The 576716-nt window shown below is 44.4% G+C and overlaps 3 protein-coding genes and 1 long non-coding RNA gene across 20 annotated transcripts in view; 2 read left to right on the forward strand and 2 right to left on the reverse strand.

Annotated features, from left to right (window-relative positions):
• Positions 1-24434: 24434 nt before the first annotated feature.
• Positions 24435-323521, forward strand: NEDD4L (NEDD4 like E3 ubiquitin protein ligase). 9 transcript variants are annotated; one of them, XM_064480368.1, is made up of 32 exons: positions 32058-32257; positions 41496-41630; positions 117975-118048; positions 186531-186612; positions 189205-189243; positions 191813-191866; positions 251362-251412; positions 259043-259104; positions 259276-259378; positions 260988-261154; positions 266214-266346; positions 267315-267491; positions 269649-269723; positions 271358-271417; positions 276304-276435; positions 276925-277044; positions 278145-278342; positions 283897-283974; positions 285403-285457; positions 290913-290971; positions 292044-292109; positions 293937-294166; positions 295635-295756; positions 297473-297543; positions 299457-299552; positions 307813-307886; positions 310007-310067; positions 310184-310243; positions 311922-312029; positions 313330-313426; positions 314180-314252; positions 318585-323521. In XM_064480368.1, exons 2-32 carry the CDS (start codon positions 41628-41630, stop codon positions 318685-318687), a joined length of 2883 nt encoding a protein of 960 aa, XP_064336438.1. In that variant the 5' UTR covers positions 32058-32257; positions 41496-41627; the 3' UTR covers positions 318688-323521. The 9 variants fall into 9 exon arrangements, with proteins under 9 accessions (XP_031297689.1, XP_064336438.1, XP_064336443.1 ...); XM_064480369.1 differs by lacking the exon at positions 32058-32257 and adding an exon at positions 37358-37372; XM_031441829.2 differs by lacking the exons at positions 32058-32257; positions 41496-41630 and adding an exon at positions 24435-24554.
• A 42551-nt stretch (positions 323522-366072) lies between these two features.
• ALPK2 (alpha kinase 2) lies at positions 366073-491810 on the reverse strand. 6 transcript variants are annotated; one of them, XM_064480374.1, is made up of 14 exons: positions 491759-491810; positions 450966-451093; positions 447835-447952; positions 425547-427281; positions 424372-424437; positions 395884-399244; positions 392846-392993; positions 390039-390166; positions 389923-389958; positions 388406-388680; positions 386886-386974; positions 382909-383126; positions 377968-378016; positions 366073-370812 (listed from the first exon to the last, which is right to left on the reverse strand). In XM_064480374.1, the coding sequence occupies exons 2-14, from the start codon at positions 451072-451074 to the stop codon at positions 370599-370601; spliced, it is 6546 nt and encodes a 2181-aa protein (XP_064336444.1). In that variant the 5' UTR covers positions 451075-451093; positions 491759-491810; the 3' UTR covers positions 366073-370598. The 6 variants fall into 6 exon arrangements, with proteins under 6 accessions (XP_064336444.1, XP_031297685.2, XP_031297686.2 ...); XM_031441825.2 differs by lacking the exon at positions 491759-491810 and adding an exon at positions 462078-463542; XM_031441826.2 differs by lacking the exons at positions 424372-424437; positions 491759-491810 and adding an exon at positions 462078-463542.
• MALT1 (MALT1 paracaspase) lies at positions 491756-541263 on the forward strand. Of its 2 annotated transcripts, XM_031441823.2 has the most exons (17): positions 491756-492157; positions 499440-499606; positions 504727-504848; positions 508655-508817; positions 510284-510462; positions 510887-510983; positions 511783-511815; positions 514467-514493; positions 516326-516358; positions 521142-521345; positions 527736-527913; positions 528680-528754; positions 529083-529210; positions 532901-533050; positions 534706-534863; positions 536005-536130; positions 537199-541263. In XM_031441823.2, the coding sequence occupies exons 1-17, from the start codon at positions 491883-491885 to the stop codon at positions 537637-537639; spliced, it is 2556 nt and encodes an 851-aa protein (XP_031297683.2). In that variant the 5' UTR covers positions 491756-491882; the 3' UTR covers positions 537640-541263. The 2 variants fall into 2 exon arrangements, with proteins under 2 accessions (XP_031297683.2, XP_031297684.2); XM_031441824.2 differs by lacking the exon at positions 511783-511815.
• Positions 511587-576716, reverse strand: part of LOC105088985 (uncharacterized) — a 68076-nt gene continuing 2946 nt past the window's right edge. Inside the window, exons 2-6 of one of the 3 annotated variants that reach the window (XR_010378180.1) lie at positions 565774-565894; positions 515718-515913; positions 514694-515148; positions 512597-512738; positions 511587-511923 (exon numbers count right to left, since the gene is read on the reverse strand). This is a non-coding gene — a long non-coding RNA (uncharacterized LOC105088985). Of the gene's footprint in view, positions 511924-512596; positions 512739-514693; positions 515149-515717; positions 515914-558462; positions 558913-559748; positions 559871-561630; positions 561775-565773; positions 565895-576716 lie in introns of those variants that run through there. The other 2 variants (XR_010378181.1, XR_837134.3) reach the window with 2 other exon arrangements.

Raw genomic sequence — 576716 nt, forward strand, 5'->3', positions numbered from 1 at the left:
TCAGGGGCTGAAAATGCCTTTCACTGCCCCTCTGGTTGACAGCTTCCATGCCATCCACCGTAGACCTGCACAACTGCTGCTGGCACAGCTCATTGGCAGCACGGGATTTAGTGTTTCTGATTATTTCCTATTGTCCCATGTTTAACACAATCATTCATTCATTGCACCAACTATTCAAAGAACAATGGAGGGAAGGATAGAAGAAAAGATGCTCCTTTGTTCTTCAGGAGTTTACTCTTGCTTCATCCATAAGGATAGAGGGTGTGATCAGGGACCCGCATCCTTCATCTTGGGTAAAGATGGAAGACCAATGAGAAAGGAAAACTGGGTTCAAGAATTTTGTAACTGTTTCCATTTGTCATATGGATCATTAGCACCAAAATGGACTTAGAGCGTCAGCCCCATCATTCTGCAGATGATGAAACCTAGACTGAGAGAGATGAAGTCACTTGCCCAGTATCACACAGCCTGTCTGTTGTCTCCTGATCCACAATTCTTTCTGCTACAGCAACAAACAAACAGAGAAGCCAATACTTAGCTGATATTTTCTAGTCTTCTTCATTAAAATCTTTCTGGTTATCCAACTGGAAAATGGCTTTCTGTTTCTTTGGTAAAAATTTCCGTCACATTTTTGGGTAGGCAATCTAGAAAAAAAAATGCTAATCATCACCAACCATAAAACTTCAGAATTTAAAGGACTTTCCAGATCATTTCTTCCAACCACTCCCTTTACAGATCTGGAACTTGAGCCTAGAAGGTTGAAGTCCAGGCTCACAAGGCTACAGGGCAAAGGTAGAGGGTCACAAGAATCTGGGAATCTTAATTCAAGTTCACAACCACTTCCGCTCTGCTGCATCTCTGAAAAATACATCTTAGTATTGACCCAAATATATGTTTAAAAGACTCTCATAAATTTTTTTCTAAGCTTTGTGTGTTCGCACCAGGACAGTGTTGTGCCTTTAGCTGTCATTCTTTGGATATTAATCCAGGTACATGTCTCAACAGTGAGTAGGAGTGACATTAAAGGGGAAATGGCTTAAAGATGCTTTAAAAATCTCCCCATGTGGATAGTCTATAAACAAATCTCTTAAGCATTATCCCAAAACACAAGAGCCTGCAGCAGATTCAATACTTGATATAATATCCCAACTACTTCAAAATCAGCACACAATGAGATAGAAAAAGGCATCACTGGTGATGACAGTGATGAGATGGAGGGAGCGCTGTCAGGCATATAATCATCTACAACCTTATTGCACAGGATGATCATGGACAAACAGCACTGGCACCACCAGGAGCTTGTTAGAAATGCCAACCTCAGGTCCACCCCAGACCTGTTGAATCAAATCTTCAGTTTCACAAGATGCCCAGGGGCTCTGCATGCAGGTCAGATTTGAGAAGTATTGGTCTACAGTACCATCTCTCCATTAACAAACAGAGCAGTGGGCAGCAGTAAGGGTCATAGAAGAAAGGAGACGGGAGAGCTGGCAGCTCAGAGCACTAGTGGTCCTTGCAATGCTCTTGCATAATTAACCTAACCTTTCTGAGGATCAGCTTCTTTAAGTTTAAGCTGGGGCTTTGGCTGAACAGGCTGTGGTAGTGAGCTTCTAGCAGAAAGCTTTTTGCGGTCCAAATTGTGCAGGACGGTTTGCGTGATGAGAGTTGAGTGGTGTGCATATCACACGTTTGGAATGTTCAATGAATGCTATTAATAAAAATGTGAATCACTGATTTTACTCCCATTTACTTCCCGTCTCAGGGAAGAAATTGTGTGCACGGCACAATTCATTGAATAGGGCAGCCAAAGTCTGATTTTCCTTCTGAAAAATTCCTGAGAGTCAGGGCCAGTGTTGACACCACCAGGAATTCCAACTCAGATTTCCAAAGCACAGTGTTGCTGTTAAAAGTTGATATGTGATCCTTCTTTCTCTGTGGGGGAGGATAATTAGGTTTACTAATTGATTAATTTTTTAATGGAGGTACTGGGGATTGAACCCAGGATCTCGTACATGCTGAGCACACGCTATACCACTGAGCTATACCCTCCCCCGGACATGTGATTTTTCTGTTTCCTCATGACGTCGCTTTAGTTCCTCCCTGCCTGAAGCCTCTTTAATCTGCAGGCTTTCAGCTCCACCTTTGAAGTTGTGATTTGCATTATTAATCCCAAAGTAAACACTGACTAAGGTGGCGGCAAAGTCAACATAATCTTTGAAAGGTGATTAATTTGGGTGTTGAATGAAATCAGATGTCAGCGACCTCGTTATTATGATTACAAATTCTATCATACAATAGGGCTTGGAAGAATTCCTTTCTCCAGGTAGTAACTACATCACACCAGTTATTCTGAGCGAGAGATGGAATGAATCTATGTTTGACAGGGACCAAGGAATATTTGACGTCATAAATCAATAACTATTCTCAAAGCTCCTCTTGACCTCTGATCAGCAAATTTGACAGCAAGGAGAGGTTATGGTAATTGTGCTGCGGGTAAAATGCAAACCTGTTGGTTAAACATTTGCTGAAAGCTCTGACCTCTGATAAAAGTGAACCTCATTTGGCCATGTGTGCTGGCAGTTCTCTGGGATGTTGGGGAGACGTAACTGCCCAACCCAGCACATCCTGGCTGCCAGAGCAAGAGGAGGATCTGGGCTGAAAGCACTGGCAGATAAAATTCTTTCTTCAGTTTCTCTTTTCTACCCCTGGGCCCAAGTTAGTGGGGTCTGTATTAGGAGATTTTCAAATAATGATAGTCACTTTTTTTTTTTTTACCTGCTTTCCTCCCTTTTTAAAAAAATTATTTTTTTAAACTAGTTGATTTACAATGTTAGTTTCAGGTGTACAGCAAAGTGATTCAGTTATATACATATATTTTTTTCAGATTCTTTTCCATTATAGATTATTACAAGAAATTGAATATAGTTACCTGTGCTACACAGTAGGTCCTTGCTGTTTATCTGTTTTATATAGTAATGTGTATCTGTCAATCTCAAACGCCTATTTAATCCCTCCCCCCTTTCCCTTTGACAACCTTAGTTTGTTTTCTATGTCTGTGAGCCTATTTCTGGTTTGCAAATAAAACTTATATCTTTCTTTAGATTCCATATATAAGTGATGTCGTATAATATTTATCTTTTTCTGTCTGACTTACTTCACTTAGTATGACAATCTCTAGGTCCATCCATGTTGCTGCAAATGGCATTATTTCATTCTTTTCTGTGGCTGAGTAATATTCCACTGTACATATATATCACATCTTCTTTATCCACTCAGCTATCAATGGACAGATAGTTACTGTTGTCAACCCTTCTAAGGAGCCTCAAAGAAAAAAATCTTTTCAAGCTTCCTCCCACTGTCACACAAAGAGTGCGAGAATTACTTTTATTCTTTCATCTCCCTCAGCATCTAATACAGTGTTTTGTACACAGTAGGAACTTAATAAATACTTTTTTAAATTAATTATTTATTAAATTTTAAAATACATTATTTTTAAACAGTTTTAGGTTCACAGCAAAACTGAGAGAACGATACAGAGATTTCCCAACACACATGCACAGCGTCCCCTATTACCAACACCCCCCACTAGAGTGTTTTGTTTGTTACAGTCTTTGAACCTATATTTTGACATCATTGGCATCCAAAGTCCACAGTTTACATTAGGTTTGCTCTTGATGTCGTACCTTAATGGGTCTGAACAAATGTATGATGTAATGACATGTATCCATCAGTAATGCTGCATATGGAGTATTTTCACTGCTCTAAAAATATCCTGTGCTTTGCCAATTTATTCCTCTCTTTCCCCCAACATCTTCTGATTTTACTGTCTCTATAGTTTTGCCTTTTCTAAAATGTCATATAGTTGGAATCATACAGTATGTAGACTCTTCAGATTGGCTTCTTTCACTTCGTTATATGCTTTTAAGTTTTCCTCCATCTCTTTTTTCATGGCTTGGTGGTTCATTTCATTTTAGTGCTGAACAATATTCCATCCACTGGGTGTACCGTAGTTTATCCGTTTACTTATTGAAAGACACATTGGTTGCTTCCAAGTTTTGGTAAATGTGAATAAAACTGCTAGAAACATCCATGTGCAAACAAATACTTTAAAAATAAATAAATTACTCTACCACCGCGCTTCAGTTATATACAATCATCTGTTTGAACACTTACCATTTTAAGTTGCATTATTTATTTACATGCCTACTTCCCTTTCGGTGCTACATCTTTGTAAAGAAACAGTCTGTGTCTTATTTATCAGTGTTTCTCCATCACCTAGTACACACTCCAGCAGCCATAGGTTTGGCTCATCCTTTTTTTGTTTCTGGGTAAGTGGAGGAGTGGGTGAAAGCAATCACCCTGCTTACAAATACCTTAGTGATGGATTTAACAATCTCTTCTTTAAACATATAAATACAGTTGGATTGAGTAAGATTGAGGATTTCTCCATAAAAAGGAAAATTAGGAAGTTAAGTCCTTTCAGCTATATGGTAAAAAGAGAATTGGATTCCAAAGTTTGAAGTGATTCTATGAAAGCCTTTATTAATATTTTCTGTGTTCACGGAAAGAAAGTGAGGAGCCGAGAACATCCTAAATAAGAAAATACCAGTGATGCATTCATTACACATCTTTAATTAGTACTAATGGGTGCTATGTAATTAATTCAATTTATCAGCCCTTCTTCAATAGAAACATCTCCCTTCCCTGCAGTTTCCACAAGTTGCTGTAAATTTGTCCTGATTTGCTGCAAATGAGATGCTTACCTTTCCTGATGCTGGTTCTCTGACATGCGAGTATTTGCTGTCTTTCTGACTTTATGAGTAGGGGCTGATCCCCTGGCTCTTTTACTGGAGAGCAGCCCAGATGATCTGGATGTTAGACCTAGCTCAGTAGACATTTCTCAAACCCCTTCCTCAAGGCTCAGGACTGCGCATGTTTAATGCTATTCCTGCTAATTTCAGCCTCAGAGGGACCCACCCCTTACCCAGATCTCAGCTCTTCTCTCCTAATAGACACCAGAGTGAACTCCAACTTCCTGCTTTACTTTCCTTCAGTATATTAGCACCACGTTTATATCTTTATTCTCTGCCACCAATTCCTATTCCGAGGGTTGTAGATGATCTCAACCCTAATAGTCCCTCTTAATATTTCAGGTTGAGCCATGAACCACCACCCCTCATTCACTAAAACACAAGCAATATAATGTGTCAGGTGTTGAAATATCAAACTGCTCCTTTGACCAACGACTTCAGATACTATGCAAGGTCATGAACAGTGATTATCTTTTGGATATAGAAGTTAAAGAAAACAGCTTACATGCTCAGAATGCAAAGTGATGTCCACATTGCATACATAGTCCACCATACATACATTCTGTTCCACTGTATGTTTTTTTCTATTGTTCTCACTCATGGTACCTAATTTACTTGAATGTTCATTCATTCATTCATTCCTGTGATCAATGCATTTTCCTTAAGAACCTATCTGAGGGAACTGCTTAAGGCCTCGGATGAAAGAGTGGTTCTCTGAGATTTAAATTTGCTTCTACCAGGTTCCTAAAGAAATTAGCAGTCTGGGACAACTTTAAGATAAAGCTGTCACAGCTTGAGGTTTCCTGGTCTATTCAGGTGATGTGAATTTGGGCCACGAGTTCACAGGAAGACTTGTTTTCTATTACAGCTTCTCTGGGCCTGGGGTTCAATTCCTTCTGCCGTGCTTGGGTCCAAGGAGACTTCCCTTAGGTCGTTTCTGGTCATCATTAGACATTAAGGCAATAGCTCTTTAGGATCCCAACTTTATGTGTGGACTAGACCCCTGGACTTTGGCTTCTGTGGCTTTTCATCCAAGAGGCCTGGACAACTGAAGTTCTCGTTCAGAAAACATCCTCGATGAAAAAGCATCCTCGGTGTTCTGCTTGTTTATCGGGGTTTCTGACTTTACTTAGATTTTAGCCTAATAGTTCCTTATTACCATGTCAGCTGCTAAATGCTTTCAAGAAGATTTTTTGAAATATATACTTTACCCAGGCTATTTTTAGTTGTTTTCTGCGGGACAGCAAGTAAGAACTTCTAATTAGTCTTAGTGTTTGCAATGAAAGTCTAATCTCAGAGTGTGACCTTGGGCAGGTTACATAACCTATCTGTGCTCAGTTTGCTCCTCTGTAAAACGGAGACAATAATAGTACCCAATTCAAAGGATGGTTGGGAAACAGACAAAATAACAAACATATAGTGCTGAGAACAATCAATTCTAATTCGATGTGAGCTGTTCTCACTCTATTGCCCTTCTTGGCCTTTTGTCACAGCTGAAATTAAATAATGATTTCCATAGATATTCGGTGACATCCGTCTCCCCAGCTAGACTTATCCTTAAGAAGGAGGGGCCATCTGTCACTCAACTCTGTATCCCCCGTTTCTAGCATATGATGTGCCATATATTAGGCACTTACTGAACATTTGCTGAACAAATAGATGTGTATTTCTACATTTTTTAGAGAGTACAAATGGAATGTGGACCCTCTTTAGGTGGAAAGGGGGCTTAGTGGATAACTCCTAACTCTGGCTAAGCATATAAGCTTAAGACTCAGGTCAGGTGTGAAGACCCTGATCTTGCATCTCAGTTTCCTCTTCTGTGAAATGGAGATAACAGTAGTACCTACTTTGTGTATTAAATAAAGCACTTAGTATGGAGCCCAGAACATGGTGAGAACCCAATACATGCTAGCTGCAATTTTTTTTTTTTTTTTGGTTACTCTCATGAAAACAATCCACTTCAAGAAAGTATAGGCTAAAAAAAATAGGGGCCAGGGCTCATCTGGAAAGGGGGTGTATGTAGATGTCTTAGCTTTTCTGCTTTCTGAAAATGTGTGTGACACGGTGTTTATGAACAGCAGAAAAGAGCTTTTCACTGTGTCTGTGCTGTTAGTCTTGTCGTTCTCCAGGGTGTGACTGTAGCACTTAGCTAGAGAAAATGTACACACATTTATAGAAAGAGCTTGGGGCTCCTCACACGCCTTTCAGGTTTCACCATTTGATTTACATTTGATGAAATGGATTACACACTTTTATAAAAGTCATCAGAGCAAAGTGACGGAGTGTCATGAGGAAGAAGAGGAAGGGATTCCATTTCTTAGGTTGGAAATACACGCCTCCCGGGCTTGTGAGGACTAAAACACAAGTCACTCCCAGTGCAGCTGGAAAGACTGCAGCTGTTCTGGGTGTTAGCCTTCAGACAGGTCTTACACCCATAGAAGTCTGGGTTGTGGTTGATTTCCATTTGCAAGGACCTTATTCATCATCATTTCAAATGTTGCCATGACTACATATTACCAGCTCCCATGGAGGCTTATCCATCGTATTGCCCAGTTCACGGATGTTGTGGAAATGAGTTTGGTCCTTGGGTATATTTCAGACCAGCTTTTCTTATTTTATAGTGTAAAGGAAAAAGGAGAAATAATGTTATAAAATGAATAACACTCTACCTTGAAGCTATGTGTGGTGGTTATTTGAGCTGAAATAAGCAGTAACAAAGCAAAAAAATATATGAATGAAAACATGTTTTGTTCCTCCTGGAACAACGCCCCTCCACACTGTGCCAGCCAGGCTGTGGTGGCAGTGGCAGCTGCCAGCGTGCTGTCAATCACAGCTGAAGGGAAGCAGCAGCACGCTGGTGGCTATTTGCATAACTTAAAAATGCTAATCGAAATGGAGGTATCAACATATTCGAACCGAATGAGAATTCACTGTCCTTAAAATGAACTGACAGCTGTGCTCTCACCTTAACTGCACAACCTAAGGGATTTTGAAATGTTCTGATGCCCAGACCCTACCCCTGATGGAATGAAATCAGTATTCTGGAGGTAGGGCCCTGGTGTTGGTACTTTTTTGGCTCCCAGGTTACTGTCACATGCTGCCAAAGCTGAGAACTGCTGACCTAGTTTCTTGTTATCAGGGAGGAAATCCTACTAGCACTTAAGTGTGACAAGCATTTTCCCAGCTGATGATGGGAGAGATGTTATTATCCCCAATTTACAGATGGAAAAACCAAGGTCCAAATTCTTTCAAGGCTTATTAGGCTTATTCAAGGTTTAGATGAATCTCTGGTCAAGTATCAGAATGCAATAAATACTTTTGAAGAGAACACACCTTTTAACTTTTCTCTGGTCTTAAATAAAGGACCCTTAAATCCTACAATTTTAGAATAGGTGAGGGGAGCTCATCTGAAATGAGGAGACTGGGCATCAGAGAGGAATAGTTTATCCCATCCATCTGTATGTTGCCTGCACCGCCACCCCCAGTACCAGGCACTCAACAAACATTTCACAAATTAAGTGAAATGAGGTAAGCAGGGTCACTCAGCCCCCACACCTGGCCTCCAGTCACGGATCACACTGCACCTGCTCCTCCATTTGGAGGTTGCTTGTCCCCGTGAGTATGGGGACCACACTTCCTACACTGTACGGTTGAGTCAAGATCTTAAATGGTCTCACTGTTCCCAAAGTACACTTGTTTGAGTTTTCAAGCATGTAATGATTTTTTTTTAATTTCAAAAAATAGTAGCTGTTTACAGAACAGAAATATTTGTTGCTCAGTGGGGTCCAGATTCCCCTCCCACCGGTTCTCCTTCAGAACTTCCATTTTATTATTATTTCTTTAAGTGCAGGAGAAGCAAGCTCATGAATAGCCTGGTTTTCGTACAGGAACTATTTACTCATTTACACCAAGATGTGTCTCTGCCCCAGTTACAAAGAGCCAGGACGGACAATGTCGTAGGGGGTCCTCAGCCGCTGACAACTTCCTGTTTCCCGTTGCTGGGCTTCTCCCCAGCGTCCCACACTGTATTCATTTCCTCCCTGCTGTCTGTGGGCAGTGTTCCCTCATACACACTTCTCTGGGCTCTGATACAGCGTAAGACACTGCTCTAAGCTCTGGTCCACCGAGTTCATCTCTGAGCAGGCCGAGTTCGAGGACGGTGGGCGGGAGGCTGGGCCTGGGGATTGTGACTGTGATAAACTAAGAGTCTCTGGTACCTGGGCTGTTGCTGAGACCATGAAGCGCTGCATGGATTCTGGAGCATTCTGTTGTTGTTGGTACTGAGTGCAGGACTTCAGGTAGGGGAGCTCTGAGGGGGCTGTATGTCTGGGTGACAATATCACCATCCATTAGAGAAGAACCAGCCTACCAAGGAATCTAAAAGAAAGTGAGAATCAGACAAACCCAGTGCTGGAGGGCTGGAGACCTCTCCACATTGGGATGCTCTGGATGGGCACACTGTGGTACTCATCCTCCAGTGTGAACTTCTAGAGGGCAGGTGCTGCCTTGTCCTGGGGGATAAGCTCCATGAACTGTTGGGGAAGGAGGGCAGCACTGAATGTAGTCCCTCTACTGCGTAGACGTGGAGATAAACTTTCATGGTGCAGACTGCATAGAAGTAGTATTGAGTCAGACTTGCCTAGGCCCTAATCCTCGCTGTGTGACCTTGAGCTAGCTCCTTTATTTCTCTGAGCCTCCTTCCTTATCTGTAAAATACTACCTACTGTGCAGGATGGTTGCAGCTACTGTTTTATTTTTTGAGACATAGTCATGGACATTATAACATAACACCATTATATTAGTTCCAGGTGTACAACATAATGATTCAGTATTGCATATATTGTGAAATGATGGCCAAATAAGTCTGGTTAACATCCATCACCACGCATAGTTACAATTTTCTTTCTTGTGATGAGAACTTTTAAGATCTGTTCTCAACTTTAAAATATACAATACAGTGTTATTAACTGTGGTCACCAATTATATCCCCAGGACTTACTTTAGAACTGGAAGTTGGTACCTTTGACCACCTTCATCCATTGCTACTATTATTTTCTATCAAAAACACTCACTACATCCCCTATGGATAGAGTCTTTATTTGATACTGAGATAAATAAAAAAGATTTACCAAAAAAAAAAAAAAAAAAAAAAAAAAGACAGAGTGAATCTCCTTTTACTCTGCATCTTATCTGGAAGTCCATAATGGAATATGAAGATAATTAACATTAATTATGACCCTGAGAGTACCTTCTGAATTGTCAATGCAAAAGGTATTTGTTATAGAGTATGAATTGGTTATGAATTTCTCTTGAATTCTCATTTTTAGAAAATTAAGAATCCAAGTACTTTACATGAAGTCTTTCTGCTTATTTGAATATTTAATGAACCAGAAAGTCAAGTTTTGGAACTGTGTTGAAGAATTCATGGTCGCAGATGTGGTCTCATGTTCTACATCACTGAAAAATGGGAGTGAAGGCAAGAAATGTAATCAGAGCAAGGATTTGGATCACCTCCCTGGAAGGCTCAGAAAATGTGTGTGTTGTGTCTTGTGGCTGACAGGTTGTGTGTGTGTGTTTCTTAAAGGACTGATAAAATCCCTTTAAAAGGAACTTACAGAGGCCAAAATGAAACATTTTAGAAGTAATGTTGAAAGCCCATAAATTTCGGGCTTAAAGGGGGCAAAGTACATTTGATTTTTATTTTTTACAGAACTGTGATAATGACACTATACATTATATAGTATTTTTCGTTGTACTACCTTAAAGCACACTTTACAGTCATGAGCTCATTAATGTTCAAACGACCCTTACATGACATGAGTATTGTGATCTGTTTCCCGCAGGAGAATAGATAGAAGAGTGATTGCATGATACATGTATTTAAGTAGGAGCCAAGAGTCCTGGATATTAGTCTTCAATTTTTAACTAATCATCGGAACATTGTTTGGGTAAAAAAAACTCTTGAATAACCTTTATGGACCAATTATTTATTTCGGAACAGTTTGGTCATAAAAAAGAATTCTAGTGTTTCCTTCTCTTTATTAAAAACTGTTGTCATGGAAATATTTCAGTTCCCTATGTCCTCCAGTAGCCTCCATCTGAACAGGTCATAAACAAGCAGATTGACCGAGGTCCAGCCAAGTCTTTTACGATGGAAGCAAGGTTTGTAACTGGTTACGTTAAAAAGCTTTCCAAAGTCCATTTTCCAGGATAAGGAGATAATAAAAGAAATGATCGAGGCTCAGCTGTGCTCTGTAACTGTGGCTTCTCATCCTAATTGGCTTAGCCCTGTCCCTTTTTTCTACACCAAAAAACACTAAATCCATTACTCTTTCCCATGCAGAAGTCTTATTTTATTGTTTTTTTTTTTATTTTGATCAGCTAATTAATATAAAGTTCTGCTTACTAGAAGTCTCATGGCGTCCCTCGGAGACGACTCACCCCGAACATGGGGAATGGATGATATTTTCCAGGCAGCTGAGGTTTGGTTTTTGCTTTTTAATCAAATGATTTCATTAACTAATACAGTCATTCATTTCATCCTGGCTGGGGAATCTGACTACTATATGATTTTATATTCACAACAGAAATATTCCCCTTACTTGCCTCAGTATGGGAGCGATGCATCACATTCCATGAGTTTGTTTAAACACAGTGAGTGTGAGAGCAATCAGAAAATTCAGCTCAGAGCAGGAATGCTTTATATTCTGAGTAGGTAAGAAGAGGGACATTGAAGGTGCTATCTTTTTTTTTTATCAGAACTATAGTTGATTTACAATGTTGTGTTAGTTTCTGGTGTATAGCATAGTGGTTCAATTATACATATATATTCTTTTTTGTATTCTTTTTCATTATAGGTTATTACAAGCTATTGAATATAGTTTCCTGTGCTACACAGTAGGACCTTGTTGTTTATCTGTTCTGTATACAGTAGTTTGTATCTGCTAATCCCAAACTCCTAATTTATCCCTCCCCTGGCCTTTCCCCTCTGGTAACCATAAATTTGTTATCTATGTCTGTCAGCCTGTTTCTGTCTTGTAAATAAGTTCATTTGTGTCCTTTTCTCTAGATCCCACATGTAAGTGGTATCATATGATATTTGTCTTTATCTGACTTATGAAGGTGCTGTCTTAATTCATGCCTGGACCCTTACTCCTGCACCTTGTTTTATTTCGTTCTGATATAGTTTTCCTCCTGGATCCTGAGCTCTCTTTGGTATATCTCTTTTTGCCAAACTGGAGAAAACAAGAAATGAATTTTCTTTTGAGATTTTCACAACCATCCTGGAACTGGATGACATAGGGGTGGGAGTAGGGTAAGCGTGGAAACCCCAAAATGAGCTTTTAAGACCATGAATCTAGGAAATGCATCAGCCTGCTACCTGTATCTTCACACTTGTTCATGTGCAAAGAAACAATACACACACCTGCAGGCACACACGTATGTGTGTGTGCACAGGGCCAGTTCAGAGGACCTGGAGCAAAATACGAAAAGGGTTGTGTGTATGCTTTAAGGGAAAGGCCAGGATGGTTTGTCTAGACTTGCAGCATTCATAATGACATGATAAATCATTCATACAATGTCCTTTCTAAGGCTGGAGCTGAAAGGCAAGAACAAATAGCTCTCCACACCAGGTCAGATCACTGACAACCCAGCCAGCATCCTGCCAGTGGCTGGAGGGGGCCATGTCGCGGGACACTGAAATTGCCGTCATGGTGTAAAATGCCAAAGGCTGATGAGTCATAGTGAGACAGACCCTCAAGAGGCTGTGGCTTTGCTGTGAGGATAGATGGTACCAGCGCTCCCTGAATCTCTTAACCCGCTGACTTAACTGAACATCGTCTTGGACTCATTTTCCTTCTGAGGCTGTACCACTCTGGCACCGAGCTTCATAAGCTCCCTGTCCACGATGTAAAGTCCAAAGCCACCTCCGTTCAATTTCAAAGGGTGCTTTTTCGTCTGGGTGTTCCAGTGTAATCAACAGATTGAGCCTGTCTCTCACGTGTGTCCATGATTTTACAGATTTTCTTAATTTTCACCTGATGCTTCATTTTTCCAGGCTGGAGACACACCATTTTCAAGGGTCAGTCTCACGTGAAAACAAATCTCTATCAATATTTTACATGACGTAGTTACCACATTTAGGGGAAGGTGATGTATAGTAACGATTCCTTCAGCTTACCGAGTGGTATTCGGAATTTATAACTACAGTCCAGCCTTCAGAAACACGAAATTTATTCATGTATCCTCTTTGTGAGGCAGGAAAGGGGAGGCTTATGTCTAAGAAGTTGCTTAAAATCTTTCACTGCCCTTTCTTTCACGGTTCCCCAACATGTTTACCTCACAGATTAGTTTACTGCTCCTAAATCTAGCGTTCTCACTCAGACTGCTACATGTCTGGCCATACTGCTTGTTCAGTCTGGAGTTTATTTTGGGGATGGGTGGGTGAGTGGGAGGAAGGTGACAGGTTCAATCTAGGACACACTGAATTCGAGACATCCAGGAGGAGTTATGTGGTAAGTTGGGTATATCCACTCACTCAGGTGAATGGCTTGGGACAGAGATGTATTTTTTCAGAGTTTTTGGTGATGAGATAATAATTAAAAACAGAGGAGAGAACAGGATCACAGGAGACATAATAAAAGGTAAGAGGAAAAAGGGGCCTGGCAGTGAGTCCCTTGGGAGCACTTTGGCCAGCTGAGAAAGAGCCCATGATGGAAACTCAATAGGAGACACCAGGGAGGGAAGGGAGACTGGGAGGGTGTGGCACCCATGAATCCAGGAAACACAACAGAAGGTTTCCAGCGGGAAAAAGAGACCTCTGGCAGATGCCATCAAGAGAACAGGTGAAATAAGGACGAAAAACTCTCCACGGGCTTAAGCGGCATGTGCATCTCTGTTGATGTTAAGGAAGAACAATTGAGTGTTGAGGATGAGAACCAGACTGGAGGGACAAAGAAACGAACGGCTGGGAGGACAGCAAGGCAGCAGGTGTGGACATTTGATGAAGGAGGGAAGGCTGGAGATAAGGTGATAATTGGAAGGGGATGTGGAGTCCAGAGGAGCCCATTTCTGTCTTTCTTTCTTTAGGTTGGGAGAGAAATTAGATGCTGATGGAAAGGATTCAACAGGTGAAAGAGGGGAGGGGCTGGGGTCCAGGCCCCTTGGGGTGACTGATCCCTAGTAAGGGAATGGACCCTTATCCACGTCGGAGTTGGATGCAGCTGTGGTCGAGGAGGTGTTTCTAAGTGTGGTAGTGGGGGGCCGGTTTGATGGTTTCTGTTTTCTCCAGGAACCAGGAATCAAAGTTGTCCACTAAGAGTGAGGGAGTAGAAGGGACATCGGGAACACGAGGGCACAGTTGAGTTGGTGACTATGAATTCACTGTGGGCAGAAACTGCTGTATTTTCTTCGATGATTTTCAGCTTCCCAGTTTCAGGCTTGGATAAAACAGAAACGGCAGAAGACAGGGAAATACAATTTGGGAGTAACTGTAAGAAAGGGACTGAAAATGAGAGACTGAATTTTAAGCTAGACAGCGAGGGTGGTGAAGTGACTACCAAGAGGTCTCAGAGCTAGAAGACAGCAGTGAGGATAACGGTCTTGATGACGACAAAGGACAGGTGAGACTCAAAATTGGGGCGTGAGAGTTTGTGATCAGAGTCAGTATTTAAACCATCAATTTTTGAGGTCGGAGCAGTCTGGGGGGTTGAGAATGTCTAAGATGTAGACAAGAAGAGGAGAAGGCTATTAGAAATGAGCAGGTCCAGGACCTGAGAAGCCGGGAAGTTGGATGAACATCTTTGAATGTGTTCATTATATCCTAGGTGGATGATAGCCCAGGAATTGAGGTAGACGGACTAATGGTGCATCAGGCACCGAAGTCTTCACCCAGCACAGGCATTGGAGGGAGGGGGGTCAGGGGACGGCAGCAACAAGAAGGAAGAGGGGTAGGATGCCACAAGCCTCAAAGAAGTACTTTACAGGATTAAACTTTAATGATAAACTAAAAAATACAACGGAATGGACTTTTAATGTGCTGCAGTTTTAACCAAGGGTAGCCAATGCTATAAAATAACAGAAGATTTCTGATTTTTTTTTACAAAGAATTCGAGTTTACAAGATTATGAGAAATTTCTGTTATTATAAGAGCATAGGGGCTTTGTTTGTGTTATAATAATTGGAGATGAGGGTTTTTGCGGAGCAGATCCAGGGGACTGTGCAGAGTGAGTGGCCATTAGCTAGCAGGGCTTCCTGAAATTATCTACCAGAAGGTAACAAGGCCATTTCCCCAGGCTCTGTTTCAACCACGGGAAGCAGAAGATTTCTTTACCTGTGGTCCAAAGATACTTGGTTTTAGGAGAAAGGAAAAGAGAGGAAGAGAAATTGTTTTTGTGGAATTCTGTGAGAGTAGTTAATAAGAGTGGTCTTAGAAGGCGTCCTGCTGAAACAGATGGGGAGGCGCGAGCTAATCTGAGTCTCTCGGCCATCACAGCCTTCAGATGCCCAGAAATTTTGCTTTCACTTGGATGCTCTGCCAGTCTCTGTAAATGCTAAGATTGGGCAGGCAGCCAGCGTGTACAAGGCTCGCTGCTCATCCCAAAGTGCTTCTGAGGTCATTAGCCTCCTTTCAATCAGTAACACCAGGCCTTTCCTCACAGATCGCCATTACGGCTGGCCCCAGAGGAGTCCAGAGGCATCCATGCTGCCTGGGAGCAAAGGGAGAGCTCTCTGGGAGTGAAACATGACACCAAAGTTGTTTTGTCCTAGCACAGGGCCCAAGTCCTGGTGATTTTATTTCCCTTTTACAGTCTGGAATTCAATTTCTAAACTCCTGCTTTGTTTCCAGGTGACAGACTTCAAATTCCCTGAAAAATCTAGTAGGTGAAGTGGAGAAACCAGAAGCAGACCATGACGCAATTCGAACATGGATTCAATAAATTGCTCTGAGTTTTGGGATAGGAAGTTTGACAAAATGCTTGCAGCTGCGTCCATCTGATACCCCAGAGAAGAGGGCTTCCAATAGCTACATCTCACGTATTTCATAGAATTCTGAAATCTGGACAAACTCTGAGACTGTCTCTTCCCATCAACTCATTCTTAAAGGACTGAAACTGCATGGGCATCTTTTGTCCTTGTGTGTTCAATAGCCCCATTTCATTTGGGGTCCTTCCCGTTCTCATGCCATGTGGTTCTGGGGGTGCTGGCAACTTCTCCACTCTGTCCTCCCCTCCCCCTTGCCTTGGGGTGGGGCAGTGACCCAGGCTGGACCTACCTTGGTTTGACAGAATAGCCTGGGCTGCAAGCAGTCTTCTCACCTATTATACAACAAGAACCAGGCTGCAGAATGAAGCCAAACACAGGCAGGCAGAGCCAAGTGCCAGAACCCTGGTGATATTGTCTGTGTTTCTGGATTCAGGCATGTTTTCCTATTTGTATCCAAACGGTAGCCCAGGAGAAACATGATTCTGCACTTTGCTTCCTTTTTCTTTTAATGAGACAATATATCTTTGAGATACTCCATATCGGTACAGAGAGAGCATGCTCATTTATTTTTACAACTTCCTAGTTCTTCATTGTGTGGATGGATCAGCAGTTGATTCAACCACTTCTCTATTGATGGACATCTGGGGTTACTTCCAACCTTCTGATATTTCAAATGCACGTCACTTCATATTTCGCTAGTGATGTTAGTCTTAGAAGTCGGATTACTGAATTACTGTACCAGTGTGATTTTTGCCAGATATGGACACATTCTTCCCCACAGGGATTATTTTGCATTCTCACCAGCAATATAGGAAAGTCTTTGTTCCCCACAATTTTGCCCACAGGGTATGTGGTCAAAACTTTGACTTTTTTTCTCTCTAGTATTTTAATCTTGTTCTCTTAAATCTTGCAAGGCAAAGCAGCATCTCACCAGCATCCACAGTATTGATTTAATAAGACTGGAACACTCACTGGGGTATGCTCTAGAGATACTGGGGACAGAACCTAGAGTAGGTGGAAGAGTCGTCTGTGTTTGGGATCAAATTATGACATAATCAGTGGCATTGAAAGGATAGCCCATAACACTGGAAGGAAGCAGGAGTGGAGGTGGGGGGAGTGTGGCAGTGAGCACCATGGAGGTTGCATTTGGAGGTGAGAGATGGGAAAAATTATACAGAAAATCTATCATGTTTGTTCCCTGCTGCTGTGTGAGTTGGTTTGGTTTATCCCCAGCACTAACTCATAGAGCGTGAAGCCACTATTAATTAAAGAGGATTTCCAGCCTGTGAAATCATCCTTCTCTTTCCCAGTCTTTTGGGAACTGTGTAATCCCAGCGCCCCCTCCTCCATGTCATCCCGTCTCCAGCACACAGGTGAAAGTTTTTGTAACATTGTTTGGGAAATCTTACAACTGTTAGTTGTATAATAACCTTGCCTCAATCTTCCCCTTTTTAAATACAGATAGTAAAACTAGAGAAAGTTATCTTAGAAGCACATGTTCAAAATTTTATTAGTGAAGTAAAGGACTTCAAAAAAGGAAAGACACATTTCACCTTCTAAATTAAGCAGAGAGTTTTCAGGTCACTTAGATTATTGTTTTAAAAATGATCAATAAACTTGTCAAAATTGTTAATTAAAGCAGCTGTTTCATTGCTTCTATCACAGAGTCGAAGGGCATAATTTATCTTGCTTCTGGCAAATAAAAGTGCAACGTGAGGAGGAAAAAAAATCACTCCCTTTCTACCAAAAAAATTGAACTCAGATGATCGAGCATTTGTGCATCCAGAAAAGCATAGACTGAAATTAACACCATGCTTCTTGTGGTTGGCTGAATAACGGGCTCTAAAAATAACTAGGTTGGTCCTGATCCCTGGAATCCGGGAATGTCTGCTTATCTGGCAGGAGAGTTTGCAGGTGTGACTAAATTAAGGTTTCTGAGACCATCTTCCAGGGGATTATCCTGGATTATCTGAGTGGGCCCTACATGTCCCCACAAGTGTCCTTATAAGAAGTGGGCAGGGAGAGATTGGACTACAGAGAGAAGAAAGATGGCAGAGAGATGACCTCTACAAAGAGAGAGAGAAATCGGAAGCAGGAGGGAGGGGCCGTGAGCAGAGAAACGGAAGGAACAGCTCTGGATGCCAATGGCTTCTCCCCTAGAGCCTGCGGAAGGGACGCCTACATGTTGGTGTCAGCCCAGTGCTACTGATTTCAGACTTCTGGCCTCCAGAACTGTAAGAGAATAAATTTCTGTTGTTTTAAGCCATCAAGTGTGTGGTGGTTTGTTACAGTGGCCATAGGAAACCAATTAATATGCTTCCAAATTTCTAGGAAATAAGAATTTGGCGTTTGATTTTTAAAGTTTACTAAATGAGTTAATGGAGATGAATAGGAATGCAAAGGTATTATTTAAAAGAACCAATATGACTCTGCCTCTTTTAGGCAGAAAAACATAACTGTATAACATTTCAAGTGCCTCACTTGTAAATAGGGTCAATAGAGCTTCCTTAACTAGCAATACGGTGGTCTAGCTGCTCTGTCTCCTTGCTGTAAACTATCCTGACTTTTAAAATGTATTGTTGGGTAACCAGTTAATCCCCGAGCTTCCAAATACTGGTCAGCTTTGGCTTTGATAATGGATAATGATGTGTGGCAAAAGTCTCAAAACTTTAGTGGCTACAATAAATTATCTACCTCTAGTTCACACTGCATGTTGGCAGCTATAAGTTGGGTGACCCTGCTCCAGGCTGTAGGTCAAATTCAGGTCTCTTTCTTGTGTGTTCTCATGGGACCAGGCTTAAGGAGCCACCCTCACCTGGGATGTAATGTTCTCATGGTGCAGGGCAGGAACACAGAATTGGTGGCAAAAACTTGCAATGTCTCTATAATCTCTGTTTTGAACTGGCCACACTGCTACTTCTCCTCATATTCCATTGGGCTAAATAAGGTACATGGTCAGGTGCAGTATCACTGGGGCAGGAACATTTATTCCTCCTGGAGGTGAGGAAGTGAACATTTGCTGAACAGTAATATAGTGTTTGTCTATACCCCTCCATTCTGAGAAAGTTAGCTGAACCCAAAGCATGATGAAGTAAACAGCAAGTAAATGCTATTATTTGCACTGCAACTGAGGGGGGACTCATTTTGGGTCTAGAGGCTGAATCTAGGACTTCTGTACAAAACAGACTCTCTAATGGGGTGGTAGCATTTCCTAATTCTTACAGAAACAAACACAAATCCACTTTGGAGTTCCACAGACAAAGATCAACCAAATAAAATCACAACCAAATGAATTCACATTCAACGCACATGGAATGAAGTGGCTATGAGCAAGCGTCAGCAGAAACAATGGAAGACACATTCCAAACTTTCAGCTATTCCTCAGAAATTAATAAAATAAGTAATTATGAAATGTTTAATAAAAAATTTGGAAACACAAGATGAGGAACTCTCAAGAATGATGAGGCTGATATGAAAAAAATTAAATAGAACTTTTGGATATGAAAAATTTGATCACCGAATAAAAAAACTCAACTGATGCATTAAACAGAAGATTAGACTCGATGAAATAGTTCCTTAGCCAAGTGGAAGAGAATCTGCAGAAATCACCCAGGATGCTGCACAGACAGACAAGGAGATGGAATATGTTAAAGAGGTTAAGAGATTCTGAAGACAAGGTCTGCATGTGATTCACCGGAGTCCCAGAAGGACAGATGTAGAGAATGGAGAAAGGGCAATATTTGAAGAAATGATAGCTGAGCATTTTCCAGAAAGGATCAAAGATTGAAATCCACAGTGCAAAGAGTATTGGGCGGGATAAATAAAAAGAAAGTCACATATAGACAAATTATAGAAAGTTTAGAACATCGAGAACAAAGAGCAGCTAAACATAAGGCAAATGACCTACAGGGGAATAATAATTAAACTAAGAGCTGCCCATTCATCGTCAACAACGGAAACCAGAAATGAGAGAAATAGCGTCTTCCAAGTGCTGAGAATCAGACAACCATTTTACCTTGGATAAGACTACTGAATGTCGTAAGGGTGGTTCTGTTCCCTCCACAATGGCCTAAGAAATTAATTTACAAACCCACACTTCAGAATGGTAGGTGTGGATAAAATCAATGACACCAGTCACACTAAAAACATTTACTTACATTCTTCTACATCCCACAACGGCTTTGAGTCTGCTTCTAAGATCTAATTTTCACCATCTTGCATGAATGAGGACAGATATTTTCAGATAAACAGAAATTTAAGTTTATCACCAATAGATGTTTACTAAAAGGATTTAAAAGGATATTTTTCAAGAAGAAAAATGATCCCAAGGGAATGTCTAAGAAGCAACATGGAATCCTTAGAAACAAAACCACAATACATACTGGTAAAGCTAAAAAAATTGTATAATATAAAAATAATATCTAATGTAGTAGTTTAAAAAGGAGAGAACAAAATTGGATAGTAATACAATAAAAAGAGTTGGTCATCAAAAACAGTGTCTTAAGCTTCTTGTATTGTTCAGATGTGGGATTAAGATATTAACTTTTGATTTTTCAAGTGAGGTATGCATGTAAAATGTCAAAGGTATAAAAAATTTTTTTAAATTAAAAATTAAAAAAAGGTCCAAGGTAAACAGGAAAAGAATAGAAATGCAGTGAATAACATTCCAACCAGGAGATGGAAACAGCTATAATAAGAAAACAAAGAATAATAGCATAACTCAATAAAAAAGATGCATTAAAAAGTAAGAAAAAACAGTAAAAATGTGGAAACAAATCAGATGTTTTAGAAATATAAATAAATTAAAAAAGCAAATAGCTAATATAGACAGATAAAAGGTATTTTGTCAGAAATATACAAATCATGTATTTATATCTTGGACGATATTTTATTATTTTTAGGGTGCTATGATGAATAGTACATATGTGTTCAAAATATTTCCTAAAAAGTTTAGCTATTTTTACACAAAAAGATTAGCTATTTACAAGTGATTCTTTGCTACCCATCTCTATATTTATCTAAATTTTGAAGCATGGTTTATTTCCTCATATGATCATAAACAACAAATTTGTGAGATTCCTCTGTGTCAATGAATGTTCCTAAGTTCCAAGACAACACCGGTTTTTGCAGGTACATGGCCATCTTCAAAAAGTCTGCTTCATGAGCTTTCTTTTTAAAGAACACAAAATACCAAAAATCGAAGAGGAAAAAAATCTAGTGTTATTTACATGAAACCCACAGATATGTGACACTATGTGTTATTCAGCTCTGGGTACTTCCCAGACTTGATTCAGATATACATAACTTGCTAAGGCAACTCAATAATTTGTCAAGAGGCTTGACATTAAATGTTCCCTATTTGTGATTACCCATTGTACTTTAAAATTGTTCTCGCTAATTTTTCATTCCTGATGATCCAAGCGAAGAGCATTTACCAAACACCCACAGTGTCAAGTCCAAGATTGTTAAAGGCAGTCTCTAATGGAAACAAAATAGAACAAATTCCAGAGAAGACTCTATAAATTAGGTTCTTTATCATTGTTGGGTAGACATGAAATTAACTGGAGACTGAAACAATTTTGCTTTGGAGGGGACTGTGGGTTAGTTTTTCCTAAGGGCTGTCCTCCCAGAACTCCCCTCCTGCAAATAATGGGATACTAATTTGTATCGGTATCCCAAAGCAGTAAGGGGTGGGAAAACTGATCCAGGATACTAGTCATATGCAGTATATTTGTTTATATCCTACCTCATTCCACAAAGGATTTGAGTATGTTTAAAGTATGTAATTTCTTCTAAACTGAAAAAAATAAAATTTAAAAGATCAAGATGATGGAAAATATGTAAAGAATATCAGTCTGAGCTGGAGAGCCCTAAATTTTGCTCTGCATTAGAATCACCTGGGGAGCTTCTAAAACTCCTGACGCCCACGTAGCACCCCACACCAATTAAATCAGAGTGTATGGGGGTGGCTGGTAGACAGCAGTGGTTTTTAAACATCCTCAGGTGTTCCTACCTGCAGCAAAGTTCGGGACCTGCTGGCCAGGGCTGCCATTCTCAACCTTAAATGGACATTAACATCACCTGGGAAGCTATTGAAACTGCTAATGCCTGTGCTCCAGCTGAAACAAAGAAATCATAGTCTCTCAGGCTGGTGACTGTGAGCTTGGTCATTTTAAAGCTCCCCAGATGATAACAGCATGTATCCAGGGTGGAGAACCACTGCATGGGAAAAGGTGGTATGTAATTATATAGGGGATTGATTTTGTTTTTATGGGGTTCTTTTATGACTTAGGGCTATAAAATGGGCCCTGAGCTCCCTGGTGGCCAAAGTAAATAGAAAAACACAATCAGTTTAAATAATTCTTGTCATCCATCATGCAAAAACTTACCAGTTCCTTGGAAGAAAGAAAACTTTTCCTCCTGGATTTAAAATAAACATCTTGTTTGGGTCTTACAGAGAACACTGAATCATGATTTTTATAAACACCTCTACAATGAATGACATAAGGCAGGGTTCATGTTGTAGTTTCTCCTAATCATGCCTTAGGGAAAGCCAAGGTCATGGCCCCAGAGTGCTGGCAGGTGTAGGCTGTTGTGGGGGTGTGGGAGCAGGACCATGGAAACTGGACAGAGAAGAAGCACACAGACACACCTCTACAGCTCCCAAATGATACAGCCTCACCAAAGATAAAGGCTGGAACTGTGCACCTCCAGGGTGTAGAAGGGGTGTCCTGTGTAATTAGAAATTCTAATTTTCTATTAGACAATTTTTTTCAAAGTTTACCTTTCCCCGTATAATATAAACTGGACAAAACTTGACAAGGCCTGGTGAGTGAGGATAGGGAAGCCGTGACTCCTGGAGGAGTCACAGGCACGGTGGCTGCAGGGCATGTTAGAATTGGTGTGTGCCGCCTCTGTGTGAGTGTGTGTGCTTGTAAATGTTTATCAAATGAAAAATAATCTAGGCCTGAAAAGGTCAAAAAACTTTGGCCTGGACAGAATGAGCAGAGACCTGTCTTTTAAAATGCTCCTCCATTAAAGATGACTTTTTCCCTCAGTTGGACTTTTGTGGCATTTTGTGGATTTAATGGCTCACGATTTGTAGAGAAGGTTCCTGAGTAGGGTGTTGACTCCAAGGGGCTTTGTCTTGAAAGAAAATCCACAGTATGGCACATATTTAAGCCACAGTCATGTCGTAGGGAGGCAAAGGAGAGCTTACATTAAGATGGGTGTTTCCTTTCTTTTGAAAACGATCTAGCGCTGCACACAACGGTTACTTAGTAAAGGAGCTGCGGTCGGGCAGGAAGATTCTTCCGGATCACGTGAGTTCTCCTTTCTTAAACAACTGACTTGAATGAAAATCCTAAATGCACCCTCTGAATACCAAAGAGGGCACTTTGATGTTTTTCTTTTCAAAGGCAAATAGCATGTTCTGCTTCTGTTTTCTTTTTGAACCCACAACTGTACTTAACATCTAAATTTAAAGGAAGTCTTCCTGAAAAAGCCGACCTACGAATTTTTCTCTTATTTAAAGTAGTCTCTGGCGTTCCTATAAATCTGAAGGATTAAATGAACTGCTTGCTAGAGAAACAGTAGCTGGGATGTGGGAAGAATCCTACGATGGCTAATAAGACGTCTTAATGGTTTGCATATGCAGAGGATAACCTTAAACTTAGGCTTGATATTTCACGTTGCGGCTCACAAAAGAGATGGTTTTTTATTCAAAGAACCGCGCTGTGTGTTTTCGAGTGGGTGGGTGTGTACTCAGCGGGCGCTGTGTTGGTTTTGTTCCCTGTAAGGTTGACACAGGCAGTGGCAACCCGCGGCCACACCGGGGCAGCCTCTTCCCGGCTGGCGGCCGGGCCAGGCGGCTCGGGGGCGCCGACAATGCAGCCAAATTCGGCTTGCTGGGGTTGCCAAGAATTTAAAGGGGTCTAGAAACATCCATCTTCCCCCCTTTAACAACTACCGCGAGCTCAAGGCTCTGGGTTAAAAAAGACTTTGGGGAAGAAAAATTGACCTTCTTGTGGAAAATGCCTTCAGCTCCCCCAAATGCCCAGCCGGCCCGCTCCCCAAAGCGGAGGGAGAGCCGGAGGGGAGGGTGGGTCAGCTCCGAGGGCCGAGCCCACATCGGCACTCCTCCGGCGACCCGCCCTGCGGCTCGGGGAGCGGCTCTGGAGTCCCAGGGTGGGGTGGGCGTGGGGGCCGAACTCCACCACCCCCGCGCCCGCGGCCCGCCCCCCGGTCCGGCCTGTGATTGGCTTGGGGGGCGCGTGTGCCCGCCCCGGCGAGGCGGGGAGGGTCCCCTCCGGGCGCCAGGAGAGAGGAGGCGGAGGAGGGGGCGGAGAGAGCGGGGGCCGGGAGGGAGCGAGAGAGGGGGCGGGCGAGCCGGGTTCCAGAGATTCGAGAGCAGGCTCGGAGAGGGGCGGAGAGCGGCGGGCGAGCGGGGAGGGAAGGAAAGCCCGGCGGGCTCCGCGTCGCCGCTGCCGCCCGCTGCTCCGCGCGCTCTCGGCCCGCCGGCCCGCACGGCCCCGCAGCCTTCCGGGAGGAAGCGGCGCAGGCAGCGGCCGAGGCGCGCGCGCTCGGGCTCTCTCACCTGCCGGCGCCCGGCGGGACGTGCGCAGGGCCGGGCGCAGGGCCGACCGGCCCCGGAGGAGGAGGGAAGACCCGGCCGCCCGCGCCGCAGCCCAGCCGCCCGGGAGCGCCGGCTCCATGGCGACCGGGCTCGGGGAGCCGGTCTACGGACTTTCGGAAGACGAGGTGAGCGGCGCCCCCTTCCCGACGGGACTCCCCGGGGAGTTCCTGCCCGGCGACGGCAGGGGGTGGGGACTGGGACGACCCCCGGGGTGCGCGTACTCCGCGCCTGCCGGGGAACCCCAAAGGCGGGAGCGCCTTGGAGCGGGGTCCTGGCGGGGTGCTCGCTTCTTCCGCCCGCCGCCCTCTCCCTCCGGTCCAGCGCATTGTTTGTAAATAAAGCAGCGCGAAGCCCCGCGAGCAGAGGGATTGCTTGCCGCTCCTCGCCTTTGGCTGGGAAGAGGGCGCGTGCGCCTCTCTGCCCGCGCCTACCTTTCCTCCGAGCCGCGTCTCCCCGTGCTGTGGGGCAACTTTCCGCCTTACGCCCCTGCAGCTTGGGAGTCCATGATGTGTGTCACGTCTAGGTCGCGGCAGGAGACCCTCGCCACGTGGGGGAGCCTGGGGTCGCGAGGGAACCTGAATTGTTTCCCCCTGGAACTTTCTTTTTAACGAGTGTCAGCAAGTGCTCTGATGCATGTGTGTGTTGGTTACGGAGGGAGCCGGTGAAACACTCGGAGCTGTGCATGTCCGACCCTCTGTCTTGCAGAGTCTAAAGCCAGGAGTGTGATTTCGGGGTCTTTTGGGTGGCAAGGAGTAGATCTGGGATAATGGCAGGTGCTACTGGAAACTTGGAGGAAGCTTCAGCCCTGCCATTTTTTTCCTCCCAAGGATCCAAAGCCCAGCACCTCCGGGGTGAGTGGAGAGATGAAAGCTCAATTGATCCTTTTTATTGATGAAGCGAATTAAGTAAGCCACGCCCCCGGGGCTGTTGATTTGACTGGAAAGGGCTTTGTTTATACCCTCACTCTCTCCTTGCGGGTTCCCACTCCCCCCTTTTGAGACGATCCTGCTAAATCACTGCTAAGCCCTCTCCCGACCAGCCACACTCGGCTCTTATTGGTGTGTTGCTCTGCCAAAAAGGGGGGTGGGAGAGTGTCGCTGGCGCGGCGTGACAGGCAGGCTGGATGGAGCAGGTAGGAGGGGTTTGCCATCTGGCGGGGTGCGCGCTTAGGTCTGGCTTGCCTTTCGAGAGGTGAATTTACAACCCATGAAGCATTACTCAGCAGGGAGGTATTTCCTATGGTTGTGCATTTCATGAAAAATTAATGCCTGGAAATTCAAAGATTTCTGGATTTCTCTTTCTTCCTTTCTGTTTTCTGAGGTCTCCTCTTTCTCGGGTGATGGGGGTGGGGTTAATAGGCTCTTATCTGAGACGTGAGAACGTTATGGCTTCCCTCTCACCAGCTTTCCTATCCTGGTACTGTGTGTGTGTGTGTTTGTGTGTTCGCGCTTCTAGGTGTGTAATGGCATAGGTGTCTTAGGGTGGGGAGGGTGTTCGGGGATGCTTTTTTTTTTGTTTTTCCTTAATGGTGCTAGGTAAAGCTTGTTGTGGTATTTCTTTTATCAAAGAATGATCACAATGCAAATAATGTGTGATTGGCGTTTCCCATCATTTTGCCATGCTGTGCTTGTATAAAATATTCCCCCCTTTCTGTGCAGTTACCTGGGGATGGGTGAAAAGTAGTGTTGTTTCATTTACCCAGGGGGATCACCTCTCCCTCTTGTCTCTCCTTTTTGAGGTGCTTTCTCTTTCATTCTCTACTTCTCCGTTTAATTAGTAGCAGTAGAGGGCAGGCAGTGAGCTTTTAGGAAGGTGGTGAGACACAGGCATTCCCAAACAAAGGGGCTTGAAGTACTGTGGCTGCTCAAGACAGCTGCTTTTCATCTTAGGTCTTTTTAAAAAATTACATGATCATTCTTAAAAATCTCTGTGGAAAAAGATTTTTAATGAGCATTTTGGGAAATGCAGCAGCGTAAATGAATCACATGCATGCCAGTGTTTGTGCTTTGTCTGCATTTACAGCTAGTGTCAGAATCTACCTAGAGCGCCTCTTACCACTTTTGTCTGAATGAGCTGAATACTGGTGTTTAGGGTCAAAGTGAAGGATGGAATGTAAACCGAATCGGGGTGTGTGTGTATGTTTGTGTGTGACTGGCTTCACTCCTGCTTGTTACTGGAGGTCTACTGGGGCTGTATAGGGAATAAACAGCAAGAAGTGATGAGGAAATTATATTGATTAAATGATGGCCATGTTGCTGGTGCTGTTTAATTCCACGTACACTATGTTACAAAAGACAAGTCATATCTGTCTTTTCTCAGTTTCTCCTATCAGTGGGGGCAGGGTTGTTTTGATGACTTCACATTTCTACGGTATTTGTTTTTTATGGGAGGTTTCATGCTGTCGGGTTGCCCTTCGGAAGATCAGGGGTTGCCTTCGTAGAATATTAACAAGAAAGTTTTGAATTTGCACAGCTTGTTTTGTCTCTCTGAATTGGTCTGTGTGAGGAAACAAATGGGAGGTTTTTTAACAGACTCTTAAAGTGGATGCCTGATGTAACAAATGGCAGGGTGGTTTTTCCAGGGCGTATTAAATATGGGGGCACTTCGGTTCATGCACTTGGTGTGCTGCAGAACATCACACATGAAGATATTTTGATTGCTTCATGGCAGAGTCACCTCATAAACCTCTTAGCAAAATAGGCATTTGTACCTAGCAAATTTCTTAAAAGTAAGTTTGTATTTTCCTTGGAGGCTGGTGAAGAGCGTTGTGTGTTTGGAGTGCACTTAGTTGTGTCCCATCTCTGAAAGACTCTTTAGCTCTAAGTACTGCTGGTGAAGCGTTGCATTAACCTAGAAAATCGCGGGATGCCGAGACAGAGGGCATTGTTCTAGGTCTGTCCAGCTTGTCGAATGAAAGGGATTAAATGTGGGCTTTGCTTGTGTGAGCGCATGTGCTGTTTATTGTGTCTTTCTGGCTGGGGTTCCTCTGGTGAGCTATAGTTCATATTCACCCGGATTCAAATTAGGTCCATTTGGGTAATCAAATTTGCAGTTGCTATCAGATGAAGGACTTCTGGTATTGGCGGGGTTAGCAAACTAACCATATTTCTGATTCAGGGCCCAGAATCAGATTTGGTTTGGAATTAGAACAGTTTGGACCACTTTCTGCATTTGGCCTAGTTCCTTGACGGATTTTTGTTTTGCGTTTTGTTTTTATTTATTTTTTTGGTGATCTGCAGCACATTTTGGCACAATTTACTTGTGAATGTTGCTCTTAACCTTCTGAAATCTTTTATTATAACATCTCAGAAAGGTATCCTTTATTTAACAGATTTTCTGGTGGATGAAAGTTAGAGAACTTTCTCCTTAGGTATGGCATTTAGATTTTTTTTTTTTTTGGTGGTTAGAATGAGGCACATTGCTTAGAGATGAAGGCTAGGCTGACAGGGGATGGTACTTTGATACCCTCCCTCTTTATTTTATACAAACGACGATAGTGGGCTAATGTGTCATGTGCTTTCTTTGCACTTGGCACTGTATTGGGCCTTAATGCGATGGCTATCTCGTTTAATCCTCATAGGAACCCAATGAGGTATGCTGTGATTTATATATGAGGAATGGAGGCTCAGAGAAGTTAAGTGACCTGTATGAGGACACACAGCAAGTAAGGTGTAGAACCAAGATTTGAACCCAGTTCTAGTGATTCCAAGACCCTAGTTTTTTTTTTTAACATGCTCCCTCTCTTCCAGGTATCTTGAAAGGTCTTCATAACAGGATAATATAAGATAGAGGCAAATGTCAGAGATTGTAAACTGATGGCTTCTAGGCCAGAATTCACTATGTGCCCTGCTTAGTATCATCTCCATAGTGATGGTGTTTTTTTTTTTAAATTGAAGTATAGTTGATTTACGATGTTTCAGGTGTACAGCAAAGTGATTCAGTTATACATATACACATTTATATATTCTTTTTCAGATTCTTTTCCATTATAGGTTTTTACAAGATATTGAATGTAGTTCCCTGCACTATACAGTAGGTCCTTGTTGTTTATTTTATATATAGTAGGTTGTATCTGTTAGTCCCAAACTCCTGATTTATCCCTCCTCCCCCTGCTTTCCCCTTTGGTAACCATAAGTTTGTTTTCTGTGTATGTGAGTCTATTTCTGCTTTGTGAAATAAGTTCATTTGTATCTATAGTATTTTAAAACGGGGAGATTTTCATGGGAAAACGGTCAAAATCTGACTTCATTGGGTCTTCATTCTCACCTGGAAACGATTAGTGGGTCTGAGTCATAGCCCTTGAGATATGGCAGCTGTGCTGTAGTTGCCACAGTCTCCCCTGCTCCCTATTGTCTTAGAGGTCTTCCTGTTTATTTGTGTATAATTACTCACTTCATCACAAACATTTAAGGTTACCCTTTGGCATAGGTATCATTTTCTTTACTCAAGATGCTGTCAATTTTAAGATGCACCACGTGTTACGTACCGCTTAGAAAAGGAAAAAAAAAAACTTGTCAGGCTGTGATAACTGTTGATTTTATGAAGCATTATTATTTTAGGGATGTTAAAATATGAAGACAAAGATGTTTTAGAATTCATAAATTACTCTCATTGGAAGCCTAAGATAACCCTAAGTCACCAGTTTCAATGCCCCTAGTCAGTCAACAGTTTTAGTCAACTGCCGATCAGATTTCTGCCCTTTTGTCTCTGAGGAAAGGGCTAGAATAAGGGAAATGCTCTTAAGTGGGCATCAGCAGAAGAAAGACAGGGAGCCTTGGTGATGTGCCCCTCTGACTAGCCATCTGTGAATCATTAAGAATAGTCGTTAATTTATAGAATGTGGTCCATGTGTATTTTCAAGAGATTACTTGAGAAACCCTGCAGGCCAGCTTTGCAGCTGTGCAAAAAATGGTCACAAGATGGCTTTCAGAAATTACAGTTTAGGTATTGTTTGGAGCTGAAGGAGGATGCTGAAAGGCTGCTCCCCAGAAGCTTCGACTTGCCCATTCATTCCAACTGCATGTGCCTGAGTCAGGCCAAGCACTGCTGGTTGGAGAGCTCCTCTATCCAGGACTCCAGGACTCAGGCTAGCCCAGTTAATCTGTGTCATTCCTGCTAATGTTTAAGAAACACACCCTAAAAGGGCCTCAGCTTTATGGTGGCGTTTGAAAGCAGTTTTTAAAATTGGCAAGTATACCATATTGTAGATTTTATGAAGCATCATTATTTCTCTTTAGGTTTTTCTTTTCTTAAAGGGTTCTATGGAATTTGTAGAAATTGACATTTTAATTTATATTCTGTTTAGTTTTATTGTCAAAGTGTTTATTCGAATTATGCCGTCACTGGAAAGTAGTTTCCTTAAGGAATATGTAAAGACATGAGGACAGTGGCAAATGAGAATCCGCCGATGATGGCAGTTTCTTTACCATACAGAATGCAATTTAAAGGGAAGCGGTTGAATGGTGCCAGGGCATCTCTTCAATGCACTGAGTCCCGGCATCACTGGGAAACTTCCTTGGAAAGTTGTTGGGGGCTTCTGGGAGCATCAGTGTGCTTGGTATATATTCAGGGGATACATGAATAATCTCAAGGAAGAAATCTCTAGCGTTAAGAATGGTTTTCGATTGTGACATCATCACAGCAATACTTCTGAGCTCCTGCTAAATGGCTTCTACACTTACCATGGGGGGAAGAAACTATGCTCATTGCTAATTAATAACTTTTCTGTAATGTGCTGTTATTTAAATAAGACCATACAATCATGATTATATGGGACTGGTGGAAGAAACAAATTAATTTCTTTTCAATAGATTGAAATCACATCAAAATTTTTTGTTTTATGTTAAAAAGATATTTAAGCAGGTTTTATTGTTGCCCTTGAATTTTGGGTCCTAGACAACTAGCAGTAGTCAAAAGAGATCCTAACTTAAGAGTTTTTAAGCTTTTTGATGCTGTAGGTCTTTGAATAAGTGTTTTTATCTTACTGATATATTTGTGAATTGGTAATAAAGCAGATTACATAGTGATCTTTTAACAATCCACATAAAAGAGGATTAAAATAGTAAATGAAAGTGTTGATATTAAGTGTTACGGTAGTAGAATTCACAGAGGGCAAGGGAAGTGTGACACAGTGTTGCTTTCTGTTTTCATACTGATTCTCTTCCAGGTCACGGTATAGACAAATACATTTCATTTTCTGACTATAGGTGGCAATGTTTGTACTGTTTCTGTTTAATGATGTTAACCGTTGGTTTGGGAGTTGCTTGTTGGCGGAATATGGACATTGGAGCATAATTTAGAGATGAGGATAAAGAAACTAGACTTAGAAAACAGTATTTTCCTACAGACTAAAAAGAGAAATCAGTTCTGTAATAAAAACACCTAAAGTGGTATTTCTCAGTGTGGAAAATAGCAGGAATCGTCTGTTTTCCAAGTTTCCCATGCTCCCTCTTACCCAGGACATTAAAACTTGGGAAAGGCACAAATCCAAAAGGCATTTGGATTTGTGGGGGAAAAGCCCCCATGACATACAAACACACAGAAAAGGTCCTTTGAGAAGTGCTGTCATATCCTTTCTTCTTGGGTGCTTAGGGACCTTCTAAATAATTCTAGTATGTTGCACGGACGGTTCCATAATTGCTGACGTTGACTTTGAGAAGGAACTGATAACTCTCACTGCTCCCAGTCGTTGGATTGCTGGAGATATTCTTGGTTCCTGAGGCAAGACTGTGGCTCAGGTTCTAGCAGAGAGAAAAGCAGTGGTTAAAGATCTTGGACACTTATTTCACGAAAACATAGGATCTCGTTATAGTCGTAACGTTTTGTCCTGTAGCCGAGTGGCCTGAATGCCTCCTATTACTGTAATACTTTGAGGTGAGAAAAGCCACATTACATAAGCATGTCTGGGGTAACGAGCTTAAATTTGACACTTCAGTCGACTTTTTGTCCCTGACTTCAGAGTCCCATATTGATTCAGAACTGGCCAAGTTTAACGGAGAGGCTATCAGATTCCCTTGCTGTCATCAAAATCACGGTTTGGTGGCTTCTTGGCAGGCAAGCATCCACTGAGAGACTTCGTATTCTTTTTATACTTCCTGTTCTCCAAGAAAAAAGGGCCATTCAAAAATGAGTTTTCTCTTAGTGTAAAACGCTGCAATGTGAAATCCGTCCTGTGGAGGTGAAACTTGGCCGGGCTTGTAGAGGCGGTGGTCCCAGGAAGGGGATGAACGAATGCGAGAAACAGCCCCATTGCTAGTTAGGGTGGTGGCCCATCACCCGGGATGCATCAGGGCTCCTGCTGCCCTGTGGCTTCCCAGGTACACGGAAGTGAAGTTTTGATGGATCGCTCGTTTGGCTCAGGCACGTGGGTACCATCATGTGCTCCATCATCTCCTTCTGTGTGATTGGGTCCCTCCTGACTGAGGAAGCAGACCTGGAGGGGACCCCGTGGAGCAGCAGCAAGGGCTTGAGTTGTGCCTCCGATTCTTGGTCTTGCCTTTGTTAATACAGTTTTCACATTTTAATTATATTCCCCGTGCTCAGCCTCATGCAAGCCTGTCTCTTCCTGGTCTGCCCGGATGTGGTTCTGGGTCACGCTGTGTGTCTCTGAGAGCACTTTGTAAAGCTGGCCTTGCCCCTGTGGGCGAGGGGGCTGCAGTGGGAGAGACAGGCCACGCGGAACCACCCTGGTGCAACATCTGTTTTAATGTTTTAAAACTCAAAGTTAAACCATTTTTGAGTGATCTAGGTGATTGATTAAAAGTCTTTGACAGTCCGTTTTGGCAACCACCAGCATGAGGACTCTGGTGAAGACAGCCTTGCGTCCCAGGTAACGTAGCAGAAGATGAAAAGCTCCTCTTCTAAGTTTTCCTGTTGTTTGACTGAAGATGTTTGTACTGAAGGGCTCCTTGTCTTTACGTGTATTAAGTTTTGTTTTGCTTTTGAGTGCTGGAAGTCACTTTGGTTTTTCAGAAAATGAAAGCAAGCCGAAGCTACTTAGAGAAGTATTTGGCTTCGTAAGCACTCAGTATTAACTATTCATGAAGAAAGTGGATGTCTGTGTGTCCCACTGAATTAAAAGTTGCACATACTTATGAATCTCCCAACTACCTTTAGCTCCTGAGGAACGGAGATCTGTTGAGAATCCTGCGCTGTGTTTTCTAAGTCTCCACTTTGCTCTCTCTCTGTTAATCAGTGGTTTAACTTCAGGTGTCCTCAGAGTACTAACTTCATCTTTGGCAGTTCGGTTTGGAAAGGGGAAGGGATGTGGGGTTTAAGGTGAAAAAAGGCAAAACCGAGAATTGGTTTGCTTACTTTTATCCTTTCTTCTCTTTCCTTTGGTGCTTTGTGGACTGTGAGTGATAATTGGAGGCAGCCGTAATTACAGTCCGTCAGTTGGTGTTTGAACTCTGACCTGGCTGTATTTCCTCCCCGCCTGTTGAGTCCCGAGGAGAGATGAATGTGGTTTTTGAATTAAGCTGTATCTACAGGGAGCTGAACTCTGCATGTTGACTTTGAGTTCTAGCGTATGTTCATGTTGATAACTTGAGAGATCGGGCTGCACTGCCTGCCTTTGGAATAGATGTCTTAGTCGTCAGTGAATGTTACTAGCGAAAGAGAACACGTAAGCTGGGACTAAAAGCCTTTGCTTCTTTGCTTGGAGAAGTGAGATAGAAAAGTATTTATTGTGTAGCTGTCGGGGTGGCGGGTGGGGTGGGGAGATATCAAAGAATATTTAATAACATGGAGATGTCAGTAATATAATATTAAGTGGGAAAAGTAGTTTACAAAACAGTGCACTGTTTCTGCAGAACAGTAGAATCCTATTGTGGTTAAAAGTGTGCAAAGAAAAAATGGCTAGGAATAGATCCCAGGATGTTGACGACAGTTACCTTTGAGCAAAGAGGTTACAGGTAATTTTTATTGTTTTTGCTTGCTTAATGTTTTGTATATTTCTACAATGAACTTTTTTTTCTTAACATAAAAGTTAAGTCTAAAAATGAGGTAGAAAGAAACCTCGCAAACGCATGTACTTCAGGCTTCAGGTAGAACCTAGAGCATTTGTTCAGTACAGATACTGATAGTGTTTGTTCAGTTGAGCAGGTTTTATCAACGGCCCACTTTGTGCTTTGTATCTGAAGACTTCAAGGTCATTGTACCGTGACTTGTGCCTTTTAGGAGCTCCCCGAGGTGGGAAGTGGAGGGAGAGGTAAAGGGTTGGATTTTTTTTTCAGAAAAAGTGGCTGGCAGATTATATTCTTTTTTTTTTTTTCCCCCACTCGCAGCTTGTAAACTAGATGTTTCATTTTCTCCACTCTGGACACTTAAAATTTGCATTTTCATCCTTTTTGACACTATGATTGCATAAAAGTCATTTAAATCTTTAGTGTTGTGACTTTTTTTGTGTGTGTACTATGAAGATTGTGGCCTGTGGTCAGACTTAAATTTGTTTTTTTTGTTTTTGTTTGCTTGGGTTTTGTGTGAGAGGTCTTGTCGTCACCTGATGGTAGCATTGAGTGGTTTTTACCAACATGGTAACTAGGCTTAGCTACAGTCATTGGTACAAATAACAAAGTGGCTGGAAGCCCTTCTTGTTTTGCCTTAGAGCTGACTTGTAACGTCCCTCAATGGTCGGTGTTTTCCCGAAGTAGGTTTCCTGGTGGTTCCTTCCTGAACAAAAGGGTAGAGAAAGCAAATACTGTGTTATGTCTAACCTGGGACGTGTCTTTATTTCTGCTCGCCGTCAGCCTTGTAGTATCTCTGAAATGAGGGTGCACCTTACAGTTGATATGTGTGTTTAATGTGGAGGTAGGTTCCTGGGGCTTATACCACCCTCTCCCCCACATCCCTCATCCCCTCAAAGTTACAGCGGACGGGTGATGATGGTATCTTAGAATTGTGGCACTTGGGCTGTCCAGTCTCAACTCAGGTATTATGATATGTTCTTGGTAGTTGTCTTGGAGATTCTAACCTTATCCCTCTTGTTCAGTTATGGTGTGCCTATTAAGAAGCGCCCACCTGGACAGTAGGACATGTGCCAGCTCAGTGACATCATCATGGAATCCAGTTCATTTTTCTCCGCTCCACTCTCTACAGCCTGGCCCTTTTCAGAGGCTTTATAGGTGTAAGAGTGGCTGCCAATGGCAGTTAGAGCTTTGTTCTCTTTTTCTACTTGCAGAGGAAAGATAATCGCTTCCTGTGGCTTTCTGTTTAAGATTAAGGAATTCTCATTCCCGTAATCACCCAGGAAATCTCTTGTTCTGTCTCATTGGCCCACAGGGGCCTAGAACTGCTCATCCCTCACCCAGCCAGTGGGAAGGAGGGGGTGGAATTACCTTTATTACCTTAATGGTCCAGCCCTTGAGCTGGGGTGAACTCCACGATGACCCTACAGCGGATGGACAATTCATCTGCCTTCAGATACATACACCTTTAGAAACGTCCACGGCTTCGTGAAGTCACATGATCCCCTGTCCCCAGGGAGGCAGCCCAGATAGTCACGGAAGTACTGCAAGCATCTCTGGGTGATCCACTGTCACTTCTCTCCCACCTGAAAGTGTTCCCCATCACGAGTGCGTGTGCCTTTCGCACAGTGAGGCTGGACAAACCGAAACGTTCGAGTTTGGAGTGGAGGAAGGTTTGTTACAGGGCCGAGCAAGAAGAATGGGTGGCTCATGCCCCCCAAACCCTGAACTCTCCCGGAAGGGTTTCAGCAAAGCATGTTGCAGGGCCACATGAGGGAGACGGGTTGCAGCGTGTGTGATCAGCTCGTGCACAATCCTCTGACTGGTTGATGTTGAAGTAACCGTGTGGTTAACATCAATCCTTAGGCTCCAGAAGGTCTGGGGCCTACTGCTTACAATCAGATCATCAAGTAGTTAATTTCTTCAATTTAGCATCTGAAAAACTCAGGAAGTGGGCATGGGGTACTGTTATCTGGGTACTTCCTGGAGGAGCTACAGCAGAGGACGTAGGGGAGGGGTCTGTCCCAGGAAGGCCCTATAGGGTCCTGCTTGGTTACAAAAGGAGGTTTTCTGTTTTGTTTTTTTTTTAAGGTCTGGTGACTTACGGCTTAATAGGTTACAACCCCTGCCAAACCATCCAGCCTCCAGCAGTGAAGAAGGAACAGGATACTATGATAAATGTCCCATTTGGAGAGGCAGAAAATAAGGGAGCTCAGCATGTGGTTTGCTGGCAGAACAGGAATAGCCTGGAGTTCTGGCCTTGGTCAGCCGGTCGGGCAACTTCCGCCTCTGCTGCATTATGTCCAGTGTGAGCATCTCCCTTGGTCCTTGTCCCCTACAGCCGCCTCTGGACGGACGGGGACTGGCAGAGGGCCTCCTCTTGGGTCCTGCCGGGGTGTGAGTCTGGGACTTCAGGGTTGTTTGGGCGTTGAGCAGCCGCAGGCTGGCATCAGATTGGCTGTATTGCTCCCATGAAAACTTAGGGTCGGGATATTTTTGGCTTCCAGTCAATTCCAAGGGCTGGTAATGACAGCCAGTGATCTTACCTAGGTGAAGTCTCTGGCTCTGGAGATTTCTGTGTCTTAGTGACAGGTCTCTATACCCTGCTCATCCCATTGTTGGCTGTCTGGCAGTGATTTTTAAAATAGCCTCGAACGAAGAGGCACGCCTTTTGGGTCCCGCAGACAACAGGGCACTTGAACCGACTCTGCTATTCAGAATGACTCGCTTCCCCAGACTGGGATTGTGGGGCTCACAGGACCCTCTCCCTGCCCCACCCACCTTGGCAGTTCCAATTTTATTTACAGCATTTCTTTTTATACAAAACCTGTGATAGTTAGAGCTCTTGAATGCAAGCAACAGTGACCAGTTCTGGCGAATTTAAGCTCAAGGGGATTTATCGAAGGTATTTGCCATGACACGGAAGTACCTGTAAAGCTGGAGAGCCAGGCCTGGACAGTGGTCAGGGACTGAGGGAGGCTAGAGACCCAGAATTGCAGCCAGAGAACCCACAGGAATCGTCTGACTAGGGCTCCTGGGCTCCCAGACCGTGAGCGCCCCCTCCGACACCGCTTCCCACCCATCTCCCGATGCTTTGGGGAGGGGCTCCTCTTGGCATAGCTCCATCAGCTCTCCTGTCTCCTACCTGTGTTGGGGGTCCTCACAGCCACTCTCAGGCTCAGTGATTCAGTAGAAAGACTCCCAAGACCCAGAAGTTGGTACACTCACAGTTATGGTATATTACAGCGCAAGGAAAACAAAGCAAAATCAGTGAAGGGAAAAAGATGCATGGAGTGATGCGTGGAAGAAACCAGGCGGGAGCTGCCGAGAGTCCTCCCCCAGCAGCAGCACACAGGATGCGCTTAATTCCTCCAGCAACTGCTGCGACAACATGTATGAAATGCCGTCTACCAGGGACTCTCATTGGAGACTCAGTGCCCAGGCTTCCTCCTGGGGACTGATCGTGTAACTGCCGTCTGCCTGCCACGTACTAAATTCCAGGCTCCCAGAGGAAGGGCAGGTATTTCGCAGACAGTCTCAGCACAATGAGGCACAGTTACCATTAAGGGAACATGTTATATCCGTGGGGGGAGCTGTTTTGCATTCAAGTTCCCAGCACACAGCCAAGAGCCAGTCTCGCAAACAGGCCTCTCTAAGGATAGCAGCCTTAGGCCCGCTGCACCGGTTCCTTTCTGCCCTCTACTCCTGTGAGCCCCTGGTAGGAAGGCTCAGGCAGGAGCCTCTGATCGGCCAAACAAAACCTTGAGTTCACACCCTTGCTGCTGGGGGAGGGGTGTGATGGGTCTGTTTCTTCCCTTTTTTAACTTTTGGTTTCTGTAATGGGAGACGGGCCCAGCTTCCCACCAGAACTGACACGGGGACTCCCCAGATGCCGGAAGTGGCTTCTCATGCTGGGAAGCGTAGCATCTCTCTTTCCCCAACGAAAACCTCTCTCAGCACGAATGAGGCCCCGCTGCACAGTGAGTGAAGGGTTGCAGCGGTGAGGCTGGGTGGTGTGAGCATTTGCCATCCCAGCATCAGGGAGGCTGTGACATGGTTTTGCAAATTTCATGTCCTCCAGAGGGGCAGGGTGCATCCCTGGGTGCTGTAGAGGTGCACAAGCTCTCCAGGAGCCGACAGGAGGACAGAGGACACGGCAGTTCAGCTGAGCCCTGAGTGAGGTGTTGACAACTCCTCGAGGTTTAGGGACAGACTATTCCAGATGGGGGGAAATAGCAGACAAAGGCAACAAGCTTGAGGAACAGAGAGAAAGGTGGTGGGCCAGGAGCATGGGGGGTGGCAGGGACTGGCAGGTGGTGAGGTTGGGAAGTGGGAGGGGGACAGAGGCCAGATCGGGAGGGTTGGGAAGCTGTCGGAGGGTTTTAAGCAGGATCTGATTTGAGACTGGAAGCGACTCCATGGAGAAAGGATTGTTGGGGGAAGGCTGAGAATGGAAGCAGGGAGACCAGTGTGGAAATTCTAGTGCTGGTTGGTTGGGAGGTGGTGGTAGACTGGGCTTCGAGGAAGGGCCCGTGGAGTGTGGTGAAGTGGTTGGATTTGGTGCGTATTTTGGAGGAATTGCCTGGAACTTGTTGGACAGATGAAGATATCCCAGGATTCTGGTGGGTGCAGTGTCAGTTACTGAGAGGAGGATGGAGAGGAATAAGATTAGAGGGGAGTAGGGAAGCCCAAAGGTCTATTTTGATTAGGTTGAGGGTAATGTACTTAGCATCCAGGTGATGCCAGCAAGCAGGTAGGTAGAAGCATCTGGAGCCTACTGGCCTAGTGGAGCTGTCCGGGCAGGGATGGGACGTTGGGGTCCTCTGCATATGGTTAGCTTGTGAGACCTCAGAACTGGGGGAGATGACTAGAGGAGAGAGCAAGCCTTGGGTCCACCAGCCTTTGGAGGTCTGGGTGAGGAGGTGTGGCCAGTGAGGTGGGCTGTCCTCCACCAGGTGTGGTGTCAGGAAAGCTGCCAGGGGAGTGGGATGGTCGGCGGCCTCCGGGGCGGTGGAGGGCAGGTGATCGGAGGACAGTGCATGTGCCTGGACGTGGTGTGGAGGATGGGCTTGGTGGTCAGGAGGGTGGGAGGGGATGCCCCAGGGAGGAGAGGAAAGAATTGTGGGGACGCAGAGGCAACTCCTCAAAGGGGTTTTGCTGTGAACATGAGTGAAGAGACGTGGCTGCCGCCTAGCCAGGACACGGGTCCTGGGGGATGTTTTCTTTTCTCCAGTTTGGAGAGACCAGCGTGTGTGTGTGTGTGTGTGTGTGTGTGTGTGTGTGTGTGTGTGTGTCCGTCCGTCCGTCCGGAGGGAACCACGGTGTCTCACGGGAGTTCTCCGGGGAGCGGGGAGGAGGCACAGCCGAGGTCCAGGTGGCCAGAGTTGAAGGAGGGAAGTGGCTGCGTGTGAGCTGCCTTGTGGCCTGTGTCAGGGACCTGGGACTTTATCCCCTGAGGCCCCTTGAGGACCTGTGTAGGTCTGCTTTTGTGACACTCACCGTGCAGTAAGGGGAGGATGGATGTGGGGGGAGCGGGGCGGTGGGAGGTCCTGCAGGTGGCCAGGCAGAGTTTATGGTGATGACAGTGGAACAGGCGGGGGTGGGGGGTGCAAATGTAGTAGGCATTGGATTTAGTTGCTGATTGATTAGGTGAGAAAAAGGGAGGAGTCTAGAAAAATCCCCCAGGTTTCTTGTTTCAGAAGACCACATGGATGGGAGGAAGGGAAGAAATTTTTTAAATACTTATTAAATACCTGATGCAGTGGTTCTAAACTGGAAGGTAAACCCCTCTGCCCCCCGGGACACTTGGCCATGCCTGGAGACATTTTTGGCTGTCACATCTTGGGAGGGGCTACTGGCATCCAGTGGGCAGGCGGTGGTTTCCCTCCTGCTAAACATGCTCCGAGGCACAGGACAGCCCCCGCAATAAAGAACTTTCTGGCTCCAAATGCCTTTAGTGCCAGGATGGAAAAGCCCTGCTCTGGTATGTGTCAGTTGTACACGGCTGTCTAATTTAATCCATCAGCCAATCATGTGAGAGTATTAAATACTCTCACGTTTTTCAGATGAGAAAGCCAAGGCTTAGAGAGCATGGGTCACTTGGCCAAAGCTGCAGATCTTGCAAGTACCAGCATAGGAATTTGAACCCGGGTCTTCTCTGTGTCGCAGTGTAGACGTGCCCTTTTCGGCTCTCCCTGCTTTTTCATCCTCTCAGCGCCGCAGAGGAAGAGATGCACTGGGCTGTGGGGCTCTTTTTTCTGTGGTGCTGGCTCCAGACTGGAGGAGGCAGGAAGGAAGGTGGTTATTTATACTCAGCTCAGCATAGGATCGAATTTTCCAGACCTGAAGGTCTTAAAGCGGGGAGTTCACAAAAGTTATCACCATTTGGATGTTGGGTTTCTCCAGCAAATAGGAATACAGGAACGTGTACCATCTTTTTCTTTGAAAATACTACTGTTAAATTGAGGTAAAATAAAATGCAAAAGTTATCATTTTAAGCCCTGTTTATTCCTTGTCCATATTAACGATTGCAGCTCTCAGTTTGTTAATTACTGAGTATCCCTTAGGGAAGGGACACGGCAGAGAGGACGGGAGACTCATATGGGATTACTCTGGATTTAGAGATAGTAGCAGTGTCAAAAATACCTTGATTTGCCAGAGATAAGGAGCCCTTTTGAGAGTCAGTGTGTTTCAGCGTGGTCTGGGTTGATCAGACGGCTTTTGAGAGCTCAAGCTAGAGTGTGGGGTTTATAATTATCAGCTGCTGTCCACTTTTAATGATTATTATTCCGTTCCCGGGCAGCCTTCCTTGGTGGCTTGTGATAGTGGAATCTCGGGGACAGAATTCCCACAGTTGAACTCTTTATCATGCCATATTTCTGGTGTTTTCAAGGTTCTGCATTTCAAGATACAGTCTTTGGACGGTGATCTGAATGAGGCTGCCCTGATGATTGTGAAAGGGGGTTTTGTGAACATGATTTCTCTGTGTAGAACAGTCTTTGACCCTCAAGTGCTGTTTTGTATCTGGCTCCACAGCGCCCTGGTTCTTGGGCTGCTGGGACCATTCGGTGGGCCTGTAGTTTCTGTCCTTCACCCATCAGAGCTGTTGTCCTGAAGGGTGCTGAGGGCGCTGGGCCTCCTGCTGCTTTGGAGGAAAACTGTTGGCTGTACCTTCCAAATTGATGCCAACTCTGCTAGAAAGTAGAAGCTTAGGAGGGCACTGAGGGGGTTCCCACCATGGAGTTTGGTGAGCAAATAGCATGGCCTTCAGCTGTATGTTACGTTTTCATAGAAAATCAGGGGGGAAAAATGGGGAAAAGGAGGACTTGAAACTTTACACAGTTTGCTAGTTGCTGGCCTGGATTGTACTGTATACAACATTGAACTTGAGTGTGGTTTTTTTCTTGTCAGATTCCTTGTGTAAAGTCACACATTTAACATAAAAGTGGTAATAGGACATTTTGACAAAGAAATTGAAAAAGCAATCCATTAAAAGAACACTTCTAAATTTAGCTCTATACTAAGAATAATTGTAAAAATAACAAATATTTCATTCATTATATTAATATTACTCAGTGTTTACCTGATTGGGCTTAGATTTTTTTTTCTGCTTCAAGATTTCCCGTTGCGGAATACCTTAGTATAATATTGCTTGCTTTGGGAAGGACAATTAATTGTCAGTTTCCTTTTCTGAAGACAGCAGGCAGAAATTCTATAATTTTTTTTTTAAGCTTGAATAAAGTACACCCTCTTGTGAGAGAGAACATCAGTGAGGACTTAATGGGTTGACTTAAGTTATTTTTATTATAATGTTTCTTAAAATATATCCAAATATAAAAGGAGGAATGAACGTGTTTATAGTGCATGGATCACCATAACTGTCACTATAACCAACACACAGATTCATTGCAGATCTAATTCCCAGCCTGATTCAGTTCAAATTGACTGTATGATTTTAATGTGACAGGTGATGCTGATTTGTTAAAACCGCATCTGTCACCTGTGTTCAGGAGATACTGGCTGCTGGGACCAGTTTCCTTTTCCTGACCTGCCATGTGCCAGGTGGTGGTTACTCTCTGTGTTTTCCTTTACTTCATTATTCAGACTTCTGTTACACCATGTGCTGCTGGAGCATGAAGACATCACTGACCTGAAGTCTTGTTAGCTGGAGACACAGTAGAATTTCTGATGCCATCTTGATCGTGAATACAAAGACCAATTTTAGCCCCAGAAATCATGGTGAGTACGCCATTACTTAAGGTGGCCATGTCGGTCTAGAATGTGCTTGTATTAATATATTAAGACCACCGTGGCCTGAGGCTTCCTGTGCCAGATGTGGTCCTTGATCTCATCCAGCAGGGGAAGGAGTGGCTGTGATGCGTGGTGGAGCCTCTTTGGACAGCTGAGGTAGTTTGTCCATCAGGTCTGTCATCGCACGGCAGTGATTCATCAGGATCTGGGTGATTCTCACCTGGCCTGGTTAACACGTCTGCATTGAGAATGTCAGTGAGATCTACCTCATCTTGTGCCATGGTTGCTATTTGATCTTGCACCAGTCTTGTCTTTACTATTAAAGACAGCTTGGTACTGAGTATTTCCCCGGTAAAAGAACACAGTTTGTTTATGCCCTCACCTTTCCATTCCTTAGCAACCTTCTTTCCATTGTTGCCATCAGATGACCTTGCTGATTTTCCAAGTAGTAAATGCTTTTGTTGTTTTCAAGGCAAACAAAACCCAAGTTTTATTGGCTCTGGAATTCTGTGGCAGGGAAGGCACGCTCAGGTCTGGGTGCTCTGCTCAGTGTTGAGCTGGTGCCTCAGCTCACTCGTGGTTGCACTCTCCTGTCTAGCTTTAGGATTCCTGCCTTAAAAAAATTCCTCTCTCTTTGCTTATCTTAGCCAGGGGCAACAATTAAATAAGGAGCACTCTATTTTAATAGATGTGTTGGACGTTGCTCAGCCATTCAAGGTGGTTTATGTGGGTGGCTTTGCCTGTACTCTTAATGGCGTAACCACAGGTCAGTGAGTTTCTTGGTAATCCCCGCTCTGTCCAGACTGCCTTCTCAGCCAGGTTACTAGCCACATTAGCCTCATTACCTTATAACCACACGTCATTAAAGTGGTCTTAACTGGATTGAAGGCTCCTCTCAGTCACCGTGGTTGGCTTTGAAGTCATTCCTAGAAGTTAAATTTATCCCCTGGGAAAGCACACTTGCCCACCCCTCAGGACGGCGGGTGTAATGGGACATGGGCTTCAGCGGCAAGTTCTCCAGTTGCTAAGGTCTAAGCAGTTGTGGAATGATGACTTACTGTTGAAATAAGTAGTTAAGAGTCCTAGGTGGTTGCGCTGGCAGGCCCCACTTCTTAGTGTTACAGTAAAAGATTCAGCCACATTTTAAAATATTCGTTATCTTGTAGAATTAGAATCAGGAAGGAAACTTGGTAAACCTTACTCTATGTTAATGGAATTAAAAGAGCAAAAATCCCTGGTGGGTTTTTATACAGTAGAAATAGATACACATTTTCTTATTCTTTTCCCCCCTAATCACTTCAGTGGCTTGTCTTTCTCCTGCTACATCTCATGTTTTTTAAAAGCCTCTTGTGAATCCCTTTTTTGGAGCCTGTTTTCATAGACTTGGGGAGGTTCTGGGTTTTACTTCTGACACTGATTGCTGGGCACAAGGACATCAAACCACGGGCTGAGAAAGCTCTTCCTCACCGAGTGCCGCAGCATGCTGGGGGTTGGGTTTACTTTTGAGAGGTTTGTAAACTTCTATCCCTCATACACATCCACAGTGTAATTCAGGGTTTGTCATCTTTAAATGTTTTTCTAATACGCTTATCAGTGTAAGCACTTAAGGCCCACTCTCTTAAAGTGAATATTTAAATGTAAGTGCATTTTGGTCTCTGCCAAGAAGGAACAGCAGTAGAATAAGTGAGAAGTTGGCATAACAAAAAGTAGCTCCGTAGAAGCAAAATGACGTGGAGAATTATGTTGCTGGTTTATGGTTTTGATCAGGCGATGTGGAGTCCTGGTTTAGGACAAGTCTGGGCCAGAGTCCACATTCACCTGCCATGCTTGAAAGGATCTGACCCAGTCTTGAGGAGGTATGTATGTATATAACGCCCTGGTGGGCTCAGGCTTTGAAGAGTGACGGTAAAAGGAAGTGGCAGAGTATCTTTACACCACTGCTTAACTCTGACACCCTTTTGCTGTGTTCATTTGAGGAGTTACCACGGAATGAGTGACATTTTCTGATGAAAGCAATGGCTAGGGGTAGGGTGGAGCGAACCACTGCAAGGGCCTGCGGGGCACACCTGACTGGGGGCCGCTGAGGGCATACCTGGATTCCCAGTCACACCGGTAGTTCCCATTGAATAGGGTCTTCTAGGTAGGCAATGAAACTAAGCTGGGAAGTAAAATGAGTAGCTCTGTGGCAACGTAGCAACCCTTTAGTGCATTTGTGGCTGCCTACATATATTATCCTTTCCAAAATGTAACTGGTGTCCCAGTGGAGCTATTTGAGTAGTGGAAGCTGGAGAAAGAAATGGCTTACAGTGTTTTGCAGATGGCAGGTCAGGTGATCTGGGACGTTCGCACTCCTCAGCCTGCCTGGTAACACAAGGATCCTGTGACAGCTGGTGGTGGCAGCAAGGGACACAGGTGGTCTGTGTCAAGGTGGGGAGTTGAGCTTGAGGGGTGGAATTTCCTGGAGGTGAAACGGGACTTCGCTGGCAACAGGGCTGTGGAATTCTTAAACACAAAGAACAGAAGCATCTCTGTCGCTGTTCTCAGTTGCAATTTGTTTTTAGTCTCAGTAAGAGGAAAAAAAATGATTGTTACTTGCAAAGTGAGAGAGCTAGGTGAGGAAAGAGTGCATAGGATTCTAGGCCACTCAGAAGTGAACAAATTCTCTAAACTGTCTCGTGTTAAGTGTTATCCCTTGCCTGAGAACGGCTCTGCAGGAGACTGATAGAAGACCCACAAGGGGAAAATGTCAAAATTCCCCACCTGCTGTTTCCCTTCTCTTTTCCCATTACTCTTTGCAGAAAGGGAGGCACTTGAGAGATGTCCCTGAGGTGGATGGCCATGGACCAGGCTTGGTCCTCAAGGGATGCGGGTACAGTCTGTTAGTAGGAAACAGAGTGGGGCCTCTGAAGCTCTGGCTTCTTTAATTCTCCGTTTGAAAAGGATGCATTCCCCTGTGGCTTCTTGTTGCGTGCTCTTCTCTAGGGCGGTTTATCAGAGAACATGACTGTCTTTTGCTGCCCTTCCTCAGCGAGTGTTAACAGCAGGCTAAGCACAGTTGTGAAGCCTTTGTTTCCACAACTTTTCAAGCAGCTGAGCACCAGCAGTGGTGGAGTTGAAAATGGGGCCATCTCACCAGGAACCAACTTTCAGATGTTGGAGTCAATATAAATTTAGTAATGTGGGAAACTTATTGCTGAAAGAACTCCGCATTTGAGTCATCTTTCTTTTTTGTTAGCTCGGTTTTAGGAAGCATTCCTAGGAATTCCCCTGGAAGGAACTTTGGCCGGATTAGAGAGCAGTGATACTGAATTTTCCAGATCTTTCGTAGGCATGCTGTTAAAGAGGCATCAGTCTCTTGGATAGGAAATATTAATGTTGCACTGCTGACTGACACAGCAATACTGAGTTTAAAATGGTGGTCAACACCTCACTAAAATGTCACACAAAAATAAAGGGCCCTAGAATCCCACAATGGCAGAGTAAGGACATCAGAAAATCTACTCCGTAAAAGAGTTGGGAACACTGGCGAGACATAACCAATGTGAGCTTTTTCAGAACTTTGGAAATTAGCTAAAGACTTGGAGCAATCCGAGAGATACTTGTTCAGGAAAAACCATGTGGTCTCAGTACAACAGTGGGCTTTGTGGTGTTTGTAACTTGTGCTGACCCTCTTCCCCTTACCCCAGCTCTATAGTGGCCTTAAAAGCCAACAGCCTTGCAGCTATGGTCGCCGTGAAAACCAGCAGTCTAATGGACACTGGATGGGGCAGAACAGAACTGGAGCTCCCCCAAAGGCCCACTTCCAAAGAAGTGTCACCTGTCCGGCAGCTGATGTAAAAGTCCCATTCTTAGGGCTTGTCTTTATTTGATCTGACTCAGAGCACGCTTTGTGTAAGGGCCCTGCTCACATTGAGCATTTGTTGAGAAGGATCTGTCGTAATTGTTCAATCACAGCTGCTCCTGGCAGGGTCTGCTTCTGTGTCACTGGGTTGAGAGAGCTTCATGGCAGTGCTTCTCCATTCTGAGAGGGTGGTGCAGGCCACAGGACCACCGGTACACTTCTCCCTTGCACAGGAGCCTAAGCTTTCATTGATGTTGTGTTACCAACCTGGGCTCTTGGAGTCTTTAATTAATAGAAATTGGTAAGAGGCAAGACAATAAATTCAGGCAAGGCTTTACTCGGGCTTGTGCTGTAGTGCAAGAGAGCAAAAATGAGAAACAAGATGCTCTTGCTCCCAGAACAGAGTGAGCTGATTCCTGAAATGGGTTGAGAGTAGGGACGGATCTGTGGGTTGGGCTGGAGGGGTGGTCTGCCCACCTTATATGTGGCACTGTATGCAGGGATCATGTGCAGTACCCTGCTTTTGCTCTTGGCATCTCAGAAGTGGCAGCTGGCTTGTGGTCTTTTAGTATCTTATTCATAATTTGCATGATTCGTTATTTTTAGTCCCTTATAGTTTCTTTGTGCTCCCAGATGTTTGTCCAGGTGCAAGCACTGCAGTGAAGGGGCCCAGGTCCTAGCCTGCCTCAGCTGGATGCATCAGTGTTCCTCCCCCATTCTCCCTCCTTGTACCTTGTCATTTTGTTCTTATCCTCCTAAAATCATGCTAAGAAAAAAAGTAGCACAATGAGGAAAAAAGCCATGTAGATGATCTTAGTCAGTTTGAGGCGATCAGAAAGCATCTGCTGGATGGTTGGTGTGCAGCACTGAAGTCAAACAAATGATTACAAAGTAAGCAAAGATAACTTGCTTTAAAGAACAGAAAGAAACTCTTGTCCTCTGCAAGTGAACTTGAAGGAAGAAATGGTGCTGCATATTAGGGCAAAGCCTAAATGACAGGGACATAGAAGAGAGGACACTGAGACACCCAGCCAGTGTTGGCTGTAAAAGTTTCACTATGTAATGGATGATGATTGGCTCAGTGTAAGAGGAGGCTGGAAATAGTGAAAGAGATGGAGGAGGTGGAGGGAGGGAAGAGGGGAATTCGGATGAACAAACGGTTGTTAGGACAAAATAATAACAATGATAAACTTGCATATATTTCAATACTCTCTTTTATGGCTTCATCTTACCTATCCTTCTCTTAAGAGGAGGGAATATGTTTGCACAGATGCAGTTAATGAAAAATGCTAGGAACAGAACATCTTAGTATAAGGAATTTCCTGTACTAGGGAGCAAAAAGGAAGTAAAAACATAAGACTCCAGGCGGCAGTTTTAAGAACCTTTTCTTTTTTTTACTGAGGTAGCGGGAGATGATGTATTTTGTTGCAGATTTCCCTCTGGTCTGGCTGCACAAAGTCATCATTCGGTTGGCACCAAGCACTATGGAAAATAACCATCACTGACATCAAGAGAAATGATTATGCCGTTTGGTAAACATAGGGCACTAGATTGCTAAAGAACGTTTCCCTTGATTGCTGGAACTGTGGTTCAGTGCCAAAGTTATCTGTCTGTTTTTTTGTGGTCAGGATTTTCTGATACATTGAGAAGCCCACAAGTATGTGAGCTTGAAGATACTGTATTCTGGGATGAAGCCAGACTGGTATGGTGCTAGTAATTTGAGTTGTGTACATGGCAGTGGGGAGGCTGAGTTGGTGGCTAGTGTCACGTGAAGTGCAGACTGGTCAATTTTATTCTTAAGACACCCTCCTTTCTAAAACTGGGCACAGCAATGGCTTCAGGACGTCAGCAGTGTATGAAGAACTCTGCCTCAGGCTTGGGACTATTAACAAGAGAAAAATAAAAAAACAAAATGAGGCAAGGAGATCAGTTTTGGTTTATTTTAATGGCATAATAAGATAGAAAGCAAGCGATACCGAGGGCCACAGAGGGGGAAGAGGGCTGGCAGGCTTTTTCTTAATCCTGTTTGAGGTTTGGCTCCATTTTCTTGAACTTCTTCTGTTACCTTTGGCTAGCACCGTAATGGGTAAAATGAGACAGCAAGATAAAGCCTGGGTCCTTCCACTGCGGGAGGAGCTGGACTCACTCTTATCTCAGTGGTTTTCAAATCCTGAACATAAGAAATGTCCTAGTCCCCTCCACCAACATTTTATTATGAAAAATTTCAAGCCTACAGAAAAGTTGAAAGGATGTACGGTGAGCAAACATTTACCCACCACCTAGATTCTACAATTAATATTTTGCTGTATTTTCTTCATTATATTGATCCCCTCTCTGCATCTTATTTTTAGATGTGTTGCACGGCACGCAGTGGGTGGAAGTGCACTTCAGTCCTACACGCTGAACGTGACTATCCTTAGGTACAGCTCAATATTTGCTGGTGGATCACTTCCAGGACTTTTTTTTCAAGATTTAATTCCCAAGCGTCATAGAGCTTCTGATTAGAAGGGTGGGGGCAGGCCCAGGAATCTGTGCTTTGAAAAGCCCCCAGGCTTGGGGGCCCTCTGCTCTGCGGAGAGGTCAATAGGGCGGTTCTTCACAAAGTCTTAATTTGACTCCAGGAGAGTGGCGTTCCTGGCTCTTGATAAAGATGTGCTTCTAGTATTGCTCTGCCTGCCTGCCTACATTTGACTGGTTTTTGGGAAAACAAATGGTAAAATAAAACAGAAAAAAGGAGGGGAGAGAGATTTTCTGGAGTTGAGAATGGCAGGATGGGAGAAAGAGCTTTCATTGGCCCTGCCAAAGAGGAGGAAGCTGCAGGTAAAGGAGGCAGATCGGGTCAGCCCATCCCTTTGCTGGGTTGGTTTCAGGGACTGGAGACAATATGGTGGGAATCAAAAGACGGCTGGATTGGGTGAAACTGGACTTAGTTTCTGGAAAGATCACTTCACGCCATCACTTCACATCTACTGTTGAGGGAAAATAATGCCTTATACAATGGTTGGCGGATTAAATGAGACCACGGATGGGAGAGTGCTGTCAGAATTTAATATGCAGCCCCAAATGTGAAGTGTGCTCTCGTTACTTCTGGCTGGAGGAAACAGGGCTGAGTGGCAATGCACTGAGACTCCTGTACGTGCAAGGGGTGTGTGTATGTGAGGTGTACACGCCTAACTCGGGATAAATGACCTGCTGATTGTGCTGCAGGCAATGCTGCAATGAAATAATCTCCAGGGGAATCTTGGCTCAGCCCTGGGGTTTAATTACAGTGTACGCTTGGGCAAGTTACTTAATGTCTCATCTGAGTTTCCTTCATTTCTTCATATCTAGAGTTAGAGGTACTTGGATGATCTTAAAGATCCATTTGTCTTCAGCATTCTCTGCTGCTGGATTCTGGAAGAAAGGCTTCTTGGGAATGGAATGGCAGTAATGGTAAATATGGTGTACATGGCAGTGTGCGTACCCACTGTGTTTAGGGTCTTGTCCTCAGGACTTTAATAATACTCATTTTTAATTTTTGTAACAGTCTGTAAGACAGGTACTACTATTATCCCCATTATAGAGATTAGAAAACCGAGGCTCAGAGTAGTTTGTGATTTGCTCCCGATCACAGCTGGGCAGTGGCAGACCTTGATGAGACGCAGGCAGTCTGCCCCTGGGATCTTAATCCCTTGGCCATCTCCCCTGAGAAGGCTGCAGGGGAGTCCCGGGAGGGCTGTTGGTGGGGGTGGAGGGCACTTGTGAGCTTCAGGGATGAGGGTTGATGTGTGTGTAGAATTTGAGGAGTTGTTTTGCTGCAGGTGAGGTTATGGAAGTTTTTTTTTTCCTGTTTTCAACTGACTAGGGTGCAGATATTTAAGGACTGAGAGAATGTGCCAGTGAGGGGGAGGAGGGGCGATGAGGTGGTCCCTGGGGAAGCCGGAGGGCTGGACTCCGGTGCTCGTGGAGAAGGATTCCTATTAGATAGTCCACCTGGACACCTGGCTCTAGCGTGTGCATGGTTGTCTCAGATGAGCAGTATTTTACCCAGGTTTCAGAATTCCAATAGAAGCTTTAGGTTTGACTTTATAACCCTTGAGGTTTTGGGTTCTGACAACTTTGGATGCACTGAAGTGCCTGAGTTTGATGTGGAGAGTAAAGTAGGAGGATTACTTCTGCCAGCTGAGCCCTGTTCCCACAGAGATGATTATGGTCTGGAAAGGTGAGAAGCTAAGTATTCATTAGTTCGGGCTGCCTCAGGGATGATTTGCAGAAGAAGTAAGTATTATGGGGAAAACACCTGTTGCTCTAGAGAGCAGAGCTGGGCAAGGGGGACCGGGGAGGTGTTCCTCATTCCTGTCCCTGCTGCTTACTTGGAAAGTGTCCTCATGTGCTTGTAGTAGTCACACTTGGATGCTATAAATACAGAACTTCCTTCACCTACTATGGGGTTATGTCCTGATAAACCCATTGTAGGTTGATAGTATTGTAAGTCACAAATACATTTAACATGCCCATGGAACGTCGTAGCTTGGCCTCACCCACCTTAAACATGCTCACATTAGCCCACAGTTGGGCAAAATCATCCAACATAAAGCCTGTTTTATAATGAAGTGTTATTGATCACTGTATGAAAGTGGAAAGCGGAATGGTTGGGTGCAGGATGGTTGTACGTGTATTGGCTGTTCACCCTTGTGATGGTGGGGCTGACCGGGAGCATCCCCGGAGAGCGTCATCCCACACATCGCTGAGTCGGGGAAAGATCAAAATCCAAAATACAAGGTACGGTTTCCATGGAATGCCTATCGCTTTGGCACTGTCGTAAAGCTGAAAAATTCTAAGTTGAACTGATGTGAGTTGGGGGACCATCTGTGGGCAGGGTTTCTGTTTTTGTTTTAAACCATCAGGTATTAAGTAAGCAAGAAAGAAAGAAAAAGAAAAATGAAAACAATCACTTACTAACTGATGGAGTGAGCATCAGTGCCTGGGGGGCCGCCCCGGACTGGCTGGTTGGCTTGAGTGAGATGTAACAGAACGTTCTGCTGGTGGCTGGCTTGCCCTGCTGATGGAGACCAGAGGCAACTGCTCTTTTCTCTGTCTCCACCCAACCTCTGCCAGGAAGAAAGAGTAACAGTCGCACAGAGCGGTCTCTCGAGCTTTTGGAGAGGTGGGGAGCTGCTTCCCAGGATGGGGAGAGGTGGGGGGGGCAGCCCTTGTCTGAGAAATGAGAACAACCAGACTCCTAAGCATCAGAACTCCAGGAATAAAAAGTTGTCTGGGCCTTGACAGCTCCTGCATGATAATTAATATTGCTGTGGTGCTGTCCTCTGCTGCTTTCAGTGAATAAAAAGCTCGTGGTATTTTAGCTACCATGTAAGTTAAATGGGTGGTTGTGGACTAGCTTTGGAAACTCATTTGTGTTTGGGGAGATGGATTCCAAGTTTCAGATAACTCTAGCTTGCAAACGAAATTTTGGAACTTCAGTTTGCGTTTTTAAGCAAGAGATTTGTTATTTATACAAAAGGGCGTTTGAACACATGTGGAAATCTGGATGATGGAATGTGTTGAGTCAAAACAAAATAAAACACACAAATAAGCCATCATACCTTCCCCACCTACCCTGATGTGAACTACAAGCTTTGTTTTCCTTTTCCCACTGTCACTGCCGAGCGTGTGTTGTACAGACTGAACCCTTGTACCTGCCTCAGAGTACCTCCCTTAATTATTAGAGAAGTAATGAAGAGTTGGCTGAGTCTGTGCTGAACTTCCTGGTTTTCCCAGGCAATTTACCTCTAGCAAGTAACGTTTTGCATAGAATTCAAATTGCCTATTTCCCCAATGATACCGTCCTTCTACTTGGCAGTAGCTACCTAATCTAATAATCTCTGCTTGCATCTGACAGGCTATTTATATTTTAAAGTGAAATAATGCATCTCTTTCTCTTTAGAAAGGAATGGTACGGAAAACGATTACAACCCAGGACTAAATATGCAGCACAAAATCTCAGCTATTTTTTATCTCAACTTTGAAAAATGGTTTTAGCTTTAGTACGGGAAATGCACTGTGTTTGTAATTTATTGATTTCCTCCCTTATCTTGGTGTCATACAGTCCTTTCTTCCTTATTCCTATACATTCGCCTTTCTTACTTTCTGGTCATATTTGCTCTGTTACTTGGTGACATGTCATTCGAGGACATACGACTTTTCCAAGAGTTGGTAGTGCAAATTGACCTTTAAATCTTTACAGGTTTACATTTTGTAAAGTATCAGGTGGTGTTTTCATGGAGGGGGAGTTTGGAACCTGGAATTTTTGCCCGTGTCTAAAAGCAGTTAACAACATCACAGCAGAAACAGTAATCGTTGCGTGTCACAGAAGAGTAAGTGTTACACTTCTTCAAGGTTATGGATTGGTCTATAATGCATTTATTAAGTGTTTACAGTAAGTTTCTATTAGGTCTCTATATAATAATTACTTAGTAGTAGGCTGTGCGAAGGATGTGAGAAATGTAATAATTTAATTAGAGATGATTCCTGCCTTCAAGGAGTATGTCTTAAACATTTTTGGATCTTTTTACTGTGAAATATAATATATGGAAAAGTGCAGGAAATAGAAACACCCAGCTCAGGTGTAGCATACAGAGCCCCCGTGTCTGCCGCCCCCTCTCCTGTGAGGGTTCCTTCCCGTGACTCCTCTGCTCCTAAGCTGTCAGACTTACGTAGAAGCTCCAATTCCTAAAGATGCTATTTTTTTTTTTAATGGAAGTACCATCAGTTACAATGTGTCCATTTCTGGCATACAGCACAATGTCCCAGACATGCATATACATACATATATTCTAAACGTGCTATTTTAAGGAATATGTCTTCATAGCTGGAAATGCAAAGGAAAAAAAAAAAAAACCTTAACTAACCCAACCAGAGCCAACTGGTGTTAAGTTTTTTAATGCTTCTAGTAGTAGTTTTCTTTTCTTTTTTTTTTCTTTCTTTTTTTTTTTGTTTTAGTTTTCTTTGTTTTAATAAGTTTTTTTCCCGTTTTTCCAGGAAGTTTTCAAATTATTTCATTTATTTTGCTTTTTATTTTTTTAAATGGAGGTACTGGGGATTGAGCCCAGGACCCCATGCGTGCTAAACATGTGCTCCACCACCGAGCTGTACCCACCCGCTTCTCTTCTAGTAGTTTTCTGATAAATATTCTTATACACATTGAGGTGGTACATTTGAGATCAATACATTTTTTAATACTGCCTGTTTACTTTATAAAATAAGCATTTCCTTTTTTAAAAAAGGGTTTAGTAAACATAATAAATAATTGTAAAATATTACGTTATGTGGATGTTCTCTTAGTACGTGTCTGTTGCAGTCTTAAACTCTGTTTTTTCACCTCATTTCCCATGTTACAAACAGGCTGTGGGAAGCATTTTTATTCATCATGGTCTTTCCTTTTAAATTTATGATCACTGTCTCTTAATGAGTCAAAGAGCATATACATTTTTAGGAGGAACTTAAATTCTAAGTCAAAAGTAAGTAAATACAATAGATTAAGAGTTTTAAGAGTAGAGAGGGTATCTGTTAACTGAGAGTGTAGATCTACAGTGGTGCCTTAATATGGTAGATGCTCAGTGGATGTTTATTGACTGAATGAGTGAGCATAAAAAGACAATGACTATGAAGGAGAGTACTATTGGTGGGATGTCCATGAAGTGCTGCAGTGGTTCATGGTAATTAAGATAATAGCTAATGGTTGTTACAGAGCAGTTTGACACTGGACATTGATCTAAGTGATTCACATGTTGTCTCATGGGATTTTGGGGCATGAAGGAATCCACATTTAATGCTCGCACTCTGGGGAGGAAGTTAAGACTTTAAAGTTAGGTGGGCTCAAAAAATGGAAGCAACTCAGATGTCCATCTGCTGGTGAATGGGTAAAAAAATGTGGTATATCCTTTTAATAGAATATTACTCAGCAATCAAAAGGAGTGAAGTGCTGATACTTGTTATATATAGCATAGGTGGACCTTGAAAACACGCTAAGTGAAAGAAGCCAGTCACAAAAGGCTAATAGTTGCATCCAAAGAGGCAGAAAGTAGATTAATGGTTGCTTAGGGCAAGGGGAAGAGGGAGAGTGTATGGTTCCCCCCCCACCCCAGGTGATGAAATGTTCTAAAATTTAATAGTTATCTTGGTTGCATAACTCTGTGATTATATTAAAAGTCATTGAATTATACAATTCAGCTCATAACAACAGTTAGCAGGTTGAGATGCGGGCACGGGCCGTTGACCTGGCAGATCTTTCTAGAGCCAGAGGATTGACAGCAGTGGGAGGGGTGCCTGGAAATGTGGGCTGGGTCGGTTATGGAGGGCTGTGTGTGGCGGTCAGCATTGCGGACTTGGTCCTCCAGGCAGTGAGGCGTCCTTGGGGTCCATTGAGGATGATGTGTTAAAAGGCTGCTTCCAGGAAGTTAATCCATGCTGCTCTGTAGGTGCGCTGCAGAGGGAAGAGGCTGGAAGGAGAGCGATGAGCGTGCAAGATGGTGACACAAACATGGGGAAAATACAAGGGTTGAAGGCCTTGCAGAGGCAGAGTTCAGAGCAGAAGAGGCTGAGATGGCTTCAGAGTTTCAAGCCTTGACATTTGTAAACACAGTGATGTGAAATGGGGAAATCAAAAATCCTGCTGTTGATACATTTTGTAAAATGTTGTTGATACTCTAGTGTGTTGTATTTGTTTTAGTCAAAGCAAGAATATATCACAGCTTTCATGGCTTCTTCCAAGCTGCGTCTTTGCAACCAATTTTTTCTCCTATTAAAAAGGAATCTTTTGTTATACGCTAATTAACCACAGATTCTTCTAAGAGACTCCTAAGAGAGTTTTCAGGAACCTGACTCGACGGGTTGGATAGAGACAAGTGTATTTGTTAATCATTTGCATTAGTTTATGTTGTACAGTGTGGACGATTTTACAGCTGGCTGCTTGGCAAGGGATAGTTAAGGTTCCCGCTGACTAATTACCATCTTGGGTTTTACTTTGTTTATAACATTAGAGCATGGGGGTGTACTCCTTGCTTTGGGTAAATTTTGCTTGTAGATATTGAAGTTTGAGCTATCGCATTTCATACATATTTTATTTTGCCTTTTAATCCTTTAAAACAGTTGACTCTAACTTCATTGAGCATTACAGGATTTTCATCATCCAGATTCTTTCTTGTCAGGACAAGACCCTTGTCAGAGACCCTTAAATGGACAGCTCTCCAGCTAATTTAAAGCTCTCTTAAGTCACAGAACACTCTGTACAAGAAATTACCTGCTGTGTCAGGAGGGAGAAAATAAGATGGGGTTTTCATATTTGCTTGTATCTGCAAAAAGAACTTTGGCAGGATTCACAAGACACCAGCAATGGTGGTTGCCTATGGTGCTGCGTGTGTGGGATGGGGAGGCTGGGGAACAGTGGGGCCTGGCAGGATGGGGTCAGGGTGAGAGAGGGGTGCTTTTACAGTAGATCATCTTAGGTATTTTTGGTATTATATGAATGTAGTACAGTTGTCCTTTGGTATCCACAGAAGATTGGTTCCAGGATCCCCAGCAGATACCAAAATCCGTCCCTTAGTGTAGTGTTTGCATGTAGCCTACACACATCCTCCCATATGCTTCAAGTCATCTCTAGATTATGTATAATACCCAATACAATGTAAATGCTATGTAAATAGTTGTAAATATAATACAAATGCTATGTTAGTAGTAAAACTGTCTGGAATTTTTTGAATATATATATATATATTTTTTTTTTAGATTCTTTTCCATTATAGGTTATTACAGGATATTGTAGGGAAAAACTCATCCTTGGTTTTTAGCCTCCCCCCTCCTTTGTTCTGCCATATCACATAGGACAGGTGGTCATATGCCTGATACGTTTTAAATATAACTAGGCTTTATACAATTGGCTTACTTTTTTTCTAATCAAAAAAAAATTTTTTAATCCAAGGGAATTAGAGGAATAACCTCCACTCCATGTTTTGGGGGAAAAGTATATTATTAATTAGTTATCTAATATTTTAAAAAAAACCTCAAAATTTAATGGATATTTAAAATTAAAAATTTAAAATAATTTTATGTCATACAGCCATCCTCCCTTCTCTATGAAAGTTAGCCTTTGTTTCTAGCTGAGTAAATTTCTCCATCAGCTTCTTGCCAAAAGAATTTTATTCTGTACTGGCCCTGTGCCTTTCAATCCAAGGTGATGTTTCTGCTAGTATAATTCTTTTAAGAGTGTTATGGATGTCCTATGAATCTTACTGGGGGTTCACTTTATTAGGCAAAAGTACATCCCCAGATCTTCCCAAATAAACAGTTCTCTACATTGGGCTTCTGCTGAGATCACTGAGGGACCACGCCCTTTCTTTTTAGAAGCCTTTTTGTTGGCCTGCATGGTTCCCTGAGGCAGTGTCTTAGTGTTTTTCTGAGTTCTTAAAGCAGGCTTTACAGGTGGCACCTCCAGCACTCTGCTTGGATGTTTCCTTAGATCCAGCAGGTGGCAATGCTGCTGAACTTTCTGTCAGTAAATATATGATTCTTTTTGGTCCAGCTTCTAATAGCATTTCCCTCACTGAACGCCATCACTCACAGTCTCCTGGAAGACCGGCAGAGTCCTGCTGAGCTCGACCAGAATGCCTCAGGCTTGTGCTCTGACCCTTTACGTCCTCCCAGCTTCTCCCCACTTCCAGGTTCCAAAGCCACTCACACATTTTGGATTTTTAATTGCAGCAGGGCACCAATTTCAGTTACTGAAATCTATATCGGTTATTTATTGCTGCAGGACAAATGAACCGCAAACTCAGTGGCTTATTTATCAGTTTCTGCAGGTCGGGGGATGCTGGAGTGGCTCAGGTGGGTGATGAGGGCTCAGAGTTTCTCCTGAGGTTGTCATCTATACGTTGGGCTGGAGTCGCCTGAAGGCTCACATGGGGTTGGAGTACCTACTTCCCAGTTGCTTCCCATACCCGCCTGGCTAGTCAGTGCTGGCAGGAAGCCAGCTCCTTGCCGTCTTGACCTCTGTCCATGAGGCTGCTGGCACGTCCTCCTGGCACAGCAGCCAGCTTTCCTCAGAACTGGATTCAAAGGTCAGGTGAAAGCTGCAAAGCTTTTTATGACCTAATCTCACCCTGTCATTTCCGCAATATCCTGTGGGTTATGTATCCGTGCTACTTACTGTAGGAGGTGACCACACTGGGATGTGACTTCAGGAGGCAAACTCACCTCCCCATTGGGGAGGCCCCATGAGGGGGGCCATGTTTCTCTGAAATTTGGTAATAAACCTCAACTGATTATGATATGCCAGTGGGAATGGCTTGCCTCTAAGGCCATCTAATTTCTGTTATTTGAATTGGTTTTTGGTTACCATTTGGCCCTTGTTTGCAAAGCGCCTCCTACAATAGGGCTCACCTGGTTGAAGTTCAATGCTACTGAGAGGCCCTCTGCTTTTTATAAGCAGATACCATGCAGAAGAACTATGTGGACTTCATTATTGCATTTTTGTATAAATGCAGCTGCGTGCATTGCTTATTACTCGGTGTTCACTTTACAATTCCTTAAATGCTTTCCTCCAGAAATCGGTGTAAGCACAAGCTTGGTTTCCGTAGTTACCCTGGCCAGTAGGGAGCTGAAGGTGAGATTTGTTCAAGTCTGGCAGTTACGTTGATTCCACTGACTGGTACATTTCTGTTCTTCTTATTGCTGTTTTGAATGAGATGCTCCAATTTGTTTGTGGGTATAAAAGCCAGATGTTCTTGAGTTCACCAGATTTTTTTGGGCTCCTTGTTTGCTGGACTCTGTTCCAGGTGCCATGGGTCCCAGAAGTGTGTGAACAGAGGCTCCACTTTGGTACAGCTCACAGCCGAGCAATAAGAAAATGCATTCACCTTTTTTCCACTATGGGAATGGTTTGGCCTCAGAGAAAGCCTGATTCATATAGATTGTCGTCTTCTCCATTCAGGTTTTGTTTCATAATTCTGTAGTTTGTTCATAGGAAAAAAAAACTGCCTGGAGAAACTGATTAGTGTGAGTTACTGATTTTGGAGAAAGCTTTTAGAAGTGGCTGATGGGTGTTGAAAAGACGGGATGATGTTTGAAATCATGACCTGGGAATCTCAGGAGGCCCCAGATTCAAGGCGTTTGGACTGAGTCTCAGAAAGGTGCAAGGTGAGTAGGAGCCGCTGCGTCCACTGAGAACACGAGCTCCCACGAAGCGTTCCTGGGCTTTTGGACAAGACCGTATAGCTTGTGAGTGTTGCCAGTTCTCAGGCTGGAACCTTGGCTGTGCTCTTAGAATCACCCTTTATTCCTTCTCTTCCTTTGAGGCTGTGTTTATATTTAGTGGTCACTGCCCACAGCTCACAAGACTGACTCACAAGTGAAACTGTGTGTGAATAGTTGAGGGGCCCTGTAGAGGGTGTTACTTTTAAGTGTAAATTACTCTGGGAGCCAGAACCTGAAAGTTCTTGTCGCTGGATCGTGAGATGTGTTGAGCACACCCAGCAGAACCTCTAATGTTCTCTGGCATGTGAGCGCCTGTGAACATCTGTGGATTCCTACCGTGTTCCCGGCTGAATTACCCTTCCTGTGATAGTGATATTGTGCAGATAACGCCCATGATTTAGCTGATTGCATTCACAATTTCCGACTTTCGCTTGTTCTTTCTGTGGATTTTTTTTTCTTGTTTGTATAGAGGTACGTTTAAAAAACAGCCGTCTAAAACTACATTGACTCTTGGACTTACAGTTTATCTGAGAGCCTAAAGATCACGTAGTCCAGCATCCAAGCAGGTCACCTCTCCGTTAAGTGACTGTCTTGCTGAGGCTTGTGCATCCCTGCTCATGGGGATCTCACTCCCTCATGAGGCACCTCCTTCCGTACTTGGGCTAGTAACGTGAAAGTCTTCCTTATTTTGAGGGATGGTTATGGGCTGAATTGTGTCCCCCCACAAATTGACATGTTGAAGCCCCAGTCCTCAGTTCCTCAGAATGTAACTGTGTGTGGAGATAAGGATGATAAGTTAAAATCAGACCTAATCCAGTCTGACTGGTGTCCTTGTAAGAAGAGGAAGGGACCTCAGGAAGGCACAGAGGAAAGGCCCTTGGTGACACAGTGGGAGGGTGGCTGTCTGCCAGCCCAGGAGAGAGACGTCAGGAGAAATCAAACCTGTGGACACCTCAGTCCTGGACTTCTAACCTCCAGAACCCTGGGAAATAAATCCCTGTTGTTTAACGCACCCAGGGTGTGGTGTTTTGTCTCTGGGCAGCCCTTGAGACTAGTATAAGGGGAATCTGTTTTCTTGTAACTTTCGCACACTAACCCTTATCCCATCACATGGGCCAGAAGAGATCCAGGCTGAGCCTGGGTCCCCGTGACAGCCTTTTCAAGACCGTCCTGCTCCCCTAAGCACCTCTCCCCGTCAGAACAGGGCCCTTTGCCATCCTCACTGCTCTTCACTGACCAGCTCCCCAGCTGTTTGTTTCTCCAAATGCGGTGGCCAGTGTTTGGCTCAAGGAGGGAACGTTCGAGAGCCTACCTCGTGCAAAGGGCAGACGGAGCTCAGACTTTGGAGTCTCTTAGATTCGGAGTTCATTTGCACTTCTCTGTCCTTGGGCAGATTACTGAACCTTCCTGAAACTCCGTTTCCTCCTTTTTAAAACAAAGAAGTGAAATGAGAGTGTAAGGTCTCTGACCCGACGGGGACCGGCGTGCGGTTGGCGCCTGGTGTAGAAGACAAGTTACTGATACTCGTGCGGTTCATTGGATGCTTTCCCGCACCAGCGCTGTTGCTCAGGGTCTAACACGGATTTGCTCATTTCACCTTCAGTGGGGAGTGTACGTATTATAGCTTTATCCGTATTTTACATATGAGGCATTCGACGTCTCAGAGAAGGTTATGTAACTTATCTGTGGTCAGGCAGCTGGCAGGAGGAGTTGTCGGGGTTCTCAGCTAAGTAGAGGCCTCCAGAATCTGCTTTCTTTTCTTTTTCTTTTTTTTTTTTAACGTGAATAGTTAAGCTTACTTTATTATACAGATAGTAAAATAAAATAAAATATGTTCTTTGCTACTGTGATGTTCTTTTGTTGTTTGTTTATTTCATAATCTGCTTTCTTACCTGCTGTGCTGTGTTCTGCTAACACACTATGGCGTAAGACTTTGCCTTATGTAAAGAAGTGGGTAAAGAAGCCTATAATATTGTGATGAATGTTGCCTAAGACCATAGACGCCCCTTTATAACCACACATTCCTGTGGGCTCATCTCACTTTCTTAGAAGATTCAGACCCCTCATATGCTCTGGTGGGTTGTGTGGCTCCCCCCACCTCCCCCACACTATTGCTTTTTTTGGCTCCAAGTATGGAATGTCATGTCATTTGTTAAATTTCATCCCTAGAACTCATGATTCTGTCATTCCACATATTAAGTGTTCTTCATAGCTTTGTGTTGGCTCCAAGCATGACACAGAAGCCCCTAAGAACCAAGTTAAAGATGTGGGTAAAAGGTGAGATGACAGAAGCCGAAGTCATGGCGGGCTTGATGACGACACCAGCATCTTCCTTGCAACTTTGAGATCCCTCAGTCTGGAGTCTAGCTGGAGGGGGCTGGCAACATAGATAAAAATGTGGACACAGTAGCTGAAGGTATTGCACGTAAGAGGAATAGGACCACATCTCACAGATGATTCAGATCTGCTGGGAATTTAGGGTTTGGGATGGGGGAGAGGTTGGAGAGCATCTCGAAGTTGAAATTGGGAGGTAGAAGTGGGTCTGGTGGGGCAGCATGTGCCAAGGCCCAGGGTATCCAAGGGGCACAGTGGAGATCACGGCGCTGAACAGGGCAGGTAAAGAGCAGAAGGCGGGAGGATTTGGATGGGACGGATATGGGAAAACGAAGGAGGTAGACATTTTTGAGGAATGCTGCTAAGCTGCTTGGAATAAGTGAAGGTGAGTAGGACTTGCTGTTCATGAACCAACTCCACCAGCCTCTTGGCACAGCCCTGCGCTGGTTGTTACGGAGAGGAGGCCACAGATAGAAGAGAACGTTCTTGATCGAGAAGAGCTTGGTTTGTTTAGCAGCATAAAAGCAATAGCATTTTAGGTAGGTGCAGGGCAAAATGTCAACATTTCTATTGATGTGGAATTTAAGAATTCATAGATTTTAAAAAGTCTTCTCCCTGATACCAGAGGGAAAAAGGATTATGTATTCCCTTTTTTGAGAGATGCCCATGTGGACAGATTCTGTTTTAAGGCACAGGGCCAGGGGCTCGTATTATGAGTGTTGCTTAGTCAAAAGGACATTTCAGTGAAACGGAAATGGTTGTATGTAGGTTCCTTTATGGGTTATGACCTCTTGGAAACATGAATTTTGCTGAATGCAGTGATTTTTAAATTTCACGGTGTCTAGCATGGCACTTTCACATGAGGGTTTTTCAGGAAGTATTCGTTTCACAGCGATCTTGAATAATAGCAAGCTGTTTGGTATGAAATGGGTAAGACATGGTGTTAAGCTCTTGATAGCTTTCCAGTCTATCACAGGTGATTAGTAATAACATTTCATAATTGTCTTGGTCTTTTAGACTAACTGGTGTTGCAGCTTAGCAGGTTTTTCTTGAAAAGCAGGAATAACAAAATAGTTATCTCCAGGCTGGGTGGAAGAAAAAAGAATCTACCACACCACCCAAAATGAAGCTGGGGACCATCGAACCACTACGCTGTGCACATATTCATTTTCCATGGCAAATACTTCCCTTGGAAAAAACTTTGTCATACCGTCTTTGGAGTTTGTGGCCTGTGCTTTCAAATGTTGTCTGATGATATAATGCAGAGGTCAAACATTGCACAACTAATGCTGGGGGAGAATTCTCACCGCCACTCTCCAAACATAATAAACACTGACACACTAAGGAAATGGTCCGCGTTTTGTAGAATAGTAAAATAAGGATCTGAGGTAGGTTCAGATTGGAGCCTTCAGACTGTGTATTGTAAGTGGGAGCCATTCTTTAAAACTTGCTGCATGCCTCAGATAATACTAAAAGGGGCTTTGCAATCCTGACCCAGGGCTTCCAGAACAGTCGAGGCAGGACTGTGGGAGGGTGTCTTGAAGCCTGACTCTCTTCTCTCCGCGTGCCTCCGCACTGCTGTGGGTGTGGCCAGAGTCCCTCTCCACTTCGTGCAGAGTTTCACTTCATGCGCATTCCCTGGGCAGCTTGCAAAGCCCCTCTTACCGGCCAGGAAGCCTCACCTGGCCGCCCGGACCCTGCTGGACTACTGCTCCCATGTTACCTGGTATTCTTGTGCCCTGATGTGCTCTGGCCACGTCCTCTGCTTGGAAGACACCTGCCTTTCCCTGGCTTCCTGGTTGGTGGAACTTCAGTGCCCATATTGCTGTCCCCTTCTCCACGGGCTCCGCCCCTGCAGAACTGACTTTTGTCTTTGCGAGGGAATCACATGGCAGAGGGCCAGACAGACAGGGTGGCGGGATCTCGGAGGGCCTTGGAAACCAGGCAGCAGGGAGTGCAGGTGTGAAGGCAGACCCTTCACCTGTGAAGATGCCTTTGAGACAGGGAAGAAACATGTAGGCTTGCAGTACAGCTTTACTGTCGCTGCCTCTTCCATGAACACCTGGAAGGAACACCTAAAAGAAAAATACAAAGAGAATTTCACTGTTCATGGCCTGTGAGTCTAAAAACAAAGGCTTGGTGGTGTTTTTCAATGTAGGCATCATTGGGCCTTTTTCTGACGCCTGGGTTGACAGGTTAGAAGGATCTAGGCGTGTCCCTAAGATTTCAGATGTCCGTTGATTGCATATGTAGACTTTAACCCTTTTCTAGGTGTGTTACAAGTTAAGATGTGGTTAGGAGATTATCATTATTTTATTCCTCATTCTTTTCCTTCCACTCCAGGTGATGTTGCTGATCTGAATTCTTTCCTGAGGGGCTGGTCGTCACTGGTATTTATTGAGCTGTAAGCTGTGCTTGGCTCCCAGGGTGATGGGGCGGAGTAAGGAGGGCAGTTTTTATTCAGCAGATTCTTACTGAGAGCCTGGCTGCTAAGTGCCTGCGCTGAAAGGAAAGGCGTTAGGATACTGGCTAGTTCTGAAGGAGTGCGCTCTTAGGGGAGAAAACTTAACCCTCACCCCCTTTCCTCCGCAGGCCCACCCGCCCATTCCCTCTTCCCCTCTCAGCCCTGCTCACTTGCACACTCACTGATTGATTCACCCTCACGCACTGTCTTGCACATCTGTGTTCTCCCAGAGCCCAAGGCAGTCTGGGGCCTGGGCTGTCCAGGAAAGAGGGAGGCTCTGTCCCTGGAGGCAGGGCTGTAAGGTGAGCCTTGCAGGGCGGGTGGGTATTTGAAAGGTGAAAAGATGGAGAGCAGGGTGGGGAGAGGGGAGTTCATCCCAGGCAGTGGGTGCAGCACAGGTACAGATGTGATGGCCAGAACGTACTAGGGTCCTTGCAGAGACTGGTGCGGCATTGGGTTTGTCCCTGAGAGGGGCAGTGGGAGTGAGACGAGGCGGGGGCAGGTGGGTGGAACTCGAAGAGTGCAGGCAGCCTCCCCTGGCTCAGTCTGATGCGAAGGGCAGAAGGGGTAACCTCGGGAGAGAATCTGGCCGGAGGACTGTCAGTGCCCACCTCCCAGGATCATGGGGAATCTGTGCCCATTTAGTTCCCGGACATTGAGACTGTAGGGCTGGCAGTCCTCAGGATTTGAGTGTTTCTGCAGCTTCTCTGTAATTATTTCCATATTTTCTTCTATTTCTTTATTGTGAGCCTTTTCTAATATTTTTATTTGAGCATAAAACGAGGTATGTCCCGTACACTCTAAATTCCATCATAAAGCTTTGACTTGTATGATCTAGAGTTTGGGGAATGCTGCTTTTACTGGGACAGGCTCGCCACTTCCCAGAGGAAACTCGTTGGTAGAACTTGATGTTAGTGTGTGAGTCTTACTTTTTATTTACGTTGTTTTCATCTCTACGGGGGTTTTTGATAGCCAACAGCTATGGGAGGATTATTTTTGAATGCTGAATCACCCTTTCAGGGTGGTTTGGTGGCATAACTCATTCTGGGATGATCCTTACCTAAAACTCACTGCCCTGGCTTTCATGGGAATCTAGGTTTACGTTGTAGTTTTTGTTTAAAACAAGGAACGTCGCTAAGTTCAGAAACCCACTCTGCTCCTACACTTTCGCTTTTCCTTTACAGTGGAAAAGTGCAATCAGCCTGTCCTGAGGCCCATAGATCATGGAATGTGGTGTGTCCAGATGTAAATTCTTTTCAGCCTTGCAGAATTGTTATCCCTTGGGAAATTGACGTGTGGGAGAACAGCAGGTGGCAGTTAGAAGCTTGGGGCTTTTCTCCTCTACGGATTTCATATCAGCTGTTTAAAGTTCTAATCTTCATAGCGTTAAGGTTGGTGCTTCATAAAATTTCAAGTGAAACCATGGCATCTCAAGAGGCAAACTATTAAGAATTCTTCCCTTAAATTGGAAAAAAAAAATGAATGCATGATGACTTGTTTCGTTCCAAGACTTAGGACGTGAGGCTTTTTATTTCTGAAGGGAAGGAAATGAGACCATTGTAACTTACTGTCAGCGATGGGAGGTTAGTGCCAGCTCTGTGCTAAGCGCTGTTTAGAACACAGAGCTGCTGAATCCTTGGCCAGTCCACTGTCAGCAAGCAGGCTGTGAACGCAGGGGCCATTCCAAGTGGGAGACACATTCGGTTCCCTCGAGGAGTAAAGGGAGAACCTAAAGCGGACATGTGGGTAGTTGAAGTGATGCGGTGCCAGGCCAAGTGCTCTGCTTCTCAGTCCAGGAGGACTTCAGAAGCGTGTTGTGTCCTCAGCACCATAGCAGGAATACCGTCTTTTTCATCTGGTAGGAGTGAGTCAGGGCCTGTGGGACTGTTAGCCCAAGTTTAAAGTTGGTCGAGCCCGAGGGCCTTAACCTCTGAAAAGCACACACTGGAATCAGATCTGCAGATGGTGACAGGGAGGGGTGGTTTCAGATACTGACCTGGGGTAGCGCACTCTGGAGAAGGCTCACGGGCATTTGGAGGTGTTAAAAAAAATATGACTTTTTTCTCCCTTAGTTTCATCCACAAAATGGTCATGGACTGATGGGGAGGAATCTGGCAGATGGCAGGTGCAGGGCCACAGGAAGAGGGGAGAGTTCACTGGTCAGGGCAGGACCAAGCCGAGGAGGACTGGACAGAACTGAACAGAACTCTGTCCCAGGCTGAGCTGCGTTTTGGAAAGGTGGCCCCGGGGAGGTCTGGCAGCAGCGTTGCCCCCTCCCGCAGGTGTGGGAAGGGACAGCCCCCCTCAGGGTGCTCTCTGGATGGTGACGTCACTCTGGTAACTCCCTTTAGGCCCCACATTACCTCACGAGGCTCAGACTCCTGGGCCTGGAAGGGCTTGTAAGACCACACCCCCATGTCTGTTCCCCTCTTGTTTCCTGTCATTTTCTAAACAGTCAGCCTCTAGGCCTTGATGACAGTGTGCCGTGAATGCAGATACAGAGGCATCATCCTGAGTGGTGAGGAGCGGGGGCCCCCAGCCCCACCAGCTGGGTTCCAGTCCTGGCTCTCCACTTTGCAGCCCTGGGGCCTCTCTGTGTCTCAGTTCCTCATCTGTGAAATGGAAAGAGGAACGGTGCCTGTCTTCCCGGGATACGGAGCTATGTCAGTGTGAGCTCCCATATCATCCTCACCGAGCTCACGTACTTCCCCCGAAAGGGGTGACCAGTAGCCTTTATTCTCAATTCCCTGTCTTAGTCTGCTTGGGTCTGCTGTACCAAAAACGCCTTAGACTGGGTGGCTCATAACCGCAGAAATGTGTTTCTTACGGTTCTGGAGGCTGGCAAATCCAAGGTGAAGATGCAGCCAGATTCGGTGTCTGGAGGACCCAGTTCCTGGTTCACAGACCACTGTCTGCTCACTGTGTCTTCACGCGGCACGAGGGAGCTCTCTGGGACCACTCGTATAAGGGCACGAATCCCATGCACGAGGGCTGCACCCTCATGATCCAATCGCCCCAGAGACCCACCTCCAGATAACATGGGAAATTAGGACTGAACATGAATTCTGGGGGGACACGAACGTCCAGTCTGCAGCATTCCCAGTGGGGAGACAGAGGGTCACAGGATCAGAAGACGGTGATTCACAGTCGTCACTCTGTGCTCATTAGGCTTGAAGACTTGGCACGTTACTCATGTTCCTGAGTCTCCGGCACTTTCTCTGCGTCTAAAACGGGGACCATGACACCCTGCCCATCTCACAGGGTTCTGTTAGTAGATGCTCGACCACGGGTCACTGTCATTAGCTTCTCCTGATAAGTTTTACTTTCCAGCGAACAGTAACAGTTCTGACGGTCTTTTTTCCAACTCCAGATTGCGACCCATGCTGTGGTAGTCAGGTGAAATTATTTGCAGATATTTGAAATTGGGACTTTGAATATCTGGGCCCTATTTTTGTCCAGGTTCCAATTATTTTGATGTCATTACAGCCCAGCAGCTTGTAAGGAGGTTTCCTGAAGGCCAGCATTGCATTGTTTCAGTTGTCTTTATGTCCCTGGGGGCTCCGAGCACGTCTTACGCACGGTAGGCATTTGGTAGGTGTTCTCAAATGCATTAATATTAGTTAATAATAAATGTTAAACTGTAATTTGTGGAAAAGGAAGCATGCTTGGGTTCTCATGTACATAAGAGACACTTGTTGAGTATCTGCTGGGAACCAGCCGGCAGCTTTATTCTTGTAGTGTTAGTTCCTGTTAGTGTGGAATCATGATATTCCAGGTCACCCAGTGACCTTTCAGGACAGCCACGGGTGAAAGGGAACTTTAATTGACGCAGTAAACGGCACCACTGAATGGCACCACACCAGGAGCACTGTCCTGCATTACTGGTTTCTGAGTGCAATGAAAGAGTTGGAGAATCTGGCCTGGGCGTTTGACCCAAAGGCCTGACCAGGGCTAAGATGGTCCTTCAGCTTGCTGAGATTTAGGAAGGGTCACGTTGGTCACGTGAGTGCCAGCACACAACGGACAAAAGCTCTCCCAGGACAACCAGCCTCAAGTCAGGTCATACTCTGCATCTGTTGCTTGATACTCTGCCTACTCTAGAAAATAATCAGAGACAGCTTGTAGCAAACGTACAGGCCCAGTAAAATGGGGATGGGTCACAGAACCAGGGAGGAATGGTAGCTCTGAGACTCCTGGCAGCCAGGACCAAGACAGCACCCACTGCCGTGCTGCCTTCTTAGGCTGGTTGCGGAAGGAAGGGCCCCACGTCCTCCTGGCAGCTGTGGGTTCATGGAGTAGATGCTGGGGTGCTGTACCAGCCTAGGGGGGGCATCTGGCTGGGGTAGGGTGGAGAGGGGCACATCCTTGCCTGGCAGAGTCATTAGGACCCCTTAGCATCCTGGTGGATTCTGAAATGCCTCTTGGAAAGTTGAGGATTATGATGTCAGACTGGCTTCCTGAAGCCAGTTCTTCCGGAGGCCAGAGCAGTGACTAACAGGAATTATCTGTGCCTGCTCACCAGGGAATGGTGGCAAAGGGATTTTCCCAAGGTGACACCAGTGCTCAAGGACAGTCTTTGCTCTTTCCACACCAGCACATGACCCTAAACCCAGCCTTTACGGGTAGAACCAACGCACTCTTTGGGAACCCCTCCCACCCCGAGGACATTGCTCCGTATGCCAGTCCTGAGTACCTCCCTGCCCAGACACCTCGAGGCTTGGCTAAAACATTCCGCATCTCTCCACCGGGGGGAGATTTTGACTCTTGGGGAAACCATACTCTCACTGATGGTGGAAAGGCCTGACACAAAGCCTTTTGGTGGGGAGGGGGCTGGCTTTTCTCATGAAAGCTGAGAAAACACCTTCCTCTTTCCCTCCTAGCCTACAGAGGAGTTAATGCAAATGAATGTTAGAGGATGAAGCTCCTTTTAGGGAGAAAAGAAAAAAAAAAAAAGAAAAAATTGATTTTGGATCAAAGAAGTTTCTCTAGAGCTTTCCAAAAATTGCCAGCAGGGAAATGCATGTCTTTTTCTTTTAGTTGAAATGTCAGTTTTCCACCTGAGAGAGCCAGCCAGGAAAGGGAAACGATGAAGGATAAAGGCTTAGATAAGACTTGGATAAGGAACCAAACATCTCTGGCTGTAAAGGGAGCGGGGCTTCTGGGCCTGCACAGTGGGGCCCAGCTGTGTTTCTCCCGGGCCATGTCCTCCTCAGGGTCTGTGAATGGCTGAACTTAGAACAAGGCTTCTGCAATCTGCGCCTTCTGAATATGGGTTTTGTGCTGTTGGCTTCATTTGCATTTGCTGTCTGGAGTGCCTGTTCAGGGAAAAGAGCCCAGGCTTTGTTCTGGGTAATGAGGGCTGAGGCTTCAAATCAGTGTTCCTGGGTTTACCCGAGTGTCAAGCGTCACTTGAGTAACAAGCCGCTGTGTTGCCCGTCGCAGTGGGGTCCTGCCGGCCTCCGTGTGCAAATCAGATTTCTGTGTATCCCCAAATCACTAGCGGACAGGATGACATCATGAAAAGAGAACGGCATTCGACATTCTGTTCCTGTTATAGGCACTTCTATCCCAGGACAGATGCCTTTTTAAACTTAAGATGCTAAGTTCTGCCCTAATCGGGGATTTTGTAGCAAGTGCCAACAGCAGAGCAAGAGAAAGGGAGGAGATGGTGTAGAAGACTGGTTTTTTTTTTTTCTGTTTAATTTGGTGCTTCTTGGGAAGTAGGTGAATTATTCATGATGAAATGAATGGGGGTATTATTTTAAATGAGTATAGAAGCAGACGGTTAGCCCACTTATTGAGCTGCTAATGTGAATCTGGCTGCCAGGAAGCTTCACAACCAGGAAGAGCCTCTGTTGTTGCGGTGCTCCTGGGTCAGTTGGTTATATAGAGACTTAACTCCAAGCCCGGTTTTATCCTTTTCTCTGGCTTTCTTTAGTTTCTAGACATTTTTTCCAAGCTCCCAATAATTCATTTTTGAAGTAAAGTTGGGTATATACTTTCCTTTCTCCTCCAACCCCTCCTCTTCCCCCTCCCATCACTGCCACCACCCAGATAACATTCCCCTTGTGTGAGAGGCAGTACCGGTACCAGGGGAGGGTCAAACGCTTGGATAGCTGAGCCCACATGTCTACAGAAACCTGGGTCCTACGAGGTCTATCTTTAAAAAAAAAAAAAAAAAAAAAGCAACTATTGTAATCGTTCACCTACCTGAAACTTAGCATTTTGTAACCTGAAAATTTGGGGCCCTGGAAATGTGACAAAAATTCGGTACAGTAAATATTACACATTTTAAGACAATTCCTGCTCAGGGCCCTCTCTTACTCCCAACTTTGAGGTCATTTTGTTTTCCTTCTAAAAATGTGTAATGTAAAATAAAATAGGTCATATACGAATATAATACTGAAAGTTGAATCGTGTGCCAGTTGGTTCCAAGCTGCTCAGCCTTTGTTCCCAGGTTCAAAACCAGCTGGTGATTTGGTGTCTAAGATCAAAGGGAATGAAAAAGGTTGATGATACTCTTCGTGAGGGTAGGGCTGTCGCACAGTGTACACAGTGGCGCTCAGTGACTGTGTGTCCAGAACCCACTGGGTGGAGTGGAGAAGAGGCACAGCATCTTGAATATTTATTTCTCCACGTAGCATGGGTGGCCCTGATTCACTGCAATGCTGTTCATCCTCAAGATGTTTACTGTGTATAGTAATATATGTGATATGTGTGTTATGCATAAATTGTACGTGTATAATGTTTGTATTACTACATGCCCCTGTATATAGACATTCTTCACTTTGCACAGTTCTGATAACACAGGCATTTCAGTTACCGTGCATTAAATAATACCAGTCCCTTAACAAAATTCAAATTTCAGTTATCGCAGTGTGTTAACTAACTGTGAGTAATTGCGTGAAGTACACACACTTCAGTGCTAGTGCTTCAGGTCACAAATCACTGTGTGAATAGCTGATGCACATCATGGTCGGCGACCAATCACATCACTTCTGGCAAAGTCTCTCGGTGACTGGTCATTGCCCACGTCACTCAGTTCATGCACAGACAGCAAAGCACGCAGTTGGGTTCCCTGCCATTGCCTCCAGTGATAAACTGATGTGACATTTCATAAAAATGTCAAAAATTGAAAGGGAATTGGTCAACACAGTACAGCAAGGAAGTTAAAAAATAATGCTGGAAGTGAAATTCAAGGCACAGTAATTGCTTAATGGGGACAGGGTTTCCTTTTGGGGTGATGAAAATGTCTCAAAACTACATAGAGGTTGTGCTTGCGCACATTGTGAATGTACTAAATGCTTCTGAGTTGTTCACCTCAAAATATTTAATTTTATTTTCTGTGAATTCAATTTCAATTTTAAAAAATGTATTTGTCCCTCGGTATCTAGGAGGGTTTTGTTCTAGGGCCCTCAAGGATACCAAAATCCATGGAGGCTCAAGTCCCTTATATAAATTGGCATAGTAATTGCATATAACCTAAGTACATCTTTCCGTACACTTTAAATCATCTCTAGATCACTTATAATGCCTAATACAGTGTAAATGCTATGTAAATAGTTGCTGTAGTACTGCAAATGCAAGTTTTGCTATTTGGAAACTTGGAATTTTTTTTCTCCCCAAATGTTTTCAATCTGTGGTTAATTGAATCCACAATAACCTTGAATTCAAGGTTATTGAACCCTTGGGTCTTGAAGAGGGCTAACCGTATGACCATTGGCCAAGGCATAAAAAAGATGCTTGCTTTGTATTGTAAATTATGCTTCAAGAATCTGGCACTTTTAAACTATTCAATATGTTTTTAACAAAGAAATAAAACACTTTAATTCTCAATGTTTCTAATGTTATAAATGGCAAGAGTTTTCCTATTTTTTTCCATTTCCCTATACATTTATAACTGGCAGGATTTTTAATGTTTTGACAAAAGTTTTTAAAGTAGTTCTTTCTCCTTGATTACTAAGGTTGCCTTGCACGGTTTCAGTTTACAGGGTCGTTTTTATGGCTTGTACTAGTGTACAAATTGAGGGCTTCCTGTACACTTAATTTCCTGTATGCAGACATGATAATTGATGTGTGTATCCACGACAGCACGTTGTTGCAGTAAGAACCACTGACTCCGCCTGTGAGGATTCTGAGATGTGCCTTCTACAACAGAACAGTGTGCTGGGCTTGTCAGAAAAAAAGCAGAGGAAGAGGATACATGCACCCCAGTGTTCACCAGAGCACTATGTTCAGTAGCCAAGACATGAAAACAATCTAAATGTCCGTCGACAGATGACTAGATAAAGTTGTATATTTATACAATGGAATACTACTTGGCCACAAAAAGAGTACAATAATGCTATTTGCAGCAATGTGGATGGACCTGGAGATTGTCATTCTAAGTGAAATAAGCCAGAAAGAGAAAGAAGAATGCCATATGATATCACTTATGTGTGAAATCTGGGGGGGGAAAAAAAGACATAAGTGAACTTATTTACAAAACAGAAAGACTCACAGACATAGAAAACAAACATGGTTACTTTTGGGAAGGGATAAATTGGGAGTTTGGGATTTTCAAATATTAACTACTATATATAAAACAGATAAGCAACAAGTTTCTACTGGATATCACAGGGAGCTGTAGTCAGTATCCTGGAGTAACCTATTATGAAAAGGAACATATGTATATGGATGACTGAAACAATGTGCTGTACATCAGAAATTGTTGTAGCGTTGTAAACTGACTGTATTTCAATTAAAAAAAGAAAAGAAAAAAATAAAAGCAAAGGGAGATAGTAACAGGTAAGCTGGTGGACCCTCATCTCCTCCTAGGAAAGGAAAGGTCAGGATGAGCGGGCATTGGGAACTGGTGACAAGTCCTGGCTTACAAGGTGCGGGCAGACGTCCCTGCAGCTGGCGGGGATTGGCCAGCAGCTGGAAGAAATGGGTAGCACTGAAGTGTCCTGGCTTCAGGAAATTTGGTGGAAAAGAGAGCAGAGGGTGAGATGGCTGATGCCCAGGAATGCCATGCTGGGTCATAACGCCACTGTGCAGCATGAATCTATTTGATGTGTTGCTTTTAAGGACAGCCTCCCCCATCAATCTGCTCCCCCACCACTGCGATTCAGAGTAAGCTTGTGTTATGGTTCCGTTAGCGCGTTGCCTACCCCCCGAGACCGAGATGTTTGAGTGTAGGGACGTGTGTCTTCTACTTGGCTTCTGGGCCTGGCAGTGCCTAGTAGCGGCTAATAAGTACTCGTTAATGAATGTAACATAAGATCAAGATTTCAGTCTAGATCTTTTAAATTAACAAAGAATCTGTTTTGCTTGGGATCATTGGTAATGTCTTCTGGCCAAAGCTGCTTTGTTTTGTAGGCCATATGTTTATTTTTCTCTCCTATCTCTTATTTTTATTGTGAAAATGGTTAAGGAAATAGGTGGTGTTGATCCTGGCCTTGTATCCTGGGTCAGCGTGTTACTAGGAAACCGACTCCAGCTTAGTTTATTAACTACACGAAACAGCCCAAGCCCTCTCACTCCGTCTTCGTTTTAATAAACCAAAGTGACTCCAGGTCCCTTTGGTCAGTTGCTGGTGTATTTTCAAATGTTGCTTTTTGGAAGGGAGAAATATAAAAGCCAGCCCACAAGAAGTGGTGTGGTCGGGGTCGTTGACTGAATGATCTTGTAAAGCATACTTCTTGCATTTTCCAGGGGTCAGCCTTCCAGAGCATTTAGCCTTTAAGAACTATCTTGAGAAGGGAAAATGCTAGAATACCGGGCAATGAATGGCCACAGCGGCAGCAGCCAGGCGGAGGCCTCGTCGCCCTGTGGGAGGAAGCAGCCGGAGGCTGGCTGTTGGTGTGTCCAGTGAGAGGAGAGGCCTCCTTTTCCCGGAGGCCTGATCCAGGTGTCAGGTGGCGGTCCTGGGCCCGTCCCTGCTGCAGGAGTGGCCTAGGATCTTGAGACGCTGCCCAGCTCAGCTTTCTGACTGGGAGTCCAGAACTGTGGATGGAATTTATCCTGGGATGGTGGAGGTTCCCAAATCCAGGTGATTTAAAAACAATTTTTTTTTCTGATCTTTTTTTTAAAACGTATTTTAATTCTTTATTTACTATTATTTAAAAAAAATTTCCCTTTAATGAAAGCACTGGGGATTGAACCCAGGACCTTGTGCATTCCAAGCACACACTCTACTGCTGACCTCTACTCCCCACCCCTCTTCTGGGTGATTTTTGATTTTTGACTTCAGACATGGTTTTCAAAGGAGTTGGTCACAGAGAGAGAAGAAAGGACTCTAATGAGAGGCGCATCCCCAGGATACAGTGATCTGGAATCAGCAGCAGACACGTTGATTGGTTAGAGCTTGGTGAATTGGAGGACGTACTGAGTAGCTGAGTATGGGTGATAAACATCAGCCTGAGGAGGTCTTTTGCTTTGATAGCATTGGAGTCATCCACTGAGCAGACATCTGTGCAGCACCCGGCGTGCTACATCCTGAATGGTAGTCCAGTCTTACCAGGGGAGAACTGGGATCCTATGCTAGACCCTGAAAGTACCTTCTGATGTCAACATTGTTGTAGTCTGTGGTTGTACAGAAACAGATTATGTAAAATTTTCTAAAATTAAACTTCCTAAGTGTGCCTTAATTTCATTATTAATAAATAGTATGATTTAATCAGCAAATTGTGTAGTAATGGAGATTAAATTTAGAGGTAAGGCCATCTGGGTTTAAATACTGGCTTTGTCACTTGCTAGCTTTGTCAGATTTACTATATGACATAACTTGTCAGAGCTTCAATTTTCTCAGCTGTGAACAGTGGATAATTGCACTATCTCACTGGGTTGGCAGTGTGTACATGCAGTGATGTATGTGAAGGTTCCAGCACTCAGTCCTTCCCTTGGGGGACACTCTTTATGATATCCAAGAAGACAGAAAGTCAAGAGGACACAGTTATGCAATAGCAAAGGATTTTGGATTAATTCTCTCATTCATTCAACAACAAAAAAGTCTTGACATAGAAAAAGTATGGTTACCAAAGGGGAAGGAGGAGGGGAGGGATAAATTAGGAGTACGGGATTAACAGATACAAACTACTATCCATTAAGTAGACAAACAAGGATTTACCTTATAACACAGGGAACTATATTCAGTATCTTGGAATAACCTATAATGGAAAATAATCTGGAAAAAAAATATTTATAACTGAAAAAAAGAAGTCTGAGAACCAGCCAGTGGTTGAGTGCTGGGGATTAGGAAAAGGCAAGCCCCCTGCCCTTCGCAAGCTCCCAGGCCAGGTGGGGAACACCAGGAGGGTGTGATAAATACTGCCAGCCAGGCGTGCTCATGTTGTCATGCAGGTACTGAAGAGGGTTGCTTTGGGAGAGAGGATTTTTTTTGCAGGAAGATTTCACAGGGGAGCAAGCCCTTGAATTAAAATCTGAATTCTTGGGAGAAATGCATCACCCAAAGAGTGGAAATTTTATTCCAGACAACGGCAATAGCGTGTTCGGAAGTCTAGAGGTGTAAGAGAGGGTGCAGGGCATAGTTGGAAAATAGCAGTTTCGGGATTGGTATGACTTATGGAGAGGAAAGTGGAGACAGACAAGACCAGACACGAAAGGGGGGCAGCCCATATGGACATCGGGCAGCCGCTAAGAAATTTTAAATGGAAATGAAGTGATGATATTAACAGTTGAGGAAGACTGCACTGATGGTGACACGTGGATGATTTGGAGAAGAGCCAGAGTGGAGACTGAAGATGAGTTTTTAGGAAGATTTTGTGATGGTCCAGATGAGACCAAGGTCTGAATTCGGGCTGCAGCTACAGGAGCCCAGAGAAGAGGACCAATCCCGAGCTGTTGGGGTGCTGGGTGTCAGGGTGGGTGTGGCTGGGCTGGGGATGGGCTGGGTTTCTAGCTTGGGTGTCTGGGTGGATAATGGTGCTATTCATACGGAGGCTGGGGAGGAGGAGAAGTGAGCAGATACTGTAATGATCTTTGATGGGGTGGGTTGGAGACGCCTGGGGACAGCACTTGTTTTTCTTTCCCATGGGTGCTGGGACTGGGGTCATGTGCCTATGAAAGGCTGGGAAGGCAAGTGCCTCTCTCGGGAGGGTTGGCCCTGAGGAATAGAGCTTGAGAGTTGGTGTCTAGGGTCATCATTAAGATTGTTCACAAATGTTTGGACCTTTCTTCTTCAGGGTAGATGGTGGAATTACATCTCTCTGCCCTGCTGAGCCCAGGCATGGTCATGTGACCACCTTTGATTAATTAGAATGTGAACAGATGAGGTGCCTGTTGGTTTTGTGCCAAGGCAAGGGTCACGGGAGCCCTCTCGGCTGTGGTGCCTGCGTGTGGTCCAGAGGGCAGCTCAGCTGTGCTGTGGGCCTTGGTCCTCAAGGGAGGTCAGTGTCAGCATGGACCGGAGTCCATTTGATGGACCTACACTGACAATGAAGCCTTTGTCTTGGCTTTTAAGATGATGTTGAGATGTTAATGGTGGTTTTCTGGCATCACCTAGCCCCTCCTGACTCAGGTTATTACACTAGGCTGGACCTCACTCATTTTCCTTTTCTAAACTTACTTCTTGAACTTAATTCTTGTCAGTATCTGCCTGTGATTATATGAGGGCATGAATAGGTAGGTATATGTAGCTTTAACCAAAAACACTCCTTTGTCACTGTTACTTGTTCACTATAGGTATAGTTAATGAATTTAATGTCAGAAACTCACTTGCTCTTTTTTAAAAACAGCTTTATGAAGATAAAATTCCTATACTGTACATACAGTTCACCCATTTAAAGTGTACAACTCGGTGGCTTTTAGTAGATTCACAGAGTTGTGCAACCATCATCACAAATTTAAAACATTTTCAGTGCTGGAGAAGAAACCGCAGTCTCTCGTTCTCCCACACATCCCCTCCCCAGCCAAAGACAGCCTCTAATCTGTTTCTGTTTCTCTAGGTTTGCCAATTGTAGACATTTCATGGAAGTCGAATCGGACAGTGTGTGGTCCTTGGTGACTGGCTTCTTTCACTTGGCATGTTTTCAAGGCTCATCCAGGTTGTCAGTATTTCATTTCTTTTTACTGTCAAATAGTACTCCATGGTATGGAATACAGTCTATTGTAAAACCATACGGTTTGTAAAGATGGAAGCCATGCCGACCCCTCGATCTCTTCATCAGTTAATGGACATTTGAGTTGTTTCCAGTTTTGGAGTTACGGATAATACTGCTATGAACATCCAGGTATGTTCTTGGAGAGTCTTGTAGAAACTATTCTGCGAACATGTTTTTGTTTCTCTTAAATTTATACCTAGGAGTGGAATTGCTGGGTCAGATGCTGATTGCATTTAACCCTTTGAAAAACTGCCAGATTTTTCCAAAGCAGCTGCACCAGCATTCTACATTCCCCCCGGCAGTGTGTGAGGTTCTGATTTCTCCACATCCTCACCAACACCTGGTATTGTCTGTGTCCTCTATGAGGAAGTCCTCTATGAGGAAGTGACACTTAAGCTGAGACCCAAAGGAAGGGGCTGGGGGTTTCTGAGGCAGGGGAGCTCTGGCAGGCTAGAGGGACTGAAATAAAGAGTGTGGTTGGAGTATGAGGCTGTGGGATGGGTGGAGGCCCATGGGGCAGAGCCTTGTGGACATGCTAATAATTTGGATGTCATTCAAGATGCAGTGAGGTATCATCGAAGGGTTGTAGGCGGGGGAGTGGTATCATCCTTTGAGTTCATAAAAAATGATCACTTTGGTTGCTGTGTGTCGAGTGGATGGCAGTGGGGGGTCGGGGTTATGACAAGAACGGATACAGGGAGACTACTTAGAAATTGAGGCAGGGAGGCCAGGGATCGGATCCACTGTCCTGGGAACCCAGGCAGACATATCAGAGCTGTGGCTTGAACTTGGGGCTCTAGCCCCCTTGTTTTGTTCTTCGTTTTCCTCGAAGGTGTGTGCGCTCCTAGCCAGAAGGAGGTCCCACCTGCTTGCTTCTGTTGCCTGGAGACGCCTCCTTGAACACTTGCTGCTGTCAGCCCACCGCAGAGGCAAGGCGGACGCCATCTCTGAGCTTCTAGGGCTGTGCTTTCTCTTAAGCAAGCATTTGAGTGAGCCTTCCATAATGGAAATTTATCAACCAAAGCAGAAAACATGTTTTCACAAGTTTTTAAACACTCGGGGCAAATTTGTTATTTATTTATGTGGGGAATTGAAGTTTGGTTTCCAGCGACAGTTTTGCTGTTGGGCAGTATTTGTTGGGTAAATGTATTTCTTTCTTGTCAGAATCACTTGGGAGATTTTTTTTTTTTTAAAGCACCCCCCCCCCCCTTTTCTCTTGCTTTTTAAAATCTAGTATGTCTTTTTGCCTAGCACTTACCATAGATTGGAAATCGTTTTGGTACTTGGAAAAGGAGCCGTAGACATTTATTACCAATTTAGTGGCTTAAAACAATGCAGATTTACGAAGTAGTACTTTATTTTTTTAAGTCTTTATTTCACTTCCTTTTTTTTTAAAAAAAACATATTCTATATGCTTTATTTTTTAATTTTTTTGGCGAGGGGAGGTAATTAGGTTTATTTGTTTATCTTGTTTTGGAGGAGGAACTGGGGATTGAACCCAGGACGTCGTGCATGCTAAGCATGCGCTCTACCACTTGAGCTATGCCCTCCCCCCTTTGTGAACTAGTTCTGCATGTTACAAGTCTCACGTAGGTCTCACTGGGCTAAAATCAGGGTGTCAGCAGGGCTCTGTTGAATCTGGGGGCTGTGAGGATGAGGTGAGGCTCTTGGCCTTTCCAGGTTCCCTGGGTAACCTTCGCTGTTGGGCTCGTGGCCTGCTTTCTCCGTGTTGAGAGCCAGCAGTTCAGCAGCTCTGACCATGGCTTCCTACAGGTCTCTCTCTTCCCCGGCCTCCCTCTTCCACTTTTAAGAGCCCCTGTGATTACACTGTGCCTGTCTGAACATTCCAGGATAATCTCCCTATTTTAAGGTCAGTTGATGACCGTCTTAATTCCTCTTTTCTCTGGAGAGAGTCGTGTGTCCCTGAGGTTAGAATGTGGCCGTCTTTGGGGGCCATTATTCTGTCTACCACGGTGGTGGACTTACCCTTAGGCTCTCTGACAGTAGGAGATGGGCCCATTGATGGGCCTTTGTCTTTTTATTGATTCCTGTTGGTATTTACCTTTGTTTTTTCTTTTTCCTGTTCTGGGCACATAGTAGGTGCTTGAAGATCACGGAGTAGAATTACCTTCTGGGAATGTGTCTGAGCCCTCCCTGGAATGCATCTGTAGTTCACATGGTAGAAGGTTTTAAAGCATCATTGGGAGAGAAGGAATCTGCTTAGGTCCAGATTTTTCCCAAAGACTAGTCTGTTTAGGAAACAGGGAGGGTTGCCTTGTGTTTTTCTCATTAATGCAGGATCTTAAAACACTACTGGAGAAGCCCAGGAGTCCTCCCAAGATTAATTTGAAGGTTTGTCATAATTGTAGACGTTCCTAAGAGATCATCAGGCTCTAATTTCCACTGCTTGGGCGGAAGAGGGGGCTGACATAGTCCTGATCGAAAACGCGGACTCACGATTTTAGGACCTTTGAAAGAATGACTCTCATTTTCATTGTTGGTTCTGTTGACTAGCTCCTTAAATGGAGAGAGAGTATGTCCTGCATGGTACAGTGCAGTTGGGACATTTGGGACATGAGCTAAATGTGGACACATGGGAGCATGGCCATGAATATTATTAATACAAAGGTGGTAAGTTTTGTTTGAACTTTACCTTTTGTGCAGTCTTGACATTACAGATCTTGGAATATGATTCTTTTGCCTCTGCTAAGAGGTTAGAAAAAAGTCAATGCACCATGTCTGTTTGGCAGGCCCTGGATGACACTCCATCTCTGTTAACTTCAGATTTAGGTTGGAGAGTTTGGGTTGTTGGAGAAGAAATGTGCTTAGACCTAATGATTTTTAGGTAACTTGATCATACCCAGTACTGCCAGGTTTTCTCCCAAATTGCTGTGTCCCCTCTCAGCAGTCCCTGTGCCAATGTGAGGACCAGGCACCCTCCCCGGTGCACCTGCTTGGGCCGTGGGTGTCTTAGGCTGGCATCTGACGGAACACAACTGTGAACTGACGTGCCCCGTTATTTTAGCCAACTCAGAATCGTGTTTCTCATATGCAGCCTTGTCCTGTGAGCATTTTCTATGGGTCGCTAAATCGACCGTAAAATCGTTTCATTTACAGAAATGGAAAATCAGATTTACTGTTAAGACGTTGTGCGTTTTTAAGCTCAGCGGTAAAGAGCCATGAACTTTCCTTAAGGCTTTCTCAAGGAGTGGTTTTGGTTAAGCTGCGGTGGTCCAAGGTGTGGATTTCCGAGCTCTCCCCAGCCCTGCTTCAGGGGGAATTTATGGGCCTTGGGGGTCAGGAATTTGCATTTGAAAACACACTCTCCAAGTGGGTCTTTGTGCCCTAAATTTGGAGCCACCCCCTGAATTCCTTTGCCCTGTACAGCAGCACAGTGCTGGGGCTCAGGGGCATCCAGGAAATACATCCCATCTGAGAAATAACAAGACTGCGGGGAGTTGTGGGGGGGGGTGAACCAAAGCATTCTCTTGAGTTATGCCAGAGCTTGACATGGGAGAATGTGGCTTGTGTGGCCAGGCCCATGGACTTGGTAATGCGGAACAAGGCCGACTTAACACCTCCTCTTGCCTACCCTGGTGAGTAGCAGCACCGGCCTGGGCTTCCTCACCAAGGACAGGCTCCATCCTTGGACAGATCTCTATATGGTGGGTGAGATGGAACCAGAGGAAGGGACTTGGCTTGACATAGCCAGTTCCTTGCCCAAACTCAAGCCATGGCATTCTTGCCTTCCTCTACCTAGAAAGGAATTCCAGGAGTGGGAAGGAAGCCTTGTCTGGCCCTTAGTACCTAGGGGGGAACAAGGGCTTAGTAAATATTTCGGGAATGAACTAAGAATTAAAACTTGGATCTCCTCGTCCAAAGCATTTGCAGGACTGCCTCTTCTCTGAGTGCTTTGTTTTTTCTGGATTCATATTTAAGGCTGTGGTTAATTTAAATCAGCACGTATATTATTAAGGATGTAGGAATATGTCCAGGACCGTGTGCCTCCGAGCAGGAAAAACAGCCTACCCTTATTACTGTCTAGAATAATTTATGTTCAAGATAATATGCCATCAATTTCTTTTTTTACCGTGTTCAGATTTGATTTAAGTACGTGTTTGAGGTGGGACGTCAGCCTCATTGCTCCTGGACGTTCATGTTTATTTATGGGGAAGCAGTTGGCCATTTTTCACTCTTTATTGGGGATCCGTATCATAGTGGAGACAGTGAGATTATAAGCTAATGATACTGAGTCTGTAAGTATGAAAAATCATTTCTCTGTGTTTCTCTCGGATTGTTTGAAATGATGTGAATGTGGTTCTGGCTGCCCCAACGGCTTCGCCGGTGACACGCACAGAATGTTTCCTCTCTTCTTCCTTAATGTTCTCAGAAGAAGCCTTTTCTCTTAACCTCTGGGTAATGGCTGCCTCTCCTTTAATTCAGGTGTTTCTCTCTCCCTCTTTCTCTTTTTTTTTTAGAATAACTGCTCCAAACTTAGTTACTGTGAGTGACAACCCCACAGTCCTTTGTGTCTTTCCAACATCGTTAACGAGTTCCCTTTACTTCCCTTCTCAGTCTGTTTCCCTGAAGCTCAAACAAGAATTACAAAGAAGTTCCAATAAACTGAAAACTTGATAGGACTCAGATCCCATCTGCTCTGTTAACTGAAAGCGAACACAGATTGGCTCTTGGAACGTACTGTTGTCAATACGGACGTCCCCGTTTGTGTTCCGCCTGATTCACTCAACATCACAAGTGTGTTGCTAATCATTGCTTTTTGGGTGCCTGTGATGCACGTAGCATGAGGCTTTTGACACAGTATTCACTGTTTGCAAAATGTACGAATAGATCAAAACCAAGTTGGTGGAGGAAACGTGGTGGCTTTTCATAGCTTTCTTTCATCTCATTTAATGATATAACTGCCAGTTCTGCTTTATCAGTGATTGTGCTAAAACGACAATTTGTTGATATGTAGAAAATCATTTTTTTCTTGTTATGACAGATTAATTTTAAAACTTTCCTCCCTTTGATTAAAAAAAGAAAAGAGCAAAACCAAACAACTAGTTCTAAGAACTGCCTTGTCCCTTCCCCAGGCCTGTGCGTCACTCTGGGAACTTGCATTCTTTCTGTTTTATTTTGTTGCTGTTGTTTTTTGGCCAAATGATCTTTTGCACCAAATCTTTCACAGTTTCCTGAGATACTTACTGTGCTGTAGACCATTGGGGCTGAAGGGAAGTCTGTCTGATTAGCTCATTTCTCATCTGAGGAACTGTTTCTGCTCCTTTCACCTACAATAACTGTTGCCCCAGGACATTGCTCCCTCCTTCTCTCCTGTGAAAGCTCCTCTTCCAGCTCCAGGTTCTGAGCCTTCCAGCCCTGATGTCCAGATCACCTTTGGCCCCCGCAACCTGAGCAGGATATCTTTTGAAGATTCCGACCTTGGCTCTCACACCAGCTGCTGCCACTCTCCTGGGGCCATACCCTACATCTCTGGGTTTTCATCCTTACCCAGGCCCCTGCGTCATCTTAAGGGTCTTTGATATCCCTGGGGATGGGCTAATGCACTGGCCTCGTCATTTCTCACTGAAGTAAATTCAATAGTATTTCTCTTTAAACCAAGCCACTGCTTCTGTTGAAGTGGCTGGACCTCTAAGCTCTTAAATTCTGCAGTCTTCTCTCTCTGCTTCATTTTTCTCTTGTCTACACCTTCTCCTTCCAGTGGTCTCAGTGGGACAGAGGTACCAGAAACACCTGGGAGGCCTCCTAAGGGCCAGAATAGTGGGGGATGTAAAGGGGAGGTGTGACACTCATATGCATCCATATGTTGGAAAGGTACCCAGGCCATCCGGACATCCCTTCCTGCCCTCAGCCTGGTCCCTTGGCCCCCCTGGATTTTCCCTGTCTGGCAGTGGTGTTCTGGCCTCACATCTACAGTATTCAGCCTGTAGTCCTTTATCAGCTGCTGCCACAGTGCCTTTGCACCCACTGCACTCTTTTATCTCTGACCCACTGACCTTTCCTGGAGGGCCTTGCTGTGGTGTTCTTTCTGCTCCTCGCTGCAGAAAATTGCTGACAAATGTCACCAAGCTAAGTTGTGTATCTTTATGACAAGTTCACGCTGCTAACTTTGGCTGGAATTCTGTTTGCAGTCCTGCTGCCCTACCATCATTACTTCCCAAGTTCAGTCCTCTTAGCCTTTGGTTTGGCCCCGTGGTTCTCAATTCTGGCTGCGTGTTAGAGTTACCTGGGAGAGGTTTGAAACTTTACCAATGCCCGGAGATCCCGATTTCCTTGGTCTAGGGCAGGCAGGCCTGGGCATTGATGGCTGAGTTTAAAAGCTACACAGGTGGTTGTAAGAAGCAGCCACTGTTGAGAACCAAGGTCTGTTCTTCTCTGCTCCCTTAATCACACTTGACAGCAAATTGTCAGCTGCTGTGTCATCAAACATCTGACAGCCTTCCTTAATCCATCTTGGATTAAGTATAGACCTTCTGTCTATACTTCTCTGGATCTGACCCTCACCTGCTCTTTTTAGGACCCAGGCCTGCATTGGCCAAATTGGATAACCCAAATATAAATGTCAAAATTTTGTGAAAGCCAGACAGCAAGGGCAGAGAGGGGCTGAGGCTGGGATGAGGTTCACATTGAGAAGTAAAGAGAGTGCCATCCAGTCTGCTGGCTGAGGGTTGTGGTTAGAGCAGGTACAGATCAGGCAGACCTCAGTTTGAATTCTGGCTCTGCTGCTTGCTGGCCAGCTGTGTTTTCCCTCCTTCTCTAAGGAAGTTCATTACACCATAGTCCCTCCTTACTTTACGCCTGTGGGATACACTCCAAGACCCCCGTGGTTGCCTGAAACCGTGGGTAATACCAGACCCTATACAGTTGACCCTTGAATGATGCAGAGGTCAGGGTGCCGACCTCCTGGGCAGTCAGAAACCCACAAATAATTTATAGTCTCCCCTCTGTATCCATGGTTCCTCTGTATCTGCGGATTCAACCAACCACAAATCAGGCAGAACTGCAGTATTTACTGTTGAAAAAAAATGTGTGTTGAAGTGAACCCGTACAGTTTAAACCTGTGTTCAAGAGACAACTGTATACACTGTTTTTTCTCTATGCATATATATCTATGATATGCGTACCTATGACGTTTAATTTATAAATTAGGCACAGTAAGAGGTTAACAACAGTAAGTAATAATAAAAAAACTATTATAACAGTGTATTGTCATAAAAGTTACGTGAGCGTGGTTTCTCTCCCAAATTATCTTGCTGTACTGGGCTCACCCGTCTTGTGATGGGGCCAGATGATAAAATGCCTAAGGGGTGAGATGAAGTGAGTGACTGACGTAGGCGTTGTGATGTGTTAGGCAACCGTTGACCTTCTAACCGCACTTCAGAAGGAGGAGCCTCTGCTTGGGGTGATCCTGGATCCCGGAGCCACGGCGATGTCCATGTTGGTGGTTGGACACCAGGAGCAGACGATGTTGACGGTGGGGGATCCCAGGTGGGGTGGCACAAGACTTCACGCTCCTCCGAGTGGCACACAGTTTAAAACCTATGAATTGTTTACTTCTGGAATTTTCCCTCTCGTATTTTCGGACCTCGGTTGACTCCAGGTAACTGAAACAGCCAAAAGCGAAATGCAGGTGGGGGGGTGGGGTGGGGGGGCTTCTGTAGTTACCGCATCAGATTTTGTGAGTGTGGAATTTGGTAACTGCATAAACCATGAGGCCCAGCTCCATAGTGAGTGCTCAGCAAATGTTCGCCCTTGGAAAAAAATGTTTCTTACTATCTTAAATTTCGGGACCATTTTCCTCAGTCCAGCAGATGTAGCATTTTATTTACCCCCCCTGTTGAATCCCTTTGTGCTTGGGTGACCATTACCATATTCTGCTTGTGCTGTTTTAATAAACTGCAGGTAATTTGAAGATAAGGATTAGGTGGGGCTTTGGTGTTTTTATTCCCTAATTGAGCAATTACTGTTTTTCATCAAGAGATGAATATATCAAGCAACATTTATTAAAATATAATTTAACCTAAGAAAGGCATGCTGCTTCAGGTACACGATCTGTTTCCCCACCGTCCCCCCCACCTTTTTTGGTGGGGGTTAGTGGGTGGGAGAGAAGGGAGGTGGGAAGGATATTGGACAAGTCAGGAGTTGGTGACTGAACACTAAATGTGAATGTTTTAGTACAAGACGAAACAGAGTTTCCGTGTATTAGGATCTGGGGTGAGAGTTGGGTGTTTTAATTTTGCCCCTGTTATTTGAGCAGATGACTTTTGTTTGGCACCTTATTTTCCTTTGGGAAAAAGCACAGAATTTGAGGTGATGGATTTTAGGTCCTCGCTGAAGGCTGCCATTTGGGGAGTCTCTCTGTATATACTTTGCTGTTTCCTAAGGTTTTGTTTATGTGATACATTTTCTATCTGTGGACTGTATCTTCACATTTTTAATGTGTGTTAAAGTTATACAAATAATATGTGAATGCACTCTGAAAAATACTCAAACACAGCATATAGGCTAAAAAGTGAGAGTGGGCCTTTTAATATAGTTGCCCCACCCCCATTCCCCATCTTTTTTGCCAGCGATGAGCCACTGTTAACCAGTCTGGTGTAAAGCCTTTGAGACCTTTTTGTGTACAGATCTAGACATATGGCCTCCCTGTATTGTTACAGTATTCCATCTTCAAAATTGAACTAAGTGATTTATGAAATTTGGGAGGAATTTCAACCAGTGTCTGCTCCCGCTTAGAGCTTGGTTTGATTAAAAATTAGTGCTGGGTAGTTGCTTAAGTCTCTGGGCTGTGTCGCCCTCTAGTGGTGGCTGACTTTGGTACGAAGGGCTGGCGTGGAAGTGATGGTTATGTTCCAACAAGCTGATGACAGCTGTGGTCAGCTGCTGACAGGTGTCTAAGATGTACTTTAGTGACCTCTGGAGTTGCCATCGCCTTTATACCTCTGGTGTGCCCTTTGTAAGAGACTTGAAATTTGCTTCAACTTTTCAAACGAGGCGTGCTGAGGTACCACTGAATTAGGAGGCTCTACCTGATTCATTGTTCACCACCAAACCAGTTTCAAAGTGGTTGCCCTCCCATTACAATACTTGCACCAGCTATGCCTCTGTGTCCCCCTGTTGCCCTTCGAGTCCTCTGTCATGGGCAGAGTCCCCACATTCTCTGCCTCCTGAATGTTTCATCACCTCTCTGCTCTCATGAAAACCTGGCTGGCCTTCCCTCGAGGACACTGCTTCCCTGACGGTCTCTTCAAGCAATAATATTTACCTGTTGATATTTCTAGCTCACCAATCCTTCCCCCGTCTTTTAAACCTCAGCTCCTCTTGAGATGTGGTCCATCAGCTATAACTCTCCTTCCCCACCCCCTGTTCTGTCATCGTCTCCTGGTCCCTGGACCCCGTTTATCTCACAGTCTTTGCTCACCTTTGTATGAGACCTCAGTGTGCACAGTGACAGTCCACCCAGCTGGCCAGCTGGCCCCTCAGTTCTTGACCTCCTCGGCCCCGCTGACCTTTCTGCACCTCATTTTATCTACTTTCTTTGGATCTTCTTGTCCTGATTAACCTCTAGAATCGTGATTTAAAGCATCCTGCTTCCTGAACTTCCACGCCCATCCTTCCTACGTGAGACTCGCACTTTAAAATTCAGAGCTCTGCCAGTCTGTGGACCCTCTCTCCTTTTCACTGTCCGTCACCCTCCTCGTGCCCTAAGATGGCAGCCTAGACTTCCCTCCTGCAAACAACCAAACCACGTGGATCTTCCTATTGCGTTGGACTCCCTGATGAGACCCCAGCCAACCCCGGGTAGGCTCCCCACCCTGGTTAGACTTGTTTTTCCAACTAGTCCAAGACTGTGTCACCCGGACTCTCATCACATTTGTGACCACCCACCTCCAGTGGGCATCTGTCGGGCGTCTCAGTACACTTTTGGGTAATTTGACCAGTTGCAAGAAAACTGTGACACCTTCTGATCTGTCATCAGTTGTCCCACACCTTCCTCCTCTTCTCCGCTGTTGACTCTCCTTCTTGTTTCATTGTGAAAAAGAAGCTGTTCGGTCAGGTTGTCTCATCTCCTGACCACCAGCTCCATCTTACCGCTGCCCTGTCACCTCTGAGAGCTTGAGCACAGGCCTGATCTTGTCAGAGGCTCCTCCTCTCCCCACAAGGAACCTTCTCTCGCCTTCTCAAGGATGTCTCTCTCGCAGGCCACTCTTTTTGCCCCTGGATTATTTATTTCTTCCTTTCTCCTGGATTCTTCCCAGTGACATAAAAACTGGCCTTATATAACATTTCTCGTTGAAAATTTCCTTAAAAATCCTATGTCCCTCTCCAGCCATTGCCCTATGGTGCTTCCCTTGATAGTCAGTAACCTTGAGGAGAATATATGCTACTCTCCCCACCGTCTACTTTCTCACCTTTTTTCAAGCTTATAACTGTGTCTGCTTCTACTTCTGTGGCTCAGGTGTCCAGTGGTCATTACTGAGAGTTCTAGAGGCTGTTCCCTGGGTGGGACACCAGCCGTCGGGGCCCCCTGCAGCATCGGGGCCAGCCTGCCCGTGTGTGGCCCGCCCCCGTCTTCCTCGGCCTTCAGCTGTATTGCAGCAGCTGACTCTCCCCCTTGAAAGCCTTTCTTGTCCCCCCCGCGTCGTCCGTTGGGCTGTTCTTGCCTCGCCTTGCGCAGCATTCCCTGTCAGCCTCCCTGTCGTTCCTCCTTTGCTTCTGGTTCTCTGGACGTTGCAGACCCCGGGTTGGCGCCCCCTCTGTCATCCTCCTGTACTCCGCCCCGTGATGTTTCATGCAGTCCAAAGCTCTGAGCACTCCCTGTATGCTGATAGGTCTCAAATCGTATGGCCAGCCTGGACCCCTCACCTTAGAACTCACAGTTAGAGAGCCAGCCCCCTACCTGACATGTCCCCTTGGTGACCAGTAAGAGTCTCAGACGTAACCTGGCCAAAGGAGGACTACTTCCATCCCCCCCCAGATCTGCCCACTTCCCACCCCAGGTCGTGCCCACTGTCTCTTACCCAGTTTTTCAGTTAAAAACCAGGTTTACCGTCTTCCTTCATATTTCTCATCTGACAGTGGTAATCACGAGACACTTACTGAGGGCTTCCTGCGTGTCAGGCACTATTCTGAGCATTTGGAAAAGCATGTCTTTAGACATGTTAATAACCCACTTTGCAGACGAGGAAGCTCAGACCAGAGAAGTTAAGTCATTTGTCCGTAGCCACAGATTTCCTAAGTGCTGGAATTGAGATTCAGGTCCAAGCAATGTGATTCTAAGTCTGGGCTCTTAACAAGGACGCTGTCCTCCGGCAGGAAGGGTGGCCAGCTGAGCCCTGTCTCCAGCCTGGACTCCCCGCCTCCTTCCCCGTCTTCCCCCACCTCCTGTCCCGAGTGATGTCTCCAGAGTAGAAACAAGATCACGTCACTTCCCCAGTGGCCCGTCACACTTGGGTCAAGAGCCCAGGCCTGGCTCTAAGCCCCGAGTCCCCAGCCCAGCCTCTCCACTCTCTGCTCTGCCCTAGTGCTGCCAAGAAAAGCTAACGTGAGTCATGAACACGCGCCTAGTAGACCCACCACAAAGTAGACAACACGACACGTTTTCATGTTTTAGTGACCCATTGCATAAAAAATAGCATTTCAACGTGGAATCAGTACTCACACACACACAAAATTAATGTAATCTTTTACACACTTTTCTTTCCATACTGGGTGTTTGGAAGCAGGCGGGTGCTGGACCTGGAGCACGTCTGGACTCGCTCGGGCCAGCCCTGTTTCAGGTGAGGAGTGGCCACTTGGGGCCACCCCGCTGCAGAGGGCTCCCCACCCCTTCTGCCCGCAGGCCCGCCAGGCCAGTCCTGGCCCCAGGGCCTTGGCGCCCGCTGTTCTTCTTGCTCGGAACACTCTTCGCACAGATCTTCACGACCTGCTCCCTTTAGCCGGAGAAGGTCTAGTGCTTGGAGAGGTCCTTCCCCGAAAACTGCCAGCTTTTCCCCGGAGTCATTCCGTCCTTTTTAGGCTTCCGCGGAGCGCTCACCCAGCCTGAAATGAGCTTATCTCCTTGTGAAGAGGGCCCCTGTGGCCCCCCTCGGGAATGTCGGCTCCCTGAGGGCACTTGCTCAGCCTACCCCAGCCCCTTAGGGTGGGTCCTCCCTCCCTGTTGACTGTGTTTCTGCCCCTGTCCCTTCCCGGCTGGGTGAGACCTGGGTGGCTCCTGCTCTTCTACTGACACTGTGGTTCTCTGGTAACACCACGGGTTCTGGCCCATCCTCTGCCACCTCCTGGGGACTAGAGCGGGCCCCGCTGACCAGGAGGCACTAGCCACGAGGCTGCTCAAGTTAAGATTCAAACCAAATAAAACTTAGGACTAATGCCTCGGTTGGCATTAGTCACATTTCAGACGCTCAGTAGCTACATGTGGCTGGTAGGAGAACACCCCCACCCACCTAGAAAGTTCTACTGGGCAGAGCTGTTGTGTGTTTTTTTTTTCCCCAACTTAAATTTGGGAGGGGGGAGTAATTAGCTTTATTAATTTTTTAGGCCGGGTGGAGGTAATTAGGCCTGTTTATTTATTTATTTAATGAAAGTACCGAGGATTGAACCCAGGACCTCACGTGTGCTGAGCGTGCACGCTACCACTGAGCTATACCCTCCCCCCATTGTGGTTTGAAGTCCAGTTATTTGGCTGCTTGAAGGTTTAGGATAGGATACTTTTTCCCATCATGATTTGTTTATTCATTTCAACATCCCTAGTTGTGGTTGGTTGTCAAATTCTTATCCCAGGGAACTTCATGGGGGAACGAACCCTAACTCTGAAATGGTTTGGATGAGAATGTCTAGCTGTCTCTGAGTAAATAGGACTGACAGGGATCTGGATGACGAGTCCAAAATGGTAGATTCCGTTTTGAGTCCTCACATGGGACATTCCATCATGTAAACAACAGAATGCCTCCCTGAGCCACGTTGCCGCGCCCTCCTCCACAGGCTACCCTTATTTTTGTTCTGTCATATGACCGCTTGACTGAGAATTGGCGCCAGAGACCTGGCCTGGCCTTTCTAGGTTTTGCAGGCAGGTGAGGCTCCGTCCATAGTCCTTGCTGTTACCATTGTGTCGTGTTGGGATTCAGGGGATTAAAAACCTCCCGAGCATATCAGTGCCCTGTAGTTGAGCGGCCCATCGAGATGCCCGGAGCGCAAGATGCAGTTCCTCTTGTCTCTCCTGGATGCTGAGGGCAGAGATGCTTTTGTCTTTCCTGGGTGAGTTTGGCCTTTGGTTGGCTGAGCGTTCTCACTGTACTCGGTTAATGATTTCCCACCTACAATAACCTGCTCAGCTGCGGACGTCCGATACAGTGTGGTTAGTTCCAAGCTGTGAGGCGCCTGTCATGCATGTATAAGGTTTCTCTTATTAAAAGAGAGGGTTTGGCAGCAGGTAAGATTTTTCTGGCATGTGTTTTCCAAATAGTTTAAAAAAAAATCCAGATGCCACGTGTGAGATTAAAACAAAAAACAGCCTTGTGCTTTATCGCCTCATTGAACACATGTTCGTGTTGTTGGCCCAGCCCAGGTTGCTGATGGAGAGTGTCCTGAGAAGGTTGTCTGGACAGTTGTTGTGCTTCAGGACACAAAGTCTAACCGAGAAGTTCATGACCGTCCTTGGCCGCAGCTCCTCCGCTTTCTTGGGTCTTATCAGTGCCCAGTTTATCAACTGGGAGGGGAACAGGATGGTGGATTCAGGAATCACAGTGTCCTCCACATTTGGTCTCCATCTGTGTCTGTATTGCCCTGAAATGTGAGGTTAGCTCTGGGCGTGATGTCCTGGGATCAGATAAAAGAATGGAAACACATAGTTCATCCAGCTCATCCTTCTGCTTGGTCATCGTCTGCCCTGCCATTCTAGAAGCTTCTCCATTCAAATATGGGACCACAGTTGGTTTCTGTTTTCTTTTCCGGCCCATCTTAGTTGGAGGAATTAAGTAGTAGAGTTCTAAAAACTCTTGCTGCTGGAGGGGTTCTGCAGATGATTTCATTCGTGTGTGTGTGTGTGTGTGTGTGTGTGTGTGTGTGTGTGTGTGTGTGTGTGTTCTTAATAGAAATCCTGGAAGATGTGTCACAGACCAGCCCACGTGTGGATCGTGTAACCCGGACAGTCTGGGATTCATTCCATGCATCCGTGGCTTCATTGTGATTTGCTTGGCTGACTGTTGGCAGAACTGCTGACAGCGGAGCGCACGGCCGGATGCTTTTCGCCAGTTCTTTGAACTTTTGTTGCGTGTCATTTCACATACAGATGCTTCTTGGACTCCGTATGTCGAGGTGTACTTGGAAAGTTCTGGGACGAGCAATTTAGAATTTTGAACCAGTGTCTCAAATTTGATTATGTCATTTGAGACACGTTCTTGTGTAAATATATTCTGAAAAGGTGAGTGAAAGCAGCCACTGTCAGTTCTGAAACAGGCCCCCTTCTTCCTGCCAGCGGAACCCTGCATTGGCTCTGCTTCCTTTTCTGGCTCCTCATTTCTGGAACAGAAGAATTAAGCCAAAAGGACTCAAAAAGCACCAGGTTGACCAGAGGAGATAGAAACCGTGGGGTCAGGGCAGGCCAAGTCCCCTATGGTCTCTTCTCCCTCTGCTCGGTGTTCTGAGCCTTTTAGCCTTAACCCCACTCCAATGACCTCACTACTTAGTTTCTTTCTGTTTTGCCATCCACTTGGAAGGGGTTTAGGAAGGAAGACCTATAGAACTTCCTTAGGATGAATTAAATGAGGCAGCCACACAGGAGTGGGTCCAAGGGATGGTGTATGTGAACAGTTAGATTGTTTTGCAGATGTGAGTTGACTCTCGCACGCGTGGAACTGTGACGGGGTGAGCAGGTTCCTGTTTGGTTGCTGCACACCAAAGGGCACTTGAGTAACTTAGGGGCTTTACTTCTGAGCCATCAGCAGTCAGGTCCGGTAGTGGTAAGGTTGCCCCGTCTGGAATGCTCCCATCAAGTTGGTTCATCTAGCGTGTACCCCCCGGGTTCCTCATCCGCAAGGTGGTGGCACAGTAACGTGACAGACTTGTGACATTTAAGGAGTTAGTAAACATATGGAGCTTGGCATATGGCCAGTCCTAAGGTGATCCCAGGTTCCTGCCTCTCTGAGCACTGAGGGCCCTGGAGCTTTGAGAGCTTTGAGCTGGTGGTGGTACTCTGGTTTGGGGGTTTTGTTTTGATTTATTTGTCTCTTGAAAGTGATGAGAGTACCTGTGACTTGCTTTTGAGTACAAGCTTTTGTTTGAACAATGACAAAGTGAGAGGTAGTCCGTGAAAAGTGATGGGAATAGATGTGGTGGCTGGAGATTTGAGATGCTTAATGGATCGAGAGATCAGACAAATCAAGTAGGAAGTCATTCATCTCAAATAGCTAATGTCTGTCAACTCATTTTTAGGAGATTAATACGTTCATAGTGGCCTTAAAAACCATGGTGTGCATCTCACATCCAGATGGAGGGGCCTCTTTTCTTTGCAAATGTCAGCTATTCAGGGTGCTCTTTGGCTCCGTCCACTCACGTACCCAGCACTTGATACTCAGTGAACGTTTGTCAAGTGAATGTATGGAGGGGACATGAGTGACAGCTGAGAGTTGAGTGACTTTTCTGATTTATGTGGGAGATCCTGGGGCTCTGACCCTAATGGAGTTCATATGGTTTTATATGCTTAAATGTTATCATTTATTTAACATTTTGAAGTCTTGAAGAAAGGGTTAATTAGGAGAAAGAGCTCCTGAAGTTTCTGTGCTGACTGTTTTCTTTACTGTAATGTTTGCAGAGCTCATGTTTGCAGAGCTCCGGGGCTTACAAAGGGTTTTCTGTAGCCCCACCTGTTGACTCTTGCCCCTGGGGGTAGATGTCACTTCCCTTTTATAGAAGAGGTCAGAGCTCGGAGGAATGTAAAGAAACTTGTTCACTGCTAGTATGCCAGGTTAAGTGGCTGAGAGAGGACTTGAACTCAGATCTCTACTTTGGATCATGTGCTCTTAGCAGTAATGAGTGAGTGTGTGTGTGTGCGCACGCGCGTAAGTTGGGGGGAAAGTATATATATATATTTAGATAAGGAGTTGAGCTCCAAAATTGCGAGTTGATTTTTTTCTCAATATACTGATACTCATGAGGAAGCAAAGGCATCCTTCCCTTTTCATCCACACCAGACTGCCTCATGCGTGCTTCATGGTGATGATTCAGAAGCTAGAATATTCAGCACACACTCTGCTAGTCCGTGTTCTAAGCGCTTTACAAGTCGAACATGAGCTCATTTAATCCTCATAACAAGTGTCGGAGATACGTGTTAATTTTTATCCCCCTTTTGGGGATGAGCTTGTGAGGTAGAGAGGATTGAGCTTCATATTCTTAATATTTCTGTCAGTTGTCACCCAGATCAAGCCAAGCAACCCCACTTCCTAAGTGAAATTTCCGCGTTGCTTTTTAAAATTTTCTTCTGGAACTAGGGTTGCCGTGAGGAGGAGGCTGTGCTCTTTGTATCCTCAGTTTTACTGGAATCACCTGCTTATGCATTTCTGTCTCCTTGATGGGCAGTGAGGACCTTCTGCTTTGTTTACTGACCTTGTTTACAGCCCCCTCTATGATGTCTGTCCAGATGAGCCCTCAAGCCATGTGTGAGGAATGAATGCAATGAATGAATGAAGGAAGGAAGGAAAGAAGGGGAGGAGTGCATGTGGCAAATCTACCCAACATCTTGGATCTGCTGTGACTTTGACCTCGTGCTGTCATGTAAGACATTGTCTCATTCAGCGGATGTGCCTCTTTAAACTACAGTTCATGGTCAACATGAGTGTGCACGTCTGTTCTGAGAGGCAGGGCTGAGCTGTGTTTTTGGTGCCTTCTTTTTTGGTTTGCTCCCCTGACTGTAAATTCACATGGAGGCCTTCTGACCTTGAACCGAGAGATAAAAATCACCTTCATTTCTGGAAGCTATGTTAGCGCAGACCGTGAAATTCCAACCAGTGATCTCAGGCATCCTGCAAAATCTAACCTTTGGCCTACTTGGCGGCGGCCAACCTCTTTCTAGTAAATCCCCCACTGCTGTTTGGCTTTTCTTGTAGAATTAACACATTTACAGAGTTTTCTTCATTGGTATTCCTGGTGCATGGTTTTGAATGTCCTTCATCCGTCGATTTGTGGGGTTGTTTTGTTTGTCTTCGGGTTGTGCGTTTAACGAGAGAGAAGCCAGAAGGCACCCCAGCTACGGGGAGAATGGAAGCGTGTCTCCTAAAGGGAGACCCCAGGTTACTGGGGCCTGGGGTCATTGCCCAGGTTTCTTGAAGAAGACACTGGATTTTCATTTTGCTCATTGATAGAAATACCCTTGGCGTGGTTGGCCCGGAAGCCGAACGCCTGCTCCCCCTGCTGGCCGAATATGGTAGTCGCTGCATCCACCCGGGAACCAGAGGGAGATAATAAATGTGAACGCGGTTGGAAACCGTTGTCTTAGAGGTAAAGCAATCAGTAATGAGGATCACAGCTCACATGCTGAGGGTGTTCTGTGTGTTTTTATTGTGGACGTTAGGAACAATTTTGGCTCTCTGTGGGACGCGGTTTCCTAACTCAATCAGCTGCCAAGGAAAGTGCTTCAGGGCTGATTGTTCTGTGTGAGCAGAGAAAGTGGGCTCTCAGGTAAGAGCCCAGTCCCGGTGGGGATGATCCTGTCCCGACCAAGCTACTCATGAAGTGGCTTTAATGGCAAAGGGTCTGTGCACTGGATCTTTGATACTTAACCTGGCCCGAGAAACAAGCCGTTCTACTTCGTTTGTGGATAAATTACTGAAGAATGTGGGGAATGAGCACCTTCACCCCATCCCTTCTCCTTGGCTGAGAGGCGGGATTGTGGCACCATGAGGCTGACACAGGGAGATGCCAGAGTCCCTGTAGGACCTCGCTGGCCGTGAGTCACCGTCACCCAGTGTCCGCTCATTCTCTGGATGGTCTTCTCAGTCCTCGGTGCTCTGCCATCAGGCTGCCTGATGTAGCCCTTAAAGCCGAAGTGCCCGTTGGTACCTACATTCACCTCGTACCCTTGGCCATTTAACAGCGCAGACTCAGCTCATGTTACTCTGTTTGAAAGACGAGAGAGGGTTTGCTGCCCGTTTTCTAGGGGTAAGCTGGGAGGAGAGGATTATAGGGTTCCTGACTGCTTCTCCCCCTCTGAGCAGGAGACCCTCAATTACATTTCTCTCAGTCCCCTTGACTATTTATTTTAGGGGATATAATCCTTAATGAACTGAAACTAGTTTGGATGACATGGGGAGAATGGGGCTGATAATACTCAGAGGATAGTCTATTCTATTAATTTTATAATCGAAAAATATATTTAAAGCCATGCCTATTTGTTTGTTTTTTTTTTAAATCCAGTACAAATAAACAAATTAGAAAGTGAAACATCCCCTCTGTCTGGTGATTGTTAGGAACAGCTTAACAGGTTGATCGCCCCATCAACCCAAATCCGAGTAATAGTTGTGTTCCCTCAGGGGCCCTGCCAACCAGATATGGGTGACACTTTCCTTTCATCCAGTTATGCAGAATTTATTCCGAATTTATTCTGTGCAGAATTATGATATTCCAGGAAGAAACATAACTGTAAAGAGGTCGAAAATTAAAAATAAGAAAAGGAAAAAATTTTTAAACAATTCCAATTTTACTGGAAAGACAAACAGATGAATTATAAGCACGTGTATTGTTAGTGCATCACACCGCGGTGAGGTGTGCATTTGGGCCCCGCAGGAAACACACCCAATTCACAGTGGGCGAGCAATGTGTTAAGGGTCCAGGGTGTCTTTTGTTTAAGTTACCTGATAATAAATTCACTGTTCTTTCGGGTTGAGCTGTGTAGATCTGGCTGAGTGGAGTCAGCTGTGTCTGAAGAGCTCAGTTTCAGAACAGCTGTGTCCACACATCTGCTTCCTTGCTAACCTCCAGAAGTGGGGAGCTTATGAAAGCACTGTGGAGTCCTCCACCCCCGCCCAGGAGTGGTGGGTGTCTGCAGCAGAGTGTGGGCTGGAGGGAACGGAGAGGGCTGAGGCTGGCGAGCTTCATGGTAAAGGTCGGGCTTTGTAGATCGTTAGGGGCCCTGGAGTTGGGGGGTTTCCCAGACGTTGCCATCAGGTTTATGTTTTGGTTCCCTCACCCTGGTTCATCCTTTATTGTCCTGGAAGAGAGCAAGAGCAGAGGCAGAGACACAAGTTAGGAGCCGTCCAGGCCATCCAGGTGAGAGATGTGGGTGGCCTGGACTAGCGTTGGAAGATCCAGGTAGATGGGGCAATGAGGTACCTATAGCTTGGAGGGCTTCTGTCTAGTTAAGAACGTAGCACAGAGTGTGCAGTCCTACAGTGGGTCATGCTGATGAAGTGTGAAGGGTGGAAAGGAGTTGCAAAGATCAAGAAACCTCTCAAGTTGGAGGGACTGAATTTTTTTTTTACTTGATTTACTTGATTACAAATCATAATTCTTAAGCCTTATAAAAAGCCCACTGTTTTCCCCACAAAGGGCCATGAAGAAACACAGTATGTTCCGCTGTCATGTTACAAAAATGCAGATTGGTGCCGCGTGCTGTAAGAATTCCAATCAGATTGGTTTCTTTGTAATCAATGGATTCTTTTGTCCATTTCTGAGCCCAGGATTCCTTTCCCCTTCTAGTGGTGTATTTTAAGTGTTTTTTTTCGGAGGAGGAATGCCTTCCTCATGTAATCCATCCATTCCCCACTTTGCAGCGAAGTTCTGATGAATGAGTCCTTTGTGCCGCCCTCGGCCCCGTTCGTGTCTCCGTTGGAGATCGAACAGGTGGACTCGCCTCTGCTCTGAGTCGTCCATTATTTTTCTGAGATTATTGGAGGCCTCAGAGGAAGTGTTCGGGGTTCCATTAGAAATCCTGGTCGCCTGTCAGATTGGCAATCCGTGACTGTGATGAGAGGGCCATGGGGAAGAGCGCGGCTTTTGTCGGCAGACAGACCTGGGTTTGACTGAGACCCAGCTGCCCCATCACGAGCCTTCCTTAGGCTTGTTGTTTCCCCTCCTCCGGCCTTGGTCTCATCCCTTGTCGGAGGAAGACAGTGACACTTTTCTGATGGGCTGGTGGGGAAGACGGTCTTGGCCGGGTGGGCCTCCATGAAGGGCCGGTGCTTTGGTTAATGCTCGTCAGCACGAGGAGGGGGCACCCGCAGATTCGAGATGCTCAGGGTTGTTACCTTACAGGTGACGTCGCAGCGTGTTTAAAAAGCACCTCTTACTGTCTCTCACCCTCAAGGCTAGGCGAGAAAACTAAATTATTCAGGTTAGAAAAAATACGAACTCTTGTGCAGTATTGTCAGAGAGGCAAGTGTGGTTTTGGGGATTTGTGATGAAATAAGTCATCTCGAGTTAGAGAGTAAATTAAAATTCCTTTACTGCATCAGGGATGAGGTGGAAATGAGGCAAAAGATTGCACTTTTCTTGGGAAGAGTCCAGCTACAGTCTTCTTTTTAACCATAGGTGCTTGATCATTTCACTTGACTGTGATTTACTCTGGTTTCCCGATTGTGTGTGCAAGTCATTGACATTCATATGAAGAAGGTCTCTTTCTCCCTTTAGGCTGGCGTTTGGAATATATGTCATGTGACTAGTGTTAACGAATACACGCATGTTTGTATTAATGTGTATCGTTTAGGTTGAGTGTGGCTAATATGAATATTAGAAGAATTTCCGTTGCTTGTCCCCCCATTTCCAAATTTCGAATTAAAAACACGAAATACTCTGAGAACCCATGCCTGTGGTTAGGAAGCCTGGCTGGGCTCTTGCATTGCAAGCTGCCATTTGATGAAGCTCATGAGCGCTGTGAAAACAGTGCTGCCCTGTTTTGTCAAAGCAAAGTGTGAGGCTGTGGTCGTGACAAATTTCAGACAAATGTCATGCCAGCAGGAGCCTGGTTTGTCTTTTCCTATTACAAAATTTCAAATTGAATTTGAACCACCCATTTAAAAATTCTGATTCTAATGTAATGTTCAGTTTTCAGAAGGAATATCTTGTGTCCTCCTCTCGGTGTTTAGGGAGCTGATGGTGACGGTTCCTCTTTCTTGGGGTAGCCTGACATACGGGCTCCGGGGTCGTAAACCTCAGAGGATGTCTGAATGGCAGCGTTTAAAACTCGAGCTATTTAAGAGGGAGTTTTGAGGCGCTTCCCTTGTCCTCTGTTTTTAATATGTTTCCCATCACTGGCTCGACCAGGTCTGTGTGTTCAGGAAAAGTTCTCTCCACTACCATTGTAATGCCAGATATTTATGGAACGTGGAGGCCTAGAAGATGAAAATGCTTGAAATGAGAGTTTAATTTCACATCTCCTTGAAAAGGGCAAGCCTCACCTTTCACTGTTTTTCTAATTGCTTTTGACTCCATTGAAGAAGACCCTTTAGCTCAGGTGTTCGATGACTATCAAGCCAACGGTGTGTGGATGCTGCAGGCTCTTTAGAAATGCAGGCTGGAAGAGGGGAGACGGGACTGCATGATTGGGTCAGAGACGCCAAGCGGGCAAAGACCTGGTTAGCGGCCAGGAGACCGGGCTCCCAGTTCTGAGTGGGAAATGATATGTGTTGATATTTTCTGTGTACCAGGTCCTGTCTAGCTGCTCTGTGTCCTCTGAACCCTCCCAACAACCAGCCCTTCGTGATAAAGGATTATATATCTCTGTTCACTGATAGGGAAATTGAGGCTTAATAATGTGGCCAGTGTAATGGGCCTGAAAAGCACCCCTCCTCTCTCGACCTCACGTTATATCACTTGGCTCAACCTCGTTAGATGCATGCCTGCTGCCTCCTCTCTCAGAAGGGCTGGCATAGTATCTCTTGAACTAGAAATTTCAGTAATTCTGATACTTCTGGAAGAGGGGCAGTTTACTTCCATATTTCTTTCTTATCTGCAGTGATGACAGCAGCCTTGGAACAGGCTCTAAGGATCTCTGCATTACGGTATTTTGCAAACCCAATGCCAGGGGTGATGCAGTGCTGTTAGGGAGTCGGAGCGTGAGTCAGCCAGAGAGAGAGGAAGTGCGGCAGGACACGCGGCACTGCCCCAGGAGCCCCGCTGGGCTGTGCTGGCCGGCGTCCTGCATTCACGGCCTCACAGGCAGTGACGGACGAAGGCATCACCAGGGAGCAGAATCAGTGGTCCGTATAGAGTAGTCGCAGGGATGGGCTGTGTGGCAGGCAAGCCAGTGGATTCCCACAGCTGTCCAAGGATGGGAGGAGAAAGGGCCCTGGGGCCGGCTCTAGGATTTTGCAGGTGCGGGAGTTAATACCACGAGGCTCTGTGCTGCCTCACCCTTAGGTAAGAAGGGGATTAGCCAGCATTGTGCAGAATTGGCCTTTTCCCCGCAGTCTGATACCAGGCACCTAAAATAGCACTTCAGCTGTTACTAAGCCCACCTTTCCACCTAGAAATACACCAGGCGCTTGAGCTGGTTTTGTTGTTGTTGGAGTTGTGTCTGGGATGGATCTCCTTTGATTTTATTTTCTTGGTGGGGGGCAGAGCAGAAACTTCTGCCCCAAAGATCATTTCATGACTATATATGAGACTATCTTTTTTTTATTTTCCAGTTTAGGCTTCACCACATCTTACTGATCTCTCTGAGGCATGATGGAGTTCAGAGAGGAGGGTAGTTGTGCTATTTTATTTTCAAACTGTTTATTGCATTTTCTGATTATAAAAGTGAACATTCACTGACAAATCAGAAACCATAGGAAAGGATAAAGAAGAAATAAAAATTACCCACCATCTCCCCCAGACTGAAGTAAGAGCAGCCACTGTTCTAGCCCATCTGGACCTCGTTCTCTGCAGACGTGGTTGTGAGACAGGTGCTCTGAGGGTGTGTCTTGGCAGGGCTGTGTCCCCAGCACCTGGCAGCATCCCCGGTATGCAGTAGGAGCCCAGTAACTGCATGTTGAGTCGTACAGTGCTATCAGTCAGGGTCCCACTGAGGGGACCTAACCCTGGGAACTGCCCACACGTGGGTGGAGGCTGATGAAACAGAAAGGATCACCCTGAGATAATCCACAGGCGATATCTGCAGGAAGCAGGCATCCCCCTGGGGGCTGGGGAAGCCCAGGGAAGAACTAGGGTGGCCTGAATGGACACACCTGACCGGGACAGAAGTCTCTCCCTCTCTGCCCGGCGGAAAGCTGGCTGGCGAGGGAGTCAGGAAATGTAGTTTGCAGAATCCCTACCCCAGGGTCTCAGGGCAGAGAAGGGACGGGTGGGTTTAGAGTTGAGAAGACAGTAAACAACCAGTACTGCCTGTCCTTTTAAGGAATTAAATCTGGAATCCAATTCCGCTCTGTTCTGATGAAACTTCCATTTTTACTGTGAATAAGACATCACGGGCACCTTGGGCGTCAGTAGATACAGCCCTGCATCCTCTTTCTCTGTGGCACAAATTCTGGGGTCAGAGTCCACCTGAGCTACTGCTGAGGGGTGTGACTGGCCAGTTTATTTAGTGATTTAAACATTTCCCTCATTTGTGAGATGCACCACGCTGTGAGGAGTAAATGAGCTTATGCCAAAGTATTAGCACTTCACCCTGGAGGCCGGCGGTGCCTGATAATAATGGGAACCGCAGTGACAACTGTTACTCTGACCGATTCACTAATTCAGTTCAGTTATTCCGTTATTACTCATTAGATGATTAATGAATTATTTTTTTTCCCTTGATGAGTATTCATGTAAATACACCTTTGCCCACTTGTCTGGGTCTTTCTGCAAAAAAAATGGGCTGTGTCAAACTCTGCTGTTCAAGGCTGTTATGTATCTTCCCAAAGTGCCTTCTAGACCTTTTGTACTAATTTTTAATCTTCCTTCTGACAGGACCTCTCCCCCTCACACTTGGAGCAGTCCGGTGGTGGTATTTTTGTTGTCAGTCTGCTGGGTTGAAAACATATACTCTTGTCTTTTATTTGTATTCTTTTGATTACTGGCGAGTCTGAGAGTGTTTTCTCTAGACTCGCTGGAAACAGCGTTGCTTTGTGATCAAACACCTGAAGCCTGGACCACTCGCTGTCGGGTTCACCAAGATCGATTTTCTCGAACTGTCTCAGTATCCGTTTTCTCCCTGGGCAAACAGGGATCGTAGGGGTAGTGCCTGTCTCACGGGCTCGTGGTGAGAAGTGTTGAATCAGAGCCAGGCTTTGGTACTTAACCTTCCAGTTGACTTTTGAGTTAACCTCTGCTCCTCCTCCGTTGTTGGTCTGTCGATCTCAGAGGGGTGAGCTGGAGGGACCTGAAGGTTGAGGACGGGGCCCTGGGGCAGGGGCCGTCAGAGACAGAGCAGTTCGGAGTGGTGGTGAAGTCCCCCAGCATGGCGGTGGGTGGCTGAGGTAGAAGGTGGGTGGAGGTGCTTGAGGTTCCGGGGACCCTTTATGAACTGAGGGTGCCCGTGGGCCTGGGCCCTGACGTCATTTTGGATCATGCAGGATTTGGGCGGGAGAGGAAGGTGGTGACTCAGGTTCCAGAGTCACCTTTGAGGAGGGGAGAGGTCCACGGGTGTTGGGTAAGGGGTCAGGTGGTCTGTGGACGGTGTGACAAGGAGGGCCCTTCATGACAAGTGGAGGGGCAGGCAGGGGGATGGGGGCTGTGGTGGAAGGTTCCAGGGTAGGCCTCAGCCCTGGCCTCCCCGGGCCTGTCCTTTGTACTGAGCCAAGCTTCTGGCATGAAAAGGAAGTGGTGGGCGCACTTCAGAAAAGGCTGAAGGTGAAGGGTGTCCCAGTGGGCTTGGTGCAGAGGTGGGGGCAGGACGGGGAGTCTGCAGGGTGACAGCGGACACTTGGGGCCCTGTGCTCCTGCCTGGGTGACGGCCCTGTGCCTGACTTAATGCTCTTGAAATCTGTCTTGAAAGTTTTGGACAAAGTGCCCACATTTTCATTTTGCACTGGGCCCTGCAGATGGTGTAACCTTCCAGAGAGGATGTGTGGCGCAGAGGAGGATGGGAGAGTTGACCAGGTGGGTGAGGTGGAGGCAGGGACCCAGGAGGACCCATAGGGAGGCTGGGATTCACTGTCTCAGGATCCACATGGAGCCCCTGTGAGCTTAGGCTGGTGCTGGGGGCCCAAGGACTGGGAGGTTTCTCTTGGTTAGAAGCGGAATGTCCTGCAGAGTGATTGATAGCTTTGACTTAGTCGTTGTCTGTCTCTCTGTATGCTTTTGTGTGTTTTGGTAACTTTTTTTTTTTTTTAATTAATTATCTCAAACTTAGAAATAGGCTGAAGGAATGTGGTTGCACTGGCTTTGGTTCTAGAACAGGGCTTCCCTAGGGCGGCTCTGTTGACTGTTGGGCTGAGTAATTCTTTGCTTTCGGGGGCTGGCCTATGCGTTGTGGGACGTTGGCCACCTCCCTGGCCTCCATCCAGTAGATTCCAGGAGCATCTCCTCTCATGGTGACAATCAAGAATGTCTACACATTGCCAAATTCCCATCGTACGGCAGTCACCCTCCAGCTGAGCACGGTTTTAGAAAGACCTGCGTTTCCTTCCGCCTGACCTCTGCCTCTCCCAGCCCCATGACCTTGGACAGGTCACTTCTCTCTCCCCTTAAGCTTCATGCTCCTTTCTGTGAGTTACTGTGCTTTGAACGTGCTCGTGTTTGCACAAACAGCACTGAGTGTTAAAATGGTGAATTTCTCCTTGTAAGAGAGATGCCATCACATAATTTGATGGGAATATGGTGATGAGGGAACTGGGCCAGTATGTCATACGTGTACCTGCTAATTCTATGTGGTGGGGTTGATGCCTCTTGCCCTTGATTCAGTTCTTGTTCTTTTCCCAGTTGGGGTTTTGAATGTCCTCTTGATGCCTGTGGCCTCTCTTGGCTCCCCCTCATCTTCTCTGCCAGCAAATCTTAACCATCCTCCCAGGCCCACCTCTCCTGCCAGGTCCCCTTTGCAGGACGGGGCTGCTGCCTGTGGGAGGGGCCAGGCTGAGAATGTGGTTTGTGGGTCAAGCTGTGTGCCCCCCAGCAAAGGGCACAGAACCCAAAGGGTTCATCCTATTTCCCCGCAGAGTCACCCCTCTGAAGACTTTTACTGATGTTATGCCTTATACTAGTGTCTTGCTGAATTAATTCATCACTTAACTCCCGTTTTCTCTTTCCAACTCTATTTGGCTGCTCGCGCTGCCATAACAAAATGCCAGAGCCTGGGGTTTCAGCAGGAGAGATTTAGCCCTCATGGTTCGGGAGGCTAGCAGTTCAAGAGCAAGGTGCCCGCAGGGCTGTGTCCTGGGAGGCCACACTCCTTGGCTTGCAGATGCCTGTCTGCCTGCTTTGTCCACTCGTGGTCTTCCCTGCCTGCGTGCATCCCTGGTGTCTCTTATGTCCACATTTCCTCGTATAAGGACACAGATTGGAGCCGGGCTCACCCCCGTGGCCTCATTTTGACTTAATCACCACTTTGAAGGCCTTACCTGCAGACAGAACCACGTTTTGAGGGACAGGGAATTAGACTTCAACGTATGAATTTGAGGGCGTGGATAGAGGAGGACCACTTCAGCCTGCAACACTGATTCAGTTTTATGCTCTGTGACAGTAGACCAATGTGCAGTGGACTGTTAGATCTTTCTTAGAAGAAAGGTAAATCTGGATTTTTGGTATTGGAAGATCTCATTATTTGATGGCTGTAGGAAGTTGGTAAGAGTCTAAATGTCCCTTGTCCAGACGATACGCTACTAATGGTCTTGCACGTCCAAGGAGACTAGCGTTTATCCTGAGTGAAACGATGCAGATTCTTTCTGAGAAGCCTGCAGCCAGCTGTATAATGACATAAACTGAAAGTGGCAGAAGAGGAGCGTTTGCACAGGGAAAGGTGGCATTAAAAGGGCGGCTTTAAGACAGGGTGTACCTCCCAACACTTGCCCAAGGTGGAGGGATGCTGGCCACAGAGCATTCAGGATCCTAGCTTGTGTCGTTTTCCTGAAGAGGTCACGTGCGGGGCTCTGAGGGTCTGAGCGGTGGTGTCCAGGAGGCCAGGTCCACAGGCACCTGTGATGGGACAGCACATGGCCCTCAGGAGCAGGGCTCTTGGGGAAGGGCCGCACCTGGGCTGCGCTTTGCTGGGAGACGAGACTAGTTGCCCTGCCTGGACCAGTCTGTCACCTGGCGGTGAAAGGTTACCCTTGGTGGCAGCAGGACTTCCTCATACTCTTCAATACTGTTTGTGCCGCTAAGTTTTCCAGCTTTGTCTCACCTGCAGTGTTTAGTGTATTTGCCTAAATAAGGTGTCTTGCACTGGAAGGAATCAAGGCCACTTGGTAAGACTTTTCTCGGTGAAGAAGAACGATTTACCTTCCTGGCGTATTTTTAATATTCTGTGGATATTAAACTCTCCACAGTCATAATAGTTTGGCGTTACCCCAAGATTCCTGAGCTAGTCATTCATCTCTAACATAGTTGACCTAGATTACTTCTTTCTGAAAGGATTTTGTTCAAACCTTAGAGTTGTGAATTTTTATTTAGGAGCAAGTCTAAATGGGCCTGATTGGTTTTCTTAAATGGAGATATTGCTTTGGGGGGAAAAATTAAGAAAATGAATGGATTTAAAATGTGTAAACATGATGAAAGTTATGGATTTGTTTTCTCAAAGGTAAAAGAAATGGGCGTCTGTGAAATCTTTCTCTTAAATTGTGCAGTGAGAAATGAAGCTTTCCTGGGGACAGTCATTTATTTCCGTGCAGCTTATCTGGGTAAGGCGCTTTCTGATATTGAATATTGAGTAGAAATGTTAGATCGTTTCTTGGAAGAAAGATAAGTTTTCTTTTAGGTTTTATAGTGTTTCACTATTTGCCCGTTAAAAGAGTTTGAGGAAGATTTAAATGTAAATGGCTGAATAACAGCATTCTCTGTGCTGGTGCCTTTTAATTCTGGAATCAGTTATCTCCATTTACTTGTTATTTGTGCTGCTGGCCTGTGCCACCGTCCTTTGTTTCTGATAAATTTTAACTACTTGTTTGAAATCTTTGTTTCTAGTGCTTAGAAGGAGAACATTAAGAGCACTAATTATTTGGGCTGAAAAGTGCATTTTAGACCTTAGGTAGCTAGATGGCTTTGGGTATTGACTTACTGAGGAGAGAGGAGGGTGCTCTTCTGGGACAGGTACCAGGCATTCCTTCAGGTAACTGGCCCTTTGGGAGCGAGCTTGGCTGCACCGGCTTGCTGTCATTGCATGGTGGCCAGGGCTGGCAGACACCAAGGCCAAGGGCACTGTTTTCCATGCAGGGGGGACCCTGGATCAGTGGGGGTGGTGGTCATAGTGACTCACTGTCTACTGTGATCCCCTGTCACCTCCTCCCCCCCCCCCTCCCCGCCACAGGTGAGTTAGTGTAAATCCCCGACTCCTCCAGCTGCAAAAGGACTTTGAACTTTGACTCTCTTAGGGAGTTCAGGCCCCACCTCAACCAGGCAGAGAGATTGGAATCTCATCTACTTTTTAAAAACCTCTCCAGGGGATTTCATAACTTTCCTGAGTGTCATTTTCTGGTGACTAACAGCCTTGGCTTTGGGGAGCCCTTTCTTTGCCAAATGTGCATTCCTCGTGTGCTCTCCTAAAACGATGCTTAAAATCATGCGTCTGCAGACACTCCATCGAAACCGGGGTTGTGGGAAAGAAACTGCTGATTTTGCCCTGGAGAAACACGGGAGGAAGGAGCTCTTTGAAAACTGCTCCACGGGTTTCCGGTCCACCTGGCCCACCTGCTCTCTTCCTGTTTCTTTCTCCGCAGAGTTTGTCCAGGCTCCTTCACTTTGACTCCATATATTTTGATGTTTTTCTGCATCATGGTTTGTTTCAGGAGGTCGGGGAGGAGATGCAGTAATTCAGAATTTAAATTTCCAGTGCATCGTAGGTACTTGGCAATGGCCACTGAATATGAAGGCTCAGAACCAGTGTGAAGTTGCAGAACTCACCGTAGCATGGTAATTTACAGGATGCTGGTGAAAGATGAGGCTGTAGACTGGTGACTGGACTCACTGCGGTGTGCGTGTGTGTGCCTGCATGTGTATGTGTAGTGGGGCAGCCTGGCTCAGGCTTGTTTCAGTAGTAATGGACGCATGGGGTCAAGTGTTAATAGGAATTTAGTTGACTGGGTTTTGAAATCTGTGGGATTAGAGAGCACAGAGGGAGGCTGTGTAAGAGGGTGGAGTGGGGGACCATGCTCAAGGGGAACCCTGGACTGGTGGTGACCAGGACTGCCTGAGTGTTGGTGGGTCAGCACAGGAGGAGAATGAGATGACTGCAGTAGGTGGGGGCTGAGGATGGGGTGGGTGATTCAAGTATATTATTTATATATATATGATAAAGTTGAGTATCAAATAATCTATACCATAGGATAGAATCGGCAAGATTCACTAAATATGGGATGACATAAAAAGAATCTGTTTTGGTACAAAGTGCTTCTACCTCCTCATAAAAACAATTTAATTTCTCGTTATGAAAGTATAGTAAGTGCTCTTGGGAGATATAAAAAATATATAGAACAACTCAGGCACGATAGAGAATTATGCTGAATGTGAAACAGTCCCGACTTCCGCCATCCTGGAGGAGCCCTTGGCAATGTTCTGTGCCTGTTCTCTCCCACAGAGAGGTTCTTGGTACAAGTTGTTGGGAAGCCTCAAAGCAGCTTCTGGACAGAGGAAGGAGGCGGTCACGAGGCTGTTCAGTTTTGGGGCATAGATCCCAGTCACTCTTCCTGGCATCGTGGTCTCAGAGAAAAAGAGATTCGGGCTGGGCTGCAGGAGAAGGCGGGTGCGGGTTGGAGGTGTGCAGATCTGGGGGTCCCCTGCATTTAGAAATTTTGTTGGCACTTCTCACACGTTACTCTCCAGGTTTTCCCTGGAAGGAGGGGGACTGAGCTTGTCCCTGCAAATGGGAAATCTTAAAAATGGCTGCAAATCTCTCATTTTGCTGCACGATGCTTTCTTGTTTGTTTTAATATAATATTCTTTCTCAAACTTCATTGTGCTTCAGGATCACCCAGACACTTACAAACACAGATCACTGGACTCCAGCCCCAAAGATTCTGGTTCTGAAAGGTTGGGTGGGGCCTGAGAATGGGCATTTCCACCAGGTGGAACTGCCGGGTGATGCTGGTGCTGGTAATTGGGGGTCCGCCCTCTGAGAAGACCATCCTACCCACCTGACTGCCAGAAAAACGGGCTCCATGAAGGTGCTCTGCGCTCCCTGTGGCTTCCAGGCACATCTTCCTGTACAGAATCTTGCAGGGAACTAGCACCTATCCAGTGTGGGAAGTGCACAGATCCCATGGCTGTGAACAGCCACTTGAAAAGGGTGGGTGGCTAATGCTCTTCCTGTGTCCTCAGGATCTGGGGGGAGGGGAGGTGAAATGAGCAGATCCAGACTGTGGAAAGGGTCTGGCTCCAAAGCCCCTTGGGGTAAAACAGTTATATTACAAGCTGTGGCTGAATCATTTGTTCCTGTCTTTCTACAGCCTCTCATGTGATAATAATAATTAAAAACTAAGAAAAAATTCTCACAACGCTACAGGCTCTTTATATATAGATGGACCTAAAGAACAGCAGAGGCCTTGTAAAAGGTAGAGAACGTGTCCCTGTAGCTGAAGAGGCTTCACTTGGAAGTGGGAAGAGGTTGATATTGGTGTCTCCTAGGCTGCATGTTGGTAGATTCAAAGGAGAAGCAAGTCATAACTTCGTTAGACGTTGACAGTCAAAACCAAGTGCAAAGTGCTTGGTGTTAACATTAATTTCAAAATACAGAAAGAAATAGCATTAAATAGAAGTTGATCAGTAAAAGAAAATGAATGAAATAGTCAATAGAAAACCCTGAAAAATAAAGTAAGAAATGGGTATGTGACTTGGGCCTTAAAAAAGGCCGTTAAGTCCAAGAAAAGTTCCCTGAAATGAAAGCTGTATACAGAAGCAGTCCTTACCTTGCCCGCCTCTGTGGTACCTGAACTGTTTCATGCAGAGCGAGGAGGGACTGCCTCTACGTCCACTGGATTGGATGAAACCTTCTGCTGCTCTTGGGGAAAACTCTCTTTCGGAGAGCTAGGACCATGGGGTGAGGAAGAAGATGGGGGATCGTGTGCTGTAACCACAAGAGGCCGAGCTCGTTGACAGTCACAGCTCCTTTTAACACCCACTGAGTCCCAACCACCATCTGGAACCAGGAAGCTGCCAGATGTTCAGAAGCTGCTGCCCACTGAACGCCCCAGTATCATTTATGATACCCAGTTATCCGTCAGATATTTATGTGGCCCTCCTGTTTCCAAAGCTGTTCCGATATCGGAAAAGTGTGCATGCGTGCGTGCAGATGTAGGCAGAAAACAAATGAAAGCAGCTTTGAAGGGATTACTTAATTTCAGAATTTCTCCGTTCCTAGGTTATGTGAAATCCTTATTTTGATAGTTTTAAACTTAAAAAAAAAATCAGCATTGAGATGAAGAGTCTCATGAATTTTTAGGAGGAAACTGGAAAAAAATAATTTAGCAAAGTTCCGATGAGCTAGGAAGTGGAATTGTTCAGAGTCACTATCTCATTAATGAGTTGCTGATATGAGTTATGTCTTTGTAATCAAGTGGCATCGCTGGATAATGTGGCTTAGCTGAAATGTGAAATCTGATCAACACAGATTTGCACATTTTAAGGAAGTAAAGCTATTAGGGGCAGTGATTCTGCCTGCTGCCGGGAGATCAGTACAGCTAGCATGCTTGTCTGCTTTTAAACGTGGGGCCAGTGACCCTGAAGGTTCTGTCTCGGGTGTCCTGACACCTGGTAGATAAGTTACAGGGGACCGTCCCTTCCGGTGTGCTGCTGGCTTTCAGCCACGGGAGATGTTAGAAGGGGGAGTGAGGAAGGAGGGGTGGGTTCCAAGAAAGGGGTTGCTTTCTGGGCCTCTGGCCATGATGGTTGCACAAGTTCCCCTATCCTTGTCACCTCCAGGATCTGCTGTCCCGTGGCTGACACCTGCAGCTCTCCTAGGTTTGTGGTGCCGGGTGCTGGGGCTTCTTGAACTTTCTGATGGGACAGCTCGGTTCTGTTCGCAGCTTTTTCCTTGCCAAGGTTTGTCTTGACTCTCCCCTTCCAGCTGGTGGTTTTGCTTTTCTGTGTGGAGTTCAGCTTTTGTGCAGTGTTCAAGCTAACTGCAGCCACTCCTTGATGAGTGACCTCCTGCCTCTTACTTGGTCCGTCCCTTGCTTTAACACTTGGAATGATTCTAACACCAGCCCACTGTAGAAGTGTTGCTGTTCTTCTTAAAGGGGTTTTAAACATCCCATGCAGAGCCAGTTAGCTACCGTAAATCCGCTGTGGAATAACAACAAACAGGCCCCCCAAAATACTCTTTACAAATGCCCTTACTTCATTTCTAAGGGGTATTTCATTCATGGTGTTTTGAAACTGGCTGCACGTAAGGAAGAATCCTGATTTATGGGTAGTCTTCTGTGTTTCACTGTGCGCTGGAAAGGGATTGTCGTCCTGACTCCTGTGTTCTGTCTTTGTGAAGTTACATGTATACAGACTAAGGGTCAGCCGTGGGCTTGCATAAATCTTAGATGAGTTCTTGGCGCCCCATGGGCCGGTTTTCTAAAATCGCAGCGTCTCAGGGTTGGGAACGGGCGTTGGGGACCATCTGCTTCATTTTCTTCCTCCCTGGTGACGCTTCCGGCAGGTGGCCGACCTTTGCTCTCACTCCAGGGCTAACTGCCCAGCTCTCGGCCTCAGGGGGCCACCTGCTCCGTGTCTGACCGGGGTTGACGGCTGCAGGTTCCTTCCCTCCAAAAGGCGCATCTGCCTCCTGCAGTTTTCAGTCCTTGGTCCGGGTTTGCCCTCTGCAGCCTCCTGCCAGAGGATGACTTGGTTTCTGCCAATCAATCCCCTTCCCGCAGAAAGCATCTGCTCTTTTTTTTTTTTTTTTAAACCAGGTTAAACATTCTTAAGTCTTCCTGCAACATTTGTTGATTAACTGTCCTAACTACTTAGGAAGTATTTTGGGAGAGGGTGTAGCTTAAGTGGTAGAGTGCATGCTTAGCATGCACGGGATCCTGTGTTCAATCCCCAGGACCTCCACTGAAAAACCTTATATAAATAAATAAATAAACCTAATTAGCTCACCCCTGCAAAAAAATAAAAAAATAATTTTTAAAACTATTTTGGAGTTAATACATTTAAGTCATTCTGAATTACAGTCACTTTGAATACGGAAGACTGCAGTGAGACGTGTGCCTGTCTGTCTGTCTCCCACACCTCTGTCCCTAACCAACTGGTTTCTGTCCTCAGAGTCAGCCAGTGGAACCTGATTCTCCTCACGTCCTTACAGAGTTTACACTCTGACATGCAAACCTATATTTGCGCATAGACAGGTGCACACATCTCCTTCTGTCTCCTTCTTATGTGAAGGATGGTGTTACCCTACAACACGTTCTCCACCCAGCCCTGTCTTGTGACAGTGCATCTTGGGTTTTCAAAACTGTACATAGAGAGCATCTTCATTCTTACGGTTGCTTAGTGACCTATTCTATAGATTTTGTCCGATTTACTTAAAAAGCAAAGCGAAACTATCCTCCCCACCTCCTGAGTCATGCCTCCTGGGTTTGCATAATGCTGGCCCAGGGCACAGTGGGATGACATTCCCTGCTCTGGACTTTGAATAATGCATGTGGTTTATACTGTCAGAGTTGAGTCGTGTTGCACCTGAGATAAAATAAAGCCCCAAGGGTCTCCTCGCCACTTTTGATGCTCTCCCATCCTGTTTCTTCCATCCTGCCCTCTACATTGACTCAGGCATCTAGGCACGCACACCGCTCACCGCTGTAAAACTCCATCCTGTGAGATCTGGCCTGTCATCCGTTCTGATGAAATCTTGTTGGATTCTGATCAGGTCAGCTGACGTTTTATCCAGTTGGGTATATCAGCTACAAATTGGATTAGTCTGCCTTCAGTGTCCTCCAAGTTCTCCTGGCTCACGATTTGGCCGGGGACAGAGCAATAATGGAGCCCCATGATGTAACCCCCAGAGCCCCTCTGGGGTTTTCTAATGATTATACTTTGGAGAGGAGTTAGCAGCTGGGTGCAGCCAAGCCCCCCCCCCCCCAGCTTTAGTATCTGCTCACCTTCACATCATCATCTTGTCTAGAAGAATACAGCGTGTTTTGGTTGCAGGCTGGCTGGAGTACATGTACACTGCGTGTGCAGCATGCCCTGGAGCTGTGCTTCTTGTCAGAAGAGGGAATAAATGTGCGTGTCTTATTCTTAGAAAACCTCCACTGTAGATAGTTCTTTTCTAAATGGTCATAAGATCTTGGGTGATTCACTCTAGAACGTTGCTTTGGATTAATACCGTCTATTCATTCCCCCTAAAATCTGGGTGCCCAGCTCTTGGCTAGAGTCTAGGAGAACAGTCCTGAGCAAGCGAAGAGATTGCCTTGTGTCTCTCTGGCTTTGAGTGGCTGCACATGGACCAGTATTCTTGTCGCTGTCACTTCCCGAGTCTTTGAGAGTTGGGGTTGGAATCTGGTCGCCATCTGCAGAGGGACGACCTTGTGGGTTGGGTGGTGCTGTCAGGACAGAGCCTGGGATGGAAGGGAGGACAGGCCGTCTGGAGTGGATGGGAGCAAATAGAAGCCCGGAGAGGTTTCTGTTCGGTGTTGCTCTTTGAAGACCTGTCCCAGAGCGCGATACTTGCAAGGCAGTGGCAGGAGAGGAGCGTAGCAGGTGTTCAGATAATCGAGCGAAAACCCTTGTTCCGAGTGCATGCTCACCAGGCAGCCGTCTGCCTGACGGTGATTTGCATGTGTTCCACTTGTACAGAGTTAAAGGTGCCAGTCTTGAGACTTCAGATCACGCAACAGGCTGTTTTCTCATTTAACACTCGACACCAGAAAGAATTTCTTACCAGCTTTTTTCATGTGTGACCCCTCCAGGTTGCTGGGAGCCCTTGGCACTCTGACATGAGTCACACTTCCAATCCTCCTGGTGAGATTCAGATCTAGGACTACAGAATTCACCTGGGGAATGTTTTTTTTCGGGGACCTTTGGGAGTCCCAGCCTACTGACACCCACACCTTTTCCCCTTCCTTCTGGTCAAACTACATAGTCCACCCAAAAACCCAGCCTTTGCTGTATTTCAAGAGGTCAGAGTTATGCCTGCCAATGAAAAAATAAGAGAATTTTAGATTTTGAGCTATGATTTTTGGCTTTCAACAAAATGCAATTGTTTATTAATATCATTTTTTGAACTATAAACACAAGATCATTTTTGTCTTAGTCATATTGAAGGAATTTTAAAATGTTTCCTGCCTCATGATTAGAAGTTGGAACAAAAGGACCATTGATAAATAGATTCTTTGAAGAGCTTTTACATGGAGTTATACCAACTCTTCTGGTAAAAAGAGAATTTAATTTAATTAGTGTAAGAGAGTGACCACATCCTTTAAGCTGGGACTCTCGCTAGCTTATTCATTTCATGGACAATGTTCAGCGGCACCCTCCCCCTCTTCCCATGATCACTGAATTATTGTGGATTCTAGGCATTCAAGAATTTAACATTTTTAATTGAGAGCAACTCTGAAAGTCTGTCCACACGTGGAAGAATTTGCTTTCTTGCTGAGGTGTACATTTGAGTCATGTGAGATGTGAGACTTGTGGGAATGCAAATGTCACTTAGCCTGTGAGTGACTTGGCTGCCTGCCACCCACCACTAACTCCTCAACCTGCCACTGACCCCTCAGCCCACCTGCTTCCCCCATCTCTTCTTCAGGGATGTATTTTCCGTAGGGGTAGCTGCGGAGAACTCAGGATGACTATGTGGAATGCCATGGTTCTTCTCCATTCAAAATTCAGAGACACCTGAAGTTGTCACCAGAAAGAAACGTAATGTTGGCACTTCGGAGGCATAACCGTCAGAGCAACATTCAGTTGTAGGGGTGGAAGGGAGGGTGTGAGACAGACCTGCGTGATTCAGGGCAAGCCACGGAAAATTGGCATTAGAAGAGACGTGCTGGAAAGCGATTCTAGTGCAATTTATCTCCTACAACAGCCTCGCCTTTCTGGAGCTGGTGGGTGTGGCTGCAGCTGGTCTGCCCAGATACAATTGTCCCCAGGCCTTCCTCCCTTTGGCTGCGGCCTCCCTTCTCCCTGCAGGTCATCCTTTGGGCCTGGTCTGGCTCCTTCTGGGTAGCTTTCTAGGTGGTCGCCCCCCAGCCCCCTGCCCATTTCTCCAGCTGTTTTCAGTTCCCTTTTCCCACCAGCCCTTTCCCTCTGAATATTTTCCAGGATGTCAGTAATTCTCTTAAAGGGACCAAGAACCCTTGGTGGGATTTCCTCTCTTTTCTTCCCTCCTGAATACTTTTTCTGTGAATATTTTGCAAGACTTAGCAACCTTATTATGACATTGGCTTCATCTTTATCAGGCTCCCTATGTAGTCACCTTTACTGCTTTTCCTCTACGTGTATAATAATTTTGTAAATGTCTGGATGCAGGAAGACTGTCCCATCCTATGTAATATTTGCTTTATTAGTCTTTACAGCTATTAATTTATAGGCACTTAATTTGCATGTTGGTCTTTATTTCAGAGGAAATCTTAACCCTGGAACATGTGATAACCATAATGCCTGTCTCATTTCCAGATTCCTGAATTCCATAGTTTAACTTGCCGGCAATGTTTAAAGTTATAATTGGGATAAGAATAGTGGTCCCTTTCTCCCTCCTCCCCTTCCTTCCTGTCTTCCCTCTCAGGAGACATTACTCACACTCTGCTGCAGTGTTGTGTTGAGTTGGTGCCCTCAGAGCAGCACCGTCCAGTAGAACTTTCCGTGATTCTGGAGATGTTCTCTGTGTTGTCCAGGACAACATTAGTGATGACTAGACATATGTGGCTGTTGAGCACTTAAACTGTGGCTTGTGTTACCAAGGAACTGAGTTTTAATTACATTTAAATAGCTTCTTGTACTTAGTGGCTACCATATTGGACAGTGCAACCACGGAGTGTAGCTGAGAAAATGAGACTGACCTCGCGAGAAAAGAAGACGACAGTTGTTTAATGTCTGGATGAAGAGTTAGAAAATTAAGCAGAAAAGAAAAACACAGGGCAGGTGCAGAGGCTCGTCCCTGTGATACAGTAACAATGCAGGACCACTGATGAATAGCGATAAGAAGAGCCACTGTCATGAGAATGCCTGTGGTCATCTGGCTTCGCCTCTTCTCTGCCTGTGTTTCTCTGCCTTGTAGTCTCTCCAAATAATATTTTCATTGTCATAACCCTCCTTAGTTAAATATTTAACACTACCAAGTTATAACTGCGGACTAAAATGTCAGGCGTAGATTTTATGAAAGTAATAAACTGCTTCAGAAAGTACAGTTGCTCGGCGTGGGGCCCGCTGCATCTGATAAATGCATCATATACCTGGTCATGTGTTTCCTTACAGTGTGATGACGGCTGCTTATCTGTGTGCAAGCTTGTTATTTAGAGGAAGCAAAGATAAGAAGTCTTTACTGTATGTCTGAGACCATGTGTGAAAACTATTTTTATAGAGTAGCCTTCTCTTTCCTGCCCTCCTGCCCCTAGACTTCAGAGAGAAGTGAAATTTCCTGCAACAGTTGTTTGTAAATAGTAAGTGCTCACGAAAGGCCCTCTCGGCCTTCCTCTCCCAACTGTTGCCTCCGTATCACATAAGAGAACCTTTTTTTCATCTTGCAAATGGACGGCTTTCTCTGTTTGTGAATCAGCTAAAATCTAACATGTAGCTGTGTTAGCTATGACCAAAAAAGGCTTATTCGTTTTAGAAATAAGGAAGCCTGGCTTCCTAACCCTGTGGTTTTAAATTTTTCTTTCTTTCTTTTTTTCCCTTATGTATTTTCTGAAGTTACTACAAAAACTTAGTTTTCAAACAAAAATATTTAATACTTGAAAAGGATAAAATGCAAGTAAGCAAAAAGAAGGTATCCATTATCCAGAGGTAGTCACTTAACATCATCCTTTGTAGGGCTTTTCCTGTGCATATATTATATATATATATATAATTGATATTTATTTTACAATGAGACTATGTTGTATGGAGAGGGCAGGCTAACTGCTAAAGCAGCCTTCAGTTTTCCATGGGAATAAACAAGTCTGTTTCCACTTCAGTGTCCAGGCAGGGTCAGCAGGTGATGGTGGAAGGAATAGAGTGAGATGGGATGTTCTGTTCCACTCTGCTCTTTTCATGGAGTTTTCCCCTTCTTGGTCTTCAGAATTTTCTCCATGGAGCAGAGAAATGGGGAAAAAACATGGGGAAGAGAATGGAGGTGGGTAAGTGGGAGGGTCTTCTGGGCTTGGACTGGAAAATGCACCCATCATTTCTGTCCACCTCTCATTGGCCAGAACTTAGTCACCACAGCACCTAACTGCAGGGTATGCTGGGAAATGTAGTCCAAGTCGAAAAAGGAAATAGCCTATTGAACAACGTGCTGGTCTCTAACTCAGTTGTATGAACCATGTTGAAACTTTTTTTTAAGCCGAATAGTTGATTTTGAACATGTTTTTGTGTGTACGATCTGGTCACCTCTCCATCTCTACCCTATGTGAAGCCCCACCATCTCTTGCCACATCTCCTTATAATTGGCCTCCCTTCTTCTGTTCTTTGCCTGGAGTCATTGCCCCCCAACAGCTGAATGGGGTCTTTTAAAAACTTAAAGTCAACAAGCTTGAAATTTTCCAAAGATGGTTTCAGTCACGCCCACCCTTTACCGAGCCTGGTCCCAAGGCTCTCTGACCCCACCAGCCACGCTCCCCGCCCTCCCTCCGCTCTGCCTCTAGCCTCTCCTCACAGGCCTTGGGACTTGCCAGCATCCCTGTGGGAGACTCCCCACATGGCCTCTGTCTTCTTCCAGTCTCAGCCCAAATGTCACCTCCCCAAACACGAGTCATAAATATTCTCCCTTAGTTGCTTTTATTTCACTGTCATGTTGTCGTGGAAGCACTCATCAGAAATGAGCCTGTCTGTCTGTATGTATATGTGTATAATGCATTTCTCCTTTCTAGACTGTGGGTTCCTTATGGTGGGAACCACATCTTGCTCCCATCTGTACCCCCAGACAACATGCCTGGCACGTGGTGGCTACTTAGTACATGCTTGTGGGATGAATGAAGGTCTTTCCAGATTCGCACATATTTTTAATAACAGCTTTTTAAAGCCTATTGCATGGAATTGCCACGAATATTTAACTGTCTACTTTTGCAGCTTTTACATTTTTTTAAATCAAAAAATGCTTTGTTGACTCCTTTTAGCTAGTTTTTCTGAGGTTTTAGTGCACATGCCTGTGCTTTTCTTAGGATTGATTATTAAATGAGAATTCATTTACTGAGTGAGTGTGTACCAAATGTTAAGGTGTTGAGACTCTCCTGGTTTGTCTCCCCATGTAGTGGGGAGGTCTCGTATCGTACACTCTCAGGAACGCTAGAGTGTTGGCAGGGTAGCAGTGGGTGTTTTGTCTGTCTTCATTGCTGTATCTCTCGATCTTAGAACAAATGTTCATGTTTACTAAATGAATAGATCAATTTGCATAACATTTTCTAGGTATCCCTTCATTTGAATATATTTGTATTCATTTATTCATATAAGTGTTTCCTGATTTTAAAATGTATGCTTTTGCAGAGTAGTTCTGCCTGACGTAAGAGCATTCACCCAAATTAATATAAACCTAAGGGGACTGGGTGTTGGCTGGGCTTATCCTGTTCCTTAGAATCTAGGCAAGGTTCGATTGAGCCCCCTATGGAGTCTGTGGGAAGTTCAGGACTCTGCCCAGGGTTTCTGAGACTTCTAAGGACCATGAAACAAAGAGAATTTCTAGACAGAATTCTTGTCTTCTTCTCTGGGGCTTGTGACTGACTATTACCTTAGTATCCATCGCACTCCCTTCTCCGCCCCCAAGTCAGTTACGAGTGTGGGACTAGGTGTGCCGCTCTGAGTGGGTCACTGGAAGGAAGGAGTTACTGCTTAGCAGACCCTCCATCCTCTTCAAAGATCCTTTCACCCTCCTGCCGCCAGATCCCATATCTTTAGCCAGCACCAAAGATTCACTTGGAGATAGTACTTAATTTAACAGCGTCCACCTCCTTGAGTTCCGACTGGCAGCACCCGCTCTGCACGGTGGTGTTTGGGAGAATTGCTGCTTTGCGGTATTTGTCATTGGTGGGAGGGGCAGAGAGTTGGGATGGGGGTGTCCAGGAGACAGGAAAAAAATACATTCCTCTCCAGCTGTTCCTTGTTTTCATTTCTTCTTCTGAATGAGGAAGGACCCCCCCCCCCTTATTCCCTCAAGTAAACTCTTAATCCTTTCACCTGGCAGATGAGGATTTCATTTTAACCGACGGTTCTCAATTTGTATGCACAGGGCACTAGTGGGTCATTAACTCTAACCAGGTGTACTGTGAACTCTACACAAGTGTGTTGTCAAATTCTAACCCACTTGTAAAAAGAAATAGTAGAGGGTGGCGTTCCTTGAGCTGAGTAGGCCACAGAAGCTGTCTGATGACTGGCCACGGGAGAAACAGAAGAACCTTAGCCTAGTTAACATCCGTGTGAAGAACCCTTGATGACTGGTGGTGAGGTGAGTGTGTGAGAGGAAGGTGAGGGCAGTCGGCACCTGCTTAAAAGACCAAGGGAAGAGCGCGTACACCTGGGAGCTTGAGTTCTCTCTGACTTGTCTTCTAAGGGGAAGGTAATTGGGTTTCTTCATTGGATTTCCACTTGTAGGAGGTACCAGGTATTGAACCTGGGACCTCATGCATGCTGAGCACGTGCTCTACCACTTGAGCTATACCCTTCCCCCATCTCTGACGTGTCTTAATCCTTTCATGAAAGCTGCCATGCCTCATTTAAAAGGGGATTACACACACACACACACACACACACACACACACACACACACACACACACACACACACACACACACACACACACACACATTTGCATCCCCTGCTGTGTTTCTTTGTGGGCAGCCTTGTGTCAGGGATGGATGGTTGAAGGATGGTTGAAAGGATGGAAGAATCCTGGAAAGTGAATGTTCTCAGACGTGGGTTTCCATTGCATGTGTGTGTGCTTGATCTGGGCGGCTCATTGACAAGGGTCCAGCCCCCTTTCTCTCCGTGTTTTAGTTCACCCTGCCTTTATCTCCTTTGACATTATGTCACCTACAGATCATGCAGGCTCTCTTTCCCTCACCTGTGTCTTGACTGAAAACGTTGGGTAGGTGAATTTCATGTGGCTTCTCTGTTGCCCCTCAGGGCTTGTGTCCCCAAGAGCTCCACCCCTAGCCATTTTTTCTTCTCACTCTTCTTGGGTAACTTTTCACAGATCTCAAGCTCTAACAACCAACTACCTGATGACTCCCAAGTCTAGTCCAGGCTAGAAGCCTCTCCCGTTTTATCTATTTACTCATCCATCTTTTTTCCCACCTGGTTGTTTCATAGGGCACCTTGAATCCAATTTAATTCTCTATTTTAATTTACACTAAGACATAGTGACCCAACCTGGAAACCTGAGGGTTATCCTGGGCTTCTGCCTGCTCCTCCCCCTAAGCCGTCCCATCTCTCCTGGATGTCTGAGCCCTTAGACCAGACTTCTCCTGGCATGGCGCCATCACAGGGTCCTGTGTTACCCATCTGCTTGTCACTCTCTGGGGACCATATTTCAAGTCCAAGCTCAATGCCACCTGCATAGGAGCTGCTTAGAAAATATTAGAATGAATGAATAAGCAGATGGATGAGTGAATGGTTTCTGAGACGGTTTGGGGTGATTTCCATTTAGGATGAGCGAGCTTCTTTCTTTTTATTGACCCCGAGGCATTCTTTTTGCTTGACAGCACCAACGTTTTGAAACCATAGTTTTGAGGAAATATTTCACCATGTGAAATTCCTTTCTCTGGACACACACACAAATACATGAACTTCAAAGGAGGAATTATTTATTCAGTTTATGGTATCTTGTTGCATTGAGTGTTCATCTAGGCCATTTCGTGTGTGCGGTTGTGTTCCTGGTACAGCTGGGAAACGTGTCCTGTCAATGGCAGAAATAATTGATCTGCATGACCTAGTTTGAATTAAGCTTGTGCTAAATTCACTTGGAAACTCTAAATTTCTAGGGTTGTAGGATGTCAGAGCCGGGATGTTGCTCCTTGAACTTCAGTGTAAGGAAGAATCGCCTGCGCTTGAACTGATTTGTTCCATATCCCAGTATTAGACCGAAGAGAAACCATTGCCTTTGCATACTGGGTGAGAGAATGATTGATGGAAGTTCTGTTTTATAAACTTTTTTTTTTTTTCCTTCCCCAACAGGGAGAGTCCCGTATTCTCAGAGTGAAGGTTGTTTCTGGAATTGATCTTGCCAAAAAGGACATCTTTGGAGCCAGGTATGTTTGCTTTGTTACTTTGTAGGCTTCTGAAGAGTTGAAGCAAGCACTTTTAAATTTAGGCTTGTGTCGGAACCCCCTGGGGGGGGGGGTTCTTTCAACAGAGCTTGCTGGGCGTCATCTCTGGAGTTTCCGATTGAGTAGGTGAGGCTGCAGGAGCTGGTTCAGGGGTGTGGACCTTGCATCCCAACACTAGTTAGCTGGCTTGTCCTTCAGATGGGTTCCTTTCACGAGGAAACTAGATTCAGATGTTTCTGTTTTTCTGCAGTAGACATATACTTTGGAAATATATCTGTGTTCATTTTAATATATTCCTTTTAAAAAAAAAACTCTTAATTTAGGGAAACATATTACTTTGTTCCTGGGAGAACTGGATATTATGTGGCGTGTATAATCTGAATCAAGAGAGTTGGTCGTTTCTGTGGCATTTACAGAAGCGCCCACAGCCTGATCCTTCTGGGTGTTTTAGCTTTATTTTGAGTATTGCACCCGATATTCACGTGTCTTTCAGTCAGTCCTGTTGGCTCTCTGCAGTGTATTGCCTGAAGTTACGGGACTGGTAGCAAAGAGAGGGTTAGAACTGCCTGGGACTAGGATTTGAACCAGATTTCGGAGAAGAAAGCCCTTTTGAATTTTTGACCTAGAGGAGATACTAGAGATGATCTAGTCCAACTTTACTGTTTTATGGAAACCGGAAGGGTTACTGCTTAAATCCAGAAAGGTTACTGGTGGTCCAGTCCAGGCATGCTAGAGCAGGCCCTGTCCCCTGCTCAGTGGCCTCTTCCTGTTGGGTACACGATGGGCTGAACTGTGAGGGCCGTGGTGGCTGTCGGAGTCTTCTCGTTAGGACACTGGTTCATCCTGGGAGTGCCCTGTAGCGATCTTTGGCCGCAGTGATGCTCTGGTTTCAGGGCATCAGCCTGACACGGGAGAGCCTTAGTGACAAGACCTGCTTCCATCCGGCTAACCTTGCCCTCCGCACACCCAGCAGTAGCTCTTTTTTGCAGTTGGTAGGCAGACCTCTTACTTTCTGTCGTGTTACGTGCCCATTTTTAGTTTTGTTTAGCAAAGAAATCTGTGACTAAAACTACACCTAGAGAATTTACCAAAATTAAATACAGGCATGTCTCATTTCATTGTGCTTCCCAGATAATTTTTTTTTTTAAACAAATTGAAGATTTGTGACAACTCTGTGTCATGTGACAGTTGACTTTTTTTTTTAATAGCAATAAACTATTTTTAAATTAAGGTGTTTACTTTTTAAAAAAATTTTTTTTAAAGGACTGGACTTTGTGGGGCCCTGGCCTCTGGGCCTGACTCTTAGCTGGGGTGGCCGGCTCACTCTGTACCTGAAATGCCCTTCTCCCTTCCTGCTCTCTCTCTGTCCCAGTCCAGTGCCGAGGATACAAGATCATTTTCCAGCTTCCATCCAGCAAAGCCTCACTTTATAGAAAGAGCCTTTGTTGGAAGAAGATTTGATAGCTGAGCTGTGGCTCCCCTGGGGCTTTTGAGCAGCCGGTCTGTGTGGAGAGTGCCTACTGGAGAGATGGTGGTTTTCTTTCTTTCTTTTTGGACCAAACCTTTAGGTGAAGACGAACAATCCCAGAATCTGTCATCTAAACAGGGACCCTCCTGTCTGAAACAAATGCTGAATCAAATGGGATCTAGAAGCAGATTGTGGTCACCCTGGGTCAGAGTCATCCAATATTTATTTCCATGCCGTGGGGGAAAAAAAAGCTGGGTGAGGTGTGGGTTTTTTTTTTTTTTTTTTTTTTTTTTTTGGTTATTTTTGAAAGCGTGGGCAAAAGAAAATCAGACTTTTTGGAAAAGTAGGCTGTGTGTTTAAAAAATATATATGTATGTATGTGTATAATCAAATCACTTTGCTGTATCGACTACACTTCAATTAAAAATAGGCTGTGTGTAAAAGGCAGGGAGGGTTTCCACTTGATGCTGACATCTGTGCAAAATTACTGCTTCAAACCCCAGAGAAGGAACATGCTGTCTTGTGGTAGTGGTTCTAGAAACTTCTACTTCTTGGGAGGCATGAGCCTGAATTGGGGCTGCAATGGAAGGGTAAGACCCTGCACCACCAGCCCCTTAGTGTGAGGTTCAGGAAAGAGCCAAGGACACGAGTCATGGGTTGGGGAGCCCGTGGCTGCTGTGGTTCCATGTGGCCGTCATCCCACACAGGAGAGGTGGGGGCTACGGGCCAAGCCCTTCACCAGCAGTTACAGGCGGGGTCTGCAGGACAGCTGTGACTTAACTGGGAGCCTTTAAGGCACTTTCTGATGTGGCAGGGATGAGTCCTGGTGTTTGGCCACAAGGATGCATGCAGTTTGGGGGACATGAGTCTTGTTTTCCTAAAGTGAGGTATAAGGAAGGAGGGGAGCGAGTTACAACAGCTCGTGTTTATTGAGTGTGTACTGCGTGCCAGGCACTATTCACACAGGTGCTCCTTTGATTCTCCCCAAAGACCTTTGCTGCAGGCCCCAGTGTTCTTTCCATTTTGCAGATAAGGAAAATGTGGCACGAGAGGTAAGTTGCAAACTCTATACACCGCTAGTAAGTTTCAGAGCTGTGAATTGAGCGCCGGCCTCGGCTCTTAAGGTAAGTTAGTTACAGACTGTTTTGAATGCTTGCTGGTTCACTGGCCCAGTGCACGGAATGTGATAGAAAGTCAGCAGAGTCTGCCTTAACTTTATGAAGAGGGAATAATTGTCTCCATTTTTTTTAGGTGAGAAAATTGAGGTTCAGGGAGATTGTTATCAGCCCAAGATGAAACCACTCTGTAGTGAGAGGTGGGACCTTGAGTCCACGTTGATCTGACTTAAGAGCTCTTTCCTGCGGTGGGTTAATACTCTTCTTGAATGGCCAAAGTCCAGCCTTTGGATGGGCCACTGGGCTGGATAGCTTTTAGATTAGATAATTAGGCGTTTTTTAAAAGGCAGATTTAAAGAACTGGCCATTGTATTTGGCGGCTGATCAAGTGCTCAGAACTGTGAGCAAATATCATTAAGTATTAGATTTAGAGTAAATGTACTTTGCTAAGATCTATATTTTTTTTTAACTTAAAATATCTTTTCGAGTTTCAAACTGGATTCTTTTCAGTGAAGCTTGTGTTTGAAGACATTTAACCCTTTTTTATGGGCTTAAGCAGTCACTGAAAAGGATCACTTTAATGCAAGTTTTAGATCTACCCTCCCCTCTTTTCCTCCTTAATTATGATCAGACTCTTCATTTGCGTTTACGTAGAATGCTTCTGAGACTATAAAGCTGCCCCCTAAAATTGAGCAATGTTGACTGAGACGAACCAACTCTAGAGTTTTATGCTTTTGTGCAGGAGGTTTCAAGGACGCATGTTTCACAGGTGCATCTTTATTTTGTGTGATGAGCTGCTGGCAGCAAGTTACACCTGTTTGAGTTGCTGTCACTTTTTCTTTTGGCAGCCAGGTGGTTCAAAATTTAAAACACGTACGGACTCGGACATTGGAGGGATGTGCCCCCCGCCAAATCCTTCCATCTACTAGTAATTGAGACTGATGGGGACTTAATGCCACCTACCAGTGGCTCGGTGGCACCAGCTCACCTCCATCCCCACTGTCTAGATGTAAGATGTTAACATTTTGCTACATTTGCTGCATCTGTTTTTTTCTGAAATATTCAAGAGTGAATTACAGACATCATGACGTTTAGCCCCTAAGTACTTCAGCCTGTGTCTCTTAAAAAAAAGAATTCCTTTATAACCACAACGCAATTTTCACAGAATTAACAGTAATTGTCTAATGGGCTCTATTACCTAGTCCATTATCTGAATTCCCCGAGTTGGCCCTGAAAAGCCTTTTACAATTGGGCTGTTTAAACCAGAATTCAGTTGAGAATCAGGTATTTGCATTTAGCTATGAGGTCTCTTTAAGACCCCGTTGCTCTAAAACAGTCTTCTAGCCCCTTTTTAAATGACCTTGAGATGTCGGGAGGCCGTCTCTCTGCTCTCATTTGATTGTTTACCTTGGTATCATTTAACGTGTTCTCCTTTCTCCTGGGTTTCCTGTAGGTTAGGAGTTGTATCTAAAAGCGCGACCAAACTCAGTTTAAACATTTGGGACAGGAATGGAGGGTGCTGTTAGATTGCGAGGGACCCCATGTCTGGTTCTCCCATAACCGGTGATGCTAAAATCCACCCCTGAGTTGAAGTCTGTTCCCTCTCCTACATTGTCCCCTAGGTGACCAGCAAGAAATGAGTGAGGTGGTAATTTGGGACTAGACCCCTGTAAGTTTTAAATACGAATTCACTCTTTCTCCCAAAGGATTAGCAATTATTTTTTTTTCTTTGCCCCTTTTGGAAAACATTGCACAAAAGAACCCCTTTTACAGACAGAGAAACATGAAGGCTTTATTAAGATATTGAGAGTCCCCTCGCCAAGCTGGAAGCACTTTTAGGACATGATTCAGCCAGTTGTACAGTGTCAGCCCCTGTGGCCTAGACTGAACCCATGCGTGTGTTTATTTGGCCTGTGAAACACTAAAACAAGGAAATAAAAATTTTGAGCCAACTTTTGGGAGATTCCATATTAAAAAAAATCAGATTTCCAGGTTTCTGGAAAATCTCGGCGACTTAGACACGCTGGCCCATGTCCCTGCGGCGCTGTCGGGCTGGGGGCGAGTGCTGGGTGTGCCGTGTAGGTGAGGCCGTGCCCTCAGGGCCACTAGGGACACCCTCACCTCCTGTTGCACGCGGCAGCCTCCCCCACCGACCTGGCCTTGCGGCTCAGCCCTGCACGGGGCGAGGAGAGCTGACTTCCCACTTGGGCAGTTGGGGCACCTTCCACTCTGCCGAGGCGGCGTCCGTGGTCTGCCGGCTCCCTGCACATCTGCCTCCGTCTCTGGAGGCCTGTTGGAGCTGCCTGAGCTATCTGGGGCATTGCTGAGAGTCACCACCGCAGCACTAATGGCTTCTGGGCCAAAAAGCATTTGTCTTAAAATCCCCGCACCTAAGAGCTCTCACAATTACTCATGTGAGAGCCCAGAGAACCCAGCTCTCAGTGTTTATTCTGATTGTACTCCCCTGGCCCCAAACCCTGAAATGACGTTAAAGGGCGTTAACCCTCTCCTCCCAAAGAGAAAGCCCTTCTAATTCCATAACAGCCACACGACTTCGTATATGCTGGTGCTCATCTCCCGCTCTTTGCATGTATGAATCTACACAGCATCATTTTAAGATATGTCAGTCATCACTTGGACACCATTCAGGCCACCAGGTTTCCCAGGTGGAAACATGAGAGGTGGCAAATGAGTCGTGCACGGGCCCGGCAAGTCTCCATTCTGCATAAGACTCTCAGGTTTACTGTCCTGTGGCCAGTGCCCTAAGAATAGGTACCTACCTACCTGCCTACCTACCTGATTTTCTCTTAAGGGATGCGCTGAGGATTGAACCTAGGACCATGCCAAGTACACTGAGCTATACTCCCACCCCACCCCCAGCCCCACCCCTTGAATAGATTTTAGAATGATCTTGAGTCGCTGGAAAGGCTATGGAGTAGCCTTTGGAGTATGTCCTAATTGGGAATGCAGAGAATATCTGATCAGTTTTAAAATATACCCATATAAACTTGCCTTTTGTGTGTTTCCAATTTTGGTAAATAAAGGGGTGAAGTAAGCAGGCTACATTTATGTACCATTCCCTGATGTCATGTGAGTGAGAATCTCTTGTTCAGAATCCCCTGCTTTGCCTTGACTCCTGATGCATGAATATGTTGGTATCTGTCACCTAAGGAGCCTGGGCTCAGCCGCATGGTTTAACAGAGTGGAGGGAAAATTGCAGGACATCTCACCTGCATCTTTGTCAGTCTAGAACGATGCTCTGGTCACTGAGTCTGTAAGGTGGAGAATTTGATGTGTTTTAGGAAGATGAGTGTGCCCCGCCCATAATAGTAGATGCTTACTAAATTTTGTCCATCTGGTCAGAGTGGAGCCTGAGAAAATGGGAAAATTTAAAAGCAGCTGAAGAGCTGTGGGCAGTATTTTAATCCATTAGCATAATTAATTACCAAGGGGCAGAAATCCAAGGATGCCTTGGGAGGGGCGTTTGCATCATCTGCCTGACATGCAGCCTCTCTCCCAGCTGCCTCCCTCTCCTCATTCCCGCCCCTCCTTCATTCCTCAGCTGCCTCTGACCACCCACCCCGCCCAGCCCTCACCCCATAGCTTTATTCTTGCTTTATCCTGAAGTTGGTTCTCTGTTTGTCTCATGGTTTTCCTTTTTTAGGGGGAGGTGGGGAAGGATATAAGAAGCTAAGTGTAAGGAAAGGAATGTTGCCAACTAGAGATGAGTCAGAAGTGAAGGCATTTTGGAATGTGTAAGACAATGAAGAAAATATTTATTTTGCAGAAATGGAGCTAACAGCCCAGCTTCAGGAACACAGCCAGTAGGTACCGGTGCTAGGATGGCGGTGCTAGGATGGCGGGGGACTACTGCTGTAGTTTCATCCCCGAAGGGATAAGGGAGATGTTTGTCTGTCTGCTAATGGTTCCCCTGTGCTTTAGGTGGTGAGGGCTGGCTCTCCGGCCAGTTCTCAGTGGTAGAGCCTGGGGAGGCCTCAAGAGGTGCTCCCCCGGCCCACTGTGCACCTGCCTTGAGAGAAATGGCATTACTGACAGTGAAAATATTGTCATACCTAAAAGTGATGCTTTAAAAAACCCCCAATCCAGAATCCATGTTGGATGCAGATCTCTGGAACCCCAAAATATTATTTCTCAGGTCCAAATCTCCTTTGTTGGATTATTTCACCTTCAAAGAAACATTAAATTATTTCTATCTGATGTTTATATTGGGGGCAGGAATCTGGAAAATAAAGTTCTTAAGACTGTTAAGCTGACAGGTTCTTAAATGGTAAACACAACCTTTTCAAGGTGCTACAGGCAGTCACCTGCATCGGGGGCCAGCAGACTTTTTCTGTAAAGGGAGGCTTGACTGAACTTAGAGTCTCTCCAGATAGTACTAAAGCAGCCAGTACGGCCTTTAGATGAATGGACAGGCCATGTACCAGTGGCCTGTGGGTCACAGTTTGCCAGCCCCTGAGAGTATAAGCTATTGATTCTCTACAACATAAATACATGTATTTAGATCTGGGAGTGCCAGTGTTGTTTGGTCATGATTTCCAGATTAAACTGTTTCATTGAGCTGCTGGTTGGTCAGTGACAGACAGGAATTCAGCCAGTATTGACTTTCTGGGCGTGAGGGAGTAGGGTTCTTAGAAATGGCAGAAGCTTTTACTTTTTTTTCCCTTTTCTCTCCAAGGGCAGCATTCTTAAAATACACCTTATCAAACATTTTAGATGTGCACTGTGAATTTTGAAGTCTGCAAATGAATACAACTGTAAAATGTTTTTGTCTTAGAGAAGACGATTTCTCACTGCTTTGTATATAAATACATGAATTTATATGCATACACATAAATGAAGACACATCATTTAAATTAGGGTGTTGCCATTAAAATATGGCCTCTTTCTCCTCCAAATATTTCTTCAACTTATGACCTCAGTGGAAGTAATGATTAATAAGGAATCTGTAATGTGTAAGTCCTCTGTAAATTATTAAAAGAACTGGCATTCCTACTGTATAATATCAACACAAGTGATATGAAATATGCCGTGCCTCTTTTTGGGGGGGGTAATTAGGTTTTCATTTATTTATTTTTAATGGGGGTCCTGGGGATTGAACCCAGGGCTTTGTGCATGCTAGGCACGCACTCTACCCCTTCTCAATGAGTGTGTGCTAACATTCTTTCCGGCCTCTAGAGAGGAATGGGGCCTAAATACGCTCCAAGGTTTGTTGGCTTTTCTGTCTTCCCTTGGTAAAGGTACATTGTTGTGCTTTCTCTTTTGAAGACCTGATTATTTTTTCGAGTCACTGTTATTTTTAGATGCTGGAAATAAGGTGTTCATGGTAGGAAGGTAGAGAAACATTTGAAAGAAATACTGTGTTTCAAGTTGAAGGGCAGCTGGTTGAGAAATCAAAACGGATGAATCTTATAACTTTATCACAGTTTTTTTTTTTTTTTTTTTTTGCTAGTGAGCAAACGATAGTGTTGGTTGTATATTCTCTCTCTAACTTGTAAACTCTTGGGAGTTATTGCAAACAGTGGCTTTAATTTTGTTGAAGCGATTTTCAGTGTTATCTGGGCAGTAAAAGAAAAACGTGTAAATTCCTTTCTTCCAGAATGGGTTACCGCTCCCTGCGCAGTGATTTCAGTTTGTCTGTTATCAAATACAGTTGAACCATCTCATGCTAGAAATGAGATTTGAATGACCATCTACCTAGGCTCTTTTGTTTGCCCTTACACAGTTTCTTAGCCTGAAATGTCAAAAGAGTTGTTCTTTCTCTGAACTTGCCTATCTAGGCGTCCAGGTTAGGGACCTGGGCCTTGTCCTTGTTTGTGGCATCCCTCTGTTGGCCTGGTCTCCGCGTTTGTGTGGGGGGCTTCCCGAGTGGGGTCCGAGCCCTCGCATCGTCCCTCCTCTCCTGCCCGTCTGCACACGCAGAGAATGCTCCCTCTCCAGCACACCGTATCCTGTTCCTGGCGAACCCTTCAGCCATCACTGGCTGCTGTGGGTTAAGGTCCTGGCTCTTTAGCCTGGACTCCAGGGCCCTCTGTGCAGCCTTTGGCCTTGGCCCCCTTCCCCCCAACCCCAGCAGCCATGCTCAGTCCGTGGATCTAATGGCGCCCAGGGCGACCACCATATCCCCTCTTGCATCACAACCTCCTTTACAACGACCCCCAATGAGATCGCCCTCAGGCAGCCTTCCCTGAGTCTGTGCCCACCTTGCCCATGTTGGGGCCTCAGCGTTTGCACATCACTGTGCTCAGTGGTCACAGTGGGCGCATGGCATTGGGACTTTCCTCTGCTAGACCGTCCTGCGCACCCTGCTGTGGTTCCACTTGGGCCAGCGAATCCCTGACAGCTACCGCCCCGCCCACCACTTTTACGTGCGTGGCAAACTTTGGCGCATGCGCATTCCTCACTCCCCTTGGTTCTCAGCGCCCCCACTCCAACCTCCCAACCCCCACCGCCGCCACTAGGCTCAGTTAATTTTCCCTGCTTTTGTACTCACCCAGTGATTTGTACATGCCCCTATTTGCCTTATCCTCTCATTTCATAATTTCTTATTTTATTGTTCTGAATGTGTCGTTAGGACCTCATTCTTTACAGTACTCAGTTTATACATTTTAGTAATATAAAATACTTCTGCTAGCACATACCACATTACTGCCAGCTCCTCTGTGCTTTAAGAAGTGCCTCACCCTTAATCCTTCTGTCCATGTGACGCTCACTGGAGGAGAGGAACGGTGTAGCATCCCTAACCATGAAGGCTTGTGAATGGCTCTTTCTGTTTAAGTGTCCACTGAGGTGGATGGGCGACTTACAGCTCCCTCTGGTGGCCGGATCATAAGGTGTGTTTTTGTTCTGGACTATTAAAATGATACTCAAATCTAATAATCCTTTGGAGTCCTTTTTTAAATTAATTTTTAAATTTTAAAATTAATTCACATCTTGTTTGTTTTGGCAAGTATTTAAATCATTCTCAGATAGTGACACATATACAGAGGAACGAATGATTTTACTTTAAACAGTCCATACTTTTCACATAGCTGATTTTAGACAGAACATAGCATTGAACTTTATTTCCCCCTTTTCTCCATCCCTTTCCCTGCCAAATAATTTCCTAAACTTGTAGAATCCTCAAAATAAAATGCCACAGACTATAAAGGGAACAATTAACTAATATTGGGAAGAAATGAAATTCTTCAAATGAGGGTCCAGTGTGGACCCAAAGACGAAATGAATTTCATGCACTCCGAGTTTCACATTTTTATGGATCAGAACTTAAAAACTCATTCCGTTTTCTTTTATGAAAGGAATTTCCAGACTGACATTCTTAGTATAGAAAAATATTATTATAAAGAGTTGCCTGTATCCACACTAATGTGGGAAACGGGCACGGATGGTCTCAAATATTTGTATTTGGTTTTGGAAACTGAAAAATATCTTGTGCATATGGTTCTGCCTGAGGTGGTGGAGTTTTTAGCGCCACAGGGAAGTTAATGAAAGCAATCCATGATGTGAAAAACAGGCTCAAGAGAGGGCTCAAGAGGTTTTAAAATTCTTCTCTTGTCATCTCTTCTCTGTAGGTAAATTTTTAATGAGGCATAGAGGCAGCCATGCCTTTCAGATGGAGAACAGTGACCCCCAGAAAACAGTAGCAGCAGCAATTAAAAAAAAATGTTTTTTTAATGCAAGATTGGCTCATTTTCTCTCAGGTATGCTTGGGGTTTTTTAGATAAAACTCTCCTGGGGGCAGGGTCATGAGTCTTTGTGGGCAGCCTGCCTGACTGGGGAGGTTACAGCAAGGGATAGAGCAGGGAGTGGCTCAGACACCCCCAGAGGAAAACCACCTGGGTCCCTTGTCTCCTCACTTTGCAATAATGTCTTTTGTTCTCTGCCATTCCTTAGTGTCTACAAATACTGTCAAAACACACAAGCACGAGGAAAGCCATGAATGCTTTCAGTGGGACAGGAGAATCGGGGAGGCGCTAGGGAGAAAAGTGTGTGTTGGGTTGCAGTGGTATTAAAATAGTTTCTTTTCAACCATCCAGAGGGCGTTGACTGTCAGTGCAAGAGATGTTCTTGTCACCTTGTGTCCCAGCCTCACTCGGCTTCCCCTCAAGCCTTCCCCTCCCTGCCCTTTGCCTTCCTCTTATTTCATTTTACCCTCTCAGGTATTTGTGGTGAATCTGGGGCTTTATTTGCAGAATGTACTAGAATGTCCCTCAGAACAATGAGGATGGCCAACTCAATGTTGCTGTGTCTGATGAGCTTGTAAATACCGTCGGCAGGGCCTAACATTGGGTTGAAATAATAAGAACGTACATATTAAAGAAAACAGTGTGAGACCATTGGAAGAGAGATGGATGGATTCTGTTCCTTTTTTTTCTTTTTTCTTTTTTTTTCCCCGAAAAAGAAACCCAGCAGTGCTGATGGGCAGCACATTGGGGTAAGTAGTTTGCCAGTATGACAATGAGAAAGGCAGAGGCGGGGAGTTTTGTTGTTTACTTTCTAATTTACATATTTAAGCGATGGAGAAAATGGTGCATGTTTATTGTGGAAGTCTCAGTAGACTGTAGGAGACAGGAAATAAAAGCCCCTCTCTGCCTCCCGCCCCAGGCTTACTGAGATAGACCCTTTGAGCTTAGCGCCTCAGGTCTTTGCATGTGTGATGGCGGGGAAGGCATGAGAACCACGCTGTATGATCCTGTTAACTTGTTCTGAACTCTCCAGTACACTGCGGACATGTTTCCAGGCCATCATGTGTATCTCTGTGTTAGCCTCTTCCGTGGCCAAGTAAGGTTTGAGAACGCTGCAGAGCCACTCTGTTGAAGGGCAGGTCACCAACCCGGACTTGGCTTGGAAATGACCTCCTAGTTTGGCCAGAAGTGACAGCAGTGGCGCTTAACTATTGCTGCAGCTGGACACTTGGGTTTGTACCTTGATGTTTTGAGCCCCTACAATATCCCATGTGCTGTGGAAGGCACTGGGCAGGGTGGGAACTTAGGGTCCTTGCCTGCTCAGAGCTTAAATTCTGCACCTCTCCACCTTCATCATCAAGTCTTTGGCCAATTGCAGAGGAAGCTACCTTGAAAGATGCACTCCACCTCCCCACCCTCACCTCTGGACCCCTGCCCTGGCAGACCTGGCTGGAGGATGCTCACTCTCAGTAACCTGGTTGCCACTGGTTACAGATAAAGCTCCAGCTGGAGGTCCCCCATGCGGTGCTCCATCCTTGGTGTGATCATTGGCCAGACAGGTGCGCTTCTGTTGGGACTTAGAAGATACCGTAGCTGGGAGTCCACGGCGGTGTCACCCTCTAGTGAGCTCTCTTGGTAGGATGAACACCTTCACCTGCGCCCAGAGCCACAGCCTCACCCCGCTGTGCCCCCTCCTTGCTGAGAGCTCTTTCTGTGGCATCTGATTTAGCTGATGGAGTAGTCCTTTTAAAGCCCTCTGCTGCACTCCTGGGCCTGCTAGCTATAGCCAGCGTTTCTTGCCCTTGTGGGTATCATTTAAACTTGCTGCTTCCAGTTTTCCAATTTGAATGACCCGAGTTGTACTTGGCCTCACTTTTTTTTTTTTAACGTAAGAACTTTTTTTTTTTTTTTTTAAATTCTGCTCTCTTCCCTTTTTACAGGCTATTTTATTCATTTCAACTTCTGACATCAAAGGAGTTCCATGTTCATTTGTAGCAAGAAAACATGAGTTAGGAAAACAACAACTTACGGGAAGGAGGCTTGTGTTTTGAGGCCGTGAGGCTTCCAAATGTCGGTGGCAGGGACTTTTAGCAGGAGGGTAGGTGTACCTGGCTTTGGCGTCACCATTCTTGGAGGACCTGCCCTGTTGCAGTCATCTCTTGAGGGAGGACGGGTCTGAGGTCGGGCGGTGGTTCGCCCTCTCACAGGGCTCCCACCCTCCCGCTTTCCCCGCAGCGGGCCCCGGGGCTGAGGCCTTGCTGGGGCTGCTGCCAGCATCCCCTCAGAGGTCTTGCTGGGCACGTGGGACGGTGGCTCACAGAACTTTTCTAGAGGCGCTGGGTCAGGTTCTAAAGCTCCTCTAGCATGTGTCTCCCAAAAGTGGTTTTCAGAGTTTTGTCTTCTGGATAAAAGATGTTCTTTCTCTAAGCCCCACTCACCTGTCTCTTGCAACAGGAGACCATCAGGGATGTTAATTAGTGGTGGTCCTTGGTCCCAGGGCACCTGTATTGGAGGGCAATGTGAGTGTGCAGTTCAGCAGGGAGCGTGGGTTCACACTGGTGCCTCGGGGCTGATAGGGAGGCCTGAGGTCAGGTTACTCGAATCTGTGGCCCCAGTAAGGCTCACTTCCCTGGAAGTTTCTGCTGCGGAGCTTGGAGTTAACAAGAGTTGCTGGGACCACATTTCAAAAGGAATGGTGCCTTTTCCGCAACACACACGTTAAAACTAACAACGTTCACAAACCTTACGAATTTTTTTCGGAAAGGAAAAAAAATGGTTTCATCTCAGCGACAACAAAAAATTAGAGAATCGGTCAATGACCAGAATGAGTATGTCCAAAGAGCATGTGTGGCCAAAAAGTACACCGTCAAGTTTTGAAAAAGACTAACTGGGGAAAATATCGCCCGTTTCTATGACACAGAAAGAGGTACTTTTCTTAATATATTGTGGTGACCTGCAAATCACTGAAAAGACCAGTGGCCTAATTGATAAAGGATCATCAGGGAGCACAAATGGACAGGTCACAGCGAAGGGAATAGCCGTGGCAGTTGAATTGAGATGGCCTCACTTACAATAAAATGAAATACTTTTTTCAGCGAGCGTATTGTCAAAAATTAAAAATGTTAATAGCACTGTGTCGATACGTGTGTGAGCAAACAGCTCCCCTTTGAACTGCGGTTTGCAGGCGTTGAAGTGGGTACAACCTCCAGCAATTTGGAAATGTTTATCAAAATGACAACGGCCTAGACACGTAGGGCCAGCACTCCCAGCTCTGTCGCTTGGTCCAAAAGATACACCTGCACGTGTGTGACGTGAAGGGGGTACAAGAATGTCCAGTCCCTCCTTGATGGAATCAGAAAAGATCAGAAATAACGGAAACGTCCATTAAAAAACCAGCCGAACCCCGTGTTCCCACATCGGCATCAGCTCTGCTCCCCGCTCCTGGCCCTCTGCTGCCTTTGTTTGTTTTGCTGGTTCTGTTCTCAGCAGGTTTTCTCTATTTGATGGCTGCTCTGGGCTCACACTCAGAGCAGAGCCAGAGCCGGCAGCTCTGGGGAAGTTTAGGACTTGCCTTTTATTGGGTCATCCCCCACCTGTGAGCAGGGGGAATGGAATGTTCTTTAAAGTGACCTATCCTGGAGTAAATCACTCCTTTATGTTTAAAAAAAAAAAAATCCAGCCCAGTGAGTCACCGCCCTCCGTCTCCATTTCCTCTTCATGTCCCCAATGGGTCTCTCTGTCCCTTGGTATTGTCATTTACAGACAGAGTCTGAGACCTGCTGTATTTTCAGCCATTGTGGTTTTATGCATTATAATTAAATCATGGTCAGCATGATCGTAGGAGGTAGAAACTATCCTTTGCGGGTTCCAGATGAGAAAAAAACGGGGATTGGAGAAGCTAAGCAACTTGCCCAAAGTCACAGCAGGGAAATGGCAGAGTTGGGTTGGACCCCAGTTTGCACAGACTCTGCTCTCCTCACAGCCTGTGAAGCACCTGGGGCACCCTGGCCCGGCCCCCAGGCAGCCTGATTCCGCTGGTCTGGGGTGAGGCCTGGACATTGGTGTTTACAGCCCCTGCCCAGGGGATAGGTTGAGTTGGGAACCACTGGTCTACACCAGTAGAAAAAGATGAAGGGCACTGATGGTCTTGAAGTTGCAAAGGGCTCAGATCCCTGGTTCTCTGCTTCCAGACGGAGAACTCTTTTTCAAGTTGTCTTTATGCAAGAGAGTCATCTCTGAGCTAAGTCATAGGTGCTTGGAAAGACTTTAAGCAGCAGACAGTGGACGGGACTGTTCCTGGTAGGAAGGACTGGGCACAATGCCTAGTGCTGTGAGGCTCTATAAAGAAACCGCTTCCCTGCCTCTGTGGCTGGCGGCCTTCGCTCATCAGCTGCTGTCAGCTTCACGTGAGGTGGCCCAGATGGGCTGGGGAACCTGGAGGAACTTTGGGACAACTTCACGTTTGTCCTTTTCTGGGCATTGTCTGTCTTCACTCATTCCTGGAAAAGTTACTCAAGCAGATTGGAGGTTGGGGAGGGGAGGATGGGGGGACAGGAAAGAGAGAGGAGAGAAGTGGGAGAGAAGTGCAGCTTCTGGATGGAAAATCAGCAGGTGGATACACCGGGTGAGGGCTGGGGAGGAAGGGGGAAAGGCTTTTCTTAGGGTTCTTGTTGTTGACTGGGGTAAAAAATGCACAACATGAGAGCTCTGAGTTTCAGTTTTATTGGAGGTCTTACTGAGAACTGCAGCCCTGGAGATGGCCTCTCAGAGAGCTCTGAGGACCTGTTCTGAAGAGGTGAGGGTGGGAGGGGAAGTTAGTAGATAGGTGATTTTGGTGAAGGGAATACCGGCAGGCAAGCACACATCTCGGTAGATGGCTGCCACTAGTCCCGGGGAGCAGACGTCTCCGTTAATGATTTTAAGTGCTTTTCTAGGTATGAGAAGATGGAAGAAAGTGGGTTCATAAAATTCTCTGCTGAAAATAGCTGACCGTCTGAAGGCCTGTTCTGCCGGTGTTCTCAGAGCAGAGAGTGTCCCCCTCCTGATCTCCATCCTGAACTCCTTTTAGGCTGTGTTAGAGGTCGGGGACTGCAGTGCCTGGTGACTTCATCCTTGTAGAACGACAGTGAGTCACCTTTTTTTCAGTTGTCATTGGAAACCAGAAGAGGAGTAAAGTGGAAATGTGAAAACCCCATGATTGGGACTTAAGCTCAGTGAGCTTCATTTCATATAAACATTTTACTTACTATTTTCCGTGGGTGACGTTCACAGAGGGTGTGTGGTCCCGTCGGCACCAGGACCTGCATCCCATGTGCGTTACTCTCTTCTCCCCTTAGACAGGCCTTCACCAACCTGCTGGGGAGAAATAGGTGCCAGTCAGAACACACAGAGAGCTCTGGAGCTGAAAGACCCTGGAGCCAAGTGGTTCTCAAGCTCGTTCCAAAAATATATTGGCGTTGGGAGGGGAGGGTATGTATAGCTCAACTGGTAGAGCACATGCTTAGCATGGACGAGATCCTGGGTTCAATCCCCAGTACCTCCATCAAAAAATGAACTAAATTAAACCTAATTACCTCCCCCCGGCCCTGCAAAAAACAAAACAAATACATTGGTGTCAAGATTCACCGCAGAGATTGACCCAGTTGGCCTGGAATCGCAGGTGGAGGCGGATGAGGGCCGGGGCCTCCTGACCGTGGCCCGGTCTGTGTTCCTGCTGACCCGCGGGACGCACAGCATCCCGCCCCGGGCCCTCTCCAGCGCCGTGTTGCTGAGGATGCAGTCTTTGCTCTTGACCTTCTGAACGACGTCACGCTCCCGGGCAGGTGTCTGCACGAGCCTCCCAGCCTCTGACACCGACCCTTGACTGATGGAAGTTCAGTAAATGCAGACTTCCACCTGTTCTGGAGAGAAGGCTGTCTCTTTCCACAAGTGATCCGTATACGTTAGTCATTGTCTCTCTAACGAAGCTGGCTGCATCGCCTAGGAGTCTTCCCATGGGTCTGTGTGCAAGACAGAAGCAGGGAGTCCGTTATCTCTCCTCCACACTGCTCTCCTGCATGGAGACCAAGCCCCAACCCTCTCCCGGCCAGTGTGTGGTGCAGCAGGGCCGCAGAGACTTTTCTTTCAATTGTCAGGGGTGCCGGGACAAGAAAAGGAAGCTGCACCAGGGCTTCCCACTCCCAGGGCAGCTCCAAGAGCCTTTATCCTCGTCTGATATTTACTCAACACCTGACATCTCCCAGGAATCTATAAAATTGTTCTCGAGAAAGAAACTATTCTGCCTCAAGGGCCTATTTTTAGACCTTATATAAAGCCCACATTAGATTTTTGCTGCCTTTTTCTCTATCTGCTAAGCCTGCTGTTTGAAAAGCACCGGGATCTTTTGTCTTGGAAAGTTCAGCACCTCTGGCTAGCTCCCCGCCCGAACCCCGCAGCCCTGGAGCGCTCGGGGGCGTATCTCTTCCTCCCGCCATTCTGACCACCAGTCCGCAGGTAGTGACCTTTACACCAGAGCAGGTGGAATCATACAGCCAGGGGAAGGAAGTTACTTCCCAGCAATGAACCTGGAGTTAAAATGACTACAGATTGGTCTGTCCTGATCTGCCCCGGGCGTATTTAACCTGTTCTGTGAGACTGGTTTGGGCTCTGGGCTCTCCAGTCGGCTGCCCAAGTTCAGGACGGGTCTGGCTGATGGTTACCGGCTGAAGGAGCTGGCGGCTCTCAAGTTCAGTAACGAAGTGTGTATGAAACAGTTTTAAGTTGTTGAGATGGGGCCTTGACTATATCTTGGTGGTTTCCTCTTTGGCCAGGGGTTTTGGCTTTTTTTCTTTACATGAAAAATCACTGTGTGAATTTCAAGGCAGTGATGCTTCAGAGTGAAGGCCGCCACCCAAAGGCAGTGGTGGGGGCAGTTTTACATCCTCTCTTTTTGCCTTTTCCTCCGTTTTCCACCTTTTTCCTTTCCCTGCTTTCTTCCTCCCTGTCTCCATATTGGGTCATGCAAGAGAACTTAATGTCTTTTATTTCATATTTCTTATTGAATAAAAGTTTTATGACTCTGTTACTAAATTTAAAGTAGGTGAACTGAATATTTTATATGGAATTCTCTTTTAAAAAGTCAAAACTTCAGTGAAACCAAACTAAGTGTTCCTTTAGGCAAAATTTTTTTTAATTTGCTTTAAAAACATATGTGTACATACAGAGAAACAATTAGAAGGGGTGCACAACAGAACCCTAACACCATATCAAGGTGGTAAGATTGTCAGTTATTTTTTCTTTTTTCTTTTCTAAATTTTCTTCTATAAATATATTAATGCTGTCAAACATACAGAAAGAAAAATGCACTTGATTGATTATCTAGCTTAACATACTTCAAAGGAACTCATCCTGAGGGAACAGTGAAGACTGTTATTACTTCCTTACTTACTCAAAGGATGTATATTTATATAAATCTCCTTACGTATCCAGAGGTTTAGCTATAAGGGTGAAGCATTGTTTTTCAGAATGGAAGAGTTAAAACAACCTAAATTAGCTTAGATACGGTAAGTCTAAAATGGAATAGCATGAAGCCACTAAAAATAGTGTTGCTGATAAATATTTAGTGACACAGAAACATTTTATAGCACTGAGTGAAAAGGTAAGTTACAGATTGGTTTGTATCATTTAATTCCATCGTTTTTATAAGACACCTATATGCACGTAGAAATACAGGAGATCTGAAATAGAGATCTGTCAATAGTGTTAGAGAATGAGATTCTTGGGTCTTTATTTTCTTCCTTTGCCTAAATGTGTGTGTGTAATTTTCCTATAAAGAATCAATGTTGCTGTCAGAAAAATTGGAAATGTTTATTTCCACTTTAGAAAATAAAATCGCCTCTTTATCTGAGTGAGAACCTGTGACTTAAACTCACAGCAGACCTTTTACCCCCATTGTTTAAATCCATCTTCTGCCTTCAAGAGGATTAAAGCAGTGATGAAAAAGAGCTTAAACATACCAGAAAGAGAAAGACTAATACAGTATGATATCACTTATATGTAGAATCTAAAAAAATGATACAAACGAACTTATTTACAAAACAGAAACAGACTCACAGACATAGAAAACAAACTTATGGTTACCAGGGGAGTCGGGGGGGGGGGATAAATAAGGAGGGAATTTGGGATTTGCAGATACTAACTACTATATATAAAATAGATAAACAACAGGGTCCTACTGTACAGCACAGGGAACTATGTTCTATATCTTGTCATAACCTATAATGAAAAAGAATATATATGTGTAACTGAATCAACATGCCATACACCAGGAGACTAACACAACACTGTAAATCAACTGTACTTCAATAAAAAAGAATTATGGGTTAAAAAAGAGCTTAAAGTGACATAGATTTCTGAATGGACTGTTGATAATTATAATGGCTGAGATTTTTAACTGCCATTTGAATCAATGAATCGTTTTCTTTTTTTCCTTTTCTGTTGTGTTTGGGTTTTTATAGGACAGGCAGCAATACTGTTCATTATACTTCACTGTGGGTTAGACACCTGCTCTTGGTGATGGGAAGCTGGATAATGAAGCTTGTTCAGAATGGTGTTGCAATAAATGAAGCCCTGAGCCCATGGGTTTGGAGATGGTGGCTGTGATGTCAGAATTCAGAAGCTATGTCTATATTTATTGGGGTTTTCCAGCTAAGTTCCCTGGGCTGAGGCTGTGGGAAGGCTGGCCCCAAGACCATTGGTAAATTAGGACAGAAGACATTGGCCTTACTCTGTAGCAGCTGAAAATTTTACTGGTGTGATAAGCTTATTACAAAATAATTCCATTGAGCTAGAACTTGGTGTATAACCAAAGTGGTCAACGGTATGCACAGGTGACACTTACTTCAGAAGAATCGGACCTGGGTTGGGCCGTGAGAGGCAGTGTCTGACAAGCCCTTCCATCCCAGAAACCCCAGTGTTGGCCCGGTACTTGGCGTGTGGTAGGAGCCTGATGAATACTTGCTGAATGAGACTGGTGCTGAGTCGGCTTTTCAAACCTGGGTTCCTAAGTACACAAGCCTGGATCATGTAACTGCAGGTTGAGAAGCTGCACCTTCCATGTGAGCATTTTGAGGTTAAGAGATTAAATGAATGGCCCCAAATCACAGATGATTACTGATTCTCAGCACTGCTGACTGCATGTGAGGTGCACCTTTGCCTCAGTACCAAGAGGAGAAAGTGGCAGGCAAGTACCTTTGTGACTTTCCTGCGAGTGGCTTGCTGATTTCAGAAAGGTGAAGATGTTCAGTTGCCATACATCAAACAAAGAACACAGGGGCATTAGTGAGCTGGTTCTCGGGTCTCCCGACTCCTGGCTTCTCCAGTTTAGTTTAGTGATTCATGTCAGTCCTTTGACAGTTTACCGCTCACTCTACTGTTTTTACTCGGCCGCCTTGATGTGCTTTGAAATGTCCACCCGGCTCGTTTGTTCCGTCTATCCCAGCACCAACATCAGTGCTTTCTGCTAGGTTACTTTGTGGGGATGCACCCCCAGGTTCTTGTATCTGTCTTTCAGTGGAGTTCAGCCTCCATCTATTCATGCTGAAGGGTGCTCCTGGGAGCTGGACAACAAACACAGGGACTTGGACCTCCAAGAATTTATCATCAGTTAATAATTTGAGCTCAGCCTGGCCCTAGAACATGAGCCATACATTTCCAGACTGGGGGTGGGGGTGGGGCTGGGGCGGGTTTAGGTGAAAATCCTTCAATGTATAGAGTGTCTTTCTGCCTGCTTGCCTGATTTCTGATGGTTTCAAAGAATCGGTATCCAAGTTGGATATTTTCATGTTCCAGCACAAAGCAGCCGCCTGTGTGGCCGTGGGGGTGTGTGTGGCGTTGGTTGCAGAGTTTTTTCAAGTGCTTGAGGAGAGAACAAGGCAGTGCGTGCATGGGGGTGGGAGAGGTCCTGTGTGGCCTGTATTTTTTGATACAAGCTATTTTATATAGGAGCTATTTCACAGGTGAGAGTGTACCTCTGATTGAAAGACGGAATGCACTTAAACTGACCACTTTAAAAAATAAAATTTACCTCTTGAAAGAGTCTAGTGTGAAATTGAGCTAAGTATCAATCATCTACATAATTGTACAGCTGTTGCAAATAATTGGGTCCTATGGGTGGAAGAAGGCAGGACTTCTTATGTAGTAAAAAGTCCTGAAAGTTCATCTGTTCTATGACTCCAAGGGGCATTTGCTTCTCTCACGCTGCCAGCAGCTGCTGCTGCTGCTGCGTGGAGAAAGGTGTGCCAGCTGTGGCACAGGTGGTCACCCAGGCCGTTTTTACAGCTGCCTATAAAACCTACGTGTGTTGTATTCCCCCTCAGTACTTGCTTAGAAATTGGTAGTAGCATTTTAGGGCATATCCCAATGACAGCACTTAAATGTGAATTTTCCAGTTTCTTCTTCCTGCCTGGCCCTCCCTTTGGCCAGTTTTCCCTAAAGTGGTTTTCTGCTTTTGAGAGCCTCCTGGGCTTAGATATGTTTGCACGAGATTGATGAAGGCTTTGGAGGAGTGAAGCAGTTATGATCACTTCTTGATTGGTAGTTCTTTGTTTGTGACCTGATTTCCAGCACATTCTTTCCTCCAGCTGCACAGAACCTCTTCGCTGAAGCCGCCCACGTCTTGCTCCCTGGTCAGGGCTGCCTCCTCTTGGATACATCCTGGATCTTCAACTGGTCTCTTCATTTGGTGGTAGAGATGCTCGCCTCCTATTTTTTCATTAGAATTGGCTCTTGGCTGTTAGGTTTTGAGAACACACTGGATCTTTGCTTTTCTTTCTTCCATCTATCTTGGGAAATATGACACTCTGTAATCGAATCACCAGATGCTGGATGCGGAAACAAGATAGAAACGAAGAAAAGAACCTAGCCTCCCTCTTGTGTAAGTGGCCTGACCAAAAGTCTGTGGGAAAGGAGGGCGGTTGGGAGGAAGATTTGGGCTGCGGAGAGCAAAGGTGGTCCTGGCGGCCAAACTAGCTGTCATAGAGTTAATGTAATAAAGCAGGGATTCAGATCCTCTTGGAGAGCAGATTGAGGACGGTGTGGGGTTCACAACTGCAGTGTGCAGGAGCCACCACCAGATGGCGATGGTGGCTTCTTGGCCCCTTGGGATTCTGGGACTCCCCCCTCCCGTGGAACCTTGAACAGGGACTCAAGCTATGGTCGTTCAGATTGAAGAGTGGTATTACAAAGAACCTATGAGTTCCATTTTAAGAAATAATTGCCTTTTTAAAGAGAGGCATTAAAGAAAAAAAACTTCTGGCTCAATTAAGAGCCTGTTCTTTTCCTAAACACCCTTTGCTGCTCTTGAAAGTAGGCATGTTCTTGGCCTTGTAGTGGGAAGTTACAGGGAATTTTGGGCAGAAACTTCCTGCAACGTGGTGTCCCTGGCAGAATTTGGGCTGAGGGGGCCATGTGACCTGGCTTTGACCGTAGTATGCAAAAATGATTTTTAAATTGGCCCCCCTGACTTATTGGAGACATTGGTTTAAGGCAGAGAGTAGGAGGAACACCTTTTTCTGTCGGGCGAGCGTTGGATCAGTTTTTCAGCTGAGGGGAGGAGAAGAGGGTGGCTGTGGTGGATTTAGAACAGTACTTTCAGAGCCTCTGCTACTGAGGGGTGAGTGTCTCTGTCCGGGGTCTGACTGATTCCTCACAACCTTCCGGGAGGAGGTTTCAAGGCTGCATTTCTACGGAGGAGGAAGCCGGAGGTGGGTAATGTCAGGAACTTGCCTGATGTCCCCCAGCTGGCGAGGTGGTGGAGCTGGACTCCAAAGTTAGTTTTGTCTGATGAAAATATAGGCTCATTCCATATATAGTGACAGTTGAGCAGTTATTTAAACAGTAGAGTCCGGAGGGGTTCCTCCATTTCCTTGACTGCCCTTCCTCTTAACACTGATATGAACATTTCAGGGGGGAAATGCCATCCATTTTGAAAAGGGGACATTCTGTGTGCCTTGGGGTTCCAAGGGTTCCAGGGTCACCTGGACGGGGCCAGGTACGCACCTGTCTTCCTGTGAGTTGGCTGTTAACTTTCAGGATGTTGTGCTGCAGGGGCAGTGTTGTAGGGCGCAGCTTGAGTTGTTTCTAATGTGGCTTGAGCCCCCAGAATTCCTGCCTAGTCTCTGGTCCTGCTGCCTCCGATGAGCCGCTTCCCTCTTCCCCACACTTGAATTTGCTCCCGTTTTGAGCGAGGCAGGAGCAATCAGCAGCAGCTCCCAGCCCAGACAGGCTTCAGCACAGCGCCAGCCGGTACTGCTCCAGGGTGTCTGGGGTGGGCGGCTCTCAGCGGGGGTGCTGCCTGGGGGGCAGCTGCTGCCGAGCCCTGCCTCCCCCGGCACCTCCCTCGGACACGGTGCCTCCCTCTCCAAGGCTGTTGATCACCTGTCAGCAGGGGAACTGGCAGAGTCCAGGATTTCTCCTCGATGCTGCTGCTGTTAGGGAGGTAGACAGCCGGCTGCATCTAGACAGCCTCTCTCCAGCGCTCTCCCCCTCTAAAGCGAGGTCTTCCTGCCTGGCGTCTGGTAAGTGCCCAAAGGATTCCTTTTTCCTTGTGAGCATCAAGAAGATGTTCTCTTATCATTGATCCATTAGCTTTAATCTGAATGTGCCAGGATTTGGGAAATCGTTTGGTCTTTATTTCTCTGTTTGCCTGCCTGCCTTCTAGCCTTCCTTTCTCTCTTTTTCTTTCCTTCCTTCCTCTCTTCCTCTCTCCCTCTCTCCTTCCTTCCTCTCTCCTTTCTTCCTCTCTCCTTTCTTCCTCTCTTTCTTCCTTTCTTTTTTCTTTTCCTTCCTTCCCTTTCATTCTTTCTTTTCTTTCTTTTTTCTTTCTTTCTCTTTCATTTCCATTAAACACTTTTTGCATGCTTCAAAAATCAAAATGTAGACAGTGAACAATTATTTGTGTTTAGTCTATGTCATTTTGCTTGAAACCTGTTTTCTTTTCAGTGCAGTGAAAAATTATATAGCTTCTGCCCTGGTGCCTCCTTCCCCCTTTACTCCTTTATGAATAAATTACTGCATTTGTCATCACTGTGTTCCTGAAGTGTCGAAAATAGGCACAGTGAAGGGATCTGTCATGCAGAGTTTGGAAATTTGGTGCAAAACCCCAAGTGAAATGAGGACAGATCTTCTATTAAAAAAAACTTAAAAAAAACTTCACTGTATATTAAGTTCAGCTTAAAGCATAGCTAATAAAATCAGCAAGGTTGCGGCGGGACAGGCACCTGTCTCTTTGTTTTAGACTGACCTCTTGGGATGCACTTTCCTCATTTGTTTTGTAACCTTTACAGGAAGTGCTAGAGGGCGAGTCACATGACTCCTAACTTCAGTTTTCACTTGTGTTCACAGGGATTGCACGGCTCTGCTCTTATATGGACAGATAGTCAGTTACGAACTTTTAAAAATGGTAAATGAGGTGCCTGATAATTAGATCATTGTTCATTGTCTTTCCCCCACGTTCCTCAGCCTCCAAACATAGAAACTTTCATTCCCTTTAAGAGGAAAGAAAACCGGCACTTAGTTTTTTTTGACTCTAAGTTAAAGAGTACTCATGTTAAACGACATTAAAAATACATAGAGAAATTGATCTCCAGAAATCTGTTGTCTTTCCATTTGCAGCAAGTCTCACTAGCAGGAATTATTATGAGTCTACCTCCTCCTCATTTAACATCTCAGTTAAAAGTAATGTTTTATGGCAAATACATAATTGGAGGGAAATTGAATTCTGTAATATGGGGGTGGAAAATCAGGGCAGAACTTGCTCTTTGAGGGGTGAGTCCATAAACGATGACAGACTGTCTGGCTGCCTTAGACAAAGGGGGAGCGAGGCGCTTGTGCTGGTTTTTATGAGTCGCGAAGGGAGGGAGCTGGAGCGGCAGAGCAGCTCGGGGCATGTCAGCAAGAACCCTTGTCAGGAATCTTCAAAACCCCTGGCTCTTTGTAACGTGTGAAACTGAACTCCTGACCCTGTCTGCCTGGTGGTGACTCCTTGTTCTGCCTGAGAGTCAAGTGGTAGTGGGTCCCTGGATGAGGGAGAAATAGCAGAGCAGCTTAGTGAAGAGGGAACTGCCATCCTTTTGGTGTGGAACCTGCAAGTGTAGAGTCGAAACCACCACCTTAAAAGGAGATGTTTCCACCGAGAAGTGGAAAATCGCAGACACAGACCCCCACAGACTCCACCTGTTTACTGTTCCTTATCTGTACACTCCCTTGCCTGTAAGGTGACAGTTACATCTCATAAGCAGGAAGGAAGAACAGAAAATAAACCCTAGAGAATTAACCGCAGCTGTGGGTGGAGAACAGCGGTGAAAGAAAGGCAGAAATGCCCCCCTCTCCCCCAAGACGCAGCCGTTCGGCTCTGCCCCCTCCGTGCCATTGCGGTACCCTTCTCCTGAAACAACCCCGACCGTGTGTGTAGCAACAGGACGCTGCTACTTTATCTAAATGCATTTCTCCAGCTTGTGAACTCTCATCCCTGCCAAGAGGCCCAGGCACCTGGTTAATGATCTTTAATGTGAATGAGTCTCTGCCACGATTAGCATTTCGCTGGGTTAGTACCACCCAGGCTGAATGCCGAGGTCCTCCTGCGTGATTTATTCTCTGCCAGCCACCTGCCCACCTGTAGGAGCTGGACACAGCCAGTTCTCCCCTTCTGTGTGTTCTTTCCCTCCGGGGGTGGTGGTGGTGGGGAGTTTGGCAGGAGCCAGATGAGGTGGAACCAAAGATACTCAGCAGAAGGAGCAGCTGCAGAGCTCCCTGGGTGGTGAGGGGGACTCTCAGGTGGCTTTCAGGCTCCTGAGATCCAGAGCCGACCTAGCGAGCCTTTCCACCGAGCCTGCTTCTGGGCGTTCTGTCCAGGTGGTGGTGATGTTGGGCAACCATCATCTCCCAGCCGCAGGTGTCGACCATCTGGTTCTTTCTAAAGCCACCTTGGCAACTGTCTGCGCTCCTCAGCTTCTTCCTGCTAAAACACCCGTTGGCATCTTTCCATGAAGGAGAGAGGCGTTTGGATGGCCCTGCAGCTAACAGGGTGGGTGGAGTTAGCCGCTTCCTTCTGATCTGAGTAGGTTGTGGAGGTGACGCCTACATGTTCACCTAAAAGAAGGGAAGAGATGAGCTTTTGTAACCAAAGTGAGAAATGACCTTTTTTGCTAGAAGAAACAACTCTTAAAAGCAGTTCTTGAAATCTAGTGCCACCAGCCTGCAGTCTCCCAGGTTTCCCTGAGAACTTACTCATCCTATTTTCACTGTTGCTTATAAAATATTCCTCTTCGCCCCGCCCCCAAATTAAGCAGAGTGACGTATAAAAAGGCTCCACACTTTTGCCTAAAGTATTTATAAGGATGGCACCTGCTCATTAGATCTTGCCTCTCTCCCTAATTTTCTCCTAGGGTACGGGGTCTGTTTTAATCGCTGGTGGCAAAATGGCCCTTGGGCAGCGTGCCCCGTGGTCCTGTGAGGTGGAATGCGGGGGGTTGGGTGTCCCGTAGCGGTCACGAGTTGTCCACGTTGGCCTCTCTCCCAGACCGGCTTCTGCCTCGCGCTTGGTTGGCTTGGCTGCTGGTTGTAGAATCTGATGTTTACTTTAGCATCTTGGGATGGAGAGGATGAAGGATGATTTCTAACCCTTGTTCCTAATCCTTGCTTCTAGGGAATTACATCTATACGTTTTTTATTGTTTCTAGAAGTACTAACTCATAACGAATGAGGGGGCAAAACAGGATTTTGCTTCTTCAGTCATCCACAGTGATTTATACTTTCTGTGACAAATGCTGGTTCATATGGCCTAATAAAAGATTTTTTAAGAAGCCATTTAATCCATGTTGAAATCTTACATCACTATTGAAATCATATTCTATTTATTTATGTATCTCGTGAATTGCTCCAAGGCAGTGCTTCTCAACCACGCTTGATTTTTGCCTCCTCCCTCCCAGGGGACATTTGGCATTTTGATTGTCCTTTAATGGGGACAGGCCACTGCTCAGCCTTCTGCAGTACACAGGACAGCCCTCCACCACAGTGTCCAGCCAGCATCAGTATTGCCAAGGTTGTCAATCCTTGTTTTAAGTCTTTTTTTTTTTTTTTCAGTGGAGGTACTGGGGATTGAACCCAGGACCTTGTGCATGCTGAGCATGCGCTCTACCACACTGAGCTATGCCCACCCACCAAGCCTACCTTTAAGGAATGTGCAAAATTAGAAATGCTATGGAAAATCTGAAAGCTCTGAGTAGCCTATCCATAAGGAGTACAATTTAATTTTTGCCAAAAATGCTTAATCGGGCCAGGTTGAATTAACAAATTAGTGGACCGTGCGAATTGGGTAGCATAGCTGTGAGGTAATACAGTGTATTTCTTTCAACTTCAAATGATTGGCAGAGTGCCTTTCTTTAACGTCATTTACTTAGTAGTTACTTGATAGTATGAATGACCTGAACTGAGGATTAGTTTTCATTGTCAGGCAGGAAAAGCTTTCCATTTGTGGTGGAAATCACTCCATGGCAGCTGGTGGAAGATGGCTGTGGTTGTGTTGTCTGCGGCCCGTGACAGGGCAGGGTATCCCTGCTGATAACCTCACAGTGGTTGTTGGAAACTGAAAGAAGAAGGGATTGTGGAATTTTAGATACAGAAGGGGATCTTAAGAGTCAGTTTGGTCTAATACCTTCCATTTTGAGATAACCTCTAGCCCAGAACGGTTAACTGTCCTTTTCTAATCATTCTGATGCGGGTTCTTCCTTAATTCCGTTCTTGGGGCAATTTCTGCCTATTTATTGAGTTCATTTTTCATTAATCTCGCATTCATTTTCGACCCCCTTTGTTGTCATTGTGCCTTGCTCTTTGTAGACTTCAAGGTAAACTTTTTATGCGTTTACACCTTAATTAGATTAAACTAGCTTTGGGAGTGGGACCATGGCTTACACTCCTGTCGGTCTCAATAGTACCCAGAGAAGTGTTCTGTAAGTTTCAGACCCCAAGAAGCTCTTTGTTGACCTGATTTAAATGATACCCAGCTTAGTGTGATTGAACCAGCCTTAGTATCTAAAACTGACTTCCAGGTTGGTGTTCTTTGTACAACAGCTCACTTTTCATGCGCTTATCAAATACATGAGTTTCCAGGTAAGTTCTCTTAGCGATGGTGGTTACTGTAACAATAGATCAAGGTTGGTCTATTGAAGAACTGACTCTTGATGGTGATTTCATCCATTGTTTGCATTTTTGGGGGCTTAACATGCTTGAGAAGCATCATTTTAGTCTTTTATGCTTGTATTTGTTCTGTCTGCTTACATAGCCTTCCTGTGGTTGAATTTTAAATTAAAAGAAAACTGGAATTGTATCTTGGAACAAGAAAAGGACATTGGGGAAAAATTAGGATATTATGTAATAAAGTATGGACTTTAGTTAATGATGCTGTAGCAACCTTGATTAATAATGACATGTGTCATAATAATATAACATGTTAATACTGGAAGAAACTAGATATGAGATACATGGGAACTCTGCACAAATCTTTGCAATACTTCTGTAAGTCTAAACCATTCTAAGATTAAAAATATTGTAAAAATTGCTGTCATTTTGTTAAAGGACATAGTGGTAAATTTTATTGTTTCCTTTTTCTTTGGGATAGGCTGCTGCTGCAGAATTGAATTCCTTATCTGCCTCTCAGCTTTTTGCTTAGGATGGCCATGAAGTGCCCCTTCCCAAAATGTGCCCAATTGGTTTGGCCAAATTTTCTAACCATATTATATGATTTTCATTTGCCCACCATTACCCTGACTCATTTCTAGGTGGTATATTTAAAAGACTAGATGGAATTTTCAGGTTAAAAAGTTACATCAACAGGAAGTGTATTTGTAGGTGCCAATTGAAATCCTGCCGGCTGGGAATGCTACCAGCAACGTGCTAGTTGGACAGTGGGACGTGTCCCTTTTTTATTCCTGGGCCTCCAAAGGCATCTGGGTGACAAATATCACTGTCTCATTGCAGCCTCGTGCAATTCAATGTCCCTAAAACTGGATTAAGGAATTGTGGTTCCTGGGTTCATAGACCCACAAAATACATTGTGTTTGATATGTCACTAAAAAGGATACTTTCATGTTAAAACCAACATGGGTATATTGTGGGGTAGATAAAAAATTAGCATGGATATTTAAAAGTTCTACTTGAAATTGGTGGTAGTGCCCTCGTGCCCGTAGCCACCACCCCACTGCTCTGTTGGTGAGGTACTGGGGGGGTGGGCAGTGTGACAAGCACTGGACATGAAGATAGAAGAACTTGACCTTGAAGTAGTTTGGGTTAGTTACCTCAGTTATAAATGAGTGTAATAGACATCCTGCAGTTTTCTTGTGAAAACAGAATGAGATAAAATATCAAATAAACGTCAACGGAAATATTTGAACGCAGTAAGATCTGTACAGATGCCGAATACGTTACTTTATGGTAGGAGTCAGCCCCTCTCCCCACTTAGTTGGATTTTATATTAGGAACGTTGACAGTCACCTTGGTGGACAGAGGGGGGCTTTGGTGCCAACACCATACTTTCTTTCTCATTCTTGCTCGGTCTGTATATGTGTTGATGTGATAAAGAACGTTACGGAAGGTTGATTAAAAAAAAATGACTCAAACATATACGGAAACAGAAAATTGCACGGTGGCAAAACAGCATAATGATATCCCACCACCCAACTCCAACAGTTACTAACATCTTGCCATTTTTATTGCTATTGAATGCAGTTTAATATTTCTTTGCAATTCTTTTAACCTTAGCATTATATCCCATTAGGGATATACGATTAAAAACACGTTTCAGGCAGAAAGTATACCTCAGTGGTAGAGTGTGCACTTAGCATGCGTGAAGTCCTGGGCTCAATCCCCAGTACTTCCATTAAAATAAATAAACAAACATAATTACCCCCAAAATAAATAAATTTTTAAAAAACATGTTTCAGTCAAGGAAGATAATATTTCACTGTATGATTGCACCACCAACTTGATATACTGTTAAATTTATTCCACTTTGTTTTTTCTAAATTTAATTTTATTTTTTAATTGGGTAAAACACTGGCCAGGTCATAACTATAATATTAGGTGCATTAAGTCACCCTTCCATTCCTGTCCTCCTACAGGTAACCATTTTTTGTTAGATTTGGGGCTGTCTTTCTATTGTTCTTTTTGGAAATATAAGGAAATTTATGCATATATTTTGTATTCCTTCTTACTCATTAAGTAGCATATTATATGCTTTTCTGAACCCTTATTTTTTCACATAGACTTGTATCCTAGTGTTCACTTGGTATCAGTATACAGGGAACTTCTTATGTGCTTTTTCACAGCTGTGAAGTCCACCCTCGTATGGATGTCCTGGAGTTTATTCATTTGGTCCCCAAGTGATGGACATTCAGGTCATTCCCAGACTTGTCCATTGTTTTGCGATAAATAGCCTTGTGTGCACATCATTTTGTATTTTTGTCTAAACATTCCAGTAGGGATAAGGGGATAAGACCAAAAAGACAAGTCCGTAAGTTCCCATTCCTGTGTCTCAGGGAAGGGTAGCTCTTCAGTAGCCCTCCCTTCATTCCCTCCAGCTCTGGTCTCCCCTTTGATCCCCTTCAGGCTACAAACCTCCTTTCTGCGCCAAGTTTTTAAAGCTAGAAGTTTTTAAAGCTTGGGATGGGCTCATCATTCCCATGTTATAGATGAAGAATGGAGACCCGGGAAGTGACGTGGAGCCTGGAGCCCGGCTCTTGTGTGCCCCGCCCAGCAGGTGACAGTCATTGTTAAACTCTCTTCCTCTCTGCCCTCCATTGGCCAGTGTTACCCAGAGTGTCGTCCATGACCAGCAGCATCACCTGGGAGCTTGTTAAAGATGCAGAAGCTCAGGCCCCAGCCCAGATGTACTGAATTAGAGTCTGATTCTCAGGTGACTAACGCACAGTCTGATTTGAGAGTGCTGGTCTGGTGGCCCCTTTCAGGAAGGGACACAGGTGTGGTTAATCAACAGGATGGTGCAGGTCCTTTCCATCAGCTGGGCTCACCCCTCCTCCTGATGCGCCCCTCCTGCCTGACTGCCCCCCCCCCCGGCAACCCCCATAAACGGTTCAGCATTGATCTCTTCAGGGGTGGGGTCCTGGTTGGTTCTGCCTCCATTTCCCCCTCACTTGCAGCCTCCTTCCTTCTGGATTTCTCTCTTGTATCATGCTTCTCATGTCCGATAAGCACTCTCATTTCGTGACGACTCTGTTCGTGGTAAGTTGTGTATTTATTTGGTTCATTGTCCATCTTCTCATCCCTGACGTTAAAGACTTTAAAATGCTTGCTGTTGTGTAAGAGTCCGTTATTGTTACTATTATTAATTCCATTTCTTTGTCTTCCTGCTGTGGGGTGTATGTATCTGTATCTATATCTCTAACTGTACCTGATAATTTTAGGCCTCGATGCATACTTAATTACCTTAATTGGAAATTCCTCCTTAAATTATCCACAAACTGAATTGGCAGCTAAAATGGCTTCAAGTGGTGAAATCATTGTCATAATAAAAATAAGAGGCTTCTACTGTTGGATCTGGAATTTCCAGTCTAACGTTTCAGCTTTGGAAGGAAGGTCAGTTTTTGAAAAGTGGAAGTAATAATTTATCCAGACTCTGCTGAGGTTCCGTACGCTGGAGGAAAGAATCTAGTGTAATAATGTGCAGTGTTGGTAACGTACAGGAATAAGGAGGTGGTTTTTTTTAAAGGCAGGCAGTTTTGGTTGTTTTTTTTTTTTTTTTACTTTAAAAAAAATAGCTTTATGTTTTATTTATTATTGTATTATTTAATTATTTTGTTTTGGTTGGGGGAGGTAACTAGGTTTGTTTATTTTTAGAGGAGGTACTGGGGATTGAACCTCATGCATGCCAAGCAAGCGCTCTGCCACCTGAGCTATACCCTCCCTGCCGGCAAGCAGCTTTTTATACGAAGAAACAGATGACCCTTTTTTCTAAACTATGTTAGCTGCACCCAGATTAGTAAATGTTAAAATAACTATGACTGGTAAAAACACTTTTCAGATTCTTTTTACTTTGTATGTAATTAAATGAAATTCTCCATTTGGTGGTTGGATAAATTCTCCATTTATCTCTCAGATAAATTAAGTCTTGCCAGACTGTCTGAGAAGATAGTCAATGAGACCCTAAAAACTTGGAGCATTTGAAAAATAACAACCATGTACTGCAGTTTATAAGGACATACTTAATTTAAAGTTTTCGATTTTAAAATTTGTATTAGTAAATCTTATCCTGGTTTAGGTGAATCCAGTTCAAATCAGTTGCTGTGAAAAAAGTCATTGTTTCTAGCCACAGACAACCAGATTCAAAGGATGACTTCTGGTGAGGGGGTAAGTAAGATTTATTTATTTTAATAGAGGTACTAGGAATTGAACCCAGGACCTCATACATGCTAATAAGGTGCACTCTACCAACTGAGCTACACCCTCCCCCACTTAAAGAATGACTTTTAATAATAATAAAAAATTCAACCCTTTTTGAATTCAAAAGCCCAATTGACATCATTACCATCTGCACTCCACATTTTAGGTGTTTTAGGTCCTAATACATTTACAGAATAGTTAAGGATGATTCATTTCTTTCACAGTAAGCATTTATTTTGCTCTTAGGGTATATGTGACAGCTGGTTATCTGGAATACAAAGAGGATTGAGTCCTTTGACTTCTAGACACTTACAGTCTAATAGAAATCTTAAAATCTTCACTGGGCAGGGTATCTTGAGATCATTGTAGACTAATGATGGATAGGCATCCCAACAGATGAAAGTTACTGTTACTCTTGTTACAGACATGTTGACTGACAGGTCATGATATATGGGGATTGCATAATTCTGAGCTTTAATTTTTGAAAATTTTAAAGAATTTCTATAGTGTTTGTAGCATTAACCTTCATTACATGAAAGGTTTCACAAGTATTGTCCATCTTTCTGAAAGTCAGTTAACGTAAAAGTTGAAGAAAGGAGAAAGAAGTTACTAAAACTCTAGAAAAGATTGAATTCAAATAGTTCGTGAGCTGCAACTCTAGCTCTGAATCTAACGGTACAGTGAAGAAAGAAGAAAAAATAGATTAAAAAATAAAAACTAGGAAAGAGGAGTTCAACGTTATATCAGATAGAACGCGTATCGGGATGGGGGAAGGGTATCGCTCAAGTGGTAGAGTGCATGCTTAGCATGCTGGAGGTCCTGGGTTCAATCCCCAGTAGCTCCATTGAAAAAAAAAAAAAGACTTAATTACCCTCCCACCCCCTCCCCCAAGTAGAATGTGTATCAGATACAATACCCAATATCCTGTGAGTTCTGCAGTACAAGATATCTGGGTTGAGAGTTAAAGTAATTGAATAAATATTATCTTATGAGTAATCACAAGATATTCTAAGATGTTCTAAGAGCTAGTATAGTAAGTAATGGAGAATCATTTGTAGGTGTCCTCATTTATTGTAACCCTTTTGTGTTTCCTGCTATTTAGGTCATTAGGCCTCTTAATTAATTGCTAATGAACTAATGTGGCTTCATGGCCACCAGCTCCTAGCTGGCACTTCAATAGTCAAGAATCGTGGGTGCGTTGGAATGGGGGAAATGGAGCCCCGTAATCTGCTGTGTTCACAGCGGGCCAGAGGAATCACAAGAGATTAAAGGAAGATAAACACAGTCACCTGGCAAAAATATTTGGCTTTTCGCAAGGTTATGGAAGTTATATTTAGTAGAAGTGTTTTTGGTAAAAATATTTGAATGTTTGTTTTATAATCGTAAGTAGCTTGGGTTATTTTGACTAGAGGGAGGGGGTGTGAGAGAGAGAGAGAGAGAGAGAGAGAGAGAGAGAGAGAGAGAGAGAGAGAGAGAGAGAGAGAGAGAGAGAGAGACAACTGATACAGGCACAGCAGAGTTTGTCGATTAGGAGAAGAAAACGAGATGATTAACTTAATTGGCGTACAATAAGAATAGAAAACATGTAGGAAGTAGAATCTTCAAATTTCAGGGCTTTCCATTAGTCATTAGTTGAAGACTTATGAGAAAATAATGGAAACCACCAGTAATTAAGAAAAGAAAGAACATTACTGTGAAAAAGGTCCCGTACCCTTTTCCTGGTATAAGAGTGTGGTTCTGGTCCAGCCCAATTCCCCTCTAACTTCCTTTTCCACTCCGTTCTTGGCAAACTGAACAGCCTGCATTCCCTGTGTGTGTCCTGACTTTCTTTTCCCTGGTGCCATTCTTCATGCAATGCCCCAGGTCCTCCTCCTCTGTGTGTCTGAGTCCTGCGGACCTGGTGAGCCCCAGTTCCGATACCAACTTCCACATGAAGGCTTCCTTAATTCTTTCCATTCCTCATAATTGAAATAGGGCGATTCTCAGAGGAATGAAAGATGCTCCCTTTATGCGTTGAGTGCGGGATTCACTGAAACTTGCAGCGTCTGCGTGGTTAGTTGAGTTTGGTGAAGTCAGTTTAAAGGTGACACCAAGTTTTCCAGTCGGACGACACCAGTTTCTGTGTTCATGGAGCTCTGTTTGCATTGGGACCTGACCTTCTGTCCTCAGACTTCAGTCCTTGGAAGGCACACGCTGCTTAATGAGGGGATGAGTCCCTCTTCACCTGACATGGTAATTTGAGAGTAGAGAGCTGGTGTTAAGGTTGAAGATTTGTGGGAGAAAGAATACAAAATATGGAGAGAGGATGGTGAGAGCAGGGGCAAGGGGACAGGCTACACCACTGAAGTGACAGCAGAATTTCTGGCCAGTCTGGAGGCATTGTGGGGTGTGTGTGTGTGTGTTTGAGAGGAGGCCTAGGGGTTCCCCTCTCCTTGACCTCATTAGGCACGTACAAGAAGCACTAATGAGCTGGCAGGATGTAATCACCTTCTCACTGGGGTACCCTGTAGATTATCACCACGGTACCCATTGTGATGGGGAGATGGAGTGACCCTTAGATATTGTCCTCCAACCCCTCCCTACACAAGAAAAAGCCCCTCTGAGTGCCTTTCTCCCCTCATGCCCTTTGCCCTATGAAAACACACTCTAGTTCAGCCTTTTAAGCTTTAGCATGTAATTGTTTGCAAAGAACAGAAACAGAAATATTTCTGCCAGAATGCGAAATTCTGAGTACTTCAAGGGATGATATAAGAATATCTGGAAATTCCAACCCGTTCAGATTATTCCTTGACCATGACAAGTAGCTGGTTGCCATTGACCTTTGGAAAACAGAGATGACTCCATTTCATTTTGACAGATGAAAACCAGAGTGCTGTGCAGAAAAAAGCCAGCCAACCAAAGACCTCATTTTAAAAGATTTTTCTGGGGAGTTGAAAATAATGCTTGTTTATAGCCAGTAGTGGGCCTTGAATATGAACTATGACTCATAATTCTGGGGTAACATCCCCCCTCCCTGAAAAATGGGTTCAGGCAGACAGAGTTATGTGCATATAGGCATATATATGCATATATGTGCACTGTAGACTTGATAGCTTACAGCCCCGGAGCCTGTTCCAGCTTATAAACACATCTGGTACCTCGTAGCAGCAGTACCCCTCCCACCCCCCAGTGATGTTCTCAGGGGCCCAGATACACCCTTGACCTCGCCCCTGTACTCGCACAGGGGCCCTGGTGTGTGACATCTGGCGGTTAATCAGGACGTGCAGATGGCTTAAAGAGGTTATTGATGTGAGGTGGAATTGTGGACCTGTCCCCAGAAGAAGGACATACAGCCTAAAGGGAAAGGGTGTGTTATTTCCTCAGTGGTTTCAGAGACCCTCGGGAACATTAAATGGTTCCTGTTTCCAAAGAGCTCCTGTTATAATGGGGGTTTAATAGTAACGTTTTATTTACCGGGATTCACTGGGGAAAATATTTAGGAACAGAAAAATTAAATATAGAACATGTTAGAAATTTCTTTTCGGTTTCAGTTCTTATAAGGACTTAGGGTAGCAACCCATATAGAAGTATTTGCTTTAACGCACAGATAAATTATTAGCACTTTGGTTGTGCACACATGAGTCAGAGCTCTTAAAATTTGTTCCCATAAGTAGGTTGAGCCTCCTTCTCCGCCTGTTGTCATAGAGTCTAAAAATGGAAACGTGAGTCCAAACTCTTTTCAGATCATAAAATCATAATTCTGAATTAGTAGAGCATAAATGAAGGTGGTTTTATTTGAGTGTCACCTTCAAGTTTGCCAGGCCAGGTGGGGACTCCCCTTGTAAGTCTTCTGGAGTTCCCTGTAGCAAGGATGAAGGAAATAGTCTCAGCTTTGCTTCTAGCCTTAGACAGCTTTCTAATTAGGTCAGAGCCGCCCACCCTGGGGTATGCAGACTCCTTCTGTCCCTTCGGCATCAATTCATGAGCGCTGCTGTCTGAAGCAATCACGCAGACAAGGTCGCTTCTTACTTACCCTGCAGAGCCTGGAAACAGAGTGGGTTCTGAGTGACCAGTTCTTCTGATCACCGGGCAGTTTTCTATCAGCCTGTCCTGAAGATGCATCTCAGAGGCGTTAGGCCACATTCTTGGGTTAGTTAAGTTCACTATCATGACAAGTCTTTGTTGATACGTGATCTTGTGATGCCCTAGAGTTTTGGAACACTATTCTGACTACACACGGAAGTTTTAATATTAGGCTAAATGTACACTAATGGCAACATTTATTCTGGTGGGATTTTTGTTTTTTTAAGCCTATGTATGAATCAGATCACTCTACCCAGAATGTGAAATGCAGGGTAAAAGCCTACTGGTGAGGGAGATGATAGGATTTTGTTGAGACTCAGCCTGTGCTAAGGAGGTGGTGATGCCTCTTCCTCCTCCTCCTGCTGGTTTATTCATCCCCTCCTCTGCAGAAGCCAACTGGTGGATTCGTTCCATTGCTTACTCCCACTGTGGCCCTTACAATTTTCATCTTGGGTATTTTTCTTTCTTGTTCTGCATGAAAGTTCTGAATGTTGTAGAACATCACCTAAAAAGGGAAAGCTAACCTTCATTTTTAAAGAAGATGAAAAATAAAAGTGTATCATAAAAAATTTGAAAAAAACTAAATAAACAAAAATTAAAAACTAGGTAGGAGGAATTAAGAGATAACCAAGATAAAAATTAGAACTAATAAAACAGAAGATAAAATTTAAAGGATACATAAACCCATTAGCTGGTTGTTTGAAAGGACCAATAAAATTAACTCCCATCATCTTAACTGAGGTAAAGGGAGGGCAGGAATAGAACATAAGAATAAGAAGACAGAGGAGAGATTAATTGACTTTGTAGGAAGATGCTACATGCGGTCCTATGGAAACACATTTGAAAACAGTTGATTTCTTAGTAAAATGCAAATTACCTGAATTGGATTAAAGAAGCATGGGAAAGTTGAAAAGACCTATTACTATAGAAGAGGTAGGAAAGGTGATTAAAAGTTACTATTGAAAAGAATATGAAAAGAGGTGTGTGCGTGTGTGTAACTGAATCACTATACTGTACATCATAATTAACATTATATTGTAAACTCACGACACTTCAATTTAAAAAAAAATGTTTTTTACAGTTATTATTGAAAAAGGCACCAAAATTCCATGGGTTTCCAGCTGAGTTTTATCTAACCTTTAAAAAACAGAAAATGTTAATGTTACTTATACTCTTCAAGAACATAGTAAATTATGGAAAGTTTCCTAGTTCACTTTATAAAGCTAGCATAATTTCGGTTTTAATACCTGGTAAATTTTAAAGAAGAAAAGTATAGACTAATATTTATGAAAGTAAATGCAGAAATTCAGCACAAACAAATTCCTTATTAGGAAATAGACTCTTGAGTGCATCCAAAGGCCAAAATCAATAGTTTATTCCAGTAATACTAGAGTGATGATTAGGAACAGTTATCACCATAACTCATTATTGTACCCGGCATATTCAAGAAGAGTTCATGACAAGGTCAGCAGAGGCTGAAGAGCTATTTGGTAATTTAAGCAGCCATCCCTAATGTATGAAATTTAAAAAAGCAAATAAAATTAAAAAAAATCATTTACACTTAGAAAAGGCTATATATTACTCTAAAAACAGCCAAAAACAGATACTTTCTAAAAGGCAAAGCACTAAGACTATCTCAATTAAAATTAAGAATTATAAAAGGACGTCTGCTTTTACAATTATTTAACACTGTTTTAGTGATTCTAGTGAATGTAGTGAGGTAGTGAAATATTTGCATGTCTAGAAAACGTAAGAGCCTAGAGTAGGGGAAAACTTGTCAAGGTTACTGGATTAAAAAATGTCACTAAAAATTTCTCTGTTTTGAAAACAAGGACTTGGAAATGGAAGTCAGGCATTTATTTTCTCAATAGCAGGAAGAAATTGAGAAGTATGGTACCTGTATCCTTTGTAGTGAAGGATATGAAATAAGAATATAACATATATACATATATAGATCTCAGTTATCCCCAAATTAAATACATACATTAATTGCACTTCCATTTAGAGTTCCTATAGAAGAATAAATATATAATAATCTTGGGGTGAGGGAGAACTTCTTGAGCCAAATTTAATACCTGCAAGATAGACAGGGAAATTTACAACATGTATGACAGGCAATGGCTTACTGTCGATAACTTGTGAATTGGCAAGACAAACATGACTCAGAAAATAGACAAAGAATATAAACACGCAGTTCTCAGAGAGCAAATGCAGACAGCCAGGAAGCCCATAAAAAACAATCCATGTTTGCTAGGGAATTGCAGATTAAAACAACATTGAGACCTTACTCTAAACCCATCAGACTGGTTTAAAAAAAAAAAAGAACAAGAGAAAAATAACACTTCTTGGTAGCAAGGGTGTAGTAGAAATGGCATCTCATAATACTGATGGAAATGTGAATTTCTGTGCTTTATTTGGAAAGCAGACCGGCAATGCGTTTTAAAGATAACAATTAATATACCTTTCCCCTAAGCAGCCTTTCTCTTGGATACCTGTCTGTCTTCTAGAAATAGAAGTGTCTGTGCACAAAGGCATACGTATAAGATGTTTATTGTACCATTAAGGTAGCAAAATACTGAAAATACAAATGCCCATCAGTTGCAAAACAGTTAGCTTTATGGAATATTTGTACCGTGTCATATTATGCAGCCATTGAACGGAAAGAATTAGAGCTGTTAGAGTTGATTTTGGAGGGGTTTCTATGAGAAATTTAATGCATGAGAAGCAAGGTGTGGAAAGGTCTGTAACATCCAGTTGTGAAGCAAGGACATGGTCTCTGTTTACCCATGAATGTAAATGGTAAATGTGGAGAGAAGGGCGAAACACTCCTTCTCTACGTTAAGGGGGTGGAGTGGAGGTTGATGTGGATGTTGGTGGGTAGAGAGGGAGCGGGGATTTCTGAACCACCTCCTCAGATGTAAAAAGCCACCCCTGGTCGGTTAACCGCATTTCACGTTTTTCCTTGTGGAGAAGGCTGAACAGCACTGTGGTTTGAAGTTTAAAATCCTGGTTCCTTCTCTAGGTCTCTGATTCTTTTTCTTTCTCATACTAGCCTGTGCTTGTTTTGATTCCCTGATACCCTCTCAGATTTTGTGAGGATGTTAATTATGAATCTTTAAAATTCTTCCGTTTCAGACTCTTGTCTGTGTGCTCCCTTTACAAGCTCATGCCCCTGACGTTTTATGGCCTGGTTTTTCCACCCATTTGATGACTCTTGGTTGTCTGCTTGTCTTTGCACTTGTGACTCCGGGTTGCCCAATTCTCATCAAAGGAGCCTGCCTGGCACTGGTGTGTGTCAGGATGAGGTCCTGGGAAGGACTTGGTGGGATGGCCAGCAGGTGGCCTTTTGCGTGTGGCTGCTGCATACCCCTCCCATCTTTAGCTGCCTGCATGCACTTCCAGCAGAGACCACACCTAGGTGAGGAAGGCAGCAACTGGAAAAGCTAGAGAAAGTAAAGTTTCCTGATTACTCACCCTTCTGGCTCCTACAGAATATTTCCACCTGTATGACTCTCCTCTGCACACGCGGGACTCTGGTTTTGCTGTTCTGTCCATCCAACCCATCGAATTTCTGTTCAACTGATGATAGTATTGCCTCCTTCCCCAGAATTTTTATGGCTGTGGTATTGAGTCTGGATGGGAGAGAGGGAGGTAGAAATGTGCATTCTGGGGCCATCTGGATACAAACTTCTATGTACCCTCTCTCAGCCTTAGTTTTCTCATCTGTGGAGCAGGCATAATTCCACTACCTATCTCAGAGGGTTATTGTGAAGATTCAACTGAGTGATGCTCTTAAAGGGCTTAGAACAGTGTCTGTCACAGAGTAAGAATTCCATCCAAGTTAGCTGCTGTTTTCAAAAAAATGGGATCATATTAGAGATACCAGATTGCATTGTTTTTTCCCCCTAGTTAATACATCCATGATGTCACCCAACACTATTTTTTAAAAGCTCTGTGGTGTTTACTGATGTATCTGTGTGTGGTTGTTCCTGTAGATAAATCCCTGCAGTTGAATTCCTGGATGAAAAGACATGCACATACACACTATGATATCCCTGACCATTGGGGAATTGCCCTCCGAGTGTTATGCTGGTTCCCCTGGCTCCCATAGTTGATGAGAATACCTGTTTTTCCCATCCTCAGCATTACTCCATTTTATTAATCTTTTAAATCGTTTCCATTATGGAAGGTAAAAATAATTCATTTTATGTCTTTAATCAGTGAGGTCGAGTATCTCTTCACGTATTTGTATTTCTTCTTTTATGCAGTGGTGATTTGCAGTGTTTGTCCATTTTTCCTAAAGATTGTTAATTTTTCATTAATGTGTAAGAATTCTTTGTAGAGTAGGGGGTTTAACTCCATATCTGTGACAGTTGACAAATGTTTTTCTCATTTGATTTGTTGCATATCTTACATAGAAGCTCTTTATTTTAACATTGTGCTTTTCAATACACCTTTTCTGTGGTTTCTTGGAAAGCTGACCACTGTCGGATGTACGTAACATTATTTCTTTCTGTTAAAAATAAGTGGTATTCTCCCTACCATTGTGAAAGTTACATATTTTTCTCAATCTGTAAGAAGAAATTAGAAGGAAAATGCTATCGAAAGCAACGGGAAGAACCATTCTTAATTTTGGCACGTTCTTTTCAGTTGTCTTTTGGTGGGAAATGTGTATTTTTACATAATTAACATCATAATGTAAGTAGACTTTCATAGCCCCTTTTTTGTCACTTAACATTCCCATATGTGATATACAACATTCCATTTTCTTCTTCTTTTTTTTGTCGGGGGGGGGGCAAGTAATTAGGTTTACTTATTTATTTAATTTTAGGGGCGGTACTGGGGATTGAACCCAGGACATTGTGTATGCTAAGCATGCGCTCTACCGTTCGAGTTATATGCACCCTACCCCACCCACCGTTCTGTTTTAAGTTTCTAATTTTTCCTTTAAGAGAGAAAAGGTACAGTGAGTATCTGTGCAAAAAAAATTTAAGTTGGATTAAGTTCTGTACCTCCCTGGAAACAGGGTTACTGAATCAAAGAATATTAGGATTTAAAATTTTTGGTACATATTACCAATTTGCTCTCTCAGCGTGTGGTACCAGTTGATGCTCCCATCAGCATAAAGACTCTTACCTTAATCAGAAGATGCGAGCCAGCCTAAAGATCTAGGGGAGGAGCCTTCAGGAAGAGGAGCAGCCAGTGTGATGCGAGGCCTCACATGGAAGTGAGTATCAGGGACGTGAGTAAGAGCAATGTGGCCAGTGGAGCATCGGAGAGGAGAGGAGCAGATGGGAGCTATGGCTCTTGAGGGCTTTGTGGGCCACCAGGAGGCATTTGCATTTTATGCCTAAGTTGTAGGAAGCCAGCAGAGAGGGCTGCCAGACAGGTGAGAGTGCCCTGTCTTTGCAGCAGGAGTGGCCCTCACGGCCAGTTTGGAGGCTGTTGCGGTAGCCTGTATGAGAGAGGATAGTTTGAACACCTGGACAGTAACTGCTATCCAGGATGGAGACAAGTGGATGGTTGGGACTTTTTTTGGCCATTGAGAGTTCTGAGGTCCTACTGATGGATTGAATGTATGAAGAAAAGAGCAGAATGGAGGAAATTTCGATTGGAGCAGCTGGCTGGCTGGCTGGTGGCCACTGAGATGTGAAGGGTTAGCTGGGAAAAGAGGTGGGGGCAGAATCAGAAGCTCGTTAGTTCTCTTAGACCTCAGGGTGGACACATGAAGGAGGTAATGGTAGATGAGAATGGAGCTTAAGAGAGAGGTCCAGGTTGGGTAGGTCTTTGGGGGCTCATCTGCACTTAGATCGTCTTCATAGCCAGAGGAACTGGACTGGATCACAAAGGTTGAGGTATTTCTTCCATGAGCAAATGTGTTCAGAACCTGGAGTAACTGCCCTAAGATAATGAATATGAAGAGTCAAGCACGTCATAAATTGGGGAACTGTGTCTGTAAGCTGTCAGGTTATAAATGCTTTGAGGATACAAGTCATCGGATCTTGGCTAATGCCCTGAGCAGAGTTAATGCACGATTTTACGTTTATAGACTGTTTAAAAATTCAAGAGACCTTTCCCCCTTCTTGATGAGGAAACTTCTTTTCAGATGTTTTGATAAAGTCACTGGCGACTTGATTTGCATTAACGGGTGAAGCCTGTAAACCCCACATCAACCTTTTTTTGTAAGGTGTTGGAAGAAAAAGCTGATCCAGGTTAGGAGGAGTTGATTTTAGACCTTGTGAGGAAATTCAAGACTTTGTGTTGTAATCATCAAACCTTGCCTGTGTTATGTAAAGATCTTTGCCTGTGTCATCCTTGTTTTGTTCAATTTATTCCTCCCCCTCCAAGTGTCCTAGTTTCTCTTCTAACTGTAGCTGGATTTGAACAAAACAGAAAAACTTGGGTTCCCCCCACCCCCCCCAGCATTTGGATTCTTCATTTGGTTACTCATTCTTTATAAATAAGTGGTAATATATTCTTAGCAATTTTTAAATAATGTTTTTTTTTCTGATTATAAAAGAATTAGACATTGGAAAAGATAAAGTATGAAGCACGGACCCACCTGTGGTCCAAATAGCCAGAGAGAGGTTATTGATTACCATTTGGTTTTTATTTCCTTCCAGTCCTTTGGCTTTATTTATATATGCATATGGAAATAATTTATGTATTGGAAAGAATGCTATAATATTGTTTAGAATGATACTTTCTAACTGATATGGTAAACACTTTATGGAAATTTGTAATACTATTTTTAGAAGCATGTTCTTAAAGGCTGCAGAATTTGGGTAAATTTACAATGGCTCCTAAAGCAAAAAAAAAAAATCTCTGGATGATCTCAGTCACTGGCAAATCCTCCAAAGGTTAAAACAAAATGCAAACACTGAAAAAGTCTTTGGAATGCTGCTCTAAAGTTCAAATTTTCTTTTCTTAATAAGACCTTGTTTTGAAGGGAGTCAGCCTTTATACTTTTTAAAATTCCTTTTGGTTAGGTGAACTTAAAATTTAATTACCTTTTATGCACTTCCTCTCCTTTCTGTTGGAACATACCAATCCAGGGTGACCCTTTGTGGTATTTCACACAATCCCATCTTACAAACCATCCCTATCTTCTAAGTGTAGCAAGTAATATTGAGCAAATTTGGGGATAATATATCAGAAGTGCTAGGAGCCATATGAAGGTCTATGTTTAATTGTACAAGTAATACAGAAATTAACAATTGGCATGAAGTTTTAATATTACTTTGAAGTTTAGTTTTAGAAAGTGAACCCCAAGAGATGGAAGCGGCCTTTCCTCTTGGCAGACTTCTGGTAGACCTATGCCTGGTTATTCACAGGTGTGCCTTCTGTGGCCTCTCCTGGTCAGTAAGGGCTGTGGGGAGTTCCAAGAAAGGCTACTGTCCCTTCCACTCCCTTTGCTAACTGCATTCTGCCCACATTGTGAAACTCATGTATCTGTCTTAAGAGAGCAACTTCCTGTTCATCAGATCCAGAAAGGCCAGAATTTGCCCAGCACACTCCCCTAGATGAAGCCCTTGGCTCCTGGTTCCCCTCCTTTCCTCTCTGACCACTGCTTCTGTTTTTCTGCCTTCTCTAAGACTCTAATCCCGTTTTCTTAATGATTGGAGATATCGTAACATCTGCTATTGCCTGGAGCGATGGAGACTGACCCAGACACTCTAAAAAATGTGTACATATAAATACATACAATTTCTAAATTGGGTGATGTGTGGTATAGTTTTTTGGCTTACATTTTTAAACGTTATATTGTGAATGTTAACCCCATGTTTTAAAATATTCCTTGAGGACATGAACACATAGAGATCTTTTCATTTATTTTCTCTGTGGTTGGACATGAAGGTTGCTTACAGTTTTTTGATTTTGTTTTTGCAGTGAACTTCTTGGTCTTACAATGCTCAACTTGACCTCCAATTATTGCCTTAGGAATGATTGCTTGGATTGGAATTAAGGCAAAGGGGATGAGTGTATTTAGCCCTCTAGATGGTCTGTGGGCTCTTTATTTTCTTCTCAGTGATACCCCTTCTTTAGGCTCTCTTTGTCTTTTATTTCTTCTATTGCAACAGATTCCTAGCGGGTTTCCTTGTTTTGAGTTTCAGTTGACACTAGGTTGCCCTGCACCACTGCTGACCACAGTGACCTTGGAAACTACCAAACATCTGTGGCACCTGTCTGTACTCCTTTAGCAGCTCCAATTACATTCATCCAGCCAGCCTGCATACCTTCTTCCTGGATCCTCCAACTTGCGGTGGAGCCTGCAGTTTGGTGCCTGCTGGGGCCACTCTGTTCATGGTACTGTCTTTCTGCAGACTCAGCCCAGTTCTGCTCCCTTTCTGCTCTCTGGTTGTTCCAGACTTTGATATTCCTATTCCCGACAGTCTCTAATCCCCTCACGCTCAGCGTCTGATGCTGTCTTCTACTTCTTTGGGAAAAACAAAACAAAACAGTAAAACACAACACAAAAACAACCCTCAACTGGGGACGTACTACACACCACCTTCCCTCTGCCTTGTTCCTGCCCCGTCTGCAAGTGCACTTGTCCTTTCTTCTTCCGTGTCACCTCAGGCGGCTTCCCTCCTCTTCTCCAAGAACTCCTTCACTCTGCACAAAGTTCTGTCCTTTTAAACCATTGGTTCTTGGCTGGAGATGACTTTGCCTCCCAGGGGACACTTAGCCATGACTGGAGGTATTTTTGGTTGTCACACCCGGGGAGAGCTGCTATCTGGTGGGTAGAGGCCAGGGATACTGTTAAACATCCTATGATGCACAGAACAGCTTCCCACGACAAGAGAATTACCTGGTCCCACATGTCAGCGGAGCCCAGGTTAGGAAAGCCTGTCCAGTCACTCTTAGGCCTTGGCCCTACTCCATCCACCATCCAGTGTCTGCATCTTTATCTCTCTTCACTATAGCTGCTCCACTACTACAGGAGCAGTGGTTTTTCTTTGTGGGATTGAAGGTATTTGATCATTTCAGGCTATCCTCAGTTAACAGTGCAGTGGGGGCAGGGCTAGTAACACTGGCTTAGACTGAATGCCCAGGTTGAATCTACTTTAGCATTGATTCCCACGTCCTGCTGCTGCTCCGGTTGGGTCCTCAACCTTCCTTCTCCAGACAGAGGGACTTGAACTAAAAAGACTTTTAACATTTCCTCCGTTGTTAATATTTCTTAATTCAGTGCTCAGATTGTTGTTGGGTGCATTTTTCGTGAAGGTTGGGCAGAAACTGATTTACGACTGGGGAGTAAGATGTGGTTGGAGACCACTTGGTCAGTGAGCCTGACTGTGAGTGGAGGTGGCAAGAGTGGAGTGGGAAAAGTCATTTGTAGGCTTTCCCCACCCTTCTTCCAGAATAAGGTTTTCCTATGTATTTTATCACGGCAGAGCCTCAGTAGACAGGGAGGGAGTCAACATACTGAAAGGAAGTGTTTGCCCGTGGGAGGGTGGTTATTAATTAGAAGTCTGAATTCTGTCTTCATTTTTTGCATTAATACTTGGAATGCAGTCATCATTTAATTAGTGTACTTGTTTGCTGGGGGCTGCTGTAACCAAGTACCACACACGCAGTGGCTTCAACAACAGAAATGTATTGTCTCAGTCTGGAGGCTGAAAGTCTGAGATGAAGGTGTCAGCAGGCTTGGTTTTCTCTGAGGTCCCTCTTCTTGGCTTGCTGACGACCACCATGTCTCCTCCGTGTCCTTTCACACTGTCCTCCTGCTGTGCCTGTCTGTCCAGTTTTCTCTTACAAGGATTTCAGTCACATTGGATCAGGGCCCATGCCAGTAACCTCATTTTGGCTCAGTTACTGCTTTAAAGACTCTGTGTCCCAGTCTGAGGTACTAGGGTTGTTAGGACTTCAACGTAAGAATTTGGAGGTAGGGAACACATATTCAGCCCATAATGCCTGGGTAATAATATTTCATGGGAAATGTAAGTGCCTTTTATCTTTAAGGAAACAGGCAAATTGTTCAATAACTTATAAAGCTTGTGAAGGTGTATTTTCTTATAGTATATTGTGGTTCTTATTTTTTTCAACCTTCCAGTCAGTGTGTAAATGTAAAACAGCTTAATTTATAATTTTAGATATAGTCAAGGTAGAGTTCCTGCTCTTAAATTATACTATTTAGCACTTGTGTGACCTTACCTGCTCAGTCCTAAAAACTCGTCGGAAAGTCGACAGAAAATGATTGGACCCGTCCGCCTGCCTCTCTACCGGGGTATCTGGGGACAGGGTTTCTGATGGTAACCCTATCCCGACTTTCTCCATGAAGCCTTCAGTGATCCTCCCAGCCACTAGAGGTCACTGGCTCCCCTGGTGTCATCCCAGCCTTCCAGCACCTGTGGGAACTTGAAAGTCTAGTTTAGTTTCTCAGCTGGCATGCCAGGAACACTTGGGTTAATGTGGAAGGTTAGCTTTTTGCTACAAGTTGGGAGCACTTCCTGTTGCAGCTGCACCTGCTGGGGTTGTAGGGTGGGGGTTGATTTGCTTTAGGCAAGAGCAGAGGGGTGTAACTTGGTGCCAGTCACAAGCCAAGGAAAGAGCACACATCTTACTTGACCTCGGGAGTTCAATAAAGGGTGGTCAGGTGGGTGCACCTGTGTGAGCCTAAATAGGGCACAGTGTGAGCTCTGCTGGCCTCACCCAGTATCCTTGACCTCTGAGGGCACACCGGGGGTTCATCTGATAATGGGCTTGCACACCAGAGATGGCGGATTTACAGGGTGGTGCTGTCTAATATGACACCAAATATCCCCCCATCAGTTCTGTTTATTGTCGTAGTTTGTATCATAGCGACCTTTCTTCTGGCTTTTCTTACCCCCTTTTAAGACTGTAAGCCCTTGGTGGTGGTGGGGGGGCAGCAGGTTGGGCTCTCAGCCTGCCTAGTGTGGGGCCCATGCAGGAAATGGGAGAAGTGAAGTTCACTGTAAAAGGTGAAGGGCAGACCCCTACTGCCTATCTGCCCAGAAACCTCAGATTTGTCTTTAAATAAGCACGCAGCCCAGCGCAAGTTACAGTTATTCATAAAACCATGTGCACGTGGGTTATGGCTCATCCTGTTTTGTAAGTCCTGCGTTCATCTACTTAGCTTTGAGGGCTGTCATTTGGAGAAGCGATGCTGCAGGTAACTTCACATTAGGGCACCGGGTGGCTATTTAAGCTAATTGCCGAGCTGGGTGGAGTTACTTAATCCTTATTGTAGGGGTGGAGTTGACTCAACTCCTTTTCCACCAACAAGCATTTCTTTCTAGCTGTCATTGAAGTGAATCATCGGTATAAGTAGCAGGCTCGGGGCATTCCTCCTCAGTTGTGTTAGGACTTGCTGGTGGTCCCAACGCGCAGCAGAGGTGCGAGCCAGCAGCCCTCCGACACAGGGGAGGAAGACGAGACCAGGAGCCCAGCAGTCCTGGAGGTGGATTCCCCGCTGTCTGACCACAACACTAGCCCAACCAGACGCTTCCCAGCAGCAGGAGAGATGGCTTGTTTTTCATGAGGCTTGAGGACGATTATAGGTAGGAACAAAGAAGCCACTGTCTGCTTCTGCTTTTATTATATGAATGTGTAACATCTACTGTTGGCACAGAGTTTGCTTTTGGTGTAGTACTGTTTTTATACTGGTGGCATTATTCTAGCAGTACCTAGATTTCCCTTTGTAAATGACTTCTTTTGGGGTTCAGAGTTAGCTGTAGTCCATCAGTTTTGCTCTCCTTATGTTTAGACGGGATGGCAGCAAACAATTAAACTTGAAAAGAATTGTGGTCTGAATTCTCCTGATTCTCTGCTCTGGGCTTTCTTATCTCTGTCTCTTATCTCTGTCTTCTTAGTATTTGGCTTACATGACTTATTTTAAATGCATTATTATTATTATCATTATCATTATTATTATCATTATTATTATGAGCAAAAGTTAAAGCCCAGAACATATTCAGCTGGGTTTTCTATTAGGTTTTACTGTCATTTTCCCACCCTTACTGCTCACACAGACGAATATGCTTTATGATTAACACGTGATTTTTGTTTCTTTACTGTCTCATTTGACGGTGACTCATAAACTGTTAACTAGTTAGTGTATGTCCGTATGTTGCTAAAACGAATTGGATTACAGGTTACGCCTTTATATTATCGAGCAAGGTTACTTTCAAAAAAGCATTCCTAATGTTAAATGTTGTCTCAGGTGGGTGGAATTCTAACAGTAAAAGTGTATCAACAGTGTGAAACAGCAAAACCGATAGTCAAATCGGAGTTATTCTTTAGTAAGACACTTTATTTCACATTGAGAAGTATGTTGTTTACATGTGTTTGAGTTCGATTGTGTCAAACAAAAAACAGGAAACTAAGCTGTAAGAGGGAATTAAAAGAACTTAGGTGTTGGTGCGTTCTGCCGCTGTAAATGTCTGTGAGGAGGAAAAGGTGAACTTTAATTCCCATGGGAATCGGAGGAAGCTGTGAACTTAAGAGAAAAGAAATGCTTTTTATCTAGACAGGAGAAAAGGTGGGAATGATTCTCATGTATATATGTTGTGGGGTTTTTAATTTAAAAAGGTTTTGGGGGGAGTCTGGTATTGCAACTAAATGCTGATTTTTAAGAAGCAACACGTTTAGGACATTCTCCTTTATCACTGGGGACTGTAACAAAAGATATGAAGTGAAGGCAGGAACAGAATGATAGGAATTTGGTACTTGAGGAATAGAAGACTTTTTTTCTGAAGTGGTTTGTTCAGTGGGTGTGATGGTGGTGAGAGCCCTGTGTACTTACTGACCCTCCCCACCAGCTCAGAGGCAACTGATAAGACTTCTGTGGTCCTGACGGTGTGTTGGGTTGGGAGGGTTGTTTTGGTTTTTCTTTCTTTCTTTCTTTCTTTTTTTTAATATTTCATTCCGGGCAGTGTTGATTACATCAGCCTGTACTTCTTAGTAGTCTTCCAAATCAATTTTCAGGCAAAGTCATTCCTCTCTCTTCAGCAGAAGTCTGTTCATCTCCATGATTCCCCTCCTGTGCGTTTTGAGTTAATGATGATTTAATGCTCTCACAACATGTAGAGGACTTCTACACGTAGGCTTGTAGTGTGATCTGATCTCTCCCTTCTGATCCCAGAGGCTTCTGAGGTCATCCACCTTCGGGGGTGATCCCAGAAGCACGAGTCCGCAGGTGTTTTCAAATCTATCTCAACTGTGTTTTCAGTGGCTCAGAATTCCACCGAGGGTCACTTGGCACACCTTCACCTCCAGTAAATATTTGTGCTGCCTCCATGCTTGGCCTGTGTTTCTCAGTATGCAGGTAGGCAGGATCACAGGTGGGCAGCCCCCAGTGCGATCCCACCCACTGGCCAGGTCGTGGGGGTCAGGCCTGGGCCAGACCCCCAGCTGCCTCCTGGAGTCAAAGAAGGCTTTGTTTCTGGTTCCCCTAAAATCCCTCCTCCCCTGCACTTGTTGCCAAAACAATCACGAGATCTTTTCAGGTAACCACATGCTACACTCTCAGCTGAAACCTCTGTGAGCTGCTTATTCATCTTAGAAGTAGTTTCTGGGAAAAAGGTTAAAATTCCAGCTTCTGATTGACATCATCCCTGAAAACAAAGGGCTAATTTTCTTCCCCTCGAGAGCGGAAGACTCCGTGGAAATTTTTGGAACAGCACATGGACACGTGACAGATCATCACCTCCCAGAGGCAGTTGGCCATGTCACTTCGGGCTAAGTGGAAACATGGAGATGGTAGATGCGAGTGGGGTAAATGGAGTTGCAGAGAAACACGGAAAAAAAATCTCCGCTTGCAGTGATGTAAGCGGTCCTGCTCCTGCACCATTACTCATTCCCCTGCTGCAGGCGACAGGATCACATGCAGTCATAAACCGCCTCTGACTCAGGCCAGTGACTGGAAAGCCCGTCACGCCACAGAGGGCGGTGGGTCACAGATTCTCGAGCAGAGGCTCGAGTCCTCTGGGGCAGTCCTGGGTCTGTGATCTTCAGGAGCCAGTGCAGCAGGGATCGGAACCTGCAGCTTGATTCACAGGGCCGGCGAGTTTGTTTTGGCCAAGATCAGCCATGCCAGGTACACAAGCTCGAGACTCGAGGAAGTCTCCAGCTTCATTAAAGGAAGTGGTATGGCAGGCTTTAAGGCATTTTAATATCTTGGACTTTTTCTTTCTTGCCCTGTTGTGTTGCGGTTTTCAGGGCCATAATTGTATACGTGAGGTTATTGAGTTGTATGTCTGAAGGACACTGTCCTGTCTCATAATATATTTGTGTGACTTCTAACTCATCAGCAAAGCTGTCGAAGACATCTTTCATGCTTTGTTCTCTACTTCAGAATAATTTTGGCTCCTCTTGATTCTTTCAGTCTGCCAGTGATCAAATATATATCAAGTATTTTTGTGCTAGACACAGAGGGGTACCTCTTTTTCACTTAAGCCTGGCAGTGTTTGTCAAGCTAAAATTCTTTTTAAAGGTTGATTGTGTCCCCCTCCCCCTCCCTCCGGTCTCTTATTCTTGTTTTCACTTGATTGATTTTAGTTTTAAATGAATGCTTCGGCAGCCCTTAAGCATGGGGCTGAGTGGAGATAGCAGTCAAAGACAGCTGAGACTTAATTGATTGGTGAGATTAATCAGACTGAGAAAAATGTCCCCTACTTTTGCTAGCTGGTTTGGAAATTTCTTCTTTTTAATTCTTTGTTCATTAACGGGAGGCCACACAGTGAAGGTGGAGTGATTTTTTTTTTTTTGTTCCCCTGTGTGTGTGTACCAGTGGAATTCTGTTTCTGAAGGAAATAAAGAATTTAACGGCTCGAGAGATTATGTAAGCTGAAAGGTATGCCTGTCTGGGAGAGGGAGAGGGAGAAGACTGAACCGGAGCCCTGTCACTTATGAGGGACTGCAAATCCCAGGAGATGAGGCATCACCCGCTGCAGGGAGATTGCTATTAAAATGAGATTTTGAGCGTGACACAGGATGGAAAGCTTTGATGACAAAGCCAGCATCTTAGTTTAGCAATAACCAGTTTAGGGCTGAGACCCACAAACTCAGCAGTGACTGAGCAGAGCGCTTGTGGGCGGGGCCAGCCCTGCCCCTCCCCCTCCCTGGGGGGGAGCATCTCACCTCTTCATCTGCCCTGAGCTGGAGGCCGCCTGCCATTGCCCAATCCAAGGTGTCCCCGGCATCATAATTAAATCGCCCTTCTGTTGTGCTTGTCCACAATCTGTATTTGACTCGGCTGCTTTTTTTAGGGGAGGGGAGAAGCGCGGGCAGGGAAAAAGATAAAAAGCAGTTTGTGAGCTCCAGATGAAGATGCACCTGTGAAAGTCTCCGTGACCTCCCATCCTTGAGATGACTTATTTATTCAGCAAAGGTGCTTCAGAGCCCCCAAGGGGCTACTCGGGAGCTAGGTGCTGGGAAGGCCAAGGGAAACGGGCGAGACCAAGTGCCCATCAGTGCCCGGGCCAGTGGGCTGCACAGCCATATGCAGGGAGCTTCAGCCCATCATAATTAAGTTGAACATATGAAAACCAAGCAAGGGAATAACAATTGCATGAGTGGACAACCTTTTTTTTTTTGGTTTTGCTTGGTAGCTTCTAACAGTTTCCAGTACTAGCTATTTTTGGTTAATGTGGAAGTTGTGGCCGACCCTAGAGTAGTGGTTAGAAAACTTGCCTTTAAAAGATCCTTTAAAACATCCTTCCCATACCCCACTATGAGTTAGTGTGCCGAAAAGGGGGAAAAACTGTCACTGATCTTTCAGAGCAGAAGGAAAAGACGTTTCCTGGAAAAAAACTTTCCACTCATCAAGCATGTTTATCTTATCTCATTGATATTGGAAACCAGGAACATCCACGCCTACAGAGCAGGCTCAGAATGAATGAGTTATTTTGCCCTCTGAGAGGTGTGTCAGCCTAGAGGGGCAGAGGGTTCAACTTGTGGCCATACCAGTGCCATGACACGAGGTCTGTCATTTTCCCAGTGGAGTTGTGTTAGGTTATGTGACCTCCAATACTGAGCTGTCATCTTCCAAAGTTAAGATTTCTTATAGAAACTTATGGGACCAAACCTTGTAAACTGCTACTGTTCTGAAACTATTGGTTACGTTCTGAGAGGAAGGGGTGAATGTGAACACATGTGGAACAGCTCACTTAGTCTCCTGAGCGTTCTGAGTCTCTCAGGTCACCTCAGCCCTGAGCTGCTTACGAGCTGTTCATCCACGTGGCAAGTGTCTTCCCTGTTGTGGGGTTTCCCTTGCCACTCTGGTTTTCAGGTTGCTCATGCTGCACTTGGCGTGTTCCACTGTGGTTTTACTGAGCCTTAATCCTGTAATTAATTGCCTCTTGTTCAAACTCCCTTGGAGCAGATTAACCTTCACTTTCAGCTCCTGCTCCATTGCTGTTGGATTTCCTTGTTTCAGTCATGATGTGAGAAACAGAACCAAGAAGTTGCAAGGGAGGCGGTTTTGTTTCTATCTGATTTACCCCTCCTTCAGCAGTATTACACTTTAAAGTACCAGAGATGACCGTTGCCCAGCACGTGAATTCTGTGTGTTCCACAGTGATGTTTCCAGTATCCGTTTACCACAGAGCTCGAGATTGACTCTACCCACCTCGCCCCCACACCCCGTCTGCCTCACCTGCCCTTGGGCCATCACCATACCCTGTAAAGCAATCACTTGTTGCAGGCCGACTGTGTGACTGGAATGTCACATACACACATGACTAAGACATGGCCCTCTGCGCAGGGAGCTTTCTGGACCAGTTGCAATAATGGGGACACGTAAGTGAACGAGGGCTGTACTGATAGGTTTCTGCCAACAGGCATGGGGTTTGGAGTTAAGAAGCCTTCTAAAGACTGTTGAGCTGGTCTTTAAGGTTGAGTGAGGGTCAAGTGCAGGCACTGGAGGACCAGGGCATTTCCAGCAGAGGAGAAACTAAACGTGGTCCCCCTTGGCTAAGTGTGTAAGGTGTGTGGAAGATGACCTCTGAGGCAGACGCCAGAGCTGGGCTGAGTGAGTACGTCATAGTCATCTGGACTTTATCTTTGAGGTTAGAAGGAACCAGTTCAGAGTAGGTGATTCCTGTGTGGTTGGCCCAGGCGATTGGATTAATACGTGGCTGCATGAAGAAGATGTGGAAAAGAGAAGATGGGAGCTTGCAGCAAATTTCATCCGTGAGGTTGCATCATCACTGGGTGGGGATGGCCAGAGTTGCCTTCATTTACTTTTCTGATACTCAAGCTGGAGCCCAGACTTGGCCATTACTTAGTTAATAGTCATGGAGGAGGAGGAGGAATGTGAGCTCCCCTGGGGAGTGTTGTAGAGTGAAAAGAAGTCAAGGGGAAGCATTGGAGAGCACCAGCATACAACTTTGTATTTCTCTTGTCTGGGCATCCAAGTCTGAGCTCTGTATGAGAGTCTACGCCCTTTTCTCTCCTTAATGCACTGTTTTCTCCTCTCCCTTAGAGCCTTGCTACACCCACTAGCGGTGTCACCTGGGAGCTTCTTGGAAATGCACATCCTCGGCACTTACCTCACACCTCCTTAGTCAGAGTGCATTTCGACAGAACCTCAGGTGGTTGCCACGCACGAGAAAGTGCGGGAAGTCTGGCTGTAGAACATCTCTACTGCTCAAGTAAAGGCAGGGGCTTGTTTCTTCTTTTGCATTCTCTGTAGGACCTGGTTGCCTTTTAAAATTTAAAATTTGCTCAGTATTACAGACTTAGAATCCATAGAGTGTAAATCTAATTAGCCAGTAGTAAGTGATTATCTGCGTAGGATACATAGTCGTCCCCACACATGCCATTTCTCGTGTTCAGGTCGCATGTGTCTGGGGGGTTATGGGTTCATTTATAAGGAGGCACAGCTCCACGCAGGTGTGCTACCTGAACATTAATGGTGAGGTCTCAAACTGCTCTTTAGTATAGATACGGAGTCTTATTCCTATAGAATGGGCAAGTGCATTTGCACGTTCACCATCCTTGGGGTAACATAACACACGTTTCCCCCAATGAGCCAGTGAAGGGAGAGATCGCATCTTTCATGGTGATGCATGCTGCATCCACAAGTGGCTGATATTTGATGTAACTGTAATCACTATTGGGTGATGTCTCAATCCATATCAGTAGTGCAAAAATTATATTCACTATCTTGTAATAATCTATAAAGAATCTGGAAAAGAATATGAATACAAATGAATCACTTTGCTGTTCACCTGAAACTAACACAGTATTGTAAATCAATAAAAAATACTATACTTCAATTAAAAATTTTTGAGGTTAATTACAATGAGTTTTTCTCAATCATGCGCCTTTATTAAAGGCTATTTAAGCGTTTGGTGTATGTGAAAACTGACATCAGTATTTAGGTTTATATGTCTTTATTTTGAAAGGAAACCTTTCCAGGCTTGGGAAGATGATCAGTGGGCAAAAAGCATGAAACAAGATGCTGAGAACTTGTGCAGTTGGAATAAAAATTTATAATGGCGCATAATGAATTAGTGATACCTTCAAAAAAATATGAACTTCCTTTCCAGGTTATAAATGATTATCAATAGTGTAATCAGAGTGTCTGAAATTAACTGTTATTTTCTCCTGAAGTTAGTCCTCAGACATTAATATTTTTGTGTCCTTTAGATTTGAATGTTTAAGTTCCTCACACAAGAGTGTGTCAATTCCATACGTCATTTGTTAAAAAGATTTTGCTTTCGTTCATCAAAAGAGGCTCATGATGTTAGTTTTGGATATTAGGTAACATTATTGCTGAAAACGAGGTTCACTGTGAAACTTTTTTTTTTCCGTTTTCTTCTTTGAGTTTGAGCTTATAACTCAGGACAGTCTAGGAAATGACCACGTGGCTCCCACATTGTAGAAAGATGAAGAAAATGAAGCAAGTTTAAGAAAATGAGATTTACACAGAAAATACATTGTGTCTAGTTGATCCTTATCAGGTATATGTTGAGAACTCCACATTTTGGCAACTCAGGCAAGACAGTGTTTCCAAATGTGTGACCCTGGGAAGAAGTTACGCTGTCAGTATGATGAGTAGGAAGTCAAACAATGAAGAAATATTTATTGAGGGTTTGTTCTATGTAGGTTTTGATGGAAAATGCAGACTAGCATAAGGAGTAGATAGTGACTTGCAGCTAGTTTAAGAGTATTAAGATGTACACATTTGAAAAAGGACTAATGATATGGAATGGCATGTGAGTCAGTGGCCTGAACACTCAGGACTGTAGGAATGCGGAGCACAGAGAGGCTGGTTGTTATAGGGCGGTTTGTTCTGGGAAGATGAGGAGGAGGTGCTGGCTGCCTGGAGCCTGGAAGGATCAAGGATTTCCCCAGAAGGAAGGGGAGGAAATTTAAAGCATCACCGATAAGCAAGTATTCACCTGGGGTAAGTGGGCTGACAACTTTGAAGGTAGTAGATTGATGTATTGGTGGAATCAGATTTGGCTGTTACTGATGAGAGGATTTAACTGGATTCTGTATTTATTGCCTAATTAAGAAATTCTTAAGCATAGGGCAAAAGTAAAACAAGGATCCTGTGTTGTGGTTAAGTATACTAGAGGTCTGATCTCCAGAGTTATTTATGGGAAAGGTGCATTTTATTCTACATCAGTTGTCTTAAGCTGTCCTTTGTGCTCTTACCCCATGATTATTGAGCACGTCCTTCTTTAGGGTCTCAGGGACAGGGAGGCACATATATCCATAAAGTCATCTAGCAGCATAAACTGTCACACCCTTACAAGGTGGGGGTGGGGTGGATACACACAGTACCTACTGTGATTACAGACCCTGCCCTAGGCTCTCCTTAGAAGTCCTCTGCTAGCCAGTCTCATCCAACACAGTAACTTACGGGAGGATTTTAAAATATCTGAACACAAGGAAGAATCTCCTGTGTGCAGACAGCTTTGAAGATGTGGTAAGGGAGTCTGGTGTCCACACTGGTGAGGAGATCAATCAAGGTTTTTAATACTGACGGAGGCTTCATTTCTTCTATAAAATCCCTTCTTGACAACACATGGGTCCTGGAGGTCCAAATGTGAGCATCTATTTATCTGCATAACTAGAAAAAAAAAAATGTACTCTCGGGTGCTCATCTTCCTACCGTTGGGGTGGGGCATTGTCATAACCCAGCCCTCTTTTTCTCAGTTACAGTCTTTTCTCCCTGTATAATGCTGAGAAACATCCTTGTCTTGGCCTCTCTTACAGTCCTATTTTAGAACACCATGTGGTGGTAGAGTACAGAACTCATCCGGTGTGTGTGTGTGTGTACGTGCGTGTGTGTGTGTATGTGCGTGTGTGTGTGTTTTATAGCCTTGAAAATAAAACTGTAAATATTTGCCAATTACTTTGTAGCTGAGGGGCTGTTTTTGTTTCCCTGAGCAATTCTAATTCTAGGATTTCACGGGCAGTTCTTTGTGCTTTTGAGGGCAGTCTGAGTGTGACGGGCAGAGTGGCATCAGTAGTAAACATGTTTTAGGTGTTGTTTGCAGTGCAGTACCACTCCAGAATCCCATGCAGTTTGAAAATCCAAAAAGCCTGGAAGCAAAACATTTTTGTAGGTTTGTGGGAAACTCACTTGCTGGCAAAACCTGACCTGAATGGACCTGAGGGTATTTCTGGTTTTACGTAGAACACTTAACATAAATATTTGTCCATGTTGGTCGTGTGGGTCTGGCCCCAAGCCCCTACTGGGAATGTTATGCAGCAACTGGAGTAGTCAGGACCATCAAAAGTGAGAAAAAAGTCAGAGTTCTGTAACACATTTGGCCTCGAGGTTTTCCAAAAAAGGATGACTTCAGTTTCCTACAGTGGCTTGCCTAGGAGAAAGACAGACTCTTGCAGTGAAAACTGGACTGGGATGGGGTTTGCATTTGGCACCACTACCACGCCCATCCCTGGGACGCCTAGAATGTTCCTTCATACGTTAAAGGAAGGATTGTACAGAAAGAGTTCAGAACAAAACTCAGCGTGTAATAAACATTAAGGTAGAAAGATTGATACTGATGTGCATAGGAGCTGTTTACCTGTTTCCTTAACTGCCCTTGGCTTCCGTCTTCTCTCCACTGCTTGTCCTGTCTGCCCAGGAAAACTGGCCCTGCGAGGCTGCTCTCTGCATCGTTGTTTGCTCCTCTGCACGGCGAGAACTTTGCCCTGCGTGCCAGGCACTGGGGGTCTCAGCAGTGTCGGTCTCTGATATCGAGGGGTGCTGAGAACTTGCACGAACCTGTCTTTAGTCCTCGCACCCAGAGCTTGCAGGGACAGCAGACATAAAACACTAGCTGTGCTCTGGGAACCAACTTCTACAGTTAATTGAAGTATCTTTTTCTCCCCGTTTAGTTAATGAAGGCTGAGTTCCCTGAGTAATTCTCTACGTTAGAATTTGCCCTCTTTTCTAGTTCCACATAGCTCAGTGTTGACTCCACTTTGGCATCAAGTTCAAGGTTCCTCTGCTTGACCAGTGTTACTGCTTTTGGGGCACAGGTGAGATGAGCTGAGGAACAGACTTCAGTTAGAACGATGACTTTGGAAGTCTGTTCCCGTCCTGGTGATTTCCACGTGGTTCTGTTGTCTGTGTGCCTATTTTTTTAGGCTCCTGACTTTATAAATTAGGGAATGGAGAGAACTAGTTGTTTTTTTTTTTTAATAAAATAAGCAATTATGAATGTTTCTTTGCAAGAAGTTTGAATTGGCTTGACTTTTCTATTCTAACCATGAAGGGTTTAGATGAGCAGGTATCAGTGTCCACCAGACTCATGTCAGGGCAGACAGACTGGCAAGGTCTGAGATGTGATGATTTGAGTCTCAGAAGTTCTATGGATCCCAGCTTTAGCACACAAAGGAAACCATAAACAAGATGAAAAGTCATCATCACATCTCAGAATTTGTCTCCTTGCCTTATTTCCCTTAGAACTGAGTTCCTGACAGGCTCTTAGAATTACAGGGTACTTGCAACTGTCCTCTTATTGGATGATAACAGTTTTTAAAAATAGTCAAGAACTTGCCTTTACTCAGCTCCACCTGCCTCTTCATTGAAATAAAACAAAAAGTGATGGTGACTGTAAATTTTAATTACAGGTGGGCCTTGTACGTTGCCCTTCCTCTGACCCCAGTGAACAAGGGCAGTGTCAAGTGGCCAAGGAAAGGGCAGGCGGGGCAGAATCCTTGGCATCCAGTAGAGACGAAGCCGTACCCAGCTGCCATCCTCTCAGAAGTGGTGGGATGGGTAGTGGGAATGGAAATGCTGAGTTGAATGAGCTCCTCGTGCTGGATCCTGGAGAAACAAAGGAAAAGATGGAGTCTCAGTGGTTCCCATAGCGGGGTGCCCAGATGAGCAGATTGTTTGAAATTCATATTATCAGGTTCAACCTCAGATCTGAATCGGAAGCTCTGGGGAAACTCCAGGAGTGGGATTGCTGGATCATGTGGCAACTCTATTTTTAGTATTTTTAAGGAACCTCCATACTGTTTTCCGTAGTGGCTACGCCAATTTACATTCCCACCAACAGTGTAGGAGGGCTCCCCTTTCTCCACACTCTGTCCAGCATTTGTTACTTGTAGACTTTTTCATCATGGCCATCCTGACTGGTGTGAGGTGGTACCTCATTGCAGTTTTGATTTGCATTTCTCTAATAATTAGGGATGTTGAGCATCTTTTCATATGCCTTTTGGCCATCTATATGTCTTTGGAGAAATGTCTAGATCTTCTAAGTCTTCTACCCATTTTTTTGATTGGGTTTTGTTGTTGTTGTTATTGAGTTGTATGAGCTGTTTGTCCATATTGGAAATTAAGCCCTTGTCAGTCACATAGTTGGCAAATATTTTCTCCCAGTCGGTAGGTTGTCTTTTCATCTTGTTTATGGTTTCCTTTGTGTGCTAAAGCTGGGATCCATAGAACTTCTGAGACTCAAATCTATTGTTAACCAGCCCAGGATTCTCTTGTCAGCAGAGGCCTGAAGGAAAATACTGGACAAGGATGAGGCTTTTTCTGTGATCGTTAAATGGGCCAGCCACGTGTAGTGAACTCTTCCCTGATAGTCATTCATGCGTCTGTCATTAACACGTTCCCCCATCTGTAGAGTTTCTGCCTGAACTACCTCTTGGAATTCCTGTCTGTTTTACTTCTTTGGAGTTCTAGAAGGTTATTACCCTTGTGCTAAATAGTTTACATAAACATTTTCAGCAGATAATACTTCTATAGGCAGGAGTTAATTCTGTGGAGCATTTGGTAAGTGAATATGGAAGTACATTAGGGATAACTCAGGTTATGTTAATTATTTCAGTTATGTAAGTAGGATATTACTTAAATATTTAAGGTCAATGAAAGCTGATAATGAAACAGAATTTAACTGTTTGGTAAATTTAAAAGTATGTATATATTATTCTAAATATATATTGTCCTGTAGCTATATTTCCCATTAGACATTCTTCTGGGACAATTTTTAAATGAATTAAACACACACAGATAGTTTATTGACAAAGACCGAATGCTCTTTTAAATAACAATAGTAGGACTTGTGTGTGTGTTTAAAAATGCCCGTTTTACAGATTAAAATTTCTGTTTATGGAACCATGTTTGTGGTATTGTGATGGGAAGTTGTGGGGAAATGATTCATTACATAGACTTCTGTTCAGCCAGAGCTTTTAAGGAATATTTAAAGTTTATACAAAGTGAATTTGAGCTCTACATGTTTTTGCTGTGAGTGTCTACATATTCCTATGGGTATACCAGAGTCCTTCAGTTAGGGATCTTTTGGATTTGGGTTGTAACCTACTGCTTTATGGGGAATAGTCCTGCGGAGGTAGTAAGCATGATCATGCAAGTAAGGGTTGAAAACAGTGATTAAAAGTACCTCTGACCTATCAATATGGCAATTTGAAATTGCTGACTTATGTAATGATAGTATTTGGTATAATGGTCTCATTTGACTAAAGATTTCCATACTGTCCATAATGTTTATCACACATTAGGAGACAGTCCTACTGCACTACACGAGGGATGATCCACTGTAGTTTTAACTTCCTTGGACCATCTCTAATCTGGGAAATCCACATTTTTTAAAACCTCTTCCTGGATTATTTTTGGGATGGCCACTTAAATTAGGCAGTAAGCCCCTTGTAGACTTTGCAGACACTCTCAGGTTGTTGAACACCCCTTGTATGTGTGTGCCTGTGGTTTGGGGAGGATGAGCATGTGCTGATGTCTTCCTGGACTAGACTTTCAGAAGATACGCTTTTGTGCCGAATCTCCTCTAATCAATTTGGAAAAATGGTAATTTCTCTAAACAACTGCATGATTTGAATTGCTCCCCCTCCCCACCCTTGCCACCAAATATACGTGGTGGGGGGAGCAATTCTTGAGGCTTTTGGCAGAGTGGATTTTTAGACCCCCCTAAAGGGATGGTGCTAAGTGTTGACATGGTAATTAACCGCCACTTCACTGGCATGGGCCCCACAAATTGACGCTGTTACAATGGTGATGAAGCACATTTCCTATCGGGATATTTAACAGAGTTTCTAAGAAAGGGCATTCCCTTTTACTCCACTTAAAGTGTTTGTATGCCTTTCTTTAAAGGCTCTTTGAGGTGTCTTTACCCTGTTACTTAAAAAGGAAAGTAGTTGTTAAATTAGAGATTGATGTTAAAGTTGTGAGTGTCTCTTCCTCCTCCCTACTTTATTGGCACACATAGTATGTTTAACTTCAGTTTTCTACTTGCTGCCATTTGTTTGGGACCATTTCCAGTGGGAGCCCACTTCAGGGGCTGGCCATGAGGACTAGCCTTATCACCTTCCAGTCTCGACATCCTACCCCAAACAGTGACCACTTGTATCATTTGGAGTATATAGAGAAATGAAAGAAATAAAAAAAAAAATCACTCATGGTCTCATTAATGCAGTGATAAACAATATTTATAGTTTGGTATATTCATAATTGGGTAAGTTTGCTTTTATATTGTATTAATTATAATTTTTTAAACTTTCTTTTTAAACAAAACACATCAAGTTCTTCATGAATACCATTTTCATGGCTACATAGCATTTCATGTGTGCACCTGTGTACCAGGACATCATCTTTCCCTCAGGCATGAAACGGGAATTACTGACCCCCTCCTTACCAGGATTATCCTTAGGATTGGAGAGAGTGTATACGTGAGGCACCAAACACAACACTGGGTTCTCAGAAAGTGCTTCATAAATAATACTAGAAGTTACTGTTTCTGTTCATAAGATTTTCCCAGCATTTCAGATCATCTTAGAATAGTCATAAAAAGTTGAGCTTTTTTGAGTTCTTAATATAAACAGCCAACTTTCATAAATGCAGCATCCGCATTGCGTACATTCAGTCTTGTCTGACTTTGGTCTCTCTGGAGGAGTAGACAGCTTCTTTGAGGGGCGCATCTGTATCTGTTTACCTCTGTCCCCCGCCTCCGCCTCCTCCTTTGGCCTCCCCCTTTGGTGCCCACCACAGTCTTTTTGCACGTGGTGGACCCTCACTGACAACTTGAGGAATTTAAATCAATTACTGGACAGTTTCTGAAAAGGGAGCAGTTTTTTTCCCCGTTCCCTTATGGCCTCGTGAGTTGCCATCTCTCTTGGCTCTGTGAAACTATTACTAGCATAAAAGAAAAGTGTTTTCTTAGAAATCTGTGGTGACTGACTGCATGTGCATGAGGAAATCACAGAAGGAAAATGTTGGAGAGAAAGACACGCCACAACTGCCATTTTCTTTGATGGCTGTGTGGACTTTTTAGTAACCTAGAGGTGAAACTTTGTCTGTTAGTGACTTCCACTGAATGGTATTTATACTACTGGAAGAAAACATTGGTTTTAATCAAAATTGGATCTTAAAAAAATAAATAAAACAAAACCTCTTAGCTTAAATATTTTCATGGGCTGCTGCAGATGTGCATAGCTAGAACTGTGTGTGTATGTGTTAGAGTAAAGAGACGCCCATGCAGTGCCTCCCCTGCCCCCCACCCCTGCCTCCATCTCCCTAGGGCCCTTGTGATCCAAAGTTGGGACCCTTGAGTGACTGGTTATAGATGGCAGGGGGCAAGGAGAGACTCAGTCCTGACTAGCGACTTTAAGACTTGGGTAGTCGGGCAGGTGTTAGGATGAGAGTAAAGTACTAGCTGCTCCAAACAGCAAAATCATGACTGGAGAATCCCAAAGTGTATTTTCCCGGCAGCTCCACAGAATATGGCAAAGCTGTAACGCTTTAATGCTCTTCACCTGCCTGGGACAAAGGTGAAAATGCGTGTCTGTGATGGAACCACTGCTCTCTCTGTGTTTGTTGAAAGATCTTACGTATTTAAGAGCAACTCACTGTCAGTGTTGGTGACAAGTGATGTATTTCAAAGTGAACTTCGTGCCTTTTCAGTAAATCTCGAGGGCTGGAATGAATGTGCATATTTCTTGCAAAAATCTTCAGTAGTCATCCATTTAAGGTAATTTTCTGGGTAGGAAAAAAAGGTTAAAGCCCATGTGAGTTTGTTATTGAGGTGCAGACCAGCCATGAAATTGCAGGGTTCAGTGCCTCATGCAAGAGTGCATTATGATTGTAGCATATGTGCAACTATTACTGTTATTTTCATAATTTTTGTACTTGTAAAAGTATTACTTGATCACAGTAGAAAATTTAGGGAAAAAACCACAAAGAAGAAAATAAACATAATTCATGAAAGTTATCATCTAGAGAGAACGACTGTTAACTATAGTTATGTTTTTCTCAATTACTTTCATGTATTTATAGAATTAGGCACATGTTTTTTAGATCCTGCTTATTCCTTAATGTTAAACCATGATTATTTCCTCTCATTTAAAAATATCCTTTGAAAAGATGATTTTAATGGTTTATAATATTCTAGCACATGATTATACCATAATTTATTTAACCACTTCTCTCTTGGACTAGAAGATTGCTTTTAATTTTTTCTTATATATGATGCTGTGATGAGTATCTTTTGCAGATAAATATTTGCCTGCATCTCTGATTATTTCTGTGGAATTAATCCTTAGAAATAGATTTGTTGAATTAAAGGCATGAGTTTTTTTAGTGCTTTGATGCCTCCTGCCATATTGCTTTCCAGAAAACTTGTGATAACTTCTTTCCAGTAGTAAAGTGTTAAAATGTCTGTCTCTCTTGAGAAAGTGTTAATTCTTTTGCATCTGTGACCACTTGTTAGATGAAAACTCAAGTTTTTATATTATCACACATATTTATGTGTTTTATTCTCTCACACTCTCTATGTAATTTTTTCCTTGTTGTTTTATAAGTGTTTTGTGGTATTTATTACGGATCAGTAATTTATGTCACAGTGACTGTGATGGTAAAAATGGAAAAGGAGGAGGGAACCTTCAACAAAACAAGTTTTCCAATGAAATGGTCTCTGGGTTAGCTAAATTGCAGTGTGTCATACCTCAGGTAGTCAAAACAAATTCGATCTCCAGTGCTCTGCTAATAAGGAACAGAGACATGATCCTTTTACAGCAGCACGTTAAGCAATTCCGTTTGATGGGAAAGAATGATTGCTTCCTTCAGGTGATAGAGTAGTGCTCCCTCAGGCAGCACTGTTGAAAGATGAAGACCTTTTCTCCCTGTTCTTCTGATATCCAGGTCTCTTGGAATGACCAGTTTACAGCTGGTGGACAAGGCGGTGCCGTTCCAGCCTGACTGCAGTCTGAACAACATCCAGATTGAGCACTTTTCCCGGTGGATGTGTCTCTGCCCTCCTCCTTCCCCTCCCTGCCCTGCCTCCTTTAAAATAGTACATAGATGTCATCAAAGACTAGTCTGATAAAAATGAGCACATAATCAGTGCAAAAGGACTGCCCTTTACTCATTCTTGTTTGTCACAGATCACTTGGGTGAGTCAGGTGGACATGGTCAGACACCATCCCCTTCATTAGTGATGTGTCAGGAGTAACTGTCCTTGTTCGGTGTGTCCTAGGAGGCTGAGCAACGGGAAAAACCAGAAAGTCTTATTTCCACCTCTCTATGAGAAATGACCTCATTCTTGAAACCTGGTTGAGGTCAGTGCTGGCCCATGGTCCTGCTGTCTTTCTATTAGAAATGGTGGGAGCAGAGGCTCAGAGAAAGGAAACAGAATTTTTAGCACTGGGCTCCATGTTAAGAATGAACAAAACAACAGTTATATAAAATAGATCTTCTCTGAGAAGTTTTGCAAATCAGAATGGATTTTTGGCCTAGATTTCTTGATGACTTCCTGTGAGAAAGCAGGTCCTTGTGGATTTTTTCTAACTGGGTGTCTTGGCATCTGTTAGTCTCCTGAAGATTCCATTCCAGTTGACAGGATCTGTCTTGTAGCCATTGCTTTCATGCAGAGTTTCTGGTGTGGCTCATATGTCCAAAATAAGGTGACATCTCCATTCTCTCTTTTTCCCCTCAGAAGTAATCTTTTGTATATGGATGAGGTGTCTTGTTTCTGAGTGAATCGCTCCAATCTCCCATCCAGGTAGTTTTTTCCTTCCAGACCTTACATACTCATTGGAAAATACAGAGGAACCTAAGATCCTTCATGACGCATTTTGTAGTTTGCCCAGCTGCCCAGCTGCCCAGCTGCCCAGCTGCCCACCCTAGACATGTGGATTTGGAGGCCAGGTCTGACTTTCCCTCTCCTAGTTTAAGTGAAACGAAATCATCAGGATTCTCCAGTAACAGACCATGAGCATTTGATTGGCCCATGCAGACTTAAGTACAAATGGGTCATCGTGGACACAGAGCAAAAGATTCCACAGCACACTCTCATGTGATGGCCTAATTCGTCAAGAGAGCCCAGTGAAAGGACTCTGGTTATAAAGGCAAGGTCTTAAGCGGTGCCTGGGAATTCGTACTTGTCTCAGAGTGGTGAGGGCTGCCTTGTCAGTGGGTGCCTCCTGCTCTTCTGTGGGCCACGTTGCTGGTCCAGTGAGGGACTGAAGCCACAGCACTGTTGTGTAGTTTGGGCCTCTGCACACAGTCATCCAGGCCTAATAGTTAGCGATGGGCACGACCTTCTCTCTCCTGACCCCCTCGCCGCGTTCAGCTGTCCCCCAGTTCTTGTGAGTACATCTTGTGAGCACTGGTCCTTTCTTTTTGACCCTCACTACCTTTGGGTTTGGACCTTTCTCTTTGGTGCAGAAGCCTTCCAGCTGGTCTCCCTGCCTGCTGTTTCATTCCCTTGTAATGAGTCTGATCCTGAATCTTCTTTATTTCCACAACCCCGTGATGGTGATGACGACGATGGTGGCAGTGGCTAACATTTATTGAGTGCTTACTGTATGTCAGGCACTATTGTCATTTTCATCTTACTAACAGCCTCCTTACAAAAGGAAAGTACTGCTCTTGTCCCCAATATACAGGTGGTGAAACTCAAGCACCAAGAAGCTATATGAGTTTCCCAAAGTCATACAGCTACAAATAGTGGGAGCCAAGACTGAGCCCCAGTGGTGATGGCCAGCTGCTTAGTTGCATGCTAGGTTCCTTATGATTTGAGCCGGGGGCCTCTCTCCAGCTGCCTCTTCTCTTGGAACCTTCTAGAGTTGATCTGTGCCAATGTTAATGTTCATAACTCCAGCTCCCAGCTGTCACCGGACCTTTGCTCAGGCTCTTCCCTCTGTCTTCCCTCTGTCCATTCAAGTGTCTTGGTCCTCCCCTGTCTCAGCCTTACAGAATCCTCTCTGGCAGAGATGCCCAGATGGACCAGTGCATGGACATCACCTGGGATACTTGACAGATGCAGATCCCCAGGTCCCAAGCCTGGAGATTGTGATCTAGTAGGTCTGAGGTAGGGCCAGGCACCCGATTACAGGTGACACTGGTGTGCACAAGGTCAGGAACCACTGCTGTGGAATGTTGGGTCCCAGGGTACTTGACACACTCAGTCACAATCATTGCTTTACTTCTGTGCCCCATTCAAATGGGGCAGGGACAGTGTCTTTTATTTCTGATGCTCTTGTCCTTGCCTGGAGTATAGCAGGCACTCAGTTCATACTAGGATGGTGTTTGAATCCATTATCAGTTTGTTTCCTTTTAAAGGCTGAAAAGAAAGAATGTTAATACCTAAACAGCTTCACTACGCAGAGAAAACGAAAGATTTACAAAACAGAATTTCTCTTCGAAACCACAAAGCACTGAGCTTCTTAGTAATGTTACTGCCAGCCCTGAGTGGTACTGCACACCAACCACCAGGACAGTAACTGGTTGCCAAGATAAGATTACCAGTTTGATCATCTCCACCCAGACCCCGCGGGGGCAGGAGTAATGAAGGAGCATGGAATACTTGGTGTGCTGTGGTTGGCCACACCCCCCCCCCCACCCCAGCCCCGTTTATACTGTGAGGTAATCGGTGTCAAGTCAGATCAGCATTCACAGCAGAAATAGGGGGCTCGGGAGGAGCCACAGAGAACCAAAAAAGTAAGAGAGGAAAGAATAGAGATCACGGTTATAACGGCTGTTTCTTGGCCAGTCTTTCACGTAGACACCCTTGGCTCTTATCTCTGCTTGGATGAGCACTCAGGACAGGCCCAGACCCGCCGGCCTTGTCACAGCTGGGAGACACTGTCCAAGACTCAGAGACCCCACCCTCCACCCCCAACTGCATGTGTCACTTACTGTGAACTATTCAGGGGCTATAAACTGAGGTAAATAAATGATTAGAAGAAGAATGTGGATGTTCCATTAAAGCGAGTGCCTGGCTCTTTATTGCAGTTACATAATAGGCAGCAATCAGGATAGCCAAGGGCCATGAAAACAAGAGATGGCAGTCAGCAGAGTTTATTGTGTTCTCTGTAACGTGGGATTATATGTGTGTGTGTGTGTGCGCGCGCGCGCGCGCACGCACCTCCACAGCATCCTGGGAGCCTGTTCTTGAGATAACAGAGATATCAGGCTGTGAGCTTTTTTTAGCAACGGCTTGGTGGCTGGAAATAGAAAATGGGTTTCGATAGCTAAAAAATTACCCTTTTCAAATAACTCATCTAGAACAATGGTTCCGAGAGCATGATTCCTGGATCAAGAGCATCAGCCTCACTGGGCATTTGTTCGAGATGCCAATTCTGCCATCCCAGCCCAGACCTATGAGATCTTTGGGGGTCTTCGGGGTTGGGGCCCAGCAATCTGTGTTTTGACTTCCCTCGTCCTCAGGCAGTTGTGATAAGCTAAAGTCCGAGAACCACCGACCTGGAAATATACTGATTCATCACCCAGACCGTGGCTGTAATTAGGAAGGTCCTCCTGGGGTCTTTAGATTAGGTTGTAGCTCTTGATTCTTCTTCATTTTGAGGCTGAGCGTGTCCAGACAAGGAGACTTGGGTGTATTCTTTAATGAAATAGCGCCTGTAGCTTAAGGATAAGAAATCAGGGATTAATTAACACCTTCTTCTAAACCAGAATGTTAAAAGTACTTACTCATAATAAGAGTATTTACCCGTAATAGAATGTAACTGAGAAAATTCTGTTCCTGTTTTTTTTAAGGAGATGTGTTGTAGTTTCCATTAAGATGCATTTATGATTAATAAAGTGCTACATATATGCACCAACAGTATTTTTCAATGGCTTGTGATTTGTTTTTTGGATATCGAGTGTAGTCCTGTTACTACTAAGCTTTTCGTTTTATCACACGTTTCTCTTTCCTTAAGGGATTTCATGGCATGTTTATTGAGCTATCAATTAAAAACCAATATAGTCTTAAGAATTTTATGATACTCTGTGTAATCTTTAGAAATATCCTGAACATTGCAAAATAAGGGTTAATAGTCATGTTGTATTTAACTACAAAAGGATGGTTCTCAAATTGGCTAGAAATAACTCATCTACTTCAGATAATCAGATAAATGAAAATTTGGGGATTGAATACCTGAGAGCCCTTTCTATGATTTTAAGGATCTCAAGTAATTAGGAGAAACAGAAGAACCTGGATCCCAGATTCTTATAACTAGATTTGAGCTACCCCAGTAGCTTAGCAATACTAGACCCTGTGATGAGTGGATTTACCAAGTTCTTAGTAGATAATCCACAGTAAGTAATCCATTCAGTACACTTCTTGCTAAAAGTTAACAGTTTTCCAGGGAAATGATGGGGACTCTGGAACTTGAAGTCAGGAAACCTGAAATTTAATCAGAATTTTACTGAAATCTGTAACTTTGGATAGCTCTCTGTTGACTTCCTGGGCTTTAATTTTTTGTTTTTGAGTTTTTGTTTTTATCTATAAGATGATATGTGTTGGTTTAGATGAACAATGCCTGCTTTAGCTCCACTAAAAGAAAAAAATTTTTTTACCTAGAAAGTGGAAATCAGAATAGAAATAAGATGCAAACTAAATTTTCTAGCTAGATTTTGCTGGTCTGAACAAATTTTGTATGCCTTTTAATAAATTTTATTGTTTAATCTTCCAGAATCTGTGCTTAGAAAAAACTATGGCAGATTAATTCTTTTGAATTAATAGGGAAGATGATCTTTAAAGACAGAATATGAATTTCATGTTAGGTTTGCTTTTAAATAAACATCATTTGTTCTTGTTGATAAAAACTTTTCTCAGTATGTTTTCCTAGAAAGCATGTTGAAAATATTACTGCTTAAGTTTGTGAAATTTACTAAAGCAGGGTCATTAACTGATATTTTTGTATTTGCATTTTAGGTTTTGACAACTTTCTTTTTTGTATTTGTAAAATGAAAAGTGTGATCCTGTTTTTTCTTACAGTGATCCATACGTGAAACTTTCACTGTACGTGGCAGATGAGAATAGAGAACTTGCTTTGGTGCAGACAAAAACAATTAAAAAGGTAAGTGTCCATCCTTAATTAAACTCCATTTAAGTCATAATTTAATGTGATTAAATTATGTGTTTGGGCTCATGTAGAAGTTTATATTTTAATTTTAAGATGGCAATATTTTTAATTTAAGCACCTATCAGAATTAAATCTAAAAATTCAACAGAGACCAAACTTTTCAGTGTTAACCTAAGATAATGGGTTTTGGCTTTTAGTTAAATGACTGTAAAAACAGTATTAAAGCAAGCATTACTACAAGTAGCAGGTTTTTTTCCCTCCAAAGAATAAAGCAAAGCAAGGATTTGTTCTTGATGGCTTGTTAGCTTATGAAAACAAATTTAAAGTAATTTGAAGTACATTTAATGAGATGGAATGGCTTGTGGAATTGGTAGGCACAGAAGGAATGGTTTAACTTAAAACAAGTATGACTGAAGGAAGTAAGATACTTAGCTACGTGAAAACAAATTTTAAAAATTAGTAATAAAACTATGTAACTTATGTGTGTATATGTTTCACTTTTCCAAATTTTACATACACAACTTCAATTAAAGTTTTCTTTCCCTAATTATATCTTAATTCATCTATCCCCATGTTTTTATATACATCTATAAAATATATTAAACTGATTACTCCCTATTTGGGACATTTATTCAAGGTGCGTGTTTTCTATCAAAAGTCCCACCTGTGCTTCAGTATTATTTATGGATTACTGTTATTTTTCCCTCCCCACCTTTAGGGGGTAAACAGTCTAACACTGTGTGATAAGCAGTTTCTGGAGAGCAGGATGGCTTAAAAAAAAAAAAGATACCTCCCCTGCTATTGTGCAGACTCCTGGGGTCTGTGGCCAGGGCGTTTTGTGTAAGGAATAACCCAGTGTGTCTTCCACCTGGCATTCTGACCGCGGCTAAAAATCAGTTTTGCAAACGGGAGCCGGTGTTTTGGTTAGGGGGGAGGATTCCTGCGAAGGACGGAGGCCATTGTTCCCTGTTGGGCGCTGTCACTGGTGCAGTTTCCAGTGGGGCGGGAGGCCCGCCTGGCAGGCAGGGCCGCCGGGGACCTGGTTGCCCGCCGGACGCGGAGGGAGCAGAGAACCAAAGCCACCGGAGCCGGCGATCCGGGAGACGGAAATGGTTTTCGTTCCCGAGGGGAGGTCCTCCTCCCTCCTCTCCACGGGAGAGGGTGTCGCCCAGTAGCTGGGGCTGCTCGGGCTGCCTCGCTCGGCAGCCAGACTCCCGGTTAGTATTTCTGTGCTGCGCTCGGGTTTAAGAACTGTTTTCCTCCTCCTCTCCTTGTGGCCGGGTACCTGGTCCTTCATGTGTTTTGTGGTCTCACGTGGCTGTGTCCTTCCCTCACCTGTCCTTTGCCTCTCCGCCTCCGCATTTCTAGGAAGCCGGTCCCCGGGTCCCTGGGAGGGCTACAGCCCGGGGCAGGCCTGAGCCCGCGCCCCCCTCCCCGGTCCTCCCGCTCCCTCTCACTCATTACCATCCCCGGCTCCATTCATGCCTGGAGGTATGAAACCCCTTTATTTAGGGTTGAATTCACTGTGGAGTTATGGGTGGGGAAAGCACTGACTTTTTTTTTTTTAAATGCCAGTTCGATGTTGTACAAATTCTGTGTTTATTTTACAGTGCTTTGTGTTATTTTGCTGCTCTTCGCCTTAGTATGTTAGAGGAAATAATTGATAAAGGCAAATATCATTCTAACTTAAAAATGTCTGTAGTCATTGGTGAGTCATTGTGATTTTTCAGTCTCAGATTTTTACATGTAATTTTTCAGAGATGTGTTTTGAGTAGTATGCGTGTCCAAATGCACAAACATGTGTATATGTATTCTTTTCACAGTGTGTTTTGTCTTAGTTTCAAAGGATGTTTGACAGTCCACCTTTTGTCCAAGCTGAGGACAAAAGTATCCTTTCCATGTCCCTGTGAGATACATATTTAAATAGACTGATATGGAGATGGATGGATGGATGGATGGATGGATGGAGCGAGCAAAGGACTGAAGGATAGGTGGATGAATATTTTTAAACCTGGTTATTTTGGGGAAAAAATAATTCACTTTTGGTTTAGAACCAGCAGGGTTATTTTTTTCCTTCACATTATATAATCTGATCATTAGTATTCTTTATAAAATATTCTTTAGATTTCAGTATTTAAATAGTGAACACTTTCACCTTCTACCACCTGCCTCATTGCTCTCCAAAACAGATTTGTAGCAGGTTGAAGGAAGTAAACAAAGTTCACTTCCTTCTTGATGGAATAATCATGTCAATGTGAATTTCTTGAAGGATGTCTTTATATTTTTATGATGATGGCTCTTTGTAGGTCCCTGGTATTATTCCTTCTGGTTGATAGCATGGAATTTATGGTTTCTTTTTGATGAATCATCTGTTTTATAAATACATCCCCTCCCCATCTAGTTTGGTTTATAGTATAGTCTCAAATAATTGACTAAATGCTTCTTATATTGCCATTTTGAAAATCTTTTAGCTATTTTGTTTATGATTAAAAAAAAATTTAAGCAAATATGTGGGTTGCATTGTACTAGTAACTGTTAATGTTTCAAAAGACTGCAAAAGAAATTACAAGATGATTTCTCTTCCAGACGCTGAACCCAAAATGGAATGAAGAATTTTATTTTAGAGTAAGTTTTTCTTTTTCTTTCTTTTCTTCTTCTTTCTTTCTTTTCTTTTCTGGTTTTTTTTTTTTTTTTTTTTTGTAATAGTTGTTATTGGTAGTTAGATTGTATTGCAATCCATTATATTGAGTGAAAGCTGTTAAATTTTTATCATGAAATTCCTTATAATATGAGAAACAGTTGGGTAGCTTCCTAATGTATCCCAAACTTTCAAAGACAAAAATCTGGACTTGTTTCATTTGGGGACATTCGAGTGAAACAAAAAGTTATCCAAAGACCATCTTTTAGATCTTCTATTCATATTTTTCTTTTGAAAAATAAGGTAAAATGTAATTAAAACAATAACCTAATTATTTCTATGAGACATGAGCCTAACAGAGCCAACATGATTAAAACCAAGCTAAAAATTACCAGTCATGTTCCAGTTAGGAAAGAAAACTTTTACAGTTAAAATATTCAGTGTGAGTGTATGTGTGTATTATAAATCTACTTCTGGAGTTTAAATATCACCAAATTAGGTAAAATTTCCTTAGGCTTTTATGTTTAATATCTAGAAGGCTATATGTAGAAATGACTTGAGTTCTATGGATTAATAGAGATGACTGTTCTGAGAGTTTTTGTGGTTGTTCCTTTTTTTTTTTTTTGTACTGAAATTTTGAAAATATTAAAGTGCTCAGCTATTTAATGGAAAAGATTTTTTTCTCTTCAAGTTGAGTTAATTTTAATTGTCTGAATAGCTGTGGTATTAAAAACTGCTTTACCTCCAGACATGCTCCAGATGAGATCTGATTAGTATAGATTCCCAAAGGACAAGGTTACCATTAGAACCATTATAATTGGTCCTGATTTCTTCCTTTCAATCACAATAGTAGTTTATTTTATGTGCTCCAAACTTAAGACACTGTATACAACATCTGTTTTCTGTTACGTTCAGAGCTAAATTATGGCATTGGTATTTTAATACTTGGTGAGATCCTGTGTGTAGCCTTTACCAGATGTATTTTAAATTACTCTCTGAAGGACTGAAAAAGTGATGGGGCAGATAGGTGCTATTGGGCCCTTCGTTAACTCAGATACAACTTTCCATTGGGGATACTCCAGATGACTTAAACTTCTTTCCGTTTCACACCTTGGCCACATTTATGTAAATTGTAGTACATCCAAGATTTTTTCCAACTTACCTTAGCTCTAAACATATATAAACTCTATTTTGTTTTTTGGCATTTTTAAAAACCGTTTTTGTTGTATTCATTGCACAGTTCTTTACTGAGCGTCTACTGTGTGCCAGCATGTGCCAGGACCTGTGGGTAGTCAGCAGCACACCCCTTCACTGAGCTTACAGACAGACACTACCCCTCGTACACCTCCTTGCTCCATCACTGGGCTGAGAGCAAGCCGAGAGGTCAGAAGCACAAGTCGTGTTCTCTGTTCCGTCAAAGGTTATGTCACTTAATTCTGCATGGTGAAGCAGCTGACACTTTGTAGCAGTAGACATGGGTCCCACATCTGGCTCTACCACTTACAGCCTTTCTGCCCCTGGAGAAGCTGCCTGAGGACTGGCACCCCCCCCCCACGGGCTCCCTTCTCACTAGGAGACAGGCATCCTCACTTGATAGGGCTGTTTCCAGGATTTACGGGCCACGATAGAAATGAGAATGCTTCCTACCACGTCTCGCACGTGGTTGCTACTTAACTAAGTGATCCTTGAGTCTGAATGATGATTCCTGTTATTTTGGTGAGGTTTGGGTAAAGAGACAGAAAAGAAGCAAAAAGACATCATCAAAAGCCCAGTAGCTCTGACGCTGACCCCACAGTTGCTGGAAGTGGGACCATCTTTGATTTCTTTGTCTCTCTAATGGTTCAGAGCTTGGGCTCTGAGGAAGGGCAGGCCAGACCGGTGGGCATCCTGGTTGCCTTGCATCCTAGCTGTGGGCTTTGGGCAAGTCACTTCATCATCTTGGTCTCAGCTCCTCCTTTGTAAATTTGAGTGACAGTTACACATCATAGGGTTGCTTTGAGACTAAATGAGATCACATGTTTTTGATGTTTAATGAGGAGATAATAGCCTAAAAAGTATTCACAGAATGGAAAAAAGCTGCTTTCCCTATTTTATTATTATTATTATTATTATTATTATTATTATTATTATTATTATTATTATTATTATTATTATTATTATTATTATTATTATTATTATTATCATTGCTGTTATTAGCCTTAAGAAATTTCCTCAGGCATAGACCTTTGTGAGGATGTAGTCTTGGTCTGCAGGCATGAGGATGCCTTTTTAGGGGAGATTAAGGAACTTTTAAGAACTATTTAGAATTATCATTTCTTGTGTTAGAAAGGCAGCTTGAAACAAGCATTTCCTTCTTCTGGTATGCCTAAATAATAAGTGTAGAAATCAGGTATTAGAAAATTTGATTTAGTAGATACAGGATTTCCAGAAGAGCAAGTGGTTTATATTACACAATTCATTTGGGCACATTATAAAGTATTTTATTCTTTCAGTCTCTTATTTCATTCTTTGAATTATTTATGCCCATTTAAAAAATATTATTTTCGTCCTTTATAGGTAAACCCATCTAATCACAGACTCTTGTTTGAAGTATTTGATGAAAACAGATTGGTAAGTGGGTCCTGATTTTTAATTTTTGCTTCATTTTTTTTAAAAACAAATTTTTAGAGAAGCATCTTTTTAAAAATCTGTATTTATGTTGTATTTCTGACAGTATAAATGTCTTTCAAAATAACATTTTTTTTGTCCCATTACTAGTTTAATGTTTATAATTCAAACAAATATTTTTGTATGGGTAGGACAAAATTTACTTGTATATGCATATGTTTTTCATCATAGTTAATATTGTGAAAGTCACACCAGTGAGACATCAAACCGTACATGCTTCTGCTCTTCTGTTGGGGATAGAAAATGGTAGGCAAATCTGAGGGGCCGTTACTCATGTAAATGAACCTTTCAGGGTTTTTCTGTATCAGCCAGACTGTAAGACTGTGACATGTTCAATAGTGAATCTCTTTGGGAAAATAAAAATCTAATTAACAGTATATAGCAAAAAGTGAATCTATATTTAGCAGGTAAATTAAGCTGTATTTAAAAAGTGGTATTTTCTCAAGGGAAATTGGTAGAAAATACCTTCGAAGAACCAGAAATCTGCCTGAGGCATAAAACTGGTACGTTCTAACATTTTCTATAGATTGATAGTTATGTGTATACATATATACATATATATGTACGTACATACGTATGTACATATATATATGTAACTGACATAACTTAGATTTCATTTTAGAAATGGAATTTCAGAAACAAAATTCAGAATGCTTGCTTAAAGCATGTTGCCAGATTTAACTCCCTGGAATGTATACATTAAGTCCATGAGCCAAATGTTCCAAGTATGAAAATGAATATTATTATGATATGTTTAAGCTTTTAAAGTACTCAGAAGTGGTATTACAACTCAGTGTAGTCAGTTGCACTCAAATTTACTTTCCCTGAAACTTATGTACCGTTGTCCCTGAGTATCCATGGATTGGTTTCAGGACCCCTGCAGATAACAAAATTCAAGGATGCTCAAGTCCCTTATATAAAATGAAATGATATTTGTTTATAACCTACACACATCCTCCTGTATACTTTAAATCATCTCTAGATTACTTATGATACCCAATACAATGTAAATGCTATGTAACTAGTTGTCTACATGAGGCAAATTTGAGTTTTGCTTTTTGGAACTTTCTGGAATTTTTTTTCCCCAAATAATTTTGATTCACGGTTGAATCCAGAGTGCAGAATGCATGGATATGGAGGGTCCAACTGTGTATTATTTGCTCAAAAGAAATGTTTTTATGAAACCTTCTTTCTGCAGAATTCAACTGAAACTACAAGTTTTTGAATAGCTTGAGTTTAACACAATATTTGATCTGGAGGAGCGTTACAGTACAACTCATTTAATTCCCTGTTCTTGTAAATGAAACAGCTGGGTTTTGGAGCCCTTATGTAATTACATACCTGCTGGTCTCCTAAGTCTCAGGCCAGTGTCAGTGAATAGCGAGGGCTTTAACCCTTAGCATTGAACTTGGGAGTATATTTGATCTTGTGTGCCTGGTATTATTCTCCAAATTAGAAAGCCAACAGATGCTCGCCTACCATCCTGATACCTTTTCTAGTAAAATACGTGGATTCTCAGTGGCTTTGTGTTGAACTCGACATTTTGTACCTTGGGTGATACTTAGTACTGAATAGCTAAATCACTTTACCTCTGTGTATGAAGTTATTTTCTTGTTAAATCGAATGGAAAATTCTGCTTGAGGTTGCAGTTCGTAGCACTCCATCTCTCATCCAGCAAACATTGAACTAGGCAATGTTCAGCAGAGTAACAGTAAGTCCCTGGAGACACAGACAAAGCCACAGGCTAACCTTTACTCCTTCACTTATTGCGTATAAAATGCTTCTTCAAGGTGAAGAAACGGTCAGCTTTGAGGAAAAATTGCATCTTGTCAGATGTGTTTTAACTAATTATTTTTCTTCTATTAAAGGAAATTCACTGTAAAAAAAAATTATTTTTTGTTTCCCATTTCCATTGTCTAAAAGAATGACTTGCTGAGATGACCTTGCTGTGGGCCCTCAACTGTACTTCCAAGCCAAAAAGGGCTTTGAATGCAGAGCTCTAAGAAATCCCGTGTGAATACAAACTTTATCTGAAAAACTGTGTTTTATGTACCTAGCTTTGCCCCAGGCCATCTGCAGTGTTGTTACTGTGCAGTGAATGCTGCTGGTAGTGGTTTTTTCTTTGTTGGCTGTTAATCCAGCTAAGACAATAGGTGACTTTAGCAGTACTTGGCAGTTTTAGCATGACACAAACCGGCTCCCATTTCCCTCAGAGATCATTTTTGGCATTTAAAACACGTGCCTTTAGAAAACAGCTTCGGATATATGTAAACACAGGGTTAATTCTCCACACCTCGGTCTCCAGAGCTGTTGACAAAGTCATACTTTGCAGATTTTAAAATAAACTTTTTGTCACTCTTTGTAGCTTGGTATTCCCTTCCCCTTATTTTTTTACTCCCTCCTAAATAAACCTCTTTGTTAAATAACTGATGTTTCTGGATCATGAAAAAGAGTACGTTTAAAACACACAGAATATCTCCAAGTTAGCTACAAATCCGATGACAGCTTTTTGAACGTGGACTTTCACTTTTATTACTTAGGTCCTTTTTGGCCCTCCACAAAAATAGCAGGATTCTATGTTTGTATCCCAACTGGGGTGATATTGCTGACTTCTTGCTGGATAACGGTCAGCTCCGGGCAGCCTTTTTTCTGCTGGTATTTAAGTTAACTCATTTCAAAAACCACGTGCACACCCTTCTTCAGTTTTCCTTCTCTTTTTTCGGGGAGCGGGTATTGTTTTTTTTTTCCTCCTATCTGGCAGATGGGAGAGAATGTTTTCTCCAGCTGGGTTCCTTTCCTCTGCTACTACCATGTCTGAGAATCATATTATGTGTGAGATTGCCGCTGCCCCGCCCCCACCCCCATCTTTTAGGTGAAAAAGTGCCAGGAGGCAGACCACTGACTGGCAGTAAGTTCTGTCCCCTACCACTTATCTATTTTGTAACTTGTAGATCATGGTCTAATTATTTAGCACTGGAAGGACACTCATTCTGTGGGGTGTGTAATTGTATTTATAGTACGTTTTATTAGTTTGCATTCCATCATGGCAGTGCGGTGATATCATAAATAACAGAGGAACGTAACATCCGATTGCTCGTGAAAGGGTTTTTCCTGCAGCCAGGCATTTTCACTTGTCACTGTTTGGTTCAGTGGGAAAGGTGGTGGAATGCTGTGTGTGCTCCTGTGTTCAATGCCAGATCTCAGGCTCGCACTGGTTTGAGAGAGCCCCGGCGCCCTGCTTAGTTCGGGAAGAACTGTCCTGTGAGCGCGATGCGGTTAGATTTATAGCAGCATGGCTCGGAGTGTGTTTGCTGCCTTAGTCAGCTGTGAGAGCTCCCTGCTGGGGCCACTCCTGTCTGATGGAAAAGCAGCAGCTGGGAAGGTGCTGTTTCAGGCTCTTGCTGTTTAAAAAAAAAAAAAAAAAAAAAAAAGAGAGCGAGAGGGGGGAAAACTCCACTAAGTCCACAAGCTGGCATTGGAGGGGGAGACGGCGGTCATGTGGTTCTGGCCATCCTACCCTCTGTCACAGTGTGGATGAGAGCTTTTTGCTCTTATCCAATCATGCCTGGAATGCCGCTTGCCACTTGGGTTATTTCTGCTATCTGTCGCTCTTGGTGCCGCAGTGCTAACGGTTTGGCAGATGGGACACTTTTTCTTGGAGTTTGTGTCTTTAGTTTTTGACTTCTGGCAGCGTCGGGCTTGTTGTTGCCGCTCGCCCTCTCCCTCCCAGGCCCTCTGGGCACCATGGCCCATCGGCTTCGGTTTCATTTTGGCTCTAGTCGCAGCAACACAGCCCCCGAATCAGAGATCCTAGACCAGGAGAGAGAAGACGACTTTTTCATGGCATTCCACACGCTCCCGCGGAGGAGCGGCCCTCACCCCTTCACCCCGAACGGAGCAGAGGACGGCGGAGGCGGCCTGCAGGGAGGCGTGGGCGCGCTCAAGCGCAGCACGTCCATGTTCATCCCACAGCTCCTGAGCCCCGTCGACGCCCGTCCCACCCGGAGCTCGTCCGTGCAGATCTCGCTGCAGCGCAAAGCGGCCGACGGGGCCCCCGAAGGGTGCGGGCCGCCTGAGGGCCTGGACGGCGACGCCGGCTCGGCGTCTCGGGGCGGCTGCTCGGAGCCCGAGAGCCCGGACAGCTCCCCTCCCAGGGCATCCAGGGCCCCGGGCCCGCAGGTCAATGGCACGTGCGGCCGCCGAGCACCGGGCCCCGCGGCCCCCGACGGCCGCGAGGAGGCCGAGCCGTCGGCCGCCCGGGGGCCGGAGGGCGGCGGCGGCGGCGGCGGCGGCGGGCTCCGCATCCAGCACCGCGCCTCCAGCGCCGACGTGCGCCAGGTGAGGCTGACGCCCTTCGGGGCTGATGGCCAGAGCAGCCCATCGGCGCCGGAGCCCAGGCGCTGGTCCCTGCAGCACGTTCCAGATGCTTCTGGAAGTTCCGGGAAGCGGTGCTTTGTCTTCCAGTTGCAGCAGCCGCAACCTGGTGCGCCGGGGCTGGGTGGGGACTTCAACTTCGGGTTCACTGGCACCAAGGGGGACAGGTTGGTGAGGTATCCCCGCATCCGGCTAGAGAGGAGCACGTCGTACCCCACGCAGCCGCGAGCCGAACGCGGGAGCCCAACAGAAGAGCGCAGTCACCTGGGACACCCGGAGACGCCGCCTCGGGGCCGCAGGGTGGCTCCCGAAATCCACAGGACCAACTCCGTGGAAAGGTCGCCGCAGGGTCAGGGCTGCACGTTTAAGATCAGGCAAGATCAAAATGCAGGGCAACAGCATTTCAGGATTCTTGTGACTCGGGGGCCGGAGGAAGCTCCCCAGAGCCCCGAGGAGGATAACGCCGCCAGCTCTGGTTCCACGGGAGCCGGGGCCCCGGTAAGTTAGCATGCATTTCCGTGTGCCGGCTGATCGGAAGGGACTGATTCAAGCCCAGCAAGCTTATTCTGCAGCATAATTAAAGTAAACTCCATCATTCTCCCTTCTGGGAGTTTCCTTGCCTGGGGCCAGGGTAACTTAACGTTTCGCCGAGTTCTGGGACCCTGATTTGTGGTCCAGCCTTTGGTAGAGATCCATGAAACGAGTTAGCATTTCAGAAAATACCATTTCCTCAGGTCCGCACAGTCAGATAACTCTGCTTTGAAAATCCAGACAACCCTTTCTCAGTTTTTCCTTCCTCCTGAATAAAAAAATTTTTAAACTTTGTTACTTAAGTTGATCTGCCAGTGCCCCAATGCATTGACGTCGGAGATGCATTTAAAAGCTGTCTACAGCTACAGCCGGTGACACTACTTTGCTTTAAAAAATAATCAGTTCTGATACAAGGGGGACAATCTCGCCTTAAACTTGTCTAGTCTCTTAATAATTGTGTGAAAAGTTGGGCCAGTTTTTTCTAATGTCCTTTTAGCTCTGGAGGGCCATCCCTGGTTATATAATGTATTGTCTTAGTTTTTTCATCCCATTAAGTAATACTGAACAAGGGTCTTCATACTTGTGGGACAGGAAGAGATGTGTTTTTGGAGCAGATTGGCTTACAGGCCAAGGCGAGGCAAAACTGATTGGGGACTTGTTAATGGTCAGATTGCCCAGCCCTGCAATTTAACACTGCCCACTTGAGCGTCTAAGCTGGGCTGCTGTATATAGCATAGTAAGTGCCCTGTCTCCAGCTGTGGAAACAGACGCCCTGCAACAGATTCTGGCCTTTCTTGCTTTGTGTTCTTGCTCTCTCCCTTTCGGTGAAATGGAGCACAGAAAGACAGCTGCTCAACCCCACTGGGAAATGATGACTCTGCAGCTTGTATAGTTCGTTGGGGGATGAAAAGTTTCATCAGTTCGCTTTCTTTTACTAATAATCACTAGCCATTGAGTGGTGGGTTGTTGTTGTTGTTGTTGTTTTTAAGGGAAAACTCCTTATATTTTGAACTGGAAGTTTTCTCCCCCTGAATTTCGTGATTGCTGGTTTGAGGATATGACTCTGAAGTATCTAGGAGACTTTTGGTCTGGGTTTCAGTTGTAAATTGTGACTTTTCAAAGTGAATGGCTCAGTATGGCTGTGGAATTGTATCATCTTTTATTGCTGTGTATTGAGAGGTATTTTGGACGGTTTGAGTAAACTTTACCACTGCTCCATCATTGGTTTTCACCATTTTAGAGGTATAATCAGATGCTAAAGGCAAATATTATATTATTCTTGGTGTTTTATAACTGTTTCTTTTTCTTTTCCCTTCCATAAATCCTTTTCATTATTCCTAGCCCCTTTTATTAGGAAATACCTGAGTGCTTTTTCTTAGTCTGAACCGATACCGTTTTTATAAAATGGTACAAATTTCAATAAAATTTTGATAATAACTTGTGACCTTCAACCCACGAAAGTTCCATCACAAGTGTAGGCTTCAAGGGGCAGTACAATTCCACGCTGAATTTGGACCACTTGCCACATGAAGATTGACAAAATCCATTTCCTAAAGCTTTGATAACTTCAGATACTGTACTCAGTTACAGCATCAGAAATTTAAATCATTTTGCAGTTAAATGTGAGGTAGGATGAATTTACATAGTTAGTCTCATTTGGTTTGAAGTTTCCATTGTAATTAAAAAACAAACATACCAAAGATTACATGTAATTTACATACAAAGACCATTCTAGCCATCACAAGGACCATACTGGGGAAAGCAGAATTCTTCCAATTAGGAAATGTAAGTTCTAGAATAAAGAGCTTTTCTTGAAGATTAAGTCCCATTTCATCCACAGCAGTTTTCATTTTCATGTCTGTATTTTTGTACACTTACATAAATTTGTAAGTGGTTGGTAGGAAGCTGGTTTTCTTTTAGAGCAAAAATTCATTCCTTCAAGAAGCAAAAACAAAACTTGTCGCATAACGAAACTGTCTGCTCCATTCAACACTTGGTCTGCGTTTCATGCTGGCAGGGGTGTTAAGTGTAGGAGCAGCTGCCGCGGCCTTATTTATCTTGAGGGAAAACATTCACTTGGGCGTCTACAGTCTGGCTGCCACCAGGCTTTTTTGACGTTTCAAGTATCTGCTGCTTTGGTCCGAAGGACATTTCATTATTCGTTTACATGAAAAATCGACTGCAGTCTGGTTTTTGAATGATGTCAAAAATCTTTCTTGATGGGGGAAAAAACCATTCCAGATTCCTTTTACAAATATGCTTGTATTTCATGGTCCTATGCCTTAGACCGTATTATGAGGTTAACTTGTTGAGTACTTTTCTGTCTGTGCCTCTCAAACATCTAGTCATGAATTAATCTAAAATGCATCATGATTCTAAAAAATGTTAATCAGAGTCCTAGGAAAAAATACATTGGAAGCCCTTGGGACTGTAGATTTTTTTCCACCCGGTCTGACACCTCAGAAAAGTAGAATTGGTTCTTACATTTATTGGTTCTAATCAGTTATAATATTTCAAGATCTCAGTCAGTTCAGTTTGTGGCATATTCATGGTCATTTAATGGATCATTTCGTTATTTTCTGAGATTAGTTTTTTGAATTCCTGAGTTTGGTTATGAGCTTCTTAACTGCATGACAGTTACGCCGAGGCAGTGGGCTCACCATTTACCAGCATTTGTGTCCACTTTCAACACACTTCCATGTGGAATGACTGCAGGACTCTGTGTCTTAAAGGCTTCAGGAGCCCGTTTTCTAATCCCATTATTAATGTCACTAAGTGTTTAAGGTCCGCTGGGTCCTTGGAAAGTTTCTGGGACTATCTGTTTCTTGCTGACACAGAATTCATAACATAAGCAGACTTAAAAGGGCCCAAGGGGGGGGGGGGCAGAAACACACATTCTGACACCCACTGCATACACGTTTTGATTTCCATCCCAGTTCTCTGAACTTGTCCCTGTGCCTTCTCAGTGGACAGGCACTTCTTAGAAGTAGGGTAGTGGTCTTTTGTGATGAGAAATTCCTTTTGCTGAGCGACAGAGGAGTACCCCAACTATTTTTGGTTCGGAGGAATTTTAGTTTGAATCTCTTTCAGAGAAGTGATCTGACTGTGCAGAACGTTTTTGACATGTGTTAGTTGGTATCTCTTTTTTACCTTAAAAAAAATAATTCTAGGACTTTATGTATAAATCACACCTTTCTTTAAATCCACGATGTAATGGAAGAGAAAAAAGTTAGTATTCCGTCTTGGTTTCTGGTTGGATTCCGTAAACTTTTTTCCCCTGGGTAGCTCTCTCAATGTGGTTATATATGAGAATATTCCTGTATTAACTCTCAGGGATGTTTTGAGAAGTGTAGGCAGTGCCATGGGTGTGTGTGTATACACACAAACATACAGGACTTGCAGGTGATAACTCATGTTTCTGTAGCAATTGAGAATTTGAAGAGTGCCTGCCTTTATTTTGCTTAGTCTGTATAACCATCCCACGGTCTCACTCGGCCTTCCCAGCCATCATGTGAAATAGTTTACTGTTTCAGATGTAGGTATGTGATACTGTCATTAGGTGTGACAACTAGTATTCCATCATATCTTTTTGTGTATATGTAATGGAAATTTTAAAAATACATGTATCTTTGCACAGTTAAAAAGCCTATGTAGCCAAAATGCAATTTAGTGCTTTCTGTGATGGGACATTTTAATGTTGAAAGCTTTAGAGGTGCCTTGGATTTGGTGCCTGGGAGCACTGCCCTGATGGACGGGACTGGGCAGATTGTTGACTTGTCCTGGAGGGGTTAGACTCCCTCATCAGTGAAAAAGGCTAAAAACATCCAACTCACAGGTTTCTGGTGAGTTTTAAATGAGGTGTTTTTTCCCTTCTTAACCAGGTATCTGTAATGTGCAAGGGAGGTAATTAGGTTAACTATGAATAGTCGCTTTTTGACCACATAGCATTAGACACAGGGCAACATGGATTTAAGGCATACCTGGAAATGTTTACTTCAGTGACAAGCTTTGATGTCCTTCGTGCTGTCATCTCATCTTCCCTGAGTATTTGCCTCTTGGATAATCAGCATCATAGAGCCTTAACATTGCCCTGTGATGATGCAGTCCTTGAAAAGATTTGAGTTCGTGTGTGGGCTATGCATTGTAGAAAAGGACCTTTAATTGTGTCTGCTCCATTGAATTTTGAAACTTAAAAATATTTCTGCTGGCATTTCAGGCCCCTTACATTTTTACCATGCCATTTTGATTATGTTTCTAGCATGCCATGTTTCCAGTTAAGTTGACTTTTCCTCCTATAGGCTGTGGCTTTTAAGCAGCAATTTAATGTTATCTGTACCATGTTGTCTGGTTTACAAATGAGGGCAGTATTTGGGAATAGGCTTTATTAGATACTCCTTTTAGAGGGTTTCATAAATGCTGCAGCTGCTTCTCTTGGCTAGCTTGGAGGCAGAATTCCTAGGTATTGAAATAAATTCACAGTTTTTAATACATGCTAATACGAAGATTGTTCTCTCTGCATAAAAGTTCGCAGTACCAGAAGAAATTTACTCTGTGTAAGAATTGTCTTAAATTTAGTACATGTTTGGTCTGTCTGCATAGTCGATGGTTTAAAATTGAGGCTAATCTAAATCGTAATCTATTGGTGTAATTTGAAATGATCAAGTGGATTTTTTAATAAAAATAATTAACTGCATATTATTACTGCTAAGGTGAATTAATGCCATAAGTATATTGACCTTCTTAAACCCACAATAATACTACTAAGACATTTGCAAAAATGAGGAAAAAGCAGGAAATTCATAAAGTTGTTGAAACTGTTGATTAAATGCACGAATACCAGAATATCTGGTAGAAGAATGCCAAAAGAAGCTCGGGAAACCCATTCCCCACCTGGCTGGTGATCATTCAGAGGTTTAGTATCCTGTCTGCGATCATCCAGTTCCCTCAGTTCATACCAGGCAGCATAATATTCCATGTCCTACACAAGAGAGGATGCCAGGACAGTCCACCTGCTGTGTGTACTCAGCTCCCATTTAAAGAGGAAAAAAGCCTAAAAGGATAGTGTTGAAAATATTAGCTAAAATACATATTGCAGGAGCTTGGTGATTTTTCTGGGCAGATGGAAATTATTGAAAGATTTTTAGAAATAATCTTGACTCAGTATGCATCATGGATACATGTTCCCGGTGGATTTTCCTTTTGAATCTCCTTTGATTTTTTTTTTTTTTTTTTTTTTTTTTTTTTTTTTTGCTACTGCTTGTTTGGGCAAACTGGGATACAGAGGAATATAGGAGAATAAGTAAGTGAAACAGGTGGCCTGCCTGAGTGGGCCTGAATTAAATCGTCAGTGTCCTGACTGTTCTGTGCTGTGTCCTGAGTTGACACCTCGGTGGTCTCTAGGCATCACCACGTTTTAACAGGAAGTTCAGCTTTCGGGATGGAGGATGAAGTAGATTGAATTTCAAGAAGCCTGCTTTTTATATACCCTGATCATTTTAGAATCAGGGACTGTTGTGGCCCTTTTGAATAGAGTGCTTCATGTGAAGGGAAAGGTTATAAAATGAAATGGTGTCATAAGTTGCATTGGAAGGGGTCCTGCTTTCTCTGGTTTGACTGTTGTGACCACACTTAGTGTTTCGATACTTCATATGAGTTCTTTTAGGCATCTGCCCATTCTTTGAAACCAGTCAGTGTTTATTTTAGTGATAAGTACTGTGCCCTTTACCTAGTAAGCAGGAAGTGAGGGAATTCCTCCAGGAGGTCAAGACCAGCCTTTTCCCAAGCAAATCTGCCTTTCACGGGTCCCTGGAATTTACGTGGCCTTCTTTTGGGACTTAATTTTTATAGATTGGAGTAACTGAAATGGCTTTTACTTCCCTCATATAATAACTTTGAGGAACCTGTTTTCAACCCATGATCTTTTATTCTGTTCTTCTTTCCTTCTGGGAGGCTGGAATAGGGTAGGGCACTATTACATGAAGTATATGATGACTCAAATAGTTTCATAGATATACAGTTTCTTTTTCTTACTCTCTGTAGGTCGGTGCAGAACTGACAGACTTTTAAAATGCATTTAATGACCCATTTATGTCCTAACTCATCCATTGCCTTGAGAGCATTTTGAAAGCTTCATAATTATACCTGTTGAGGATTTTATTTCATATTCTTTTAAAGTACATGACTAGGTATTTGACTTTTGAAGGGAGATAAAAAGCTGCTGTGGTCCAGATTTTTTTAATTGAGTTGAATAGAAAAGTTGAGGTGGCGTAGGAGTATTGAAACATATCTGCTAAGTTCCAGCGAAAAAACGTCACACTTCTTCAAAGTGGGGAGCTTTTCAGGCCAGGAGCTCTGCTGTAGCACTAACGAGTCTCAGACTTTCCTAAGGAGTTAGGCTGAGTTGAACACTGCACGCTGACAGCAATGCTCTGACAGCGTTCTTTGTATTATCTGTCTCATGAATAAAAGTGCCTAAAGGTTACTGTCTCTTCAGTATGTATTTACTGATTATGCTTTTCCACTTGAAAAAAGGGATTCTAAATTGTAATGTAATTTTAAACATGTTAATGCAATTTTAATATTTAAATTTACTTCATCTCTACAGAAGCTATGGTTTCTTAATCCTGATACAATATTCTGCACATTGGCATATATTATGAGGATGCCCAGATGCTGTAGCAAAGGACAAGCAATGAATCTAGTCTTAATAAACACAGTGTGCCTAAGGGCCAGCCTGCACCCTCGGGGGAAGTTATATTAGCAGAAGATGCTCCTGTGTTCTGCAGTATGGTATTCTTCTCTGACAGATTATGCAGGAGTCATTTTTTAAATTTTATATTCATAAACTTACAGAGCTGTGAGTTTCCTTAGGAATTATATAGGCCAATTCCTTCCCAGATTAAAGATGAGGAAACTGAGGGCATTATTTTCACAGTTACAGAGAGTATCCTTTTTATCCCACAAGTGTGCAATAATTATTTTTGAATATACGGCATGTGAAGTACTCTACTTCCTAATATTGGAATATAGAAGTTTGGGAAGCCTGGGTTGTAGAACTTTCTGTGCAGCAGACTGGACAGCTGAGATGAGGCCGGCCCAGAGGGGGCACTGATTCTCGGTAACAGGCACAGTGCAGGTGCTGACACCCAGCACTGGCGACGGGGGATGGATTGCTTACACATGGGACAGGATGCCGTGGGTCATGATGGACAGGAGTGATGTCAGGAAGGGGAAGATGGGGACTGGACCCAGAAAGGAGACCAGGATTTGTGTCAGTGGGGGGGCTGTGTTTGAAAAACTGAAGGTAGAAACCAGCAGTGATATGGTTTCCATTTTGCCCCCAAATTTCCTTAATCATGATTAGCAAGTTTCAACAAATTGCTTTTAATGTGGAAGGCTACTGAAGAATTTGGGGGCATGATTATCAGCATGAGTAATTCCTCTTTCCCATCAAATGTGGAGTTGAATGAATCCCTTCCTTGCCTGCCTTCCTGCCTGCCTGCCTGCCTGCCTTCCACAGAGCTCTTCTGTGAGCACCTGCCCGGGGCCAAGGACAGAGAGACAGCAAGACAGTTCTTGCCATTGAATGGTGCATCCACACAGGAATTAAACAGATGCCTGTCACTTTCATGGTAATGTCACATTGTAGGGCCATAACTGGAACAAAGATGAAGCTTTTTCTCTGCAGATTTGACTCTGTTAACTTTATACATACGCTAGAGAATTCATCCTGAGGAAGGGCTAAAGAAAAGAATATTTAATGCATGTCTCTGCATTTCTTCCTGTTTGAAATATATTTTAATACAAGAAAATGTTAACCCTTACTCTTCTTTACAATATGGGAACTGTTAATTGTGTACAGTACACACACTTAAATATCATATGCATTTAGATTTAACAAATAAGGAAAATAAACCACAGTTCCACCACTCAGATAAACCATCTCCACTTTTGTGTGGATACAGTCACTAAATAAAACTCATAACATTGATTGAATCTAACACCTAAACCTAGCACTAAGATAAATTTGAGATTTACCTAAATCTAGATTCTTAAATAATTTCATATAAAATGTTTCATACTGTAGGATAAGAAGCAGTTTTTTAAAAAATGAGTATCTGATCTGCAAAGGATGATACATTCCTAACCTTGGAAGCAGAAAAGGAAATCATGAAAGATGGACAGATTCAGCCATATTGAAAGTATTAAATTTCTGAACCGTGAAAAAAAGTAACTCAGAAAAACAACAGATGTTTTTCTTAGTGATTAATACGATTTTCTTACACAATATATCTTTTTAGCGTCTGTGAGTCTACTCACATATTTTGACTGACAGACCATTATCTATCTTGTAAAAAATTCTAGTAAATATTAGAAAAATACTGAGTTTCCCCACTGTCCTGATCCGCTCAACCTCTGCATGGACAGGTAGATACATGTGGGCAAATCACACAGAGGAATTGACAATAAAGGCATAAAGGTCCAACCCCCAAGTTGCGTCACTTTGTAACTTTTACTTTATAAAGCTGATAACCATAATACATGAAATTGGGAGAATTTGTGGTTGAAATAGTCTACTCAGATTGCTAGTGGGTAGTTTTCATGGATTTGACTTGAGAGTGATTTTCATACATTTAAGTATTTTAAGATGATAAGGTAAATTATAGGTATAAAAATTCTTGTGTTTTGAAATATTGGAGTTAATCCAGATGAAGTTACACAGAAGCCTTTATAAAGAGATTTTTATTTTCTTATTAAGTGGGTTTGCTTTCCATACCATTACAAAGAGGAGATAGGTAGAAAGAAGTGGGTTTAGGATTACCTCCTACTATTAGAATAATTTGGCGATTGTGCACTTAAATTCAGATGTGAGCCATCAGGCCTTCTGGAAAATGAGTGCTCCCTTAATCTTTCCTTCAGTATCATTCCCACCTAGAGTTTTAAAATTTGAAATTTTCTTTTCAGCCAATACGTACATAGAATAGATAAGCTGAATTTTACATATCATTTTATTTTGTTTATGAAAACTGTCACAAGAATGTGTTTCCTGAAGTTCACATTATTAAGCACTTTTAAATATTCCGATTCTGATTGTTAGGTGTTAATCCCCAGAGTTTAGATTGCCACTTAATTTGGAGCTTAACTTGCAATTTACAGAAAATTGCATATATGTCGTATTTGAAAATCATAGAGGCTAAAATTCCATTACTCTTCAAATGAAGACCTGTTACTTGAAGAGGTAATGCTGGAGTCAGTTATTAAAATACTTGAGATAATTCTAAGGAACCCAGACTTGGGTCTCTAGGAGGACCACTGAATAAGTGGTGTGCTGTGTCTTGGCAGAGATGTTTTTTATCACATCTACATTTTAAACTTGTGAAGGATGCCACGAGTTTGGGGGATATAGCAACTATCCCTGTACCCAAGGAGCTGATCCTTTATTGAGAAAAGAGTCACAAATGAAACACAATTCAAGCAGCATTAAGTGTGGTCAGTTTCCTTTAATGGTTTATTGCTCTCAGAGAGCTGCTGATCTAACACAAGAACATTGAGAAAAATTAGGAAATAACAATATTGACTTCATCTGTGGAACCCTGGAAGAGGATCACATGCATGGACTGAGTACATACTGATACTGATCTGGGTACCATGATACTTTAAAGGCCATTCGGTGACTCTCTGGAGCCAGAGGTAGGCATGACTGATGGACAAGACAGCTTGTGAAAAGAGACTAGAAGGAAACAAAAAGTTCACCTTGGAGAGCAAGATGCATGCCTTCATCTAGAAGAAAAAAGTTGAGGGTCTTTTTTTTTTTTTTTTTTTTTAAATCAAGTACTAATTAGAAATTTGGATGGGGGTAGTTTAAACAATGTTGGAAAAATTTATTGCCGCATTCTCTCCCCCATTTGATATTGCCTTTGTATTGAAAAACAGGCTTAATTTGAAGGGCTCAGGCAATAATGCAGTTAAAATTCTGTACCCAGTGTCTGTATCCTGGTACTAGAACAGAGAAAACCTGGACGGGAGGGTTCCAGGTGTTGATGATGTGTATTTCAGTGTGTTTGTTTTATCAGAGTATTTTGGAGAGAATTGATCTCAGGGTGAAGGATATGGTTGTGTGATTCTGACTCATGGAATCACAATATTTACTTATATCTTTTCTGGAAACCTCCCTGTTTCTCATAGATGAACCTTTTTTTTTTATTGCTTGAACAAATGGGTGGAACTCCCCAGATGGACTGTCTCAGACTAATAAAATGTGTTCTGTCATTAGTCGATGAGATGATAATCATTTATTAAATGAACTGAGTGCCCTCTGCATGCCAGACACCATTCTAAGGTCTGGGTATATACAGCAGTGAACACCAACAGCAAAAATCTCTGCCCTCACGCAACTTACACTCCGGCAGCAGGGAGACAGATGAACAAAGTAATTGGATAAAAATCTAGTATGCTGGATGATGATGAGTGCTACGGAGAATAGCAAAGAGGTGGTACGTGGCATCTCCGGTTTAGGGTTTACAGGGAGCAGTCAAGGCAGGCCCCCCTGAGATGATGCTGAACAAGCCGGGCAGGTAGCTGGGAGCAGGTCATTTCAGCCGGAGGGAAGAGCCAGTGCAAAGGTCTTGAGGTCCAAGTTTGCCTGCAGAGTAGGAGGACCAGCATGGAGGCGAACATGGTACAGAGGGATGGGATGTGTAGGTTTTGAAGCCGTGGGTGTGAGTGGATCATGGAAGGTCCCTGTGGATACACGGGGATGGCAGGCACAGAAAGGGTGAGAGAGGAGCGACATGATCCCACTTACGCCTTCACGGCCAAGGCTGGGGAGGCCAGTGTACTGGTGCCTGTCACCTTAGGGGGTGGCAGAGCCCGGGCCCTGGCCTTTGCTTCTGTCCTCTTCCACACATTTATTTTTCCAGCTTCTAGGAACAGTCGTTGATTTTCTTAGGCATTAGTCTAACCTCAGTACTTAGACTGTCACTTCCATGTTGCAGTGCTTAGAAAATGGGAAGCGTTTATTCTCCTTAAGCAAGTGTTATTTCAAGATGCTTTCTGCTGCCTGTGTCATGGCAGGACGTGGGTGGATTTATTTTTGCAGTTTTGCACCAGCGAGTCTGCTTCTGATTTGCAGATCACATTTATTATAAAGCATATTGTCCATTGATGAATAGTGTGTGGGCTACAAAGCAGATACACAGATTTTAAAATAGCTCGTTTATCCTGCAGGCCTCACCCCCGGAGAGAGGCAGGCCCTTCGGAAGTGCTGTCAGGGGGCAGGGGGATTTGCATCTCTTTTCCCTGATTTCTCCTGTCATTGTGTTTACCCTCTGGTTCATCATGTGTTTCCTTGATGGACTGAGAACTTGAAACACGGTCACCATCTCAATTCACAGAGAAGACATGAAACAAGGAGAGAATTTTTAAGTTGCTGCTAAGGGAATAGATGCTCCTTTGTCTCAGGGACTGACAGGTTCCCTGATAATGTGGGTTGAAACAGAGGCAAATACCAGACGTCGTGCTTTTGCTGACGTCCTTCCTGTAGGCATCCAGAAAGTGGCCACAGCCAATTTATCTTCGCTGCTTTGAACTGACCAGCTAAGGCTTGCACAGAGGTTCTGGGTTCAGAGAAGCTGATGGTTCTCAGAGAGCGGAAAGTTCCATTAGAAAGTGCACCTGGGAACATTGTCTCAGTCTCACAACCAGGAAGGGGTCAAGGGCAGGGTATGGCACTGTGTGGTTCAGAGGCACCTCCCTTACCAAGTGGAGCCCTGCAATCCGCTGATCTTTGCTCCCAGAACCCTCCCTGCAGATCGCTTTTCCTTTTGAGCAGGTTTCTTATTTTGCCGAATATGTTGCAATCTTCCCTCAGTGGCCAGGTGGCATGTGGTGGAATGCTAGTGTGTGTTGCCAAGCCAAACAGATGCAGGAAGATTTGCCTGAAGTCGGGGGAGGGAGGGAGGCAGAGCTGGGGGAAGTGGGAGGGCGGTTGTGTTGGAGGCAGGGCAGAACTAAAGAGTATTTATCTGCAGAACAGAGGTCTAACTAAGGTTTAATAAGTTATTGCTCAGAAAATCATCCTAGGCTCATGCAAGCATTTCCAGGCCTATTGAAGGCCTCTTTTTTATTTCCCACCCTGCATTCAGAATGGTGTTCACATGGTTCAACACAGCAGGAAGAATTAAGTATTAACCTTCTGCCCAGTGCAAACCACTAGTCATCAGATTTTTTATTTTAATGTAATGTATTGTTCTTTTTGCCTATTTAATAGGTTGACTCTTAGTGGAATGGAATCTGCCAAGGATAACACAGACTGGATAAGGAGAATTTCACTGATTCTGATTATCCAGCTCATTAAAGGACCCCATGGCCAGAAGTGGATATTGGTTGATTGTCATGGGTGGGGGTAGGGCATGGTGACCCGGTGACTGATGTGCACTCAGGGTTGAGGACAGCCAGTTTAAGAAGTTAATGCTAGTTTGACAACCTAAATCTCTAAATCTTGATTTGGTTAATAACCTTTGGTGTAAATACTGACTTAGGGCGTGTATTCTCACACATTCTTCCCTCATCACCCCAGATACACCTTTTGTTTGTTTATGCAGTGGCTCTTGCTGGAGGTGGAGGTGTCCTTTAGTGGCTCAGGCCACAAAGTAAATTTCCATTCAAAGGAGGCTGTACACTACCTGTGTGTTCAGAGCAAGTGTGTTCCAGTTGGATGTTTGCAGTGTATGTGGGGAAAAGCTTATCTCCCAAAATAGCTTAGAAATGAATAATTTTCTCAGTTTCCAACTGTAAGAAGTAAGTGAAAGTAGGATTCTAATTCTAGACCGGCAAGACCGGTCTGTTCTGTTATCTCTCACCTGCAAATAGGACTTTTCTACAGGTAATGAAAGTTATTTTCCTTCTGTAAATATTAACTGAGTGCATTTTTGTGGCTTTTGAAAACTCCACTTTTTGAAAGTATTGACCGGGTGTCAAATTTTCATGAACGTCAAACAAGTGGTAATAGGTGGTTTCTTCCCTACAGTATTTAAGGCAGAATATTGAAGATGCAAAGGAACATGAAGGTTACCTGGGCTAGTGGCTCATTTTTTAAATAGGAAAGTGTGTGGCTTGTCCAGAGGGGCACAGGAAGGTGGTAGCAGGGCTCCCCATCAGGTGGCCTGATGCCCAAACCACTTTCGTTCTTGCCACACCAGTACAGGGGAGTGTTAAAGGTAGCTCAGTCTTGGCTTCTGGAGCCTTTTGCAAATGAACTGTCCAAGGATAGTTCACACCATTCTGTTGCCCCTTTTCATTCCTTCTTAAGTAGAACATTATAAGCATATTTCAGGAATTTTTTTTGACTCCCTGTTACCCTCACAGCCATGGATTATTGTGTAATCTAGTCATTGTTTATGTAGATTTTTATTAATGATGCCATCAGGGCCCAGGAAAGTATATAATACACTTTGCTTCATCATTAAAACTCTCAGGACGCCCACGAGCTTTGCGATGAGTTTGCTGCTTATGGTTGCTTTCCCGTCTCTCGCTCCTGTCAATTACCACGCCTTGTAGCTCTCGGCAGGGTAGCCCTCCTCCCTCTTCTCACCTGCTAGGGGCTTAGAAGGTGTTTAGGCAAGCTTGTTACTATTAAATAGGCTGAGAGTGAGGATTTGAGTCTTTTTGATTAAAGTGCACATGATCTGTCTTTTGTCTTTCTCCCTCAACCCCTTTGCCTGCTAAATTCTTTTTTTGTCCTCTTGGAGCATGTCTGGCATCAGATTATTTTAAGATTTAAGTTTAAGAATTCAGTGAGAGAGAATCTATGCCAGCTAATTAGCATAGTTCCTGACATATCCTAGGCTTAATCAATGTTAGCTGTTTTTATTATTATTATTCCTACTGAAAGAAAAAGTATAAATTCTTCATAGATGTTTTGGGATTGGATACCCAGCAAACCTATCACCTGAATCTATATCGGCAAACATGTTTGTGGGTCTTCCTATTTATTTAATTACTGTCTGGGTTTTGTCCTTATCCTTTAAGGTTAATGAATTTTCTACTGGGCTGGACATAAGAACCATGAAAAAATAATTCAATAAAAAGTAGTCTTAAAAAAGATTGTACAATTCACTAAACTACCAGGTGTCAGCAACTTTATGAACTTTATGACTCTAAATTAAAAGGACTTGTCAAGGGTTGGTGTTTTATTCTTTTCTTTTTAAAAGACCAAACCAAGATCACTTTGTGATAATAATGACCTTTTCCCCCTGAATGTATTTCTGAAAAAGTTCTTCCTGATTTTCATGAAACCCAGAGTGATCAGAATTTAAAAGTACCCTTTAAATCTCTAAATTATGAAAGCCAAATTACAGATCAGGTTGTACAGTTGATTATAGATTAGTTTCCCTCATTGATTGTCATATTTGTTTGATTATAATTAAAGTGATTCTTTTTTTTTTACCCACTTCGCACTGAATGTGCTTCTCTCTAATCTCTGAATTTCAGGAGTCTATTAATAAAGTATGTGTAAAGAATTAGTTGCTAATTTTGGATGTGCTTGAAATAAGATTGTCAGCAAATTATAACTTCAAGCCTAGGACTGCAGCTTGTTACAGATTGGACATCATCCCTGGTGTAGAAGATAAATTACAAATATATGAAAAATATAAAAACTTCATTATCTTATTTTTTTTAATATATTGGACTTTCCGTATATACCTTTAAGATACTTAAAGTATAATGTAAAATTATGGATAGTTTTCCTTTCCAGACTTTATTTGTGTTAAGATTCTATAATAGTAAGTCTATTAGAAATGAGAGGCTAAAGGGGAGGGTATAGCTCAAGTGGTAGAGCACATACCTAGCACGCACAAGGTCCTGGGTTCAATCCCCAGTACCTCCTCTAAAAACAAACAAATAAATAAACTTAATTACTTACCCCCCCAACCCTCTCCCCAAAACAACAACAACAAAAAATAGAGACTAGAAAGCAAATCTTTACTCATTAGATTATAACTCTGTTTACAAATCCCAAGTCTTTAGGTAATAGCTGTGGAATAAGCTAGATAGTTCAGTGGTAGAGCTGACAGGAAATTAATATGATTTAATCCCCCCTTTAACAAAAACACAGTAGACTAGCTCAGGAGGTTGTGTCATTCGCCTGCTGTTGCTGCTTTTGTAAACGTGGAAGTCAGTAAGGATAAGTGACCCTTTGGAATTCCTTTTATATTCCAGGTACTGTTGTAGACGTGTGGATACTGAGTAAGAAAGATGTGGCCACTGCTCTTGTGAGCCGTGTGCTCTGGCTGCTGTGGTTATTATGAATAAAATAACTGAGTATTTTCATAAATATGCCAGAGGAATTCAATGGACGCTGGCATAGGGACAGTCATAGGGAGGCTTGCTTGAAGAAGGGTGATCAAGAGAAACCCCTCTCCAGAGCTGACTGTGAGAGAGGCCTGACGCAGGAGGAGCTGGCGTAATTGGGGGTGGGGGGTGGAAGGGAGTCCAGACAGGAGGAACCTCGCGCCAGTGCGCACAGAGCGTCCTGCGCTGGGAAGAGTCAAGTGTGTTGGAGGAACCACAAGGGATGGTGAGGAGACTAGAGCGTAGTGAATGAATTGGGTACCAGTGGTCGAGGGCAAGTTAAAGACACGCCGGGGCCCCAGATCTTTCATGTTGTAGAGTGTGTCTTATCCACAAATCACATGGAGACACCCTGGTAGATAAAAAACTTGAATTCACCCAGCTTCTCTGGACCCTGGGAAAATAGCTGTTTTTAAAAATGCTAATCATGTGCTTTTTCTAGAGGAAAAATACCAATTAGCATTTAATATCGCCTTTGAGATTTATAAAGGGACCCTTCCCCCTGTTTATCCTGTCACAAATGATAGGAAGGCACTTTCTGTTTCCTTTTCAAAATTCTGTGCCACGTCTTGTGCCTCTGCTGAAATACCACAAAGACAGTGCAGGGAGGAACATGTGAGGACAGAGGATTTCCTTATGTGTCTTTAGATGCCATCTTCACTTTTGAAATGTTTGGTCAGAGAAGTGTAAGCTGGTTTTGTTTGTTTTTTGTTCATTTTCTGGACACAACTCCTTGTGTTCATTCTGCAAACACTGTGTGCTTGTTGGCAAATGGGTGTTGTAGACAGGGCTTTGTGACCTCCTGGCAAGTTGGGCTAATGTAGTTATCCATTTAATGAGCTCCAACTTGTATGTGTTCCATTTCAGACAGAGAGGTAGGCTGTGTTACCTTGAGCACAGATTTTAGGTCTGGCCTAAGACCATAGTTAGAGATAACATCGTCAAATCCTTCCTAAAGCAAACATAGGAGGACATTGTGGCAGCTTAAGGATGGCTACACATGTTTTCATCCGTCCCCCATCAAAAGGGCAGCCTGAATTTCCCCTCCCCTTGAATCCCGGCTGGCCCAGTGATGCAGTGGCAATGATGCTGGGCTAGTTCTACATTTGGTCTTTAGACAACCTGGCAGCTCCTGCTTCCTGCCTTTGGGGAATGTGTGCTTTTAGGATCCGGCTACCATGTAAAGGAGTTCAAGTAAGCCACGTAGAGAAAAGTTCAGCTTTCTAGCCGTGCCCGACAGGTGAGTGAAGCCTTGGACGTACTAGCCTCCATCACCACCTACGTGGCTGTTGTTTTCAGCCTCTACATTTCATGGTGGTTTGTTAGTAACAGATAACCGAAAGAGACAGGGTCCTTACTTAGTGTTCAGTCCCGGGGGATTTAAACTTTGCTTGTCCATCAGAGCCGCCTCCTGTAGGTAAGCTCGGCGGGGTGTAGGATGGCCGAGTGCTTGGACAGCTGTTTTTCCGGAAGCTGGAGGAGGGCAGCCGTGCACAGGATGGGCAGACCAAATAACTCAGGGATACACTTGGCTTAGACAGCTGAGAAACAACTGCGGTGGCCCAGAAGAGTGGAGAGAGTGGGTGTCCTGCTATCAGGAATGGGATTATTCAACTTGAAGGGGAAAAGATGTGTAGCTTAAGGAAATCCATCGCATTTTTAGAAGCTGTATTAGGAAAAGCACTTTTAGCTTAGGCCTGTACCTAGATCCAGTTCTTTGTTCAAATCTGGCTTAATTGGTGGGTAGTGAAGGACTTCTTCCAAACAATAGTGATGTCATATAGGATGATAGTCTTAGTTTTCTCCCCTCCGAAACGCTAGTAAATCTCAGGGTCCAGGAAAATTTCATTTCCGGTGTCCTGTAGGCATTTGTAGCCGTAGCAGTTGGTAAAGTGTTGTTGTCGTTTGGTGTTTTTTTGTTTCTCAGTTTGTTTTGTTTTTTGTAGTATGTGCTCTCGGTAACTGGGATCAGTTTAGTTTCCACAGTAATTTGTTTCATGTTACAGGTAATTTAACTAAGTTTGCTCTAAAGCAAAATCTGTTGTTTAAAATCACAACAGATGATGTCAGTTACAAAGCATACCTGCATACTTTGGTGGATTATCTCCACGGCGTGTGATTAGCCACAACACACATACACACACGTATCTCAGACTGAAAAACAAATCTGACGTGCAAAGAATTTCATAGTTCTTGAGTAATTTGGAAACGTACAAAGCTCAAGTTCAGCGTCCTGAGTGTGAAGGTGTGCGAGTCCTCGAGCAGTTTCGTTCCAGCGGAAACCACAGTAACCACAGCCCGGCAGCCGTGTCCGCGCCTCCCTGGGCCGCGGCCTGGATCGCCTGCACATTAAGCGGGCTGCTGGTGACCACCAGCCTCTCTGTCACTGCGGCCTCAGCAGCCTGGGGGCCACACCCCTCACCTGTTCCCCACTCCGACTGCAGGGCAGAGGTACTTCATCGGGGGAGGGATGGAAGGGGCAAGGGCAGGGACTTCAAAAAGCAGAGACCCCCAGCCCTGTCCGCACATGGGGATCACCTGTGGGCAGCTGATGTCGACGGTGACGAGTCTCAGCTGGTGTGCCATCTCTTTGGTGCCAGGTGGACTTGGGCCAGCAGGAACAACCGGGTGGTTTAAGGCTCTGGCCTCTTTTGACACTTTTTTGTACTAATGTTTTGTTAAAGATTCTTGTTCAAGTCCGGTAGCAAGAAAAACAATGAATACTGGCTTTGTGTTTAGGTTTTGCTCGAGGTTTTAAAAATAGCCTGCTGGAGTGTTTTGAATAAATAAAGTACTCGATTTAAGGTCCTTTTCTGCCACTGACCGTTTCTCTGACCCCTGCTCATGTCACTTCTCTGAACCCTCTTCCTTACTTGTTAAATGTCAGTGCTTGCGCTGGAGTTCCTGCAAGAAATAAATGAGAGGACCCTCAGAGCTCTGCCAGGGCTAAGGTGCTGTACAAATGTGGTTGATTTTATTATTAGTAATATTATTAGTGATAATAAAATGCTTACTAGAGAAAGTTAATAGTCCTTTTTTCCCCACTGAGATGACTTAAGAAGGATTTTAGGCTTAGGCAGTTAAGGAAGGCTCTGTGACTTAAGGAGCAACATCTTCAGTTTGCCCTGTGCTGTGGCTGGGCCCTGGCTGTAGAGTTGCTGGGCACGTCGGGTGTCCAGGGTTGAGAACTTTGATACCGTTGTGCTAAGGCATTTGCTCGAGTAGACCATGTCATGCTGTTTATCAGACATTGCTGTGTAGAGAGAATTGGGTTATTTTTTTTTTCCCTGGAGAGTATTTATTTCTTAGTGCCAGGCTCCAGGCTGGCTGTCCTATCCGTGGCTTTTTGCTTGGCAGACGTGCAGCCGGGTCCTAAGGGGAATTTATGGCAGGTCTCAGTAAGAATGCTGGAGGAGGAGAAAGATGACTTGGCTGTTGAAGAGGAAGCACATTAGCCTTGGCTTCTCTGGGCCCACTTTGCCCTGGGGGCTTGGATTTGAACCCTGGGCATCATACGGGTTCCCTCCTAGCAGGAGGAGGAGGAAGGCGAAAGGAAAAAATGCTTTGAAAATAGAAGCAACAAGTACAATAGAGGATAGTAACTCTAACATGATCACTAAGGCTGCAGAGAAAGGTAGCCTCTGGGCTGAGGGTCAGCAGCTCAATTCCTGGGGGTGGTGGGGTGCGTGGATGGGGTCCTACATTCCGGGATGAAATCGTGTCAGGTTGGTTACAGGAGCCTGGTGGCTGTTGACGAGACCTCTTGTTCGTGTGGTAGGTCTTAATTTTTAGTTGTGACAGTTCTCATCCTCCAGTAGATGGATGCTAGATGTTAATTGCTGGCTAGGTCATTGGTTATATTTGCATTTTTGGCTGGCTTGTCTGTGGGTAGAAAGGGGGTAATTCAAACCCGTGGCTTTTAAACTTTGTTCGCAAGGCAGCTTCTGCAAACATTCGCCTGAATGTTACTTTTATTATTTTTAATCTTTTACAGCTATGAAGATAGGTGTCATAAATTTAAACATACAAAATGTGTGAGGTAAGACATCCTATGAGTATGTTGTATATTTTGAGATTCTATATATGCTGTGTGAAATCCTTTGGCATATTCCTGCTAGCTTATTTTCAGCCACTTCTTGATTTTTATTCTGTCTTAACTGGTTGGATTGGCTAGGTAGGTTGTGGTCAAAAACTTCAGTTTTTATAAACATCCTGGGTGATCCCAGTGGCTGCTTTGGGAAGCCTTAGTCTAAGAGATGTCGAATGATGCCTCATTAAAAACTTGACAACCTTGGAAATATTTTCTCCCTAGCTTAGTTATTTTTAGCTGCAGTGCCATTGTTTGAGAAATATCAAAGATGCCTTCCTTTTTATAACAAAATGTTGAAGTGTGCCCATAATCCAGTCCAGTTGTTTGATAGCACTGAATCTCAGATAGGCCTAAGAAATTCAGAGAAGCTTTCTCTCTAAGAGAAATCTATATATTTCACAAAAAACGGTGCGTAGTGCAGATTGTCCTGGAGTTCTGGGTCTGACCTCTCAGTATGACCGAAGCCATTTGAAGATCAGAAACTTTGGGGGCACTTTGTTCTCTTTTTCCACATCCACGGGGTGGCCGGGCCCTGCCCCTCCGCCTCCTGCAGCGGCCCCTCCCCACCTGCTCCCCCACCAATGCTGTGGCCAACTTCTTATCCAGGGCAGCAGCGTTCTAACTGCTGACCACGTCTAGACCAACTCTTCTGATCCATCCTTCACATCATAGCCCAGAAATGTGATCATCTGAACGTCAAATCTTACCCTCTCATATTCTGCTAAACCCCCTAGTGACTCTCTCTTACACTACAGTAAATCTGCTGGCATTTCTCACCTTATGAGTCTCTTGGCTCCATCCCCACCCACCACAGACTCAAACTAGACTAAAATTTTTTAGATTTGAAGATAGATTTTCAGAATAAATTGTTCATACAGTGGTTATATACTTACTTTGCTTTAAAAATGTTTATTAGGCCAAAGTAATATGGCCCCTGCCCTCAGAGAGCTTACAGTCTAGTGGGAGAGACAGGTACGGAAGACATACGTGCCAGGCGATGGGTACCAATTAGAGAAGTCAAAGTTCGGACCAAGAGGAAGACAGAAATGGATGAAAGCTATCGATTCTCACAATCGAGAAAGCCTGAAGGCTGCAAAGGGGAGAAGTGTCAATGGGGTTTTGAAGAATCCATGGGGTTTGCATGCAGAGCGGGCTTTTCTAGCAAAAAGGCCTGGAGGGGAGCAGACTCTCAAGCGAACAGGCCTGTGTTGGTAGTTAGGCGTGTGGCTGAGTAGAGGGGAAGCGGGGCTGGAGAGTATGTGAAGCAGGCGTGTGGATGTGTTTGTGAGGATGTCAGTAGGGTTTTCTTGTTGGCACAGCGTCTGGGGGAGCATCTCTGCCGTTTGGAGGCTGGGCTTTTGTGTGGCTGCCGTGGTACGTGACATGGTTGACTCTGCTCGGTTTAATAAGAACTTGTTTTATGCTCTAAATCAGGAGTCAGCAAACTTTTCCTGTAAAGGGCCGGGTAGTAAATATGTTAGGCCTCTATTTAGGGCCTGTTCAGAACAGACTGCATTCTACACGGTTAGCTGTGAAATAGATTTCGAGTGGAGAGAAAGCCTCTGAATTTCTTGGTCTCTGCTCTGAGCTAGGCCAAGTGTTCTTGGCAGGATTCCACACCCTCCGGCGCTGAAGCATGCTCTGCAAACAGGCCTCCTGTCCCAAGTGAGAATCTGCAGTGTGCTAGGTGTGCCTCTGTGTTTGCGGGGTGAGTGTGCGCCTGTTCTCCTGTGCAATGAACAGAGGGCTGTGCGGCTGGCCTGGGTAGGAAAGCTTTCTTGGCACAGGCCGCGCTTGGGGAGGGTACTGTGTGGAGAAAGGGGGAAGGTTTGAGCTGGGCTGTAGCATTAGTAGTCTTTTCTGAATAAACAAAGAAAAGGTAGCGGACACTCTAGAGAGGCACGTTGGATGGGAGGACCAGACACGGCAAGGACTTAGGAGGCATAAAGAAGCGTAGGTCTGTGAACCTGGGACGTTGTGTGGACTTATGTTCGGACAGGCTGACTCACGGATCCTTTCCAGAAAGCTGCTGGTGAGTTCTCACGAGGAAGTTTCAGGGGAGAGATGGAGGCACGAGGAACGGAGAGAATTGGGAATGAGGGCTGAAGCTGAGAAAAAGACTCCTTTCAAATGATTTCAAGTACATTTTCTTGTGTATCCAACCACAATTAATATGTTAATTGTAGAAAAATTCAAAAGTGAAAAAGCCAGAGCTGCTCATAATCCCGTCACCCAGAGAAAATCACTTTTCATTCTCTGCCATCTATGTGAGAGGCATTGAGAAGATGAACAGTGGAATTTGGTAAAAAAATTATTTTAAAAATGACTTATTTCATAATTAACTACTTCTCACCTCTGTGACACCTCCAGAACTCTGCTGTAATTCAATTTTGTTTTTTGGTTTTTGTTTTTTTTAAATCTGGAAGGAAGAGCCCCGATGGCAATGGTGAGACTTCCTGGGGATACACTAGCATGACTGCAGTGCTGAGTGTGTTGAAGCCCATTGAAGTGGCTTTTGTTTTTCACTCTGTCTCTGCTCACTCGGTGCCACATTCTTCTTTGTGTTTTTCTCTCAACTTCCACCTCACATTTCCCTCCTTTATATTATAAAATCTCTTTTAATTGTTAGGTAATTAGTCTTCCTCCTCGCTCACCATGCCTGCAAACACTGTAAGATAAGCTGTGTTTATAAGTCAGTAGAAATTTCCCCTAACCTTTGGGAAATTGTTTTGAAAGAAAAAAGCCTTGCCCTGCTCTTAGCGTACTACAGCTGACCTATTGGAACAATTTTAAAATCAAGAATTTTGGGAAATAATTTTTAATTAAAAGGTAAAGTTGATAGATGTGTCTTTTTTACAGTTCCACAGTATATCCAAGTGAGCAGTACGTGGCTTCTGCTGGTTTATTTTCCCATCTGATCATCTCATTTCTGGCAACAAGGAATTAAATGGTTAAACTGCCCGTCCATTAGCTGGTAAATCTAGTTCTGCCACCTCAGAGGAGAAGCAGGAACTCTTTCCTAAAAAGGATTGAACTACTTCTCATTGTCTTATGTGGGCCTTTGTTCATTGATCTGATTTTAAAATGCCACTGAAATTTATACTTCAAGAAATTTAAATGAATGTAGTTGTTAATTGCAAAAAACGTTTGTTTAATATTAATTGCAGTGATTGAAATTAAAGGTCAGTCAGTCCATTTTGGGTCAGTCCAGTGGATTTAAATAAAAAAGTTACACGCACTGAAAGGTTCACTGAATGAACAAATGAATTTTGCCCTGTGAGGCTTATCTCACGTAGGTGACCTGACTGCGGCTTGCTGTGTTTAGCTCTCTCGTAGGCTTTGATGGCTCAGTTGAGTTTGAATGCTCTCAGAGGGTGGGGCACGGTGGCTCAAACTGGTGTAACGTTCTGCAGTTAGGCCTGTTACTTCATGTGGGCTCATGAAATGGATTTCCCTTTCCTGGTTACATATACAAAGGAGAAACCCAGGGGACTCCGGAGAGCATGAATTCAAAGTAGGGAATTTCCGCCTGTATCAGGCTGGACTGTGCTGCAGAAACAAACAAAATCTCAGTGGCTTAGGCCACAAAGATTTATTTTTTCCGCCCATGATAGATGTCTAGCATCTGTTAGCAGGGAGCAGTGCTGATTGTGGTCACCGAGAGTCCCCAGGATGATGACAGGGAATCCCAGGGATGCTGTGCTCCCCCCATCCCTACCGTGAGGGAAAGGAGCGTGGCAGATCGCATGTTGCTCTTAAAGGCTCTGCGTCAAAGCTGCACACATCACTGCCACTCACACTTCGTTGGCTAAAGCAAGTCGTGAGACTGTGCCTAACTTCAGATGGAAGAAATGCATGCCCACCGTTGCCCAGAAGGAGGCGAAGTGGGATATTAAAGCACAGCGTTTATGACTACAGCACTACCCTTTTATCCACCTTAATGATCTTGAGGCTTTGGGCAGTAAAAAAAAAACATCCTTCCTCTTAAAAAGGTCCTGGCATTCAGTCCCCCAGACAGCTGCTGATGCTGCACAGCATATGCTTGATTCGTGAGAAATCCCTTTTGAGAGAGTAGCTTCCCTACCCAGTTCACCATCATTAATTGCCATGGGTTGAATTGTACCCCCCCCCAAAAGATATATTGAAGTCCTAACCCCAAGAACATAAAAACGTGACCTTATTTGGAAATAGGGTCTTGGCAGACATAGTCAAAATAAAGTCATTTGTATGGGCCCTGATTTAGTATGCCTGGTGTCTTTATTAAAAAAGGGAATTTGGATACAAACACAGGGGAGAAATGCCATGTGAAGATGAAGGCAGAGGTCGGGGTGATGCCACAGACACCAAGGAATGCCAGCCACCTGAAGCTGGGGGAGAGGCTGGGAGCAGACTCCCTCTCAGCCCTTGGAAGGAACCCACCCTGCTGGCACCTTCACCTTGGACTTCCAGCCTCTGTGACCTCCAGACAGTACATTTCTGTTGGTTAAGCTGCCCAGTTTGTGGTACTTTGTTATGGCAACCTTAGCAAATGAAATTACCAATCCCTACACCTTTAAAAGGTTTTTTCTGGGCCTGGCAAGCAGGGAAATCAAAACAAGGGCCACCTTGGGGAAGTTTGATGAATTCTAGCCAGGATTATGTCTGCTGCTACTTCCAGAGAAATTCTGTTTGCATAATCTTGACCACCCCACCCCCCAATCCTGGAAGTAACTTTTAGCAAATGTTCGTCGTGTGTCAGCCCTGGAAGCAAAGAGTAAAATATGTTAGCAGAACCTCCCAATATTTAGGGGTATTTAGAGGTGGTACTAGCAATGTGAATAATCTGTATTATGCCATTGCAGTGGTTATCAATATAGAAAAAGTTTTTGTGGGATAAAAAGCTTGGGGGACTGGAGTTGCTTTTTTCAGTGATGGGGGAGGGGTGCCATTGACGTGCTGGTACCTCCCTTCAGTGATTATTTCCATGTGCATACATCTGGTGTCTTTTGGGCAGGCTGATTCTGCATCATCTTTTTATTCTCAGTAAAGATGGCTTTTCAAATACTTAATTTCATTGCTTTGAAAAACTTTTATTATAAATACTCAATTTTACTGCTTTGAAAAACTTTTGTTATAATCAACCCTTCCGATATAAACTATTTCACTAAACCACATGGCTGGATGTTCTGTTTAATTGTGAACCTACTTTTTCACTCTTGCCATAGAGAAGCATGCTGTGGACACCATCAGGTACGTGTAACCTGAGGGGTGGTGGGTGCTTCTGCGTGGCTGGGTACCAGGCTGATAGTTCTGAGCGCTGATGATCTTCTGTGCTTCAACGAGTGTGGTGTCTTGGGACATTCTTGTGCCTGTTGTCCCCTCTATACGTACATAACACACACACAAACGCACACACACTGCCCCTTGCACACACGATAGTATGTTTCAGGGTCAAGAGCTATATAATCGCCAAAATTCTGAGTAGATGCTTTAAGCAAAGGATTTCTTAATTGATCAGTGCTTCTGCCGTGAGCCCCACGTTCTGTGTGTCTGCTTGCCGCATGCTTTCTAGCATTGAGGCCTATGGATGGGCGGTAAAGTGGTTTATGTCTTCAGTGAGTGGATGAATTCTGAGAGCCTCTGGGAAGCCAGCTCACCTGTGGAATGATGTACACAGGCACGTCTTGGAGCACAAAAAATCCACATGATTCTAATGTGTTCCTGACGCCCTTCTTTGCACAGATTACTTGTTCTGTGAAATTTAAAATTTCGGAATGGTAGAGTTCGTATTCAAGTCCAGACATGTTCTAATGATACCTTGCTTTTTTGTTAGGATTTTGTTTATTTATTTCCTGGGCCCTTTTTTAAAGGCCAGTCTTTTCTGTTTATATTTGCATAATCATCCTCACAGATGCATCTTGAAGTTAGTAAATGCTGTTCTGTTAGTAAATCCTTTAGCTATTTTAAAGTTAGTAGATTAAAGTTAGTAAATTCTATTCTTTTTTTGTGGCTACATGAGTTATCCTGAAATTATATGCTGCCCAACTGTTGTTGAAATACTTTATTTGTTCTAATTGACTAAATACTTTAAACTTTCCTTATGGCCACCAAAGAAATGAATATAAAACAAGAATACTTTTCTGAAAAGTTTTCTTACCCAGGGGTGGAACAAATGCGGCTGGTTGGTTCATCTTTTGCTAAAGAGTAGTAATAACAGAACTTGAACTCATTGGAAGGGAGCTTGTAGGCAAACATGATTATCCTACTTTTGAGGCTTAATTGCAAAGCATCTCTTGGTTGTAATGTTGCAAAAACTGACTTGAAGATTCAATTTAGGATTTGAAGTGGCAAAATGATACCTGAAAAACTCAGTGAGCTGTTTCTGTGCAATTTGGGGTCATCTCCTATAGTTTCCCTTGATAGCTAAAATGAACATTGATCTGCACACACTGTTCTGTGGCCAGGTGGTTTTCAACACAAAAATTCAGCAAAAGGGCGAACAGGCCCTTTCTCATTCTACCCCTGACTTCATCAGGGAACAGTGAGCGACATAGCCACTTAGGGTGAGGGAACGTGAAAAAGGAAATTTAGTTTGGGGATTCTAAAATCTGTTTGCTTTGATAAATAAAGAGCTTGCTATTCTTACACTGTTGCAGCATTTCCTCCGGATACGGTAGTATTGTTTGGAATTATATTTAAATAGTCTTCACGTGTTTCTTTTGGCGCAACATAGTGGTTGCTGCCAGGCACGTATGTCCATTACTGACCCTACAAAATCATCTTCTTTGTTTAGGGGGAACTCGGACTGTCCCCCGACATCACTGTACCCGTTTTCCACCGAGGCCCTGCTTCTGCCTCACTTTTCTCTAGTGAATTATTGTGTACCAAGGATTGTAGAATGTCTTCTTTTCTTTAACCAGACTACTTGGGTTTATTGTTGACTTGTTTCCATTTGCTCTTTGTTCCCATTATGTATATAACCAGCCCGTAGAGCCGTCTCCCTGTTGCTAAGCTGCTGTGCTCAGGTGACGCTGTGCATAATCACCGGGGAAGTCACTTCAGTACCAATGAGCAGGTCCTCCTGGGCTCTTCCTGCAGTCTAGAGGAGGAGAACTGTGGTTTGTTCCTTGAGTTTTTCTTTCTGTACAAATTCTCACTTCACATTTATTTTGTTTAGACATTCTCTGAGTTGGTCTGGATAGCAATATAGTAAGGAGAGCAAAATATGAAAGTTGAGCCATTGGAAAGACGGTGACACAGTGGATTCTGGCTTTGATTGACTCACTCTGTTTTTCAAATTGGAGAAAAGTCATTAGCAGTTTCCTAGCTTAGATTAAGTATTTCTAAACCTCCTTCTGTGTGTCTGGCTCTGCAAATGGCTGTGATGGGGGAGCATTTAAGTTCAATAAATGGCCTCTACAATAAAGAAATGTCCTTGCTCTTTGAAAAGATAAAGTTGCATACCAAATATTGGATAATATGTCTTTGGTTTTGGAATTTTATCAGAATTACAGCTGGAAATATGTATACACTTGTATTGAAAAACAGTATGTGAAGACATATCCTGGCAGTGTTTTGCCTCAGTGATGAGAGTAAATAAATAATTGCTCTTAAGTGTAGTTTCAACCCTCTTGTTTACTTAAAATAAATGAGGAAAATACACAAAAACTCAATTCATAGTGTAATGAATTACCAAAGCTTTGTGCACAGCTATCCTGACAGCGGTAAGTTTTTGGTATTTTGAATTTATACTGATATAGTATGTTTTCCCTTTCCGATAAGCCTGTGGGCATCACTTTACAGCCTGATTGATTGTGGCAGAGCTCCTGTGTAATTTTTGGTCATGTGCAGAAACATCTTCAAGATGATATCCTTCTATGGCTGGCCTATCAGTGTAATACATCTCCACCTTCCCATCTGTAGTTTTCCTCTCATTAATTTTTCATCTCAAGAAGTCCAAAAGTCATAAGGGAACAGTTACTTGGGACTCCTTGAATTAATTTCTGGTTGCCTGAATTTTTCCCCAACTTCATTTCTTACTCCCTAGATAACAGCTTTCAGGCACATCAAATGTCTTAGATTTATCATAACTTCATAATGATTTTTAATAGTGCTTCTTTTCCTGTTCTGTCTAATTCTGGGCCCCTTTAAATCTCCTTAATCCAGCTGGGATCACATTATTGCGTTCAGATATAGCAGTCATTTTGGTGAACTCCAGTTAGCCTTCTTCTTGTTGGAAACATAAGTCATATTTCTGTTTTCACTCTTCTGCCCTGCACCTTGAAAGAAGTTTGTAAATGGAAAGGGTGCTTGTGAAGGTGCCCCATAGCTTTCTGGTTGTATGTTGGTTCTTTCTTGACTTTTCTTTGCCTCGTTTTCACTCATTTCCTCAGAATTATTATCACTTACCACCTTGTATGACATATTGAAGGTAATAGACAATAAATGCTTGTTGACTGAATGAATGAGTTAAATATGTCAGAAGTATTTAACAGAAAAACTCGACTCTTATTGTTAGTTCCAGGAAAAAAATGTCCTCTTCTGTTATCAAGGTTTTCCATGAATGCCTGAATTTCGCCATGTTACAGGACTTAATTAATATAAGTTGTTACTGTTGATTTGTCTTCAGGCAGGTCAGGGGTTGGTGTCCCTTCTTGGCTAGATGGTTGGTGTTCACCTCTCCAAGTTGTCTGTTAGCATTGTTTAGGAATTCTAATTGTCTGGATTCTTAGGGCAAAAACCCACTAGGCACACGTACATGTTTTGCCTCCTAGATTTTTCTAACATCCGGTTACTTGCCACCCCTTCAATCAGGCCATTCCATGAGAAAGTAAGAAGAAAGAAGTCAATAATGGAGATTGCCTATAAAATCGATAAAATGAGAAGAATGATGGCTCCCGTTCAGCCACACTGGGTGTTTCTAACTCCTGTTTAGGAGAAAGGTCTGTATTAGCCCGGTTTCTTCTGGAAGGAGGAAGTTAGTTTTACAGATGTTTTTCAAATGATTCTTTCCAAGAATCAAAGCACTTGTAATCAAGCTATTTTACGAAAGCAGAATGTGGCAATTAGATATTAGATGAATTATATTTCTAGTGAGTGACTTCTTCATTTTTTTCGACACTTCACCCTCTAAATCGTATTCAAACATGTTTTAATAAGCTGTTATCCTGCTTACACAATAAACAGAACATTATTAAGGTACAGTCTCCTCATGTATGAACAAAAATTAACTTCTTATATTAGTTGTACACACTTTCCATACCTTAAGTTTTAAATTATTTTTACATTTCAGAAATATTGGAGCACTTTACCTGTAGGTGTACCTTCTTACCCTTATAAAGTCCTTGTTTACAGTCACCCACAGGTCTATTTAAGTCTAGGGTGGTAAAGAATAGAAATTGTATTAAAACCTTTACACAGCTAATTCTGAGTTTTTCTTAGTATTATGTGTGTCCTAATATAAGTACATATAATGAACTCTTCAAACAAGTGCTGAAATGTGCCGGTGGAGGTGCCGTGTTCTTTACAGTGTCAGGAGGTACCACTCGAGTCCTCCATGTTTCAACAGCGTGGTTAACATTCCAGGAAAGGTGCCATATTTGAGACATTAATTTGACATCTGCGAAAACATGCTGTCCTTTTCTGAAAAATAAGTCTGATGTTAAGGTATTTTAAAAATATTTTATATGACACATTGTATTCTTTTTATTAACTTGTTTGCATTTAATTTTGTCACAGACTTCTATCAGTGAGTAGTGTCTTAAAGAGAAAGGCATCCTATGAAAGCAATAAACAACCCTCATGTGGTCTGTACACTGTATCTCGTGGCTGCAATGGCCCCTAGCAGAAAACAAGCTGTTTCAGTTTGTGGGAGAGTGAAGCCCAGCACACTGAGGCATTCGTAAGGCTCATGATAATCCAGCTGCTTGGAACATTGACTTGATTGGTGATCTGTTGCACACAGCAGTGCTGCTTGAGACAGGTCAGTCTGGGATAAGCAGTAAGTAAGAAACACCACTGAGTGCTGTGCCAGACTTGGGGCTGCAGTGATGAAAACACGCTCTTCCTCGTGTGCTCACCTGCAGTCGGAAATGTTCGTGATTTGAGGGTCATGTATGGAGCCAATGGAAGTTCTCCCAGAAGGCCAGGCATGTTCAAGAACATTGGATTGTTCTCTGTGATCATTAATTATATTACCCTTTTTATTAGCTCAGAATGAGCAACTGCAGGCTAATATTTACACAAAAGGAGTTTCATGTGCTAATAATACTTAATTGAAGAACTAGAAGAGCTATTTTTAAATGCTTCCTGTATGACTTTACTTCTAATTTGACGTTTTTCAAATTTAACTTTGTCCTCATTTAACTTTATCCTATGCAAATGCTCAGGAGTTTAATAAAGGTCTTTGTGGTCAAGAAGGCAGCTCGTAACCCAGCATGAAATTCCAGTCTCATTTATTTTTGTTTGCCCACTGCCAAAGAATTTGGACAACTGCATGCTTGATTTACAAATAGAAGACAAAGCTTTGGCCAGTGATTGTGTTTAAAATGCAGAGTGGAGATAAGTTTATGTAAAATAAATCCACGAGAAGAGAGAAGAAGGTGGATTGTAAATATATGTATCTCTTCTGGTGTGTGTTTCCTGCCCGTGGCGTCCCCAGAGTGAACCTGTGAGTGGGTCCTACGGGGACCATCAGCCTACAATGTGACATTTGCCCTCGTGATCATGAGTTCCCATTTAAATTACAAGACATTTCTGAACAAATTAAAGTAATTAAGTAGAATCTAAACCTCTGTAAACTTGGCTTTTCATGTTCTCAAGCTCTACTTAAGTCTTTGATACAGAGAGAGTTTTGCAAAATGAGGTCTATAAGAGTTTTGTGGTGCCGATTTCTGTTTGCTTCCTTGTGCATTATGTTCTTTCAAATAGAAAAACATCAGACTTGGTAGACAATTGAGTCATTGTGCTGGGGTTTTAATTCTGGTGAGTATCGTTTCGTAAGTTATGTATGTATGTGCGCGCGCCTGTGTTCTGCTCAGAAGAACAAGGAGTAAGCTAAGGGCAGAGCCCGTTTGCTCTCTAACCCAGATGGTGGGGAGAATTCTCTCATAACCATCAACAAAACAACACAAGACAAAGGCAGTGATCATGTGCCGAGGTTCATACTCCAGTTCACATACAGCTGAGCGTGATCCTCAATGTTACAAGGAAATAAGCTTTAAAATCGAATTACAGTACGACTTTGCTAATTCATGCCTGACTGATTTGCCCACCCAGTAGTTCTCACCGCAGTCTTGCTGTTCTCCTAATGACTTTGAGAAAAATTTAATAGTAGGCTGTGGAGAAGGCTCATGTTACTTCTATTTCAGAGTTTGGTGTAGAAGAGTTAGTGGTATTACCTTAAGGTATCTTAAACAAAGAAAAAAGAGCACAGACTATCTGCCAAACCATCCAGAGAGAGAGGACATCTGCTGAAAGGCTTGGGTTCTGTTTTCTTTCTTATTTTTGATTGTAGGATTTTTTTTTTAATGCACGAAACAGAAACATGAATAATTGTGAGTGGTCTCCTAGTTTGGGAAAACCTACCATAAAATTTTATTTTGTACAGTAACGTTTTAAAAGCACTAAGCTGTGGAGATAAGTATCAGTTTATGTAAGGCTGTGAAGGGACATTAACATGATTTAGTAATAGCTTTATGACAGAATTTTGTTTTATAAGGAAAGAAAGAAAAATGAGGGACTGGAGTGTATTTTATAGTTTAGTGTGTTGTCTACCAAGACCTTCGGTTTGCTACTTGCAAAATAAAAGAGGTTTCGATTAAATATTGACTTTTATTTCCAGAACTCTATGGCAGATGCAGACCAAATACGTACCAACAGCACCACTGAGGGTTTTTTACTATTGAGGTCAGAGTGAAAATGTGTTTTAAACCTTGAACATTCACTGTATCAGTTTCTCTGCAGTTGGATAAATATTACTAACTTGCTACCAAAAAAGCTGAAAGGCACAGCTAACTAATAGTTTGTACTTTGTCCATTTAGAATAGAAGTATCGGATAATCAAGGTGGTCCACGTTAAGCCACGTGTAGATTCAGCTGATTCCTTAATGCCACACATCCAGAGGTTCAAATGTAAGTCCCCAAACCAAAGAACAGGCCCATAAATAGGCACCATTTCCTGGGCTTAGGTATAGTTACAATCAGGCGTGTTTGCTATTTTATGCTGACAATTTAAATGTTTCTACTGCAGTACCCCTAAGTTAATCTGCACGTTCATTGATCTCTATTAGTTGTAAAAACAACTGAACGAAGGGCCTGCGTGGCTGCAGTGGCAAGAGTGCTGGATCGGTTGTGAATGTTTTCCCAAGTAAGTGTGAGAAAAATTGCTAGTGTTTACGAGTAATCACTTTGTGTGTAATTTAGCTCAGATTCAAGGCTTTGGCTCCAGTAACTTCACTCTCAGTTGCATCCTGCAGGCTCTGCAGAGAGGCTGAGGGGCGGCGGGAAGAGGGAACCGCGCTCTGTCTTGGGGAGTTGTGGGTGACTGGTGCTGCTCCCGGGTTACGTCCTTGGGGCGCGTGGCCAATAGAATGTCAGGTCTGCAGAGGAAAAGAGGTTGAGAACCAGTAGGCCAACGCGTTCCATTTAGTGACTTCTTAGTATTTCGGTGACTAGAATCTGCTTTTTAAAGTGCTTTTCAAATAAGGTAGTGAGCAGAAGTGTGTTCTCCACACAGCCTGCAGCGAGCGCGCCTCTCAAGGTGTAAGACGCGTCATCCGCACACACTCAGGCGTGTTCCCCCCGCTCAGGTAGCTGCTGATGGTGACAGCGACTGAAGCAGGAGAGCCTCCAGTAGTGAGGGAGGGAAGCCCCGCTTGACGCCTCATCACCACTTACTGAGTGTCTGTGGTGTCCAAGGCAGGAGGATGTCTTCTGTGGATCTGACATATTTTCAGGTTATCGGAGTTATAAAAGCCCCTGAAATCTGTATGTGCCACGTGTGACTATCCATACAGCTCTGGGCAAGTTTTGAGATTTTTCCCTTTAATTAACTGAATTGGCTCTCATGAACCTGAGGTCTCACCCCAGCACTGTATCCCACTGATACTCGATTTCCTTTGTAAAATTAATTGAATGACTTTAGGAACTTCATTCCTTATTCATCAGTTTCCCATATAACAACTAAAAGCGACATGTTTAATATCCATCTGTACTATTAAAATATCTACAGCTGCCAGCTCTCCAGTGATCAGATAGATATTTTAATAAATTAATAGTATTATAAACTTATAGACTGGCATTAGACTCTGGATGCTTGGAGCCTGTTACCTGCTTGGCACAAAGCAGGCACTCAGTAAATATTTGTTGAGTGAATAAATGATTGAAAGAATGAATGAAGCAGTAAAAAAATGACTCAGGGAACAACCACTGATTGTGCAGATGAGTAATCAAGCAGCTTGGTAGGGCAGTACGGTGACCAGGTTTCTTTTGCTTATCTTGTTAGCACAAAGTCCTTCTTAGTAAAATAGATCCACATTCATTGTTTGACTGGACAGTCTAAAATAGATCCAAACCCATTGTGCGACTGGAGTTCATGAATGCAGGGTAAAATAAATTACACTTGCTGTCATCTGCATGATGTACTGCTGTCACTGATGAAATGCCACTCTTGGCAAATGCGAAGCAATGGCCAGCATGAAAGCCTGGAGGTGAGTCCAAATGTATATAAACAACCTTGGCCAGGCTCAGAGCTGGAAGAGCATCTAAAAATAGATAGGTAATCCCTTATCTTGTTGCATATGAAAATAGTGTTTATATAAGGCAACATTATTAGAAATGACATGTGAGAAAAGAATCCCTGCGGTGTCTTCCACGATTTAGTGAGAAAACACAGTCATGTGACTCTGAAGCACAGGATTAGTACTGATGGAATGTGGACCAAAATCATAGCCAGTTTCTCTTTGATGAAAAGAAACCGTTTGTTTATGCAGACATGTGACATTCTGTCCCATAGACTTGTCCTCTGCCCGCAAAGCAGCACCCTGTTTTTCCACTGGATGTCCACTGAGAAACGCACTTGTGGTGATGGTCCTTGAAAAAGAGAGGTATGGTAGGAGACCTCAAAATCTCAGTGGCTTAACACACCCCAAGTTTCTCACTCATGCTGCATGCTGACACTGGTCACGGCAGCCACGCTCATCCACGGGGTCACGCAGAGACCCAGACAGACAGAAGGGTGCACAGGAGCCCAAATCAGAAGTGCCACTTGCCGCCTCTTCTCCAAGTGCCTTGGCGCTGCCTGACTGCTGGGGTGGGGCTGGGAACTGTAGTCTTCTCTGCATGTAGGGAGAAGAGAGAACTGGGAAGTCGTGAGCAGTTTTTGCAATTGATGAGTAATATTCTTCTATTAAAATCAGTTAGAATTTGCTGTACTAAATCCAGCACCATATTTTCTCAGTTTAAAGTGTACTAATTTAATTTATCGAAGTCCGTGTCATGTGGCTGTTCTCTAGCCCTGAGAATCACGGAGCCTGGTTCATTTTCCCCCCGTACTGGCTTACTGGCATACAGTGAATGGAGTTTTGCCTGTGGTACAGTCTTTGCCTGAGAAAGACAGCACTCGTTTTTGTTTGGTATTTTCCAATAAGCTAATCTGATATACCAATTTTTAAAGCTGAAGCATAGTTGAGTAAAACTAAAGACAAGAACAATTTTGCCAGTAACAAGTGTAAGTGACACGAGAATTTTCAGTGTTTTTTTTCCCCATTGGATACAGTGAACATTGGCCAACAGCTGGTAGTAGCCGAGATGAAATGTATTTAATTGTTTAATTTTCCTCTTCCCTCCCCTCCTTCAAACACACACACACACACACCCACACACACCCTGATTACTTAGGAAAAAGCAACCCAAGCTGTCTTCTCTTAGCTGGGAAAGAACTAATTTAAGAAGCTATCTGGCCATTAATTATCTATAGTCCTCAAGTACAGAAAGGGACTTGAGAAATCACAGGTCAGGGCGTTCACGAGAGGTGCCTCCATTCACATCCCTAAAGCAGGGTGAGAACTTGAACTCATAGTTGTTGGGTGCTGACCAGTGGGTACTGGTGGCCTTCAGCTGCGAGGGCACACGGAAAATTAAACAGTGTGTCCCCCTCAGTTCCAAGTGGCTGCCAGGGCTTCTCAGTGAGCTGACCTTGAGTGCTTTTCTGAACCCCATCGTGCATTCTCCCTGCTGCCTCTGTGGCTTCCCGTATCCCTCCAGTTGGAATCCAGATGTCTGTAGGTGTTCCAGGCCCTCCTTGGTCAGGTTATTGTGTCCAGGGTGGCATTTCTCCCTTGGGCTGTCCTGGATTTTTGCCGTTCTGCACAACTCCCCTCTGGCTCTGGGAGGGGTGGGCCTCCTCACCCCAGGGGCTCCTCAGCCACCGGTATGGCCATCCCCACCCAAGTCAGTGCTTTATTTTTGCCTTGCTCATGGCTCACATTACACTCTAACTTGTATTTATAGATATTTCTATATATGTCTCCTTAGACATCCCTTTCTCTAAGCTCATATGAGGTCGAGGATTGTTTTATGCGTTTTCTCATACCCTTCTTGTCTAGCATAATGCCTTATATATGATTAAACGCTTAACTAAATATTGAATGAATTTATTATGCATTACTTTCTAGTACAAGTAAGTATATGGAATGTTAGCTCCTCAATATTAATGTTCTTTGGATGCTTCAGTTACTACAGTGTACTGAGTAAATGAATGTCTGTAAAGTAGAATTTAATCTCAAAAGTGAGATCTTTTGATCCATAGCACATTTATCTTAAAAACAAATGAATTGACCCCTTTGTAATTTTTTACTCTCTCTTGTAAGTTTAGTGTATTGGGAGCCTGAAATCCACTAACCTGTCTTTGGAGTAGGGGGTACCTGAAGTAATCTTTTTCTCTCAAGTCTTTTTGCTAGGTTATATCATCTCCAGCTGGGCAACGTCCAGGAATTTGAGATGAGTGATTCAGAGAAACTTGTCAAACAAGACAAGAAGAATTATACTTAACCAGGAAAAATTGGTTGATGGTTACCTGGCATATGCTGTGCGTGACTTTATTTTTCATTTGGGGAAATAATTGCATCCTTGGATTCTTCTTTAACTGTTGGACCTTGTTTCTTAATAAAATTGTTTTTATGAAGCTAAAATAAGAAATGGCTTTTTCTATTCCTGGCAAAGTCAGTGCCAGTGTAGTTAATGTACCAGCCTAGCTGGGTTTTAATTTAAAGAACAAATTATCTTTTAAAATAGTAATAAATCCCCCTTTGCAATAGCAAGATGTCAGCTATTGGATATAGGGTAATTATTGTGTGCTTCAATATCATTAAAAAGCATGGTAATTTTAATAACCCAGGTTGTGTGCAATATAGCTCTTGCTTCTTAAGAATACACCAGCCATACGCTATGATCACGTAATAATAAACAGCTTTTTATTTATGCTGGTATTTATTTAAAGTTCTAATTAACATAACGTAGTCTTTGCAAAACGTCTTACTGCTTTTGACTCGTGTATTCGCTCGTGTGTAATAATGGGTTCTCATGGTTTGTTTATAAGATCTGTTTACTCTGAGTAAGGGAATTTCGGTATTAGGAAATATTTCACATACCGTTTGTCTTCAGTTACCTAATGCCCGTTTTATGCTGACCTTTAAAACCTTTATAACAGCCTTCACCTTGGCACGTGGGAAATCTGATCATGAATCAATATCCTGGAAAGGCACGCCATACTTTCTGCTTTTTCCCAAAATAAACTGAAGGATTCTCCTTCCTGCGCCTTCTGATACTATTTGCTTGTTTAGTTTAGGTAACCAACATAATGAGGAAGCTTTCGTAATCCTAGGTGGGGTGTCTTATCAAGCCTATTGAATTTGGTTTGACATGGATTCATTTTGGTTTCCCCATTTTTAGAACAAGTTGCATCTGAGATTGTGGGGGGAAGCACTTTGACTGAATGACTCCAAATTCAGTCTTTTGGTTTTTTGTTTTTTTTTTTTTAACTTTCTCTGCTTTTTTTTTTTTTTTAATTGAAGTATAGTTGATAGTTTCTTATTTTTTACCCGAGCAGCTGTTGACACAGATTTCTTAGGAAGTGGCTAAATAAAAATATAGCAGTTCCAAAATGAACAGAAATGGTTGCTCTCTTCAAAAACTAGCAGCGGCCCGTATGCGGTTTCTGGGCCACGGGTGCCCGCTTTCCTTGGGTGTTCTCCTCGCTAGACTTCGGGTTGAACCGCCAGACCAGGTTCCCTTTTCCTTTTAACTTTTGAGGTCAGAGGTAAAAATAGTTGAGTGGTTTCACTTTGTGTATTTGTCGTCCGTTTTTAACTAATGGTTATCACGATTAAAATAGTGGTAAAACAACAGTCGCAACGAAATCTGCCAGTCCTTGGATGGCCAGTGGGGCTTTCTTTTAAAAAGAAACCATAGTCCAAATAAAACTGAAATACTCCAGTATTTTAAATATCTCAGTTAATCACGTGGCCTTGGAAACCACGGCTGAATGCTGGATGCTGTGTTGCTTTGCTTCGTTCTTGTGCGTAACGTTGTGAAGAAAGATGCTGACAGCAGACTCCTGTGGGAGTAGCTGGACCTGGGCTCTCAGGGCAAATGAATGAAAATGGAGGAGCATTTTGGATGTTGGGAGAGGAAATTCCTGGCAGGTAGTAGACCTCCTTTTCAGAATCCTTTAGGTGTTATGGGGAGGGGGAATAGTTGTTTTAAGCAGACTTTGGAAGGGGTTTGGAACAGAAAGTTACTCCATTCTTGCCTCTGTCGTCTTTGTGTCCCCAGGAAGAAAGCTCCTCCTGGGGGGTGAGCAGAGACCAGAAGCACTGGGCGGGGCAGGGGAAGTTTACTGTGTGCGCATCCCATCCGGAGTAATGAGTCAGTTGCAAGTAACGTTGCGGACAAAGCTTCAGGTAGTCTCCTGCTCGCTCTCACGGAATTTGCGTTTGGCCCTTGAATAGCATTTTCCTTTGTGATGGTGCCCAGGATAAAGGTTTAAATGGAAACTCACAATACTGATAGTCAGGAAGTTCTTTGGGTTCAAACAGGATTCCCTTGGCAATTTGGTCTCTGCTGGATTCACAGAGAGCACGCGTGTTGGTCATGGGTGAGGCATCTCCCAGCCCTCTGGTTCTCTTCTGTTGCTCCTCAGACAAGTTTTTGAGTTGGTCTTTGCCCATGTATGAGTTTCCTACGGCTGCTGTAACAAATTACTTACAAACTTGGCCCCAAAACAGAGAAGTGTATTCTCTCACAATTCTGGAGGCCAGAAGTTCAAAATCACAGTCACTGAACTGAAATCAGGATGCCAGCAGGTCTGTGCTCTCTCCGGAGGCTGGAGAAGAGAATCAGTCCCTTGCTTCCTCCAGCTGCTTGTGGCTGCCAGCATCCTCTAAGTTGTGGCCAAATCACTCCAGTCTCTGCCTCAAGGTCACATTGCCACCTCTTCGTCTGTGTTCAGTCTCCTTCTTCTTACAGGGACACTTGTGATTTCATTTAGTGCCTACCTGGATAATCCAGGATAATCTCCCCATCTCAAGATCTTTAATTTAGTCACCTCTGCAAAGACCTTTTTTTTTTTTTTTTTTTTGTATAAGGTGACATACAAGTTCCAGGAATTGGGACCTAATATCTTTGTGAGCCATTATTCAGCCTACTACACCCCATTTTCAACACTGGGACAGCTTACAAAGAGAGCCAAAGAATTCTGCTTCTATCCCATGGGGGTCGTTTTACTCTTGAAGTTAAATCGAGTGATTATTGAGAACATACTATTTGTTGGTGCCGTTGCTAAGCACAGTGGAAAATGCAAAGATACATAAAACGTCTACCCTGAGGTTGCTTGTGATTTTGCCAGAAGCAAGACCTGTGCATGTAAAATGAGTCATGAGGAAAAGGTCGTGGTAGAAGTGAGAGCCAGAAGTGGTACCAACATTGATTGTTCGAGCCCCTGAGCCTGTGATCTTGGCATGGATGGCTCTGTGTGCTGGAACATTTGACCGAGGGGGAGACTGAGATGACCCGGTCCAGCTTACCACCTCACTCTTCCCCGTTCCACTGTTTTTTGCTGTCTCCGGGTCTTTTCCCAAGAGCTGCCCCCTGTAGGCACGCCCTTCTGGGTGTCTTGTTCTTTCTTGTTTGATGGTGCCATTGTCTGTTGTCCAATATGTTGTCTCCTTCTCCAATAAAATAGCAATTCAGATTCTTGGAGATAGTGCCTCTGTGCTTGCCCTACAAGTGGAATCACTTCTGTAAAGCAGTGACACAGAATAAGAATAAAATCGAGGAAACAAATTTGCAGTAGAGTCCATCTATTACAACATCGTGTCGCATCGTTGTGGGTAACTGGAATTTTCCCTAGCTCAGCCTGTCTGTGGGAATGTCACATATCTTAGTGAAACCTATGGCAATATCCCTTTAGAAAGGAAAAGGATTATCTTTTCTGTATCTATTTTAAGGGAACCTGCATGTCTCTGAGTTGTAATGCATGGTTTTGATAAGAGTCTGTTAAGTTTATCCCTGGGACCCTGGTTATCTTAACTAGATCCACAGAGACAGCATGGGAAAATGAGACAAGCCCCAGTTTGAATCCTGGGTCCATCACTGTCTGGATCCTGCTCCTGCTTACTAGACGATGTAGGTGACTGAACTTTTCTAAAGCACAGTTCTCTCATCTTTGAAATGGGACTAATAATGGTACCTCCCTCAGGGTTACTGGGATGGCCAAATCAGATAATACATATAAATGTGTTTAGAACATGGCCTTAAGTTTGTCTTTTCCTTCTCTCTCCCCTTTTTTCTTTTCTTTTCTTTTTTTAAAAATAAGCCTGGGCTGGGTGAGTTTTTTAGCGCTGGTTTTGCCCCGCCCTAAAGAATCAAACACTGTCTGGTCTGGTCCCTTCTGACAAGCCCGTGATGACGAATGCCAAATTTCTTGGGTTACCATTTCACCTCGGATGTCAATCAAGCTTCCAAATTACATTTTATAGGACAGCGTCTCCCCAGATTTTCTGTTCCCTGGGCTTCTTGAATTGCAGAGTAGCATGTTTCTTCCAGTAAAAATCAAAATGAAATAAATAAATGGTCCCGTGGCAGCCTGTGTCTAATAGTGATTTGTACCATGACTGCGGATTATGTGGCCATTACAGTACATGATGACAGTTGCCTTCGAAACGCTATCTTTAATCAAGTCCCTGGAATGCGTGCACATACTTATGCTTCTAAACCATCGTGTACGCGTCCCCCTTTGTACGTGATCAGGTTGAAGAAAGCACGCGGTCGAACACGCTGTGGTCTGGTTGGAACAATGATGGTGCTGGAGTTGATGACTTTATTTCACTAAAGTTCTTACTTGAATTATAAGAATATAAAGGAGATTCCTCCTGCACAAAGCCGCTCATTGTACACACACCGGGTGCACCCTGCATGGTAAGGGACGGGGGAAGGTGCCCCCATTGGTGCCTTTGTTCAGTCGTCCTCTTCTGTCTTTAGTCCCCTTTGCAGGGAGAGAGGCAGAGACTGATAAGAAAAACACTTCAATTTCTTGGCAGCTAGATACCAAGAAAAAAAAATTTTTGGCACACAGATGCCTAAAAGAAAAATGCAGTATGTACTAATGAATCAAAAACATTTTTCAGTGCCTTTGTATAAATTGGATATATTTTGGTTTCTTTTTGAGAATTTAACTCTGAAGTTAGTCTCAGTTACTGTGGCTTTGAAATGCCTGGGATTGTTTTTTCTGGGTAGGGAGATTCCACTTAACTACACGGACATCTTGACAGATAGGGCCTGAAGCAGTTACAGTGAAGTTACACGTATGTCATAAATCCACTGCTTAGGAAAGCAGTCTCCTCCCCTACACCTGCCCCTCTTAGAGATGACTTAGGGGTGAGGGTGGTGGAGAGCTTAGAGAAGACTGTGGCGTTTATACGATTTTGAGTCATAGTTATTTAACTCTTCTCAGTTTTTCTCAAAATGGCATCCAAAGTAAGGCTCAACTTTGTAATTTATTCTCAAAATGCAATTAAGTGGTTCCTTTATGATCTGCCAACATGTCCCACAGACTATCTCCTGAAGGAACGGACAAGGAGGAGCCAGTGCCAGGATAAGAAGGCACTTTTATCCAGCAGAAAACGAAAAGACAGAAGAATTGGGGGTTTTACTTTGACTACAGGCAGCCAAGCCTACGTGACTATTCAGAGACTGTCCGTGTTGGGTAAGAATTCAGGTCTTGGCTGTGCTACTTACCAGCTCTCTGACCTTGGACAGATGACTTAGCCTTTCTGTGCTTCAATTTGCACGTCTGCAACGTGGTTGTCAGGAGGATGGAGGGAGATAAAGTTAAGTTAAGTGAAGCACTTAGACTATGCTTGGCACAGAGTGAGTGTCTCATATAGCTAATTGTTGTGAATTCATAACTTCAAATACATTTTGGCATGCAGGAAGGTTACTACCCCCAGCTTAAACAAATTTTTGCTGGACTTCGTATGTGAAAATGTATTCAGGTTTAATAGCTCCTCAGGTCTCCTGTCCTTGATGCATCTAACATTCCCCCTGGGTTCTTTATGTATGAAAGTCACTGCTCGTTCTCACAACCGCCTCTCAATTGCTATTATCATCCCCATTTTGCAGATGAGGAAGCTGAGGCTCAGGGAGATTCAGTGAACTGCATCCAGTCACCATCAAGATAAAGTGCAGGGCTGGGAGTAGAACTAAACTCAGAGACAGAGCCACCTTCTCTCAGTGCTGCTGTGCATGGTGTCTGGTCCTCAGAGCCCTCCAGGAGTGAAATTTGGCTTCCGGAAGTCATACTTTTAGTTTCTTTAGACATTTTCTATTTAATAAATACAGTTGAATTCCAGTGTATTACGGGCTCTGCTGGGTGCAGGGGCTCCACCATGAGTAATCATGAGGTCCTATGGGCAAGCTTTGCTCTACGTGCAACTCTCTCCTGGGCGAGGTTTTTGTTTTTTTCTTTCAGTTTCTAAATTGAAAGTGGGTGCATATTGCTTGATTTACAGGCTGTTGTAGACATTTTCAAATTTAAGATTTTTGTCCAAAATTGACACTGAGGGCAAGAGAAACTGATATTCCTAGAAAGTTTATCTCATAAGTTCTGGGAATTGTACACATGTAAAGAACTTCAGAATTACTTTATCTCATAATGGAGATAATAAGGCACAGAAAATTTGATTCTTCTTTGATTCCATGGTGAGTTTGGGCCCCGTTAACTCCTTCAGCACTTCTTCCTTTGAACTATAGGGGGAAAGCTCAAATGAGAAAATAGAAGAATGACAATTCAAAACTCGTGTAAGTGTTTAACTTGTACCTGAGAGTATTCAGTCCTGAGGCTGTGGACTGACACTTAACCCCACGTTCCAGTAATTAATGTGTAGCCCATGAATTAGCCACTTGGAGTTTAATTTTTATGAAATCGGATGCTTTGATCAATTAGAAGGTTAGGATTTACATGGGAATGTAATTACACTTCCACATGCCCTTTTTGTATGGACCGCTACGGTTGATGGCTGTGAACACATAGGTCAGCTCATAACGACAGTCCTGCAGTTTGTGACTCTCTGGTTTTCTTTCTGGGGAAGCACACTGTGGAATGGCAGTGGTGTAATTTGCTTGTCAGGCATCTCCTTTATTCACGGTCTGGTGCTGGTTTTGTACTTACTAGTTTCAGGACTCCAACAGCGAAGGAGCTCGTTCAAGGTCAGAGAGAGCATCACTGAATAGTTCTGCCTGGGTCCCTGCAGTTGTTGGGGGCAGCCTGTGCTTTTCAAGCTGGTGTCTGCAAATCCCAAGATAGAAACATGAGCATTCCTCGGACCTTGATTTTACATAAAGACTTTTGTGGGGAAATGGTAGCTCCTATTAATATTGGCCATGGAAGTTTAATAACATTCAGTAGTCGCTTGCTCAAGGCTTCCGCACACACTGACATTTGAAATACGTCATGTTTATGAAATAGGAAGTACAGGTGGCCGGAGCCCCATTTTCCAGATGAGGAACCCGGTGCAGGGAGGACTTGGTACCCAAGGTCATCCAGCGAGGTAGTTCCTGAACCAGGACTGGCACCCAGAGGGCCGGCCTCTGGGCCTTTAGGGTCCTTTTCCGCAGTGCAATTCAGATCCACGCCTGTAATTTAGAACACGTGTGTCTAGACTGGATATTTCTCAAAGATAGTACTTCCCCTCTGTTTGAGTCATTGGTGCAGGACATAAAATGTAACAAATATGGGTTTCAGGGCCAGGACAAAGGTGGAGCGAGAGAGGCACCTAGGGTTCAGAACTGAAGTAAACACTTGAGTCAGCCTCATCCTGGTTCTCTCACTGGCGGGCTTTACAAAAGGCATGGATACGAGTCCACTTCTCACCTCTGGGCATTTGAATGTTAGTCCCCAGTGACCCTTAGAAGTCACAGCTTTCTTCTCCCAGGTTTACCTTGTGTTTTGAGGCATCAGTGAGACTTACTAAGGTTTAATGCCTAGTTGGATACTGTCTTCGGTGGTTTGATTGTTCAAGACTTTTGATGTGACATTGAAGGGAGTGTTGGGGGCGTCCCTCCCCGCCCCCCGTGATTTTTATCTAGAATACGCTCACCTCTGTCTCCCTCGTTCCTGGGCCTTCCAGGCTTAGACACCGGCCCCGCTGTGTGCTCTCAGTTACAGCCCCCTGCGGCACGACTCCTTGTTCTGGAAACGTTTCTGGCCCGGAGCTTCAGTGCCTTCCTGAGAACCACCTGGCTTTTGCTGTTGATTTTAAACACAACTCAGTCAGGCAAGGAGCTCAGCCTTCAGTCTCAGCATCTTGGGGATTTTCCCGGCAGCTACAGAGTGAACTCTGCCCCAGTCCCAGTCGGGACCTAGCCTGGTGCATGAGGCTCTGCTCACAGCGCTTGGTGTGGGGAAGGCGGAGAGGGAGCCCAACTAGAGTGGATAAGTGATCAAGCCAGTCCATCCCACGTGGAGAGATTAGCCCCTGAGGAATAACATCATAGTGTAGAAACAAACACCGGTGTTGGAGTCAGAGAGACTTTTGGTCCGAACTCATCTTTGCCACCTTCTAGGTGTAGAAACGTAGGTTCTCTTCTTTCTTTCCTGGAGCTTCAAGGGGGTGGGAGTTACAGAAAAATGGACACCAGATCACAAGAACATTCTTACGGAATTGCCGGAAGATCGCAGGAACGCCTTCTGGAGTATAGGGGACGGGGGTGGGATTGGACAGTGGTTCTCAACTAAGGGCACTTTTGTCTCATCCACACACCCACTCAAGACATTGGACAATGTTTGGAGCCATTTTTAGTTGTCATAATGCGGGGACAGGAGTTGCTTTTGCATGTTGTAGGTAAAAGCCAGAAGTGTTTCTAAAAACCCTATAATGCATAGCTGACCGCCCCCTACAACAGAGTGCTATCCAGCACAAAATGCCATCGAGGCCAAGGGTGACAACCTGGGTTAGGAATTACACTTAGTGAATCTGATTGTCCCATTTAATATCCAGTGACTATGCAAGATGAAGTTGGTTTTATCCCCACTTTACAGATGAGAAGATAATGAACCTTTGGTGGTGATTAAGGAGCTTGCCTTTGGTTATTCAGCTGTTTCCAGGTAGACATGGCATTTTAAACTAGGCATCTATGCATCCAAAGCCTATACCCTTTCTGCTGACCGAGTAGGTAATGAGCTCCCCATCACTGATGGTGTTTACAACCAGGCAAAGTGAGCAACCACCTGAGGGATGGGTAGAGAGATGAGTCTCTGATGTTTTGCGCTGAATGACTTTTGAGGTCCCTCCTAAGGATTGCAGTCTCTGATTCTATTTCGAATGGGATTTGTCTTTTTAGCCCCAGTATTTGAGTGGCAGCAGATAGCTCTTGGCCATGACCAGTGGAATCCCTGTGCTTTGTCTGTGCACCTGTGAGTCTTACTCCTATTAATACCCCAGCCCTGTCAGGCCGGAGGGCTAGGGTTCCAAACAGGGGCGGCCAAAAATGCACCCCCCCATCTCTTCCACATTCCAGGCCCAGGCAGTTATTTTTGCCAACATGTGTAAATGGTCCTGCTCGTTCTCTGGGAGGACAGTAGTGGCCCACGTGAGAGGGACCTGTTGAGGGCGGAGCAGGGAACACAAACGGTTTCATGCTTTTAGAGATTGCAACCGAATATCAGTTTGCTAGTCAGTGTAATTCTACCCGTTAAATAGGCAGTCACAGTTTCTCTCCTGTGAGCATAGGAAACGAAGAGGTTTATTCACTGGTTGTCAGCCCTGGCCTCAGATAAGCATGAGCCGGAGAGCTTTATAACACCAAAAATGTAATTGTCTCAGGGAGACCTGGAGAGCAGTGATGGGAGAGCTTCGCAGGAGATCGTGATGTCCAGCCAGGCCAGGAGCCCCTGGTTACCTCCACATTGAGTCCTGCTCCTTCTGCTCAGGCGGCCTTCTCTCAGGTACCTGTGGACATTATTCTGTCCTAAAGAGTCCAGAAAGAGGAGGAGTCAGGCCTTGTTTTCCATTATGTCCTTCACAGACTACAGGGAGCGGAAGAAGACCCACACTCTGGTCTTAAAGTCACACCTGCTAGAGTCTTAAGTGGATATCAGTTTCTCCTTGTCCTTTGCATTTCTTATTTTCAATGGTGTAATCTTAAGGTACATGTAATCATTTACTTAATTTTACCCAAAGCCTTGAAGGTTTCCTCTGCAGACTGCTTGCCTCACCAGCGTGGTATGTGGAAAGGAGGTTTTTTGTTTTTATGGCCGCAACCCTGTACCCTGGAGGAGGAAACTTTAAATGCTTAATGAGGTTTGAAGGAAACTTTTTAATAACCACATAGTTAATGATCTGACTTTATGATAGATTGTATGCTTTAAACTCTAGTCTCCAAACATTTCTGCTAAGTAAAGCTTGTAAAGGATTTAGAAGAACTCTCACATGGTTTTTAAGGTGACATCTATAATTTATCACTAAATCAATAAGTTATTAATACAGTACTTGCAAAAGACGTAATTTCTAGTATACTGAGCATTTATGTGTGTGGTTTAAATATATTTCATAACGTATCTCGTATTGGGGGTTTTTTTTCATCTTGTGATTGCAGATAGGGCTTATTTTATGGAAAATACCTGCTATAAAGTTGAATTAATGGTAAACTGGTCCTTATTGCTAAAAACAAGTCAGCCATATCAGGCTTATTTCCCATCATTAAAAAGTCTGACTTCATTTTGTAAATCAAATAAACAAGAAAATCAGTTAGATGGATGGTAAACATGCAAGCCACTGTCATTCCGTGAGCCTGTCATCCAGGGGAAGTCAGGGCTTCTCCCTGGTGTCCCCTCAGCTCGGGGGCTGTGCACTTTGAAACTGTCCCTTCATTTTGTGCTCCAGAGGTTTTATACCGAGCAAACGGCACCGTGGTAAGATTGGGAAAGGTGAGAAGTACGCCTTTCTTTGGAAAGTGGGAGAAGCAGATTGTGATTTAGGAAAGGTGAGGCAGAAGAAGACATACGGAGGCGAGGGTCTAGAAAATGATGTCTTTAAAACTGCCCATGCCCAGGTCCCCTGGAAGGTCTTTGACATCCTCAGGGGTGTGTCTGCTGCAGGTGAAGAGCTCAGCTTGAAAGCTACTGGGGCGGGGGGTGGGGGTTAATAAAGGAACAAGATGTATTCAGCTCATTTCATTTCTCTTTCAAACTTACACTTTATTTCATTTTTGTATTGAAATACAAATAAGGAAAGACACAAGTAAGAATGTGCACATGACAAACAGTGCTGAGATTGTGTTCCTTGGGAGTTAACAGATGGCCAGGAACTGCATCTGGCAAGTGTGACCCTCTGGGGATGTGAAGTTGGGGCTGCAGTGCAGCAAACTAGGGTCTTCTGTGGGGAAAGGGGCGCCTGTCCATGTTTTCCCTTAAGTCCCTGGAATGTGAAGCTACTCGATGTGGTGGCAACAGCACGGACCCTGGCTCCAGCCTGCCTGGGTTCACATCCTGGCTGATGCTTACGAGCTCAGTGACCTTGGGCAAGTTTCTTAACCTGCTGCTAACAGTTTCTGACACATGATAGGTAAGCTACATGGTAGCTTCTTATTCTTGGCAGTCTTAAATTTCTTACCAGAGAATGGCTGGAGCTTCTTCCCCCCAGCAAGCTTTGATGGAGTCCATTGGCCAGAGTTGCAGTTTCAGCCAAAGGACAGCCAGTGCAGAAGAGAGACTTAGCAGGCCCTACCTGGGATACCAAAGCTCTTAATGAGGCTGTTTTCATGGAACCTTAATGAAAAGTCATTGTCCTCATATAAACCGCTGTATCTCTAGTTCAGAGTCAAGAGTCATCGCTCATTAAAATGCCAAGAATGACACCACGCTGCGTTCGTGTTACACGTGACCTGTTCTTGCTGGACAGTATTCTGCACATCTAGCCTGTTGTCCAGCCAGGCAGAGAGCAGGGCTGCATCGTTTCAAATGCCTTGAGAATATGAGGAAAAGCTTTTCACAGTAAGCGTGTTAATGAAATCAGACTATGAAAATGACAGTGAACACATGGTGTCCCTTGGTTCACTTTTCCCCATTGTTCGGTCATTCCTTGACACTGCATTGGTTACTACAGGTGTCTGTCATGAATCATTTCATGTGATTAAGGTCAATTTTTTGTTAGTTAAGAGAAAATACAGAATTTAGAAGTATCTTTACTTTCTTTTATTGATTATGCATTTAATGTTATTAAAATCGCTTATAGAAAAATTGATTTTTAAACTTCTCCAGAGATGAGAGACACTTATCCTGAGAAAAATCACTGTTGTTGAAATCTTAAGAAATTAAAACAGTTTTGTATGATAAAATCTGAAGCACAGAGTTAAACAGTGTTGTCATTAGATGAACACAGTGGCACATCTTCCTTTTTGATGTTTAATTTCAAGGCAGTTTGCTTTGTAACAGATAGAATGGATGTGACTATTTACCTCATTTTTAGCAGATTAAAAATTTATAGTTTTTTCAGCAAATTTACCATTCCTTTCATAAGGAATGACAGTCATGCCTCAGGTTTTTCCACATTTGCATTTTTTACAAAGATACATTTGCCTCATAAGAAACTGCCAGTGTCATTTGTGGGGAGTTTTTGTGCAGCTGGACAGTTTTAAAGCAGATATAAAAGAGAACTGTGATGCCAGGCCAGGCCCCAGACCCTGTGGGGATGACCAGCAGTGGCCTCTTCCTTCCTCTGAAAAGATACACAATGGTGGGTCCCAGCCTGTGTCACTAGGCACGTCTGGGCCAAAGAGGAAGCTTCTTTACAAACAGGAGAACACGGGGGATGAACACTGGCCCATAGGCAGCCCCACCGCCCTGGGTGGAACCACAGCCGCTGGTCGGCCCTTCCCCTTCCCTGGCTGTGGCCTCCACTATCTCCTGAGGTTGCTCTGTGTCACGTCTGCAACATTGTCACCCTCGTGGCTCTTGTAGTGACAGTGATGTTGGCTCCCGGGCCCTCCTGCCTGGGCCCTGGGGTCAGGATAACGGTGCTTTCTCCCTGGTCACAGGCAGGAGAGCTACCGCTGGCAAGGAGGGTCCAGGAGCAGAGCACTCCGACCATCACCACACCGTCCTTCCTTCCATGTCCCAATGTGGTCCATGGAGCCTCATCTGAACAACGTAACACTCTCCTCCAGAGCCTCCCCCTCCAATACATTCTCCCTCCCGCGTCTGGGGACCTTTCTAAATACAGACCTTACTGGTTTTTCCCTCCTTAACGTCCTTGCGTATCCTCTCAAACCCCTAGGATGCTGTCCTCCTGCATAACCATGCGGGGCGGTCCCACCAGGGCCTCGCCATCTCTCCTTGACCCCCCCACCCCCAGCCTTGTCCCCTCATGCCCACCCCAGGGCTTCTCTTCAGGACCTCACGGCTCTCCCCTGATCTGCTTCATACCATTCTCTTTCCGCCCCGTTCATCCTCCTAGAAAACTGCTGCTTCTGACCCTGCGTGAAGTTTCCGTCCTTCCTAAAGTCATGCCTGCCCTTGACCCCGGGCAGAATTGGTCACTTCCCCGCCGTATCCCTGCAGCATTCTGTCCATGCCTCTGAGATGCGGCAGCCGTGGTGACTGACTGTGCGGAGCTGCAGGTACCGGCCGCCAGTGGCGATTGAGCACTTACAGTGCATATGGTCCAAAGGGAGGTGCGCCATAGGTGAGGAACTCTAAGAATGTAAGACCCTTCTAGTAATAATCTTGATTTCATTTTGATCTTGATTACACTTTGATTTTGGATTATTTGGTCAACTAAGATAGATTATTAGACTTAATTTCATCTGTTGATTGTTACTTTTTGAAAGGGACTTAGACATTTTCAAGTTCTGTATGTGGCTTGTGTTACATTTCTCCAGCACAGGGCCGGTTATGTCTGGCCCTAGGAGGTGAGGGCACCTGGGGTCTCTGGGCGACCTCTTGCCTGAAGGAGCCAATGCCCTCAACAGTGCTGCTCAGATTTTGTGCATCTGATTCCCAGATTCCTTTCCCAGTGTTTGCACCTGTGGAGTTTATTGGATCTTAAATTTAGATGATTAAGTGCTCCTGTTGCAAAAAGCTGCAATTCCTGTGGCCCTCAGTTGACCCCTGGCCTGAAAGGTGCTTATCATTGGAGAGGGGAGTGGACCAGACTGTGTCCTTGAGCTGCCCCCACTCACCCCAGGAAAGGAGGCAACAGCAAGCATGTCTCGTCCCTAACGTGATACCAGGACACCTAGAACAACAGGGACTCCCTTGGAGCCCACGAGGCAGGGCTTCTCACAGCCCAGTCTGAACTGTCTGGTTGTGCTCCTGGTTAAGCCAGGCTGCGACTGTCTTTGCCAGCAGGATGGTTCTTTGCCCCTTCTGTTTTATCTTCCGAATTGCAAGCAAAAGTGTTCCTTAAAATAGATGGCCTTCACGATCACATTCAGTCAGTGTGGTTTCATTCTGCCCGCCTGTCCAGCATGATTTTATGGGAGCCTGTAAAAGTCCTGTGAGTCGGCTTTGGCATCTTGTTGACAGGGAGGTCTTGTTGTTATAAATAAGGGCCAGTGTCTCCAGGACACACCTTACTCTGTTTTAGTGAATGGGAGGAGGGTTCATCCTAACCTCTAAAGAGTAGATGGCAGAAAGGCTGGTGGGGTGAGAGATGTGTGTGTGTTTGGACAAAAAAGTGAGTTTTGTTTGGTTTTTATGTTCTGGTGCATATCGTGTGAATTTTGGTAAGAGCATGTGCATTCAGAGGATGTCATCATTGCACCTTTTTCTTTGTTTTTGGTGGAATGGCACTTGATTGTTTGATTAAGGTAACTTCCACAATGTATTTTGAAACAACTCACCTTGAAGCCAGAGGCCCCAGATGGTAAGACGCTGGATTATGCGATGCCTGGTTGAGGGTGGAGGCCAGACTCACTCTCTCTTCCTGAGCCATGGCAGTCCTGCTGTCAGAGGACAGAGACTGGTGTGTATGGAAGGAGAAAAAAGAATATTCCTCCATCCTTTTGTGTGTGACAACAAAGCTGCCTTCATGCTCTTGTGAGGAGAGAGACAGCTAAAACTAAATCCGCCTTGACATCCAGGTGACTCTCCAGACAGCGGGCTACTGTATTTGTGATATTTTGTCTGAAAGTTTCTGAAAGGTTTCTCAAGCCATTCATTATTTAGATAATTCAGAGTGCGTGCTTCCAAAGTCACCCTAAAAATAGAACCCATTTCCCCGTCTGGTCAGTTGCTGGTGCCTGTGTGTGTGTGTGGGCCCCATGCCTCGGAAGGGAGCGGCAGGTGGAGGAGCTGCGTTTTAAGTTTAGCAGCAAAGCAGAGGTTATTCTGTCATGCTGTTCAGGGTTGGGAGGCTTACCTTGATGTGTAATATACAAAGATCTAAGCATGCCGTATCTTTGCCCTTAAATTCCTTCTCTGTGGCTTCTGTTCTGATTCATCTGTTAACTTCTCTCCCGCTTGTCTTGAGAAATTATCAATATAATTTTCTTGGAAGTTGCTACTTAATGATTTCCTGGGTGTTGGTAGTACTGGATGGTTTTCATCTGCTGGAGTAGGGTGGCTTTTAAACTTGTGACAGTGGTATGCAAAAAAGAACTTAATTTTACATCACAACTTATTAGTACACTCATTCACATGTATACGTAACTGAAACAGATTTCTGGAAACAGTACTTACATTTCACGTGAAGCACTCTAATGTTTTCTGTTCCACTATGTTCAGTTCTTTGATGCTTCTTGTGAACTCCAAGTGGGACTGCAACTCACAGTTTAAAAAACACTTAATAGATGTTCCTGTATTACCTGCAGGTCATTTTGCCTTCCCAGAACCGCCAGTCCTTTGTGATGCGCCTTTCCTAAAGAGCCTTTATGGCCTCACTTTGACCTGCCAGCACCCCTTACTCAGGTCCCCCTGCGGCTTCTCCCCCAGCCCAGCTCTTACACGGCGGCCCCTGTGGGCATCAGTATGTAGTAAGAGTCAGATCACATCCTTTGAGTGCAGTTCTAACCTGAAGATCAAAAGTCTGTGTTGTTTCCTGAATGGATGTGTTCTTTGAGAAATTGAGTCTCACTTACCTTGTGAGGACAGCTAAGCCTGGTGTCCACTTCAGTGCTGGCAGCGCCGGCCCTGTGTCCACAATGGGAAATGCCCAGGGGCTTTGTTAGGGTTTCACTGGAGCTGCTGTGGTAGCCCCCAGGCTTCGAGCTCCAGTGGCATTCACACATACCTCTGCAGGACCGCGGCACATGCCTGTCCCTTCCCTTCTTATTTAAAAGGGAACAGTTACTTTAAGGGGGAGGAAAGGGTGGTCTTGAATATAGTTAATCATCATTTGGAGCCCAAACTCTGAGAGAGATGGGGCTTGGTGTGTTTATTTCACTTTTGCAGCGATGGAATACAGATGTTTGTCTCACCTTCTGTGACACATTTCAAGGGTTCCATTTTGTATCGTCATTACATTGGGAAAATATTTGATGGCCTGTCAGAAGCGAACACTTAAAATTGTGTTACCAACCTTCACGTTTTCAGCCTCTAGAATAGTGTGACAGGTAATCGAGGTTGAAAGTGACAGAATTTACCACTTAAAAATAAACACAAGAAATGCCAGTATGCACTGCATGTGTCAAAACTAATTTGGTTTCTGTAAGCTCTTAGGGTTAACAGGATGCTTGATGGAAATAATTTTGTAATGAAAATTATTTAAAATGGTGAGTGCATTTTTATAACACTGGTGCAAGACGTCATCCTGTGGCAGTGATGACCGAAGGATGCTGTGATGGCCTCAGACCTTGTCTCTCCAGGGCCCACATCCACACACCCACGTGTCCTTGAAACATTCCTGCTTCTCATTTTGGCGTAAAGGCCACCAGTAGGTTCCCTACTAGGTCTCTTCTGTGATAATGAAAACATTTAACACCGGTGTAGTGTCATTAACGTAAGTATTTTGCATTGCCTGAAATGTCTGTAGCTTTGGCAACAGTGGGATGTTTTGAAACCTGGATCTCACCAACATGTTCCCTTGACTGGTGAATCACTTGTTTAAGCCAATTCCTCTTGACCATGTGCTGTTCTATACACTTGATCCCTATTTTATTTTTAAGATGACTTTGTTACAGTCACCCTTGATGTAAACCAGAAAATAAGAGCCTTCTATTTAATGGTGAGATGGCTTCATCTTCATCTGTTTGAGAATTGTTTTTTAGATGTATTGAGGAAGCTTGCTAAGGCACAAGTGGAGCTGCCTGGCTTTGCAGCAAGTGCCATGGGGATCCAGTAAACTGCTCCTTTGGGGAAAGAAGCAGACACGGAACAGGAGGTTCTGTTAAAGATAATATCCCAGATGGCATTTTAACAGAACCTCCCTCCCCCCAAAGTCTCATCAACTGTGCTGTCATCAGGGTCCCTTCTCATCCACACTGTTTGTAGCCAACATCCCAGTGAGAAGCCCACAGCTGGTGCACAGCCATGCTTTGCTGCCTCATTGAGGTGCGGGGACAGAGTGTTAGTTAAGAGCCCAGGCTCTGGAACCAGTCTCCCCAGATAGGAAGTGCTCTGGTCTCTAGGTTCCCCATCTGTAAAATGGGCGTAACAATCGTGCCCACCTCCTACAGTTGCTGTGAGGATTCCATGTGGCCTTGGCACAGCACCTGCTTTGCTGCTGTAGCCCTGAGTGGCAGGTGCCTGTCCCTTGGTTCGGATGGTGAACTCATCTGATCAGTTTAGAACTCTGACGTCTCCCTAGCAAAACAGCACGGGCTCGTGGATGTTTTGTGAATTTTCATTAAAAGACACTTACGTTGACAGTTGATGGGTAGCCTTTCAGAGGTATCAGGTTATGAAACAGCTTCCAGCTTCCAGTGAGATTGTCTCCTTTGATGGTTGCATCCCTGTGTCCTTTTCCTTCACAGCATCTGCACCAGTGGCAGGAGGGGAGAGGGGACAGATGGAGACGCCTCACCACTCACATTAGGTAGAGACACAACTTATGGTCGGCAGTCAAACGTTTCTGCGTTTTTGAAAGTAGAATTAACTGACATTTACACTGGCTTTATAATTATAGTTAAACCAGCCAAATTCAGAACAGGACTGCTCCCTAACTCTTTGGATGGTGAAGATGTCTACTTGTTCTGGACCTTTTGCCGGCTGTTTCTTGTTGAGATAGACAGCATTTATTGGCCCCTTAGGGCCTGTGCTAGACGAGGTATCTCCATGATGGACTGAGGCACATACAGGTGGGAAAACAAAAGACCGAAGAGTCTCAGTGGAAAGACGGGGATGAGTCTCATGCTTCGTGCACACTCAGCCCACGGTAACTTTGATTTTTCATTGTCCGTCATGTATTGTTTAGAGGAAACGGATAGCTTCCTAGTTAAACAAATTTTTTTTAATTACCTAAAAGGAAATCCTAAGCCTGAAGTGGATCATTTCAGTAAATTTCATTCACATTTACCTGCTGCGCTGTTTAAATGCAAGAAGAGAATTTTTTTTTCAAGTACATTTGAAAAGCGTGTTTTATAACTTAGAAATTTTCACAATTGAACCAGTAAAGAGTGAAAATAGGAGCCCAGGATTCAGGGTTAGGAGGTCTGGATTCTCTTTGGGGTTCTCCTGAACTGAAGCCAGCGGTGGGACAGGTCTGATGAGGTCTAAAGAACTTCACCGCTAACAGGCGTGAAGTTGGGATGTGCCAGAAGCAGCTGTGTGCTGCTTACGGGGGTAACGAGTCACTGTGCCCCTTCCCAGTCACTCAGTGGGTCATCTAAAAGGCAGAGCCAAGCTGTCCTACAGCAGGACGTAGCGTCAGCCTGACCTGCTGGACCCCCTGTGCTCCAGGCCAGCGACCCCCAAACCTGACTTGACTCAGTGAGTCCCAGAGTCTGAAAGGGGCTTGGGAGCCTCTCCACGTGGATTTCATTTCTGACTCTTAAGTCAGAGAGACACATGCTGTGTGGTGGATGGAGAGAGGAAGAGGCACAGAGTGTCCAGAGTTAACCGGGAACTCACCCATGAACTTGGATTCTGAAACAGTACACTTACTCAACTGAACGGTCAGGGCCGTTTTTTAGTGATAAGTAATTTATAAGATATGTTAATAACTAAACTCTATACTCTGTCCCAGGACTCTCAGACCTCAGGAGCTCTTTCGTTTACAGCACTTGATCAATAAATATTTGTTAAAATGCTCCCAACCTTTGTTTACTGTCTTCTCTTTAAATTGGGCCAGCGGTGCCCCCAAACCCTCTGTGGTCCCAGGTGTCCCTTCCCCAACTGAGCGCGTGCTCCCCAGGCCCAAGAGAGGATCTGTCTCCACTCCGCGGAGGAGTAGACGCCCTGCAGAGTCTCGGGCGGCTGCAGATCAGGTGCGGGAGGCCTGGGGCACACGGTCTCCGAGGTGACGGCTGTCTGGGCTTCACCTGGGTCTTCTGCCTTCAGCCCAGCCCTGCTGCGCTCCCGTGTCAGGCCCGGACCTTTGTCTCTGTTTGTAAAGAAACATGCTTAAGAATGCTGACACTCAGCTGATAGATGGAAGCATTAACTCTTCTCTCTTCTCAACAGACGCGAGACGACTTCCTGGGCCAGGTGGACATACCGCTTAGTCATCTCCCGGTAAGAACGGTTACCTGCTTTATATTTACAGTGAGTGCTGTGAGCAGCAGTTTCTGCTTGTCTGCACTTGGGTGTATTTTCAGGGTAGTATCTCCTCGGCGTGAACACGGCAGACAGAGAAGGCTGAGATGGAGAGCGTGCGCTCTGACCCTGTCCCTTTCTAGTGGGTAGGAGACAGCGTCATTGTAAAAATCACGGGCATCTGAACCTTCCAGGCAGGACTGGCAGTGTCACCAGCTGCTTTCTCTTCCGCTCTTTAGCTCGTTTTCCTTTGTCACTTCATACGAAACAGCTACCTTCTTCTGTCAAACCCCTCCTCTTTGTCACTGGAATGTCCTTGCTTTCAAGTTCATCCTTTGGGTCTAAGCAGATGTCTGTCCCTTTTGTCTGGAATGGCACATGCTGCCTCTCCAGGGCTACGTCCCCACTAGCCAGTGTTTCCCAGGCTTTGTGTATGGCTTTCTCAGTCGGCACGGAGACAAAAGAAAAGGCGCTGTGGTTCTGAGTGAACTTGTCAGCTGGAAACACCCACTCCGGCTTCAGAACCTGCCGCGGAAGCATGTGTGGTGTCGCTCCCATTCCTCTCTGTCCACACGAGAAGCCAGACGGTTGGGACTGTTGACCATGACCGAGCTTGAAGGTGACTCCCCTTGGTGAGGGGAGATGATCTCGTGTTCCAGCCCTGGGCCCTTCCGGCATCACTAAGTGACTTAAGTAGCACCTGAGAGGGGATAAGTCAAATGTTTCTGCCTTCCAAGAGCATTTTATTATTGCTTTAATGCTTTATGCGCACCAACAGCATAGTCTATAAAGTAAAATGAGTTAAACCACCTCGTGTGAGCCTCCTGCCATGTGGGAACTGTAGCTGCTACCCAGTGTCAGAGACCGAGATAGACGGGCTGCACCCGGGAGGCGGTGAGAGCTGCTGTGAGGAATGTGACGCACTTACTCTCATTTACTCAGGGGAGCTATTAAGGAAGAAAGACTTCAAGCATGTTCCCTTCCAAATGATTAAAATATTTTTGTTTGTTTCTCTATAAAAACCTGAAGCTCCAAGCTGCTTGTGGAAGGTGCACAGGAGACTGAGTCCATAGGCCATCAGAAGCCCGGCTGTTCTTTTGAAGTCGCACTGAGAGCGTAGGGATGTCTCAGGCTTGGTGCTGAAAGACTGTCCACAGGTTTCTCCACCAGTGGGGCTTCTGTTCATGCTGCGCAGGTTGAAGCTGTAACCTCCCCGTGTTTTTAGACAATGTCGGTTGGTTGGTCAGTTCTTTCCTGGGTGTCCCCAGCCACCCTTTTCCCTAACATAAAAACCGTATCACAGTCAAGGCAAATTACGTCCTGATGTTCTCTAAGAGGTATGAGCGAAATTTTCAAACAACTTGCTCCAGCAGTCCCCTGTTTGAGTGATTGCGTGCAGACTGGTTTGGAAAAGTTGAGTGGGACTCCCAGAGAACAGAAGAATGCTGCTCTTCAGAAACCAAGTCAGTAGAGAGAATATTTTAGCTGCAGATTTGGACTAGACCAAGGCTCTGGACTAGACCAGCCGGTTCAAGAGTGGAACAGTGCAAGCCCAGAGAGGAATGAGTACTTTCATGGGAGCTGAGCCAGCGGAGTAAAGGAGCCTCCCAGTTTTGAACTTGTCCCAGGGTGAGCTTACACCGGAGTGCCATGTCTCCTTAAAATTGGTGGGCTTTGTGGAGCCCACTGGAGTCCCAGAGATGGACCGCAAAGGGAGAGGTGGAAGTGCAGTCTTTATCCTCTAAGTGGTAGCAGATCCCAGCCAGCATGTTCTGAGTGGACATGGCTCTGGTCCGACGATTTCAGGTGCTCTCATGATACATTTGATCATATGTGTAGGACACTCATGGGAAAATTGCACAGTTGGTTTTGTATGATAACACAAGGATGGGCATGTACAATGGATGTTAGCCTTTGAATATACTTTGTAGGATAAGTAATGGATGCTCTTTTCCTGGTGGCTTTGTGACCACTGTCAAGGCAGATTGTGTCTGTATGGCCTCTGGATTCAGTGTTCGTCAAAATCATCACATTTTAGATAAGGAACTTAGGAAAATTGTCTTATTTCATGAGATACTGTCACATAGAGTGGTTATGTGGCGGTGAAGTTGCCACTGCCAACCGACCCAAGCCTTCTCAAGGTTTGCGGAATGGCATTGAGTATTTGGTCTCAATTAATTTTATACAACCCCACTAGCTGATAGAGAATTTACTCTTAAACATATGTTTGATGACAGACATTCTGAGTCGGTGAAGCCAGTTCATCGTGTGGCTTTGCAGGGCCACCATAACAATAGCCACAGGTGGTAGTTGAGCATTTGAAATGTGGCTAATGTGACTGAGGAACTGAAGATATTTTATTTCATTTTGATTAATTAAAGTTTATATTTAAAAAGCCACCTTTGGCAAATGGCTCCATATTGGATGGCTCCAGTGAGATCAGACCAGAGTTCCCTGGCTTAGGTGAAAAATATATAATTCTGGATTCCCTTTCCTCCAGTATTTAGAAGGAACAGGGTGGGGTGATTCCCAAACCAAGTTTTACTTGGTGATTTTTTCATTCAGCATTTTTCCCCTACTTGAGGCTGTTTCTCTGTAGTTCTACATGTTTCATATACCAGGAATATTTAATTTAAATAATAAGAAAAGGCTCAGAAATTTGGAATCATAGAAATTTAAGATAAAGGAGAAGTAATCTTCTGTTACTATTTTTAAAATTACTTATTAGCAAAATGCCTAATTGTTTTCACCTCCATGTTGACATGTAAACACACTTACAAGGCATTTTAAGCTTATCTTGTTGCCCCAAGAGAGCATGAGCCTTGAGTCTGTTAGAAAAGAATCATCTGTGCCTTGATTCTGGCCTAAGAAGTTGCCAGCATTTGAATGAAGCTCTTTTCTAAATCAGGAGCTTGATGGAGAAGATTCAAGACCACAAAAGTAAAGTTAATGTAATCTCTCATGATTGTTAGGAAGTTATTTTTAATAATTTAAATACTCTATTTTGTGGGGGGGGTTGTGTGTGCACTTTTGGAAAAAATAGTTGAGACTTGGTAATTGGGGTTCGCTCAAGAACCATATCCCCTTGCTGAAATTCTCAAAGCCTTTCTTATGGTGCAGGTGCTAGTGGATATTGGCATTTGCAGTGTAACACCGTGCTTTTAAATTCTTGGGAACTGGTCTCCTAAGCTGTGCATTCCCTGACCCTGAGAAACCTACCAGGAAGTCTAGAGGATCAGGATGAACCTCCCTCTGGTTTGGGAGCAGACCCTTCATGGATGCACGTGCAGAGTTACCAGTGCTTTGGCATCTCCGACCGCTGCACATGGGGAAGAGGGGTGGGGGTGGTCCTCCTCAGCTCACTGCCCAGTGTTGGGTTCCTGGATAATTAATTAGGTGCCCTGCAGGGCCCTGTGGGCCATTGTGTCAGCCCAGGTTGGGGTTTTGCCAGGGAGACGAGTGAAGGAGGCCACTTGAAAGAGAGAGAAGGGTCAGGGAGGACTGTGTGGCGCTGGGGTGCACTCCACGTGTCCAGAATCCCTGCCTCCATTGTCAGCCACAGTGGCCCCAGGGCAGTGTCAGCTCTGTTGTTGTCCCTTAAACAGGAAGGAGTAAAGAGTGATAAGGAGAAAGAAAACAAACGTCTTTTCCCCTCTTTGATCATGGATTCCTCAGTGCTTTATCAGGTGCTTCCAGATGAAAGGAAATAGTTTTAGAATTGTCATTCACTTTCATTCTTGGCTCTTGGACCAATTTTCTTTGTGGAAGAAAAAAAAGGACAGGAAATAGGACCCAAGGAGTTTAGAATGGTAGGGACCTCTATTTCCTTTGCTTCTATGCCAAATGTGCCACTCATCTTTAATATTTTTTCCGTTTTATTTATTTTTGAGCATAGGGGTGAGTAAATGAAGAGAGAGGAGTGGGGAAGTGTAAATAAAGTTAGCGGTCTGACCTTCCGTGCAGATCTGAGAATTAAGAAAACATAGATTCATATTCACAGAAGTTTCCAAATGTCAGGCTTTAAAAGATCTCTCAAGAGTAATTGTCTCTGAACTTGGAGATGGCCAGGTTGCCTTGGTAACCTTAATAAGTTAGTAATCTTCTCTAGGCATCTGTTTTCTTACCTATAAAATGAGGGCATAGATGATACCGAGCTTCCATCTAGCTCTGTGAACTGGCGTCTTAGCTGCCTCGCAGTGTTCGCTCAGCAGAGGCGTGGCGACCATGACAACACAGGTGTTACCTGGGAGACTGGGGCAGCGTGACACACTGGAGGCTGGTGGAGGAGGTGGGAGACTGTATTTTAGGAAGGTAGCGCTACCTGCCTGATGTCTGTTCTGCAGCTGAAACAGAGCTCTTCTATTTCATTCTTTTACAAGGCGGCACCAGAAGTAAACTTAGCCGTGGCTGTCCTATTCTTACTGACTTCAAAAAAAAAAAAACTATCATTTTTACATCTATTTGTTAAATTATGTGTATCATTGCCCAGAAGTTCATATAATATTTTGACTTGTCTTTAATAATTACTTAGAGACAAAAAATAACTCCAAGACTTGTATTAACAATAGAATGCCGTTTCTGGCAGGTGTTTGCCGTTTATGCCTCTGAAATTTTTCTGGCTTCTTCCATTAGTTCTGTCTCCCCTGCCCTTTGAGCCCTCAGCACACTCACCCCTACCCAGATGCCAAATCTCTGTATCTGTGGGAAACACACTGGGGTAGAGAGTTATTTTTAAAACATTAATTTCTTCTATTTCAATTAAGTGCCACTCGAGGCAACCAGAGTTAACTTGAATCTCAGTTTTCCTACAGTGCGGCATTTTCAGGGTAGTGGTGAGATTATTTGGTGCCTTAATTGTACTTGAATGTAACTCAGTGACGAACACCCTTGTTGTAATTACGGGTGATACCAGGGGACTGGTTCCCTCTCACATGTAGAGTTCAGGATCAGAGCTTAGAGGGACTTTAGAGACCATGCATCCACCCCCTGTATTTTCCAGGTGAGGGCACCGGGCCCAGAGAGGGAGGTAACTTGCCCAGTGACCAGCAGGCTGACCAGACCTTGGGTGGCCAGCACTGATCTGCAGCACAGTCAAGGGCCACAGAGTGGAGGATCTCAGCCTAAGGCTTGGGTCCTTTCAGTGGCTGCGGCCCTGTTTTGAGTCTAGGGTCCTGATGAGGCCATTCCCTTCCACTTGCCCACAGAGTCATTTATCTCACTATGTGTATGTTAGAGTGGCTGCAGTTCTATTGAAAGCAACTGATCTTTTTGGGATGAAATCGCTGTGTAAGCAAAAGATTTTCTCTTGAATGCTCATGGCCGGGGACGGGAGGCAGCAACATCTGTTTTGGCCAACAGTACTGTTAGGATTAATCTCTTTGGGATGGCTTTCCACCAGGAGCACTCTCAGTGCTGTCCTGGGAGCCTCCCCTGGGCTCTTCTCCAGGGACTAGGATCACGCAGGACCTGACTGGTGCCACAAAGAATCCTGTTGTTACCTACAAGATCACCATCTTGTTCACGCTGGAGAATTTCCAGAGGTGAATTTTTATTTTTTAATGCCTTGCCTTTATTGCGGAGCATTAAGTGGGCAGTACTCACAAGTGAAATGAAAATGTAGAATTGGCCGATGATTATAGGGGCCAACATTCATTAAGCGTGCCAGGAACCCTCGTGAGGATTGGATATGCACCAACCCAGTGGATCTGGTTTAATCGTCAAAACAACTCTGTGAATAAGATTGTGTTACTGCCCCACTGGGTAGATGAGGACACTGAGGCACAGAGAGGTAAGGAACTTGTCCTTGGCCATGTGGCCCTGTAAGTAACAAAGCCAGGACCCAGACCTAGGACGTCTGCCTCTTGATCTGCATGGTGTTTGTCACTTAAGCTTTGCAGCGTATGGACAATTCCATTTTCAGAGTCCCTGCGAGCTCTGTGATTTTTCTTTCGAACTTTGCTGCCTTAGGGAGAACAGTCTAGAGACCATATTTGACTTTCTTGAGTGATAGTGACTTTTTGTGGCTCGGTAGTTTACCGTAGATCACATGGATTAATCAGCTACTTGTACAGGTGCTTACGTTGTGACAGGCAGTGCTCTTGGCACCAAGAATACAATGAGCGGTGAGCAAATCCAAGTCTCGGATGTCATGAGGTTAATATTCTAGATGTGATGGATGATAAACCAGTAAATAAGTAAATGAACAAGATAATTTCAGATAGTGAAAGGGGAGAAGGTAAATCAGGATATTGTGATAGAGGCAGATAAAGGGAGGCTGATGGTGGCGATTTAGGGTGCAGCGTCTGAGGATGCCACCTGGGATCTCAGTGATCTCAGATCTGGACGGCAAAGTGGAGCCCACCGTGGCCGTCTGGAGCCAGAGCTGTCCAGCAGAACGGCCTGCGAGGGCAGGGCTAGATGTGATGTTCACACAGGACAGATGAGGTCAGGACGGCTGGAGTAAGGGGTGGATGGAGAGGCTGGTTCACAGTGAGGCTGTGGGTAATTAAGAACCAGATCATGATTTAACCTTGTAGGTCCATAGGAAAGAATTTTCAGCATATTAAAAGCAGAGCAGGAAGCTATCAAGATTTTAAAGAAGAGGGGAGGATATATATTGCTCAGTGGTAGAGTGCGTGCTTAGTATGCACGAGGTCCTGAGTTCAGTCCCCAGTACTTCCATGTATATTATTTAAAATAAACAAACAAACAAACTTTACCCCCCCCCCGCCAAAAAAAGAGTTTAAAGCAGGGGATGATAAAAACAGATAATGTTTCAAATATAAATGCACACACATGTACCCCTCTGATATATAGTAAATCGTTTTGCTGTGGTTTGTCTCTTGCTACAAAAGTAAATATTTTAAATTGTGTTTAATTAAAGAGTCGAGGTAGTTGAAGTTTTACTATGTATATAGTATTTTAAAATTGATGAAATAGTAGCATTTATTTTTCCAATTTTCTGCTTGCTTTGACCAACTGATTTTGCACAATGAGATGAATACTGACTGCTTTTAAAATGAGTAAATATCACAGTTACATTCATAGCTTTATGGGATAAACACCAGAAAAAGGCTGATTGATGATGGCACTAGAAGAGTCTCTGTGGTGGAGACAAGCTTTCAGTGATCTCAGGCTGATGACATGTTATTTTAATGTTAAAAGTAAAGTAAAATTGCCTTCTCAGATTAATCTTGCATACTTTCCTATTAACTGCATCTTTAGGTTTCTTGAATCACAGGGACAAGCAGGCACCAGTGACCACTGGTTCTCCGAAGTTAATCAGCAGTGTGAGATTGAAGCCTGCACCCAGCAGTTAGAAATTACACTTGGCAGTGTTGACTATAATTTTGACATTTGTCTAAGGCTGAGGTCGGCTCCTAGAAGCAGATGTTGATAGTGACATCTAGTGGATCTTGAGTAGATCAAGTTCGGTGACCTTTAAAATGTGTAATTAATTGACAAGTCCTGGTTGAGAAACCAACGCCCATTTTCAGCAGGCCCACGTCCTGAAACATGAAAACGTAGTTCTCTGTGATCCAGATCCGGGTGGGTGTATCTGAAACACGAAACCATCAGGAGCATTGAAACTTGCTTTTCCTTCCTTTAGACAGAAGACCCAACGATGGAGCGACCCTACACGTTTAAGGATTTTCTCCTCAGACCAAGAAGGTGAGCCTTTGGGAGGCAGGCGTCCTTTGTGCTTTGGCTGTTGGTTTTCTCTGAGGAAGATTTCAACTTTTCTTGTCCTATTTTCATCTTTATAAAAAGCCATAAATGTGAACCATCATCAAGACATAACCAAGTCACATTCTCTGTAACCGGTTTTCTTCCATCATGCAGTCATAAATCTCGAGTTAAGGGATTTTTGCGATTGAAAATGGCCTACATGCCCAAAAACGGAGGTCAAGACGAAGAAAGCAGCGAGCAGAGGGATGAAATGGAGGTAAGCTCCTGGGTTGCAGGCCGCCGTCTGTTTTCCTTGCCTGAGGGCATGTTGATACTTTACTTCAATGCTTTATAATTTAAGGAAATAAAAGTTGATAAAGCCTAAATATAAAGAGACTTATTTGTGTCCGTGAATCTGCATTGTTGATAGACCTACTGATGTGTGTGTTTTCAGCAAAGAAGTTTTTATTTTATGTTACAATGCTCACAACTGAAGAGTTTTCTCTGTTTGGAATGCTATGCCTCTGTTTTATTAGCAGCCCCGCCACCATGTGAAATTCTCCCCACATATTTAATTCTATTATATCTTTGGACTTACAGCTCTTTTGCAAATTCCTTTTAGCCCTTGGAATTGCTTCAAAGTGGAGAAAATGATCTAGAGAATCTTTTCCAAGTTCCTTACTCATTTGGCCCACAGGTGATGGCGTGCATGAGAAGAGCTCTCCCCTAGAAATGCCATTTTGGAATTAGCTGTCCAGAGGAATTTTCTTTCGTTCCCTCCTGGCTGGGCCACCTTTTAACTTCCTGGCCACATACCTGAACCATGGGTCACGTTGTACCTGCAGCCGATGCTTCGGACAGTGCTGTTTTAGACTCATTCTCGCAGTGTTCCATTTACAAGTCTCCGCTTACAGGACCTCTCTCTGGCTTATTTGCACATCTGTTTGCAGCTGTTGCGTATACATGATGTGTGGATAATGCGTTGTGGGCCAGTGAACCGAACCCCCTCAGACCACGAGGTCATATTTGCAGGCAGTACTTCACGTGTGAGCTTTCATCTCTCCGTGAGAGGACTGAAGTGGGGGATCGGCAGTTGCGAATGTTAAGATTTCATAAGCGCATCCACGGATTTTCATCTCCAATCCAAGGATTTTTTTGTTGTTGTTTTTACATTCTTCCAGCCTTCCAACTGCAGTCACCAGTGAATTGCTTAATTTTCCAGTGACTTTACTAGGGGATGTTAGGAAGGAATACTTAATGCTGAAAATATGTGTTGCAAAAAAGTGCCTCTAACACTGGTACCACGAAGCCGGTTGATGTGGCAATGGGGATGGCGAAGCAGCCTCCGGGCCTCTTCTGGCTCCGAGATTGTTCTCCACGCAGGGGCAGCTTGCCGGCCTCCTTGCAGAGCCGTGGGCCTCGGACCGCTCCGGCCGTGGGTTCTCTTAGGACACACATGCGGGCGGCTCATCTTCCCTGCTCCCTTTTACCTTCGGAGGTGCTGAAAAGCCGACAGCTGTAGCCTGACCCATATCGTTGGCATGGCTTTGTGCAGCCCCGGAGGCCTTCAGGTCAGAATAACAAACATGAAATATGGCAAGAGTCTAATGTGACTTAGGTAACGTGACAGGCCGTACAGCTCCCGGTCCGCGTCGCGCCCTGCAGTGCAGTCATCCTAGGAGGCAGTGCGGCTCATTGGCCAATTGCTCAGAATATTTTTGAGACTCTCCTAGAATTGACTGTTTTGGCCCTCTTTGGAGAATTTCTTTAAATGTGGCACACGAAGCCGCTGCCAGAGCCGGAGGCCACAGGATGCACGGTGAGCATCTTCTCACGTCTGGGGAGCCAGCCTCCTGACCTCCCTTCCCTCTGATTCTGTCCCACAGCCTGGCTGGGAAGTTGTGGACTCAAATGACTCGGCTTCTCAGCACCAAGAGGAACTGCCGCCCCCTCCTCTGCCCCCTGGCTGGGAGGAGAAAGTGGACAACTTGGGTCGTACTTACTACGTCAACCACAACAACCGGACCACTCAGTGGCACCGACCCAGCCTGATGTGAGTACCACTGAGGGGCAGAACCCGGCCTCCAGCTCTGCAGTCAGGGGCCAGCGTGGTAGCTTTCTGAATTTTTATTCCCTTTAATTATTTGATTTGGAAACTCTCACAAAAACTTTTTTTTTCCTTTTTGGGAAATTTTTATATCTTCCCCTTGATATAATTAGAAATGCATACAAGGGTTACGAACTCACAATTAGTAATTACTGTTTATTCTGATCCCTCACCAGCCTCAGGGATACAGTGAATTGATTGTTTTCTTCACTTGGCAATTTTTGGTTTGATGATAGCAAATAAATACTAGTTAAACCTCAACTTTGTAAAAAAAGGATTTGAAGCAGCCTATTTTTAAATGATACTATACAGGCAAGACCTAAAACTATTAGTATGCAATAAAAGGCAAAAACAAAATATTAAAGATAAAAAAGGAAAAATTATCCTAGCAATCATGAGCTCCCTAGCAGCCAAGACAAGGAGCTAATTTATCAATAAATTGTCTAATTTTCAATATGTAATGAAAGCAAGTATATTATTAGGTGAGATAATTTTTTTCTTTAACCCAGACTCTGAAGGAAATTTGCTAATAATGGTTTTTAAACAAGTGTTATTAGCAATGTGATAGATGGTGTTCGTCAGTAACCGTTTTATTTTTAGAAATTACAAAGATAGTCTGCATGGAACTGTGAGGTGGAAAAGGTGGCTAAGAAGTCTAGTGCAGATCCTGTTTGATTTAGAGAAGAAGCTTGCAGAATCTGCAACAATGCCTGGACAGTCCTTCCTAAGCCCTTCAGTGGCTTCCCGTGAATATGAGCCGTCCTTCGTCAGCTTCGGACCGCCCAGCCTTCTCAGCAGTTCGTTGTTCCGGGACAGCATGAATATCCCAACATCCAGATGGTGTTGAACTCTTCTTTGCTGTCATTTTTTTCCATAGAAATGTAAATGGGAATGGTTTAATTGATTCTTTTAATTTCTTTATTTCCCTTTGAATTAATGACCATAGCTATTAAAACCATTATAAGCCATTTGACTATGCTAACTATTTGTAGTTAAAAAAATTAATAATAACCACCTTGGGCTTGGTTATATGTAGCGATCAGAGGAATCCTGGTAGCAGTACCCTAAGCAAAGTACCATTATCTACCTTTGCTTAAAGTCATAGGAAAGGAGTGCCTGAGAATAGCACTCTATGAGGACCACAGTGTCATGTGACCTCTGTTTTTTAAAAAAAGTGACCAATAGAGCTCACAAAGAAAGACTTAGGGCCCACATGTATATGGAGAATGTTCACCTTCATAAGTAATTCTGCAGACTAAAGTCTATGTGGGGAATGCGTGAAGACAGCTGCCACTTCCTCTCCTCACAGGGCTGTGAAGCGCGACCGAGGGAATTCCTGAGAGAGTACTTCACGTGTTTCCTAAACATACGACCTTCAGTGTCCTGAAGAACTAAACCAAAAGAAAAGATATAACTTGTCTATAAAATACTGGCTCAGCAGTCATGCAGAAGCAGCGTGGGGAAAATGTGGTTCTTAATCCAAGTTCAGGTTCACATAGTTTAGGGAGAAGTCAGTGGCGGCATGACTGTCCCCATCAGTGAGAGGGCTGAGGCAGGAAGGACATCAGCAGAGCTCTGGGTGGAATTTGCAGGGAGCCCTCTTTCCACCAGGTATGACTTCTAGAAAGAAAAAGTTAGATGAGGGAAAGGGGGTCAGTTTCCACAGTAACCCATTCATTCTTTCTGAACTGTTTTGAGAATTGGGGTTTTTTTCTCCTTAACTTTATTTGGCTTGACCAGAAGCCTTCAAGCCTTCCGGATTATTTTAAAGTACTGTTTTAATTCAAAAAAATTTTTTTTCGTATTTCAGTTTTCCCAGAATACTGCAAGCACTCTTTGGGGGAGGGAAACTGATAATTAAGAAGTATCTTTATTAAAAGGCGATATCTGAGGAAATCAGTTAGTGAATCAATTATCACCTGCTAAGCAGAGACTTAAGACTCTCCTGGAGACTGTCATTTCCTACAGTTTGCTGCAGACTTGTGCCCCGAACTTCAACCCTGGAAAAACCCTCATTGATATCCCATTGGCCTTAGACTGCTCTTACAAGGTCCCCTCACCCTGCCTCTTGCCACCCACAGTCCCCTTGATCGAGCATAGCTGCTTTCTGATGACTTTTTCTTCTTCTTGACCCTCTGGATCTGCTAATCCCTTATCCCCCCCAAAACAAAACTGGAAGGTGCCCCTTCCCCTGGCAACGTTCAGATGTCAGCCTAATATCGCTTCCTCTGGGAGAACCGGACTTCTGTTCAGGTCTCTCTGGAAGCCCTGTGCCTTCCTGTCATGACCCCAGAGCACATGATACACTTACTACCTGTATGAGCAGGGACTGCGTTTCCTTATTCACAGATCAGCCCCTCGCACCTGGCACAAGGTAGGCGCTCAGCAAAATACCTTTTAATGGAATAAGTAACAACAAAAGAATCACTTCCAAAAGTGGTTATAGGCACACAGTTTAGGGAACTGCCCAGGCCTGGATGTAGAACTTTAGAACAGAAAGTGACCTTTGAAGACTCCTGAGCCCTCTGATGTTGGATGGTGGCTTTTAAAATGCCTCTAATTTTAGATTTGTCCTTACCCATTTAAATGTAAACTAAACTTTTTATTGTAAAAAGCACATGTTTAAAACATGGTGAAGGGATTGCATTAAGACTATAAATGAAGATGACCTTGTTAAACTCAGGCACTTAATTTAACTCTTTTTAGTCCTTCTGTAAAACACTTGGTACATCTTCTCCTGTCTTGGCAGTAATTTAATCATACCTACGTAACTCAGGTCATCCTTAGTCACTAAGGTTATGTGAGTGTAGGTGATCGGCTACACTGATCTTAATTGGCACTAAATTTGATAAATTTATGGTTTTTCCTGTCTTTATTAATTTGTGTATTACCCATGAAAGTCAAATGAATATATGTGTGAAATTAATGACTGAGGAAAATTGAAATAGCCATTTCTTAAATTTTTTCCCTGCCCCCAATGAAATGTTTTTCTGTTTTTATTTGCTCAGACATATTTTTAAATGTTCATCTTCCCAGTAGTGACATTTAAACGTCCTGTCAATTTCAGCATCCCTCTCATTCAGTTGCTTAATTAAACATTGTGTGAACATTTTCATTTTATCACTAAAGACCATAAAATCCCAGGGTTGGAATTTCAAAATCAGGGATATCTTTCTTCTGTATGCTGTTTAGTTGTTTCTGGTTCACACTGATTACTAGTTATTTGAGCATGCCGGTTAAGGAAGATTAGCATAATTGATTTTTAAATGCCCCTTTTAAAAAAAATAAATTCCTCCAGAATAATGGAATTTTCTATGCTTCTAAGAGATAGTGGATGCAGACATAGTAATATTAAAACCTTATTCTTTTCAATCTCCCTGAAGTACCCATAACAGTCAAGTATGTGTTACGACCTGAAACATAGCATGCAAACATTAGTCACTCGATGTTGACTGAGTAAATGTCATTTCAAGTGAAGATTTGAAATTTTTTGAAACTTATTTATACTATATTTTAAAGTAAGGCCAGACATTATGAAGTAAAATTGAATTGAATATTATCTAAAAATCACTGCAGCAGTGTAAAATCACAATGATAATATTACATTTTCTAACATATCCAGGAGAGTATTATTTTTTTATCATTCTGTTTTGGTGGTTTCAGAAATTATGGTAGTATACTTGTGTGTCCCTTGATTTTAATTATTTTCTCTATGGCCTTAATTATGTCTTTTTTTTTCTGACGGTCCCTCTGTTTAATGTACTATTTTTAGTTAGTTATAGTTTAATTTAACTATAAAATATGCAGAATATATATTTCTTTAAGAGTTCAAAAGTTTGTATATTGGGTGTGTAGGTACAGTAAAACATTATTAATTCAGATTTTAATAGTAAGAACTATCATTTTAATGTAGATTAAATAGAAGTTAGCCTTCATACTACTCCTTTACCAATAAAGTTAAAAAAAGGGAAGATTTTGGTGGAAATATTTTAACTTTCGTGAAAACTGGCCTTAAAGTTTGTCATCTGTTTATTTGCAGACAGTGTTGCTTGTTGTAGACTGTTCACTGTTACAGGGCCCCACTATTATGGCTCTTTTTCTGGGACATATTATAAGTTAGTATGATACTGCTTTAGGATGTTCTAAGACCTATGTTTTAGGAAGAATCTATAATAAGGTCCCTTGATTAATACTGGATTTCAATTAGTCTGAAATAATGTTTTCAAATATTTGGAAATAGCAACTTGCAACATCATTTTTGTTAACTGAATATGATATCTTACTGAAAGAGCTGGTAAGCTTTTTCTCTGAAAAACATTTTGACATTTAAACTTCTGCTCTAATAAGCCTCCAAGTAGTATTTCTCCCAAAGGAGAATTGCCTGTAATTTACTGCAAAAGTTTTCAAGATGAATCAACGCTTTCAGATCCTGAATTAAGAGAGTTTACGTGACAAAAAAAGAAAGTACAAAATTGCAGTGTTCTTCAAGTCCCCGTTGATTTGGGAGGTTATTGCCTGATGTTTATATTGTGTGAACTTTAGAAAGGAGTTTAACGGGGAGAAATCAGTGTCTGAGTCTGAGATTTTTGTCAGAATTAGAGCCCCGGCAGCCGGAAGAGGTCTTGCTGGGTCGGGAGCACTTCCCTCTAGACCCCAGCTTTTTTTTTTTTTTTTTTTAAACACTTTTTATTGATTTATAATCATTTTACAATGTTGTAGACCCCAGCTTTGAGTTTGTACTATTTGTAATGTATTGGTTAATTGTTGACTGATGCATTCATTGAAAAGCTGTATTTATTTCAATGAAACGAACCTGGAAGTATACTCTGTCCAAGAGATGGTAGAAGATTCTGCTGTTTACTGGCCAGCTACTTGTCAGTGTTTAACCTAAGAGCCTGGACGTTTTAGTAGGTGTCGGTCCCCTGGGGAGTCTTGGACTGGTGTCGAAGGACCAGTTATCAATTCTGGTTCTCCTGTCCCCCCCCTCCTCACCCCGCGCCCCCAGGGACGTGTCCTCCGAGTCCGACAGCAACATCCGGCAGATCAACCAGGAGGCGGCACACCGGCGCTTCCGCTCCCGCCGGCACATCAGCGAGGACCTGGAGCCGGAGGCCGGCGAGGGCGGAGACGGCCCCGAGGTAGGTACCCAGGCCCCGCGCTGCCTCCAACTCCCTGAAGCTCTCCGCCTGTCCGTTTTCTCCTGGTTGATCCTGTGTCCTTATTTCTCATCTCCGTAAATGCTGACTGAAAAGAAAAGATCATGGTCTCATAGCTAATTGATAACCATCAGGGTATTTAGAAATTAATTGAGAAAGTGCTTATAAAAGCTGTATGTGATGACCGCATATCTGTATCATTACAAAAGGGAACAGTTATTTTTAGTATAGCAATCTTAAGGTATGTTCACTTTATGCTTTATTTCCCCCCCTCCCCAGTCTAACCATATCTTAAGTGGCAATGTGGTTATCATCTGTGAGCAATTGAAGGGGCCCTGTCACCTGTCTTGGTATCAAATACAAGCTTTTACTGAGTAGTTTTGACATCATGAAAGAGATTTATTACCAAGAAAATACAAATTGGGGTGAATAGAAATGTCTGCGATTTTCCCTTTAAATATTTATGGTAAATTACTGGAGAAAAAAATATATATATAAACTGAACAACAAATTAGCAATTATCATAACTTCCATGCTACTGGAACAACTCTATTTACCTCCTAGAATCCGTTCTTTTTAGACATTGCATTAGGAAGATCATTCACAAGATGTTCCAGTGATCAGAAGTGGAAAAGCAAAATGAACGATTCCATAATAAATTGACTGAGTTACTTTATATGTGTGTTTAGTTATAGCTTATAGCATCTCTGCTGTTTTTGTTGAGTTCTCAGCAGAGTAAAAGAAAATCCGTGAAAATCATAAGTGAATTCCTGAGGGTATCTTTGAAGCCATGTATATAGTTACAAGTGCTAGAAGCAAGCCACTGCCCAGAGAGGTGCTTTTACAGAGGGGGTGAGAAAATGTGGGTAAGAGTTATAGTGGTTATTATTGGGGCGGGATGAGAGGGTCCCTTGTTCTAGCATTTACCACAGTGTCTCATTCCTTGATAGCCCTGGGAGACCATCTCAGAAGAAGCGAATGTCAGTGGGGACTCCCTCAGTCTGGCGCTGCCCCCACCACCAGCCTCGCCCGTGTCTCGGACCAGCCCTCAGGAGCTGTCTGAGGAGCTGAGCAGGAGACTTCAGATCACTCCCGACTCCAATGGGGAGCAGTTTGGTTCTTTGATTGTAAGTAACAGTCTTGTTTGAATGAGAAATTGAGCAAGTATTTTGTCTTTTTTTGTTGTTGCTTTAAGAGAACCTTGTTTGCAGATAATGACAAGGTCTTCCAGCTTTCAGATAACTCTGACATTTCCCAGAGTTCCTCCTTCCCTAGGAGAAGCAGGATTATACCAAAATTAGCTCAAGCAGGTGAAAATCTTTGATTCGTAAGGAACTCAAGTCTATGACTTCTGTATTATCAGCTTTAACCTTGTAGGACTTCTTTTCTCAATCAAGGGCTCATAAATAGTACCTTCCTCACAGAGGTGGTGTTTCACACTGGGACCTAGGAGACGTTGGGCCTCCTGTAAGTCACGCTCTGCATGCTGTATCATTCTCGTCTCACAGATGAAGGCGTGCTCTTTAAGTGGCCTATTCAAGACAGGGTTAGAATGCGCCATAGAAGACATCTCCTAAGCCCCGGGATGGATCCTAAAGAAAGGTTGTGAAATTCCGGCGCTGACATCAGAGTAGCATTTGAACTTGGGTTCTCAACCATCAGGGAAATTTGTTCTAGATTCTTCAGTCGGGGGGTGGCTAAGACCCAAAGAGAAGCAGCAGCATCAGCCATGGAGACCTGTGTTTGACAATACAAAACCGTGCAGAAAAAAATCCTTAGAAAATTGCTATTTGTGCATAACATTGAGAAGCAAGGCAGTCTCAGTGTGTCTTGAGAAACCTAACTTACAGATGTACCATAGTAAATGATGGTAGTCACGCCACTGAAAATGGCATCCTAGAAAAATAGTCTGAGTGCAGCCATATCGGATGTAGATGGATAGGAGGACTGCATAAAATGTAAGAGCAAGTAAGTACTCATGAAATTGTTACCCCTTCAGTTATGTGTTTTTATTTTAAAAGACACCACTGGCCTATATCACATGTTGCAGTGATTACTCAGTTAACATGCTTTTATATTAAAAATTGTGAATGTTTTTCAGAAAGAGAAATACCACTGAGATGAAAATTTAGTATTAAAGGGTCAGGGGAAAAAAGTTTGCATATATGGGATATTTGAATTGATTTAAAAAAAACTTGCTATGGAAACAACATAAGCAATGAAGCCATATATTTAAAACCTATAAAATGAAGTAAATACTGCAAAACCCATTGCAATGGTCTACCTTTAGTCCACAAAGTGAAAAACTGTGATTTTATGCACTATTGATACGACTTCAGCATCTCTAGTTATTTGTATAGGAAGCTTCTGCGTTTAATTATTCCAGGCTCATAGAATACCTTTAAGATCCAAGTGCAAGCGTCAGAATTACTTTAAGGTCGTATTGAGTCTGATGCAACTATTAAATAATAGTGCCTAGGAAAGAGAAGAGAATCTTCTCCAGTGTTGCTTGTCAGGGTCACTATATTCAAGGAAAGCAGCATGAACTTTAACTAAAGAATGAGTCCTTCATGCTCACCATTGTGGAAAGACTTAAAAAGCCCCCCAACCAGGACCACACAGTCTGTCTTTGACTTTACCCCATTTTACTTACCATTGTAAAATTTTAAAAATGAGAAGATGCTACCAACTTGTCCCATGTACAAACCTGTTGCTAAAAAAACAAAAATGTTTCATAACCATGTCAGTTATCTCTTCCTCTATTCACATTTCACTAAAATTTACCCAGAGGTTGCTTCTCAAAGCAGAACACAGGACTTCTAGCTTCTTATTTTCATTCTTAGAGCAGCACTCTCGAGAATTACCTTATGTTGAGTCCCTGTGCCTGTTTTGGCCTCCCTCTCTTATTTTTCTGTTAGTTCTATCCTTGTCTGCTTAAAACACTTTAGAATGACAATGAAAGATACTTGACTCCTTAAAGGATTACTCCCATTATTCGGAAAAGATGGTGTTTCATTTAATTACCTTCTGATATCAAACAGCAGTGAATAGGCTTGAGTGATGTAGTTTTTAAACCAGTGAAACTCGTTTCTTAGAGTGTGTTTATTTTCCCTTTCTTTTCTTTTCTTTCTTTTTTTCTTTCTTTTTGTATTGCAGTACAGTCAGTTACAATGTGTCAGTCTGGTGTACAGCACAACGTCCCAGTCACGCATGTACATACATAGATTCATTGTCATGTTCAGAGTACACGTTCTTGATGCTCTGTGTCCTTTCCTCCCCTTCAGCAAAGGGAGCCCTCCTCGCGGTTGAGGTCCTGCAGTGTCACCGACGCGGTCACAGAGCAAGCTCATCTACCACCGGTAACCCACGCTCATTTCCAGTCATCAGTGGGCTCCTCGGGCTTTTACATAAAATCATCCGGGCTACTGAGGAAGAGTTTTTCCTGTGCCAAATCCATTTACCATATACATGCGGCATTAAAGTTTCCTAGCAAATTGCCCAAGGAGAGTGGATTTCCAATACAAAGACTTACTATTGCCACCAAAGTCTCTGAAATGCTCAAAACTTTATTGCCTCACTTTTTCCATCCAAATTCATACCAATTCTGATGTGCTTACTTGACCTAAACCAAAGCCTACATTAATAATTCCTTATTTAAAAAGTCATTTAGTCTCTCAGGCTGTGCTTGAGTGACTGCATCTCAGGAACATAGGAAGAACTCTTCCGGGCGGGCAGCAAGAACTCCTTTCCACTGCTGACGGCCTAGGCTCTTAACCCACAAAGCCTCTGTACCTTCTCCTCAAAGGCAGCTCTGTTGACTCAAGAGTTGGCTCTAATTTGTTCCCAGTCTCCCACAGTTTTCATAACTAGCTGCAAATACGAACATGTAAAGGATGTTTGATAACACAGGACATAAATAAAAATGAATATTCAGATTGGAAGGCAAACCAGAACTGCCACGGGAGATGTTTGGTGGGCACATTGAAAATAAATTTTACGTAAATTTATTTCTTGTTTTTTGGAGGAGAAAATATTACATGGTTTGAGCGTATTGAACTTGACATTTGACCTTGACTAGTTTTTTATTATTATTATTATGACAAATCCTCAAGCATTTTTAGCGCTGATACTATTGCTGTATATGAAATTGAAGGGAAAAAAGATTGCACTTTGAGTTTTTGCAGTCGCAGTGTCTTCCCTTTCATGTACATTTTAGCCTAACTTCAGAGGATTTTTTCCCCCCTAGGTTTTAGTCTTTCATGTTTACAGAATGAATTAATGAGTACATTAGTCAACTGAGTAATCAGCGTAAATGATTCAGTTGTGGCGTACATCGAAAGGGCTGGTTGGTCAGAAGCTTGACGGGAGCATCCTTTCTGGGATGGTTGCAGTACAGGCCTCCCCGCACAACAGAGCAATCAGCTATGATGGACCAGTGGGATCCGCTCCAAACTGATGATTCTGTGATTTTCCTTGATGAATTAATGGCACTTCCTCTCCCTTTCAAAATCAATGTCAATTTTATTTGCCAAAAGAGCTCACTTCCCCAAAACTGATGATTCCTCCCTCTTTCCTTGCGCTTCATGAAGCTGTGAACCCACTGATCACCAGTGGCCTTACTTGAATTTTGAGTTTGGCGGATTTGAAAATCCGCTGATTATTTAACAGTGGAGCACAACTGTAGTGTTTTCCGGTTTGGGTTTTTGTTTTGTTTTGTTTTTTTAAGACGACATCTCACATTGTTGAGGTTGTCAGTTCCTTGTTTACCCACATCGGGGCTGCAGTCTGAGCCTCCTCTGGGCCGGAGGGTGGTCGTGCTCTTCTTGTGCTTCTGGTCATCAGTGGTTGTTCAACTTTCTTTGGACCGGGTAGTCTCAGAGATTCAGATTCACGTCACCTGCCTTACTGGCTGCAGCAGCACTGATTCCTCGTGCCGTGAGCTGTGGGTGGTCTTCCTGAGTGCATTTCACTGATGTCAGTTATTGTTTAACAGCCCAGTGCCCCAACTAGGAGAGCACGTTCATCAACTGTCACGGGTGGTGAGGAGCCAACGGTAATGATGCCCCTTGATCAGAATTAATGGCAAAACTGTGGGTTGGTTTTAAGATTTTGTGTAATGGTGAATATACTCCTTTTTTGGTGTTTTTGTTTTCGTTCCGTTTTGTTTTCATAAGACCTGCTTCTTTGTGCCACAGAGCTGCACATGTTTTTTATTTCACATTGGTCAGAGGTACTGGGTAAAACGGCAAATTTTAGTCTTAATGTAGTTTTATGAGGAATACTGTCAAGCTTTGGTCGTGCATTTAACCTGAACACTGTAGAATCTATTTCTGCCTCTTAGTGTTTGTACCTCCTGATAAGCTTTTCCCATGGGGTAGAGTGCTCGGGTGAAATACTTTGGTTGGAGGAGAGTCAAGGAAGCCACAGGAATTGTGTGCAGTTGCACATGTGGATTTCCGGTTGTACATTTCCTGTACCACGTTTCAGATGCTGGCTTAGATTTTCTGTATCACAGGCATGAACCAGTGACTTTTCTCTGCTACCAGGGGCTGTAGTCACAGGTTCATAGGTATGAACAAGTGTTCATATAATTGGAACAAGGAGGGCGTATAATGAAGAAATCGAAAAGATGCAGGAAAAAATGGTGTTTTATTCTTATTACTCATTATTTTAAATAATTTCTAGTATTCAGGCTTGTAGGTAATGTGGATTTGCCTGTATATTTTAATTGCTTGTTTTCTCCCTAATCCCTAAAGACTTATTAGCTTAAAGTCTATGCTTTGAGCTGCTGTAGCTATGAAGAACTTTCCTTATTGTTTCACCTTTGTTATGTTTGTTATAACTGCTTATTACTCGAGAACACCTTTCAATACATATGTGATTGCTGATTTTCTGTAGGATGTTTATTTAAAGGAAGAATTTAGTTTATATTGTTGGAATTTACTGCTCAGCATAGTATACTGGAGAATCAAAGTGGCTGTCAGCAAAACTCAGCCCCGTTTAAGGTATTTGAGCTGCAGTGATTGATGTAGAAGGTACATGCTGGATGGGTCAAGTTCAGCCTCCAGTAGAATTCAAGAAATTTCAAACGAGCTGGCATATTTCCTACTATGTGCTAGTAATTTCCACGGGAGTGGATCCGCGAGGTAGACAAGGTCACTTCATGAAATAATTTTAATAGAATACAGTGCTGATGAGCATCCACTATCATCCATTTTTGCATTTTATGGGTCTTGGCACCTGCCATCGATATTGGGGTGTCATGATAGCTGAAGAGATTAAATGACAGGATAAACTGAATTACGATCGCCCTGGGCTCCGTGGTCAGAGTTACCTGGCAGGGCAAAGTGACCGTCCGGATGAGCTCCCTGTAGTCCTGCCAGACTTTTTCTTCTTGCCTGTTCTCTCCCCTCCCCCAGCAGTGAATTAAGAAGATGAGTTGGATTTTGTCCTCTATTTTTAAAGACTGGGGAGCAGTAGCTCCTAAATGTTTTGCGAGCTCTCATGCTTCCTATGTACCTAGTGATTGTTCGGCTGGAATAAGCCAGCTTGTTTTACGGCTACATTAGAAATGATCGCATCTATCTCTTTTGCACCCTCACCGTCCCTTGTCACAAATACCCTTATTTTGCTTTTCCAATATGTGTTTTTCCCCTCTTTTACACCTTCTCCCTGTCAACCCCACACTGTGTCCTGGGGCTTCCCTGGGACACATCATCCCTGTCCTTCCTTTGTGCTCTCATGGACGTATGTGTGGATTCATGCACACGCGCGTGCGCACACACACACACACACACACACACACACACAGAAATGGGATCTCATATACATATTACTTGTCAGCTAGATATTACTCCCTTGTGGTCATTGCTCTGGGACATGTTAATCACTGCATAATACTCAGTGATGGGAATGCACCACAGTGTATGCGATTTTCCCACAGGGATGAACATTCAGCCCCCACCCCTTTGGCAGTGCTCACCATGTTGCATTAACCATCCTGGTATTTCTCTCTCCATGGTGGGGCTTTTATTTCTGTTGCATAATGAACAAGCCCTGATTCTCACCTGCAGAGCCACAACCCTTTGACTTAGGACGGATAAATACACGCTGGTGTCTGTTTCCAGCTGGCTACGCAGGAGCCCTCTCTGTGAGAGAAAATGAGTGGGATTAACACGGTTTGGGGGTTTTTCTGTGTACCCCCTAATAATACACTGGGGTAACGGTGTGGCAGGGTCTGAGTGAATCTTGCAGAATCTGTGATAGTGCCAAGCTGTTTATCATCTTTAAAAGCATTTTGCAACTTTTACAGCTTCAACATAGTTAAGTTCTTCATTTTAACGAGCTTGTGTGAAGCTGGAGCAAAGTGGCTACTTGGCATCGTGAAACACGATGGTAGATTCAGGCAAAAAGCTGTGAAATGTCTGAGTAAGCCGACCCGCAGTTTTTCACTTGACTCCTGATGAACCAGCTTGTTTCTGGAGGTGGCGTGGGGCGCACGTGTGCAGGGACACGTCCACGGGCACCCGAGGTGCAGGCTGCTGGCGGCCCTGGGGCTGGGTGGCCGCGGGTCTGTCCACACAAGCTGATCCCGCCTCCTCCCAGCTGCGGGAGGCGGGAGGCCGGGCTTTGAGTCACCAGGGGAGTCAGCAGCACAGGTTGCTCTCCACGGTCATTTGGAAAGAAACCTACAGAGAAATGTTTTAATAACACCATCTCACATAAATGCAACTAGATTATAGGTTGCCAGTTCAGTTCTCAACAGAAGGTAGAATGGATGTTTTAATCACTTTTGGTGTTCTCTGTGACGCTCCTGGTTTTCCATAAACTGATTGGACCTATTTAACCGTGGGTCTGGGAAAGTAACCCGGTCGCTGTAGTGCTGTGCTGGAAGGCACACAGCTTTAGAATTCAGTTCTGAGATTATCCATGACACATCCCAGTTATTTTAGTTTATTAATCTCCTCATAAATATCCTTTCCAGGGATACTATCCTTAAGGTTTCCAGAAGGCAGTCTTTTGGGGGCACATCTAATTGCCTCTCCCAAAAATAACAGGGAGGAGGAAAAGTGGCAAATTCCATTCAGATTCCATTCAGCCAAAACATTTTTGGTCATCATATAAACAACAGTAGGCCAAGACTTGACAGCATGTACTTCGCCAGAAGTACTGATTGACCACCCACTTAGGTTACAACTTGGGTTCTGACTTAGGTCAGCAGTCTGGTGCTCTAGTGCCCAGAGCAGAAGGAGCCTGGAAATAGCGCTTTTGTATTGGTGCCACAGCTAGAGAAGGCGGGCAGGAAGAGCTGTAGGCAGATGCGTCTGTCTTTAATACTCACAGAAGGATCAAGCCTGCATGTTGACATTTCTTCCCCTCTCGGGGGACCCCCACAACTCAACCCAGGACGCTGTGTGGGCAGAAATCTTGAAATTACCCTTATGGGACCTTGGGGACTTTGTCTGGAGTAACATCAAGGAAATAGTTGCAGTTTTAGCATAAAGTTGTCTTGCAAGTAATCTTGCCCTGCTGGGTAAACGTGTTTTAGAAATAACCAATAAGGCAGCTGCTTCAAGGCCTCAGGTTCTTTCTGGAATGTGCTGTTGAGCTCATGAAGTAAGATTTTGAGCCTCGTTAACTGAAGTCCCCAAGTTACATGGCGGCATCCCTGATCTTGCTTTTCAGTTCAGGGTCCCTCAGTGGACCTGGGGGACCCTCTTAGGCAAGGCACATTGTTGGTAGTGAACACAAAAAAATGGGATGAGCACAGGGAGAAGTTAGGCCCAGAGATGAACATCTTCAGCCTAATAGCAGGGAAACTATGCCTGGTAGTATGGCTGGAGGGTCAGAAGGTCCTAGTTAGGGAGGATGGTCCCCAAAAAGAAGCGGCTTCCTTCTGTAACCTCACGAAAGGGATTATGCCTGATTTTGGCCCATTGTTTCTTTTATGCTCTCCCAGGAGCCCTGGTAGTCACTGCTGGCTTCTTGTCTTTAACCCCCTACCCCCCTTTAGAGCAGCATCCTTTCCCAGTTACAGCTCTTCTTCGCAGCTTCCATCCATCCGGGACTTGCTGGGCAGCACTGACCTCAGACATCCATTTGTTGCCTCCATGAGTCATGGAAACATCTTGCTAGTCCAGTAGTTCTCCACCCAGACTGCTTCCTACAAGCAAAAGTGTCGCAGGAATCCCTTTTGCGATCTAATGTGGGCAGCGTGACTATAGTCACTCTGAACTGGACGTGTCTCCAAACCCAGAAACTACTTGGGTTTAAAGAGAGAAACTCCTCATGGGAGGACGGGGGTAAACAGAGCCTCAGGTATCAGGCTTCTTCGGAATTGCCAGGTGACTTCCTGAGCTGGGGCAGCTGAGGGGTCCTGGTCCATCACTGGGGGGAAAGCAGGCCTCGTAGGGAAGAGCCTCCCTGGTTCCCCCACCCCCACCCCCCGAAAGCTACATAGTGTCAGGGCCCCAAGCTGATGAAGAGTTTAGGGATAAGCCAGGAGAGCGTCCCTGTGACAGCCAGACTGGGGAGAAAGTGTTCAGAACATCCCTCTTACAGATAGTAACACCTGGCAATTTGAAATACCTTTTAAGCTCTACATGGTTTGACAGTAAAACTTAGTAACTGAAACGAATTGTCATAGTTTTCCTTCCTTTTGATTACTTTAGCAGCAACCCTTCATGTTGAAGACTGCAGGGCCTAGAACTGAGTTCTGCAAGGTTTCTGACCCTGCAGCTTGTGTGGGGGGCTCATTTCACAGAAGCAGCAAAGCCATGGGACATCTGTCGCTGTCCTCCAGACGCTCCTGTTTTCGGTACCAATAGAACTAACTTACTTTGTCGAGCACAGATAATTCTCTGGGTATACGTTACATTGCTAAACTGCTCAGAAAACAAATGCAAGCTATTAAATAATAATGATTTCTCACACAAACAGCCATCAGTGGCCTATGTACACACCACGCCGGGCCTACCTTCAGGCTGGGAAGAGAGAAAAGATGCTAAGGGACGCACATACTATGTCAATCATAACAATCGAACCACCACTTGGACTCGGCCTATCATGCAGGTATGCGGATCGCGTGCACCTTACAGTCACAGGCAGTGAAGCCAAATGTCCATGAACTCTGTGTTCCTGCTGTTTCTGTATTGTTCTGCGGAACCCAGGTTTAAGAAAATTTTTCTTGCCAAGAAAGTGCATTACTTTAAACATGATACTTGCCTAAGGAAGAGTTTGGCCCCCAAATCAGTCTCTCCCTAGATGGTCCATTTAAAAAAAAAAAAAGAACTTGTTTATTATAATAGGTAGCAATCCTCACAACCCTTTTTTTTCCTCCTGAGGCTGGTATTTTGTGCCAGCTAGTGATTCATTTATATTTCCTTGGAATGTGTTTCCCCATCCTTCCCCCCCATTATTATGTGTAATCATTTCCTCCACGCTTTCAATAGGCCAGACCTCTCATTAACACTGGCTGTGTTGTTGTTTGGGTCCACACTCCCCGTCGCACGCGCAGGGGGATCCTCACATGAAGCTAACTTGTTTTTGCCTCCAACATAGCTTGCAGAAGACGGTGCGTCTGGATCCGCCACAAACAGTAACAACCACCTAATCGAGCCTCAGATCCGCCGGCCTCGTAGCCTCAGTTCGCCAACAGTAACTTTATCTGCCCCACTGGAGGTGAGAAGGCTACCTCGTCTTACTGGGGTCACGTCTCTCCTGTGACTTCTCCTCATTCTCTCTTCTCTCTGAACTTGGACTTGCGTTCTGCAGCCGCCTTCCTCTCGCTGATGGGTCGCTGTGTTCGTGCTGAGGGGTGTTCTTGTGCAGCCTTTTTACTCCATGCTTCTCTGTCCCGCCCAGTCCCCGTCCCTGGACTCTCACCTGATTCTCATTCTCATTGGGCTGAGGCCGTGGTGACCTGTGTTGGACGTGGGCACCTTTTCTCAGAACTTTCTCCATTCACGTTGTGTTTCGCTCCTTATTGCTTGTTACCTCATTAGACTTGCATAATAACTCTTTCAAACACCAGTGCTTACATTGAGTTTTAAAACATAGCCGTTGCTTTGATCATTTTGTTTCCTTTCGACTGTAGGGTCTTCCATTGTATGGGCATCCGTGTTTCTGATGGGTATTCGCATCTCTGAGTCATCGCTGGGCATCTGCTTGTGCGCTCTCCTGTTTGTGTGGTTTTAGCGCCATCCTTTAATATCACAAATGTCCCAGAGGCCAGAGACTAAATCTTTGAAGTTCTAAACTTGACCGCGTCTTAGAGATGGCTGCGGGTTTCTCGGTGCCTGGGGTTAAGATGCCGATAAGTGGGAGTGGGTGGTACCTCCTCCAAACTGTGATGTAAATGTCGTGGGTAACATCTGTGCAATTCCAGTGGTTGTCTCATTGACAGCGGTTTTTCTGCTCTAAAAATGACCAGTCCATCTTCATTAGACTGTGAGCTCATGAAGAGCAGGGGCACGTTTTCCTCCACCTTCTGTAAAATCTCCATCCGTAATGCTCACTGTAGAACCGTAGTCTGGGTCTGTACCGAGAAGCTCTCAAAGGATGGTGGTTATAAGTACTTAATATTGTTGTGTGTTTAACCAATAGAAAAAACTTTAGTTAGATTGATTTTTTTTTTAAGTAAATGAATGACAGAAACAGGTTTTTTAGGAGCGTCCCCCTTGTCCCTCTTCAAAGAGGAACTTTCCATAACCCCCAGGTACGTGTTGACACGTCCGGAATAGCACCTGATCAGAGTTCTAATGCTCATTATTATTCCTTAGGGAGCCAAGGATTCACCCATACGTCGGGCTGTGAAAGATACCCTTTCCAATCCACAGTCCCCACAGCCATCACCTTACAACTCCCCCAAACCACAACACAAAGTCACACAGAGCTTCCTGCCGCCCGGCTGGGAGATGAGGATAGCGCCCAACGGCCGGCCCTTCTTCATTGACCATAACACAAAGACTACGACGTGGGTAAGGTCGCTGCTTTTATTTGGCTCCATTTTCAACCCGAGGTCTGGCATTCGTTCCTTCGTTTCCTGACTCAGTATCCATGCTTCTTACAGAGAAATCTTCCTGGCAGTGAAGTGGGTCCCTCCCGCTAGACTCCACACGTGTGGACTGCGGGGAGTGGGTGGCTTGCGGGCACAGGCTCATGACCATCTTTGGTACCGATGCCTTTTCCTCATAGCACTCCTGCGAAACGCCAGTTTTGACAGTTGACCATCCGTGGTGAAAAGATAGCGCTCCGTGCTGCTGGGAATTTGATGTTACTGCTTCCCATCTCAGGATGCTAGGAATTCTGATCTTTTTTAAAGTAATTTTTCTTTGTCAGTTTTTTTGTGCATTTTTGTTGCCATCACCCATCTTTCTTTTTATTTGCTGTGTCTTTTTCGTTCTTCCTGTTCACACCGGATGAGTGTTTTACATGTCTGTGCTACTTCACATTCTTTTAACTGTAAGGTAGGAGATGTGCTAGGGACTTTGATTGTGAATTCGATGGCTCTTTTTTGTGAGCATCTTGTCAGAATTGGTTTTTCTTATCACAGTGCTCTTCCATGTGCTTCTTAATCATGCATGAGAAAGAATCTGTGTGTGGTGTTGAAATGAGAAAAATGAGGTTAATGAAAAGTATGTGTGCATATCTTCATAGTCCTCTGTCGGTTCCTCATTTCTTCAGCTTATTTAATGTAGCGTAAATTCTTTTAGAAGTCAGTGGTATTTTTCTACTGTATGATCTTTAGCCCTATGATTAAACTGAAATTGGTCCTTATGTTTCTATTTCTGATGCTACAAGAGATTTATTTTCCTTCCTGCCCCTTATATCCCCATCTGATTGTCTGGGTACAGAGTTTATTTATCTCAGTCTTTCTGTCGTCCTTACTGCTTGCTTAGGACTGATGTTATGGGAAAGCTGGTTGAGTTTTGTGATTGTCACTGGCCCTAGCTCTTTGGTCTTGAACCAAGAGTAAACACACGCTTTAAATTCCCATTTTTAGCGAAGACGCCAAGTATGTCCAGTTGATAGGTCCAGCAGTATCGTGGACCCAAGTGACCTGGACTGTCGTTGACACTTTGCCCGGGGTGTGATGGTAATTCAGACCCTCGAGGATGGGACTAGCTGGCCCAGAGGGCACTCTCTCTAAAACCCCATGAATCATGGCATAGTGTGTCTTCACTAGAACATTCTCAGCATTTGGGACAGGACTTTGCCTTTTATTGCAAGACATTTAACATCCTTGGCGCCTGTCACTGAATCCTAATAGCCACTGTCCCGCACCCCGTTCCCCACCCATCACAGTGACAACCCAAAGTGCCCCCATGCGCTCCCCAGCACCCCTTCATGAGAACCACTCCAGAAGTTGTTCCAGTTTTGCAGTAAAGTATCCTACCAAGAGACCTTATCATTCGGATCTGGTGACATTCATTTGGTAAACTCATAACTACTTCTCAGGGGTATAATAATAATGTAGCTTTGTTTGACTCACCTTGTAGTCTGAAGATAAGATTACAGGTTTGTGGCAGGATGAGAGGGAAACAGAGGCAGGAAGACATAGTCAGAGAGATTGGGTTTTAAAGTCTTTTTTTCCCTCATGGACGAAGAACCTGTAACAGCCCTACCAGGGTACCCATTTCTACTTACTACAGCACTGCCGTGATTTTAGCCCCTCAGCCAGAAATGGGAGCTCCAGAAACAGGGGGTAGATATTGTAAAAGTAGATGGATTAGTGTATGGAGACATGGTGGCTTGCCAACATAAGCTATGATTTTAGTAATTTGAACTAGCTTAGTAATCAAATCCACTAACCTTTTCACAGCCTTTCACGCCACAACTGCAGTGTAATTGCAGCTGGGCAGATTGAATTTTAAATAGCACCGGCTTTGTTTATTGCTGGCATCGCTGCTGAATGAAACCCAGGTTGAATTTCCAGTTGCCCCTTCTCTCCCAGATACTTGTGATTCCCTGATGCACTGATTTAAAGGTTTAATTTGCTAAAGTGACGTTTTGTTGCCGCCACTGCTGTGAAAATCCTGAAGGTAGCAACTGGGAATTCCACAGGCCACTCCCTCCTCCCCGCAGCGCAGTGTGCTGACGCAGCTGCGTGATCCCTTCCGGACAAAGGCCCGGGCAGCATTCTCACTGTGGAGCTGACCCTCGCAGTTGCTTGTTGATTTTGACAAAAGGCGAAGGGCTGCAGAGAACTGTAAAGATCATTTCCAGCTTAAAATCTGTGTTGAGTTGGTTTGGGGTTCACTTTGTTTGTTTTATCACAGAGAGAAGAAACCAGTGAGCGCAGCTATCCTTAGACTTGAGCGTTAATCATAGAAAAAGGAAGAGAAACTGGTAGGACAGGTTGAGAATAATGAAAATCGTACTCCGTCCGCCAGCACCCTGGGTGCTCTTTGATTCCTGCACTAACCAGAACATTGAAGAGATTCAGGCCAGCATTTCCCCTGTACACATTGATAGAGGAAAATTCCCTTTGAAGTCTATTTATAAAACACAGCCTCTTGCGCACGCAGATAATGGAGGCAGTGTGCCAGCAGTCTATTGGGAATAAAGTCCGACACATCAGATGAGCATCACTGTCCCCACCTGGGTCAGGCGGGCGGTGGATGCATGCTGGGGGCACCGGGGAGCTGAGGAGAAACTGCAGGAGGCCTGTCCATTCCTGTCCATTCCTTCTGCTAAAGAAACAGCTCAAAGCACGCATGCCAGAGTATATTTATGCCTTTTACAGGACAAAGCGTTGGCTTACATTCGTAGCAAGAAAGATTATACCTTAATTAAGTTTCAGGCTTGTTTGCTACGCAGGTCCAAACTAATAAAACTCAACTGTAGCCCAAGCCTGGTGGTTCCTCTCTTCCAGGATGGAAAAAGCACAGTTGTCTTTTGAACCAGCCGGCATTCCCAATATTTTATATATTTTTAAATGATTTTGCTGAAAAACCTTTTTTTTTTTTTTAATGTTGATCTTTGCCTTCCGGTTAGAAGCCCTTGCAACCGTATTTGAGGGAAGCAGTTGTGGAATATTGATATAATTGTGAAAGAGTGCGCTGACTGTGCTGAGGAAAGGGAGACACAGCCAAGTGTGTTTTGTGTGTTTTATTCATTCATATTCATGTCATTTGAGATCTCATTAGTATTCCAGCTCACTGTCATCCCTAAAGCTGTCTCTGGCTCCACCAGCTGCCTCCTCGGTCGTTATGAGGTCTCAGTGGGAGGGTGGGCTCTGCAGTGCCCCCTAGACTCAGCCCCCAGAGCTTGAGCGGAGAACAGCTGCTGTCATTACTTTAATTTTTGTTGGTATAATGAAACCACGTGACCTGCTGCGGGCCTCCAGCCCTCACATTTTGTGAATTCCCTGTTTCCTTGCAAAGCCTTTTAGCTGACCTGTGAAATTGAGTTTATTTTATACTTCATGCTCCTTCCTCCACCCTCTGTCACTTTTCTTTAATTTCAGTTTTGTTTTTGTTTTTGTTTTTTGTTTTCCTTTAAATCACCAGCTCTTGACCAACAGGGCTGATTTCTTGCACAGTAGCCTGTGTGTGATTCCAAGACATAGCTGGCCTTCCTTGTAGCATCCATAAGCCCCGCCCTCATTCGTGTCATGGCAGCCCCGGACTTTCTCTAAACTGAGCGTGGTCAGTGGCCACGTGGGGTTCCCCTGAGTTGGTGGCTTTCTCTGGTCCGGCTCGGGGTTAGCATCAGTAGCTTTGTTCAGTGCTCTCGGTTTTTCCTCTGTCCATGATGAGGCTGCCACAGATTCTTGCCAGATTATGAGCTTTTTGGACCTTCCAAATCCTAAATCTACTTCATGTATCTGTTTCCATATAGGTATTCCAGTATGCTTCAGAGTGCTGAATTATTTTATGCCTCAGATTATCCTTTAACAAGGTTTAGGATCCATTTCCATAAGAAATTTCCAGCATGATTTATTACTTCAATTACAGATTTGCTTATAGCTAACCGAGAGCAAAGGGTGATTTGCTTGTATATGACTTTTTGTTGTTATTCTTGTCACTTCCAAAAATCTATGACTTTGGTAGTACCCAGGGATAGCAATGGTTTATACTGTTAGCTTGCGGGGGGAAGAAATTTGTAACAGCTTTATTGAGGTATAACTCACATGTCATACAATTCACTCATTTAAAATGTACAATTGAATGATTTTTAGACCATCAAGCAAAGCTGTAAAACCATCAGCATCATCAGTTTTAGAACAGTTTTATCAGCCACAAAGAAACCCCCGTACCCAGTCAGTCTCCATAATCTAGTAGATTTTGAGTGCAGCCTTGGTGTATAATCATTTATAATCATATGTAATTTCCTATCTCCAAAAAAAGTGAGTTTCATTATTTTCCCAGGTTTATAACATATTTCATTTTCTTGTTAACTTGGGAAAATGTTGAGGCAGAAAACCTTTTAGTAATATGACAGCAACAGAAGCTTTAATGTAATTGAAATAAAGGGTTTTTTTTTTAAGGTTTTAGATTTGTTTGTGAATTTTTTTTAAAATCTTAAGCTTATTAGGTTAACTGTGTTATTCTGGGTTTTATCATTTGTTTTCTAATCTTTTGAGTTTAAAGTAGGAATTCTCTAAGTTACATTGCGTTTTAATTGGGCCTGTGTAAGTGAGGGGCAGCTCCCAGACTCTAGAGCAGAACCTCTTGGTAAGTTCTTGTTCTCTGTAAAACTCAGCTTCCTCATCTAAAGGAACAGAGATTATGTGCCCAGCCTCCTACCGGAGTAGCTGCAAGGTCATAGGTTTGACCATTCTTTGCAGATTACCCAGCATGACTCAAGATGTCAGAGTACATATTTCTCTTCTGTTAAAGGTTCTGTGTGGTATCTTATGAAGCATATCCCTTAAGAAAAATATTTTATAAACTTTTAGGATCTGATTTGTAGAACATGATCAAGGGTCTCAGTAAGGTTCTGTCATCATGATGTGACTTTGAGTGATGTTGCCAGCTAACTCTGGGGCAGGATAGGACTTGACCGGCCAGATTCAGATTTTCTGCTTTAGTTCAAGAACAGGTCGAAAGGAGCAGCAAGCAAACTCAAGTGCTGATGGAGAGGGTGTTCCTGAGCCCTCACCCCAGAGCTCAGGATCCTTAGGGAGCTATACAAACCAGTGTCCCGCCTCCCTTTCTGTGGAGTAAAGAAAGCCTCATCCTCACTGGCTTCCTGCATCTGGTTTCCATGGTGACATCACTGCTGGGACCCTCTTCATCTTCACCTGCTCAAGGTCTTGGGAAAATGGTTAACCTTGTACTTAAATATTTTCACTCTCCTTTCATCAAGCACAAGGATAAAGAATAGATCTTTTTTGAGAGAAGGTCAGTCAGGCTTCTTATACACAGATGGGACCCTCCCGCCCCCCATGCAGCGGGAGTGCAGCCCCATGCACACGCAGCCTGGTTGTGGTTGCCTTGGAACACACAACTCTGGAAGGGGAGGAGCCAGTAATCGCCCACAGACAGTCACTCCTAACATCTTCTGCCTTTTACATTTCTCCTGCAGGAAGATCCACGCCTGAAATTTCCAGTACACATGCGGTCAAAGGCATCTTTAAACCCCAATGACCTTGGCCCTCTTCCTGTGAGTACACTGCCGACCCATGGACCAGTCTGAAAATGTTTATTCATTCATCTGCCCACTGGTTGATAGGGAAGTCCTGTCATCTTCTCTTTCTCTGGGCTTTTTGAGTCCCACTGTTCTGTAATTTCTTAATAGAATTGAGTGTATGACTGAACTCTCATAGCACACCCAGTTCACAGGGCACCTAGTCTTCTCAGTGAGCTTTCTGAGATGCTCGCTGCTAGTGGAAGGTAGAACTTGCAACTGGGTTGGGCGAGGCACTCTCTACAGGTGACAGTTTAAGCAGCACACATTTATTTTGTAACTTAGCAACCACTAATTTCTGCCGATATTGCTGATTTAGTCGTAGGAACAAAAATATTAAAAAAAAATGGGAGAAAAAGGCATAAGTAATCACAGAAGGTTTCTACATGTCATTTATCCTGCAGATAGTTTAAGTTTTTCTCCCTTGTGGATGACCGTTTATAAATCTAATTTTTTTATTAGTTTGTTCTCTTTTGGGGCCTGAGTGGAAATCTTCGAGCTATTTACTCAAAATTAGATTTTTGAATGAAACCTTCACCATGCATCCTCCTTGACCCACCCCCAATTTTTAAAAGCCTTATAGGGGTAGGAAGGTGGAGAGACTTATCTAAGACTGCTTTAAAATGGAAAGGTGCTAGGAATTTTTTTGGTTATTGTTTTCTGAGAACCTTTCTGTTGCCTGGTGTGTAGGATATTATGGCAAAATTTGAAGCTAGAAGATTAGGTTTCAGTCTTTATCCATCAGGTTATCCAAATATCTCACACTCTCCAAATACGTGGTTCTGGAGCTTAGATGGAAAGAGCCCAGGGGAGAGACTGGAGAGTTTAGAAAGTGAAAGGTTGCAGGTTGTTGGATTCTTGAGTTTCAGATAGGACTCAAGCACAGCTCAGGTAATGAAAGCATACCAGCCTTTTCTTGGAAAAATTATCCAAATCTGTTTGGTTCCTGAGTCTGAGTAGTGAGAGTTCGCAGCAGAGAATATGGGTAGTAGGTTGTTCAACCACCTGGTGACATGAATAAAGCATTCATCTCTAATATTCTTATATCAACCTTCCTCCTCCCTTCAGTGCTCAGTAAATATTCATTTAATTACGTGAGCTATTCAGAAACCCTAGGCTCAACTGTTCCACAGTATGCTGACGTCTCCCTTTGAAGCTTTTGAAATAATACTCCACTTCCTGTTCACCGTACAGTGCACGCATCTGAGACTGTAGCACACGTGCTAACGTGTGTTGGCTGGGTGTTGTCAAGAGTTCATTTGAGATGTTTGTATTTAGTTTCTTCTTTATGTAAAAACAGACCCTAGGGTAAAAAGGTGTCCTAGAGTCTTTAGCTTTTGCCTTTGATTTGGAACTGCTAGCTAATGTTTGTCTTCTCTCTCGCTCTCTTTCCCCTAATACCAGCCTGGTTGGGAAGAAAGAATTCACTTGGATGGCCGAACGTTTTACATCGATCATAGTAAGTAGGCGCTGTTGTGGACACACAGGTGTTGCAGGCTGGGGAGGGGTGCACAAGGGTAACTCATACTACAGTGAAAGCTGTGTTTACTCTTTGTCTAGGCAGCCAGGTGTTATGTGGCGAGAATGATCCCAGAGACTCAGTGCCCTCGTACGGTACTGTGCATTCATCCCAAGTTTGCTTTCAAGTAGCCCTTCCCAATTGATCTTATGACCTATTAACTTTTTTTTATTAAAAAAATTTTTTTGGTTGATGACCCCTTGACTGTTGCGCTTTTAATAAATGCACTCTGGTAATAGAAAATAAGATTAGAAGTGATGATTGAGTCCAAATCTATGTCTGAGCAGTGCTTGAAGCAGCGGCTACGGTTTTTAAACACTGCCTTCAGAGGTCTCCGGGCAAGATGCCCGTTCTGACTTATTTTCTATTCATGGCATGTTTCTCTGCACCCAACACACTAATATACATGCAGCTCTCTTCTTGAAATTGCCGTATATTTGCTGTAGCCATTTGCTCCAGCCCCTGTGAATAAATGTGTGGTTTCTCATGCCAACTAAAAGTTAAACTAATAAAGGTTTGCTTTTAGCCAGTGTTTTGCTTTTTACCCCTTGTTGAAGTGACATGTTCTCCATATTTGCCTATTCCTTAAAACTTCTGAAAGTGTATTTTAAAAAGAAGTCCTCAGACAGATTTAAAGTTCAGATCCATGTGTGATCGGGTAGTAGCTTGAGCTTTGTTTTCCTTCCGTTCAGGAAGTCTGCTCCAGGTTTGCCAGCCTCACATTTTTGTAACTAATCATCACGTTGGTTAGTTAAGCACGTTGCTGAGCTGATTGGGAAGTCTGGCCACAAGGACTCCTCCTGTGGATGGGGCTGGTCACTATCTGGTAGTTTTAGGGCCTCTTTGAGGCTTCCTAAATGGCCAGTGCCTCGAAGACAGACCTTCCTTTTTAGGCACAGGAGCTTGAGGGGTTTTTATAAATCTGATTAAGCAAGAAGCCCAACAATACAGAATTAAACCAAAAGTACCCTTGGTTAAAATTAGATACTTCAAGGTACATAGGCCTAGTTTTTGTCTTTGACCAGTAGAAATACCGATTTTTGCCTGTTTTCCAGAATTTTACAGTGAACGTAGAATTGCTGCCATAAATGTTTTAAAATATGCATGTACCCCCTCTTTTTTCTTGACATATTTGTAATTCTACTGTTTCTTAGCATAATTTGCTAAAATACAAGAGGAGTGACACCCCCTTTTCCCACTAAAAAGGCAATTTTCAGGTTTCCTTACGCACTACAATTTCAGTTTTCAAAGGGAGGTATCAATAATAATGACATTTTATTAAAACCAGGTCTTGACCATTGGCACAGGCTTGGTCTGCTGCACAGAGCACTTCACACAACACTGTGGCCGTGTTCTGGCTGGGGATCTGACGTCAGGTCAGCCTGAAAAGGACTTTATGAAATGTTCTTGGGGTGCTGCAAGGACCCAGAAACAAGAAAAACACTACTGCAAAGGGCCATCCTAGTTTACATTGGAAATAATAAAATCATAGACTGTTTTTCTAGAGGCGTGCATAGACCTAGTATAGCATGTAGCAAATGCTTGTTAAATGATGATTCGAAGTCCGTTCACAGAGGGCCAGGGATGAAGGTGTGTTACGTTAAGAAGCTGATGTCCTTGATTAGAAAGTGGAGAGAACTTGCCTTGAGAAGTAACCGTAGCCGTCTCTCCAGCCTCTGGCCTGCTCAGCTCCTGTCTGCCTGGAGGTGGGAGAGGGCAGTTACTTGCTAAGTGCCTGGGCAGTTTCTTATTCCTAATTGGTCCCTCCAAGTTCCACTCAGATGTTCCCCCCTCCTCTTTCCAGACCAGACAGCACATGAGAGGCTCCCCTTCCTCACTCTTGGGAGTCAGAGGATGGAGGGTAGACCAGGTGCAGAGCCTGGGTGCTCTGAGCTATGCCAGGGTGAAACTTGTGATGCTTTTACCTGGAGATTAAAATTTCCCTTTGCTCAACTACACTGAAAAGTCCTCTTAACCAAATATGGTGTCAATTAGATAACCAGGGACCATGTGAGTAAAAGCTCTGTTTAGGAGAAACTCACTAGCTGGTAGTGGAGCATTTCCGCCATTTCTCCCTAATTCATCAACATTTATTCAATGGAAAGCAATGAAGAGGTGTGTATCAATGAAACAGCATTCAAAATCGTATGCTTTTTTTTTTTTTTTTTTTTTTTTGCCAGATTCCAGTCTTTGAGAAATGTGAACTACCTGTCTTTTTAAAGATGCTTTATCAGACTGACGGTTACTCCAAACCACTCTGAAATGGGTTTAATTACCTGGTAGCTGACGTTTAGAAATTCCTTACCTTCCAAATGAGCCTCTCCTTCTGCATATTTTCCCCAGATCTAACTTCTAGGAAAATCCAGCATCTCATTTTGCTGTCCTGCCATGTGCAGGACCTGTGGCTGCGCACTGACCGACAGAGACAGCAGTGCTTGGCTTCTAATTCATTACGTTTTTCATTTTCTGCTTCATAAATTCTTGAGAAGTAAGACATTTTCAGGAGAACATAAATGCCTAATACTATTCTCCTCTTTAGACTCCGAGATTAATTTGGTTGACATTTATCAAATAGCTTCTGTGTCTCAAGCCTGGTGTAAAAGATTAAGGGAAGGTCTTGAACTGAATCTCTACTTCTCTTAGGAGTCATGTAATTCTTCTTCTGTGCAGCCTCTGAGTAGCTGGCCAAGGACAGCTTATATATACCAAGACAGAGGAAAAAATTCCAGGGATGCTGTAAGATGCGGTGTTAGTCTTTCCTGCCATCAGTCTCACCAGATCTGTTGATAGTTGTTAAATGGCCTGAGTTTCTTGTTCTTCTGCTTCATTCTTGCCCCTTTACTTGAAATATAATGTCTCAAAGACAAAACGCAGGTTTAGATTCAAAAGTTTTAGGACAAAATGGGAAACTGGCCATTGACGTTCGTATATTGATAGTTCTTAACTACAAAATTGATCTTTATTGTAACTATACAGAAATAGATGTGGTTCTGAAAGCATTGACTGTTTTCAAAGGAATGTGTTTTCACCATCAGCTTCATTTGGTCATTTGAAAAATTACATATCAGGCTCCTGTTACATGCTGGGAAATGTGTTAAGTGGTGCCGAGGGGCTCCAGAGATGAACAGCACACAGTCCCTGTCCTCAGTGGGCTGATACTCTAGTTGGGAGTGCCAGGAGATGGTGTCAGTGTTGTACTGGGGGAATGAACCAGTTGTTATGTAGAAGTACTTACTTAAGTGGGTGGGCTCCCAGAGTGGGAAGAGGCTGCAAGAGGGCCTTATGGAATGGGTTACTTTCAGATGGATCCCAAATAATGAGGGAGATTGAGCCAGGCACGCCCAGTGAAGAGCGATTCTAGGAGAGAGAGAGCACGTGCAGGTATATGCAGCGCAGATGGCACCAGGTTCACAGGGTTGCAAATGTCCTGTGTGCAGAGGAGGCCGGACAGGGACGGACGGACACGCGCGCGCACACACACACACACACACACACACACACACACACACACACACACACACACACACACACACACACACACACACACACACACACACACACACACACACACACACACACACACACACACACACACACACACACACACACGTCGAGTCTCCCAGTGTGGGAGCTCTGGTCCCTTCCGCCACCAAAAGGACATGCCTGGGGGATTTTCCAGAGGGGACTGACAATGATCAGATTTGTTCTTTAGAGAGACCCTTTTGAGACCCTTTTGGCAGGGCTTTAAAGGAAGTTTGTAACAGGAGTGAGTGATCCTGAAGCTCAAGGAAACCTGAGGCCAAGGAGAGTAGTGCAGAGAAAAGATGAGCGCTCCAGAAAGAAGCCTTATCATTGGGTAACCCTTGGAATGAAAGGTGAGGGAGGATGGAGGATGTGGCCAGGTTCCAGATTTGAATAGTTAAATGCATCGTGATGCTTTTAATGAGGAATACATACAGGGTTATATGAACCATTTCGGTATTGGAAGATGATGGGTTCGATTTTGGCAGAGTTGGGTCTGAGGTACCCATGGGAAGTCCGGGTGTCGGGAGGAGCTTGAAGTTGCCGTCTGGACTGGAGATTTGGAAGTTGACATATGTAGGAAGTGTTTAATTTGTTTTCTGCTTTGATAATGATGCCCAGGTGAGAAGGTTATATAGTCTAAGGCAGTTTTGCTCAGCTGTATTCTTTTTCTTTTATTTAGTTTTCTCTTCTTTTTCTTCATCGCAATAGCAGCTCTTACTTTCCAAAAAGTTCTGTTTTCAAAGTAAGGGACCCCCAAAATACCTTTTGCTTCCTTCAGTGTTCTATAAAACAGTTGAAACATTTCATGTAAATTTTCTGCCAGCCTGACTCTAGAATCATCTTGTGCTTTGGTAGCTTTATTTTTAAACTTAACCTCTGCTTTTATTAAAATAATTATCCTATCAAACTGAAAAATTCCTGAGATAGTCATTAAAACCAAATGTATTAGTTATTCTCTTCAGTCTACTTACTGAGTATAAAAGGAATAAACAATATTTTTGTCAAACAAAAAAAAATTTTTTTCAAAACCAGCTTATATTTCCTAAAACTCTGGAGAGAATCTTTTCCCACTCCCCTGCCCTTATCTTTCTTGTGAGTTGATTTCTGCACCCCCCTTCACACACACAGTAATCCATAAAGCCTTTTTAATTAATGCACAGTCACAAACCCCGTGTGATCCAGGTAGCCATTGTGTGTTTCCACCTACACCGTTAGGTAGCAGTACAGGTGCCATTTACCAATCTTGTTGACATTGACTCATTTGGAAGAAAGAAAACTGCTTCTTGCCATCTTGTCCAAAAGGGAACCTTTTCTCTGGAATCCTCCTCTGCTGTATCTAATACTCATTTTTTGGACTGCCTTAGCTGTTCTGGTATTTGTGTGTGTATGAGTGACACATGGAATGGATAATTCGTTTGTTCAACGTAGGATTCTTAGTTGAGAGCAGTTTTGCAACACCATAAGCAAAGGAAAAAGTATTTGAAATGAGAAAAAATTGTGTGTATGTTAACTTTTGGGGGACTAAGATTTTTCATGCCTTTTTTCAATTAAAGGAAAGTCAAGTTATAAATCCTTGAAAGATCAGGGGTTTATAATTGAAATTTCAGCAGATTGCTTGCCAAAAGCAGTGTGAATAGATGGGTTTACTTTAGTTGTGCGTTACTGATTGCTTTAACTAAACAGTATGTTGGGGAACATATAGCAAATAGTTCTCTTCTAACCCTGAAATACTAAGTTATTTACCTTTGGGGGTCAGGATGGGGAACTGGACAGCTTTTGGAAAATCCAGAAATAATTCTTTCTAAAACGTTCTTGACATGAAATAGATTTGAACTAATAAGCTGATTTTTTTTTCAATATTAATTTTCAGATAGCAAAATTACTCAGTGGGAAGACCCAAGACTGCAGAACCCAGCGATTACTGGTCCGGTCAGTATTCCCAAGTTCTGACTCTTCCGTATAATAATTTAGTTGCATCTATATACACTGTACTGCTGCCTACCTTGATGCCAAGGGACTGGCTGGTATAATTGAGAAGTTCAGCATAACTCTCATCTTCCCCTTACCAGAATTTCCAAATGAGGGACACCTACGTTGGCCTTTTCACAGGGCTTTCAAAGGAAAGGGGAAAAAATGACTTGCAACTGGTTACAAAACTAAATATTTTCTTTTGTCTTTTATAAAAGGGTAGATTAAAAGTATTAAAATCAAAATGTGCTCTTTGTATATGAAGCAAAACTAGATCCTGTATTCATAGAGTTTTGACATTTCTTTAGGCCAAGGATAGTGTATGCAGGCTAACAAATTTAAATTGTATTCTAAATCTCTTCTGGCTCTAAAAATCTGCAAAAGTTTGGGTGAGATTGGCGCTGACCCCTGGAGCTGGCAGAGTTAAGAATCTTCACGTTCGCGGACCTGCTGACTTTCTGATAGTGCCCTCATCTATGCCAGTGGGGAAAGAATCAGTTCCTCTTAGATGTTGCGCCCTCTTAAATTAGTGCCACACACACACCGTGTTCATAAAGAAGAGTGACAGCCCATTGCTTGGCAGTGAGGACGCCTGGTGTGGAACCCTGGGGAAGAGTCTGTGGAATGGGCTGCCCCAATCACAGGGAGTGCGCCAGCCTTTCGTCAGTGGTCACATGAGTGCAAGGGGAGGCTTTGGAATTGCAGGGACTCTACTGGGGTCAGCAGAAGATTGCAGGTTTGAGAATCTCTTAAAAACTGGAGGAGCTGAAGGAAGTAAAGTTTGTAACATCACATGCTGAGCTAAGAGACCAATACATGTATTTAAAATGCTACTTTCGTGGCTTTAAATTGATTCAATTCAAATTATATTTTGAATTATCGGTCCGTTTGACAATGTAAGTGCCAGTGATAATATGGAGAGTGATAAGTTTCAAGGTTTACGATTCATGAGATTTTCTGAATGTCAGCTTAGTAAACATAAAATTTCAAGCATCTTGTTCATATTCTCTATAATTATAAATTTGTCTTCCAGGCTGTTCCTTACTCCAGGGAATTTAAGCAGAAATATGACTACTTTAGGAAGAAATTAAAGAAACCTGTGAGTACATGTCTTCCAAATGCCACGTTAGTCATTTGTAAGTTACCAGAATTACTTCATTGAGAACAACTTGTTTGTTATTTTTATGTGTGTACTAAAAATATTACCTTCCTTTTTCACTGCACTTTGATCCACCTGGATCTTCAATCTGAATTTTCTTTTTAACAGAAATGGTAAGTGAGGATTAACTTAGTATTACATATCAAATCACCCGAAGGTAATTTCTTATGTAATACGTGAAAAGATAGAAATGATTTTTACAGGATATAAAATAATTCAGGACCTAGTCAGAAAATTTGGAGAAGCCTGTGCAATGGCTTATAGTTATCATATTTAATAAAACCTAGATTCTAATTAGAAAAATGTTTGAGTCTGTCTCTTTAAATTCAGAAGCATGGTTTTGATTATAATATGTACAACATAAGTATAATTTATAGTATTTAGTTATAATGTTGGGCATATTCAGACCAAATACAACTTTTGGATTAATTCTCACTGGGAAACTCAATAAGATTTTGACAACTGAGAAACCCTTTAAGGTTTTTTTTTTTAAGAGAGTGTTTTAAATTACAATGTATTTTTTACTAAAGTATCTCCCCAAATACTTTAACATTATGTCTTCAGTTTTGCTTTCTGATTTCACCTCTGTGGCATAGATTTTACCAGTTTTCTCCTCAATTTGTGTCTTCACCTTTTTTTTTTTTTTTTTTTTTGGTGCTTCTGCACCAGTTTCTTGGTGGCTTCTCATTGAGGAAGGGAGTGTCTGCACAGCTCAGATCACCCCTGCTTGCCTGTGCTCCGTCGCCATCCCTCCCCACTCCACTCCCTCAACTGATGCCTCACTTTCTGGGCATCTGCTGTAGATGAGGCACCAGGGATGCAGAAAAGCTTGAGACATCTCTGCCTCTGCTTCGGGCATCTCCCACTTAGGGCTTCTGTTCTCTCTTCCAACATTGCTGACTCAGGTAGCTCTTGGGTGACTCCTTTTAAAGAAATGACTCAAATTTGAACACATAGAATCCAGCTTTTTAACACATAGCATCCAGTGTTTTCTTGTGAGTCACCTGCATCTCCCCCAGTGATAAGTGATGACTTTGTGGCTATCATCCTGTCTCACTCTGGCACTTTCACTGTGGTACCTTCTGCCTGGAAACTGGCTGTGCACATTAATCATCATAGCAAAACTGACCCTGGACCAATTTTTTCTAGGAGGCAGTCATTCATAACTTCAGTCGTGCTTTTTTATTTTCACGTTTATTAACTGGGGCCTTTGGGATGCTTTCCCACAACTTGACACAATAACCAGGGTCCCACTCCCCATGGCAACAGAATTATTTAGCTTGTGGGCATCATAGGTCGTGTCTACCAGCTGGAGTCCCGAGAATGGTCCCAGCCAGCGGTGGGGGGGAGCTTGTCTATGGGCTTTAATTCCCTAGACTTGAAGTCCCTTTCTTTGACTGAAACAATATACAGAGTTGACCATATTTCAGTTGCCAGGGGTGGATAAGTGCCCCACAATTGTTTATAAAAGGGAGAAAGGGTGACTGTCTTGACCCAGCACAGTTTCTCCTGCAGCACACGTTGCCGGCTCAGTCCCACAGCCGCTGTTGGATGCTGTGTGTCTCCTCTTGACAGACTGAGGCTTTCTGTCTGCGAAGAAAAATCCAGGAAGGGGAGAATCTCATCTCATTTGGAACCATGCCTCACTGCTTGTTTATTTGAAGACTGCCATCATTTCTACTCTTTGTTGTTTTTTCTTTTAGGAAGTAAGATGTATATTTATTTACTGTCTGATTGTGTGTGTGTGTGTTTTTTTCTTTTGTATAGGCTGATATTCCAAATAGGTTTGAAATGAAGCTTCACAGAAATAACATATTTGAAGAGTCCTATCGGAGAATCATGTCTGTGAAAAGGCCAGATGTCCTGAAAGCTAGGCTGTGGATTGAATTTGAATCAGAGAAAGGTCTGGACTATGGGGGTGTGGCCAGAGAATGGTTCTTCTTACTGTCCAAAGAGATGTTCAACCCCTACTATGGTCTCTTCGAGTACTCTGCAACGTAAGTGTCCGGGGTGCGTTCACGGTGTCCCCACTGAAGCAGCTGTATGCTTCACAGGTTTAAACTTAACGAACGGATAAGCAGCTCGCTTATTTGAGATGAATTAACACTGATAATTTCAGCCCCTCCCAGCCCGGTATAAGTCTAGAATTGGTTCTGACTCCACATGGTGAAATAATGTACTTTGTGAACACCTAAAAATAATTCTTCTCTTGTCTGTTGGGTTCATGTAATTGAAATTGAAAATATGTTAGGTACTTTTGGTGAGGAACAAGGTAATTTTCACCTGCAATGTTATGTTAATTTGGGAGAATTTGTCGCTGTCAGAATTCAGAAGGTCACGGTCTTACGAACAAGAGTAATTTCTGAAGTTACGTTACATAAAGGCAAATGGAGGACCCGTCCTTCCGGATCCAGAGGACCGTGCCCTGGGCCTGTGGGGGAGGCCCCGGACTCCCCCTCGCACCAGGATTCCAGCATAGCCAGGCACGCAGACTGAGGCAGAGACCATTACTTTCTCAGGAATCAAGCACTGGCTGCTTACAAGACCATCATTCCTCCTCTAGACTATGGCTTCTCCAAAGGCTTAAGCTGGACCCAAGCAGCCAGTAGAATAGTTGTGACCTTGAAAGGCAGCCTGTGCTCTGCGGGGACAAGGGTTCTCCCATGTCTGCCCCTTGGTGTCATTCTCCTGAGGGCTCTTGGAAGGCAGCCTCAGTGCTCTTCCCGGATGCTCTAGCCAAGAATTTCCCATTCTTAAAACTGATAAAGCCATTGAAATGGAAGGGAGAGTCCCATGGGGAGATCCTCACCTCTCACCCACATTCCCAAAGCTTCCCCCGGAGGAATCTGTGCACGGAGCCCATTTTGAAAAGCACTGATCCCCGCGATTATGAGACTGAAGGAGAACAGTTACGTGCATGGCAGCATTTTGACGTTCACGCTGTTGGAACAGCTCCCAGTGGTCTGGGGGCCTTTCAGGGCCGCGTGCTGGTCAGATGACCAGGGGTTGGGCCCCTGGAAACATCTCAACCCCTAAACCAAAAGCCTCTCAGAGGAATTTAACCCTCTTCCTCACAGAGACAGCCTACAGCACTCACATGGCTGGGAATCCACGTCCAGGCTGTTTGGTACATGGGGTTTCTTGTCTTCCCAAGATACTTGACTAAACCGTGTGAAATTGACGTTTTTGTACATCAACAGTAGTCAGATGTCAACACTTTTGTACAGTGTAACTTAACAAGGCATATGCACCTGCTCTAGGAGACGTCAGTCATTGGTCATGGAAAGGGGCCAACTAAAGAAGCCCCATCCTCTAGCTTTTACACCTTGTCTATCAGGTGCAGGGTGTTAGCAGGTACGCTGTAAAAGGTTAGTGACAGGCGGCAACAGAAAATTCAAATTCTTGCTTTCTTACTTATTGCATTTCTCTATTGCCTTTCTTTTTCTCTCTCTTCCTTCCCAAAAGGGACAACTACACACTTCAGATCAATCCCAATTCAGGCCTCTGTAATGAAGATCATTTGTCCTACTTCACTTTTATTGGAAGAGTTGCTGGTCTGGCAGTATTTCATGGGAAACTTTTAGATGGTAAGTTATTAAAAAGCGTTGAAGTAATAAATGTAGGACAGTGCTGTCTGTGTTCTCTTGTTTGGTGTCTTCTCTTCCACATCATAGATTTTAAGCAAAAGCATTTTGCTGGTTTTCTGTAAATCAATAGTTTTGTTTTGTTGTCGGGTTTTTTTTAATGTTTTGCCCATAATGGAAGTGCTTTTTCCTTGTGTCATCTTGATCTGAGCACTAAAGACATAGTGTCTACATACAGTTTGAAAAAATTCTATTTAAAAAAACTTAAGTGTTAAGCACAGAACATTCCGTATTTGTGCATTTTCTATGTTTTCTGGAATAACTTTTCTTGAGTGAACACTAGATTTGTTGACAGATGGAAAAGGCTAATTGAAAAGTTAATTAAAATGATCTAATCTATCCAGTATGCTGCCAATGCCCTATTTATCCCCAAAGTACTATTTTTTGGAACGTGAAGAGACTGTAAATAATTTGAAAGCAATGTTATAACTCAGCTAAGACCTTGACCTCGGGATCATTGCTGGAACAGATGGCCCAAAATCTCATTATTATTTAGAGAATGTAAGTCATGGAAGAATTTCAGGGTACCTTGAAAGTTAGACATGAAATCCCCTCCCTGACTGTATCAGTATCATAGAGACTTCTCATGAATTTGGTCATTGAAAAAATGGTACCCTTACAAGAACAGTATAGAAATCATCAGTGAGGAAAGAGAATCAGAAGTGTTTTGTTTTTGAAGAATTTAGGGGTGAAATGGTTGAGGGTGGAAGACAGAGTAAGATTTAAGATGGACACTGCAGTTACTGCAGAGAGGGACTTCCAGGAGAATCGTGTGAATTGCATTTATGGAACCTTACCTATTCTAATAAATAATTGATGTGCCCTGTGTACTTCTTCCCTTAGTAAATTTTTACTGGTAATTGCTAACTGATTTTTGATCCTCTGAGTTCAACGTGTTATTTTAAGGGGTGGGGGGGTTGGGGAAGTAAGCACTTTTTCTGATTAGAAGGGAAGTATATTCACTCCGTATACGTTTATAGTGTGAGTGTATTTGAATTTGCCATATTGGGGTCGTGCCAAGGATCATTCCACCTTGTTCACATTCAGACTTCTTAGAAAGTCAAGTAACTTACCTTCTGCCGAGTAAGGAGACATCCTTTGCGTCTGCAGGGGAAATACAGAGAAGTTTAAAACGAGAGCCTAACCTCCGTGAGCATATTGTGGTGGGGGTGGGAAACCAGCATTGCAGTGCTGGAGGCCAGAGTCCAAGCAGAAGGGAACACGGGGAGCGCTCTGGGGAGGAAGTGGCTTGGTTGGAGGGCCGGGGAGCGCTTCTCTGGGGTTAGTCTCACCAGGAGGCCAGGTGGGGTTGGCGCATTTAGAAGCTGGGATCAGGGCAGAAGAGCAAGGACTGGCCAAGATTCAAGGCTCCCTGGAGGGAGTAACAAGGAGAAGCAGGAAGAGATGGGGGATCTGGAGGCTGAACAGGGCACTCCCGGGTTGCAGGACGGAGAGCTCATTTGTCACCTCAGCAGCCTTTCTGACCCCTTTCTGCTCTACCATCTCTGCTAGTATAACTGCCCTCCTAACTGTGTCGGAGGTCTGACCGTTCCATCCTGGTCTCTCGTGCAGATTGAGGGCAGGTTAATCTGTTCTTCGTGCGCTGATGCACAGCATCACCAAAGACGTGAAACTCACCCAGTTTTCTCCATGTTTCAGGTTTCTTCATTAGACCGTTTTACAAAATGATGCTGGGAAAGCAGATAACTCTGAACGACATGGAATCCGTGGTGAGTAAATACAGGTCGCTCCCGTGGGCGTCGGGCCCCTTACGGAAAGGTGGCTGAGACCACGTTGTAGTCACAGCAATTTGTACGGGTGTCGTCATTCAGTTCGAACGACGGGGAACATGTCACTGTTGAAGAAGTGAATTGCTCTCCCTCATTTTTTAAATAAGCAAATCACTGTTCACATTTTCTCGAGTTAAAGGGATTTGGGGTGGATACACCCATATCTCAGTTCCTTCCGCTTACCCAGGACTGGTTTGCCCAAATTAATCCCCAGGTCACCTGGAGACCTCATTGCAGCCCTTGTTTTCCATCGAAAACTGCAGATACCGAACACTTAGACATCTGTCTGCTCTCCCTCTGTTTTCCGGCCTCAAAAAACGGCAGGGGCACAGGCTAAAAGAGTAGATAAAGGGCAGAACATTTACAGTCATCCGACATGTGGAAGAAGGGAAAGTGACCACTGCAGTGTGGGAGGGGAATGACAAGGTGGAAAGGAATTGCTGGCTCTTGATTTGGGCTTTCTTGTTGTATTTATTTTATCTAGGCTGACCATTTCAGAGCTGAAAGGATTTTCTACAAAAACAAAAGTTGATGCTCTTTTCCTAATACACTTTGCTTCTGTTTTGTTTTGTTTTGTTTTTTCACGTATCAACCCCCCCATCACTCACCTCCAGGCACAGGGGTGTTTGCCCAAGTGCCAGCACTGTCACACCCCAGGCGCCAGGGGTTGTCTTTGTCCATTTGGGGTCTTTGCAGCTCTGCTCTCACAGGCTGTCACTGGAGTCAGAAAGCATCTTCCTACTGCAGCCGTGCCGTGGTGCTGACTGTGTGTCTCTCGTGTAGCTGGGTCTCTGGGCCATATCCTCATTCCTCACAGCATCACTGCTATTTCTGCTCATCCTCTTCGTGTGAGAGGAGAGTAGGACGCCAGCCGTGCACGTGAATCCCCTCCGCTCGCTTTCCCGTGGGTGGCTTCCTGCACAGTACCTGTCTCCAGTTTCTTTTCAACTTTCACCTTTAACTTGTGCTTTATGCCTTTATTACTGTATAGTGAGGAAGCCAAGAATATGGAAGTTACTCTTAAAGTCTAAGTTAGTTTTTTACCCCATGTAGAGAGTTGGTGCACACTTTCTGTCTTGTCCTCTTAGAGCCTGTCGGGTCCCCAGCCTTGGAGCCCCCAGGGCTGCCTGGAGACAGAGCAGCCCAGACCCTCCAGGCCTGTCCTGGGTTTTGAGAGCAGCCGTCCTGTTTGCTTACAGGAACTTGTAGAGAGCAGTGAAAGCACAGGAAGGGGTGGACCTTGAAACCCTTGGTGTTTATAATTAGAACATTCTCTCTCCTTCCTATTTTCCTCTAATATTTTCACTCTTAAAAGGTGGGAAGTCTGTTAATCTCTCCATGTGCAGTTGTATAACTGTATGCCCGCCCTCCGGAGCAGGCTGCTTCCTCTTCCCAGAGGATAGGATCCAACTACAAACCTGTGTCACTACCAAGAGAGATTTGTAGTTTATATTTTTAAATTAAACAGGAAGAGTAGGTTTAGGGTAGAAAATATTAGTGACTAATGCATTTCCTGAGACTCTGAATGGAATTGTGTTGGAAGGACATAATTATTTAAAGAAATCAAATGATGTAGAGAACAAACTTATGGTTACCAGCGAGTAAAGGGGATGGGAAGGGATAAATCAGGAGTTTGAAATTTGCACCTCTTGGGGAGTCATGGAAATGTTAACTAGCTTGATTGTGGTGGTTCCATTGGTGTGTTCATCTATCAAAATTCATCAAATTGTACATCTGAAATATGTGTAGTTTATTGTACAGGACTCATACCACAATAAAGGTATTAAACTCACCTGACGTCTTTATTTTTTTTTAAATGATGCTTAATTTTAATTTTCGTGTCATTTCTGTAGGATAGTGAATATTACAACTCTTTGAAATGGATCTTAGAAAATGATCCGACTGAACTGGACCTAATGTTCTGCATCGACGAAGAAAACTTCGGGCAGGTATGTGTGGGGAGCCCCACGAGCTCCTCCTTGACTTTCAGAAAGTCTTTGCTTCCTCACAGGCTGCACTACAACTTTGCTGGACAGTTAAAAGCCACCACCCGGAGCTTTAGACATTGTTATCACCTCACTGTATCAGTACCTTATTGTCACGACAGGAAGCTAAGCCCAGTTACAACTCCCCTCTCTTCCAGCAAAGTTACAGAAATTCTAACACCTCTGGGATCAAGAGTAACACCTCCTTCTAATCTAAAGCCAATCTGACCATGAATGTTTGTACCTTGGTCTTAAAATTTAGGTACTTCAAAACATAGTATAAGTGTCTACTTAGTGACACAAATATGGGACCAAGAGTAGGTGATGTCTGGGGGGCCTTGCTTTTTTCCTGCTGCTTTAATGATCCTCTTGTCACGATGAAGTTTGTCTTCTTGGGGCTCAGCAGACTCCGGGTTTTCTAACATTCCTTCTTGCTTTGCACCCATACTGTCATTAGGGATTGATCATAGAGGTCAATGTAGAAGATAAAGTTGCCTGCTTGGAATTCTCGTCAGCATGCTAAAGTCCTGTAGGATGTGTTTGTCCTAAACCCGAAACTTTGGATTCATTTGTTCCCTGGTGATAACGATGCTTTGGGGAAGGACTTCTCAGGATATTGTCCAACCCTGGTACCTGTCCTTTTACAGAAGCCCAGAAAGAGTTCCCGTCCCCCAGACAAGATCCACATGGCCTTGACATTCATGGGCTCGTGGAGCGCATTTTAAGGGTTTCCTGTGGAAAGTGACATTGATTTGTTCCTTATGTCTGCAGAGGTCATTGAAAGTGTACTCCACTGTCCAAAAACTCTGTACTTAGATACTGTGTCACTTCACGATGGTGTGCTCGGTTTTATGTCAGGTTTCTGCCCTCTTGGGTTCTCAGCTTTAGAAAAAAGAAGCGTATGCGGCTGGATATAAGGGAATTAATGACAACTGGTGAGGGGGACAAAAACTGGTTAACAAGAAAGTGATCACATAGGTACCAAAAGTACTTGTTAGGTATGCTCGAGCCAGGAACAGTCACTGGTGTTGAGACCTGGGAGTGGGTGCGACTTGAGGAATCCGCGGTTTCTTTCCTTCCTGGTTGGCTGGGTTGAGGCTCATAGAACTTCAGGCACCAGGGATGAGAGACACCTTGCAATTATTGTAAGTGATCAGTGAGTCCATTAAAAAATCTCATTTTGCCCTACCTGTTGGGGTTTTTTGTTTTTATTTTGCTCCATATTGTGCTTCTTGCCTAAAAATCCTCACTTGAGACAAATGGGCACTGCTGTCCTGGGTTGATGGTCCCCCATGGGTTGTGGGGAGGAAGGTCTTCTCTGAAGTGCCTCCCCCCAGAGAAGCTGTCCCCTCCGGCTTAGCAGCGGCCTCCCCAGGACCAGATGCACCACATGGCTTCCAGCCCTTGTCTGCTTCCTTCCTCGTCACTCTGGATCCCGGCGGCTCACCATCCCCTTGCAGTACTTGCAGGGCCCAGTGCCTCTCCCCCTTTGCCCCTTCTTCCTCCGTTCCCCCTGCATCCCCTTGAAGGATCGCTGCTTCTGCTGGCCCCGCCAGGCGCGTGCTCCCCGCCCACTTCTCTCCTCGTCCCACCCACGCTAGCTGAGTAGCCTCATCCACCCCATGGCTCCAACTACATCCCTTTCCTCATCTGCGCCCTTCCCTTGTTCAGGCTCCTCTGGTTTCTTGGCCATGTCATTTACAGCCTTCCTGGTTCCTGCATTGGCCCCCAGCCTGCTCCACTCTGTTCCCTGTTGCCCCACATCAACCTTCCAGATGTAATAGTTCCGGAAAGCAAACCCAGACATGTAACTCTTTTGCCAAACAAAAATTCTTCACTGACCATCCTGTGCCCTGCGTTTACAAATGAAAACCTTTCCAGCACAGCTTAGGAGCTGCCACTGCCCACCTCTTCCCTTCTGATACCTCCTTTCTCTCCCCTTGGGGTGCCTGTAACGGTGTCCCCAAGGGCGTTCGGTGCCACGTCACTGGCCGTGCAGCGCCCTCTCTGTACCAACACGGTTTCGATTTCTCTCTCCCATAACCCTGCTCACACTGCCCTCTGATCTCACTGACTGCCTGTCTCCTGGGAGCCCCTTGAGGTCGTCTTGGGTTTTCCAGTGCCCAGCATGCAGCCTGTGGCTACTAAATGCTTATTGAGCAAAGGAATGAATAGTGCTGACCTAGATTTTGAAAATGTTGATAATGTTATAAGTAATAGAAGCTCCAAGTGTGAGAAAACAACATAATTTGAATTGCAATGACTTTTTTTTTTAAGCTGGACCTATTTAAGGGTCTCAACTGCCAATTTTCAAAGGGTAACACATGGATAATCATCCTGGAACTATGTCTTCTTTGCATTTTTAATGCATGGAGGGAGGAGTAAAGAACCAAGGAAGATTTAAAATCAATCTTGTGTATCAAATGCAAAAAAGAAAAAGTCTCTTTATGTATCTGCTTATAGAAAACCATAGGACCAGCTCAAATAACATGGTTCAGAACACATTAGCACCACCACAGTTAGAAGCAGACGATCTGGGAAACATGCCTTAGTTCCAGTTAAATGTAACTGTTTCCACCTAATAAATAAAACCAAGCACAAGATGTTTGCATTGTTAGTGAACTAATAAAGATTCTGACAGTCATTATAGTTCATGTCGATTATTCCTTAAATCAGTTCTCAAAGCTTATTTCATGTGGACTTTTCTGACTTTTGGACTGAATCAGGTAGAATAATGCAATAATCAAAACAGACTCATGAGATGAGCAGGATAACAATTAGGTGCCCTATCTGTGAAATTACTGCCTTTCCTTTTAGACAGCTAAACCTGATCAGCAGGGAACTAGTGTATCTATTTTGCATTCTGGGAAGAAATTTGGAGTGAATTAAGCAGATGCATACTGATCTCATTTCCCATCCAATCCATCACCAAGCCCTGTTCATTTTTACTCCCCTCTCTGTTCTCCCTGTCTGTTCCACCACCAGCTCCCAAGTCTAAGCTACTGTCTTCTCTGGTAGACTCCTGCTGGGCTTTTGTATCCACCTCTGCCTCCTACAGCGGTAGAGTGGTCTTTTCAGAACATGAAAATGATCTTGTCATTCTTCTGCTGAAAACATTCAGACATTTCCCACTTTATCACTGTTGAGATAAAGACCTAAATCCTTAAGTTGCCCCCATGAAGTCCTGCGTGGCCTGGCCCTGCCTGCTTCATCTCCAGATGTGTTTTGCATCAGAGCTGCCCACATGCTTTCTGGGTCTGCTCCCACTAGGCTTCTTGCACATACCAAGCTCCTTCTTGCCTCAGGACCTTTGCACACGCTATTCCTTCTGTTGGGAACACACTTCCTCCTACCCTTAGTTCAGATGTCCCTTCTTCATGGAAGCCACCCCACTCCTAGACCATAGTACTTCAGAGTGTCGTTCATGTCTCCCTGTGGCAGGTATCATGAGTGACTTTGCATTTCTTTGTGTGGTTATGTGTTTAGCATGTGTCTCTCCCGTCAGGCTCAGTCTTGGTGATGGCTGCCCTGGGTCTGCCTTTTGCTCACTATTGTGCCCTCACCACCTGGCAGTGCCTGGTGCAGGGTAGGCGCTCGAAATAGAATTGTTGAATCAAAAATGTGGGCGTCAACAAGAGACCGACGCGAGCCTCTCCCTCCTCCGCCTTCTGCAGAGCTGCTGACTGCACTGCAGTTTCTGACCCAAGAGGAAGCCCATGCCTCCTTGGGCCAAAAGTTAGTCATTTCTTCAGTGGACTGAAGTCACCATAGGAATGCACCGTGCATGTACTCCGCCTTCCTCAGTGCTTCGAGCTGCCTTTTTCTCATCCCACACTTAGAAAATCAGACCACAAAGTCTGGTGATCGCTGTCACTTCATGTGATGAAACTACAGCTGCTGCCATTCTTTTTTCCCAACTTGTTTTCTTTCTGGTTGGTGAGAATCTGGAGCTGCTGGTTTCTGGGGCCTACTAAAAACGTTTCAAATGAACAAATTTCAGTATTTGAACAGTTGTCATATGCTAGCCAGAAAGACTAAACCCTGCACTCGTGTATACCCACACAAGGAGGAGTCAGCCTCCAGGAGGAGACAGCCCTTTAGAGCTATGACAAGGAGAAGGTCTTCACCGCAGGTTCGGCAGAGCAGGCCCTGATCCGTTCGTCTTGAAGAGGCCCTGGCGGTGTGGACTTTGAAGAAGCTTCGCGGCAGGGAGGGAAAGAGAATGGGCAGCAACTACAGGAGAGACGTGTCAGGACCTGCCTGAGTTGGGTGAAGGCACACACTCTCCACTGGGTGACAGTGCCCCCAGGGGGCAAAGACTAGTTCTTGGAGGGTACAGAGTCTCTGCCATTACAGTGGCTTGTGGTCCTCCAAAGGGCCCCAGACACACCAAAGGTGTCTTGGTTAAGATTGCATGGGAGGAAAAGGGCCCCTGTGGGTTGGAGGGGATCTAAAAAGGCTCCTTGCGGGGCAGTTAATGAAAAAAGAAGGGCTAAGTGGCACTGGGTTGGGGAAGGGGAACGAGGGAAAGGGAAGAAACTGGGAAAAGGAGGAGGGAGAGAAAGGGGAGAGGCAGAGCGAGGTGGGGGAGAACCAGACCAAGAGCCCAGTGAAGAGGTGGCTCCCAGAAGGACAGGGACCCTGGTTCCTCAAGGCCAGGTCGAGGAGATGGACAGATGGCAATGTCAGAAAACGTGGAGGTGGAAACATGGGCCAATCTCCGGGAGAGGCTGAGGAGGACGAGGGTGGCACCCAGAAATGGGACGGAAAGCAGCCAGACCTTACTCTGCCCAGTCCAGTGTACCTGATTTGATCCACGGACTCCTCAGTCATTGGATGTAAAGCAGCTGTCAAAGTTCGGGGAGACGTGTGCGAATCCGAAGTTGTCACTTGCCAAGGAAGAGGGTTTCCAGTGCTGTGAGAGCTGCATCCCTGAGTTTCCTCTGATCTTTGTGGTCGTTATAAAGAAGAAAGATGAGTTCATACTCGCGCCGGGAGACTTCAAGAAATAGCAGTGTTCCCACAAGCACTTACCAAGCACCTCCTGTGTGCCAGGCACTGTGTTCATGTCCTTCATGCTGGGTTCTTAGGAGCTCAGACACAAGATGACAGGATGCTGGCCCAGGAAGCCAGTGGTAGGACAGAACTGGGTATCAGGTGTTGTGGGGAAATGGGTGGGTTGGCAGGAAGCCTCCCCAAAGAGGAGGAGATGAAGGATGTGCTGCCGGGGCAGCCCACCTGGGCTCTGGCCCGGCTCCATCACCAAATTCCCTGTGTGTCGTGTCAAAGTGACCCACCTCCCTGGATCTTGCTGCTGCCTCTCTGGCAGGATTAATTAATGCCGGAGCGTTGTGGCTTTGAACATCGTTGGTGGGAGGAGAGGGGTTGGGGGAAGCCCTCTGACTTGCACTCTGTGTTGGACGAGCCCCGCTTCTCTCTCCTGAGTCTCACAGCCATCGTGAGCGCATTTAGTCCTTCCCCTGTGGCCACTATGTGTGAAGTCAGGAATTGGGATGTGTGAGGGAAAACAAATGCAGCAGGGCTGTGGTTACAGGCGGAGGTCGGCCGGAAGAACTTACGTACACGGAGTCAGCTCATCCAGTGAGAGAGCCTGGCTCTGCTGGGCTCAGACGAACTTGAGCTTGACACTGGCACACCAGCAAAAGCCTGACCTGGGAGGCACCCAGGGCTCTCGGCGGACCAACCCTAAGGGAGCAGCACAGGGAGTGGGCCTGGAGACCCCCTCTCAGCCTGCCCCGAACCCCCAGCTTCACCTCCCAAAGAAACTGTGGTCCCCAGTCAACTATATGACCCCAGCTTATGCTTCCTTCCTTAACACAGCAATCTTTTTTTTCTTTCAAAAGTAATTTTGTTAGTTAACAAAATTTGATAACAAAATATTAAGCTCTGTAATAAAAGTAAATACAGTAAAAACATAAAAATCACCCATAGTTCCTACCAACTAGAAAAAATCATGACTAAAATTTTGACTTATATTCTGGAATTATTCTTTGTAGACACATGCATAGGTTTGTTCTGTTTTTTCCAGAAATGGAATTGTACGGTGTGTACAGTTTTAATTTAACATGTCCATGTCAGTAAATAGCATTTTAATGGCTACCCAGAATTCCATTTCACAGAGCAGACCTTTTTTTCACCATGTCAGTATTTCACTGTATAAACAGTACAAAGATGATAAAAATCCTAGAATATACATTTTGTGTACTTGGCCAGTTTTTTTCCTTTGGTGTAAATCCGAAAAGGGAAATTACTATGAAAAGGTATATGCGTGTTGGAATCTTGCTGTCCCAAAGTGTCCTCCAAAAAGATGAAACCAGCTAGACTCCCGCCACCAGCAAAGACGAGAACCGCCACTCTCTGCTCAGCAGCCTGGCTGGTTCTGCCCTTTTTCATCTCCCGGGGCTGCCTCTGGAGTGTCTTCCTTCCTCCTTACCCCTCCCCTCCCCATCTTGTCTGTGGTTGACCCATTTAGTCAGCAGCTCCCTGGAAATTGCAACTCCTGCAAAACATTCTATCCCAGCACTGGTGAACTGTCCTGGAAGCCTCCCAGTACCGAGTACTGGGCTTGGATTATTAACTTGTCGTCTGGTGTGGATCTGATAGAAAAATCCCATTACTGATGGGAACAGCAAGACAGGTCTTGGAGGAGGAATAAATGGGAAGAAAGAAAACCCATCACAGGCTTATTGAAAAATACTACAAAAATGTAAATGAGTACTGTCTACAGACCTCTGAATGACTGTCAAAGAACTAGAGATGTTTTCCTGTGAGACACGTCCCGTCCCGCCCCCCTCCCCGGGCGAAACTGTTTAATATCCGCAAGCAGTGCCGTGGCCTGCCTAGGACAGGGTCCGACCAGCAGCAGGCAGACCGGACGCAGAGGGAAGACAGCAGCGAGAAGGAGGAGTTGAGGAAAAATTAAAATCCAGCAGCAGTAAAACGTTGAATTGACATCGTAGAAAGTGGAGTTCAGTCGTGGGGGGTGGGGGGGTGGGAGGGAAATAGATCCCTTCCCGAATCTTGAAGAAGAGGACAAAGAAGAAGCTGAAGGGCCGAGATGGATGATCAGTGGCCTTTGATTGAAAAAGCTGTCTCCACGTGAAAAGGAGCAACGATCAGGAGCATCATCAGAGAAGGTGTTTGCAGAGGAACAGGGTCCGGTACTCAGGCCAGACAGGCCCAGTCTGTTCCCGGGCATGTGTGGCAGGAGCGGGGAGGGGTCCCTGGAAGTGAGCCTCTGCCACAGCAGTTGAGCTGTTGCAGACCGGAATCTGCATCCCTCGCGACGGGTGTGCCCTGGGCTGAGAACCCTCTTCCTGGGCTTGGCTTAGGCCCGGTTTGTAGGCGAGTCACTGTGGGAATAAAGACCACAAAGAGTCCCACCAGATAGGAATGTAGTTCATCTTTGCAAGGTTGACTTGTGGGTGGTACTTTTTTCCTCCCCGCCTCCCCCCCCAAATTTCCATGAGAGTTAACTTTTTCCTTGTTGGATCAGTAGGTCCCTTCCTCCCTGCCCTTCTGCTGGTTACTGCTTTATATGCTCTGACATGAAGCCAGGGCTGGCTCAGCGTGGAGAAGGCCATGCCTTGATTTCAGCTGCTTTGCTCTTTACCGTTCTGGGCGGCTCTGGGGGAGGGAGCTTCCTGGGATGAGCAGGGAGGCATTGTCTGGATGCGTGTAAGAGGCTGGGGTTCGGGGGGGCGGGGTGGCAAGTGAACCCCACGCCCAGCCTGGCATCCCCAGCACCTTTCTTATTTTAAGTCCCTGTGTTTTGCCCCTTTGAAAGAAATTCCACACCTTTTTTTTTTTACGATTATAAAATCTAATTCTTAGCAACAAATTTGGATCTCTGCAGTCTTGATGGATGTATCCTGTCTTTCCTGTGAAACATAATTAAATTTCTTGATAAGTGAATAGCAGATATAAAAAAGATGTTCTCCATCATTGCCTGTGTATAAAGAATAATTAAAACTCATCAATAACCATAAAATAACTTGCCGTCAATGACACGTCCATTAAACGTGTAACATCTTAACAGTTTAAAAGCCTCGTTAGACTTTCCCGTGGACACAGAGCCATTTGCTGGAGAATAGTTCTGAATAAATTTTACTTACCTTCCTTTTATAATAAGATGTTATTACTCAGTAATAATATGCAAAATAACTTCACAATGGTGATCGTTGTTTTATCTTTGTAATTACAGACATATCAAGTGGATCTGAAGCCCAATGGGTCAGAAATAATGGTAACAAATGAAAACAAAAGGGAATATATTGAGTACGTATATACATACTTACAGCCTTCTTTTCTGTTAAATGGAACAGCATGTGTGGCTGATGTCCTTTGCTGAGATAACTCATGCATATTACGGATGTATGTTCAACAGTGCAAGTTCCTTTCCGGCTTGGGCTAAGAGGAAGCTGAATCATGGGGTGGAAAATTTGGCTTGTGTCATGACCTCGTGGAGCTGCCGTTCGAAGGAGCAGTGGGAGGAGGAGAGGGCGCATGCTGTTGAGTGGTGTGGCAGATACTCCAGGGAGTCTGCGGGTGTCTGGTCTAAAACTGAGAATGGCAGGGACAGAGCACAGTGTCCACAGCTAGTTGGGATAAAATTGGGAACAACCAAAGAGAAAATGTTTCGTCTCTCTCCTGACCTCTCTTCCATAATGAAAAGGCAGGGAACGAGTTCAAATGGATAGGGAGAAAGCAGCACATGCAAACATAAAGAATTGTTTCTGTTGTTCGTAATTTTAAGTCAGTCTCGGCCTCTGTTGGTGGAACAAAATGTCAAGTCCTGTGGCAATCTGTTAGGTAATCCTAGGAGTCTGTAGCGGGTAGGTCTTTCTCTGTTGGGCGGCTTACATTTTCCTCTGACATTGATGTACGCTTCAAGCACACAGTTCTGATGTCTTCCGAGGATTTCTAGGTTGCCCTCGCTAGTCCTGGTGCAGGCAAGAGGTCAGTGAAGCAGTGTTTGGTTCCCGGGTCCTAGTTTTGGCTCATCTTTTGAGTTACAGCTGTGGCCTGAACTCCTTGTTTGCATTCAGAACTCCCGTTGCAGCAGGCCAGGTTCCCTCGTCCTCATCATAACTGGTCAGAGGACTTGAGTTCAGAATTGGCTGAAGGGTCTTAGCATCCTTCGTGTGATCTGCAAAGAAAGGACTGACTGGCCTTTCTAATTAGGAAGAATTGGAGAGCGTTGGCGTCTCTACTTAGAGACCCCAACAAAGCATGGACTTCTCCACCTGCAAGTTGAAAGCTTGCTATACTCGGTTAAAAACTAGAAGTCAGATACTACAGTTCTTGCCTGTTCACATTGATTGGCTCTTGTTCTGAACGTGGACAGTCTCAGCAAGCAGATGATGTCCTAGCTGACACCATTGTCTTTATTCGGAAAGTGCAGGCTTGAATAGATTTTTTTAAATGCTCCACCCCAGGGTGACTAGGGTCAAAAGGCTGAGGATGTGGACTTTGTGATATGTGTTGTGCATCATCCTTTGCAGTTAATTCTTCTAGGTTTCAGATTTGGTAGGGAGTGGGGTCAGGCAGAGTCTTAGCTAGCTTCACTGTGAAAAGGATGATTGAAATCTCCAGCTGCTCCCCACCACCGTATCCCCCTGTACAAGTAGGCTATTGGGCTGATGATTGCAGCACAGCCAATAAAACCTGATATGCTGAGCAGCGGGTGGGCAGCAGACTGGTCCTTGAGGGCCGTTGCCATGGTGCCGCCTCCTATGAGAAGGTCCTTGTGCTGTTGCACGACAAAAACGCCTTAGGTGGGAGCCAGAGTAGATTCGCCTGGTAGTAAATTCTGCTGAACGCTAAATATTGTTAGGGAAAATGGCTTCGGTGGATTTCTGTTACTGAAAGAGGTTTTACCGTTAGTCTTCCAAATGTTGGTATTAAAGTATTAGTGGTAAGTCATTCTGCTGATAAATTATGTGTCATCATTGGAAAGCAGTACATTAGATGCTAGAATGAAATATACAACAAAATATGTTGCACTGGCTACTCCCCTTAAAAATGTGTACGTGTTTGTACATATATGTGGGTGTGCACATACGTGAGTTCATATGTGTGTGCATTATGCACATGTATGTATGTATTCAAACCTCATTTCCCCTTTTCTCCACACAGTTACATTTATAAAGCAACTTTGATAACTCAGGCTTGATCTGGGGGGAAAAGCCCAGTCTGTCTTGGTGAAATCCTCAGTGAGACTTTAGTTCTTCATGTCTGTTCGAGTCATTCCATGAATAAGCCGCAAGTACCCCTCTCCGTGGCCACTGTAGGGCTTTCTCTCCTTCCCCTGCCTGATGAGAAGCAATTGCAGTTGGGAAGAAAGAAGTGAACATTGAAGAGGATGATTAAAATGCTCTTGCGTTTTCCTCCCACAGCTTGGTCATCCAATGGAGGTTTGTGAACAGGGTCCAGAAGCAGATGAACGCCTTCTTGGAGGTAAGTTGTGCTCACGGTGCGAGAATCTCACCTGCGCCTCCAGTCATAGGTTTTTCCTGTAAAATTTGTCTCTTTTAAGGACAAAGGTGTTTAGAATGATTTTTTTTTTCTTTCAGGGATTCACAGAACTGCTTCCTATTGATTTGATTAAAATTTTTGACGAAAACGAGCTGGAGGTTTGTATTGTAAATGTTTTGTGTAAAGTAGATTTTTAAGTAATATTCTCTGACCCATGATGTCCTTGGCAGTGTAAAGGTGGACGAATTTTACTACAGGTCTCAGGGGCTTGCTTGTTTGCGGGCCTGGGAGGGAGGACCGGTGGAAATAGTCACGTGTAGAGTCCTTGCCCAGGAGAGAGCTGTTCTGAGACCCAGCAGGCGGGGAGAGGCCCCCCGAGCTGGGCTGGGCTCACGGCCTGGCGCACCACGCGGGGAACCCGGCTGCTTCTAGTAGAGTAGGGTGGTGGCGTCCTCCTCCCCCGGCGGGGCCGAGGGTCCCACCCCTCTGCACACCCACTGCGGCAGCCCAGCGGGGACTTGCCAGGAGGGGAGTATGAGCACCCACGAAGGGTGTAGAGCAGAGGTGTCCGTGAACGTGAGGTGTGCTGTGTTGAGGAAGGCAGCGCATCAGAAAGTCAAGTCGTAGCGGGAGGTTGTTCAGGCTGCTTTGTGTTGACGTGGATGAGAACTCGCAGTTTAAAAAGCCGAGATTAAGGGGATTATGAGGTACAGACTGTTAGCTGCAAGAATGTACTGTACAGCCCAGGGAATGTAGGCAGAATTTTGTAATGACTATAAATGGAGTTTAACCTGTAAAAATTGTGAGTCTCCGTGTTGTACCGCTGTAACTTATATAATGCTGTATGTCAACTCTACTTTGCTAAAATATTTAAAAATTCAAAACTAAAAAGTAGAGAAATCTCTCTACCTTTATGTTGAGAGAAACAGAAGAAAGAAGGCTGTGTCTGCTGAGAGGCTGCTGGTAGACTTCACTTGCCATTTGTCCAAGTCACGTCCAATGAAGTGTCTCCCCTCGACTGGCTTTCTATTCTTTCACTTTAAAATGGAAACGTCAAGATAGATGATGTTGTAGAAATGATGTCGTGGAAGGGGTTCGTTTGACATGTGGGGACACTGAGGCAGGGAGCAGTCGGTGACCACCCCCCCACGTTTACCCAACAAGGGTTTGGCACAGTCAGGCCTGTGATCGGTTTTCAGGCCTCTGGTTTAGTTCTCATTCCATTTTACCGTGGTGCCTCTGTGGGAATATCACGCATTTGTCCACGGGAAACCTGCCCTACGGACACTTAGGTGACGAGAGAAGGAGACCTAAGACTGATGGGCCAGGAGGGCAGCTGCTGTGTCAGTGCTGGTCCAGATGCAGCCTCAGGTCTCAGGTCTCAGGAGAGGTGAAGTGGTTGGCCCTCAGCTGGTAGGGTTCCTGCTGTCATAAAGCACTAATTCTTTTGTGGGTGGAGAGGCATTTTCAAATACTGAGACAAATAACCTCTCAGAAGGGGAACAGCCAAGCTAATGAGCCGATAGAAATGGAGCATAAGAGAGTCTGTGAGTGCTGTGCTGAGATCAGCGGGGCAGGGAAGGCGATTGATCTGGGCGTTTCATTTCCACTGTGAGGTGTGGTGGCCTGTACGAGCGTTAGAATCGGGCCCCCCTTGTTAGCTCTGCTGTCTCTGATCTGCAGCAGCAGGTGGAATTTGGAACGTGTATTCCCCTTCCTTTGTTTTCACGTCGCTGGCCTGTCCTGCTCTGCACGGCACAGTGCCAGCCTTTCCTCCATGTGTCTCTTCGGCCGCCACGTCGCGCCCCGTTTACCTCTGGTCCGTCTCCCTCCTAGTTGCTGATGTGCGGCCTTGGCGACGTGGACGTGAACGACTGGAGACAACATTCTATTTACAAGAACGGCTACTGCCCCAACCACCCTGTGATTCAGTGGTTCTGGAAGGTAAGGCCAGGGCCGGGCCCTGCTCTCCACCTGGGTCAGGCCTGCGGGCCCTGTGCTGCCCTCCTGCGGTCCTGCTGCTGCTGGAACCTGGGGCTCTGTGGGTACCTGGCCTGCTGGGGGCTGGGAGGAGGGGCCAGCTGAGCCCAAAGCAGCCCTTCCTGTGTTGCTTTTCGGTAACTGCAGGGCAGACAGCTGTCTTGAATACGGTTGATCCCCCTCCCACTGTCTTCCTTGACCAACTGATGAAGGCGCTTCTGTTTGAGGAAACGCCTCTGAGTAGGACGATTCTGAAAAGCACGTAGTTGGATTCAGGAATTGGAACTAGTCCTCCAGAGTGTAAGTAAGAATGGGAGGCATCTCAGGGCCAGAACGTGCTTTGGGGCTGACTTTTCCAAGATGCCATTTTGATTTAAAAAACCATTTTCCCAACCTTTTTTTTTTGATTCCAACAAACATTTTGATCTTTACATCTTTCCATCAAAGATGCGAAACTCTGAAGGCCAGTGCTTGTGTTCTGTTTAGCTTAGGAGAGAAGAGAAATAGAGATGAGTGGGTCCAAAAGAAAGGCGGTAAGCTGACTTCGAAAGAACGATTACAGGGGAAAAGCTGATTATTTACTTACAGAAATGAAATCATTCAACCCGTCTTAATTTCTAAACATTATTATTAATAATATTTCAAGTGCCAGCAGATATAGAAAGAAAAGAAAAAAGCTAAATCTTCAAATCCTAGTCCACATCTTGCTCAGCTTTGATTTTGGATTTTTTTTTTTTTAACATCAGTTTAAGTAACTTTACCAGTGAAGCCAACTTGATTCTTAGAATAATTCAGATACATAAGATACACAGATTATTTCAGAGGCCTATCCTGACTTCTGTTTTTCTTTCTTTTTATAAAATGTTATCTTTAGAGAATCTGTCTACAGTCAGAAATCCTGCCTCATACCCTGAGTTCCCCTGGCGTCGACACTTCCCAAACTGTGTGTGTTTAAAATTGGCTTGGTGGGGGGCTGGCAAACTTCACGTACAGAAACATGAGCTCATTGCCATCAGTGAATTTGCTTTTTATACCACTTATTTTGCCCAGTTGGCAGAAGAAGAAAGAGACATTGTAATCTGTTGCTCTCTGAGATCACAAAGGCCTGTATTATGGCCTTAAAAAAATTAAAAAAGACTTTCCAGAGTCAACTGTCTAGGTCTTCCACTGCATTGAAAATAAGATTCAGTCCTGCCTGCCTGCATCATGGCTGCAGGTACCACGTATCACGTGGGATGCAGTGACCTTTTGCCTCCGTTCACAGGCTGTGCTGCTGATGGATGCTGAGAAGCGTATCCGGTTACTACAGTTTGTCACGGGGACGTCCCGGGTACCTATGAATGGATTTGCCGAACTTTATGGTGAGCAGGATGCCATTAGATTTCGTTCTCCCCCAGTGAATTTCTAGCCAGGCATCAACTGTGGCCCGAGAAGACTCTGCCTCCCAGGCCCCTAGACAAGTGGGCTTTGCATGGACCCAGTAGACATGCATCTCGTGAAGAGAGCTGTCACCTTGGCCGTTGGTGTAGTTACCTTTATATACCTTTATATGAAGGACATTATTACCTTTATATGAAGGGAGGGTTGGCTTTGGTTTTTGTTTTTGTTCAGAGAGTCATGAGGTTACTCTTCCTTTTTCTTGGCTGTACCTTCAGAAACAATTAGATTCTGCACAATTATCCATGTGGTTATAAACTGATTGTTTAAAGCACTCCTCACCTCCACAAGGCAGAATTCTTCAGTGCTTACGGTAGACTAGAAAAATCACTCTTTTTGTTCTACATGTTAAAAGGTCACGTTTCAATTTTTGCATCTCCCCCCTCCCCGAATTCGTTTTAAATTGAAACTTCCAGGGTTAGGCTGAAAGGCTGTAGCTGTCTGCACTTCTATGTGTTGTTATGTCTGATCTGTTAAATGTGTGATTCCGTCATGAAGGTGTCTCGGAGTCTATGTTGTGAGGTCGTGCGGACCCCTTGTTTCCCCCAGTTAAAATCTGAATGTGACATTGCAGCCACAGAGGGTGTCTTGGGCCCCCCCCCCCTTTCATTCAGTCCCTCCTTCACCTTGTTCTACTGCCTTGAGCACTCTCAGCATTTCTTTTTTTCTTTCTCTAGGTTCTAATGGTCCTCAGCTGTTTACAATAGAGCAATGGGGAAGTCCTGAGAAACTGCCCAGAGCTCACACATGGTGAGTGACGAAAAACCACACAGTTGTCAGCAAACAGCATTTTGAACACTTAGCTATGTCTGGTGCCGGGCGAGAAGCTAGAACTCTGTGTTCCCTGCCCATCCAGCGTGTAGAGTGTGAAATACCAGCGATGCCGATGAAAATGCAGATCGTACCGTAATGCTAATGAGATCAAACTAAGATTTGAATGCCCCCAGTATGTTTGATATGTGAAGCGTTAAAGCCCCTTCCATGGCTGTGAAGAACCTGTAAGTCTGGGATTTACTAACGTGATGGTGGCCAGTGGAGTGTCAGAGATCCAACCAGGGCCCCTGTCCAGGGAGGCACGTGGGGGCGTGGCTGCACTCAGAAGGCCTCCGGGATGCAGGGCGGGGAGGAGGGTCTCGGGGTCTCTAAGAGTTCTGTGAAACCCAGCAGAGAGTTGACCTCGGTAGCTCTCAGGGAGCTCCTCCTAGCTGGCTCCCATGTCCCTCAGGTTGGTTTCCCCACAGGCTTTTATTTCTCGCCTTTGGGAAGTAGGTGGGGGGGGGGCCTGCGGTCCGAGGTCGGCCACCCAGCCTCCTCTCCCACGAGAAGCCAGGGCTGCGGAGCCGGCGTGGCCATCCCGCACATCCCAGTGCCACTGAGCACTGAGCACTTGCCCTGCTGGCTGGGAGAGAGTTCCCATCAAAATGCGTTTGTGGAAAATGGTCTGTGAAAGGTTTTTTGCTTCTCTTTGATCCCCTTGCCTCACCAGAAAGCATATTTTTCTACATTTATACCATTCGTGACTCTGAATGGAATAGATGTGGTCCCTGCCCGTCGGCGTCATGAGAGCAGCCTGACTCTCGCTGAAACTGGCCGACAGCCAGAGCAATCGGTGTCCATGATGCTCTGCCTTTATTCTCGGGGGAGAATGTTTTGGCCATTTGGAGTTTTTTCCAAACAATATCGGAGTCAAATGTAGCTTTCTGGGTTCTGTAGCCTTCAGCTGAAAGGCAGCAGCACTGAGCCGAGCCCCAGGCTGTCAGGGCGGGTGCAGGGGTGCTTCTCAGGGTCCCATGATGAGTAAGAGCTGCATCCCTGGGCCTGGCTGCTGCGTGCGGCCTCCCTCACCCTGACTCAGCCTCACGCGTACCGTTAGTGTTCCTGTGGGCTCTCAGGGAGCTCACTCGTGGCCACATAGTTCCAAATCACAGGATTTGAACTCGGATTTGCTAGGATTAGAATCTGCACCCTGACCACTACGCTCCAGCTGCTCCCTTAGTGATACGGTTCACGTCCCTTCTAGACTCTTAGAACCGAGTGAGTGAGTGTTCAGCCCTCGTCCCTCTGTAACCCCAGAGACAGCTGTCTTGCTATTGAACTCCTCTATTTCAGAATCCACATGCTGAGCCACCACTAAACTACGGTCCTGCTTGTCTAAGATCCCTGAACTCAGTGGTTCTCGGCCTTGGCTACACGTTAGAACCACCTAGAAAGAGTTCCAAAAAATAAATAAATACCAGTGCCAGGGTCCCACTTCCAGAGACTTTGACCTGGTCGGTCTGGTGTGTGACCTGGGCCATGGGATTTCTCAGGGCTCCTTGGTGGTTGGTGAGGACAGCTCGGATTTAAAATCACTGTTCTTCCTTAGGAAGGACGAACGTCTGCACACAGGAGGAGAGCAGCCCCATCTGCTCTTACTGCAGCCTCTCTCCTCTGTGAGTCACAGAATTAAAGCATCCAAAGATGATGCTTTGCCCAGACAAAGAGGAGAGCGGGCCCCCCCACCCCCCCAGGCAGCCCCGCTGGCAGCGGGTACTCACTCTGTCTCCTCTGCTGGGTGACCGTCCTTCCCTCCAGCCCTGATCCTCCCGCAACATAGGAAACAGGAGCTTCGCTCGCTCCTTCACAGCAGCAGCCATATACGTGGCTAAATAGAACGTAGCCCTATGTCTGTTTAATTTCTTCCATGTTTTACGAAACTACAAAACTACACAATTAAGCTTCAGAATTAAAACCTGATTTACGAGGAGAGTGCGGGCTGGTGGAGCTGGATCTTCCAGAGGGGACTTTCCATGAAGCCCTCAAATGCAGTTGTTGATCCTCTCCCATTAAAGGGCTGCATTCCTTTGTTCCATCAAAGGTCACTGCTTGGATAGTTACAATTCTGCTTTACTAAGAGTCATAGACCCACCTAAAAATTACCTCCTTCAGCCCCCGCGTCTTCTACCAGATGAGGCTGAAGCCACTGAGGGTAATGAGGTCACACAGCTAGTTGGTGACAGGCCACAGCCAGATCCCCCCTAATTCTGCCTCAGAGGTAACAGTAACACTTACTAAGCGCTTACTGTGTTCTGGGCATTGTCCCCCGCACTCCGTGTTTATTAACTCCGGTAATCATCACAGCAGTTCTAAGAGGTGGGTCATCTTATCACCCACTTCTTACCGGTGGAGAAGCCGAGGCACAGAAGGCTAACATAATTCCAAACCTCAGCTTTTAACACTCCCCTTTGCGCCCCTCTCTCTCCATTATTCCAGTGTTCCTCCAACTTGAATAATGAATGGACCTTTTTTAAAGGGAAAAAGTGGCCACTGATGCTTGAAACCCCATGGGGATCACAGGCCCTGGGTTGAAATACCAACTTAAAATCAAGCTGCCAGCCGCCTGGTGGGAGAGGCTTTGTCACGCGTAGCCCGCAGAAGTGGCATTCTTTCCCTGTAACCGGTGAAACCATGATCTTTGAGATCTTCATCACAATGAAAACCAAACATGGAAAACTTCTTTTAGACTTATTATTTCAGGATTCCTGGGTTTCTCAGACTTCTGATTTGTGAAGCACAGTGTTATCCTCTGCCACGTCTTTTGATGTTTGGTGACTGTTTAAAAAAATCTCAGAGCTCAGTGTATCTTATTAAACATTTTAGGGGTTGTGAAAAGGCTCATCATGGATGTGGCCTATCTTACCGCTGCTGATAAATGTTAATTTTTAAAATGGAGGGCGTTGTCCTCCTTGTGCTTAAGACACCTACATCAGTGCCAAGAGGGAGCAGTTTTAAATGGGCTTTAGAGCCAGCCTGGGGCCGAATCCTAGCTCTGCCACTTACTGTGTGACCTTGGGCAAATTACCTAACCTCTCTGTGCCTCAGATTCCTCCTCTGTAAATAGGGATGAGGCATGACCTATCTTACAAGTTGGTTCCTTGGATTCACTGAGGTGACAGATGAAAAGTGCTTAACAGTAAATGTTCCATGAACATAAGCGCTTATTAAAGCGTCATGACCTAAGTAAGGCACATGCATGTGGCCATCGTCATGACAGGTGCCCACCTGCCTGGGCACCTGTTCCGTGACTGGTGCTCTAGCTCTGTGTGTGCCTTGCGGCCCACAGCGGATGGTAAGTGAGTGATGGCAGTAGTCACTGCCTTTGGGCACTTGCCATGTGCCAGGCCCCCTTTCTCTGTTTTGGTTTGACCCTCCCAGCCCTGTTATGAGCAGTCTCCCCATTTCACAGAAGAGCAGACTGATTCAGAGAGTGCGGTGACGTGCCCGAGGTCACAGGGCTGGCAGGGGGCGACAGAATTTGAACTTGATCCTGTGGACAAGTACAATCTTGCTCACAGAGGCCACATTTGCCTGGAGGCCTTGCTGTGACCAAGGTGATTTGTGCCATCCCTGCTGAAGCCTCCAGGTATGTAGGGGCTTTCACTCCGCATGTCGATGGCTCACCTGACTTTGGTTGGAGGCCCAGCATCTGGACCCCAGAGCCGTGGGCAGCCTGGTTTCTGGTCTCGCGTCTACAGTGCTTCTTTGGGGTGAGACCTGGGCATACTGGCCACTGCTGGGCTCCGGGCCCCACATCTGCAAAACAGAGAAAGCGTCACCTGCCTCACAGGGCTGTGCTGAAACTCCAGTGAGGCACTACGTAGAAAGGCACCAGGCTTGGCAAAATAATGTAAAATAAGGGCGAACGTTAGAAACAGGCACAGCCTCAATTCACCCTGCTGTAACTCCTGCTGCGGAAATTCTGTGTCTCAAGGGTTTGGAAATCTTTGCCTATACATCAGTTACCTTTCCCTCCTGTGTCCCTTCCCAGCAGCGTTTTCCAGGATCCACACCCAGTCATAGGAGAGAGGTTCCATGGGCTATTAGAAAATTCTTTTCTCTTCCCCTGTAGATTATGTAGCCTCTTTGGTGTGGGCAGTGTCATCGCTGGAATTGATTTTCGGATAATCAGAATTGCTGGTTGAGACTTCTGTAACCTCTTGCTCCAACACCAAAGTGCCCCCTTTGCCAAATCTAGGAAATGCTGTTGTAACTAAAGGGTAGTGATGATGGCTTTCTGCCTGCACTTTTTTGTTCCTTTTGCAGCTTTAATCGCCTTGACTTACCTCCATATGAAACCTTTGAAGACTTACGAGAGAAGCTTCTCATGGCCGTGGAAAATGCCCAAGGCTTCGAGGGGGTGGATTAAGCGTCCCGTGCCTCCGGGTGGTGGTTCTTCGAGCAGGTCCTGCTTGCACTTTTGCATTTGCCTAACAGACTTTGCTGAGCCGCTGGCAGAGGGCGGCGCGCGGCCTGGGCTCCTGGAGCGTTGCCCTCGCCCGGGACTTGCCCCAGTTTCAACCTGGGAACCCAGCCCCGGGTCCGTTCCTGCGTTTTCCACCAATTACCAACTGGTTGATGTGTATACTAATTACATTTCAGGAGGACTTATTCTATTTATGTTATGCCTCTGTAGGCGAAGCCCTTAATAAATATTTTATAATGACAATGAATGGAATTAATCACTCTACAGGTATAGTATTACAACTCATGTTTACTTTTTAAGATGATTTAGACCGATTTTCAGACTTCATTTCATGACAATTAAAGATGTCTCATGTACTTGGAAAAGTGAGCTTTTTTTTTTTTTTTTGTATTTGAATTTCATACCAGGTTTGATGTCGGTGACATTTTTATTTTTAAAGTACTTTGACACCCCCTACCCCCTAATTTGATCAGAATTGGAAGACTGATTTTCATCCAAAAACCTTCTACAGACAAGTACTTTGAGAAAATTTAAAATACATTAGGCACCATGAGTTTTTTTTTCCATACTCAGAATGAAAATAAACTGGATATTACTTTTTTTTTGTACAAATTTAGCATAATAGCTACAGGCTGAGAGAATTGTAACATAGCATGACAAATTTTGTGTTGACTTGAAGGAATCACACCATTATTCCTTAGAAGTAATTACGTGTGCTTTAACGCATTTGAGACAGGGTTCGACTAGCATTTCTCGTCAGAGAAATTACTTAACCCTTCCCAATGCTGTACAGTCGTTCTTATTATTATATTTTCCTCTTTGCTGTTCGTAGTAGAGACATTTGAATGAAACTTGGCACTGCGTGATTTGAAACTGTGGAAACCAGATCTGTGTAGTCTCCTGTTTGTACACGTTTGCTAACGGTAGTGAAATAACCAATTTTTGTTCTAACTGCACCAATTCCGAAGGCACTTTATGTACTACATGGAGGTCATATCTGGTCTTGATTCTGTTTTGTTGGGTTTTTTTTTTTTTTTAATCACAAACATTAAATGTGATAATGATTTCCTCCCCTGCACACACCTTTCCGGTGCAATATCTACCCATTGTGAGTCTGGCTGCTGGGTACAATGCCTGGACGTAAAGCTGAGCCTACAGACCTGTCCTCACCAGCTGTTTTGTGATTTCTCCTCCCCTGCAGAGATTAATTTAATATACACTTAATCTAACCGAGTTTGTTCCTTGTTGCATGCTTCAGAACCGTGGACTGCCCGAGTTGTGTCTGTTGTGTGCTAGGTGAAAAGTGCCAGAGAAGACTGGGTGTGACCCCCCTGATGTCCAGCTCTTCTGAGGGTCCTAGCGGGGATTGAGGGGGTCTGTGAGACTGGTTTCTTAGCCACTTGTAAGTCCTGGGTGCAGAACTCTGTTGTGTTTGGAGAGACTGCCTGAGGCAGCGTGGGGGTGCTGCCACCCTGCGGTCCTTTCTCACCTTTGTTGTCCTCTACACCGCCATGGCAGTCGGGGGACACTTGAGACTTCATCTCTTGCCAGTCGTAGATAAGACAAAAAAATCATGGTTTCGGGGCCTCCATTTGTTATTTAAGAAGGATCTTTTGTTGTTACAAATTCATTTTACCCAGCTCTGGGTGGCTCGTGGGAAGCCAGGAATATGGGTGGCTGGAAGTGAGTCGTCTGAACAGGGTGCAGGGGCCTCAGTGTTGTCTGAAAGAAGGTGGATTTCTAGAGAGCTGAGGATTGTTCCTTTTTCATGTTGATGAAAAAATACCAGTAGTGATCAGAAAACTTTGGTGTTGAGTAGGTTAAGAAAAAAACAGTATTGCTCATTAGTTTTACCTGTTGATAGGATTTTTTTCCCTTCAGTCAATATGACAAGTTTGTGTCAGCCCCCACCTCGTGGCCCACCAAGTGCAGACTTGCCTTTCTTTACACGATTCGTGCCAAAGCCTGAGAGCGCAGGATGCTTGGATGGGTTCTGAAAGTGATTATGTAATTATAGGGGGAGAAAGCCAACGATTCTTGTCCAAGGAGTGGGATTCTTCTGTCATTTTGTAAACTGTATATTTGAAAAAATCAGAAGTAACTGCATGCAAATTAGGCAAAGTATTGGAAATACGGAAGAAAACCCCATTCTAGGATAATTTCTGTGCCAGGAACAGATAAGAATTATCAAAATACATCCTTGTGAATACTTGAAAGGCAGTGATTGTGAATGACAGTTCAGTTCATCTGTCCCTTAATATCTGATTCCAATGACAGCTCAGAAGTGCTGGGTTCAGAGTTTGTTTTGGGTGGGGGTTTTTTGTTTTTTAGTCTGAATAAGGTTCCCTAGTTCTCGGTGATTCTCAGTGTTTCACCCTTTGTCTAAAATGGTCAGATCTTGGTTTCTCTCCACCCTCCATCACCTTCACAACGTGATCACAGAGGCAGTAAGGAAAATGCAGCGTGTGAAGGAGCAGACTGCCCGGTCATCCCTTGGACCTCTGTCTACTCCTCTGCCCACTCAGCAGGCCTGGGGGAGGAGGGCGGGTCGCCTAATCTAGTTGTCCTTAGCAGTGACGCTACTTTGCAGTCCAGGGTCTCTGTCGCCTCTGTTTTCTTAGAAATTACCTGAATCTAGTAGCGTCATTAGTTCCTTGAAAAAGAGTTGCTATGGGCCATTTTGCCTTGAGGGTAAGTCCCAGAGTTGACATAACTGCACGTTGAAAGTCTTTTAAACATCAGTTATCATATCCACCTATAAAGGTCCTGGGTATCTCTGTTCCCGCCTCTTATCAGCCTAAAGGTGAATTTGGAGAAGTCTGCCCAGGGGGATTGACTTCAGATACTAGGCTGCTTTTCTACCTGCTGCCTCTGGTGCAGGGAGCTGTTTTAAAGCTGTATTCCGCTTCAGTGCGATTTTCCTTTTTCCCAGAACATCCCATTATTTACCAAGGCCCTTGGGCCGCTAACATCAGATATTCCCTAAGGGCAGGTGACAGATGCTGTAACCAGACACGGATGATCCCTCCCACATAAGGAGGCAGAGAGAGATTCTGAGAAACGGTTTGCACAATCCCTGAGCCACTTTGTCTCATTGTGAAATGGACAGCACGTACAGTTGCTGCTTAATCTTGCCAGGTCCATGCTGGCTCTCTTGCAAGGCAAGTTCACATGCAGCAAGTCACTAACTGTTCTAACAGTTACTGTTTCAAACTTGACTGTGAGATTTTCCTAAGTCTCGTTATCTCACCCCTGAAATTTCAGAATCTATCAAAAGAGCCTGGGTTAATCAGTTCTCAAGCCCCTACCCACATCCTCTTTGTTTGCCTCTTTCCTCCTCACCCTGACTGCACCCCTGTACTGACTCGGGTGGCATCTTCTGCCTTGCCAGTAGGGGGTGCTGCCGTGCAGGGTAACTGCCTGGCCCACTCCCTTCCTGACCCCCAGGAGACCCTGCACTACCTCTGTCTCTTTCAGACTTTGGGGTACATCCTGACATGTCATGTCAAAACTGCCAGTTTTAGGTCTGAGATTTTTTTTTTTTTAATCCTGATAATCTCCACTTTGTACTTTAGATTTTAAAACTGGGAAGAAAATGTGATGTACTTTGGACCACTTTTTTTAATTTATCAAAGCCTTAATGAACAGTGTATATATATTTGCATACGCACACCCCCACCCGAGTGTTTTCAGTGCATCGGAGACAAAGCTGTAGCATTAAGATGGGAGCTTGTATAGTGTCTCATAGAAAAGGAGAGCTTTCTGTTGGTATGGAGTTTTCCAAGAAGACCTCTCATTAGACATCTGCCCTTCATTAAAGATGTTACGTGCAGAGCCTTGCATGTTTAAGGCGCATGTCTTTTTGTTGGTTGGTTTTGTGTTTGTGTGGAGTAACGATGAAATCTAACGACACTGGCAACAGACCTCTGTGTACTACGTTCTCAACCTGTATCAGTGCATTGAAAGCCTTCTTGTGACCATGACCCTGTGTCCACAGACATCTGTGCTCCTGTATAAGCCAGTTTGCCCCTCTTCCTCAGACTAATTTCACCTCGATTGTCACGGTTTCCTTCATGTTAACTTTGCATAACTTTGTTCTTCCTTTACTGCTATGTATGTATATATATATATATACGTACATATGCTATCCAAATATATCTATATATATTTGCATAGCATTTTTACACCTTTCTCGAGGAATCTGGTTTCAAAAGGGAGGGAGAGTTGAATCCCTTTTACAGTTTTCTCCAAGCTGTGTCCTGAGAATTCTGACCCTCGGAGCCCAAGAGAACCCCAGGACAATGATATAATATGCTGTCATCTCTTAATTCAGGATCTGTTATCAAATGAAACATGAAAAAATAGTGACTTTTAAGGTGAAAGAGAGTTTCAAGCATTCCAAATGAATTCTCAATGTTTCATAACTTTTTATTATAAACCCACCTCCTAATATAAAGCCAAGTACTATTTGTTACAGTAATTAAAAACCAAACTACTTAGAAATTTTTTTAAAGACAACGTATGGATAAATGCTCATTTTCACAATCAGAATAGCTTTAAAATACGGTTGAATTTGATACACACAGGAAACATTTTGTTGAAGAATAAGTCCTTTTTGCTTTTTGTTTTTCTTGAGCCATCTAAAGAGAAATTGTAGATTGTTTTCCTGATAGCAAAAGAGTTATGTGACAAAAATGAACTCGTTGTAAAGAAGTGATGCAACTTGTCAAATATTTAATAAAGAATTATGGAAGCTAGAACTTTTCTACATCAAGTATTACAGGTTGTCTAATTTAAAGCTTCTTCATGAATGCATGGTCTTAATTGTTTTAGGGGTTTGAATGCCTGCAGATTTATATATAATGTGTTCATTTCTTTAATCTCCCTAGAAGTTCCACACCTTTAAAAACATTATTAAAGGCTGCCCAGAACACATGACTTGATGGGATGCACCTCTTTTCTTATCCTTCTGTCTCTTCATTAAACTTGAATTAACGACTTTATGTAACATGTGGGTGATCCATAAAGTCCATTCCTGGAAGGCACATTTCACCTCTAATTTTTATCCAGCCAACCCTCGATTTATATGAGTTAATGAGACTCAGTAATGAAGCCCAAGATGGTTCTCAGGAGAAAGATGCTTCCAAAACCCAGATCTTGTGTCAATTCCCTGATAAAACGCATAGACTCCTCAAATTTTTTCATTTTCTTTAGTATTAAGCCTCCTCTTGCTGGCCTTAACTTGCCCCTTCAGGGACTTCCAGGAGGTAACATCCAAGCCAGACATTCAGTCCTAGTTTCTTACAACTTGTCTCCTTCAGTTAGCAATAGACAGCCTTCTGAGTTCCTGCGGCCTCCTCCAGCCTTCTAGGAGCATAGAAGGGAGGTACCAGTGGATAGAGCCGCTCTGACCTTTAATATGTTCTTAAAGAAAAACATGAATGATGAGATACACAGAGTAAATCATCATATATCAGTTACACGGTTGTTCAGTTTGTAAACTCGTAACCTGCTCTGAAGTCCAAGAGTGATCTAGGCACTTGAGAAATTCTAAAGCCCCCAGTAAAAGTGGTGGTGAGTGTGGGTCCCCAGGAATTTGCATCCCTGTGGTCCTTGTTGGCTCTGGGGAAGCACACTCACAGAGGTCCCTGGATGTAAGAGGGCAGAAGCCACTTTCCATTCCCTTTGGTTGGTGGCCCCTCATCTGGGAGACAGCACTTCTCAAAAATGAGTTTCCAGAGAACTCGGGGTGTGGAATCTCTAAATTTGTATAGGACTTGAATCTGACTGGAAAACAAATTGATGGTGAGTTTTAAGACACAATATGGACTCCTTCGTGAGCGGACTGTAGGACCCTGTCTCGACCTGGGGGACACCGACTGGTCCATGGGGACTGAGTGACCTCTCACCCCACCCCCCACACACACACCCCCGGCGGCTTGCCTGCAGCAGAGAGGCTGCTCCTCACTGAGCCCGGGAGAGAAACGAGGGCAGGACGGGCACTAATGGCCCAGCTTCGAGCAGCCAGCCACCCTCCAACTTGTCACCCCCTGCCAGAGCTGGACCCGGGAGCAGGGTCAGACCCTTCAGCGTCCCACTCGGGGCAGAAAACCTGGGTTTTCAAGGGAATTCTGCAAGCACATCAAGCTGGTCTCGTTCCCTAAACCCCTCAGGGTGGGGCAGAGTGCAGGGGGCTCAGTGGGAGGGAAGGGCCAGAGCACAGAGGGGTGCTAGGTGCACACTGGGCAGCCTCTTATCTCCGGGTGGGGCCTTGACAAGAGGATGATTTCAAGAGCTTAAATTGACCTCAAGTAACACATCCCAGCTCGGAATAAATCTTGGCAAACATCCGAGGGAAATTTTGTTTTCTACTCGTCGGGGACCAGAGCCCACCACTCCATCTGGGTTTCCCCAAGTCCTCAAAATGCAGGAGAAGCCCTTGAACCAGAGTGAGGGCCCTGAAACGCTGACCACAGAAACTGAGGATTGGGGGTCACCCCATCCCCGCTCCTCCCACCCAGCACATGCGCCTTCATCTGGACAGAAAAACGCCAGGATTTAGAGGTGGAGCAGCTGGTCCTGAATGCTGACTCAATCTATCCCCTGGGACAGGATCCCCTGCAGCCCCCAGGCAGAGGGGGAGAGAGCCCTTACAAGACTGTGCAGGAGGGCCAGGACTGGGGCCAGTCAGCATCCCCTCTGCCCACCTTGCCCTGGCTGGTCACATGGCCACACCTCGCTGCAGAGAGGCTGGGAATTACCTAGCGGTGCCCAGAGGAAAGGGCAAGGAGTTTAAGAACGAGCAGCCTTTGGCATCTCTTTGCAGCATGAGTTTCCCCTTGGATAGTGGCTTGCTGCCATTTGCTAAGCTTCTGGAGTCCTCAATTTACCCTTTTAGGATAATACCCCCTCCTACTACTTATTATAAATCCCCACACCAGTCTGATGAGGTAGATATTACCACCCTCAGTTACACCCAAGGAAACAGACTGGGAGAAGGGATTAGACCCCACTGTCCAGCCCAAAGCCCCCACTCAGCCACTCTCCACCTCCTCCACCAAACCTCCTCTCGGAGAGATGGACCAGGACTCTGGTTTACACTAAGACGGACACGACTGATGAGACTAAATGCAGGACCCTATTTAGAAAGATTCTTATTTTAACAAACGCCGAAGGTAAAGCTTGGCTTAAACCAACAGGAAATCAAGATGGAGGTTATGGTGTTCAGGTATCAACAAACTGGGTGGAGGAGGGCTTTTGAGGGCACAGGCCCCACTTCAAGCCACAAAATCCAGTGTGCATGAGGGACACCCACCTGAAAAGACAGCCTATTCTCAGGGTCAGCCCCACCCCCCTCACGGAGCCACACTACCTCCACCCCAGGACAGAACACTCTCCACCCACAAAAGCAAGGGCCTCGTATTTTCCAGATCCCAGGGCGACACAAACATCCCCTAGTTCAACAGAGACGAAACGCCCTAGAGGCCGAGGGCTGGGTTCTCTACCTTCAGGAGCTACTTGATGGGGCGCTAAGGATGTACATTCTTTTTAAAAGTTTCTATTTGATAAAGGATTTAGATATTTACTTAAGTTTGAAATTATTTGCGGTGGAAGGTTTGGTTTTGGGCTCTGTCATTTGAATTTTGGTTATTCAGCTTTCTTACAAATTCTAAGAGCTCCTCTGCCGCTGGGGTCTTCTCACACCCTCTCCAACTCCCCACCTCACCCCCCACCGGCCCACCCCCTCTTGCCTTCTCTGCGGTCTATGTTTACTTAGAAGATCCTTGCTTGTTTATCAGTCTAGGTTATCGGAGGACATGCCCTCCCCATCCTAGTGAGCGTTTAAACAAAACTCAGGCCTTTGACCCCCCCAGGCTCCAGTTAAAAAGTAACAGCCTGGGGGCCAGGTCGATAGGAGACAAATATTAGCTGTGGAAGCCAGAGAGCCACGGCATTGGGAAATACCCACGGCCAGTGTCACGGAGGGAGCAACGGTCATACCTGTCTTGGGGGTCCGGGAACCCTAAGGACCCCAGTGACCATGGGCAGTCATTTTTGCTCCACAAGTTGAGCCTTGAAGCCACCAGCCCTTAAGCCCGCTTCCAGACAACTCCGTGTTGGTCTGGAGGCTGCAGTCTCCTCCTAAAGGGTGTGTCCACTTTCCTTCCCTCCCTTTCTCAGCTGTCCTGCGCTCCGGTTAGCCGGCCACCAGCAAAGCTCGGGCTGGTCACTGTGCCCACGACTTCCCCTTGTGCTCCCGCCTGGTGCTCATGGCCATTTGGGGCATTTGGGCAACAGGGGAGCTGCCCTCCTGGAGGTCACACCTAACAGTCTTCATCCACCTCGCAGTTGAGCAGTGTTCAGGGTTATCCACCATTTCTTTTTTTTAATCGAAGTATAGTTGATTATGTTAGTTTCAGCTGCACAGAGTGATTCAGTTATATGCTATATGTTTCAGATTCTTTTCCATTGTAGGTTATTACAAGATACTGAATATATTTCCCCAGGCTACATAGTAGGCCCTCATTGTTCATCTGTTTTACATATAGCACTGTGTATCCATTCCTTCTTTCTTGAAACTATCTTGGTTTCCATGACATTCTCACTCTCCTGGTTTTTCTCTCCATCTCTCCTCCATCCCTCTCTCCCTCCTCCATCCCTACTCCCCTTGTGGCTTAAAGTCATTACACCTTCATGTGGGCAATTACCAAACCTACCACTGCTTCCAGCCTCTCCCAGAGCCCTCGACCGTCATATCCAAAATCCTGCCGGACTTTGTCATAGGCTGTTCCTCAAGTCACTCGAACTCAAAGCATCCCAATCTAAACCCACACTGCTCTCAGACCTCTTGTTTCTAAACTTCTGAGAGTTGTGCCCTGGTGTCTTCCAGGAAACTGTATCTTTGACCTTTCACGTGGCCTTGATCCCCAAGTCCAAAGAGGGACAGAGTTCAGTTTTCTATTCACTCATTCATTCAACAAGCATGCAGAGTGGCCACCATCTACCACACCCTTTTAGGGGCCAGGAATATAGCAATTAAAAACAAAATGAAAATCCTTTCCATCAGGAAATATTCTAGAGAAGGCAGACAAACCTAAGTAAAATGTATGTTACATTAAATGTTGATGGATCCAAGGAAAGCAAGCAAGCAGAGGAAGGAGATAGCATGGGAGGGTGAAAATCTAGACAGGATGGGTCAGGATAAAAATCTCAAGGTGATGAAGGAGTGAGTCTCATGGCTACTTGGGGAACAGCATGTAGGGACAGAGGAACAGTAAATACAAAGGCCCTAAAAAGGATTGGGGTTCAAGGTCAAGGCCCTGTTAGAAGATACTATCACTGAGTCATCTGCTCGACATCCAAGTGAAGAGGTCAAGTACAAAGCTGAACCCAGAAGTTCAGGGAGGGGTCCAGGCTGGAGATACCAACTTAAGCGCCATCAGCAGGTCGATGGAATTTAAAGCTATGCGACCGAGAAGGAGAGGATTGCCAACTGGAAGGTGAGACCAGCAGGAAAGGAGGAACGGCGGGAGAGGTGGGAGGAGAACCAGGAGACAACAGCTTGTTCATGAAGGCAGGAAGACCGCGTGTCAGACACTTCTGGCGGCTCTGCAATTTGAGGACTGAGAAGTGACCCCTGGAATTGGCAATGGGGACGTCCCTGGTGATCTCAAAGCGGGATGCTTTGGTGGAATCGCAGGGGCAAATGCCAGACCAGAGAGGTCTCAGGGAGAAGCGGGGGAGAGACCGGGGACAGCAGGCGCATTCTTAGCACTCAGCATCCGTATGCGACCTCCAGTCCCCCAGCCCCCAACCTCACTTGCCTCAGTAACTTCTGCCCAAGTCATGATAACCTCCCGACTGCCCACCCACTCTAGCCTCTCCCAGTTCCCAATCCAGTTTGCACACAGCTATGAGTAGAGCGCACATGAGTCACTGCCTTCTCCTGCGGAAATCCTCCAAAGGCTGCCAGCATCAACCCATGAAAATCAAAATTCCTGAGCCAGGCACTCCAGGCCATGGGGGGGGGGGCAGTTCCCTGACTCAGTTTCCCTCCCTGCCCCGTATTTCCTCAGAGCCTTCCCCTCAGGCACCCCTTAAGTTCCTCCCACCTTGCCTTTGCTCACGCTGCTCTCTCTCCTAGGAGTGACCCCCCACATGGCCAAATCCACCTAAAATTCAGAGTCCACCTCAGCTGTCACCTCGTCCATGGAGCCTTTCCTGGCCCCTTCCCACGCAAAGAAGTTCCACCCCTCCGCTGAACCTACAGCACTTTGCCTCTTTCTGTGCTCGTTTGTGTAACTGTCTTCTTCCTCCGCGTCACCACAAGCAATGAAAGCATAGGTTACGTCCATGCTCTTTGTAACCTGGAAGCTCAGTAAAGCTGGATTAAAGGGAACAGGCTGGGCCCCTGGGGAATGGGGTGGCCTGTTGGTTCCAGTGAGCTCGGATGTCGTCTGTGGGCTTCAGTTTGGGGGACCCTCACTGTTTGCTGCCTCAGTTCATTCCTGAAGAACAATCAAACACTGGCCTCCTCAACCTCATGACCCTGACAAGGGACCCAAGACCCAGTTGATTGTCTGTAAGAAAATCATTTAAGGCCTCTGGCGAGAGATCAAGAGAGGAAATGAGGGGACAGTCAGCAAAGGACACAGAAAATGATCTGCTAAGAGATGTGAGGCCGCCCTGACCCGAGTGCTTTGGTACCTGCCAACTCTGCCTGTCGCCCAAAACATAGCAAATGAACACAGTGCCCCTTTCACTCTGCTTCTCATCCTTTCAGACAGGAGTTTCAAGCCTCAGAGCATCAGCAACAGTGTAGTTCTCAAGAGATGGCAGTTTCCCTGGAGGCCCGCCGGCATCTGAGCCGCACTTGGCCATCTAAGCAGAGGCTCTGAGCAAATGACTCCCAGGGGCTACTCAGCCAAGGGCATGGTGAGGGGCCTCTGGGTCTGGAAAAGGGGGTGATCCCAGAGGAGGCGAGTCTCTGCTCTGCCTCTCAGTGTTGGGGTGAGAAGCTGCAGATGAGGATAACAGCCCCCACTCAGCATTGTCACCACTCAGGATGATTCCAGAAAATTTCAGGAACTCACAAACTGACCACCCTAAGGTCTCAAGAGGGGACGGCACCCAGGATGGCTGGAAACAAAAGTTGCAAAGTGGAGATGGGTGAGCCATAACTTGAATGCCAATGACATTTATTTGACCTTCCTGGGATTTTTAAGACAGGAACATTTCATCTAAAAAAATCAAGTTTTCCAATGGCACTTGAAAAATAAGAAGCCCTGGCATTAATCAGCAGGAGCTGAATAGGGGCTGCCCTCTTTGGATGAGGCCCCCACCTCCCAGTTTGCCACACTCCCTACCACTCCCTATTGTGTCACATTGGCTCAATTCACCTACCACCTGCCTGGCTGTGTAGACGTTTGAGTTTGCAGCTTTGGCACGTGTTCATAGGCAGTTTGGACCAATGTAAGATTCGGACTTGAATTATCTAATAATCATCCCATTTCTCTTTACCTAGAATGTGATTGTCCTCACAGTGGCATGAAACATCCCAAGGGCCTGGCGACTGGAACTTGCTGGGAGCTCACTGTCTCATATCTCTGTTTCTGAATCTCTTCATCTGCCCCCCGCCCCCACCTTTTCTAATAGCTCAGTTGGGTCTGGAGGTGTCTCTCCCAGGTCCCTGCCCTGGAGTTTTGACCTTTATCAAGCCTGGGAGGGGTGGGTCCTGCAGTGCGCTCTCCCCTGTGGATATTGCACGGGTAGAGCTTTGTCCTGGGGAAAGAGAGGGAAAAGAGGGTCTCAGATGTGAAGTCTTCCACTTACTCCCCAATCTTGGAAAATTTCTGGGTTTAAGACATTCCAGTGCCCCAGAAATATTCCTTCTTTTTCAAAATGCTGCTCAGAGAGTGGAAAAATCTAGCTGTTTGAAACATAATCTGAAGTCCCGCTCACCCCAGTGTAGAGGCAGCTGACCCAAATGCAGGTCTGGTCCCAAGGAGGAGGAACCAAAGAGCCATGTGAAGTTACTTTTACAAACCCTACAATGCATGTCACAGAGAGTAGGAAAGACAGGTCTAGTTCCCTCTACAAGAAAGCATTTGTTCATTCAAGAAACACCGATTAATCATTATCTGCACCAAGCAATGTGCTAGGTACTGAGTGTGCAAAATGAAACTCGTGATCTTTGCCCTTAGGATTTTCATTTGTGGCATGACAGAGGAGAAAGCCAATAATCGGAGCAAAATGTGCTGCAGAGCCACAAGCCAAGGCTCTTGGGGCCAGATGTATTTCAGAATGCAGAAATTTTTTTTGCATTTTATGAAAGTACAATGTTATAAATATCATACATTATGTAACACTGCCAGGAGAGGCTAGGGCAGCATGCTGTCATCAAACCCATTAATATTTCTACAGCCCAGCATGTGAACACTCACACCAAGTGAAAAAACTAAAGACTATACACAGCCCCGTGTTGGTTCAGGTCAGATTTTTGCCATCAGGTGAGGTTTTTGCCCCAAATGAGATTGCTCCATATTTATAAAAAATGAATTTGAAGTGGCAGATCAGGGCTTGTGCCTCTGCCCAGAGGTCAGGGTCTGTCAAAAAGTCAGGTAAAGATCTACAGATTCAGAGAAAGCCCCATCAAAATTCCAATGGCATAATTCACAGAACTAGAACAAATAATTCTAAAATTTGTATGGAAGCACATAAAATTTAGATCCCAAATAGCCAAGGAATCTTGAGAAAGAACAACAAAGCTAAAAGCATCACACTCACTCCCTGATTTCAAAATGCAAAGCTACAAGAATCAACACAGTATGGTACCAGCGCAAAAGCAGTGGAACCCACACTTATATGGGCAATTAACCCGTAACAAAGAAGGCAAGAACATACATTGAAGACCACTCTCTTCAGTAAATGGTGTTGGGAAAACTACACAACCACATGCAAAAGAATAAAACTTGATGTCTATTTTAAACCATATACAAAAATTAACTCAAAATGGATTACAGACTTGAATGTAAGACCTGAAACCATAAAACTTCTAGAAGAAAGCATAGGCAGTATATTCTTTGACATTGACCTTAGCAATATGTCTCCTCAGGCAAGAGAAACAAAAGCAAAAATAAATAAATGGGACTACATCAAAATAAATAACTTCTGTACAGCAAAGAAAACCATCACCAAAACAAAAAAGGCAACCTAGTAAATGGGAGAAGATATTTGCAAATCATATATCTGACAAAGAGTTAATATCCAAAATATATAAAGAACTCATACAACTCAACAAAAAACAACTTAATTAAAAAATGGACAGAGGATCTGAATAGGCATTTTTCCAAAGAAGACAGAGATGGCCAACAGGCACATCACATCTGTTAGAATAGCTATTACCAAAAAGACAAGAAACAGAAGGTGTTGAGAGGATGTGGAGAAAAGGGAACCTTCATACACTGTTTGTGGGATTATAAATTGGAGCAGCCACTATGGAAAACAGTATGGAGATTCTTCAAAAAAGTAATAGAACAACCATATCATCCACCTATCCACCTCTGGGTATTTATCTGGAGAATTTGCAAACACTAATTTGAAAAAAAATATTTGCACCTCAATGTTCATTACAGCATTATTTACAATAGCCAAAATATGGAAGCAACCTAAGTGCCCATCCACAGATGACTGGATAAAGATGTGGTGTATACATACAATGGAATATTATTCAGCCATAAAAAATGAAATCTCACTATTTGTAACAACATGACAGATGGACCTTGAGGATATTATGCTAAATGAAATACCCTATGATTTCCACTCATATGTGAAATCTAAAACATGAACAAAAAAGACCCTTATAGATACAGAGATCAAACTGGTGTTTACCAGAAGGGAAGGTGCCAGGGGGTGGATGAAAAGAGGGAAGGGGATTAACTGTATGGTGGTGGATGGTAACTAGACTTGAGACTGACCAGTATGTAATGTATACAGATGTTGACAAGCCACCTTCAAAGACTCAAGCAGCCCACAGGGCAACTAGAGCCAGTCCCAAGGGAGGCAGTGTCCTGCTGCCTGGGTAGGAGATGCAAGCACAGAGGGGACAAGGCAGTGCTGACCACCTGCCTCAGACTCACCTGCGGACACACGATAAAAATCAAGGACCCTGGGGTCTTACCCAAAGCCTCTTGGAAAATGGAGCCCTGCAAATTCCATGTAAGTAAGTTCTGGAGATTCTTATTCATGCTGGAGTGTGAGAACCACTGATCTATTTTAAACACTTAAAACAGTGCCAGGCAGTGTTTTAAGCTGCTTTAGAATTATGAACACATATGAACCTCCTAATAACTAGGTAAATATATTATTATTCCCATTTTGCAGGTAGGGAAATCAAGGTACAGAGAGGCTTTTTAAAAACTCATCTAACGTAGAAAACAAACTATGATGACCAAAGGGGAAAGAGGGGGAGGGATAAATTAGGGGCCGGGGATTAACAGACACACACTACTATATGTAAATTAGACCTACTGTGTATCACAGGGAACTATAGTCAATTTCTTATAAATAACATATAATGGAAAAGAATCTAAGAAAATATATATGTATGTATGTGTATGTGTAACTGAATCATTTTGCTGTACACTTGAAACTAACACTGTAAATCAACTACACTTCAGTAAAAATTTTTTTAAAAATCCAACTCATCCAAGGTCACAGAGCTTCTAAGGGATATAGACCCGGTGGTCTGGTTTTGGAGCCAGTGCTTTTAACCTCATGCTGTCTTCACACTGACTCGGGCATCCATCCCCAGCAAGAGCCTCCTTCCATCTTCAGCCACAAAAAAACCTGGGGCTCTGGCAACTTGAAGCGCTGATGAGTCATCCCTGAAGGTGCAGACCATTCCCTGTGCCCCCACGCATGGGGGCCGGACCACGCACCAGGCAGTCTCAGGGAAGGAGGGGAGCTTTGGTCTTTCGCCCCTGGGGTCTGGAAGCTGCAGAGAGAAGTTGACCAGTTTGCAATAAGCCTTGTGGACCTGGGGTTCAAAGCCCATGTGGCTCTACTTTTTATCTGTGTTACTGATATCTGTTTCAATAGCTTCTGTTTGAGGAGATGGAGCCAGAGAGCTGGGACAGGGGGTTGGAGTAGGCTGACCGGATGGTCAAGCCTGGTGAGCAGTTTGCCCTCTTCTTGTGTCAATTCCAAAAGGCAGGGTTTGGAAATAAAGTCAACAGAGAGCTTTGGTTCACCTCCACACAAACAGCCGTTGTGCAGTATTTGGAGAGAGTTGGGCAATGCTGGGCTGAGCTGGGTCAGGGGAAAGGTCAATTTTGACATTTAAGTCTCTGAAAGCCAGGTTCGGTTTCCGTGTCTCTATCACACGCCTACAGGCTCACATCAAAAAGATAATGCTGCAGGTTTGTGTGTGCCTGTTCCCCATCCACCCACCATGGAACTTCCGTGGGCCTCAGAGAATGTTCTGGAACATTCTGCCTTTCCTCTTGCACTGGGTGTCTGTCATTGCTGCACAGACTGTCACCAAGCAACCTCTTTTTGATAGCCCCAGAGTTCTTGTTCAAGGACACCTGCTCTCTAGCTTAAGCCAATTCAGAAATCACTGGAATTGCACATGAAGCGAGAAAAGTGGCCAAAAGCCCAGGGTAGGCATAGCAACCAACTACTCGGAGGATTTTTTTTAAATAAGGAGCATTAGACAGCATTTGCTCCAAACGCCCTTGCTTTATGGATGAGGAAACAAAGGCTCAAAGAGGGAGGTTTCTTGCCCAAAGCACTCAGGTGGCAAACAGAGGGGATAAATCAGGGCCCACTCACCCAGCCCCCCGGGCTGGCTGGATTTTCCCACCACACTATTTGGCCTCTCATCGTTCTTCTGCAAAACTCCCCAGTTCACATTCTCAGTCACCCATTCAGCCTTTTATTTACTATCTAGTGTATCTAGACCCTGGGGATAAATCGATAACGAGGGGCTCCCATAAGCTCCCTTTGCTTTCTCCTTCCTCTCCCTCTTCCCTTCAGAAATGGCATCGGGGGTGGCGTCACCCCTCACCATGTAAAACAGAATCTCTAGGGCTGAGCGCCAGACATTGGGAGCATAAAAATCTCCCCCATGAATCAAATTATGCAGCCAAGGTTGAGAAGCACAACTTAAGAGCACAGCGCTAGAAGTCACAGGCCCCAATTCTACCTGATTTGACTCCTCAGAGCCTTTCTCCTGCCTGCAGAGGGAAGAGAGTGGAGGTGTCTGAGCATTGTCACCACTGTCACCTCCCTCACCTGTCACCTGCTCAAAAAGGAGGCCAGTGCAGCCTCCCAGCCAAAGCCTCCGGGGCCTAAGGCCACTATCATAAAAAGAATGACTTCCCACCACAGGCAGCTTTGAAGGAAAAGAAACCAAAGGGCTGGAACAGCAACTGGAATTTTGCACACTGCAAATATGGCGGGACCGGCTCGTGGGAACTGCTTTTCCCTAAAAAGGGATCTGAGTCAACAGCTCACAGTGGACCCGGCTGCAGTTCTGTTTAATTTATCCGGTAAGTGTGTGCTGTGCTGTCAGAAAGCAGCAGGCAGCTTCCCGCAAAATCACTGAGAGGGTTCACGGGAATCAAAGGTATGAAATAAATTAGCAAAGGAATAGGGTTCTGGTAAGATCCTTGCCCTCCCCCTGAATGCAATCTGTCATTCCAAATGACTCACACACCGACAAGAAAGACTAAAAATATTCAAGCACGACTTTTGCATCTATTAAATCGTCATTTTGTCGCACATGGTTAGAAACTGGGTTTTCTAAAGGTTACTGGGAATTGTCTGCCTCTGCTGCTGGATATCTGCAGGCTTCAGAATGAACTTCAGTGCGGGGGGTGCTCGGATGGGCTCGGTGGGCCTCAGGACCAGGTCAGGTCATTCGTTTATTAGCAACAGCAGCACGATTCAAGGATTTGTATGTATTTTTTTAAAGTGAAGTATAGTTGATTTACAGAGTTGTGTTAGTTTCTGGTGTGCAGCACAGTGACTCAGTCCTACACTGCTGGTGGGAATGTAGTTTGGAGCAGCCACTATGGAAAAACCAGTATGGAGATTCTTTTAAAAACTAAAAGTAGCATTACCATATGATCCAGCAATCCCATTCCTGGGCATACATCTGGAGGAAATGCCTCTAATTTGAAAAGATATGTGCACCCCAATGTTCATAGCAGCACTGTTTACAATAGCCAAGACAGAAGCAACCTAAATGTCCATCCGAAGATGACTGGATAAAAAAGATGTGGACTATACATACAATGGAATACTACTCAGCCATAAAAACATTCAAGGATCTAACAAAAGAGGGAAGAGTGTCTGGTGGTGGAGCCCACTGCCTAGCCTGCCCCAGTGACCTGCTGTCCCAGCCGCAGGCAGGGCCGCTGTAAGCCAAGCTCTGGAAAGCAACTGACTTGTATTTGCTTCTCCTAAATGGCCATCAGATTTTTTTTTAAGGTGCTCAAGATGATTCAGGTTTTGCTGGGGCTTCTCAGATAGTGTCACCCAGGACAATCAGTGAATTCAGAGCTCCCCTGTTCTCTAAATCAAACCCTGGTCCATATCACAAGCAAAGGCCAGGCCACCCCCAACCATCATACTTTAGCAGTAAAGTCGCTAAGCAGCAGGGGACAGAGGAGCCAGGACCACCTCAAAGGGAACCAGCAGAAGGATTTCTGCCCTCAAAGATGTGGAGGGAGGATGAAGGCCCTAAAAGCACAAGAGCAAGGCAGTTGGAAGACATGCCCCGTGTGGAGGACTCCGCCCTCCCCAGCCATCCTGAACACGGTGGAAGCAACACCCACCACGTCCCAGGCTGAGCCAAGATCAGATCACCTGCCAGGGAGCAGCCTGGCTCTGGGGCTTCTGGCAACCAAAAGGGCTTGCTAAGTCAGGACAGTGGTCCTCAAGAGGCAGAGGCTGTGTTCAGACCATGAAAATTCCGGAGATGCGCTCTGAAGAATTTACCCACAAACTAACTCAAACCACAGACGTGTGTGGCTCAGGATGGTCGGAACTCCCAAAAGATGAATGAATCTGGGGAACTCTTTAAACAAGGTATGGTGCATACTGATAATGGATGCACAGAGCTGGAAGGAACTGAGATGCCTCAGCCCATCGAGTGTAAACATAACATTTCTCCCCCACCCCACCCTGCCCCCAAATCCCTGCTTTCACTTGGCCTGTGTATAGTCTCCCTTTACTGTCCCTGGATGCCAACTTGGGCAGACTTTGCAACTTCCCATTTTTGAAATGTGCGAAGTTCTTTGTAAAACTACAACCTCTTTAATGACTCACACCCCCCACCTTCCACCCCCAGGGGCTGGAGGCCTAGTCCTAACGTCTCTCCTCCTCCTCCCTCTTCTGATCTGGGGGCAGGAGGAGAAGCAGCGGCAGAGTGAGTCCTCTCATTTGCTGGTGGCCCGAGTCTGCGGCAGGGGTTCCTGATCTCCACTACAATGAGAAGGGGTTCTGTGGGGATCCTGGTGGTCTCTGAGTGCATGCCGGGTGTGGCTTTCAGGAATGGGGTTCAGCCTCACCCCAAGTCCCCTGTCACTGGAAACCTCCCAGGGAAGGGTGCCCTCTCTCCTGTTGGTCCAGATTGGGGGTTCCTGCCCCCAAGCCCGTTTCTGGGCACTGCAGAGCCCTGCCCTCTTTCACCTTCTCTCTGCCTGATCCTTAAGTCCAGGAAAAACTCAGGTGGGTCCTCTTGGTACCTGCTGAGGTCTGAGGAACTGAGCTGATGGGCCCTCCCCTTCTTCCCAGATATAGCACCCTACACCCAGGGGCACCCAGCTTCCGTGTTCACACAAGCTGCCAGAGGGCACGTTGAGCCATCCGGCTCTCTGTGTACTCCTGTGGCAGGTCCTCACGTGGGCTGGTGGTTCTGGGGCTGGGCAAGCATCAGGCTAGTCTCCCCTTCCGGTCGCTGCCACGAGTGTCCCTTGGGGAAGCCACCTACTTGGTCTGGAATGGGCGATGGGTGGGACACACTGCGGGGAAAGGAAATAACTTCTCACCACAAGCAGTGCACACCCCACAAGCTGACCCCTTGCCTCCTCCCAGCCCCAGGGTTCACCCCCATAGACCAGGGCAGGTGTGGAGGGACAGGAGGTCCCTCTGAGGAAGTGCCGGGAGGCTGTTGGGAGTTCCCCTTGGAATGCCTGGACACCTGGTTTACAGCTTTGGCCCTTGGCTGCAATTCCAGAACATGGGAAAAGTCCTGCACATCTATGACTCAGCCAAGAAGACAGCAAAGAAGCTCTGTGTCCTGACACTAAGCGATCTCCAAGATGTGTTATGAAATGAAAAAGCAAGGTTCAGAACCCTAAATATTATGGCCCCAATTTTGTATTTTAAAGGTGGTTCTAACATACACCTATGTGTCTGTGTTCGTAGTCTATACAAGAAACATAACAACGGTTGCTTTGGGGATGGGTCCTGGGGTCCTACTTTCCACTGAAGGCCTCTGTGAATAGATCACAGCAGGCACCCGACAGAGGTAACCCCTGCCCCTAGGCTGAGAAGGCAGAGAGAAGGCCCAACTAAACAGGCCTTTCCATCCATTAGCAAAAGTAAGTAACCAAAAAAAAAAAAAAAAAAAAATAGCGAGGAGGTGGACATCACCAGTGAGTGGTACCTCCCATAGAGAAAGGGGGCGTTGATGCCAGCAAAGGAAAAACCACATGTCACTTCTATAAAAGTACATCTGCTAGTCATGCATCACCAAATTCTAAAGAGGATGAGAGGCAGCTTCCAATAAAAGATGCTAGTGATTAAATACCCTTAAAAACAGAAGAAAAGGACCAGAGCCAATGGAAAAGTGGAGAGGTGGAGAAAAGACTGTATCTAGAATATGGGGCACAGGTCTTTCAAAATTGAGGTAGATTGGTTTTTAACACCATGTAAGTTTTATGTAAACAGTGTTATTTCTTCTTCTGTACACACTGCTGCGTGCTCACCACCAAAAATTTAGTTTCCATCCATCACCATCCAGTAGGACCCTTTACCCATTTTGTCCTCCCCACCCTGCTCCTTCCCCTCTGGAAATCACTAACCTGTCCCGTGTGTTTTTGTTTGGTTTGTTCATTTGTTTGGGATTTTGTTTGTTTGTTTCTTATATTCCACATGCGACTGACGTCACATGGAATTTGTCTGTCTCCATCTGATTTATTCCCCTTCCCATAAGACCTTCAAGGTCCACCCATGTTGCTGCAATTTTCTCCACTTCTCCTCTTCTCCTATCCTTAACCATTGGCCAATAACTCCAGTCATTGGCGCCTCTAAACCGCCAACCAGCCTGGTCTGCCCATTCCACGTGTTAGTTACTCTAGCAGCTCTGGGCAATGGTTCATCTCCAGATGCCATCTCTTACCAGCTAGCTGGGTCCCAAATTCCTTTCATTTAAAAAAACATTTTGGCTTCTATTTCTATGATTGGTAATATTATCTTTGGACATTCCCATATCATGCTGTGCACATCAGGCTCGAATTCCAACTACTGGCTAATAGCCAGCGAACAGTAGCATCTTTCCAGAACTGGTCAGCAATATTTTGACATTCTTGTAACATTCAAGATGCAACTTTCAGACATACATTTTTAAATATATGAAAACTAAGTCCTCTACACAGGCACAGCCTATAGTCAATATCAGACCTTAAGTGGTTAACAGATTGGTAATCTTGGCTATTAGCACATTTAGTTTGAATAGCATTTTATTATTTTAGCAACGGTTATGATGTCTTCCAGTCAAGCTATTTAAATGGCTTTCTGCCAAATGATTTCCTGAAATCCCACCAGTAGAAATTCAGTCCTTCGTGTTAATGGTTACCCCTCCAGAGGCTCCTCTTTCAAAAGGTGTAATCCTGAGGAAGAAGTAGCATTATGTCCCCAAGTCCTAAAACTCAACTGATCTCCAACCAAACTGTTTATCTTCTACTGAAAATCAGCTTTTCTGCATGATTCCAGTCAATATCTGTTTACTAGTATCTGTCTCCCACAAGACTCTACATTTTTTTGAGGATTTTTATTTCATTCATGAGTATCTCCAGGGCTTAGAATGGGCACATAACTAGTTCTTGAATGAATAACACACATCAGCCTGCTGTGTGAGATCCTTTGCCCCAGACTAGCGGTTAAGTATAATGACCCCTTTAAAAAAATCCATAGAATCCACCCCCAATAATAGGTTATACTTTTAAGATCTATTGGTTAAGAAGCTGCAGAATGACCAGAAGTCATACTGAATTCAGTAGAACTCTGAAGTCAATGTTTATTTCATTCATCACAAAGGTACCCACATATATTCAAAGGCTTGGTGGACATGTGGGCCTCTCAGGCCTCTCATGTCTGCAGCCTACAGGAGGGGCTGAAGTATTGCAGGAGGAGAGAACCTTGAAAAGGACTAGGGCCTCGAGTTCTCCTAATTCACAATTTTTGCCAAGAGACGGTCCTTTCCCTAAGGATTAATGAAAAGTCAGAATGATGCTGAAAAGAGGGGCTAACAATGTAGTCAGGATCTGGAAAGTAAATCAATTCCCCCAGAACACTGAAGTTCTCATTCTAGTGGCAGGTCAAGACTAAAAGTCTACAGCAGATGCACGAAAACCAACATCTTTGTGGACTCGATTCTGGGGAGTGGAGGGAGGCCCAGTGCACAAGTGGGAATGTGGGCAGCAGACCCATGTCTTACAGAGTCGGGAGCACTCATGACCCATGTTCAGGTCTGTGGATCTTTTCCTTTTTTTTTTTTTTTTCACTTTGATCCCCATCCCCACATTGTGAGGCAGTTCAGAATGGAAGTTGTGCCAGCTGGTGTGGTCCTTTGGAAGCAGAGATCACAAGAGGCACCCATAAGCTTCCACCCAACGTTAGCACCAGCTCTGTGGTCTCCGGCCACAATCATCCCTCATGTGGACTTCAAAGCCTCTTAACTTACTCTCTTACCCTTCTCCATCCCCCTCTTCTCATTGCTGAATACGTGGTCCTGCCCAGATACAAGCAACACTCTTCAATACGTTCCCAGCACTCTTGGGTTAAAGATGAAACCTCAACTTCTGCCCCCAAGTTCAGTAGGCCAGCACCCTGCCTACCTCGAGGTCTCATCGCATGCCTTCTCCCACTCTGTATCTGCTCCAGCCACATGGGCTCACCTTCCTTTCCCATCTCTCACCTTCACACATGCTGTTCCCTCTACCTGGTTCCTTTCCATCCCCACCTCTTTGCCTAGACAATTTCTCTCCCTCCTTCAGAGCTCAGTCCAAACATGGCTTCCTGGAGGAAACTCTTCAAGACCCCCTACAAGATGGAGCCCCCTCATTATACCAGCCCCAGACACCTACACTGCAAGCACTCGGAGCTGAATGACTCCCTTTCAGGATCAAGTTAAAGCTCCCCTAACTTCAACCCTGACTGGTCCTCAGGCTGCCGAGGGTCAAAGCCCTCCGCTTCCAGTTGGAGGTCACTTCTGCTGGTGCTTGCAGCTTCACCAGGACCACTCATGTCAAGCCAGCTGGCCAGTGTCTATACGGAAATCCCAGTCCTTTGATGTCTCGCCGCACCTGTTCTCAGCTTCTGGACGAGAGGCCCTGTATTCCTGCATCTGCTACCAGTTCCAGCGGCCTTGGAGCTCTGCTTCTGATCACACCTCCAAGCAAGGTAAAACCCAAAATGCAGAAGCCCTCTACCCCACTCCCCGGAGGAACCACCATCTATTGTGTTCTTTATGTCCCTTCAAGGAAGAGAAATTATGCTATGACCACCAAATCCATACCTACACAAATGTACTGAAGTTATTTATTTCTATACTTTTACTTAAACCAAATATATTCTGATATATTTTGGATTTGGGAGGCATGGGATAAATCATCATCCTTACCCCAATTCCTGGCCTTTTTCTTTTTCTGCTTAAATGCCTGCACAACATTACATTATATGGCTGTATTGTTTACTTAACTAGTCTACCAGATATTTGTTTTTCAGTTTTTGATCTTATAAACAATGCTGCAATGAATATTTTTACATATGTGTCTTAATGTTCTTTTGCAAATATACCGATACAATAAATTCCCAGTAATAGAATTACTGCACCAAGAGGGATGTGCTTCAAATTTTAATTGTAGACCTTTAAAAAGTAGACCATTAACACTTCTGGCAACAGCAATTGAGAATGACAGATTGCCCTCAGCATGACCAATACTGGAAATTGACCAGCTTTTTAATTTTAACCCATGTACTCCCTGAGAATTCATCTCTCATCTAGATTTCTATAGTGATGAGTGAAGTTAACCATGTTTTCACGGTTATTTTTGTGTTCATTTTTCTGTAAATTCTATGTTTGTGTTATTTTTCTATACATTTCATGTTCAGATCCTTTCTTTTCCTGATTTCCATCTTGAATTATTCAATCCTGATTTCTATGAATGGTCTGTAAGCTAAAGAAATGTGACTGTGGTCTGGATTGCTAAGATTTTTCCCCTGGGTTTTTTTCTTTGTTTTGATTTCATTATTTTAATCATCTAATGTTAGGAATTCTTGACTTTAGGCTTTGTGTGCTGCTTAAGAATGCATTGCCTGGCCCAAAATTATATACATTTTTAAAGAGCTTGACAATCGCTACCATGTGTCCTAAAGAGTCGCCCTAGTGTCCATTGCCCCTCAACCCCTTCAGACATCACAGTTTAACAAAGTACTGATGGCTGATCTTCCTTCTGACAGTTCTAGCTGAGATTTTCCCCTACTCACAAATTCAGCCAAAATTGCCAATATACTTGAGGTTCAATCAATTGATTTCCCCCCCTAGTTCCAAACTATTATCTGGGTTATTGATTACTTTCGAATGCCCTTTACACAGCCTGGATTGAAGAAGACATCCCTTAAACCCCAGTCTAATTAAAATCCTGCTCTTAAAACACAAGAATCTATTTGAATGCTTTTCCTAAAGCTTTTGGAGAAAATGACTTCCGCACTTGTCTCTGGTCTTCTACGTGCAGCACCTTCAGCTAAACCATTCCTAAGATAGTTGGGATTTTTCTGATGGCTGGCGGTGGAGCTGTCTGTGGAGGGTGGGGAGGGGATGGATGGGGTGAGATACACAGCTAGCTGACTGTCGGAGGAGATCGCAGCAGCACAAACCTGGGAAAATTCTGTATTTCTAAAACTCTGGCTTTGTGGGACTTGCCTCCATGATTTTTAGCTTATAATGTTCAGAATTTGGGAACCTTTAATGTGAACCAGTCCATTGCTGTTTCATGCAGCAACACCGAGGAGACTCATGATATTGTTTCCTGATATTTTTAAGTAGAAAAATGGATGCTCTGGGAGAAGAAGGTAACCCAGCTAGGAAGGCTAAGCTGGGTTGCAAATCTCTTGTCTTAGGACGCTGAGTCTACTGGTCCTTCCCCAGTTCTCCCTGCCCTACCTGGTCAGCATCACCTTTCACATAATGGAAGAGCTAAGCTTAAACGCATCCCTCATTAAAATAATCATGTGCTCAAGGAATGAAGTAACTCTAAGGAAGCTGACCTGCAACCTCCAAAGAGAGCTGAGCTGGGTCAGTGTGTTAGCATCACAGGCTCCTGCAGACTCCTGGGATCCATTCGCATAGGTTTGCCACATAAAAAACAGCATCCCTAGTTACAGGAGCAATTCAGATAAACAATGAGTAATTTTTAGTTTAAGTATGCCCCAAAATATTGCATGGGACATACTCAACCAAAAATTGTGTTTATTTGAAGTTAAAATTTAACTGGCTGTCCTGTGTTGTTATTTGATAAATCTGGCAGTTCTAATCGAGGAGAGACAGTTCATTGATACCTACAAGACGATTGGTGATATTCTCAGTCTGAGGATATTGGCTGAGTTGCAGCAGTGACTTCCCGATGTAGAAACGAGGAAGGTCGCCTTGTAACCCTTCAGGTCTCATAGGCAAGGAATACTTGTGCCCAGTTTTCTTGGTAGCAAACTAAAAAGTTAATGATGCAATATGTATCAAAGCCTTTTAAAAACTACAAAACATGTGAGCAATTATCTTTAAAGGTGGTCTTTGCATCATTATTAATAATTCTGAAAAAAAAAAAGCACCCAACTTACTTCAAAATAGAGTTTTGGTGAATAATAAATTCAGTCAGTGGACCACAATGAAATAAAATGGAATCCAAAGTTATTTTTAAGTGCTGATACAGATATTCCTTGAAGCAGGTTGAGAACAGAATATCGAATGAAAAAATACACATTGCTAATGTATTATGCAGTTGTTTTGCAAAAATATTTTGTCTCTTAAGACACACCTTTCCCCCTCATGTTTTAGCATCTCTGAAATTAGGATGCCTTTAGGACTGATGCTCCTTGGGCCTGCCTCCTTTCCCCTTCCTACCCAGATACCAAGTAGCTATCAAAGAGTTATCCCACATTACTATCATTGTCCCCCGGGCCACAGTGGGTCCTCAGCCTGGACCTGTGCTCCTGGATCACAGGGCGTGGCCCAAGCCCAGAACCAGGCTTGTGAAGCTCCCTCCCATGGAAGGCTGGCTGGGGTTCAGCCTGAGACACCTGCTTTGACCCTTGACTCCCATCTCTGTGACTCACTGATGACCTGTGGTCTGGGACTCCACATTTAGCCTGGGTGTTGGGTCTCCTTGTAGGAAGGACTCCCTAGTCACGAGGCACCCCTGCCTTCTCCTTCTCAGGAAAGGGGGCTCAGGGCTTTTCGGCTGCTGAGATCCACCTCAGGGACCCTGTGTGAGGCCTGCTCTGTCCCTCCACACCCTCATGCTCTCTGGAGCAGAAATACTCAAGGTAACCAGTTAGTGGTTTGTCAAACACGACAGAACATCTGGACAAAGATCATGGACCAGGTCAGAATCAGTGTGACTCTAAAGAGTTTGTCCACAGTGCCCAGAGTTTGGAGATACTTTTGGAAAAATTCATGGGGGTTGGAACCCAGCTTCTCAGGTAGGGGAGCTGCAGTGAGCAGCAGAATGACCCTGGAAAAGTGACCTTCAAGGCCCAGCCTTGACCTGTGTCTTTGAGCTATTTCTTTATTTTAAAACTGAAACAAGAATAATCAAAGATGTTGTAAGGATTTAATAACAACACCATTTAGGAGGGTTTATCGTGTGCCAGGCACTGTTCTCAGCACTTAATGTGTATTACTTACTTAGTCCCTGCAGCGACCTGATGACACTGGGGCTACATTAACACAAATTCATAAATAAGACAACTGAGGCACAGAGAGGGTAAGTATCTCTCTCAAGATCACACAGCTCGTAAGTGGGAGGGCTGGGGTCTGAATCCAGGCAGTCTAGCTCCGGGGTCAATAACTACACTGTGTGAGAACACTGTCGAATATAAAGGGGGCAGGCAGAGAGTTAAAGATACTCAAATGACTGGTATTTCACTGATTTTTAAAACACCCAATTTCCCCCTACATTTCAACAGCTCGAAAATCTGAACGTATTATGTTTGAAAAATTCTTACATTTAATTAATTATGAAATGAACTTGAGGTGGAACTGATCCCTGAATAATTATTCCAATTTCAACTCATCTCCTCTTTACTGTAATAAACGTAATTTAAATGAGGCACTTATTTTCCGCCTACTGCGGGCAGTGCTCAGCCATGCACACACTGGGTCTCTAAATGCCAAATGAGCCTGGGTACCAGGCCACACAACCTCATCTAACTCCCCCCTCAGCCCTACCCCGACTCCGTCTACACTGGCCTTCTTCCTGTTTTGAGACACACTTGAGCATGTAGTTCCCTCTGCCTGGCAATGCTCTTCCTCATGGCTCACTCTTCAACCCCTTCTGCTCTCTGCTCCGACAGTGGAGCCCTGCCTCTCACTGTTTTAACCTGAGTCCTTCTCCAAATCTCACACTTCTTTTTTGTTTTGTCTATGGCTCGCCTCCTTCTGGATGTCCCTCTGCGGCGGAAGGCATTTCAGTCTGATTTGGTTGGTTGGTTGGATGGGTTTTGCTGCTGCACACCCAGTGTCTAGAATAGTGCCAAGGACACTGTGGCTTTCGACAAACATTTCTTGAGTGAATGACTGAATGAGGACACGTTGGAGATTCTTGTTGGATGGTAAAGGAAGAGTTACTCGGAGCGTATTTGCTTATCTTCAGAGCGGAAGGCCATGGGGAGAGGGGAAGCCAGGCGGAAGGTTTAAAGGGCTTGCATTCTAGACCTTCTGTCATCAGAAGTCCCAGAGGAGGGGCCAAGCTTTGGAAGAACTAGGATGGAAATGGCATTTTGACAGAGTGCTAGAGAGCACCTAGATTAATTTTGTCATTTAAAAACTTAGGAAAAGAACCAAAGGCAAGGCCAAGGTTAATCAAAGCTAATCTTGACTGGATCATAGTTTTAAAAAAGAGGAAGAAAAAAAAAAAAAAAGAAAAATGGCTCTGAAAGATTTTGGAGAGAGTTAGGAAATTTGAAAATGAGCTAAATATTAGATGCTCTTAGGGAATTACTGTTAATTTAGCTCTGATAATGGTACTCAGGTTAAGCAGAATGCTCTTATTCCATGGGGCTATGAGCTGAAGTGTTCAGGGGAGAAGAACTCTAATGTCTGCAACTGGTATGCAACTGCCTCCAGGAGTGGGTACCATTCCTTCTTGTGATGACCCTCCCCGGTGTTCTGAGCCCGTTTCCACCCATAAGAGCAGAACCTTCAGTGGGAGAAGGTGTCCTGTGTGCAACCACAATGATGATACCAGGACTCACTGTCAACATTCTGTGTGTTCACTTGCGTCCTGATTGGGACTTTGGTTTGAGAGTGGTTTTGAGTCTCTCGACGGCCAAGCTGAGGCAGTGGCAATTCCGCATCCCGCCAGGCCCTCTGTGCGCAGCCCTTCCCCTCACATGGTGACTTCCACTCCTTTGGTCTCTGTTCTTTTCTAGTCCAGTACCTGATTAGTCCACACAGCTCACGACCTTGATTATTTCTCTATACCCATCTGTTTCTCTCTATTCATTAATAAAAACGAATTCATCTCCTGTTTCACCTAAGGTTTCAGAGCAAATGACAAGCTAGTGTCCTCAGCATTGCTACACAGAGAAAAAACTAAAGGCTTGGAAACACTGAGGGTCTTTCTCAAAGGCAAAAATTCGAATGGCAAAGGATCTTGAATGAGACCAGGATTCTCAGTCCCCATACTTCAGCCTCCCTCCTGGCAAAAGTTTGGCATTCTTCATTAGAACTGACGACTCCCACCCTCCCGCCCCCCATTTCAGAAAACCTGCAGCTCATGCCAGGAAGAGGAGAAAACCACAAAGTCAGTCACCCACAGTGGGCGGGACCTGCTTCCAGCAGCAACCAGTGGAAAGTTACCTGACTATGTTTTTCACTGTTTGCAAAGCCCCATTTTGAAGCCTGTATCTGAGTACAAACATTAGGGATTTCAGACATTCCAAGCTGAACTTCAACCTTGCAGGATTCAAATCTATCTTATCTTAAAAGAATGTATCACCTATGACTTAAAAAAAAAAAGAAAAAGGTCATTTTAAAGCAGCTGAGGTACGGGTTATGTGATTTGCTGGGAGAATTTTGTTAAGAGTTACAAATAGGGCAAGATTTAGCCTTTCTCTGAAATTCAAAATCCTTACAAGTACTATGGCTGGGAATTTAACAGAAATCATCTGAAAGTTGAACATTTATCTCCATCATGGTTTTTCAAAGAAAGGAAAGCCATCTCGGCAAAGAAGCATCAACTTTCAGAAACCAGGGAAAGCGGATGAGAGGGACCCGGTGTTCACCCGGTGAGGCCTGGGAGTGGGAGGGGCTTGCCCTGCTGTGCGAAAAAATATCTACACAGGGGGCTCCGGATTCTGTTTTACTCTAAAGGTGAAAAACCAACAGTAATTCTGAAAAGAAATATGGTTGCTGCCACCAGGAGGAGCAGCTTTAAGAGTACAGAACAAGCTACCCCCGGAGGTGCCAGCGAGGCGTCACGTTGACACAGTCATTGACCTGCCCGGGCGGCCCGGAGCCTGGGGCCCACGCCAGCGTTCTTCGCATTTCGGGATGAACTTTGGGGCTTTTACCACACAAATACGCCTGCCTTCAGAAGGCCGAGGCCGATCCCCCAGCCCCTTCAGGAACACCCTGGTCTTTTCTGGGGGTGAATTCACAGTGTGACCTCAGGTGTTTGGAGGGAAGGGAGGAGAAGCTGGACCCGAAAGAAGCAACCCTTGGGGCTCGTTTCTTGAGATCAGTTCTTAGGAAAGAGGAAGAAAAACCACAGCATATTGTGCTTTCCCTTCGACTTTCACCTGAAAAGTCATATGCGAACTAACAGTCAGTCAGGTGAGGGCAAAATGACAGTACACCCGCCAGCAGAGGCTGCCTCGTCTCCTCAGAGGATCATGAGCTTTGCCCAGGATAACCAGACCTCACTTCAGATGGCATCTATTACTAGAGAAGCTAAAAAACAACTTCCACTCAAAGCGTAAGAAAGCGAAAGGATAGAGGAGGAAAAGAAACGATCAGAAACGTTAAAAATAACAGCAGCTGACAGACTCCGGTTAGGGCCAGGGGCAGCCTCCAATGGTTGATGTCATTGCTTTTGTGTGTGTCTTTTTTCTCTTTAAACCAGAATATAAATTCGGTTCATCTTGCTCACCAGAGCTGAGCAGATAAGGAGGAGCTTAATAAGTAATTGTTGGTGTGAACAAATAAGCAGATCGTAACTACGTCAGAAACGATGAGTTCAAGAGTGAAACTGGCTTCCAGATATTGATCAAGGCCTCTGAGTAGGATGGACCAAAGATATATGTAATAGGTTCTTATGACCAGGTGACTTTTCTGGGACTAGAAATCTGAGGAGGTGGCAATGGAATAACCTGCAGTCTTCCTGAAAGGAAAGAGTTAAACGCCGTTAAACCTGGGTCTCTGAGGGGAATGCTGTGTCCGTTGTGGGGACACAGGCCTTCCGGTCTTGCTTAGTGTGCTTGGCCAAAGGTGGTGATGACTAAGGGCTCGGGTCGTGCCCTCCCTCCCACCAAATCGATACTTTAATGTGACTTATCAGAAAGAGAAAGAACTGTTTACTTTAAAACCCTGGATCCCATAAAGGGAGAGGGGAAAGGCCTAAAACCCACAGAAGCGCAGGGCTGGCGCCCACGGCCACCCCCACACCACCAGCAGAAGTAGAGTGGAAGGCACCAGCCCACTGGCAGAGCAGGGGCCCTGGGCTGAGAGAAGTCACCAGCAGACTGGAAGGTAAGTGCCCCCCACCCCATTCTAGCACCTTCCAACTCCCAGGGGTCAATCAGGCTGTTCTGTTGGGGGGAGCCACTGACTTTGAGAAGTGGGGGTGAGCTGCAATCCAGGCGTATAAAAAGACCCCACACAGCACCTGAGCAAATGTGAAGTGTTACTTATACACACATTTGGCTTTCCCATGACTCTTCTGTTTCTCAGAAAGCCTGAGAAATGTGGAGACTTTCCTAAAGGTTCTTCTCTCCCCAGTGGAGGGAAAGGCTAAGGCTTGGAGGAGTTAGGGCCCAGCGATGGCATGGACTTTTATTTCTGGCCTTGGAGTGGCAGCGTTTAACGCCATTTCTTGTTTTACAATGGTCCGATATAACAATAACACCGAGGCCTTCTAACAAGACTCCACCAGTAGGGCAACTGGCATTAGGTTTATCCCACCAGGAATCCTTCCCTTCCCCACATTTCAGGGCAGGCACACCCACAAGGCTCAGTCTATCCTATTCTACTTCGAAAATGCCACCGTCAGATTGTTCCTCTGTCCAACTTTTATTGTTCCCTTGACAGCACTGAAAATAGCAGGACACCTGCACAGAAATGAACCTGGTTCCTAGGAATCCCCAAGCCTCAGGAATTCTCTTGGAAAAGAGTCTGCTGAGACCCCAGCTTGGCTGAGAATTTGCCCAATGAGCCCCTGTTCCCCTCTGGCTGGTGTCATTGTGTATAATAGATGCATAAGTAAGTTTTCCAGATGTCCCCTTCTAGGTGGATTTCAATGAGAAAAGAAATGCTTCCTTGCTCCCTATTGAGAACATTCTATTTTAAAATTTCCATGTGCTTTCAAAATGACAAGACTCAAGCATATGCTACTGACTTCCTTTGTCTTCTAGACTGTAATAGCCTACAAGAATCAAATTGATGCTTTAACACATCTATTTGAAATGACAGGAAATGTGGATTTGGAATTAAGAAAAAGCACCTCCATTTCTCATTTGCTTTTTAAGAATCTTTGAAGTGCTGAAGGGTTAGGTTTGCAGCAAAGCGACGCCTCATGATCCCTAAAGCACTCTCTTCTCAGTCCTCTGCAGTTGGCCCTAGAATGTTCTCAGACCCTGGGAAACAAAAGTGAAAGCAAAGACAAGCTACTGGAACCCAGACCGGACCTGGGAAAGCATAGGGCGTTTTGTGAAATTCTTGGTACTTGTGAATGTAAGACCTCTCCCAAGGAGCTGTGATGCACACGGATACTTACAAGTTGGTGAATTCGCTGGAAGGTTAGGCTTTGTAAAGGCTTCCTCCTTAATGAACTCCCCCTTCCTGCCTACCCCGCATTTATGAACAGAAATCCTTGACTTTTTTAAAAAAAAAAGGGGGCAAATCCAGCCTCCCCTGTTTTTCATACCCATGTGCTCAGTGGGAAAACTGCGTTCAGAGTGGACCACAGCAGCTAGAAGTGTTTAGAGATTCTGTCCCAGTTGGGAAGGGGAGAGGAGGGAGCCTGGGATACTGCACAGAAATTTCATTTTAAATTAACAGGCATTTAGGAATCTCAGGAAGTAAGGCACTGAAATGGTGGGAGACTTCTTTGCATGAGATCAGAGGAGAGAAATTAAACAGGAGTCCTCCAAGACCTTTTCTAGCTGTACAGAACTCCTGGCGTTTGGACCCCTCACCCTAGATTAATAGCTAACCTCTTTGCCTTAAGCATGATTTTTAAAATTTTTGTTTTTAATTGAAGTAGAGTTGATCAACATGAATTTTCTTCCCCCCACAGGACATAACAGGTGTAATTATTTCCCAGCCAGCTTATAAACTTTTGTTTCTTATTAACTGGTGCCATTTAAGTTCAGTTGTTAAACTTGAAAATATTAAAGGTTTTTTAAACTTCTGGAAAGAGAAGTGATTATGTAAATTGAAAAAAATATATCCAAGATGGTCCCGGCAATGACCACTTCTAATTTTTTCTTGTTGTTAGTGACATATTATTGGATGGCATTTGAAAAAAAAAAATGAAAACATTCTGCCTGCCTGTTTTAACTGCTTTGCAGGTTGACAGAGTTTTAATCACACCTGCAGAAATAATCAAAGAAGTAATAAAAGATGATGGCTGCTATATTTTTTAATTGTTCACGAGGCCAAGAACATAATAGGCACTCAAATGTGTTTCTTGATTGATGCAATAATACCATAAAATAATTGTACTGCATAATAAAGTATTTTGCTAATAATCAGCTAGGGAAGTGGCCTGCAGCCCATCTCTCAGCACAGCGCAGACTTGTCAAGCTTGCTGACAAGCAGAGTAGGATTAGAGTGAATTCTAACCTCCCAATTGCAGAAGTGTGTTTTGCAAGAAGGCATTTTTATTAGGAAATCCACACCCAAAAAAGGCTGCTTAAAAATGTTTACATTCTAATTACTTTTCTCATTACAAAAATACTACATTAGTTGTAGAAATTAATAAATGCAGAGAATCAAAATGAGAAGAAAAGCAAAACCGTAATTCCTCTACTCAGTGGTTAAGCGTTGCTGTTTTGCCCCAGGCATATATGCCATTTTTCACAGAAGGGGCTCGTATAGTGTGTCTTGTTTTGTAAACTCCTTCTTCACGTGGTAACATCTGTTAAATCTCTTTCCGAGTCAGCCACCATTTTTCTACAACATCACCTTAAATGACTAGGATGTGTATCACACTTGTCCAATCATTGGACATTTAAGTTGTTTGCAGTTTTCACTATTGCCAACAATGCCTCTGTGGACAACCTTACAGATAAACCTTTCTACAGATGGGTTCAAAAGAAAATCTTTTCTCCAAATTCAAGGACTTCTTTTCCTTGCCATGAATTTCTGGGACCAAACAAATAGAGGTTTATTTGGGGGAGGAGTTTGGTAAGATTTACCATTAACACACTCACATCTTCCTTTCTTTTTCTGCTTTTGCCTGTTTACTCTTCCTTCCCTCCTCTGTCTTTTGCAGATTATTGAAAGCCTGAAGTGTGCAGGGCCCACCTGGAGAACGGAGGGGGCTCAGATACTGTAGGAGGTTCTGAGGAGTGAATTGGGCTCAAGGGCTTGCCCGATAGTGAGCTCTCCTCTCCAAGCCTGTCCTGCCAGGACCTTTGTCACTAGTGAATTGTTCATTTCCCATTGATTTCTTTCCAACTGAGCTAAGAGATTTCCAGAGCCTCTCAACATCCCTTGGGTGACCAGGAAGTAGGGCTTCCTGCTCTACATCCCTCAGGCAAAGACAAGCCGAGAAGCCTGGCTAAGTCGCTGGGAGGAGCTGTAGGGAAGGAGGACCCAGAGACAGCTCATCACACGAGTATGTTCCCCGCTGCTGCACCCAGAGTGCCCAGGGTTTGCTGGAGTGAGGGGGGCCAGCTGGGGCTCTGGAGTTGGTGTGAGTCAGTGTGAGTCATGGCAAAAGCCCAGGGAAGAGTTCCCCCTGAAGACAGCACGTCTAACGGGGCCAAGAGGCACTTTTCTGCAGCCTTGCACGCTGTCAATGCAAGCTGGGGTCACGGATGGGAACCAAAGGAGGTCAGTCACTTTGTAGGAAGGCCAGCAAATCAGCACAGTGAAAAAAAAAGAAAAGAAAAGAAAAGCTGATGTTATACACCTAAAATGAATTTATATATCTTGATAAAAATGGAAAGGAAAAAAAAGCAGCGATCAACACTCCAACCCCATGGGAGCTGAGTGGCTTTCGTGGTAAGCTAACAGCAGCACTGTCCAGGATGAAGAGGGTCGCTTCATGGCCTGCATGTGAATAAGGAGCATTTTCAATGAAAAAAAAAAAACAAACCTGCAGAAGGGTTCATTTTCAAGTTGTTAAGAATGCGCCAATCTTATGGCCAAAGCAAGGCTCTGGTCAAATGTTAACTTTGTTATCCTGGGGAAAGAGTAAACTGGCCTCCATCCCTCTCCATTTCTAGCATTTAAGGGGAAAGAAAGGATTAGATAAAATGCTTTATTTCCTCTCATGCTCCGTTGTGGGCAGGAGTTCATGTATCAGTCAGAAACCATCGTTAACAGGCAATCAAGTAAACCAGAAGGAATTTATTCATAGGAGGCTCCCTTTGGCTAGGAAAGGAGTATTATTAACAACAACCAAAAAAAGATGGAATAGTTCCTCTCTCTTTCCATTTTCCTCTTCTCCTTCCTTCCAATCCTCTCCCACCCACTACTATGGTAGAAAACCTCCGTGGTGAATAAGATTTAACATGTGAGCACCGTTGGATGCCTCTGTATCCAATAGCTGTTGCTGAGAGCAGATCACAGCACATCTAAATGCTAAGTCCCCATGCAAAGTAATTTTTCTTAGACTGCAGAATTGACCATATTTCTGATGATGGATTGGGCTATAGGATGAGGAGCGTTGCGGGGGATCCATTAGTCCAGTCATGCCATTACGGCTGATGATGTGGTCTTCCACTCAGTATTTGTTTCCTAAAACCAGTTCCCTCTAGGGATTCTTTCTCTCTTAGCCCTTTTGGAAAATTGATGCAATCAGGTTTCCCTTCCATTTCCAAAGGAAGTCTTCCTTCCTCTTGCGGGGAGGCCTTTGTGGGTGGTGGCAGAACACAAGGCAACGGGTCCCTTTATTAGCTCGGTCGTTCCAGAACACAGAAACCTGACATCTTTATTTCTTTCTGTTTCTTAAGATGCGCCCGACTCGTTACCCCTCTTTTCTTTGCTCAGGTCTCTGTATGGAGCTGACGAGGTTCTCTGATGATGGTCAGTGGCTCTGATGCAACGTGCAGGTGAAATTAACACTGTCACGGCTACAGAGTTTCCTTAGCAGAGCTGTGGAGTGTGACAATGGTGTTTGTGGCCAAACTATCAAACGCCATTATCACACTAAATAGCTACTGTTAGGCAATCCTTCTGCTCACTGCATGCCTTGGCATCTGTTTGGTATGGGCAAGGGGGTTCCTCTTACAGCAGGGCTCCCAGTCACGTGTAATCACCGAGGACATTCTGGTCCTTTTGTGCTTGTAACCAGTCTGTCATCTGAACTTTGCCTCTCACATGCTGATGTTAAATGATCTAGCTGATGATGGATTTTCTTATTTTCCTGAGTCAATAAAAAGATTGCAGCGCCCCCCAGAGCACCCGGCACAAGGCTGGGCACGTGGTACTTGTTCAACCCACGCTTATTGAGTTGAAATGAATAGTTAGGAAAGTGCTAGATGTGGAAAACTAAAACCGGCTTAAATCTAGGTTTTTGTAAACCATATGCTTATAGGTCAAAATCAGTAAGGTATGTGGGTCTTCCCCTTTTCATCATAAAAAGACAAATCTCTAATAAACTTGTACGTGGCCTAACTGACCTTTCAGAAATTCTAGAACATGTTTGATTTCTACTGATTTTAATCAATTACCAGGCTGATGGCTGAATTTTTATGTTAGGTGCTTATGTTTCAACGAACTTCCATCAGGAAATGACACCTGAACTACGTGCGAGCTGCCTTAGCAAATCTGAACATTTAAAATCTGTGCAGCTTCTGGGACACTAGGACCAGCTGGGTGGTTTGGCTTGAGACACATCCTTTCTCTGAGAGGTTTTTCAAGTAAGAGACAGGTTCTGTTTATGCAGGGCTAAAACTTCTCTCCTGTGACTTGGCTAAATGAACTAGCATATGTTTAATCAGACTGATAGGGTTGGAGCAGCCACCAGAGACCAACTCACTCAACCACTCATTTATCAAATAAATACGTACTGAGTGGCTACCCTGTGCCAAGCACTACCCTAGGCACTGGGGACACCTTTGCATTAAATGTGTCTGACATTTCCAGAAATGGGCGTCCACAGGTTCGCATTCTGTCTGGGTCCATTTAAATTGTTCCAGTTACATTTATTGGGGAACCAAATGAGCAAAACTTTGCAAAAGAATTCCAAGCCCCTTGCTGGAAAGTGCCACGTGTATGCAGACCACACCTCTATGACACACGGCAAAAGTCCTGAAAGGTTCTGTCCAGAGAAGAGGAGACCCACCACTGCCTGCCCTGCATCCTCTTCCACTCCCATCTCCTCCCTTCTGACATCACCCACTCTCAAGAGGAGAACCAGACCCCCTGAAATAATCAAGACACCGATATTCCTTTTTTGTGTTGTTCTAGAGAGCGTGTGTGAACTGAAGGAGAGTGGGTGGGGGTGCTCTGCTGTTATACAAATTACCCCCCACCAGGCACAATATTTCATTTGATCTGGACACCACAGGGCAAAGAGGCCAGAACTGGGGCTCCTCCCACAGGCAGCAAGCTGACACCAAGAGTGGTTCTGAATCATCTGGTCATGCATCCACAGCTGAATATGGGTCTCCTAACTCTGAGATTCTAGCCTTTCCCTGTACCCTTCCTTGGCTGGTTATTCCACAAAGCCTCATGCTTCACGACTGAGGCTGTTAGAAGTTGGGTTAATCATACCACGATTGGGTCAACATCCTCAGCACACCATAACTTTGCCAAGGGATTCGGAGGGCAAGCCCGGAGAGTGGGAGAGAGATGGGTCATAGGATAATCCTTCCCTGTGAGTGTTCACAGTGCAGAGAAGACCAAATACTGCAAAACGCTGTCATCGTGAAGTGAACGGGAAGGGGAGGAACATCTCAGCAGTAGACTGGGGATTTGAAAGGGGGTGGCCGAGCTATCCAGACGCGGACCAGCCAACTTAGTGCCCAGGCCCAGGTTGACCCAGAGCCTTCAGGTTCCAAACCATCCCCAGGCTCAGGGAGAATTCGAGGATGTTCTCACCCATTCCTCCTCCTCATTCCCACTTGCCCTGAGATTTTGCTCAGATGGAATTAAACAGAGCCTAAAAAAAGGGCATTCTGCATCTTTTCTACTAGGCTGGCTCACAGAAGAGCTTATTATGAGCCCTGCCTGGGTCCATTGTGCATTCAAGCTTGAGGACCCGTTCCTTCTGCTGATCTCAAAAGTGCACACATGGCAAAGCCACAGCTAATCCAGTCCTGCCACTCTGGTCTCTAATCACGGCATCCTTCGCCAGCCCATCTTTCATCTCTCCAACTCCCTCTGGGATGATTACTGCTGGTTGTCTGCAATAAGCATTCCTGGGGACACTTACTGACTCTGAAAGTAGTTTGCAAGATGAAAGGGTCCACTGGAAGGACTGTTAAAATCACACTCAAGCTGGGAGGCAGCAGAGAACCCAGGTGGCCACATTAAGTTGTTTTCTTCCCTGAGAGACAGGCTTTACTCTGCTCTGTGACCTGTGCCAGTGAGGACCTACGAACCCTTTCATCTTAGAACAATGTGTACCTTGAATGTGACAGTTGCCACTCAGGGCCTGTCCAGGGCTCCATCCAGCCGCAGAAGAGGTGCTGTGACCTGGCAGAGCAGTTACCACATGTCAATGACTATTCTACACAGCTTTTCTGAATGCCTCTAAATGTGTATTTTCTGCTTGGCAGACTTCCTTCAATCAGAAAGCAATTGATTATTAGAACTGAAAAACCAGTTTCCTCTTTGGTTCGATGAGGAAATTGATGCCCAGAAAGGTTAAGGAACATGCCCAAGGCCGTCCAGTTAGCCTGTGGCCGAGGTGGACCGAGGGCTCGCCACTTCATCCCAGGGGTGTCCTGTGAGTCTCACCCGCCAGGAGTAGACATAAAAAGAAGTTAACAGCACTTGCTGAGAGAGTGACTAGGTGCCCTATAAAGTCCCCTTCCCTTTTATTTGTCTGAGAGCGCTCTCCTTCAGGTTTCGCAGGGACACGCCCTAGTTGAGTAATCTAGACTTTGGTGGGTGGGTCCGTGTGTGTGGTCCCCCTTCCCTGCATCGTCCACGTTTGCTGGACAGACCCGGGACGTGTGGTAACGGTGCCTGGTACTGTGCTGGGCTCTGGGGACCCAAAGGAGGAGGCCAGGTCCCTTCCCCAAGCTGCTCTCAATCCAGGAGCTGGATGATCCCCTGAACGAAGACATTTAGGCCCCAGGGTACCAGATGGCACCACAGAGCCATACACAGGGCAGGCGCCCAAAGACTTTAATCACGCCCTTCATTTCTGGTCAGAAGAAACACTGAATCTTTGACATTATCAACTGTTTCATTACTGTTGGGAAAATAATCACTTTTGTTTATTCTGATGATTCAGTTGCTACCAGCTTATGGATAAAGGGTGTTTCGTTGAGTGGGGCGGGAGTGCTGCGGTGCGAAGACCCAGCCGCTTTTGCTCAGCCGCTTGCCACCATGAGATCTGTCGAGGGGCCTGGGAGGAGTCAGGGGATGGGTTAGAACACATTTCAGTTTTGTGTGTGAAGAGGTTTTGCTTCTCACGAGGGCTGGGTAGGATGTGGGCTGGTTCCTGTATGATGCAGGCTGGGTTCATGTCACAGCACCCCAGCATTAGGCTCTTTCCTCCACTGCTGCCTCTTTCCTGATCGTAGAAAGTCTGCCCGGTGAGCGCCTCGCTGCCCCTGCGTCTCCCCTCCCCTGGGACAGGCTCAGGGAAGCTGTTGGATGCACGCATGGCAGGTGGGTGCGCACCATGGCAGGAGCCCCCAGGGCCTGTGAGGAGGTAGGATGGGGGCACCTTCATTCTTCTCTTTGATATTTAAACTAATTAATTTAAATACATTTCTATTTAATATCCAAGCTTGCTGAAGGAAAAGGAAGGGTTTCAAACCACAGACAAGTTCACAAAAATGTAGATGGTGACTGAAGGTTCATTCCAGAGGGTCTGTTCTAATTTAGAAAGGAGGTCACCATATGTGTTCTGAAAAAGATTTATGTGATGCAAATTGATCACGGACTTAGAATATTTAAACTCTGGGCCTGGGTTGCAAAGATGAGTCAGACTCATTCACTCAGCCAACATTCAAACATGCGTCCCTACTGTGTGTCAGGCATTAGGCTAGTCACTGAGAATGCAGAAAGTAGACACTCTCCCCAGGGAGTCCAGGGAGGACGCAGGCAGATGAGTAAGAGCAGAGCTGAGCTGTAGATTCTTTGAAGTAGATGCGGGATACCGTGGGGGCGGAAAGGAAGAAACGCCATCTGGGGTGAGAGAGAGAAAGGAATGGGTGAGACTAGGAGGCAGGCAGACATCCTGACCTCGGCAAGTGACGTGTAGAAGGTTTCACCTTGACGGAGGTGGAGGTTCCTTCAAGTTTCCAGAGCATTCCCCAGCCATTCCCTCCAGAGAGCAGTGGAGCTATGAGCCTGGGATTTATCTCGTGGGCGCTCCCCTCTCAAAAATACAGCCAAACATCCACACACAAAAAAAGATCACGTTTTAAATAAAAGAAGCACGTTGTGCTACTGGGCAGGTGGCCGGGGCAGGGGCAGGTGTGCATGTGGGCTTGTGTATGTGTGTTTGTAGTGCACATGTGAAGAATTTTAATTTCTCCAAGGAGCCAGGTAAAATGCCTTTCACATATTGTTCAGCTGGGACTCCCACCCCCACCCCCCGCCCCCCGACCCTGTCCCGTTCTGAAACCGGAAAAGCCAGTGCTTTGATCTCCAGCTTGGGCTGCAGGGAGCATCCTCCCCATTCCTAGCCCTCTGAGCCTGGGGCCACTCTCTTCTTGGGATACTGCCCCCTACAGGTAGGTTGTGCCCCTGCACATCGTAACCTCGGTGGTTCAAAAGGATTTCGGGTTTGTTATCTGAGTATTCCAAATTGATTCATTAAGCGCTTCCCCTGGCAGCAGAATCTAGCCTTAATTTTGATAAAGTAAGTTTTCAAAGGCTTGATGGGGGGGGAGGGAGAGGAGTGGAAGAGATCGTTCTATTGGGTGTCTGTTGACCCATTAAATACAGCTGAGAAGAACTAATCTGGTTCTACCCAGAGAACAAGTGTCTTTCTTTTCACTTTTCTGGCACATTTAGCCCAGTCAAGGGCTAATTAAAGTCCTTATTTCTGAAGGCTGCCTGTCCTCGGTGCAGTACAGCCTGTCCTGTTTCCCATTTAGTTTCCAATTGCAGCTGGATACAAAGAAGTGAGATTCTCGCCCACCGTTGGGATGTGCAGCTACTGAATTTAACATTCCTCTCCCGTGAGCCCTAACCACCTGTGCCTGAGATTTTTCTGGTCTCTCCTATGTCTCTGCACAAGCTCAGGCTGTCTCGGATCCAACCCTTTGCAATTACAGTGAGTGGCCAGGCTGCATGAAACACAGAAAGGGCCCTATATTTGTCCCAAAGAAAGTGGCTACAAATCATGATCCCCTACAGCCTGTGGGTCGAATCTAGGCTGCCACCTGTTTTGGGGTGAACTCAGCATGGTTTTTGCATGTTTAAATTATTGGGGGAAAAAAATCAAAAGAAATTTATTTCATGACATGTGAAATATATATGTTCAAATTTCTGTGTCCACAAAGTTTTATTGGAATTCACCAACCATCCCCATTTGCTCAGTTGAGCACTGAAAGTCTTGGATCCTGGAAAACCCCTCTGTGTCCCAGGCACGTTGGGATGGCTGATCACCTGGAACAGAACAGGTTCATTCACTTCCATATTGTTGATGGCTCTTTTCAAGCTCCAAAGGCAGAGTGGAGAAGTTATGACAGAGGTCATAACTCCTCTGGGCCTGCAAAGCCTAAAATATTTACTATCTGGCCATTTATTGGAAAAGTTTGCTGACCCTACAATCAAGACCAAGGAAGTGTAGATAAGCAAGAGAACGACTGTTACTATCATGAGAGTGTTGACAACGCCTATTCACTTTCTCTGTTGGAAGCCAGATCATTTTTAAAACCTGAAGTAGATCACTGTTCAAGATCCTGTTCAAGGTCCTTCAATGGCTTCCCATCTTACAGGGGACAAAACCCAAGGATCCCCTACATCCCTCTCAGACAGACCTCGTCTCCTCCTGCTCCTCCCCCTGCTCACTCCACACCATGCCCACCAGCTTGCTGATCTTCAAACATGCCAAGTAGGCTCCTGCCTCAGGACCTTTGCACTTGTCCTTCCCTCTATCCAGACCCTTTCTCCCAGATATATGCATACCTTGCCCCTTCACCTCATTCTTACATGTATTCAAAGTTGTCTTTTCAATGAAGCCTTCCCCCCCGTCCACTGTAGCATTCTTCACCTCCTGACCATTTATTTTCTTATCTTGCACGTCCACACTAGAAGGTCAGGCACGTGAGGACGGAGACCTTGCTTTATCCCTGGCTCACAAAACAGTGCCAATCACATGGTGGGTTTGTGGTAACTGTTAGATGCATAAAGGGTTGGTAAAGCCAAGAATTGTATGTATGTCTCCAGGGACATGTCCCTACTCACTGGACCATATAATTGCTAATCAGTATTTCATTTTGGCCAATATCCGTCCTGTTACAATTATGTGGCTGCCCGTTTCTGTCATCCATTGGCCTCTTTTCCTGCCAAACACCTTGTCTTTAATCATCTGAACATCTGCTCTGTGGACAGCTCACGCCAGATGCCAGCCTGAGATGCTGCCATTTCTCTTGTCCTAAGGATGGATGCAGTAAATCCTGAGTCTGGGGTGGAATCAGGGTGATCCATCAACCTCCTGAAACTGACAATGACATTTTACATACAAATGCACTTTTGTAGGGTGAGGGTCCAGAGCTGTCATCCAACTGTCAGAAGCCTGAGGAGCTCTGATTTTAAGTGACAACAGTCCATTTGCCTAAACATATACCAAGCTCTCTAGTCTGCGGGATGCCTTCCACTCTCTAATATCTTGTGATTGATGCTTCAGTTCCTAGTACCCAGCTGGTTGCACTGGGATGTTCTCTTTGCATCTCTGGAAGGCTCCTGCCTTCTGCCACATTCTAAAACCTTGTAAACAAACCAGCAGGCTCCTCTGAGGCTTGTGGGCCCCCCAGTGGCTACTCCACAAAGGCTACTTTCTTCCAGGCAGTGAGACCTGCTCAGCTGAGCCCCACACATCTCCTTGTGGATCAGAGAAACTCTTCTGGGAAGAGCTGCTGGCCAGGTTCCAGGGGAATGGCTTCAGTGCGCTGCTCTGTGAGCCGGAGGCCTGGCAGACACATCCCAGTATCTGGGCTGCGGGGTTCGTCTCCTGCCCAGGTCCCCTGCGCCCTTCCCAGAGTAACCGCCCAGCTGTGAGGGCTTCCTGATGGGGGGTGCTCCGAGGGCCCCCAGGCACAGTCCTTTCTAAGAGGAACTTGCAGAGGGACCCTTGGTCTCTGCCATTACTTCACTTTGAGAGGATTTTCCTTTCCAGGAGGAGAATCCTTCCAAGAAGCTCTTCTGCAGACAGCTGCTGGCCCCCTCTTTCTGAGGCAGAGAGGCAGGTGCCAGCTCCGCTCAGCTCCCTGTGCACCTCAGGCCTCAGCTCAGACTGACTATCATCACCACCACCACCACCGTCTTGAGGATTATCAGACTTTGGGGCCCTGGAGAAACCTTAGTCTGTAACACAAAGGTCCATGGGGTGGGTCTAACAGTAACTCCCCCCCCCTCCCCAAGCAGTGCTGGGCAAAGGGCAGAGTGTCCTCTCCACTCTCAGTGAGGCCTTGGAAGGGAAGGCTGCCCTCAGGGTCTTGCAGCCTCAGTGCTACTGACATTCTGGGCCAGAGGATTCTTTGTGGCTGCAGCCCTCCTGAGTACGTAGGGTGTTCAGCAGCATCCTGGCCTCTACCCACTGGATGTCAGCAGCTTCCTCCTGGTTGTGACAACCAAAACCATCTCCAGGTGTTGCCAAATATCCCCTGGGGGGCAAAACTGCACCCCAGTTGAGCACTCTTCTAAGGAATGACTTCTTGACTGGGAACTTCAGAACAAGAGGTAGAAATGACAGGAGGCTTGGGGTCCTGGCCAGACAAGTCTTGCTAAGCCAAATAACACCAAACATCCCACAGAGCAGTGTGTTTGGAGGGTGAGGAAAGAGTTAGGCATAAAGTTGGAGAATGTGAGGAGGGACAGGACCTAAGCTTGTGGAGGGAGGGCTCTCTGGGGGTCAAGAGAGGGCAGGGGTGAGCGTGGGAGGGAAGTCTTCCAGTCACAAGAGACATATGGGCTTCTGCCTGCATTGGCTTCAGCTGGGACCAGCCCCAGCTCATCCTCTCCTTGAGCAGAGAACCAACCTGCCTGAAGCCACCTCCTTCCTTCCTGCAGGAAGATACTTACTGAGGACCCGCCATGTACTGGGTCCCAAGCAGAAAGAGAGCGTATTTCTGTCTTATGAGTATAGAGATTCAGTGAAGCAACTGCACCCAAGTGGACTCTACCAGGGGCTCTGAGGGCACAGATCTGGGGGCTTGATGGAAGACTTCCTGGAGGAGGTGACCTCTGAGTGGAAACTTGAAAGACAAGTAGAGGTTCTTTAGACAGAGGAGGGAAGAGTTCTATCACAAGCTTCCAGGGTGCTACTGCCTAAAAGTCCTTAAGAGGGAATTCTTTTGTTCTGCTTTTTCAGTAGACCATGAAGAGGAGAGCAAACCAACGCACCTGGGGCCCAAAGGGGTGGTAGAGAAAAGGACACAAAAGGAAGGGGCTGGGGACATGAGACACACCCCATTTATGGCTGTGGTCCCTCACTGCAGCATCAACAGCCCTGGGAACTTGTTAGAAATGCAGAACCTGTGGCCCAGCCCAGACCCGTTAGAGCAGAAACTCTAGGGGTAGAGCCAGCACCCTGTGTTTAACCACCACTTCCAGATGCTGCTGATGGACCACCGCGCCGCAGACCTGGTCCACCGGGCTGCGCGTTAGTGTTTAATGAGACAACAGCTGAGATAATCAACCAATTACTCTCGCTGTGGAAACGAGCAGAGCAGAGTTTTCTCAGCCTTGGCTGCACATTAGAATCACCCTGAGAGCTTTAAAAGCCCCATTGCCTAAGGCTGTGGCCCAGACCAATTACTTAAAGATCTCTGAGGGGCACCCAGGCACATTTTCAAAGCACACTAGGTGACAAGAATGCACAGCCAAAATTGAGCCCCACGGCAGCAAAAGAAGGTTTTAGCGTGATGCTCTATTTTGAATGACTTTGAGAACTTTATTTTTAATCAGGAACAACAATAAATGTATCAAGTTGAAGCCGTGCTTTAGACAAAAATTAAGCTTTATTTTCCCCTCTCTTTTGATAAAAAAATGAGGAGGTAAAGAGCCTGGGGCTGGGGTAGCACCTTCAAGGTGTTTTTAGCCATTGAGGTCCTTCTGGACCTTCTGGTGATCGATCACTCTATTCTGCCCTCATGGTTTCAACATGATCACTAGAGCTCCAGCCATCAAGTTCATGTTCCAGGAAGGAAAAATTTAAAGGACAAAGAGCAAAAAGGGCAGTTGCTTTCTAACTCAATCCTCTTTAAAGAGCATTCCTGGAAGCCCCACCCGGAGACTTCTGTTGGATATTAGTGGGCAGAACTGTGACCGAGGGTTGTCCCTCCATGGGAAGGGCATCTGGGAAATGCAATGTTTTAACTAAGCACTTTACCACTTGAACAAAGTTGGGTTCTGTTTCTAAAGAAGAAGGGGGACTGAATATTGGGCAGAAAGAATGGAAGGAGGAAGGTTTTCTTTTTTTCTCTCTTCCCTTATAGGGGCTGTTCTAGTGGTGGGGAGGCAGAGATATGATGTAGCCTTCAGGAAAAGTGGATTGTTTTTTCCTGTAAGAATGGGGGGAAAAGGGGGGGAAATAAAGTACAACACAGTTTTTAATTCTTTTTCCCCCAAACAGGCTTTTCAGAATCCAAGGGTAAAGCAAGACATCGTTTTCTCTTCCCACCCAGGGAGGAGGGGGACCGGGAGCAGCGCGGGTCATGGGGGAAAGGAATAGGACGCGGGAGCCTGTCGGCCTGGGGTTGCTGGGTGAACTGGGCCTGGGGAGGGCGCCACCTGGAGGCTCAGCCAACAATATTGAGTTTGCTACAATTTTAGGCGTCCCATGAGCTGTTTACTAGTCACTGCAGAGTGACTGTTCCAGGACAGCTGCCTGCTCAGGCCCCTGGAGTGTCCAGACACCTATCCCAACCTGAGACTGGCTGCGCCCATTCCCAAGTGCTGCAAATGGACCCACCCCTCCCATTCAACGGCTCTGACAATAACTCCTTTCTCAGAGAGAGAGGGGAGGGCCCCCAGAGCAGCAGTGGGGGTATGGAAGGTGAAGTCTGGGCTCTGGAGAGTGGTGGAGCCCCCAGCATCCCAACCCCAACAGAGGCTAAGTATGAGGAGTGTCCCGTAGTCAGGGCAGCACCCGGCTAGCTCTATATCAAATGAGAGAAGTGATTAACTCACGACTTCGGGACAAAGCAGAGTGACCTTTGAATCGCCCACTCACATGCTATGCATTTAGGATTAGCGGTATACATATACACATATATTTATATACACTGTGGCAACTCTCTTGAGCTGTTATGCAATAAAGATAAAAGGATGAAAATAGAACAGACTGAACTTATTGGATCAAACGTGTCATAAGCACCCTGAGAAATTCCATGTTGACTCATGGAGAGACCCATCCAGCGGGTGTCTCAGTAAACATGCCCGAGGCACTGAGGCCTGAGACACGGGAGGCCAGCTTGAGGGTAGTGACAGCAAGACCCCAGCAAAGTGGGCAGGGGGTGGGGTGCTAAAGTAGGGCTTGATGGAAGGGAATTTTGCTTGATTGGGGGTTTCAGGACTCCGCGTGCTCTGTAAAGTGGCTGCCCAGGGGATTGGCACCCTGGAGGTGAAATGATGACGGTAGAGGGCCATTCCATTCAGCTCACTACATCCTCTGGGGTAAAAGCCCTTTTTTGGTCCTTATCTCAAGCTCATCCCTGGGAGGGAGGGCAGGGAAGATGATTCATGGGCGCAGGACCGCATCTAATTTAAATCTCCAGTCGCTGCGGTGAGGGGTTGATTTATTGGTTTCCGGTAACGCAGATATGGAAACAATAGTAAAGACCACATCGACCCTCAAGACCATGTCACGAGGCACCATTAGTGAGATGTGTGGATACAGACATAAATGATGACAAATCAGGACGCCCTCCTGGGAAGCCGCAGCCGTGCTGAGTGAATCAATTATCAGGGGCGAACTTTTCTGTGGTCTGTTGATTCTGAGAAACAGCTGGGCTCTCTGCAAACAGCGGCTGCCTCTTCTGAAATTCCTCTGCCCAACAGAGACGGCCGAGATTTTCCCACCTCAGCCAGTTGCTACCCTTCCTGCTCTCCTTCTGGGCGGAGGTGACCTGTGTGCAGGGTTGGCACCTGCCTGGCAGACCCCCGGGGGAGAGCTGCCTCGAGAAGGACGTTTCCAGATGCTGGAGTGAACCTCGCTTGGCTTCTGCCTTGCTCTTGCGTCTCCCTTCCATCTCTGGGTCACTCTGGGCTGCCCATGACTTGCTTCCGAGCCCTTTAGACACAGTGCCTTTCTGGTCTTGGTGCCTTCCCCCCGTGTGCCGTCCCAGAGATGCCTCACATGGTAAGGCGCCCTACTCTCTGGTCCTCCAGCCTGCCTCCTTCCCGGGCAGCACCACACTCTCCATATTCTAGCTGCTCGAGCTGTATCCGTGCTAAGCCTCTAGCGCCTTATGAAGCCACAAAAACAAGCTGATCTCTGACCAACCAGCAGAGACCTTGCCTCCATCACATCCCAGTCTGCTCCTCTCTCCTCCCTAGTCAGCGGAAAGCTCCTGTGTTCCCAGGCTGGCTCACTGGTTGTCGCCCGGGGATGGTCCTTCCTCCACCTGCCTCTGAACACTGGCTCTTGAGAGTCTCCCCACGGGGCTACCTTCCTTTCTTCACCGTTCATCTATCGCTTCCTTTTATGCCCTGCTCAAAATTCACCTCTTTCAGAAAGCAGGAGGATGAAAGAGGAACTGGAGGTTGGAAGGGCTATTGATCAAAGCCGTGCTTATCTAAAAACAGCAGAGAGATGTGCAGATGGCTTGTCAGCAATTCCTGGATTTTTTTTCTTTTTTTTTCTTTTTTTAAGGCAGCAACATCTCCTTGATGCTCAAAAAATGAAGTTTTTTTTTTTTTTTAAGAGACGTGTGGCAAAATTATTAAAGCTTTGCCTAGCCCCCTTCATAGAGAGGCTGTACAGCACGGGACCAATAAAACATTTTGAAATGACTTAAAAACGGAACCCTGAAAAAAAAATGTATTCCACACAAATCCACCATATGACATGATTTCTCATTTTCCTCTTAAACTGTATTTTTCATTGCCATTGATAAAATTTACAGTTGTAGATTATTTTTAGTATCTGCCAGGTTCCAGGCACTTCTAGGTGTTAGGCATACATCAGTAAACAAAAGATCTCTGTCTTTATCTCTGACAGAGATAAAGCTCTGTCACGAGCTTACACTCTAATTGGGGAGAGAAACACTTAACAGAATCAGTCAGTCCACCACGTAGCGTATTAGAAGCCAGTAAGCAAGCAGCAGGGGATCCAGGAGGGACAGTGACGAGGCCCACAGGGTGGTGGCGGGATTTTAAATCTGTGGTCAGAGAGCACTGGGGACCATTTGCTCATTTAGGACGTGGGGTCATGCCGCGGTAGGGCAGAGGCAGGGAGCAGGCAGCACAGAGACTTCCCCAGAGCCCAGAGGGAGCTGCCAACCCCTCGATCTAGGATTTCCAGCCTCCAGGACTGCAAGACGATTTCTGTTGTTTAAGCCCCATGGCTTGTGGTTCTTTGTTCTGGCGCCCCAGGAAACGAGCACGGGCACCAAGGAAAGCACCGTGGGCAATGTATCGCTGTAGAGGTAGATGGAGAAAGAGGAAACCATGAGCTGGAGGTGAGATTTCCATCAGAACTGCTTCCGGTACTGACTGCCATATCCGATCAAGAACATGTGACTTGAAAAAAGCCTCTGAGATGATTTCTACCTGGGTCCACATGGGCCTCATGAAAATTAGAATTTAAAACATTCTTGGTCTAGTGGTACAATTAGTACTTTAAATATTTGTTCATTGCATCATGAAGTTGACGTCTGTGCTCACATGACCACACAGAGGAACCTGGTGCCCAACTTGCCTTTCGGCTTTTACAGAACAAGCTTCAGAACGAGCCGGCTCTCGAGGACTTCAGAGCTGCTACAGCAAAGATCTGGAAAACATACCCTTTGCTGGAAGGCAGAAGAGGTTTGTGTGTCTCTTTGATTTTTTAGAGCTACTTAAGCGCAAGTGGCATCTGCAGATCTAAATGGGGGAGAAACGCCAGTCTGTTCACTTTTGCACACATGGGCCAGCGGAGCAAAGCGTGTACGAAGGAAGCGAGCCAGGCCCAGGCTGAGCCGGCTCCTCCTATCTGCGTGCCGTTGAAAACATGCCTAACACACACACAGAATGGTGTATATTTAGAAAAGAGAGCACTTTATGATTAGAAAGTAATTGCTACTCCTTTTGGTGTCCTTTTTAATAAGAATCTTTTGAAACCCTTTGCTACTATGGGGCTTATCCGAAGCATGGTTGGGGAGGCGCTGGTACAAAAGAGAACATGAAATATTCACACAGGCCAGCCAGCCACGCATCCAAGTCCAGACCTCTCCAGAACACGATGCCCCTGGCAGGAAGGCATCATCTCTTTGCCAACCTCATTAGCGATGAACCTGCTGTTGAAAACAAGCCCATTTTAATGAGGTGTTCATTTATTTTTGTCAGCTGCCTGTCACAGAGCCCCACTGCCGAGCCCTTTAAGAAACAGATGCTCACACACAGATGACCATCCTGTAGGCACCGGGCACAAAGTCCCCAGCTGGACCCACCAGGCCATCCCAGCTCAGCCCTGGGTTGAGCGTTTGTTGTGTTTATAGACCTAACACCTCACGTAGACAAATGGGAAAAACCAAAGAAACTGGACGTGGTGGAAACTAAGCAAAAACAATGGCAAGGGGGGCCGGAAGAGGAGGAGGGTGCAGCTCAGCAGTAGAGCACGTGCTTAGCAAGAACGAGGTCCTGGGTCCAGTCCCCAGTACCTCCACTTAAAAAAGAGAAAGAAAGAAAACAGTGGCAATGGGTGTGGGCATTTTTGAGAACAACTCCTCAGTATAAGAGCTCACAGCACACCCACCCAGGTATTTGACGATGCGAGGAAGCCTGCAATTCATCTCAGAACAGACGGTCAGGGTGTGGGTGGCCAGATAGATGGCCACTCAGCCCCACCAAGGCCATCCCTGGCTGCATTGGTGGAGGCAAGTCCCCCGTGGGCACACCTGCAGTCTCCGGTCCTCCAAGTATTTCTAAACAGATGAAATCAGATTATGGGAAACAGTAAGGGCCCCTTGAAGAGACATCTAAACAGCCTTGAAAGGAGGAGGGGAGAGCTCCAGCCACGCCACCCCCGGGCTGACTGCAAAATGCCAAATCTGGGAGAAACTCCTTTCCCTTCCACTGTCTCTCCAAGCCCAAATTCAAAGCCAGCTAGAGCTAGGGTTACAGGGTGACTTTGACTTTTCATTTTGCACTTTTCTGTAATTTTTAAAATTTTTGAACACCTGTGTTGATATTGTTTTTATAATTACAAACAATTACCAGAGAACGTTCCCTGATCTGTTGAAAGGGGCTTTGGTCACACCCACGCTGATGGATGTACACTGATTTCAATCAAAGTGTGCCTGTGCGTTTTTGTTATCATGGAACTTCAGAGAGCGCCACTGCCAAATGCAGCTGCAGGGCCTGTGCCGGGGAAGCAGGCTACAGGCTGCCTCGCCGGAAACTGAGCATTTTGTAAGCTGCAGCCGGAGGGATCCCTTTAGAAGAAAAATGGAGATGGTAGATCTTCCGAAAAGATGCTCTGTGACTAGCTGAAGGTTTCTCTTTCAAATCCCTTTTTAAAACAAAAATCCCATCTATGCTCTCCTTTCTGTCTAAACCTCGTGCCTGAGGAGGGTGTATTTTGAAGGAGAAGCAGCCGGGATCTCCCGTGGAAGCCTGCTGCCCTGCAGAGCTGGGCACAGCCATCACCTGGCACCGCCGGCACTACGGCGTGTCCCCCTCCCGCCTCCCAGGTCAGGATCCAAGGAGCTGGGTGCTTCCCCGGCCGACCGCTGCTTGAACTCTAGTCCTCCTCACTTCCTCAACACTTCAGGACCCTCCTGCCTGTGGTCTACATGCCCCTCCTAAGTGTGGTCCCCGGGCCACCACGCAGATCCCCTGGGAGCATGTTGGAAATGCAGAGTCTCAGGCCCCACCCCACACCGACCGAATTGGAGCCTGCGTTTTGTTTTCTTTTTAACAAGATCCCAGGGGGGTTGTGCGCACTTCCAGTGAGACGCCTCCTCCCAGCTGCGGTCAGGGAGTGCACCTGCATCATCTGAAACCACCAGCTCTCTGAGAAGGCTACCTCCAATAGGGCTCCTACTCTGTGACATTCTGGAAAAAGCAAAACTAGGGAGACAGCCAGTGGCTACTAAGAGTTGGATCTCAGGGGAAGGACGGAGGAATCGGTGGAGCACAGGGGATTTCTCGGGGGCAGTGAAACGACTCTGTGAGATACTGTCGTGGTGGATACATGTCCTTGTAGAGTAGCACAGAATGAGCCCTGGTGCAAGCTGTGGACGTCCGTGAATCCCGATGTCCTGGGGTGCTCCTCAGCTGTAACAAAGGCATCACATGGGTAAGATGCTAATGACGAGGGGGAAATAACAGAGTCGGGGTGAGGGGCCATATGGGACCTCTGTACTTTCCACTCGTTTTTCTGTACCCCTAAAACTGCTCTAAAGAGTCTTAATTAGACAATAACAACACTGGTGGGGCTTGAGACATTCTCAGTTTGGGGTGAGGGAGACGGTCCCTGAACTGTCTTTGCACCGCTTCCTCTTGCCCAGTGCAAACTGCTGTGGCCACTCTGCTGCACAGCTGGGCAGGACCCAGACTGGTGGGGAGGAGACCCCCGTGAATGAGAGGGAGGGGCCGGGACGCTGTGAGCGCCGGTGCTCCCGCCAGGATTTGCACGCACCTTCCAGAGCGATCCCTCGAGGGGGCAGCCCTGGGTTTAGGGAGCTCGGATTTAGAAAGAGAAGTGGACCAAACCCAAGCTGTGCTGTAAGAATGGGCGGAAAACACAGAAGCAACTATTTTGTGCTCTGGTAAATGTATCAGGAACTATTATCCCTCCTGGGGGAATGTGAAATACGGCAAAGTCCAAATGTCTGCACTAGTATGTGCATCTTACAGCTTCTGTCTAAACATGAATTTAATTAAACAGAACGTTACAGCGGGATGTGTGAAGAGTGATGGGAAACTGCCTGACGTTTTGGGAGCCCCCTCCAGCCACAACAGCATAATCCACTCGAGCACGCCTGACCCAGGAAAGGAATTCACCCCTTCTGTTGGTAGAGCAGCCGGATGTGCCTAGAAATCCCGAGGTCAGGAATGGGGGCGGGGAGGACGTGGGCTGTGGACAGACCCTGCTTAGCCCGCGGTCCTTGACAAGACAGCCATGTGCAAATACAGACACCTAATCTGAGGTCGGTACAAATGCTAACGGTACAAAGACATCCTTGAGATGGACAATTGATTCAGTCTCTCCGTGGGTCGGGTTGCAAATCCTGCTCTAAAATCATCTCCGGGAAGCCAGCAGGTGGCAGCTTGGGAGGCAGCTGGGAGGCAGCTCTGGGTCGCTCTGCAGGCTGTGTTCCCTCTGGGGTGTTCCCAGATTTCTACCCACAAGACCACATGCCGCCAGCCGCTGACTGTTAGTTAATAGGAGTCGTTAGGTTTTCTTGTCGGCTGGGGTCCCGGGTGCCGTCTTCTTCACGGTTGTGGAGCTGGACTGAATTTTGCTCTTCCCGATGCTCGGCTTCTTTTGTTTCTGGTTGTTTTGAAGCGACTTCAGCCCCAGCATTTTACAATACTTGTTACACTGGTGTAGTGCTTTAAACTGATCAATGAAGGTCATGGAACAGTTGCCTTTAAATCCTCTGTACCTGTGAGTTTGGGTGGAGGGAAACAATCTTTAAAAACAGGACTCTTCACCGATGTTAAAAGAAACAAATCAAAGGGGAAACTAACAGCACATGGAAAATATATTTATTCCTGCTTCAGGCAAGGGTCGCCAAATGGTTGACAAGACTATGGATAGAAAAGACAAAACCTGTGCAATTAAGGAACGGCAAAGTCCAGCCAGTGTGCGCAGCAAAGATGAGAGACTAAGGTCAGACCGGGGTTCTAGGTGCTGGCGGTTCTGCTATGTCAGCATTTTATAGCTTTTTTTTTCCCCCTCTTAGTTAGTGTCTAGTGCTGGACCTTCGTGATAAAATGAGATCTCTTGGTGATCTGAAAGCCACTGCATCCCACCCAAAGGTTCTGAATAAAGAAGTTTAGAACTTTGGGGCTGGAAAAAGTGATCAAGTTTAGACCCTTCCACTTACTAAAGGAATTTAGGCTGAGAGGTCACGGGCCAGCCTAGGACAATAAGGCAAGTGGGTGTGAGAGACAAGACTAGCAACCTGCCCCCGCCTTCCTCCTACCGGAGGGCTCTCTCCTGTGCCACTGCACCTTCTCTCCCCCGAGGAGAAGCATCTGGCCTCTGTCTCTGGCAGGCTCCAGAAGGAACCATGCTGACCTGCCCAGGAGTGGCCTCAGGGGCTGTTCCTTTTGGTTGGGACATTTCATATTAAAATTGTAAATGACTGTGTTTTCACATCTCAATCATGGTAGGTTACTGTCCTCCTTGAATGGACAAGTCCCCAGGACCCCAAATCCCCTCAAGATCCAACAAGAGAGCTGGTGGAAGGCATTGTCAAGATGATGAAATGAGACAGACATAGAATACAAACTTGTGGTTGCCAAGGGGCAGGGGGGTAGGAAGGGACAGACTGGGAGTTCGAAATTTGTAGATACTGACAGACATATGTAGAATAGATAAACAAGATTATACTGCATAGCACAGGGAAATTTATACACAATCTTGTGGTAGCTCACAGCAAAAAAGAATGTGACAATGAATGTATGTATGTTCATGTGTAACTGAAAAATTGTGCTCCACGCTGGAAATTGACACAACATTGTAAACTGACTATAACTCAAAAAAAAAAAAAAAAAAAACAGATGATGAAATGAGAAAATCCACAGAAACAACCTAGATCAGTGCATGACACACAGTGGATGACATTCAATTCACGTCGGCCCGGCGTGGTGCAGCTGATGGGGCTTCCTGTGGACCAGATGTTGAAGCTGAGACTGAAGGGTATGGGATTAGCCAGGCACAGAGGAGAGGCAGGGGTGTGCATGGCACACGAGACCATCGATATAATTTGCAGGACCCTGTGCCAAATCAAAAACCTGGGTTCCGTGGGTGATAATTAAGACTTTTAGCAGAACACGCAGTAAACGAAGCCCAGGGCCCATCTGAGTGTGGGTCCTTGTTCGGCTGCACAGGCTGTCCATCTAGGAAGCCAGTCCTGCTGGGCGTGAGCGAGTTCTGTGTTTAGGAGGGCCAAACATCCAACTGGCAAAAAAAAAAAAAAAAAAAACCCAAAGTCTGTAATACTGGTATCACACTGAATCTGTAGCTAATATGATTCAAGAAATTTGCCACCTCCTTTTGCTGGCAGAAATCATAAAGGTCAACAACTTGAAATGAATGAGTTGAGATTTGTGGACTTGCCCCTAGGAAATGCAAGCTGGGTTTTAAGCTGTTAAGGGCATGAAAGGTTACTTTCATCTCTAAAGCCAAAGCCTCAGGGAGCAGCTCCATCCTGACACATTTGTTACGAATCCAGCCTGCCCCACCCCTCCACCCGGGAGCCCACAGTCCACAGTCTTGTGAAGAATGACTCCGTTTTAAAAACCAAGATCCCTCACTGAAGAAAAAGTCAGCCTAAGACAGATGTTGAATCTAGCAGGGTGGGAAAAAAAATTCCACTGCCAACCATGTCATCTTTACATCTCTATCCTCTCCCGTAGGAGACCACGAAAACAGCTGAAATTGCCTGTCTGCCTGCGTTTCCTTCGTGCCTAAGCTCTCCCTGGTGGGATGCGAGGTCATCTGGACCAGCGATTGTCGGATATGATGGAAAGCCCAATCCTGACCTTGGTTGGGAGTGGTGCACACAGATGACCCAGGGGCCTTGTTAAAGTGCTGGTTTGGATTCAGGAAGTCTGGGGTGGGGTCTAAGCGACACGGGCCTGATGCACAAAGCACTTAGGGTGTCAGGAAGTTCTGTGCCAAATCCCCTTGCTTCCTCCCCTCCTGGCAGATTCATGCATTGCGTTGAATAGTCTGCCTGGAGTCACCACACACCCTGTACACGCTAACGTGCACACACAAGCCTATGGGTGCGTTTCTTGATTCGATCCCACATGTGCTTCAGTCCCTCCTCTCCAGGTGCGGTGGCGTCTCGGAGTTGTGACTGGGTTAAGCCCCCAGGCGGCTGTCGCTCCTCTGCCCCCAGCACACAGGCCTCCCCAGTGAGCTGCCCTTGGCAGGGTGGGGGGCCTTCTTCTGGAACTCAGCTGACTGCACATGGGCATCTGTGTTCATGTTCCTTGTCTCATGGCTCACAGGACTACTTTCTTAAGGCAGTTGTCCTTCCCCAAGCCTGCATTGATATGGGCTCTTATCCCCTCACATCTGCCCCTCTTAGTGGGGAATAAGCCGTTTGTGATTCTGTCCGGGGTCTCCTGAATTTGGGTTCCAGGTCAGGGGTGCCTGAAACATGCCATGCACCCTACACCCCCGTCCTTTTTTCTTCCAAAGGTAGAGCTGCAAGGCTGGCGGCCACAGGGAGGGGGGACCTCTGTGGCTATTCCTATCTGTCCTATTTAGGTCCAATGCTTACTGCTCAGAGTACTTTGGTTTTTCTTCAATCCACCAACACAAAATGGGCTTTTTCGGAGAGTAGAGTGGACGAGAGTGGTGGCTCTGGCGCCCTCTGGTGGCTAAACTGCAGTCTCGTCATCTCCCCAGAAACTCAACTGCTGGCTGGGGACAGGGGTGTGTTTGCCGGACCCGCTGTGACATGTGCAGCTCTGCTCCCCACCCAGGTGTTGGCTTAGACTGATTTTGGTTTGTTTACCTTAAATTTTAAGATCATACTCCTAGGTAAAGTTGCATTAAAATGAGTAAGTCGTGACAGTCCCCTATTTTCTAAGATCAGAAATGATTTACCCTTAAAATAGTATCATACCTTCTAACTTCACTAAACAAGAGAACAAGCCATTTACTGGGGTGTCTGCAGCCAAACATATGGTTGAGGTTGAGATAAGGGAGTATTTTCTTTAAATGACCCAACGCTTCCTCTTCCTGCAAAAGGTCCTGACCACTGCTGGCCAAGAAAGAGTGGACCTTAAATTTGGGAGATTTTTTTTCTTTCTGTTTTAACTGCATTGTTGTCATTCTTGATAATTATTAAAGTCAGATTTGCCTCCTGTTTCTCCCCCTACACCTGGCGTTCTTTCTAGTGCCGTTAAAAGAACACGTGTAACGCCGCCCACACAGAGCCCTGCTTCCTGGGACAGGAGCACCCGTTCTGCAGGCCACTGGAGAGCAAGCGACTCTCCCTTTCCAGTGTGGATGAATGAAGCCCATGCAGGGCGCTTGCTGAGAATCAAGAGTGCGCCCGATCAGTGCTTAGCCACCAAGCTCCTCTCCTGCTCTCGGAAAGCCCTCTTGCATGTGCCAGGCTCCACAGCCTTTCCTTCCCCTGCTCACGATGGCTTCCCACTGGACTTCTCTGCCTGTCTGCAAGCTGCCTTTGCAGTCTGAACCCTTTCCAAGTCTCTCCCATTGACTGGGCTCCATTCTGCAGCTTTGGCTGTCGATGGAGAACTTTGCCCCCTGTTCCTCAGGGCGCCTTACTCCATGCAGCCTGTGAGCAGGCTGCCTCCTTTCCCTGAACCTCCTCCTCCACTGGGAAGTAAGGTCGGATGGACACACGTCCTAGGGGCCTCCAAGTTCCCCCTTGTCCGTTCAGGAAAGTTTCCTCTTTCAGCTTTTCAAACTGTGCTAAGAAACATTTCTTTAGAGAAAGAAATTGTGGCTTAAGAAGTTTAAGTAAAAGTTTTAAAAATGGACAAGATGATCCAGTATCCGTAATAGCTCTCAGATGCTTCGGAATTCCCTTCTCTCCTCCCTGCTCCTCCCTGACCAATCCTCGGGAGGGGAGGCAGTTAGCAACCCTTTACAGACAACATTTTGCTGTGGGCTCCAGCTATCAGCTCTAATGGGTGCTGGGCAGCTGTCCCAGGCCAGATAAGTCACATTAAAGCTGAGAACAAAACCAAAGGGATTGGATTTCTTTTTAAATTAGGAGGAAAAAAAATATAGTCTAGGTTTCCTGGAAGCTGTTAGGATGCTTTTAAAACATGTCTTCAATAATCACACTCTTTAGCTCATCTTAGTGTTTGAAACTTCTTGGGCAGGTTTCTGCTTTGTTTTGGTAGAAAGTGGTTTCAAATAATGGTATGGAATTTGCCTACTCTGCTGTCGGGTTGAGGCAACAGGGGCAAAGGAAACCAAGATTTCTTAAGCACAGACTGAGCTTCAGGGACTGGAGGTAGACAAACCAGGAGAATCCTCAAGACAACCCCCCGTCCTCGTACTGTAGATCAGGGGCTTCGAGAACTAAGTCTCATGTCCTCAGAGCTGGTAAGATAAGAACCCAGCATTCAGACCAGGTCTGGATGATGCCCAAATCTGCAGTGTCCTGCAAGGAATAAGGAGCCTGTAAAGGAAAGCTTTAACTTGGGCAATTCTGGGGTCTAGGAAAATCCCTTTGCAAAGAGAGGCACTGCCTAATTTATTTTTGAAATGGGGAAACTTTTCCAGGACAAATGACTAGCTAGGCAGGATGCTGGGATGGCAGGCATGAAATGGTGCTGTCCTGGGCAAACCAAGATGTACCATCGCCTTCCCATCATGTGGGCCAGACACATTCCTATGACAAGAAGCAAGGCTACTACCAGGAGAATCAGAAGCAAGCGGCAGGACCAGGATCTGAACCCAAGCCTCTGAAACCCCTGTTCTCCTCTCCTGACCTGTTCTCTTCACTAGCCCAAGGCCAGGTCCTAATGCCGTGACCCATTCAACATTTAGGGCTCAGCTCAGCAGCGGGGATGGAGTACAGAGACAGTTCCGACAAAAAGCTGTGCTATCCTGAGCAGATTTTGAGAAGAGGAATATTCAAACCGCATCTTACTTCTGAAACCGAATTAGAAGCATTTGTGTAGTTGGTGAGAACTTCACGAATCAGACTGATTAACATGAAAGTTAAGAGAAACAGTGGTTGTCCTTCTCGAGTGCCTCTCCTAGGGCAACCAACCAATCCACAGCCCGTGCCCACTGCCTCCTCTACTGGGGTCTCGCACTCGGGGCCACCACCCACCTCCCTAGTCACCCCAGGGCAGGTGCCAGATGACTCCAGACGGCCCTTACACCCGAGAACCTGCTGGGATAGTTCAAGTTAGTCAATTCCAAGCCTGTTTACCTCCCTGCCCCACCCATTCCTTCCCTTGAAATCCACGAAAAAACCTCTTGTCTGTGTTTTCTCCTCTCTCCTTCTGCCTCCTGACTGACCCTGGTGCTTCCCCCATGGAGCCCCCCAGGGCCTAGCCTGCCCCCTCCTCTTGAGAACTGAGTGACAGCTGTCCCCTTAGCACAGTTGTCTCCTGATCTGTTGCTTTCAAACCTGGACAGTAATAAAACCTACTTCTTTTTTAATTGACATATAGTTGATGTACAATAAGTTACAGGTGAATAGTGTAGTGATTCACAGGTTTTAAAGGTGATACTCTATGTGCAGTTACCACACTGGCTAGATTCCTTGTGTTGTGCCATACATCCCTATTGTAGCTCATTCCATACCTATGGGTTTGTGCCTCTTCGTCGCCCTCCCCCTTCCCCGCTGGTTTTTTCTCTATATCTATGAGCCTGCTTCTTTGTTATATTCACTAGTGTGTTGTATTTTTCAGATTTCACATAATCTGTATCATACAATGTTTGTCTTTGTCTGATTTACTTCACTTAGCATAATGCCCTCCAAGTCCATCCCTGTTGCTGCAAATGGCAAAATTTCATTCTTTTATGGCTAAGTAGTATTCTATTGTGTTGTGTGTGTATACACACACACACACCTTTGTCCATTCATCCATTGGACACTTAGGTTGCTTTCCATATCTTGGCAATTGTAAATAATACTGCTGTGAACACTAGGGTGCAGGTATCTCTTTGAATTCCCATTTTTTCCAGATATATACTCAGGAGTGGAATTGCTGGGTCATATGGTGGTTCTATTTTTAGTTCTTTGAGAAACCTCCATACTCAAATCTACATTTCAAAACACAAGCCATTCCTTCTAAAAGTCACTTGCCCCCTCATCTCTTCTTCCTTACAAATGGTCCCTGCACATGGGAACAGGAGAAGGGGGCGAAGGCATGGTAGCTCCAACCAGAACTTTATTTTCACCAAGAATCACAAACAGCCTGCTTTCTCCTCACTGGTGGTCAAGCAGAGCAGCCGGAAGGGACAGGTTGTTACCGAGATTCCCCTGTACAATGTTATCTTAGTGCCCCCTAGGCACACCCCACAGTGAGCAAAGCAACACCCTATGCTGAATTAGGAAAACAAAACCATTGACAGCACCCAAAAATATCACTAAATCACAGCTCTCCGGTAGCTATTTGCTCCTGTAATCATCACCATGGAAGTTTGGGAGCTGCCCAAAGTACTTTTTGTTGAAAAGTACGGGGAAAATACATCAAAGTGTGCAGACTGAATTCACTGCCCTCAGTTGCAAGTATATTTTAAAGATGCTTCTAGTAGTGAAGATATTAAATGCAGAAAAATAGGATCTTTATGCTGGCATTTCCCCCACCATGGCACTCCTGTTAGTAATTAATCTTGAAATGTGTTTACATAGTTCTGACTTGTTTCAAAGTTAGGAAACAAACGTGTTTCACCAGGGAGAACAAAGTCCATAAATATTTTAGGTAAGAGAGACGTGAACTGAATTCCTCCCAAGAACATCTGTCATCCACAGTTAGGACAAGAGGTCTCCTCTGCCAGCACCAGCTTGACAGCATCTGCCCGGGAGGTGTTTGGAAACCCAGAGTTGAATGATACACTCTTTTATTCTACTCACCCTTTAGCCAGTGTTGCTATGCCAACGTCAGTTAACTTCATTCCTACACCTATAAGAAGAGAGCAAAGACGGGATCTGTGTTACACTGGGCTCCTCAAAAAGGGCAGGCCATCTGTTCACGGGAGAGAGTGACAGCCCCAGCACAACCTCCCTTCCTGCGTGAGCACCCGCTTCCCTCCTTGTTCCCATCAGCAGACACTGACAGGCTTCCAGACGTGCATCCAGCTTTATGGGACTATGATGGGGAAGGCACGGCTCTGACCCAGCTCTTCAGGGAACTTGGGGGGCCCTATGGGAAGGGAAGTGATGTCCTTTGCCTGCCTGGCCCACCCCTGCTGGTGGAGGCAGGAGGCCTGTTCTCCATGAATGACTCAGAGGCCTGTCACTTGTCCCATGAGCTCTCTCCCCAGTGATGCCCTGGTTGGGGCTTAGGTCTGTTCCCTGTTCTTCACTGGAAGTCAAAACCCCTGCACAACAGAAGGTGGAGTGGGTGTGGGCTGGGATGGCCAAGCTCAACAGCGAGAGAGTTCAGGATGGCACGTGTTTAGTTCAAGAGCAGACTCCAGACACAGGGTTTCCCATTTCCTAGACAGAGCTTTCTGATTCAGAATTGAAGATTTTCTGGGTTGGCTTTAGACCCAGGGAAACACTCCTGAGACATACGCAGACTTTAACGTTGGCCTGGAGGTGCTGATTTGTGTCTCCCACGGTCTAATCCTTTGATACTTACCCTGAACCCTTCTCCATTAAACCACTGGAAGTTGGGAAGGGTTGGGTGGGACGGGGGTGGGGAGCGGCATCTACAAAACAGCTGCCTGAGCCTCCCAGCCAGGTTCAGTTAAAGAGCACAGGCGTCCCTGGTAGGATCCCAAGCGCACGGCGGGGCAGGGGGTGTCTTTTTGCTTCTGCCCTCCCTGCAGGAGCTCTTGGGAGAGTGGCTGGGGAACCAGGGATTCAAAGAAAATGGAAAGCACTATAGTCTTGCAAGAAGGGGAGGGGCAAGACTGCCGCCACCACCACCTGCGGTAGAGTCTACCTGCTCTCACCTGGGTCTGGAAGGCAATCCTCTGATGCCCCAGGGGTGGATGGCCTCTGGCCTTTCCAGAGTCTCCTTGCCAGACCCATTCTCTTCCTGCCTCTCCGGGGTGCTGGCTGGAGCCACTGGCGCCAACCCCGTGGCCCTCCGCCTAATCTCAGTTGAGTGACAGGCCTTTCACAAGGGCACAGGGTCCACGGTGCTGGGCCACCTAGGTCTTCCCTCCTCTTCTCTTGCACCACCCAGGCCAGGCCATGGTCACTGTATCCCCATGGCCAGCAAGTGACCTGCTCGCTGAGGGACCCGCAGCCCAGAAGCCAGTATGGGCTGGGGACAAAGGAACCGGCATTCCTGGCAAATGCCAACTCTATGGGTCAGGTCTGATGGCAACCTAGTCCCATGGGTCTCCACCCCTGAGCCTTGTTCTTTGAGGCTCAGAAAAGCCAAAGGGTTAAAGCTCTGATTCAGCCACGTCCACCCAGAATGTGGCAAAAACACAGGCCGTGCTGCTGTGGAGGCTGGCTCATCGGACAGAAGAGGGAGCCCGCTTCTCTGCCAGGCACCTGTGAGCCACACTCCACACGGCCCTCTGGGTGAGCCAGCAAGCATTTTAAAAGCCCCTTTCACAGCTGGCAACCACTTCATCTCATTCTTTCAAAGCTGCTAACAACTAGAATGTACATGGAAATACTTCATGTAGTTTTTATGGTAGGAACTGCTTTCACGAAAACAAAAAAAAACCCAAATTGCAAAAGTCCTCTTTGGACATACTGTTTCATGGAAAGTTGTATTTAAAAGTTACAGCTCTAAGCTGCACGGAAGTCCAATTATAAGAAGTCATTTGGCAAAATGTCCTTGAGCTTGAGAGTTTTTTTCCTCGAGTCTCACAATGACCAGTTGTCACCGATGTGTGGAAAAGTAGAATATGATTTTCTCTCTCAGCTTAATAATTTGCCAGCAATTCAACTGAGGTTATTAAGGGTCTCTAGAGGATAATCATTTAAAGCATAGCGTGCAGCTATTAAACTGGGTTGGGGGTAGCAGTCTACAGGTTGTTTCTGATGGAAGGCCAGAAGAAGGCAACAAGTTTGTTCTCTGGAATTCGAGTTTTTGGGTAATTTGTGGGGCTGCTTCTTAGGAACCTTGGTGGTCTCACCAGTGTGCAGACCTCAGGGCCAGATCACAGGCCCAGCTTTCACCCCACAAACCTAGGACTTAGGCTTTTGTCTTAGGACTCGCCACGGTCCCATCAACAAACGAAGGCAACCAGGGAGAGAAGAACTTAAGAGTCTGAGACAGGGATGGTTGAGCTTGGGGTTTGTCTGGGATTTGAAAATCCTACTTCCAGGGCCTCAGTAAAATTATAAACCGTGGGGATTGTTTAGAGAGTGGCTGCGTTGTCTTGTGCTACAGTGATGCTATCAGAAGATTTTCCCCAGGCACAGCAGAGAATAAACGCCATCATGAAACACGTTGCCAACATCTGAAACCCCGCAAGTCACTTACGGGGAGATAGAACGTTCCTCTACCGCTGTTCACTAGTGCCTGGGAGCAATGCTAGCTTTGCATGAAGCCCCAGGGTGTTGCTTTTCAGCAGGAGAACTACATCTAATGCAAAATTAACTCCGAAGGAGAATGGGAAAACCTCAACAGTTGTAGAGACAGTCCAATTAGAAAAGAGAGCTGTCTGTTAAGACCATATTTATGTGTGTGTGTTAGCAAAGCCTCTTCAGAAAGTGAGTGGATAAAGCTTCCTCCAGCCCAGTCCCAGGTGCAGGACTGTAACATTGCACTTCCCAGCTGACCTTAAAGGAGCTCCTCCCAGGAGCCTTTGACATCTAGAGATGCGTGTAAGTTTGAGGTTTAGCAGGAAGACCTTGGGGTTCAGAGTCAGAAATAGTGTGCTGGAGTCTTGGAGGCCTCTTCTTATTGGCCGAGTGACAGGAGACTATTTTATCATTGTCTCCAAGCCTCTGTTTTCTCATCTGTAAAATGGGGATCAAAACATCTATTTTGCAGGGTTATTATGAAGATTACACAGAAATAGGAAGAAATGAGTGCACACAAAAACGTGAAATCCAGGTAGGGTCTCGTTCATTCAATTCTGCCGGGGTGACCCTCCTGGTTTTGATAACGTGCTGTGAGGAGGTAAGAGGTTATCGTTAGGTGAAGCTGGGTGAAGGGTAAATGGAACCTCTGTCCATTTTTGCAACTTCTTGTGTTTACGGTTATTTCAAAATGAAAAGTTTTAAAGATAGGGAACACTTACGTCAATGCTGCACTAAATGTTTGACTATCTCATTTAATCCTGACAGCAACCCCCGTGGGAAGTACTGAGGCCCACAGAGGTCAGTGATTTGCCTGAGGCTAACAGCTAGGAAGCAGAGGTGCAGGGAAGAGAACCCACAGGCAGTCTGGCTCCTCACCACCATGCTATAGATAGAGCTTGGGGTCCTTGTACGTGACAATGTCTGACACCGGCAGGTTCACAATTATAGTTCAGGCTTTTCTTAACAGCATTATTATTTGAGAAGGAATAGGAAAACCTCAGTGGCAGATGCTTTACCTCCAGCTGCCAACAACTGCATCTCTGCCTGAGAACTTCCTCTGATCACAGGAGCCTGCTTTGCTCAGCATGGCTTGCCCGCGCGCAGGTGCGAAGGGCAGGGGAGCTGACACCCCCATCAGGAGCAGCCTCTGCTGGAAACTAAAGGGAGCTGGTGTGTAAACACACTTGCTCCTTTACTCTGTGGCATAATTCTGAGACGTGTGTTCTGCCCAGCCTCCCAGAGTTTCCCCAGCAGGCAGTGAGCTCCAGAAATACACAGTGGTAGCTGGGTATATTATAATGGTACCCTATCGACTTACTTTCCCTTCCCTGTCACACTTCCTCACTCTCCTACCAGCATTTCCTGGGATCCCTTCCCAAATATTTGCACTTGAATATTCACATGCAATGAAGATTAACTTTGCCTAAACAGAGGATTGCTTTTGCCCAACTTTTGGGGGTAACTGCTAAGCTCTGATAAAAGTGCGCTTGTCTACCTGATGCCTGGGCCATGGGATGTCAGCCTGACCTCCAAAGAGGCTAGACACTGAAGTCAATCCCACAGGGAATCAGTCATGCCTACGTGATGGGTCCCTAGTAAAGTCGCTGAACACCAAGGCTGGGGTGAGCTCTGTGGTTGGCAGTCCCACATGCATATGGCCCCACATTGGTGAGCGGGGAAGCACTGTCCCCATGGCTCCAGCAGGAGAGGACAGCTGGACGTCCCCACCTGGTCCCCTCCCCATGTGCCTCCTCCCTTTGCTGATTTGAGTCTATATCCTTTCACTGTAGCAAACCATAACCATGAACATAATGGCTTTTTTGGAGTTCTGTGAGTCCTCCCAGGAGATTAATGAGCTGGAGGGTGATCATGGGGAAGCCCCAGGCTGCAGCTTGTCTCAGGGCTGTCTCTGTGGGAAACCCAATTATGACATCCCCACTTCATACAAATGTACTCCTCCACAATGTGTCGATAAATTGAAAACATGCTGTAAATTCACCCGGAGAGCTTGGAATGTAGAGTGACTGAAAGACCCTTCCACCTAAGAATGAATTCTTAATTTCTCTTTTGGTACATCTGAGTTTTCATACAGACTTCTGAATTTGTACCTGAAATGGATATAAAAAGCCAGTTTTTGATCACCTGCTGTTATTGAAATGTACTGTCACTCTAGCAGTTGGTCACTCTGGGCTCCCTTGTCACGCCTTGTTTCCGAGATGTCAGTAACACTTTCTGCTGGTGAAGGTGTATACAGCCCAGTAGACCTCTCCCTCCCATCTCCCCTCCACTCCCCATCCCCACAAACATCCCAGGCGCAGAGCATCCCTGGAGCCCAAGGCAAGCTGCTCTCCTCACCCTGCATGTCTGTGACCAGGAGACACCCGCTTGTTTTCTGGTAGACCCAGTGCTGGAAGGTGCAGCATTTCTGACCAGCCTCTGATTCCCTTCTCAAGAAGTTTATTTCCTTCCCATCCCTGATGGAATACTTCACAAACTCTCCAATCAGCTCTTCCTCCACTGTTGCGTATGGGATATTGTTCTTAGGTCGATGGATAAGAAAAATGGGAATGATCCTGGAAAGGAAGAGAACATGGACACGCATCGTGGTCTCAGATGGAGATAAAGGCTTTGGGGACAGTCCATCTTCACCCAGAATAGCAGAATAAATCCCTGGGTTCCATTAGACTTAGACTAAAAATCCTCCCCAGTGATTACTCAGTGGATGAAAGGATGTGTTTATTTGTTCCTAGGTTTGGTCAGAAACTCCTCCTTGAGCTGGAATTTACTTGCTCATGTAGAAATGAATGTCTTCATTATAGTTATATCTCAATGACCAACTGGTCAGGTGACCACAATCCATCTATCCATCCACTCTTCCATCCATCCATCCTTCCACTCAGCCAAATATTCATTCAGTGGCTTCCACGTGTCAGAAGCTCTTCTAGACACTGTTCCAGAGAACAAAGGAGATCTGCTCTCAGGGGTCTTATATTTAAGCGAAAGAGACAAGGAAACGTATCGTGCTCTGTGCTGTATGAAATAAAGCAGGGGAGAGGAGACAGGGGATCTGCTCTTACAAGCTTATAAACAGCTCAAGAGGAGGTCACCTAGTTAAATTCTGATCACCTTCAAGGGCTTAAAGTAGAAACAATGATGGCAGGCCTGAGGAAAGGTGAGATGCTAATTTTTGATGTTTGTTCATTTAAGACATACTTTTAATACAAAATGTTTGTCAGATGGATAAACTAATGGGTATGAGTCCCTAGTGCAGGCCCCCGAGCACTGGCAATATATTTAAAAGGATCAAAAAGTAGGCTTCTGGAAGGGTCTAAGGCAAAAAAGGTGATGGTGTGGTGGTCACCTGCATCCAGTGGTCACTGGTGGGGAGGAGTGGCTGGTGGCAGTTCCTAGTAAGATGTCGCAGAGAGCCCTGCAGTGAGAAGGCCTCAGAGCGGCACAGATTTTGAGGCAGGATCTCAAAGTAAACGTGTAGAACAAGCCTGTGAAACTCGACTAAATCCAAGCTTAGGAAGGCATGAGGGCAGGAGGGCCAGTGGCCTCAGCCTCCCTTCAATAATACTATCAAAGGTGCTACCAGCACGTCTCTCTCCCGGGAGACTTGGGTTGGTAGGTCCCCTCTCCCAGTGGGTCGAGACTTAAGGCTCGTCTCCTTCTGTGGAAGAGGGGCTAGAGCTGGGGGCCCCCGGGCGGGTCTGCGCTCACACACCGGGCAGAGCCACCGAGCTGGGCGGTTCTCCCCGAGCATCTGAGAACATGCAGCTTCTCCACCCACGTCCTGCCTTCTCCTGGGAGTTCTGCCAGAGGCTACGCACGCAGGTCACCTTGAGTCAAAGACTGTAATATAAAAATGTTTCCCCAGTGCACGCAGGGAGAGAAGAATGCAAAATTCAAGTGAATTTTTAAGATAAAAAATGTATTTTTAAAGAAGAAACTCTGCAGGCAGGTTACTTTGGACTAAGCCCCCAGAGCCGGTGAAGGATGCATGTTTACCCTTCTCTACCATTCACTTCCGTGAAAAAAGTGTGAACGGCACAACTCCCTCCTCCATCCCATTTCAGATGCAGAAGGATAACCTCTCAGGAGTAGAAACCTGGACCAGAATAATGTCCTAGTAGGCTAGACCACTCAATGTCTTCCAACACCCACATCTCTGACCGCAAATCATGCTGGGAGTCTTTTTAAGCCTGCTTTCTACTTTTAGGATGGAAGTTTGTGTCTTGTTTTAAAGAAATCTCAAACATCAGCCAGATAGCTGACGGGCTCATTTGGGGTGGTGGGCCCTGCCCAGGACCCCCAGAGATCAGCCAGGGTCGCCCAGCCTCCCGCTGACATGCTTTGTCATTGTCAAGGTTGCCTCCTGAGGATGCCCTGAGGACAGCTGGCCACTGACCCTGCAGCAGAGCCAAAGAGTTCAGTTCACCTGGGTTCTCATTCATTCCGGAGCCCTCAAACAGCAGAAACAAGGGTGGGCCATTATTCACGTTAACTATGTATGTCCTTCATACATACAACGCTAACGCCATTGACAGTCACGAATTCAAAGCCAGAAGCTGCAAGAGCGTGAAGCGTCGTCTCTTCCAGACCCCACATTCTCCATGAAAGGAAACTTTGGGGCTTACTTCATGGTCTGGAAATGAAGATGGGGTGGGTGCACAGACCACAGCCCACCCTCTGGATGTGCAGGGATCCGCGGGGAGCCCTTTCCCTTCACTGGCCTCTTCCTTCTGGGGGAAAACGCTGACACCCACTCCATTGTTCCGCCTCCCTCCTTTCACATCTCTGTGGCCCGTGGTCCCCGCTGGGCATCCCTGCATCCCAGCATCTAGAGGCTGACAGAGCATCTCAATTGTCCCCACCCCTACAGACACGTTCACACCCGCTGTTCTAAAACCCAGCTTCCTTTCGTCTTTTCTAACGTGGTTTCAAGTGTACAGGCCTTTCAGAACTGTTTCCAGTGCAGAGTCCTGACTTTGGTTCAAGGAACATGGAAATCTGGCACAGGTGCCCTTTGGACGATCCTCACCCCTCTGTCTCCTCCTCTCATTCGTGAGTCACAAGTTCTCCCACGGGAAGGAAGGGGACGGTGTCTGGATATCAGGACGTCCTTGTCTACCTCCAGGGCGGTGGCAGATTTGCCGGGACATTGATGAAGCTCCTGTGTCCCTCACCTGCACAGACCCTTTCCACGTCCCTGGACACATCCTTCATAATTCTGTGTGCTTTTCCTCAGAAAGGCCCCCACGTTGTGCACGAGTCAACCGCACACAAAGCCTGGGTGTGCCTGCCCGAGGCGCTGCGGTTCCACGCCCAGCAGACTGATGCCCAGGTTGACCCTACTCTTCCCCCTCCACCAGGAACTAAAGAGGACAGAGGCCGGGAAGGGGGGCTGGGGAAGCACGTGAGCGGGGGGTCGCAGGGGGAAGCTCATGACAGCTCAGTCCAAATGGCAGCCTCAGTGTATTTTACAGAAAAGTAGTTGGAAGTGGGGTTTTTTTGGTTGTGGTTTTTTTTTTTTTTTTTGCATGATAGTTGCTTTTCTCAAAGCTGCTGAGAAATGTTTGTGTACTAAACATGTTAAGCAGCAGGCACCAGACTTTACATGTGGTCTGCCCAACACAACACCTCGGGGGGGGGGATGTTCTTCCCATTTTGCGAGTTAACAGGCAGTGAAGACAAAGAATTTCTTCTCTTTCCCAGTTTCTACTGATAAGTGTCTGCTCTGCCTGAAATTTCCTCCATGCCCTGGTGCAGTCGTTGCTCTCCCCACTTATGATCAACTAGATAAACAGATCAGCAAACATGAGCTCCAGACATCCCCAAGTTTGCTTGGGCCAACAGAGTCAATGAGTGGGTAAAAGTGATCAGTGTAGTTTACCTCCATAGGGTTCTAGGAAGCGGGTACAAGGTTCCTGTATTCCTGATCACCCCCTGTTCACTCTTCCCTGAGGCAGCACCATATTTATTGTCATCATAGGACTGATCGCTTTGTGATATTCTCCTGTTTGCTTATATTTGTATATAATTTAGACAATGTAACATCCATAAGAGTAGATACATCCTTTTCTGTTTAACATGGTATATAGATTTTGAACTAATCCACCCATACACACATACATTTAAAGAATATTTATCAAGTATTTTTCTGTAAGCCTCTGATGACTCAGTAAAGAATGGAATAGCCATGTGTGCTCTCCTGGAGCTTACAGACAGACCAGTTGAAAGGTTGTGTCCTACTGGTCCCTCTCACCCCCCCAGGGCCCCCAAGTCCCCATCAAGTCAGAGGTGGGCACACAAGAGGGTACTGCACTTACTCTGGCACTTCTCCAAAGCCCTCCAGAGGCCGTGCTTCAGCAGCATAGATCTCAGCATAGTGTCTGGCGGTGTTCTGCACATAGCATTCCTGCACCACCCAAACACACGGAAAGGCCAGAGATTAGAGGAGATTCAAAGAGCGCTGCCCAGCAAAACTTATCAGATCGCCCAATATAGGTCGAGCCAATGGATTCCCAAACCCATCTCTTGGTTAGGGGGCACGGAAGCAACAGTGAATGTAACCTAGTGCTAGCCACTCACAGAGGGGCTCTGCGACCTGAAGAAACCATCCAAAGGCCCAGTGGTCTCTGGGGCCAAGTTTCCCTGAATTATAAAATTTCTAGAACCCCCATGGCTGAAGCTCACCCCTGAGCTAAGAGGACTGTCTCCTGGGCAGGATGTCAGATAAAGTGTGGGGGCTGCTGGGCTTCCCCGCGAGCTCTCCCATCTGAAGCTCTTCTTCAAAGGTGTAAAACTTGAATTGTAAGTAGTGAACACCTCGCCAAGACCGCCGGCTTAGGGAAAGCAAACTGGATTCTGCTTTCCACTCTGTAGGGCCTTTCCCAGTGGGAGTCTGGATGTTGGGGGACTTTTCCACAACTGGGCCAGGTGGTATTTGAGATGGAAGAAACACTCAGTGAAGGAAAAAAAAGAGGAATGGATTTGAAAGAGAAAGCAGTGTGCAACTTGCAAAAATCCTATGCTCGGGGAAGAGGGGCTGTCTTCATGAGCACTGAGTCCCGTAGGACACTGCCACCTCTGAGATAAGCATGGCTAGGTAGTGCCTGAGAGCTCCCCACAGCCCCCTCTCAGTCTAGCCTGCTCATTTCATGATACCCAGCTTGTCAAAGAGCACGGCCAGCCCTCCTGAAAGCTTGGCCAGCACTGGCATCGAGAGTGAAATTCACGGACCAGGGGGACAGGGAGGCAACAGGAGAAGCTCATGCGCCCCTCCCCATCCTTCTTGCCACAAGGGTAACTCAGGTTCAGTAACACAGAAAAGAGGGAACTTAGCTGGGGACTTCCCTCATAGCTTATGGGCGGACATTGAACCTAATTCAGAGGCAGGAAACAGGACAAATGCTGACTCTTTTGAGTGTACCTCCACTCTTTGCTCTTCCCTAAATAAACCAAATTCCAGGAGCGACTTCTGATTTTAGCTGTCCTTGGGGATTGTTGGGAACCCTGGCATCCAGTGCAGCTTAGCAACCCCACTCTAATTTCATCCTGTGTCAAAGTAGATTCAGACCCCTGGGGATCTGCTAAGGCACCCTAGGAACAGAAGTGACCCCAGCCTAGGTAGGATTCCAAACAAAGGCCAAGCCCAACTGGCAGGCATGAGGCCAATAAACCACTCAGAAGGGAGATGAGATTTCCAGCACTCAGCCTTAACTAGGCTCTCTCACAACACACCCGAAAGGAAGAAAAACACCCTCTTGGAGACACTCCCAGTTCTGAGTCAGGTTTTCATGGGTCCATCTCACACCCCAGGCAACACCTTTAGGGCAGGTGGACCCACCTGGGCGGCGAGCTTGTAGTTCCTCTGGATGAGCTCATCGTTGTTTCTGGTCCCGTAGGCGACAGCATTGTGCACCTTGAGCACACAGGCGTGGCCGGGCTGGAAGACCGGCATGAGGCCCTGCATCACTTTGCTGCGGAAGGCTTTTCGGTGGACCCCTTCTCCAAAGTGCAGCTCCTCTGTGGCGATCTGACCATGCAGGCGACCCCCAAAGTAGCTGTCATTGAGGAAGTCTTCTCTGAAGATGAGCTGGCTGAATTCAATCTCTTCATAGCCTAAAACACCACAACTTTAGTTGGACAGAACATCCCCCAACCCCACTCCTTGGCTAACAAACATTCACACATATGGACAATGACAAGGCTGATTTATAGAATCTAGGGGGGGAAGCACACTGAAATTAACGAGGTTATAGCAAGTATCCGGGATGTGAAGCCCGATCAGTGCTAAGATGGGACAGACTTCTGAAGGTCATTTTTTCTGACTTAAGGAAGGACCTTCTTTTGCAAATTTAGACTTTAGAGGGAACAGGGAAATGGGGAAGGGTTTAAGATTACTTCACAGTACACGACACATTCAAGACAGACATGTAGCATTTGAATGGTTTGCAAGGAGTTTCTAAGTTTGTTGGTTTGGATAAATACCACAGTATTTGCTAGATCACTTTAAGTCAAGATCCCAGCTCCTCAACTTTCATTACTGGATGTTACTGCGTCTTCAAAGTAAGAGTACAGACAACCAACGATTTCTGGCTTGTTTGCCTTAAAAATCAGCACAGGTAGTTTAAAATTGGCCATGGTGTGAGTATTTGCAAGACAGAAATTGGAAAACTGTACAAATCGGGGCCTCCCCACCCTCCAGGCAGGTTGTTAAAAATTTGCCGGCAGACCACTGGGTGGAGGTGGGCACGTGTGTGGGGACGGGTAAGTTTCCCTAAGAGGAAACACATGACAAGCACGGACGGGGCAGCTGACCGTTCTAGAGCAGCTGTTAGATTGTTGCTACACCAGGAGAGCACAAGTGCCAATGGAAAGCACAGAAATCCAGCTCTCATTCAAGATATAAATGAATGGACTTATTCTCCTGGACACCTGACTCTTTAGGAATCTGCTCAGCTAGTCCAGCTGAAAAGTAACTTGAAGACACAAAGCACACTGTGTGAGAACCAGAGGCTGAAGAACCCAAGCAGACAGGGTTTTTCCATTAACCATCAGACTTGCATTCAGCCTAACCCCAACCTCCCCCTCTGCATGGTCCCAACAAATGCACTGTTATAGTCTGATCTCTTTCATAGTAATTCACTTCTGAATGTGTGAACACTAATGCACTTAATAGGCCTTGCACTCAGGTTGAAATAGCTCATGAGTTGTCCTTCATTTCCCAGTGATTCCTGAGATCTCTCCAACTCGGCTGGAAGCATCAGTGGGAACATAGCTTCCACCCCCATTGTCTCCAGAAGCTCTTTCAAGCTTTAAGAAGCACCCGTTTCCGCTGACATGCAGCTCAGGTTAGCATACCTTCAATATCCGAGTGACTTGAAAGTTGTTGGAGAACTAGAAGATGAAAGAAGAGAAGGCCTTCAGTACAAGCGAACGTTCTGACCGGCCGGGGCTGGGGGCTATCACTGCTTTACCTTCCGCGGTGAGGTTAAATTCAGCAGTCACTTTCCCGTAACTGTTCTTAATGCAGCAATAATAGAGGCCCTGGTCCTTCTGACCCGCTTGAAGGATGGCCAAGGACACAGCGGAGTTGTCTCCCGCGCTGCAGTGGGGGACATGAGCATGGGCATCATCATTCCGAAGTTGCCATTTTTCTTAGAAACTAACACTTCCCACCCTGGTGATGTCGGCCCGTGGGTGGGCTAGAGGACACGGCTGTGATCAGCTGTTCCAGTAACTTATCTGCAGGGGGTGGATCAGCACAGGTTTGGCTTAACATCCTGTCTCCAATATACAGTACTGATCCACGGACCATTTGGGAGGTTTGACTGCCATTTGTAGAGCAAAGAACTGGAAGTGTGAATTCTGGGGGCCATCGTTAACATTTCTGCTCAGAATTCACCTCAATTATGTTACCAAGCCAGGTGTTCTGTGCTTGAAGGAAACCAGAGAATCCCAAACCCAAATCTAAATACAGACACAGTAAGAGACAAGAGAAAGGGGGTCCTGGCTGTATACAAGGGCTCACAGCTGACAGCTCTTTCCAACAGCATGTTGCCCTAGCAGTTACCAACCATCCATCCATCCATCTGCCCACCCAACATTAAGTTCCAAGCACTGTGCTATAAAGTAGAACAATTGGCGGTGGTGATGACAATAATGAAGATGATGAAAACTGATGTGTGTATGTATTGAGCACTTGGTATGTGGCAGGCATCGTGTTAATCACTTAAAAGTTCTCTCCCATGTTATTCTCGGAGCATTCTAATGAGAAGCACTATTACCATTCCCAGTTCACAGAAGAGGAAACAGACCTTGCGAGATTAAGCAAATGGCCTAAGGGGACACAGCTGATTAGGGGAGACTCAGGTCTTAGACCAAGATCACCTGACTCTGGAACCCTCATCCTGACCCCGTTAAGCTGCCTCCCCAAGTGATTCGTGCCTCCTGCCCTCACATCTGAGATAATTGGAATTAAGAGTTAAAGCCACAATCTTTACTCCAAATTCTCAAACAGAAGATTTACTTTACAGCCAATACTCAAATATCATTCTAGTTTTGCTCTAAGTAATGAGTTGTTAAATGTTCTCCAAGGTTGTGTGTGCTCAGCGTATGTTTCAGGTTTGGTTCATTTCTCAATTCAACCAAAAAAATCCATGTGGCATGTTCATCTCATTGCATATTCAACAGAAGTGTTCATTACTGGTTGGCTTTTCAATAGACTTCCAGTCTCTAACTTACACATGCCTCTTCTGGAATGTACCAGTGGCTTAAAACAAAACTCACTAAATCACAATACTTTCTCTGTTGACGGGGCCTCTGAGCATATCCTGAGTGTATGGTTGAAAGTGGACGTGTACTAGCCCAGTTATAAGGGGATGATTTCCTGGATGGGCTGTCAAATACGGAGTGGGTCACAAGAGGGGCTGATGTAATGTCCTTTCCTAGTGCCTGCTGGTCAACACAGTAATTCTGTCCCTGAAAGGGGCAGTTGAGATTAGCCAGAAAGGCTGGCAGCTGACCTAGAATTGTCCCAAGACAAGTTCCCTCCAGCCCAGAAACCCTGATGCTTGGCACACAACCTTGGAGGCCTTTTTTCTGTCTTGGCCTATTAACTCCACCCACGGCCTTCCAGGAGGGATTGCTAAGGAGTCAGAAAGACCTGGATTCAGATCCTGAGCTGAGCTCGGGCACGTTCCCTGCTCTCTCACCCTCAGTTTCCTTGTCTGGGCAGGAGGAAACAGCTATGTTGCCTCCTAGACGTGTGGTGAGGAGGAACTGCCCCCAGGCACGTGAAGCCTGACACAAGGGACTAGTCTGGGGAGCGGTCACGAGCCATCGCTGTGGGGCAGCTGGTGCATGCCCAGTACTAGGGGATTTGGTGATGGAAAAGAGGCAGTTTCTGCCTTTGAGGGTCTTCCAGTCTGGGAGGAGATGGACAAACAGAAAATACCAATGTAAACTGTGGGAAGTGAAAAGAAGTGATCTCGCACCTTTTTGAATCAAAGAAAAAGCTCAGTTTCACATCCTGTGACCCTGCAAGGGACGCATCTTTTTGCTTTTAGGGGAAGGAACAGCCAAATGAAGAAAGGGCTGAACCGGAGAGGAGCTTAGCTGGAGAGACAAGAGCAGAAGTTAGTGCCACAAGCGTGATCAGAGTTAACGCCGCCGAGATCATTGGCTGGAGGGAAAGAGCATCTAATCTGGGGACTTCTCCAAAGATCCCATTGTCCACCAGCCCCAGGGAGCACCCTCCGGTCTGGGTGGAGAGGTCCTTCCTACTGCCAGCCAGTGGTTTGCCCATCTTAAGAGACGGCGGCTTGCCACCCCGGATGGATGCTACTCGTCTGTAACCTCACGGATTGTTCTTTCGCTTTGATTTACCTTCTCAACTTTGTGTTTTTATCAAGTTAATGAGAATTTATGAAACAGAAAATTCAGCAAAATTCACAGGCATCCAGAGCAGGGCTCTTTAATCTTGGGACCACAGAACCTGACATGAGATTGGATAGGTTCCCCCGATTTTAAATGTAATGAAAGGTTCATGACTTCCTAAGGCCACCAAACTTGGTGGCAGAGGCAGGGCAAAAACCCTCCGCTGTCTTCCCTGTCCAGACATCTGTCCTTCCATTTCTTACTCTTGGATACTTTGGGTGTGCAGTTTCTGCTTCGATTTTCCTTTTACTTCCTATATAATTTAATTTTCTTTTAGAACTATGTTATGAAATAAGGAACAACCAGGTTGAAACCCGGTGACAAGTAACCGGGGCGGAGAGCGCACCTTCTCTGTACTTGGGCTATCGACTTTGAATCTTTTGTCCACCAGATAGTAGAATCTTCATGAATCTCTGCAAATTGGCAGCTTAATTTTACATTTCCAGAGTGGTCAGGGAACATCTCGGCTTGGATCTTTCTCAGTAATACTGGAGCTGGAATCGAGAAATGCGTAGGTCAGTGTTCTTGTCATGGTTGCAAAGAGCTTTACAGTGGGCAAAAGACTCATTTTATCACACTGAATTCTCACAGCAATCCTAAGAGACAGGGGTGATCCTACCCTCCATTTATGGATGAGGAAGTTGAGTCTGAGGGGGAGATGTCATTTGCTCAGTTAGAAAGTGAACAAGTTCTAATAGAAAACCCCCACTTTTTATTAAATTCTTTGAGGTCTGTAATGCACAAAGCAAAACAACTTGACTTTTATGGGAGGGACGGGGATGTAGTTACCTAGTCTGCAGGACCTGGGACAAAAAAGATGCTTTTGACCCAGGTCAAAAAAAAAAAAAAATCAGTGTTGGGTATTAGGGAGTGGAATGAAATCTGGACTAGCCAAATAGCGTGGTTAAGCCCTAAGTGTAAATGGCAACTCAACAGTAAGTTACTTTGAAGAATATTCATCCATCTTTCCCCCCATCACACCTGTCTTTGCTGGAGATATCCTAATGGATCTCAGTGAGGCCTGACAGTTTCATTAGCAAGTAAGAACTGTCTGCTTGAATGGAATAGGAGCAATAAAGGAACAATTCCCAGGGGCCAGGCTGAGCTCTTTGAATATCGCTTTTTAAAAATCAAGGATGACAGCTTGGCATACCAGACAAATAATTACCCAGGGAAGCCACTGGGTGGCAGCATAGACCAGAGGAGGATGGCTGACCCGGCCAAGTGGGCAGAATAATTCAAGTAATGAGGTTACTGGAAACGTGGCCTGGGTCTGTTCCAGACCAAGTTCCATAGTCACACAGCTTTGGTAACAAGACGCTACATAATCCACAGCCAAGCTGAAAGTCATCAATACCGAAGCTTTGTTGTCTCAAATTCTACTACTGAAATCTTCACAGCGACAGCACACACTTAGGTAAGAGAATGCATATTTAAAAGCTTGTTTTCTTCCCAGGAAATAGTAACGGGCCACTTGGGTAATAAATACAACTACAGCGTAGCCGAGGGTCCTAACAATATTACGGGAGAAATCAAAGTACACCAAGCACTTATGGGTTTTGCCATCAATGTCACTTTTCCCTGCTCGGCTACGTGCTTGGGGTTCCAGCCTACAGTCTTGGCCAAGCCCACCTTCCCACCTGGGACACATTTCTTTGAGGGCCCTTCATGGGTAATTTGCAGGTACCTAATGTCCCTAAGGCTACCAGCCCCATCCACAACCCATTGTAAGTTCTGAAGACAGAAAATCAGGGCGGGGGGGGGGGGGCAGCGAGGGAAGATTTAGGGAACAGCATAAAATAGGCAGAACTAAATGAGGCTCTTGGAGAGATGGTAAGCTGGCTCAGACAAGGGGCCTCGGGGCTTTTGGAAGGCCCCTTAGTGTGGGATGGAGGGAGAAACGCAGGTGAAAGAGGGAAATGAGGCGGGAGTGAAGCTAGGTTTCTCTTCTGTGTACTTTCTGGCCAAGGGGAAAGACGTCCTCTGGTGGATGTAAAGCTTTGGTTGTACTAAGCATTGAATATCAGAGCCAAAAAACAAAGGTTTCCTCCCTTGGCTTGTTGTATTTCTCTCTGAATCATCCAAGTCACCCCCTAACACTGCACTCCCCACCCCCGACCCCAAACACATACACTAATTCCTGCCCATCAGGTTTCTGGTGCCAGACCATCACGCCTGCCCACCCCACCTCTGCTCCTGAAGGCTGTGCTTCTGTGGCTGCAGCCCCCCACTGTCTGGAGAGGCCGAGCATCTCTGGAGACCAAACCCTCCGACAGCACGTGGTCACCCGCATGGTCTTTATCCCATCGTAACAGACAAGAATCCCAGATAGACTGTTTCCCTCTGGGCCGAACCCACTTTAGAGATCTTTTAAAACACTGCTTCATTCTCTAAGCGTTTTAAAACATATTAGAAACCCGGAGGGAAGACCTCCAACCTCTGCAGAAGGCAGGTTTGTGTTTCATCCTCCCTGCCGCCGGGACTGGGGCTGATTTCCTGCTGATGGGGGATAAGGAGCCTGGGTCTCCAAGTCTGAGGACCCAGGTAGGAGGAGAAACTCTCCCCCCAGGTCAGGGAGGGTGCAGCGCTCGGCCCCAGCACAGGCACGTGTGTGACTTCACTGCGGTCCTTTCTGGATGCTACCAGATTTCGTGGGGAGGGAAAGAGCTTGGAAATAAGAGGCTAAAATCCGGGTTATGGGATGGAGTTTGGAGTTGATGCGACTCCCCAGGCAAAGCAGAAGTGACTGCGGTTAACCGGGGCTCTGAAACCCAGAGCAGAGAGCTCGGGGGACTATTGGACTCAAATAGAGAGGAGGGTGAGTTGGAAAGAGATTTTATACTCAACTTTGGAAGAAGCCCCAATACTCAATCAAGCCATGTTTAATGAAAAAAGGATTAAGAGGAGACTCCCAAGTTGTACCTAACTTTCCATAAGTCCTGCTTAGCATGTGTTAAGTAGCTGTTATACTAATTAGCTACACTGATTAATGCTTGTTTCTTTTGTAAAATATTTTTTGAAGGATAACTAAACAGAAAGGCATCGTCATCGTGCCCCCTCAGTGAGACCAGACCACAAGCAGCCTGGATCAGTGGTACTCCCAGCAGATCACCTGGGAACTTGTTAGAAATGTACTTTCTCCTGCATCAGAAACTCTGGGGTGGGGCCCAGCAACCAGTGTTTTAACAAGTCCCCCGGGTGGTCCTGAGGCTGCTCAAGTTTGAGATCCACGGGCCCACATGCCTGGCTGTGTCATCACGGTCACAGCATTGACACCCACAGTGGACATTCACCTTCATTGCAAAGGACTCGGAGGACACAGGAACTGGACGTCAGGTCAATAAACCCAAACGTCAACAATGATAGAAAGCAACAGGGCCTCACCTCTTCCTTCACTTTTGCAAGGTGGCCTTTGGGGGTCCTTTTGCTCACTGGTGTGAGATACTGATGTCTCAGGTTTAGGACTCCCTTTAAGGACAGAGTTCTTTCTGATGTTTTCCTTCTCTTCCAACCTCAGCCTCAGGGCGGCAACCCTGGAGAGAATTTTCTTCCTCACTCCCTCAGCCAGATGTCCACTTCCTGGGGTTTCCCACTTCTTCTCCGCCTCCTCTGACCTGGTCACTGCTGGGGTTGCCCTGGGGAAGCTGCCAGTCTGGGACGCCCTGTGGCCAGTCTCCTCCCTCGACTTCTTCCCGCGGCCCAGGGTGGAGCCCTGTTGACTGGGGTCCTGCAGCATCTCAGGAACCTTCTCTGATACACATTCTCCAGAAGTGAACGCCAACATCACTGCCGGGGAGCCAGGTGTGCTTGTGGGCTTGGTTTCCCCAGCTGGGGGCGCCTCTACTTTTTGTCTCTCAGTTTTGTGGCTTCTGGAAGAGTCTGTGATGCTTCCTTCAGGGGATGGAGTAAAAGATCCCTGAGGAAGACCGCCAACAGGGGGCAAATATTTCCCACGCTCAGTCTCAATAGCTCCCCTTTCCTTCGAGCCAGAAAATGTGTGTTGATGGTTTCTGGGCTCCACTACATCATTCTCAGGGGTGTCATGACTTTGACCTGTGGAGCTGTGAGTAGCAACTCCAACGGATGCGGGAGTCATTACTGCAAGATGGCTAGAAAGAGGTAATGTGGGGGAAAGGAACTCTGCTTTGTTGTTTGCATTTTGTTCAGCCTCCCCTAAGTGCTCCTCACTGACTTGTTTTTGGCTCCTGCCGCATCCACTTGGAATTGTTGCCCGACCTTTGCCAGGACCCGGGACTTGCAAGATGGCAGACTGCATGCCCACCCGTGCTTTGTCATGTCGACTTTGGTCTGCCTCCCCTCTTCCACAGTCCTCTGGGCTTTGGTTGACGCTGTTTTCACTTGGAATGGTTTCCCCACCTTGCTGGGGGCACAGAACTTGCAAGGTGGCAGGTTGGACTTCCACCCTCTGGCCCAAGTTTCCATCATTCAGTTGACTCTCCACTCTCATGACCCTCAGTGTGGATTTGGAAGGCCCTGGTGTTTCTGCCCTCGTCCACTCCATCATCCCTGTTTCATTGATGGGATCTACAGATGACTCTAAGATTTTAGGGCAAGTCAGGGACTGTTTAAGGAAGGCAGCGCCATCCATCTTGTGTTGGTTTTGACTCATATTAACACTTTCCTTCCTTCCAGTTTTAGAAGTCCCTGAGAACAAGTCTGTGACACATAATTCCTTTTCATCTACCGGATCCACAGACGACTCCAGAAGTCTGGGTTGGCTCAGATACTGGGAAGACAGACTACTCCACCATGCACTGCTTGTTCGGTCTCTGCTTTCATGGATTCCTCTGTTATTAGCAAGGGCCGGGACAGACTCAGCCCGGGGACTGCAGGCCGATGCTGTTTCAGAGGAATCCAGTTTCGGCACAGCAGCATCTGCCTTCACAACGTCAGATACAGCCCAGGCCCCGTCAGAAATCATGAGACCACCTTCCGATTCCTTGCACTTAGCATCTGTCAGTTGTCTTGGTGGCCACGTCTCTGAAATCGATGCCTCCAGAGTTATAATCTTCAGCTTTTTACCTGCTTCCCAGTATCCTGGGACACTCTTTTCAGATGCCTCCAGAAGGCTATCAGAGAGAGGTGGAACACTGCTCAGAGCCAGGCTGTCATCTTTCACGGTGGATTCAGCCACCACAGACACACTGGTCTCCAAACCCAAGCTCTGCCCTCTTTCCTCCCTGGAATTGGCTGATGAGTGGTGCAAGGGGACCAGGTTTATTTCCCCTTGCACAGATGTCACGGGCAAGCTTTCTTGGAAACTATCTTTAGCAGAACCCTGGTGGGGCTGGCTCTCCTGCTGGAGCCTCTGTGTTGTTTCACTTCCTTTTTCTTGTAAATTCTCCCCAAGACTCCTAGGGTCTGCTCTGTCCAAGGTCTGGCTCCTCCTTCCAGACTGGTTATCCACCTGCAGCAGGGAACTACAGAAACTCTCTCCCTCTGGGAGCTGAGGGACGTGGACACGGACCCCTGGCCCACTGGGAGCCACACAAGGCAGCTCTTTTGACGATTCGAGTGTGGAACTGTTTAAAACATGACCCAATTGTACACTGGAGGGAAGCTGGGAAATACTTTCAACCGGTGCCCAAGGTGAACTCTCCTCAGAGCCATCTGCATGGCTGTTCCCGGCAATTGAAACAGGGATGTGTTTGGTGCAGTGGACTCTAGTGGCAGTGGGAACAGCTGAGGTGTCCCCTCTCTCCCTGGTCACCTCCAAATGGTCAAGATTAGCAGTTAGTGTTGTTGGCTTCTCCTGCGGAAGCTTCGCTATTGAGTTATGACTGGCAGGTGCGTCTGCGGTGTCTGGGGCACTGGTACTGGAGCTCTCGTCACTGCCTTCTTTAAACCATACGTGAGAGTCATTCTCAGAAGATCGAGTCTGTCTTTCCTCAAGCCCCTCTGAGTTCCTGGGGCTCAGCCTCCCCTGGCCAGCCCCTACTGTGGAGGTCAATGTGGAGGTGGAATTCTCCCCCTTGACTAGATTTTCCCCGGTGGCACGTTTACTGGCTTTTTGTGAAATGTCCCAGGTGAAAGTACTGATAAAAAGAGGGGATGGGGCCGAGTGTCTGTCGTCGCTGCCTTCACATGTGGACAGCGGCGGCTCAGAACCTCGTGTTTGAAAAAGAACATCCAGTGTCTTGTCGTCAGGAGAACATAAATCAGATCCTTGGCTTTGACCTGCCAGCTCTAAGTCCATGGAGCAAATTTCTTGAGGCAAATATTTACCAACTGGGGCTCCAACAGGAGAACCCAAGGTATCACATGTTTCATGGTCACCTGCTTCAAGACGCTCTAGCACACACGTTGTTGCTCTGTCCCTTGGCCCATCAGACACAGTTTCCAGCGTAGGGACGGTATGTGCGAGCTCAGGGGTGGCAACTGAGAAAGCCTGGGGCTCCCCGGGGTCAGCCCTGTTCTCTGGGGGGAGGTGCTTTGACAGCGCACAGAGGGGCGTGTTTTCGGTCCTGGCTTCTGGGATGCTCAGCTCACGTCCTCGGTCTCCCCAGGAACGTCTAGGTGTCTTGTCTTCTCTATGTTGACTTTCTCTGTGCTGTGGGCCTTGGGCAACTCTTTCTACCGCCAGGCATTGGGCCAGTGATGCGTTTTCCTTATTGATTCCTAAGATGCAGGAGGAGTCTGTTGTGGTCCCAGTAAGTGCAGACTCTGAGAAAGCTGGCATCCGGCTGAGGAAGACTTGCTCCCTGACCGTTTCCTGACCTCGCACCTAGAAGACGAAGAGTCATATTAATAGAATTGTTCCTGGGAGAGCCCACAATAGGGCGTAACTGCAATCCCAAGGGTGTTAATCCTTGATGACTATTAATATCAGACAACAAGTGTAGCAGGAATGATCAAAATCTAACCATTAATCCCCAAATCCTCTAGCTATTAAGAGACTGACTAAATAAATGCAAATTTAAGTAACTATGTTCCAGGGGGATCCTTGATCAAATTCCCCATTATAAGCAAAAAGCATCCTGATATTTAATGATTTTTCTCTCAGGAAAAAAGATGGAAATAAATTGCTTGTTAACTTTTTTGATCAAAGTCGCAAGAACTTGTGTGAATCTTTCCAGAAGGAAACCTCACATGATCATAAACAAATGAAATACACAGTGCTTGTAAAGTAGCCCAGTCTTTGTCCCCCAAGGAGGCCAGCTTGCTGGTTCATTATGTCACTGAAGAACAGAGAGGCAGGACCTTTGAGTGTGCCTCGAAGTAACAGGGTTATGACTGGCCGTCAACGCTGCCAATCACTTCTGCCCAGGAAGGTGAAAATCTTGGACCGCCTCCCCCCAGATGCCCTGTGGCAGGCAAACCACGCCCACAAGAAGTCGAGGGTTCAGGATGGTTCAAGGTTTGGGGAAGAGAGAAAGAGACAGGGAGAGAGACAAAGTGAGGGAAGGAGGAATAAGTCTCACACTGTGAGGACTGAGCCCATCATGGTGCTATCTCACTGTTTTGTGGCATTGGATATCGTTCAAGGAAGCGAACTCCTTGATTAAATTCTTGCGTCTTAAAACTGTTAGCTCAATTATTTCAAAAATACCAAGATTATGCCCAGCCAAGGAGAAAAGAACTGTTGCCAGTTTTTGGCAAGCAAGTCCACCTTTGCCCCCCAGGACTCCTGCCTTGAAGCAGCCCATTCAAATGAGTGGGAATCGATGACTGGGTCTGAAGAGGGAAGGACAGTCTCTCTCCCCGAGGGCACGACGTGGAGCCGGAAGGTTCCTGGGCCCAGTGCAGCCCCAGAGCCCTAACGCTTACTCCCATCAATCCTGTGTGAGATCGGTCAGCTCCTTACACACCGCCAGCAGCACACAGGACAGCTGTGCAACCACACCTCTCTGCGTTGTGCCTCAAAGCTGCTTGCTGCCAGTGATTCACCTCCCATTTTCTCCTTAAATCTCCCCGGGTGTTCATTTAACTCAGATTTTATTGGCATGAGTGCTAACTGAACAAGAAGTTTAGTATAATATCCTGTGCTATGCACTCCATGAGTGCTGGGACCGTACTTCAAGTCAAATATTGGCTGAATACCCTCCAGTGTGCTAGGGAGCAGCCCAGGTGATGGACACGATACAGGCAGATGCCACCTGCAGGGAACTCCCGTTCTGTGCTGTCCTCAAGGCCCGTTAGAGTGGTTAGCACTAGCCTAGCACATGCTCAAAGAACCAGGAAACGAGTCATATCTACCCGGCTTCACCCATCAAACCTCTAAGTTTGAAAGGGTTTGGGTCTTCATCTGCTCCTGGCCTTTGGGACAACTCGATCTTAAGAGCCATGTTCACATCTCAGTGTTTCCAAAAAGGACTCTTTTACCCCACCATATTAAAAGGGAAAACAAAGATTTGAGAAATAAGGTTTTTAAAGTGTCCAGGTGTTTAGTGTGTCCCTGGTTTCACCTCTATACCCAAATATCCATCACATGTAGAGAATGTTCATTTGCTAGCTCGGTTCAGATTTTGTATAATGAGCTACATAGCACAAATGCGCTGAACTATTGAGCCTAGAAAGTGTGGGTAGTTTCCTGGTCATGATTTGAGGTGTGCGGGGAGATTGTCAGATCAAAACCACCACGACCCTCTCCTGAGCCTTCCTCCCCTGCCTGAATTTCCACTACCTACGTCAGCCCTTTATTTTAAGATCTTGCCATCACAACATCAATCGGTGCCAACAGACATTTATGGGGTAGCTGCTATGTGTAGAATTCTCTGCCAGGCACTGCAGTTTTTCCCAAGGGCCTTAGTTAAAGTCACTGTTAGTTACTGGGATGTTACCCATCCCTTACTAGTGTATCAGAGGCTGTTAGCTAAAAGACTAACACTTGGAGAGGATGAGACAAGACAAATAAGCTTTGATTATTACGGTGGTTTGGTCATTAGAAGATACAGCCATGGTATCATGCCTTGATTTACAAGACAGTCATATATATACGCAACTCCTCCCCTCTCTTGCTTCTGAAGTAAAATCCCACTTTAAATAGCCTAGTGAAGCCCCACATGTAAATATGGAGAAGCCTTGACCATGTGAAATTCATCCACTTGTCAAGTATTTACTGAGCAAGTTCTAGAGACCGTGCTCTGTTCTAAGGACTGCGGAGGCACCAGGGACGGTGACAGACTGCTGGCCTTTCGGAATTTAGGTTCAAGCAACAAGCCATACAAGCTGGTCCACTGCTGATGTAAAATTCCATAAAACGAGACTTAAGCAATGGGATCTTCAGAGTGGAGCCTGTAACCATCCAGGACATACTTGAAGCTCATGGCACGGGTTCCAAGGGCAGGCTCCTCGGAGGCCAAACTCAAAGGGAAACCACAGGCTCACACCTTTCAAGTGAGTCAGACCTGTCTTTAGGGGGCAATCTCTGCAGTCATTGTGAAAGCACTCCAGCCAGCGATTCTCCTGCTGTGAGCTCTTCTCATCGTGGAGTGAGTGGTGAGACCCAGGTGGTTTTGTTACGCAGGAAAGTTGTTCTCATCCAGGTGAGGAGGGGCCTTGAGGGCTCTAGCAAGAAACTCAGTGTGCTGTATGGACTCAGACCGGCCACCTGGCTTAGTTCAGTCCCAGATTGCATGCATGACCCCGAGTAAACTCTTGGGCCTCTCTGACCCTCTGTCTCCTCCTCTAAGGCTAACTACACGCATGTCAACGCTATCCTGTCAAATGCCTTCGCTTGACATTCGTTGCCCTTGTTCTCTATGAAAAGAAAGCAGTGGCTAAGGAAGACGGGGCAACTGTGATGAGCAGAGCCATTCACTTAGGGCTTTATGTCACTTTCTCGTTTAATTGGTAAAGATCTGGACTCCTGATACCATCATCGCCGCTTTACTGATGAGGTCAGTAGCCTGGGTCCAACCAGACAGAAACCCACGGGCCACACGGAGGCGTGTGGAGGGGTTGGATGTGGGCGCAGGCAGGAGGCCTTCAGAGCGGGCTGGCTGCGCGGAGATGTGGTCTGAGTAGAGGTCACTCTACTAGCTACTAGGCGGTCACTAGGCCAAGGCTGCAAGGCCACAGGAGGACCACACCCCCATGTCCCCTCAACCAGCACTGGAAGTGACAGGAGTCCTCTTCGCTCCTGCACCCCCCAACACTGAGAAACCTTCACATCGCACTTGCTTTAAGGGAAAAGTGGTGACTGAAATTTTGTGATCACTAAGCATGCTCTGAAGGCGCATTGGAACTGAGAGGCAGTAAACCGAGAACTGGCAGTGTGGGATCCCTCGTGCCCCAGGCTAGAATCTCCCCAGGGTCCCACAGTCAATGGCAGAACCAGGGCTTAAAGCTAAGTCTGTCTGACTTTAAAGCCCTTTAATTCAGGTTTTCTAATAAAAGTTAAAGCTGAACCCCACCCAAGGGCTGGGAATGCCCCCTACTTTAAACCCAGAACTTCTGAGCTCCCAAGCCACTTTGGGGATAAGACTAAATGGCCCTTACTCCTTAACATGACCATTTATCAGCTTCCTCCCAAGCTCTAAGGGCAGGGCTGTGTTATTCTTTGAATTTTCAGAAGCTTAGCATATAGTAGGGACTCAAGTAATAGCGCTGAGTGAATAAACAACATATGAATGAATCCAACAAGGGGGAGGGTGGACCAGACTTGGTAACACTTGCAAGCCTGTTTTCGAAAGCAGCATTAGGCTTGAAAATTTACAGTCTGCTTACATAGTGGTCTCCAAACCCCATCCCTATCCAACACACCCCTGATTCTACAACATTGTTTCTATTTGTTGGCTTTTCCACAAATTCTGCCTCTTAAGTGTGTCTTCCATGGATCCATGGAAGGTGCGTGGCCTCTTCACCCACCCTACGATCTTCAGGGTAATCCAAATCATTAGTGGGAGTGTCCCGGATGCCACCAAGTGCATGACACCAGTCTGAGTATCTAACAATAGAAAGTGGTATGAGAGAAGATCCCTCTTCTCAGGTAGCTTATAATCCAGCAGAAGAGACAAGATGTACGTGGAAAAGAAACAGCAGTTCTTGACACACTGTGCTAACAGCCAAGTGGATGGAATCGAACAAACAGGGCTGCTCCAGGAGTGGAAGGGAGGTCAACACCAAGTCCTCCTCCTCCACTCAGTGGATGAGACCCCTGCAGTGCAAAACCCAGAGGTTATTCGTATCAATTCTTTAGATAATTCTTGGACACTTCAGTGCAGTCTCAGGAACTTTCCCTACTGATGAAGACAGACGTGGTAGAGCTGCTGGTTGACTAACTCAATGTCATCCTCAAACCCCCTTCTCCTTTGCCACCTCCAACTAAAGAGGCGTAAAAACCGCATTCCCTCCCAGCCTCCTGCACAGAAGGGGCCAAGGGGTCTGTTTCTGGCTAATAAGATGTAAGGGGAATTTCACTACGGAACTTCCGGGGAAGCTCTGCTTTCTTTACAAAGTACAGACGTGGTGGGTGCCTTGCCTACCCACTTCCTTCTTCCTGTGAAGATGTGATGCCTGCAACCATCACCTTCCAGGCATGAGGCAACCAGCCTGAGAATGAGAAGCCAACACACTACGGCTGGTGGAGCAGAAAGGACAGACGTGGGAGCTGGCAAGCATCCTCAAGCCATCGGAACAACACTGAGACCTCCTACCCCAGACTTCTTGGGACGTGAATAACAGAGGTCCTTATGTTTGAGGCTGATAGTGCTTGGTTGTTCTGTTAACGGCAGCTAAAAGCTTTCCTAATGGAGACAAGAGGAGAGAATATGGCTGGGGGTGAAGAACAGGCATGGGTGGTTTGCCTGGAGCCCTTTGGGAGGCACCGGGCAGCTTCAGGCAGGGATTAGCTTGAAGGACAGTGTCACAAAGGGCACGGTGTGTGGCTCCCGGACAGGGTGCTCAGGAGCTGGTCAAAATGCCAAGGGATCAATAGGGCCTAGGGCAAGGTGAACTTGAAGTAGACGGGGGTTGGGAGGATGGGGAAATGTGAGAAGATGGATCGAAGAGGAGGCCACATTCGACCACCCAAGGGCCAGCAGAGTTCAGCCGGGCGTTACTGCCACGTGCCCGCCCTGTCCTCTCATGGGACAGCTTTAACTCCTGTTCCTTTTTTCAGTGTTCTTTGAATATTCTTTCTCCCTTATCTGGATTAGTTTCAGATAGTACCATGTCCTTCAACGGTTGTCTGCACCTCATCAGTTTCCCCCTGTGGTTCCAGGAATCTCTAAACGGGACGCCGACCGTCCTGGGCTGGCTAACCTTTCCTAAATATCTGCTGAGCCCTCACTCTGGGGCACAGAGTCATTTGGTCATTTGTCACTAGATAGATCAAATCCATACCACCTGGGGTGGCAAAACTGAAAATAGCCCGGTCTCCAGCCAAAGAAAGCTTAAAGGCAAACTGGAATATTTCAAGAACTTGAGTTTATTTTTAGGAGTTGCTGGGATGCCCAGAAAGGAGCTTCACTTAAGGCTCTGAATGTCCAAAGAACACAGAATAAAGAGGACACTTATCTAAAATCCCCAGTCCGGAACACCTCTGTCATGTGACCAGTCCCTTCCTCATTCCAGGCCCTCCTGGGAGACAATCTTCAGCCAGCTGGCATTACAATACTGTCCTGATTTCATGGGAAAGTCATGGGGTTTGTAAAAACCAAATTTGATTTCTTGGGAGAAGATTGGGTTTCCATGACGAATGCCCTTTCCTAGGGCTAAGGGGCTCTCTCTGCATTCAGTGCAATCTTCGCCTGGTAGCATAGCACGAGCCAGAGTCCTGGAGCACAAGCCAGGAGCTTGTGTGTGTGTGTGTGTCTCAGGTGAGGTAAGTACCAGCACTGCTACGGATAATCACTAAGCCCTGTGTAGCCCTTAACCCCCGGCAGGCGCTGCTCTAATTGCTTTACATGCATTAATACAGTTAATGTTTGCAAAATGGCATTGAAGTGTATGCCTTTGGGACTTTGGGTTGTGTAATGTTAGGGAGAAATACCAGCTATTCTAACACCTGAGAAGATCATTTTGTGGCAAACTCCCAAGTATGATGGCCCTGAAAGGAAGCGGTCTTCCTTTCCTGCGTGTAGCTTTGTTTCCCTGCATCCGAGAGTGAGTTTGCTGGGAGAGGAGAGGGAGCTTTGATTTCCATACATGCAAAACATCAGAAAAGTGGAATTGGGGAGATCAGGGATTTTTCTTGAATGCCGCCAAGCATTTCTGAATACCCTTCAGGTTTTTTGCTGCGTCCTGAACAGACTGGCGCTTGGAAGAGGAGGTGACGGGGAAGAGCAGAGGGACGGACTGAGACCCAGGTGTTGGTCCTGGATCTGCTGCGACCTGGGAAACGGCTCTAGAAGAGTCAGATCTGAGGCTGTTTCTACCACAGTAAAGTGAGAGGGTTGGAGAGGATTTCCCTCCCACCCCCACCCCCAGCCTTGTTAGCGTCAGTGTTCTGGGACCTGCTGCTGTGGAAACACCACAAACATTGAAGTAGGGCTTAAACCTCACCTTTCATTTGGAACTGGGTTTTCCTTTGACTCCTAAGGCTTCTAAGATCTGCCTCTTTGAACTATGAGACTTGTTAGGGGAAAGGACACAGAGGTAGACTGACTCAGGATGAGCCAGTGGGGGCCCAGAGAGGACCAGGGAAGAGTGGGCTGGAGAACGGGTTACCGTGGGTCTCGTGCTCTGATTCCCAGCTCCTGTCTAGCTCCTCTATGTGGTCAGTGCCCCATCTTTTCTGTAGGCTGTGCTGCCCTGTGTCAGCATATGTGCCCCGAGTTCTGGAAGCTCACAGCCCACACCAATGAAAACCATCACGGCCACACAAGGGAGGAACAGTAGCTGTCAGCCTCAAAGTTTTGCTCATCCTTTTTGGGGTTGAGGAAAGTTATGGCTTCTACCCGGAAAGTCTTGTTCCCCACCTCCGCCAATTTTGCATGTAATTTCCAGGGCTTCCAGACCCTCCTGAGCCCTTTGATTTCTCTCCTCAAGGTCCCCGAGGCCACGGGATGAATCCCAGCTGTGGGTCCTGAGCTGCGGGGCGAGGGGCGTGGTACTCTTTTCCTCCCACAGACGGAAGCTTCTCGGCAGATTTCCGACTGGATAACAAGGGCGGAGGTGGGGGGCAGATTAAACCTTAGTCAGGTTCTAGGAGAGTGTTTTCAAATCAATCTTTTTACAGTTTCTAGAATTTGTGAGCAAAATCAAAACCAAGGTAGTAGCGACTACCCTACTTCACTGACGATACGTGGGACAGAGCAAGTTCTTGCGAACTTTAGAAACAGGAAATACTTGTCATGGTTACTACACTACTACCTGCCTATTCAGCGAGGCTTCAAAGCATACAGGGTGACGGTATTTGGCACCTGGAAAATCTGAACATAAATATAGGTAAGGTTGCCTGTCTCAGGTGGTCATTACAAAAAAGGAGGAGAAAATGCAGGCTTGGGGCTTGAAAGTCCCTGACGTGCTATGTTTCTTCAAGTCAGTAGCAGGACAGCTTTATGTCCTCAGGGTTGGCTTCTGGTTAAACAGGAATTATCTCCCAAGACAGTACAGTTCCTCAGACAGCTTTGCTTAGCAGGAGGATGTTTCCTTTCATGAGACAGTAGGATTCATGAGGGAGGGGATTGTCTTATTCAGCAGGGTACAAGGCACACAGTGGGCACTCAGAAGAGGTCAAATGAGTAAAACATCCAACCAGTCTGTTCTTGGATCCTCGTCCCTTTGCTGATAGAGGCAGGAAGGGTCTGTCCCTTCAGAACCTGGCTCTTACTCTGTCGAGGTACTAGATCTTCTACCTGATAAATTCCCCGCGGGTCCTGCGTTTTGGCTAATGGGAAATTCTACTAAACTGACTCTTCACCGCTAATAGTGATGTGCTGTGCTGGCCTCAATCTTTAGATTTAAATGGAAACCATCTGTTCTGAATAGAAAGAAGCACCTCTTGTTTTAACCATGAGCAAATGAGGTTCCAAATATATATCCCCCAGAAGACATCAGCAGCTATCTAGAAGACAGAGGGCACTAGGTATCGAAGGTGGGGGTGTCCAGTTCATCAGGAGGCAGTTGTAAAGTTACTACTTGCAACTGAAAAGTTTAAACAGCCGTACTTTCAAGAGGAAGGGAATCAAAGGCAGGGGAGGTGGGAGGGGCAAGATTAGAAATTCAGGCACCTTTTCTGTTGGAGCCAAAAATCAACTTTCCCTTGAAGATGGAAAGAAAATGGATGGTTCACAGAGAAGCTTTTGCAAAGCTAAGGTTGTTGGGGGAAAGACTTATGAAAAGGAAGTGTCTGGAATTCAATGCAGTGATTTGAGCTAAGAAGGCAAGAAGTACTGAGCTGGTATTTGTACTTAAGGCGGCTTGTGGATTCACACTTCTAACTACTTGTACGTGTGAGGAAAGCCAGTCCCTTTACTTTTCTCCCTCTGGCACTGATCCATCTCCCCGACCACGTGTAGGGTGTGGGAGGGTGAGTGGGGAAGCGTTCCCTCTCACTACGCAACCCCTGACCGGTAACTGGGACAGTCCTTTGGGGGAGCACGCAGGCCCTTAGTTCTGCTCCCCCGCAAGCTGGTGTCTGAGTCACCCGTGGCTGGCCAGGCCCCAGGTGGGAAGCAGGGAAAACAGCTCCCGTCCTCACGGTTTCCCTTAGCTTGTTCTAACACAGCCCCGAAGTCAGGAGAAGTGATGTCGGGGTCACGAGCCCCGCTAGTGCCTGACTGTCAGCATGTCTGTCCCAGCATCTGAGGGCTGGGTGCCCTTGTCCGCCCCTCACACCTTTGCAGAGATAAGGCTCCAATCTAGTAAGGAACTCAGACAACTCCTCCTCCAAGCCCCACTTTGAAGAGTATGCTCCTGCTTAAATGAAAACACCTGCTTCTTTTCCTGTTTGCTGTCCTCATTACAACCTGACCACCATCTCCCCCTCTTCCCCAGGCCACCCGTGAGTCCCAAGCTGCTTTGAAAGAGACAGAAATAGAAGTTTTTGTTTTTCCTGGTAATTCCCTTTACACAGCATTAGATATTAGGGCTTTTCCCTAGGACTTCAGGAACAAATGATCATGAGCTGGGTGACTTGAGAGCACATTCTTAGTTTTAGAGGCCAGAAGTGTGGTAGACAGAAATAGGGGGAAAGTTTTTTTCTGGTAATTCCTTCTACACACTATTAGAAATTAGGGCTTTTTCCTAGAACTTCAGAAAATTATCACAAGCTGGGTGACTTGAGAGCACGTTCCTAGCTCTAGAGGCAGAAGTGTGGAACCAGGGCGCCCCTGCGCTCCCCCTGAGGCTCTAGGAAGAAACTTTCCTTGTCCTTTGACCTCAGCTGCTGACATCTGCACAGACCCTCCTGCCTCGCATTCTGAGGCTCCAGAGGTAGAAGCCTGAGGGGAAGCCTGTCAACCCCCCACAACCACCCACTTTTCCCAGCCCTGCCCCCCGGCCCTGCCTCCCTACAGCCTCCAGTTTGCCAACAACTCCCAGTAGCGGAGCTCTGCCCCTGGACTGGGTGGTGTGGACAGTAGAAGAGAGAGCTTCAGGGTGAAGTTCGAGCCACAGAACAGCTAGGGAGAGGCTTGCTTCCGAGGTGCAAGCAAAGCCCGTCCGGAAGGTGAAACTCAGTGTCACAGAGAGTCTGTCCCTCGTCCCTGCTCCGCTCGTGCCCAAAGCGCCCGACCCCGAGACTTAGCAGCAAAGAGAGGGGCTCTCCGAGGGACAGCCCAGCGGGTAGACCACAGAACAAGCTTCAGAGCCTCTTCCCGGAGGCGAGGGCTATTTATCGTTTCAGAGCAGGGCGGTCCGGGGCACGGGGAGCGTGGGGGGAGTGGTGACGGTGATGGGAAACGAGAAAAAGGTGAGGGAATCGTTCTGCGCAGGCGTAACCAGGCTGCAGGCGAGGACGTGCAAGTCTTTTGTGGCAACAATTAGATCGACCTTGATTAGTGAAGGCAGGTGAAACGGACTTGACTGATGATTACCCACCATTTCACTCTCCCAAAGGCTGGCGTCCTAGAGTCCAGCCTCCAGACCCCATAATCCGCATCAGAATGTTCTTGGCGGGACCTGCCCGTGCCCGAGCTGCGTGCTCTCTCCTCTGTGATAGAGAGGCAGTGACCAGGGAGTCCTCTATGTTTGTTGTCCGATTTAGACCCTGAATCAGAAATTTAAAAGATGAAGGGGTAAACGGTTTTCATGATGGTTATTTTCCTACCCAATGTCATCAGTTTGATGGTAAATGTGAAAGCACTTGTTTTTAAACCATCACTTAAAAAAAAATTGCCCAAAATCTCAAGGCAGTATCAAAATACCTGTGCTGACTCAGAAAGATAATTTTTCAAGCATCAGCAGAAAGGGAAACTTACAGAATTTGCAATTTTACCTCCTGCCCCGCCCCCACCCTCAGCTCTGCAAATACAGTGGAGACAGTAAATTGGAGGGGGTGGGGGAATATGATTTTTCATGTTTCTGTCTTGCCTAACTAGATTTAATTCAGTTCAATGAATAATATTGACAGTCACTGTTTTTTCTGGGCATCCACAGATGAATTAGACCCGGTGTCTGTCTCCACACAGCTCAGAGACTAACAGCCCAGTTGGGCAAACAGCTAACATATACAGTAAATGCTAGAAGAGAGATTAGGAATAAAATATGGGAGAAATTAATTTTCCATCAGGGAAAGGGGAAGGGGTAAGTGTAGCAGGGAAATATCCAGAATCTGCTGCCAATGCATTTATTTACATTTATTCATTCTTTCATTCCGTTATTCAAATATAGTCATTGAAATCTCTCTGTGTGCCAGGTCTCATCCTAGCTGCCTGGGAAAGAACATTACCAGCCTAAGATTCTGTCCTCCTAGAACTTGCATTCTGTGTAAGGACATAGACAAGGTTAAGGAGGTCAGCAGATGTTCTACAAGGAGAGAAGGTGGAGAAAATGGCAGGTACAAAGGCACTGGGGCAGACAGGCACCCAGCTATCTGGAAATGACTAGGATGTGAGATATACAGAAAGTGAAGAGTGAGAGCAGGGAGACATTGGAAAGAGCCACAGCCTGGTTCTAGAGACCCCTGCATATGGCACAGATTTACTCCTACAGCAGGGGGGTCCATCCGAGTTTGACAGGAGCCAGGACAGTGATGTTGTCATTGTTTAAACAAGAGAATATTACCAGATTAGGTTTCAACAGATTGTTGTAGTAACATGTGGTGACTGTCTTAGAAGAGAAAGACACTGGCCCAAGGAGTCTAGAAAGAGACCTATTACAATGGTCCAGATAAAATGATGAAGCCTGGGCAACAATGGAAGCTGAAGGATGGAGTGGATTGTGGGTGAAATTGTGTCCCCCAGAAAGATATATTCAAGTCCTAACCCCTGGCACCTATGTGTGTGACCTTATTTGAAAACAAAGTCTTTGCAGGTAAAATGAAATCACACTGTGTTAAAATGGGCCCTAACCCAATGACTGGTGTCTTTATAAGAGGGAAATTTGGACACAGAGACACTCGGAAAACACCATGTGACCATGTAGGCAGAGACTGGAGGGATGCAGCTACAAGAGTGGCCAGCATCCACCGAAAGCCAGAAGAGAGGCATGGAATGGCTTCTCCCTCACAGAGAGCCTCCAGGAGGAATCAGCCTTGCTTACACCTTGATTTCTGCAGCCTGCAAATGTGCAGCTCAAATGGTAGAGTTAGCTTCCTTCCACTCAAGGGTCGGGCTGGGCTTTATTCCAGCAGCCCTCTTTTGTGAGGACCCTGGGTTTTGTTGTGCACACACACCTCTATCCGTTCTGTTAGTGACAGGAAGAGAGATGGAGGGACAGGGTGAGGACCATGTGGCTGTTGTATATACGTGTGAAGCAAGCACATTTTAGACTTGTGTGGCACTTTGGGGATGGGGACGGGGCAGGTGGAGGGGTCCAAAGATACTCTGAGCACAGCTGGAACATTCTGTTGTTTGCCCAGCACTTAGCTCACTTAGCTGGGTTTCTTCCCACTCCTTAGGCCAAGGATAAGCGCCCCCACAGGCTCCAACACCAACCTTCCTAACATTCTCATCGATATATACCAGGTTCCAGCCCAAATGGACCTTTCCTTCCCCTAATATGTCCCACTGAGCCAAATCAGCGCCCTGCTATCAGCACTCCAATTATGGGTAATTACCCTGGAAAGTTTATCCATTCAGCCAAAACTGGTTAGGTCAGAGCCTCTTTTTAGCAATTAGATTTACTCTGTGGATTCAAAAGTAATTAACCTGAATTTCTTAAAAGTATATGTTAAAATTCACATTTTCAGGAGCAGGGCAGCCAGCTTAGGTTAGCGGGCTAGCACTGAGGTTTGCATCACATGTGGTACCCACGCCAGCTGAGTCCAACCCGTGTCTGGTTAACATCATTTCTTTTCTCCTCTCCGTTAACGGGTGATGTCACAAAAGCAAAGAGATAAGCACTGTGCGATTCAGACCCACGCCAAGTTGTCTGAAGGGAAGGAATCCTTACATATTTTTTACTTAGAAAAGCACCATTTTTACCAATATTATCTACTTGCTGAATTCTTCCTATAGAGTCTACCAGCTCTGGAAAAGCCCTCACCAGCCAGGTGGTACGTGTTCTGTGAGTTATCAACTGAAGGGAGTGGAAGCCAGCCTTGTTCTGAACGTTACTGGAGGATGGGAAAGATATGGCCAGATTCTAAAGAACCCTCACTGTCTCAGCCATGATGCCAAATGCCCAATTCGGAGGAAAACATCTCATTGCCTTAAGAACTGGTCTGATACTGGCCCAGCTACTGGTATATGGTTCTAACTAGGAAAACCATGGGCTTTTAAACTTTTTTTTTAACTATTCATTAATTTATTTGAATAGTTAATACATGCATGGTACCAAATTCACAAGGTGTATAGTGAAAGGGTCTAGAGCGACAAAAAAGTGTCCCTCCTACCATTGCCACCCAGACACTCGATCCCCTGTCCCCAGAGGCAACCACCGTTATCAGAGCTTATTTTAGTTCTAAAGGGAGTTAAGGAACTCAGACCTAAAATGGAAATAGGAAGCCGTGTAATGTCGTTATTAGGGCCAAGGGGCTGGAGTCAGGCAGGCTCTGTTCAAAGCCAGGCTGCACCTCATTCTGACCCAGAGCCCAGACACCAGCGGGATTTATCTCCTTGGATTGTTGAGATAATTAAATGAGCAAAGCACTGAAGCCTTAGCACAGCCCGGGGCACATACTTTCACTCAATAAACGTCGGCTATTTCAGGCTGTGGGCCGGCGGAGTGTGGAGGAGGGCCGTGGATGGGAATGGTGGAAGGCACATTGAGCGCTCCCCTGGGAAAAGCCTGCAGTTACTGTGGTCGCTGGAAATCCCTCGGGGTTTGTTAGATATGCAGGATCCCAGGGCCCTCCCCAGACCTGTGGCCCGAGAAGCTGCTGTCAGACAGACCAGCTCGATAGGTGACATGCAGGAGGACTGGGAGGTAGACTCCCTGCCTCTGGGGAGACAGCGATGCTGTTTCTCCATCTTCAGACAGGAACCCCTTAGACGTCTCACGATAAAAACTCAGGACAAAAACACTTCTAAGGGAAAAGCCACTCCCCTCCCACTCCCCAGCTTTCTATTCCACATTGGATTTCCCCAGCCCAAGAACCTGTGACCTCCAATGTGGCCGGAATGTGTCCTCTTTTGTCCTGTAGCTTGACAGCAACCCGATAGATGGATTGGGGGCAGGGTGGCATGTTGTTTTTTAAAATGATACAAGAGACACTGTGGAGCCAGCCCAACAAGCCACAGGGCTGCCAGGATGCCAACTGGGACACGGAGGCCCTGGCAGTGGGGAGGGGGGGGGCTGCCTCCGTTAGAGCTTGTCATGAGAAATAAGGTCTGCACAGGGTGCGGGTGGGAGGCTGGAGGGGCTCGCAGGGGGACAGCTGCTGCTGCTTGCCACGTGTTCCAAACCGGTAGACCTCAGCTAGGAGCGCGTAACACACAGGAAGCAGCCCTTTCCTTTCAAATAGCATTACGTACTGCGATGGTGAGTACGTGTCGTTGTACATTACGTAATGCTAAGTGAAATAAGTCAGACAGAGAAAGACAAATCCTGTATCACATGAGGAATCTAAAAAAATACTACAAACTAGTTACTACAACAGAAAAGAAATGGACTCACAGATGTAGAGAAGGAACTAGTGATTAGCAGTGGGGAGAGGGAAGGGGAGGGGCAAGATGGAGGTGGTGGATTAAGAGGTACAAACGATCAGATATAAAAGAAGATACAAGGAGGTACTGTGCAACATGGGGAACAGGGCCAATATTTTATAATAACTATAAGTGGAGTGTAACCTTTGAAAATTGTGAATCACTGTATTGTATACCTATATCATGTAACACTGTACATCAGTTATAACTGCAATTTTAAAAATATGGTATTGTAAAATAAATAAATAAAGTTAAAAAAAAAAAAAACAACCCACTGAATGTACACCAAGAGTGAGCCGTAATGTGAATCATGGACTTTGGGTATTAATGATGTTCAGTGTTGGTTCACTGATTTTAACAAATGTATCACTCTGGTGGAGAATGTTAATAGTTGGAGAGGGGCGGGGGGGGCGGTAAATGGAAAATCTCTGTACCTTCTGACCAGTTTTGCTGTGAATGTAAAGCTGCTCTAAAAGAGAAAGTCTATTTTTTTAAAAAGGGAGAGAAAATCATAGCCTGTCACTGGATCAGCTGTAGAAGAGAAAACAAAACCAAGCTTGAGGCCTGGAGCAGTATGCTTTTTAAAAATCACCATCACAACAAGAAATAACTTAGAGCTGGGCTGCCCAATCCAGAAAGCTTTAGCCATATATGGCTAGTGAGTGCTTGAAATGTGTGTGGTGCAACTAAGGAACTGAATTTACATTTTTGTTTAATTTTAATTAATTTACATGTAAAATTTTTACATGACACGAGTGATTCAGTTAGGAAAAAATTTAAGTAGGTTCAGAACAATTTGAGTATGTGAATCTACTCTTTCAACTGCTAATTTCATGAAATCTCAACACAGACCAAGTATTTTCAATGACTAGTTAGCATCCAAATTGAGATAATGCTCTAAGTGTAAAATTACAAACCAGATTTTGAAGACTCAATAGCAAAAAAAGAAGTATAATATCTCATCAGTAGCTTATATAGATTGCATGTTGAAATAATATTTGGTTAAATTGAGGTAATAAAATACAATATTAAGGTTTATTTCATCTGAACTTTTGAACTTTAAAAAAAAATATGGCTTTCAAAGCGGGAGGGTCTAGCTCAGTGGTAGAGTGTGTGCTTAGCATGCACGAGGTCCTGGGTTCAATCCCCAGGACTGCCATTAAAAAATAAATAAATAAATAAGCTGAATTACCACCACCACCACCCCCAAATTAAATAAAATAAATAAAAATAAATTGCCACTTAAAAAAATGTGGCTTCCAAAAAATATTAAAATTATATACCTGGCTTGCCCTCATACACTGCTGGCGGGAATGTAAAGTGATGCAGCTGCTTTGAAAAACAGCATGGCGGCTTCCTCAAGGTTAGACATAGAGTCACTGGGCAATTCCACTCCGAGGTGTTTACCCAGGAGAACTGAAAACATATGTCCCCACAAAAACTTGTACATAAATGTTCATAGTGGCATTATCCAAAATAGCTACAAAGTGGACACAGCCAAAATGCCTATTAACTGACAAATGGACAAAAATAAGTGTGGTATATCCATACAATGTAATATCCTTCAGCCTTGAAAAGGAATGAAGTATTGACAGATGCTTGTACGTGGATGACTCTTGAGAATATTATGCTAAGTAAAAAGGCAGACAAAAACCCCATAAATTATATGACTCCAATTACACGCAGACTTCAGAGATGTCACAGGTTTGGTTCCAGACCACCGCAATAAAGCAAAAATAACAATAAAGTGAGTGACACGGATTTTTTGGCTTCTTGGTGTACATAAAAGCTATGTTTACATTATACTGTAGTCTATTAAGTGTGCAATAACATTACATCTAAAAATGCATGTATCTCTGTTAAAAAAATAATGTAATGCTAAAAAATGCTAACCATCATCTGAGTCATCAGTGAGTTGTAGTAGTAACAAGAAAGGTCCGTATCATAGATCACCATAACATATATAAAAATAATGAAAAAGTTTGAAATATGGCAAGAATTACTAATATGTGATACAGAGACACGAAGTGAGCAAATGCTGTTGGAAAAATTGTGCTAATAGACTTGCTCAACGTGGGGTTGCCACAAACCTTCAATCAGCAAAAAAAAAAAAAAGCAGTAGCTGCAAAGCACAATAAAGTGAAAAGTAATAAAACGAGATATGCCTGTATATGAAATGTCCAGAACAGGCAAATCTACAGAGACAGAAATTAGGGTTTGCCAAGGGAGAGTGCAGAGAGAATAGGGAGCGGCTGTTAATGTATATGATTAACAGTCATCTTTGGGGGGTGATGGAAATACTCTGGAATTAAATAGTGGCCATGGTGGCACAGCTTATGAACATACTTACACAAATTTCCATATGTGGCTTGCACATGAAATTTCCATTGGACAGTGCTGGTTTAGATGAAATAACTTTTTCCCCAGCTGTCACTAGTGAGGGTACAGAATTTAGCCAGAGGTAATCAACACGGGATGATTTTTGCTGCAACCCCCACCCCAGGGGACATTTGCCAATGTCTGGTTACATTCTTGGTGCCAACTGGGGTAGGGATGAGGGGGAGAGGTGGCTACTCGCCAGAGATGCTGCTGAACACCGTACAACACACAAGACGGCTGCCCGTAACAAAGAATCATCCAGCCCGAATGTCAGCAGCATGGAGTTTGAGAAACCCTGCACTGGAGGCTGCTCCGTGGGCCCCAGCCTCCTCTGCACCGTCCCAGCCCCTTTGACTGCCCTGAGGTCAGAAGGCTAGAGCTGGGCATGACCTTCCCAGAACGCTTCCTCCTGTAGTCCAGCCATTTCACAGGCATTCTCAGGCCAGCAGTGCCTCAGGACACCAGTGTAGACATGGAGACATTCCAGGCAGAGTCCTGAAAGGGACCCGGGGCTCTAGAGAGGAGTAGCTGTGGAGTCATGACTCTGCCCTTTCTCTTGGAGGCTTCCTGAGCTTCAAAATATCCTTACTTTAGATAAAGCTGGCCCCATTCTAGGCAGAATTGCCACTTTTCTTGTTTTCTCTTCCATGTCAGATTTCCTAAGCCAATGACAACTGGAATTTACAAAGTCTGTGTCACGAATGGGCTCCTTCTCTGGTGTCTAAAGTAAAAGCCTGAAGAAGGCTATCCTGACTTGCTTTAAATTTGTTTTAAAATTATCCTTTCTGTCTCTATTAGTTTCTTGTGGCTGCTCTAATGAATTAACTGCAAACATAGTCACTGAAAATGGTACAAATTTATTATCTGACAGTTCTGGAAGCCAGAAGTCCATCGTAGATCTCACTGGATTCAAATCAAGGTATCAGCAGGGCTGCATTCCTTCTGGAAGCTCCAGAGGAGAAACCCCTTGCCTTTTCCAGCTTCCAGAGGCTGTCAGCATTCCTCCACTCATGGCCCCTTCCTCCATCTTCAAAGCCAGCAGCACAGCATCTTCCAATCTCCCTCTGACTCTCCTTCCTCCCTCTTTCACTTAGAACAACCTTTACGATTACATTTAGACCCCTGGCAAATCCAGCGTAGTTTCCTATCTCAAAACCTTTAAGTTACATCTTCAAAGTCCCTTTTGCCATGTCAGGTAACATAGTCACAGGTACTGGGGACTAGGGCATGGGCTTAATCTTTGGGGGCCATTTTTCTGCCCAGCACTCTCTGGACCTGGGCGATCTGCTGCGGTGGCCCCTCAGCCAGCATCCTGACACCCTCATTCCATAGGGAGAAGAAATGGGGGCATGTTGGCTTTTCCAGAATTGTGAGATTTCCCCATCCTGAGTTTTGAGGTAGTTAAATGCTGACTTTCCAGATCCCAATTCTCAGTGACCTATGCCCCAAAGATGGTCAGTGAGAGATTTATAAACTATTTGTTAAGGGCTGAATGATGCCCCCCACCCCCACCCCTAAGCCCAGTACCCCACAGCGTGACTGTATTTGGAGACAGGGACTTTTAAGAGGTGAACAAGGTAAAATAAGGTCATTAGGGAGGCCCTGAATCCAGCATGACTGGTGTCATTATAAGAGGAGATTAGGACAAAGACCTCAGACACATGCACCTACAGAGAGATGGCCACACAAATGCCCAGTGACAAGGTGGCCTCCAAAAGTCAAGGAGAGACACCCGAGGAAAAACCAGCTCTGCTGACCCCTTGATCTTGGCCTTCTTTCTTAGTGAAAATGTTATATTTTTAAAATTTATATTTTTCCTAATTATAAGGTTTTACATCTTCTCATAGGTTTAGTAACCATTTATATCCCTCTTCTATGAACTTCATAATTATTTACCTTTACCTTTTTCATTCAGCTGTTAAGGGTAGTTTTCTTATCTGTTTGTTCTTCATATGCTTTAGAAATTAACCTTTGTCTATTACATATGTTCTACATATTTTCCCAGCATGTCAATTTCATTTAATTTTATTCATGGTATTTTTTGCGACATAAAAATTTGATTGGATGTAATCAAAACTCTTAAGATTTTTGTTGTTGTTGCTTTGCATCCCAAGAAGATCTTGAGTCTTTCAAGGTCATAGTTTCCAATATTTTTTCCAGTAGTTTATAATTTGGGTTTTTTATATTACACTTAGAGATCCAGCTGGAGTTTGAAGTCCACTGTAAGATACTGGTCTTATTTTTTGTCCCCTATATGGATGGGGAAATGTGTCCACATTGAAGATTTTGTTTCTTCCCTGAAATTTGACAGGCTATTTCTATCATAAATCAAATTCTAATATACTCCTGGGTCTGATTCTGTACTCTCTACTCGGTCTGGTTTATCTATTTATCTATCTGGGGCTGTCACCATACTGTTTTGACCACCACAGCTTTATCATTTGTATTGCTATAAGGTTGGTTAGCGCAATATTTTTTCCATCCCATTTCAGTGAAGCAAGTCCATTTTCAGTCACAGTGAAAAAAAAGACCAGTAAGGCACGTCTCTGGCACTCAGCTCCTACCCACAGCAGTGATGAGAGATTTGCTGCAGGGACTAAAACTGACCCTCGCAGGCAAAGGACCCTCACCAGCCTCTACTGCTGACACCCAAATTCTTGTCACCGAATTACTCCTGAAAATAAAACTCAGCTGTAGATGGCGCACCTGTTTTGGATTAGTTACAATAAATCAGGATCTGTATTTATTTCAGTGGTCGGACAGGTGAAGTACAAGCTGCATTTAGAGCAAGCCAACTAGAAAGCAGAGAAAAATAGAAATCACAAGGTTTTCTTCCTCTTAGGGTGAAAGGGTAACACTTGACAAGCTCTCAACTTCCTATTGTTCCCAAAATCCTGTGGCTCTTTACAGGAACACCTCCAGTTGCATTCACTCTAGGTCTTGGTCTAATTAAGACCTGACTTAAATTCTACTGCTCATGAGAATCACCGAGAGAGCTCATTGAAGGTGCAGATACAAGTCTGGGGTAAAAGACTTTTACGGGTCAGAGATCTGTATTTTTATCTTTTAAAATTTTGTTTCTTATTGAAGTGGACGTTAGTTTCAGGTGTACAGCACAGTAATTCAGTTATACATATACATCTATTTTTTTTCCGATGCCTTTCCATTATATGTTATTACAAGGAACTGAATATAGTTCCCTGTGCTATTCAGTAAGTCCTTGTTGTTTATTTTATATGTAGTAGTGTGTAAGAGATCTGTATTTTTACACACACATCTTAGCAGGTGACTCCAGTGTAAGGAATCCGGGCCCTCACTCTGATGAGGTGCCCTGAGGACCCAGAACACCTGAGCAGAAGTTGGGGGGTCTTCCTGCCTCCTGGGGGAGGGGAGTCTGTGCTATGAGGTAGCCCCATTAGATCAGTCAACAGGGGTGACGTCAGGATAACGTAGATGCTGCGTTGGTTCACGGGAGACTTTTCCGAGGCGAAGGGGCCCTGAATAGCTGGCTGATTCATAGCATCTCGAGCAGGAAAGGGAATAGCATTTAACTCAGCTTTTGCCTGGGCAGCAGGGACCCTCTCTGGTTTTACTTTGATAAAATTTAAAACGCCGCATTCCTCCCTCCTAAGAGGCGCACCCCAGGCAAGGGTATCTGTCTGAAGGCAGGATGCGCCTCCCAGGCCCAGCTTCACACACAGCCCCACAGAGATGCAGGTCAGTCTTCATGTCAAGCCCCTCCAGCTGCTCTAGCAGAAGGGCTGCCAGCAGCCCCAGTCAGTGATCTTGTGTTTTATCTCTGCCACGGCGGCCACGGGCACACCTGAGCCACCTCCCTGCATGGCCCGAGGAGCTTCCTGGTACATTTTTTGCTTTTGTCCAGTTTTTAAATGGCTTGTTTATGAAGTAACCTGTGGGGAATACTATTTTCCCCAGCAGATGTGACATTTTTAAGCGTGTGATTTTGCAGAAAGTGAGGTAGTACAGACACTGCTCCAAAGCAGAAACAACTTACGTGTGGCCTCTATTTAAAAAGTAGTTTTGCATCATCTGGCACTTTTTTCCTCAGCTAAGATTGCAGGAAATCAGGGGCGAGGGTACTCCAGAATTCCATGAGGGGTACAAGCTTTAGCTCTGTGCAACCCTGCTCTGCCAGGCTGGGACCTGGAGTCCGCAGGTCAACATCTGCATTCCACTCCCCAGAAGCCTTAGACCCACCAAAATGTGGACCTCAGAAAAGGGAGGGGGGTTAGTCACCTGTATATTTAGAAAATACCAGGGATGGTTCTAAAGCAAAGCTAAGATTCTCAACCTTGGAGGTACTGCAGATCTGGGAGCTTTTAAAACCCTCAATGCCCAAGCCACACGGCAAACCAAGTTACATCAGAATGTGGAGAAGGGGGATACTCAGGCATCAGAATGGTTTAAGGTCCCAGGGGATCCCAGGTGCAGCTAGATTGAGATGACTGCCCTAGGGTATTTCTAACTGGGAAAGAGCTCCTCTTGCAGACCAGGACTTTGGGAACGTCAGTGTGCATACCTATCTCCGAGGAATTGGGTTAAAATTGCAGATTCTGATTCAGCAAGACTGGGGCGGGGCTTGAGCTTCTGCATTTTGACAAGCTGGTCTGCAGACCACACTGCGAGGAGCAAGGCTGGAGGTACTGATGAACTTCCACTGATTTTTCAACACCGACTGAGCACAATGACTGCCCTGAGCCCGAGCAGTCAACGGTCTTGCAGGTCCAGGATGGTAATGGCTTTTGGCAGAAGCAGCTCAGTGGGCTTTGTGATTAAAAACAAAACAAATGTTTGTGTTACTCCCTGGGTCAGCCATGGAATGGTGCTGACAAGAGGTGCGACCTACACGTGCTGAGAGATGAGTGATTATAAATTTCTGTCCTTCCCATCATCGGCAGAGAGCTGGCTTATCCACCTTCCTGCGTCAGTGTTAGCATTTTATTATGCAAATAAATTCAAATCTCAGGTTATGTCCCATACACAAAAACTATATTGCAAGAAGGTTTAGATTTTCTGCTTGCATTTGCCTATGCTTTAAAAGAAATTTACTGGAGACCTACAATGTGCCCTGCCTGTCACTGGGTGGCCATACGCATTTCAAGCTGCCATAGACCGTGTTATGACACCGCCTGCCTAGCTACTAGGCTGAACTTAGATTGACATAAAGTTTCCTACCACATTTATCACACAAGCCTACACAGGCGACACATTTCTTAATATACACACACACATACAAGTACAAGTGAAATTGGGAGAATCTGCATAAGATCAGTACATGTATCAATGTCAATGTCTTGGTTGTGAAGATTATACTATAGTTTTGCCAAACGTGAGCATTGGGGGAAACTAGGCAAAGTGTACAATGATCTCTCTGTCTAATTTCTTACAACTATATGCACATGTACAATTATCTCATCAACATTTTCAATTAAAAATAGTCTAAAACCTCTTGTAGCCAGTCTTTAATATGAGAAGAGACATATGTATTAAGAAGGTAAATAATAAACCAAAAAATGATAATACTTATTAAATGTTAACTGCATAACAGGTACTGTGCTGAGCTCTTTACATGGAAGACTTTAATCCACACAACACTCTGTGAGGTAGTGGTGGTGGTTATTATTATTATTTCTGTTGTAGAAGAGGAAACTGGGGCTGGGAGAACGTAAGTAGTTTTTCCCAGGGCGCAGCCTCAGAAAGCAATATGGCAGGAACCAAACTCAGGTCCAGAGCCCACCATGTTATACAAAGAATGCAGGCACAAATGCTGTTTCTCCAGAAGGAGAAATCATGGTTAGGGATGAGGAAAGCACTTCAGGGGGAGTACAATTTGAAGGACCCTGCACTTTGGCCTTAAAGGCTCAGGTGAGCTGAGTAGCAACAAGCCAAGTGAAGGCATTCCAGAGAAGAGGATGGGAGAAACACACCCTGTCTGAGAAAATGCTTCATTTTCCAGATACGGAAATCCATGAGTATGTCTGCTTTGCCTCCCAGGGGTAGACAGAAGCAATAAGAAAACAGGTCCTGAATGTTAGGGGGGAAGTGGTTAGATGTTTCTGGATATAGTTAGCAATTTATGAGAGCTGATAAGGCGCTGATAAGGTCAAGGTTGTATGTGAATCACCAGCATTCACAAGGGAAGCCAAGTGCAAGGTGTGGATGGCTCAGCACAAACCAATCCATTCCCAGGGCCAGAAGAGCAATGGGGGGCAATTTCCTAGTGGAAAGTTGGTATGAAGGAGACCAAGGAAAGGACTTATGACAATGAGGCCATAAAGCAGTTGAGACCAGTGACTACTAGACTCATACCTGCCTATACTTGGAATTCAGTGCCGAGTGGCTACTTACTCGTTCAATTACTGAGTGCCTCTTATGTGGCCAGTGCTCTTCCAAGGACTTGGGACATATCAGTGAATAAAACACAGTAACCAAACCCCCTGTCACCATGGAGCTCACCTTCTCTGCCTAGTGCTGATTCGCAGTCAGGGCGATTCTTAACTATCAGAATCTAAGAATATATTTCCACACTGTACACTTGAGAGCTCAGGATCCCAAAGAGAAACGCAAATCTCTCTGGGGCGAAGCGGGGCAGCTGTGCAGAGGGACAGACACAGAACTTCTGATTTAAGAGTGAGGATGATCTTACGCCAGCGTGGCTTCAGGGAAACTTAAGATGGGCAGACTGGCAGGCTTCACCTCTGAGTTGGATCAAGAAAGCGAGATGAGAACCAAGGAGAAGGATTGGCGATGTGACCCTTGAAGATGATTCAAGTTAGCCTGGGGTACCCTCTCTGTTTTCCACTCCCAACCTGGGATTAATTTGGGAATCCTCCATAAATGTAGAGAAATTGGGGGCTTTCCAATCCTAGCCTGGGTAAGCACTATTTCAAGACAAAGCAGAACAAGATGGCCTTAGAGAACTGGGAAAGGAAGACAGGAAGCAAGGACTCCTGGAGATAGTTCAGGCTACATGTTAGCCTTGTTCTTACAACGCAGGGTTAGAGGTAATAGAGCTTTTCTCAGAAAGCTAAAAGCAATACACAGATGAAGATCAAACAGTAAAAGATAAGATGCTGGTCACTGCTTCTCCTGCTGGTCACCTTAAAGGTAAGTGAATCAGGCAAGAGGCAAGAGTGGGCAAATTTATCAATATTAACCCCCAACCAAGGATTTTTTAACCATTTCCAATTTTAAGTTCCCAAGCCTCAGATGTCTGAGAATAAATATTTTAAATGTCTTTTGACTTTGACTTCATTATGGAAAGATTCACCAATCTTGGTTTTTTTTTTCAGCAGTTTTATTAAAAATTTGATATGGTTCCAATGACCCCCTAATGCTTTTGAGTCACATTTGCAATGATATTTACCCATCTGCTGTAAATTTGGCTATGTTGTGTACGTGTGTAAGAAACACAGGCACCTACATTAGAGAGTAACTTTTTGCATGGGTTTAAGAATGTGCACACACTATGCCACTAACCCTGTGGCAAAATGTTCCTGCTTTAGTCAAGGGTCAATAAATGCCACAGATACAGAGATCCTATTTCCATCTGCGGGCTGCACAGAACTGTTCTTGAATATACAGCTTCTACTGATGTCCCTTGAGTGAGAGGTCAGTTCTGCTACTGAGAATAGCAAAGTGAGAAATGGTCCCCACTCTATCTGCAGAATGCGAGCTTTTTAAAAAGTCACCTTCATGGTCCTGAGATAACTGCCTCTGTCTAAACACAGATCGAGCCTTGAGCTGACAGCTGGCGAAGTGGGTGTGCACTCATGAAGGTGTGAGTGTGTAAGCAGGAGGTCCCTTAAGGACTTTGATAGAGAAAGAGTGGGTGCAAGACAGACAAGCTTGGTCCCAGAGGTGGCCCGTTTTACTTCGCTGCATTGCCGGGAAACAAGTGAGCTTGTTGGGCCCCAGGGCCCTCCATCTCAGACTTCAGTTTAAGGTGCAGCTGAGGATGACAAAGGGGGCTCCTTCCTTTAGCACCTCTCAGTTTTGGGCAGTTGAGAGAGCTAGAAATTACCTCCCACAGTGGTGGGTCTGAAACTAACATTGTCAATAGCCCCCTCCCCTCCACTAACTTTTTTTAGGCCACTTTGCACCCCACTCTCCACCTAACCCACAACCTTTAATAATTAAAGTAATTTGCCCCATGAAATGCTCAACATGGATAAACAACTGTAAAAAGGCACTTGGCTAAGCCAGGGAGAACATTTTATGAGTAGAAAAAGAAATGCTATGTTTACTGACATGGAAAATTTAACACTGTAACTTAATTGTCTACTACTATTTGGCCAAACCACCTCCATAAACTTACCCTGGGCATGAATCTGTGGTCACTCACTGGTGTGTGAAGCAACCAAATAGGACGAAGCTGGCTCTCCTGCGTAAAAAGTAAAGTAGAAACATGGCCTTGATGTGGCTAATTTGGCCAGTGGAATTTTTCCAGTTTGGTCAGGAAAAAGCTACCTCAGATCTGGAGCTTTTTAGATTGGCTGTTTTATGACTGGATCTTTAGAAAGCAATGTATTAAGTTTTCACTTTTTCACAGAGGGAGTTCAGTACCTTTGAATGCACTGGGGAATATTTTACTTTCTTTGGAGTATATCTAGTCTTCTACAAAAACAAGGGAGAACAGAGGCATAGTAAAAATACTTGATAAATAACTGTCCTTAGGCATTATAAAAGTCAAATCTTGGCCACAGTACAGCATCAGCTCTAAGCCCATTTGGAACCCTTTAAAATTAAAAATACAATAAATTCATATACCGAGCGTAATGTCTTTTATATATTAATTAGTCCCACTAATTTAATTCCATCTCTTTCAAATATATCCCCAAATCAGAAATAGAGTAAAAGTTTTTGTTTTACTTCCTGCAGTGTTTTTTTATACTTTGTCGCCTAAGAAAAAGAAAATAAAACAGAAATTCATTCAACAATCTACTGTGATTTTTGAGCACAGCAAAATCTACTTCGTCTATTTTGCTTAGCATCATTAAGTGAATTCTGCAAATCTTGTAGACACTGAGATCTTCCATTTGTACTATCAATTCCGATTAAAGACAGCATTTATCAGTTTTCAAAGTGCCCCCCAAATTACTAAAAAGCATGTTTTGATTTTTTTTTAAAGGCTACACCCAAAACATTTGCTTGAAAAACTTTCTGAATAGTGACATTGCCTGGTAAAACACATGCAGTAGACAAAATATCGGATTTCTTTTTCCAGCTGTCCAGTATCCCATTAGTGCCTCTTACTTCTATCTGTCTTTTGCTATAATTAGGATGGCTTAGGGTTTATCTGGGTCTTTTTTCAAATCCAGATTTCCTTCCCAGCAGCAGCCCCTGTCATTCACAAGTACCCTGATGGTTTTGGGAGAATTATTTTGATGTACATTGTGGTACAGCAATTGTGAGTGTGAAGTAAAGGGAAATACACACACACACACACACACACACACTTTAGCTTGTAATTTTTAAAAAGAGAAGCCTTACCTGAGGATGATCACTGCAGTCTGGAACCTGGCTTGTTTCAAACACATTTTTAACCCACACCCCTTCTGCCTGGAAGTCCAGCTTCCCTCGTTTGGAGAGTGAGCCTGGTGGAGTCTGCAGGGGTTTTGCTTCTTGCTCTGCTTGGGTTGGAAGAACACATCCTTCTGCATGGATCTGGGGATTCAAGGCAGCACCCTCTGCTCTGGCACAGGAGCTCTCTCTTTTATCACTCGGGGTTAGTGAGTGCTTAACAAGTCCTTTGGGATAGAGGCAATGAGGAGGGGCTTCTGTTGAACTCTCTCCCAGGCTGGGGCTCAGCTTCCTGGGTTTCCCCTTGATCCCTGGTCGCCTCACCCTGGCAGGTTTCTCTGAGCCCCTCCTGCTCAGTAAGTCTTTCCCCTCTGCTCTTCTCTCGGCCACGGTCTCCAAACACTGGTTCATCCCTGATTTTCCTAACTCACCCGATGAGCGCTTCCTCTCTCTCCCTGTCACTGCTTTGTCCACGTTTAGCAGATTGTCACCGGCGAATTCCTCTCCTGCGTGGCAGCTGTCTCTGGATTCTCCCTGAATTCCTGGATAACCATTTTCAGCAGCCTCCGGAGCAGAGGGAGGTTTATATCTGCCCTGGTCGGTCACCGTCGCCACTCCATCCTGGTGAGGTCCCAGAGTCAGAGTCATCCCTGTTTGCAGGGGTGAGGCACTGTGTGTGCAGGCTCGGCTGCTCCTCACCCCCACTTCTTGGGGTGGTGAGTGATAACCGCAGAGGCCAGCAGTGGCATCCATAGGCCGGGTGTTACCCGACACCCGAGGCCCACAACCCATTTCACTGAGGAGATGCTCACACCCACCCAGGCCACGCTCACTGAATTCCACATCTTCGTCATCGCTTTCTAATAAAAAAACATGCCCAGTCCCCTGTAGGTTCCTTTGCCAAACGGCATTAGAGTAATCTGTCATAACATCGGAACATTCCAGATACTCCAGGTCATCATCTGAAAATGCCTCGGTGTAGGTTAGGGTTATCTCTGGGCAAAGTTCATAATCACTGTCAGAGTCGGTGCTGGAAACCGGTGGGCTGACTGGCTTGCGGATGGTGGCCCTGTCACCTGGGGAAGCGGAGGGCGTGGCCTCCGTCAGTGGGACACTGAAGCTGATGTACTTCTGGGTTTTGGGATTTTGGTGACTAGAGTTTAAGGCTTCATCCTTAGGGCCATCATTGTCTAAGGCACCATCCATTAACCTTGATACTTTGGAATGCACTGTCCCGTGGCAAAACACAGCTTGTTTATCGGGAATATGACTTGACTTAGGAAAAAGCCACCCATCTGCAGTTTCCTCTGTTTTATTTGGATCACAAGCCTCTTCAGTTTGCCTCACGTCTTTAACATCCAAGGGATTTTCAGAACTGGATGCACCAATGTCATCATTGGCCAATGACTGCAATGAGCACAAACCATTGAACGTGGAGGAGGGGGAGTCAGCGGGCATGGGAGTGCCCGAGGCAATACTTTCTTCTTCCTTATAAGGATGCTCTTTCTCATCAGTTTGATTTGTGCTCTCCTGCTCATATGTCTCTGTTTCATGTGTCCAACCTGTGTCTCCTTCACCTTTCGGGTTAGGAGGGAGTTGCAGATTCTCCGACGAGCACTCAACTTCAATGGAAGCAGAACAGCAGATCATCCCAAAACAGTTTTTAGCAGATATTTGATAAACAGCAGCGTCATTCTGGGTACAGCTAGGATGAAGAGCAGACACAGGTAAGTTTGCCGCATTTGGATGGGCATGCCTGTGTTTTCTTACATCGTGACACATACAGAAAATGTCTATGCTTTTACTGTGCTCAGGGAAACCTATGATCTCCCTGGGAAGGGGTTTGTGGTCAGAGGCAACTGGCCAGGATGCTCAGCATTCTCCCTTCAGACTTTCCACAATCTTACCCCAAACTGAAAATGCTGAGAGTTACTTAGATGAATGGGAAAACGTTTTATATTCTAGCTTCTTCTTCTCTCCTTTTATTTTAAGTCACTTTTTATGTAATGGGAATTTGAAAAAGCATTATTTTCTGGAGTGAGGCATTGTACACAAATAACTGAAGTATTCCAAGTCCTATAGAGGAAAAGCATGATCAATGACTGACATTTTTTAGACCATGCTAAGAAGGCATGGTTCCTGCCAGGAGGCTGTAAAGATACCATACCAGGATTATGTGTATGAAGAACGGTGCAGTTTCCTCTGTAATTTAACATGACTATAAAGTTTAAACCACAGCCTTGAATCCCTCTGGCTGGAAGCCCACACCCACATGCCAGCCTAACCAAGACCAAGCCAGGTGTTCGGCTTTGGCCCAGCAGGGAAGAAACTGAATCCTGGATCACGCCAAGCCTGCTCTCCCTGCTCCAGGAGAGACAGTGCTCTGCCGCCCCTCTCTTTATTGACTGGAGCCACACAGTGCCTGGAGCCTGACCTGCTTTGCTGACCTTTCCCACTTGGACCCTGCTCCAGGGTCTGCAGTCCCAATAAAATCTTGTTAACCTTGCTTCATGATTTGCACTCTTACTTATCTCATTTGACCCCACTGTGGATGTAGCACTGCTGATCTCACTCTGTGTATCATTCAGCTCAGAAGTCAACCATTTTCAGAAGGCAGCAGTTGCAGGGAAGGGTAATAGCTCAGTGGTAGCACTCATGCTTAGCATGCACAAGGTCCTGGGTTCAATCCCCAGTACCTCCATCAAGGAAAAAAAAAGGATCTCACAGAAGGCAGGAGCTGAGGGTCTAACTCAGACTTAAAGACGATGCTCAGATCTTTACTGACTGATGTGTGTAAAAGGTACACAAATATCTAACCCAGGAGGGTCAGCATTAGATGCTCACAGCAACGGGACACAGTCTTCCTGATCCTCTCTCTTCCTTTCCGCATGGACCTCTTTGCTTACTGAGCTCATCATGTGCTCATAAGCCCTCAATCGTTGGGTGCCCGCTCATGTAGACCTCATTTTCAGAAATCATAGACTAATTCCAATTTCATTAATACCTTGTTTTGTTGGTAATTGGTAGGGGTGGTGGAGGCTGGCCAAGCCAGACCCACAGCTGATATGTGGATTTGCCTTGGCCAACAGCACAGGGAGACTAACATTTAGGGCAACTTTCTGGGGGAAACAGTACCTGCTCCTGTCTGTTTCACAAGGTTCAAATGACAAAATCAATGTGAAGGGGCTTTGCAAAGCAGAAACTTTATGCCACTTGTTCTCTATAAGGATGTGGAAGTGCTAAAATTATAATTACGTGATGTGATCAAGGTATTAGCTAATGCTGATAGGACAGTCTTACTGTAATATACATGTGTCAAATCAATATACTGTACACCTTCAACTTACACAATGTAGTATGTCAAATACAACTCAATTAAAAAAAATGAAGCAGTGCTAAGACCAGGTTGCCTCTGTTTCCCAAGAATTATGGAGAAGAATCATCAGGAAACTCCATTCAAAATTCTCGAATCAGAATCTGTGGTTAGAAGGCCTAAGAATTTGCTTTTAAAGTTCCCAAACACAGTCTGCTACAAATCGTCCTTGGCCCTCCCTTAGAGACATCCTCACCCTCATCGTCATGAATTAGCTTAGGTCTCTTTAGTTAAAGCTGAGGGAGGTGTGGAGAGGAAGTGACCTTTGCTTGAGTTTCTCATTGCTCATGTCACTCCCTTCATGTCTCTTTCTGATTAGATCTTGGAGATTTGGCCTCAGTTAACAGCTTACAAGGGGCATAAAACAGCACCATGGGCTACTGAAAAATCCCACGTAACTCTGATTTTCTGATTTATCCAGGTCATGGTCCCTCTGCTGGACAAACCAGCTACCCTGAAGTCACTATGACTTGTGTGCAAGAAGAGAAAGGAAGAGAAGAAAACAAACCCAAGAGGCACAAAGGACGAGGTAATAAAGAGACAAAGGAGGGAACAGAGAGGATTCTCAAGAACTGAGGAGGGAAAACAAAACAAATTTTAGAAAACTATGGAGTAAATAATGGACTAAGTATATTTAACTTCTGAATGACTAAATTAGCAGATAGGGGAATGTGTTTAGTAATATGGGATTTGGGGGAACATGTGTTTTAGCTGATATAAGATTTACAAGTCCTCCCGAGGACACTAGGGAGGAAAGGGAGCTGGATTAAGTATAATTAACTTCTCATTGGCTAATGAATGCCTTTGAGAGATTTATGGTTTGTGGTTGGCAGGTCGCAGATAATTATCTCTAAGCGTCCTCACAAGGAGGTGGAGAAAATCGAGCAAGGAACTCAGCCTTTGTTGAACACCTCCTCTATTAAACAGCATGCCAGCTGCTCCCTGTGTGCAAAACTGGGGCTCAAACGAGTCCTTTCCGCAAACTGACGAGGTCAACAAGTGGTGGAGCTAGGATAGAAAACCAGAGCCTCTGACTGCTGTCTGGCTCGGGGTACCCTGTTAGGAAGTAAACTTTTGGGAACGGAAGTGACAGGGTGTAGGAAGAGATCATATTGGCAAATAAAGCATTTCTGTCCTAAGTTTTCATCCTGATGGGTCAACTGACAAGAGTTGTACTAATAAGATGGGAAGAGCTGATGGTGACTCAAGGAGATGCGGGAGGCACCATGTCCAGCCCTAAAAGGACTAAAAATCTCCAGGGGGAGATATTATAAATTTCTCAATCTTGTATGTCAGTTCTCTGCCAAGTTGTATAATGCAGTCCAGAAGGGCAAAGGAAGTTCAAAAAGGGACTTTCTTGGGAACCACGGAAATGATATGAATATAAGTTTGGGGTGTAGAATCTTTGCAAGATGCTGGCAGATTGACCTGAGTGCCCCACAGTGATTTGACAGGAATGCAAAACCATCCCAGCAGAAATTCCCTGAACAACTAATTGCATTCTCTCCTTGCACACCTCTCCTTTAGGCTGAAGGAGCATCAGCATTCCTCCACTTTACTGTGAAAATCTTGCCTGAATACCCTAGGCTCCTTCTAAGTTAATCATTTCTGTATCAGAGAAAAAGGGATGCTATGACACTAAGTACATGGGGCTTCTTCTGTGCTTGAACACCCTGGATTGGTCTAAAAGAGGTTCACAAACACTTTGGGGGCAGGACCCCTTTAAAGCCTCAAAAATAACTGAGGACTCAAAGAACTTTTGTTTATGGGGGTTATATACATGAGTGTTTATCATATTTAAATTAAAGCTGAGAAAAATATAAAACATTCATTTATTCCTCCAAAAATAAAATTTAACTCATTACATACTGGCATAAATAAAATATTTTTATGAAAAATACCTATATTTTTCCAGAACAAAGTAAAATTGGAAGAGTGGGATTACTTTACTTTTTCTTTTTCATACAGCTTGTGGCTTAATGGAAGACAGCTGGATTTTTGTATCTGCTTCTATATACAATGTGATGTAATATATTGCTTGGGTTGAAGTATGTGGAGAAAATATGGCCTCACACAGGTATGTAGTTGGGAAAGGAAGGAGTATTTTAAAGGTCTTTTTATATGATCACATGTGATCTCTTTGATACTACTCAGAGATTAGCTTCAATGTGGAATCTGAAACCATATCAATGAAGTTTTCATACTTGTTCCATAAAATCCATTGGTCAATGTTGCATTTTACTTGTATCTTTTGCCCATGTATGGTTTTGTAACATCATGTATTGGGCATTTGGAAAAACTTCTTTCATGAGATCTTCCAAATATCAATATGGTTCAATATACAATATTTTTAAAAAATGACATTCATTAATATTACTACTGATCTTATCAAAACAATTTTGAAGTATTGGGAAACTATCAAGCTTATAATGGAGGATACAAGTTCTCTAAATTTTGAATTAAGGAAATAATGTAAATATTAATTTATCATGACAATGTAAGTCAATTCTGTGCTAAATTCATGGTAGAAGTAGAAGATGGAGGGAATCAGCAAAAATGGAAAAATAAGGACCTCTGGAAGTTGTCTTTACAAACGCAACAAGAACACTGGCAAAACTGGTCTGAATCAACTTTTTCAGAACTCGAAAATTAGTCAAAGGCAATCTAGGTAGCATTTATTCAAGAAAAACGGCTGAATCTCAATAAGAAGAGCGAGGGTTTTTTTGGGATTTTAATTTGCCCTAGTCCTCTCCCCACCCCAACTCCACGGTCATCTTGTGAACCAAGAGCCCACAGTCATAGTGAAAATCAGTAGCCTGGCAGCCAATGGAGAGGGCAGAATAGGGTTGGAGCAACTTCAAAGCCCCATTCCCAAGGAACCATCATTATCTGACCTGTCCAGTGGTTTCCTGGAAGACCCTACTCACAAGACTGCCTTTAGGTGACCTGATTCAGAACTCACCCAATGTGAACAATGTTTTCCCTGACAGCATTCATAAAATAAAAAAATTCAGAGGCAATAGTCAGAGGCAGCAGCAAACAACTGAAGCAAACAATAGGCTAGCCAAAAATATTAAAAGGGAAAGCTGAGGAATGACATGTCCACAGAAGGCACCGAAAAGTTGCAACCTATTTCTGGGGATCTAGGAAGCCATGCTCGTGTGTAAGACTGAGAGTGTGTCCAGGGCAGTCCACGTGCTCAGGAAAGACCTGAGAAGACACTAAGTTCTCACCTCTAACTGAACTTAATTAAAACTCTGCACCAGCAGGAAGTGAAGGCTAAAGCAGATTTGCCAACTGTCTGCTGAGTGCTGAAGGCACCCCACCCCCCATATGTGCACAGAGCCCATCAAAGAAAATGGGAGACTTATTAGGTATCGGCATCTAAGGAAATCTCTGTATGATCATTAGTTACCAACCAAGGTAACTGAGCAGAGACTTCAGTGGCCACAAACAACAAGAATACAGATTTTAAAGAATAAGTTCAGAAAAGTCACTAAACAAGCAAGCAACAACAACCCCAGGGCATGGGGGAGAATCTGGTTTCCATAGTTGCCACATTATAGTGTTTAAAATGTTCCATTTTCACACACAAAGAAACCAAAACTATGAGACATACAAAGAAAGAATAAAAGGTGGCCCACGTACAGGGGGAAAAAAAGCAGTCAATAGAAACTGTCCCTACACTTGCTAGATGAAGACTTTAAATTAGCTATTTTAAGATCATTTAAAGAACTAAAGGAAAGTAAGAGAACAAGTTCTCAATAAAGGCATAGAAACTATAAACTAGAACCAAATAAAAATTCTGAAGTTGAAAAGTACAATAACTGAAGTGAAAAACTCACTAGAGGGGCTCAACAACAGATGGGAGCAGATAGAGGAAAGAACCAGTGAACCAGAAGATGGTCAGTTGAGACTGAGAATATCCAGTCTTAGGAACAGAAAGACAAAAGAATGAGTAAAAGTGAATAGAGTCCCATGGGACACCACCAAGCTTACTACATTTGCACAGTGAGAGTCCTAGAAGGAGAGGAGAGAAAGAGGCAGGAAGAACATTTGAAGAAACTGGAAGTCCCTAGTTCAGAGAAGGGACTGCAATGAAGCTTGGATTTTTTTCTTTACTGGTATAATTGACATATAAAATTATATTAGTCTCAGATATATAAAGTAATAATTCGGTATTTGTGTATGTTGCAAAGTGATCACCACAATAAGTCTAGTTAACATCCATCACCATACATAATTCAGGTTTTTTTTCCTTGTGATGAAAACGTTTAAGATCTACTCTCTCAGTAACTTACAAACAAAAAACACAGTATTGTTAACTATAGTTACCATGCTGTACATTGCACATCCAGGACTTATTTGTTTTATAAATGGAAGTTTGTACCTTTTGAAAAAGCTTGGATTTTTATCACTGGCAACAGATACTTTTACTTTTCCTTGAAGTGGCAGGAAAATTTGTTCATTTATATTTGGAAATTTGTTCATTTATATTGGAAAATATTTGCCAAATACCCGTCATTTGCCCATTGTTCTTTCAAATAAAGACTGTACTCCATGAAAGAACGTGACTAGCTCAGCTTGCAGCTTCAGCAGTCAGACAGGTGCTTTTCCTCAAGATGACCCATCATCTCAAGGAAATCCACCTGAGGTGCGCTAGGCACATTTCCCACTTTATTACAGAGGGTAGTAAAAGTTCTGAGTCATCAGGACTTACTAAAATTAACAATTTTTACTGATGCATCAAAGACATTATGCAGTAAGATTGTGGGGTTTTGGTTAGTTTTTAATTGTGACTGTATGGCAGTGAAGAATTCTATGACAACTAGCAGAGTTTGGGACCACTTGTCTTGATTCACACTAAGACCATCCTCAGTTTTCCCACCCATTGGTTTTTACCATCAGTGCACATGTCAAGACACTGAAGAGGCAAATAATGTTTCAGCATCTTTGTGATAATAGTTTTGAGCTTGCAGACCCTCTGAAAGAGTTTTAGGGGCCCCCGAGGGTCCATGGATGACCAACTTTGAGAACTGCTGATTAAAGCTCTTCATCTAGGGAAGCTTTAAAACACTCTCAGCATCCTCTCACAGCACAACACCTGGCAAAGAAGTGCTGCTGGACTCTGGAAGAGGGGCAGGAGCATGGAAGGCTGACTGTTTTGCTCAGTACAGTCATTTATATGGTCTCTTAGGCAGATGACTCAGTCTCTTAGGGCCTCAATTTCCTGATACACAAAGAGAAAGAAGACGTATGCCTGGGTTCCACCCGCTAAAGATGCTGATCTGATGCTCAATGCATGAGTCTATGTGATTTCACTTTAGGAAGGAGGAGGCTGGTTTCCATCAATGTTGAGGGGCCAGGGGAGTGGGGGCAGAGAGTGGTGTTGATTCTAGAAGGTCCTCGGGATCCCACCAATTTAGGATGGTTTTGTGCCTTGGGGACAAGTGTTATAAATATGAATGAGAATTAAGAGCACAGGGCAAGTATCCACGGGACTAGTAACCCTATAAAATAAGAATATGAGGATAAAGGGTTGGGGAACAGAATGTAACAAGTACAAAAAGAAGACATGGAATCATTTTTTTTCCTTAGCCACCAGTGCAATAGACCTATCAAAACGGATATACTTTTAAAGGAGAAGAAGCTGAAATTATTGGCTACAGGTAAGATCTGGAATCCTCTCTGGATTCCCAACATTTCTCTAATATGTATTCCACGTTCGTGAGAAGAGAACAAGACCTGGAAACACACTGCAGTGTCTCCCTCTCCCTCCCTGAGCCTCGCCTGCCCGTGCAGCAGATGAGGGGAGAGACTCCGTTCAGTAAATACTTGCGTGATGACATGCCTGTCCCTTCCGCAGTCCTAGCACCAGGTGAAGGTCATACTATGTCCTGACACTAAGTGTCTGTATTTTATGACTTGCCTAGCTGCTGCTGCTGTCAATTTTGTTCATTGAATTATTCAGAATAACCAAAGGCATAAGGCTGGGGCTTTCTCATGCCCCAAAGCTATGTTTGTTTTAGAGATGGAAGAATTCTAATACTAGAGAAGTATAGACTTTCTTGATATTTTCCACAAGCAGCTAGACACATTTCAAAACTGAAGAAGAGATTCCTTACATGTACCAGTTCATTCAGTTATTTATCCAACAGAGACATTGAACCACACGTCTGGAAAGCTGAAAGGGGCCTTCGGGCTGTGCTGCTCGGGGGGCCCGACTGCCCTCCCTTACTCTGCCCCCTCCCCCTGGTCTGCCCTCTATCCCAGGGCTGGCCGCTGGAGGCTGAGTCTCCCTGACTCCCAGGACCACCGGCTTCCTGCTGCATTTGACCAAACGAGGGCTGGGAAGACAGAAGAAGCCAGCCTCAGGTGGCATTTCCAGCAGCCTCCACCTCCCCTGTGGCTCCAGGTCCCACAGGTCAGATCTACCCGGGACTAGTGGTCCTGCTCCCTGCCTTGGTCTCTGCAGCGTGGGAGATGGTGGCTTCCTGCAGATGCTAATCTCTGGGTGACCTCAGTGTCCCCCATTTGGCTCAGTCACCTGTGCAACCCTGCACTGAAAGCTTGTAAATGGTTTCTGTCTTCCCAGTTAGACCCTGACTGGTACAGAGATGGTTTATTTCACAGACATTGGAACTGAAGTCCAAATAAGGTACGACTGTCTTAAGTTAGACAGCTTAAAAAAAATGATAAACGTACGGCAGTGTGTGAGCTGCTGTGTAGAAGATAAAGATGTTAAATTCCCAGTCCCTCCCTCGGGAGCTCCCCATCCAGTGAGGGAAACGAGGTGTCCATACAAGCAGCTCCAATGCAGGACAGGACAGGCTAAGCGCCATTAAAAGTCCGACCAATTATACAGATTGAGGGGCAGGCGGGGTGAGGGGTGCAAGATAATGAGGGCAGGTTTCCTGGGAACTTAAAACCTGAAGCAGGCCTGGGAAATACATGGTAGGATTTAGGCAGGAAAGACGGTACATGCCTAAGGTTGGGGAAGGGGCTGGACACTCCCACAGAAGGAAAAGCCGGTGGGTAGAGGAGGCAGGAAAGCTCAGGCCCTCACAGAAAACAGTAAACCAGGTTTCTTTGGAACCTGGGGGAGTGGTGGGCTGAGAGGTGAGGCAACAGCACGACTCACTGTTGAAACAGGACGCTTGAGAGAGTGGGGAGGGATGCGATTACTATTTCATCAAACCACAGGCAGAAAGTGAGGCTGACCCAGGCCACGGGGTGGGGGCGAGGAACAGTCACCCACCAGGAGGCAGGCAGGGCCCAGATCGAGAAAGATTTTCCATCCCGGACTGAAGAGTTTGGACCTCAGGCTCCAATTCATGGAAGCAGATCAGAGCAGTCATTGAGGGAGGAGCAGAAATCATTCTGGAAGCTCCTCACCACATCTGCACAGAGCACTAGGGTGAGACGCAGGGTTCCCGCTCTCCTGAGGCCTCTGGTTAAGTAGAAGCACCCCATTCTCCCACACGTCCTGTTGGACCTACAAGTATACATGCCTGCACACTGCATGGGACTTGAAAAGGGAGACCCCAAAAATTGACGGTATAAGATTTATTTCCTTCCCTGCGGGAGCGACCAAGAGATAAGACTTTCAGGGATTAAATAGGGAGCGGTGTGCAATCTTCAAACTCTACTGTCATCGTATTCCAAAAGGCACCCTTGAGGCAGTGAGCATGTCTGGTGGATGGAGATAGGAGAGGAGAGGTCAAGGTGGCCTGGATCTTCAGGGAACGGAGCCAGGAGCACGGAACCGGAGACTAGAGGGAAGGATTACTTTGGCTGGATAGGGAGCAGGGGAGGGCATTCCGGGCAGATGTCTCAGAGCTGGAATGAGCAGGTTGTATGTAAGGGACAGCAAGGAAATGAGCACAGACTTCTGCTCAGGAGCACAGCATGGGGGTGAACTGCCCGGGAAATCTGACTTTTCTTCTTCAATCCTTTTCCACTTCTGAGCAGATCAGAGAGGCAGATTACAAAGTCAGCACAGCATGCAGTGGTCAAGGGACAGACTTGGCGGCGAGCCTGCCTGGGTTCACCCACTGTCCGTCCATCCACTGTGTGATATCGGACAGGCCAGTGAATGGCTCAGGACAACACCTGTACCTACACCAGAGCGTGACAGGAGGACTCTGGGAGTCAATTCCATCAAGTGCTTAAAGCAGCACCTGACACACACTGAGCACTCAGAGTTCTCAGCCTCAGCTGGACTGCAGAATCGCTTGGAGTACTTTTTAAAAATATCACATTGCCAGAAGATTTATTTTTTATTAAAGTACAGTTGATTTACAATGTTGTGTTTGTCTCTGGTGTACAGCATTGTGATTCAGTTATACATATTCTTTTTCATGTTCTTTATCATTATAGGTTATTACAAGGTATTGTGTATAGTTCCCTATGCTGTAAGCAGGACCTTGCTGTTGATCTATTTTATGTATAGGAGTTAGTATCTACAAATCCCAAACTCCTAATTTACCCCTCCTGCCCGACATTTCCCCCCGTCCAGTAACCATAAGTTTGTTTTCTATGTCTGTGAATCTGTTTCTGTTTTGTAAATAAGTTCATTTATGTCATTTTTTTAAGGTTCTACATACAAGTGACATATGGTATTTGTCTCTGACTTACTTCACTTAGTATGACAATCTCTAGGTCCATCCGTGCTGTGGTAAATCAGTGCCAGAAGATTTTTAGGGCAGTGAAACAATTCGGTATAATACCGTATTGATGGATAGATCTCATTATATGTTTTTCCAAACCCACAGGACATACAACGCTGAGAGTGAGCCCTGATGTAAACCATGGACTTCGAGGGGTAATGACATGTCAGTGGAGGCTCATTGGTTGTAACAAATGTCCCAACCATTTCTGGCGGGGTATGTAGGTAGTGGGAGCGTCTGTGTTAGGGCCAGGAGGCGGTTATATATAGAAACTGCTTTCTGCTCCATTTCGCTGTGAACTTAACACTGCTCTAAAAAATAAAGTCTCTTTAAAAGAGGGGGAAACTATCAGTACCAGGGCCCCACCAAAACCAAAACCAAAACCAAACAGAACAGTTAAACCGCGTCTCAGGGCAAAGGGCTTCGCCACTGGTGATTTTTAAGGCTCCCAGGTGATTGTAATGGGAAGTCAGCGCTCAGAAAGTGCTGAGATAAAAGAGCATCAGCTCCTGTATCGAGTGGATGGCGGAGGAGGGCTCTCGGCCTGGGCACCTGGGCACGTACCCGGAGTGATTTCCTGGCTCTTGTTTGGCAGAAAAGTGCTGCTTTTGACAGCATTTTGAGCCTCTGGGACCGAATGCAGACCAACCAGACGTTCTCTGCACAAGAAATGAGCAAATTGATTTCAGAAAGGAAAACATCCCATGGCCTTACTGCCTTACTGCCAACAGGCTTAGTTTACAGACGCCTGACCCCCTGGCTTATCAAAGGAAAACTCAAGGGTGGCTGGAAGTAATCTTACCTGCCCCACCCAAGAGGCCACCAAGTGTCCCAGAATGACTCCAGAAACCTCAAGGGACATTGTGATGTAGATTAAACTGTAAATCCATGTATGAAAGACATGGCATCTTGAGAGCAGACGGAGAACAAGGCACTGCTGGATGCTGGCTTAGGGGACCCTGAGCTCTTTCATAGAAACAAGTTAGCTTAGAATCCTGAAGGACTAATACTGCTCATTTATTTAAACACCCAGCATGCTCCAAAAAACCTTGATTTTCCCATCCAAACCTGCTTCTCGTCTCAAAACAAACTGCAAATCCATTCTACCAACCGCTCAGGCCACACACCTTGGAGTCCATCCTCCACGCCCCTCCAGCATCCAGTCCAAGAGCAATATACCCAGGACTGTCAGACGGATCCAGAACCTGAAGGCTTCCTGCCACCTTCCCGAAGCACCGCGGACTGGGACCCTTCATCTCTTGTCTGAATTACCGAGTTGCTGCCTGTGGGTCTCCTCCACTGTGCCCTGTCTCCTCTACAGACATAACATTCACAACCCAACAGCCAGCAGCATCCTTTTAAAACCACGCCAGAAAAAAATCATCGCTCTGTTTAGAAACCCTCCTGCATGTCTGCATCTCCTTCAAAGTAGGATCCAAAGGACTCATGGCTTGTGGCCTCCAAGACCCAACAGCCTTGTCTGTGGGATTCATCTTCCACGACAGTGCCCTCCCTCGACCCTCTCCAGCCCCAGGGTCCTCGCATGCTCCCACCTCAGGGCTCCCTTCTGCCCTGGCTACTCCGTCTGATGAGAAAGCTCTTCCCCAGGTGCCAATCCCGTCCCTCTCCCACTCCTTCCCATCTCACCCCTGCTCCCAGCACCGCATCAGAGAGCCCTGCCCTCCTTCCCCTCTTTGTCACCAGACACTGTACTGGTTTGTGGGTCTAACGTGTGACTCCTCCTCTCACCCCTCGTCCACAAGATCGAGGACTTGACTGGGCTGCTGCTACTTTGGGTTTAAAGCCACTGCAGCAGGAGTTAAACAGAGTCAACTGGCTTCCTAGGAAAAAAAAACACGAAGAAGCAATTTGATGGGACATTTGAACAGACAGTGGAAACTGCGATTACATGCCTGTCTACTGCGCTATCAGTTGATTTCAAACCTTCAGAAATAGAAGTTGGAGTAGTTACAGTTGGAAATCCTAAATTCAAGATTCTTAGAAAAGCAGAGATTGAAGCTAAACCTTGTTAACTCTAGCAGGGAGAGACTAACTACTGCCGTGAACTTACCAAAGGATGCTACTTGCCAGTGTGTCTGGTAACAACAGACCAGCATTATGGAGGCCCTTGGACTGAAAAAGGAACCTCTCTTACTCCTCCTGCCACTGAAGCGATTACGACTCTGTTTAAATAAAACTAGTCCTTTTGGAAAATGAAAAAACAACCCAAAACAAACAACAGGGTCTTGAACAGTCCCTGGCATAGAGGAGGCCCTCCGTGAATCCTGATTTTTCAAGGAAGCCCTCACGCTCACCTCTTTGAGTTATACTACAGCATGCATGTTCGTGACTTGGTTTTGGAGGACGGCCCCAGCAAAAGGAGCTGCGGTGAGTGACATAAGGGGACCCGGGGGCCCTGGGGGTATGATCTTGGGTGATCCTAGCTTTGCGCCTAACCGGCTGTTAGACACTCGGATGGGTCCCATGATCATTCTGGGTCTTGGGTGATCTCTTAAGTAAAGGAATTGGATTAGATCAACGGCACTGGACCAATTAAATCAGCATTTCTTGGGAGGGGGACCTGAGCATCCGTATTTTTCAAGAGTTCGCCAGGGGTAACACAGAGCCCAGAGCAGGATAATTCTTAGAGCAGGGCTCCTCCTGCGTTAACGTGCACACGGATCACAGAGATCGCGTTAAAATGCAGAATCTGATTGCCAAGCCAGGGTTGGGGCCGGGATTCCCACACTCTGACAAGCTCCCCGGGGCCGCGGGGGCCGCCCCTAGTCCAAAATCCATTTTCAGTGACATGGTCTTGGAGTGGCTTCCAGCTCTCTGACTCTCAGACAGAGTAGGGGTAGAGGGAGGTGGGCAGGGAGGTTTCCAGGCCTGATGGGGCAAAGGTGGAGGTAAATTTCACTGGAGGCCTTCGGTTGGGGGAAAACAGGGCTTGTCAGGACAGACACACGTTCCCAACCGAACCTTGTTCTCAGTCCCGTCCCCCCAGCACCTCCCCTCGGGGCTGGAGGAAAACCCCTCACAGGCCTCACAAGGCCTGATTCAGTTCCAGCTCCCTAACTAGGCGCCCGCCTTTGTCAAGTGACTTCTCTATGATGTTTGCCTCTAATGAGGGAGTCAGTCAGGTGATCACTTGCGCGGAGGCTGGGATTTCTGCATCAGCCAGAGTTGCCATTTTTCAATCCTCAGAAGCATCAGCCCATTTCTGTGATTCTGTGATGACAAAGTAAGACTGAACCCCAGGTGGCCCAAGAACTTCCCTGTCACTGGTCCACTGTAAGAATGGCCTTTCCAGGGACATTCAGCACCTGTCCAATTTCCAGTGGCCAGTGCACCTTTCTCTGGCTGTCCCACCACTGGGGTGGGGGGCAGGGCTCTAGGACTGACCTGTCACCTGCCCCCAGACTAGCATGGATTTGCGCTGAGAGTCAGCACTGTGGTGGGCACAACAGCCCAAGTCCGACTCCCAGGAAAGGATGAGTGAGCCCACAGGAAAAGCTGAGCATCCCATGCCCCGCCCGTCACCACTCACTCCACTGAGACACTCACCTACCAAAGTCAAAACTGGAAAGTGACGACGGACAGAAAATTATTGGCGTGCACAGGGCATCACCCCAGGGACCAAATGGGTGTCTCTCATCAGACCCTTGGGACTCATTCAAGAAATGTTCCAGGTGTGGTCTAAGGAATGGCCGCGATGCGCACCTGCTGAATTCATTCAAGAAGAATGCCGCAGGGGCCCGCCCAGCTCCATGCTGGGAACGCAGAGGCCTGTCTGGTGCCGGGAAGGTCTACCAGTCATCCTGAAGACTTGTGACACCTACTTAAGCTCATGGGAACGTGAAGCTCACAAAATGCTTTCCACCCTTGGATGAAGTGACTTTTCTCTCTCAGCCAAGACAAGACTCAGTCATCTTTATTTCTACCCCATGATTCCTTGATTAAACACGTTAATTATATTTTATCCTCCAAGAAGGAAATAGCAGAGAAGAAAAATGCTGCCAAACGAAGCTACCATTCTTACCTCTAAACTGTCCTCTTTTTAATCAGTTTCAAAATTATAGTTCAGCACAGGGAACATGTGCAAACTGCACGAAGTGACTGTTATTTATAGAGTTTTCTAAATTCTTTGCACTTGTTGATTTAGTCCCTCCATCAACCCTATAAAGCAGGTACTGTCTTTATCCTCATTTTGCAGATGAGGAAACTAAGGCCCAGAGAGGTTAAGTAACTTGCCCAAGACGATACAGCTTGTACGAGGTAGATCTGGGATTTAAATCCAGACAACCTGGCTTCAAATCCTTGCTTTCAATGGTGGTTATAATCTCTTGTCCTTCGTAAGTGAAGTTGGTGGTGACACTTCCACCTTTAGCAGGATGTGTGCCTTGAGGTATATATATTTTTAAGTGATTCACTTATACTCATTTGCCCAGCCTCATTCATGACCAAGAACTCATGTTTTCTTTAGATATTTGGGAAAGAATTTGGATTCCCCTGGGTATGGACAAAGGCTGAGGGTCCCTCCAGGGACCAAAGTCTTTGGCTCAGACAACAAGCACTTATGAACAACACCCTGCCCACTACAAAGCAGAGTGGCTTCGGGAATATAACAGTGTCTCACGGCTCCTGGGGTCTGTCTGTCCATCTAGATGGGAGGAATAATTGAGAAGTGTGAGACTTTGCTAAAGTCACAGATCCCGCCTTCTACAAACCATGCAAACAAGGTTTCTTTTTCTCCCCATTTTTTAAAGTTGAAGTATACTTCATTTACAATGTTGTATTTGTTTCTGGTGTACGGCACAGTGATTCAGTTGTACATCTACATACACATATTCTTTTTCATTACAGGTTACTAGAAGCCATTGAATGTAATTCCTTGTGCTATACAGGAGGACCCTGTGGTCTATCTATCCTGTACATGGTAGTTTGTGTCAGTCAATTCCAAACTCCCAATTTGTTCTTCCCTCCCTTCTTCCCCCCAGCCCCTTGGTAACCATAAATTTGTTTTCTGTGTCTGTGAGTCTCTTTCTCAAATCGGGTTTTGAGTATAAGCAAATATGACAAAAATGGCTTCAACGCTGTGTCTGAGTATAGCTCTCCTGTTAAATATCCATTTCCTTCTTGTCTTTGAAAATTCTCCACTAACACTTTTCAAAATCCTTCATATAAAATTTCCCGGGCTCTAAATACCCCTGGTATTATAAGCTAGGATGGAGTAATTCATTCAGAGTAATTCTGGGAACACAATGCTTTCAGGGACTGGTAATATCTGGGCACTTCCCTGCACACTTTGCTGCTCATTTTGTGTGAATCATCTCACCACATCATCCCCAACATTTGTATAAAGAAACTGAAGCTCAGTGAAGTCAATTGCCTTGCTCAAGGCCACACAGCTAACAAGAAGCAACGCTTATTTGAAATGCTGAAGGGGGCAGTGGACTACAGAACGTAGCCACTAACTCCTCTCATCCAGTTACATCCACCCTGTTGCAGAGTGACATTCCTAGTCCACTCTTCAAGAGGTGGCATCTGTCTTCCTGCCTCTTGAATCTGGTCTGGCCCTGGGACTTGCTTTGACCCAGAGAATGTGGGGGGAGTGGTGTCTGCGTCTGTGTTTTCTCTATGTATCAGGACACCACTCAGGGCCCCTGTTAGTCTAGTTTGATCTCATCTTAAATAATTACACCTGAAAAGACACTATTTCCAAAGAAGGTCATATTCTGAGGTGCCAGGTGAACAGGAATTTGGGGAGCCCTCCTCAACTTGTACACACGTGGCTTGTAGTGACTGTGGAGCTCCCTGGCCATGGTCCCCATCAGGCCCTCTGCAGGGTCGGCTTCCAGCCCAGCCCACACCTGGGTGAGCAGACCAGAGAGCAGGCGGGGCGGCTTCCCCTCCCTCTCACCCAGGTGCTCCTGCCCTGTCCACCCTCCCCCTACTCCTGCCTCACTTGTAATCTGGGGCTCACTCTCAGTACCACTGGACATGACTGTGACCTTCAAAAGAGGCCTCCTTGCTGTGGAGAGGAGTGCCTCTCTCTAGGGGTGGGTTTCCGGACAGATTTTTATCTGTTACTTTGCTGCCTGTCTTTAAATTCTGTTCAAAAGAGACCACAGGTCCCTGTTTGTATACACATCCTGGAAACTTGTTTTCACTATGAGGTAGAAAACATCGATTTGCATTCCCCACCCCCTAACCCCTACGTCTTTTGGGGGAAAAAAAAAATTATTCTCACGCTACAGTGCAAACCAGACTGTTATTACTGCTGTCTCCCTCCGTCAGAGTGCGTTCTTGGCTTTCCCCGTGTCTTCTGTCTGCCAAGCACGCCTGACCTGTGGTAAGGTAAAGGTCACAAGAGCACCCATCAATCTCTCCAAGCAGCCTCGTCTGCCCAAAAGGCAGAGTTTCACAAGATGAGAGTGGTATGAGGAGGAGAAGGCAGGAAGGATGGGGGAAGAGGGGCTCCCAGGTGGAGGAAAGAGGGAGGATCAGGAGGTCGATAAACATGGCGGCAGGGCTCTTGGCCTCAAGGCACAATTGCAGATCAGATTTCCTGAGCCAGGGAAAACCCTTGGGAAACACAGAAACAGGAGCTTTCAAATATCTAAGAACTCAGATTTAATGGCTGAAAGACTCAATTCAGGCAGGTAAAGTAAAATAATTTCCTTTGGGGAACTATGAGCTAATTGGGTGGTTTTTGGTGCATTGATGATGGCCAGAAAATTCAAGACTGATATAGTAGCTAACAACTAACATTTAATCTTAGAAAGACATTTGCACAAAATACCATTCACGTTCCTAACTAGCACTTAATATACAGGCAGAAGTCAAACTACTTTGCAGATGAATGATCTAGAACATAAAGCATCTTTCATCTTGGACAACACGTGGGAATCACCTGGGCTTCAGACTGAATTTGTCACAGGGGAAGGACAAGTGTGAGTGGGTTCTAAAAGCTCCGCAGGTAATGCTAATGGGCCGCGGCAGCTCAGAACCACCAGTGTAGAAAGTCAGAACTTTTAAGGACTATTAATACCCGATGTAGCAGGGAAGAACGCAGCCACATCTACTATTATATTGCCCTACCACTACTCCTTGAGTTAGGACTGAATGCTTTTCCCAGTAGGTGGGCTACTTTTCAAAATGACAGGCCAGGAACTTGGAAAGAGTGCATTCTGTCACATTAAATCTTTCATTTTTACGGTAAACCACTGCCCAGCTGGACTTCAGAGCAGAGAAGGAGGACCCTCTGCTCCTTTCACAGGTCCCTTCCTAAATTTCTGTTCCCTGTGTTGTGCCTCGCCTGTTCTAACCTGCCCGCCTGCCCCTGGGGCTTCATCATGGCCTTCCCTTAACTCCCTACAAATGTCAGTGTTGCCTATATTCCTGGCCCTGTATACACAACAAGTAACACTAGCAAATTCAATTCTTAAATGGTATTCCAAAAGTAAAAGAATACACATTAAGCTTCTCTTCTGGCTTAAAAGTGAGTATAATATTTTAACTTAGTGTGAGACCCAAATTCATCAATCAAGAAATATGTATATTGACTGTTGGTGGGAATGTAATGTGGTGCAGCCACTATGGAAAACAGTAAGGAGATTCCTTTAAAACTAACAAAAGAGTTACCAGAGGATCCACCAATCCCACTCCTGGGTATATATCCAGAGACAACTCTAATTTGAAAAGATACGTGCACCCCAGTGTTTACTGCAGCACTATTTACAATAGCCAAGACACGAAGCAACCTAAGTGTCCACTGATAGATGACTGGACAAAAAAGATGTGGTGTATGTATACAATGGAATATTACTCAGTTATGAAAAGAAGAATAAAATAATACCATTTGCAGCAACATGGGTGGAACTAGAGATTATCATACTCCTTGAAGTATGTCAGAAAAAGACAATTATCATATGATATTATTTATATGTGGAATCTAAAAAAATGATATAAGTAAACTTATTTACAAAACAGAAACATACTCACAGACATAGAAAGCAAACATGGTTACCAAAGGGGAAAGGGGAAGGGAATAAATTAGGAGTTTGGGATTAACAGATACAAACTACTATACATAAAACAGATAAACAACAAAGTCCTACTGTATAGCACAGGGAACTATATTCAATATCTTTTAATAACCTGTAGTGAAAAAGAATTCATATATCTACGTATATGTACAACTGAATCACTATGCTGTACACCTCAAACTATCACAACATTGTAAATCAACTATACTTCAATAAAAAATTTTAAACAGAAATATGTATGGAGTGCTTAGAGGGACAAAGGTAAGAGTGGAAAACATACAAAGAAATAGAGTGTGTAGATCCTCAAGGATCTTACCATCTGGACCAGGGGTTGGCAAACTACAGTCCACAGGCCATATCTGGCCCCCAACTGTTTCTATAAATAAAGTTTGTTTTATTGGGGCACAACTATCCTTTTTTGGAGGGGGACAGGGTCTATAGGTGCTTTTGCACTATGATGGCAGAGTTGAGTAGTTGTGACCGAGGACTTTAAAGCCTAAAACATTTACTATCTGGCCCTTTATAGAAAAAGTTTACCAATGCTGATCTGAGCAAACTAAGAACGACAACAAGAAATATACATATGGTATAGAAAGACAGATACATACATACATACATACACACACACACACACACACACATACATAAGTAGATACATGGATTAGTGTGAAACAGAGAGGGTTCCTGCCTCTAGGAGGCCCATAGTCTACTGAACAGTCATCAATCCTGAGCAGTAAATAAGCACCCAAAGGCAGGCCTATGCAAAGGAGATGAGAATGTTTGAGGCTGGACAGATCCATGGGCATTGCCTGTGAGCCGTCCAGGTAGTTTCAGAGCTGAATGGGGTAAAGAGGAGAGTGGGGCAGGCCTGAGCAAAACTAGATTGAAGAGGCAGGAAGTCCAACCCTTGGCTGAGAGGCAGCCATGGCAGTTGGGTTGCCTCCCAGTATACTGGAGTGTGAGGGGAGGAATGGAGTGATTTCTTCACCACCTATCTTCCTTGTTGGACTTGAGGTTTTATGAGGGTGTAGACAATGTTTGTGTTGTTCACTCTGCCCCTGGCATTAAGCAACATGCCTTCCATATAGTAGCTGCTTGATAAGTATCATTTAAAAATTAACCAATGAATGAATAAACAGATGTCTTGAATATCAGGTTAGACTCGCTGTAAGCCAGTTGGGTTAAGCATTTCATCATGGTACCATGACCTCTGGCCTTACATTGAAACAAAAGCACAGAGGAGGAGATACGAAAGCTTTTATTGAGCAACTACTATATGTAACAAGCCTTCTACAAGCATTAAATCATTTAATTCACTCAGCCTCCCTTTTACAGACGAAGAAATCGAGTTTGGAGAGGTAAAATAACCAGCCAAGGTCACAGAGTCAGAAAATGGCAGAGCTAAAATTCAAATAGAAATCTTAACTTTATTTATTCTCGGATCCAAGGCTATCGACAGGCACCCATGCCCACCAGTCATTTTCACATCATGCTCTGCAGACTCCAGTCTCCTCAGAGCCACTGTAAGGGACATGCAGACCAATTCAGCAGCGTTGGGGACCAAGAGCACAGACTCGCCACCCCACCACCCCACTTCAACCACAGTAGTTCTCATTTCCTCTACTTCACGTACGAAGCATCCTGATTTCATACAAACACACAGTTCTTGGGGGAACGGAAAAGAATGAGAAAGCGTTGTCCTGGACCGTCCGCTTCCTCAAATAAAGCCAGAAGGTATGGTTTCCGGCATTAACTCCATCACGTTTGCTGTGGATCAGGGTCAATCACTTCTGGCCTCCGTTCCTACACAAGGAATGTGGGAACCCGACAGATGGTGAAATCCTATCATCCTTCTTAACTTGCCAGAGAGAACGTGATTAAATAAAAAGCTCACTTAATGAATGAGAGTGGCTGGGCCACCTTGAGTAAAATTCTAGATAGAGTTGTAATTCCATCCATGGCAGCAAATGAGGAGTCTGGTAAGTTACCAGGCAGAGCTCAGCAGAGTCACTGCTGGATGCCCGGGCTGACGACTGCCAACAGCACCTAATGTTAAGACTCCAAAAGCAAACGTGAGCCAGTCTTGTGGCCTGACCTCATGGGAACCAGCACAGGACAGAACATAGGGGTCTCAGGAAACAGTCCACAGAGGCACATCCACTTACCGAGAGAGATGTAATACATGAGTGTATTGATTCTTGGAGAATTCATGACTGGAAGCAATGCCACACTCATCTATGGTTTGACCATTCTTATACCAAGTTACCTCTGGCTCGGGCTGACCTGATGACAAATAAATACGAATGTTCGTGTTACGTGAAGTACTTTTAGAAAAGAAAACCATAAAGCTATGAATAGGAATGGGTGATAAACAATAGGGATAAACATCATGGATATGTCAGCTGGAGAACTGAAAAAACTTACTCTCATTGATAAAAATGCATCACTCAACAAGCCTATTATGTGCCTAAGATGCTGCTGTGATGTGGTGGTGGGGGCACACAAAATGAAAAATGCTGTTCCTCATCTCAAGAAGCTGTTAAGAAAAATAATCTGGAAGTTATAAATAGGGCAAAAATGTGGATGGTGTCTTCTTCCAGTGTCACATGGGGGCAAAGGTCCACCTAAGAGTTTTCTAAGGGAATGGACTTTGTTTCATCAGTGATCACTACTGATTAAAATTCCCAGACTTAGTGAAGTTACATGTAAACTTGGAGATTTTTATTCACTAGAGATACAAATCATCTCTGTCTAGCAGACAAGGTAACGCCATAAATTATAGTTTATTGCCCTAGAGGACATTAACCAATGTTCTACCTAACTCAGCAATATTATCCTAACATTCTTTTATTCAGTTGCCTATAAATACCCAGTTCCTCAAATGTTCTTTGACCATGTCTTAATACTTTCTGGCTCTCTCTTTACTCAAAGAATTGAATACAATCTTTGAAATGTTCATTTTCATATTTTCATGGGAGTCACTTCACGTTTTTGAGAATTACACTTTAACGGTGCTCAGAGTTGAGTGTATGTTATGATACAAAAGAGGGAGGAATGAAATAGATGAGCTAAAAGCCATCATCTTCCTGAGGATCAAAGAGTCTAGAATGGAGCTTTCCCAGGCTGGTACTGTGCACATGTGACTGATGTCATCACAGAAACCGACCTTCGCTTTCTCCCTCAGAAGGGGTTCACCCTCCCCTGGTGATTGATGGTTAACCGGATGTAATGTCAATGGGCTAATCTGGTAAAACCCCCAGGAATTCCACTCGCTCCTTGGGACTTTTTCCCCTAGGGACAGACAAGGCAGGGCAGTTTTCAGTGTGTGCCAGTGAGCTTTCTCCCTGGCTTCCATGTCATTGACAATTTATCAAAATTTGCCATCTATACAGGAGGAAAATCCAGTATTTGGAAGCAATACATAATCCTGAATCCATCTCAGGAACATTCTTATGTTTCTGTCTTATCGTAGGGTTTTTGTTGAGCAACCCCAGAGACACTCAGAGGAAAAATTCCAGGTTCTTCTAAGACTGGTTAGAAGGAGGAAAGCTAAAAAAAAAAAAGTCGGGGAGGTAACAAGAAAAAGTCAGTGAGACCTGTACCACAGACAGGACCCGAGGATGCTTAGAGCCCCTTTCCCTTCCTCCCTATGTCTCGTCTAATTTTGGGTCTCCCAGCTGGGCTACCTCTTTCCTCCTCCAGGTAGGCACCCGCGGGGTCAGTCCCTGGCGCCAGAAGCAGACAGACCTGCGTGCAGGGACCCATCTCTGGCGGCAGCCGCTTGGCTGAGTCTCTTTTAGACAAATGACTAAACCACCAAAAATGAGCTTCCCTGAAAAACCAAGGAAGCTGCTGATCACATTTCATTTGTCTGTTCTTAGCAGACTCATGTTCCCCTTTCGGTCAATTTTATCAGATTCCCTCTCAGGAAGCATTTAACTGCTCCTTTTTGGTGTGTTCTTGATTTTCATTGAAGCGATCACAGCAAGTGCGCATGGGCTGAGCCTGGGGAACTCATTCTGATCTCGGGCTCCAATTTCTTCATTTCAGACTGATCAGGGCTGATTGAATCCGCTGGTTTCTTAATGGCTGACTGGTTTTTTCCCTTAGTGCGGTATAGAGCTGAATAATCAGCCCCAAACGAGGCTTGCACAGGGAAGTGGTATCTTGCACCTTGTGGGTGGCTCTCTTTTCTCCCTCTACTTGCTGGAAACCTGACCTGAAAATCCCAGCCTTGTTTTTCAAGCCTACCTGCAGGTCGCACGTTGACAGCCACCTCCAGAACGTTTCACAAGTATCTGGCTAATGTGTGTGGGGACCCGTGGCCACGTTTACATTGGGGCCTCCTAGGGAGACATGGGGCTACTCTGGGAAGTCTCAGGAGTAGACTTGAGCCTGTCCCTCTATCTAGAGAGCTCTGGACAAACACTGAGAAAGAGGGGGTGCTCTGCTCTGGGCTTGGAGAGACTGGGTGCACAGTCCTACCTGACCAGCATCCAGACCGAAGCCGAGATTTTACTGCGACTCCTGCTGAGGAAACGCAGCCGTTTCAGATGCTGACTCTTCTCCTCTCTAGACTTAGAAAAAGGGACCTGGGAGGAAGGAGTTTTCTGTCTGCCCTCAGGAAAGACCACCAGTGCCTCCCTGTTTCCAAGGATAGGCATAATTCAAGAAAGAAAAGAAATAACCCACAAGGTACAAGATACCATTTCCCTACCCAATTCCTTTGCTTCTATTTCCTTTTAATAATAAATCTTTTTTGTCACACTGGGTACCAGCTCTGGATGAGCTCTGGGTTAACTTATTCTCCAGCCAGGGGAAATTCCAGCCTCCTGCTTTCCCTCCACTGGACATGTTTGTCTTGGTTTTAACCGTTTCACTGCTGACTAGCATAGCTGAGGAAGGGAAGCCGTGGGGAGGCGAACTGAGCCAGGCTGGAGATGGCAGTCCACAGGGATGGAGAGGAGTTCAGCAAACGGCCTGAAGTGAAGTTATTTGCACCATTCCCATGCGCCACAGGAAACTAAAAGTGAATTATCTGGGAAAAGAACCAGTGTTGGAGTTTCCTAACCAAGAATCACAATGTGGAGTGAAGAGGATCACTAAAAAACGTGTCCAGAAAGTTACTCAAAGACTCTTCCGGGAATAAAGTCATAGAGGATTTTGTTGCTCAGTCCGTTACTCAGAACTAACTTCCCAGGTAATTTTCCCAGATGATGTTTTAACAATGCCTTTGTGAGCCAAAACACCTGGTCTGCAGGGGAATTTCAGAGAGGGATGAGCTAGTGATGGTTACCCGATATCATGCAGCGAAGCACGGCATCTGACTTCTCGGGAACTTTCTGGGAAAGCAGCGTAGATAAAAAGCAAAGTGTGCGCCCCCGGGGCCCTCCTGAGTCTGTCATCCTTTCATGCCACAGGAACCTGAAAAATAAAAATCCCTGACATCACCATTTGCTCCTGGGACTTCTCTGAGGAATTCGAGAAACCCCACCACCCCATGAGTGGCCCTTAGGGAGAGAAGGAGCTGGTGCTGCTCCCCAGGCCTGCAGAAGGCTGGGTGTGGGCACTCGGGCTGGCGGGCGGGTTGGAAGTCCTCTGGCCGCGGATGACATTCGGGCAGGAAAGTCTGTTGTGTTGGCGGGGGGGGGGGGGGTGCTGTCCTGGGCGTTGAAGGGTGTTTATCAGCACCCCTGGCTTCGACTCACTAGATGTCAGTAGCCCCCCTCCCTCAAGGGGTGTTAATCTAAACTCTGCAGATGATGCCAGAGCCCCAAGGGAGGGCAGCCCCAGTTTGAACCACTAGTCCTAGTGGACGGCAGGGCAGCCAGAGCCCAGGCTGAAAGGGAAAACTGCAGGATGCGAGTGCCACCTCCTTTCTCTTTCTTCTCTCTTCAGTCTTTTCCGATTGGACTCAAAAAGCATGTGCACATGTGCCTCCCCAAAAAGGAGTTAATTAAACACAAAGAAATCACCAGGTGGGAGGTATTTCTCCAGGTGAAACTGGAAAATGACACTCCTTCCGAGCACCAGGCAGGTGCCCCGGGAGGGCAGTGAGTGAGCTGGCATCTTTGAGCAAGCACATATTCATGCGTACAAGTAGGCACGAACACTTGGTGAGTCACCAGGTATGTTATTTCACTTCATCTCCTTAAATGACCGAAAACGTCAGTAAGACCATCTACATCTTACAGACAAGGCAGCTGAGACTCAGAGAGGTCCAGCCACGTTCAAGATCACACAGCTCCAGCGGTCACTGCCCTGGGGTCCCCACTGTCACCGCACAGGCTGACACCTTTAGTGTGCAAGGCAGCCCCAGAGCCTCTCCACGCACACCTTGTGGCAGCCCTAAGACCACAGGTCTGTCTGAGCCCAGAGGACCCTCTCCACTCTGTCCATGGCATACAAGCACCAGCACCATGCTGCCAAACCTCTCCCTGGAGAAGCTCCAAGCTTGGAAATAACATTTCACTCTGTCCAAGCAGTAGAAATTTAGAGAGAGATCTAAATTCTTCCATTTAGAATCATCCTCCACGGAAATATATTTTGTGTATTTATTTCTGGTGTGGTAAATTTCCCAAAGATGAGGACTGTGCAACTTAACATATTTTGTATCTCCAATTATTATATTGATTTGGACGTGGCATGTAGCTAGAGTCATCCACGAAAAGCAGTGGACTGGGAGTCAGAAGTTCTCATCCTAACCTTTCCCTTTGTCACTTTTGAGAGGCAACATAGTATCAGTGGCTGACAGCTCTAGAGCCAGGTACTCTGCGTTCAAATTCTGGCTCTAACCCTCACTAGCTCAACAAGTAGGTCACAACCTCTCTGTGCCTGTTTCCTTATCTGTAAAATGGAGGCATAATGGTTGTGTACACAGATTAAATGAGTTATTGCCTGTAAACCACTTAGTACAATCCTCAGAACACAAGTTAAGTGTTCAATAAATGTTAGCACTAATTTTTTCTCAAGTATAGCTTCAAGTTGGAAACACTAGCTCAGCTGACTCATTCACCACCAGGGATGCACTTCTGATTCAACAGCTTTAATGAGATCTAACTCACAGAGCACACAATTCATCTATTTAAGGTCTATCACTTGATGGCTTTCAACATACTCCGAGTTAGGCAGCCATTACTACAATGAATTTTAGAACATTTTCATTACCCACCAAGAATCCCACACCCCTTATCTTTTACCTCCTCATCTTCCCATCCCCCAGCCCCCAACACACGCACACACACACACACACACACACACGCATAGCCCTTGTCAACCACTAATCTACTTTCTGTCTCTATGGATTTGCCTATTCTGGACATTTCTTATAAATACAGTCAAATGATCTGTGGTCCTTTGGGACTGGCTTCTTTCACTTAGATAATTTTGCAAGGTTCATCCATATAGTAACATGTGTACTTTAGTCCTTTTTATGGTCCATCTGCAACCCTTCTTAGGAGCACCTGTTGGTGCAGAGGGGTACTACCTTAGCTGTCCACATTCCTAGGAGACATACCCAGAATAAGGCAGTGAGGAGGTGGGAGGTACAAGAGGGCAAGGGAGAGGATCTCATGGCTGGAAAACTCTCCTCACCAGAAGGCAACCCTGACTGAAGACTAAATCCAGGACTTGTTACCTGCCAGGGACAAATCTACGTCCTGCCATTTACCTGGTTGAGGCATTGAGCCTGTTTCCTCATCAGTAAAGGGAGAGAATGATAATGTTCTAAGAATGAGAATAATGTTATGTAAATGGCCTCGCAAGGATCTGTGACAAAATTGGTTTTCAAGATGGTAATCGGTAGACTTTAAGGAAAGACTTTGTTTGTGTCATCAATTTCCTTTTCTGCTGTGGGTTACCACAATGATTTTTTTTTAAGTGATACACCAATTAATGTCTAAAAATTTCTCCCTGTATTTTACAAGACATGACTCCTCCCATTCCTGTTCCCAGGGGCCACTGCTGTGGATGGAGAAGGAAGAAGGGACAAATCAAGCTGTCAAGAGTTGGGAGTGATATCAAGAACTTATGTGCCATCTCTGACTCCTCCCCAGGTGACAGCTCCCTGACAGCAAAGTCCCACAGGTTACAACACTGACAAACACACTATTTGACTCATGCAGTCTGTTCAGTCATCACATATCCCAGCCACAGGGCACTGACTATAAGGGAAAGGACAGCTAAGTCAGGCTGTGGTTCATGTTTCATCGCTTCTCCGAAGGTGAGAACCCTTGAAGACAGATTTATCACTCTCTGCTAGAGATGGATAACCAGTGAATTACTGAAATTAGCAGAGGGGACACAGTGGGGTTCATGGACAACTTTGGAGCAACGACCTGTCAACTGGAATGAACACAAGTTTTGTATGTTTTCGTTTCTGTTTTCTTTTTTAGCTGTGTGGTCCAGACCAAGTTGCTTTCTTTTTAAAAATTTTGTTTACCTTTAATCATACAGAGTCTCAAATGCATACATTGGTATTCTTTAAAATATACAGAAAGATGAAGTCTCCCCCACACACTATCCCTCCATCTCAGTACTTTCCCAAGAGGAAGGGTTTGCTATCCTTCCTGGCATTTTATGCATATAGTCATCTAAATAGATATATATAATTTTGTTGTATGTAAGTCACGAAATTGTACATACTTGCCATGCAGTTGGCTTTCCTTACTTATCAAGTTTTGGCAGTCTTACTATGTCAATCCAACCCATAATGGGCCATATCATTTTTTTTTAATGCTTGATGATATCAGGATCCCATAAAATGGCAATACCGTGTTTAATCTGGCTATTCCTGTATTGATGATGAATTGCATGGCTGGAATTTTTCAGACTTACAAATGTTCCTCAAAAAACATACTAGTACATTCTTCCTTGGGCACGTAAGTGGTTCTCTAGGCTGAATACCAAAAAATGCAATTGTTGGATAAGAATATTTACATATTGCATTTTGATAGATACTCCAAGATTGGCAGGACCCTTAACAGACTAGGAGAAGGATGCAGTGATGAAAGACCTGGATTCCTGCGTTCAGAATCTCAGCTCTGCCAAGTTCTAGCTTAACTTCTCTCTGCCTCAGTATTTTTTTATCTGTAAAACAGGGAGAAGAGCCATATGTACTTCATTTGGTTGCTAGGAAAACTAAGTACAGACAAAGCTCTCCGGAATAGCATAGCAAGCACTCTACAAGTGTGAGCCGCTATCGAGAGCTTTTGGTTTAACATCAGCAAAATTACAAAAATACCTTCCTCTCAAATTAGTGGAGAATAAGTAAGAGGTAATGGGAGAATTCTTTGAAGATTTAAAGCCCTCGACTGATGCCAAGTTTGACTTTGGCTAATCTGCGCCACACATATAAGCCGGTGGCGTGGCTGCTGTCGGCAGGAAAGCTGCTGTCAGCTGAAGGGGTCAGGGAAGAGCTCTGAGCCCACAGACAGATAACGGGTAACTGGCGCTCCCTGGAGCTGGCAGGGAAGCCAGCTGTCAGTGCCTTCTCACCGGGGACAGGAGGAATTAGTCCTGATTACCCAGCCTGATCCAATGGCAGTTGGGTTCCTGAATTTGCCATCAGTCACTCCAGATTTGGGTGCCACACACACTGTCACTTAATACCCAGTCCCATGTTAGGGAAAAGCTCCTTTCTCCAAGATAGGTTCTGGAAATTGGGGTGGGGGAGCAGGGAGAAATAATGAACATGTTTGGGGTGCCTGCTACGTGTCAGTCCCCAGGCTGGGCACTTCAAAAACATCATCTTATGTAATCCTCACAGTCAAACTACCACTTGGAAGATAATGACTTGGAAGCTTAAGGTGACTTTAAAGAGTTGGTGTAACAAACCTAATTCCTCACTGCCTGCAAGTGTCAGGGGTGGGATTTGAGTCCAGATTTTTTGGAGCTTAAGGGTTGTGCTCTTTCTTGGGGATGATTTTAGGGTTGTATGTGAGAAATCGAGGCAAAAAAAAAAAAAAAAAAGCCCATGAAAAGATGCTCAGTATCACTAGTCATTAGGGAAATGCAAATTAAAACCACAATGAGATAGCATTTCACACCCACTAGGATGGCTATTATAAAACAGAGAGTCAAATGTGGGCGAGGATATGGAAAAAAACAACCCTCAAACGTGGCTGATGGGAATGTGAAATGGTACAGATGCTTTGGAAACAGCTTGGCAGTTTCTTAAAAAGTTAAACATAAATTTACCTAAAGACCCAGAAATTCCATTCCTAGGTATCTGCTTAAGAGAAACGAAAACATATGTCCACACAAAGACTTGCACATATTCTTAGCAGGATTACTCATAATAATCAAAAATTGGAAATAACCTAAGTGTCCATTGGAAACAACCTAAACATACAACTAGTGAATATAGACAAAATGAGGTATAGTCATATGATAGAATACTATGGATCATAAACAAGAGACCATGTATGATTCTATTTATATAAAATGCCCAAAGGAAGCTATAGAGACCAAAAGTTAGTTTGTGGTTGCTGAGTTGCAGGCAGTGGGGAGAACACGATAAATGTACATGAGGGATCTTTGGCAGAGGAGAAAAATGTTTTAAAACTGATCTATGGCAATGGTTGTGCAACTTGATAAATTCAACTAAAAACATCATTGACCATTATACAATATGCAAAATATGCCTCAATACACTTAATTTTTAACATAGAAGAAGGAAACAAACGAAAAAGCACCTAGTATTCATTGCAACGTTGCTTGTGAGAGCAAAAGATTGAAAGCAACCTAAATGTCTATTAATAGTACATGGTTACAGTATATCTACACAATGGAATTTTTAATTTTTAACAGCAATGAATGTTATAAAAGAATAAGGCAGTTCTATATGCACTGATATAGAATAATCTAAGATAGACTGTTGAATAATATTAAGTATAGAAGACAGTGTAGAGTATGCTATCAGTTACATAAACAAAAAAGAAAGATTATGTATTGTAGTATGCTTATTTACATACACAATAATTCTAGAAATACCCAAAACACTGGTAATCTGGAGGGGATGTTATTTGAGAACACTGATTATCTCTGCATAGCCTTTTAGATATTTAAAATTTATATATGTTGCCTACCAGGTTTCTTGATTCTGATTTTCAACTTATTATGGTGAATGGATACACTCCTCTGCCTTTCTTCTCCTTGTGCTCCTCCCTCACAGTCAAGACAGGGAAGAGAGGGAAGATTATGATGCTGTAAACACATAGAGCATGACAATGTTGTGATGAGACCAACCTCGGTGCATTAATTGGTTAAAATCACTTTGGTTTGAAGTTGAATGGGTGAACTGACTGTTGTGGCCAGTCTAGGTATATTATCATCAAGGTCATCACCAAGAACACACATGGTGAAGAAACCCTCTCTCTGGTTCATCCTCCACATCCTCTCAGGCTCCCTGCTGTGTCCTCAGGCTCACCTTCCCTGCAACAGAAACCCCAGAGCAACTCGGAGTTATCTCTCTTTGGAGACTGTTTACTTTTAATTGACCCAGAGGTGACACCCTGTGGAACTTCAGGCATCCGCCAGGGTAGGGGAGGACCCGGGAAATATTAGTTTCTCTTCTGTCCCACTCTCTGCCCTGTAATAGGCGAGAATAACACTGCCCCTGGTGTAATGAATTGAGCCTGGATTTATTACAAACCAACCACCTCTCAGTGAACCTCTCAAAGAAAGCCAGCCGTGTGGGGACGGGGCACATGGCGCTGTGGCGTGTTGTTCTCACCTCATCCACCTCCTACCAACATCCTTCAACCCAGTCAGTCAGAGAGTCTTAGGAGAAAACTTAATTTTTGCCTCCACTTGCTTTGTTTTCTGAAAAACTTTTTAAAATCTATTTCTTTATCTATTTTTTTTTTTAAATAAGGCGTGCCTTAGAGTTAAGAAGCAACATACCCCATGGTTCATTCCATTCAAAGGCAGGACTATTCTGTGGGAGAATATTTTAACTTGTCTGGACTGAAGTTTAAAGCAAGCGCATCCTAAATACCTGAGTATGAATACTGTCCATTGCTCAACTTATGACTGAGGGAAGAGATATATCATGTCTTTCTCCAAAATATCCAAAACCTTCCAAAGTGGCCATTTCGCTTATCTTCTTAACTTCATCCCATGCCTCTGCTATCACTCAAATCTGGTGATGGGAGGGCTGGACCGCGCCCTTCCTGCTCTGTAGGCTCTGATTGGTCTAAACTGATCAAGTATTCTTGTTCGGTGATTGGGTCATTCACCAAGGTCTAAGCCAATCAGCACATGGCTTTCTGCAGAAAGTAGTTCAGTGGTGATCCAATCAGTGCAAAGCTTAATTCTTTCACCCAGTCCTCTAACCTGGAAAAAGAAAGCGCGGACCCTGGGAGAGGCTGATACCATTTGAGACTGAGAAAGCCTGCGTGAAGTTGAAACCAAAGCACACAAAAGAAGCAGGGTCTCCAGAAATGCAGAGACCAGAGTTGGGGTCCTGATCAAACTTTGGGACGCACTTTTTTAGTTGCGGGAGCAAGAAGTCTCCGCTATTGTTTAAGCTACTTTGAGTTGATTTTTGATTGTTACTTCTAGGAAGCATACCTTCCCCTCCATGGTGTCTGAACTTCCTCCCATTAGTCCTCCGTTCCGCATCTCTATGTCGGACGTGCCTTCAACAAGTTACAGACAGAAGTAAAGGCTTGAAGATTAGATGGCTTAATCAAAGAATGCTTCTCCGAGAAAGTTCTGGAGACAACTGTAGCAAACCTAACCTAGCCAAACGAATGTCTGATTTCCATTGTCATCCTGTCTCTTTCTGCCTTCCATGTTTTGTTTTTGTTGCTGTTTCCTTTACAGGGAAAGACCACCTTCCATCTCTCTATGTTCAAATCCCACCAGTTTCAAACCCCAGTTCCAGTGCTAACTTGTCCTTAAAGCCTCCCCTGATAGCCTCAGCTAGAAAGGCAGCCCCCTCCCAAATAACGGACCACTCACCTCAGTATGTCCTCCCCACACTCAGTATCCCAAGCAGACTCCACTGCAGGCTAAGACTCTTGACGGCTTTATCATTTGTGTTCTCCACAGCCTTTGCATATTGTGGCTGGGCCTTCTGCATCTCTTGAGATGTAGGCAAGTTTTGTTTTGAAAGGAACAAGTGCAAATAGGTTTTCTTCGGAAATTACAGGCTAAAGAAATGGCTAAAGCATTGGTTCTCAGCGTGCTGGTCCCTGGACCACACCATCAGCATCACCTGGGAACTTGTCAGAAATGCAAATTCTTGGGACCTTCAGAATCAGAAACTCTGAGGGTGGGACCCAGGAACCTGTGTTTTAATAAGCTCTCTAGGTTCTGTTGCACTTTGAAGTCTGAGAACCACTGGACTAGGGGAAGGTCTTAAACTACTGAAGAGCGAATAGGCTTGGCTTTCTAAGAGCAAGACTGAAGACCAAGTGAAGATCAAGGTGAGCTGGGGAGCCCCAAGTGTGCTGGGAGCCGCCATGGAGGAGATGGCCCTGGGAGGGGTTGGTGCTATGTATTCAGAAGTGAACTAACTGACATCTCTTCAACCTGTGTCCATCTCTTTGACCTGATGTCCAGAGTCTCCTTGTGGACAGGAGGGTGTGCCAGGTGGGTGCGCATTGGCAGAAACCTCAGTGAGGGCTCCAAACCTTTTTACATATTTTCTCTCATGTAGCGTTGGCGTTTGTTCTTTCATTTTTGCCAACTCTAAGATGACATGATCACTTTCTCCCAAGTTTCTTTACATTTCTGAATTTCCAGATGTCCTTTTTGGCAGAATTAAGCCCAGAATAACAAGGCTCCTTGCAAACCTGTCAGTAACTCAGAGACTTTATCCAGATACTCTGAGGTCCCTGGACAGAAGTTGTAGGGTATCTCAATAAAGACGTTAGGGGCAATAATAAAGATGTTGATACAGGTCTTTGGAGCTCTCCCATGAGCCCTGCTTGTGAATCTTGTCCGCCCTATCCCTCTGTGCCTGTGGCATCCTCACCTCAAAACAGGCGAGTACCCTGTTTGTTATGAACCTTCATCAATGACTTTGAAATTCCAGCCGTGGCTCCTAAAATAACCCACCCAGCTATCATCTCTGCTCAGCCACCCCTATGGCGAGCTCATTTTTGAGCATTCTCGCCCCCACTCCCAGCCCCCTCAACTTACAATGCCTGTTGTCTAAGCACAAAGGGAATTAATGCAAGACTCAACTATAGTCTTTAAGGAAAGAGGAGTCTGTGCCTAAATTTTCATAACAATCACAGATATCATCTTGTATGCATAGATTAACCTTTACCTTCCATTCCTATAGATTCACAAAAACTATTTAAATATGGTACTGATATGTACTAAAAAGCATCCTTAGATGATGTTGATAGATCTTTACTTTGCTTTTTAGATAATAAATTCACCATCAGCCATCTTCAGGCAAAAACAGTTTTTCTTATTTACTGCAGATGCATTCTAAAATATAATAATCTTTTTTCTTTGGCTCTCAAACATTTTCAAACATAGAATTTGCTTCAAAATATCTGATTTTCTGTTATTTTTGTTTAATCATTGCACTGTGTCAAAAATGTGTAGTCTGTATTACTTTCTCTTTTTTTAATGGGGGTACTGGGGATAGAACCTAGGACCTTGTGCATGCAAAGCACGCTTTCTACCATTGGGCTATTACCCTCCCCTTAACTTCAGTAGTTTGTTATGAAAGCATCTGAAATTTTAGAGGAAAACAAAAGAGAGAGAGCGAGAGAGAAGCTTTTTAATTAACCAAGAGGAGGAACTGGCTTTTGTAGAGAAACTACGATGTGACTGATACTTTTAGGTATGTTTACTCATCTAATTCCCCCATCAATCCTGTCAAAGTGGATGTTCTGATCTTCATTTTGCAGGTGAGGACACTGGAGTTCAGACAGGCTGGAAACTGTGCTAGAGTCAGGACCTGGGTCCAAATCTGCCTCCAGAGCCTGGTCCTTACTCCTGGGCTCCACCCTGCTCCCGCCACCTCTGCCCGGATTAGGACACCTGACTGCATCCTCCTTGCAGAGACTGATGTCGACATGTAAGTGTGCAGGGGGTGATTAAAAATGAATTAAACTGGGCAGGGGGATGTCTTTGCAGGTGACGAAAACAGGAATTCTACCCTACCTAAAAATCTTCCCCAAACTGTGATTGAACGTTTTGCAAAAACTTCAAGGGACGATGCAGTTTGGGAGGTAAAATACATTTGGTTTGTTTTACATCAGGATTTACAAGAACTGATCATGCTTCTTGACCATCAATGCCTTTGAATACAAGATCTGTCAATTTGTCCATTCAGACGGTAGCTCACAACATCGTGGGTTTCAGTTCAGAAGCCTCACAGCACAGAAGCTCGTTCGATTTACTCTTAGTTGGTATGCTGCTATAAAACATCTCTTACCATTCACAGTTAACTCATCTTCAAAAATGAAGGCTACCTTTACTTAAGGAACGATTGTGGAAGGGAAATAATCAGAGAGAAGCAACTCTAAATGCTCCTCTTGCTTTCATCTATTTTTAAATGATTGCCAGATGTCTGTAACTGACACCCTTAATCAGTGGTTTCAAAGTCTGGATGCGTCCATCAAAATGTAACGTGAGGGTGGTGCTATTTGATCAATCTCTTGGGGGTTGACTTTTTGCCTTAAATTTTTTTTAAAATCTAACTACTCAAGTACAATGTCATACCTATAGTTAGCAATACTGTACTGTACGCTTAAAAATGTATTAACACAGTAGAGCTCAGGTTAAGTGTTCTGACCACAGTTTTAAAAAAGGAAAGAAAATCCCTTTTAACGACTCAGTGAATGCATCAGCCATCTTGAAATGCCAGATAGCTTTTTAGCAACTTTCATTCCTGTTGTCAGACAAGATCCTGCTGTGTCCGCTCGGAAAGTGGAGATTTTCGATCATCCAGATAATCCAAGTAAAAGGAATAACTTTTGACTAAAATTCTCAAATATTTCAAGCAAAAGCACCTGGGCCTGAGTTACCTGGGTTGTTACCTTAGGTTTTCTTGTGACTTTACTTTGCAAAGCCCTCAGAAATCCACTCTGAGTCATCCTGTATGTTTAGTTTTTTCCTAATTATTGAGATAGCCATGATTTGAGGGACTCTTTTAAAATTATTGTCAAGCCAAAATAAACAAACTGACATTAAAAAAAAAAAAACCAACAATAATAGTTTCTCTAAAGGGCTCAGAATGGACCTAAATTAAAAAAGGAGAATTTGGACACTTTAAAACCCTTTCTACACAAATGCACTCTAGAGACCCAACTTGTTTCTTCTTTCTTCTAGTTCACAAGGAAACAATCTGCTTTGTTCCCTACTGCAGAAAATGTAAACCACTACATCTTTAAAGCACAGCCATTCCATATGTAAAAACCAAAGTCTCGATACTTACTTTTCAATACTTTTTGTCCAAGGAACGTGATAGGAGGGCTGGCTCGGCTGTGGGCTCCCCAGGCAGTGTGTGAGGCATTGGTGGGGCGTCCCTGGTCCCGGAACTGGGGATTCAGAGGAGTTACAGGGTTCAGGGTCTTTTCCAAAGTTTTTCAAAGCACAGCTGGGTCTGTTTCCAGCAAAGTTCCTATCTTCCTAAGAGGGAAAATTCCGTGCCTGGGGAAGTTCTGGAAGACGGGCATTTTTTTTTCCCCTGCCCTTGAATGAACTAGGTCATTGCTGAAGCTGGAGAATATTTTTTAGCATCACCGTGATGAAACTTGAGGGCTGTTTCTGCAGGAGGTACAACACTTGTTGACGCTGCCGGGGAGGCCTTGGCAAAGGGGCCTGGTGAAATGCAGCCCCAGGGAGCTGATGAAACCCAGACGAGCTGTCACGATGGCTCGGAGACAGCAGCATTTGGCAGAGCCCATGCAGGACCTCAGGTTCAGGTGCTTGCCTCTTAGAAAAGCAAAATCTCACTGCTTGTTAAAGTGATTAAGGCAGTTCTCCTAGCAAGGGTCTATCAGACACTTGAAATACACATAGGAAACCCGTTGGAGGGGGGAGGGGATGGGAGGCAAAAATAAGAGTCATATGTTGTTCATTTAGAGCTGGTATATTATAGTCGTCGTTCTCTGAAGTTCTCTGAGAAAAGCAGAAGCCACAGCAAGGCAGGATCCACCCTCTTCCCCCAGGGGTGCCCTCCCCTCCTCGTCACCCCACCTTTCTCTCTCTCTCTTTCTCTCTCACACACACACACAATTTTCTCTCTTTGTATTTTGACTGCGGTAGTAAAAAGAAAATAGGGGAAGACCATTAAAAATCCGCAGAAAAAATACATACCATGAACTCTGTTTTTTCAGATTGTCAAGAATCATTCATGTTGGCAAAGCACACTTTGTAACGTGGGCATTTTTTTTTAAATTGGATTTTGTCCAAATCCAAGAAAGAACATAGAAAATCCAGAAGTATGCCTCTATAACCACTTTGCCTCTCTTTGCAAAAGTATTTTAATGTCCCATACCTGTAAACTGACAGCTTCGAAAGAAACCTCTTAGGAGACTCACGGCTAAAATTAGCTACCAGCTTCGAATGGGTGACTTTGAAAGGGACATAGCTGTAAATATTCACCCTGTGCTGGGCATGATAATCCTCAAAAGCAAACTGTGTTTATGTGACACCGTGCAGGCATCACTATACCTTGAGGGAATGAAATTTTTCATAAGATGAAAAATCACCTAAAATTAAGAAATATCAAGAAGTATATGGTTGATATGTTCTGTTTTTTTCAGTTTTATCTTCATTTGAGAAGAAAGCTATTGAAAGCTGAGAGACTCTATTATGGTAGCTCACAGCGAAAAAAAATGTGACAATGAATATATGTATGTTCATGTATAACTGAAAAATTGTGCTCTACACTGGAGTTTGACACAACATTGTAAAATGACTATAACTCAATTTAAAAAAAAAAGAAAGAAAGCTGAGAGACTCTAAAATAATGACATTCTCTTTGGGAACCGGTCTCTACGAACTGCAATGGGATGCAGAAATTAGCAAATCTTTGTGATTGTGGATATCAGTTGATTTTATCAAAAGCCAGATTCTCTTCACAGAGGAAGGTGGATAAGAGGAGATAGATAACTGTGAGGTGAGACTGAAGAGAGAAAGAAGCTGTGCTGATAAAAACTAAACAAGAGGGGAGGGTTCAGCTTAGTGGTAGAGTTCATGCTTAGCAGGCACGAGGTCCTGGGTTCAATCTCTAGTACCTCCAATTATTATATATATATATTATATATATAATATATATATATAATATATATATATAAAATTATACACAATAAGATAGGATAAAGCCAAAAGGGAACCAGTCTCTAAACACAGTAGATAAATATGATGTGCTCTTGAAAGAGTTGCCTGGAAGTGCTTAAATGGAAACGTTGACATTTCTTATGAAACTTATTTTTGTTCTTCACAAACAACTTGAAAGACAGACTCCCTAAACTCCTGTCATTCATCTCCTAGTAAAACAAAGAAGCAGAGGATTTAAATATATATGTATTTACATAACCAATTTGCCCGTATTTATCGGTCATCCCATTAGCCTGCAGGCATAGAATTTCTGTTGTAATTCTTACATATGGGGGAGCAGGAATGGAAGAAAATCAGAAACAGAGACCTAGGGAGTAAACTCAGGTCAGGTCACTGTTTTGAATTTTCTACGATTATTCAAAGGAAGGGATAGAAGGAGACAGAAAAAGGGGGGGAGGTTGAAGAAAAAAAGGAGGGCATATATTTGTGGCCCTCTAATAACATCAAAAAATATGTAGTTGTGATGAAAAATAAAATGTTTGGCATCATTCCAAGTAAAGCAGTATGGAATATACAAAATATGTTTAAGTAATCTCTCTTTCTGAAGCTATAGGAGAAGGGGGGAAAAACCCTTCACATGAGCGATTTCTCACCTAAGGAGCAGGGCTGGAAATGTATTTTTGCATCAGATGTCATTTAATTGCTTCTCTGAAAGGCCTCTGGGGCTTCGTTATTTTCCTTGGCATCTTGAATGAATGGGTGCCCTGCAATTCACCAGCCACTGTAGCCTTGTTGGGGACTGGGATCTTGTCAATTTTCAACTCATCTGACTGTTTCAAGCAAATTCATTCAGTTCTTAAGCTGCTCTTCACTCTCATAACTTGGGCTTAGATTGGCACATATGAGGGGTTTATCTCTCATCTTCTTCCTCCTGGCACAGAAGGTCTTCGAATTTAGTGTTGAACAGTACAAGTGATGAATGCCTTTCCCAGCAGAGCACATTCTTGGCTGAGGCTTGGTACCAACCACATGTCAGGGAAGATCAGGTTTTCTGCCAAGGTCCTGGGGCCAAGTTGGAACTGAGCAAGTCAGTCCGGCTGCAGGGAGCAGTCAACATTTGGGGAAAGCCCCCACCCCCCACCACGGAGAACCCCTATGCAGGGTCCAGGGATTCTCAGAGTTTTTGCACTATATGCAGTTCCCTGCTCAGTGGACGTGATCTGAATCAGGCCTCTACAACCTTCATTCAGCCCTCTATATTTTAAACGGCTGCTAGTCACTCAGGTAGGTCAACTCAACTGGTACTCTTCCCTAAAGAACAGTGTTGAAAGAATTAGTAATGTAAATAAAACTCTGTTCTCTCAGTGTTTTTCATCACAGGGAACAGAGTTCTACAAAATTCCTTCTGAGAATATGAAGTTAAAAAATATTTGCAAAAAAAATTTTAATGAAATTTTTTTCAGAATTCCTATATCCGAGAGGAACTTTTCCAAACATCTGAATGTTGCTTGGAATTTGCAATTCATTTTTCCTTAAGTATCAAAATCACAAACAGCAGTTGTGTTCCCAGGACACCTTACAGAGGTGTTTAATCCGTCATGTTTCTAAAGTACCCAATTTCAGCTACCTAAAACCACAAGTATCAAAACCAGGTTAAAATTCAATTTAACTGCATATGAAGGTCTAAGTACCTGAAAAAAAAAATCCCAACTTCCATGATAAAATTTTGGCAGAGTTTATTCCCATGCTTCAGTTTTATTTTTAAAATAGCCACACACACACACAAACACACACACACACACACACACAAAAGTGTTACAACTCTGAGAACAGGAGAAAAATTCCAATTTTCACAAATTTGTATATTGAGTCCTAGGCCCAATTTCACGAATACTAAGTCAAATGAATTACTTAAACAGTGTATGGAAATTTAAATTTTAAAGAAATATTTGTGTATGTTACGTATAGTATATATTTTATAAAAGTTTCCTTTTAAGGCTTTTCTTTGGATTATAAGAGCAATATATACTCATTACTGAAAATCATATACCCAGTACTAAAAATTTTTAATATTTTGGTTTTGAAAATTTCAAATCTCCCACCCCGCCCAAGATAACCACCATTTTGGTATATTTCCTCCTACTCTTTTTATTTTCCCTTTGTGCATGCTTATACATATAATTTTCTTTTTCTTTTTTTTTTTTTCCCCACTTAACATGAACCTCTCATTAAGAATTCTTCAGGAAAACCTATATACTATTCTATCAAATGAATGTGTTATACTTTATGTAGGCAGTGTTCTACTGGTAGATATTAATATTGCTTATATATTTTTGCTTTTATAAATAATGATGTGATACACATTCTTGTAAATAAATCTTTGGGCATATCACTCTTATCTAAGGACAGGATATTAAAAGTGGCATTGGGAGGTCAAAAGTTACAAGTACTTTAAGGTTTTGAAATATATTGCCAAACAAAACTCTTACCAGTCATACTGCACTATGTTTTCACCAGCAGACAAAAGCCCACCCATCTTACTGAGAGATAACTCTTGGCACTGAACACTATCACTGAAAATGTTTTTGCCACTCTTAGAAGCAAAATTTCTTTGATTGCTAATGAGGTTAAATAGTGTTTTTATAAGTTCTTTGGACCTTTTTCTTTTATGAATTGTCTTTTCAATTTGGGGGGGTCAACTTTGGTATTTTGAGTATTTTCCTTTTGCACATATAAATGCACTTCATATATAATTTCTGCCTATAGGCTCTATCTTCTTCTATCTTTGTAGTTTTGATATATAGAAGTTATAAGTTTGTAAGGTTTTGATATATAGAAGTTTTGAATTTTTAATAAAAACCATGCAGGGAGGAGGAAAAGAGAGTTTTTTTTTTTAATGGGTGCAGAGTTTCAGTTTTGCAAGATGAAAAAGTTCTGGAGATCTATTTCACAACATTGTGAATATACTTAACACTACTAAGATGCACATTTAAAAGCCATTAACATGGAAACTTTATGGTTTTTTTAACAATTTTTTTTAATTATCTTTTTCTTGGGGTTTCTTCCTTCGCTTATAAAGCCCCATTCACTCCATGTACTTATCCACTGTACCATACTGCTCCAAGGCAGAGGAGAGAGTAAAGCTGAGTTCAAATCAAGGCTTTCTTCCTCTTTTTCATGTTACTTGGTCTGTGCTAATGTACTGGATCAACTTGTGTCTTGTTCTTTAACCTGGACATTTAGGATTTTCAATTTCCTTGCTGCTTTAGGGCTTCCACCCTTTGCACCTTAGAGAGTGATACAGGTATAATGGTTAGGGTTTTGGCTGAAGGCTCTAGACTTTTGCCCCTATTAAGAATAGAAGGAGAGACAAGCAAGATGGCGGAGTAGAAGGACACTCGTAGCTCACCCTCTCCCACAAATACACCAAAACTCACATCTACGGACCTACTCAGCCAACCAGAGCACCTGCCGAACTCTGACAGAACATCGCCCTCTTTGAAAGACAAAGACACCAAAAATCTGGTAGGAGAAAAGGAAAAAAGAAAGAAGAAGAAGCAAAACAGTGCGGGACCGATCCCGCAGGGAGGGAGCAGCAAAGGAGGACTGGCACTCGTTCGCTGGGTCTCCCCTCTCCAACGGAGAGGCCAGCGGGACGGAAGGGGAGCCTCCGAGGCTCATATCTGCCCCGAGCACCCCTTGACCGACAGAACTGAGTTAAACGGGCACAAAGGGTCCCCACAACACCCAGCCCGAGATGCGAGCTGGCAGCTGGGGCCGGGACAGGCCGCCCAGGCCGGGCGGAGGACGGGGGCGGCTGCACTGAGACAGCCCCAGGGGACTGCAGGGGGCTGCGCACCGTGGCTGAGAGGGGATACGGAGCAGAATGACCTCAGTCCCCCATAAATTGTGAAAAAAGTGAAGCAACACGGCTGGTGTGCCCTGTGGGGAGGGGCGCCATAACCTTTGTCTCCTCAGACCTGCGCCGCCATTACTGGCACTTCTTGCAAGAAGAGAGGCAGGGCGCAGCCACAGCCGCCATCTCCTCCTGTGCGCAGCGCCCAGGCGGGGGCGGGCCGAGCCCTGAATCCACACCCGAGGGCTCCGCAACCTCCTAGGCAGTACTGAGACTTGTTTACAGCCGGAGGCAAATAGGATCTTTCTGCCCTGGCACCTCAGAGAACTTCCGCCACCAAGACAAACAAGGAGCTGAGATTTGGCACGCAGCAGGGGCGGGGCCGTTCCGCAGTCTTCCCCGAGCCCGCCTTCGGAGCTTTGACCCAAGGCAGAGCCGGCAGCTGCACAGAGCAGCGGAGTGACCAGTGCCAAGAGAGGGCGGGCGGCCACCCCCCCTTCCTGGCAGAATGCAGCACCTGACCTCGGTGCTGGGAGGGGGGCGCGATCCGCCCACCTGCCTCGCCCGAGTGCAGCATCTGACTGCGGCATTGGGAGGGGGAGTGACCCACCTGCCCACCGGGTAAGAGCTCAGCTCCTGACCCAGTGTTAGGAGTGGGTGCTATCTGCTAGCGGACAGCCACCGGGAGCAGCACAGAGAAGGGCGCCAACAGAGGGCCTCTGGAAACAGCAAGCTGAGGTCGTGAAACAGGGCGAAGACACAAAGACCTCTCGATAAAATCATTAAGAGCACACCATCTCCAGCAGAACTAGATAACTGATGCTCCTTAAGCCACAGTGCCAGAGAGAAATGAGCAAGATGAAGAAGCATAGGAACCACTCCCAATTAAAAGATCAAGAGAAATCCCCTGAAAGCACGATCAAGGAAATAGACATTGATGGCCTACTAGATCAAGATTTCAAAAAAGGAGTGATCAAAGTACTGAAGGAACTAAAAGAAATAGTGTTTAGAGATATAAAATATGTCAAAACTGAAATAGAAGCTATAAAGAAGAACCAAGTAGAATTAGTAAACTCATTTGCTGAGATGAGAGCTGACCTAAAGGCTGTACAGAGCAGGCTAGATAATGCAGAGGAAAAAATAAGTGACCTAGAAGACAGGACAACAGAAAGCACCCAATCAGAACAGCTACAAGATAAACAAATAAAAAACAATGAAAACAATATAAGGGACCTATGAAATAATATAAAGCTTGCCAATCTACGCATAACAGGGGTTCCAGAAGGGGAAGAAAGAAAAAAAGGGGATTGAAAAGGTATTTGAAGAAATCATGACTGAAAACTTCCCAAACTTAAAGGAATCAGATATCCAAGTACAGGAGGCTCAGAGGGTCTCAAACAGGAAGAACCCAAACAGACCCACACCAAGACATAATCATCATCAAGATGGCCAGAGTCAAGGATAAAGAAATGATCCTAAAGGCAGCAAGAGAAAAACAAAGAGTGAGTTACAAGGGAACCCCCATAAGGTCTGTGTCTCTATACAGACACTACAGTCCAGAAAGGAGTGGCAAGATATATTCAAAATCCTGAATGAAAAAAAGATGCAGCCTAGGATACTCTTATCTAGAAAGGCTATCCTTTAGAATAGAAGGAGAGATAAAGAACTTCACAGACAAGCAAAAACTAAAAGAGTTTAGCAACACTAAACCTATGCTAAAAGAAATATTGACAGGTCTACTCTAAATAGAAAAGAAGCAGGATGCTACAAAAATGAAAAACTCATAACTGGAAAAGAGATAACTGCCATGAATTACAAAAAGAATAAACACAAAATTGTAAAAGAAGACATCTAAATCATTAAGAGTGGGAGAGGGAAGCAAGGAAAGCCACTATGGAAAACAGTATGGAGATTCCTCAAAAGACTAGGAATATACTTACCATAGGACCCAGGAATCCCACTCCTGGGCATATATCCAGAAGGAACCCTACTTCAAAATGACACCTGCACCCCAATGTTTATAGCAGCACTATTTACAATAGCCAAGACATGGAAGCAGCCTACATGTCCATCAACAGATGACTGAATAAAGAAGATGTGGTATATTTATACAACAGAATACTATTCAGCCACAAAAACCAACAACATAATGCCATTTGCAGCAACATGGATGTTCCTGGAGAATGTCATTCTAAGTGAAGTAAGCCAGAAAGAGAAAGAAAAATACCATATGAGATCGCTTATATGAGGAATCTAAAAATAATAAATAAATAAATAAATAAATAAATAAATAAATAAATAAATAAATAAATAACAGAAACAGACTCATAGACATAGACTACAAACTTGTGGTTGCCAAGGGGGTGGGGCGTGGGAAGGGACAGACTAGGATTTTAAAATGCAGAATAGATAAACAAGATTATACTGTATAGCACAGGGAAAAATATACAAGATCTTGTGGTAGCTCATAATGAAAAAAAATGTGACAATGAATATATACATGTTCATGTATGACTGAAAAATTGTGCTCTATACTAGAACTTGACACAACATTGTAAAATAACTATTACTCAGTAAAAAAAAAAAAAAAGAATAGAAGGAAATGGGAATTAGAACTTTCAGCTGGGACAAAATGAGGAGGTTAGAAAATCTTCTTCCCCAAAAGCAACTATAAATATAGACAATGTAGACAGCCATTTTAGTGCTCTGGAAATCAACCAAAAGCATGCAGTAATATGGGATCCATTTATGGTTGAGAAATATCTCAACTTTGGGTACTATCAGTGAATCTCTATGACATCTTGCCTGGAGCTGCTCCCATCCCCAGCCCAGCTCCAATGTCACAGGAGTTCTGCCAGGGCAGGCTGTGAGCACTGACATTTTTACTGCCGCAGTTAAAGGGGGCTCACTGGATTTGGAGCAATGGACAACACCTGTGCCCAGCAGTGTTATCAATGGAAGTAATTCTTGCAGCAGATGAGTGGAGAAGGCCAATAGCTCTACCAGCCTGAGGATGGCATTGTGGTTGAGGCAAGCATCTATCTGGCTGAGGTGGATTTTATGTGCAGTGGAGACCAGGGAGACCCAGCTATCCATCCACACATTCCCAGCATGCACAGAGGAGATGTGAAAGGGTCCAGCAAAAAGTAAATATTAGGGCATACTCAAAAATGTCTGAAACTTGAGTGCATTCCCCTACCCACACACCAACACACTGGCAGAGGATGAAAGTTTTACTGGCTCAAGGTATTTGAGCATAACTTCTGTCCAATCATTAGCCACCCATGAGGCCATGCAGACACAGGAGTGACTCCTAGGAAACAAAGTTTAAAAATGTTTTTAAGAAAATTGAGCAGAAATATCTGTGTCCACATACTTTGGAGGAGGCAGATTTCATAGGTTTAATCTCAGGCAAGTTACTAAACTAAAAAATAAACCAAATAGCAACAACAACCTTGGGGGCGAGGAGTGATGGTTGGAACTCAGAGTTACTGCAATGTATTATCTAAAATTTCAAGTTTTTAGAAAAAAAAACAGACAGAGAGAGACAGAAAGAAAGAGAGATGTCAAAGAAACAGGACAGTGTACTCTTACATAGGAAAAAAGCCATCAAAAAGAAACTCTCTGAGTGTTCCCATTATTACCCTGATACCAAAGGCCAATGAAGACATTGCAAGAAATAAAACCAAAGACCAATATATTTCAAAAACATAAATGTAAAAATCCTTAACAAACTATTACCAAACTGAAATGAGCAACATATGAAAAGGACTATACTCCATGACCAACTGGGATTTATACAGGCAATGTTAGGAAGGTTTAACATCTGAAAGCCAATCAATGTAATACACTGTTAACAGAATAAAAGACAAAACCACATAATCATCACAATAGAAGCATTTGATAAAATACAACACCCATGCATGATAAAAACTCTCACAAACTATGACTGGAAGGTAATTTCCTCAACCTGGCGAAGAGTATCTAAAAAACAAACAACCAAAACCCACAATGAGAATATTCCACTTAATGGTGAAAGACTGAATTATTATCCCCCTAATATCAGGAAAAAGCAAGGATGTGACTCTTGCTAATCTAGTCAACAGCATACAGGTAGTTCTAGTCAGGGCAATAAAGAAAAAACATTAAAGCGTCCACATTGGAAAGGTAAAAGTAGAACTGTTTTCAGTCACAGATGACAAGATTCTGTATGTAGTAAATCCCAAGGATTCAACTGAAAAACCACTACAACTAAAAAGCAAGGTTTAACAAAGTCACAAGATATGAATCAATATTGAATAATCAATTGTATATCTATATACTAACAATTTAAAAATGAAATTAAGAAAGCAATTCCTTTCACAATAGTACCAATAAGAATCAAATACTTAGACATAAATTTAAAAGACAGGTATACTGAAAATTACATAACATTGAAAAGAGAAAATAAAGATGAAATAAATAGACATTCTACATTTATGGATTGGAAGACTCAGTATTACCAAGATTGCAATGGTCCCCAAATTGATCTATATATTCAATATAATCCCTACCAAAATCCCAGCAGTGTTCTTGTAGAAACTGATAAGCTAATCCTAAAATTTGTATGGAAATGCAATGGAATTAGAATAGCTAGAAAATTTTTGAAAAAGGACAATAAAGTTAGAGGATTTATACTACCTGATTTTAAAACATATTTAAAAAGCCATGGTAATCAAGACAGTGCAATACTGGTACACTATTATACAGATGGACAGTCTATATAGATGTTTCAGAATTGAGAATCCAGAAATAAGCCTTCACACTTATTTCAATTGATTTTGACAAAGGTACCAAGGTAATTCAACAAAAGAAAGGATTGTCTTTTCGATAAATGGTGCTGAGACAACTGGATATCTATATGCAAAAAAACCCCCTAACTTTGAAACTTACCTCATACCATACATAAAAATTAATTCAAAATGGATCACAGACCTAAATGTAAGTGCTACAATGATAAACTTCTAGAGGTAAACATAGAAGAAAATTGTGATTTGGGTTATGCAGAGGGTTTTTATATATGACATCAAAATCATGATCCATAAAAATAAAAACTAGGAAACTGAGTTTTATCAAAATTAAAAACTCTTTTGCTTCAATTAGAGGGATAACCCTCCCAGACTTCAAACAATATCACAAAGCTACAGTAATTAAAACAGCATGGTATTGGCACAAAAACAGACACATGGATTAATGGAACAGAATAGAGACACTAGAAATAAACCCACACATTTAAGGTCAATTAATCTCCAACAAAAGAAGCAAGAATATACAATGGAGAAAAGACAGTCTCTTCAGCAAGCAGTGTTGGGAAAGCTGAACAGCCACATGTAAATCAATGAAGTTAGAACACATCCTCACACCATACACAAAAATAAACTTAAAATGGCTTAAAGACTTACATATAAGACATGACATCATAAAACTCCTGGAAGAGAGCATAGGTAAAACATTCTCTGACATAAATGGTACCAATGTTTTCTTAGGTCAGTCTCCCAAGGCAATAGAAATAAAAGCAAAAACAAACCAATGGGATCTAATCAAATTTATAAGCTTTTGCCAGCAAAGGAAACCATAAATAAAATGAAAAGACAACCTACAGACTGGGATGCGACTGACAAGGTCTTAACTTACAGAAGGTACAAACAGCTCATACAACTCAATAACCAAAATACCAAACAACAAAACATGGGCAGAATACCTAAACAGACATTTCTCCAAGAAGATACACAGATGGCCAATAGACACAGGAAAAGTTGCTCAATATGCTAATCATCAGAGAAATGCAAATCAAAACTACAATGAGATATCACCTCACACCAGTCAGAATGGCCATCATTAAAAAGTCCACAAACGATAAATGCTGGAGAGAGCGTAGAGAAAAGGCAACCCTCCTACACTGCTGGTGGGAATGTAATTTGGTGCTGCTACGATGGAAAACAGTATGGAGATTCCTTAAAAAACTAAAATAGAGATACCATATGATCTAGCAATCTTACTCCTGGGCATATGTCTGGAGGAAACTCTAATTCAAAAAGATACACGCATTCCAATGTCCATAGCAGCACTATTTACAATAACAAAGACATGGAAGCAACCTAAATGTCCATCAACAGATGGCTGGGTAAAGAAGTTGTGGTATACACACACACACACACACACACACACACACAATGGAATACTACTTAGTCATAAAAAAGAATGAAATAATGCCATTTGCAGCAACATGGATGGACCTAGAGATTATCATACTAAGTGAAGTAAGTCAGACAGAGAAAGACAAATATCATATGATATTACTTATATGTGGAATCTTAAAAAATGATACAAATGAATTTATTTACAGAACAGAGATTCACAGACATAGAAAACAAACTCATGGTTACCAAAGGGGAACAGGGGGGAGGGATAAATTAAGAGTTTGTGATTAGCAGATACAAACTATTATATCCAAAATTAAAAAACAACAAGGTCCTACTGTATAGCACAGGGAACTATATTTAATATCTTATAATAACCTATAATGAAAAAGAATATTAAAAGGAATATATATATATACATGAATCACTATGCTGTATACCAGAAACTAACAGAACATTATAAATCAACTATACTTTAGTAAAAAAAAAAAAGCAAAACCAAAACTGTTTTGCTTCGAAAAACATCATTATACACCACAAACAGGGAGAAAATACTTGCAAATCATTATATATATATATTCTCAATAGATAGATAGATAGATAAAGATATTCTTTTTTTTTCCTATTACTTGGAAATCATTTATTGCCTCTTAGATAGAGACATTCTTGAAATGTCTTGAAAGGATGCTTAACAACATCAATTATTAAGGAAATACAAATTAAAACTACAGTGAGATACCATTACACACCCAGTCACAGCTATAATAAAAAAGACAGACAATACCAAATGTCCACGAGGATGTGAAGAAACTAGAACCCTCATACATTGCTGGTGGGAATGTAAAATGGCACAGCCACTTTGGAAAACAGTTTGGCAATTTCTTAAAACATTAAACATAGCCTTACCATATGACTCAGTAATTCCACTCCTATAAATCTACCTCTAAGAAATGAAAACACACGTCTAAACAAAAGACTGTATGCCAAAAACTGGAAACAATTCAAGTGGCCGTCAACCAGTGAATGGATAAAACAAATGATGGCACGTGCATCCATACAATCGAGTACTATTCAACAATAAAAAAGAAAGGACAACAGATACATGCTATAACTTAGAAGAAACTCAAAAACATTCTGCTAAGTAAAAGAAGCTAGATGCAAAAGACGACATATTGAATTCTGCCATTTATATGAAATGTCCACAGAAAAGCAAATTTATAGAGACAGAAAAGACATCAGTGGCTCCCTGGGGCTGTGGGTGGGAGGGAGGATTAGCTGCAAATAGTCATGAGGGAACTTTTGGGGATGATGAAATGCTCTAAAACTGGATTGTGGTAATGGTTGCACAACTATAAATATATTTTTGAATTGTTGAATCATACACGAACAATGGGAAAATTTTGTTTTATGTAAATTATACTCCAGTAAAGCTTTTTAAAATGTATAATAAAACAGTTAATGGATCCCTCACCTATCCTTTAAATTTTTTAAAAACTTGTACTTTATAATTTTTCCAGGTTTACTGAGGTATAATTTGCATATAGTTTGCACATATGTTCTCCCATTCTGCAGGTTGCCTTTTCACTCTGCTGACTCTTTCCTTCGCTGTGCATAAGCTTTTTCATTTGACATAGTCTCACTTGTGTATTTTTGCTTTTGTTGCCTGTGCTTTCAGTGTGGTAGCCAAGAAATCACTGCCAAGATCAATGTCAAGAAGCTTTTCCCCTGTTTTCCTCTTGGAGTTTTATGGTTTCAGATGTTACATTCAAATCTTTCATCCATTTCGAGTTACTTCTTGTATATAGTGAAAGATGTGTCCAATGTTTGCATGTGGATATACAGTTTCCCAATACTATTTATTGAAGAGACTATCCTTTCTTCATTGTGTCATCTTGGTGCGTACTGGTAAAAAGTTAGTTGATGCTTTGTACATGACTTTATTTCTGGGCTCTCTATTATGTTCCATTGGTCTCTGTGTCTGTTTTTACGCCAGTACGATACTGTTTTGATTACTATTGCTTTATAAAATAGTTTGAAATCAGGAAGTGTAATGCCTCCAGCTTTGTTCTTCTTTCTCAAGATCACTTTGGCCTTTCCACATCTTCTGTGGTTCCATATGAATTTTAAGATTATTTTTTCTCTTTCTGTAAAAAAAAAAGTCTCTAGGATTTTTATAGAGATTGCTTTGAAATTGTCAGTTGCTTCGGGTAAGTATGGACATCTCAACAATACTAATTCTTCTAATCCATGAACATAGATGTTTTTCCATTTACTTGTGTCTGCTTTAATTTCTTTCATCAATGTTTTATAGTTTTCATGGTATAAATCTTTCACTCCCTTGGTTAAGTTTATTCCTAAGTATTTGATTCTCTTTGATGCTATTATAAATGGGGTTGTTTCTTAATTTCCTTTTCAGATAGTTTGTTGTTTGGTAGACAGAAACTCAACTGATCTTTGTATGTTGAGTTTGTATCCTACAACTTTATTGAATTCATTTATTAGTTCTAACAGTGGTTTTTGGAGTCTTTAGGGTTTTCCATATATAAGATCACATCATTTGCAAACAGAGATAATTTTACTTCCCCATTTCCAATTCGGATGCCTTTTAGTTGACCTTCGTTCTTCAGTGACATCAAAAAGCATAGAACCTATTTGGTAAACCTACGGCTTTGAATGATTACTTTGGATTTCAATTCCCATAAGCCCAAGAAGCAGATACTCAGTGAGTAAATCCTCCTGAACATGATATTCCTCGTGACAGATACGCAGAGAGCCAAAAATCTAAGACAAGAATTATCACCAGCCACCTCGTGTGACACTTGCTCGTTTGACAGTGTCATTATGCTGCTCTCTTATGTAACAAGATAGCACATGAGCCTGTCCTCCAACAAATGTAAAGGTGACAGGGGAAATGGTGTTTGCCCTAAGGAGCTCTGCAAAGGTCAGGGGACAGTTTCTGAACTTTTACCATGTATTACCTGCTGGTCAGGTAGCCTTGAAGACTTTTATGCCCCAAATTTTGCATTAAATAATATTAATTTTAAAATCATAGGAAATCTTACCTGATCTTAAATCAGGGTTTTTGGCAAAATATTACGTTTCCTGTTCCTACCATTTTATTTATAACACATAGTATTTTCACTGCCTTAAAAATCTTCTGTGCTTCACCTATTTATCCCCTCCACCCTTATCTCTGCCAACCACTAATAATAACCACTGTGTTCATAGTTTAGCCTTTTCCAGAATGTCATATAGTTGGAATCATACAGCCTTTTCAGACTAGTTTGTTTCACTTAGAAATATGCGTTTAAGGTTCCTCCGTGTCTTGTCATGGCTTGATAGTTCATTTCTTTTTAGTGCTAAATAATATTCTATTATCTGGTTGTACCAGTTTATTTAACTATTCACCTACTGATGGACATCTGGGTAGCCTCCAAGTTTTGGCAATTATGAACAATGCTGCTATAAATATCCATGCACAGGTTTTTGTTTGGACATAAGTTTTCAACTCCTTTGTGTAAATACCAAGGAGTGAGATTGCTGGATCTTACGATATGTTTAGTTTTGTAAGAAGCTGCCAAACTGTTTCCCAAAGTGTCTGTATCCTTTTGCATGCCCACTGGCAATGAATGAGAGTTTTTGTTGTCCCACAACCTGGCCAACAGTTGGTGTTGTCGGTGTTCCAGATTTTGGCCACTCTATTAAGGTGTGTAGTGGTTATTTTTTTAATTATGCCATCTGCTTTATAAATCCTTCATTCTCATACCTCTTTAGAGAGGGCCTCAGCTGAAAATTTCATTTTACCATCCTGTTATACTTACCTTCTTTAACCTGGCATTTTCCCAAGCTCATTGATATCCACGAACTTGTAGATTTCAGAGTTCACACGTCTTTATGATATACAGCAACGACTTGGAAGGGCCATTACCTTCCTCCCTTGAGAAGCAGTTCCCTTTATTTCGACCCTTCCTTTACTGTCATTGACCTAACACCTAAACATTTGCACACTTTTGAATCTTATAATGACCATGTGGTTAGAAAAATTTGCTTGTGTAGAATTTTGCCAAAGAATTTTATCATTATAAATAATTCACATCCATTTATTTCCACAATATTAATCAATTATACTTTTTTTCCCCTGGAAGCCATGTTACTGTTCACTCTATAGATTGGCTGTTCTTGCATTTAGATGCTTCTACATTTTATGACAGGTTCCACTAAGGGTGTCCACCGAAACATCTATCTATCCATCCATCTCTATATACATATATTTTTTTATTTTATTTTATTTTATTTTTTGCATAGAAGTAACGGCAGCCTGGTACTCTCTAGCTCAGCAGTCATTTTTAACAGTTTTATCAACAGCAATGCAGTTTCATCCCTAGCTGTTTTCAGACCTCTTCAAAGGACATTACCTGGGGGGGTATAGTGCAGTGGTAGAGTGTGTGCTTAGCATGCTCGAGGTCCTCGATTCAATTCCCAATAACTCCATTTAAATAAATAAGTAAATAAACAAACCTAATTAACTCCCCCACCCCCACCTCCAAAAAAAAGAGCTTCTATTTAATCAAATACCTTAGTCTCATTTGCTTCAAAAGACATTTGGGAACAAGATTATCCCTAAATTATGGAGTAAAGAAAGACCAAGGCAGAGAAAGCTTAAAAGCAGCACTCGTGTAATTCCTGAGTGCACATTTGCACTGCATTGATCTAGTACAGAATGAAATAACATGGACTCTGAGTTTTGACTGTAAACTTTTGGTTTCACCTTCTTATGTTTCCTCCCTTTGTGGTTAGCCACTTGGGAGGGGATTTCCGGAGATGCAGGCTATATAGTTTGTTTCCCAAAATATTTTGCATTGTTTTGGGTGACAGAGTACATTGTCTCCTCTGTAAAACTTAGGTCTCAGAGAACCAAAATGACTTACAGCCTTAATCACATCATCATCATTTGTCTCACTGGTGACCGGAGGTGCCTCTATTATGACATATTCTTTCATAAGAAAAGAAAACTTTTAAAAAAAATGTTCTTTTTTAATTTGGTAAAATACACATAACACAAAATTTACCATTTTTTCTTCCAGTTTTATCAAGATATAAATGACATACAGCACAGTATAAATTATAGCAGCACTATTCATAATTGCCAAAACTTGGAAGCAACCCAGATGTCCATCAGTAGGTGAACAGTTAAATAAACTGGTACATCCAGACCAAAAGAATATTATATAGCACTAAAAAGAAACAAGCTATCAAGCCAAGAAAAGACATGGAGGAACCTTAAATGCATATTACTAAGTGAAAGAAACTAGTCTGAAAAGGCTGTATGATTCCAACTGTATGACATTCTGGAAAAGGCTGAACTATGAACACAGTGAAATTATCAATAGTTGCCAGAGATAAGGGTGGAGGGGATAAACAGGTGAAGCACAGAAGATTTTTAAGGCAGTGAAAATACTACATATGTATGTCATTATACATTTGTCTAAATCTGTAGCATGAATGTATAACACCAACAGTGAATTTTAAGGTAAACTATGGACTTTGGGCGATTATGATGTAACAATATAGGTTCATCAGTTGTAAAAAAAATGTATCATTCTGGTAAGTGATGTTGATAACAGGGAAGGCTATATACATGTGGGTGCAAGGGGTATATGGAAAATCCATGTATCTTCCTCTCGATTTTGTTGTAAAACTAACACTACTCTAAAGAAATGAAGTCTAAAATGATTAGTATGAATGACTGTTTATCCACTTAGAAAACAAAACAATTATGATTATTTTTAAACCTACCAGGCATCTTGCTAGTTGAAGCATCTATAGAAAGATGCTGTAAAGTTAGACACAGTATCTACAGAGTACAAATTGGCTTAGGCAATGAAGGGGATCAGAATATGCCACCCAAAAATATACCGAACTGTTTGGTATGATGATTATTTTAAGCTGAAAATTTCTGAGATGCAACAGATGCAAAAAAAAAAAAAAAAAAAAGCCTTCTGGTAGCTTCCTTTATCTGACTAAAAAGCAATAACATCCGGGAAATAAGGCTGCCATAAATTCTTCTTCAGGATAGATCCACTCCCAGAAGGAAGAATGCAAATAAAACTTATTCAGTCCCTTCTCCAAGGTTATGACCCTGAAGAAGATAGAAAGACCACTCACACCTGCATTGACAGTTATCACAAACTTTCTCATCTCCCATCTGTTCTCCAAAAACCCATGTGACTTCCCTAAAGAATTCTATCTGTTCTTCCCATAAGAAACCTTTTCTCCCCTCTCCCTTTCTTCTACTGAATTGGATATATAATCCTTTAACCATTTCAAGGAGCCAGCTACTTCCTTTGCTGGTTCCCCTGTGCATATGAAATAAACCTTTTCTCCTGCTAATCTGTCGTTTCCCAGTGTAATTTGCAGGCCCCAAATACTGAAGATAAGAGGGTAGAGGAAAAGGTGTTTGTTTTTTTTTTCTTTCCCTCCCCTACAGCCAAAAGGGGAATTTGTTCTCTCAGGCAAGTACTCTGCAGGAAAGCTGGATGTGAGCTGGGCCTTGGGGATGACCACAAGCAGGGATGAACACCACAAACCCTCTCTCCATCTCTCACTTCTGCTCCTCTCAGTGTTCTAGTCATTTTCTCCCTCTGAGGACTGGATTTTTCCACACAGCCGGTGGGGACATGGCCACCGGACAGCTCAGACTTATACCTCACAGGTTTACCACCTGAGATAGCCTGAGACCCTTTTCATCAAGCTGAAGATCAGAAATCCCCAGGACTGGCCAAGCTTGGGGACCATACCCTCCTCCAGCCAATCACCAGTTGAGGAAGCAGGCTGTTAAGAAACTGAGGGCTCTCATTGCATCACACGTTGTAAAGTGGAGTTGCTGAGAAGAGAGTGCCACTGTAGACAGAACAGTACTCATCCACTCACAGTCCTTCCAAAGAGCATTGTGAAGACCTCAGAAACACAGTCAGGCCACCTACATGGCTCCCTTGGCATCCTGAATCCCTAGACTAGAGTTAATGGACCATACACCTAACACTGGGTTGGCAGGAGTGTGTGGGGAGCCGCAGAACCCCGCCCTGAATCATAGTCAGTCATCTGCAGCCTTTTTTAGCTTGTCAGTGCTCAGCTCCCAGAAGGCTGGACCCTCCTCTGGTCTATGTTGCTTTATTCAGACAATTTTTGGAACAATGTTGGCCAGCATCCGAGATGCCCATGGCTCTACCACATAGCTCGACAGTTTTGCCCCAACTCAGTACTCCCTCGACCCAGTATTATTTGTCTTAAAAACCCAAACCCCAAACGAGACTGTGCTGCGCTCCTCCCCGGAGCAGGTCTCGGATTATCCAATTATCAAATAACGGAAATGGGGAGAGGCGAAGGTCAGCCCTTGCGCCCCGACTCCCTGCGCACCGCCCACGCCGCCTTCATCTCCCCCTTCTGCTGAGCCCCGCTCCGGGCGCTGTGACCCGTGAAGGAATGTAAAAGAGGTGTCTCTGCGCTTGTGAAGATTGTGTGCCACGCCCTTCAATGCTTTAGGGAGATAAATTTAAACATAAAACAGGAAGTGATTCTCTGCGTAGCAGAGAATGATCTAAGAGAAGTTATTGCCCCAAGATATTTTCAAGCTAAAGTGTGGGGGAGGGGTTCTCAAACATTAGTGTGGATCCCAAACACCTGGAGGGCTTGTTCAGCCACATACTTTGGGCTCACGCCCAGAGTTTCTTTCAGCAGGTTTGGCGTGAGGCCTGAGAATTTGCATTTCTAAAAAGCTGATGCTGTTAGTCCAGGGCCCGCACGTTGAGAACGACTCCAGTAGAGCCTTAAGAGGAGACAAAACCTCTCTGGGCCACAGGGCTAAGGTGCTCTTTACTGGTGACCTTCCATGAACATAGTGTTAAACAGGTAGCCACATACGTACTTGTTTAAGCTGTTCTCATCATGAAATGGTTATTGATTATCTTTATTAAGATACCATAAAAATTTCTAAGAGCTTCAGGGCTCTGATCTATGTACAGCAAAACCTCATTAAATGAAATTCATTAGTCACTCAGTGAAAAGCTTAAATTGTAGAAGAATTTAAGTAAATGCCCTTTTACCCATAATTTCAACTAGCCTCCTATAAAAAATGTTTCAAAGAAAAATTTTCATTGACATTGCTTTACAGAACAAATTCATAATTAGCATATAAGGATTAGCACATAACTAATGCTTAAGGGTCTTAAGTATGATTTAAGTTGGAGTTTTTTACTTGTTTTTTTTGGGGGGGGGATTAGATTTATTTATACCTCCATTCTGATGGAGGTACTGGGGATTGAACCCAGGACCTTATCTATGCTGCACACACACTCTACCACTGAACAATACCCGCCCCTCTGTGATTTAAACTGTTAATCAACTAAACATGTACCTTCTTTGCCTCTTTCCCTCAACAAATAAATATTACTTGCATTTGAATTTAATACGGTGTCCATTCTCCTGAAGTAGCTCTGCTCATTCTCAACATTTAATTTTAGCATATAACTAATATGTTACAGTTTGAATCTTCAGTCTTTTAAATATTGCCCCTCTGCCCCACACAGATAAATCAGATTTATATGTTAATTAAACATATAAATTTACTTGCGTAACTCGAAGTAGAGTCCACCTCCCCAGAGCAGCTGTGAGCATCATCCATGGCTAGTCTCTGATCACGTGCCCTCCTCCCTCTGTACGCTCTTCCACTCAGAACCTCAGGAGTGAAAGGGACTTACAAAGCATCTAGTCCATACCCCCAGACCGACCCACCAAATGTGTTTTCAGGGTACCATGCCAAGGAGTTCCCAGACTCTGGACAGCCCGAGCAGTCAGGAGTTCTGAATCAACTCTTGTCTGCACACACCATGTGCAGAGTCTACCCAGGTCCCTCTGTCAGTGACCCCAGGAAACAGCAGGTCACCCTTGGAGGCCTGAAGAAGAGCCAGTACTCCCATATTTAATCACCTTTTGACCTGAGTGTGCTTGCTGCAGAGGCTAATGTCATTCAACTGGGAATGGTCATAGTTGTCACATTTTTAAAAAATATATAAATTATACCAATATTCCCAGGAAATAATCATGTCCTCATTGGTTAGATTCCTTCCACTCTCTGAGTTTACCATTCATAACCCTAGAAGTGTATTTCTCTTTGTTCCTGGCCCATCTCTTGACCTTCTGATAAAAGTCTCTGGACTGAACTGCCTACACCAATATAGAAATCCTGAGGTCCAAAACCCTGCTTTGTCACTAATTTATCTCCTCAACTAGATAATAGGGTCCTAGAGAATATGGGCTCTGTTTTATATTTTGTGGCCCTTTTGTGTCTGAAGGGATAGCCGGGATCCAGAATCCCAAGTCCCCTTGCCGATGTCTGCTTGGTTCCCAAAGGACATATATATGGAAGAAGAGCATGTTATGCAGGGGACATTGCACATAATATACTCTCTTTATAACTAGGTAAGTCATCGGCCAAAGTCCCCATGGTGGGACTCTACCTTGATGGAATGGCAGAGACTAATGAGGAACCACTCCTTTTCCTCAAGGCTTAGCACAGAGCTGGCCTCATCTGCTCTCTCCATACCTCCTGTCTTCCAGGGGCCACCCTCATCCCACATTGACTTTCAGCTGTGTGTCTAAACATCCACCCCACCCTGGTCTAGTTGGCCTTGGTTCCAAGGACATGGGGCTGGAGTAGAGCGATCGCAAAAAAGATAGCAGGATGCAAGGGGGCCTAATAAGCAGGCAGAGCGAGCATTTATACAGAAGAACAGGCATACAAATACCAAGGAAGATAAAAAGTGCCAAAATATTGGCTGGAGGTAAGTCAGGATCAGGGGACGGTTTATGTCCACTATTTCGATGATCCTTTAAAGGTAAACAGGCTAATTTTTCATGCACCAGCACTATGGTCCCTTGATTGGAATACTCTTAACAGCCCTGGCACTCTGGAATCCTGGCTGGACAGGTCAGCTCTGAGCCTCGCTTGGGAAGGAAGAGGAGTCCAAATGGAGACTAGGGATAGGGCGGGGAGCAGTGCCCATGTTAGAAGCTCGTAGGAGTTGGAAGCCTAGAAGAATACAAAGCCTTTCTCCCTTAAGAGTAAGTCTAATAGATCTTCACCCCTTTCTCCTGGGCCCTCTACTGGTCTTCTTTGTTTCTCTCACTTTTAACATTCTGACTCTGAAGGGAAAGAGAAAGAATCAAGTGACCTTACAGAAGTTGACCTTCTGACTCTCATCATAAGTTCCTTTCCAGGGAAGGGTATATAGCCCAGTGGTAAGGCACCTACTTAGCATGCATGAGGTCCTAGGTTCCATGCCCAGGTCCTCCGTTTAAAAAAAAAAAAAAGGTGAAGAAGAGGTTCTTTTCCCACTATGCTTCTGATTTTGTCATTGACAGGTGCAGAAGTGCTTGTTTTCCAAAGATGGAGTGAGAGGCAGAGACGCTGGGCTCTCCCTAGGGCAATGGTTCTCATTTGGTTACATCAGAATCAGAGGAGAGATTAAGAGAACAATCTCAGTGACCAGGCAGCATCCCCAAACCAATTAAGTAAGAATCTTGGGTGTGAGACCGAGATATCAGCCCATTTTAAAACTCCCCAAACGATTCTAATGTACAGTCAAGGCTGACCACCATTGTCCTGGAGATTCAGCATCCTTTTGGAAGCCTAGAATCACTAGAATCACTTGAGGGACTTTAGTTTTGTTTTTTTAAAATCGTAGTTTTTAAACTTAAAACACCCCAGATCAATTAAAATCAGAGTCACTGGGGATTGTGAGCCAGGTATCAGTACGTTTTTAAGGTTTGTTGGGATTTAAAGTTCCTTTCTATGTACGTGGTAAACCATATATAACATAAAATTTACCATTTTAACCATTTTTAAGTATATAATTCAGTGGCATTAAGTACATTCACAGTGTTGGGCAACCATCACCACTATCCATTTCCAGAAGCTTTTCATCACCCTTAACAGAAACTTTGTATCCACTGAACAATGACTCCCTATTTCCCCCTACCCCACACCCAGCTCCTACTAACCTCTATTCTACTTTGTTTCTATGAATTTGCCTATTCTAGGCACCTTATATAAGTGGAATCATACTGTATTTGTCCTTTTGTGACTGATTTATTTCATTCAGCATAACGCTTTCTAGGTTTATCCACATTTTAGCGTGTGTCAGAATGTCCTTCCTTTTTAAGACTGTGTAATATTCTGTTGTATAGACATTGCACGTGTTGTTTATCCATTCATCTGTTAATGGACATTTGGGTTGTTTCCACCTTTTGGTTACTGTGAATAATGCTGCTACAAGTATTGGTATACAAGGATCTGTCTGAGTTGCTGCTTTCAATTCTTTTGGGGTATATACCACAAGTGGAATTGCTGGATCATGTGATAATTCTATGTTTAACTTTTTGAGGAACTGTGATCCCCTCATGTGATTCTTACATGCAGCCAAAGATGAGGAACACTGATTTGATCAAGAGCCCTCTTACATCCTAAGATTATACATCCTTACATCCTAAGGTTGTTGGTAAATATTACTGGATGTATTTCTTCATAAATTGCATTATAGCCCAGTGCGGTTCCTACTGCCACAAAGTCAAAAGACTACTGGGTGAACACAACATTGTAAATCAACTATACTTCAATTTTAAAAAAAGAAAAAAAAAACACCTTGTTTAATGGGAAATATCACCAAAAAAAAAGACCATTGGGTATATTAATGTACTTAATGTACTTAGAACACTTTTGAAAATCCCAAAGTTTCTCATGATCATGAGAATTATCATATCAGTTGTAGTTCCGACCTTCAGCTGAAATGTGTCCCAGTGATTTGTTAGTACTGATCACTTAAGTATCAGAGTCTCTGAATGATTTGCCTTGTAGATAATAAATTAGATCTGACTCAAGACTTTTCCTATCATAATGCTATGTCTATCATGGTACCTAGTATTATTCCTCAGATATGTTTTCTGGAATAAAGAGAAGATGGTGTTATCTACGGGAGTGTGTTACACACGTGAATGTCTTCCATCTCACCAAGCAATGCCAAGCTAGCCACTGACAGCCAGCTGCTGACAGCCTCGTGGGAATTCCCTTGTATACGAGGATTATTTTTTCTCCTGCTGCTCCACGTACTTTCTCCTTTCTTTTTGCTGCCGACAGAGTAACTCATCGCTCCCTTTCCTTGCCACAGAGATGGATGTAGTCAACCTTGTACTCTAAGCACCGTAAGAAAGAATTAACAAAGACCCAAATGGAAGGGTGTCCCAATTCGCTTATCTGTCTAGGTTATCTATGCCTTTCTTTGTCTTTGACTAGGGTATTTCTGCAACTCTGAGAGATAGAAGTTGTAGAAAACTGATAGTGATGCAAATAGCTCTTGATTACTAGATAAATTCTGTCAGGCGGAGGGTCAGTGGATTTCTCTCCTCTGCTGTGGAAGAAGCCATTTTGCATCTATTGAGCTAATTCATTTCAACACCCTGCTGGGCTTACATATTCATCTCACCTTTGGATTCTCTTTTGAAGTGGTTGTAACACCTTTCTAGTTCCCTCATTCACTAATGTGTTAAATAAAATCTTTGACATGTGTACATTTGTTGAGAGTTATGATTTTAACTTTCTTTAAAAAAAAAAAAAAAACTATCCTATCCAAAATCTGAAACACCAACACCACCAAACTCATGCAAGGGTGTGGGGCAACAGGAACGCTCTCATTCACTGCTGGTGGGAATGCAGAAGGGTCCAGCCATTTTGCGAAACAGTTTGGAGGTTTCTCACAAAACTAAACATACTCTTCCCATTTGATTCAGCAACCATGCTTCCAGGTATTTATCCAAAGGAGTTGAAAACTTATATCCATACAAAACCTACACACAGATGTTTATAACCGCTTTATTCACAATTGCCAAAACTTAGAAGCAACCAAGATGTCCTGAAGTAAGTGAATGGAGAAACTGTGGTACATCCAGACAACAGAATATTGTTTAGTGCTAAAAAGAAATGAGCTGTCAAGCTATGAAAAGACATGGAGGAAACTTACACACATATTATTAACTGAAAGAATCTGTGAACGAAAAATACTGCAAACCGTATCAGTAAACAAAGAATACTGAAGCCATCAAGTCATCAGCGGCTGCTGCCACCCCCCAGTGAAGACAAGCCTGCAGCCCAGCCTCTGCAGCCACTCACAATGGTGCCCTCTGAGGGGACTCAGAATAATAAAGGACAAGATACTGGCCCTAGATAGCATGATGCTTGTCAAAGGAATGAATTCAATGAGCCCAAATGTTTGCTTCCTCCCACACATAGAAAAGCACTAAATTCTTTAACTTGAGATACCTGGTTTCTTTAGATAACAAGTAATCTTTTATTGCTCCAACTACCTGGTCTTTGTTGTAAAGCTCCTATATATCCTAGCTCCTCCCCTACCTCTTCGGAGCAGTTCCTCAGAGCGACCTGAGAGGCTATCATCCCGGCTGGAGTCCTCCCGCCAAATAAAACATAACTCTCAACTTTTAGGCTGCGCATTTATTTCAGTCGACAAAACCAATCTGAAAAGGCCATATGATTTCAACTATGTAACATTCTAGAAAAGGCAAAACTATGGAGACAGTGAAAAAGACCAGTGATTTCAAAGGGTTGGAGGGAGAAGAGATGAAAAGGCAGAGCAGAGAGGATTTTTAGGGCAGTGAAAATAGGCTGTACTGTTGGGCCAAATGACATCCTTCAAAGTCCAATGACCCCACTTCTCAGATGCCTGCCTGTGATTCCTCAACAGATAAAGTACATTCTTTACTAGGCGTGTTTCCTCTAACAAACTAATAGCCCTAAGTAATGCCTAATCTCACAATAGCTCAGGCTGGCCTGTTTCAGCCCACCTTATCAGAGTCATAAACCCCATTGCCCTTCACGGACCCTAAACTTCTTACCTCACCTACAACCAATCAGAGCCTTGTGCACAAGCCGATCAGGTTGTGATCCGACCTTATAAAACACCCCAACACAGGGTGCTCACAAGGCACCTCCCGTCTGTGTGGCTGCTGTTGTCTACGACAGCACACCCTAATAAACTCCCTTCTATTCCCATAGTTTATCTCTGGTAGATTCTTTTATCAATCCACGCATCACCGTATCACTGACCAGCCGCCACGTTGTGTCCCACAATACGTATGATACCATAATGGTGGGCACATATCATTATACATTTGTCTATTTTTTTAATTTTTTTGATTTACAATGTTGTATTAGTTTCTGGTGTACAGCACAGTGATTTAGTTACACGTACATATACCTATTCTTTTCCATTACAGGTTACTATAAGCCATTGAATATAGTTCCCTGTGCTATACAGTAGGATCCTGTTGTTTATCTATTCTGTACATAGGACTTTGTATCAGCCAATCCCAAACTCCCAGTTTATCCCTCCCTACCACCTTCGCCCCCAACTCCTGGTACAACACCAGGAGTGAACCCTAATGTAAACTGTGGACTTAAGTGATTCTTGGTGTCAATACAAGTTCATCAGTTGTAACCAATGTACCACTCTGGTGGGGGATGCTGATAATGGGGGACACTGTGCATGTGAGGGCAGAGGGTACATGAGAAATCTGTGTACCTTCCCCTCAATTTGGCTGTGAACCTAAAACTGCTGTAAAAAAAATAAAGACTTAATAAAAACAAAATGAAAACGATCCATTAACAGTATTTGGCACAGAGCCTGGCACAAGATAGGCATCCAATAAGTATCCGTGAATGAATGAATGTAGGTAAGTAAATGTAGTCTCTGCCATGGATGATTCATCATGAAGGAAGGGTGGGATGCTAGTGCAGTGCTTAGCCAGTATTCTAAAGTTGACACTGAAATGGGAAAATCCCCCTAATGCTTTGGGAGATGGCAGCAAGGGGGGCCTGCAAGGGATGAGGAGAGCCTTGTGTCAGAGAGTGGACTGAGTGCCCTTAAATGCAAGCAAGCATTTGTAAAGATAACCACTAGCATTTATTATCTACCATGTGCCAAGCAGAGTTAAGTGATGTATATACATCAACCCCTCCCATTGTATATATACTATATTTCTAGTCCCATTTTAACAGATGAGGCATTTTAACAAACTGAGGCTGAGTCAGAGATCACAAAAGGTGCTGGGCATGGAATAAGGTGGAGACAAGGAATGCCATTTAAGTCACAAGCCTCCTGTTTTCTTTTCCTCTATTGTATCCAGATGCTAGCACCTCCAGGTTTTCTCCTGCATGGGGCCTCTGAAGACCCACTCACAGATGAAATAATACATTGTTCTGGCATTTTTAGTTAAGAGTACCATCAATAGTCAAAGTGTGTAAAGGAAAAAAAAATCTATGAGTCAGTTTCCAGATTTGTGTTTTGAATATGACATCAATGGATTTCTACAGAATGAAACCACAAGCTTCCTGCAAACTGTCTGGATTCACAAAGCTCTGTCACTTTCAACGAATGAGAAGAAATCCCACGTATGTTATCTATAGACTTGCATAAACTTTCGAGGGGCATTTAAAAGCCAGATCTCCACTCTGTTTTTCTCCTATCTTTATATAAATGTAATGGATGATACAGAAAAGACAGCTGAATTACTGTTTATTATGTTGTTTCCAAAATTAACATGGCAGTTTTGAGAATACTAAAAAACACAGCATCTACTTCTTTCAGACACTTGATATATGTATATATATTATCTCTCATTTAATTCCCATAACAATGATTTGAGTAGGTACTACTATCTTCTGCTCTTTACAGATGTGGAAATTGAAGCTAGGAGATGAGGTAACTTGCCTAAAGTCACACTATTAATGAGTGGCTGCAGCAAGATTCAAATTCAGGGCTAACTCTAAAGATCACATCCTTTCTGCCGTACCATCATGCTGCATAATAGTACTACAGGAGTGAAATTACATAATAAAAATGTGAACATATGATGGAAAGGAGAAAAAGTCCAGTCATAAAATGTAGTGTCAGTCCAAGGTAGAGGTTGGAGGGTGATGGGTGGGGTGACTGCATAGGTTATAAGAGTGCTAGGTGGAGAAGAGGACCCCAACCAGAGTGGAATGAGGGAGGAACTTGGCTTGGGGCAGAGAGGAGAAGCAGGGGAGGCGATGGGGAAGAAATGACACTATCAGCACCCAGCTGAGCTGCATTGGATAAAGAAGCATCTGAACATATTGGCAAGGATACTCCCAGGGTAATGAATGAGCAGGTGCACATTCTATGTGCAAGCAAAAACTTGCACATAGTACACTTCAAAAAAAGTCTGTTGAATCTCAACTTTAAAAGACTAGAAGACCAGACTAAAAGGACTAGACCAATAAAGACTAGAAGACTTGATTTCCATAATTGGTACCTACGGGTAATAGAATAATATTTGTTGCCAGATTGAGGGTGAAACCAGAAGGCACTAGAAGTGATTGGGACAGGTTTACCAAGTCAAACCGAGTGAGAAACAAGTGTTGGCATTTGGAAGGATAATAGCTAGCATTTATTATCTACTACGTGCCAAGCAGAGTTAAGTGATTTAAATACATCGACCCCTTTAATTCTATAGATACTGTATTTTCAGTCCTACTTTAACAGATGAGGCAGAGAATTACATAATTTATTCAAAGTCATGAATCTAGAATCCAGCAGAGCTTCCTGGATCCAAAGGTCGTGCATTTCGCCATTATACTGCATTCCAAACTCTGAACTTAACTGGATTTTAAAAAAATCACTGGACAGTGATCACTTATGCTAGAATGTGGTGGAGACTGCAGGGAGCAACCACCTTACCAACAGGTAGTGAAAATTTGGGTGTCCAAATTATTGCTACAGAAAATCTTCCTGCCTTATGTGATGAAAAAATTAATGTCACCAGAAATTGGGCCAGGAAGCCTTGTGTCTGGGGGCTACCTGGCCGGTCACATTTCATAAGTTATTGGCTTGCTTTTGTCCCAAACTACCCTCTGGTTTTCAATGGGACAATGGCCTTGAATATTGCTAAGAGTGGGAGAGCGAGTTCAGGGGCCACCTTCATTTACTATGTCATCTATTCTGGACCTTTCCAGAAAAGGTATCCTCTATAAAGCTGCCTGCTTTGATACATGAACATTGTGAGTGGTACTGAGACTCGGAAGAAACCAGGCGATTCCTGCTAAAAACAATCATTTCCAAGGTCTGATTAGGTTTAAATTCACCACAGCCCAATTCAAAAAAAAAAAAAAAAAGTCTAGGCACGCACTTCAGGCAATCTCCATTAAGAATCTGGGTCTCTAGCACCACTCCCGTTAGCAGTGCCATACACATCTAACCCTAAAACGAGGAGGCCTCCGCCGCGGTTGCCCCACGCGAGCGCTGGTGGCGTCGCCCCGCACACGCAAGTCACTGAGTCAGCTGAGCGAGCGCGCCTCTGGAGCCGCGGCCGGGCGGGCGATGGAAAGCCGTATGCTCCCCTCTCCGGCGTGAGGCAAGCCTCCTCCCACAGGCTTGGGAAGCCCCGACGCCGCAGGCTTCCTCGCCGTAGTGGGACCGCCAGGGCGTAGTTCCTCCACCGCTTCCTCCTCGAACTGCAATCACCCTACCCTTCCTGCTCAGCCAGGACTCCACCTCCCCGGGTTTGAAGCGCGCGCCTCCGCGAGCCCTCAGACGGCGGGGAGGGCGGGGGAGGCGCGCACGCGCGCAGTGGGCGGCCCCGCCCCCGCCCGAGGCCCCGCCCCCCGGCGCGGCTAATGCGGCTGCCCGGCCCGGCTCCCCTCCCCGGGAAAACCTGTCTCGGCCGGGCGGGGAGCGGAGCTTCCTCCTCCGAGTGCGGTGCAGCGCCGCCCGATTCGTCCTTCCGCCCCTGCCGCCGCGGCGCCGCGGCGAGCGAGGAGGTGAGCGGAAGGTGCGCGATGCGGCCGGCGGGAGCAGCGGCCGTCGCGGGGTCGCCGGCGCGGGACACGCTGCTCTGTGGAGAGCTGCTGCAGGCCCCGCCGCCCTTGGCCTCGCAGCTGCCGGCGGCCGCGCCCTCGGGGCCGCCGCTCCCCGCAGCGGCCGGCACGACCCTCAACCGCCTTCCGGAGCCGCTGCTGCGGAGGCTCAGCGAGAGCCTGGACCGAGCGCCCGAGGGCCGGGGCTGGAGGAGGCTGGCTGAGGTGGCGGGGAGTCGGGAGCGTCTCCGGCTCAGGTGCGGCACCGGGGCCCGGGGCGGGGTCACGTGGGGGCGGACTCGGGCTCGGGGGCGCGCGGCGAGACTGAGGTGGGCACCCGGCGGGAGGATGGACCGGGCGGTGGGTGGGGCTGAAGAGCGTCGGGGCCACATGAAACAGTGCAGGGGCCGCTGGTGTAGAAGGAGCCGGAGGCAGACGTGGGAGAACTTCAGTAACCTTCTAGACGTAGAGCCTGAACCCAGGAAAGCCCTGGGATTGCAGAAATTCGAGGTTGGACTCTGGGCGTTCACACCCTATCCTCCCCTCCTCCCCTTGAGCTGAAAGAGAGAAATCGAGCTTGACCAAGGGAAATACAAGGAAAACTATCTGGAGAGAGACCATTGTGATAGGGCAGTAATTCCAAAGCACTTGAAATACACAGACCTGGAAGACCTAAGGAAGGTTAGGAAGGGGACGTGCAGGTAGATTACGAGGGTGAAGGGATTGAGGTACAGGAATTCATGAAGGTGTTAACGTAGATGTGGAGAGAGAAGGATGGTGGGAAAGACTGAAACTAAACTCACCGTCTTCCTCCATCAAACAGACTTGCCAAGTTTTCTTCTTGACTTCACCATGAACATTAAACCATAAGTAAAACTATTTTCCTATTACCAGGCTTCGAACAGCTGCACGAGCAGTTCTTGAACTTTTGGTCTGAAGACTCCTTTACATCCTTAAGAATTATTGAGGACCCTAAAGAGTTTTTAATGTGGGCCCTATGTGTAACAGACAAGCAATATATACTGATATTTATATTAGAAGTTAAGATTTTTTTAGTATTTAAAAAGAATGATTCATTACCTGTTAATAGAAATTACATGTTCTTGTGGGAAAAGCACTTTTCCAGAACAAAATATTTAGTTAGAAAAGTGGCATTGTTTTGCATTTTGAAAATCTCTTTAATGGCTTGGCTTAATCACAGAACTGGTATTTTTTATGTGCTTCTCCATTCAATCTTTTGCTCTGTATCACAGGTCAGGTAACACTGGATGCTCCAACGAATATTCCTGAGAGAATGAATGAAAAAGATAAATAACATCTTAGTGTTATTATGAAAAATCATTTTGACCTTGGGGATCTCAAGAACTGCCCTCGGGCTTCCCATATCACACTTAGAACCACTGCTCTAGGTCATTGTTGTGATTTTGGTCTGCCTTTTAACTCAGCAGTTTTTTTAACTTATATGACTATAAACTTTGTCTTGTGCTATAATTATTTGTACATGTCTTTATAAACTCCTTGGGAACAGGAACCATTATTAAGAGCCGATGTGTGTTATGCATAGAACGTATCTTAGGCACCTTATACTTTTGAAAGGGGAACCATTCGTTCAAAATTACATTTTTTGAGTGTCATTTTCTGAAAGTTTCAGAAGCTAAAAGGATGTCAGATATTTAGCTCCTATTCATAAGGGTTTATGCAGCAATGGACCATTGTTCTGAGACATTCACAAATAACATGTTAAATGCTATGTTGGGTGTGAATAATAATAACAATGGGTTTTCATCATTTATTAAACTTGGTATATATACCAGACAATGTGCTAAGTGTTTACATGTATTATCTACTTTAACCCTCACAACGGCCTTGAGTTTCAAAGAGTTTGGGGCTAAACCAGAGTAGAATAATGATGATATGAGAGTATTGGGCTGTTCAGGGGAGTAATGATATGAGGATGGAATCAAGAAGTGAGAAATTTGCAAAGTTGAGCAGATAGATGACATACATTTTTGTTGCTGTTATTCTAGGCAAAACACATTGTGCTTTTGGCTGTGCAAAGAAAATCCAAAATACAATTATTATAGGTCCATAAACTTCTGAATTTCTAGACTTAACAATAGTGTAAAAAGTTGTCTTCTTTGGAGGTGAGATCACCAGATCTGCGATTGGTTAACTTGTGAAATTAACCAGCATTCTGGTTAGGGAGGGCTCTGGCCTTTCCTGAAGAGGGCCTGGTGGTGAAGACTCGTATTTGGCCAAAAAGGAAAGAGAAGAGTCAGACCGTGCTACCGAAGAGGCATGGCTGATGGAATCTAAAAGAAGCCAATACCTGGCATCAGGTGCTCAGTTTCCCTCCCTGAGCCTTCAGTTAAGTTTTATGAAATGCAACAGAATGATACTAGCTTTGTTTGAGGAACTAATGGAGAAGTTTGAGGCCTCTTGTCTGATGAAGGGAGTAGAGAGAGAAGGGCGGTTGCCTAGCAAAAGATGACAAGCAACAAAGGGCGTGCAGTTGTGGAATCTGGGGATTTCAGGCTGGGCAGTCCACTAGAGACAGGTAGAGTCTGGCCAGTCTTGCAAGATGGTGAAGGTTAGCTTCTCAGGAGACTTGTGGTGGTGGGGAAAGTGGGGGCAACCCTGAAAGTTGAAAAATTGGAGAACATTCAGCTCATATATCTATTGAGATCAGAAGAATTAAACTCACTTCATAAAAGGTCAGCTCTAGGAACTTGGAGGCTGGAGAGTGACAACTGAGGGGGCAAGGTAAGCTGGTGATGCTTTGTCTATTTAAGGCAAAAGAGAAAGCTATTTTAAAGTGATTTCATATTGATGAAAGAATAGTGTCTATGAAAGGTCCTAAAGGTATTTTTCTCTAGTGTCAAACCTAGGGATTATCATCCAGATGGGTTAACAGTTCCCAGGAGGGTGAACCCCTCCTAGTCACTGGATTCGCAGCCCTAAAATCTCAAAAGATTGCCTGTTCTGTTTACTTTCACTTTTTATCTGACTCTATACAACTTTTCCTCAAACTAGCTGAGAATTTAATGAATAAGCCACAGGAGTTCCTTCTGAACTGCCCATCAGGGATGAGGAATAATTGTAAATGTTCTCAGATGGTTATTGATAGTTCAGAATAAATCCTTGCATATAGTTTAGTTTCCCAAAACCATGTACGTACAGGAGTGCCCGAAATACAAACTCAGCCCTAATTCCATCCCAGACTGACCTACTATTGAACACCCTTTGCTGTTGATGTGGATAGGTGTGGGTTCTGAGTGTCTTGCCCAAGCTACGTGAATTCTGCGGTGGCATAGAACATTGGAGCCCCAATGATGGCAGAGCTTTCAAGAGGCTCTAATGGTGCACAAATCCCATGAATGAGGAAGCTTAGAAATGGGGCTGTGAAACATGGACCAGGGAAAACAGTCACTGCATACTTGCTGTGTGGAAGGCTGCAGAATCCTGCCCACAAGCCATTTACTGATAGGAAGGTTTCTTCCTGTCTCTTATCCCCAGTCTTTGAATTTTGGAATGCCTTAGGGCTCAGGCTTTGTATCTGTTTATCTACACTTCTTCACCTAATCCCTGGCCTTGGTGCTATCATAAAGTCTGGTAGCTTTACATATATTTAGGTTTATTACTCTCAGTTCAAATCTTTAGCCCCTATCTTTGCTGAGCTCCTGGATGTGTAGATATGTAGATGCCTGTTTGCCAACGCTGGTTGAATGACTGATAGACATCTTAAATGCAACACATACAAGACTTAACACGTCTTCTCCCACAAACCTTTTTCTCTTGCGTCTTCTGCATCTCAGTAAAGGGCAGCTACATCCCTGCAGTTGCTCAGGCCAAAAAAGTCAGTCATTCCTGACTACTTTTACACACCACGTCCCTTGTATCAGCAAATCCTGTCTGCCCTGCCTTTAGTATGTACTAGAATCCATGTCCACTGCAGCCACACTGGCCTGAACCACTATTTCTCTCTCTCCTGCATTGTTCCAGTGGCCACCCAGCTTCTCTTCTTCCTGCTTTGCTTCCCACCGCAGTCTGTTCTCAATATAACCCTAAGAGTAGTTCTTTAAAAACATTAAATCAGCTTTCATTTTCCCTCTGCTCAAAACTCTCCCATTGCATTTCCATCTGAGTGAAAACACCATTTAGCTACCAGTTAGCCCTTGGACCTGAGAACCTTTTATTATCTCCCTCCCTCTCTCTACCCTAGTCACACTTGCTTTCTTGCCCTTCCTTGAAGACAGTAGGGTCTTTGGACTTACTGTTTACTCAGCCTGAGATGGTCTCCACAGATGAACCACAGGATTGGCTCCTTTACCTTTTCAAGTGTTTGCATAAAAGTCATCTTCTCGGTGAGGTCTTCTCTGATACACTATTTAAAATTACCCTGTGTCTGCTCCAGCATTTCCTATCCCCCTGCTTTGGTTTGTTTTTCTACAAAGCACTTAACGACCATTGGATGGATGGATACACAGAGACATCTCTGTGTGTGTAGGCATATCTGTCCCTCTCCTCTAGAAGAATCTGGGGGATGGAGGGTTTTGTTTTGCTTGCTGCTATATCCTCAGTACCTAGAAAAAATGGCCTATTTTAGGTGATTAATAAGTGGTTGTTAAACTAATGAATAAGGATGCCAAAGTGTAAATGTACCAAGAAGGGAAGCAAAAGAATCTAAAAGCCTTGCCGTGGTTTGTACCCTGAAAGATATGTTCTATTTGTTTATATATTTTTTATTTTTATTTTTAATTTTTTCCTTTTTTTTTAAATGGGGGGGTAATTTTACGTTCATTTATTTTCTTTTAAACAGAGGTACTGAGAGTTGAACTCAGGACCTTGTGCATACCAGGTATGCACTCTACCACTGAGCTATAATACCCTTTCCCCCTGTTTATATATTTTTAAAAGCAGAGATAGAGATTCTTTTTAAAGCAAAGTCTATTTGAGTAATAAAGCAGTCTTTTAAATTAAATCAGAGATTCCAAATTGGGGCTGGTAGAAACCACTTCAAAGCACAGTCTTACAGGAATGTAACTAAAAAAAGGAAAGAAAAAAGTTGAATATGTATAAACATCATCTTAGCTGAAAGCCGGTACCCATGTGGAAAATCAGTAAAAGGAAAGGAGATAAATCAGTAAAAGGAAAGGAGATAAATCAGTAAAAGGAAAGGAGATAAAGCACCTTGTTTTTCTCCTGTGCCTCTTTGTGCTAGAAGAAAGGTCACTGTCTACTTCAGTTTGATCTTTCCTCTTTTGAGGGGAAAAAGTAAAATTGTTTTTGATTTTCTCTATATCAATATAAAGATTATTTACAAAGCATCATTTGGTTGCATTTGACAAGATGGCTTCTTAATTTCTGATAATTTTTAAATCATAAAAAAGAACATTTAGCATACAGCATCCTTGTTTTCATAAATTTCATATTCTGACTATTTGAGTAATTGGTAATCCTTATATTGTGTCGAATACTGATTCCTTCATTTTTGACCCCTTCCATCCAGGGTTCCAGGCGTTTCAGTTGTGATTGAAATTCACTCAACAGTCATTCAGTTATGAATAATTAATATGGGTAAGACAAAATGTTAGGTATTGAGGGATTTAAAATATGATAGGGTTTTTGTTTGCAAGGAGTACTGTTATCTACTTGGATAAAGAAAATGCTTATGAAAGAAAAGTTCATGTGATTTAAGGCAAAATTGTGTCAAATAAAACAAAACAGAGGTCTGCAAACAGCCTGTGGGCCACATTCAGGCTCCTGCCTGTTTTTATACAGCTCATGAACTAGAATTTTTTTGTATTTAAAAAATTGTAAAACAAAACAAAAAAGAATATGCAACAGAGACTTTGTGGCCCATATAAAGCGTAAAAATATTTACTCTCTGGCACTTTACAGGAAAAATTTGCCAACTTCTGCTATATAAGATGAGCACCATTAGGAGACTGTCTAAAGCGTGTTTGGTGGAGTCATGTGGTGTGGGAGGACCTTACGGAGGAGGTAGGGTTTATATTGGATCATAATTCAAATTGGCAGGACAGGGAGAGAGGTATCTGCAAAAGTATATGAGGTACAAATTCTGGCAGAAATCATAGAGATTGTCTAAAGGCTTTGTTTGGCTTTTGTTGCTAATGATGTCTCTTTGGGAAGGCTTTTGGGTTTTGTTGTTTTGATTTAATTTTTTTTCTCTTGAATGTTTCATATTGTACTTCCCCTTCCTATGAAATGATTGTCTCATTATTTATGGCCGTCTACAGTCTGATCTTAACCTGTCTTTCTAACCTCGTATACCATTTCTGAAAACAATGACATTGAAAAGGAGATGTTTGCCTTTGTTAAATAGTGATGCTAAAAAAGGAATAGTTTTAACAAAAAGACAGTGAGACAGCATGTGGCAGGGGTCAGAACACTTTTTCTGTAAAAGGCCAAACAGTTAATATTTTCAGCTTTGTCTACCTACTCACCTCTGCTGTCAGAACAGGAAAACAGCCATGCACATTTGTCATTGTATCAATGGATGAGCGTTGCTCCAATGAAACCACTTACAAAATCAGGTGACTGGACGGTTTTGGTCCATAGACTATACTTAAGCTCTATGTGAGGGTATTTCTAGGCACTTAGAAGTACTTAAAATGTCAATAACACTGATTGTCTTTTTAAAAAATTGTTGAAAAAAATAACACATGGTAAAAAAAAAAAAAAAAAACTTGACGGGACAAAAAAGTTTATAGATGGTCCCAGACTTAGGATGGTTCGAGTTACTATTTTCCAACTTTCCAATGTTGCAAAAGCAATACACATTCACTAGAGAGTGTGCTTAGATTTGAAATTTTACTCTTTTCGGGGCTGGCAGAATGGGATACGATCCAGTTATGAGGCTGAGCTGCAACTTCTGGTCACCTTCAGTACAATATCCAGTAGCTTACATGAGTTTTAACTCTTAATTATAAAATAGGCTTTGTGTTAGATGGTTTTGCCCGACAGTAGGCTAATGTAAGTGTTCTGAGCATGTTTAAGGCTCAGCTATGGTATTCGTAGTTTAGGTGTATTAAATGCATTTTCAATTTACAATGTTTTCATCTTAACAATAGGTTTATTGGGAAGTGACCCCATTGTAAGTGGAGGAAGATCTGTACATAGAAAAGTGAACTGTCCAGCCGTGAGCTCTGCTCCCCTGGTTCCCTCTCTAGGGCAAACATGTTTCTGTTAATAAAAGTAGTATCATACAGAATGTACACTCTTCTGTATCTTCCTTTTTTTTATATGATTACACACGAAGATGTACAAAATATACAGTTTTGTATGTTAGTTTTTTAATCTTCCAATACGTCTCAAAGACCTATCCTCTTTTGGGTTATCTTATACTTTATATAAGTACAAGAAAGAGTAGAGAAATGTGTCTGATTTTCCTATTCCCAATTAAAGGTAAACATCTTGCTGTTTATTCTCTACAACACCTGTGATGGCACCAAACGTATAGCAGGCAGATCATATTGAAGCCAGTCTGTTGACTTGAATACCATTTGTTCTTTTCAGTTCTCTAGACTTGGAGCAGTGCTCTCTTAAGGTCTTGGAGCCTGAAGGAAGCCCAAGCCTCTGTTTACTGAAGCTGCTGGGGGAGAAGGGCTGTACGGTCGTGGAGCTGAGCGACTTCCTGCAGGCCATGGAGCGCACTGAGGTTCTGCAGCTTCTCAGCCCCCCAGGTGGGTTCTTCCTTCCCCAGAGCAGGCTCTCCAGGAGTTCATGGAAACACACTGAGAGGACTGTATCTCATTTGACCCCATGAATTGTGTCGAGTATTTTTGGAACACATAAATATATAGAGCCTCATTTTTCCCTCCAGGTTGAGACGAAAGAACACATAAAAAACAAACACAATGCATGAATGTAGATTGGCCTGTGTTTCAAAAAAACATCTGTCAAAGGCATTTTGGGGACAATTGGAACAACTTGAATATAACCTGCATATTAGATACCAGGGAATTATCATGTGATGGAGCTGTAGTTCTGTAGAAGAATGTCTTTATTCCAAGGAGACACATGTGAAAGTGTTGAGGGGTAAGGTTTCTATAACTTATGTTGAAATAGTACAGCCAAAAAAGTAAACATACACATTTTTATTTACATGTATGTATATGAATGAGATAAAGTATGACAAATGTTTGTTTAAATTTCTTTCCAACATGATCCTTTTGGAATGTTGAGTAACTCAACCATATGTTTGTTTGTTTTTCCCCTGAATAACCAATATTGAGTGAGGTCGCTCACTTCCAAGGTCAGATGTGAGGAAAAGGAAACAGTCCCTCCTTTTCACAGCTCTGGGTGGATTGGTCAGCTGCAGTGGTGTCAGGCAGGAGGGACCATGTCAGCCAAGTCACCTGCAGCAGCACTGCAAACCTGCTTTCTCAGGGGGGTTGGGGAATTAGGGACACGTGGTATGGTGGTGTTCTGTCAATTACCTGATCTGTAACCTTGCAAATCCAATCTCAGATGTGCAGTCTGAGTTGTTTTTGTTTGTTTTAAGTGAAACCATTTTGAGTACAGACATCAGGCTCTATCAGCTGGAGTCATGCCCATCATGAAATGGTTGCCAAGGAAGTCACGCTCTGACCTGGAACTGGCTGAGCAGAGGCTAGACAGTGGGGGATGTTTAGAGAGAATTACCAGGTTACACATGGTTTTCATTAGATGGATCCCAGGGTTCTCTCCTGCTCCAGTTTTGTGATGCTGGCATTTTATTTCATTCTTGTATAAAAAGAGCTTTGCTGCAGGTACATTTCTGATGCACTGGTAGAGTCATGAGATTTCTCTTCCCTGGCATCTTTTTCCATTTTTTCCTCACCCCCTTTTCATACCAATTCATTTTTCTTAATTCCTTGTAACATGCTCATTGTTATATTTCTGATAGCAGTTTTATTTTTTTATTACTTCTGTTGTCTCTAAGATGAGCAAAGATGGTTGAATATTATTGTTTAGTTTCCAAGATACCTTTACTTCACATTGTATCCTCACAGTTCTCTGAAGGCCTGGGACAGTACTATTACCAACATTTAAATTTTAAATATGAGCACACATTTATGTAGAAAAGGAAATTTCCAGAAGTTATCATTTGGCCAGAATCACAGTGGGTTATTGACAAAGTTTGGATTAGAACTAGAATCTACTGACCCTGACCTGAACTCAATGTCATTTCCATAGTGCTTGGAAATTTCTGGGTTGTTTGGGAAGTTGTAGATTATTACTTTAATTGCTTCTTTGACCCACAGATTTCAATTCTTTTCTCTTCTTGCCAAATTAAAAAGTACTCAAATACCACATCTTATGACGCTTCTTGTTTCATGAACAACAGAAATTCCTGAAAGCAGATATTAAAAAGTGAAAAGAGGCAAAGATAATATAGATGGGAATGAGATTCAGGAAGAAGTAGAGAGAAAGGAAGTGGTAGCGAGGTCTGGAACGATGGGTTTCCGTGCCAGGGTGTTGAAGGGAGTTGGCAACACAGAAGGATGAGGATGTGATGTCGGAGACTAGGTGTAGCCACAGTAGAAGCAAGTGTAAACTGACCTGTAAGGGGGACAGACATGGACCTGACATCTTTTGTGTAATGGGAGGAAATTGTTAGAGGAAGAGGAATGGTATTTATTCTAGGACATTATGGAGTGCTTTTCAGTAAAAGCTTAGAAATGTTCAAAATAACATTGAGGTACGGTTTTAGATGGAAGCTGATGGAAAAAAATTTTTGGTTCATGGCCTCTGAAAATAGGTGCTCTGTAATGTATCTGATAGATCTGTTCCTGGAAAAGCTGTTTGTGAATTACACTATATTAAGTACCTTGTAAGAGAAAATAACTTAAAGGGAACCTATGATGAAGCCTTTTGTCAGGTCAGGAATCACCCTGATGTATCTGTTTAGTAATTCCAGCCGGACTTCTAGTTTTATTGTTTAGTCTCTTGAGTCTGTTGATCTACACAGGTATGTGTTGAAAGCACAATCCTCACGTTCCATCGTACCTAGTTGGGTTCTCTCTGGCTTACAGGAAACCGAGTAACCTCTGACTTCTCTGCAGATGTTATCTGAAAATAGGCTTGTTTGCCAGGAAGCTGTGCATTCACCCTTTAAAACAGCACTTGCACTTGTGAGCCTTGGTTCACCCTCCATAGCTCCATGCCCTCTTCTTTCCTTACTTTGTTCAGCCCCTTCTGACTAGTGGGCGCTGCACGAAGGTGGTTAAAGGTGACCATGGTTCCCCTTCACACACGCTACGTGGGAGGAAGGAAACGTATGTGGTTAAGACACGGGAGGTATCGTGACTTCTTTCTTTACTACTCACCCAGGGCGGTTTCCAAATCACATTTTGCCTTTCAATTTTCTGTCTTTGAAGCAATAAGTAATAAAGACTTGTCTTTGCTTGCTTCTTGAAGACTTAGACTACAGTTGTTGGTACAGGACAGGTGTATGGGCTGTGAGTTTGAATGTCTGTTAAAAGCCACTTATTCTTATCTCCCATGGAGGCAGCTTTTAGAACATCCTGGTCATAGGGGCCCTTTCCACTAAATTCATTCATTTCTGTATAAGACACTCTGGGAAGAAAGCCTTTTAATTTCCTTCATTCTCGTCTCTGGTCTCTGTGTAATAGTGGAGAATATTTGCCACAGTAAATTTTCAAGCAATGATACAAGACATTGCACTCTGCCTCACACACTGCCTTCAGAAGGGGCTCGCTGTGGCAGAAGATGGGACTAGCGTGAAGAATCGCTGGGAAATGATGCCCATGTGAGGTGACGGGCGTGTTAATTAACTTGATCACGGTAACCATTTCATAACATATACATGTATTACATCATCATGTACACCCTAAACATATACAGTTTTTATTTGTCAATTATACCACAGTAAAGGTGGAAGAAAAAAAATCACTGGGGTTAAAAAAAAAACCTTTTAAGCCTTTTGTTCTTTTTGTGTCAGGAGGGATTTGGGACACTAATTTTGAGATGGCTTTAAGACAGCCACATCTTAAAGCCAATTTAGCCACGACTCCTGTATTTTCCAGATTTGTGCTTATTCCTTTCTGTTGTTGTTGTTGCAGTATTTTCTCTCTTATCACACCTAAACTTTGAAAATCGGAATTTGTATCTTAAAGTTGTGATGTAAGTCTCTCCTGGCAGCTGAATGGTATATGGAAGCATTAAAATACAGTGTTGTAACTTTCCTGGCTTAAGAGAGCTCATCCCATTGTCTGATTTCAACATGTACTTTCCTACCAACATGAATTACAGAATTCAGAAAAACTGTTCCTTCATCCATCCTGTGCTAACTTGGCATCCACATGAAAGATGAATGAATATGAAAGCTCTTCCTTGGCAAGAGTTTTAAATTCTCTTTTGATACAGGCTCTCCTGTATTTACTCAAGGTTTTCTAGGGTTTCTCCAGACCCTCAAACGTAATAGATGTGCAATAAATATTTACTCATTTTGGATTTTGGTTTTATTTGGCATCTTTCTGGCGTATTTTATATACTATTTTTCTCCCTAGGAAGTTCAGTATTTTTCATGTACTAAGATAGCTATTATTTAGACCATCTCCTCTTCAGTGGTAATCATATTTTGTTTCTTTGGACTGGTGGGTTATAGAGGAAAAAAATACTATGAGATCATGTTCAGAATAGATGACGGGGGGGAACAATAGGTGCCAGAAATTAAGTTTTATAAGTTTTAATGATCTTTTCTCCTTGCTTCCTAAAAGCCAGCTAACCCAGGTTTTTGTATTATAACCTTGGCAAATGTAAAATTTGCTAGCTTTGGTTCCTTCTGTGTCAGTTATCAGTTGCTGCATAACAAATTATCCCAAGACCAAAAACTTAAACAACAGCATCCACTTATCATCCCATGGTTTCTGAGGATGGGAATCCAGGAATGGCGGAGCTGGGTGGTTTTGGCTCAGGGTCTCCCAGGATGTGACAGGCTATGGGCTGGGGCTGCAGCCACCTGAAGGTTTGACTAGGGTCAGATAATCCTCTTCTCAGATGGTTCACACACGTGGCTTTTGGCAGGAGGCCCGAGTTTCTTCCCTTACCACTTGGGCCTCTCTGCATGAGGACCGACTTCCCCAGAGGAAGTGGTTCAGAGAGAGGTGGGAGGGAGAGGTGGATATTCTGTTGTTGACTCCAGGGTATTTAGCAAAAGTTTTCCAAGTTTTGAGGCTGGTAATCATTTCTCAGATGAGAAATGTTTGCACCACACGTATCAGATTTATATCGTGGGCTTCTGTTTCTGTGCCTCTCTGCTTACAAAATAGTTTTATTTTAATGCCAAATCATAGGATTGAAATTCAGATGTCTTTTGAAGACATTTTCAGTGGCATTTAAACTCAAACTTGTCTTTTTAACATTGCACCTAACTCAGTTGAAGGGCTGACCATATAAATGTTTATGAGCAAGAATTCCCAGCACTGACACTGGGAAAATGTTATGACTGCTGCTTGCACACATCTGTTATAACGTGCCTCCTGATTTCAGAGGTGGTAGAATGTGGAAAAAATACTTCTCAGAACTGAATAAATATAGCAAACAATTTTCTCCCCTAATCGTGGAGAAGTACAGTAGATCAAAGTCTTCTGCAGGTGAGTTTCTTTCCTCCTGGTTTTACAGAGCCTGGAACTCATGCCCCCATAACCTGATGGCGAAGGAGATGTGAATGGGTGGTTTATAACAAGGATGAATATGCCGGTTATTTCCAAAATATTTCTTTTTTTTGATTTCAGAAACATAAAGAAGGAAAACCCCTCTTCTGTGCCTTTATGTAACTTTTTTTTTTTTTTTGAAGGAATAAAGATCACTGTAAACCCAGAATCCAAGGCAGTCTTGGCTGGACAGTTCGTGAAATTGTGTTGCCGGGCAACTGGACATCCTTTTGTACAGTATCAATGGTTCAAAATGAATAAAGAGGTAAATTTTTTTATTGTCTTTTAATTCCTCTGTCATGAGAAGAGAGAAAGATAGAAAATTAAATGGCATTATTGTCTTCAGTGTGTTTTCAGAAATCTTGTTAAAGGATCTGTGTTACTACTGAAGTATTCAATAATCATTATTTTGGTAAGCAGTAATAAAATCAGTTCTCTATTCTGAAAATTGTGGAAAATCGGGAGTACTTGGAGCAACAGTGTTAATGAGCATGAAGCATCGCCAGTACATTGTAGCATTTCTGTGCAGAATTCTTTACAACAGATTGTATTCCAACCAAAATCTTCAACTGAAGGATTTTCAAAGCAACATGGAACGCTAATGCAGTATTATTTAGTATTATTATGTAGTAAACATACCACATAACAGTTATATCAAAAGATTTAAGCTTTTGTAGTAGATTCTGAAGTCACATTCAGGTCGGTAGAGAGGGACGTTTATTCCTTTTGTGGAACGATTGCATCCCGGCACCACCCAACAAAGAATTTAAAGCTGCATGTTGAATTCTCTTTTCGTAAATGTTCTCTGAGCCACTCTGCCGCTGGGGAGTTCTCCGTGGTCTGGCCCACGTCGTGCCCCACTTTGGCAGGCATCTCTCTCCTCCCGTCCCACTTGGATCCTACCTTGAAATTCGATCATTCTTTTCAACTTGTTAGTCAAATAACTAAACTTTCTTCCAAACTCGAGTAAGACTCTATTTGCAAGTCTGAAACTAAGTTGAAAAGCTGTTCTGAGATGATGCTCTTTCCTTTGATGGGATTACCCTGTGCCTTAGAAGAAACGTGTGGATTTGTCCAATTTCTAGTTTCCGTCGCACACACACAGGTGAGGCAGGGCAGCTGCGAAGTGTAGTAATGGGGCTGCAAGTGGGCGGTGATGCGGCACAGGCTGATCCCTGACGGTCCGTAGCATCTCGAATTCCTATCACCAGCGGTTGTGAGAAGTTAATAGGATGTCTTGTGTGCCTCGGCTTTCGAGAGATGGCAACTAAAGTGAATTTTACCATATTTTCTCAATTGCAAAGTTGCTTTCATTTTAACAAAACACCTTTTGAGGGAGAAATAATGGACAAAACCTACCGCATTAAGTATACCATGTCCTGTTTGAGAAGGGTAGGAAGGTAGGGGTTGGGGAGTACGTCAGAGATTCAAAGAGTTGTAATGGATTTTAAAGCTCTTACAAGTTGAGTTTTGTCAAACCGCTCTTACATTCATAGGTCTGGTTCAGGAGATAGTCATTTAATGACTGCTTCTTGGCCACATGTTTTGTGCCAGGCCACAATAAGGAAGCACTGACACCCAGGGGCCCTGCCACCTCCACTGGGGAGAGACAGTGAGCAAATGAGATAATTCTGAGTTAAGAGCAGCTATGAAGAAAATAAACAGGGTGATAGAAAGTGAGAAGCCACTACAGGTCTTAGGCAGGAGAAGTAACATGAGAGGATTTATGTAACACCACCTTGCTGCTTGAGGGGAGGCAGAGAGCAAAGCAGGAAGACCAGTTATCTAATGCCTACGCCAGACCAGACATAGTGGTTACATGGACCTAGGACATGGTGGTGGAGGTGGATCAAAATGCCTAAGTCAGTTTATTTTAGAGACAGTTCATCCAACTTGGCAGTTAGATGTGGAGCATGAGGGAAAAGGAAGAGAGCTCAAGGGTGACCCCTAGATTTTTTACTTGAGCATTTGGGGTCATTTTATATACTGAGGTGTTGGAGACTGGGAGAGGAAGAGATTCAGGTGAAAAATCAGGAGTTTGGTTTTAGACATGTTATGTTTGAAATGCCTACTAGCTATCTAAATGAATCTAGCTAGTTAGCTTGGATATCTCAGGAGACAGTATTGAAAGTTTGTGTAAATGGAGGAACCAGTAGAGAGACTAAGAAGACTTGACAAGAGAGATAAAAGGAAAACCAGAAGAGGGTGGTAGGAAGCCCCTGGGGAAGCATTTCAAAAAGAAAGGGGTGGTCAGCATTTTCAGTGCTGCTGAGAAGTGCAGGGGTCAATGAAGGTATATTTGGGACTTTTTTTGTTTAAGATACAAGGTACTAGAGTATATTTTTAAGAGTGAGACAGTAAAAGTGAGAAATAGATGCTAAAACAGAGAGAAAAATTGCAGGAGCGAGGTCACAGAGGATTGGATTGTTGGAGAGGAAAAGCTTTTCCTCCAACCTCTCATGTTTAGTCCCTGGGGGCCTGTAAATTAACTGACAAACCAGGTTAACAAGAGAAAGTTTCTTCATATGGGAAATTACAAAAAAAAGTAGCTCCATGAGTGGTTAAAGTTAGAGGAAAAGGGAAAATAAAGGCCTCTGTGGGAGGAACAAATAGGTTTCTTTAGGAAATATATTAGGGTTCTAGGAGAATAAATAGGAGATAAAGTCTATGATAATATTTATTCATGCAGGTGTAAGTGGTATTTCTATCTTCTTCATGGCTGTAAAAACTCCCCTGGAGAGGGGATTTATGATGGATTTACTCTTGGTCTCCTTCCTGGGAGTAAAAGCCACCCTGGAGCAGGAATTTATGGCAGCCTCATCTCCTAGAAGTTTCTGCTTTTTGGTCAGATAAGGGAAGCTCTGAGAGAGCTTCTTTCTGCATCTGTTAAATCCCAAACGCCTTCAGCTTGAACTAATCTTCATAGCAACTCAGGCTTCTGAGTGGCTAGGATTCCTCACAGATTCCAAGCCTAGGTAGCCTTTGTTAGGAAGACATTTTCCATTTTAACAGGAGAGAAGAGAGCACTTATGAATAGGCACAGAGAGGTCTGTGATTTGGTGGCTGGAAAAGGAGAGAGTTTCTGTCTGTAGTCAGTGGCTGAGAGAAGCAGGGTTGCAGGAGGTTGAGGAGAGAATGTACGCATTAATAGCCTAGTAGGAAAATGAACTTGGTAGGTCAGCGCAGGAGGATGGTCAGGCAGGGCCGAGGGCAGCCTGCCATCCCAGCTGTCAGATAATTCAGCAAAATGCTCTTGCTCTGGTGCAGGTTCTGAGAGAGGATAGAGTGGAATTCAGTTGGGGTTTGGAGAAGGAGATCTCGTTAAAGTACTTTGCAAGGGAGCTAATGTAATATCACGAGGCACTTGACTAAGCCCTTTGGAAGTATGCCCGAGTTGGCTGGTGCTGATAAATGGATGCGAGCAGCCAAAGTGAAAGAAACCTCGATGTGGTGAGCAAAGCTCAGGAGGAGAAACTTGGGAATCGCTTGCATGGTCCTTCTTTCCCATCACTGATACGCTTCCCATGGCCCTTCTCCGCCCAGACCTTGAAAGAAGTATATTGGCCAAGGGATCTATCCTGTTATGGAATTTTGCAGATGAGAAAATGGAGTCTTGAGGTAGAATAACTTGCTCGTGTACTCAACAGCTAATTTGGTTGGAACTGAAATTAACAGCCAGGCCTAATTCACTCACTGTGATGTCCACTCCATCATGGTGTTGGTCCTGTTGTACAGCTGCTTAGCTTCTAAATGTTGCAGTTTTAGAGTCTTTAAATACTAATGATCAAACAGAATTAAATGACAAAATAGAAACTTTTCTGTTAGTGAGTTTTTAGAAGTTACGGGAGAGAACCTTGTTCTCTGGTTAACAGATTTTTAAAAAGACTGGATTTCTAGACTTCAGTCCTAAGTTACTCAAAATATTACTGTTTTTTAAGTAACAAATATTTTAGAACTTGAGGAAGAAGATACACTTTTCCAAGCTCCAAAGAAATCATACATTTTGCACAGGAGATTTTATAAGGTGTGTTTTGATGAGACATTCACTTTTATCCTCTTACTCTTTCACAGATTCCAAATGGAAATGCCTCCGAACTTATTTTTAACACAGTGCATGTGAAAGATGCAGGCTTTTATGTCTGTCGAGTTAATAATAATTTCACCTTTGAATTTAGCCAGTGGTCTCAGCTGGATGTGTGCGATGTCACAGAAGTAACAGAAAGCTTCCGAAGTGGTAAATTACGTTGAATGTTGGGATGGGAATTGCCTTATTCTATTTTAAATGTTTACTTTTAAATAATTTCAGAGTACCAAAAATAGTACTCATATATGTACTTCAACCAGTATAATGTCACCAGGCATTAAGATTTTTATCCTGTTGTGCTTTGATTCTTTTTCTGGATGACTGGCTGGATAGACAGACAGACAGACTGCTATGCAGGTGTCTTAGGATGACATATCCCTTCTCAGCCTGGCCCTGCTGCTGACCTCTTCAGACTTGCCACCATTCATGAATTTGAATGTTGTGGTCTCTGGTTTTGGAGGAGAAAAGATATCTAATGCAGTCTTGCTCAATTTCCCAAACTACTGTATTACTGCTAAAAAATTGTGTCATGGAATAAAAACAATCTATAGAGTTGATGTTGGCATGAAAGGGCATATAAGTATGTCATTCACTGCAATGAAGCATTCCACTCAACTACTTTTCTACCCTTTGCCATCCATCTTTTTAGTCCAATAGCTAGTACTGATGAAGAAACACCCGCTGTACTCTAAAGAGTAGCCATCAGCTATTATTGTATTTATTCTCACACACAGTCAGCAACCATACTTGTCATTTTTGCCAGACAAAAGAAGGTGAGGGAAATAGACTTGGTTGCCAATCTGTCTGTCCAATCTGTCTTCCATTTTTCTCTCAAATCAGCTTTTCCTACACTTGAATAAAGTCTCTGGAAATAGTCATGATTAAGTAAGAGAGTGATTTATATTTCTCTAGACTATTTCTGTGCATGTAATGAACTTCAATATGTTTATAAATGGAATTTTTTTCATTCAACAAGTATTATTGATCACCTGCAATGTGCTGGACACTGAGCTTCATTCACTGTTATTGCATCACATTGACAAGCCCTCTGTCCTCAAGGACCTTAAAGAGTAGCAGATTAACACACCATAAATAATGCTCTCTGATCTCTGCCTTGGGAAGAGACGCTAGTGGTAACCCATCCATATTTATTCAGTGCTAATAACAAAACTCATTTTAAGAAAGCAACTTCAAACAGCAGAACGTAGAGCTTCTGTTTTGATCATGAGCATCACTCAAGATGTTAGTACGTCATCTGCTCCCACTGAGAAGACTCTGTGGCCAAACACATTTAGAAACCACTTGAACTATATTCCCCTCTTAAATACTTGATGTGTGCTAATATTTTAAAGCTTTGAGAAGTCCTGCAATTAAAAAAATCTGTTAAATGTTTAACCCAGAATGTACTAAACTTATTTGGCCATAGCATCTTCTTATCCACAGAACATCTCGTAATAGTTCTAGAAGTGCTATGGTTTTATGAAATATTGTTTGGGAGACACTGTTAAAGATGATTTAAAAAATGAAAGGTGAACTTAAACTTTTTTTTAATTAAAAAGGACTTTTTAAAATTTTAAACCTATTTATGTTCAATGATATTTTTCTTTTAATTTAAGGAAGTTTGGATGTCATCTCTGAATCCAAGTTGCAAATCTGTGTTGAGCCGAGGTCCCAAAAGCTGACGCCTGGCAGCACATTGATCTTACAGTGTGTTGCTGTCGGAAGCCCCATTCCTCACTACCAGTGGTTCAAAAATGAATCACCACTAACACACGAGACAAAAAAGCTATACATGGTAGGAAGTTGGTTTTGTGGGGGAATTTGGGGGGGGGGTTAATGAAAAATAAATAGTACAGTTGAAAATTAAAGTGAATATTAAAATTCATTATTTTGGGGGCTGTTTTAGTATTTTCAGTATTTTTTCCAAGTTCTTTACTATTTAATATTAATTGATGCTCATACATACAAAGTGCTGGAACACAACACCAGCCCATATCTAAGTCCTTACATAAAAACTATCAAATAGTATTGCATCAAACTCACCACTGTTAGAGTCATTGTATCATTTGCTTGTTAATATTTGATCTAATGAATGGAAATAATGTAAGAATGTCTGAAATGTTAGGTTTTGTAAGGGTGTTTTAAAATAAATAAATAACTTTCTCCAAGGCACATTAAAATTGAGGAGGAAATGTGTGCACGTTCTGATATCAATGCAGGTGCCTTATGTGGATTTGGAGCATCAAGGGACCTACTGGTGTCATGTGTATAATGATCGAGACAGTCAAGACAGCAAGAAGGTAGAAATCATCATAGGTAAGCAGTGTCACTCAGTGTTCTGACAAATGGAGTGCAGTATAATAAGTAAGCTGTATTTTTATATGTGAAGTGTTTGAGCAATGGAAATTCTACCATTTACCCATTCTGTTTAATGGTGTTGAACGTCAGGAGTTATTCTGTTAAATAAGAAATTTGAAAGAATGCATACTCAATTCATAAATTAGATTCACATACAAAGAGCAGAAAGAACCAGAAAAAATGCTGTTTGATTTAGATCTTTTTTTTTTTTTTCTTTTTTTTGAGTAAAGGTAGATTTGTTTAGAAAGATACATACCACATAGAGTGCAGGCTGTTTCAGGAGGCGAGAGAAAGGCCACGAGGTGTAGGGGTTGGGTGCTCAGGTTAAAGTAAAAGTAGATACACACTCCATAGATCTTTTCAGGTTTTTTTTGTTTTTTGTTTTTTTTAGTTTTATAGTTTTCATTAAACATTTAATGGCAAAGATGTATTCCTTAAAGCTTTAGCTAAAAAAAAAAAAAACCCTTGATTTAGTGGAAAACGATTTTTAATAAAACGTTAAAAAAAAAAACAAATATCACAGACATATAAAGAAAAGAATTATTAATCAACAATCCCCATTATGAAGTGCATGATTTGGGAGTTTGTTCTATGTAAACTTAGTGCATTTATAGTTACGTTGTTAATAGTAGGAGATACTGATGCGTATGTTGGTTTGCCAACATATTTCTATGCTATTTATCTCTGTTTGCTTGACGGCTGCCCTTCCTAAGATCATGAATTACAATATATTCATGTTTGTTTTCTCTGGAACAAGGAAGAACAAATGAGGCAGTGGAGTGCACTGAAGGTAGCGTAACCATTTGGTTTGAAACCAAATATCTTGCATGCTGATTCCCACTCTTGGGATTGGTGAAGGGCTCTGGTCCACTGAGTGCAGTGATGGAAAAAATACTAGCTATAAGAAAAAAATTTGATAGAAAGATATTGTATCTTAGTCTCTGAGGATTTATAAATTGCCACAGACGTTATTAAACTGATGTTAATTTTCAGTGGATTTTCTATTGCATATAAAGTTCCTGTATAACATCTTATGACTAGTAAACAGTTGCAATTAATTCTTAATCTTAATTTTTATCTTCATAAAATTTATAAAAGATACATGGATAAACTGTCAAGGATAGTTGTTTAGATTATTTTTATCTATAGCCATGATAAAGTGCCTCTTAAGTACAAATGTAATTTCTATAAAAGATTCAGGACAGGAGATTTATTCTTTAATACACGTTTTTATCAAATATTAAATATCCTGTTTTAATATAAAGTTTTTAAGATCCGTTTTTTGAAGCTACAAGGCTGTAGATTAGTTTACCATGTCACCTTTACCATAAAATAATTTTCAGTTCTCTTTATATATTAACATAATTTAACATAAACTTCTAATTTGTTTTAATTAACCAAAGCCTTGTACGTAGTAAATTTCAGAATTTAAATTACTTTTCTCTAGTGATGTCACATTGTTCTATAAAATTAGGTTTGTGAGTAGCAAAGTATTTTTTCAATTTCTGCCTCTTTATTATAAACCCTTCAGCTCAACTTGGGCAAAGTAAGAAAATAACATTAAATCTTACGTTTCCTGGTTTTCCTGTCCTTCAGGTTGCTGTGGTGCCACTTGGAAATACTATAATTGTGTTTCCATCCCAATCATAGTTGCGGACAGGAATTCTCTAGCATAAGGGAGTTAGAATCCCGTGGTCTATGGTCTGAGGGAATCTGTGTAAAGAGATCCTAATCAAACTCCTCTTCCTTCTCTTACTCCTTTTTCACCTAATTGCATGATTTTTAAGACTTCTTAACACTGGAGACCTCTGAGAATAAACAAACTAGCATTGCTGTTTGTCTGGGTGGTGCATGTAACTTAATCACCTTGCTGCTGCTTCACCTGCCAGCTTCTCCCTATAACTTTTCAGTGGCATACACACTGTGAAATAATAATTTAAATCTGTTCAGAACACTTAAAGATGAAAACCCAACTATGAAACTACTGAAAAAATTTCAGATGGAAAAATCAGATCCAACTCTTCTTTTTCAAAAAATATACAAAGTTGAGACATTTTATATTTGGTGGATTGGCACAGATCATCAACAGTGTCCTACATCATGTTTTTTTTTTTTTACCCGTAGAACATATTGTTATCGATTTCACTTTATGTGTTTTGTTAAAGATATTTGATCAGGACGGGGGTAGGGGTCGAATAGGTGGAGCTCAGGGAATTTTTTTAGGGCAGTGAAACTATTCTGTTTGACAGCTGTAATGGTGAACACATGTCTACAAGTTTTAAATCGTTTAGGAGGTCAGAGGAAGGGGGATCCCAGGATGGAGCGCAGAATATGACGAAAGAATCTAAACATATTACAAGTGCATGAAGCCACCCCACTGATTATGGGATGGAAGAATAGGGGCTGACCTAAGTCCCTGGGAATGAGAACACAGGAGGAGGAGAAATCGTTCCTAGCCCGTAACTCCAGCTGGTACCTCTCTGTAGTTGGTTTTATGTCACATAGAAGTTACTGTGTAACATTTTATGAATAGTATAAAACTTGTAATTTATTGTTAATGCTAATTTTTATCTTCATAAAATTTGTAAAGGAAAATAGATGGCTATAATGTCATAGGTATTTGCTTAGGTGATTTTCTCTCTCCTTTACCCAGGGGGTTGAGGTTAACCATTCTGAAGCCACTATCCCTCCAAAAACATCACACCGGTCTCACCAGGAGAGAAACATCAGACATATCCCGATTTAGAGACATTCTACCAAATACCTCAGTTTGAGATAATCCTCAAAACTGTCAAGGTTATCAAAAACAAGGGAAGTCTGAGAAACTGTCACAGCAAAGAGGAGCCCAAGCAGACACAGTAAATGTAATATAATGTCCTGAATGGGATCTTGGGACAAAAAAAATTAATGGCTCATTAACTGTAACAAATACACCTTATTAACATCAGATATTAAAAATAGGGAAACTAGGCCTGGGTGTATGTGGGAACTGCCTGCACTATCATTGTGTTAGTTCTGGAAATCAAACTGTTCTAAAATGAAAAGTTTATTGAAAAAATATCATTTGAGGTTTTTAATTAGTTTCAAGAAGTTTATAGTTGAGGCCATAGACAAACCTCTCTTGATTGTTTTTGTCCCATAGTTTGCCAGAATATCTAATTTGATCAAATTAAGAATGAGTCTATTTAGCTTTTTGTCATTTAATGAAAGTAATAATGGCTTAGGAGTCCTGACTGATATCCACAACAGTATTCTCTCCTGTTTAGAATTTGCATGACTTTTCATTTAAGACATTTAAAAAGTTCTAACCTGATAAAACATTATAACACAATTTAATAGCACAAAAGCAACTTCTTTGTTCAGTCTTACTATTTGTGCTAAGTTGTTAGATTATTTAATCTATTTAAAGATTATTTCTTGTATTTTCTTCTTTTATTTTAGATGAATTAACTAATCTTGGGCATCCTGGTGAGTAGATATTCTTTTGCTATAGTAGTACTAGTAACTTTTTTTTCCTTTATTGAAATATCATGATTTAGGATTGAAATGAGTTTTTGCATGAAGTACAATTCCATGCAAGTGGAAACATTGAAAATATTCTAGACTGTAAGACTATAAGGGCAGAAAAATAAATATACTGAGGCAACATAAAATATCTGTGTACTTACCATGTATGACTATTGTTAAAAGGCAGTGAAGTGGGAAAGTGCTTGATCCTTAAGTTGAAAGATAAGAAGCGGCCTTTGAAAGAGCGACAGGGGTAACGTTTCGGCACTCGCCAGACCCCTGGGTCCTTGTTCAAAGCGGCTCTGTCACTGAACATATATGAACTAGTTGGGTGGGTGTCTTCTGTATCTGAAGTGAAAGTATTGTTAGTGGGGATAGTTGATGCCTACAGATAAGTAGTTGGTCCTTGACTGTTAAGAGACTGACAGTTGGCAGGAGTATTTATCATTGTTTGGCCAATTGTAATCAGACCAGATTTCTGAACAAGTTTAGCTAAAAGAAAGCCTTAACTGAGATGAACATAGTCATAGTAATAGTGAGGACTCCGTAGAGACAGAGGACGCCAGTATGGGTTGTGGGCAGTTCTGAGAGGCAGCGATGGAACCTGTGAGGATATCTGAAAATAAAGCGTTGCAGGAGTGGAGTAAGATGTTTGTAGAGATCTCTCGTATTTCTCAACACATTATTTTTCATTGTTTTAGCACCGTAACTTGTTTACATAGTTTTGTGGCCATATTTCATTAATAAACACCTCTTATTAATATGAGCAGTGATTGGGGTGGGCTGATTACATATAAGCAAATTAGACAAACCAGAAGGCCCCTGTTACAGTGCCTTGTTCCTGCTGTGCCCACCTTGAGCTCGGGGAAGCCTCAGTGAGACTTGCTGCAAACAGCCAGAACTAGGTATTATTGGAGAACTGCCCTAAGGTAGCTGCTTGCTTCTCTTGATCTGGTTAGAATCCCATTTTCCTAAATTTGTCTATTTCATGCCCTTCAATGAACATTATAAAAAGTTATTTCAGGAAAATTTTGCAAACCACCACCACTAAGCTTCTAAAATTTTCTTGGCCCCCTATCATTATAGCCTCCCCTCTCAAGAATTAGAAAAACCAGAAAATTTACTTAATAAGCTTTCAGTAGACTCTAGTAGCAGATATACAATTTAAAAAGCAAACAAAATTACCTGTTAGTAATAGACACCCAAGTGACTGAACTCCATCTTTTCCTGTATTTCTTCCTGTGAGGTTCTTGGGAGTGGAGGGTATCTCGTTTTAGGCAGAGCAGATGGCAGAGATGTGAGGATAGCCTCCAATCGCAAGAGTCTCTCAAGATGTGAGCCACGGAATGAGATTTGTGTCTCTCTCCCTCAGATTTCTTATCTGTATAATGGAGGTAAATAATAGTACATACATCATAGAGTTAAGTGAGGTTTATTTAAATCAGTTACACATACAGCACCTAGAACAGTCCCAGGCCAGCATGCAGTACATGTTAACTGCTGCTCCTTATCGCCACCACCAACTGTTTTCAGATTAAATAGTATCACCCCCAGCTGTGGTAATTGATGATCAGAGATGTTCCTCTGCCCTGATTCTGGCTCCATCCATCCAGGGTATATTTTTATCAAGAACCTGAAAACCTTAAAACTGTAAATTAGCTGTTAGAAACCACACTCTGGCTTCCAGTGCTCGTCGACGTTACTGTTCATTTCCGTATCTCTCTAAACCCAAAGATGTTTGTATCATGAATAACAGTTCCTTATCTTTATTTGCATTTTTATCTTCTTTATAGATAATGAAGAGCAAGCAGCTGACCAACCTTTGGGTGAGCAGAGCTTTAAAATGCTTTTACTCAAAATGTAATCGTAGTTTGTAACTTTTTAATGGGGATCCTAAAGGCATTTAAGACTTTTAAAATTGACCACTTTTATAAATATTTGAATAACACTGAGACCAAGTGTTTTATTTTGGACATTTGTAAAAGAAATTATAGAATAGGAGGCTTTAAAAAGTTATGGATTCAGTTTCTGGGACCAGAGCAGCTTCTATGCAGTGATTTCTCTGTTTCAGCAACATACAAACAAGTAAGCGTGCAAACAAGAAGGAACCTGTGTAGGTCACGAAGAAGTGACCATTACTGTCTCTGGTGGGGTGAGGGATTGGGAAGGCAGCCGAGAGGCTGCAGCAGCAGCCCCCCACGTCAAAGGATGAATAGGAGAAGGGCCTCCCAAACGGAGGGAGCGTGAACTCCTGAGTAGAGCGTGGTGGAGGAAGGAGACAGGAGTTGCTGTATTGGGGGAGCAGCAGGTAACACGTGATGCTCGCAGGCGTGAAGGAAAGGAGGCTCGAGAAGTAGGATAGGGCCAGGACTTGAACCCATTTCTCACACAAGCCACTGGAAGGAAACTTTGGTGGAGGAGTGAGATCTGTCTCTCTGACGGGCAGTCTTGTATCTGTGTAGAAGAAACTGGAGGCAGATGATGGTTAGGCTAGGAGAAATATTAAGAGGCTGTTGCAGTAGCCTAGGCAAGAAATGGTGAGTATCTAAAGTAGGGTAGTACTAAGACAATGGAGAAGACAGAGACCAAATTCAGACGACCTTGAGGTGATAGAATCGGTAAGCTGTTTCGTCACTTCGCCACGGGGGGATACAAAAAATACGGAGGACTCACCACCCTACCCAGATTCTTGCTGGGTCCACGAGGTAGGTGGTCATTCAGCTCACTGAGTCAGAGAATCAAAAGCAGGATTCAAAGGACAGATGAATCCCATTTGGGAACCTAGCCAGTTTGAGGTATTTGTGTCACATCTTGGCCAAGATAAACAGCAGGCACCTGTGCATGTGGGTCTGGAACTCTACGGAGGGGCCAGGATCCTCCGAGAAACTGTTCTGAGTGTCCTCAGCACAGAGGTGGAGGCCAGTACCACTGAGGGTGGCATGTGTGAGATTGCTGCAGGCCATGGAGAAAAGGGCACTTATTAGGGGGGAAGAGGGTAGCCTATACAATGCTTTTTAACAGTTAGAATCAGTTGCCACTGATCAGATAGCATGTAAAAATTTAGATTTCTAGATTCTTTTGAAGTAGTAGCTTTTGAGTGATAGCTGTCAATCTTGGCCAATTAGTGGCTGCTCTTTAAAAGAGCATGTGCACCCGTGTTTTCCTGTCCTGTAATAATCTCGGTTTGCTTCACCTCCTCCCTCGCCCCTCCTTCCCCACATGGTGTCGCCAGGTAGCTAAATTTCTTCACATTTACTGAATTCACAATGTGAATTCACATTGGCTGAATCCTCAAACCAGCAGCTCTCAGCACTTCTTAACGTTTAGACCCAGAAGTGGCAGAGTGTCACACTGCATTATGTTCAAAGAATCCCAGGGCAGCCCAGATTCGGGGCCAGGGCCGGGGTGAGGGTGACCACACTGTGTGGGGACAAGGATACCATGGTTCCTCGGGGCCGTCTTTTACCACAGCTGGAAAGGGAGGCACGGACTAGAGTGTGAATGGCTTTGTTTGCCAGACTAAGAACTTGGGACTTTATCTTGTAGGGCATAGAAATTAAAAGACTTGATACAGGAGACTAACAAGGACTGTATATTCAACCAGTCAGATTTGATGTTAATACTCAATTTTTGATGGATGGCCAAAGGTTTTTTTATTTTTTAACAGTTTGTAGCACTTAATACATATTATTTTAAAGAATACATGTCATTAGCTTTGGAAGATATCTAGGATCATGTAGTTAACATAGATCTTTCTGAAGTGGTTTTATTCAATTGCTTAACCAACTGGTGTCTGTGTTTCCTTTTTCTAATAAATGGCTTGTGTTCAAGAAATTGTGGGTGGCCCTTACAGTAAATGTTTTTCTACAGAAACTTTCTTCCATGTACTTTATCACTTGAAAATCATGTCACCTATATGGTTGCTAGTTTGAAGTTTTCTTTGATTCCTCACTCTTACCTCCTTAACTTCAAATTTTACTGTTTCTTTCTCTGTCCTGTGTCTGAAGTCTGATTTTTCCTTCCCCTTCTATACAACTAATTCCTGGAATAAGAGTTTGTCATCTCTTATTTCCACCACTGCAGTCTGCTTCTCTATTCTAAATACACTCCGGTTCACCTGTCATTCAGGAGTGGGCAGGTAAGTTAAACTCTAGAAAATGCCCCAAGACATTTTAGGAACTAGCTATTAAAAGTTATCTTGGGGGTGGACAGGAAAATAGCTCAGTGGTAGAACACATGCTTAGCATGCAGGAGGTCCAGGGTTCAGTCCCCAGTACCTCCATTAAAAATATATATATATCGTTGGGGAAAAGTTTTTAAAGAGTTATGGTCAATTATTGGTGCATACATCTTAAACCATGTAGTTCTCAAATTATTGAATTCTTGCCTTCTATAAATTATACCAAGTGTTCTTTCCAAGCAGAGAACAAAACCAGTGAATAAAAAAATTGATCATAGCAGAAACAGCCTGTGATGGATGCTTAGTTTGACAACTGCTTTTTTCCCCCCCAAAGACCGCAGTGATTTTTTTTTTCTATAACATACCTGATACTTGTTTTCTGTCAGTAAAACTTAGTTTAGGATATATATTATAATTAAATTATGATAAATGCCACCAAAAACCCCACTGTGATTTACAGACACTTTACTACCTGAATCACATTGGGAACCCCATGATTCAGGCTGTAATGATATGAACCAGCAATGACACATTCTCTGCTTCCTCTCACTTAGGAGTAGATTGAAGTGAGTCCATCACTGTACTGAAATTGGCTCTGAACCCTAATGAGGTTGATGGGCTCACAAAACAATGCACTGAAATTTTTTCCTTGGGACTAGCCAGCTAATATCTTGCTATATGGTAGGTTAATTGATGTAAGAGTACATTTCGAGTTTATTTAAGAAACTTAAAAAAAAAATTAAAGTGATAAGTCTTACACTACCTCCTGTTGAAATCCATCCTGAATATTCTTAGCTTTTTTTAAATTGAGTTTTATAGCTAAAGGCAGTTTAATAGAAGTTTTGTGTCTTTATTTACTTATTTATTAAATAGTCTTGATAATTGGCCTTTTCTTTGGGATAAAAGAAGCAGTTATCTGTACAGGACTTGAAATGACTTACAAATTGAATTCGAAATGAGGCTTAGCTATCATTTCATTTTTTTCAAAAATGTGTACACCTATAGAATAAGCAATGTGTAAGAAATCTCTGAAAGTGTAAATATAGAGTAAAGATCTTATGACAGCAAAGTATTTAGACTCTTCAGAAGGTGGGGTTTTCTGCCACTTTGAGAGTCACATTCTTCAAAATAGTGCAAGTTTTTCTCCAGACCTTTTTTTTAACCCTAGGCTTAAGTGTTCTTGTGGAAAGAGAAAACATTCCAAAGAGATTTTTGGTGAAGTTTAATCATCTTAATGATTTTGAACATCTGAAATTATATATGGTGGACATTGAGTCAGCAATGTGATTATTTGTGTCTGTTTCAACTGCATAAGAATAGTGATCATATTAATTTATAAATAAGCTACTTAGCACTTTGTGACAGAGGTTGGTCACCCGGTCCTGGCCAGTGTCAGGAGCTGGCTGTTCAGCCAGCCGGCTGGGACTACCCTGTGCTCCTGTTACAACTTCTCCGCTGCTCCCTGCCTGGTGTCTCCATCACGGATTTAGACCAGAGCGTGTGCTGCACACACCCCACTGCCAGCCCTTGAGAAATACTCCATAACAGGTTCCCATTGTCCTGGCGGGGCCTCAAGTCTTCAGCCTAACCCCACCCCCAACTAGTAAAGGTACAATTCAGAAGACTTCTTAAGCCCTAAGCAATGTTCAGCCTCCCGCAACTCTTTTGGACAAGTGTGTACCCTGTTAAGCGAGCTTGTACTTTTAAAGGCATAAGTGTGGATCTTTTTGTCCCTTACAAACAGAAGAACTCTTTGTATGAGACCACGCCTTTGAGCAAAGCCTCATTTCACTAGGGTCAGAAAGGTAATTCATATGAGAAGCCCAAGATAGCCGCATCTCATTCAAAGAGGAGTTTTTTTTTTTTAAGAAGCTAAGAGGAGACATTACGTCAACTGAAAATATAAAAATACAGTATTTGTTAAACTCCAGCTTCTCTTTCCTCTTTGGTATTTCCCCTTAGCTGCTCTGATGGGAGTTCTTCCTGTCCCTCTTTTTGGTATTTCTTTTGTTTCTAGCCTCTTCCATTGCCAGCAAAACTGAATCTAATTTGATGGGAACCCAATTCTAAACATTCCTTGTTTAAATTTGCACTAAAAGTCTAGTTGAATGTTATATTCTTTCCCTCTGTTGTAATTCAGTAGACGTATTACTTTACTATTAGTTACCATTATGTTTTATATACAGCTAATATATTTTGCCTGGTTCTCAAAAGCATCAATCAAGTTTAATTTCAGTTGTCTGATTCATCAGCCTCTGTATTCCTCAGTAGAGTGTTGGTCCCCTGCGTGAAGTAACAGCTCTAAAATGAAATTAAATAATAATGAAATCTTATTTGTAGAGCATACTTTACTATAATAATGCCATTTCCATAGATTTTAATTTTTATATCCTTTAAATTCTACCCCCCACCTTTTTTTTTTTTAACAGCAAAGGACAAGGTTGCTCTTTTGATAGGAAACATGAATTACTGGGAGCACCCCAAGCTTAAAGCTCCTTTGGTAGATGTGTATGAACTGACCAACTTGTTAAGACAGCTCGATTTCAAAGTTGTTTCCCTGTTGGATCTTACTGAATATGAGATGCGTAACGCTGTGGATGAATTTTTACTACTTTTAGACAAAGGAGTATATGGTAAGATATTTATAATCTTTGGTTTTATAATTACCCATTGTTCTTTTCATTATGCAAATTAGGTTAAGAGTTAAAAATCGGAGAAAGGTATGGTAAACACGTCACTGAACTGAAGAGCTTTATTCTTGTTATAAAAGATAGATTTGATCTTCGTTCCATGACTAACTCACTTGATGTCTTCATTTTCATGTCTGTTTTGTCAAAAACAATGCTGTTCTTATTAGAATTCTTACCTATCTTATGTGATTGGTTTTTTTTACTGACTACAAGAGCTCTAGTCAAGTTCAGTGACCAGATAGCAAATTGTATGTTCATGTGTGTAAAACATTATAGTGTATGTGTTTGGAGTATAAAAGGTTTGTCACCGAATATGCATTCCACATGTTTGTTTCCTTCCTTCTTCTAACTGTTGCACAGTATTTCTGGCCTTTTTGTGGGGACTAGAATTTAACAAGGAAATGTTGGTGAAGGAGGTATATGAAAATGATCAGAAACTGAAGTTCTATCCAGAAACAGTTAAAGGTGGACCCCCTAACAGTCAATTTTTAATGGTTCTTCTCATTCTTTCATTTAAATATATTAAGAACACTGACAGGCTAAAGATTCTGTGAAGAGAGAACACACTGTCAGCAGTAAGTCATTTCTTTGGTAATTTCTTTCTTTTACTGGGCACAGCGACAAGCATGGGGTGGCCAGCTGCCGAGCTCGTCTGAGCCGTGTTTTTCAGAGTTGTGTTCACCGTTGTGCAATAACACCCGACTGCCAGGAAAGTGACATTTCCAGGCCTGTTGTTAGGATGCACCAATAAACAAAAAGCATCAATTTGGCTTCTATATCTTTCCGATTATTTTACTCAATTTTCTAAATTTAGCCTTTTTATTTATAATTAGATTGATGCAATGAGGTAAGCTGGGTAGAATTGCTGGAGGGTCTCAAAGTAGAATTTTTACAGAAGAAAAACGATTTTTTTTTTTTTCAGGATTTAACACATTACTACATATGGGATGGGGAAAGTTAAAATCTTAAGTCTTAAATGAATTTCTTAAGTATACACAAATGAATCAAAGTAAATACCTCAGATTTGGGATTTCAACTATTATGCTGACATTTTAATAATATAATCTTGTTTATGAGTATATAAAGTGATTGACTGGGTGAATCCATTAATTTTTCTTATGAAAATATGATAGAAAATATAATACAAATGTGCCCTTTTGGAGTTGATTATATCTTTAGTCTACACTAAGATGGTTGGTTCATTATATTATGTAATTTCTCAGTTTAAGTGCATGGCTGTAAACAAGTTTCTACTCTATAGCACAAGGAACTATATTCAATATCTTGCAGTAACCTATAATGAAAAAGAATGTGAAATGAATATATGTACGTATATGACAGAAAGGTTATGCTGTACATCAGAAATTGACACAACATTATAAACTGACCATACTTCAGTTTAAAAAGTGCACAGACAGCTTAAACAGGAAAAGCCTTCTAAAACTTCACCGAAAGTAAAGAGGTGAAAGGGAAAATATTAACCAACTTAGGTTTGGGGATTGGTGAAGTATTTTTAAGAGTCAGGGAATTATATGAAGAATTATTTACTTGATTATTTATTCTCATTTCTTACTGATGTTTTTGTCACTTTGGCTTTATGTCTTTTGTTTGGCTTTTTAAATCAAAACTTGTAATTGCCCCTGCAAAGTTGAGAACCAGAAATAATTAGGTTTTGGCAAGAAGAGTTCAGCTTATGCTGAAGCTTTGCCTTGACATCAACTTGGAATATGGAATAAAGAGGCATATTAAAGCAAAGTGGCAGCTTAAGAAAGCTAGAAAGATGTTTAAATCCTACTGATTCATGTCTTAACAGGGTGGCTGCATTATATTTTGAAGTATTGTGACTATCCCAAACATCAGACACATCTACATTCAATGTAAGTGTGGTAGAGGCCTGAGGGCGTAGGCATTTCCCTGGACTGTGCCCTTCCGTCCAGCTGACAGCCCCAGGGGAGTAGGACACTTTGGGGGTGCGGGGAGGCAGAAGCAGAGTCCTAGGAATTTCAGCATGAACAGCGGTGATGTGGAAATCGGCACTCAAGTTTATGCCCTCTTGTTTTATATTGCCCAGGGGTTTGTAAAAGAAATAAAATTTAACAGAACAGAAAATACGTAACTCATTTTTAGACATGCATAAACATTAAAAACACAATCTAAGAACAGAAGTAACTGACTTATATACTACATGTCCTTGAAGATAAATAAGGATAAAGATTTCCAGTTATCTTGTGTAGATACTAGGGTAGCGAGTAACTGGCCTGATACCCACCCCACTTAACGGCTTCCTGCATTCATCACTTGCTGAAGCTGAGCTGTGCTTTTATAGAGAAGATTAAAGGAGCCCGGTCAGAATATGCCAGGAGCCTTATTCACTCTAGAGGAGCCATTCACTTCAGAGTAACTCAGTGGTTGAACAAGGGACCTGAGAGTAACCAGCCCCGGGCTCACCGTCCAGGCTTTTCTGCTGACCAGCTGTGTGCCTGTGACCAAGTTACTTCACTTCTCTAAGCCACAGAGGATTTATAAAATGGACAGACTTAATGAGGTTGTTAGAGAACAAGTAAGATAAAACAATTACCCCTGTGCCTGGCACGCTAAGAGTGCTCAAAAAATTGTAGCTTTTGGTTGTAACGTCCTGAATTCAGGTTTTCCTTCATCGTTAGAAGGGGGATTTGGATAACGCATTCCATTTCAGGCCTCAGTAGAGAAACCCAGCTTTCATCCATTATTACGTATTAAGGTTCAGCATAAGATTTCATTTGGAGAAAAAGAAGGGGTTTATAAAGTGATAGTGTAGTGAAATAATGAAAACCCAGTACACTGACATGTTATATTTTGAGAGTAAAGTTAACTAGAAAGCCAGCGATAGACGATAAAGAGACGATGTAACATAGGGCAGTAGTTAATCTGGCCGGCATCTGACTTCGGTTCTATCACTTATTAGTCGTCTGAAAGTGGGTGAGCTGTTAAACCTCTCAGCATCTGTTTCTACATCTGTGAGGGGATGATGATACCACCTGCCTCCTTACGGGATGTGTTGTGAGGATTACACAAAATAAGTAAAGCGCTTCCTTCGAGCAGTGCCTGGCACAGCCTAAGTGCTATGCAGGTCGGTGGTGGTGATGGATGTTTTAATCAGAGCGCTGTGCTGGGTGCACTGCAGTTTAACTCAAGAGGGAAAGTCTTCCATTTAAACAGTTCTTTTCTGTGTAGACAATTAATATCTGTGACAAGCTATATTCTTGGAAATCATATTCCCAAGAAATAAAATTCCCCAAAGATGTAATTTATAGGATCATATTTCTAACCACATTGAATTTTTTGACATTTTAGAAGATACCTGTTTTGTCCTTCTATCCTTGAGTCATGGGAGTAAGTTAATTAAACGAACAAGCAGTACTAGAGATGGAATTTTAAAGATTCAGTGATTTGGTCTAGTTATTTTACATAAAAATGCTTAATCTCCTGTAGTGTAATTTATATGTAAGCTTTGATAAAAATGCTTGTTATACTTTTCATGAATCATTCTGGGGTGGAGAAAAGGTTTTTTTGGTAAGTACCCTAATTTCAGTGATTGCAGAGCCGAGCATACAACGTTTAAGTATTGGACCACACTTAACTTTTCCTGGATGGTGGAGGCCAAACCTTCCCTTGCAGTTTCTTCTTCTCCCAAGTCAAGTCGTAACTTGAACCAGATGCATTAAATGATACAGCGGGAGCAATACCCACGCTTTCTGCTTGGCTGTCTCTTAGTAACATCAGCTGTAGGAATAGTACCATTTCTACTGAAAGTCAGATTCTTTATAGAAAGTCCCCAAATCTACCTCTGTCCTGACCAGTTTGCGTTGTTAGTTTGATGCACTTAAGTATTTACTGAGTTCCTGTTAAATCCATAGCCCAGATTAGGAGTATGCTAGGCGTTGAGGGAGATACAGAAAATAAAGAACATGATCTATGCTCTCAAAATTGTAAGTCCCTAATGTACTAGGGGTGGGGGCGGGACACTATATATGGAATCCAAATACCTATCAGCTATATGATTTTAAGCAAATTCCTTTTAAATTTAATTCTCATCTATAAAATAGGTCATTTCAAGATTATACGGATTAAAATCAGATTATGTATATGAAGATGCTTTGAAAGCCATGAAAATGCCATGTAAAAAGTTAATGTCTTTATTATGATTATTCTTTATCTGAGAAACCACATCTACGTAGAACCGTAAAACGTCCATAAAATACGCCAATACGTGGTTTTAAGTGTCAGGAGCGCTGCTGCAGTGTTTCCCAGCACGGGGAGGCTGAGGTGTGTTAGAAAGCTGGAGACCAGGGGGTAACCTGCTGAGGGTTCTGGGCCTTGGTTAGAATTTGGGGAGATGGAAAGGAGAGTGACTTGAGCAGGAAGGTGAAAAATAAGCCTATCTTGTTCTAGAAGCAGCAGAGAGACCAAAGGAAACAGAGTCAGATTTTTGAATACTTGACAGAGTATTCAAAATTTTACTCTTTTCAAGTATACAATTCAGTGGTTTTTAGTACGTTCAGAGTTGCACAGTCACCTGATTCCAGAACATTTTCATCACCCCAAAAAGAAACCCCACATCCCTTAGCAGTCACTTCCCAGTCCTCCTTACCCCAGACTCCTGGCGCTGCAAACCTTTCTGTCTCTTTGGATTCGCCTCCTGAGGACATTTCATATAAATGGAATCACTCCATATGCGTCCTTTGGTGCCTGGCTTCCTTCACTCGGCACAGTGTGTTCAAGGTTCATCTATGTTATAGCTCTATTTTTATGGCTGGATAACCTTCCGTTGTGTGGATGGAGCCCATTTTGTTTATCCACTTACCAGCAGATGGACGCTTAGGTGTTTTCCGCTTTTTGGGTATTATGCATGATGCTGCTGTGAAAATTTGTGTACACATTGTTGTGTGGACACATGTTTTCAGTTCTCCTGGATATATACCTTGGAGTGGAATTGCTGGGTCAAATAGTTCTGAATTTCACTTTTTGAGGAACTGCCTAACTCCCAAATGCTGGTACTATTATATATTCCTGCCAGAAATAAATGAGGTTTCCAGTTTCTCTACATCCTTGTCAACACTTGTTATTATTGCCTTTTCGATTATAGCCATCCTAGTAAGCGCGAAGTGTCATCTCATTGTTTTGTTCTGCATTTCCCTAGTGGTTAACGATGTCAGGCAGCTTTTCATGTGCTTATATTCTCTTTGGAAAAACGTTCATTCACATTTTTCCCATTTTTAAAGTGGGTTGTCCTTTACTGCTGAATTGAAGAGTTCCTTATATGTTCTGGATACAAATTGTCCTTGTAGGCATATGATTTGTCCTTATAAATACACATGTCCTTGCAGACAGATAAATACTGTATGAATGAGCTGCAAGATCCTCAGGGCCAGGAACTGTCTCCACTTCTTTTTCACTTTCCTCACCGCCTACATGGTAATATTCAGGGCACATCTGAGGTAGAATAAACCCACACTGAGTAAATGGGTGTGTCTATCTTGTCTTTTTTTAATTTTAACCTAAAATGTTACACATGAAAGAACCATTCTTCTCATTTAAATAATAGTTCAATGAAAGTAGTCGACCTAATCCTGCCCTCTGGGACCAAAGGAAGCAAGTTCTCTTTACTGTTTGAAGCCACATTTCTTGCTCTGGGATGGAGCTGCAACCACAGAGAATTAGCTTTTTTTGTTCCCTATGGAAATGCCTTTGTATGTTTACTTTAGAACACCATCCAGGATATTGAGAGAGCAAATGAAGGGGCTCTGGAGATTACATGCTTAGGAGAATGTGTCTTCACAAGTATTCCTGTCAAATATTTTTTTAAGCGCACACTGATTTTTTTTCCTAAACAACTAAACAGAGTTTAGTTCTAAACAGAGTTGTTTGGTGCAGTTTTTATAGTACCATTTCTCAGTAAAGAATTAATGACTCATCTATTGAACACTAAAACTAACCCAAATTTTAGATGATTAATTCAGAGCATAGAGCAGAGCAGACAAATGTGTCCAAAGAAGTCCTTAGCCTTTTTTGTTTTTAAACATCATGCGATAAAACTGCATTCCATGTTATACCATTGGCTACAGATATGTTATTTTTATGAATTAAAATATACTTCAGGATAGCATCTTGATGGTTTAAACTTTGATCCTTAAATGAAGACTATTGCCCAAATAATTTAATGCAAATTCAGTTAACATTGAATTTGTTTATAGTTGCATTCTCTTAAAGAAGCTTGCATTAACTTCAAGAAAATAAGTCATTTTTTAAGAGTGCAGCGTTTCAGAATGCCATCTCTCTTTTTTTGCTTTTCAGGACTATTATATTACGCCGGACATGGTTATGAAAACTTTGGGAACAGCTTTATGGTCCCTGTTGATGCTCCAAATCCATACAGGTCTGAAAACTGCCTGTGTGTACAGAATATACTGAAATTGATGCAAGAAAAAGAAACTGGCCTCAATGTGTTCCTGTTGGATATGTGCAGGAAAAGGTACACTGTCCTGTCTTTAAATGGAGCTGGTGGGAGTTAGATTTAACTTGCTATGGTTGCTATTTAAGGCAAACCTGTGAGTGCTGGGAACCACTTACTTTGTGAATTTCAGATTATAAACTGAAACTAATTAAGAAAACCAGAGGAAAAATATTTTCTATGTTTATTTTAGCTTTTTCCTATCTGCTCTAAAACAAAGGGCATGGGTAGTTACTCAGACTAGAAAAGACACAGCTCTTCAGAATGCCTTCAGACGTCTGCAGTAATCACCGCAGCCATCCCTCCAGGAGTTAGAGTTGGGGCCTCTAGTTAGTCCTGGTCTTGCAGACGTAGAAAGTTGAGCTGAACCAGGAGGTTTGAAGATTTGGATCCCATTTGTCTGCCATTGTGTTAGTAAGGAATAGAATCAATGATAATTCTACTCAGATGTAATTTTTTTGCCTGCTCAGAATTCACCAATCCAAGTCTAGTGCCCGAGTTCAAATGTAACTCCAGCCTTAAAGCTAACAAGAGAAAAGGTGCGATTCTCTGCTGTCTCAGCAGTGTAGGAGCCCCGGATTATTTCTGGTAAACATGTAGCTGACTAGATAAAGGAGTTTTGAGTCTATAATTTTAAATTATGTGTAATATAATAAATATGTGATGCTATTCTGTTATTATTTATTCTCTTTTAAGAATGCTGGGGTTTGGGGGGGTTGTTCTTTTTTTAAGAACACTGTTTTAACTTATTTATATCTGTCCTTCTCTCCTCCTGCCTTCTTAATAGAAATGACTACGATGATACCATTCCAATCTTGGATGCACTGAAAGTCACTGCCAATATTGTGTTTGGATACGCCACGTAAGAAAATTTCATGTTTATGTGGAAGACTCCTGCCTTCTTTGATGACTTCATTTTGATTGTAGGAGCCTAGAAATATCCATAGACACCGAAGCATAAATTTGCCTCCTTGATACTCTTGATAAAAAATGTTAAGTAATTGACTTTGGCACTTCATATCTTGGCCTCTTCTTTTTAATAAGCACGAGAGCATTTAGTTCTCGCTTAAAGATTAGCTGTGTAATTAGGGTGTCACTGAGAAGCCAGAGCGCATGTGAGGCTCACCGGTATTTGTGGAAGCCTCGTGTGTGGCAGGTGCTCGCTTTTTTAAAAATTTCTTTCTTTTCAGGTGTCAAGGAGCAGAAGCTTTTGAAATACAGCATTCTGGATTGGCAAATGGAATCTTCATGAAATTTTTGAAAGATAGATTATTAGAAGAGAAGAAAATTACTGTGTTACTGGATGAAGTTGCAGAAGGTAAAATAAAAACTAAAGAGAAAGCCCCTCAGGGTTCTCTGTTGGGTAATTGTTTTATTCCTACTATTACTGTGCAGGTTTGGAAATATATATAAAATGTCCAGCAACACCCCTGTTTAATTCCTTCTTTCCTATGGGCTCAGCTACCTGCCATCTATACAGCATTACCTGAACTACAAGGCTGATCCCAGACACAGTTGTGAAATAAATGAAGTGTAATCCTCGGAGCTCTTGACCTTGACCTCAGAGCTCACGCCTAGTGCCTGACGCTGCCCAGTCTACTGATTAAAAAAAAAATTGTCCAATGAGCATCCTCTTTCAGGATCAGAAAGATGAAACTTTACAGAAATTCTGAGGCCCTGTGGGAAAAAGCTGGGTTCTTTTTTTTCTCTTGATGTACTTAGTTTTAAAATTCTGCTTTAAGGACATGATCCCAGACGTCTAACACCACATCTTCCATTTCCTTGCATTCCTTCCCCACCTGCCTAGCATAGTGCTCTGCTCCTGCCAGGGCCGGAATAGGCACGTTACATCAGTAGATTGACAGGTGTTTTTTGAAATGGCTGTTTTATAAGTCATATCAGACTTGCAAACTGGCTCACTAGAAAAACAGGAGTTTCATGGATGTTCCAAAGATGGCAGTTTGAATATACAGTATTTGAGTGTTTAACTACCTGTACTAGTCACATTCGTTTATTTTCATGTCTTTTTCAGTGTAGATCCCTTAGCTGGGTCATTCGACTTAACCACTTTCCCTTTTAATGTAGACAAACAGGGCTTTGGCCCTCCTTCAGCCAAAGAAGTTCTGCTTTTATCTGTTTTACATATTGTGTGAGCTTCTATTTAAGCTCTCATTTGAAGGTTCTGGTGCTTAAAAAAAAAAAATTAAAGCCTTTGGTGTATATCATTTATTTTCAAAGTGAGATCTGTGAAGGTACTTCAGAGACTCAAATGTTGTATTCTAATTTTAGACTTCAAGATGCATTAATGGTATTAAAACTTAATAAAAAAGCACCAGTTCAGCCATACACTAAATTCTGTAGTTACAGCAGTGAATGGCATCCCAGTATGTGCTGTTTCTATTTGAACTTCTGGATTATATTTTTATTTATGCTCTATTATATATTTGAACTTTGGATCTTCTGGATAACTTTAAAGTATTTGGAAAAAATTAAAATATTCAAAGATCATAGGCCAGACAGTTGAGGGAGAAAAGCCACCTTTCCAGCTTCAATTGTGTGCAAGTGAAACAAAATATGAAATAAACTGGTTGCTGTTGTAAGCCATAACTATCAATCTGTGACTCCAGATTTTGATTTTTTTTGTTTGTTTACTACTCCAGAGAGCTTTATTGTTAAGGTGATTGAAATTTCAAAATAAATTCTTTCCTTTCCTAACTAGTTCTGGCAGGGTGACATTTAAGGTACCTGAAAACCATCTTGCTCTATAAAATTCCTGCTAGAAAAAAAATGTTTATAGAGATATAATTATTTTTAATGATAATTACCCTGGAACATACTTCTGACAGTTTTTATTGTTAACTGGATGTTCAACATGAATCTCAGACCTAGATGATAAACTACATCCAGTTATATGTTCCTTCTATCTCTTTCCTTGCCCCCTTACATGATAAGCATCATTCTAAAGCTTTGATTTGTTTCTTACATAGTTTTATTGAATTTATATATATCCACAAAAGTATGTATATTTTAACTTTGTTTTTAACTTTATCAAAAGATTATGCTCTGTGTAGTCTTTTGGGACTTTAATTTTTTTCAGTTAATGTTCTATTGCTAAGATTAATCCATATTGTTACATGACTGTAGTTCATTTTATCTGCTGTATACTATTCTACTGTGCAAATATACTACAATTTTTGCAGCTGCTCTCCTGTTGATGGGCATTTGAATTACATCTGGGTTGTTGCCGTCATGCACATGGCTGTTGTAAAATTCTCTTAATATGTTTCCTGGAGTGTGTATGCAAGAGTTTCTTTGGGGTATAAATCTAGAATTTGGAATTACTGGGTCATAGGATTTGTCAGTATTCAGAGAGAATGCCAAACTGTTTTGCAAAATAGTTGCACCAACCTACACTTAACCCCACTTCCCCATAATATACAAGAGCCAGTGTGAATCTGCACTTTCTCCATCACTTCGTATGTCAGGCTTTTTCATTTTTGCCAATCAGATGATGTGAAGTAGTATCTCACTGTGGTATTGGTTTGGGTATTCCTGATTGTTAGTGGTACTGAGCATCTCAATGTTTTTAATGGCAATATGTATATCCTCTTATGTGAAAATCTGCTCATGTCTTTTGTCCATTTTTCTATTGTAGTGTTTTTGCTTTTCTTACTGATTTAGTGGAATTCTGGTATGTCCTTGTACTAGCTGCGACCTCTGAGACATTATTGAATAAAAGTAGTGGTGGTAGACACTCTTGCCTCACTTCTGGTTTTAAAAGGAATGCTGATGCTTTCACATTTAGAATAAATAGATTTTTTAAATCCAGTCTGACTATCTTTGTATTTCAACTAGAAAATTTAATTCAACTACATTTATCATGGGCTTTTTGTACCTATTTTAACCATTTAAGTTTTTACTTGGCTCATTTTTCCTTTTTCATCTTTTTTAGAAGCTGATTTCTGTATCTTCTCTCCTATAACAGTATAACTTTCACATATGCTCACAACCCTTAGCCTCCCTCCTTAACCGCCAATATGCTGATGTAACTTAGAGTTAATTCTTGATTGTTAAAGATAGATTCCTCCCTCCCATTATCTTTCTCTTTCTCTCTCCATCTCTCTAGCGTTCTCTGACCTTATCATGAAAGACAAACACATTTGGAATCTTTTTCTGAATAAGAGGGATAAAGTCTTAGAGTTTTGTCTTTTTTTCCCAGTAAGTACTTTCCCAAGACTAGATATTACTTTATTAACATGTGATTTAATATATTCAGAAATAGGATTAATTTATTGTAACTTATTCATGTAGAATTATATGATGTGGTTTTATAAATTTAAATTGGGATTTGTCAATACTCGTAAGTCTCTAAACCATGTTGAATGATATTACGGAAGTATATGTATAACATTTTTATGTCTAAACCTAAAATGTTGGCACGTGCTATTTATTGACACCTACACATTAGTAAAAACGTAAAAATCAAGGGAATATGCACAGTATTTGGTTACCTTGGGTCAGGGGAAGGCAGCAGAAGTGCTCCACCCATATTGGTAGTTTTAACACATTATTTCCTGTTTTAAAAATAAGGAAATTTGAGTAAAGACAGCGTGATACCTTACCTCTCTCATAGCCACATAGTCATTTGTTTATAAACAGAATGTGTTTCTCAACAGACTAGACAAAGTTATCATGGCTGCCCTTTCAGTGAAGAAATATCCCTTCAGCTTTTTGTGATTGTCAATGCTTAGAATAGTAGAGATTCATTAATAGCATTATAGAAGATAAAAGCCAGGAAGGGGTCTTTTAGAAGTGAGCTGGTCCAATGGTTTTAATCTGTTTGCTCACTGCCATATCCCTCACACTTTCAACCATGCCTGGCACATAGTAGGTGCTTGGTGAGTATCTCTTGAGTGAGTAAGTGAGACTATGCCCCATTTGTAGGAGAGTCCTTGGCCTAAGTGAAAGGATGTGGTCTTAAAAATAATATTTACTTCTTATCTTTTAGATATGGGTAAGTGTCACCTTACCAAAGGCAAACAGGCTCTAGAGATTCGAAGTAGTTTATCTGAAAAGAGAGCACTTACTGACCCAATACAGGGAGCAGCACATTCTGCAGAATCTCTGGTGCGCAATCTCCAGTGGGCCAAGGCACATGGTACAGTAAAGTCTGTTTGTTTACCTCTTTGTGTAATGTTTATCTTAAATCATGAAGTGTTTTTTCTTCTGAATATACAGCTTTCCACCTAATTTTGTGATGAAAATATTTAACCCATTATTTTCACATTTGGTAAAATCAAAATATTTCAATTTTTTTGTTTTTAAAATAATTTTCAATTTGTCCAATATACAGTCCCAATATACACTGTGAGCTGTTGAAGTGTGCTGTTTCAAAAATCAGACAGGCCCAGGTTCTGAGCCTGTCTCTATGACTTGATAAACATGTTATCTGTAAATGGGGACAAGAAATATTACTTTCTTGTTAGGGTTGTTGATAGTGAATGAGATCACATGGAAAGACACAAACATGGTGGTCGGCAAAGACTGGATGCTTGTAGTTATTACTGAGCATCACTGAGCATTCTCTCTCCTGGACACATGAACCCATGGGTTGGTGAACAAGAGAAAGTGATGCAGAAATCATCTGCAACATAATTACCTTTGGTCATTCGATATAATTTAGTAAAAAGTTTAAATTATTGGCTGAAATAATGGTTTTTGAATTCTCTGTAATTCCCAAATCCCTATGCTGTGGATACATTAAGTGGATAATTAAAAATTAATTGTATTGATTGAACTCCTGTGTAATCTTTCTTTTCATAAGTCTGTTCCCTAAGATACAGTTTTAGTAAATTAACATTGAAGCACATTAAAATGTAAAATGCCATAATTATCTCAGCGTTCCAGATAATTGGATAATTGAAATTGATTTTTTTCTTTAAAAAAACCTCTAAATAACAATAGTAACAAAACTACAGTGGTAAAGATCAACAGTAAACAAAACCTTTTATAAATTGAAAAGGTCAAAGTATTTGTACCAAAGTGATATGTAGATAATTATTTATAATAAAGAACTCGTGCAGAATGGTAAAACAAAAACATTAAACCCCCTCTAATAAAAGGATGCAAATTCAACAATACAGTGAGAATATATTAATAATTAAGAAACAAATATAGCAAATGGCAAACGAGTAGTAATCAGAGAAAGGAAAACTGAAACTATGGTGGTGTATTTCCTTTCTAATCCCATGAGATATGCATTTTATTAACCTTGTTTTGGAAATATGTGAAACTATTTATATTCTGTAAAAACAAGAAGCTATCACATAGGTGAGAAACCAAATAGCTGTATCCAACAATCCTAAAGCATTAAATTTATATCAGAAATACTATGATAGAAAAAAAACACAGATATTCAGAATTGTTAAAGTGTTCAGTGACATTATGCTTTATTAAAAAATTATTTTCATGAAGTGAAAATATACCTACAAAATATATCTACAATTATATGTATATTTTTGATGACCACTATAAAAATTATGTATGCAAAGGGACAGGAACTGTAAGAAAATAGAAAATAAAAGATTTCTATTTGCTTAGCCAGCAGAATATTGGGCTTTTTTCCTCCTTTTTTTTTTTTTTTTAACCGAGTGTGTGTGTGTGTGTGCCTTCAAACATTGTTAGTTATAGAAGATTTTTAAGCAAAAGAAGTAGCTCTCACTGTATTTTGCCCTGTAAATGTTTGCTGCTTATGAGAAAACGTAACAAGCATTCTTTAAACATTTATAACTTTTTCTTACGGTTCTTTTTCAGAACTTCCAGAAAGTATGTGTCTTAAATTTCAATGTGGGGTGCAGATTCAGTTAGGATTTGCAGCTGAGTTTTCCAACGTCATGATAATCTACACAAGTATTCTCCACAAGCCGCCTGATATATTAGTGTGCGATGCCTATGTCACTGATTTTCCACTTGTAAGTCTCTCCTTTTATTTAAAATATAACGGGAAAAAAATTTTTTTAATAAAATATAGTGATATATCCTTACTAGAGACTAAATTTTTGAAAACTAAAATGTTGATAACAAAAAGGAAATACATGTATTACATATATGAAAATATTTGTATTTTAGTAAAAATGGTCAAATATTTAAAAGCTAATTGCCAAAATACCTTAAAGATGTCAAATTTAGGACTGTCTAAAGTTCACCCAGGAAGGAGGGCTTTAATTTCCCTTACCCTAAATAGAATATCAAATAGGAAGAAATAAAATGTGCTGTATGTCCAGAATAATTTCCCTTTAAAAACTATTGTTTCCAAAAAGACACCACAACAGTGCAAGTCCTATCTGTCAAGCTGTCGCCGGATATTGGAAGAATAGAGGTCTAGTTCTGTTCTTCATGTTGGCCACTAAACAGCGTCCCTCTTTCCTACATAGTTGTTGAAGTTGAGAAGTAAGCACAGAATAAAACAAGTCCACAACATCACCTTTGCTTCTGATAAAGGCTTCACAGAGGACACTGCTCAGTGTGAGAGAGAACGGCCTGCACTGACCCCCAGAATTAGACAGGTCTGCCCACCGGTCCCAGCAGCGCTGGGCCAGGATGGGTCTCCGGGCTCTGGGCAGCAGAGCCTGCAGGCTTCCTCTCTCCAGAGCTGCAGGGCAGATCTGCTGCTCTGGGCAGCGGTCAGCTGTAAAAGAAGGAAGAAGAAAGGACTGCCTTTGGCGTGTCCATTTATTCTTATTCTTCTTAAACACACAAACGACGTAAATCCCCCTTGTGCTTCCCCAGAGTGATGAATAAGGAGGGAGAGAATCCAGGAGTCAGACACTAATGGGGCTCCAAACTAAAAAGGAAATTTGAGGAGGCTTAGAAGTGCTTCTAGGAGTAGCTTGAAAGTAACTGTCCTTTCAGGTGTCACTTTTTAGGTGTATTGGTGAGGAACTTAAAATTCCTGTTACTAATCTGGAGTGTGGCTTTCATTGTATCTTTAGCCCTGGATAAAGGATTACCTACTCAGACCACGGTTCTTGAGAGAGCAGCTAAGATGTTTTATGTCATGCATAATACTGTGACTTCGTTGATTTCATTAATACCATTTACCTGTTTTCACAGGACCTAGACGTTGACCCAAAAGATGCAAATAAAGGGACGCCTGAAGAAACTGGCAGCTATTTAGTCTCAAAGGATCTTCCCAAGCACTGCCTCTATACTAGACTCAGCTCACTGCAAAAATTAAAGGTTATTACTTTTCCTGTTTATAACTACTAAGCGAAAACTTTGTGAAAGTGAAAATGCATTTTTGCCTGTGAACCTTGCCCATAGATGTACTGCCTCACTCACTGAGTGTAAATTGAAGCAGAGAACTGATTAACAGTGAGTCTGAGTGGCCTTTTGCGTATTGGATTCTGTCCCTGATAGTGACCTGAGGACTTGTATGTGAGAATGCATGTGACTGCGCTCCACGTTGTTAAATCAGAGGCATAGCACATAGTCTAAAATATCTTAGTGTTTTCAAATAATCATTTCCTAGTTCGGTGACTTTCTACAAAATAGAACTGGATTTTTTTTTTATATCTTTTTTCATTTCTTGTTAACCTTACAAATCAGAAACTACATGGTACACGGTCTGAAGGGTTGAGCTTTCTAATTAAAGCACATTCTTGCCGGACTTGAGTTTTTAATTTATTTATAGCCACATGACCATAGACTGCATTGGCCAAAACTTGGGGAGTGAAGTGGGCACTGCCGACAACCACAGGAGGACAGCAGTCAAACCTGCTGTCACCAGTTTACAGCCAGTCTGATTACACTCCTTACACCTTTGAAATTCAGTCCATCAGGTGATTCATTTCTACTTCTCTGCCTATGACTGTGGATTATTATTTTGTAATATTTTTAAAACAGCTAAACTTTTAACCTAGATGTAAAGCTGATTATTATTTCATTAAAAGATCATCCCCATCCCCAGTAATAGGGGAAGGCAGTTTCCCAAGCCCCACTACTTGGAAAACACCTTTTCACTTTTCATCAGAAATACAACGCCAGGTTGTTGTGATTTTGGCAACTCTGAATAGCAAAGGCTAGAATTCTACTAACTCAAAATACTGAACAAGGGAGAAAGAAGATCATTACAGCTGGCCTTTCTTAGTGTAGGTGTAGGGGGTGCCTTGAGGGTTTGGAACCTGGGAAAGGGGAGTGAGTGGGCTTTTTGTTGTTCGGCTTTGTCTGTGCGTGTGTGAATGACATCTTTAGATATAGTTTCACAGCTGGTAAAAATGAGAAACCTTATTTTCTTTTCCTTCCCAGGAACATCTAGTCTTCACAGTGTGTTTATCGTACCAGTACTCAGGACTGGAAGACACCATAGAGGAAAAGCAGGAAGTGAATGCTGGGAAACCTCTCATTGCTAAACTCGACATCCACCGAGGCTTAGGAAGGAAGGCCTGCTTCCAAACTTGTATTATGTGCAACGGCCCCTTCCAGAGCTCCACGTCCACCTCAGCGGGAGCTGGGCATTATCATTCATCTCAAGACTCATTCTGTGGTGTTTACCATTCACGTCTTAGTAATTCAAGTAATGTCCTGCCGTCAGATGGCTGTCCCTGCAGCCGGACTGCAGACACGTTCATTTCAAGCCATCATGCCCACCATCATCCCTGCCAGCTGGGCCGGAGCAACGTGCCGGTCGAGACGACTGATGAGATGCCATTCAATTTCTCCGATGGGCTCAGAATTTCCGAAAAGTGACCTCTTTATTTTTTAAAGTTATCATACTTAAATGTCTCACCCAACAGTACTTAACATAAAGTGAGGTATTGTGAAAAAGCCAAGTATATGTAGAGAGAAAATTTGTAATGGCTGTTTCATGGCAAACTCAGGACCTGAGATGTTGAACTGTTTAACTACAGACTTCTCTTTCCTCTTTTAAGATTTTGTGAATTGGCTGATTTGTTCTGTAAGTATGGAGCACGGGTGTGTATGTGTTTGTGTATGTAACAGATGTTTTCATTATGACCACTCTGAAGTAAGAACAGTGGAATGGCGTTACTTTAGAATAAGTCACTGTATTTTTAGAACCAGAAGAAGAACCTTGGTGATCGTCAGACTTAGCTGAATTTTATCAGTGGGGGAAGCAGATCGAGGTATCTTGTTAAAGTTAGAGCTGGCACCAGAACTGAGACGTCCAGTGTTTTCCACTACACACTCCCTTCCTGGCAGGTTCTGAGACAAGTATTTTTGTAGATAGATTTAAAGACGGATATGTAAATATGCATGTCTGTATATAATCTAAAAGTGTACAAACTTTAGTCTGTGATCGTAGGACTTTGCTGCAAATGCCAGCTAAGGGGTTTGTCTATAAATCTTACGTAGAAACAGGCGGAAATTTCTTGATCATGAGGTCATGAAAGCACATGAGAAGTGACAAAGTATTTGTCTGTGTTAAAGCTAGACAGCAGGATAGTTGTGCCTCTGGGTAACCTCGGTAGCTGCCTGCGTGAATTGCACAAACGTCGGACATGCCTTCCTTGATAACATGTATTTTCTCATTGAATTTTATTGGCCTTAGGAGATAATCACCTTTGGTTCTTACCTAAAAGCAAGCCTAAAAAGCAGCTGGCAATAAAGTTTAAATTAGTAGCTTTGAAACATCCCACAAAGAAAAATCCATCTTCACTGCTCTACTCTACCAGATACTCAAAAAGTAGTACTAATCCTTTGCAGACTTTTCCCAAAAATAGAAGAGAACACTTCAGCTCATCGTGTGAGGCCAGTATTACCCTGAGAAAAAACCAAAGACAGAACTACACAGCAGTGCCTTATGAATATAGACACAAACATTATTGACAGAATACTAGCAAACTAAATCTAGCTGCATATGCAAAGGGGCATGCACCATGATGGAGCGAGGCTCATCCCAGGGACATAAGGTTGCTTTAACATCCCCAAATCAATATAAAATGTAAAGTAACTGCCTTATTCACAATAGTTACATTCTCTGATGTCACCGTGAACACAGAGCCATTGCTCCTAGGGGAAGTGTGTGTTTTGCACATACATGTATCTCAAATAGGTTAAATCTTAAATCCTAAAGACAGTTTTTCCTAGTAGATTCCGTTTTCTTTATTTTACAAAAGACAAAATGAGGTTTGGACATATTAAGCAACTTGGCAGAGGTCACCCAGCTAACAGGCCAGAGATGAGATTCAGACCCATCCAGCTAGTCCCAGAGCCAGGGCTTCCTGTACCACATTGCCTTTCCCCCGGCCTGGTCCACCCTCTTCTAGTCTGCAGGAGAGCCGAAACAAGAAGGCGAAGCATTACCTTGTTTGGCCTCAGCTGAGAACACACGCGTCAGGGAACTCAAAATTTTAACATCTGCACATATCCATGAATGGTCATAAAAGTGCTACAAGTATTGATTTGGGGGTTACAAGTAAATTTTAAGTAAGTAAATTACCAAATTCACAAATACAGAATCGTGAATGATGAGATGTTCGTAAAGGACACAATTACCACATCTTAATAGATGCAGAAAAAAGCATTTGATAAAATTCAGCACCCTTTCATGATAAAAATACTCAAACTAGGAATAAAACAGAACTTTGTCAAGATGATAAAAGGCATCTACAAAAAACAAAAAAAACAAAAAAAACCCAGCACACCTATCATACTTAATGGCAACAGTCTGAATACTGAATGCTTTTTCCCCCTTAGATCAGAAACAAGACGTAAGACACTCATTCACATGCCAGCCCAGGCAATTAGGCAAGAAAAAGAGGCAGCCATACTGGAAAAGAACTAAAACTATGTATTCACAGACGACATAGTCTTGTTATATAGAAAGTTGTAAGGAATTCATCTTAAAACTAATGAGTTCAACAGATTGTGGGTTGCAGGATACACGATCAACATGCAAAAATCAGTTTTATTTCTGTACTAACAATGAACATTCTGAAAGTGAGATTTTAAAATTCTGTTCATAATAGCATTAAATGAAGAAACTAAAACTATAAAATGTTGAAATTAAAGAAGATGTCAATAAATGGAAAGGCATCTTTATTCATGGATTGGAAGACAACGTCATTTAGATGACAATGCTCCCCAAATTGGTCTACAGATTCAGTGCAATTCCCATCAAAATCCCAGCCAGCTTTTTTTGCAGAAACTGATAAGATGATAAATTCATATCAGAAATGCAAGGAACCCACAATATCCAAAACAGTCTTGAAAGAGAAAGTGGGAAGATTCACACTTAACCAATTTCAGAACTTACCCCAAAGCTACAATAATCAGAGCAGTGTGGTACTGGCATATGGACATGTACATGGAATAGAAAATATAACAGAGGCAGAAATAAGCCCATGTTATCAATTGTGTTTGGTAAGGGTGCCAGTACCATTCAATGAGAAAGCAGTCTTCAACAAATGGTCCTAGGATGACTGGGTAGCCATATGCTAGGGACCCCTTATAAACCATACACTTAAATACAGGAGCTAAAACTCTTACAGGAAAACACAGAGGTAAATCTTTGGGCCAAAGAGCTTCTTAGATATACCACCAAAAGTAGAAGCAACAAGGGAAGAAATAAATTGAACTTAAAACGAACTTCTGTGCTTTAAAGGACACAAGAAAGTGAAAAGGCAACCCACAGAATGGGAGAAAATATTTGAAAATCGTGGTGTCCGTGATACATAAAAGCTCCTAACAACGAGGCTTTTATACGCTAGTGCTTAACTGGTTACCGTGGATTAGTAACCAATGAACTGTCCAGTGGACCTTGTGATGATGGAAGTGTTCTGTATCTTCGCTCTCCCATACGATCACTTCCGGTCCCACGAGGTAATTGAGCAACTGCAATACAGCTAGTGTGAGGAACTGATTTTTTAACTTTGTTTTAATTTAAATAACTATGTATAGCTGGCGGCTTCCATATTCAACTGTGTGGCTGTAGAGAATGGGGCCAGAAGTTACGGAGGGGAAAAGGGCTTTATATTCTTCTGTATATTTGAACTTTTTTTTTAAACTAAGCACATTGTATTTATCATTTTAAAACATTTTAAAAAATAACAAAGAATGGTGCAGTTTTTGTCCTTTCTATCAGCCATGCTTTTGTTTTACTTGAACTCTCACACCAGTCGCTTTGTAATAAATACTAGCATAGGATTTCTTATACATCAGTGGAATTTAGGAAAGGTGACCTGTGCTACCAGTGACAATGCGAGGGAGAGACTAGGATGGTAAGATCTCACTAAATCCAAAGCTAATACTTCATCTAGGGAAGGGGCCTTGTCAGGAAAGTAACTTCAAAAATTGTAAAGTAGCAATTATAAGTTACATGATTTCTAATAAAAGAAAAAAATCAAAGCCTAATGTATGGAATCATTTGGATATAAAACATTAAAGTGTTGCTGATCCAGAGGTGAACAGGTAAATAAACAGAGACACAGCCTCAGGAAAGTAAGTCGTTAAGGAATACTGGCTCCCTAGAAACATTTTTCCCTGTTTTATTATTTTGTCTCATAAATGTATTTTTGTATGTATACCTACATACACATGACTTTTTTCCTGAGCTATTCGAAATTTACCCTTTCGCCCCTAAATACTCAAGTGTATATTGCCTAAAAAACAAGAATGTTCTCCTCCGTAACCACAGTACAGCTGTCAAGATGACATTCAGGATTCCAGAACCTCCCCCTGCTGTGGCCCGAACCAGCAGCTAAGTGCTTATCCCATTTGCTTCCCTTCCCTCAGGGATCACTGTCCCGTGCTCCTTGTCCAATATCTTAAAGACTAGTGTTCCATGCGTTTTGTCTGGTATTCTGGTTTTTAAGGTAGGACAGTAAATCTAGTCCTTATCATTCCATCATGGCTTGAAGTGAACATGTGCAATTTTTAAAACTAATCATATATATTCAAAAATACTTTGGATGAATTAGCTTATATTGCAAGAAACTATTACCCAACAAGGTTCATTTGCCCAAAGTGCAGCAAGTCAACGCTGAGACACCAAGGCCTGCAGCAGAGAAAGGCTTTATTCCAGAGGCAGCCCAGCAAGGAGATAGAACAAATCTCAAGCTCGCCTCCTCGTAGGCGAGGGGCCTGGGGTGTTTATGAGATGAAGCTGAGGTGTGGGGAGCGTAGGGAAAGGTGACTGGAGATAAGAAAAAGGTGAGGTCACCATTCTGTGCAAGTGCACCTAAGCTACAGGCTTCTTCGGGGTGCATGATCAGAGGCCAGCTTTTGGCCCTCTGATGTCAAAAGGTCACCAAGTGGACATTTGCACATGCCAACTTGGAGGGTCAGTGGCCCTAACCAGTCTTAACTGGCTTGAGAGACTGGTTCTAGGTGGACAGTTACCAGATTAGATTGGAAGACAGCTTCATTCAGCAGAAGCAAGTTTCCTGGGACAGTGAGATTCATAAGAGGGACAGGGTTGGTCTTATTCAACATGGTGCAGCGCACATAGTAGGTGCTCAAAGAATCGGTCAAATGAGTGAACGTCCAACCAGTCTGTTCTTGGCCCCGTGTGTCTCCCTTTGCCAGCAGAGGCAGGGTCTGTCCCTTCAGAATCTGATTGTCTTATTCTGTCGAGATACTGGAACTTGTACCTGATAAACTGCCAGAGGGTCCTGTGCTTTAGTTAATACGCACTTTCTACTAAACTAACTCTTCACTGCTAATGATGTGCTGTGTTGGTCTCAGTCTTTAGACCTAAATGGAAACCACCTGGCAGGGGGGCAGGTCTAGTTCAGTGGTAGAGTGCACAAGGTCCTAGGTTCAATCCTCCGTACCGCCATTAAAAATAAACCTAATTACCTCCCCCCCACCCGCCAAAAAAAGGAAACCCCCTGTTCTCTTTTCAGTAGAAACGCCTCTTACATTAACCATGAACAAATTAGGTTCCAAACACACAGCCCCCAGAAGACATCAGCACAATTATCTGGAAGACAGGGCACTAGGCACTGAAGGTGGAGTGTCCGGTTCATCAGGGCACAGTTGTAAAGTTACTACGTGCAATCAAAGGGTGAAGTTTAAATACCTGTACTTTAAAGAGGAAGGGAATCAGAGGAGGGCCACGGTGCAGATTAGAAATCCAGGCACCTCTTCTGCTGGAGCTATCAAAGTCAGCTTTCCCCTTGTAGATGGAAAGAAAATGGAGGATTCAGAAGCTTCTGGAAAGTGGAAATTATTGGGAGAAAGGATTATGAAAACAAAGAATGCAGTGATTTGAGCTAGGAAGGCAAAAAATATGCTGAGCTGGTATTTGTATTTAAGGTGGTTTGTGGATTCACACTTCTAACTACTTGTACATGTGAGTAAAGCCAGTCCCTTTAACTTTTCTCCCTCTGGCACTGATCCATCTCCCCGACCACATGTAGGGTGTGGGAGGGCGAGCGGGGAAGTGTTCCCTCTCACTACGCAACCCCTGACCGGTAACTGGGACAGTCCTTTGGGGGAGCACGCAGGCCCTTAGTTCTGCTCCCCCGCAAGCTGGTGTCTGAGTCACCCGTGGCTGGCCAGGCCCCAGGTGGGAAGCAGGGAAAACATCTCCCGTCCTCACGGTTTCCCTTAACTTGTTCTAACACAGCCCCGAAGTCAGGAGAAGTGATGTCAGGGTCACGAGCCCCGCTAGTGCCTGACTGTCAGCATGTCTGTCCCAGCATCTGAGGGCTGGGTGCCCTTGTCCGCCCCTCACACCTTTGCAGAGATAAGGCTCCAATCTAGTAAGGAACTCAGACAACTCCTCCTCCAAGCCCCACTTTGAAGGTTATGCTCCTGCTTAAATGAAAACACCTGCTTCTTTTCCTGTTTGCTGTCCTCATTACAACCTGACCACCATCTCCCCCTCTTCCCCAGGCCACCCGTGAGTCCCGAGCTGCTTTGGAAGAGACAGAAATAGAAGTTTTTGTTTTTCCTGGTAATTCCCTTTACACAGCATTAGAAATTAGGGCTTTTCCCTAGGACTTCAGGAACAAATGATCATGAGCTGGGTGACTTGAGAGCACATTCTTAGTTTTAGAGGCCAGAAGTGTGGTAGACAGAAATAGGGGGAAAGTTTTTTTCTGGTAATTCCTTCTACACACTATTAGAAATTAGGGCTTTTTCCTAGAACTTCAGAAAATTATCACAAGCTGGGTGACTTGAGAGCACGCTCCTAGCTCTAGAGGCAGAAGTGTGGAACCAGGGCGCCCCTGCGCTCCCCCTGAGGCTCTAGGAAGAACCTTTCCTTGTCCTTTGACCTCAGCTGCTGACATCTGCACAGACCCTCCTGCCTCGCATTCTGAGGCTCCAGAGGTAGAAGCCTGAGGGGAAGCCTGTCAACCCCCACAACCACCCACTTTTCCCAGCCCTCCCCCCAGGCCCTGCCTCCCCACAGCCTCCAGTTTGCCATCAACTCCCAACAGCGGAGCTCTGCCCCCAGGACTGGGTGGTGTAGACGGGAGAAGAGAGGACTTCAGAGTGATGTTCGAGCCACAGGACAGCTAGAGAGAGGCTTGTTTCCGAGGTGAAAAAGCAAAGCCTGTCCGGAAGGTGAAACTCAGTGTCACAGAGAGTCTGTCCCTCGTCCCTGCTCCGCTCATGCCCAAAGCGCCAGACCCCGAGACTTAGCAGCAAAGAGAGGGGCTCTCCGAGGGACAGCCCAGTGGGGAGACCACAGAACAGCTTCGGGGCCTCTTCCCGGAGGCGAGGGCTATTGATGGTTTCAGAGCAGGGCGGTCCGGGGCACGGGGACGTGAGGGGAGCAGTGACGGTGACGGGAAACAAGGAAAAGGTGAGGGAATCCTTCTGCGCGGGCATAACCAGGCTGCAGGCCTCTCCACATTCAGAGCAGCTGGAGGGTCGGGGGGGTCCCAACCAGTCTCAACCAGCACAGCTCCAAATAGACTCAGCTGACCCCATGTTCCTCGGAAACACCTCGGGCAAACATCTTACTGTTTAGGCCACGTGCTGTTTGAAGGACATGCAAGTTTCCGTGGCAAGAACTAAAGCAATCTTGATTACTGAAGGCAGGTTACAAGTGTAATAGATCTAACTAATAATTACCCTCAGTTTCAAAATGCACATCTTTCTGGGCAAACTAGTTCCCTTCCTATTCACAATTTCATCCCAAAACTGACTTTTAAATAGGCAGTTTGCATCTACTATTTCAGCAGAATAAGAGGTTGACCAATATTATTGAATGATGACATGGGAGCTTTTAAGGTGTAAATGTTTATGCAAAAGAAGGAAAGCAAATCAGCCTTTAGGGTGGGACGTGCCGCTTTCAGATGCTGGTACGCAGCACAGGGTCTCATTTAACTCACAACAGCTTGGAAATTTAAGATGAAGAAAGGAATTGTTAGGGTGACCCAAGATCTCCTAATTCACTGGGAGATCCCAATTGGCAAGCGCAGGGGCAGGATGACTCAAACCCAGAACAGAGCCCATTACCTTCCCACAATGCTGCTGCTTATTAACCAGTAATGAAGAGATTCATAACCATTGTTGAATAATAAATGCTAAATCAGTGTAAAACTGGGTGGACATCAAATGCTCATATTTGATGGAGTACTAAATATCGTGGCTAAAAGATAAAAATCTTTGAGTGAAGTTTATAAGAAACCATCCTAAGAGGGGAAGGAAGAGCTCAGTAGTAGAGGGCACACTCAACATGCATGAGGTCCTGGGTTCAATCCCCAGTACCTCCTCCAAAAATAAATAAATAAATAAACTTAATTACCTCCTCCAAAAATAAATAAATAAAAGTAAATTGCACAAAAAAATTTTTTAATTAAAAAAACCTACTTTGAAAATGGAAAGAGTGGCATTTTGAATCTGATAACTTGATCTTAGCATTTTTCCAACACGTCATAGAAAGAGCCAACGGTGATTTTTGATGATAATTGTGTTAACAATGTGGCTTAGTATTTCGTTCTTCTAAGGAGATGAAAAATATTTTTAATATACATATTTCATTCTTCTAAGGATATGAAAAACATTTTTAATAGTGAAACATTATTCTTTTTTTAATGGGATGTATTTGCGTTTTAAAAATTTTTTTGAGAGGAGAGGTAATTAGGTTTATTTACTTTTATTTATTTATTTTTCTTTAACAGAGGTCCTGGAGACTGAACCCTAGACCTTGTGCATGCTAAGCGTGCACTCTAGCACTAAGCTATAGCCTCCCCCTTTGGAACAATATTCTTAAAGGAGAAAGTAACTGACCATCTCCCAGTGTGAAAGTCACACGTCATATTCCAAAACTTTCCAAAGGAGTTGACCTAAATTTGGTAATGTTGCTATATTATGTTCAACAGTTTTTTTTTAATGTTCTTATTTGTTTGTTTCTTTGTTTTGGTGGAGGGGAGATAATTAGGTTTATTTCTTTTTAGAGGAGGTACTGGGGATTGAACCCAGGACCTTGTACCTGCTAAGCATATGATCAATCACTTGAGCTATATACCCTTCCCCCTCAACAGAGTTCTGAGAGGGAAAGGTGTTAAAAAATATTTTTTAAAGTATTTTCATTAGCTTTAGTTTTACCACATTCAGTCTTGTGTAGAATGGTCATTTTTGTATCATGAAGATTTAGTGTCTTCCCCCAAAGACTGATCATTTTTATAAAATACATCTATGTACATCTGTCTCCCTTGCTGCCATACATGGGTTCTGACATTACTCTGACTTTGGGGTCCTCTGTCCTGAGGCGTGGGTAAGTGGCTTTGTCTCCCTTCCCAATTTCCCAGCCTAACAGTTGACTTTACACCTGAGTCTAACGCCTTCCAAACTGCTGAGAGTAGCTTCTCTCTAGAAGAGTAGGACTGGGGCTTCTCAGCTCTGTTTCATCTAGAGCAGTTCTGCTTTTATCTGTTTTACATACTGCCTTTCCAAGTAAGCTCTAGTTTGCATAAAAAGTTTCTCAGCTGACACTGTGGAAAACAGTATGGTGGTTCCTCAAAATATTAAAAATAGAATTCCCATAAGACCCAGATTTGGGTGTAGTGGCATATACCGAAAAGAATCAAAAGCAGGGTCTTTAAGAGAATCTGTACAACCATGTTCATTGCAACACTATTCACAATATCTAAAAGGTGGAAAGAACCCAAGTGTCCATCGATGGATAAGCAAACTGTGGTGCACACACACAACAGAGTATTTTTCAGCCTTAAAAGGGAAGGAAATTCTGCAATACGGTATAGCATGGATGAACTTTGAGGACATTATGCTAAGTGAAATAAGCCAGTCACAAAAAAACAAATACTGCATGATTCCACTTATGTGAGTAATTGAAATCATGAAGACCAAACGTGTAATGGTGAGGGCCAGGGCCTGGAGGGAGGGGAGAAAGGGGAGTAATTGCTTAATAGGTACAGAGTTTCAGCTTCAGGAAAGGTTATCGAGATGGCTGGAGGTGATGGCTGCACAAAATGTGAATGTATTTAGCACCACTGAACTGTACACTTAAAAATAATTAAGATGGTAAATATGTGTATTTTACTACAATAAAAAAAAGAAAGGGGAGGATCTATAGCTCAGTGGTAGAGCACATGTTTAGCACACACAAGGCTGTGGATTCAATCCCCAGTACCTCCACTAAAAATAAATAAATAAGCAAATAAACCTAATTACCTCCCCAAAACAATTAATAACAAAATAAACTGCAAAAACATTTTTAATAAATAAAAATTAAAATTAAAAAAAAGGAAAAAAAGATTTCTCAGCCAAATCAGTGGACCCAGTCTCCTCCCTCAAGACCCCACCATTGCTGGGGGATCCTCCCCTCACACACTCACAGCCATTCCGCACAAGCTAGGCGGCCTGGGGCCGACAACAGAGCTGAGAAGGAAGGGGAAGAAAAAAGTCCCCCTGAGCTGAGAGGGCTTCTAGCTGTCCCGTTAAGGGGATGAGTTCAGCCAGTTTGAGCTGCTGATGACAAATAAAGGTCACCTGAGCAGGTACCGACCAGCAGTTTCGGCAAACAGCACAAAACGTGGCCCCGAAACCAGCTCCGTTAAGGTGTTATTAACAAGGCAAGACACCATCTGACACGTTCCTATTGGAATCAGTTATTGCTAACCAGGTACTAAGTTTCTTAAAACCTGATTTTACACTTTGGGGTAACCTGACCTCTTTGCGGTTCTGAGAAGTACACGGTTTCAAGGCATGAGGTGGCATTCCCACCAGCAAGGCAAAGTGTGCGTGTTGGGGAAGGCCAGGTGGGTGACACATGGGGTCAGCATGCTCGTACATATCCTCCCCGGAAGCACAACTGTGTAGAAGGCCAAAGCCCAGTCAAGCGTTTTTGCAGGCATGATGGGAACCAGGGGAGGCACACCACTGAATCCAGCGGTTAAGGATGCCAGGCTAAGATGACCCAAACATCCCTCTCATTGACCAGCCTTGACAATGAGCCCAGATGCTTCAAGCCAAAAGCCCCTCTGTCCCAGGAGCACCCGCGTCTGCTGCCAAAGCCCCTTTCTGACAGAGGAGCTTCTCTAGCAGTAGAAGCGTCTGGTCGGCTTAAAGACTTGCCTCGCTGGTCTGGGAGCCATTCTCACCACACGCTCTGACTTCACACATCTCAGCTCTGACCCAAGATGTGTCTTGTCATAGTGTGATTCTCTGGCCTAATTCTTCCCTCATTTTCATGCCCTGACCCTTGTTGGTAGATGTGACCAACATGAGTGACAGGGGCCCAAGCTGGAGCCGGCCAACAGAGAGGGCTGGGGGCTGCAAAAACTATAACAGTTGTTCGATAGCACTGATTTTGTCCATAGACTGAAAAGAATGTCACCAAATAATGCAGGGAGGAAGGTAAGGCAGACTATTCCCAGGGTCCTGCTCATCTGAGCTGCATGGCCAGCCTCCTGATGGCGAGAGATGAGGGAAGGGATGTCTGTTTCCAGCTGGGCCACTAAGGCAGCTGGCTTCCAAAATGCCTCTTTAAAGGGATACTGTTAGGGTGAGGCCGCACTGCATGGGATCTCGGACCAGATGCCTTAGGCCTGGGGTCACCAGCCAGCCTGGAGCCGAAGCTCCCTGGGCCTAGCCCCCAAAATGCAATCGAGGGAGTGGGGACAGCAGGGCTGGGAGGGGAAAGAGGACCATTGTGGTACCTACTCCCCAGGTTTCACACCTGGTCCAAAGGATATGAGTCTGCAGAAGCTTTGAGCCCATCCTCAGATGCTCAGGGCACTTAAGTGGGAGGACTGGGTCCCAAAGTCCCCTTTAGGAACTGGTTGCACAGCCCCCAAAGGGAGGACTTCAGAGAAACCCTACGCTTGAGACACAGGCACCATCGGACTCTAACGCCACCCCGACGGGTCCTTTGCCGACACCCCGGCGAGTCCTCCGCATCTTCAGCATCTGCACCCAGGGGCCCCTGGGGCCGCTCCTTGCCATTGTGGGTGACCAGCCCGGAGCTGGAGTTGGACCCCTGGGGCTCCAACAGCCTGAGCTCAGCCAGCTCCCTAAGCACGGGGCCCCGGAGCGCACAGTGCAGACGCCGCCCGCTGTGGAAGAACTAGAAAGGCGCCTCCTTGAAGCCCGACACCGACAGCTTCCGCCCGAGGTACTTGTTCCGAACCTGAGCCGCCCACGGCCCGCCCGGTACACCTGCGCGCCACCCGAGGCCCGCAGGTGTGCTCCGCTGGCAGCCGCGGGTCAGCTTGGCCGCTTTCTCCCCTGAAGCATCACCTCCAACTTGAGATCAGGACTCCAGGGACCTCAGAGCAGGGAGTCGGGCTCTCCAGGAGGATAAATATGCTCCGGTTCCCATGTTTCGCAAGCTGCTTCACTCTCTGAACTCTTGCCGGTGACCCTTGGTGCTCCGGGGTTATAGTGTTTAGGCTGGGAATCGGTCTCGCTTCTCTCTATGCTGTAGTACAAGACGTCACATTTCCTTGGCCACTCAGATTCTTTTTCCAACTAAGTTCTTACTGCAGGAAGTGTCCTGGTAGAAATGTGATCCCACCGAGAAGAGGCAGCATGGGGTGCAGAGGGCAGCCTCCCTGGGTCCCACGCTCAGCTCTGCAGCTCCCCACCTCTTAAGCCTCAGTTTTCCCACATGCAAACAGTACCATCTGCCACAGCGGTACCTGTAACCCAGTAAAGACCATAGCGTGGGCAGACATACAGTAAAAACTCAGTAACTGTTACTAACAGTTTCACCAAAATAAAATGTGGGCCACCCACGGGGTTATTAAACTGGAGAGAAAAGAGAAGTGTAGTGGGTTGAGTGGTGCCCCACCCCCCAAGAATTTATCTTTACCTCCGAACCTCCCAGAACCTGAGACTGTGACCTTATTTGGAAAAAGGATCTTAGCAGATGTAATTAAGGATCTGGATGCAAGAGATCACCCTGGATTCGAGTGGTCCCTAAATCCAGCGACAAGCTCTGTCCTTCTAAGAGACAGAAGAGAAGGCATGGGCACAGAGAAGTCACGTGAAGATGGAGGCAGGGACGGCACTGACGCAGCCACAAGGCAAGGGTGAAGAACCCCGGCCACCACAAGCTGAAGAGGCAAGGAAGGAGTCTCGCCTGGAACCTTCCAAGGGAGCATGGCTCTGCCAAGACCTCAGTTTCTGCCCAGTAATACAGGTAGCTCACAGGTGAACCAACCCTCAAGCGGACTCCAGCCCCAACCTGCCTTAGGAAGGACATAGATGGGAGAAGGAGCAGAGTGGGTCCTGAGCTCCATCACCTCTTCGTTTTCCGGAAGCGGGCCCTTACATTCGACACTTCTGTTTCGGTCTCTTGCGCCCCCTCCTGGCTCAAAGACAGAAGTGTGCCCCCTCTGGTCCCAGAGCTCTGATACCCTAAACGAAATGGGAGAACCAAGGGAATCTCAAATTTTAAGACAGAAGTATGTTTGTAAGAAAATTTTTTAAACAGTGCATTCTTTCCCCCTCGTCGTGAAAATCAGAGTGAAGTCTTCAGCACTTGCTCAGAAGCCTCAGGCTCCACCCTCTGCCGGCTCATCCCTCCTGGGTAAATTCAGCTCTGGGGTGACGTCTTCCCCCTTATTTCCCTGACCTCCTCGTCAACAGAGACTGTTCCTCGTAACCCAACCACACAGCTCCCTGGAGCTCCGCTGAACCTTGTCACCAGCGAAGTGAATTTAAACCTTCCCCCATCTGATCACAAACCGCTATCAGCTCACTTCCTCCAGTGTCTCTTCAACCCAGTCAAGACCGCTAACCTAACTTCCTTCACAGCCTCTCTTGATCAACTTTTTTTAAAAAATTGGGGGGGGGGTAATTAGGTTTATTTATTAATTTATTTTTAATGGAGGTACTGGGGATTGAACCCAGGACCTCGTGCATGCTAAGCATGAGCTCTGCCACTGAGCTACACCATCCCTCTTGATAAACTTATTTTCTTACCCAACCTGGATTCTTTGGTTCATCTTCTTATCACTCTTACAAACACCAGCAACTCCCTAGAGCCACTCTCCCTCTGTTGTCTTTTAATTGGCAAAACCCCAACCCCAGCCATCTTCCACGCACATTTTCTTTCTTGTCAAACCCCTCATCCTTCGTCCTCACAGCCCCTCACTCCTGACAGGGAGCCTTGCCTCAGGGTCACAGAGAAGATGGAGACCAGCGCAGCCATATCGCTAGCCCCCTGCGTCAACACCCACATTTTACTTTCCTCCAGTCTAATCCTGCCACGTATACTCCAGGTCCTGTCTCCTTTTTGTCTTCCCCAAATTTCATTTTTTTGGTTACCTCCCTCTTTCCCACATTATCAGTCTCTCTTTTTTTAACCATTTATTCTCACTGGCATACAAACCCACAGTCGGAGCCAGCTTCCTAGGTATGTGGCATCTCGTTGCACAGACCAGTACTTGGTTTAATGTTCTGCTGTCACCGTCCTGAAAGTCTTAATAATTTGTGAAGGAGGTGCCAATCCTGCCTGCTGTGGTAGCGCTGATTTTTCTCTGTTTCCCCTCTCTAAATTACCAAAAGAGTAGCCTGTGTGAACCGTCTCTACATCTTCACTTTCAGTTGCTCTTAAAGTGTTTAAGTCCCAACACTTTCGTCCTGAAACCATCCTTGTCAAAGTTACCAGTAGCCGTGATTCGGTCGAATTCAACGAACACTTCTCTGTTGTTGTCCCTGAAGACGCCCTCTGAACAGGTCCTCTTCTTCATTCTCCATCCTACCACCCCCTTGATTACGTCCTAGCACTTTTTTCAGTCTGGAAGTGTAGAGTTATTAATGTCCTTTTTGTCGCTTTCCTCTAGACCCTAAGCTTTGAGGACAAGAACCCTATGTCCTCAGTGCATGACACAGTACGTGGCACGTAGAACGTGGCTGTGAACTGAGTGAATAAACAGTGAGTGTGCAAGAGAGTGCAAGACCTTGATGAGTTCAGATGATCCATAATGTATCAACTCAGTAGAGAAATGCTAAAAAGCTAGAAAGATCTGATGGGCTGAGTGAAAAAGAGAGACCAAAGGACTGGACAACCTGGAAATAAGCAGATATAAGAGCAGAGCTCAGAGAGGGACCTGGAAGGATGACTGGATGCTGTCAGAAGGTGGAACGATAAAGCTGAGAAGTTCTGAGGCAATTCTGGATAGTTCCGGCTGCCGACACATCCAAGGGTGGTCATGAGTGTGGGTGACTTAGATAAGCTGGAAGTGAAGGTCACTGGGGTTAGGGAGTCAAGGAACTGATCGAAGGTCGCTGGAAAAGCTGCCCAGATGAATATTCAGGCCATCAGATTGACAGCAGAAGTTGGAGTCAAAGGGATGACTTTGCCAACATTTTCAATGAATAATAACAACCAACACTTTGTAAGCTGCCTACTGTGTGCCAGATACTGTTCTAAGTGCTTCACGTGGATTATATCATTTACATTAACCACCCTGTGAAGCGAACTATTACGATTATCATCCCCATTTTATAGATGAGGAAATTGAGGCAGAGAGGTAACTTGCCCAAGGTCAGCTAGCAAATCGTACAGCTGGTCTCCGAGTCCAGGCTGTCTGGCGGCCGAGACTCTGCTGCCTCTTGTTTGCCAAGAAGATGCCAGACACAAGGGGAGGTGCTGCTGGCATCAACACAGAAAGGAAGGCAGGAAGCAGAACGTGATGGGCTTCATAGCTCATGCTGGTTTGCGATCACCCTCTCGGCAACCGGCAGACTTTGAAAGAGGTCAGACAGGGGTGTGATGGCATCACATTTATTTCATCGAAGCATAGAGTCCATTTACAATGTTGTGCTAGGTTCTGGTGTGCAGCCTAGTGATTCTGTTGTATATGTATGTGTATATCTGTTTTCATATCCTTTTTTCATTAGAGGTATTACAGGGCACTGAACTTAGGTCCCTGCGCTGTACCGTAGGACACTGTTGTGTATTAACAGCACATTAATGTTTTGGAAATTCGGTCTAGCTGCAGGGTCGGCAGGAATGGCCTTTTCAGAGACTCTTGCAATGAGGGGCCACTGAGACCAGGCCGTGCACCCAGAATTCTGCTTTGAAAAGGAAATGGGGGCATGTGGCCAGGACGGAAAGACAATTTGATGGATGACAGGGTGCAGCCTGGAGGAGAAGCAGGGTGAGGCCCACCCCCCGGGGAGGCTCAGAGCCACAGCCCGCTGAGGGGGGACAGCTGGGCTCATCTGGTCCCCAGGGGAGAGAGCCCTGTCCTGGTCACCTGGAGATGACTTGCTGGGGATGATGCCAGCTGCACTCTCACAGAGCCCCCACCAGGACCCCTGTGAGAAACTCCAGGCCCCAAGCAGGGGGGCCCACCTGGATGCATGGCTCCACTCGGACCTGCTGGGCCTGAGTTTTCTTCTTGAGTCCTGGCCGGCCATAAGCTGGGATGCCCAGCAGAGGGCAGCACAGGCACGAGTTTGGCCTTGTCCCTGATCTGGGTGGTTTTTTGAGCCCCGGAGCTTCCACAGGCCCCAGGCCTCCTGCTCTGGCCCAGGGTACAGGGGAGGCTGGGAGCCTGGGGACAGGCTGCCCCAGCAGTGGTGGTTGGCAGCCAGGCCCAGGAGAGCCACCAACGAGCGCTTGCAAGTGGCCATTGTCCCCTCCTCTCCTGACCTCTCCCCCTATGACCCCAGAGCCCAGAGGCCCAGAGAAATACCCCTCCTGGGCCAGGCTCCTGGAACTGGGCCTGCTCTCAGGGAGGCTCCAGCTTTGAGGAACAGCCAACAAGGCCCCCCCCCCGTATGTATTCTTCGGAGAAATGTCTGCTTAGGTCTTCTGCCCATTTTTCGATTGGGTTGTTTGGGGGTTTTGATTATGGAGCTGTATGAGCTGTTTGTATATGTTGGAAATGAAGCCCCCGTTGGTTGCATCACTTGCAAATATTTTCTCCCAGTTTGTAGGTTCCTTTGCTGTGCAAAAGCTTATATACCTCAGGAATTTGGGATTAGCAGATACAAACTACTATATATAAAATATGATAAACAAGGTCCCACTGTATAGCACAGGGAACTATATTCGGTATCTTATAATAACCTATAATGAAAGGAATGTGAAAAAGAATATATATTTAACTGAATCACTTTGCTATACACCAAAAACTAACACAACATTGTAAATCAACTATACTTCAGTTAAAACACACACACACACACACACATACACACACACCCAGCTGGGGATGGATCAGGGCACAGGAGCCAAAGGATTTACAGCCTCAGCTGACCTCTGAAACCTGCACGCACAGCAAGAGAAAGTGGACAGGATTGCCGACGGCTCCCCAGAAGCCGGGACCCTGCACTTGACCCTCTCAGAATCAGGTGTCAAATCGTAAAAGAAGGCCCTTAGATCGCTCCCACTCTAGTTTGTTCTTTTTTTTTTTTTAAACAATTGTATTTGTTTTTAATTATTATTTGTAACTGTGGTCACGATACCTAACAAAAAATGTACCATCTTAACCATTTTAAGTGTGTAGCTCGGTACTGCTAAGTGCACGCACGTTGTTCCACCTCTAGATTTTTATTGTGGTTTTTCAGCTACAGAACCGGAGGCACAGACACAGGGACCCTCAAAGAAAACGCAGGGATCTGGAGAATGATGCCGCTGAGAAACACACAGGAGGGATCCAAGGTGGCCATGAGCGCTTTCTCAGGCTCCTGTGCGCTAACACACTTTCCGGCCACCTCTGCCCCGAAGGGCTGGGTGGGGGTATCCCGTACAACCCCGTGACATCGGCCCCTACGCCTTCCCCAGACCTCGGCCAGACAGAACGTGCAGCCCACCTGGAGGTGGTGGTGGGCACCCTAGAGAGATCCCTGCCCATGTTCAGAAACGGGACCAAAGGTTATTCAACATCGTCTCAAATATCACTTTGCAAATAATCTGAAGTCTGTAAATGGAATGTAAATGGGAAGGGATGAGTAATGGGGACCCAAAGCATTGTAAGCACTAAAATGCCTTCAGATATTTGGCCCTGAATGAGCTACAAAGCGCAGCAAGACAGAACTTGAACCCCTAATGACAGTAGCAGCTGCTATATAGACAGCTCCAACTGTCCATCTGGCGCTGTGACAACTACTTTTCTCAGTCAGGCTATTGCAGTGGAGGTGCTGTGGTTGTGCCCATTTCACAGATGAGGAAACCAAAGCTCCCAGGGCTGACTGACCTGCTCAGGGTCAGAGAGGAAGAAAATGGTGACGCCTAGATTTGGACCCTGAAGACGAGCTCCGGGGACACGGCCTAATGACCATGCCGACCCTGTGCTGGTGCTGGGGTGCAGTGACCAGGGAGCCTGCGAGAGTTCCCGGCCCCAGGGAGCCCAGAAGCAGGAGAAAGGGTGAGCTCCCCCATCTTTGAACAGCGTCAGAGTCAGCAGTCCTGATCAGCAAGGACTGCCCTAAATCTGTCCATTTGGATTGGTACGTCTTCACATAAAAACTTTAACAGGGCCACTCACACACAGGCTTACCCACCATGCTACCTCTGTCCACCACATCCCTTCTTAGTGGAAAAAGGAAAGAAAAAAAGAAAAGGTCGCCAAAGGACCTGAGAAACCCCAGAACGTTTTAACACTCCGACATGTGTTGGGATGTGCTGCCTGTGGGGAACCGTCCCCAGCCCAGCCCTTCTTCCCCCGCACACGGGGCTTTGCTGCCCAGCTCTTTAAGGGGCTTGAACCTGAGCGCACCGGACCAGGACATGGTGTCATCCCTTGATCTGAAAGGACAGAAAGAAAAAGCAGAACAAGAAATACGGGATGATTTTCTATTTGCCTGTACTTGGTGTTTTGTTTTTCTTTAAATGCATTTTGGCGCCTGACATTTAAAACTAGTGGTAGGTAGGGAAAAAAAGGTTTGAAAACAACATTCAAAGCACCAGGCAGCTGAGCATACAGTGATTTTAATTAACCTCTCTTTTCTTTGGCTCCATATCTGACCTTCCCCCTCACCCTGCATGCGAGTCATTGTTACCAGGGAGGGGCTGTGGGGAGGGACCCAACAGCTACTCCAATTGGTGACAACCCATGTCTGTTTATTTCTCATCACGCAGCTACACTACAGAGCAAAAACTGCAGGCTCTGGTGCCCAGGGGTCGATTGATTTGTAGCCAAGGCATGTGTGAACACTCTTCCCATTTGCCCTTTGTTATCTGTTCATTATTTTTCGTAATCAAGGCCTGCTTTATTTTCAGGTGCAAGGAGGTGATACTTGAATGTACTCTGAGATATAAGTGTTTCAACCCATACTTAGTACAAAAAAAGAAAAAGCCCAGAACAATAAAAGCCCTGCCTGCTGTCTCCGATGGGCCGTGTCTGCGTCTGGTCCTTTCAACATTTGTCTCGTTCTGTTTTTCAGCATCAGTATCATCAGCGCTCACGCTGTCAAATGCAGCTGCGCTCGGTGGCCTTCAGCATTTTGGCAGGCCCTCTTCCCAGTTAGTGCTGCATGCGTCTGTTAACTCTCTCCCGGTTTTCCTCAGCCATCCTTAAAATGAAGTGAGTGCCTTCCCTCCTGCACCAGCCCCCCCCCCCCAAATCTCTTCCCAGGAAGCACCTCCACGGGGGGTTTCATCCCAGTAACTGCCAAGCTTTATCAGCGGGAGGAAGGATCTGAGAAGGAGACTTTGCGGAGAGACTAGGGTATGACTTCTATGGTGGGAGGAGTTCTTCGGGGATTTTCTCCTCCGGTCCTTTTGGACCAACTTACATGTCCATTTCTACTTCTTTAAACCAGGGTTTCTCAATCTTGGTACTATTGAAATTTGGGGCTAGATAATTCTTTGTTTGGAGGAGCTGTGAGTTGTAGTATATTCAGCCACACCCCTCACCTCAGCCCACCCTCCACTACCCCCACAGATGTGACAATCAAACACACCTCCAGACACTGCCCTAGTCCTCTGGGGGCAAAACTAGCCCCCTGCACACTGAGAATCGCTAATCTAGAGGTTAGAAGCTGAGGATGCCACAAAGCCTCCTACACACACAAGGAATTATCTGGCTCCCAATGTCAATGATGCTGAGGTTGAAAAACCCTACCCTGATTATCTTATCCAGCAATAGTCAAGTCTTCCATTTTGTTGGGGTTTTTTTGTTTTGGTTTGGTTTTGGTTTTGGGTTTTTTGGCAGGGGGCCAGTAATTAGGTTTACCTATTTAATTTTTAGAGGAGGTACTGGGGATTGAACCCAGGACTTGCATATGCTAAGTATGTGCTCTGCCACTTGAGCTATACCCTCCCCTCCAAGTCTTCCATGTTTTGCAGCCAAACAAATTCCTATCCGGTACACCCCTCATTAAGATTTTTCTCCCTGATATAATCAAAGGATGGAAAGAGCTCTGTGAAACTTAAGAGATTTGAACAGGGAAAGGATGCTTGTCCTAAACTTGGGGCTTTCCAAAACCTTGGAGATGGCGCTAACCCCTTCGAAGGGAAAGGGCAGCAGGAAATCGTGGCAGGGGGGTTGGCCAGCAGGGCTCGGGGAGTGATACTGTAACCTCAGTATGACCCAAGGGACCACGGTTCATGGAGAGGCTTCCACTGGGGGCTCCAAAGCCACAATACTGGAGAGGAGGGCAGCAGGAAGCCCGCTGTGCTCAGGGCTGTGGGCTCACACTGGTGCAGGATCTGACAACAGGACAGTAGGTTTGTGCCCACCGTGGAGGCTCTGGGACACATGGCTGCCACCTCACTGTCTTACTCTCTGGGGGAGGTGAGGCTGCACCTTTTGAATGATGCTAATTGGAGGATTTCATAAACTTGAAGGCATTCTGAACCAGCTTTCTCCACTGACAGTTCCTACCTCGAACCTGTTCCCGTGCAAAGCAGGAGGAAACACTGACATTCAATACATGGTCCCCATCAGGACTCCTCTCACCAACACAAAGCCAGAAACAGTCTCACCAGAGGCAGTAAAAAGAACTCAATGCGCTTTGGTCATAAAATCTATTTTCCATGCTCCATGCCTGCTGTGACCAACGGCATCTCCCTATCAACCGGTGGGGCCTGGCTCATTGATGGCTGGACTTTGAAGGGCTTTCTCTGCTTTCTGGAGGAAGATATGTGTACAGCTCTAGGGCCTCGCCACCTCCAGCTCAGGAGAGCCCCAGGCATGACCTCCCCCACCCCCAAGGTGGGGAATGAACACAGCTCCCGCCGCACAGTTCGGAACTCCAATGGCAACTCGTGGGTGAAGGAACCCACAGTCCCTGGGTTTCGAGAAACTGACGTTGTGGAAAGATCTGCATATCGCAGAAGCTCCTCTTCAACATTCAGTCTCTCCACCCTGATTTCCCAGTGTGGGAGGCAGAATAATGGCCCCCAAAGGTGTCCCCATCCTAATCCCCAGAACCTGGGAGTGCCACCTCACGTGGCAGAAGGGACCATGCATGTGTGACTAACAATCTCGAGACGGAGAGATTATCCTGCATTACCTGGGTGGGCCAACGTCATCGCAAGGATCTTTAACAGGAATGGAGGGAGAACTAGGGATGAAGGGCAAAGGCCACGTGAAGACGGAAGCAGAGACTGGAAGGATGCTCTTTGAAGATGGAGGAAGGGCAGACAAGCCAAGGAACACAGGCGGCCAAGAGAAGCTGGAAAAGGCGAGAAAACGGTGTCTCCCCCAAAGCCTCCTGCGAGCCCATCTGATGCCCCTTCCAGCACGCCTATCTGCGGCGCCCCCACCCCGGCTCTCTCGACACTCATTCTCACTGATGCTCATGTTGGGGGAGGAGGAAAAGGGACAACGTGAGCCCTCCACTCTCCTCCCTGTTCTCTTGCTCACGGGCTCGTCCAGAATTAGGTTTCAGAGCTTCATTCCTGCCCCACCTTGAGGCAAATAAGGAGTCTCCCTTACCTAGAACTTGCAGTGCAAAAGCAGGTTGTCTGCAGGGGACTTTCACTGCTCCAGACCGGGGAGGGCCGGGGTGGAGGTTGAAAAACTGCTTCTTCCCTGTCCTGACTCAGATTAAGGTTTGCCCTGTTCCCTTTTCTGGCCAGTCACTTCCAGGGGATTTTGCAAAGAGTCACGAGTTAGCATGTGGAAAGAACCCTCTGAACCCCCATATAAATAAAAAACCTTACAGCGGGAAACCCTGATGCCTTGTAATGAGCCCTTACAAAATCCCAAAGCACTTAAAAATTCGTTGCTCTTCAGGAACAGCTGTTAGCTCTACACACACGTGCAGTCCCATACGTATAAGGCACGCACGTTCAGAGCCGCTGTTACAGGACACTTAGGGGGTACCAAGCAGCGAGTTAAGCTCCCTGTATCCACCATCTCAGTGATTTAGGGAGACGAAGGTCACCTATGACCTGGTCTGGGTCCCTGGGAGGAAAACAAAGCCCCACGCCTCTGTCTGCATCCACCCTGACGTCACCAGCTCCCGTGCACAGTGCCCGACACAGGGTGGGAACTCGGGGAGGCAAGTGGATGGCATTTCTTTTAATTATAGCAAAGTGAGATGAGCCATTACCGGAGAGAACAAGTGTGGGTCACAGAAGCAGAAATTGATGCTGTTGATAATACAGGGTTCTCTGCTCTTCTGGTAACTGACAGATAGAAAAATACAGAGTGTCAGACAGTGGCTGGAATCAGTTCCTGAAATCATCTTTTCTTCACCCGTCTCTGCTCCCCAAGCTTCTTTCCCGAATAAGCACAAGGCCAGGGCATTAAGACACTAAGGGACATGGAGTTCTGTTTAGGAGCTGTTTTCTCAATATCGTCTCTCTGACCCAGACCACCGGGAATGCTGCAAAGCACGTCTCAGAAGTCCATTTATGGCTTGGCTCATTTTCTGAGAAAAGGACAGGAGGGACAAGGGGGAACTTTCGACTGTGGGAAACCGACGTTAAGTACAGAGTAACACAACTTATGTTACTCTTGTTAAGGTTTAGAGGAGCATTGCATGTAAATGGCCACCAGGTGGCACTGTTATTCTCTAAAAATGCTGCAGGGGTGCGGGAGGCTAGGAGTTGGGGGTGCTGGTGTGTGTGCGGCTAGTGGCATGTTGCACACACAGATGCTGGGGTGAGAGACAACTTCCCTCCACCCACCTCCACTCAGCCAGCAGCCAACTCCTCCACCATCCACTCACCCGCTCCTTCCCCAGCATCCCTCTTTACCATTCTTAGTCAAAAAAGAGCCAAGAGGAGCAAGAAAACCCAGCGCGATCATGAAACCAACAGCAAATCAAAGATATTCCCGAAGATGGCACGGCAAGAACACTGAGGTTCCACCAGGCCTCTCTCCTGTTACCCCACTCACTCCCTGCCGCCCCCCAGGCCTCCCCGGCTTCGACAGGCGATGCTTTATTGCTTGGCAGGAACATGGCCCCATCATTCTGGTGGCTTCCTTCTTTGTCAGCATATTCCTTGGAAAAAAGGACTCTAGATAGAGTAAGGACCTCAGAGGAATAATTCTTCAATGGTGGCTCCTGAGACACATTTCATATCAGACCCTCTGGATCGAGGGTCTGCCATTAGGGAACTTTCTTTCTCCCCTAAAGTCACACCAGCAGGGGAACACCCATCTCCTCCGTCTTTGTTTAAAGTAGTTCTCCTCCGAGGCCTTCAAACTGCAGCCTTGCCAGAGAACCTGGGCCGTACAGGCAGGACTGCGAGCCCTACAGGAGCTGCAGAAACACCCCTGTTCGATGATCTTCTTTCTCCACCTGCCTAATAGGCATTAAAAGCCGGGCACTGAAGGGCGGCCTCCAGCAGGTTTCAAATGCACTGACATAATGGACTTGTCTCCACAGAACAAGCCTCCAGGGACCCAGGCTAGGCAACCCATTTATAACACCGGTCAGGATGCTCCCGAGAGAGCTTGTGTGTTGCTGAGTGCTTTGAGTGCCAAATCTAGATGCCCTGTCTCGTCTCGTCTCGTCTCACTGGCTGGGTGACCCTGGGCATGGGACCGAACCTGCCTGAGCTGCCATCTCTGTGGCTGTGAACCCAGGTTCCTACTCCTTGTGCGCCAGCTTATAGTGAGCCGTGGAGCTAACAGAGGCACGTTCCCAAGGCGGGAAGGTCAAAGACAGTATTACTATTGCTCCCTGTGCACCGGGCACCGTGCTACATGCTCAACACACACGAATCACCTTAATCCTCACAGCAACCCTGTCTGCAGAAGCTAGAAGTGAAGCCAAAGGAAGTTAAGTGCTTCGTGAGCTACTGAACCATCTGGGGACAGCTGTGCTGGCAGTTCCCAAAAAGATACTGGTCTAGGGGTCCCATTCCTCCCTGTGAGAAATGAACCGGGGTCTTTTTATTTGGGGGGTAGGTCTCAGGAGGATTAGATGCGGGTTTACCTGCTCTGTGCTACTGCACCCTGGGTACTGCTCCTCTGTGCCAGTGACGTGTCAGCATTAAAAAGGCATCTCAAGAACGGGTGACTGAGTCTCCTCGACGTGACACTTAATATCACGACATCTTCCAGGTTGAAACAACAGCCCCTACAGAAACGGCATTGTGGGAATGACCAAACACAGCAAGGTATGCCTCCAGAAGACATTTCTTTTATTTCTAAGGGACTTAAATCGCATTTGCAAAATACACTAGCATCTTACTCCTCGGGGGTGGTCAGGAAGAGCAGTCACTTTTACAATGGCTATGTTTCTCCATCTGGAAGCTCACATCTTGAAGGACGAAGACATCTGAAAATGCCTAGTGACAGACCCTTTCTAAAGCATATGGCATAGCTGGTTCACAAAGTTTGCTAATGTCTTCAGGCCTGGATGGGTCTATCGATCCACCTTCAAGGCCGTCAGAACTGTTAACATCCAGACAGAAAACTGAGACCAGAAAGCGGAGGGGAGGGTGGCCTTTGTTTTTGCAAAGGGTCTGTGTGTGTGGTTACGTATGTGTGCAAGTGAAGGAAATAAAAGACAAACACAGAGAGACAGCCTTGAAGTAGGAGTAATGGACGAGGCCCAGGGAGGGGGCGAGGACCACGGCACAAAGCGGTTAGAGGAGGGACGGGGGTACATCGCGGATCCCTGAGGCAGAGGAGGCTTGAGAGGGGAAAGCTATTAAGGGGCTCTGAAAAAAGAAATGCTGAGAAGCATACTTGGTCATGTGGACAGGCTGGTCAGAAAATGCCAAGCGTGCGTTCTCCAGGCCGAAGGCCACGACCAGCCGCCAAGTAGGGCCGTCGGGGAATGGCCTCCTCCCCATCAAGGGGAAGGGTCGCCCTCCCTGGAGCCCCTTCTAACACCTCCTCGCCCTGCCCGCTGCCCAGTGTGGCTGCACCTTCTTTTTCAGCACGTGAGCAGTGACTCTGTTCTGCCCACAGGCCCCCTCGCGGGTCCGAGGACCCTAAAGACTCCCCCGCCTTCCGCAGCCGAGGGCCCCTGGGTGTCTCCGGCTCCCACCACCCCCGAGGAGGGAAGGCCCTGGAAAGGCGGCTCCTCCCTTCCTTCCCCGCCGCTTTTCCCGCTGGGGCCTCCTCACAAAGGCGCCGGGCCAGGCCCCGTTGCTGAGGGAACCGGCAGCCCGCCCAGCCCCCTTCCCCGCAGAAGCAGCCGGAGGAGCGGAGCAGAGGGCTGCGCTGCCCTCCTCGCCGGGCCGCGGCCAGGCCGGGCGCCGGGCCAGCGTGAGGTGGCCGCTCCCCATTGGCCCGGAGGACGCAGGCGGCCACACACGGCCCCTCCTGCGCCGCCGCCGCCGCCCTCTCCTCCACCGCAGCCCCCCAAAGGGCGGCCGCCGGCCCGCCTCCCTAGCCCGGGAGGAGAGGGCCGAAGGCTGCCGGGCCTTCCCGTTCTGATCTCTTGGATCAGAACTCGGAATGAAGGAGGAACTGCCTGCCCCGGTGAGAGACGCAGTTTTGTTTTGTTCTGACTCATTGTCTGTAAGCGTCGGTGGCTAGGAATCCGATCACCTTCCACCTGCGGCTGAGATGCTGCAAACACACGGAGAAAGCGCCTCCCTCAGGGCCCCGCCCCGTTCGTTCTCCGCCGGCTCCAGGGGCGGACTGCAGCTCTGCTGGGAGGAAGGGCCGCCATGGCCTGAGAGGCCTTCCCCGGGGCCTTGGCGTCCGGGGTGCTCGCCCCAAAACTGCTCATGAGGGGGCCTCAGTCACTTCTGTGAAATACCCAGGCCCGGGCCCCGCCCCGCCCCACCTCACCCCACCAATTCAGGGGGAGCCTGGGGTGGGACTCGGGGGAAGGAATTTTTCAAGGGCTCCAGTGACGTTAATGCCTCCCCGAGCTGAGAACCACCAGCAATTGGGTCAGCCATGAGGCCGCAGACGCCCAGCCCGGCTGCATGGCTTGTCCCAGCCAACACTGCCATCAGGGGACCCGGGACAACAGTGTTCTTCCTGTCATATTCCTTTTTCTGCTTAAAAAAAATGTTTTTAAAGTAATGCATATACTATTTAGAAAACTTATAAACTATAGAAAGGGATAAAGAAGAAAATTAGGTCACCTGTAAACCCACATCACCCAGAGTTAAGCACTGTTAACATTCTGGGTTCTCTTTTCATCTATTTTCACATATTTCGTTTACAAAAATATCATGCAGACAATACAGCTTCATGCCTTCTTTTCACTCCTTTGTCACCTGAATGGCGGCACAGGCTTCTGATACACGGCTGGACAAAATGTGAGCTGTCGACATCTCGAGCAGGCCGTTTGGCAGTGAGTGTCAAGGGTGTTTTTAAATGACCGCCCTTCAGCTCACTACTGCCTTTCCAGGAATCCGTCTTCAAAGAATGATCAGATGCATGCAAAAATTTATTTACAGAGACTTTCCTTTTAGTGTTGCTTATAAGAGCCAAAATCATCAACCTCATAAATGTATACAAATTATAGGGATAGTTGAATAAATGGTGGTTATTCACGAGCTAGCATACTCTGTGGTCATTAAAAATCATGTTTTCAGTGGAGAGGGTATAGCTCAAGTGGCAGAGCACATGCTTAGCATGCATCAGGTCCTGGGTTCAATTCCCAGTACCTTCTGTAGAAATAAATAAATCTAATTACATACCCCCCCCCCAAAAAAAGCAAAAGAAAAAAAAATCACATTTTCAAAGAACATGCACTGACTATGATAATCTGATCACCTTTCTTTCCCACGGTCCCTCCACACCCTGGGACATTGGTTTTCAGCACATCTTACAAGATCCTGCCTCTGATTCTACTGTAAACCACTGGATGCTGCAGGGCCACTGATCACTCCCTTCCAGGTCACTCGGAGCATCTATTTTCGGTCCCTGGCGTTCTGGCAGTTCACTCTTTTTATTGTTATTTATTATGCACCACTTTTACTTGCCATCCGGTGTATGAGTGTGTATTACATCTGCTTGTGGGATTGTGTGTATATATGTGAGAAAGAGGAGACTCGAGATTATAAACTGTTTAAGGGCAGGGGCCACGATTTCTACATCTTCATTCTTTGCCAGCTTTTCAGTTTCAGCGTATCGAAAACCTAATTCATCTTCCTCAAATCTGTTCTAGTTCTACTAGCAACTTTTTAAAACATTTTTTTACTTATTTTAATTTACTTATTATTGTGGGTTTTTTTTGTTTTTTGCAAGGGGAGGTAATTAGGTTTATTTATTTTTAATGGAGGTACTGGGGATTGAACCCAGGACTTCATGCATGCTAAGCATGTGCTCTACCACTTGAACTACACCCTTCCCCCTACAAGCAACTTTTTGAGTGCATAACTTCTACTTGTCCTTCCTGCATTACCAGTTCCCTTAGTGGCATCACCTGAACAGATTCTCCTTTGGGACACTCAGATTCAAATTTTTGGAACCATTGGTCAGTCCCTAGATCTTAACATTGTTTTTTTTTTTCCAAGTCTTGGCCCGGGTCATTCCATCCCCAGTTCTGGCCCCCCAGGCAGCATCCCCATCACTTGCCTCCTGAACAACTCTAGCCCTCTGCTGGACCATCTGCTCACAGCCTCTGTTACTTCAAACTAACCAATGTCAACCACTAACTTAAGTTTTTTTTATTCCATCACTTCTACTCAAAAGCCTTTAGTGACCACTTTTTAATAGTCATTAGTAAATGAAGTGCTAACTTTTTATCTTGGCATGTGGGTCCCTCCTTAATTCAATCCCAATATATCCATCTCCCTGTTTTATATCACAGAGCTCCCTGATTAATATCCCTGACTCCTGCCAAACTGGTATGCGCACCAACCCCAGGGCACGTCCTGTAGTCTCGTGACCTCTCTCCTTACTAGGTGCGTGATCTTGGATCATCTGCTCCACCTCTTTAATCTCTGCCCCTCATCAACAAAGGGGGATAAAACTAGTAATATCTGCTTTCTAGGACTGTTGTGAGGACAGAACAGATGCACGAAGGCAACAACTGTCATTGATTTGCTCACCGTGTTGCACCTGGGTGGGGCCCGGCACAAGGGCACGTACCTGCCCCAGGTAGTGTCGGCTGAGGTGAATGAACGGGGCTGTCTGTTTCCAAGATGGCGCACTCACTTACCTGGCAGGTTGGTGCCATTGGCAGAAACGCAGCTGGAACGAGGGTCCTAGATCCTGAATTGTCTTCCATTTGGACTTTCCACGTGGCTTCTTGGACCTCCTCACAGCATGCCTGCTGGGTTCTAAGGGAGAAGCAGCAGAAACTACCAGTCTTCTTAAAGGCCAGGCCCAGGACTCACTGGTACAACATAATTTCCACCATATTCAACTTGTCAAAGCAGTGACAGACCAGCCCAGACTCAAGGAGGTGAAGAAATAGACTCGGCCTCTCCAAGAGAATGGCCTGTGCACAGAAGGAAGGAAAGAATGAATGGGAACCGTCTTTTGAGACAAGTTACCACCAGACGGCCTTTGTGACCCCCATCTTGTCTACAGAGGAGATGCTCCACAGATATTTCACATCTCCTGAACTCTTAAGGCCTGTAACGTTCATGTGTCATACAATCGCTCGGATGGCTGTCCTGAATTGTGAGCTGACTTTTCCCTCGCGCTGATTAGGTATTCCCACCAAACGGTAAGCTCTTTGAGGGCAAGGCTCCTAGCTGCAAGATACATTTTTGTATTCCCCCCACAGAGATTTACACAGAGTAAGCCCCACAAATGTGCAGTACTTGATTTATTTTCTTCTGACAGCCCCACCACTGGGAAGGGAACACAAGAGTTGCTTTCATTGAATTTCCGTACCACGCGAGGCTTGCTGGGCTCCTGGGAAAACTCAGAAACAGTCCCTTTGTTCTCCAGCTCTGCCCAGAGCGGGGCCCAGAGCCCTCCAGAGGGGGAAGGCAGTGGAGAGGCCGCAGACGGGAGGACGTGCGGAGGAAATTCCATTCTAGACCCTCATTTCCGAAACTGCTCTGTGATTAGCCCTGCTTTGCACTGGGCCCCACTCCAGAGGCAGAGAGAAGCCAGGCCCCAGGTCATAAAAGCACAGGGAAAATATAAACGCGGGCCCCCGTGACACCCCTGAACAGGAGGGTAAAGATTTGCTGTGGTGTTTGTTTATCTCACCGACTGAAGCCAATTATCCCAATTTTTTTTTTTAAGTTTACTAGCGATTGTATTTTAAGTTCATTTCTTCTCAAAAATGGGCCTCTACAACACATTTTTTTTCTTTGTTTCCAAGGACTCAAGCCCAGTCTCTGAGGCAGGGAGGGTGGCCCTGAGGTCACATGTCAGGGGTCAGGGGCCCCTGATTGTTCCCAAATGCTTCTATGTAGCCATAGATTTGAACTTTGTATTGTTGCAGGGGCCCTGGGTGGAGGGGCCTGCACAGGGACTGGAGAGCCTGGGGAAGGCCTTCTCTGCAGCTCAAAGGCAGCCGCTTAAGCAACCGTTTCGCTTGGCTTACGGTTTCAGTCCTTGAGTCAGTCTTGAACCCTGTCCCCAAGGGCTTCCATGGGTGGGAGATGGGGGGTGCGGCTAGGGACAGACATTCATTTCATCCAAAGCCACCAGCCTTGCGGACTGACAGTGGCTTCAAAGCCAGAAAACTCTCAGGATTAGCATCCAAGGCTGAAAATACCCTGGATTGCTTCTGGAAGCCCCAAATTTGCCCAAAATGCTGGAAAAGGATGCTCCTTGCCCAGAACCAACCAAGAGTTCCCTACCACCCAACCCACTCAGAACTCTGTAAAGCACAGCTGAATGCAGGGCACTGGGGTACAGAGATGAACCCCAAGCTCTGGCCCCACCCAAGGGTACTGTTTGACAGATAGTGAGGGCTGAAGGGGAGGCGAAAGGTCCCAGACCACCCCTCAAACCAACCGTCTCGACTGGTACCTGAAAATCTGCCGCACATATGACCTGCATTTATATTTATTGACATCAGGGTATGTTAAAATATATCGTTAAATGCAAAAAGCAAGCTACAGAGTAACATATAGTGTACATCCCCATCTACACACACATGATGCGCACACACACACACAGGGAAAATATGGGAGAATATACATCAAAATGTTGAAAGTAATATTCCTGACTGGTAGGATTTCAAGTGATTTTTTTCCTTTGATTTGTCTGCATTTTAGAATTTACTTACGCTAGACATATTCCTTAGGTCATTTTTTTTCAAAGAGAAAAATCTACCATTGGTGAATCATTTCTGTAGTTCAGTGTTTTTCAAAATGTAATTTAAAAACACCAACATCAGGCTGGGAAAGCTTGCTAACAAGAGGATCCCTGAGTGTGACTCAGAACGATTAAGTCAGAATCTGGGGGTTGGGGAGTCGGGGGAGGTCAGCCTGAAAAACTGCACTCTAAACACCCTCCCCAGGCAATTCCAAGGGAATGTCGGGCCCCTGTGTGATGTTTGCTCTCTTCAAAGGTCTGGCTCCGCTGTGAGACATCTCTGGCGGGACCACTCAGTCCCTCGGTGCTGGGCCTGCTATCCTTGCGGAACTTCTCCCCTCAGGACCTCCGTTCTCTAGGTCCCCAGGAGCCAGAAACCACCTATGAACCCGGACAGCATAGCCCCAGCCCCGCCACTTCGCTCCACAAACAGCCCACAGGCATTGCTGCGCAGTGTTCCTTCCCTTCCCAGGGCCCTATTCTCTTCTGCTTCACCACACTTTTTTGGCTAGACAGACTGACTGCACAGGTTGATTTGCATAATTATATACATCAAGTAAGACTAAAGCTTTAAACCAAATTAAGTCATGCCAGCGGGCAGCAGGCACAGTAGAAGAATCACAGGTTAAGTCCGACCCTGCTCCTTGATAGACATGAGATCCCAGGTTCTTTAAGCGCTCGGAGCCTCAGTTTCCCCAACTGTACAATGGGGATAGTCATACCTACCTCTTAAGAGTTGTTGTTGCAAGACTTAAAACTAAGATCATGCATATAAGCAAAGTATGTAGCAGATGGTAGGTACCCGATAAAAGTCACTATTATCAATCTGAACCAAAGAACTCAGGAAGTCTGAGACAGCCGTTCTCAAACTCCCCAAGGAGTGCAGTAATAATGCACAGTATTAAGTCTTCCCCCCAGATACTCCAAATTAGTCCCTCCAAGATGAGGCCCCAGGAAACTGATACTTACAGGTACCCCAGGTGACTGATCACACATGGCAGGTTGTCCCTGATCACACTTCCAGGAACACTAGTCTAAGACTTTCATCAGCAAAACAGAAGCAACTGCAATTACTGAATTCCCCTACTTAGTCAGTTCACACTTAAGCAGTCAGTCATCCACCCTGCCCATCACAGGCTGGCTGAGGTCTGGCTAATCTAAGCTGCTCCTGGCTGGCATGGTTCCAAGCTGAGATCTGGGTCCCGGTCTGCTCCATATGTCTTTCATCTTTCTTGGACCAGCAGGTACCCAAATGTCAGGCCACATTTGCTAACATCCCATCGGCCAAACAAGCACGTGGCCACACCCAACATCAGTGTGGGGAGGGACAGATATAATATTCCGCCTCAGAGACATGAGTGAAAAAGAAACACTTATTTCTCTAAACCTGACTGGTCTGCGGTCTCTTTCTCTACTGTCCATAAGCTAAGAATGGCTTTTACATTATTTAGGAGTTGTCAAGAAAAACAAAATAAATAGGAACAGAAACCCTTTGTGGTCCACGAAGCTTAAAATATTTACTACCTGGCCCTTTAAGGAAAAAGTTTGTTGATCTTGGCTGTAAGCCATCAAAATGTCAAGGTTTTTGTTGTTGTTGTTACACAGCATAACTGCACAAACAGATGAGAGCAATTTCATATTTTTGTTTTGTGTTTGTTTTTAAGTTAAGAAGGATTTAAAGATGTTTCAAAGCCACAGAGCAGGAACCATGGAGGAGAGGGGACACCACTGAAAAAAAAACAAGAAAGGGAAGTTACTTAAAGGAGAGTGGCCTTGGAGGAGAAGGGACAGCTTTTCCTCTAAGGCTAGTGATCCTTTTCTCTAAGGATTGTGTCCAGTGGAGAAGAGGGTGGGATGGGACGGGTGAGATCAGGTGTGATGTGCTTGTCAAGGAGAAAGAGAGGGCAAGGCAGGATTATCCGCGGGCAGGAATACCCAGTTATGGGGTATCAGGAAAAATCGTCAGGCTCAGAAATGCGCACAAAAGAATCCTGGTGTCCTGGTAGTAGAGTGCTGGGGGTTTCTAGCAGACCTTCCAGGAATTCTCTGACTCCACTGAGTGCACACCTTGGATTGTTTTTGATCAACTAAGCAATTTAACAACTCTGTAGGGATAGAAGTTAGGTTGCAGGAAACTGACAACACAGTTTTTTTTTCTGTCCATAAGAACACACAGATTCCTGTTAATGCAAATACAAACGAGGAGAATAAAAATCTCTGTTAAGTGAAATTCTCATTTGAGCCAATTTGAATATCTTACTGGTTTGTACGTTAACCAATGAGTTAAAAAAAAAACTTTGACTCTTATCTATTTCATGGTTGTATGAAAGTCATAATTTTGTCATTTAAAAAAGAATGATCTCGTCTACTCTGAATAGAAAAGAAGCAGGATGCTACAAAAATGAGAAACTCATAACTGGAAAGGTGATTAACTACCATGAATTACAAATAGAATAAACACAAAATTGTAAAAGAAGACATCTAAATCATTAAGAGTGGGAGAGGGAAGCAAGGAAAGCCACTGTGGAAAACAGTATGGAGATTCCTCAAAAGACTAGGAATAGACTTACCATAGGACACAGGAATCCCACTCCTGGGCATATATCCAGAAGGAACCCTACTTCAAAATGACACCTGCACCCCAATGTTCATAGCAGCACTATTTACAATAGCCAAGACATGGAAACAGCCTAAATGTCCAACAACAGATAATTGGATAAAGAAGATGTGGTATATTTATACAATGGAATACTATTCAGCCACAAAAACCAACAACATAACGCCATTTGCAGCAACATGGATGTTCCTGGAGAATGTCATTCCAAGTGAAGTAAGCCAGAAAGAGAAAGAAAAATACCATATGAGATAGCTCATATGTGGAATCTAAAAAAAACAAAAAAACAAAAACATAAATACAAAACAGAAACAGACTCATAGACATAGAATACAAACTTGTGGTTGCCAAGGGGGCGGGAGGTAGGAAGGGACAGACTGGGATTTTAAAATGTAGAATAGATAAACAAGATTATACTGTATAACACAGGGAAATATATACAAGATCTTGTGGTAGCTCACAGCGAAAAAAAAATGTGACAATGAATATATGTATGTTCATGTATAACTGAAAAATTGTGCTCTACACTGGAATTTGACACAACATTGTAAAATGACTATTAATAAAAAAAATGTTAAAAATAAATTAAAAAAATTTAAAAAATGATCTTTGGGAGTGGTGGGGTATGGCTCAGTGGTAGAGTGCATGCTTGGTGTACACAAGGTCCTGGGTTCACTGCCCAGTGGCTCCGTGAAGGGGGTTAAAAAAAAAGGGGGGGGGGTCTTTTAGCAACATCTAAAGCATCTCATTTGATAGTCACTATAGCCCTGTGGGGCCATTACTGCTGTCACTGTTATACCCCATTTTGAGGATTATATCATTTAGGAGCTAAAGCTTAAAAATCACAGTAGCAGAGAGTGACAGAATCAAGGCTGGGACTTTGGGAGTCTCCTGACTCCAAATCTCTTATTCTTTCCACTGTTAGGTTAAAAAATGACACTCGATCACATTATTTATCTGCTCGCCACTGACGAGCGCAGGAACCGCGATTTAGTAAGCAAACAGACCTAACGTGCCTGGGCACATGGTGGCTCATGTGCAGATGCTGGGCAACGAGTTACCGGGTGGAAGACTGCTTGCCCTGCCAAACGCAGACAGCATTTGAAATCAATATGACTGCAGATGAGGACCAGCGCCAACAGGAAACACCTAATTTTTTTCTTCCCTAATGGATCATCAACCTCAAATTCTCCAAAGCTAAATGTCTCACAAGTCCTCGCTAAAGTCTAATTGTTTCACTTCCACCATAAATGAACCTTCCCCCCAGGAATGTTAATGCTTCAGATGGTTTCACTCTAAAGGGTTCTGCATTTTTCTCAGTATGATCACTCCTTTTCCACAAGAAGCCCAGCATTTAACGAACACTCTGGTGGATGAGCTCCCTGTTCTGCAGGGCACTTTACAAGCGTCACTTGCACAACAGTCCACACTCTCTGGAGTCATTCAGTCAGCAAATATTTATTACGGAAGTCTAAGAATGTGAAAAATATGAATATGAAAACAAGCAAAACAAAACAGAATCTCTGCCTCAAGCAGTCGAGTCCAGAGGAGAGCCTTTCAAGCAAACAATTACAATACAACTTGCCAATCAAGGGGGAAACCAGCTCCTGTGTGCTGGGGAGTATCATGGAACACATACTAGAAGTAGAGTTTGCACTGAGACTTGAAGAATAAGGAGTTTGCCTAGAAGAGAGAGGAGGCAGCGTCCAGAAGCTTCGAGATGGAGAGAATGCTGTAACAAAGGGGAAGAGAGAGCACAGGGAGCATCTGGGAAGCAGAAAACAGCCCTGAGTGGCTGCAGCGATCAGAACGGAGGAAAGAATTCCAAATATGAAATCAGACAGGCAGCCAGGAACAAGTCCACAATGTGGACACTTCCCTGCAGGCAACAAATGAGTGAGGCGTTGCAGCAAGGTGAGCACACACCCTGCACAAAAGAACCCACAGGATACCTTCAAGGGAAGGCAAGGGCACCTTCAAGGAGATAATCATACCCCAAGGACTGAATCAGCACCAGGTCCATCCTCAATTTCTCACCTGTGTCCAAGCCCCAGGGTAGGTTCCATGATACTTGTCTTAAAGTGTCCAGCCTGCTATAGCGAAACACACAGACCGAGTGGCTTATAAACGCCTCACAGTTCTGAGGCCAGGAAGTCCAGGATCAAGGCCCCGGGAGACTCAGTGTCTAGTGAGGGCCCGCTTCCGCAGAGACAGTCATCTTTTCACTGTGTCCTCACATGACAGATGGGACAAGGTAGCTACTTCCTCTAGAAGGGCACCAATCCCACTTGTGAGGGCTCCACCCTCATGATCTAATCACACCCCAAAGTCCCACCTCCTCATACCATCACCTTGAGTGTTAGGATTGCAACATATGAATTGGAGGGCGGGGGGAGGGGGGCACAAACATTCAGCCTGGGGCAATAATCAAGATAGATACTGCAGTAAGTGAAAGCTAAGAAGTGGATGTGTGCAGTTGTAAATATTTTCTGTCACTGGATTACTTCTTCATGGTCTGAGTCTCCAACGCTCTACCTTTCAGGTTGGGAAGGAAGAGGACAAACATCCAATGAATCTGAAGGAGACAGAGAGTCACAGCAAAGCAAACTCTTAATATGGCAACACTGCATGGCAAAGCCAATGAATGTTCTTCTATTCATTTATCAGGGTCTTTGGAGATGCTAATTGGCAGGATGCAAATGACCCCCTTGAAGAGTGTTATTCTGCGGACCTCTCTGCCAGACATTAATAAGCACTGCTTCCCTGCCTCCCTGCCTCCCCTCCATCTGCCACTGCTCAACCAACCCTTCCCACCCACCACCTCTCACCCTTCAGAGAAGGGAAGAGTCTGCAAGAGGTACATTTTCCCCACTGGCATCCTCCTCCAGTGGGGCCCTGGGGAAGAGTCTGCAGAGATTAAAAAAAGAGAAGGGATTAATCTGTTCCCAAGAGAGGGCCTGCCTCAGCTGGCTGACAGCTTAATCTCCCCTGGGTTCCTGAACATTCCTTTTATTTGAACGTGCTGCCTCTTTATAAGGCACTGTTGAAAAGAAACAGAATTTTGGATAATTGGGCAGTAGCAGAGTCTTTTACAGCAAAACAGAGACAGTCTATTAATAGTATCTGTGATAAACACCATAGGGGACAGCCCATTAATTCTTAGCAACAGGCAGCATTTTGCCCTATATCCTTTCCTTAATCCTCACTTCTTGATTCTTTTCCCACTGATTTTGATGGTAAAAAGAGAGGGGGAAATTGCCCCCATATGCATACCCATCCCGCCACAGAGCATCTTTGAGGTTCCAGGACCACCTAAATGTTGGGGTTTATATTAGAATTGGAGCCACCCACCTCATCCCTGACCCCGGGCCTCATTACCACAGCCCCCTCTCTTCTCAGAGCATCTCAGCAGTGATTTTTCCACAATTTTCCATGCCCCGCCTGAATCCTGTATTTCTCTGCACCAGCCTGCATTTGTTGTCCCCACAAGGTGATTCCGAAGGCAGCAACTATGTCTCTATGCCATCCAGCCCAATGTCTGACACTCACAAGGTTGTAGCAGTTTCCATTGCTGCAGAACAAATGCCACACACTTAGCCACTAAGAACAGCATCTATCTGTTAACTCACATGTCTACAGGTTAGGCTCAGTGGGGTTCTCTGCTCTGGGTATCGCAAGGCTGAACACAAGGTGTCAGCTGGGCTGGGCTCTGGGGAAGAAGTCACTTCCAAGTTCATTCAGGTTGTTGGCAAAATTCAGCTTCTTGCAGCTGTAAGACTAAAGTGCCTGTTTCCTTGCTGGCTGTCACCTAGGCGTCACTATTTGCTCCCAGAGGCTGCTCTTTTGTCCTTGCACGTGACACCCTTTATCTTCAAGCTAGCAAAGGTGCATCAAGTCCTTCTTACGTTTTCAGTCTCTCTGATTCCCCCTCTTGCTCTCAGCCAGATAAAACTCTGATTTTAATGTGCTCATGTGATTCAACTAGCCTCACTCAAATGACTCCTTGTTAACTCTAAGTCACTGGCTAGTCACCTTAATGACACCTGCAAAATCCCTTTTGCCATGTAATGTAACACAGGTAGGGCATGGTATTGCATCATAGTCCCAGACCCTGGGACTAGGACAGGAAATCTTAGGGGATTTCTCCTACCACAAGGGGCTCAGAATATACCCACGACCAAGGACTGTTGGAGGTAGTGGGATCGCCACCCGTACAGTTTCTGTCCCCCATCCTAAGCATGACAAATGCTGACCTGGCCTCCCCACCTGCTGACAACTATGTCGACCTTACTAAGAGCCACAACCCCAATCTGGGCACCTCGCATACATGGCAGAGGGAGCGGGATGTCCCCAACGCCCACAGCTGATCACATCTAGCAAGCCAGGGCTTAGGTAACCAACAAGCTCATCAGTCACACTCAGAGACTTTGCTCTCCTAAATTGGGACCAAGATGGCTCGTGGTCTCTCACCCTTAAAAGACGCCCATTTCTCCTCCCCAACCTCACCCCCTAGAGTTTAGACCTGGGCTGGATCGGGGTCCTTGCTTGACAGCTAAATGTTTCCACTCACTTTTCAAAATTCAGTTTCTTAGTCTTTTCTTTTGTTTTCTTTCTGTGACCAGAGATGTCTCGCTCCCTGATCTGATACCCTGTTACCCATTGCTGTGTTCTTTGCCCTGTGCCCATGGTCCCATCCTTCCCTTCTCCTCTCTTCTGCAGCTCCTGAAAGTCTTTTTTCTCCTCCTCCACCTACAGGTATGAGAGTTGCCACTCTCCACCCCCTAAAGATGCCACTATTTCCCTTCCTGTTAACTATTCCTTCACTATTAACCACGAGGCTAATTATGTCTCAGGTGCCTGGCACAGGGTAGCGATCGGTCTTTATCTTTTAGCTGAATGCATGAGTGAGTGAAAGAATGAACTGGTGAATTTGAGTCACCTAAGCTTTTCTAATCTATTATTCTTTAGGTCAGTCCCACAAAGCTGCCTTCTGGTTAGAGGATCATTCCTTCATTTACATATCCTCAGGAACACAAAGATAAATATGAATCGATATTTTCTTCTAGGCAGTTGAAGGTGCTCAGCAGAGGATCTGGGGCATTGCCCCTTGAGCAAGCTTTGCCAGCCCAAAGGTGGCTTTAAAATTCAGTATAAAATTCAAGCCTACTGTCAGTTAGGGCTCCAGGTCTGCCAATCTAAGAGTGGTAGGATTCCTTTCTTTTGTGAAATACAGCATTCTCTTTGTTTTTTACTAAAAGAGACACTTAGATTTGCTTCCCACCAGGTTTGAAGCTGGTGCTTGATGTGCTGGAAAATGCTTTGGAGCCCAGGGAGGGAATCCAATGCCCGGGGGCTGCCGGCCTGAATGGTGGCCTTGTTTCCAGGCCGTTCTCCTTTGTCTGCCGGGCTCTCAAATGACATGTTTGGACACAAAGCCTCTTAGGTAGAAATTACTACATTTGCAGGCATTCCTAATTTGGAGCGAGGTTTATTATTTCAAAGTCTTTTTTCAAGATTAGACTTCAGTGAAGTCTTACAGCTGAGCTGTAACCCTCATTTGAAAATAGGATGATGTTTTTGAGTATTCTTGTCAATTTTCTCTTTTCCTCTTTGGAAGGGAGCCATCCTGCCTTGAAGCCAGGGTTTCACTTTCTCCCCATCGAGGTCATTTTCTTAACCTCTCAGGGAAATTTATCTTCAGGACTTTAAAAACCTTTCTGTGTAAAGGGAGCTCAGAAAAGACAGGACCCAGGAAAGTCAGAATCCTTGGGGAACTTGGGGAAAGAAAGGTTATTTTCCTAATGACTATTATTCTCCAGCCGGTAGATTAAGTGGTTCCTTAGCATCGGGGCAGGTGTGGGCCGAGAGCCCCGGGAGCATGGGAATCGTGAGCTCTATATTTGACAGCCAGTCTGCATTCCTCACACACCTACTGCATTACACTGTATTTTCTAATCTTCTGTATTCTTCATGCTCTAGCACCTGAGGCTTGCGGGCTGGGGAGAGACCGCCCCTCCCAGGGCAGCCACTTCTTAGAGACTGCAAACTACCCACCCGGGAGGGCTCCCTTCATATGCAAACTAACCAACCCAAAGCCTATATCAAAGCACCTCCCCCAAGTGGCTCTCACACACAGGAGGCAATATTTCTCTGCCCTAATCATTCCTAGGCCAGGTACCAAATGACTAGAGACAGCCCCTAGGGTAGGTTACGGAGCCCATGGAAATTGTCCAGACTAGCTAGTCCTAAACCTGTCTGCCCTG

This window comes from Camelus dromedarius, chromosome 28 (genome assembly GCF_036321535.1).
Source record: "Camelus dromedarius isolate mCamDro1 chromosome 28, mCamDro1.pat, whole genome shotgun sequence".
Classification (NCBI taxonomy): domain Eukaryota; kingdom Metazoa; phylum Chordata; class Mammalia; order Artiodactyla; family Camelidae; genus Camelus; species Camelus dromedarius.

Coding starts and splice junctions, on each gene's coding strand:
- NEDD4L (XM_031441829.2), top strand. CDS start 24,507: ATGGCGACCGGGCTCGGGGAGCCGGTCTACGGACTTTCGGAAGACGAG. Junction 299,553..307,812: donor ACGAAGAAAACTTCGGGCAG/GTATGTGTGGGG, acceptor TTGTAATTACAG/ACATATCAAGTGGATCTGAA. Junction 313,427..314,179: donor TGGATTTGCCGAACTTTATG/GTGAGCAGGATG, acceptor TTCTTTCTCTAG/GTTCTAATGGTCCTCAGCTG.
- ALPK2 (XM_064480374.1), bottom strand. CDS start 451,074: ATGACAGACTCAGGAGGGCCCCGGGGGCGCACACTTTGCTTTTTATCT. Junction 424,438..425,546: donor ACTGCAGTGATCATCCTCAG/GTAAGGCTTCTC, acceptor CTTTTTACGCAG/GAGAGCCAGCTTCGTCCTAT. Junction 383,127..386,885: donor GGCTTTGGAGAAGTGCCAGA/GTAAGTGCAGTA, acceptor CTTCCTTTCCAG/GATCATTCCCATTTTTCTTA.
- MALT1 (XM_031441823.2), top strand. CDS start 491,883: ATGCGGCCGGCGGGAGCAGCGGCCGTCGCGGGGTCGCCGGCGCGGGAC. Junction 510,984..511,782: donor GAAGGTAGAAATCATCATAG/GTAAGCAGTGTC, acceptor CTCTGGAACAAG/GAAGAACAAATGAGGCAGTG. Junction 533,051..534,705: donor CCAGTGGGCCAAGGCACATG/GTACAGTAAAGT, acceptor GTTCTTTTTCAG/AACTTCCAGAAAGTATGTGT.